Source organism: Neopsephotus bourkii, unplaced genomic scaffold, assembly GCF_033783945.1.
Source record: "Neopsephotus bourkii isolate Nb327-2 ecotype Australia unplaced genomic scaffold, CSIRO-AGI_Nbou_v1 NB_804, whole genome shotgun sequence".
In the NCBI taxonomy this organism is placed as follows: Eukaryota; Metazoa; Chordata; class Aves; order Psittaciformes; family Psittacidae; genus Neopsephotus; species Neopsephotus bourkii.
This window is the reverse complement of record NW_026901300.1, coordinates 6,801-583,516: the sequence shown is the minus strand read 5'-3', so window position 1 is coordinate 583,516 and position 576,716 is coordinate 6,801. Positions and strand designations below refer to the sequence as shown.

Here is a 576,716-nt window from a genome sequence, read left to right as displayed (position 1 = left end):
CAGTGGGTCCTTACACTTATAACCAGCCTCACTCCTACATAAGTATGTGCTAGATTTGGAAAATTCACCCTAGTGAATTTGGAGTGAGAACACATGCAGTCAAGCTGGGAATGAGATGCAGGTTTGAGCAGGGCCATGACACCTGCCTGGAGGGAAAAATCAAGGGGTAATTGCTATTTCTTTTCATGCAGATACAGCTTTTCTTCTTTGTCTTGGTGTGGTGTGAAGAGCAAAGGGATCACTGTAGATCTGTGAAGGCCTTGTTCATGGGAGGAATCCCATGAAGGGTGAGTGAGCAAGGCTTCGTACATAACATAGCATCCTTTTGTGCCAGGCTCAAGAGCTGTGTCTCTGGATTGGTGGGCAGGAGCACTGGGCATCCTGTGTCTGGGAGCAGCCCCAGGGAGGCTGTGTGGAGCAGAGAGCTGTTCCCTGCTGAAGCGAGACGATGGGAATCCACTCCAGATTTGTTGAAGGAAACAAAACTGAATTTATAGGCAATCATTGACACTCTGTGTGTTAGCATATTTATGAAAAGTGCCTGTTATATGTTAGCATAGTCCTAGATGAAAGTAGAACAGAAGTCCCATAGGAGAGGGTTTGCAGGAGGAAAGGGGGGGGGGGGGGTACACCAAAAACCCTGGATACAATCCAATATTCAAGCAATAAGACCTGAAGAAGCAGGCGTCATTATAAGATAATTGACTGTGGAGAGCAGTCACACATCCCAAGGTGAAGCATAGGGCACTTAACATATCAATAAGGTCAATTATCTGATTATGTCAGCTGCCTTAGTGCTGTTATTAACCTATATTGCTCTTATTAACCTTTCTGATGAAGAATCTTTCAAAAATAATTATATTAAAGTACAAATCTCTCCAGTTTAAAATATGTGAATGTTCCATTTCAGTAGTCGTGTGTCATAGGATAATGAACATCTGATTGCCTGGCTGACACAATGAGGTTTTTAATCAGGCTCCCTTTCCTAGGAGCAGCGTGTTGGCTCTGACAGCCTTCTCGGGGCCTGGCAGGCTCCTGAAAGCGCTGCTGTCATGTTACCAGTGGCGGGATTTAAAATTGAAATGTGAGCAAATAAGACAAGAACTGGAACGGCTATGCTGAGAGAGGGGGCCTGGGAAACCCCCACTGAAAGCCTCTTCAGTCAATTCCAATTATTAAAGCATACAGCTGATTCAATTAGTGGCGATGTACTTGTGCATATAGTATTTGCTACCTAGCAGAGCTGATCAAAGGGGAACAAAGCTGCTCATAAAAGTTTGTCCATATTCATTTTGTCCCTTTTTTTTACCCATACTGCAGAGCATTTTGAAGTAGGAAAGCATTTTACCACAACTTTCAGCCATTCTTTCATCTATCAGGCACTGTGAGTGTTCTAATTTCTACTGAGGATTACTAATTCATGACATGCTTTTGGCAAAACCAGTGCAAATCCTCCTCATTAAGAGTTTTGATCACTCTTATGTTTCTCTGTGTGTATGTGTACAATAGGTGAATTCCCATTTCAGACAAGGTAGCTATTTGATAAGCAAAACCAAGGGCCTCATTTTTACCTGTGTCCGTGGGAATTGATTTTTAGATGACCACATGAACATCCTTTAGGGATACCTGTGTTTACCTCTGGAATACATCACCAATTTCAAATCATAGAATCATTGTATAATCACAGACTGGTTTGGGTTGGAAGGGACTTGAACACTGGCAGGGATGGGGCAGCCACAGCTTCTCTGGGCAACCTGTGCCAGGGCCTGACCATCTTCATAGTAAGGAATTTCTTCCTTCACAGGGTATTTTGACAAGTTTAGGTTAAGATATTCATATGGCCCTTTTGGGCTGACATATTTCTCCAGGTAGAAGAAAGTATGACAAGTCTCCCTCTTTGACCTCCAGATGAATTCCTTTGTTAATAGAAAACACAATGGGAGAATCACAGAAAGGTAAAGCTGAAAAATTCTCCTTCCATGGAATTACCATTCATCATCTTCCCCAGTTTGCTCCCTTCACCAAGATCACCACTGTTAGCACAGTACATCTGGTACTTGGGAAGGACAAGCGTTTCTGTAGTCACTCCACATCTTCCCTGCCCCCTTTTATAAAAAATAACAAATGATGAGTGCTTATTCCCTTGTTTCCAAGTCCTGCTCTGGAGACCCTGATTTACTTCTTGTTGTGTGTTAGGAATGCTAAAGATGAATCTTCCTATTCAGAGTGAGTCCCTATAAGGTCACCTCCTTGCTCCACCGCTGTGAGCATATGGCCCTTGGCCAGACCCCAAACCACTTCTATGACCATCATGAGCTTCTGGCTCACATGGTGAGTCTGACATTTTAGTGCTGATGAACATTTCTTTTCTCTTGCAGACCTTTTGTGTTTCTTCTAGTGGGATCAGATGCATCTATCTGTGCCAGGCACACAGAGGTGTTCTTAGTCATCTTCCTATTTGCAATTCTACTGGAGACAGGCAAGAAGCAAACATTGGTGCCAGCAGTATTATGTAGGGCTCTGCTGGGTTTTTGCAACTCTCTTTAAAGTCTGCAATGAGCACTGTGCCTCTGCAATGTTCTGGGAGTAACATGAACTATTAGTACTGCATTGAAAACCAGAGTCTGCTGGGAATATTTCAGAGGTAAATAGAGGGCTGTTATCTGAAATGAGGACTCAAGGAACACTGTCTTGTAAATGTGGCCTCTAAGCCAAGTCAGTAGATCTGGGGAGGCTGTTGCCCACAGTAATGAATGTACATCCCTCCCAGGAAAACAGTATCTGCTTTTACCTCCCACTAAGGTGACAGAGCTACACTGAGAGTAAATGTCTGGGTATTTTTCCCTCATTAGACTTCCACTGGCATTGGAAGTGGCTTAGTCAGACCACACTGTTATGAAATATATCGTACCCATGATCCAAATTTGTTTCTGCCTCATGGAGACCACTTCTTTCTGAGGCACTTTAAAGATCAGACTGTGTTATGGTTTCAGAAGTGGCTCCTCAGCACTGGGAAGCTCTTGTCAGTCCTTTCAGCCTCGTAACACTGGCTGGAAGTCGATGCCATCAGCCCACATGCTGCCAAAGTCTCTCCTTTCTTCAGCTCTGGTTTGCTGAAGGCAACTGGGAGATGCTGGGTTGCTGTCAGGACAAGTTCAACATCAACTGTAATATCTCTTTCTGAAGATTTTTCTTCTTTTAATGATTGGTTTTCACAACATTTGTGTTAGGTGCTCTCTCTACTTTGTGAGTAATGTCAAAAGAAAACTGTATCAGACAAGAGGTGAAAGCTTTGAAATCTTTTACAAGACACCTATCCAGTGGTCTGAAACCGGCTGATGCTGCTATGGGATTGAGTTTGCTTCTAAGGTAAAATCCAAGGGAAGCAATTTGCAGTCCTGAAAGCTTATCCGACTTCATTTCCCACATATTACTACTTGTTTCCTGGTGGGTAAGCAGGATCTGTCAGAAATCTGCTGCTTGTTCTTTTGAGGCTATTTGATAGTCAAGGACCACTGAGCATGTATGAACTGGTATCAGGCCAGTCAGAGGAAATCTGTATGGGGGAATGGTTAAGAAGATTCTTACACAAGTAAGTCTGGATGTTGCCACATTTGTGTACTAGTGAATGTTTTCCTATTGTTAGTGAATATCTTCCAAACACTCCTTTTGCATTTACCAGCAAGGACAGAAGGTTGTAGCAAGGTGTGGGGAAAGAAGTGAAGGAAGATGCTGAAAGTCAGATTTTATTTCATCTGTTCCCAGTCCTGTGATAATCTGTGCAAGAACTATCAAAATGGCATTTTTCTTTTTTCCTGTTGTTTTCTCCCCTCCAGAGCTGAACTTCACTGTACCAACACCTTTGTGTTCTTTGTCTTTAGATTATTCAGTTATGTGATGGAAACCTTCCTGTTACATCTTCAGGTTCTCAGAGTTCTAGCCATTACTTGCAGCATCATATGATGCTCTTGGAGTATCTTATCTGGTCTTTTGAGATTTCTGGCCTGTTTCTCCTGACAGTATCATGCTTCTTGCTCCAATATTTTACACTTCAACCAGTTAGATTTGTGCTTCTGAACAAAGGCGTCACTTGCTCCTCTGAGGCCACGGGACCTAAGTGTATGAACTTGCCTGATGACAACACAGGACTGCCATGTGAACTACTTAATACTTGCCTGGATTATGTTATAGGTGATATTCCCCAGTATCCTCCAGTCCCTTAGTGAAGAATAAAATACAGTGTGTGATAAACTGAAAGAATCTTGGGGCTCCTGCAGAAGGCAGGAGGAATAATATGTGAAAGGCCCTAATTTAAAAAGAGACACTGAAAGAAAAAGAAAGTATTGTGGATTGTTTAAATTCCTGATTCCTTCAAGACCAGCTTCCCAAGTTTACCAAATTCAATTTGTCCACATTACTCCCACTAGCTGTAGCTGTCTGTGCTACTGCTTCCACCTCTGTGCAAAGATGGAGATTTGCCACCTTCCTGCAACGGGAGAGGGGGAATATACTCTTCTCCTTTCCCTTCTCTTCTCCCTTCCTCTCCCTTCTCCTTTCCCATCCATTTTTTCCCTTTTCTGTCTCTTTCTCATCCTCTTTTGGATCTGAGAAGAACCAGAAATACTGTAATTGCTTCATATGGTGACCACTCATTCCTATTTATAGTGGATATTGTCTGCAGAGAATTAGTAGTCTGTGAAATTCCCACAAGGCAGGCACAGCTGAATAGACATGAAACTTGTTTTAAACAAATAAACGTTAAGCAAACAGTGGAATTCCAAGACAGCTCTTGGAAATGATGAGGAACTGTTGCATTTTTACCTGAACAAGTAAAGCAAATCAGCAGTAATTATATTTGTCTTGTCAGAGGAGTGAGGGAGTTCGGGAGGTGGAAAGCTCTGATACTTGAAACCTCTTTTCAAGACACTGAGCTTGGCTGATTGCCATGGCTTGGGGAGTCTGCAAGCAATTGCCCACAGTATTAATTAAATAGGAGTATACAGATTTTATTCTGCTGGGATTTTTCCACAAAAATAATGTTTTGAGGCTTTGTAATGATGTCCCAGTTGGACATTGCTTCCATGAGACGCATTACTCATGAGAAAATGAAATCTCATGTAGTTCAAGGGAATGTAAAAATGAAGAGCCCTGTTCTGCAGGAGAAACCCAGCAGTAGAAAGATTGAATTTGTCCCAGTGGTCACAGGCATTCAGTGAGCAGCTGTGATGTACAGTGGTGTTTGCTCTGATTTATGGATGCTTGCAGTGTCTACTGGAGATGCCACCATCATGGCTGTGGGATGTACAGTGGCAGATGGGCTGTAAAGAGCCATTTACACACTTTTCGGTTTGTTTGGGCCTTCCCATGGATTGGGGTATTTCTCTGCAAGGCACTTCTCCAGGAACAGGCTTATCTGTGGGTATTTGCTCACAGGCACATGCAGCAAATGCAAAGGCATGTGGAAATGGAAGCCAATCAGAGGGAAATCATAACATCTGGGTTTGCTTTGGAGTTGATTCTTCCTTTATCTGACATTCCCAGTTGTCTTGCGCTAATACAAGAGGTCTTGTGCTAATACAAGAGGCCTTGTGCTTTGCTGTGCTGTGTAACCAGTGTCAAAATAATGCTTCAAGTTATTATTTGACTACGAAGAGCCCTTTTCAGTGGCCAGCATTAACCTGACTCCCAAAGCCTAGTATGTTTCCTACTGATGAATGATGGGTTGGGGTTCATGCCAGAGGATGTGGCACTTCAGCAAAGTCCCAGCACAGTTGCATGATGCACTCTAGCATTTATCTCCTTAGGTGAGGGACCTTGGCAAGCTAATGCTGGGCAATAGGACTGGAAAAGTCTGTGTAAAACCCTTTTGTTAATACTGGGAAGGTTCTCGTGCTGTGAGGGATTTTACAGCGTCAGCCTATCTCTGGTTATGACTCAGCCGTCACGGACACGTTATGTACCTGTTAAAGAGTTAGGTGCATGAGAAATGAGTCGTGAGCCATAGAGATATTTGGAGATGCTAGCATTCACACACTGTTGTTTTTTTCATATTAACAAGGACCCCGGGGAGGCCAGACTCTGACTACAGGAAATCTTGACAGAAAGTTCACAGCTTGCAGTTGTGTGTTGGATTTGTTGGGGGCTTTTTTCCTCACCACTGCAGTGAAAACAAGTTGATGCAGTGGGTAAATGGCAGGGATCACAGAGTGGTTTGGGTTGAAGGGACCTTAAAGCTCATCCAGTTCCAACCCCCTGCTACAGGCAGGGACACCTTCCACTAGAGCAGCTTGCTCCAAGCCCTGTCCAACCTGGCCTTGAACACTGCCAGGGATGGAGCAGCCACAGCTTCTCTGGGCACCCTGTGCCAGCACCTGAGCACCCTCACAGGGAAGAACTTCCTTATATCTAACCTGAAGTTTCCCTGTTTCAGTTTGAACCCATCACCCCTTGTCCTACCCCTAAAGCCCCTCGTGTAGAGTCCTTCCCCAGCATCCTTGTAGGCCCCCTTCAGATACTCAAGGCTGCTATGAGGTCTCCACGCAGCCTTCTCTTCTCCAGGCTGAACAGCCCCAACTTTCTCAGCCTGTCTTCACACGGGAGGTGTTTCAGCCCCTGATCATCCTCATGGCCTCCTCTGGACTTGCTCCATGTCCTTCTTATGTTGAGGACACCAGAACTGCATGCAGTACTGCAAGTGGGATCTCACAAGAGCAGAGGAACAGGGCTAGAGCTGCAACTTATAACTCCCATTAGAGCAAACAGCTCCCAGCACTGATCCTTGTCTGTCCCTGTGACAGGGACATGCTGCTTGGATTTTCCTTTCCTCTTAAGCAGTGTTTAGAACCCAGCCTTTGGGCACTCCAGGTGAGGGGGGAATTGGAGCACACAGCTCATCCCTCCTGCCCTCTCCATGTGGAACAAGCATCATGCCAGGCGGGATCGCTGTGTCTGTGTGCTGAGACCTGTGCGAGTGAGAGCAGTGGCAGGTGTTAAATAGTAACAGATGTTAATATTGACAAACTGAAGTGTCTAAATGTGGAAATACAGCACTGCTGAGACGTGCGAAGTGAGGCAGTGACCTTCACACATTATGGAGCTAGTCAGTGAAAAGGAGTTTGACATGAGCGAAGCCATGCTGCGTGCACGCGGGATGCCGAGCAGGTCTGGGGCTGTGTGGGGCTGTTTCATGTCTCCTAGGGGACAGGGCTGAGGGGAAGGTCCATACAAAAGAGGTGGCAAACAGCAGAGCCCAGACCTGAACAAACCTGTTTCCAGCACCCAGTGATAGTGTGAAGTTCATGTTTGCCTTCCAGTGCCATTTCAGTGACACAGAAGAAGAGGCAGTGCTGTTAAACACTGAGTTCCTCTGCGGCTTTAGCCCCTTTTATCCACGTTTTCTCTTTTGTTTGTGCAGATCAAGGATCCTGATGTACAGTCTATTTGTGCTCCCATAGAAACTTTCCTGTTAACTTGTTTTATATCAGACCCCAAGGTCTGTAGGGTCAAAGCCTGCTTTTCATGATCTCTTAGACAGGGACTTCAGTGGCACAAGGTTTTGATCTCTTTTGTTCCAGGGAATGATAGCAATTGCTGCTGCTCTAGGTGACATTACTGGGAAATTTGGGAGGGAAGAAAGTAGGCATTGTATTGAAGAGAGATGGGGTTTATCTTGAAGCTCCGCTATATCCAGCACAGGGCAATGCTGTACTGGGGAGCTCATAACTTGAGACATCCATGGGGACCATCCAACCTGGTCCCCCCAGCAGCAGTGTGCATATAGATCAAAGCCAGGAGACAGTGTGGTCATGTTTGATGACAATATTAGTGGTGAAAATCAGCTTTAATTTTTCACTTTGCATTTCTCAGCAGATCAAAAGTGAATACACAGCGTCTTCATTAGCAAGGCAAATACCTCAGTGATTCCCTTTCCCTCCCAAGTGCCAAGCAGTGGATAAGCATACATCAAAAGGGTAACCAGTGACTTGTATGAAAGGATCCCAGTCTGAATTAGAAGGCTCCTGCATAGGGCCCAATCCCACCTGGCACGTGTCAAGTGGAAATTCAGGGGTTTGCTGGTGTTTGCTGGCTTTGGTGAGTTTGTTTGTATTCATATTGCTCAGGGAAGGGCTCCACAACAGGCCCAACAATTGCATTTTTCATTTGGAGATGCAATAATAACTATGGTAACCAGAGTTCAGCTCTACCCTGTGAAATTCCACTCCTCTCAAAATCAGGCATCCAGGCTCCCGTGAGGAGGCTTGGCAGGCTCAGAGTGTGATTCATCCCCTCCCAAAATACATGACTGATGGGATGAGTCACCCATGGACTGGGGAGAGCAGGTAACCCAGGTGGGATGTCTGTCATTGAGGTGCCAGTGGTAGGCGACCTCGTGTATGTTCTTTGGGTTTTGCTCCTTCGTGAGCAGGGCTGTTTGCACGACACCTTTGATGTTCCCATTCCTAAATCAGTGCCAGCTTAATCTGATCTATGGAGCAGCAAACGGCAGTATTTTGGGAGCTGACAGAGAGCCTGTGGGCAGACTGCTGTCATGGAAGGAGACTTGCAGCCACCCTCTCCCAGCCTTTCACCCACTTCAAAGCAAACTGAAGCCAGTTGGGCTCAGCCACACTGGGAGATGGACCTACCCTGGGGCAGGGACTGCATCTGAGAACAGTAATTAACAAATGATGATTTCTGAAACCTTCCTAGTTTTTAAAGCACATCTGTGTGAACCTTTCATTCCAGCCATAGGCAGGGGAATTCATATTTGCAGTCATGATAGATGGAGCTGGTCGGCTCTTCAGTTTCCTTTCCTGAAATCATTTAGCATGCTTTAAAAAAAATGCCTCAGCCTCTTTGAAACCATGGAAGCTCCAACATGTTCCATGTTTTCCACCATGCTCTCCTCTCTGAGGTTACATATGGGCATGGGGTGCCTGGCAGTTATTTTCCATCATGTTGTCTTTACTGAAAGAGGCTGTAGGGAGGTGGGAAGGTTTGCACCAGGTCAGAGGTACCAGCAGCCCCCACATGCTGCCTTGCCAAGTTCCCAGGACAAGGTGTCTCCCACATTGGTTTGAGCCCTCAGAATTGCCAAGATTGCTTTAAATTAAAAGACCTCCAAAGGATAAAGCCTGTGGGCTTCAGGATAGAGAGGAGATCAAACTGGATGCGGTTTGGGTCAGGAATTATGCAGAATCTGAGCTTTGATTAGCTGGTTTAGTATTTCCAGAGCAATAGAAGCAAGGTGATTTCTGGCCTCGTATTTTTTTTAAGCTTATTTGTTCTCATCAGAGGGTTTTAGCATTAACCTTTAAGCACTGCAACTTTTAATGTGGTGGCACAGGGAGCTTCAAGTTGGCAGAGGTCAGTTCTCAAGGATTTTAGCCTCCAGGAGCCTACTGATTTTTAATGGGAGTCACACAGCTAAATCCCTGCATATGCTTTTGAAATTCATTCTTAAAGCCAAAGTCTTTCTTAGCGTTTGTTTCAGCTACATCATTATAAATACTTGAATGACTTTTGGAGATCATATAGGATATATCACCAGTCAAAATGAGTTAGAAACAAACTGACGTGTTCTTGCATCTGGGAAGTACCAGCTTTCCTTGGCTTGTGTTGTTTCCTTTCATTTGTAATTAAATTATTTGCTCTAGAAGCTGATTGCTATTGACAGAGTACGTTTGCTTTACACTGAATGCATTCTTCCCTTTACTTTCTGAGTCAGACATAAAAAATTTACCACTCTGATACTAAGGTGACAAAAGCAACGTGCTTAATGTTAGTGAGCCTGTATCCTTTTAAAGAGCTGCATCAGCCCCTGTCTATCTGACACAGAAGCCAAAGTTTCAGGGAAAGCTTCCAAAAAGGACCCTAAATAAAAGGTGATAATGAGGAACTTTTCACAAGAGGGCCTCAATGCATTGAAGACAGCAGTGCATAAAATCCATCTCACTCTGGTAGATGCAGAATAACGTATTCAAAGCTCCTAAGTGACCAAGGAGCCCATGACCTATTAGCTGAGCATTTGAAACTGTTATCCAGCTTTACTGCCAAAATGTAGGGCATTCATTTTCCTGGATCACTGAGCTAAATGATTTTTCTTAGCTCAGACCTAGGGGCAGGAACACAGGCTCTTGACTCCCAGTCCTGCGCTCTAAATATTTCTCCTTTGTTAGGAAGACAAAGGCTGCAAATAAATGCAGACAAGCCCTTGACACAAGAGCATGGGGGGAGGTATTCACACTGCCTGATATTCCATATTTAATTCAATTAAGGAGTTAGCGTCTATTTCTAGTCAATGGGGATTTAAGGATACATTCCTCAGATGCACTCTGAATTCCCCCCTGGAGAAACCCTTCCCTCTCCTAGTCTGGGACTGAGGTGTCTAAAGCTTTGGCCAGATTCTCTGAGCCCATAAATCAGCCTTGGACAGTGTGTTCCAGTCTTGCTCCACTTCTGTGGTGAGATTATCTGTGCCTGAGCAAACGAGTTCATTGACAGCTCTTGCCAAAGGATTACTTGCAGATGCAGATCCTTCTGTTTTCACTGCTGACATCTGCTAAAAGGCAAACTTTGGAGGCTGGCACCAAGCTCTCAGTGCTTAAGGAGCTATCAGAAGCCTAGCTAGGCTAGACTGTTCCTTTCATGCAGGGAAATCACCTGTGTTATAGTTCTGTTTCAGCTGGGTGGTGGGGAGGAGCCCAGAGGAGGCTCAGATTTGTAGTGAGTGGGGCTGGGAGGGAGCAAAGTGAGTGTCTGCAGAGGGGCTCTGTGGTGACTGTGCTGAGCTGCCTGTGCCTTTTCTAGGTAGGGGTTGTGCACCTTGAGCTTATAAATTTGGAGGCTAACTTTTGGCTAGTAGGGTGTGAGCTCTATGCTTATCTTTATTTCTCTTCATTTGAAAGGTAAGTTTGCATGTAGGGATGTAAAGTGGCATCTTTTTGTGAAGCTGAGTTCTCTCTCTCATGTTCAGTGTTTCTTTCTGAAGGTTTGAGCTTTCTGCCCAGGCTCTGCAGAAGGTTTGATTCTTTGCCTGGCTCAGAGCTTTCAGGAAGTTGTTAACCATTAGCATAGTGCTTCCCTCTGATCTCTGGCTTTGCTGAAACCTGACATCAGCAGAGGTGCTGCAGTCACGCTGCTCAGCTGCGTGCCCTTTCTGTGCCACTTGATGCTAATGTGGATCTAATTAACTCGACTTCGGGGAGATGCTCTGGTGGGTGCTGCTCCCGTGGGGTTTTGTTGGCATTGGGCAGGAGATTGTACAACCTGGGGTGCAGCGGCTGACTCATCCCCAGGCTCTTCTGTGGCTGTGCCCTGGAGATGTACATAGCAGCCCTTTGAGGTTCTGCATCACCTACACCAAGGCCCTGCAGTTACTTTTCCAAGCAAGACTTATTAGGATGAAAGGTATTTTTTTCCCTTTGCCTCTCCCACTCCCCCCACCCCCTGCCCTTCCAAGAAATTAAACTTTTCCATGAAGAAGGAAAATCTTTCTTCAGAAGGTCTGGTTTGCAGCTCTTAAATTTTTTATATCTGTTCACATAAGAACTGAGCCATTCCTCTGCATTAATGTCTCCTTCATTGTACCTGGTACTCAGGGGGGACCAAATCTGTCTTACGTTAAACTCTAGTCCTTGTATTATTTTAACTTAGGTGGTTCATTTCTAGTGGCAGGTGTAACAAATCTGTGTCTCTGTGCCAGGTCTGGCCTGTGGTTCCTGACAATCCTGACCTGGGCAGGATCAGAATCTTCTTTCCTTCCATATGGTTGGTGTTATGCATTCGTAGACTGTGAGAACCAATCATTCCTTGTGTTCATCTCAAAGTGACCCTCCTGAGGATCACCAGACAGCAGCCACTGCGGCAGCGCCGCGCCGTGACATTGATAAACCACAACATATTGTTTAACATATTGTTCCCAGTCCAACATATTGTTCGCATTCATCATGGAAGCAATCAGTACAGAGCATTTTATTGCAAACCTGTTTCCTGGTGCTCATCATTAGGTCATTAACCTTAACAATGTCAACATGTTCTCGGTATGCAGTTTAATTGCAGAGCAGTACAGAGCCCTTGTACAGGCTGTACCACATAGTTTAAGAGCATCATGCAGTTTAAGAGGAATAAAAATGGCATGGATGCTAAATAAAGCCAAGCCTGGACAGGAGATGCAGTTTAAAGAAGAAAGTAGCTGTATTTTTGGGGACCAAAGGAATTTCTCAGCAGAAGCATAATTTCCTGTGAATACCTGTGCTCAGATGAAGGTTTTCAATTTATGGCATCAGATTCCTGCTACTGTTTTTGTAGATCTTTCCCCATGGTACCTGCCCCAATTCCAAGGAAAAGAGATGGGCAGTCCAGTGACTTTTGCTGCTCTGACTGCAAACACTGATACTGGCAAGGCTTTCCTCTGAAAGCGCTTGTTAAAGGACAAAGCTTGTGTCTCCTGGAGCTAGTTGCTCCCAGGCTATGCGATATCAAGTGAGAAATTCAGTAAACAACTTGGTTATGGAGGAGGCTGGTAGGAACAACTGAATTCTTTAGGAAAATATTCTGGTTTGTGTATTAAACTTTGGGGGAAGATCTCTTCTCTTATGAGACTTGCTTAGTCAGTTACAAAGCATTGTCTCCCTATATGAACTCTTCGTTTGTTATCATGGAGATTATCAGGACACCACCATCTTTGTTAGTGTAGATGGTCAAACTCTTCAGAGGAAGGTCTGTCTTTTCACATGTGCTTATAAATAGCCTCATACAACTGGGGCTAGGTCTTGTCAGTGACATTTAGATCTTCTCTTACTGCTACCGAATGCTGATAACTTGTGGTTTGAGTGTTAATGTTAAAATTTTAAGTATCTGTGGGATGTCAGCTTCCATTTCTTGTTGATTTTTATTGGCAGTAAGGTAGATGTGAACATTTTAGCCTCAAGTTCTGCTGGGTTTTGATTGCCCTGCAGCAGTATGTAGGTGGTGTCTAATTAACTGCTGTGTGTACGGCTGGAAAAGCATCACTGTGTTCAGTGCTCCAGCTGAAACCACAAATTGCTCATCCCTGCAAAGCCAAGAGCTCTGTTTGCTGTGCTACGGGAGAAGATGTGGCAGGGGAAGGAAAGATGTGGCAGGTCTTTCAGGATGTGCAGTATCTCCACTGCAGTGCTTCCCTTCCTGTTCCCTTGCTGCTTCCTTTCCTAGAAAACTCAAACCCCTTTTCCTACCAGCCTGGCCTAATTCTGCTGTCTCATATTTTTGTACTTTAGCATGGAGCACAACACTGCCTTGACAGGAAGGTCTGATTGACACCCTGTTTCTTCCCCATAACAAAATAAACTAATTTATTTAGCTTTGCACAGTATTCTGCACAAAGCAGGTATTGATCCATGCAGACTGTTGACTGGGTAGTCGATATCCACCAGTTTGGGGAAAATAAATAAATAAAGGGGCAGAAAATGATAGATGAGAATCCCATTGAGTGCTTTTTGAACTGATGCTGTGCTCTGATCACTCAGCTGGGTGTGTTTTGTAGCCACAAACTTAACATGAAAGCTTTCAGATTCTCAACTTCCAGTTAACCCAGTTGTTAGGTGTTACTGAATGATTCTAATCTAATGGTGCTTTTCAGTCTGACTCTTATATTCAGTTCAAGGCAATAGCTCGTGAAGAGGGAGAGGCTTCCCCTTCTTCCACTGTGGTATTTGTAAAGTGTAATCAAGCTTAGTGGTTTGACATTTGTGTGTGTCTGAGCCTGTCTCCATGGATCAGTCAGAGCCAGGTTGGAGGGCAAGAGGAAAGACTTCATCAGCAGAAGAGCACTGGAGTGCTTCAGTCCTGATATCCAGGGCAGCTGCTACCTTAGTCTTTCTCTGAATTCACTGTGCATCTCACACAGAGCACGGTCAACCCCTACAGTATAGCGTAAGTGGAAGGCAAGTGGGGTGTGAGCTTTCTGTGTGGTTTCTGCATGGGGAAGCACCCAGCTGTAGGGCTTTGTGAGTAATGCACTGTGGTTACAGATCAGGAATCTCCCTTTTGGCTTGTAGATGCCAGAATTGGGAATCTTCCTCCAGATAGCTGTTGTCCCATCCCATCTTGTGTTCTTTGCTGACCAGATCTTGTCCCAGAGCAGGCCTGGCTGGTCCTGCCTCACCCTGAGCACTGAGAGCTGGGATCTTGAAAGCCTCTGGAAGAGGGTGGGAGCCACTCCAACTGACAGTGCAGAGAGTTCTTTTCATCCTCAGCTCACTTTTCTATACCTGTGGGATACTAAGACCTTTAAGGGAGCCAAATACCATTCTTTAAATGAATAATCAAAAGGCCAGGTAACCAGTTAACAATCTTACTACCAGTCTAAGCTGGCCTAAGCTTTCTCTGGAGTAGCAGACACATGGAAGCAGTGGTCCTCTGTAATATATACAGGTCTTCCAGATGATGAAGTGCAGTTCAGATGCAGTTCAGAGCAAATGAGGCCAGAACAGCAGAGGTGGAGAGGAGGGACAGTTGTATTGATCAGGCTGCATAGCCTGCTGAAATGAAACTCTGCTTATTCAGGGAGGTGACCTTATTTCCAAAGCCAGTGGAATAGCAGGAGTTTGGAAAACTCCATTTGATGGAGAGGAAATCAGGCCATGCTTTCAAAGCAAATGTGCTTTTTCTCTCCCCACCCATTGAATGTAGTTTCTTGAATAGACTTTAGCTGTCATTTCCTGCGTGCTCAGGGAGCAGCTGGCCTGAGATTTTCTATGTATTAACAGGGATCAAATAGGATGAGTGTAGCTGTGGCATAGCTGGGGGGAGAGAGAAAGGGCATGAACATGCCACATGCTGCGGAGAGGACACCAACCTCCTTGTCCTCCTCAGCCAGTCCATGCATTCCTCAAACCAGGCCTGCTGAATGCCCCAGAAGTGCTGTGTAAGAAAGGTGTGTGTTTGCCTGCAAGGTGAGAGATCAGGAGTGTGCAGAGCCAGGATGTTAAGCCACTTGTAGAGGATAGTCTCCCTGGGAAGGTCCATGTATGGGGCATCAGCTACAATGAGATTTTCATTGCTCTGGAGTGGGCAAGAACTTCTCTATAAGATCATTTAGTGGAAGGCTGTTTTCTGTAGGATCTGCTACTCTTTATAGAGTAACTGTTTCCTCTCTTAAGAAGTTGTGGTGTACCTTTGCAGAACTGCTCTGGTTTTCTGCATTAGTTCCTATTTGGATCCTTTGAGATGGTTCTTACAGGCTCTCAGAAATTCTTTGTCTCTTTGTTGTAATTAAACAACTCTCAGTGGTTGGAGTAGATCTGTGAGCATGAGGAAGCCTGTCAAATCAATACAAATCATTGCCAGACATAAGCTTAACAAGCCTGACCGGGAAGTACAAAGGGGCCCTCTGTCATTTAAAGAAATAAACAGGAGGCAGAGAACTTAATTCTTCTCAATCAGCTGCTAAGCCTGGCCTGACAACCAGCCTTCAGAGACACCTTCCCCTGGCTCCAGTGGTTAGCTGAATCAGCATTTTTCCCTTTTCCCTATGAGAAGCCATGTGCATCAGCAGAGGAATAGAAAGGATGGACACACTGCTATGCTGGAGCAATCTTGGCTTGAAAGCACACTGTAAAAGCAGTCTGGGTACTTGAAACTGCCCGATGGGGAAGCAGCTATTGGAGTTGAAGACTGAATCCTGGCAAAGGCATGAGTGTGTTTGAACCAATGTCAGCTGCCCAGGATTGATGTTTTGAAAGAAAATAGCAGTAATAAGTGAAATGTGTTGGCCAACTACAATAAATAGTATGGATCTGGAGGGAGATGGAAGTTGAGAAGGTGAACGGAGGAAATGGCAAGGCAGAAGTCGAAGACTCAGGTTCTGTTCTGTTCTGCCTTTAGCTCCTTCCCTGCCCTTGGCCAAGGTGATCAAGCTGAATAAATGTTTGTGAGTTCAGGAAACAAATGAGCGATTTTAAGCACTGAATTCTAGATACTGACATCTCAAAATGAAGTTCTTCACCATTCAGATCTTCCAAGAGAAAGCATGTTGTTAGTGTCATCCCTAAACTTCCTTATCCTGACGTGGTGATAACCCTTTCTGACAACTGACTTTCCACCAAGCTATGTCCAGAATATTCTTATAATGAGAAAGACTAAAACCTCCACTTCAGTTAAGTCCTGGGGCCAACTATTTAATCTCTTTTAGAGGGACCATAGTGGACTCCTGATGAGCATCATCATCCCCACATACAGGCATCGTAGGGAATCTGATAGCTTATTTATTCTGGGTGCCTCGTCATGTCTCAGCACACAGCTAGGCAGCTACACAAGGTCTCATGGTACTGGAATTGTGGATGGGTATCAGATCTCCTTCAGTTTGTCCATCCCAGACACTTGACCTGATCCCACTTCAGGGTGGCTGATTGCATAGACCTGGAATTAGCTGGTGTATTTGCACATTGCAGGTACAGGAGGAGCACAGCTGGCCGTTTTGATTTGTATATGTTTATGTAAATGCCTCATAAAACATCCCCCATTGGGACAAGCTGGAGTCACGCATCATAAAAGATCAGCTCCTGTAATGGCTTCTTTACAACTGCACTTGCCAGGGTAGTGAAAAAAATAGGCCTGTGTTTATAGGAAATTAATTTCTGCCCCTTCAGTGATCAGCCCTGAGCAAGCAAAAGAGCTGAGTGATCCCAGTTGCTTCACTCTGGCAGAGAGCTGCTCTTCAGAGCCCTCTGCAGTGTAATCCGGTGGGGCTGGTTAATCAGAATCCTTAAAGCAGCGAGGTCCCACTCCAGCAAGCCCTGTGCTGGTGCAGCCAACCCTTCCTCAGCAAAGTGCTCAATCACACCCTTAATTTTACACCTGTGCCAGGCTCCTTACAGGACTGGAGTCGAGGAGGTGTGCACATCTTTTGCTGAAGAAGAATGTGGTTTTGCCTTTGGGCTTAAATTAGCATACAAAGAATGAAGTGCCTTACAAGGCAGATCAGCAAGGTTATTTAAGACATAAAACAACCCAAGCATGACAGGGCCTACTAAGGGAGGAAGAATCCTTACTGCCAGTAGATGGTGCTCTGCCAGCTCCCTTTAGGGGGGAAGCCCACACTGAGCCCAGTTCTATGCAGCACCCCAGAATCCCCGTGGCTGGGTGCTGCTCCCACTGCAGGGGAGGGCTTCATGACTTTGCTGGGAGTGAACCTATGGGAGCTCTGCAGAGAGCAGGTGGATTTTGTAGGAGTCTTTTGCTGAGTCTTTGGCCTTCAGGTAAGAGTCTTCTAGCAAGAACGTAATTTACTTCTGAATTATATAGATGAACCAAACCTGAGCTATCTAATTCTGTAGGGCTTCTTAGGAGGAGTAGATGGAATCCTTGTTTAAACTGAAGCCAGCAGGGAGGTTGTCGGTAAACTCATTCAGTATAGGTTTTCTCCTGAAATCTGTTGTAAAACAGGGTTGATAATTTTCAATTATTGTAAGATTATGGCAGAGTGGCTGATGTTGCTGCAACAAACAGATCCACCTTCAGGACAAATGCTGCTTCTGCTCCAGCTAACAGCACTGCTCCCATAATTTGATGCTGTGGGATGCACTTCTGCAGCTAGGGTGCCCTGGTTATGTGCGTATGAGACCTGCTTTGCAACAGCAGCAAAATCCTGTGTAGTTCCTGCCAATGCAAGTATGGCTTGAATCTGTCCCTTTGTAACCAAAGATTAATCCTGGAGGAGATAAAGAGCAGTAGATAGGGGCAGCTGTTCAAATGAAGTGTTTTGTCTATCTGTATCCACCCCACCGTGTGTGTTAAATCCAGCCTTGGCTGTTGCAGCTCATCTAACCCAGTCAATGAAAGAGAAGTCTCCTCTCTTGCACGTCCCCCTGAAAATTTGAGGAGTTTCCCTGACAGAGTGATGCATAGTTATGGGCCCAATAAAAGGTAGAATGATTTATGGCTTACACACTGTAAATCAATAAAAAGAATCACAGACATTGACAGCACGTTCACAGCCCATTTCTTTAAATGGAAGGCACTTTTCTATCGTTCCCATTTCAGACGGTTGGCACATGGGGAGGTTTCTGCCACTAACAAGTGCTGAGAGAATCTTTATAAAGCTTGTAAAACCTACATCTTATGTAATGCTTCTCCTTATATACCCTTTCTTGCTGTATTATCATTTCCAGTCATAGAAAGTACCAAGTTCTCCACCCTGGCTTATGTGATTATCTTCTCCTGTGGTGTATATGAACAAAACACATTTAAAATCTGCTGGGTTATAAGCTCCTCCAGACCAGCCCGCAAACATCTGACTTTCCAGCCTTGGTGTAAATCCTAATTAAACTGTGTTTGGTTGGTGTGTCTCTTAGTGTGAGGTAGAGTGTGTGCTGAGAGCCCTGAGAGCAGTGGGAAGGGGTAAGTCAGGGCATCTCCCTTGACCAGTGAAGCTGTAGTCCACCCTGTGAGGTTCAGGTGTCTCTGGATGGATCTCAAAGGGAAAGGGGTGCTGTTAAGTGAGCCTCATGCAGAGCTGTGTTACTAGGGTTCTGCTCCCCAGTCCTGGTACCCATGTCCAGGGGAGCGGCTGTAGGGCTTGGGGCTGTGCAGGCCAACTTGCCAACAGGGGATGGTGGGGATGCGGAGCCTTCGTGCCAGCCAAGTCCAAGTTCCTTTATTTACATGTAGATTCCAGTCCTGGAACATGTTAAACTGCTTTGTTGAAATGAGCCATAAATGAGCTATAAAAGTTAGCCATTTAAGACTGGAGAAGCATTAAGAGACTCTTCAGTGGTGGATGGGTTATAAATAGTCCACAGCCCAGCCACACTTCAGCAAATGTCTGGTTGCTGGCTGCTCTGAAAGAGCCCTCTCGAAATACTCTCCAAGGGCAGGCATGTAAATAAACAGGAGAATTGCACAGGCCTTCTTCAGCCAGGTTGTTAAGGCTTGTCCACGCTCTCAGCAGCAGTCAACAAGGTGTTAAAAGTTACAGGCTAAAAGAGAATGTCTTTTAGAAAATCAGATTTTTCATTAAAGCTTCCATTTGCCTTTAATGGCAACACATATTACAGGTGTGCTTATCCCTTGGGAACACAGCCTGTGCTTAGATATTCCTTGGGTAAGCTGGAGACTTCCCTGAGTCAGGCCAAAATTGAAATTTTAGCAGCTAAAGGCACTTTAATGTCTCTGTTGTTTCTTCTGATGAGAGAACAGGATACATGCTTTGCACAGTTGGCATTATCTATGGGATTGCAGCCCTGCATACTGCAACCAACACCTCATCATGGTGCACAGAAGTAAATGAACAAGCAGCAGTGATTCTAATTACCGTATGCTAATTGGGCTGCATTCAGGCTTCATTGATGATGTTATTATGCTGCAAGAAAACAATGGCAGCATATGTACTTACCTTGCTCTACTTATCCTATGATTATTCTCTGTTAGTACAGAAATATACTGGAAGTATCAGCCTGCACACAAATTAGTCTGTGAAATGGACCACTGGAAGTTCAGCCCTTGAGCACATTTGTTCTCTCTAGTTTTGCATCAAATGCAATATCGGGGATGCCACAGCGGCTCAAAGCACTTTTATCTTGTACTGGGCTTTGGTTGTAATAGCATTTGCAGTCTTGTGTTTCCTCTCAAGAAAACACTTTTGTATTCCTCCTCAATCCATCCTGATGTCCTTATCTAATAGGATCTCCAACGTGAAGTTGCACTGTGGTCTGGAAGCCATGCAGCCTCAGGAAGCGTCACCGATGCAATGTGCATCTGGCAGCACTCCTGTGCCAGTGCTGCCAATTAGCTCTAGACTAAATGTGATGAGGGGCAGGGGTACATGCTGTGCTCATTGCTCACCGACTGCTGCTTTTGAAACATGAACATAACTTTCTTTTTACTGTAAACTGGACCCAGATATTTGCATACTGTTTTTTTACAGTAGCGTCTAATATGGTGAAAGCTCATTACACCATCATCAGTGCTCATTCCAGTGTGATATATTCTGTTTGTCTAGCTGGCTGGTTTGCTACCATATGTATTTATTGAAGCTGGCTGAGTATCTTGCTCACTGATGTTTTGATTATTTATTCAAGAGTGAGTTCATCAAAATTCAGCCGAGCTCTGTGTCCTCACTGTATAGAAATCTAATCCAGTGTCTTGAACACACCCATTGCAATAGCAACTGAATGCAAAATTCAGTGCGATCCAGAAACTGAATGCAAACTTAATAAGAGCAAGGGAGAAAGTCTGCCTCACACAGATCCATCCCAGGTATTCTTCTGTAATGCTGTAATGGCCTCTGAGAGGTGAAGGCACCAGTTTTCCCTTTAAGGGACCAACTTTACCTGGTAACTCAAACTAAACTCAGCACCAAGTCCTTAGGGAATTCCAGCAGGTGCCTGTCTCAGGGCCCATCAACTAGTAAAGTGGTCATGATGTCATGTTCAATATTGTGGTCTCATCGGGGAGACTGATTTGTGTTGCATTAAGCAAGACAGGGTTGCTAATCTCCACTGAGGTTTACATGGGAAAATTTAAAGCCTATTCCAGTATATTAAATGAGGCTGAAAAGCTCCGATCAATAATTTCCCTTGTATGAAAAATAAGAGATGAAAATGATGGTAGATTGATTGAAAATACTTAATGCCAGATACCAGCTGATGAAAATACCTTGTAAATAGCATTTTGTATGGTTGCCAATGAATTAGTCTAAATTGTGAGGGTGATTGAAATGTATTTTATAATGTTCCTCTCCACTTTAGTGGCCATTTACAGAATTTAGAAGAATATGAAATCCCCAAAGAGTAAGTGAGCAGCCAGCAAAACACCAGAGTAGCTACCGGTGGTAGTTTGCAAATGAGTTCTTAGAGTACTTTATAAGACAAAAAGGCAGAGTTATTTACAAGCAGGAAGAATCAGTGCTAGTAGTGTTTTAAATTCGGAAATGTGTTTTCTAAGTACCTCTTTTTTTTTCATCAGCCCTCTCTTTTGCATGGAGATGATGATCCTTGATGTGGAAAGTGGAATGGATGGGGTTGTTTTAAAGCTAGTTTGGTAATAAAAGAACACTGGCTTCTCTGAGCATCCCTATGCTCAGTTGGGGAGTTGTGTAGGACTGTGTTGTATCTCATCCCACTGATTTCTGCAGGGAATTAGGGGATTTGTGTTGCTTAGCTGGCTCACTGGGGTGGATGGTGACATTGGGGAGTGGTGTGGTGGCTCCTGGGGACAGGCCAAGCTCACAGCTAGAAGAGGATGCTCAAAGAGACCTCAGGGTTGAGAGCAGTCACATAGTCCGTTGCAGCCTGTGTCTCCCTGTCTGTTCAGAAGAGCTCGGCAGCCCTCCTCCCCTTCTCTCTGAAGTATTTTCTGGGTCCCAGTTGGTCTGGGAGTTCTCCCAGGGCAGTTTCCACCAGTGAGCTCTGCAAATTTGAGCTCTGAGAATTTTATCTTCATAATGCATTTAGTGGGAAAGTCTCTCCTTCAAAGTCCTCTTGGATGGAGCTGGTGTTTTTAACAAAGCATTTTAGGTGCACTCACATCTTCCTGCTTCATGATCATGTAATCTGGAGAAAAAGACAAAGTGCCCCTACTGATGCTATAGCAGGAATTGCTAATGATGAATTTTGTCTTTTCTCTTACTGTGTTTTATTGGAATAGGAAGAAAATGCAACCAAGGAGGGACTATGGAGTGTTCGCAGGGTTATGCTGATCACCAGTGCCAAAGGAAAAGTGCTAGAGAGGTCATACCTTCTTGTGAGCAGCAGGAAAACAACTTCTTTTTTCCTAGTCATTCAGTCTGCTAATTAGTTTCCAATACTCAGGCCACAGGATTTCTGCAGGAAATAGGTATTTCTATTTATACATTGTTGTCCTGTCAAGTCCCAAGTTTTAATCTGTGGCCTTGAGGATTTCATTTCCTCCTCATCAGGTGAATTTTAACTAAACTGTGCTCCATCAACACTGTACAAGCTGCTGCCAAAGCTGTTCTCAGTGCCTCAGTCTAGGTCTTTGGAGGGAAGAGGGGAGCTGCAACAGGGCTGAGCCCCTCAGAGACCCCTTGCTACCTAGAAGTGACCATAAGCAATAGTCCTTTCACCACTTGTTGCCTTCCTCTCTGCCCTCAGAGCTGGTCATGCTGACCTCTGTGGCCAGGACACGCTGCGGTTGCATTCTCCCAGTTCCTGTTGTGCGTCCATATAGGAGACCAAGGCTCAGCTTTCAGTCGCCTCTCCCACCAGAGACCTGTTACAGCCTGGCAATCAGCAAAATCCATATAAGCCTCTGAAGGACTGGCCTTTGCTCTCCACAGGTGATGTCTGACCTGTTCATATTGATGAAGATGTCTGTGACAAGCAGATTTAGCTTGAATCTTGGGTCTTTGGTTAGAAAAACACAGTCTCCTGCAAATAATATGAGATTCCCAGAGCCACAGGCTGAAGACACTTGACTTTGGTACCTCCTGGGTCCTGATGGAGCAGTAGCCTTTCCCTCATGGACTTGGATGCAGCTACTTGCTGTCATGAAATCCATAAATCCATATGTAAACACACACATTTCTTTGGGGCCTCATTCTTCTGGCAGATGTCTTTGAAATCAGCTGTGGGGTTCGAAATGTACCTGAGGAAGAAGGATATATCCATGTTTTCCTGAGGCAGACAAACTGGGAGAGGACTTTGTTTCTTTAACAGCTGAATCAAAAAGGAGTCAGAGGTTTAAAAAAAAACAAGTTCTGCCACCAGAAGACAGCAGCTAAATATGGAGTTGACTGATGCATCCATTAGATTTTTCTTTTTCTCCATATTTGCTTTGGGGACCAAGTCGAGGATAGAATTAAATGTCCAAATGGGGCTTGCAGTCAGAATCTGTATTTTAATTTGTTTCCAGGTTTGGGCTGTTGTGGGCTTTTTATTTTAATTCATTATAAATGAGTGGCAATATCTTATCCCGTGTTGATGATGTAAAATGCAGAATCCAAAGAGGATATTTGCTCAAAGATCTCACTTTGAGTTAAAAAACACAGTAAGGTTCTGCGTAATTCCTCCATATGTTTTCTTGATATAGGAAACTTGAAATGGAAGTGAAGCGTATTTTCTCTCTGGCACTGCTTGCCGTGTTTCAAAATCCTATTTGATATTTGCAACTGCACACTTAAAATAGGCTCTTTGTGTTGGTTGATCATTTTTCTTGGAGGTTATTAAGGGTAATAAAGGATTGTGGAATGCATTTCTGAAAGCTAGGTGCTCTGCAGGAGCTTTTGAAATATTTATGAATGTTTCTGCATGTTCCTTGCAGAGGAGAAGCAGGTGAGGATTAATGTACATCACTTGGGGCATCTGGCCTGACCAAACACATTTAGCTCATCCAAACACTGAGCTGCATCCGTGGTGTTTCCCAGGACTTGGGATCTCGATTCAGAGTTCACTGACATCACTTGCCCAGCAGTGGAGGTCTTGATGTAAATCCTCATGGCTCTGGACTTGGATGGGACCACCAGAGCATTGCTGGCTCCACAGACAGCCTTGGGATGGTGAACACTGCTCTTGGAAAGCTTGGTGGTGTCCTTGAAAATAAAACCCTGTGTGACTTTACAAGCCATGCAGTGGGAATGCAGCAGGAGAAGCGGAAGAGGGTGTTTCTATAGGTATCAAGTGAGGACCTGCTGAAAGGCAATGAACCTCTGGCACTGCTTCCCAGCACTGGGAGGAAATGGATAATTGCAGATGTTACTGTCATGGATGGAGAAAGGGGGGCAAAAGCAGGAAGAATAAGAGATCTGCTTCTCTGCCACTGCTCTAAACAGCAGATGAATAATAAGTAAATCAGCCCATAGCATTCCCCCTGACACTGTCCTCAGATGACCTGTTCGTGCTAATCCCCCTCAGCACTGAGTCACGTGCAAAGCAAAAACAACCCCAAACCTCTGAGCAGGAGAGTTTAAACTTACTCTATGGAGGAGGAAACTTCTCACAGGGCTGGTTTATAGATTGCAACAAATAATGCCAGGCCCTGGGCTGAATGCTAAGGCTGCAGTTTGAATCTGCTGCTAATTCATAAACATCACAAGCAGTTGATTTCAGCAGAACCCCTTCATTTAATTACGCTCTTGTATACAATCGGGACCTTGCATTTTCCTATATGTAATGAATATTAAGTTGATAGCCCTGTAATTTCCTGTGCCAGGCTTGCTCTCATTTTTTGCATATTGATACCACATTTGGTTTGTTATTTTCCAATTTTCCAGTCTTCTAGACTTGTGCTCAGCGAGTTCTCCATAGTAATTGCTGTTGGCACACACATTTCTTTCCTCAGATCTGCTCTAACACCTTGCAATGAATTTTGTCTCATCCTAGAGATTTGCTTGGGGTTGGGTTTCTTTTATTTATTCATTGCTTTTAACTCAGCAACCCTGGAATTCTGCAGGACACTGGATATAATCTCATATTCCCTAGTTTTAATTTCCTCCTTTATCCCAGGCAGCCCCTCTTCCTTTCCATGTGCACATGTGGATGGATTTTATCTGACCCTACAACTTTCTGCTGTTCATAAGCCACTTTTCAGTGGTGCTTCCTCAGAAACTACTATTCAAATCTAAAAGCAAAAGGGGTTTAAGTGGGACAGCATCAAAAGTAAGGCTGATACTAAATCTTCCTGGCCTCTCGGTGCTTTTAGTGTTTGTTCAATTTGCTCTTTCTCTCTGTCTTTGAGGTTGTTCATCTGGGTGCATCCTACCTTGCCTGGGATAGGAATAAATCTCTTCCTTTGCAAGATTTAGTCATTGTAAGAGGTGTAGGTGAGGTCTGAGTGTGAGGTTGCTTTTGATTTGAGTGTTTTTGTAGGACTAGTGGGGAATTAAAACAAAAATATATTGACAACATATTTGAATTTTTATTTGAACTAGAAAACCGATCTTCCCTAAGTGTTGATCATACAAGATACATCAGCTCAGTGTCTGCGAGTGCCATCCTCACCCTGCTGCACTGGAGTGCTGGGGAGACACGCTTGGCCCTGGAAGGGTCAGTGTTTGATGCCTTTGACTGCTCTTAGAAATTGCAGCAACTTAGGAGGGAGAAAAAAAGGACAAAGAGAAGGGAAAAGAGAAAAGCATGAACTGAATTCTCTCCGTTTCCCCAAGAGCTGTGTGGAAATTGGCTTTGTCAAATGTGCCCTAAGGAGGCCACCCACTTACTGAAGCCCTTGAGCTCATGGTTTGTGTTCAAAGAAGTCAAATAGGCAGTTGCCTGTGGTAGTGCCAGGCAGGCTCTGCACACGGTTGGAGCCCCTGGCTAGTCACACTTTTGCGTCTCTCTGTGGGATCATAGAGTCATAGAATGCTTTAAGTCTGAAGGGACCTTAAAACTCATCCAGTTCCAACCCCCTGCCTTGGGCAGGGACACCTTCCACTAGAGCAGGTTGCTCCAAGCCCCTGTGTCCAACCTGGCCTTGAACACTGCCAGGGATGGGGCAGCCACAGCTTGTCAGGCAACCAGGGAATCTGAAGTTGTATGAAGGCCATATTCTTTCTCGGGATGTAGCATATAATGTTGTTATAATCTCACGTTCTTGTGTTCTCTACCTACCCCTGAGAGGCTGACCAACTCTGCAGCTCCACCTGTTTCAACCAGTATATTTTGCCTATATTTTGTGTACTAGTTTTTCAGTCTTTGAAACCTTTTTCCATTTTGACGGTCATTGTAGTGCCCAGGACGAGCAGCCAGGGCCTGAGATAGGGACCGGTGTGGATGAAGCAGTCACATTGATGGTGGTGTTACCATGTGATAATGCAGATCTGTCAATTTTTGTCAGAAATGAGTCTTGGTGAACCAAAGTCTAGATCAAAGACACTGCAGTCGGAATTCTGCTTATGTTGTCACCTCTTTTTGCAGAGTAACCTACTTCCTGGTGTTACCTGATGTAATCAGAAGCAGTCTCTGCAATTAGGAGCCTGAGAGACATCTTTGGATGGGAAAACTGTCAGGTTACTGGCTCTCCCAGTTGAGCTTTATTTTCCTTAATGCTCTCAAGGTCTGTTAGTTCCCTTCAAGAGACAGTTTGTACTCGCAGGCTCAGCAATTATTGATGCCTTCCTTTGTCAGACAAACAGAGTATGTGAGCATGTGTGTTTCACTCACAAGGTACATACCACTGCCCTAAATGTATCATTGAGCATCTTAAAATTAGAAACAAGCACAGCATTCCTCACTGAAAGACTTGTGTTTTTTTTTCAAAGCAGAGTTAATTGCACCAACTCCTCATCCATGTGTTTAAGAAAGGAAAATGTCCTATTTTCCTGGTGTGGATTGCTCTTCTTCCGGTCGAGAGGGCTGATCAGGAGGGATGTGTGTGTTCAGTTCTTGTGTGATCGTCTTGAGGGCTTAGCAGGGAGCTTACAGCTGAGTACATGCTAGAGTGCCTGTGGTGAGCTAGGATGAGCTGAAATATGTGCTTGAGGGCTTTGCTTTATCTGACCCAAGTGGCTGCATTCACCTGCTCTTCTTGGGACAAAAGCATCTGAAAGAGCTGTGGAGTGCACATGGGAATGTTGACATGGTCCTGGTGGACTAGAGTCTGTAGATGCAGTGACTCAGTAACTTGTACACCTTGTCCATCTTCCCAGCATAAAACTTGAGATCTGAGTTGCTGTAGGGGGCAACTTGCTTTTAACTAAGCTCTGATTTTAATCGCAGAGGAAAACTGTGCTGCTCCTTTTACCAGGCTCGTATTCAGGTGAGGACTCCAGTCCTCAGAGCTGCTGCTGATTTGAGACTTTCACCTGTGTGAAATTCACTTTGGAAGAGTAATATCATTAAAAAGGGAAGCTGTCTGGCTCTCCTAAATTAAGCAATTACTCTTAGACACAGCCCTCTCTGTGAAGTAGTTGGAAGTTCATCCTCAGGCTGAGATAGAAGGTGGTTTAACAAGGTGTTTTACAAAGTGTAGGTGGATAAATTTCTGAAGCATATCTGTATAAACCTGCTGTAAAGGCTGCACAGAGGTTAAGCAGATAGATAACTATAGAAGCTGAGTAATCACGCTATTACTCTCTATAATCTTGCTGGAAGGCATATTTTTCTACAGAGCAACGATACGGAAGATATTTGTGTGTAGTGATTACAGCAGCAGAAATCAATTGCACACAGCAAATAATTTGTTAGCACAGGGATGCACATTATATCATCAATAAGGGGATTAGTTTGTTGGACTATAATGAGGGTGAGAAGAAAGCAAACGTCACACTGGTATAACTAGTCCAGTCGTAATATTGGCAACAAATACGTCCAGTATACATACATCTCTCTGAAGATGAATATGGTCTTGTGAGGTTTCCTTATTACACACTAGCTCTATGCATTCTTTGCATCTTCAGTGTGTGCTACAAGTATCTGCTCATTAGCTCCTTACAAAATAATACTTAACCTGATTTTAAAGAACACAGACAAGTAGAGTGCTACACTTCCACTACAAAGAAAAGACGATCACCATGAGGTCACTGCATCTATTCAGATACCTCCCATTAAAATGCAGGTAGGGCGATTGGTTTCTTTTTTCTGTTCATGAGGAGCCCTGTTTTCTTGGATTACAGATTCCCAAAGGCAGGCACGGTCCCTTATCCTTTGCTTGGATGGGGCTCTGGAAGTGATAATCTCAGCTGAGCTCTGTCAGAGACTTTATGTCGTCGCGATGCGGAGGGAACACAGCACAATCAATATGATTGATAAAGTGATCCGTTTATTCATCTGAGGTCCAGGGTATATATAGTGTTAAACTGCTGCATACACACAGTTTTGGGAGATTAGAAGTGAGCGGGAAAATTTTGCCTTCTGTTACATTTGCTACTTTTATCGTGCTTCTTGCAACTTCACTATCCTGCTCCTACATCCTGCTAACCTTGAGCGACTTACCAAGTCTCTTTGTTTTACAATTTACTAAGACTCTTTGTTCTACTGCACGTAGCTGACCCTTAATAACCTAAGGTTAGGCCTTGCAGCCTGGGTAACTCCAGTACAAGCCTCAGAGTTCGGCTAAGACCAAACAGCTGAGATTGCTTCGTATGTCCATCGTTACAGAACTGGTCCCTTAGTCAAGGGAACATGACCTTTGTCTGCTATCCACGCTTCCACAGAGCTCCTCTTACACAAATCCTACTCCCTCGCTGCACCTACATGGTGCTGTGACAGTCACAAATCATGGTGGATGAGAAGCCTCCCCAACACCTGTGCTGTGGTTTCCTTTAATTATCCTCACTGCAGAGTAGATCTTCCAAGTGTGCTGCTGCTGGCGCATCTTCAAGGTCACCTGAAGAGAGCACGACTGCTTTGCTGAGAAACAGATGTTAGGCTCTGCCTCCTTTCCCAGCTCCTCATCAACCACATGTCCCCACACCTCTTCCGAGCTGCAGGAGAAAAATCCCTCCTTGAAACCCTCCAAAAGGTGTATTTATCCCTTTCCAGTGCTCCCTGGTGCAGAGGATCTCTGGCTGATGTGTGTGACTCCTTTACAGGTAAGGCAGGGTGTGATGTCTTCTCCTAAGAGTCCCTTTCATTCTCAACAGGTACGGGCCAGCTCCAGCATGATGCTCTGCAGGACTGGTAGTGGTGAAGGCTCGGGTTTGTCTTGCTACCATTCCTATATGTTAGGTAGGAATGAGTTTTGCCTTACTCCATGTTTGAGTATAAGTTTAAAATGACCGCTTTGGAGGAGAGCCAGAAAATGAGGAGGCAGCTGAACAGGCAAGTTGTGCATCAGCAGGGGAAAATAATCCCTCACAATTCCTGCAGGTAACTTGAAGTCCCAAAGCGTGGGATTAATGTTATATAAATAAGGTATAAACAAACTCAATGGCAGTAGAATGCACAAATCCTTTAGCCCTCTTACAAATCAAACCTCTTCTGGAAGGATTCAATTATTTCTGAGATCTCACCTTAGCTACGGATTAACTGACACCAGAGAGCAGGAAACCCTTTGTATTCAAAGCTCTGTATATACTTGCTGGGCTTATTTTTTGCCGCAAATGGTATGAGAAAGATGCAAGGCATTAATACATTAGCTGGCAGGGTTACCATGAGGCCCATTCACGTTTTATGGTCCCATTGGATTCTCTGGAGCAACTGGAGGTTGTAGTTTCTTGGCAAAGAAAAAAGGGGAATATGACATGTCCTGGGATGTTTTGCTAGCTGAGAGAGTAGTGAGGAATCTCATGTTGCCTTGTATTGTGTGGAGATGTTGTCTGCAATCTAGTTAATTATACTCGGGGTCAGTCAGTATTGCCAGTTCCTTGGTCCTTCTCTGTGATGGCTGAAGCAAAAAGCCCATTTGTCAATGGTATTTTGGGAGCTGTTCTGCTTCCCATGTCTTGCTCTGTGCTCCCCACATTGTGGACATGTCGAAACCTGAGGACTACTTCCCCCAGTAGCAGAGAGTGTGTCTTCCATGGGGTGGGAAGGCAGGAGAGTGCACGAGTAAAGTCTCTGACCTAAATATAGAATCATAGAATAGTTAGGGTTGGAAAGGACCTTAAGATCATCCAGTTCCAACCCCCCTGCCATGGGCAGGGGCACCTCACACTAAACCAAAAGGTTCATCCAACCTGGCGTTGAACACCGCCAAGGAATAGAAGGAAAGAAAGGGAAATCACAGCTGAGTTACTACTGAGAACAGAAACACATGTAAATCCTACCTCAGCTGCTGTATTCTGGGTAGCTTCCAGACGTTTAATTGGTTAAGACAGATATATAGCACTGTCACTGTCTGCTGGGGACCCATATAAATCATCAGTGATGGTTTCTTTTGCCATTTCATGCAGCCATGCCTCGTGGCTTGAGCCATTACAGAAGGGAAGCAAAATACAACTCATCCTATCAAGAGCTGCTCTGTATTGTAATTGCAGTATCTATAAGGAGTGTCAGGGTTGGATTATTGGAGATGTCAGAAACAAAACGAGAGAGATTAAACAGCCACAAAGAGCTGCAAAATGAGAAGGTAATTGCACTTTATGAGAGTGCAAAGATAACACTGGGAATGTAGATCTCAGCCAGTTTTGTGTGGAGCTGGAAATGCAGGCTTCGTGTCCTCATGTGTCTGAGCGTGCTCTGGGAGCACATTTCGATGCTTGGCCTGGAGGAGCCAAGTGCTCAATGAGCACAGCCTTGATGAACCTCTCTTGCAGGGAAGAGCACAGAAGGAAGATGAGCTCTGCTGCATCACAAATGCACTTTAGCAGCAGTGTATATCCCAGCGTTTTAAATGAAGAAGACAGCTCCCTGCTGAATACAAAAGCAGGGAAGACACGTAAGTGATTCTGCATCAAAGGCTTGGACAGGCAGAACATCTCCAGATGTAATGGCAAGTGTGCTGCCTGGTGTACCATGCTACATCCTCGGCATGAGGCCAGTCCTGGGCTGACCCATCACCTTCATCAGCCTCTCAGATGCTGCCCCAGGAGAGCCAACCTGAGCTAACCCAGGGTTGATAGGAAGCATGAGATCTTTGAGGAGAGAGATAGAGAATGAGCTTTCTGCTTTGCAAATGCCAGCTACCATCCTGCAACAGCACTCAGGCTGCAGGAGAGCTCTGGGCATTATTCATCTGCAGTTGCTTCTCATTACTGAAGGTTCCTGGCTGCAGCAGGGCTTCTGAACCGTGCTCTACTGATACTGGACAGGTACATTTGTTTTCTCCACTGTGTCTGCATGGCACTTTGGGGAATCCTTAGGCTGGCTGCAAAGCAAGGCTCACTGCCTGCATGGCCAGTGCATGTCTGCAATTACTTACCTGTTGTAAGGAGCCATTTAGTGCCCCTTTATAACTGATGGAGAAAAACAGGCCCCTCCAGGGTGTTGCTTGCCCAGTGGCTGTAAGGTGGGTTGAACTGCCCCATAGGGCTTCCTTGGGCTCTGCTGACTGATCCTCCCAACTTCTATGTGAATAGTCAGCTAGCCCTTTATGGAGCTGCTCCCAGGACCACTTTCTAAGAGGTATATAGACTTTTCACCCTGTGTGAGATAAATCACTTTTTCTGTTTAGTATTGTGTTTTAGTGTGATACTTGAGTTCTTGACCATTAGTGGCCAATGAAACTGCTTGTGTGGTGCAGCAGCAAGGCTAAGGGGTGTCTTACGTGCCATCAAGTCTGTTGTCCAGAAGGAGGTGGGAATAGCCTCCAGGTCAGGTGAACAAAGCAATTTGGGTGCTTGATAATCACTGAAATCTTATTTCCTGTAAGAAGTCAGGGACTGTGTGACAGCCTGAAAGTCAAACAGAACAGAGCAAAGAAAAGTCTTGCTCCTTCCTGCAGAGAATTAGCAGGGGTCAGCATGGCCTATTCTCTATACGGGCTGGATTCCTCCTTGACCACATCTCACACGTGTACTGCCAAGCCAAAGATGAACTTCAGTGTCTCACTTCTCATGGAGCACAACTGTAAGAGTTGGGAGTGGAGCTAAGGGCTATTTCTAGCAGCCTACCATCTTTTATGTCTCTGAAAGTAGAAGAGGGTGTGCACTGTCATCATGAAATGCAATATTTTGGTTGCTTGGGGTTTTTTTTCTCCCCAACAAGCTCTGATAGATAATCTCATCAGGTGAGATTAATGCAATATTTTGGTTGTTTGGGGTTTTTTTTCTCCCCAACAAGTTTTGATAGAGAATCTCATCAGGTGAGATTATTTACTGGCAGTTAGCTGAAATCTGTTTGGGTCGATAACTTGCTTTTTATGGTGTCTGTTTAACTGTTAACTTGAATATGGGATACTTCCCCTGGCATGAGTGGAATGGGGTAACTGAGGATCTAGCCCAGTTAGTCTAACTGGTATAGGTTCTCCTTTGCATCACTATTCAAATCCTGTAGAGCTGAGCTTTGCAGGAGAGAAGGAATTTGGCCACATGCCTTTCCTGCGTTACCACTTTGAATGAATTGATGTTTGATATACATAGGTAGCACTACCAAGTCAACTGGAGTGGACAAAGGTTAAATGTGCTCTGCAGGCAATTACCCATTAGTATAAAAGCTCCTTGGTATAATACTTACACATTGAAATGCAAAAAAAAACCCTGACATGATGATAGCTTTTGCAACACTGTATAATTCATACCTTATAGCTCTGCTTTTCATGTTTAATATTTCAGAAATAATGGAACAGATTCCATCAGGAAATGCAACATGTGAAATGGGTGTGTATAAACAAGCACTTAACTGAAGTGGAGGTCCCCACTGCTTGCTGTGAATCTCTTCCTAACTTTATAAATGTCCTGGCATATTTGATGTAAGAAAGTCTTTGAAATACTATCCCTGAGATGGCCAGTTGGTAGAAGTCTCTGCAGCTCACACCAGGAGGTGAAATCATGTCCCCATGAGAGCCAGGGAAAGAGTTCCCTTGCACTGCTGTGAGAGCAGGATTTCTCCTGAAACCTCTAGTGCCAGGCTCAGTGACTTCCCTGTCAGTGAGGTCTGTTTTCTGTCTAGAAAATCCAGTGTACAGTTGAAAGCATTCCACATCCACCTTAGAGCTGTGGGCTTGTGTTCTTGTCACCTTGAGAACCACTGTTAAAGCTTTTGAATAGTCATAACAGTCCAGGAGGTCCAGCCTTATGAAGAAGGAAACCAAGAAAGGCTTGCTAAGGCCAGTTCACTGGGTCACCTGGGACCCCATGTGTGTATCCTACCCCAGTGCCATGGTGCAATGATGACTGTTTTCATCTCAGGTGGGATTCACCTCCTCTAACCTAAGACCGATACAAGTATTTCTCAGTACAGCTCAGTTCCTGAAGTTATCTGAGCACATCAGACTATCAGATTTCACTTTTTCCTGTGAAAGTGGTAGTTTGCATAAATCAAATTTCAAGTAGTAAAACCTTAAGGGTCAGCAAGCCCCAGGAAAATGCTGTAATTCTGGGAAGGTCTATTGAAATCCTGCTTGCTCTTCAGACTAGTTTCATGACTGTTGGGGGCTGTGTGGCTTGGTAATGCTGCAGTCAGAAATTGCGGACTCTGAGGCACATTTTCACACCTCTGTGATATTAAAAAAAGGGGTAGTGTAAGTGAGAATTAGCTTTTCCAGGCTCTAAAAGCTCTCAGTATGTTTGTGGGTCTATCTATGATCTTCTATAATCTGCAGAAAGTTAAGGACCCTGACAAAATACCCATTGAAATCAATGAGTTGTTTTGCACACCACTTGGGCACTGGATGAGATCCAGCCTAAGTACCCAATCTACATTTTCATGAGTCATTGCAATGTACCAAGACAGGTATAATTTTCAGTTTCAGTGTGAATTTTGCTACCTCCACTCTGGCTCTAGCCCGGTCAATCTACATTTTCATTACGGACAAGCTTGATCTTACATCCCTATGGCACATTGCTCAAATTATATGCACACGCAGTAGTCATAAACCATTTTCCAATGACTCCGGCCTTGATATTAAAGCATGTATGGTTCATGCATCTGCTTTATTGTAAATCTGCTGGTGCTTCCACACAGGCTGCTCAAGAAGCAGGAAAGACACAGAAACATCTGTTTAGAGTTTTAAGCAGCTTGTTAGATGAATTCAGCACCTGGGTTTCCTGTGGTGAATCAGCCATGCTCTCCTTGCTATGTATGAGAAACTCAGCAATACAATTCTCATTGGGATCTGTGCTCTCTCAGCTCATGGGGGATTGCTCAAGGTAATTTCTGCCGGTGCCGGTGGGAGCTGCCTCTGCAAAACCTCCAAAAATAAAACAGGGAAATAAGCACTCCAAGAGGGAAAGTTTCCTCTGCTAAATGCCAATAAACCAGATTCTGTCTGTGGAACTGAGCCAGTGGAGAGCCCAGGGTGTATCTGCAGCCTGCATTCAGAGTGTGCTGTGGGGTCCAGCTCAGGCTGCATGAATCAGCGCAGCTCTGTGGGCACAGCCGCACGATGCTGCCCTGTGACAGGGGGAGCTGCTCACAAGATACTCAATAGGATTGTGGTGCTGCTTACACACAGGTTTTGGTGTTTTCCCCACCTTACTGCCATCCCAGCTACCTCCGTGATAGTACCCGCTAATGTGCTGTAGTTCTGAATAAACACCTTATCTGGTTAGAAAGCTTCAGTCCTCAGTTTTCTTCCCAAGCCCTTTTCTCTCCTTCCCCACAACTGGAAAGGACCTCTTAGGTTTGGGTGGCCATCACACAGCCAAATGGAAATCTCATTTGGTGGAAGCTTCTCCCATCCTCTGAAACAAGTATGAAGTGCTCAGCTCGGGAAAGGAGATGCAAAGCAGCTGCATGGGGACAGGTTACGCCTGTTTTTTAACAGTCCTCTCTTTTCTGTTGGTGTATGTTAGACACAAGTCGATGTTAAGGGATAATTTGCCACAGCAAGGCGATTCTCCATTTAAGTAGGTTCATTTTTAACCTACACAGGGATGCCAGGAGCACATCCTCTCTGTCTGCTGAAAGGGTCTGGTGTACGTGGAACAGAGGAAACAGGCTTGCGAGACAAGCTGTTGGGTTGCAGTAACGTGTTTTGCTCCTTGGCATCTCCAGGATCAGACTTCCTAAACAATGTGCTAATGCACTTGTGTCACCACGACAGAACCAGAATAATTTTGGCTGCGCTTAAAGCACACTTTACCTCCCCCTAAAGCCAGCATACAGCAAAGTGGCTTATGGCCCAGAGCATATGGACTTAGCAGGAACCCCCAGTTTTGGTCCTTTCAGGGCTGAAGCCCTTGGATCCTTCTGGCTCGTTCCTTCCAGAAGCACCAGCATCTGGGGAGAAACAGGGCTGCTGTCGTCTGTTGCCTTCCCACCCTCTGTGAACAGCAAAGGCCTGCTGTAACTTGGACATACTGTGTCTTGTCTCATGTAGTGTCAATCATCACTGATCTATTTCTCTCTTTTCTGAGTGATTTTGATTATTATTTATAACAGCACATGGTCTCCAGCAGATAAAAGCCTCTAATTCTATTTTCTCCAACTCGGAGAGCAGTCTCAGCAACTTACTGTTGCCTGTATTATTCAGTAGCAGCTATGGCTTGTATTATTGCGTATGATATGAAGGACTCTCTAATAAATATTTAGTGTTCCGTTAATCTGTCTGTTCTTATATCATGTTCTCCACATAATCCCCTACTCCACCATGTACTATTTAATAATTCTTTTTCTGTCAGTCTGTTCTCTTCCCTACAGGCACAAGTGCCCACCTGCCCTGGGACACACATTCCATCAGTCTTTCTTCCTGAGCAGTCTTCAAAGTCTTGAGTTTCTGTGACTGTATCGCGAAAAGGAAGAACATTTATTGCTGGTGTGCGTTTGTGAGTAACAGATTATAGCCCTTCAGGGAAGAAGGGGCTCTTCTAGGTGGGACCATGAGCTTTGGGCAGCAGGGATCTTTGGTGTTCTGTTCTCCAAGAGTCTGCTGTTGACTGGCCACTTTGCAAGGGCTGAGCAGAAATAAGTAGAGCTGGGAGCTGGGGAGTATTCTGTGGCAGGGACTAGGGGAGAGGGGCCAAGGATCATGCACACCACTGTGAGGATCTGGCTGTGATGACTCGAGCACTGCTCCCAGTCCTGTGCTCCTGCCCAGCAGTTTCTTCCTAGCACCCACCAACAGCTCCCTCTGAGCAACCTGTTAGGGACCAGATGTGTCCAGACCATCATGGTTAACATGCAGCTAAAGGACTGTATGTTAATTGACCTTTTCCCTCTCTGAGTCCACATACAACCATTGGTTTTCCAATATCTGTGGCAATGAGGTTGATGTTCAGAATAATCCAGGGCTTCACACTTGCATTTTCCTTGGAGGAAAGACCACGTGAAGGTGGTCGTAACTCAGGATGTGGATTTTTCTGGAGTACTCTCCCCCAAGACGTGACTTGCAAAGTCAGACATACTCATCTGTTACTGTAAATTGGGGCTGTTGAACCCCAAGAAACAGAGCACGAAGAGGGTGTCATGATGAAAGGAACAATGAAAAAACCTAACTTAAGCAGCAGCATATCCTGAAATCTAACTTAAGCATCTAACTTAAGAAACTTAACTGAAGAAACTAACTTAAGCATGGTACTGTTCCAGAAATGAATGGTACTATGCTTTGCTGCAATAAAGTTACTTATACTGCAAGTCATGGTTCCTTATAACTATTTTACAAAGCTTACCCATGAAATCGCGCCAGTATTTCTTGAAGCAGGTAATAATGCTGAACCAAAGATGACATGAAAAGAGTTCTGATCATCTACTAATAGTGCAGCAGCCCTATTTTGAAAAAATCCCCAAATTCATGTGTGGTGGCATTAAACGCTAATGTCCTTAAAGAACACGTAGTGCACCTTAGTAGTATCTATTATAGTATATGGGATTTTAATTGCTTTATTATAAAAGAAGCAATATTCACCCTTTTATGAATTTTGATTTAATGACTTTAGCACATTCATTATTAGTTCATTATGGTTCTGTGGAATTGAGGCCTCCTGAGTTAAAAGGATGTCCCCACACTAAGCTGGCCTCAATTAAAATGTAATCATATTGTGGTTAATCTCAAGGACTTGCTCTGTGAGTGCAGGGGTATAAGAGAGAGGCAGGCAGTGGGGGGGCACAAGGAGGAAACATGACTGCAGTGCGGCAGGATTTGCAGTGGTGAAAAGCTGGAATTGTCCTGAGCTATAATCTGAAATTGCTTTCTTAGCCTGACCCATAATCCTGTGTGCTTAAAGCCACAGCCAGAACTTGTTGAAATAAATAGAACACCACTCATTTTAGCAATAGAGGAAGTTCTGTTTATGACACTTTGACCAGTTCCTCATCAAGGCCTAGAGCCAGCAAAGGTCCTTGACAAAAGATCCACTGACAGTCCCACAGGTATCGGTAACACTTGGAAGGGACTGGAGGTAGGTTCTTCACAGCCTCACTACTGGTCTGGGGCCCATATGTGTGTGCAGATGGGAAGAAGAGGGAAGCCCCTTGCAGAGGAAAATGCCAGGGTTCAAAATGCTACACGAAATAGTGAAATGAGTGGAATAGCAGTAATTCAGGGGAAGGATACCTGCATAATGACCAGTTCTGCTTCTGTCCCTATATTGCTTAGGTTGGACATAACAAGCAAGCCCTCTCCTATTGAGCCTTGCACTTCCATGTCTGACCACAGGGCCATGTTAAGAGAACCAGCAAGCTGTGATGATCTGGAAGAAGATGAGAAACTCAGCTCACAAGTAAATTGGTTGAAATATTACCTCTTTGATGTTCTGCCATACTGTACAGTAAAATAACTCTTCCAGAACACTCCAAATAGAGCTATTTTGGGATTACTTTTCTCCTTTATCTTTTATCCTGTGGTTTTCCTGTATCTTCTTTTTATCTCCCAGATCTCACTGAAAATGTCTCAAGCTCTCATCCACTACTTGTGAAGTTTCAAGATCCCTTCAAGCTTAGATCCTGAGTATAAATAAGAGTTCTTGTTAGTAAAGCCAGAGTACTTTGCAATGACTGTTTGGAAGGCTTTACGTTTTGGAGTTTGGGTTTTTTTGACTCTACAGTGATGCCAAACCTGGAATCCATGAGACCCCAAACTGAAGAGAATGAGGAGAGGCCAGATTCCTATGTGTTGCAAAGCAAGTGTTTGTAATGGAGGGGTCAGGGGGGATTTCCACAATAGCTCCCTATTTAGCAAAACAGATCCTCAGTGAGTAGAGAATTGAGCAGAACCTTCAATTTCAGCTCCTGGTTTGATGTAATTTGAGCTAAATAAATAGGTAAAAGGAAAGAAAACCTAATCCCCAAAGAAACGAATCCTGCTCTCAGGTAGTGTCCTTGTTAATGTTCATTGAACATTTTGAAGAAAGCAAATTTTAGACTCTAAAGATGTTTGCTTTTGAAAGAGGAGAAAATCATTCGGGTCTAAAAGGTTAGCTCTCAGAAACAACCCTCACCAGATTTTGTGCCATATTGTTTAATTGTTATGACAGATAATTACTATGGGAATATCAATAATGCCAGGAATGTCAATATTTCATAAAGCTTTTCTAGATTACAGGAATACACTGGAAAGTGTTGTATTTCATGAGGTAACAAAAGCTGTTTGGGGAAAATGATGGCTTTTACGGCAGTGATTTATGTGTAGAGTTTTATACCCATCTTTTCAGGCTATACTGGTCTCTTCATCAGTTTACAGCTGCAGTGAGTCTTTCATTTCCCAAATTTCACAAGTCCCTTTAAATCACTATTATATGTTGCTGATGATCAAAGGCCAGGCCTGGCCCATTAGCTTTGCCAAAGGAAACTCCATGCTCAGCAGCATTGACTCTGGGAGCTGTAGAGTTCACTAAATTGAGGCACATCTGTTTGCCTTGAGAAGTTCTCTGTTCTTTTTCTTCTGCCATTTAGGGCATTATCTTGCAAATGATTAATCACAAAAGACCCAGTCACTGACTTCTTGCACACAAAATACTCAGCACTGGCAAGAGGAGGGCCAGAGAGAAAACAGCTTAAAAATTTCTTCATTACTGGGAAAATATGTACATATTTATGAGAGGAGCTAGCTGTGGCACTCTTGCAGAGCTCCTACCTGTGAAAGCTGTAACCTTTGGAATACTGCAGCATCCGATCATGTTCAGCACAGGCACAATAATGTTGCTACTGACAGAAAATAAGAACCCCAAGGAACGAAGGGAAAGTTCAGTGTGATGTAAAACACACCTCAGAGAGCAGAAACACATCAGTTCCTTGTCCACGTGCCCCACAACAGGGGTCTTTTAGGTAAGTTCGATCTGTGACTTGTAAGAGCAATCCAAAAGCAAACCTGTAGATGTAGCACATTGCTGCTTCCATGTCAATACAATGATTCATCATTCCCATCAACACAACCTCATCGTTAGCATGTTTTGTTTCTGAACTGATTTAGGGAAAGAGACATACTTCAGATGCAGGTCTGTTGGAAGTGTCTTGAATGCTTCTTTCACTTGCCCACAATGATGTTTCTACGTTTGATCCTGGTGGTTTCTAGTCTATAGGTTCTGACACGTCTGTTCAAGACCCTCATGGTGTGGGTGTTAAGGTGAATACTTCTTCCTACGAAGATATACATGCAAGTAAGTGCATGACTCTTCCTTTTCCCTGAAAATACTCTTGCTGTGCAAATTTGGATTACATATATTTTGATGAAAAAAGCACGAAGTTTAACAGAATCAGTTAATGAAGTTTTATGAAACTTTGGGGGGAAAATAATACATTTGCCGTGTACTGTGTGCTTTTTGATGCAGATGGATGTAGCTACTTCTAAGAATTCCCCCAATGAAGCAGAAGGCAGCAAAGCTGACTGTGTATCAGTCTTCTGCTTGCTGCTGCCTGCCACCTGGGAGTGAGAATGGCGATGTGTGTGCAGAGAACAGTTGCTGCTGTGTCAGAGAACAGCCAGACCAACATCCATCCTTCTTGCCATACCCTCAGGCAGGGAGCTGCAGTGGGGGCACAGTGAGCTCTGTGAGGCTTGACACTAAAGCAGCTGTGCTTATACAAGGGCTTTGAGGCAGAGCTGTGCCTTGCTTTCCATCTATGCCTGCAAATACAGCATGTGGTTAAGGCCAGCACCTTGCATGTGCAATTCAGCGACTGCTAAAGCCCTCCAAAGAGAAATCAGTATGTCACACTGTGCATGTCTGTATGTTAATAGATACAGAGTTAGCCCCCTGTGTTTGATGGACTTCGAGCAGCAGGTAGAGAAGATGATGCTGGTGAGAAATTAACAATGTCAAGCATTATCCCTGCTTTTGATTAATTTGCAAAGACAAGTAATTGAATCCCCACACCCTTTCTGCACTGTAGTCATCTTCATCTCTTGTCTTTCCCTGGCCATCCCTGAATGCATATGCACATACCTCCACTTTGGTCAATAGAGTACAGCCTGTAAGTAATTTCTAGAGAGAGATTTTACTGCCTTTTCCCTCAGTAAGCTTGAGAAAGGTAAAAATTTTCTTATTATGGGTGCTTTGGTCATGAAGAGAAAATGATGCTAGATATGAACAGAAGAAATTCCTCTTATCCCTGGGAATTTTTAAGCATTAAATTAATTCCCCTATCTCTTGGAGTGTTAATGGGAAGGCTTTCAGCTCTGTGTAAGGCAGAAGTCCACATTTGCATTTAGATGGAGCTATTTTAAGGATTGTAGTATATACATAGGGGCCTGTATCCCATTTACAATAGGATCTGTAAGATAAAATTAATATCTAGTAAGTGGTTGTTTGTCCCATTTTGCTATAATCTGAACCAGTAACTGAAGTGGTATAATCTGACATAATAAATACCAGAGTCATTCAGTGGAGAGATATCCACACACAAGGAGGAATGCACTCTTTAACCAGTGAAGTGGGTTATGTTTTTTTCTCTTTCACGAGGCTGCTATGAAGCACTGAGTCCTGCCAGTGATACCTAGAAGACTTTTCTTCTGTAAAACAACCTGCTGTCTCATGGGGGGAAACGGGGAACTACAGCAGGGCTTTGGTGGGCTCTCAGGTGAGTACCTCAGATCCTTCCATTTATCTCTGTCCTGCAGACAGGCATTTCTCATACACACAGAAATCTGTGCTAAGTCATTGCTCCTGGTTTTTCATGCTGCTAATTTCCAGAAGCGCCCTGAAACATTAGCTTTGATAGGACTTAGGCAGATTGATGGGCTGAGAAAGTTGGGGCTGTTCAGCCTGGAGAAGAGAAGGCTGCATGGAGGCCTCAGAGCAGTCTCCCAGTATCTGAAGGGAGCCTACAAGGATGCTGGAGAGGGTCTCTTCATCCGGGACTGTAGTGATAGGACCAGGGGTAATGGGTTCAAACTGAAACAGGGAAGATTTAGGTTGGATATAAGGCAGAAGTTCTTGCCTGTGAGGGTGCTGAGGTGCTGGCAGAGGGTGCCGAGAAAAGCTATGGCTGCCCCATCAATGGCAGTGCTCAGGGCCAGGTTGGACAGGGTTTGAAACAACCTGCTCTAGTGGAAGGTGTCCCTGCCAGTGGGAGGAGGTTGGAACGGGATGAACTCTAAGGTCCCTTCCAACCCAAACGATTCCATGATTCTATAAAATGCTGGGTGCTTCTCTGGACTGCTGCCAAAGCGGGTTGCTGTCTGCAGCAGGATGATGTATGAAGCACCAAGTTTGGGGTTTCAGCCTGGTAGCACTCTAAAACTGTTGTTTCTCTGGCAGCTGCCAGCCAGGATGACGGAGAGTCCTGACATACAAGGAGTGACGGGTCTGCCTCGTCCCCGTGCCAAGAGAGGACTGAGGAGCCACTGTTGCATTTGCTGTGCATTAATTCTGGTGGCAGGGCTCGTGTGAAGTGGTGATGTAAAATCAATGGGTTTTGTTTCAAATCCAATCCACTTTCACTGACAGAAATTAGTCATCAGTGTAAAGCCTCTGCATCCAATGACACAGGGTAGCTCTGGAGTAATTCACTCCTGCAGCTGGAACAATGCAAAACCACCAGTCAGTTGATGGAGCAAGTGCCCCCTGACGAGAAGAGCTGCTCAGGTGCTGCTGAAGGGGCTTTTCAGGGGGGCTTTTAAGTGACACTTCCTAAAATTGTCATGTTCAGCCAAAAGTAAACTTCTGCTGGTTTTACTGCCTCTGGTTTTAGGCAACACTTGGCTAGGATTTCACATTGAATGTGCTGTACCTCCTTGTGCCACTCATTGGCAAAGGTATTAATTCCTAAAGGTACTTCTAAGGCTTTTAGTAAATAGATTTTTTTCACTTTACAGGGAATTCTCAAAAGCCCTTTTTATCCTCATGCCAAAAAAAATTGAACATATGAGCAAAAATTGACAGTCCCAAGCCCTCTAAACCGAAACCACATTTCAGGTGGATTGAAACTCTTTTCTTTGCTAAGTTGAAATGTTTCATATTGGTGTGACTCTGTGTTTCTTATGCTAAGTTGTATCTTATAATGGCTATTCTATGAGAATATTCTTAAGGAAGTTACTATGATATCAGAAATCAGCATGTTTCTATAGCAGCAAAAGCTTCTTTGAGTTTTCTGTAAGAAAGAACTTCAGTTCATATTGTGAATTTGGTTCAAGAAGTTCCCCATAATCAAGCACTGCCTCGTGGGAAGTCCTTGTGGGAAATACTCATAGTGCTGTGGGGCTCTGTGCTCTGTTTCACCAGGAATTGCTCAGATGATGGGGAGAATTAAAAACTTATCTCCCGAGAACACATTATCAGTGTTCCCAGGAGCTGCACCTAGCAGAGGCCTCTTTACCAGCTCCTTTTGTTACTTCTCACGCTGACAGCTATGAGAGAGCTTCTATTTTAGGGAGAGAGCAAACTCGCCCATTTCCCTGTCCTTCCAACTGTCCTGTGTTTGCCTCCTGCCTGCTAAGACCCAGCCGAAGCAGCAGTGATGCCAGATTGAATGTCTGAAACCCCAGAGAGGAGCCCTGAGATTGAAACCTAGATGAAAAGCCCCTATTTTTGCCAAGTGAACCCATATCTGTTAAGAATTGGAGTAGTGAGCAGTAATCCTCTAGCCTGACATAGAAGATCAAATGAATGGATGGGAAAAGGTAGATAACAGGGAAAAAGCTTGTTTTGGACTAGTTTCCCTAACAAGAGTGGAAGAATAGTGAGACGTGTCAAATTGACTTTACGGAGCAGGTTAATGCCAGCTACTTGTTTATCCTTGGAGATTCCTCAAATCCAGCAGATTTCAGCATTGCCTAATGAAAGCTTAGGGAAGAGTGGGAAATGGAGCATGTACACTTCAGAGAAGGGGAAGATGCAGATGAAAACAAATGAAAAGCCTCTCTCCTTCATGTTTCAAGTGCCAAATTATGCTTGACATTTCAATTTCCCCAAGGCGTGCTTCTGTAAAATCGTCTTGAACTCTCTCCTCAAAGTGTTAAAGCTTCCATCAGCTCCTCCAGTGGCATCAAACAGGTCTGATTCAGTTGTGTCTCGGGTGTGAAATGTAATCATTGTTACAGCACTGCACAACTGGCATTCAGAAGCAGCACCCAACATCTCCAGTGTTTTCATGGATGGGCTCCACAATCTGCTTTACAACAGGGCACGATGCAAATGCCATTCGCAGCTGCTCAGGTGGGAGATGATCGGGTCCGGTGACGTGTGTGTGGCTCATTTTGTACCATTTCTGGGAATTTGGGATGTTTACCACTTGTGTGGCTTGTTTCACATGAGGAACTCCATGTTATGTCTCTATAGCCAGAAGGTCTCAAGTCCTTTAGAGATCTGAGGGGGAAATCTGTAGCCACTAAAATTCTCATTAGTTCTCAGTGTTCCAGCATATTTAGGAAGTTTGAAAGCCTGAGTATTTGAAGTGTTTTGACCATGTCCCCAGTGAAAAAGAACAAGAGTAGAGAAATGGCAGAAACGCTGTGTTTTTCCCAATCTGTTCTATTGATGTGTTTTGTTTTTCTTTAGCTTGTTTTCTTCTAAAGGTCAGTGAAATTTTCAGTTGCATAAATTTCATTGACTTTCCTCATTGCAGACAGGCTTTTGAGGGAGATGCTGAGCTTACGTGCACTGCCTGTGCCAAACAGAAGAAAGCCTCCTCCCGTGTGAGTGGGAAGAATGGTGACCCAGCTTTTGAGAGACCTCGCTTGAATTGCATTCTTTGAGAAATATACCCTTGGGCTGTGGTTGCTGAGCACTTGAGAAGGCCTGTGATTGATGACATGGTCATTACGAAAATGATTAAGAGCAGCCAGGATTTGCATTTACCACCTTGGCCTTTTCCAGTGTCTGCTAAACTGTGGTCTCGAGACCACCACTGATGCACACAACGTGACTGTGTGTGTGTGGAGGGGGGAATGGGGGAGCTGTGATTAATTTGGCTGGCAACATGATGCTGGCTCTCTTCTTTGATTGCAGCTGATGAATAGTATTTTAAAAGCTAAGAATACATTAAACACTTTGCTATAGCTCCTATACAGTCTGAGGGCCAGAACCGCAGCTGTGCTCGGTTTACAATGGGTGCAGCTGAAGAAAGAAGAGGAAGGAAGAGGCTGCTTTTAGCTTAACTCGAGCTATAGATTCTGCTTATCTTGAGAAGTGGCTGGGGGCACAGGCTTTGGTGGTGGGAGTAGGGTTAGGGGTTGCTGGTGGGGGTTTGGGCAGGAACAGGAGTAGCATCCACCAGTTTTGTCTGCTCCATAGAGTTAAAATATCAAGCTGTTGCATGAGCAAGGGATTTATGTTCCCTGCCTTCCCTCCATTGCTGTTGCCCCTGTGTCTAGGTCTTTTCTGTCCTTGCAGAGTTGAAGCTCCTGCCATGCCTGTGAACATTCACCCCCCATGTCATGGGAGGATGTCACTGTGGTCCTCAGGAGGTGCCAGCCCCTCACATTTGTTTGTGTGCTCCCTGTTTCTGACACAGCAGGCACCCCTCCGGGTTGATCACCGTGCGGATTTCCCTCTGCAGGGATCCTCTGGGACCTCACCATTACCCTGATCTCTCTTTGTACAATACAGCAGCTCTTATCTAACACCTATTTTTCAGTTCTTCATTGTGCTGGTTGTTAATAACAATTAAAACTTTCATTGCAGAATCCCTCACCCAGTGTTTGTGCCAGGACTTTCATCGCAATAGCCCTGCTTTGATGGCAACCATTGAAGGAGATAAAAATGACAGCTTTGGAGCAGTATCTTCATGGAGCATGATGACTCTTGACAGCAGGAGACACATTCACCTCCTGAAGGCTACGGAGCACCTGTGCCTGAACAGCAGACAAGGTACCAAATAACCCTATTTTCCCTCCTAATCAGGGTAAGCAAGAGAACTGCCTGCCAGGGCCTCACAGGAAGGGTGAGCAAGGGTGATAAGGGATCATAGGCAAGAGAGACTCCACCATCATGGCAGTTCTTCACTGATGCCACTGTCCGCTGGTTGCCAGCCAAGTCCCAAACTGTGCCCCGTGCTTTTATTATATGCTTCCATAATAAAATTATTCTATTATATGCTTCCATAATAAAATCAGAGGAAGATTTGGGTGTGTTTCCCACAATGTGGGAGATAAAGAATTCGCCTCTTGCAGAAAAGCATGGGATATTGCTTCTACAGTTTCCCACCTATCTGCTCTCCATTACTTGTTAGCTTCCATATACTTTGCTCTCTCCAGCCATCCCTCCTGCCCCCCAAAGGTTACTCTAGACAGGTTGGCTTGGCACAGGGCAGCCATGACAAATCTTTAAACTGTAATGATGAATGAGACTCCATTGCCCAGTCCTTCTGGAAAGAGATTTTAATGTGGATTAAAATAAAAGAGGTTTGATGGATGCTGGAAATGTCTCCCTTTGGCTGTTAAGAAAAAAATCTGAATGCCTGTAATATTTCTGCCGAGAATTACAATAATTGGTATTTAAATAGTATTCTGAGCAGAGCTGCAATTGCCTCAGAAAGCCAACCCCAGGAGCAAGATCTCTTGTCTTTAAGAGCTCAGCCAGGCTTGGGAACTTAAAAAGAAACTCGAATTATTGGGAATTTAAAACATGCCCTTGCTTTGGCTTGAATGCAACATCAAAGCAGGAGCCTGTATGTTCCTGAAAAAATGCTTCTTTCCCTCCCAGCTGCTAAATGCTGTTTCTCTGCTGATTTTATTAGCACCACTATCACCGCATCACCTCCATCCACAAACACCTTTTCAGTGTGCTCACAGGAAGGAGTCAATTTTGCCCTCTCAGGGGGAGAATTACCCACAACCCAAATAACTAGTGCCAGGAGCTAGAGAAAGCTGGTAGTTTGACAGTCAGCTCTATTTCCCTTTGGAAACACTAGGCGCATTGATGCTCTGTATTGAGAGGGCCTCTTAAATCAAAGGATATGTTAAATCCATCACCTAACTTGTGATTACACTGGATTCCATTGCTATGGTGCTCTTGTATTCAAGAGCCACTGGCCAGATTCTGTCTCACTTCCCCAGGACCCAGTGGTTTCAGATGGACACTCTGTTCTCCACTACCTCCTGCTCTCCTCTGGACTTCAGTGCTCAGGAAAGTCACTGCACTCCTGTGATCTCTACCCAAGAAGGGCTGAATCACTGATTCATAGTAAGTTGCACAAAACTCATTTTATAATGACAGGGTTTCTTTGAGGCAAGCTCTACTATCTTTGTATGTGTAAGATACTGCTGCTCTTTCCTGCTTCTTGCCAAATCCAACATCTTTTATTTGCTTGCCATCCCACATAGTACTTGAGTCTCTGCAAATCAAACCTCTTAGAGTACTGCTCTATAATCATTCAGCTTTCCTAGCATGCATTCATGACCCCAGCAGATGGCTTCACTAATGGACACACACTGGTGCCAAATGCTATCAAAAAGCTCTGTTTCAGGTAAGCTGGGAGCTCTAATGGTGTTATTTTTAAGTTTCAGACCAGCCCAGCTCACTGGCCTCACACAGAATGTTTTTAATTTCTTTCACTTTCTACCAAAGCCTCAATTACTTGTACAGCATTTGAGAATTAACAGGACTAGGTAGGTCTGTGAGTGTCACACAGCACGTAACAGTGTGACATAGCCAAACTAGTGGGGATGAACCAGTACAGCACAGCTGAGAGCTTTCACACTCTGCCCAAATGCTGGACCAGCACTTCTGGTAGCAGAGCTAAAACGTGTGTGTGTGCAGCACTGGATGTGGTATATAGACATAGCTGACATTTCTAATGTCAGCAATAACTACTGTGAAATGTCTCCTTTTGCTCTGAAATTGTTAGAGTTTCATGTGCCAGCAGCAGCTCTAGTCCCCAGCTGAGATTAGAAGTCCATTAAGTGCTTGAAATTGTGGGGAATGCATAGTATGAGGATGTGCACTCCTGACCAGCTCTTTATTGCTGATTGCCTAGCTAATCCAGTTAACCTTGTCCCACTCAGGTATCCATCCACCCATAGGTACCCACCTATATAGACAGATCTCTCCAGCAAGGTGCTGCTCAGGGTGGTAGATGCTTGAGCTACTCCAATCTTCGGATTGTATTTGCATCCTCTGATTTTCAAGAGCTTTTTAAAGTGAGAGGGAAAGTGCTTAACCTCATAGAGCTGCTACAAGCTGAATTTATAGATTAAACGTAGGCATTGCAAGTTAAAATCGTTACTACTCCAAATGGGAAATAATTCTACTAAAAACAGTGAAAATTACCAAGTCAGGGAAGCAGTTAGTTGTCTAACATTTCCTCTCTAAGGAAATAAAGAAATAAACCATTGTTCTCCTGTGACATCTGTTGCTTTTTTTCCCCCAGTGTAATTCTAGTGATTCCTGCAGCGTTATTTCTGGGAGTGAAAAAGTGGAAATGCTCTGTTCATCTTGAAGTGGCTTGTATAAACTCAGACTTGAGTCAAGTGAACATACACAAGGGAAAAAATGAATTGGGTCAGATAAATCGTCCTGAAGAGGAAATGTCAATGAAGAGGTTTGTGAAAGTAGGAGCACAATGGAGATACTTCAGTTTCTATCTGAGTAGTAAATCAACTGCAGCCAGTGATTGCCAGTGGCGAGATAAGTTAGTTACTGCTTATTGAAGGTTAAAGAGAAACCCTTCCTGGAAGTGTTCAGCATCTCAAGTGGAGGTGATGAGAGCATGGCAACCAGTCTGTACTTAAAATCATAAGTAGATCTCTCCTCAGATCTTAAAGAGTATTTCACTGTGCACAGTCAGGGGATTGGTTGATCCACATGTGATTGAGATCCCTCATTCACACTTAGGGATAATGTATTTGCATGTTAATGAGATTCCCAATTCTGGTTCTTAATAACTAAAAATACCATCTTTTTACGTTTTTGGTAGTCCTCAGGGTGCTGAGTCTCTGAAGCTACAGTAACATCTCATGCTCTGGTGGTTGTGGGCTTTTATTAACTCGGATGTCTCCCATCTTTTGTGTAGACCACCCTTGACACCAGGACATGAAGCAAACAAAGGCAGAAGCCCCACTGCCACCAGCCACATGTTTTTTGCAGAGTGCATTGCCCAGCCCCAGAGCCATAAGCCGTGACCATAAGAAGCTTCAGATGCTGGCAGAGCAGCAGGGATCATTACAACTGAATAGAGCCATATACAAAGGTGGAAAGATCCTCTTAGCACTCATTAATTGTAATTTTCAGGATTAACGCAAAAGATCTGGCAGCTTGACAGAAGAGAGTTTTACCACTGCGGCTGGCTGGAGCTGAGGGAAGGGTCACTACCTTCCCCCATCCCTCCAGCCACAGGTAAAGAGAAAGGCAGAAGTAACTAGACAGGGAACAGGGATATAAAGCACCTGATAGGCCAGAAGATGTATTTTACACAAGGTAGTGTAAATATTCATGTGATTTATTACAGTAGCAGACTTCCATTGATAACCATATTGAATTGAGAGTTATTTAGAAGCTGAGGGGATCAATACAGCAGGTGGGAGCCAAAGCCTCTGAAAGCAACTGAAGTAGAAGTGTATTTTGCAGTGCCTCACTTCTTTGTGAAGTCCTTTAGCTGTCCCTTAAGCCTCAGAGTGAACTTCACCATATAAATATGTATGTGTAAGTATGTAGAGTTTACTGATGTAGCAGTGGACATCCTTCCAAAGGCCTGGGCCAAGGTTGTGCAGTGAGCTTGACTTCTGACAGGCTGTTGGGCAGTTTAATTTCTTTTAGGGAATCCTTCATTTCCCTGGGCAGATTATTCCCATGGCTGATTGTTCATATTGTGGAATATTTTCCTCTTGAGTCCAGCCAGAATCTCCCCAGGGATAATGTGCCCAGCACTGCTTGTCTTTTCCATGTGGCTCCTTGCAAAAAGGAAGTCTCCATCTTCCTTGTAGCCACCCTTAAAATACCAGAACATGGTGACAAGGTCTCCCCGAGCCTTATTTTCCCAAGCGTGAACAAACACAGCTCTCTCAGCCTTTCCTCATGTGGCTTCTCAGTCCTTGGATCATCCTTGTGGCCCTTCTCTGGACCCTCTCCAGCCTGTCCACATCTCTTTTGCATGGCAGTGACCAAACCTGGACACAGAATTCCAGGGGTGGATAAACCAGGTTGTTCTGCAGTACATCAGAAACTTCTCACCACTGTCTAACCACTGTTGGTCTTGTGTGTTTCTAAGTATTGGTTTTTACTCCCTATCACTTTCTATTACATTTCTTCCTTCAGAATAAAAATAACTCAAATATCCCTAATCTTTTTAGCATGGAATTTTAAGATTTTAATGGGCTTGTTTTAATTTGCACATTTTCTTGTTAATAATGAAATCAGTTTAACGAGAGTTAAACCAAAAAGCCTGTAATGGTAATTCAAAACATAAAACTCTAGTGCATTTCTGTAAGAATTCCCTGTTAATATTCTTAAGGCTTTTTAATGGGCACTTTAAGTAGGCATTGGTATTAGCAGAAACAGCACACAAATTAAAATTAGGCTCTTGGTGACTATTTTAAAATGAATATTCACAGACTTTTCGGCATGAAATTAGATCTAGTTACATTTGATGCTGCTGCTATGTTTTAAGGAAGTATACTGAAGAAAAGATAGTGTTGCCTGTGAACTTATTGCTGATAGTTAATTTAATTTATTGCAACCCATTGAAGGTAACAATCAGATTTTATATAGCATAGCCCAGGAGCCTGTGTCAGGCTTTAAATCTATGGAGATGGAGCCTGAGTTAAATGATGGAATTAGGAATGAGGACTTCCAGCTCTGGCTGGGATTCTCATTTCACTTGGATAGATTATAAACCTGCCATGCTTGCTCTGCTTGTCGTGCTGCTCAGAAGTGGGAAATCTGCCTTTCAGGGTGAGTGGGAAATTGTGTTCTTCCTTCACAAATCCTTGCTGGTCTTTGCTGAATTCTTTCCCTATTCTCCTTTTCTTCTTCTGAATATACAGAGCTAAACTCAGCATTATAAAATCCAGATTATTGTCCCCAAGTAGCATGGCAACAAAGCATGCACTTACATTTAAACACATACAAATCCACTGAAGGTCCACGGGATTGAAGCATATGGTATAAATTAAGCAAAAGGTAAAACCTGAAGCAGTAGCTTTAGGAACACACTTTTGGGCTGAGCTGATGAAGTGAGAAGGAAACATCCCTACCTACCCACCCTATGAAGATATGTCTGTAACCTGCTTTGTGTTGCTATTGTTGTGGGGTGGTCAGATTCAAAATCTGCCCTAGTTTTTCTGGTTTATTCTTGCAATAACACCTTGTGCCTGCCTCCAGGTTCCTGGAATCAGACAGCGCTTTCCATGATATATCTTGGAGCTCTTAAAACAAAAAGCAGAGTGTCATCTTCCTGCTGATGAACACCACAAGGACCTGTCATTCCCCTGATGTAGTACAGCGTGAGAATGGTCTCCCTTCAAAATTCATCACTGGGGCAATGGCATTTTGAGTTATATGGTGCCAGGATGGCAAGTATTTGAGCCGTTCACAAATGGAGACAAGACAGGGTCAAAGCACACACTTAGTTTTCACGTGGGCAGCTGGACCGTCTGAAGTGATAAAAATTGGGTTAAAGTCATTGTCATTTAGAGGGCAGTGATGAAGTGATGCTGGATTCAAGCACTTCAGTGGTCTGGGTTCCTAATTCCCATTCACAGAAGTCACCATCAGATGCTGGTGGTTGAGGACAGCACAGGATGTGTGTGCAGCCCCACGGTGCTGTAGCACAAGTGTGCTGGAGGGTCAAAACCAAGATGAAGGCAGTTGAGTCCCTGTACAAATGCTATTGTCTGTTTTACTTACTGTTACCCTTAGGAGCCTGCTGCTTGCACCTCTCCCTTGCTTGTGCATGAGGAATGTGCTGCCTGTGCTGCGCATTCCCAGTATTATTAAAAAACAAATGGTGAATATACTTGCTCTGTAAGGCCTTAGCTTCAAAAATGCTGTATCCCCTGGCTCCCCTCACTGCTGTGAGCGGGCTCACTGGTGCCTGTAACACTGCCTGTAACAGCAGCAGTATTCAGTGCTTAAATATTTGCAGGCTCACTGTCTGAACTGGCATTCTTTGCCAAAACTATCTGGGCTCCATGAAAAACTCGTGGAATAAACATGAAAATGCAGGGCCAGCTTTGTAGCTAGGACGAGTTAGTGTGGTTCTGTGGCAGCTAAATTGAGGATCTGCTCCTCCTTGGTGTCTGAATTAGATATGCAAGGAAAAGGAACAATGCCAGCAACTGTGTACACAGTGCCATGATGAATTGGCGCGTCTTCTGATTTATTGTTTTGATTTTGCTGTTTGCTGCTGCTGGGAAATTATGCAAATTCTTCTTGTACAGGAAAAGAATACTGATAATTAAGAAATGTGCAGCTTGGATTTAAGATAATCTCATAAATCCACACTAGTGTCCTCACAGAGCAGCACGTTAATAGCTCTGGTAACTGCTGTCTGACAACCAGGACTTCTCAGCCCTCCAAGAGGTCACTTGGCACATCTCTCACTGAACACTGTAGGTGGGAATGAGGCGCTTGCATGAGGAGAACAAGTGAGCAGAAAAAGGGCAGGACTACAAGGCAAAAGGACCTGGCCACCTTTGAGGCCAAGTTCTGCAGGTCTACTTAAACAACTTTGTCCATTTAGGGGAAGAGAAGGTTAAGCACCTTTGGTAATGTGCCGGCTCAGAGCAGAGATGTCACTTTGTTGTTTAGGGGGGAACAGGCACTGACTGGCAGGAATGGCAAACAGACCTTCTCTGCAGGTAACCTCCTTAAAGGTCAGAAAAGATCACAGCCTTTGGAGGTTAAGCCATTTCTAGCTATGGCTCAGGCCTACTGCGATAAATCACAATCATTTCTGGAAGGTTTTGGCTGTGCAGTGAAGGTATCTGTGCCCTGGGGGTGCAAGACAGTGAACTTGTAAGTATTTTAGGCCGTCTTCTACTCTTGTGCAAGTGATGCACAGAGCTGCCTCAGAGGGGCAAGTGCCAGCCCAGATAGACAGTATCGCTAGGAGAAAAATGCTTCCCTGTCCAGAGGGCTCCTCAGCTGGAGTTCTTGCTGCAGTATCCCATGTGTGTGCAAAGTTCCTCAGTCTTTCCCACACTGGGTGTTAAATTGAGTTTGTGGTCCACAGAGAACCATGGGCAGTACGGACTTCAACTTTAACACGAGTTGATTGAGTCTCAAAGCTGTTACTGTGATTTCCAGGTATTGCAATTTCTACCCAAGGGATGGAAAAAACATCATAAATCATTTGTTATGTGGAGTAAAAGAAAGGAGTTTTACTAATCAGGCCTCAGGACCAGCATTCTGAGGGTTTATGGTTGAGGTCAAATGGCCAGTGAAATTCCTCCTCCATGCACTGTGCTGCCAGAAGAGCCCAGCCATGCTGGTCTGCAGGGCTTTTGAAAACCCAACTGTTAATGCCAGTTGAAAATCTAGCCCTAGTTATGGAAATGGAGTAGGTCAAAGCTTAGGCCCAGATATAATGAGCACAAGGGTAAGATGGGTAGGTTATTTTCAACTACAGCAGACAACCTTATCTGCGTAGCCTCTGTACAATTGAAATCTGCAAGAATCTCAACCAGGGAGTCACATTAGCAGAACGAATATTAACCTGGGAGCCTCCACAAAAGAAACTTTACCTTGACTTTCTGATATATATATATATATGTATTTGACTTGATACAGTACTGTCACTGAGCAATTTAATTCTCTTCTGGGCACAATTGTCAACCTGGTTTCCAGAAGGGACACAAGCCGCAGGATTTATTTTATTCCATTTAAGTAACTATGACCAGTTGTCATAAATTGAGGAGCTGAAATTGCCCGTTCCCTAAGGCTCTCTAACAAATGAGATCAGAAGTCCAATGAATACATGTCTTGCAAAGCTTTTCAGTTCAATTACATATACCCATGTGCAACTGGTAACACCACACTCAGTTCAAATAGTATCTTTGCAGGTGTGAAAGACTGCAAATTGAAGTCTACTTCACATCAGTATCCAACATGTTACTGGAAAGATTAAAAGGAATATTTTCAAGGGACAAAGGATGAACAATTAATGAGCCCTGGAGTGACTCTGAAACAGGTAGCAAAGAAAAACAACTGTAAAAGGAGAAACCATCAGAAGTGAGCAGTTTGGTGCCAAGTTTCCGAGGAGATTAGTGGAGAGTTTCAGTAGATCCATTAGTGTTTGCAAAGTACTTGTGGAGTGGATCAATGAGCATCATAGAAACTCCCAGGAGGAAGTGAATTAAAAGCTTTTGCTTTTGCTTTTTTTACAGTGGGAAGCAAATAAAGCAGAGCTCACACACTGGCTGATGAGACTAAGGCAAGGCATTGTATGGACATCTGCTCAAGTGAGGGCTCAGGTCTGTCCCTGCCTGAGTTAGGGCAAGGTCAGGTGGAAAAATATGTGGCCATGATAAAACATTGTGATGACAGCCAGCAGAGGACAAATCCGTGTTTTCTAAGTGACTTTAAGTCCATCTAGTTTGAGCTTTGGGTTTTTGATTTTAGATTCTGAGCATTTGGTGGGGGATGGCTATTTGTACATGGGCAATAAGCTCTGGAACTTGGTTTTAGTGGGAGCAATAAGAAGGTACTAAAATCCTGAGAGCCACCTTAAAAAGGCAGCACCAGATCTCCAAATGATTACGCCAGCACAGCACCACTGAAGCTTCCCAAGTGCTATTGATTTACACCAGTTGAACATCTGGCCCATATGCTTTGTATTATTAAATACTTCTGCGATTATTATGTGAACAATTAAGATTCATGGAAATGAAAAAGCAGGCTATGAATTGAGCCTTCACTGCAGTGCAGAAGGAGGAGTTGCTCAGGGAATGTGCTGCCTTTTACTGTAGCTCTGCAGTTTGTCTCTTGTTTTTCTAGAAGCCAGAAAGTGAATGGGACCCCAGGAGATTTTCCAGGCCATCTTTCTGCAGGGAAGGGTCAGCTTCAGCCCTGTCATATTTCATAGAATCCCAGACTAGTTTCGGTTGGAAAGGACCTTAAAATTCATCCAGTTCCAACCCCATGCCACAGGCAGGGACACCTTCCATTAGACCAGATTGCTCCAAGCCCCATCCAACCTGGCCTTGTACACATATTTGCTCAATATGTTCTTAAAACTCCAACATGTGGGACCCCACAGCATATCCCAGCACTCATGTACTGGTGCTGGGGTACTGCAAGAATCTTTTCCTCTATCCAACCTACCTCTGTCCCTGGCTGCTCCTGAGCTCTCCAACCTCTTGTCCTGTCCACCACTGCCATAAAGAAGAGCACAGTCCATTCCCTTGGCTGGCAGCCCTTCTTTGTATGCAAAGTTTGTTATTTTGTTTGTCTCTTCCGTGAAATGTAATGTTGTAATGTTCAGTCTGGTCAATCGTGTTGGAATTCAGTGCTGAGAAAGTCCAGACAAGCCCGAGTAAATGTTAACACTGCAAATTCTTTATTACTGTTTTTTCCTTAGGCCTGATTCCCTTTCATGGTTTCCTGCTGAAGTACAGAAGTACATCCAGCTATAAGAGAAAAAGATCCATCTTTCAGCATCAGGAGATTAAAGGGCTAGAGTGAGATAACATTTTGCAAACCTGAAACGATTTGAAAATCCCTTTCCTGCTATTTCTGGAAAAAAGTCAATGGCAGGGCAAGATTATCTTCATTAATAGTGTGAGAATGAGTGTTGGCTGCAAGTTTTGTTTAACCTGAAAAGCAGCATTCAGCAGCTGCATTTCCACAGCTAAAATAATACCCAGAGAATCCAAAAACCTTTGCCACACAGAAAATCATCCTCTGGTTGTGTGTAATGGAGCTCAGCAGAGTAATGTGCAGGAGAGAAGGGTAACCTTTGAACATCTCCTCAATCCCCCGGGACTGGCGCGTTGCTGATTAACAGATGCTTGGTGACTTGAAGTTCCCAAAGTTAAAGCTTTGCCTGCATTGCACAAGTCACTGGTTTTATTGAGGGCTTGGGAGAGACATTTTTTGGCTTTTATCCTACTTTTCAGTCGCGGAATGATGTGACTGCTCTGAAGTGAATGCAACTGTTTGTCAAAGTGGAAGCAGCGTTGTGGGAACTGCTCTGCAGGGCCTGACCCACAGCATCCTGCCACTGATGAGGACCATGGGCACCTTCTTCAGGAGGTGTTTTAGAGGCTCAACTCAGCAGCAGGCAGCATGAGCTAATAATGCCCTTTGAAAACACCTCACTCCCTGTAGATATTCTGCATGTCTGGACAGAAGGGCTGTTAGTTCGGGTTTTGTTTTTACTGTTTGCATCCAGGCTTCAGTTTCTGTACAGAGCTATGGAGGAGCTATTACAAACCCTGCCTCCTCTGCAGCCTCATGTCAAGTAAGGCAAGAAGGGCATTGCCTTTGAAATAAGAGGTCTCCCTGTGTTTGAAAAGCAGCTTGCCCAAGCAGCTCCAGTGTGGCACCATGATCCTAAACTGACTGTAGCCTAAGCTGACTGCAGCAAAGTCTGTGTTGCCTACCCACCAGACACTATTCTTCAATTCCCTGACCAGTATAAACCCTTGTCAGGCCATGGACTCAGTGCAAACATCAATTGCTTTGTCCTCATTAAAATTTCAAGTAGTATTGGCTCAAGTGGAAAACATACATTTCTATGCTAAGGACAAGGCTACAGGAACCTGAACCAAAGTAATGTGGTTCAGTGGGAAAATTAGAAAAAGACCCAGAAACTGCTGGGGTCACCCTTCACAAAGATTGAGACATTCATGTGAGGCCATACAAGGTTTCTTTTTCCCCATTGACTTTCGTGCTTTGGGATTAGGCAGGTCCTTCTGGAGGGCTGTCATTTACACGTCTTGAAGTCAGGCAGCTGTTATCTATTCTCCTCCTGAACACATCCAACACTTGGTCAGTCACTGCAGCTCTGTCACAGCAGCTGCACGGAGGGCCAGGGCTGTGTGCGGGAAGAAGGTCTAATTAACAAAATCTACACTCCAAGAGTTTGCTGTTTTCCGGGCACTTCTCCACCTGCCAAGCTGTGCTGGTGTTAGCAGTGCACAGCGAGAGGAGTTTTAGAACAAGTGCTGGCAAAATCCCAGCCCCTGTCCCTGAACAAAACGCTGCCAGCTCCCAAAAGACTTGTGTGACAGGCTGAGCCCTGTAGCTGTCAGTTCTTCCCGCCCTTTGAGGGTCTGCTTATTACATTTGAATACTTTACCTCTTAGGTGGTTCTTCTAGCAAAGTGTTGCCTGTATAAAGAAGAAATAAGGGTCTTACCACGGCTGCCTTTAATTCGTTAAATAAATAGGATAACTTTGACTTCTGTTGTTGTTCTAATGATAATAATCTGCATTTGATTTACGTTTTGTACAGTACAAGAGGTACATCTTCGAAGAGAGTTGTGTTGTTGGTCTACCCCAGCAAGGTGAACAAATGGAGGATGTTGCCTTTACAAAGCCCTGTGATGAGGCAACAGAGAGGTGGAAGTGTTCAAAAATAACCAGAGGCAGAGCTAGGGCAGGCACACAGCCTTCCCTTTCCCTTTCCTTTTCTATTACCTCTCTCCCTTTTCCCCTTTCCCCTTTCCCCTTCCCTTCCCTTTTTCATCACTCACACTCAAATCAGTGACAGTTCATATACGAAGGGCAAATAAACCCAGGAGAATTATTTGGAGATGGAAGTTCAGAGAGGTGTGGAGAAGGAAGGATTTGGTGAGTGAAGGTTTTGTGATGAGACTCACTGGCTGGGATTGCTTGGCAGAATTATACTTCATTACTGATGCTTCACAGCCTTGATTTTCATATTTATTTGTGACTTTTCTTTTTTAAACCATGGGCTTTTTGACACGAGAGTCATGCTGCGTAAAGCGCTATTGATTAGAGTTTCTAATTTCATGCCAGTACAGCATGACCATTGGGGAATGAAATGTGTTTTACTTTCTCCACCACGGCTGTGCCAGCAGTGCCTGGGGCACAGCCATCATGCAGCCTGTCAGCAGGAGGCATTTGCAGCTAAAGATGTTTGCTGTTGGAGCCAAAAGGCGAGTTTGCCCAAGGTCTAAGCCTCAGCTCAGTCTGTTGGTCCTGGAATTAGAACAGATCAGTGGCAAAGTGTATTTTGAGACCAGAGGTTTCCAGAAGGATGGCTGACTTGGCCACTTTCCATTTTTCACTTAGGCCTGCAAAAGGCCATTTGTTTCCTGTACCTTCCAGAGGAATGGTTGCCATTTGCTGTTAATACCTGCTGTCTTTCCACCGTGTCTGTTTTGGTGCTCAGAAAAGTGAAGGAAGTCACTAAAGGGGTAGGAAAATCCCAGATGGCGTACAAACTGCAAGAATGAACTGATTGCAAACCTGAGGAAAACGTGTCCTAGCCTTATTATAAATAGTTTTTTCCTTGCACATGCTGGATTTGGGCTCTTCTGAAGTTTCCCAAGGAGAGGGTTCATGCTGAGACAGGGTTGTTGGTGCATTAATAACTCTTCACCCCATTGGGGCTGCCTGGGGGCACCTTCTCCTTCCCTTTTCCTTCAGGTATCCTCCAAACCCACTGGGTTCTTTGGTCTGTCCCAGAACAATCTCTAAGCAGATTCCTTTAAGCTCTTTCCAAAAATCACCACCTTTTTTTCCCCCCTGTGTAACAAAGGCTTGTGCTATCCTGAGGTAAAGACACCAGGAAGAGAAAGTCAGCCTAAGTCTGCAGCTGAGCTTGTCTCTAATGAGTTTCCCTCACGGTATAACTAACGTGGCTTGTCTTACACTCTGGTTTTACCTCTTAACAGTAGATACACACTCACTGTCCTGAACTAATGAAGCTTTCCAGCAGTGAAGACAGGCTCTAGCAGAGCAGCTATAGACATGTGAACCCCTTACAAATAGCCAGATGAGAGACAAGTGAATGCTTGAAATCTGACAAAGGGGAACCAGCCGAGAAAGTTCTCTGACTTCTGCTTTATCGCAGGAGCTCCTGACACCCGCTGGCAGGTGATGAATTAGTGCTGCGCAGCTGGAGCTGCTCAAAGGCTGCAGATGCAAATCCCAGAGCTGCTCCCACAGGTACTTGAGCACTGGAGATAATGTGGACAGTTTTGGGCTTCCCCTGCAAAAAGACATTAATGAACTAGGGTGAAGCTGAGAAAAATGGGCCTTTTTTTGAGGAGGCAAAGGGGGTATCTTGTTGCTGTCTGTGACACTTCACAGGAGGATGTGCAGAAAGCAGAGCCAGGCTGTCCTTGGAGATGCACAATGACAGGACAAAAGGCAACAGGCACAAATTGCAGCATGGGAAATTCTGATTAGATATGATGTAAAAAGCGTCTACCCTGAGGATGGTCAGATGCCAGGTGAGGGGCCCAGAGGGGCTGTTGGATCTCCAGTCTTGGAGATGTTCAAAATTCAGCTGGACAAAGCAGCCCAGTAAGTTGGCCCTGCTTAGTCCGGAGGTCATAGTTTAAGTGTGGTTGGTGTGACCAGTGTGTGACACTGGGCCTCACACTGCTGATCAGTCTGTAGTTATGAATTAGGCTCAAACTTTCCAAGCAGGAACCTAGTCCAGCTCTAGCTAAATCTGCCAGGTCAGTCCGCTTACTTCTCAATAATACTGGTCTCCTTCCATGCTGCAGGATGCATCTTGCTGGCACTGGCAGTTACAAGTGCAGCCCTTCAGACAGGAATTGGGAGTGGGACATGAGATATGGTGCTCTACCAAAAAGCTGTTCCCAAAGCCAGCAGGAGAGAAGAAACCACTGCCAACCTCTGTGAAGCACCTGCTTCCAACAGCAGCTCCACCGTGGGGAACAGGTTGGTGATGTCTCTTGATTTCACTGTGGGTTGTGGTGAGATAGAACTTAAACAGGGGAAGTTTAGATTGGATATAAGGAAGAAGATCTTTACTGTAAGGGTGGTGAGGCACTGGAATGGGTTGTCCAAGGAAGCTGTGAATTGGTGATTAGCAAGCACCCCTCCAGGCACAGGGCATGGCAATGCGGAATGGGTGTCAGGCAGCCAGGCTGGGTAGTTTACTGTAGTGCCATGCTAGTCTTACTGTTTTGTTTCAGGAAGGTGCCCCAGCTGGCAGCTGTATCTTAAAATCTTGGCTCCAGACAAGGGTCTGTCTCTCTCCTGCACAGCTTTGGCTTTGCCCATCACCTGCACACATCAGATTAGCACTGCTAGAGATAACGGTGAGAGATGCCATGACTCATGGTCCATCTCCTGCCACTGCCTGGTGTCAGGCTTCCTCTCCAGCAACCTGCAATGCAGCCAGGAAACGCTGGGAGGGGAGTGCTTGGCCTTTCCCCAGCGCTCAGCTTTCAGTGTAACACAATCCCAGTGAACTCTGCACCTACCTGCTGCCTGCAGAGTCCTGTGGGCTTTTGCCAGCTTGCTGTCATTTATATACATTTCTAAATATCACAGAAGTATTTCTGGGAGAGGGAAATGTGGAATGAATGACACGGACCTGCAAGCAGCAAAAGGAAAAAGGTAGTTCAGAGTTAGATTGTAGTAACTGTGCCAATATCCCCTGAGGAGCGAAGCCTCCTGCAGGCACTGTGCCTTTTCCAGGAGATGAAATGAACTTCTTCAGGTTTAGCCCTAAGTAAATGGTGGTCCAGCTCATAAAACATCCTGGAGTGCAGAGCTGTTTGCAGACTTTATTTGTCTTGAACCTTGGGCTTTGTGAGATCAGAGGCAATTTTATTACCCAGCTTTGTGCAGTGTCATTCCAGAAGTGATCACAAATGCCATGTGAATGTTTACTATAATAAGGAAATACGCTACAGCCCGAAAGGATGGTAGCATCTAATATAGTTCTCGAGCTGCTGAGGGCCATTCCAACGGATGGGCCCTTCCTTGCTTCTTTTTACTCTGATTTCTGCCTTAGCTAGAGCTGAATGAGGGAACATACCCAAACCCTGGTGCTCCCTAACTCCCTCCCCCTGCAAGCTGGATCATAGAATCCCCCAGGTTGGAAAAGACCTTTAAGATCATCAAATCTGACCTTTACCCCAGGACTGCCAAGTCCAACACTAAACCATGTCACTGGTGCTGCCACTGGTGCTGCGGGATGCTCCCTGCAGCTGGACACAGGGCAAAGCCAAAGGGGCAGGACTGAGCCTTCCCTCCCTGGTAAGGAGTATTGGTTTGGGGGAGCAGTTCCCCACCATGAATTAGAGCCACAGTTGCACAGTGGAGGGGGGAGCAGCAGTGGTGCACAGCCAGCTTGGACTGCAGGTAAAATGGAGCTTGGTCAGCATCCTGTACTGGAATTTACCCTTTTATTTTCCAAGATACAAGCAATTTGTCTTTAGGATCCTATAAAGGCATCTGCAAGAATATCATATAGTCTGCTAATGCTACAGAGAACCTCTTAAAAACTTAATTGCCTATGTCACCAAATGAGAAAAGAGGAGTCCCTGGAAGGATGCTGTGTTTTGAGAACACACAGTCAGTTCTAAATACTTTCAAATGGTACATGCTTCTTTACTCCTACTGACAATAAGAGTAATTGCTGAGCACAGGATAAAGGAGATTGAAACATTTCAGCATTATTTTCTTGTTCCATGCTTTTTTCACAGTGCAGAAAGACAGCACCATTCTTGGGCTGTGACCAAACGAAAGGCAAGGTTATCTTCTCATGCCAAGAGGCAGGCAAGACATGGAGATCTCAATAACAAAGTGACACTTTCAGTTTGAGAACATTTCAGCTCCCATCCCCAGTTCTCTTTGCCTCTTTCCTCACCAGCTCTTCACAATCCTCAGACATTTCAGTGATAACTAAAAGGCAGGTAAACAAAGCCCAAACAGTCACAATTAAAGCTGTGTTTTGGTGTTGGCATAGGGCAGTAGGACCCTAGAGTCCTGGAGGCACCAGGGCTGCGTGGTCCTTGCACCACATCCAGGCACAGTGCGGAAAGGTACAGCCCCTGGGTGGAAGGACCAGCACTGGACTGAATGATGTAAGTGAAGCCCCAGAGCAACTGGGGCACTGAAATCCAGGTCTCACTGCCACCAGAACACACAGCCTTTCAAAAGGAGAAAAAGCATTTAAAAACGTATGCTTTAGAAGAAAATGGGCTTCATCAGGCACAGCTTACGCAGAAGAGAGGTCCTTGAGAAACTTGATGGAGCCACAGTAGTTTTGGCTGAGCGATGTCTTTCAGTTTTGGCACCCTGCATACATGATACATGCAGCCTTGGTTCCTGCTACAACTTTGCTGCCCACAAAGATGACAGATAGGGATGCTTTCTCCCATCATTTACTCACTGCACTGACTCACTAACATCCCTATTAATTCTGGGGAACAAGAGACCATGAGTATTTCAGTTTGGTCACTCACCCATTGCTTTCACTTTGGCCATCATGTTTAGCATAGAGGATTCTGGTCAGAACTAATGTAGGTGTCTGCTGTCATTGTGTTTGTCCATTAAGGACGTGTTTCGCTCTCTGCATTCTCCTGTGAGATCCATGATGCAGCAGAGTATGTTGCAAAGCAATATCCACTGTAACATGATGTGACATCTGAAACCTCAAAGGAAACACCAGCTTATGCTGACTGTACTGTTGATATGCTTCCTTTGCACCTGCTCTGAAAGCAGGAAGAAACCTGGTGTGATCTATTGCTATAGCAATATTTTCTTTTAAATTTAAGCATTGACTGGGTTTTTTTTGTGGGCAAGCAGATATGCAAAGCAGAGCAGATGCCTCAGACTTCAAGAGACAAGGGAACATTTCTCCTTGGTTCTTAGATGAAATGGACTGGGCTTTGCTCCAGAAAACAGGAACAATTAATCCATCACTGAACATGAACTTAAATGAGCTAATATTGGGTATTTTAGTCCTGATGTATGTGCTAAATGAAGTGATCATTCAGGGCATAGAAGTAATGGCTTTGGGAAAATGTTGTAAAATGCAGTGGCTGAGGCACATGGGGCCGAAGTGGCACCCAGCTGAGGGTCTACTGCTGCTGTGCCAGAGCAGCAGGAAGACAAGGGCACCAGACTAAGCCGCACGAGGCTACACTGAGTATCCTGTGAGCACAGGATGAGTAAACGCTGCCTAGCTGAGACAGTATACAGAGCAGTTTCAATGAGGCCTGCAGCTTCAGTGCCTTTGTGCTGAAGATGCCTCTGCATTGCCCTTTACATGCCAGGGTGAATCCGTCCTCACAGTATCTGCCATCCTGGATGCTCTGCTCTGCAAGTACCACTAACCACAATTACACCCTTAAGCAAGAGGCAGCAACTGATACTTTATCATTGGGAATTTTTTTTGCTGTAACTTTTGTACCCACCTGGAGTGAGCAAACCATTACAAGCTTTATCCAATTACCTTACGTGTAGTTGGACACAATCTCTTTTCAGTGGGAGCAAGGGGCAGTCCGTTATCAGCTCAAGGCACCATCATTCATTAAGACATCATTTGGCTCTCACCAGCAGAGCCAAAGCAGCAAATCCTTAGGTTGTCATAATAAGGTGTGTTAATGAAAGATAGGCAGAACAGGATTAACAAAAGGGTCCTCTCCACATTATACCTTCCTCTTACTACTTTGCTCAGTCCCCATCTTTTATGATCTCCTGAGGGAGCATTTCAAAGGGGTGCGTGGAAGTGAGGCCCACAAATCCAATTAATTGCTGATGTGGTTTGTGCATGGAATCACCATGCACCACTTAAAAAAAAAAAAGAAGCCTGAGTGCAGCAGGTTATAACAAGGAAAATATTGGGCATAGAGTGCTGTAAATAAGCCTCCCACCCATCCCTGCCTGTTGTTCTTGCCCTGGGCTAGGAAAATCTTTGATAACTAGTTCAGCTCTTTTGCTCTCATGGTCTTGTTCATCGCATAAAACCATCTCTGCTCTTCTGAGCCAGTCCGGTTAGGATCTTATGTTTGCTGAAATTACTTGGTTGATGTGCTGGAGGCTAAGTGGGAGAAGGAGCCCACTTCTTCCTTGGGTCACAGCTCCTTGGTCTCAGGCAGGCAGGGCTCACTGGCTGCTCACAGAGGTCGTCCTTCCTGCAGCAAGCACTGTGGAAACAGTGGCACACGTCCTTGTTCCCTTCTCCCCCACAACCCCATGTTAGCCATCAGAAGCAACAGCTCGAGATGCTGAGGTTGTGGTTAGCTCTGTGAATCAAAGGGGTTCAATCAAGTGTCTTCATGATGCAGTGCTTCTTGGACTAGTTGTCTGAGGGCTGCACATTATATTTTGTCCATCTACAAAGCCGAGCTTTCGTGACCTTCGTCATTGGACTGCATGCGTGGACAGCTCAAAAATTCATCCAAGCATAAAGAGAAGATGCTTCAGTTTGCAATGTATGTACAACTACACCTCCCCACCTTGGCAGCAGGCAGGGCAACTGCGCAGCAGTTAACTTTGTTAACAGGCAAAAACCCTTGTGGTAATGGGCTTAAACATACACAGGAATAACATGAACTGACATCTTTTGCAAATTATTAATAATGCAGGTTTCTTCTGTGTCTTGTGTATGTATAGTACATAAATATGTACATTAAATTTAGCCTATTCCTTGCAATTTCTTCTTTCCAGAGGGTAGCCATTGGCACTGGGGACCCAAAATACAACTGAGAATCAGCCAGTCCAATAACTCACCTACACAATCTACACAATACATCCCTGGAGGGAATAAAGCTGGCGCCTGAACGCATGGGGGAATCTTATTTCTATCTATCTTCTGTACTGTTATGGCTTTTATCCAATTATCTGACTTTTTACCTCCTATAATGTGTTTTTCTTCCCAGCAAGCCTAGAAGAAGCAGTACACCCAATTGCCCAACAGGGAATTGCTGTGGAGATGGATGGAATGACATGACTAAGGTCACCCAAGGCCTGTGTCAGAGAAAGGAGCTGAACCTGGGGCTCTCCCAGCAGGACTGAGGATTGCAATGTAGGCTCTGGATGTAATTCAAGGATTTCATGGTTGAGAAAGGTCTCACTGCAAGTCTTGCCCTACCTCTGAAGCCAATGAGAACAGCAAGTCAGCAGAATACATATTCTAATCTTTTCCCTTCCCAGTGGATCTATGAAGCTTACCGGAAGGTCATGGGATGCCCACAGCTGGACCAGATGTGCAGTTGGTTCCTTCATTTGCTTTTTTGATTCCTGCTCTCATGTGGGTGCTTTATCAATTCAGCCCTGCAAAATTGACTTTTCTTTTTACCACTCCCAGAATGATTTTTCCATTTCTAGAGCAGGTCAGACTGTCATGGTCTGTATGTGAATTAGGGAGATGACACAGGACTGAACCAAAGTGGCATGGCCACAGCACTGCCACCAGCACAACAACCACCACAGCAACTTTTAAGGGTGTTTCCAGAGAGTAGTTCAGGATCCATGAACCATGTTGTTATAAAGAAACTCCTCTAGAAAATCCAAAACAGAGCTTAAGCCAAAAGCACAGGAAAGGATCTTCTGTCAAACATTGTTAGGAGAAAATCTCTTTGGCCAAAATGTCTCTAGCTATTTTTCTGCACTCCAGTAAGCCTGGCTGCTGTCTCCATCCTGAAGATGACTTCATTTTGCTATATTTCTCAGCCCAAGGTTCTCTGTGCCTCAAAAACAGTTGTGCTGCTGTTGGAAAATGTGTATTATCCCAGTTGCCTTTTTTCCACTGCAGAGTAATTAATCGATACTTCTCATGGAGGGCAGTCAATTCTCATTACACTGGGCTTGCACAAAGCTGTTTGGTTGGGGTTTTTTTACAGAAGTAGACTATCCAGGAGACACTTTATGCTCAGGCTGAGGTCTCTGCTTCACACTCTTGCATACTTTGGGCTGTAAGGCTGCGAAGGCAGCACAGCAAATACCACACTGCGGGCAGCAGCCACGGTTGAACTCCCTGCCAGTGTAATGAAGTTTTTCCTTGCAGAAAACCGCAGATTGGTCTGGGTTGGAAAACACCTTAAAATCATCCAGTTCCAACCCCTGCCATGGGCAGGGACGCCTTCCACTAGAGCAGCTTGCTCCAAGGCCCATCCAACCTGGCCTTGAACACTGCCAGGGATGGGGCAGCCACAGCTTCTCTGGGCACCCTGTGCCAGCGCCTCAGCACCCTCACAGGGAAGAGCTTCTGCCTTTTATATAACCTGAAGTTGCTCTGTTTAAGTTTAAACCCATTCCCCTTGTCATGTTCCTACAGTCCCTGATGAAGTGTTACTCTCTGGCATCCTTGTAGGCCCCCTTCAAACAGTGGAAGCTGCTCTGAGGTCTCCACACAGCTTCTCTTCTTCTGTGATTCTGTGAGGTGCTGCAGCCCCTGATCATCCTCATGGCCTCCTCTGGACCTGCTCCAACAGTTCCGTGTCCTTTTTTTGAGGACACTAGAACTGTGTGCAGTACTGCAAGTGGGGTCTCATGAGAGCAGAGTAGAGGAGCAGAGTCACCTCCTTCTACCTGTTGGTCATGCTAGGTAGAGTTTACTCCTATAAATATATACTCACTGTTAATATGGTGACCTGAGGGGAAGGGAGGTGCTCGCTGCTGCCTGCATGACTGCAGCGTGTGAGAACCAAACACTGAGTAGCACCAACAGAACTGTGTTTGAGTCTTACATTAAGCCTGCAAGTTCCTTCCTGACTCCACGGATTTCAGTGTACAATACAGCACTGGAAGTCTTTATTATTACAAAGAATCACTAATTCAATAATGCCACTATCCTGCATGAATAACATCCGTACAATATTAATGCATTTCCCCCATATTCATTGCGGAACACAAAGGCTGTTAACATACCGAGTCTTTAGGCTCAGATGCTGTTAATGCAGCAGTCACTGTTACCCATGAACTGCGAATGCTGAATGGAGGCTCTGGAAATTATGATTGCAAAGCACATTTTTGGATGCCATTCACCAAAAAGAAAATGTCTAAAAGTTGAAACTTCAAATAGAAGCAGGGAAGCTGTCTGGCGTTACACGATAACATGGCACTTTATTATCCCTCTTCAATTGTTTGACGTTTATGCCTCTGTTTAGCAAGTCTGTTCGTTATCATTCTCCAATTAACAGAGACTTCTTTTTCCTGACTATTTTTATGAAATTCTCATTTAATTAGCAATACAGCTGAGTCTCAAATGGCAGCTTTAAAAATATCCTTCTCCCCATCAAGCAGCCAAATGGTCTTTCTGAGATATTTGCAGCGTTGGAAACCTTTGTTTGTCTGCTAATTATCCCCCTGCTTAGATGACGGGAATGTGAGCACCTGACAATCAGGGGTTATTCACCGGATGCTTTCATTGCTCATGATGTGGAAAAATACAAATTTCACTTATTAAAACCTTCTATTGGGCTTTATTTTAAAGTAGAGAATGGGATTCATTGGACCATTCTCAGATTGCGCACAATAGGTGAGGGATTAAAATAATGGATGACAAAATGGAACACAGGTGTGATAGGAGATGTCAGGCATTCTGCAGCACAGAGCAAAATGGGAGGAAATAGGTTTATACAATAAGGAGAGCAAGAAAAAATCAAAATCATATCACTGGTAACATTTAGTAAATGGGCCCTCCCGCTATACAGCTGGAGACCATTATGGTATCTAGCAACAAATATACAAATAAGCTTAAAATGCATTTTTGCCATATATTGATGGGTGCACGTAGAAAAAAAACAAACCTTAATCCACCACTGAACTGCTTCCACACTTGTAAGGGAATGTGGCAGCTTTCCAGGTCTCTGCTGTTCAGCCCTCCCATTGCATCCTGCTCTGTACAACGCTGCCACTCTCCAGCTCCTTGGGATGGATGAGCTTGTGCAAAGCATTGCAATGCAACCACTGCCTGTGTCCAATGCTGCTGGGTCAGCAGCCAAGGATGGTTATTAGTATCATAGAATGGTTTGGATTGGAAGGGACCTTAAAGCTCATCCAGCTCCAACCCCTGCCATGGGCAGGGACACCTTCCACTAGAGCAGCTTGCTCCAAGCCCCTGTGTCCAGCCTGGCCTTGAACACTGCAGGGATGGGGCAGCCACAGCTTCTATGGGCACCCTGTGCCAGTGCCTCAGCACCCTCACAGGGAAGAGCTTCTGCCTAAGAGCTCATCTCAGTCTCTCCTCTGGCAGGTTAAAGCCATTCCCCTTGTCCTGCCTCTACAGGCCCTTGTCCAAAGCTTCTCTCCAGGTTTCTTGTTGGCCCCTTTAGGCACTGGAGCTGCTCTGAGGTCTCCCTGGAGTCTTCTCTTTTCTAGGCTGAACAAGACCAACTCCAGTTAGCTGTATAAAGGGAAAAATTGTGGTTTTCATAGCACAGGGTACAGGGCAAAATACTAAATTTGAGAATAATGGAAACATTTTATCTTTCAGGTTTTAAGACTAATTCTAGCAGGAGATAACAGGACTACCGCCCATGCCAGAGGTGGGTTTCAAATGCTATTGGTGTTGCACACAATCCGAGGGAACTTCTGATTCAGCCACTGTGGCTTTCCAGTGCTCCTGGTCTTGTTTCTGTCCAGTCCTCTGAAGCCCAGACAGTTTGAAAGGAGATACCAACATAGCCCTTTCAGATGGCTGAAGTGCGCTTCTGATTTACAAGTCTGATTTACACTGACCATCCTCACCAACTCTTAAGCTCTAAGATGTGCTTTGAAGTCAGTGTTTAGGGGCCAGGCACTAACACCTTCACGTAGGCATTAAAGGGGACTAATGAAATAGTCTGCTTCTGCCAGAGGAATGGAGAGAATTCCATAGAGAGTCACTTTGGATCTCCAGCTGCGGTAATACATTGTTATGAATCTCTATCAGTGCACTTGTGCAGCTGGAGAGTATGTCTGGCATTGCCTCCAGTGACCTTTTCAATATAGCCCAAGTCTTCAGAGCTGGTCTTTCAAGAGGCATTCAAATTGAATTTACTCAGGCAGAAAGGATTGGCCTGAGGACAGCCCTACCACTGCTTCCCATTTCTTCATGTCATTCTCATGGAAATTGCAGTTCCTTATGTATGGTGCTTCCTGTGCCACTGCAAACATCTCCCTCCCTTCAAACAGCAGGAACAGCAACCAAGCTTTTAAAGGAGGGTCCTGAGTGACCGGGCAGTCACAGCACGGTATTAAGCACAGTGGGTGAAGGGTGTTTGGTGGTGGTACCAGCAGCAGCAGAACTGGGAGGATGAAGGTGTGAGCTTAAACACAGCCTGTCAAAGGTCACAACATGGCTGTGTGCACTGGCACCCCAAATTAGCTGCTGCATGTCAAGCACCTGCCCTCATGCAAAAAGATGAAGCTCATTGCCGTGGAATGTGAATAGCTGGAATATGTATCAGCTTCAGATGCAGGAAGAGAAAGGCTTGGGAGAGGGCTTTGAGGGCTCTGCGAGACAAGAGCAGCCAAGGAGCAACATCTTGATGGGTAACACTAATGGCTCTGGGGTGAGGGCTCTGCCCTTATGCATTTGGGAGGGGGAAATGCTGCTTTTTCTTCATGTGCTTTCCTGGCACAGTATGATTATTTCATACATGTTTGTATGAGGTGCTTTAAAATGTAATTTATTTGATTAATTTGGTGTCTGTATTTTCCCAGTTTTGTTCGCCCCAATTTATGACAAAATTGAACGGAGTGGGTAACAAAATATAGCCCTGTCAGGCTCCTGTCTTCACGGATATAAAGAAAAATGTGAAACTGTCAGGCACGCAAATGTGCCAAACCCCAAGGAAAATTATTACATTCTGCTTGACATTTACTTTAATTTTACAAAATTCTGTAATACCATTATAAATAATAATAATAAAAAGCAGCATGGAAATATTGTTAAGTGTATTTATTTTCATTTGCTAGCTTTGTGATTTATGGGTTTGCTTTATTTTTTTCCCTCTCTCTGCATCAGAAGAGAGAGATTGAGCATGTTGAGCTCAACCGCTGCCACCTGTCTACCTGCAGACCAAGGGAATGGGTCACCCAAGGAAACATCCCCTGCTCATAAGAACAGGATGAAGTAACAGGAGATGTCTCTGTTTCCAAACAGTCTGCAAGTGTTTTGTTGAACTCCTGTAGCATGGCACAGGTAACTGGGCCAGATGTGTAATTGCTTATACCAGTCCAACGAAGTTGGTTTAACTGGGGATGATCCAGTAGTGCTGAGTGGAAATAGGAGACAGACACCCAAAATAAGGGTGGGAAGTGAGTAGTCTGACCCAAAGACTAGTAATGAAAGTAGGGAAAGAATTGAGCTTGCAGAAAAAAAGAAGACTCCAGAGGGTGGAAGTCAGCAGCTCTCTTCCAAGAATGGGATAAGCAAAAGCTGTTTCAGAAAAATATGCATGGGTGATGCTGAGGGCCTCATCCTGTTTACCCTGCTCGTGGGAGCTTTGCCATTCTACCCTTTCCATGAGATCAGGGTTGGCTTTTGAGGCCATCCCATCACTGAAGCTCATGTGAAGAAGCCCTGCAGCACACAGTTTTTAATCGAGAGGCAGCTGTTCTGTCTTGCTTGTTGCTGGAGCTCCAAAGGCCACCAGGGCTTGTTCTCCCAACTCACATAATTGCTTCTGAAAATCCCACGTTCTTCTCCCTGCCAAGCCTCAAAGTAGTCACACACCAAAGGAAATGGGAGGAGAAAACCAAGGCATCAAGGTGACTTTTCCTCTTGACAGATGAAGGCAAAGCAAAGTGTATGAAAATAATTGATGAGATGTAGCAACGGAGCTGGCATCATTTACATACGGAACTGACAGCATGCACCATTCACAGGCCCTTTCCACTATAAATAATGCTTTATAGTGACACAAAAAAGCCCTATTTATCTTGGAAGTTAAAAAGGCACCATTTAAGTGGACAGCCGGCTTCTGGACTCCACAAGGAAATGTTTATATAGGAGACCATGCTTTAGATAAAGATACATCACCTGGCTGGTACAGGCATGGCTCTGCAGGCAGTGAACTGCGGCATTCCAGGGATTTCCAGCCCCTGTTCATGATCCCTGTGCTCACCACTAAGGCTGATGCATTGCCTGGGACACAGATCTAACCCATGGCCCCTGAAGTCTGGAAACCTCAAAGGGCTTTGAGAGGTCAATGTTTGTTACTTCCCCCCCTCAACATTCCCCTTGTCTCTCATTTCCAAGGTGCTTGGGTCTCCTTAACTGCCTTCAGCTGTGCTGGATTTGGAGGTGAGTGCTCCCAGCTGCCCACACAAACCCACCCTCACCTAATTTGGTTAAAAGGAGCTCAGTATAAGTAGTTGCACTTTGGTAACCTGGTTTGTTCTGACAAGAGTGAATTAGGGAGTGTTCTAGGGGCTGAGATACCCAACAGATGAGGCTGGTGGCTTCTGCAGCCCAGCAAGGATGAAGATACAAGTTCTTGTACAGTTGGTACCTGATGGGGATGTGTGCAGTGGCTGTTGTGTTGCACAGGAGTTTGTCACAGCATTGGTCCTCTTGAGTTTCAGGTAAGTCCTGATGTCCTTGGATCACTGACCTGATGGAACAGGCTGAGGGGCTGGCTGCATCTAGAGGAAAAGGTGACCGGTTTCAATGAGCTTGAGTATTCTTCTAGCATGGAAGGTTTCATTTGTTTCCACCTGTGTGGGATGGTTGCTGGTGGGAACTAAATCTGTGGAGTCCTGGTCATCCAAAACAAGTAAGGAAGGTCCTCCCTGGGGTCTGCAGGAGCTTACCTCTACTGCCAAAGGCCAGTAAACCACAACCCCTCAGTGGCACTCTTAGGTGAATAGTGCTACTCCTTTATACAGACACCATCCATCTCCCCTTGCTATGGCCACCATGGCCTCTTGGGTCCATGCTCTGCCTGGCACTGGGTTTCTGCTGAAGCCTCACCTTTCTAAGGCCCTTCTGGGAAGCAGAACATGCTGCCTGCTCAGGAAAAGGCATTATAATGGGCAGCTACCTATGGAGGAAGATGGATCACCAAGTCAGAAATCAATCGAGAGGTTGTGATGGCATCATAAATCAGGGGATGCTGAGCGTTAAAAGAAACCCAACGCTTGATTTATAACTTGGCACAAGCCATTTGTCGCCAGCCAAGATTTCAGAAAGAGAAACACTTTTGTAAGCTTAATTTAACATTTTTTTCCACCATGCTAAGCATTTCTGTAGGGTTTGTTTTTCTCCCCCAGCAGATAAAACTCAATTTGCAGATAAAAAGCAGCCAAACGACATCCGAAGATTTTGTTTCACTTTGAAATGCTTGATAGGTTTGAGCTCTCTTTTCCCTAATCCAGGGTCATTCTTCTCTGAGCCTCGTCTCCTTCCTGATGTCTTTTAATATCGAGTCTCACTGGGAGTTGGAGGCTTTTCCTACTAGATGGCTAGTGCAAATCCAACTCATGCTGATGAAAAGTATTATCAGTTAATCACTTGTGTTGCTTATGTGAGGCTCATTTTGGTATCAGCAGCAGGTAGGCAGTTGCCTCACCTAAACCTGTTTCTGCCTTCCAGCAGCTGTGTGCCTGAAGCTGCAGGAGAGGCCAAACAATTAGCTGCAATAGAGACTGGGATGGGCTTTTACCCCTAAGCTGCGATGACCCAGTGGAGTGGATGAGTTTGTGCTGCTGCTGTCCAGTGCTGTGGTTGGGAACCTGCAGTTTCTGGTGCATCAGACTGGCATTATCTGTCCCTGCATCTCAGCAGCTCAGTGAGAGCATCGCCTCTGTTACACTGCCAGGCAGTGTGTAAGCAACCATTAACATATATTTTTGTGGGAAATGAGGAATGAAAGTAATATTCTGGTGTAAGGCTTTTTGAGAATTTAAAATTAAGCATCTGTTTAATTCTGGAGCACTCTGAGCACCAGTGAGGCTTGGTGAAATGGGGAAAATGCTGATCCTAAAGTACTTCATCTTTTCTTTGTAACTTTTTAATTGCATTTTGGCATGGATTGTTTTGGGGGCTTTAAACCAAGGTGGAGAAGCACAAGGGATGGGGCAGTTTTGGAGTTACCTGTTTGCATTGGTGATGTTGTGTTAGGGTACCCTGAAGCTGTGTGTTCCTGGCTGAAGTGACCAGATCATCCCCAGCTGTCTGCTGGTATTTCTGGAAGGCTGTGAAAGGCAGAGGGCTCACACACTGGCCCCATGGCAGTGGGAACTGAGAAGCATCCTGACTGCCACCAGCCCTGTGGGAAGGGATATTGGAGTGGTGCCAGGAGCCAGACTCACTCAAAAATGCCTCTGTGAAGCTGTTGGTCCTGAGTGTTCCCATCATGAGTTCTATGTCCAAGTTAACGCTGTTGAGGGTGTCTGCAGAAGCCTAGCTCTCGCCTGATGGAGAGAAAGGCACCGTTTTCAGCCGCTTAGGGGCTGGGGAGGCCATGACAGGGGGTTTGGATTTGAAGTTGGAGAAAGCTCCTGTTCCAGGTCCTGCTCTGAGGCTGTTTCCCCATCATTTTGACTTTCTCTAACTCAGTCCAGACTTGCTGAGAAACCTGTGAACCTCAGGGAAGCTCTTTGGCAAAGCTGATGTGCATTTTGCTTAGTTTGGATTTCATGTGAAACACCCAGCCCCCTAATCTACACAGTTCTTGTTTCAGCTACATTAAAGTAATGGCCAATTTGTATGTGCCAGAACCACAGGATCCCTCCACACTTCGTTGGCACTATTTGTCCATTCGACAAGCATATAATTGTGCTTCTTAATTGAAAGTATTTGTCAGTGCAAAGCATCATCCAGGAGACTACCTGGGAGGAGATGCCGTTGTGGGGCTTGTCTTGGGCAGATGCACAATGGGCCACAAAAAGATGAAGAGCAACAATCATTTTATCTATGAAAGAATGAACAGTGATGCCCACCTGGTTCCCTTCTCCCCATGGGAATGTCTGGTTGATAATGATAATAGAATGGTTATGGTGACACAAGGCTGCAGAGTGGCAATTGCAGTGCAGTGGCTTTGCAATTGATGTCACCTTCTTGGTAAAGGTGGATGTAATAGAAGCCTGGTGATGTTCGGAGTGATGTCTTCTGGCAGCAGACACCTGAAGCAAGATCAGGGCAACCAGATCGTCCAGCTAAAGCTTGCTGTAGGGGAAGATGCTCTTGCTCCAGCAGCTGCAGGTCTCCCATTCCTGGAGCAGGGCTCATCTGGAGTGGGTTATGTGAGTACTGTAGGAGCTGGTGGGGATCCCCAGCAGCATTGGGCTTTCCTTTTCTCCAGATACAGATTGAGGGTCAAAAGGCTGCTGTGTCCCTCCAAGCCCAAATCCTTCTCTTCTCCTGAAAAAGCCTTTTGAAGACCAAGGTGGTTTCCCTGTGCTGCAGAGCAGCCCTGGCTCTGCGGTAGTGAGTCGAGCACTGTTCCAAGCCTGAGAAGCCATCCATCTGCACAGCCAGTTCCTTTCTTCCTTCCCTTTTGTGAAATCACTGCCTCCCCAGGCCAGCTCCAAGCAGGGCTGCACAATGGCAGCCTGACTTAACTGCGATCTCACTTGGCAGCCTCAGACCTGGGGGGCTCTGATTTCATTTTAAAGACCCCTTCTGCCTCCCCTTATAATTGAAAGGCGAGCTTGTAGTGCAGTGAGGATCCTAAATGGGTCAGACCAGCGGGCGGGCTCCAAAACAAACATCCTTAACGCCAAACCACTGAACCATATAGTGCGAGCTGACAGTGCCTCTTTTGCCTGCTGACTTTGACCACACAGGCACCGTCTTCTTAAAGAAACAGCCAGGGCTGCTGGCAGCTCTGGGGTGGGAAGGGAAGATGTCACCAGATGGGGCAGGGCAGAGGTCCCTGTGGTGCATGACAGAGGGCTAAGGGGTAGGAAGCCCTCACAGAGCTGCAGTGGGATGTTCAGTGCAGCAAGTTGGCTGTAGTTTGGAGAAAAGGATGCTGAGGGGTGATCTCAGTGCTCTGCAGCTTCCTGAGGAGGGGATGTGGGGTGCTGAGCTCTACTCCCTGGGATCTGGTGATAGGGCACATGGGAATGATTCAAAGCTGCACCAGGGGAGGTTTAAACTGGACGTTAAAAGCATTTCTTTACCTAGAGGAGGGTCAAACCCTAGAATAGGCTTCCTCAAGAGATGGTCGATGGCCCAAGTCTGACAGTGTTTAAAAGGCATTTGGACAATGCCCTTAACAACATGCTTTTAACTTGTGGTCAGGCAGTTGGATGAGATGATCACCAAAGGTCCCCTTCAACTGAAACCTTCTATTCTTTCTGCCTGCTGAGCTTTCTTCTGTGTCACTCTGATTCCCACAGCAGTTGACCCTGCTTTAGGGTTTGTTGGTTTGGGGTTTAGATTTTTATCACATAAGCCAATAGGGAGGGTACAGCAGCTGCTTTGCTTCCCATTTCTTGGGGCATATGCATGACTTTGGGTTAAGTTGTTCTCGTTGGCATCTCCTGGAGGGATGTGTGTGTCTGTGTCCTGGCACTGCAGCCTGGGCTCTGGCTACAGGGCTGTGCCAGGGAATATGGCCATCCACCAGCAAGAAGAAATCAAAAGACGAAACTCAAATACCCTCCACTTACAAATGGTGCCTATGGTCCATTTAGTTTCATATACACAAAGTAATATTGTTCATAAGCAAAATCCCGGGAGCCTCCCAGAATACAGAGAGGATCGGTGTTGCTTAGTTACGGGCAGCACGCTGGCATGCTCAGATAAATCAATACAGCTCCAAATATTAAAGCCTTTAAAATAAAATCAAAGCCGTGTCCATAATCCCCAGTGCTTCTGCTTTACCTTTGAACAAACATGGCATTGCACTGGAGCCATGCAGGAGGCAATGAAGGACCTGGTTACTGCATGGGTTGCTGCTTCTCCTTTGCTCCCTTGCTTTTTCCTCATGATTAAAAGCAGAGAATAGGCTGCTCCATCCCAAAGGACAGAGCAGGGTGGAGAGAAAGGGGTGGACAAGCAGGCTTTGTAATGGACAGGGAAGTGAGAGCAACTTCTTGCTTCTCCCCAGCTGTGTACCATGATGTTCTGCTCTGAACAGTGATGCTGTTGTGAAGCCCTTGAGCACCCATCCTTCCTGCCAGCAAGTGTTCAGCCTTGGACAGGCACATGGTAGCAGCAGCTCTTGTCTTCTGGGGACTTGCGATGTTCACCCTGGGCAAGATGCTCCAGGTTAGACCTGACAGGATGGACCAGAGAGCCCTGAGCAGAGTCATGGTGTATCCTGACAGCCAGTGCTACTTCTGCTGAGAAACAGAGGGGGAATTAGCTACTTGAAAGTACCAGAGGAGCACCTCGGCTGCCAGGACCATGTGTCCCTGATCAGCCTGGCTCAGACATGTGGGTGCTATGGGTGGTAGATGCTGCGGATGGGATAGTATCATTCTTGGAGGGGAGGTTACTGAAGTTGATAACTTTAAGTGTTTAAATCCTGCTCTTAATTAAGTAGGAAACTGAGGAAATCATGTCCCAAAGACTGAAAGAGAACCAGCAAAGCACAGGAGAGATAATCCTCTTTGGCTCAATTACTAGAATGAATAAAACAGGTGGGAAATTGACCTAATTTGTTGGTATAAACTAATTTGCTGAGGCTGATTTTTCTCACGTATGCAGAATGGCATGGGAAGGGCTTGCTCCAGAATGCTGGCAATGTATTATGCCCACAGGAGTGGGGTGGGCTGCCAGGATCAGATCTCCAGGCTCATTAATCCCAGAGAATGGGAGCTTAGGTTCCGAAATGCAAATTTAAAGCAAGCCTAAGACCTCAGTGCATGGGCACAGCACTAAGATAAGACACTTGCTGGCGCCTGAGAGTGGGTTAAGCTGTCTATATAGACACAGCCCTCAGAATTTGTATGACAGTAATGCCTGTAGAAATCTGCCAGGATTAGCTCACTTATATTAGATTTGGTAGATACGCACATGCAGCCTCCTCTCCCAGAAGATTGTAATGTAAGTAGACAAGTCAAAATAGTAGTGAGAAAAGAGGCTGTAACCTTACTCCAGCTTGTAGAAGGCAAACTAAAGCACAGCGAGGTTCAGTTGCTTGCCCACAGGGACAAAAGAAATGTGCAGCTGACCTGGGAGCCAAACCCAGATTCCCTAAATTCCAGCCTCGGAGAGTGCTGGAAGTGCCAGGACCACTTGTGATGCTGAGTTGTGTTGACACCAGTTCTGTGGTCGCAGCTCAGGACGGAGCCCTAGCCCTTGCTGCCAGCACAGTGTGTCCATACCTGTGCTCGGCAGCTTGTGGGACACGGTGGAGCTGGTGCTGTTCTCCACCAGCTTCATGGTGCTGGTGAGGATGCGCTGCTGCTCCTCAGCATGGAGGAGGGACTGTAAGTTCTGGCTCATCCGTGGGCTCCTGGCCTGCAGCAGCTCACAGCGATGTTCAAGAGGGATCATGGTAGTGTGGTGAGGCAAATAGTGCTGATGCAGGGAGAGGTGTGTCTGGAGGAGAATTTGGAGGTGTCTGCTGTGGTTCATGCTCTGAGGTGAGCATAAACCACTGGGAGCAGAGAGCTGGAGTTCCCAGGCTGAGCTTGCTGTCATCTGTTACCTTTCCCATGGTCTCAGTGGCGTGGCTCTGATGGGTGATGGCCAGGCCTCGTGGGGTGCTCTGGTGTGAGCAGTGCTCCTGAAGAGCTGATGGAAGTTGAGCTCCGGTTGGATTTCTAGGCTCAGGGGGAAATAAAGCTCAGGCTTTATTGCTCCCTTCTTCTTCCCAGGGCTCTGGGAGATCACAGACAATGGGAAGAGTCTTAGCAGGAGGGGAATAGCACTGAATGAGGCTTCTTTTTCCTTTACTGAGCCTCAGCAGCAAGGGGATCTTGATCTGATTCACCTTGATCTGAAGGGGATGCTGAGACCTTTCTCAACCATCCCAGAGGATTTTTATTACAGGGCCACTAAGAGGAGAGGGAGGGATGGGACTCCATGAAACATTGGTTCAGTGGGTGCTCCCCTTCTGCACGATACTGCCCTTCATCTCCCCCGTGTGAAACAGGACACTGGGAATTGCCAAATTCTTGTGGTTTTTACCAGCCCTATGGCTGCTTGGGAAGCAGGGATTTATTTTTCTTCAAAAGGTTCTCAAATACAATTTCGCCTTTGTTTTCCTTCCTACTAAAAAGTACTAGGAAGTTGGGGAATTGGCAGTCTCTGGCTATAATCCACATCCAACTCCTTGTGGATAAACTTTGCTCTTCCACCTTTTCCCCCGTGTCAAACAGAGCAGCACGCACCTCTTACAAGAAACCAGATCATTTCAACACATGGCTTGTGTGGCACAAAAAGAAAAGGAGAAGCAATAAAATGTGCAGCCCATGTCATGATCCTTGTTCCAAGAGTGTACATTTTAATTGATTTGGTTGAGTTACCATTAAATCTCAAGAGGTCTTTCTCTCTTTTACCTGATCCATGAAAAGCCACTTAGACAGAGGCCCTTTTGTAGAGTATCTCCAGACAGAAGAATTCAGATGATGATTGTCCAAACCAAGGTGAGAAAACACATTTGCACTGAGAGAGACAGCTTAGAGTAGCAGGCAGCAGCATGGTACGTGAGCAGAGAAGTGATTACAGGCTGATAAAGACAGATGTAAGACATAAACAGATGAAATTTGACTTAAATATTTATAAGAATCCAGTGTGCTCTTACAAATGTTACGTTTGGGAAGGAGATACTGATTTATAGCTGCTGTTTGCACTGTTTGCCCTGCTTTTGTCACTCCGTGGCTGGAGCTAACTTGGTTGTCCCACAGTTGAGGTGCAACTTCAAGGTCACACTTAAGGAGCTGGATGCTGTGTGAGCATCTCTGAGCCCCTCTGCTCCTTCAGCAGAGGATGGTCCTTCTGTGCATGCAGCATCCAGGGGTTGTGTCCATCTTGAGGCTGGGGAGGGTTTGCACTGTGTTTCACCACAACTCTTGGTTGTGTTTGCTAACAGCACTTTGATAGTGCTGTAACAGTAGGTTATAGTCTGGTAAGCCCATGGTGCTGTTGCTAGAGGTTGGGAAGGTGTCTCCGCCTCGCCCAAACCAGTCTCCTCTGATGTGTCCCACTAAACCCTAGGGCAGCTGTGACATGAGGTTACAGTTTAGCTTACAATGGCTCACTTCTTCCAGACAGATATAAGGAGAGTCTTCACCCAGTTGCTGCAACTGGGTCAGGATCCTGAGCATTAGGTGCAGGGAGCTGGGTGGTGGAGCTGGGTGGTGGAGCTGGGTGGTGGAGCTGGGTGGTGGAGCTGGGTGGTGGAGCTGGTGGCACCGGGACTGAGCAGTGCTGTGGGAATGGGCAGGTTTGGCAGAAAGGAGCAAAGGGGGGCCAGGGGGCAAAGAAGCTGGGAGGGGACATGATTGGGGTCTCCAAGCTGGGCATGAGGAGCAGAGGGACCAGCAGCAAGCAGCGAAATGGGGCTGATGGGGACAAGGACTTGCTTACTCTTGCAGCCGTGCACCTATTCACCTTGCACCTATTCACCTCGCATGGCATTTGTAGTGGCAAATACCACCCCACCGAAGGGGAAACCAGCGAAACCCCATTGACAGTAGCTCAGGCCATGAGGGTTTGTCCCCATATGCACCTCAGTGGCTGCGAAGTCCCTACACCTTCAGCTGAGCAGGGCTGTGACTTCCAAAGACAAGAGCTCCTGCTTGCTAAACAGGAGAACGCTGGTGCTATTTATTATTAATGAAACCTCACACACAGCATTAAAGACATGGGCAATTCTTTTTGGCAAGTGTAATGAAAAAATTAATTGAATAATCATTCCATGTAAATAGATTTAGATAAGCTTCTCTTCGTTTTCTTTTTCCCCTCCTCATACCTGCTACTACTCAGTAAAGAAAACACTGATTTATTACCTGGAATATTGTTATAATTCAGAGCACCCTGTGGTGAGCTGCACTGGCTGGGGCTGCGGAGTCCCTTGGTTTCAGACAGTCTTGTTTAGGGGATGCATAGTGACCTGAGGAAAAGAAAACGGCTGTTAAACATACTGCTATTAGGAAACCAGGGAAGAAACCCCATTTTTGAGTGGTGCTCTGGCTCCCTGCAGCCCCCCTATGAGGTTGAGTGCCAGCAATGACAGTCTGGCTTTTTCTCTTTTCTGTATTTCAGTGAAAAATGGGCATCTTCTTTGGGGCCTCCAGCTCTCAGTCTCTGACATGGAGTATTTCTAAAGCTGGAAACCTTTCTTGCCTGTACTCATGAAACTTTACAGTTCGCATTACTCAGCAAAGTGGCAAATGAAGAAAGAGCCAGGAGACAATATCATTGCATAGACACTTCTTTTGGCTTTTAAAATGAACTGTCAAAACCACAAATACAACCAAACCTCCAAACCACCTTTCTCTCCCCCTCTGCAGGGACAGAACTGCGGGGAAGTGATTCAGGACCAGACTGTGCTGAGCTGTTCAGCATCATCGCTGGTTCAACGTGTCCACTTTCTGTATTTTAAGGCTTTAAATGGGCAAATTCCTCTAGCTGTGCTCTGCCCTGTATTTAAGGTTATGCAGACCGATTTTAACTCTAACTCTGCAGAATTCCCAGGACTTGTGTCACGATACGTATTCCCTGGAGCAGTATCACAGTTTGACCCGGTGTCTCTTTCAGCTCCCTGTCTCGACTGACTGTAAGATACCGGCTTTCTTGTTGTTCCCTGCAGTTACAATTAACTTCAAACAGTGTCTTATCATTAAATCAACCTACATTGAACCAGGCAGCTGCCTTAAAGAGAGACTGCTCTTACTTTTTCTGCACTTACTCAGCTGCTGCATTGCTGCTTCTGCGAGAGAAATAAGAGGGAGGGAAAAGCTACCTGCTGAAGCAAGTGCCTTGCTGCTTGCCATGCCCAGAGCTTGAGTTCCTTTGGCTTTAAATGACATCTGAGTGTGTTACTGTCCCCTGAAATGACAGAAGAGCTCAGCTTGTTGCTACCTTGAGATCTAACAGAGCTTCTACATTTTGTAGCCTGTGGACCTGAGGCAGCTCTGCTGGGTATCTGAGATCAGAAAATAGGAGCTGGCTCTTTCTCAGGTTTGGTTTACAGCTCTGGCAAAATACCTGTACCTCTTCTCTGGGGTGTTTATTCCCATTGCCAGGTACAATTGTAACATTCATAAGGTGAGTCAGACCAACATAATGAAGATTGCATCTTGTTTGTGCTCACACACACACCCCTGCCCACCCCTCCAGCGATGTGCTGAGCTGTAAAGAAGTTGCTTTGAGAATCAGAGCAGCCCCTTTGCTCAGCTGGAGTTACTGAGCATCATCTCCCTCATGAGCTTCCAGAGGTTTATAATCTGAGTGTTCTAATCCACTGTGGGCTAAACTCAACTTGGCAAACCCCACTCTGGTATGATCCAGCCTAAAAGCAGCAAAACTTGGTTGAGAAAGGGTTTTTTTTCCCCCATTAAATATCCCTGCCGGTTCTTATCCTTACCCATGCAATCCCAGGCTCGGTACCTGCTGGAATTTGGCTCAAATGTCTGTGAAAGGGGGTAAAAAGTCCTTGGCCTACAACAAAGCTGCTCTGTCTGCTGGGATTGATGCTCAGCAGTGCCACCCCCTTCCCACAAGTGAAGTCCTGGGGTTTTGTTCCAGTTCTGCCAGTAACTCCTGAAGAAAACCAGCAGAAACCACCAGTATAAAACAGGGTCAAAGGCAAGATGAAAGTTCACTCCTAACAGATACTGCTGTGTCTTTCTACTGATGTTTTATTGCCCTCCTCTCTCATAAATCTGGTCTTTCATGTTTTTTAAGGTTTGGTTCCATGTGGCTGCCCTCTGCTGAAGTGTTCATTATCAAGTTTCAGGGCTCTATTTAAACTTCTAATTAAAAAAAATGAAGAAAGTAAGTTCTAGACAGTGTAACATTGTTCTTTTTTTCTTTCTTTCTGGTTTTTTCCTCCCCTCCTGCCTGCAAAAGAGTCAGCTCAGCCTAATGCCTGTCTTCTGTATGGCCTGGCAGCGGTTCAGGACTGCTCTTACTTGGCTTATATGGAGTTTGGCCACCTCCAGTTGACCCAAGCTTCCCAGGACTTGCAGTGCAGGGGGGCAGACTGAGCTGGGCACATGTGCATGCCGACAGCAGGAGATGGGTGCCTTTGAAACTTGAGTCTTGCACATTATAGGCTGGTTTGTGTTGTAAGGGACCTTAAAGCTCATCCAGTTGCAACCCCCCTGGAATGGCAGGGACACCTTCCACTAGAGCAGGTTGCTTCAAGCCTTGAACACTAAAGAATCATGGAAAAGGAGCATTACATGGGGAAAGGGAAAGCTTTGAAGGATGTCTGCTGGGCAAACCCTTTTTCTCATGGCAGGAACTCCTCTCTCCATGTTAGCATCATTCCTGCCTACCTCTTCTTTCTGAATGGTCCTTATGGACAATACCCAAAGTCTAGGCAATCTTTTCTAAAGCACTCAGCTCCCACCTGCAGTGCTGAAGAGAACTTTTCTGTTTAGAAGGAGGTAATTTATGCTGTCATCACCTGGACATGGCTGGGAGGACTTGGGGTGGTTCTAACATCCAGGTTTCAAATGGTCCTGCAAGATGAGCTCATGGTCTCGTTAAAACTACCAGAGGGGGATTATATCAATTTCCTGTTATGAATCTGGGCTGGGTGAGTTTGCTTTCTCCCAGTCCTCAAGCTCTGGATGTGTAGCACACATCATGTCTCTAAACGTATGTTGTTAAATAGTTTACTCGAGTCTCTGCATTTCTCTTTTCTCTGTCATAAAATAAGTTTATTAGCCCATGTTGCAGGGTTGTTCTGTGGGCGATTGATTTAAATCTTCACATAAAGCACTAGACTTGCACAGAGTGTTCTGCGAAGGCAGGAAGAGCCACATCCTTACCTGGCCAAAGGCTCTTTTGCTTTGCTGGAGTCAGTGGATTTGTCACTATGAATAAATTCTGAGCCTGGAGTGAGCATGACTCACTCCTTGGCATGAGCAGGGTGAGTGTGGCAGTGGGTGCTGCCCTCCTCCTCAGTGCTTCCCAAGGCTTGAAGCCTTGCTCATGCGATGCTGTGAGCCATGTGCTTTCCCAGGAGCCTGCAGAGTGAGGCACAGGATGCTGCATGTGAAGTGCCACGTTATCTTCCCAAGGTTGTTTATCAGACATCTGCCTCTGATGTAATGAATGTCACACTGTGCCCATGCTCCTGCAGAGGAAGGGGTTTGGTCCCACGCTGGGGAAGCAGCAAGTTGAAGGTCTCAGCACATAGGAGTGAATAACAAAACAAGTGGTTGTTCTTCACCTCCATGAGGTCTGAAGGAGATGCTGAGCTCCACAAGCAGCCTTGTCCCCCATGCTTGTCGCTGTTGTGTTATCATGGGAGTCTTCCAATGTTGAATGACAGTTCAGGATGGGAGATGGAGTGCAGACACTGCTCCAAGGGAAAAGATGGAAAAGTCCATCTCAGTAAGGGTGAGGAGGACCTTGGATCATCTTGCAGTGCATCTGCTGTAGTTCCAGTTGTTTCCAGAGTCCCTCTGGCTCTGCAGCCCTCTGTAACTTCATGCAATAGAAACCAAGATGGCCTCAGTACACACATATGAAATGTTGGTACCAGAGACATGGGGAATTTGAGCTGCTGTTGCTGTTGACCTTGGCCAGATAACATGCATGCGACAGGCTTGTTTTGCATGAGACCTCACATTGAGGCTCGGCAGCTTGGCATTGGGTGCCCAAGATTATATCTACATCATGAATGTCCTTCCTGGAGGTATTTCTATGGATGTGGGAGAAGGACCGATCCAGTACATGATGGGGGACTATTGCTGTTCATGGTGAGTAATTAAAATCTTCCCACAAGTCCCATTCCTGCACGACAGCAGGGGCCCTGTTACAGCTGGTTTACACATCTCATGCACAGCAGCAGCTTTTGAGCACAGCAGAAACCCATGACGTGGTTTCACCTCTTGGTCAATGAAAATGGTCCCTGGTTTGAGTTTAAGTAATGCTTTTAATGCTATTTTCATAGAATCATAGAATAGTTAGGGTTGGAAAGGACCTTAGGATCATCAAGTTGCACAACATGGAGGAGCCATAGGGTACAGGTAGTGTGTGGATGCTGCCTGTCTTTGAGAATGCCATACATTGCTCATAACTGTTGTAAAACATCAGATAATCACATTAAAGGAAGAAACCTCTGAGGAAGGCTGTGCTTCATTCATCTCAAGTACCAAACACAGCTCCTGGGTCCTGCAGCCTTTCAGTCTCAGCACCAACACCAGGTCTCTCCCATAAATTGGAGCATAAATGGCATTAAGATTTCCTTCCTCTGCTTCAGGGCACCAAGGTCAGAGCTCTGCAAGCTGAAGCAAAGATCTGCTCTTGGGTCCATCACCTGAGAGAGTCCATCCAGCAGTGTTTGTAACAGGTACAGGGCATCCTGGCCAACCAGGACCTGGAAGATCATAGACTTATCAAATACTTTGGGTTGAAGGGACCTTAAAGCTCATCCAGTTCCAACCCCTGCCACTGGCAGGGACCCCTTCCACTAGAGCAGGTTGCTCCAAGCCCCTGTGTCCAACCTGGCCTTGAACACTGCCAGGGATGGGGCAGCCACAGCTTCTCTGGGCACCCAGTGTCAGCGCCTCAGCACCCTCACAGGGAAGAGCTTCTGCCTAAGAGCTCATCTCAGTCTCCCCTCTGTCTGTTCATCCTCAAATGGAAAATACAAGGTCTGTCATGTTCCAGTTCTGTCTTTACTGTGACTCCCCAGGCTGCTGCTTGCTGGGCTTCTCCATTTTAACCCTGGGGAAAAAAGTGGCTGGCTTTGCTTTTACACTTCTTTTTTTCATCATGGATTTCTTTGGTTAGGAGGAAACGTGGATAATGGCTGCTGTGTGTCAAGGGGAATCTCCGACCTGAAGCTCCTGCAGGCTCTCCTCCTTCCTTGTGCCTCTGAAGAGCAGGGCTGTGAGCCTGGATTCGGTCACCCAGCAGGTGTGGGTGGGCTGCTTACCTGGGCAGCAGCCAGTGCTCTGAGACCGTAGAGAGGAGGGAGCTGGTGGGACCGACGGGAGCAAACCTGCTGTCCCGTTGCCCCTCTGCACCCCTCATGCTGGGCAGTGGCGCAGGCAAGTCATTGCAAGGTATCGATTGTCACAGGAACAAAAGCAAAGCAGGAGTAAAGTGCAGTAATCATGTGAGAGGAGGGAAACTAGAGAAGTACACCACAGGTTCACTTAACTCCTGCTTGGTCGATAAGCTGCTTATTGAAACGCATTATTCTTCTGTTCCTGATTCCCAGAAGTGTCTGAGCTGCCTGGAAGACCATAACAAAACAGGCTGCCTCCTATGTCTGCCATTGATTTTAATGGAGAAAGACAGAGCGCTGTGTAATAAAGTGTAAAAAGATGATTCCTCCAAACGAATAGCACAATGGAATATCAAAGATGGTGATTACCATGGAGTTGTTTCATAGTCTTGTCTTTGCACAACGAGTGGCTGGCTGGCTCCTTGACACCACCATCCTTTTTCATGGCTGTGATGCTAATTTAGGGTTCTCACTAAAGCAACCACACTGGATTGAAGCTCATCCCCATACAGAGAGGAAAATAAGATGATTTAATATTTGTTTTGTTACTCTGATACTAATTATTTGTAATTTATGAGCAGGTATTTCCTTTTTCAGTCTGTTCCTTAGAACAAGAGCTCCTATTAAAACCCTGTGGAACAGATTCCTTCTGGATTTACTGACTAAAACCATAATGGCTTGGATGAACATTTTTTTTTGATGAATGAAAAAAAAAATAATTCCAGACCTACCAAAAATGCCTCATTCAATGGCAAATTAAGTGTTTTGGTTTGGGGAATGGAAGGGAACAGCTTTGTTTTTATGTTAAATTGAAGTCAATGTAAAAGAAGAACAACTGAAAACGTGCCTGGAAAACATTTGAGCTGAAGAATGGGCTTAAGAGCGATGCTGGTGTTGATGTTGGCATAAATAAGTTTTATGATTTCAGCCTTGCCCAACTTGGAATTATTATTTACTAGGGGGCAGGGAGGAGGACTATCCTTTACCCAAAAGAGTTTGCATGGCCTGAGCCATAATATAACAAATGCTAAAATGTGATTTTAAAATACAAAGTTACTTTTAAAACCTAAGATCTGAAGGAGAGATTTGGACCAGATGGATTCTGTTTTCAGTGATAGTTGGGGGTCTCTTTTCTTTGACATACTATTATTATTTTAAAATGAATAGCAAGAAAAATGCCCAGTTCAGGCTAAAGGAATGCAGCAGCAGGACAAAAAAGAAGTGTATTGTTTTAACTCTGTAGGTCCTGTAGCACAGCCACAGACCCTGTTATTTGCCATAGGGCTCTAACATCATCCCTAAACCAAATCAAATAGGAGCAGGGCACTGTAACATGCATGAGCCTGCATCATGTGGTAATGATGTGGTGCCAAACCCCTGCTTTGGTTTGGTTGTGCTGTGTTGGTGGGATTGAATTCACCAGTTACAGGAGCATGTTGGCCATTGGAGCTGCATCTGCTTTTATAAAATCCCTGGTTTATACCATCCCCATGTAAGAGCATGTTAGTATTTGCTATCACCCTGACCCTGAGTGCAGTGGAGATGGTGCTCCATACTGGAGCATGTGGGCTGGATTTGGTGTTTCTCCTGCACCAGTTTTTCTGATGCTTTGCCACACCAGCTCTGCCTGGGCACTTGGGAAATAGCCCCATCCCTGTGCCAGCTGCAACTCCCTTATCAATAGCCACAACCATCAATCTGTCCCGGTTTGTTAGACCCTATTGATCACACCCCAGAGGCAAGCTCCCCTAAAGGCACTGTATTTAGTCAGAAGTTGATGCCAGTAACCCCATCACTAAAACCTGTCTGGGTGTTTGCTGAGCTCCTTGCTCCCCCAACCATTTCAGATCAGGCATGCCCTGTCCTCACAGGCCAGGACAGCTGTCACTTGAATCTCTTCCCAAGAATGACTCTCAAAAACCATTTCAGGATGCTGGTCCTTTGCCAGCATTGATGGATGCAACATCCCTGCTTACTGCAAATTCAGTGAGTCAAAGTGCGGACACTGAGCAGCAAAAAAGCAAAGCAGTTGGCTTGAGAGCCTGCCACTGCCTGCAGCAGGGCTGAGAGCACCTTGATCCCTCATTGTCCACACCAGCACCCCAAACTTCAATCAAAAGACCAAGGTGTGGGGGGGGTGGGTCTCAGCCTCTGTTGTTGCACTGTACTGGAGGAGCGAGGGTTGGGGTCACCCCCCTGTCCCCTACTTTTACCTGCATGTGTTTCCAAAAGCAGTTGGATGCTTTGAGGTCTTGGTGGTGTTGAGGGCATTGAACGTGCTTTGATGTCTTGCTGCCAGGGGTGAGCACGGACACCTCTGGAGAGCTTTGGGCAGTCCATCCCATGTTTATGAACTGTTTTGGAGAGTTGAAACCTGTGTGGAGGTACAGGAGTAACTTGAAGTGCAGCCAGAGCTGGGAAGCACTGTGCACTGCTTTAGTGCTGTGGCCTTCACCTCTCATGGCCATCTGCATTTTGGAAAGGGTTGGGGCGCATTTTCAGAGTCCTGAATGCAGCAGGGTTCACACATACACCTTATTTATAGCAAGAGCTGGACACCCACAATCCCTTCTCCTCACAGCCAGGACTGAGTGGAGCTGCTGATTGACCAACATTCAACCTCTTAAGTTCTCCTGAGTTTCTAGCTTCATGGAAGCCCTCCAGGCTTTCCTTTCCCAATGGCTTACAGCAATGCCACCGGTCAGGTGATGTTTTTCCATCCTCAACCCTCCCCTGACCACAGACAGAGGAGCCTGCCCATGGCTGAGCACAGAGAGCAAAGACACTGGGGAGCATGAGCAGGCAGAGAGGCCAAGGCAGCCTCATGGAGACCTGAACTTCTTCTCTGTGTCTCTCTGCCGGTTTGTGTCCCGCCACCCCCACCTCCCTGGAGACTGGTGTCACCCACAATAGCTTCGTTTTGAAAAGAAGGTGGATAGGTAAAGGAGAGAAGGTATAATTATGGGTGGAATCTGGGATTTTTTTTTATCAGATTGTGACACTGTCGAATGCTTTCTGTGCAAAGTATACTGTTGAAAAGGCAGTGTTGATTGTGCCTTTCCCACCACCATTATCAAAGCTCCAGTCAGTCAAATCCTCCCTGTTATTAAATGCTGCTCTGCAAGTCTGCATTGTGAAGCTGAAGGATATAATCACAGGTGCTAGACATGGGGAGAGAGCTGATCCAAAGGTGTGAAAAAAAAAGAAGAAAACACAAAGAGGAGCCGAATAAAAACACATAAATGAGGTGTAAAAAATCAGATTACAGGGGGCAGGAAAGGTGGGAGAAAAATGAAGCAGAAAAAATAAATCCATTACTTGGTCTTCTTTCCCCTCCAACCTTTTGTTAATACAGAAGGAATGGGAAAGATGCAAGCCAGCACACTGGTGCATTTGCTAGTATTTGTGAGCCCTACTCAAGACATGTGGTACTCAAGGTGATACAGGTACCATGCTGTTGGTATCACAGGGCCATCAGCATGAGCCTCTGCTCACACACTGGTACCCTGCAAGCACTTGGATTGACCATGGTTTCAAGTTAAAGCCCAGCATCAGCAGCACCCATCTGGGTGGTCAGTGTGGTTTTCAGGGCACTGGATTGACCAGACAGCGCTGGAATTAGGGATTGCATCCAAAGATTTGAGATTAAAAATATTAACACAGACTTAGGCTCTGGGTAGAATATTTCCAAATTTTGCTGCCAGAGTGCATTAGAAAGGGGATGATGTCTATCAGAGCTGCTGTTTTAAGGGGTCTGAATGGCTGCACATTGCCTTCAATGGTAAAAATAACATGCTCTGGTTACCTTCAATGGTAAAAATAACATGCTCCAAATAGTTTGGACTCTCACTCCGAGTGCTCTGGTGCAGTGAGGTCAGGCTGGAAGGGTTTTCTGCCACCAAGGTTTTAATTTCAGACTTCCCCTTGTCAAAGTGGACACATTCCTGCAGAAAATTTCCATTTTGATGAACTTGCATTCTGAAACACTTGCAAGCAGCATTAGCTGTGTCCTTTGAAGCCATCTAATACACCATGGAACCCAATCACCCTCATTCCCCTTAAACAGGAGCATCTCCAGCCGATGCCTCACAGTCCCTCCCACATCCCTTCGTGCTGCCTTTGTGCATCTTACAAACCCCTCTGTCTTTTAACCAGGAACTTGACCACAGCAAAACTGGAACGAGTCTCCCTGCACAGAGCCAGCCTGGTCTGTAGCCTCCCCCAGCACCAGAGCATGTATTTGAGTCGATGTCAAGTAGGAGAGAACTGGTACAAGTCCAGTATGGAGCTGCTCTGCAATACGTTTGCAAACCCCTTTGAAAAATAACACTCCGAGGTCAACTGGTGCAAGTCTGAACAGAGAAACCTGGGTGACATTTTAGCTGGGTTATAGAAACATTCCTGGGTAAAAGATCTAGTAACAGGTAAAGCAATAGGTCACCTTTTCTGTGCATAAAACACGGATAGCATATTAATGGAACTCACACAACCAACTGGGCAGGCAGTAGGGATGCAGTCATGCTTGTAACACAGAATAACATAGATTTTTCTTTGTTCTAACCTAAAGCACCTTGGAAATTTGGCCTTGTTGAGGTCAATAGAATGGTTTTTCTCCTGGATTTTGTCCTGACTCTTCTCAGAGGTAAAATGAGTTTGGAGAAATACCTGTGATCTCACCAGAGGAGTTTCAGAGTGATGTTTGCTGTCCCGTTTTATGCATAAGGATACATGAAATGATCATACAGCTTCCTTCAGCCCTTCATATCCCCCTTCCACCTTTTCCTGCAAGCATTTTTCTTTGTGTTATTCTGAAGATCAGGGGCTCAGAGCATCGCTTGTAAACCAAGCAACACATGCATTGGATGAGGTTAATGTTGAACACGGCAGGTCATCTCTCAAGCTAGTGTGACCTTGGTTCAAATCCTGCTATATTTCAATTATTATGGATTTTCAGTGCCTCTTTTGTGAATGGGAACCTCTGAAATGAAATAATATGAGGTGCTATAGATCTGTTTGCTGGCAAGGTTATCACAAAGGCAGGCAGGACGGTTTACCTCTGAGAGGATGCACTATAAAGCCTCCAAGCTCTGTGAAATACTGCCACTATAGACATGCATCATTGATGTTTAGGGTCAAGTTTTCAACCTGACCCTCAGACCAGCTGAAGAATGCAACTTTATTATCGTGTGATCGCTCCATCGTTCAGGTGAGTGATGCATGGAAGCCCAAGCAGCCCATGCGCAGTGAATTGGCATGCAGGGAGTAGCAGTGCTACCCAAAACAGCGTTTCAAGGACATACTCAAGACTGACTTGTCCACATACAGTTTACCACTGATTTTCTGCTCTCAGCTGTAAAGAGGCAGCTGCAGACTCAATATACAGAGTGACTCAATGGACAGAGGTGCTGTGGACCACAAACCAGGGACCACCCTAGAGGGAAGGAGGTGACAGCAGCTCGTGTTTCAAGCAGCGCTAGAATTCAAGCACTATGGAAGAGTGGAAAACCTGAAAAATCCAAGTCACAATAAAATACTATTCATAGCTGAGCTGGTTTTGTATTTTTCAAGTGACAAATGGGATTATATCCAAGCTCACAATGGAATGACATAAACCATGCACTCACCATTAATGGAGCAAAATGATTGATTTTTTTTTGTCCAGTTCAAAACCATGTTCCTTTTGGGGTATTGATGCTATTTGCAGACTCAGCAGTGGGCTGATGAGGTGAATTGTCCAGCTTGTGCTTGCTTGGCAAGGTTTACCTGACCTTCTGGGAGATACACCCAGAGGAATCAGAGTACTGGCATTTGTTGGTAGACATCTACATGGTTAAACTACATGTCATGGCTCTTGGTATAACCAGGGAGGAAAATACAGTGAGTTTTTGTTTCAGTTGCAGGCTTCTATTTAAAATGGAAATCTTACTCCACCACAAGCAATGTAGAGTACATTTCAGACCCTTGGGTTTCACTGTATCTAGTTGAGATCAGTAATACTCATGCAAGGAACATGTTTTATCCCAGGGTATTCATGCTCCTATGCAGAAGACAGAAGAAGCCGAGATTTATACATTTCCTTTCAGGTGTTTAGAGCTGCAGATTACAATGAGAAAGCTCTTCACCAGCATTAAAAAGGACAATGAAATAGTGTAGTGAGGGGCTGATTGCTGCTCCATGGGGAGCTCCTGCACACATTATAGACTATCTGCCTCACATGATAATGACAGACAAGTAGATGACCTTTCTATGCTAATGATTTGGCTCCTCAATGAATTTATCCTATGTGATACAGGTAACTTGTCTTTACTCAGTGATGGATCATGTCATGAGATCCCAGAGCTTTTGTGTGTCAGTTAATGTTCTGTCAACACAAGCCCCTGAGAGGTTGTCCCAGATGTCCTGGATGAAAATTAAGCTCTCTTGAACGAAAGAGATGGTGCCTAGCGAGTCTGCAGGAACTGATGCACTTCCTGAAGCACAAATGGTCGTATCCCAGCAGAAATCCTTCCTGCATCTGCTAGATACCTGCTGCTCAGAGCGTGCAGCTCCAGTGCAATAGCAGGGTTAAAAGCCTACAGTAAACTGAACTGGAAAATATTGATCCAATTTAAAGCAGCATTACAAATGCCCAAATCATTGCATCCTAGCATTAACTAATTTTTAAGTATCTAATGGTTTTATCTGCTCTGCTGCACTTCATAACATCAAGTGAATGTGTTAGTGTACACAGCTACTCCATCACAAATGTTTTGCCACCCTGTACCAGATACAGACCCTATATCTGTCCTACAGTGTCCTCTGGAATCAGTGTCATAGAGAAGGAAACTGGAGAGCCAAACGGGGAGGATGTGAGAGCAGTTCAGCTGATGTCCTGCCCATAATGTGCTCCTCTGATAGTGCCCTTTCACTGCATAGAAATCAGCATCCACAGAATTATTGTCTCTCTTTTTTATTGCTCTCACACTGCATTTTGAAGAGCTTGTAATGAGATTAGCCCCCCTCATTGCTTTACAATATACATTTTTATCTGGGTGTATATATAGAACAGGCTTTTTAACTGCATAAAGGTGTCACAGTGAGGTTCAGGCCCTAATGTATGACATTATCTCCTCTGATGATTGCACTCAGCACCAGGCTATGCATAGAAAAGGCTGTTAACTGGTGTGTGGGGGTTGCTTGCCAAAATGAGATGCACTCACCTGGTAAATGCAGGCTGTTGCCTGCTACCCGGGGTCAGCTCCTCAGCTGATGCAAACAAGTGGAGCCCTGCTAGAATCAGTGGAGCAGTGTCAGTGTACACCGGGCAGCCAGTGCTGTGAAAATGGGTAGCTCTTTTTTACACCCATTCCACAGAGTTAAGTGAGGCACTAGTAAAAATCAAGGAGGCAGCTGGAGGTTGCACTGGGAAGGTTATAGCTCAAATATTGCTGAAATTCTGGTTCCAACGTAGTCAGGCATAATACGGCAATGAATGTTTATCTGTGATCAAGTGATGTGCATGGGGAGGAAAGCTCCAGGCTTGTTCTCAAGATCACAGAATCCCAGACTGGTTTGTGTTGGAAGGGACCTTAAAGTTCACCCAGTCCCAAGCCCTGCCATGGGCAGGGACACCTTCCATTAGAGCAGCTTGCTCCAAGCCCCTGTGTCCAACCTGGCCTTGAACACTGCCAGGGATAGGGCAGCCACAGCTTCTCTGGGCACCCTGTGCCAGCGCCTCAGCACCCTCACAGGGAAGAGCTTCTGCCTAAGAGCTCATCTCAGTCTCCCCTCTGGCAGGTTCAAGCCATTCCCCTTGTCCTGTCCCTACAGGCCCTTGTCCAAAGCCCCTCTCCAGGTTTCTTGTAGACCCTTTAGGCACTGGAGCTGCTCTAAGGTCTTCCCAGAGCCTTCTTTGCTCCATCAGGATGCTGATGGATAAAGGGGGGCACAAAGATTTGGTCCCCCAGCCCCGACCTGAGCCCCTAACCCTGCCCCAGATGCTGATGTTCCACCCTCCCCTGAGCCCTGCTGGCTCTGAGATCTCAGCATCTCCTTGCACCACCATCCCCACTGCCTGTACCAGGCCACTCTCAATCAAGTGCATGAGCTCTCTGGTGTGCCTTATTAGAAACAGAACACTCTCCAAAGGCTGATTAGTACCATGTAATTAAGAACCAAACCTAGCCCCAGCAGTCACTAATGGAATGGTGTGGACCAGCTCTCCTGCAGGCTCTTGCAATGGCCACAGAACCCACTGAGCAGAAAGAGTTCAATTCACCCAAACCCTATTTAGGTATTGAGTTTAAAGTTTACAGATCATTTTCTTTTATAGACCAGGATAACTCAGAAGATGGGTTTTTTCAGCCTCATACAGTATGTTCTGTGAAAGCCTGGTTTCCCTCATAGATAAATAATGGATCTTTGCTCTGTTCCTGGGGGTTTACACAGTTTAAAGAAAAGGAAGCATAATGTGGCAAAAGCAGCACTTCAAAGAGGTCTATGTGAGCACCAGGGAGCGTTGGGCTTGGGAGATGAACAGTTACTCATTGCAGCTATTTCAAAGCAAATATGATAACCAACGGTACTGAAATATCACCTAAGAGGAGTATTTGCACCTCTCAGGAGCTAAAAAGCCCTGCCACAAAACCCTGAGGTAGGAAGGGATCAAGAGCAGAGGTCAAAAGGATCAAAGCTGAGTTTACTGCTTCAGGTTTTGTTTAGAACTCATCCAAACCACCGTGGGTAAGCGCTCCTCAAGGTTTAGTGTCTCCAGCCCAAAGCTGAAAGTCTTCATTGTTAAATTAAACCAAGCAAACGTAGTCATTAGGTTTTATGAGAGAAGAGATTGGAGTGCTCTGGAAAACCAGAATTACTGAAATGACAGAAACATTTTCTGTTCTATTCTTTTCCAGAAGTTTGGGGAGAATATTTTAAAAACCAAGGAATTCACGTGTATTGTGTCGATAATTCCATTTGTCCAAAGAACCATCTCACTCCAAATGAAACTCTGTCCACTTTCTAGAGGCATGTAGCATGAGAAGTATTTATTACTCCTCATAATTTCTGTGCAACCCTTGTTAGCGTTACCAGCAAGTCCCAAGAGCATAGAATACGGAAACAGCTTCTGGTTCAGATTTGGGGCACAACAGAAAAGCTTTTGTTCCCAAACACTTGTCTGCTTCCCCCAGCTCTACCAACCAGGTCTGAAAGAAAAGATCTCCCTTTTTGATGGAAACTGGCATTTTCTAGATGCTGCTGCTGCACCTGCTAGACTGAGGGTGTGAGATTTAAGCCAATTAGTTCGATTTGCAGGGAAACCAGGCCCTTATTCCTCTTTGAAATAGCTTGGTTTGATTTAATTGGGACTAAATCCTTAGTAATACATTTATTAAAGGTTCTGCCTGCCTGTGTAACCCAAGGCAAGTCACTGCAGCCAGCTGTCCCATGAAGCCCAGTGGGAATTGCTGTGGGGCTGGGCAGGGGTTAATCCTCCTTGTCTCTAAGCTTGTCTGACACTTGTTCTACTCAATGTAACTTAAAATTGCAGCCTCTCATTCCCCCTCTTTTCTTCTCTGGTTTACTGGTGAGCGTCAAAGCAAGGATTCCCATAGAGCAGCATTAGCAATGCCTGGAGCCAGCTGTGTTGTAATCACACCCTCATGCAGCACAGCTGGGTGTGGGGCAGACTGCTTAAATAGGGGCTGTAGGAGCTTGGCCTGTTTTCATTAGGGGCTCAGAGCTGGTAGAGGTGGGAGTAGAGGCACAGCACCTCTGGAGCTGCATGGTGAGGAACCTGCAGAAGATGGATATTTGCTCTTCGAACAGCACACACAAGCCAAGGTAGTGTTTGGGTAGGTTTCTGTCTCTTTCTGCTTCCCAAGACTTGTTTCTTGTGTTGAGGCACACCCAGGGAACACAGGCTTCTCTTCAGTTTGTGTTTCTACAGGGCATGTTATGAAGGGTTTCAAATTGTTAGTTACCTTAGGAGGTGTCAGCTCCACTCTGAGATGTGGTGTGTCCTTGCAGGGGAGCAGTGACCTGCTTGGGTTATGAGGAGCTTCTAGAAACCTGGTTTTGTATATGAAATACTGAATTGTTTCCTGATGAATGAATTGGATTTGATGGTTATGGTCTGTCTTTGAGTGTAGCAGGTGAAAAACATGATTCCAGGCACAGTAATTATTGCAGGCAGAGAAACTGAGGCATGTTTTACAGGCATAATGCAGTGCTGAATGTTCCTTATAGTGCTTCTTAGAACTCAGTCAGTACCCTCAGGAATGAGAGAGTTGTAGAAAAAATATGCATGTGTCTTCTAAAGATCATTGTCAAAAGCTGCAGTATACTTCAGGCTTCATAACTGAGTGCTGAAGCAGAGTTGAGATAGTTTGGAGAGTCTCTTGGAGGCTCAGCCAACACAGGCCTGCAGTCCATGTTATGGCATCATCTAAAGGACCAGTTGTACTGAATATGATCAAAACTTAAGTGTCCCTAGTGGACAAATTCTGATCTGGCGTTTTCCAGGCTTGGTGCATTCCCTTTGAAAGGAGCCTTTGTTCTGCAGCTCTTGGGTTGAAGTTAATAATGGCTCATATAAATACTGATTTTCTTCCTTTTTTTTTGACTGGCTGGGAGCCAGTCCTATATCCTGTAGATACTCATGCCCCTTTGCTTCCATGCATACGTCATGTTAAAGGTTTTCCCACCTTCCAAACTGGTGAAGACTGTGGCATTTATTATTTCTGTGGACACCTTGTGAGAGAAATCGGAAGGTATGAAGGGCATCCTTGTGCCCTGGCATGGGTGACCCTGAGGTTTATAAATGCGGCAGCAAATTATGGACCTTTAGGGGTCTGGGTATTGGTGCAGCTGGTGGAATGAGCTCCTGTGCAGTTTCTGCCTCTGGGTTGTTCAGGAACCACTTCTGACTCAGGGGTTTGAGCTGTCATTACTCTCCAGGCACTGGCTGGGAAGCTGCTATCACTGGGTGGGGGGTGACAAGTCCTCTGTGAGTGTTTGATGGTTGCAGTTCAGGTTTACACAGTCTGTGAGTGGTCACTGGTGTCCTACAGCATCACTCTTATTTCTGTGTTCCTTTAGGAACCCGCAATGGGTAACAGGCTGTCGGATTTGGGGTGAACACTGATTTGTGCCATCTTGCATGCAGCTTTGGGGAATTGCAAACTTTTCCCAAACCCCCCGTGATTTTCCCAGTGCTCGCAAATCACAGGCAGCCACTTCCATTCATGAAAACATGTATGAGATTGGGTTTTAACTATTTAATCAGGTCTGTGATTCTGATCTCTGCTTGAGCTTGCTGGAAATAGCCACACGAGCTTCACTGGGCTGTGGATCTGGCCTAAGTTACTCGAACAGCATGTGGTTATATACAGATACTGTAAAGTGTGTTTGCTCAGAACCTCCCAAAACTAAAAGCAAATGTTCAATGAAGATGAAAAAAAGACCTGGCTTGAAAATTGCCTTTGAGAACCCTCAAGTCAGTGTAGTTCTGGCTATGGATGTGTCCTTTTCTGAGACAGAGGAATGTTCTATGTTGGGATTTTTTTGCCCCATGCTACAGTAGGTCCTGCTGGAGATGGTTTGAAGGATTGGGGTTTGGGAGTAAGTCTTGGGAGGTGGAATAGCAGGCAGTGAGTTGGTGAGAGGGTAAAAAAGACAACATACTGCATTATTTTATGTACACTGCTGTTCTCATCTACGCTGTTCTCATCTACACATCTATTAAATGGCTGTGTATTCTATATGATTTTTTCTTTAGCATAACTCTTGTGTGATTATATTCATCTCTTACCAGTCTCTGTCTATGAACCACTGTAATGAACACTGTAAAAGCTTGACTGATACTGACTATTTTGGGGTGTTTTTTTCTCTAAGGCCACACGTTCAAAGCATGAGTGCTGCAGCTGAGTGCTGGTGAGATGAATGCAGAGAGAGAGGGGTAACTCGTGAACCACTTGGTGCTGTGCCATGCTTGTGCTAGCCTCCAGTGCAGGTGAGCAGGGCTGCTGTGGATGATGCTGAGTGCCAGGGTTTGGGCAGGAGAGGGACTGAGCTGCCTGCAGGAAGGTTTAGTGCTGCTTTGGCACCTTAAATCCCCAGAGTAATCAAGACCTGACACACAATTGCAGATGGCTTAGGGAAAGTACCTCGCTTGTCACTACACAGCAGTTCATTGTCACCCTGTCAGGCTGTGCAGGGCTGCTGTCTTCCATCCAAATCCTCGCCTGGTGCTGCAGTGGGAAAGCTCATCCTGTTTGGGCAAACGGCAAGCTCACGAGCTCTGTTTTATTGAAACCATCAGGCTTGGCTAAAATCTCTTGGTCTCAGAGCAAAACCAATGACTTCATCCTTGGAGCTGCCTCCACATAACCTTTGCTTTCACAGATCTATTAGGAAGCTCCCCGGGAGGGAAAGCCCAGCTGCCAAATAAATCACATGTTCCCGGCAGAGAGGTGTGAGATGCTCGACAGGAACCTGAGCTGCCTGAAAGGGGAGAGAAGGGGGATCTTCTGCAGAGACAGGGCCAGATCCTCTGCTGGAGCCCATTGGTGTAAAGGCACCAGTTCCTGTTCTGTTGCTCTATTCCCAGTAAGTTGGGCAGAGCCTGTGTATGTGGTAGGTAGGAAGGAGCTCGTAGTCAACTCTGGGGCTTTTCTATTTTCCTTTTTGATTAAAAGCAGATATATAATTTTAAAAAACATTTGCAGTGGGAAGCCATATAATTTAGTTTTAGAATTTCCCATTTAATGCTCCCCTAATGCCTGTGAAAAGCTTTAAGTTGCAGTTCATGATTTGAATCTTTATAGGCAATTAGCTGGAGAAGGACCTGGAGAAACGTAGGTAAAGATTTGCAGGGGTTGGGGTCGGATGATGAGGATGTAGGATGAAGACAGAACCGGGAGGTTGAGGAACTTTGCTATAAGAGGGATAGAGAAAAGCTTCTGTTATCTCAATTCTTTATAAATGCTTGAGTATCAATATTGTGCGATCCAGGGGTCATGTCAGCAACCCATAATTCAGGCTTTGCTGGACCACAAGCTGGATTTCCACATGTGTATCTCTGTAGTACACATCACCTTGTGTCCTCTGCATTTCATTTGCTGGCTCTAACTGAGCTGACACCAAGAAAAGGGATCTGGGGCTGGAGATTTCCCTCTATACCCTGCCTTTGTGGTCCAGCCTCAGCAAGGGCAGAACTGGTTGTGAGGGTGATGCCATCTGCCAGAAAGTGATGATCAAAGGCCCCCTTTCTGGAGGGCACAGGGAGGATCTAAACCCCTGTTGCTGTGCCTGCAAAAGAGCAAGGGCTTGGCTGGAATTACAGGGGTTGTTTTACATCTGCCTCCTCCTGAAGGGAGCCTGGGAGAAGACAAATGAGGTGTGAAACTTGTCTTACTTGTGCATCATTCCAGACTGATTTCAGAGGGATTTGAGCCTTTGTTTAAGGTAGATGAGGTTGTTTTGCAGAACAGTGTAGATGTTGCTGGATCAGCCTTTTAGTTCAGGGATTCTTTTTTTTTCTGGAAGACTTGCAATTTCCAGCATTTATTTCAGTCTACCTGTGATCCAAAAGTATTTATAGTGCCCAAAGACTGGAAATGAGAGGTGAATGGGGGAAAGAAAGGGTTAACTATGCTCTTGAAGATAGGTCAAACTAGTAGGTAGTTGGGCAGGCCAACATAATGTTTGTCTTGGCATTAGTGATTTGATGCTGAAGCTACAACCATCTCCAGTGGTGTTATGTGCAGTTCCTGTCAGGGGTGGGAGGTTGGGATGCCCCCAGCACTGCAGCAGATGCTGATTAATGGCACCCAGGTGAAATCAAGGCTACCTGAGATGGTCCATATGCTCTTCATCAACCCACAGCTGTTTTGCAATGAGTGTCTCACAGCAGCAACAGGAGCAACCTGGACATATTCTCACAGCTGAAATGGTGACTTGCCCTGCTGTTCCTAGGTCTTTCCTTGCAAGTCTGCTATACAAAGCTTCCCATTTATGTGCTGTGGCCATGCTGTCAAGGTATAAGTAATCACTTTCATACTTACTGAGCTGCCTGGTCACCAAGGTGTCATATCTGATGGGCAACAGATGTCTGCTTTGTTCCAGGACTTACAGCATTGTGTTACTGCTGTTATTTGCTCTGGCTCCATGCAACCAGGCAGTGGAGGGAGGGGCAGGTACTAATGCTGCCTGCTGAATGAATGGCACCTATGGTCTTCCTTTTGCTTTGGGGGGGGCTGTTTGAAGTGCTTGAATAATACCCATTGATCACAGATTCAGCATGTTTCCTCAGGAATGAAATCGCATCTCCTGCAGTGGAAATTTCTGGCTTATTCAGATAGCCTTTATCCAGGCACAGCAGTGTTCAGCTAGAGGAGACTTGTGTTTTTCAAATGTCCCTGTGCAATGCTATGGAAGATAAAACAACCTGTGAGTGAGATGAGGACCGTGTCTTCTGAGGATGTCCCACGAGCCTGATACGCTCAGGGACAAAGGAGGGAGTTGTGCCTCCCTTGGTGCTCAGCAGCAGTTCATGCACAGTTCGTTGGTGATGGAGAGAGTGAGGTGGTGCTCCTGATCCTGCTCCAGTGCTGCTGCATCCCTTTTTGCCTTTGAAAAAGTGCTGTGCAGCCTTAAACTTCTACTTGGATGCCCTCCGGGAAGCCTGGTTTAACGCCTCATGTAAAGGACATGATGCGAGATGTTAAAAACATTTTTTAAAGCCTGGAGGTGACCTGTGAGGCTCCAGGAGACAGATTCCTGTGTAGCAGCAAGCAGCCGGTTTGTAGCTGACACCTAAGAGCTGATGAGCCTCTTGATACAGAAGGTATCCCTCTGTGGAGAGGACTTGGCTAATCCCGAGCTGCTCCAGTAGGCTCCCAGGGGAGCTGCTGGGAAGTGAGCAATGGGGACAGTTGTGGCTCAGGCTAAACTGAATCCAGACCCTGAGCCAACTGCTTCCTGCTGACTCTCTTAAGTAGCCCCCAGTCAGTACTTTAAGCTGTTTGCCCCATGCTTCAGAAGTGTTGATCTCTCTAATCTGTGATAGCCCTCTGTGCTCAGAAGGTATTTGACATGTCTACAGCAGGACCTATGATCTGCAGCCTGGGAAAAAGACTGGAGACCCATGGCCTCGTCTCCCTCACCCATGTAGATCACAGACCGCATCTGCTGGTGCAGATGGCCGCATGAGTGCTCCTTGCTTCGGTGTGACCAAGTCGCATCCAAGTGTCCCCAGCAGAGCTGTTCTGCAGGTGGCTTGGTCCCTTTTTTTATAGTTACTGCTGGGATCACAGCTATGAGACCAGCTTAAAGTCCTCTGCCCTTTACTGTGGGTGCTGTGACACCCATCTCCCTCTTGCAGTGCTCAGACCCACATCTGGAAGTCTCTGTTCCCTCCCCAGGTCTACCACCCACAGCATTATTGGCATAGTGTCAGTGCAAGGGATGAGTCAACATTTCCTGCTGCTTTGCTATATGGGGACCCACAGACAGTTTATTTTGGCAGGAATTCGGGCTTTAAAACCCCCAGGAGACTGGGGTTATCATGAAATATGTATCCAATGCAGTAAGTGCCTGATTCGGTCATTAGAGCTAAAGGATGGAAAAAGAAATGCCAGTTCAAGGATGAAACTTGGCTCCATGGAGGTACCTGAGCTTTGTCTGCGCTAATACTTGTAGTAATAGGTATTAAATTGGCTCATGTAGACATGGCCCTGAAGGGCAAGAAAACAACTTCATATTTCCTTTTTAGCCTCTCTTTCAAGCCAGCCTTTTTTCAGACTTCAGGTGGTGTCTTTACTGCTGTTTGTGATGCTGCTGCCTGGAGGTCCTCACTTGCATGGCAGCCTGCTGTGCCAAGAGCTGTGTGCGTGTGTAGGAGGGAGACCCACAGGGAGGAGGTTAAAATCTATGCAGACAGAAAAGGAAACACTTCCTTTTGAGAAGCGAGGGGCTTGCTTGGGGTTTCTGAGGGTTAAATTCAGATGGGACATGGCTGTGGTCCCCAGTGCTCCTCTCTGGAGAGCTCTGTTTGATGGTAGGACTTGTTGCATGAGAAGTGGCCCTCAAACCACATGCTCATACATGAGCATTGCATGCATCTATGTCCCTCCTGACATTAAGTTGCTTCAGCATACCTGGCTATAAAATGCATGGCTTAATCTGCCTGTGTTTCTGGGGTAGCATCTCAAGGTGGGAAGAAAAGGCTTGTCTGTGTGGCCAGAGACAGAGTAAGAACCTGCCCCTCTTAAAGCGAATTCTGGTGTTTAGCCACAAGAGTCTCAGGAAAGGGCTTTTCCAATCCAGTGCATTCATCTTGGCTGCAGTCTGCTCAGGGAGAGGCATCCACAGCTCCTGCCTGGCAGGTGGGTCTCATCCTGCTATTGGGCAGCAATGCTCCGGCTTCATTATTTTTCAGGATAAAAAGGTTTTCATGCAGTCTTGCTGAATAACAAGCTCCTGTGTCACCAACTCTTGTCATCATCCACGTTAGCCTTTGAAAAGCCAAATGCTTTGCCCATTGTCTCTGTAGGTAAAACAAAAAGAAATAGCATCTTTCTACATCCTCTAGAAGAGAAAGCCTTCCAGAGCTCAGATGACAGCGTTCTTGCAAGCCTGGCTCCTCAGCAGTTTGAGTGCTGTGCATCTGATCAAGCTCTCTACAACCTCAGATTAACACTGTTAAGCATAATGAAGGGGGCAAAAATATCACTGTGTCAATAGGGGTGAGGTGATCAAGCTGTCTCCACTTCAGATGTGTGCCTGTCTCGTGGTGGCCATTCTGGCTTTTGTGTCATTTAAAAAAACACTATTCAAATCCTGTTTCTTCCACAGTTGTCTTTTAGCAGGAGAAATGGGCCCCAGCTCCCTTAGTCATATTCAGGACTGAATGTGCATCCGTGCTACAAAGGCATTTGGAGTGCATCTGGAGTTCCATGTGCCCAGATTATTTCTCTGAAGCACAGAAGTCCCTCAGTCTCTCTCTAAGTTGGGGCCCATTTCCAAGGTAAATGCACATATTTGCAGACAAGCTGTGGAAATGAATGCCTTGTCCACTCTGGGGAAGAGCAGAGAGGTCTGGAGAAGTATTATTACAGATTCCTGGCTGGAATGACTATTCCTGTCTTTTCTAGCCGCTGTACCCCCAGCAGGACAGCACTGAGAGGTTTCAGTGATGCATTAACAGCAAGACCAGTATGTCAGCTATTCTTCCCAGCAGGGCTTTATGCTGAAGGATCTTTTCTCTTAATTGCTGCCTTTCCATTTTGGGTGACAGCTTCCCAAGTGAGCAGTAAGCTGTGGGAAACCTTGGGCCATCCTGTCTCCATTGTATTAGCTGCAAAGATCTGCACACCTAACCTTCCCCTGCTTAACAACATGGCCTGGGAAGAGCTGATAGCTCCTTGTTGGGACAGCAGAGCTCGCCTGATGGTTTAAAACAAGGATGAGGACTCACAGAAAATAAGCAGGCATAATGTATGCTTCATTAGCACACTCACCTGGGCACTAGAGTGCCTTTTATCACCCTTACCCATGCTACTGGACACTTCTTTCAATTAAGCAGAGAAAGTCCCACAAGCTCTGTCAAAATGCCATTAAATCTGCACATGGAAAACCTGAATTGCAATGCTTTCCTGGTTTGTCTCCAAAGGGTTTAAAAGCAGCATAGGAAGTCATTTAGGAATACACAGGGGAAGGGGGAAAGAGGTGTTGGTTTGGTACAGGTCAAGGCTTGGATCTACTCCTCCCCAGGTCAGATGGATGTGTGTGCGCTGAACAACCAGGAGCTGAACTCCAGGGCCTCTGGAGTTTGAGGCAGCGGGGCTGCTAAGTCAGTGGCCACCTCTTCTGGTGGACGTGGCCTTGTCTTCACTGAAGCTGTGTGATCTGGGGGGTTAGGTATGGTGTGAGGTGTGCTGGTGAGCTCTGGTTGTATGACTGGTCCTTGCACTGCTCCTTGATGAGCACCCTGGACCTGCTTTCCTCCGCAGGTGCGGGCTGAAGTCCAAAGAGCAGAGCAGCTCTGATGACTGAGCTGTGATCCATGTGCCTCTGCTGAGGGCACGGCGAGGGCTGATGTGGCTGCAGGGCACACAGGCTTCCAGTTTTCTCTCCACTGTCACTGGTGCCTGGGCTAAGCACCAGCTCTCATGGTTAATAGGGAGCACACAACACCCTTGTTGCTTTACTCAGTCCTCTCTGTGAGATGGTAAACTGCCACCGCAGCTTCACACGATGCTTGGGTGGCGTTCAGCTTTGTCAGGAGAGTGCTGCTGATTCGCTGCTGGCTGGTATCATCTTCCAGCTCCGTGTACGAGCTCTCCATCATACACCCTGTGTCGTGCGGCTGCTGTGTCTGCTCTACTATGGGCATGAATTGCCTACAGGAGCAGAATGTAGAGTCCTAAATCACATAGGAGACTTAAAAGAAGGCAGTACTCTCCAAACTTGTATCCCTTAGCTCCAGATGCTTGGGTCTAGAGTTTCTAAATCCATTCCCCATTTCAACCTGTGTGTGAAGCCAATTCATACATATGTGGCCAAGCAGGTTCTTTGCTCCCTAAATATTTTAGACAAATCTTTAAGAACAATATATAGGCCATATGGATTTCTTTCATTAACTCTTAGCACTCCATGGCTTGGAGATCATAGTGGTTTGAAAGTTTTTCTCACACTTCAATGTTTTGTTACCCCAAGAGATCCTGAAAATCGCTTCAGCAACAAGCTTGGTCCCTTCTCCTGCAATAATGTCTGAATAAATAATCTCTGATGTTAGTACATATGGCATATCAAAGCAATCTGGCTTAGTCTGTGAAATATATTCTGTATTAATATCACCTGTGAATGAGGTAGCAAAGCATCCACAAACACACAAACTACTTGATGTTTTTCCTCTGAATCAAGAAAACCTGTCTCTGTGGTCCTATTATCTCTTCTTATTAAGTATGTTTTCATGCTGTGCTTTTTTTTTGTGCCCACAGTCAATAACAATTTAAATGATACTCTTTGATGACCTTTGTTCACATCATTTATTTCTATCTCTTTATCTGATTTTGCCAACAGGACCTCATTTGAAGGAGGCCTCAGTTCAGCAGCAGGAGGGATTTAAACACTGTTAAGACTGACATTTTCCCTCATCTCACATCCCGTGGGGTACCTGATTGCAAATTTATAATACACCAGAGGTCTTGCCATCGGAAGATACAGCCTTACAGTAACAGCAACTAATTTAAAATAGATCTCCAGTGCATCAGTGTCTGGGGCTGGTTTACACAGACTAATTAATCCTTATTTGACCTGAATTAACTCTTAATCTGTGTGAAATGAAAGAGCTTTACTGGGATACAGAAAAATTTGAAAGATGGCAAACCCTTTCAGAGCAGGAGGTTTCTGCAGCTCAGTCACTTGTGGATTCAAATACTTGTTGGCTGCTGCTGTAGAAAACCAGACCCTTCATTTATTTTCTATTCTGACCCCCCTGTTATTAACCAGAAAATACAGGAGGGGGCAGAGGATTTATTTGCCACCCTTGGTAAGCAGTGCAGAAGCAGAGCAGAAGAGTTGTCCCTGCTGTTTCCTGCTGGTATCTTGGGTTTAGCCAATAAATCTGCAGGATGGCACAAGGGAGACCATATTGGAACAGATCTTCCCTTTGATGTCCCCAGATTGCACAGTCCCCAGGTGAGAGATGGCTTCCCTTGGGAGCAGTTGCCTTGGTAAGGACTGCAGATGTGAGTACTGGGTAAATACAGAAGGATCATAGCAAATGTTCCTGATGTAGCCTGTCCAAAAGCAGGGGGATGTCCTCACCCCATATCTTTGGGACAGGGGAATTTGTCCAGTTGGAAAACAACCCAGGCTTTCATGCTTAAAAGTTGGTCCATCAGGTTTGATAAAATAACAAGCTCAATCGGATGTCCTCTTGTGCTGCACAGGATGAGCCCATGGCTCATCCAAGCAGATCTCGAGAACCTAAAGAGATGAACAGATCCTGGGCCATAGTACAGCATGATGTACTTATGTGGGTTAAGTAGGATGTGCTGGGTTGGAAGTGGGATGCGGAGAGCAGAGCCTGAGCCGGGGTAAGTCAGGGCTACCCTGAATGTGGCTGTGCTTTCACTGCTGAGCCCCGGGATCTTGTTCAGCATTCATGCATGTGTTAAGGGCTAGCTGGAACTTTGGGAAGCTGTAGAAAATAAGTGAATGGTTGGAGAAGGTTGGACCTGCACACGTAAGCTGGTGTTCTGGTTAGATTTCATGGCACGCTGTGCCCAATGCTCCTGCTCGTGGAGACATAAGCTCCCTCAGAGCTTATCACTGGTTTGTTCTTGTCTGTATTTCATTGTGAAAAGACAGTTGAGAGGTGCTTGGGGATGATCAGAAAACCATCTAATGTCATGATGTGCCAGGTGAGATGCCTCTCCTAGTGCTAGGAAGGCAGCAACTTACTTTTCTCCTTTGTTCTTTGCACACTTTTCCATCACCCCTGCTTACCTCTTACTTACTCTATTTGAAACTCCAGCTAATACACGACCATCACACCTTGTCTAAATACCTAAAACAAAGGGCAAGATCCTTATTTCAAATTCCTGAGCATTGACCTGTCCAAAATCACCCCAGAAGTCTGAGGCATGGTGTGAGCCCCAGCCACCTGCATGGTAAGACCTTCCCTCCCAATGTTGCTGAGAATGCCATTATTATTGCATTAAATGTCCATTGCCCCAGCAGAGAGGCGTTTCAAAAGATGCTACCACATTATGCAGAATAAATGTCACCCTCTCAAATCAGCAAGCTGTCGAAGGCTTGAGGTACCATTTAAAGGTTATCCGGTGTTGCTTGTATCTCTATTTTCAATTACCCCCACTTGTTGGCTTTGAAGTCTTTAGTATGGAACATAAATAATAGCTCAATGTGCTGCTCCATCATTCAGTAATGCCTGATGTGACAGTCTCAGAAGACCACAAGATTATAGTGATAAGGGTCTAGTTTTAAAATGTTTACCATTTCCCAGTTGGATCTTTGACCTTGGACTGCATTAATGTTGTGCCATTTTTAGGTCTAATGCCAATCTCTGTCTTGCAACGTATCATCATTTTAATGCCTGATTTTTCCACTCTGAATTATGGTAATTTATTGTAATAGTGTGATTTGACCTTTTCAGTATTTCCTGGTTTTATTGGCTAGATGTTTTGTCCCTTTCCCCAGAGGTTAGCAGGAATTTTGGGGTAGCAGAAGCAGCGAGTGAGCCTATCAAAGCACGCAATGCTGAAAAGGGCAAAGCACAAGAGCATCCTGCTAAGTCAGGGGCTGGGGAACACATGGAAATTTAAAGGTGATGCTTGTGGTAAACCCCATGCCAAGAAGAGAGATGACATGTTGTCAGCCTTGGAGAGGAAAGGGCATCTTCAGGAGTGGCTGAAGCGATGTCCACGAACCTCCATGTGTGAAGCAGGGCTCTGGAAGGGCTTGTTGTGCCTTCACAGTGCCAGCCTGTGTCTCACCAGCGTGGAGGTTGCTGTGACAGTTTGGTTCCAGAGTAGTGAAATGTCGTTGAGAGTGGATGGTCTGTCTTTAGAGCAAATCAGCTTTGGGAATTGGAGTGAGCCCTGATGAGGGAGCAGAAATGTAAAAGGCCAAGATGGAAAGTGAGAATGTAATCTGAATTGTTTCTCTTGCCCTCTGCCCACAAACACTGCTTCTCTAAGGCAGGATTTACAGGCACACAATGAGAAAAGAAAGTGGTAGCTTACTGTAAAAAAAAAAAAAAAAAAATAAAGAGAGAGAGAAAGAAATAAAACCCAGAAACACGAAAATAATCCCCTACAACAAAAAGCTTTGATAGAAGCAAAGCTGAGCCTGAGGGTGATGCTGCTTCTTCACCCTGCTTTTCAGCATCAGGTTTGTTCCAGGGGACCCAGCCTTTCCTTTCTGGTTTGGAGTCAGTGGGCTGGGTTTTTTTAAGGACTGCCCCTGGGCAATCCCTTTGAAATAAGTATTTGAGCCTGGCTCTGGAAAGGAACAGCAGAATCGAGCCGTCAGCTTTTCTAATGGCCATACTGCCTTTCTGGGAGCAGCATCTTCAGTCTCTGCTCTCAAGGAGTGGGAAAGCGCTGCAGAGGGGCTGTGACTTGAGCCCTCCAAGGGGCATTTTGGAGCTTTTACTAATAAGGGCTCATGCAAATATGCATCTAATCCTAACCTGGAGGGGTGGTGGTTGTTGTTATGAAGCTTTGATGGGAAATATGTACAGAAAATAAAGGCAAAGCAACTGCTGAAAGTGAAGAAAAGATGTTATTGAAGCTACTGCAAACAGAGTATGTTGGAAACACAATAGGATTGAACTTATCTCCTTGGGTTTGTACTGCTCCTACCAGCATCAGAATCTGGTTCACCCTTGGACACTTTTGCCACACCAGTCATGAATAATATAAGCATTAATTTTGTCGAAAACTAGAGGCAAAGCTAATAAACATGCCTGGAGAAGGCATGATGCCAGTGTCGTCCTGCTTAAATGTGTGGCCTAAGGGGAAGCAGTGGTACCAGCATCCTTCACGTACCAGCTGTAGTCCTGTGTGCCATTACTGACCCCAGGGCACAAGATGTAGGCCAATGTGATGCATTAAGGGAGATCATAAAATGTATATTGTGCATATATGAAGTTATATTTTTAGGCAATTTGTTTTCTCTTGAGCCATTCAACTCATTTCCACCAAAGAGTTAACTTAGGGTGTTTACCCAAAGTGATTGGTCCAGGGCAGGTGATGGGGTGTAGTTTCCTTGTGAAAGGTCTCCCTCCCTTCAGCTTTAGCTGGTGGACATGCAATTCTTCTTGCTCTGTGTCTGCACAAGGTGTTTTATAACAGGCAAACACCCATCCTTTCCAGTTCATCCTAAAGGCCATTTCTGTTACCCCTTGGTTGGGTTGTCAAACAAAGCTTCCCAGTGCTGAGCTTCAGTAAAATACTCAGCATATCACTTTATACCTCACGGGCGATGCTTTATTTCATTGTCTCTAATGGGATTGTATTCCCAGAGGCTGGATTTGTCCTGTGGCTTTTCCCAGCAAGCTTACACTTGACAGTTACACAGTGCCTGGCTTTAGCTGACACTTTTCAACAAGTCATGCCCCAGGTTACAGCACTGGTAGGAGTTTGGGGCCTCTGAGACTTCCACCCCTCTGTCAAACCTGGCTAAATTTGCCCATAACTCATCTCTTCTAATGAGTACTGGTACCCATGGGGCTGTTCCCTTAAGCACACACAGATGCATTTGTTGTCTTACATGAGGAAACAAAGACAAAAACTGTCTTAATTCTGATCATGCTGGAGCCCTTGAAGAAGCTTGCCTTTATCTGATCCTCTAAAGACTGTTTCTGCCCTATAAAACTTACTTTGGAATTGTGCTGCATAATAGCTTATTCCAGGAAGTAAAGGTAGCCAAGGAGGGCTGGGGGAACTCAGGGTCTGAGTTAATGGCACTGATTTCCTCCATGATTTGAGACCAGTTTCCTTCATTTTGATGTTCATCTGCCTTAAATGTAACCAGACCTACAGGGAGTTTTAGCTACAGGCATCAGTCCTCATAGCTGGCCAGTCCATTCCTAAAGGATGATTAATTAAAATACAGTAGATACGTACTGCAGCTGTATGCTGACAAAGTCATCACCCACTGGAAGGGAAGCTAAACCAGAGGTGGGTATTCCTGAACTGTCAGCTTCCTAAGCAGCCTTTTAACAAACCCTACAGGAACTGTGATTTTAGCGTGCATTTTCAATCCATTCAACCAATTTGACAGCAAAACAGCTGGAAGTGCACGTGCGTTAGATACCCACCTTGTACATGCAATCACCTTTGTTAGTTTGAAGTGCAAATGGTTACTTAGAAGTACTCATATCTGCAATGAGTGGTTTCAAACAGCTACACACAGGTGTATACCTCTAGAACATAGAGTGTGTGTACACTGGGGCCTTTGAAAATGGCTCCTTTTCAGTTTCCGTTTGCATCCTGTTACTGAACTGGGACTTTGCACAAATATTTTAAGACAATTGTTTTAACATTTTCATGCTTGCTTTAAAAGTGTATCATCCTCTGTGATCACAGACAATGGGAATGATTGTTCAGTGGTCTCTTACTCTAATTGAGTCAATTTGCTTTGCTGGGATTTCCCTCTCCCCTGTATTCAGCTCTCAGAGTGGTAGGACCAAACAGAGTGAAGCGGATCTAATTAACTTCTCTCAAGGGTATTGACTGTCTGCAAAGGAAGGGAAAAGCAATGAGGAATACATTACGAGAGCCTGTTCATTGCCAACTCGCACACAGTAGCACATCTTCGTCTTGCAAAACCAAGGTTTACATAAGATTCCTTATTTGATTGTATTTCCTGTTGCATAAAGGCACCAGTGGCTGCGTGCACTCCTATGGTTTCTAAAGACAGGAAGTCAGAAGGAAATAAAGCAAAAGTGCTTTGTCTAAGCAATGGAAATTAGAAATTCATAATTAGCCTTTATTTATTAGGAGGATGAAAAGTGAAATGGGAAGTGGGTTGGTGTATTATGTGCTCTCATTTGAGGCTTGCCCATGTGTAGGTGTAGAAACTGAGTCTGACTGAAGGTCAGATGCTCCCTTCATCTCCCTCGGATGTCTGTGGGAATAGCAAGGACTTCACATCCATGCTGGCGTGCCCGAAGTCTGGAAAATCCTGTAAATACAGGAAGCTGTTCTTGCTGCAATGCTACAGATGGGAGCTGGTGGGCTGCCTTGCCAAGAAGCCACTGCCTCCAGCTCAGCTGGAGATGGTGACATGAGAACAGGAGACAGGCTCCTGTCCTGTGATTTCCATCCACTTGGCTTTGGGTGTTTCTAGAGACCAGAAGTTCACGTTAGTATAATATGAAAATACAGCCAAACTGGTTTGTGCCTCAGTTTCCCCAGTGAAAACTGTACAGTGAGTGATCACATGTAGACTCTGAAGGGTTTAACCCATGGATGCTGACCTACAGTATTGCATATTGCTGAGGCGTGCAGCATACTTGTGAGATGGCAGTAGCCTTCATCCCTGAGAGTGTTGGCCAGAGGCTTTCATGTGAAAACAGCCACAAAGCTGCCACGGGCATTATCACCTCAGGTTAATAATCCATGTTTGTAATTCGAAAGTCATTGTCACTCATTGACACAAACTCAAAAGGACTTTCCTGGTACCCTTGGAATTCTGGTGGGAATATTTGCTTGCAGGATGTGCAGTTTCCTTCAGCTATAGCATTGCCATAGGCTCACCTTTGCTTGGAGACCAGGACCTTTCCAGGCAGGCAGGCAGGCAGGCAGGAACAGAGTAAAGCTGACATACGGTTACTTTTTACTCTATGAAGCACAAAGTAACCTTTACGCTTCTCTCCTCTGAAGCAATAAGCAGTAAGTAGGTGTTTCTGACCACAGTACTAAGATGACATAAATGAAGATGGTATGTCTGGCTAGCCAAGGTAGCCTGAGAGCATCTGAGAGCTATTTGCAGATGTCAGAAACTAACAAGGTGCTGGCTTTTCTGCTAAGTAGAAATCCTTTCTGAATGTCCCCGTTCCTGACACAAGCTGTTGATTGTCATCTTTATTATACCATGTGCAAGTAAATACATAATAGCATCTTGCCAAAATGTATTGCCATTCAAATTGTACCCATAATCTGTCTAACACAATCTCGCTGTTTCCTAATGAATACATTTCCCTACCAATTTGTGCAGGAGCAGAGCTCTGGTCTTGCAATCTTATTCAGCAGTAGGGCTGCAGACGTGTGTGCCTTTTGAAGGGGGAAAGGATCAGGGATGGGGAAGGGACATTGTCAGCACCTGTGTCAGCACATCATCACCTGAGATTACAAGAGACATTAAAGGTATAACCTGAGCACAATGACCCTTTTCTGGACACAGCTGTGAGCAGCATCAGTGCTCTCAAAATAGTTTTGCTGCAGCATCACCTGTTTAACAGAATGGTTTGCAAGCCTTTAGACTCCTTTGTGACCTAGCACTTTATTTTAGGAAAGCAAGGGTGGGTACTAGTGAGCTTCAGTTATTACATTATTATGTGCACTGCATGAGCTGTTGATGCCTCCAGTCCTCTTTACTCCGTTGGGTGATGTCCTGCTCTGCAGCTCCATCCATTTATTGCAAACAGCAGTAGAGAAGTAGGAATCACTCACACTGGGATATAGAGAGGAGTGGTGATTTGAGGTGGCTGCCTTAGTGTTAGGGCAGCAGAGTATTTTGCTAAAGGGTTCTCCAGCAAGGTGACTGAAACAGCCACCTCCCTGTGCTGGGTCTCCTTGCTCACCCAGAGGCTGGAGCTGGAAGCCTTCCACACTGTCTCACTGAGCTGACCATTGTGTGCCTCTAGCACCAAAACCAGTGCTTGGCAAAACACTGGGAACAAGAGTTTTCTCAAAGGACAAAGGTAAACAGCTGTAGATCATCCCCCCCTTCCTTTCCTAAACAAACGCAAAACATACTTGCCACTAGCAAAGTGCTTTATGGTTCCCACCTCATTCTTACTTGTCTGATAGCTTTTGCAGCTCAGCCTGCAAAGCTGGCCTTGGTGGAACAGCCCTGGGAGCTAGTGGTTATAAAGACTTGTTGTGACCTTGGGATGGTTTAGCAACAACAGTGATTTGTCCTGGGTAGAAGTACTGGGAAAAGGCTGATACAGTGATGGAGAAGCATGAAGCAGCTGTTGTGTTTCCCTCCCCTCTGCTGGGGTAAAGGGATTCACGTGCTTAATAGGATCAGCTGCTCACACCTGCATGTGTTTACTCCCCACTTTGCCTCCCTTTCATGTAGTGTTAAATTAATCTACAATACCTATAGCAGCAGTAGTTATTAAATGCAATAATTACCTGTATGCTAAAGAATGCTCTATTTATGTGCATATATTCAGTTCAATATGTTGTGCCACTGCACTTAATAAATAGAGCAAAAGGTGGTTTATGGGCCAAGCCTGTGCTTTTATCAGCTTTCCACTGCAGTCATCAATTAAGTCATTAAATAATGTAGGGATTGGCTCAGCTCTATTAAATGATAATCTTCAGTGCCATACATTCTGTGATGTCTGCCATGTGTGCTCAGAGCGTGCGTGCTCCTGTCTTTACAGGCATTGGTGATGGGTGAAGCTGGGTCTGCTGCATGGCAGAGCAGGGGCTTGGCATTTCCTTATAGTGAGCTCCTCGGTGCATGGGGAGCAGGCAGAGATGCAACTCAACCCTTCAGACTCTGTTTTAAGAAGTTTGGCACCCCACAACTCTTTAGATGCCTTTTTCCCCTATGGGAGCTTAAATCCTAACACCAGAAAAAGCCCACTGGAGTGTTGTGTTCATTCCTTTGTTGCTGTTAAATGCAATGAGGTTTTGGGAGACTAGCCCAATGTGGGGATTTGTTGTGAATGCCTCATAAGATGCTTGGCCTTTCCTTGCCTTAGCTGCTCATTTAGGTGAAGCGAGATGAGCAGGACTTTACAAGAAGGGTTATAAGAGTACTACTTATCTCAAGATACTGCTGTAGGGTGCCACTGCACTTGGCTGGTGGGAGGTATGTTGCACCAAGGCTTATAAACTACATTAGTGTTGCTCCATGGTAAAAAAAGCTGTCACAAAAAGGACCCAAGAGTGTGCCTGCAGCCTGTGAAATGAGGTGGTGGGTGCAGCGTGCCTGGTGGTAGAGCCCTGCGACCTGCCACCTCTCAGGTGTGCCAAGGCCCTGGGAAACAAGTGGTACAGCCACACCAGGCACCACTCAAGCAGCTGAACTACAGACACGGCTGAACCCAAGTGCTCAGGAACATTCCCATCCCACTCACCTACTGTTGTGAAAGGGCACTGACTGATGGAAATGTGGGTAACAAAATCCCCTTTGTCCCTTAGCCTCGCTCAGCTTCACAGCTACAGTCAGACAGGAATCTTGTTGGCTTAGTCCACAATCAGTGCATGAATAATACAGCAAAACCTGCCTGGGAGGACACCAGTGCACCAAAGGTACATCTTAGAGAACAAAACATTAATTTCTAGGACAACAGTCCCCCTCCTCAGGAATCCTGTCATCTCCTGCTGGGTGAGTGAGAGCAATACCTGGTGCTTGCTGGGCTGGATTACTTGGACATCACACTGCTACTATCAACCTTCATGCTTTGTACAGCACTTGGGGATGACTTGGCAGGGGGAAAGGTGCTTCCTGATCTTATGCCTTAAAAAGGCTCCACTAATTAAATTGTAGTCACCAACAGAGAGGGTATTTTTCCTGGCAGTTAAATGGCTGGAGGAGCTGAGGGCCCTAGGCAAAGCCAAAGGTATTTGATCCAGCAAGATGTTAACTGCCAGGGAATATCCTAGCAAAACAGCGTTATTGCTGTAATATGCTTAATAAAACATTCTGGTTTTCCTCTGGCACCATAGGCACTGCGAAGGCATGGAGACAACATGCAGCTACTTCTGCATCTAACTCAGCTCAGCAGGCAAAGAAAGCAGGGGGTGCAGGGCACTGTACCCCTCACTCTGTCAGTTTGGACTCACTGCATAAACTACTGCATTTCCATGCAGAGAAACAGAGAGGCAGACCAGAGGAAGCCAGTGTTTACTCGGCCCCTTAACACCTATAAATCCATGGAAGTGTTGTTTCTGATGCCAAAACCAGGGTGCACTTGAGCAGAAAAGGTTTTGCTCTTACTACAGGTGTTATTTCTTGCCTTTTGCTGTCTACAGTTTCTGCTGCAGTGGTGTCCGGGTGTTTTGCTGTTGCTAATTAAGAGAACAAACACAAAAGTACTTTGCAGTCCACCATGGATTAATGCTGTGAGGTGGACTAGGACTAGAACCTCTGTTTTGTAACAGGGAAACTGAGTCAGGGTTTAAGGAGCTGGGCTATGACTTGACTACAGCACGTTGGTAGGGAAACTCCTGAGTAAGCTCAGGCTTGCAAAGAAACTCTGCTACTCTGTGTGAAAAGAGGACTGTGGGGCTCAGCTGGGTTCAGGCTTTTCCCAAATATCCTCTTTAACTCTCAGACCTCCCCTTCCCTGCCTGCAAAAGAAGTTAAAAACCCCAGTTTATTTCTCCAAGCTTTGCTTCCCTCCACTCTTCAGAGTGCAGACCCCACCAAAGAAGGAGTCTGGGTCTTACAAACCATATGGGGCACAGTGCAGCCCTCATCTACCCCTACATCCTGCATCTCACAGGCTGGAGCCAAACCAGCATTTCCCTGGGACTGCTTCAGACAATAGCAGCACTCATGTGAGAGCAGGCTTTATCAACCCACGTCACGTCAGAATTTATGGCTCCCTTAATAAAAGTGAGTGAGATCATCACTCTTGCCTTAATTTTTCCTTTTTATTGCCTTTACATGTACAAGTAATGATCAGCTGCTTAAATATCTCTAAAACCAACACTTAAGGACATGTTCAGATCTCTCTAATGAATGGCAGTGTCAGTTCAGAGGGAGTTTTAGTACATTCCTGGACCAAAAGGCTCCTTGTAGGACTGGTTCCAGCATTGTATCCCATCCTTCTTTCAGGATTCCCAAAAGGGGTCAAGTCCTATTAAAGCAGTGAGATGCCCTGGTCCTGTGGCTGAGTGCTCATTGCAGGTTCAGGTCAGAAATTACAGGCAAGTCTGAAGAAAGAGGTGAATGTCTCTGTGCCTGTCTGTACAGCCCATGTTAAAATAGGACCCTCACAAAGTTCCAGGCATAGCTTAAGAAATTCCTTGGATTTCCGAATCATCTTTCAAGAGAAGTCACCAGATTAGGGACCAAAGGCTTTGTTTCCCCTTGTTCCCCAGAGTAACTTCTAGATGTTGTGGGCTCTCCATTTGCCCATAATGAGCATCACAATCGGCTTCAAATGTTATCGAGATGTTACTTAGATATACAAGAACCTAAATGCAAATAAGGCTTAATTCCTAAATGCCTGTATCATTTTTAAGATATGAATTTTAGGCTCTAAATCAGTTCTCAAATCCATCTCACCTCCTCAGGTATTGCTCATAGGCAGAAAAAAAGAGTGCCCGGCTGTGTTTGTGCTGAACCTACCAGCAAAACTATGGTTTAATAGGGGAGATAAGATTGATGCCCTCACTTGGCCCCTCTGTTCTTCATAAAACAGATCCTGATCCTGCTGCACTGAGGTGACCTCCAGCTCACGGCTCCATCCCAACACCTGAGGAGCAGAGAGCTGCTGTAGGAAACCCCCGAGCTGCTCCGAGCTCACGCTGAAAGGTTTGAGGTGTTATTGTCAGCGCATTGACTTCTTCCTCCTGCTCTATGAAGAATTGATTTACTGTAGCTGTAAAGAATTTGCAGTGTACTTACATACATGTAATTGGTTAGAGTGCTTGCTGAGAGACACAGCATCCTGCCTCACGGTGCCCTGCCACGTGCCTGTGTTTGCAGTAGAGGATGCTCTGGTAAGGTTGAGGTGGAAGAGCTGGGTGACAGCACAGACATGAAAAGTGTTCCTTTTTCCACCTACCATTAGTCTGTAAAGTGCATGAAGTTTAATTAAGCTCATTTAGAGCAGGGGCATTGCATGTCAAACACTAATACCAGCAGTGCAGTCATCCACATTGGCTCTGTTTCCCAAAATAATGGTATGGGGAGAAAGAGTGTCTCAAAGTGTGAATGAGCAGTGCAGGGTTCAGATGCTCCTTTGAGGCCCCCCCTGCAGTCCTGCATCCAGCTCTGTGGCCCCCAACACAAGAGGGATGTGGCATTGTATTTCCCCAGATCTTTGGAGAAGGCCTGAGAAACATGTATTGGTCTCAAGGCTCTTAGGAGCCCCTACAAAAATCTCATTTGAGTTTATGAGGTTAATGATGCTGTTGCCTGGCATAGTATTAGTGTTGGTGTAGGATGCTCGAGAGATGCTTAGGGGTGCGAGCAGGGTCCAGGTTACTGAAAGGTTAGGACTTGAGGCTACAGAGCCAAAGCTTACCCTGCTTGGAGGGCAGGTAACACAGCAGAAAGTGCGTGTTAAACTTTCATACCATGTTAAACCATCTTGTAGAGCTTTTCTGCTGGAGAGGGAGCTGGTTGCCTTCAGACCCATTGGTTCAGCTACAACAGTTCATTGTAAAACCTGCTGTGTTCAGCTGATGGAGCCTTTACCAGAAATCAAGGAAAGGCTTCAAACCAGGGGGAAGTAATTGGTTGTTGACTGTCTGGGCTCCACAGGCAGGGATGGAGCAAAGGACTCGGACCAGAAGCTCTGAGTTCACTGTGCTGACAGGAAAACTGAGGAAAGGGATGATTTTCAGTGGACGTCTAGCAGGAGGCTACTTGCAACAGCTGAGTACCTTCAGTTGTTTCTTATTTATGGAACACATTGCTCAGGGAGGTGTAGATGTCCCATCCCAGGAAAACGCTGAAGGTCAGGCTGATGGGTCTTTGAGCATCCTGGTGAAGGTTGCTATTTGAAGATGTCCCTCTTCACTTCTGAGGGGGTTGGACTACACAGCCTTTAAAGGTCCTTTCCAACCCAAACTATTCTATGGTCCTTTGGGAGAATAAATGAGGGGCTGCAATCTCTCTTTCCTTTCTTCCCATGAAGTGTCTGTGTTCCTGACAGCTTCTGCTGATCATCCCATGCTGCTCACTGATTCCAAGTTATGCCAAACCTCTCCAACATGCTGAAGTTCATGAGTTGCCCCAGTGCAGGAAGGGATTTCATCCCCAGCTTCCACAGCTCACTGCACAAATAGCAGTGGGGGGCTGCCAGCTGGGGGGGCTCCGCATCTGCGCTGCAAGGCTGATGCATCCCAGCTGGGTCCTGAGTCGCTCTGTGCATGCAGGGGTTGTGGGGTTGGGATTCCAGGACATCTGGCAGCCCAGGCTGTGCAACATCTGGAAAGCCAAGAGCCTGCCACCCAAAGTGGGACTCGGCAGGTCTGGGATTTGACTCCATGTCTGCGACCTTTCAGGGAGAGGGCTGGGAGGGAATAACCTTTCCTCTGCTTTTGTAATTGCGTCGGTGCGTTTGCTGGGGCTGTGCTGGCTGAAGTGCTGATGGTTTGGGAAAGCTGCATTCTTCCAGGGGGGAAAAACTGGGAAAGCAGTTACATCTGTGCAGTCTGCAGCCTATCCCGGCCAAAAGCGCTAAGTAACAAAACTGAAGCGTGCTCTAGTTTCAGATGCTGTGGACTTCAGTGTTTTAAAAGGGGCCTCTTCCCACCATGGCTTGTGCAAGGACCTCTGTGCAAATGAGAAAAGCCCCGGTCTGAGGCAGGTTCTCGCTCATGCTTGTGTTTGTTTTGGTGTAAAACCCCCATAAGGAGTTGTCTGAGAGATTGGAACCGGGTGATGAGGGAGCGTTTTGGCTGTGGAGATGCTCTCGCCACAGCAGCCCCCGGGGTGGCCCTGACAGTGCCCAGCAGTCAGGGGTTTCTGAGCTCTGGTTCCCAGCAGCGATGTGGGTTTTGCACATATTTAGCCTGTGATCCGCCGAGGATGCCTTTGCATTGCCTCACCCCTGCCCTTCCTTTCTTTGTCAGCCGGTGGATGCCCTGACCCTTGTTAGTGAACAGGAGACCTCTAGGGCTATTTATTATTTAATGCTGCATTTCCTGCCTTTCTTTTTCTGTAGTTACCTTTCTGCCATTTAGTGCCCCACACTGAAGAAGCCCTTGATGTGCTGTCAAATCCCTCCAGGAGATATTTGATTGAAATGTGTTTCACCAGCTTGAGTAAACCCGGCTGACAGGGAAACGCTTTCTTGCCTTGCAAAGAAATGCAACAGCCTCCACCTTCCATTCTGCCTTTCCAGCAGCACTCAGATGAATTGCTTAAGCTCAAGAAAATCTGATAATAAGGTTAAGGTGCAAATGTGGTTACGACCCAGAGCATCACAGCACCTCGTTTATTCACGCAGAGAGATCACATTTGGATTTTATTTCATTTTTTTCTCCAAATTCCCCAAAAGAAGGACACAGGTATTTGCTCCTTGCTGGCTATCAGGGATGGCTGGGAACAAGGCTGCAGCTCATCTCCTCCTCATAGACCTGTCTCTGTGCCCTGGCAAGGGCAGGACCAGTGTCAGCACGTTCAGGACCCAGAGAAACTTCCACAAAAAGCATTGCCCGAGCCTCATTCTCTGAGCAGGAGCATTGAGGTTCTATTCTGCAACTGACCTTTGCAACCTGCCTGTGTGCCTTTAAGTTGCTTTAACCATGTGTGAAGCAGTGGTATTAATAATAATACTATTCACACCAATGTCTCCTGGGCAGCTGAATGACAGTATGAATGTGGATTAATATTCCTTAGCCACAAGGGACTAGGAAGGAGCCGATGGAAGCATAGCTTGTGAAATTAATAATCACCACCCACTTGGAGGAAAAGGAATTGGATTATAGGGACTCCAGAATTAATAGTATCCTGGGAAGGCAGAGGCTATTGAAATATTCATTGGGTTCAGCTAACCTAAGACAGTAAGAAGCAGGCGAGGTGTGATGCATTATGTAGCCACGGGCCATGAGCCACCTTTTGTGGCTGTGGGGGCTGGTGTTCTGGAGCCATCTCCCTGCTGTGTTCTGGCAGTGCTGCACTAATTGGGCAGAGGTGCGTGGTTATTGACAGGTCCGTGTATAGCCACTGATGGGTGCTGCCAGGTATGTGTATGTACAGCATAAATAAAACAGCAAGGGATGATTTGAGGCTGAAACATGGAAAAACTGGGGGACAGGGAGCTGGGGATTTGTCATAAAAAGGGGTTTTTGTACGATACCTGCCTGAATGCTGGGGGTGCTGTGCAGAAACAGAATCACAGAATGGGTTTGGCTGGAAGGGACCTTAAAGCTCATCCAGTTCCGAGCCTGCCATGGGCAGGGACACCTTCCACTAGAGCAGCTTGCTCCAAGCCCCATCCAATCTGGCCTTGAACACTTGATTTGAGCATTTCTGTACTGCTGTGTGGGGCTCTCTCCATCACAGGATATCACTGTTGTAGGACAGGGGGCTGTGGACAGGCCTCTCCACTCCCAAGAGCCCTATCCTGCCTGTGTCAGCAAGAGAAAATAACTGAACTTTATCCCAGGCATGTGAAATTGGTGAGAAAAGCAGTGAACCCACTGGTGTCTCCCAGAGGGTGACCCCAAAAGTGGCTGTGGCCTCCCAGGACCTGCTAAATCCTAGCACTGGAGTCCTGAGGAGGCTCAGCAGGTTGTGTTGATCTGGGAGGCAGCTGTCTGTAAAGCAGCATGTGCACACTCATGCAGGCAGGCAGAGCAGTGATGGGCTGCGAGCGGGGTGCAGTGTGATCTCCATCCATCCCCACTCCATCCATCCCCTCCATCCCACCCTTCCAACACTCAACAAGGGTGATAGCAGCCTCCATGGACTCTGCTCCCAGGAAAATGAGGTGTATCTCTGCTCGTCAGAGGCTGATGGGACCCCTGAGAAGCAGCTGTGGGCCAGATGCCACCAAACATCATTGGCACGGTGTGCTTGAGAAAGAGAAGTGCATAAGGCTGAGCAAAGCCTCCACCAAATTAAATTGGTTGTGGTATTGAAGAGGGAGGCGTTGTCACTATGAGAGTATGTCAGAGTCCTGCAGGCTCATGTGAGATGTGCAGGGAGCCTGTTGTGCTGCCAGCATGCTGAATTACTCCTTGAGTGGGTATTTGAAAGGGTAGATCACTACAGGGGATCATTATTTAATCAGCTTGAATTAAATAGTCCCCAGAAATACAAAATTATGAATTAAAAAAAGAAATATTCCTGACTGTGTTTTCCACAGCTCTGCTCTCTAAGAAAACCTGTTGGGTTTGGTTTAATCCTGCAGAGAGGTAACCAAAGCATCTCAGTTAAAAACCTGAGCCCACAATGTCCAGAGCCAGCACATCCTCCTTTCCTAGCGGAAGGAGCTTCTGGTGGTACCACATCCAGAGAAGCACCACTGCATGTGTAAGAGCTGGTCTAAATGTCGGTGGATTTGCAAAACACATCTGTTCATCCACCCAGGCCACACAGAGGATTTTGCCAGCATAGAGCTCTCAGTGGCCACATGCTGATGAATGGGTTTGTTTAGTTGTGCTTACAGTGGGGAAGGAAACTCTGGATGTGACCCAATGCATGTTTAGTATCAGGAGAAGAAGCCCTTCTAGTGAAGCCAGTGTGTGTTGTTCCTGCTGTAGGTATCTCAGGGAGCATCATGAAGCATCTTAATGGGAAGCATTCTACAAGCTCCTGTTGAGAGCTTTGGTGCAGCCTTAAGGGAGCTGGAGTGGTGTCCAGTGTCTGCTTGTTCCTGGTTTTTTCCATTGATTGCTTTAAAAAAGGGATCCTAATGAGATTTACGAGGCTGGTTTAAAACTGAGAAGTTGCCTTGCCAACAAGACACGTCTGCTACATAAAAACCACGATGATGAAGGGATGAGATGACAGCTTTGTATCCATAACGCTTTCATCCCAAGGTGCCTTTATGCAACTGCTAAATATTTAATTTCTTTTAACTTCCAGCCCTGGGTATTTTTAGCAGGTGAAGATGCAAAAAACCCTGTGCCCCATATGGGCGGGATGGGAACACGTCTGCACGGGGCAGACACAAACCACAGCCAATGCAGCTGTCTGTTCCCTGGCTCCTCAAACACTTTCCATTCTTATAACACCGTCCAGCTTAAAAGTGTTCTGTGGATGTAAGGTCTGGTTTAAACTCAGAGTTTACCTTTGTAGCTGGCTTTGATTAGGAGCTGAACTTGATGTGGAGAAAATATTTTGTGGCTGCTTTTAACCAGAAGAGCTGTGATTTCTTGAGGGTAGGATTTGGGCCGTCTTCCAGAGCAGCGTGATTGAAGCAGTGCAGGTCCTGAGTGTGGGGAGATCATCAGAAATGGGGCAGAGGCAACATTTGTCCTGTTCTTCTCTCCTGAATGGGTGGATGGCCAAAGGAAGAGCACTGAGAGACTTACCTGCTGTCCCTGTCTAGTATTCCATACTGTCAGCTATGTCCCAGTGAGCACATATGTGATGTGACCTATACACTGCAGCTGGTGGGAAAGGCAGGGTTTGTCCATTTGAATTTTGCTGGAAGTAGGGAAGGAGAGCTCTTCTTTCTCTCTGCAAGAGCTTCCTTTCAGGCTTGTGCAAAAAGGAGTTGAAACATCAAACTAGAAAATGCTATTGATGCAGGAGGTAAATCTTCAAAAATGGAAGTTCTCAAAGTACTTCAGCTCAAATATTGCAAGTAATGATCTTTTGCTTTTATTTTTCCTGGTGATCAAAGGCTGAGGTTGACAAAGACACTTTGTGGAGTGGGATCTTCTGCTGTGGCTGTCTCACATCCTCTGTAGTGCTGGAGAGGATCAGGCAATAGGGGATGTGAGTGCAACATGACATGTCCATGTTAGGTGAGGGAGATCATGTTCTGGGAATACCCATTCTCCCACAGACACTTATAGGTGATCAGTAGTGATGCTATGGATACTCAGTGTGACATAATCCCACTGCTGGAGTGATATTGTGGATGCTTGATCTCTCTGAAGGAGCCAGGCATCCCTTTCGCTCCTTGGTTGCACGTCAGTGCTTCTTGGGTCCCTTCAGCTGCACACCCAGAAGCCACAAAGCCCCGAACCAAAGTACTTGCATACTTCTGGTCCTCGAGGTTTAATTCTAGATAGCCAAAAGTATTCCTAGCTGCCTTGTTGTGCCTGAGGGGGTCCTGCCCTGAATGTCGACCAACAGCAGCTTGAGGTTTGGCACTTCCAGGTTTCCTGTGCTGGGGCTGTTTGAGCCACAGTGATGAGTGTCCAGCTCGCATGGTTTGAGGCTGGATGTGCAGAGGTCCCTAAAACACAAATATATCCAGGCTATTGCATTCAGCAAGGATTGGGGATGCCTGGGAGACAGACACCTTTTCAGAGCCATCTTGAACAGCAATGAGAATTATAATGTAGTGGAAGTATTACAGTTTATGAAGCTTTAAGTGGAGCTGGAGGCTTGAGCTGTAACATCCTTTGCTGCTGCAGAAGGGAAGTGTGAAGACAGGGTGGTGGATTTTGGTTTCTGAGGGCATGAGCATGCAAAGTAATAAAAGCCCTCCAGAAAACCCCAACCCAAACCATATGTGATCCAGAGAAGCTCCCTGCACTTCCCATAGCACAGCTGTGGAGGTCAGTGCTTAAGATCACCAGGACCCAAATCTCACAGGGAAATGATCTCTCCTGCTCTCACTCTTCCATGTCTCCCTTCAGCTCCCAGCAAATCCCTTTGATGTTTAAGCTGCAGGTAACTGCAATTAAGAAGTAAATTTCTGATGCTTTTTCTCATCCACACCCAAAGTTTAGTGATGTTTGACTTCTGTCCCCTTTAGCAAAGAAACTGCTCCTCCTCGCCCAAGGCTGCAGGAGATGATGCAAAGGCTCCTTGCTGACCTGGCCAGGGTTGCATTTGGAGCTGCTCACTGCCTTAGGGCTCCCCTAAGCTCAGATGTGAAAGTACCTGTTGGAAATCAAGGGAGCTGGCAGCAGGGAAGGCAGTGCTGTGAGTGGTCTGCATGCAGGAGCAAAGAGGGCTGTAAAAGCTTACTTGAGGCTTCCTCCTGGGATGGAGGTCCCTCAGTTAATGGAGCTGGAGGGCGGTGGCTGTGCTATTAGGGATGATTGTGCTTCAATCCCACACCCAGAGCCCTTTCAGCCTTCCCAAGAGGGGGAATGCTGCCTTGGAAATGATGTCCAATGCCCAGGTGAGAGGCTGTCAATCAGCTGACAGCTGAAATCTCTTGGGAGGCCAGAGGATGTGGTGCCCTGGGAGCTCCTTTGAGAGTCTGGTGAAGTCTGGAGAAAACCCTTCAGTCTCTGAAAGGTTTGGAAGGGGAGACCTTTTTTTGCAGGAGCAACAGTTAATTCTGACTTGTACGGCCTCCTCATGTTTTAATTTCTGCCTCTTGCTGTTCACTAAAGGAAAATCTCTGGGTGAAACTTGCTGTAACCAGCCAGAAAAGAGCATTCAGCTCTGCAGTGTCTTCTCAATGCGAGCCTGTGACTAAGTCTTCAATACAGCTCCTAGGTTGATATGTGTGGGTGAAAGGAAGTTCTGTCAGGTGCCTAAATCATCTGTACAAACAGCCTTGAAGAGCAGCACGTCAGGGAGCATTGCCCACGTCCCACCTCTCCTTTGGGGGTTGTTGGTACCTCTGTTTCACCACGTGCCAAAGAATCACTTAAGACTGTAAAAGCAAAGAGATTAAAGTCAGGACGGCAAAAGTTGTTACACAGCAGATGAACACCAAATATATCATTATTGTGCTAGGGACTGGGTTAAGGACTGATCCTCTTGTGCTCCATCCTATCTCCACCAGCCAGGCTGGGCTGCCCACTGCAGGACACTGAACCTGCAGGTCAGTTGAGCAGGACATGGTTCATTTTGCAGTTATGCTTTAGAAAGCAGATTTGGGACAAGGATGTCCCACAAGAGAAAAGGTAATGGCCATGGGATGCTTGAAAAAGATCTGGAAAGGGCATGTAGTTGGCCAAGGACAGCAAAATTGATGGGTCTAGGGCTTGGCAGAGCACTGTGGATGCTGTTGGTGCAAAATCAGAGCTTAAGCTCACGTATGATGTTGGCTGAGTGTCACATGCTGTCAGCCTGCTTAGTGCACCGTAAACCCTCCTCTTTTCCATAATCCTTTTTCAGATTCTTTCTGCTGCATTTTGCACAGCTGCTCTGTGCATCTCTCGTACAAACCGGTGCTGACCCTGTGGGCAAAGACCAGCGCATTCCTCCAGCCACATGCGCTGGGGCTCACCTGCTGGCCTTGACATCCCTGAGCTGCCCATCCCATGAAGGACCTGCCCTTCATCCCCAGGCTCTCCCAGCTAGCACAGGAACAGTTAAGCCGTTCAAACTGCCTGCTCAGGAAAACACTTTGTTTGCCCTGAAGGGGGTGAGAAAAAAATCTGGGAAAAAGGACCTCTGGGAGACCTTGTAAGATTAAGCCAACATACCAAGCTGCTGAACAATGGTTGACATAGCAGGGCTCCACTCCCCGTCCCTCCCCCAGCTCCTATAGATCACAAACATATGCTGTGTGCATGCAGGCTCGCAGTCTTTTATTTCACTATGTTTCAGTTCCCATCTATCGTCTCTCTTTATTCCGTGTGTGACACAGAAGTTAATTTGAGAAAAAGGATAAAGTGTCACATTCTCTTGAGAAATGAACATGTAAATGGCCTGGAAGCAACATCATTTTTCTCTCTTCTTCTTTTTTTTTCTTACCCCCTGTTCCACAGAAGGAGCATTAAATCTGCTCATCTGCTCTGCTGTTTCAATAGCGGCATTCCTGGCGGCAGGGAGGATGGATGGGACACTGAAAGGGGAAAGCTCAGGGCAGGGAGTTTGGGAGATGTCCTGCCCCATCCTAATGTACTTGCAGTGCTGAGAGGAGAGCTGCTCTGCCTGGGATGTGGTGCCTTGTCCAGCACAGCACCAGGGAACAGTGAGGACCTGGTTGGCTGGAAGCTCCCAGTGCTGGCCCATCTGGGATGGTTAGTGGGAGCACGTCCATGACCATCTTGGCACAACAGATGTGTCTGTGGATGCAGATGCACCACAGTGGAAGACCTCATAGCAGCCTTCCAGTATCTGAAGGGGGCCTATAGGGATGTTGGGGAGGGACTCTTCATTAGGGACTGTAGTGATAGGACAAGGGGTAATGGGTTAAAACTTAAACAGGGGAAGTTTAGATTGGATATAAGGAGGAAATTCTTTCCTGTTAGGGTGGTGAGGCACTGGAATGGGTTGCCCAGGGAGGTTGTGAATGCTCCATCCCTGGCAGTGTTCAAGACCAGGTTGGACAAAGCCTTGGGTGATATGGTTTAGTGTGAGGTGTCCCTTCCTATGGCAGGGGGTTAGAACTTGATGATCTTAAGGTCCTTTCCAACCCTAACTATTCTATGATTCTAAAGTGAGCAAAGGGGCATGGCTCTGGCTTTTGCAGCAGTCAGGTTTTAAGCTCTTTGAGGATGCAGCATATGATGGTGCACTTACTGCAAAGGGTTAAATGTGGGTGTCCTTTGTGTGTGCTTCCTACCAGCAAGAATAACAGCAAAGACAAAAATGAAGGATTTTAACTGATTACTTCAGAAGGAGGGTTACGTCTTGCAGTGACTTTTGGAAACAGAGGGTACGGGAGCACATCAAAGCCTTCAGTTATGCAGAGAAAGAATACACAGCTCTAAAAAAAACCAGCCCTCCCTTAGCAAGACTTCAGCACTATAACAAAATATTAATGTTTAAAGATATTCCTTCTTAATATTTCAGGAAGCAATTGGAAGTCCCACAGTATAGTTCATTCGCCTTCTTAAATGGAAATATTTAACTTGGAGCAGCAGAGCTCACACTGGCTCCAAGATAAACTTTCCTTGGCAGTTGCAGCCCGTGTATAATGCTAAAAGCAGCTCATCTTTGGGGTGGCACGTTTTTTAGCTCATCTTGGAGAGCCAAGCTCTCAATTAGACAAAGGGCTTGAGCAGTTGCTGTTTTGCCACCAAGTCCAGAAGCTTGTCTGTGGCTGAGGAGTGGGAGAAAAGGACTGTCTAAAAGGGGAGGCAGGATCTGTGCAGACGGTTGGGCTAATTCAATCTGGAGAAGTCACCAGAGCTTGGTGTTTCAGAGCTTTCCCTTGTGCGAGGCGTGATAAGGAGAGGGTCGTCCTGACACTTCCATCTTCTCCTGAAAGGGTTGAGCTAAATAAAGAAGTAATAAATACATGTTGATTACATGGGGAGGGAGGGACAGGAATAGCTGCCTGTTCAAACAGCTAATGTGTCTCCCAGGGCTCCCTGTGCTCCTTCTGCTTATTAATAGTGGGATTTTTTGTTATTATTGTTGTTTCAATCTGCCAGTCAAGCACTGCATTGTGTGGACTCCTGTTTGCATGCATACCCACTGGCCTCTGGCGTGAGCCAGCCTGCAGCAGCACATCTCCTCGCCTGCTGCAGGAACATGGAAGTGGAAATGCAAACGTGTGCAGGGGTGTGCGTCTTGTCCTGTTGTCAAGGATTTGTTGAAGGAAAGGCTGGAGCAGGTTGTCACAGTGCAACTTGAACAGGGGCAGTTTAGATTGGATATAAGGGAGAAGTTCTTTACTGTGAGGGTGGTGAGGCACTGGAATGGGTTGCCCAAGGAAGCTGTGAATGCGCCATGCCTGGTGGTGTTCAAGGCTGGGTTGGACAGAGCCTTGGGTAACATGGTTTAGTGGAAGGTGTCCCTGCCCATGGCAGAACTAGATGATCTTAAGATCCTTTCCAACCCTAACTATTCTGTAATTCTATGAGCATCTGTGTTTCAGTGTCCTGACTTCTCAGTGTCTCTTTTCTGCCCTTAGAAATGCTCAGTGTGTCTGAAAAATCAAACTTTCAGTGCATGAAACTATGTTTAAGAGATTCATAGCAGAAAAACCTACCAGACTGCGCCGGGATCCTTCCGTGCTGTGTCCATGCAGGAGAACCTGGATGCAGGAGCAGATGTGGGAGCACAAGGCTTGTGGCATCCCTAAAACTCCAGAAAACTGAAAGTTTTCAGTAGTGTTCTTTTCCTTACAGATCCTCTAGTGACTGTTTTTTCCTCTAAGAGATGCAGTTGGCAATGGAGATCTTCCAGGTGAATCCTAGGGCTAAAGGCTCATCTTGGCATAGGGTGTCCTGGTGTGGTTGATAGGGCTGTGGCTGGGGAAAGGCAAAGCAGTGACACCAGAGGGGTGGATTTTGCACTGATGCACACTGGAACTAAACCTCCCTGAAGCCTATGGATTGCTGTTCACTCTTTGATGGCCTGAGGAGTGAAGTTGAGTTGCTCCTTTTATTTACTATAGTTAAATTAAAAAGAAGACAGTGGTCTGCAGGCTGAAACATGGTATGAGGAGATCATCCCTAACAGGTTGCTAGACCCCAGATCTTCCTAAGAGGTTAGCTTGCCTTTTTTAGAGCTAGTACAGCATATGAACCTTCAGCCTCGACGGGTTACACCAAGTGGTTACTCCTTGAGGCTTCATGATGAGTTCCATCAAGGCAGAAGGTGGTTTCTTCAGCTCCTTTACTGCCTCCTGGATGCAGTGACAGCCCTATGGACCAGTGCAAAGGGTGCTCACAGGCTGCTGGGCAGCTGGAAGTCCCAGCAGAATACTAAATTCCTCTGTTTCAGCTCAGACACATAAACTTGGGAGTGGAAAATGAGGGTATGTGTGAGGAAATCCAGACATGCAGAAGCCATGGTCAGCTTCCTGTGTGGCTCCAGTTGCGTATGGCAGCAGCAGTGCGGCTTTCCCAGTGTACCCAGTTCATGCCAGTGCTCAGAGGGCAGTATGGGAGCATTTGAATGGGCATGACCATTCCTTAGCCTTCCCCCAAGGCACCTAGAACTGCCCACTGCAGGACGTGACACCAGGCTAGATGATAATTACAGAGTGAAATGTCAGCCTCATTCAGAGAAGCATCATTACCCATTAGCTAATTAGGCATTAGCCATTCCAGCACTGCTGTTAGTTGCTTTTTAAAAAGCCACTGGATATTTGGAGAGAGAAACACTTTGAAATTGCACTTACGATGGTAGGTTTGAAAGTGCAGGGAGTCCTCTGGTGCCTTCAGCATGTTAGAAAGCAATAACTGATTCACAAATACCTCCTTTTTCCCCCAGCTCAGAGGTGAGGAAATATGTGAACATTTCTGAATGTGTCCTATAGGAAAGGATGTGATTTCATGTGGGCAAGGATGTGAACTCGCAGTGACTGGGGGTTCTATTCAGTAATAGTAACAGGACTAGTGAAAAGCTTGGCCGGGACAGCGTGCTTGACTGAGATCCACATTTCAACTTCAGTTTATGCATTTGGTGTGTGGGAAAGTCTGCTTCCTGGGGGTGACTTTGAGTTGTAACTTAAAAACCTGAGCCTGTGAAGACTGAAATGGGTTTTGTAGTTGTTCTAAACCGATCCCAATGCTGTTGGCATTGCAGTTCACCCTTCCCCAGGGAAGAGTTCTGGGGCTGCTCTCACCTACGTGGCAGCTCAGCAGGACCCGCACCCCAGCATGGGCGAGCCTTGACTTTTGGGAGCTCCACAGTAAAACTGTGTTTCCACTTCACTCTGAGTGGCCTGAACATGACAGTTCACAGGAGACTTTGCGGTTTCCTGCCTGTCTTGTGCTGCACGGAAACCTCCGTGGGCTCGCTCTGAAACTCCCTAAAAGGAAAAGTGGGAAAGATGGATGGGAGCGGAGAGCTCTTGGGAGGTCATGTGTTGGCTGGGTTTCAGTCCCAGCCTGCAGACTAGCTAATCTATTCCCATCAACATCAGATGCCTCTGAGCAAGAGCTACCTGTGAATACTCTCACTGCTGTTTTGCTTCTAACATCAGTTGCTGAAGCTCATAGCCTCCAAAGGATGCTGCCATATCCTCATCCTCGCTATACACAATAAAAACATGGGGCAGAAGGGAGGCTCTCCTTAAAGCATCTAGAGCAGAGAATAGATGTGCTGGAAGGTGGCTTTTCTCAAATCAGAATGGGGAAAAGGAGTTGATCCATATTTATATGTATCTGTCATCTCTATGTAAACCTGGGGAATAAAGAGCAATTTTATGTACATTAGATAAGGGAGCCATGTTCTCCTTTTAAATGAAGCAAAGATTAAATTGGTCCCAATAGGAAGACTCTTAATTCCTTTCATTTATATATTCTTGTTTTATTATGCCTGTGTGATAGAGCAGCGCTTTGTAAGGAAGACTGAACAGACAATGTGATCAAAGAAGGTCCATCCATAGCAGTGATTTGCCTGAGTTATCAATATTTCTAATGCTACTTCCTGGGTTATTTTCTTTATCTTTCTCCATCACTTCTTGGCATTTCAGCTCTGTGTTTAACAAGAGGCTGGGAGAAGGCTCTGCTGCTCTGCTGGTGAGCAAACAGTCTCCCAGCTGCCTTCTGACAGCCCCATTTGCTCCAATCTCAGCGCATTACATTTCCATTCAGTGTATCTTTGTACCTCTCAGCCTGCAATTAAGAAGGAAATATGGCCCAGGCACGCTTTCCACGTTGCAGCAGGGAGAAGGCTTTTTTATGGCAGGCAATAAAAGCATTGCAGCAACCAGGTTTACCAGTGATGCTGAGCACTGACGAAACCCACTAGCTGCTCTGGGCTCACTGATGTCCAAAATCCAGAATGCCCCACACCATCTGCTGCTGCTGGTCCTGGCCTCAAGGTACTGGCAAGCTCCATATGCCTTTGGGCCATGATATAGCAGATATTTATGCAACTGTGAGGAAGAGGAGAGTTAAAAATGGAAAGCCATGGACAAAATTGCCCAGCTGAAGTCAAGGTTTAAGTCTGGAAATTAAAGGAGGTGCTACATGAGTGGAAAGTGTGCTGGCTTGGTGGCCTTGTGTGGCTTGTCCAGTTCCTTCAGCATGCAACAGCCAAGGCTTTGGAAGGAGAAAGGAAGGATGCGAGTCCTTATTCCCAGTTGCTGGCTGTGATTGCTTTGTTTTGAAAATGGTGTATTTAAAATTAGAAAGCGTCTAAACCCACTCTTCAGATTGAATTCACAGTAGCTGAGGGAGATAATGTACAGAACGAGGTTGCAGTAGGTATTACAGCAGTGTTGTGTGCCTGCACAGTGTGGAAGTACTCCACAATAAACACCAAGAAGGGAGGAGAACCTCCTGTAAATAGGAATATTGGTATGGCTGTGACCTCACCGGGAGGGCAGGGTGAAGAGATGATGTGAAGCACACGCTCTGGTGAGCAATGGGTTTGCACCACTTAAATTCCCAGGGCAGAGATGCACCGTGTGGAAGCGGCTCCTTTGGCTGGGGGTTGTTTCCAGCCTATGGCAGGGTCAGAAGGGAAAGGGGAGGTGACAGTGTGTCAGAAAGCCCTACAGCAGCGGGGGGCACGGCCACGGTCACTGCTCAGAGACCCCAGAGCGAGCCAGGCTGAAGATTGAATTACAGAGGGCTTGTGTTCCTATTGCTGTGGCAGCAGGTCACGCTGCTGGAGCAGTGTCATAGATCATAGCATCAACTGGGTTGGAAAAGACCTTTAAGCTAGATCAAGTCCAACCATTACCCCAGGACTGCCAAAGCCACCACTAACCCAGGTCACTGCACAAGATTTCTGTACCTGGACAGCACTAACTACAAAGGTTCAGCTTTTGCAGCAAAAGTGAAAGCCAAACTGAGCAGCTGCAGAAGTTTGGGTTGAAGCACAGGCTTTCCTCTTCCTTCGGCACCAAAGCCCAGGGCATTTCTTGGGGATGGGTGAAAATCTCTGTTGTTTCTTCACAAACGGGCTTTCCTGATCTAGATATGACCTGGGAGAGGGGAAAAACTTCCAGTTCCATGTGGCTTTGTCCTCATGGGTGAAGCCCATGTGCAGTGCTGATGCGGGCACCAGTTGACTGGTTTAAGCACCCAGTGAGCCTGGCTCAACCCCAGCCTGGTCCCACAGCTTCCAGTCACGAAACAGAGAGCCAGGAAAATTCCCTGTGCTCTGAAGGAAGTTCAGGATAAAATACATGGGCAGTTCTGTTATTTGCCTGGTTTAGCTCCAGCAATGCTCCTGCTGTTGTGCTATGAGAGGCCTATGACCGGGAATGATCTGGTGCTAATCAAGGTGGGTTGTATTTCAGGTGGCCATACAGAGGCATTTACCCTGTCTGTGCAGCAGTAAATTTTACTGAGAGTGTGCGTTAAATACTCTCCTCATCAAATGTGTGCATGGGGTGTGTATATATAGTTTAATAGTTATCACTCTATGCTTAATAGGATTACAGAGATCTGCAGACAAATGAACATATCGCTATATAGCCTTATCATTCACTGTTAAGTAAAAGCCTAAAGATTATTGAGACAATTATGTTTTGATATTCATCTTAATACTTGTTCAGGAGACAAAAAGAATAAATTGCTTTTCGGTACCACAGCCTCAGCTGAGAGTCCCCTGATGCCTGTGGCTCAGGTCCAGCCTTTTTCTGATCGAGGATGTAGCATCCTCGCCTGTATTGCAGGGGGAGGTTGGAGCTTTGCTCATCTCCCCAGTCTTTGCAAGAAGGACACAATGCAAATACAGCCCACTGAACTCCTTGAACTCAGAGGTCTTCCCCAAACTGTTGTTGCCACCCTGAGTTCCATGGAGAAACTGAGGCACGGGACAGGCTCTGCCTTGCTGGTCCTGAATGGAAAACTGGGGTCAAAACCTGTCTCTCCCAAGTTTTGGGTTTATGGTTCCGTGGCTTGGCACAAATTGCTCTGTTAATGGTCCCTTGCTTCATCCCAACCTGAGGCTGAGCTTAGCCTCAACTCATCCCAGCCCCAGGGTGTGAGGGTGATGAAGACACCAATCCATAGCCAAAACCCCAGGCATGTAGCCCTGTGACATGGCTCAGGGCGAGTTTTCAGGCACATCCCGAGCAGTTCCAGCACTCCATGGCACAAAGGCAGCAAACGTCACCTTCCCTTCCCTGGATGTGCTGGTTTTCCTCCAGGATCCCTGGCAGGCAGCTCTGGGGTAGGATCAGCAACGCAGACCTAGACTGGCACTGGGTCCATGTGCATCTTCTGCAGAGGCTGAAGGGACCAACCAATTCAGTACTGGTAATCAGCCTGCCCTAAAGCTTCCCATGGCCTTGCTGCTGGCTGTAGCAACCAGAAAAAAAAAGGGCTTTTTGTAGCTCCTCCATTAGTATGGAGCAGGGGGATGGGGAATTGGAGCAGACAGAAGAGCCTTGCTCGGAGGGAATATTCCCACCCTCTGGTGTCCTGTACTTTTTGGCCGTATTCTTGTGCTAATCTGGAAAAGCTTTCTGGAGATATTGAAAACATCTGTCCCTCTAATTAGGGTTGGAAATGTTTGTATTACTGAAAGTGTCAAATTGCTTCGTTACAACAAAAACAGGGGACACTTTGATCCAGAGAATTAGATGACTTCAACTTCGTATGAAGTTGGAGCTCTCCTTAGGATTCAAGAAACAAAGCAAAGGAAAATAGAGTGGGAGATGCTCCCAGCTATTATATGTGGGCAGGCATTCAGGAGGGAGTGCAGTGTTAGTCAGTGTGGTGCTTCAGACCTTCAGTGAAGGTCTCAGGTTATGCCAAGTGATGTGGCTGAAGTGGAAAATTTACAGCCAAGTAAATGGTAAAACAATTGTCCATTGGAAACAGCATCAACAGTTTTCAAAAATAACTGAGTTCTATATCTCCAATTTTCTTTGAGCAATTTCAGTTTAATCCCAAACCATGTTTTTACAGTGGGAACCATTTCGGAATGGACGATGTGATTGTTTAAAGCAGCTTCCCCTGAGAGCGGCCTGCAGCCCAGACCGTGCCTGGCTTGGGTGGACCTGACTCCATGAGGAGCAGAAACAGTTTATCTCATGTTGTTATAGAGCTCAGGTCAGGGTTTGCAGCTAGGGCTCAGTCTGGGGGGCTGCATAGATCCTTCCTTTTAGAGGAGAACATCCCCCAGAGCCAGGAGATGCATCCGCAGCCTGCAGAAGGGCTGCCTGTGAGAGCAGAGTGGGGCTCAGCTGTGATGCTCCCCATGCTCTCCATGTGAGCAAGCTGCCTTGAGCTTGAATCTCTAATCTCTTCTTATCTCCACATCCTTATTCCAGACAGGCTTTCCCTCCTAACAGGGTGTAAAGAAAGCAGGGGGAATCTGCTTGCTGTTACCTGCATTGAAATAACACCGGAGGGTTGTCATCTTTAAATCCCACTAGGCAGATGCTTTTGTAACATCTTAAACCTAACCAATGAACCCAGAATCAACCTCCCTAATAGAAAAGGGAGATAAAAGATTCATCCTTCCACATACTTTAACAGTTGGAGAGCAGTGATATTTCAAAGGCAAGACAGACATACTGGAGGTGAAGGCAAAGGATGCGTGGGAAGCACAGAAAAGATGCAGACTTTAAAGGTGAATAGGAGGGCATCTGTGCTCAGCACTATGATACTTCGGTCACAAGATGAGACCTCTTGATTCCACACTGAAGTGGAACTGCATGTGTCTGGCTCTTGTTTAGTCTGCAAACAGAAAGTAAATCTCCAGCCTGCTCACTTCCAGGGAGAGTGGCTGCTATGGCCAGGACATGCTGCTGTGGAGAGGGGCTTTGAAAGTCCTGGCAGGTTGGCCAGTGCACACACTGCTCCGATCCACCTTAATGAGACAGCTTCAGGTGGGGTGAATAGCTGCGTATTTGCCAATGTTTCCATAAAATGAGCAGTCACTGATTTACCAGGAGCTGAGATGGTTTTAGCCTCCAACTACTCCAAGTGCAGCTGCAGCTGTATAGCCTGGCACTGCACAGGTCGGGGCTGGCCAGGTAAAACAAGCCCTGGCCTTTAAACAGCAATCCCATGTTGAGAAAGTTTGGAGACATTGTGTAAATACAGTACATGTGGCACCTTCCACCTCAGGAATCCCACCTTCCCCACACAATGTGCTTTAATGGGGAAATTACATGTAAATCAACAAAAGCACTGGGAAGCAGCTGAAGTGGTTGTGAAAAGTGGTATTTTTCTTTGAGTGAATTTGCTTGGTTTTCCTCTCTCTTTCTGACTTTTTGGTGCCCATCAACCTGTGAGGTGTTTTGTCCAGCTCTGCACAGGGGCTTTCTGGAGAAATGGAGAAGCTGGATTGTGTCCTACTACTGCTTCAGTGGAAGCAAGGGTGGCTTTAAATTGCTTCTGAGCCAAACAAAACAGCACAGGAAGGACATTAAATTCCTCTCTATAAGGCACGAGAGAAGGCATTTACCAGGTGTAGAGGACTTTTTACTATTTTAGTTATTTGAATCACAATGGGGTAAGGAAGGGTGGGCAGTGAGCGCCGAGCCTGAGTCTGGTGAGGGCAGGCAGTAGATGCTACGTGGGAAAGGAGCAAGGTACAAGGTGACATCCTGGGACGTGGGTTCTCAGTGTTACTTCAGTGCCTGAGCACTGTTTTACCTTAAAAAGCATAAAAATATCATCTTTAACACATTCCCTAGGGGACAGTCCTTCCTCTCAACCATCTTTTCCAAGGTGTGGCATGGGAGGCAGGGCCCAAATCGTGCTGAAGGAGATACTGCTTCTCCTGGTGCATTGCTAAGATGAAGCGGCTGTCACACAACACCTTGGGTACAAAATATTGACACAACTTTATCCAATTATGCCTTGAACCTGTGGGACAAAAACCCTGTCGCTGGCTGTTAAGTGTGATGGCATTATCTGTGTCTCTGGAGGGGTGAAGCTCTGGATCACCAGATGTGGAGAGACTATGCAAGGAATCCATCCATATGGGCTTGCCCTGGATTTACACTCTCTTTTAGATGCTTGCTCTCAGTGTCCAAAACTGGTTATTATATGGAATGTCGGTCCTCCCCATCGTGCTGAAGGGGAAACACACACAATAGCCACATCCTCCTTTCCCTTTAGTAAGGCAGCCTGGGGGAGGATGGAACAAAAAGCCCAGGTCAGAGCAAAGCAGAAAGTAAACTGTCCAGCCCTTGAAGGCCACAGCAGGAGCTTAGATAAGCAGAATATCTGCTGCTCTCTGGTGCGTGGCCAGGAGCTCATGTGGAGCCAGACACCCTCTGCAAGTAGTGCAGGGGGGTTTAATGACAGAGGAGGCTCCTCTATGGAAAAGGTGTTTCATGTCACACTGGGCCAGTTCTTGCTTTTCAGGGCTGCTGTGGCAGTGCAGGGGCAGAGGCAGCTCTTGTAGAGCTATTGATTTCTCAGCTTTGCCTTTCCTGATGCTGGTGAGACCCAGTTTTGGCTCAAGCGGTTGCAATGTGCAGTGCAGTCACTTGCTCTCTGGGGAGGACAGCAAGCGCAATGTCCCACTGGGCATGGATGGAGACGTTTCTGTCCTCATGGCATTCCTGAGCTCATCCTGCTCCTTCAGAAAAGGGAAAGGAAGTATAGCAAGGAATTTCCATCGTGTTTCTAGTGAGCAAGAGCATTTCTACTTGAGCCTGGTGCAGGGTTAGGGGCAGCCCAGCCCTTTGCTCTGCACTGTTGGTCCTACTTGGATGAGGTGCACCTGAAGCCTTAATGAAGCAGAACTGTACTGTTCCATGAGTATGAATTCCCAGGGGGATACACATGTTATTAAGGAAACAAACTGACAAGGGCTGTTTTTTCTTTTGTTTTTCTTCCTTTTTTTTTTTTAAGCAATGCATTTAGCTCTGTATGAGAGCCAATTTAAAGAAATAGCTACTGAAGGTTTTTAATTCAAGTGTGAATGTGCCTTCAGCTGAGGCAACTGATTGCCTCTTCCCTAAGGGAATAAGCTGTTTTATAATGCACCATTCACTGCTATAATGGCCTGCTCCCTTTCGGGCAAAACACTCCATTTTAACTAAAAGGGGTTTGTATACAAACAAGACTTAATGCATCCCAACCCAAAATGCCCCTTCTCCCTGCTACATCTACATGTGTTTCCAGGACCTGCAGTCCAGTGGCGAATAACAGCAGGTCCCCAGGTTTAAAATGGGATGCAGAGGTGATGGGGGGGAAGGACAGGGCTGGGCATGCTCCATGCTACACAAAGGCAAGGGAATACCAACACCAATACACTCAGGCAAATTAAACCTGGGATGACTGAAAGGCAGCAGAATTGAATCCCCTCCCTCTCTCCTAGCAGGGGGGCTGCTACCTCTGCACAGACAGGGAGAATAACAGACAATTAATTAGCAGCAGGACTGGTTGCATGGCAAAGACTCACCGTGGATTTGCATGCAAATATCCTGTGGATAGGGAGGATTCCAGGGGGCTGGCAGGAAATGATGGTTGGGAGGTTTTAACCTTGAATATTGCAAAAGGCATTGCTTCTGCTTATTTTGACACATGTGTGGGTCAGCCAGCCCATGGAGGAGAATAATTAGGGAGGGAAAGGAATGCAAACTCTTATTATTGAAGATACCTGGGGGCTAATGGCATGAATACATTTGTTATAATTGACCCATGGCCTGATGATGATAATTCCTCTGTAGAGATAGCCACTTAATCTATCCCGTGTGCCAACATGGATGTGTGAAATAATTGCAACCTTGGCTCAATCTCGTTTCCACTCTTCTGGAGAATAGCTAATTTATGACAGAAAATAGTGACTAATGTTAGAATAAACAATATTATGACTCAAGTGACTTATGAGTGCTGCAGATATGATGCACATTTAATAGGACATGACTTATCCAGACATGTAATTCTTTTTCTAAGTAGAGTAAAGTAAGTGTGGCAGAAATGTCAGAAACAGCTTTGCAATTGGAATATGCAATTTAAAATAAGTAAAGATTACTCCCAGGTAGTTTATTGCTTTAACTACATCAAGGCAGGTCCCTGTAGCAGACTGCATAATGACTCTCATTTCATTTTTGGTTTGTGTCAAATATCTTCAGTTAGTTTTGCTTTATTGGCTTTGTGTAATTTATTGCAGCACTAGAATGTGATTGTAATGCAACTAGTATTTTAGTTTTATCTTCCACTGGTAATTTTTCTTCTTTATGGAGCCTATACTGTCCGCATTAATAAAAGCCATAGAAATTATACAGCGTGGAGCCATGTTTTAGTAAGTGCCAGTTCACTATAGAAAAACCGAGCTAGAATCACTGTTCTCCAACCCAAAAGGAGACAGACCACAGCCGGCTGATGCAGGGTACCAGGATGCTGTGCTGGCTTTAAAGATTACTCAAACACTCATGCTTGTCAGAAGGAAGCACAAAGTGAATTCATCTCACTAAATAGCAGCTGTTTCTCCAAAGTGTCAATGGCTTAAAGGCTCAAAGCTGCTGGAATCAGCCCAGTCTTGAGGGGTTTTGTACGGTAAGTTGGGGCCACAGTGCCTGAGTAGGAGCAAGCCTCCTTCTGCAAGGAGGCCCTCAGTGGAAAATGAGTGCTCTGGTTTCATTGCTTAACCTAAATATGTCTAGTGACACCTGTGCTGCTGTGGAAAGGAGAGGGTTAGTGCTCAGCACAGGGACGGGGTTTAAAATGCTGGAGTTCTGGATGAGCTGCCTCATCCAAGGAAGTTAGGGAAGGAGGCACTTGCCTGAGCAGCCTTGCTGCCCAAGCATTCCTATTGCAGTATTTAAAGCTAGATGTTCACTTTTTAATCTCCCTGGTTCTCCTTTACCAAGGAGTAAGAGCAAGCAAATGCATTAACATGTGAAAACACAGGAGGTGCTCGGATACCTCCCCGATGCCAGCAGTGCTGTGGCATGCACTATCTGGTGGCCAGCACTATGGTCTGGTTTCCCCCACGTGTGGAATACTCACCTGAAAAGCTCATGGGACCTTAGTAAACTTGGGGGTGCTGTGTAATTCATCGAAGGAGCTTGACTGTGTGACTCAGCAAGTATTTTCTGTGCACAACTTCTCTTTTGACATTTCTTATCTCTTTTCCTGGAAGACTCCTTTTTCTCTCGCATACAACCAGTGCATCTCCCATCAGCTACACCCCCAGAAAATAAAACATCTTTCATTAACAGGAGCAGTGCTCTTGCTCCTCAGCAGAAATGCTTCCCTTTCCAGTTTTGGTTTGCTTTGGCCAGAGTGGCAAAGGTGCCTCAGGGAGTTTTGGCCACCAGCAGTATTCACATGGTGCCTCTATAGTAAAACACAGTAAAACAGGCCAACAAGCATGAGTGAAAAGGTTTTATGTGTATCTTAGGGAGCCACCTTCACAAGAGCCCAAGTGGACTCCTCCAAGAGGGTGGCCAGGGGTGCAGCCCCTGGGAACAGGGTCATGGAGTTGCTTCTGCTAACACCTGATGGCTGAGGATTAGAGAGGCATTGCTAAGAACCAAACTTCCAAACCCCACTGGCTTTGAGTGGGAGCTGGTACCTAATTCTCTTAGGTTCTCTTAAATTTGCAGGCAAAAAGTACCCAGTGTATACAGGGGGCTCGGTTTTGAAAGACTGATTGTGCTTGCTGTGAAATGAATTTCCTTTAAAGCTGCATTTATTGCACTCCATGGCCCCCATTAATCAGAAAGTTATATCTGGCCTTCACATTATGGTGAAAGAAGTATGTGAAATATTCCTAAGCTGCAGAATTACTCAGGACTGTTGGGGCTTTTTTTCCCCCCTTTGCATTTGATTTCAGCATGGAAAATAAGTCACTTTTTGTTAATGTCTGTCTAAGGCCCAGTTGTGAACGTGGCTTTGTGCAGGGGGGAGCCCGCTCCCGTCTGGTCCAGGCAGCCTTCACCACAGCACCGACATGCAACAGGGCAGTGATCCGTGGTACCTTCCTGTGGGGAGTGGATGGGGTGAAGTATGTCTTGAAGAAGTGTGGAATTGTCAAGGTGGGGGTATTCCCAAAGAAAGCTGATTTGACAAACTTTGGTTGTCCCAGAAGCTCTTTTGTAAGAAACTGGGACTTGGTTTGACTATAAACCTCTTGGCTATAATGCAGCCTCAAAGCTCAAGAAAGAATAAACTCTGCAAGAAGGCTGAAGTGACATCTATTTCCTCACTTGGTTGGACTCATTATAATAATTTTTATAAGACTGACGGTAAGAATCTGGCAGAAAGAAAAGAGAAAGGACTTTTTTTTAACATAAACCTACACTTTGTTCGAGTAGGAAAACACTTTCCATTAGGACAGGTCTGTTTGAGATGCTCAGTGTAAGGCTTTTGGGGCTGGACTTATTTCTTCAGTGAATATATGTTCACAGCAAGGTCTGATCTCAGCAGGGTCTGTAATGGCAACAATACAGACTATAAATAATACATGCTTCTAAAAACATGCAGCTACTCCACACTCTCCCTGAGGCCTGCCCAGAGCCTGGTCATGGCTGGGCTGCGTATTTTAAAGCTGTTAAGTCCTGTGTACACAAACATAATGTTCAGCACTGTTTCATGGGAAGGGTGGAAAACTCCTGTGGAAACACTCTGTTAAACAACTTTACCTTTGTGAGAACATTCTCAGGGCTAAGGGAGCTCCTACAGCACTTCACTGGGGTTTAAGTCCCTTCTTGCATAGGAGCAGGTTTCTACTCTAAGGTATCTTTATACCACTCTGAAGCAGTGACAGAGCATCCGTAAGTGTGGGTAACCCCACTCCACCTTTCTTCCAGTAAAGAAATGATTTTGGTAAAATTACTGTGGGTAAATAAGAATTCACTCTTGTAAAGTCTCTTTTTGATGATGCTAAATGAATTCCCAGAGGGTGGATAAACTTTCTCACAATGATGACCATTTGCAGAACAAAGAGGCAATTTTTTTCTCATTTCAGTGTTTTCTGACATTTTCCCCCCAGGGGAACAAATGGGCCCATTATTCTACCAGCTTTCCTGGCATTTGCAGAGCTTGTGTGGAGATGCTTGGGTGCCTCCCATCTTCAGGCTTTGCTGAAAGCCTTGGTGCTTTGTGGGGACACACAGCTGGCCTGTGGTGACATCTGAGCACACCAGCCTCTGATTTGGGAGCAGCCTCCCAGATTTCTGAGCTGAAGGTGCCACACTGGGAAGGTATTTAGGTATCTCATTCCTATCACCTTCATAGGGAGTTGGGGGCTAAATGCCACTTAAAAGGTGCCAAGGCAAAAGTACCCCAATGGGATGTTCATTGGGGATGCATCCAGCACCCACAGGTGGGTGAGAAACACAATTCAGAGAGGAGGGTTTATGTTATGGATCACGCCAGCAAAAACATTTCTGATTTTTAGCCTTAGGATGCAAATCTACCCATTGCTTTTGAAATCTAACACTTCCAATCCAGATGAATTGGGTAAGTGTGGGTAAAGAACCCCAGGAGGAAAGACAGTACATGCATCCTGAGACTGGTGTTTGCAGGTAGGCAACTAGAGCTCATGTTCCCCCTCATGTTGTGGTTTCCAGCTTGAGTTGTGTCCCAGCCACAGCTTTGTCTTGTTGCATAAATCTTCTCTGGTGTGTTCATGGTTTCTGTCTGGTCTCAGAACACCAGAGATTAGGAAGGCAGGAGAGGGGGTTGGAAAGGAAACAGTGAATAAGAATTACTGTGTTATGGAGTACTTGGTATGGAGAGAAAGCTTTATGAAAACATTTCCTTTCACTATCATCTGCTGTACAAGTGCTTCCAGGAGGGTAGAATCTCACTGCAGACAGGCTATAATCCTTATCGATACAGTAAATGGAACTATCAAACTGGAAAAGATCACATGGCAGTTAAGATAAAGGTTTGACTTGTCCCAGCACCCGGCTTATCAGGGTTTAGCAGTGAGTGAGTTTTGTTGCTTAGACTACATTTAAAAAGTTCATTGATTTGCAGCTAATACCAAGTTGTCATAGTTTCATGAGTAAGAGCTTGCAGTTTGCAGGAATCAAAGCCTTTTTCTAAATCAATAAGAACAGATTCAGTGAGATTGCTCGAGCCCACTGAGGTAGACAGAAAGAGGCAACCAGCAAATTCCCTCAGGCTGTGGCATGGGAGGAGGAATGTCCCAAGCCTCCAGATGTCTGAACTGAAGGTTTTGCATGAAAGCCTGAACCTCTCAGCCTGGCAGCAGATGGGCTACTGAAAGGGTGACCATAGTGACTGTCAGGCTGCCCAGTGTAAACCTTACATGAAGTAATTAGCTGATTGATTTGGTCTCTGGTGGGCTGAGATGCTGCATTTACTCCATCGCTCCAGTCGCTATCACTGGATTTTCACACTGCTGGATGCAGCAATGCACGTGTACAGCTGCAGTGCAGCTAGAACTGGGGATCCCCACCAGGATCCCACCATGGCTTCCTGGGCCTGCAGCTCTTCCCAAGGCTTTGAACTTGGAACAAGCCTCTTGATTAGCAGGTTCCTCTTGCTTTTCCTGTATCTCCATCATCTATTGCACAGACAAACTCAGGGCTTTAAGCTTCCCAGTCAGCTTTTCAGCTTTCCCAAGGGATAGCTCCTGGTGTGCCACAGGGACCCTACTCCTTCCCACCCATACCTCCAGGCTTGCACTGCTACTGCTCCAGCAAGCTAAACCAGCCCTGCTCCTCCAACCTCCTGCCTTCTACCCACTTACCAGCCTAATTCCCAACCAGCAATGTCTTCTGCCTATTTATTAGCCCAGTTCCTCAAGAAAACAGGTCTCACAATACTACATGCTGTGTCTATCAGCCTCAAGAACTGATGGCCATTTCCAACTAAATTTGGCAGAGTGACGGAGACACTCACTCCTATTAGTTTCTTACACCATGGAAATAAGCAGACAGGCAGGGAAGTGCGGTGGCATTAACATTCTCAGCAAGGGAAAGGCTCCCAGCTTCCACTTTCATTAGACTTCACAGAGTCCCCACAGGAGAAGGTGAGGGGTCACCAGGCTTTGTGCATTTTATGGCTCATGTAACAGCTTATTTCTAAATCAAACAGTGCAGAATGCTAGAAAGCAGTGCTGTGGTATTTGATGTCTCTACTTGAAGCCATCCATAAGCACACAAATGCAACACACCAAAAAATACAGCTCAGAGAGGCAAACCAGGGAAGCTGGCACATGCAGTTAACTCTCCCACTTGGCAAACTCAGGCAAGGAAGGCTGATATCTTTATGGCACTGTCTAAATAAGTTTAAATGTGAATTTTATGCCTGTGGTAAGAGTTATTACAAGATGAGCCTATTAGAAGTTATCGTGTATTAATTACCTAAGACGTTAGACAGCTTATAGACAGGAAAATGCGAAGTAAACCAGGCTTAAGCTTCAGAAAGGGTAAAAAATGGTCTGAATCAGCTTCTAGCTCAGTTGTAGAGAGAGGAGGTTTTTCCAAGAGGGATTAAACATGTTGAACAGCAGAGCTTCCAGCAGAGCTTTTGTACTCAGCATCCTTCGGCTGGAGCCGGTACCTGACCCACTCCCCTCCAGCTTCCTGCTGGGCTTGGTGCTCGTTTCCTGCTGTTGGAGGATCTTGTCTGAAGATACGGTGTCTCTTGTTGCCCTATAATAGCAAAACAAGGCCTTGATTTCAGCGGGTAATTTGAGCACATGCTTTATTTGAAGCACGTGGTCAGGGCTGTTTCCGGCTCCGCAGAGCCTGCTGACATAAGCTCACAATCAGGCAACTGCATAAATCTCTTCTGAATCTTTCCAGTTATCAGCGCACGTGCTAATCTCTGCTAAGTCAAGGGAACATTGGCGTGTGCTTGATGAGGGAGTCCTGATGCCAAGCATATGCTTAAGTGCTTTGCTGAATTGGAAGCCTTGAACACTAGGGTTGCTATAAGGCTATAAATGCTGTCACGTACATCTCAAGCATAAAGCAAAGTAAGGATTATAAATATAGGAGGAAACCCAACTGTACTAAGCTCCATGGCACAGTCTCTCCTTGCTTGAACTAAATAGCAAATGCATCACAATCCTTCTGAGATCAAGACAGTCCCAAGATTTGCATGTTTATGGTTGTGTTTAAAAGTGTTATCATATATGGATGGAAAAGTACTTACTCTGAGTGATCTGGAGACACAAGCCATAAAGAGAGCAAGTCTAAGCAAGAAGGTGTTCTCAGCCGTGTCCCAGTCTGATTCCTAGAAGATGGGTAAACTATTAAGACTCTACTTTTAACCCTGACACAATGCAGAATGATGGGCCTCACCGGGTAACTGCCAGCCTTTTGCAAGAGACTTTATTCTGGGACATAATTTCTGCATTGTAAAACTCCCTTATGCTTCCTTTCTCCTACTTTTCTCCTGCTGCTTTCCCTGCCCCACCTTCTCCTTCCACCTCTCCTCCAAGCCACAGGATCTCCAGTGAAGATAGCGATTAAGAGCTCTCCCTGTAAGTCTTTCTGTTTGGAGAGCCAGTCCAAGTTGCACTTGAATCCCATCAGCCCAGCACAAATGCAAACTTCATTTTGCTTATAGAGAGATTATTCTTCCCTCAATGAGCCTTTACCGGCTTCTCCCCCTCCCTTGAACAGCAGCAGAGTGACAAAGGCGCCTGGCACGTGTGTCCATGATCCCTGCCAGCTCCACAATGCCCTCTCTTGTGGCTCAGGCTCCTGATCCTCCTCCTCCTCTGTCTGGATCTGTGATGTTTTCAGCAGCTCTGTGGTGACGGGGCCAGCTCTCCAGCTCCTGGCTGCAGCCAGCCCAAGGTGCATCTGGCAGCGAGGCTTTGTGTGCTGTGATGTATTTCTTTGGCAATGGGTATCATCGTTTCTTGGCTTCTCCCACCACCCCCCCCCGGGTCAGCTTTCTCTGCCAAAGCTGTTATGGTAGATAGCTTGAAACCTGCCTGCAAGTTCAGTGGGTTAGTCTGGAGCTTGCCTTTTGACCATGACATAAATCATTCATCAGGGGAAATTAGCCAGCATCTGGATCAGCACAGTGCTGGGACTTGCATGCTGCTGGGAGAAGGAAATTCCTTCAAATATCACTTATTGCAGCTCCTGCTTCATTTTCTCTTGCAATTTATTTGCACTGTGACATCTTCTTCTTACGGTTTCAGTGCCTGCAGTCATGTTATTCCTTGACTGTACCAACTACTGTAGAGGAAAGCCCACTGCCAGCAGAGAAATCTTAACCTATCACTGGACTGTACCCTAATGGTTTGCTAAAAAATCCCACCAAATTTCACCAGGCTTATCCAGACCTTAGTGCCTGGGGAAGAAAAGGGTTGGGGATGCTGAGGAAAGTGACCTCAGCCATGTTTTTCCAGTGCTGGGGAGATGACAACCTGATAATCTGCAAACTATGGAATAAATTCCTGGTTCAGTCCAAGGCCCAGGTGATGGAGGCATCCCGTTCTGCTGGTGTGGCTGGGAAGCTCCGGGCACAACTGAGCTCTTACCTGGAGAGCAGCTGACGGATGAGCCACTATTGATAATAACCATCAAAGCTAGCAAAACCACAGGAATCTTTACTGAAGCCATCAGTGATGTGTGGTCAGTGCTGCCTTCTCCAAAGAAATGCCCTGTTACAAGTTACCATGGGAGCTGTGCAGGCCAATCCATGACACCACCATACCTGGGGCTAACACCCAGCATCTGGAGAAGACCAGGTTAAGCTCTCACAACAGCCAACGCTGTGAGCACTTCAAAACACCCTCTGCTCCCACTGAAATCCTCTGTTTCACCTTGTGAGACAAGCACATTCGCAGTGAACAAAACCACTCAGCCAGTGTTTAGAGAGTTTTCTGTGTCTGCTAAAAGCAAAATGAGTTCTGAATCTAGCCCAAAGGCTTCCTGACTGCTCTCATGTCTCCCAACCTCCTTTGAGGGTAATATCCCCTTCAGCTTGCTCTCTCCTTTCTCATAAAAGAGCATTTTCCTCGTAGCACTGAAAAGAATGTAACCTCTAGATTTATAACCACAAGGGGAAAAATCCACTTCCCACTACCCAAACACCAGCCTATAAACCCAGTGCCCTTGCAGCAGTGTTTTTCACTTCTTCACAGCCATGATGCTTCTGCACTAAACCCTCTGCTGACACAGAGGGGCTGGCACCATCCTGTCCCAGCAGCAGTGACAGCGGTGCCTGGCATCCCATGGGATGTGCTTCTTGGGAAGGAGGGAGCACCCAGGCTCTGCTGGGTCCTGCTGAGTTTGCATTGCCCAGCATTACTTGGAAACCTGGCGTCAGAGCCATGGGAAAGGTTTGCCAGCTCTGAAAGCAAAAGCTGGGAAAATCTGCTGCTTTCCTTGGTTGGCCCAATGAATTGATTGCAAGAGATAAAACTCAATGAAGAGGCAATGTTTTCCCAGCATAGTGCTTGACTCCAAAAAGCAGAAGATGCAGTAGATTTTGTTTATGTGCATGTCCATTGCTTTTTATTTATATACCCAGTACTTCAAGCTAATTGCACCTCACCAGGCATCGCAGAAGAGCTATTTTCTCCTGTGTTTCCCTTCTGTTTGGACGTGTTTGTAGTACAGTGTGTGGGAAGGGCTTACTGCTTGTGGCATCACTGAGAGCTCAGTGCCAACAGCAGGTCTGCCCTAAGAAGAAAGCCAGAGGCAAGAGTTGTGTGGTGATTAATAAGACCTCATAACAGTCTTTCAGTACCTAAAAGGGCCTACAGGAAAGCTGGAGAGGGACTTTCAATAAGGACCTGTAGGGACAGGCCAAGGGGAATGGTTTTAACCTGCCAGAGGGGAGACTGAGATGAGCTCTTAGGCAGAAGCTCTTCCCTGTGAGGGAGCTGAGGCGCTGGCACAGGGAGCCCAGAGAAGCTGTGGCTGCCCCACCCCTGGCAGTGTTCAAGGCCAGGTTGGACACAGGGGCTTGGAGCAAGCTGCTCTAGTGGAAGGTGTCCCTGCCCATGGCAAGGGACTGGGACAACTCCAACTCAAACCAGGCTGGGATTTTATGAAATCAGCTGTGCCACGGTTGAGACCCACTTTATGGCAAGCAAGCAGCACCCAAGTTTTGCATTTAAGTTCCCCAGACTGCAAATGGGGAAGAGGGAGGAACCACTGCTGCTGTGGGAGGAGGCAACTGCATAGGACCGAGGGTGAAAGGACAACACCAACAGTGGGCTGATAATGGCTTTACCCATCCCATGTGGAGGCATCAGCTTCAGCTCATTCATAAAGAGTGGCTTCACTGGGGAAGTGGGGGAGAAAAAGATTTACTGACAAATAATTGTCATTTGCTAACCTTGTCATGGCAATCTCTGTTTTTTCCTTTTTTCCCGAGGCATTCTGAATGTTGAATGCCAGCATCTGTTACAGACCAGAAAACAAGTAAACAGTGATATTCCTGGTGGCTTTGAAAGAGCATTTAACACTTAGCTCTCTACACTTGCCTTTACTAGGAAAATCACGTTGGGATGTGCTTAGCATGCGTATGGCGATGGGTGTCTAGGTACAACCAAAACATAGAAGGCAGCCCCTTGGTACAGACAGGCTGAAAAAGGCCACGAGTCCTTTTGCCAGATGTTGACATTTGCATAAAGGTAAATTTTTGAGTCTATGGCACGTTTAATTTTCTAAAACATTCCTGAGAAATAGGGCACGTTCACAGAGAATGAGTTTGTATCGTAAGCAGGTTTTGTCAGCCCCTATCCTCACAAACTGGCTCTGAGCATCTCTAATTCTGCTGTCTCTGAGCATCTCCCTGTGCAAGGAAGAGAAGGCACCAAGAGGGTGACCCAGAGGGAGCAGAGGGGCAGCTATGAGTCAGGATGAGTAGTGAGACATTTCCCTGTGGCTTGTGGAGGAACTCATAACTCCCTTCTCACATGGGGACAGTGGCAAGAATAGCTCTAGCTCCAGCACCCCCATCCCAAGTCTGCCCTCCCACCTTTCATCCTCTGCAGAAAATTCCAGCTGGCTTTGCCCTTCAGATTGTACGTAAAATCCTTCAAAGAACCTATGAGACCTGTGAGGGCATCCTTGTGAAGAAGAGCAAGGACAGACTCATTTGTCTGCTGGGGAAAAGCAGCCAAACCCCGAGCAGACAGCACAGCTTCACCTTCCCATGCCCCACTGGGGACACTTATGCCTGGGTCTCCTCTGAGCGAAAATAAGCTGTAGCAAGCTGCCAAAAAGGAGGGAAAAAATCAGACCCTAAGGCAGGTGGATAACTCTTTCCAAGTCACCTGTAAATCCACAGAGAGGAAGTGCTGTAGGTGAAGGTGTTTTGGGGGTTTCACTGTAGTGCAGCTCTCAATTTGCTCTGTAATATAATCTATGTTCAGAGCCAAGAAGTCCTGCTGTATTTCACTAGGCTTTGGGTTTCTGTCCCTGGTGAGGTCAGGAGAGCTTCATTTCTTTTGAGTGTGGGCTCAACAGATAGAACAAGGCTCCTGCCACAAGAGGAGGAAGAGTTATCCCCATTGACCTGCTGTCTCCACTCTGGCTCATGTAGCTATAGGGATGCATATTGAAGTTCACCCTGCTCAGCACAGGTGTGGAGCAATGAATCTTCTCACAGGAAGAAATAAGCTCGTTATTCACAGATACACTTCATTTCTATCAGGACAGCATCTAAGAGCAGCAGGTAAAGGATAATCAGACTTTCCTGGGTCTAACAGGCAGTGAGAGAGCCAAGCTTCCATTCTTCAGTGTATTCTTCTAACAGGGCTGTAATGCCTGGTCACTCGGGCTGGCTCTGAGCATGGTGCTGGACAGATGCCCAGTGGCACAGGAGTCCTGGTACCCCAGAGGAGCTCTTCACTGCCAGACCTAGCATGGCCTTACAAAGCTCTTCAAGAGCTGAAGAGGGAAGATGCGACTGAACTGCAAAATGCTATCATAGCTGTATTAGCCTCAGCTGAAACGCGCTACATAAGTGCAAATTGCTGTTATAAATCATAAACATCAAAAGGCCATAAGTGCCTAATAATGGCCTAAGTGGCTAATTTGTTTTATGTGCTCCTGGAAGAAGCACCATAAAGATACAGAGCAAAAAATTTTCCCCCATTGTGGTTTGGCCTCTGATATCAAGAAAGGCTGGAAGGGGGTGGGAATGAAATGCTGCTCTATGAAGCACAGGAGCATTTTGTATCGAAGCCTGTAATTAAAAACACAGCACACACCCCAGCAAGAGCCCACTGCCCATGGAAGGCAAACACAGACAGAGCTGTGGATGCCTGGGTTGGAGCTGGTGCCTGGGGCAGCTGCTGGTGAGCAGGACAGAGGTCTAGAGCATCATCTTGAACTGGGAGTAAATTACTTGTAGCTGGTAGCTTCTCTTCCCATCACTGGTGAGGTGCACTTGTGGGGTGTGATGCTCACTGTTGTCCTCTGCTTGATGTTGTGCCTCTGAAGGCACCCAGAAGGGTCTGAAGCACCAGCCTGAGAAGGGCTGAGTGCCACCTCCTACCTGGCCTGGCACCTCTGCACCTCTGTTTCAAAGTGGCAGTCTCATTCCTTTTCCTGGTGGATGAACTGCATGCCCTCCATCCAGCATTTAATTGTGTTAGGCCTGTTGGGGTTATGTGATGCTTTAAAGGCTCTTGCTGGCTGGCTGGCTCTGCTTGTGAAATTAGCCTTGGAGAACCATAAATACCCTAATCCAGCCTTCTGTGCCTGGGATATGTTCTCCATGCAATTCTTATGCTCTTCGGGTTAAAGCTGCCTTTCTGTTCTGCTTGGCCTAGGATAAACTCAGCTTGTTTCACTGCACTGCACAACTGATGCAATTTTGATGGTGGAGCAGAGGAGGCTCCTTCATGGAACCGCTCAGCATATGAGCAGAACTAGTGGGTCCTGTTAACCTACTTGAGCACTCCCATCTCTTTTGGCCCTGATGGATTCCACTTTCTGTAGATATTTTGGCTTCAACTTACAGTAAAACAGTGATGTCCCTCTGTAAGTACCATGGAATAATTCCCCCCGGCGGATTTAGTGGATGCTGGTGGAGGAGCGTGATCAGAATAACTCATTCAGCTGCAGTGCCACAGTGAGGGTGCATGATGGCAGGAGAGAAACATCAGGTCATGGATGCTCAGGGTCCCTCCTCATGCCCTCGTATCCCAGATGGATCATGTAGGGACTGTTCCCAACACAAGGAATTAATTCAGTAGTATTTCAACAAAGGCACAAATGATTTAGAGTACAAACGGTGCTGCTTTCATGTAATACATTGCCCTGCATAAAACCCTGGAGGGAATGGCTCAGGGAATAGTCCTAATCGGTCTGTTCCTCTTCTGATATCTGTGATAAAATGGAGGGGAAAAAAATCTCTTTGTCCTGAAATCAACATTTTAAAAAAGAGTTCCTTTGATGCTTATCACTTCCACAGCACATGTTCAGTGTGCTTTACAAATAGGAACCAAAGCCTGGATGACCTCTGCATGCCCGACAAGAGGGGCAGCAATTGCTGCAGTGTTTTATTTGTGAACTTGGTGGGGATGCAGGAAAACCAAATCCAACTTTTACAGCTTCGTATGAGGTAAATGGCACTGAGCAGCAACATCTCTGAGCTTTGGAAGTGGAGGAACATACCGGAGATGCAGAGTGTGGGTTCAGCTTGCTGAGTGGAAACCACATCAGGTCTACAATGCTCTCCTGTGCCAGCTCTGGTGGTCCTCGGGTCCTCTCTGAGCCTGTTTAGGGCATTAACCAGAAGAAGTTTACACAGTTCCTGTTTGCTGGGCTGGTTTTTTGCTCTTGCAGAAAAATAAGTGAGACTGCAGAAGGGATCTGTTGACCACAAAGCCAGCCCAAAGGGAGCATGAGATGGAGACAGCAGTGAAAGGAGATGGGACTTCACTTGCAGACAAAGCAAACCTTCCTGGGTAAACCGAGACATTTTCTGACATTTGCACATGATGCAGCAGAAATGACAGAGCAAGAACAAGACTGTTTGGGAAAGAGGATGGGAGAATTCCCCTGCCTTGGAGAGTGCGAAGCCTGGATGTGATTCAGGTCATTTGGCTGCTCACCACTTCCCTGCCAAAAAGCAGTTCATTTCAGATCTCTACAAAACCAAACCTACAGGCAGGTATCCCATTAATCCATCCCTTGCTGCTCCATCACTAACTGCAGCTCAGCATCACTGGTGACCTGCCAGCATGCTCTGGCCTCAAGACATGAGATGGCCTGGGGTAAAGGCAGCTCACAAGGCCTCCTGCTCCCATAGACACTTGAAGACAGAAGTGTCATTTCCGACTCCCTGGAGTACTTTGATGTGTAAAGTGGACTCTTGTATGTGCAATCTCAGCTCCCAAAGCCTTTATGCCATCAGTTGATGTTATTTTAATTTTATTATATTACTAACTGTAAGTAATAAAACACAAATAATGTACTTTATTGCTGCTTTTAAGCAGTAATAGCTAACTGCTGGTCTATTTATTAAATGACAGTGTAGATGTTGTCTGCTGACAGCAGGAACAAGGCAAGGGTCAGTCTGTGGGGCTAAGAGAAGTGCTTCTTCCTCCTCTGCACTGGGAGCATCTTTCTTCTTGTTAGTCCCCAGCTGCAGAGCAATCAGGGCAATTCTCCCTCTCCGAACTGGCTCATACCTCCAGCAGTCTTGCAGGGATGGAGGGAAGTCTGACTGCCCATGCACATCTGCACCAGCTCTCACCGGTGCACAGACACTCCTGGGTTTGATTTTCAGTGAGACCACAGGTGCCCTGCTGTGGGGGGTGCCAGTGCTTTCTGCTCATCTTGTTCTGCCTGTCACCAGCACTGGTGCTATGTGGTGAAGCACTAAATGATGAGCTCTTCCTTCAGAAAACCAGCAATGACCTGCTGTAGGGCTGTTTCTAAGGTCTTTGTCAAGATGCATATAAACAACTCTGTAGACTTGAAAGCTCTGTAAAGAGCTGACTGTATTCAATGAAAGTCTCCTGTAAAGAAATGCAGTGGAATGAAAATGACCAGGTGTGTGGTGTGACTGCCCTGCTTGGGGCAGGGCATTTGATGGAGGTTCAGTAGAGGCAGTGGGTGCTGATAGGGAGCAAGCCCCCCTCCTGCTCTGCAGCAAGAGGAGCTCAACTGAGTTGTGGGCACTGAGGGCAGCAAAGACCCTACATGAAATCTCTTCTTCCCACTGGGATAACCACTCCCTGCTGTTGCTCACTCTTGCTCTTCCTCTCTTTGTGTTCTTCTCCATCTCTGCCCTGGGTGCTGGCACCCTGTTCTCTCTCTAGGTCTTTCCATTTGTGTGGCAGGCTGGTGGTCCCCTTGCCTCCGTGTACACCTACTCTTGCTGCTGCCCACTCCCTGATGACTTTTGCTTCTTCAGTTAACCCACTTTTGGGTTAGCAAATACCATGAAAACACCATGCAACCTGCCCAGCCCTTTGAGCAGTCACAGGAATAAGCTGTCACTAATATAATTTCATATCAAATAAGATTATCCTTCTCCCCCATTAGGCACACTTCTCACACAGGGAGAGTGGCAACACAGGGACACAGCAATTGCTTCAACCAAAGCCTACATTAGAAGCTGGCTTTTAAGGATGATGGTTAACTTCCAGGCTGCAGCTGATACTTGTGCTTTGAATTCAAAGTACTGGAGGGTGTGATTTGGCTTTGGGTTCTGCTGGATTGATGGCACCTGTCTGCCTGTTTCACATGCAGTTGCCTACAGAGAGCTACACCTCCTGGCTGTTGCAGACTGCTGTTATTTATGAGTGCCATCCCTGGCAGGTGAGAGAGCTCCTCATTGTTCTAGTGACCTCAGGGAATCATGAGGGACACTTCTGGGTGGGTCTACACTGCTGAGTATATTTGTGCCCTCATCTGCTTCTCAGTGTGAGTCTCTCGAACATCCACACTTCGTGTGTTAGCTCCCATGTATTGGCCCTCCTCTGGAGGCAGGAGCCCCTTTGATGAGACAAACCTGTGTGCAATTCAGAGGATAATATACTCCAGGGAGCACCCCTGGTAGGTACCACTGGCACGGTTGTGCCACGATGGGTTTTTCCTGATACTGCTGAGCCCTTTGACACAAGGTCAAGGTAAGAAATTCATCCAGCATCTTGCCAGATGCTGTGTCAGGAACCTCCCCTTATCTTAGGAAGTGAAAACTATGCAGGAAAAATTGTTTTAAGGCCATAAAAGCACTCTGTAAGGGCTGAGGGAGGACCCAGTGCATGTGCTATGCAGCATGCCTTGGTAGCTCCCTGGATGACTGGTTTTGCACAGAGCTGCTGTGAGCCATTTGTATCTTTTGACCAGAAAGCCAGGGACTGCTCCTTGGAATAGATGGATGCTATTTTGCTGGCAAAAGGCTTTGAGGATCTAATTTCAAATGCTTTCAGCTCCTGCCAGACTCTGTTGCTGCTGAAAATAGAAGGAAGTGTTTTTTCCCACTTGCATTGCTGAGCTGTGGTGCTCCTGGCCATGGAATGTTACAAAGGATTTCTCAGACAGGTAAGATACATTCAGCAGTCCATTTGCTGCTGCAGAGGATGTGCAGAGTCGGGTGAAGGAGGGCTGATGTTGGGGGATACAATGAGAAGGACCCACACTGCACCTTTCCCTTGCTGCTCCTGCACTGCTCTCAGCATCTCCTCCTCAGCTTGCATCTCTGTCAGATGAAAATGTACATGATAAACATAACCCAAAGCCATGCTCCTCTGGATTGTACACTCAGCCAGCTCTGTCAGCCACAAAAAGCTGGTGTAATAAACCTTGGTGTTGCTCGGCTGATGACCTCCAGTTCCAAGAGTGGTGTCCAGGAGTTGTTCAACACAGGGCATCTTTGCCTCCAGGTCATTTTTCTTTGTTAGACATCGATGCTGCACTGGGCCAGAGGGTCACTTTGCATTTGTGATCTATGGACTGATCCCATCCAACTCCTCATGCTCCCCTTAACTGCTGGCTCTGGCTCATCCTAGATCTGTCAGCCTTTGGCTGAATTCCAGCCAAGTTACATGATCCTGCTTACCTTGAAAAAGGAAAATAATCCCCTGGATTTGCTCCTGCCTTACTGGTGATTACTGGGTGTTAGGCTGTGGACTGGCTAAAGTGTTTCTGTTGCATTTGGAGCTAAAGGTGTATGGATATTGTAGTGCTGGGCCAACAGCTCCTGTTGGAAGCTAACCCATGAAAGACACTGCCATAGCATCTCTCCTGGCCTTTGCTAAAGGGCCTTTGCAAAATCAGAACTTTGCTCCTCAAACAGCCCCTTGCAGTCAAGGGAGAAGAACATAAGGACCCTGTTCTCACAGCCAGTGCAAAGCATCCCTGTGCCGAGCAGCAGGATATTGCATCCTCAGCAGCCATGAGATACCCACTGCATCAGCTCCTTGCTGCAGTGGGAAAGAAGGGTTAAAAACATGGGAGAAGGGAAGGGAAAGGTCAAATATGTAAAGCCACTTTCATGTACTTAGGAGAAAAGTGGTAACAGGAGAGCTGTTAAAAATTTTTATAGCTGGCACCTAACAACACTGGTGTTAAGACTCACGGAGCTGTTTAATAGCAAGTGGAGGTGTACATTAGTTAATTAGAGGCATGCTAACAGTGAGGCCAATTGAGAGAGATTATTCTAATATTTTTTTTCCAGAGGGCATATCAAGTCTATTCATGAATTAATAAACAGATTGTAAAGTCTAAGCAAGCATATTAAGGAAGCGTGTGTGTATATACTGGGTCTATATACTGGGGCTGCGCACACTTGTTTGTTTGTTAGCGTTGCATTTGAAATATGTTCCTTGTTTTCCATATAGACCTCAGTGGAAGAATTACAGCATATTGGGTTTTTCCAAAGACTCTAATTAAGATTTTCAGAGTTGATATGTGTTTACTGAGAAAATACGGTATAAATGAGACCTAAAATGCCAGCATGCAAATTAACCCATGAATGTAAAGGCACCCAACGTGAAATGGGTGTCCTCTTGGAGCCTGCCTTTGATGCACGGTAAGAGAAAGGAAATCACAGTATTCACTCAATTTGTTTGATCTCCTGAGTGAAGTTCTCATTGAAAAGGCATTTTAAGAACTATTAAAAGCTGCCTACAGTTAAATACATACCTCAGATCTCTTAGCTGCTGTTAAAGGTAGTTACGCTGTAAGTGTCATCTTCTCAGCTCACACAAAACCCTAAGGTGGTCAGCAGTAGAGCAGCAGTGGCCATTAGCCAAGGCAGGGACCATCCCATCTGTAAAATGAAGGCTCCCCATAACTGGAGGTGGTGATAAGTACATGGATTTGCTCTGATGACACAAGGACAGCACTAGCCTTTTAAGCCTGAGTAAGGTGACACGCCATTAAGCATTTTCCTAACCTTTCCCTTAACACTGGTTTGATTCCTTTTTTTAAACCCACTTGTGCACCTACCTTGATTCACAGTTGCCACTTCGCCTTCTGCAGGAAGACAAGCTGTCCAACTTAATCCATTACTGAGCTCTGCATTACAAAAGCCGCATGGTGTTTCATGCCTCATTAGCAGGCAAGGAGCTTCCAGGCTGGAGTCACTGCATGTCTCCAGCTCTCCTGACTTCTTTCCTCCACTCTGCTTTCCTATTTTACATTTTAATAGCAACAGCAATGACAAATTATGGCAAAAAAAAAAAAGTGCCTGCCCTCAGTGAGTGTCTCCATGCACTTGGTTTGCCCCAGCAAGCCCAGGCTTGCACTCCTGGCTCTGCCAACTGATGCTCCCCTCTAAGCCAGAGCTCTCCTCTGTCCTGGAGAGCTCATTCCTACACAAACCCATCCACTCCTCATAGCTGGCTGGAGGGAAAGAGCAAATGGATTGCAACTCAGAGGATAGACAAGATGGATGGCAGGCTTTGTCTCTTCTGCTCTGCTCAGAGCAGCCTCACAATCAAGGCAAGTAATGAAGATAATGATGAATGAAGGATGCAAAACTGAAAATACTCTTCCTGTGCTTCTATTGATCTTCCAGCAAGGGCCTTGTTCTTGACATTTAAAATAGAGAGATTGCTTTAATGTAGTGACCCTCTCTGGGCTGCAATTAAGCAGTTTAGCTCCTAGAGATTCACAAAGACTCTTTCTGTAGCCTCAGCCCAAACCTTTCAAAAGCTTGCTTGGCAAATGCTCTTGGATAAATACTACTCGGAGCCAACAGGAGCTGTGGGGCAGCAGCACGCACAGCCCACTTGTCACCCCACAAGGAGAGTGGTACTGAGCTGACAGTGTTTCAGTGTGCATCCCTGGAAGGTGGTCCAATGATCCAGAGAGGAAGGAGATCACTGCCTGATCTGGAGCTTTCCAAAACTTCCCATCCATGGAGACATGGACATAGCCTCTAGCCACAAACCCAAGCAGGCTTTTACTCTGTAATCACAGCCTTTCAGAAGAGATTCAAAGGGGCAAACCCTGAGGCTTTGCCCAGGAATGGGTGGGAAGGTGGGTTGAGGTCAGCAGGGAGCCCTGTTCATGTGGCCAAGAAGCCTGATGGCTGGCTTTCTGAGGGACACAGAGGAGCTGGGGGTTTGGTTACAACGTGTTAGGATTACTTTAATAACCACAATTTTTTCTTTTAGAGGAGAAGTATTTTATTACTTTCAACCTAGAACCTGGAACTAATTATACATGTGTGGTCCGATTAACCATTAATTTACCTCTATTAACTGCTGACACTTCCTTACATGTTTACTTTGTATCACACACATTCATGTTCCCAGAGTCTAAGTCTAAGCAGTTTGTCAAGAGACTGTGAGCTGAAGCAGTATAAAGGTGTTAAGGGTTACCTATCTCAGCAGCAGTCTCAGGAAGCCTGGAAAAGAATGCATCACAAGAATGAGTTGTTTTTATGCACAGTAACTGGAGCACTTTTATTAATAATAAAATCTCCAATTAATTCCAGAAGCTCTGATCTTCCCACCACTTCCTGCTGGAGGACTGAGCTGGGTAAACTGCATTTGATTTTCAAAGGCAGCAGCACCGGTGTCTGGAGGTCTGGGAGAACCCAATCCTGGAACATTTCTTCACCCTACAGGTTTCCAGTCCCGTAAGTATATGCACAGCACAATTGCCTTACATCTTTTTTTCATGAAGCTCTGCAGGGAATAACTGCTCAATACCATATTCAGTTGGGTTAATCCTCTGCCTTGGCACAGTGAGTGAGCAGGTCTTAGCCCAGGCTGCTCAAGGATATGATGTCTCTCCCCAGCCCTATGGACATCAGGAGGAAGACTCAGCTGATGCTAGAGAAATGCCTCAATTCCTCCTCTGCAAACAGAAGCAGTTCTTGCCTGCCTTTGGAGAGGATACTGGTGCTCTTGCATAAGATTTGCTTTGCAAATGCAACCTGCCCTTCCCCAGCTGGGTGTGCTCCATGTACCTGCCTCAGCTCCACGAGCATCGCCCTGGATCGGATGTTTCTCAAAGTGGGGTGCTTGGGGACATGGTTCAGGGGTAGACTTGGCAGTGAAAGGTGTTCAGTTTTACTCCATGATCTTAAAGGTATTCTATTCTGAATAATTCTAGGGTATGCACAGGCAGTGCTATATAAACACCTATAATGATGCTCCTGGACAAGAGATGTCTATTTTGTAATTACAATGAAGAAAAAGTTTAACCAGAGAAAAAAGTGATGCTATAACATGTACAGACAGGAATCAAAATGAGAGGAGAAGGGTAAAAGAGCCCATGTGAAATTCCAGGATTGCTCTTCTGCCAAAGGTCAGGTGAGGTTATTGCAGGGCTCCCTGCCAGCCACACATCAGGTGAAGTACAGCCTCCCCCACAGATCTGTGCCTTAAAATACATAAACCTCAGCTATTTATGTACAGGGCTCGTACCCACCTGCCTATAAGTTTTGCCTGACAGCTTGTTTAGCAACATATGGTGTAATATTAAAATGTGCTCCTTCATTTGAACATACCTTTGGGTAGCTCTCAGTGTCACTTGGTTGCTTACTGGTGGTGTTATAGTGTGCAGTGGAGCATGTGGAAAAATAAACTGGTTCTTGATGCAGCTGCCAAAGCTGGGGATGCCGGATCAGCTAGCACTGGTCCTTGCTGCCATACCAGTTTCATGCTGGTGCAGCTCAGCTAAATTTTACTGGATTGCTCCACTGGATTTTCATTGACTTAAGTCAATTATACTAGCATGGAAGAGATATAAAGGAGTGAAAATCAAGTCCACTTGAAAAAGCAGAGTAGATATTTCTCTAGGACATGAACTGTTCATAATCCGATGGATCTCTCTTATCCTGTGTATTGATCTTTTTCTTGTGAGAACTAACTTGGAGTTAATTTCTGAATTGCCTGACCTCAAGCAGTTATGATACTGCAATGTAAAAAAAGTCACAATTCAATTAATATACCAATAGTGGTCAAAATAGTTGATCTATGCATTGCACTTCTCCTACATGACTGAGTGCAGGGAGCATCCAGCATGAAGGGACAGAGCACTTGCTGAAGGAGATGTGGGCAATGTCCCTGTATGGTGGCAGAACTCACCTCTTCTGGCAGTGTACTGAAAGCTGCTGGTGGTAAACCAGGGGTGTGACTATCCTGGGTTTTGAGGACAAAGGAAGGAAGATAGGGATTCTGTGTGACAGCACCCAGCCCCTGCCTGGCAGAAACAGAGAGGCTGACAGGGAAGCCAGCAGTGATGAGAGAACTTAGGAGGTGGAGCTGGGATACGTGCAGCAAGCAAAGGCTTTGAGGAGCCCTGTTCTGTGATTTGGGGCAGAGCACAATCACACTGTACCAGCTTTTCAGGCAGCACTGTAAAAACAGACGTCTCCTGAGTCACCTCCATCCTGTCATGAGTTTCCAAACCAGCCCATTTCCCTAGGAATTTTGGGCAAAGAAAGATGTCCACCCCCAAGAAAACAAATCAATAAAGATGAGGGGGTTTTACAAGAGATTTAAAGAGCGAAGCATGACTCTTCTTCCAGCTGTCAGTGCTGATATTACTGCGTGTAGTAGCAGCTTGTACAGCATCTCTTTACAATGGTAGCGGGGAAGCTGGAATGTTGTTATATCAGACTATCAAGTTGTTATGTTGGATTACATATAATGCTATCACAAATGACAGAATGCTTGCCTCCCATCAAAAATTTAAAGAGCAATAGACCTCTTTTCAGCTGTCATTGCCGATAAGGTTTTATGCACAAGTTTATTCAAGCTCAAATAGAGATGCAGCCTGTCAATAAAGAAGCCCTGGCAGATTAGGCATCGAGTATATTAAAGCTAACAGTACTAATGTGACTACACAGCCTAATCTGACATTTTAAAACTGTGACAAAATGAACCCTTTAAGTTCTCACCAATCGTCTCACCATGGCACAGTCGCTGCTGGGTTTTATGGAGTGGAAAGCAGAGTACATGTACGAGAAATGAAACAAGCTGAAGAGTACAGAAAGGTCGGCACAGGCTTGCTCCCCAGGAAACAGAGCAGATGTCTTCCCTTCTTCTTGCTCTTATCTTGCTCTGCTTCTCTCTTCCAGGAAAGTAGGTAAGGCAACAAATAATGGCCCTAAATTGGCAGAGGTGACACAGATTACACATTAGAAAAAGCACTCGGAGGGCAGGGAGGGTTCAGCACTGGAAGAGATTGCTGCAGAGACCATAACTCCTCCATCATTACAGCTCTTTAAGAAGGGGTTAGGAAAACATCTGCCAGGAATGAGGAGGGGTGGCTGGTTTTCTTTGGAGACCGAACACTATTTTCTGCCATTTACTTTATGTTCTCTATAACATCTACTGCTTTCTACTGCCAGCAGAAAGGGTATGTGAGTGCCTGTGTGTTGGGAAACTAGGCCAAAAATAGTCTATTGAAAACAATGACTTGTGGTTTTACAATAGATGGCCTGATTACGCTCCACTTTCCCTTCTCTCATATGAGGTCTCTGTGGCTGTTGCTGCTCTTTTCATAGAGTCATAGAATCCCAGACTGGTTTGGGTTGGAAGGGACCTTAAAGCTCATCCAGTTCCAATCCCTGCCACTCGCAGGGACCCCTTCCACCAGAGCAGCTTGCTCCAAGCCCCTGTGTCCAACCTGGCCTTGAACACTGCCAGGGATGGGGCAGCCACAGCTTCTCTGGGCACCCTGTGCCAGTGCCTCAGCACCCTCACAGGGAAGAGCTTCTGCCTAAGAGCTCATCTCAGTCTCCCCTCTGGCAGGTTAAAGCCATTCCCTCTTGTTCTGTCTCTGCAGGCCCTTGTCCAAAGCCCCTCTCTGGGTTTTTTGTAGGTCTTATTAAGCATGTGGAGTCTTTACTCCACCTTTAACAACGAGAAAAAGCTTTTGCTCTATGGCTGTGTCCAATCTAACTGCAGTGCTTACATGGAAACCTGGAAGCAGGATGAAGAGCTACATATCCTGTACCTGCTGCTGTTGCTCGTGCTGCCTCTAGAGAAGCTTTCTCATCTCTCTGGCTGTTTCAAAGCGTGGAGATTACAAGTGTGAAGGATAAGTCCCTGACTTACTTATGCTGCAAAAGATCTTTGTGTTTTCAATAACTATCAATATGACAGAACGTGGTGTTTGGTTTCTGTAATGACTCTCTCTGCCTGATTCTCTGGTCATTTTGTCTGTATTCTAGGGAAAAAAATACTTTGAAAAATAATGACAATGTCTCTCAGAAAATAATGAGTTCCTTCCAGTTAGCTGCGGGATTGTTTACTGCCATAGCTGAATAATAACAGCACATCAAAGATGACTGCTGTAATTAAAAGATTTGTGAACATAGGTTAACAAATTAATGCATCATAATGTGTAATTGTCTAATTAGGACAAAAATGCTAGTTCCACGTAAAAGACCAACAAGAAGAAATTATAAGGGGGAAAATAAGATAGACAACAGCACTGATAGTACAGAACATTGCAAAGATGCTATCTGTAACTTTATCAATAAGTCCCCAGGGGTACTAGCATTTTTTGTGGATTAATTTACAGGCAAATCTATTCTGCTGTATGAATCCCATGAGCTGGTGGAGGACTGCCCTGAAAAGACTCTAAATTTGTCATTAAATGTTTTAAAGCATTTTTCATTCCTTTAGCACCCAGAAGACCAAAGAGCAGCAGACAGCGTTGCTGTGCACACCCATGGGAGCTTAGCAATCAGGTGTAATGGGAGAAGTATGAGATTCCCAATTTTACCAGTGGTCATCAAGGCAGAGTGGGAGAAATCCTGCTATCAGGTCAAAGCTAAAGGCAAAAGTCCTCTTGAGTTTAGTGGGTTGAGAATTTCATTTGGAGAGATGAAGGCCAGTGTTTTCCTACAATGTGGGACAGATGGTGAAAAGAGTTTGGCTTTGATTCAAGTACCAGGAGAAACTCCCATGGTTGCAAGAGAGAACAGTGCATAGATGTTGTGCTGTCCAGACAACACAGCTCTCTCATCAGCATGGATATTACTGAGTGCTGAGTTCTCCGAAGGATCTGGCTTAACATGAGCTGATCCCCTGGGACTCAGCTCTCTGTGCAGGGCCTGGGTTTGAAAACAATCTCTGCATTTCTCTCCATGTGCTTTGCTGATGGTCCATCAGGAAACCTGTGGCACAGCACATGATCAGAGCCAGATGCTGAGCCCTCCCATTCAGTGGTTTCACCTCCACCAGAGAAAGGGCTCTGCATGATCCCAGATGCACAGTTAAGAGCTCTACAGGCTGTTGTACACCCAGGGGAGGATCAAACAGGTCCAGGTGGGGGAATTCAGACCACCACAGGGCTCCTCAGCCCAGTGAGGGCCATGCAGAGATGCAGATCACTGAGCATGGAAAGAAACGTGTGCTCTCATCTGAGAGCAAATGCTCTCTAGAGGCTTGATAAAATGCATGAGGACAAGACAGTTGGAGTGGTAGCTGCCCTAAGTAGATCTCAGGAGCAACTTGAGTCACACTGGAGGGAAAAGAAAGGGTGCACATGGTTAGGAAAGCAACTGTCATTTATCATCTTTATTCTCAGTAATGACTCTGCAAGCCTCCACTCTGTCTTCAGGAAAGAACACATAGCCAACTTTTGCATGAGTTAATAGTAGGGTTTGGGCATGCAATCTTCTGCATTACACCTCTTCTACCTAATGTACCAGATGAGCTTCATTAGCTCATCACTGCTGCTGGCTGCCTCCCTTTACTCTGACAGCAGCCAGAGAGTAGAACATGACAAATACTCCAGCAGTGATTGACCTTGATGGAGTGAGCAGAATGCTTCACTTCCTTCAGGTTCAGCTGTCCGGGTGACTCAGAAATCAGAGCACAGCCCAAACCCCTGTGAAATTCTTCATCAAGCAGAGCTATGCCTGGTGTTCCCTTTCTCTGCTCCAGGCTCTTTAATGGAGGCAGGGCACCTTGTAGCCCTTCTGCAGGATGAAGCTAAAAAGCCTTACCTGTAAGCATGAGAAAGCTGAGCATCAGGATCTCTGCAGAGGGCCCTGCAGCTGCTCTTAGCATCTGTCAGAGCAGTAAACATCCTTCATGACTGCTTTGAAGGTAAGTTTGTCTTGAAGCCAGTAATGTTGAGAAAATGCAGGTATTAATAATCAAGGATAGTTAAGTGTTTTGTTTATGTTGCTTTGTATTTATATGTATGAGCTGTAGTATGTTTTGTTATGCTTCGAGAAAACCAATTCTAAATTGCTGGGAGGGTATTTTCCTCAAAGCTATTTTAAATGGAAAAACACACCTTTCAGAGAAAACAAGGGTATTTTTGTGAGTTTCCCCATTCTACCAGTGAAGCCTGAACAGGACAAGGGCTGGGGAACATTCAAATCTGTCAGAAGGCATACAGCATTGTGTTGTCTCAATAGGGCTTTTTTGTTTCCTCTTGATTTGGGAAATAGTTGTTAATCGCTGCCTAATTTTAATTTTAAATAGGCCATATTCGTAGGACTCAATTCCATCAGAAAGAAAAACACAGCAATTGAACTTTGTGCAACAGTTCTGGGCAACAATTGAAACCATGGCAATGAACACAAACACAGGAGTGTTTACCAGATCAGAGCCTTAAAAAGATTAATGAGCAATAAATGTATTAGAACTCTTAATAATCTAAGTAAACTTAAATCTGGTGGAGGAAGAAACCCAGTGGTTCATGAGATTTTTCTCCTGGTCAGCTTAACACATGGAACCTGGTGTCTTCTGTAATAGAGCTCAGTCTAGTGCCTGCATTACTCATTGTTGCTTCTGCTGCTCTGAGCTCAGCACCCTTCTGATGCACTCGCTGCCAGCAGAGAGCACAGGTAAGGGTTGGGGTCACGGAAATTGCATCTGCCAAAGGAATAGTCAGGGTTGTTTACAGAGATCTGTGGCTTAATCCAGTGGAATAACGTTTGTTTATGTCCCATCTGATTTGAGGAGTTACATCCTTTATGAATTGATGCTGGTGTGTTAGTAAACAAGGAAACTTGCACAGTACATTCATAAGACAAAAAAACACTTGATGTTGTGGCTAACTGGGTTTTGTTGGGTTTTTTGTTGGCCATGTGCTACCGATTAAAGGTGATTTATCCTTTCCCCCCTCCTCAGCTTTTAGAATGTTTCATGGAAATTTCTCAGTGAAGCAAACTAGAGAATATGGTACATCTATTAGCACAAATCAGCTTCCCATAAGTCGAGAGACAGCTTGAGCAGCAGAAAGATTGACAGAACAAGATTCAGACAAATCTCCCTGTAAGCACAGGCACAGCCTTGGAAAGGGTCCTGCTTGGTAAAACTCCTGAAATAAATTAGAGAAGCTGCAGATATATAAACAACACAAAGCTTGTTAGTTTCTATCCCTCTGTGGTTTACAGAGCCTTTACTGGAAGTGACAGGATCCCCAGATCCTTGAGCATTCTTCCATATAACCAAGTAGATGTGTGAAAACAGGGGCTGACCTTAATCACCCATGATGAGGACACTGAAGTTACGCAAGTTTTATGAAAATGAGGGGAGTATAAAGGAGACAGGCCCTGGTTTAAGTCCTTTCTCATAGGTATTGGGAAATACAGGTGAAAAAGAGGTTTGGAAATCCAATTTCATTAGTTCTGCTGCTCAGGCTTCTCGGTTTTCTGTATAGGTCAAAGCTCTTCATAATCTAGAAGCTGATACTAAAATGCTGCTTTAGGCTGAATCTGGAGGGGGATCAAGGGGGGAGTCTACCCAAGACCCTTCACAGTTATGGGGCAACTCAGCACAGAAATCTCTGCCTCAAACATCTAACCTGATTTCCAGGGGCTTTGTGAGCCCATATGTTTTGATGGGTGCTCAGTACTTTTGGTGCCTTTCAATTTCTAAATATGGATTCGGGAAGCCTAATTTTAACCACACACTTTTGGAAAGTGTTGGCAATAGTTTAAAGAGACTGTCTAGACCAGCACGCCTTGCTGCAGCAGATTGCTCCGGGTGATTTATATATTCCTGGTGCTCACAGTCTCTGATGCCTTTTCAGTGTCTTACAGCTGTTGCATTTATGCAGCACTCTTTATCTTGACCTTAGCCCTTGGATTTCTCAGCTATTCTACTCTCTTAACATCTGGGCCTGAAAGGTCACTAATTTACCTTATGTTTCCCTGTGGTGGGTGCCATTGGGTTGAGTGGGTACGTTTTGAAAACTAACACTCTGTTGGTGGGCTGCCTTTGCAAAGGTCTTTCTCCCCTCGGCATCATTGTGTTACCTTCTCCCACTGTAGCAGCTCTAAGTCATCAAACATCTGCCCTCGAGAGCATTGGAGTGTACTTGTTGGATCCTTATGTGTTAAAGCAGCACACCAGGTATCCAGTGTGCTGATACCAAATTGCTTTTGCAGCCTGCCTGGAGAATAAGGAAGGGAGCTTTATTTGTGCTAACACCCTTTTGATGCATCTCAAAAGACTATAATAAACATCTTCTGGACTGTAAAAGGAAAATATATATCTAGAGGTTGGGCTAAATTATGAAATACTGGCATACCTAATAAAAATTCTATCTCAGTTGTTTAACATTTAGTGAAATGTTAGATGATGTGAAACAAGACCTGGCTTCACTTCAAGCCTGGGTCAGTAATGTCACTTGGGGAAATTATGAGAACTTCTATTAACTTTGTACTGGCAGATTTCCCAATCTATTTCACATCTATACATTTTTAGCACCCCACAAGCAATACAAAGTGTCATTTCTCACATCTGAGAGCCAGACTACATTGCCGAGCCCTTCTGCATACAGGAGGATACTTTGGAAATTAACAGGTCAGATCTCTCATCGATTTCAATAAAAGAGCTGTTTGGGGCAAATTTCTTGATTATGGAAACTGATGACTGCTTTGGGCTTCCTGTCAAAGCCAGCACAGCAGGACACAGCTTGAAAGTGTGGGGAAAAGAGCACTGGAGTATTAAATCAGACAGGCTTTATAGACATCTAGGCCCAAATTCAGAGTCAGTTTTGAAGTCACGGAGACCCTGGTGCACCACACTACCCCTGACATGGGAGCCTCAGAGGGAACCAAGACAGATAAAATGCTGTGGGAGGGGGACAGTCACAGAACTTTTAAGCTGTTATCTCAGATACTCTCTTTACCTTATCTGCTCCATAAAAGAAGAATTATCCTCCTGCCCATTCCCCTTTCCAAACTCAAACAGACAACTCATTCTGGAGCTTGAACGACTTTGTCTGGAAAGGACTTTCCACTAGAGCCTGAGAACTAGAGCAGACTTTAAAGTGGCTGGTAGTATTTTCAGAAAAGAGGTATTTGGCAACTCTTTAATGTCATGCTTGCCTGGAACTGCTCTCCTCTTTAATTAACTCTGTAAAAATCCTCTGGTTACTTCATTTTATTTGCTTAAACCACTACAGAAAAAGAAACGCACAGAAACCTGATTAATAAATCCATAGAAATGTACTGTTGTTCACTGCGATGCAGTGGAGTGCCAAGTTCCCTGTACATAATTCAGGCCCCTGGCAACAAAGGCATTTGTGAAAGTCCCCTGTTTTGACACAAACAGAAAGGTGGAGTATCCTCCGTGTGAAACACAGGCGGTGGTTTTTCAGCTCATCTTCTCGAGGAAGCCTTGAGGTGGGTATTAATAATTTAAGTTCAAAGCAGTGTCCAGGATTTCTCAGGCTCTATGCACATAGAGCCTCCTGGGATGTCTACGCTACAGAGCCTGACCCGTGACTGCTGCGCTGGGAATACAAGTCCCTACAGCCCGAGGTGGGAAGCTGCAGCTGAGCTTTTAACTCTGGAGGCCCCGGTGCTCCAGCCTAAGTGGCTACAGCGGCAGAAAAGATAATGACAGTGACTGTTTCATTACAGGCAGGTTTTCACCCCTAAGTCTCAATAAGCAAGTGATCTGTGACTACATCAATTGCACTGAAACGGGACTCAGTGCTCGTGCTGATGGAAGTGTGGAGAAAACCCCTCCCTGCTGCAGCAGCTCCTTCATGGCCAAAGCAGGGCAGGGGCAGTGGCAGCACCTCCTAGTCCTGCTGTGCCATTCTGGAGGCCCATAATGCACAAAGAGAGGAAATATTTCCTTAGTTTGCTAAACTGATGTTCTGGCATTTAGCTTTAAGTATCTTCTATTTCCCTCAGTATCTGACCTTTCCCTTTCTCATATAGCTATTACTCTACTCAGCTAGCAAAAAGCAACAAGCAGCCATTACCAGCCTCATCTCGCCAGTCCTGACCATTAGTGTTAATCACCTCCTCCTCCAGCTCTCCTCTCCCCTGGTCCAACTCCCCTGCATCTTAACTTGGTGACAAGCAGTCGGCACACAACAGAAGCCAGTGCAGGGTGAAGTAAGCAATGATCCAGCAGCACCGTGATAACAGGCCAGTCATTTCCAGCTGTTCGTGCGACTGTACTTCTCTCTGGCAGGATGCAAAAGAGCTGGGATTAAAACAGGAGGCCTAGTGCTGTACATCATCTTGCTATAATTTCCCCCAGGACTGATGTGATGACTGCAGCAAGATGCACTAGTGGTGGCACATTAGCACTGCCACAGGTATCCATCTCACAGAACATTTCTAATGCTGGCCATTTATCCAGCAGTGCATGCAGGGGATGCACAGCACAGCTCCATTGGCCAGGGAAGGCATGCCTAGGCCAGCTGGAACTCAGGACTGGGAATGATGGCAGTGGACTTCGTGGTGCATGAAGAGTTCATTTAAAAATGGACAGAAAAAGGAGAGGGGGAGGAAAGGGGGAAGATAAAAGATGCTAAGCTGAAGGTAGCAGATAAGAGAGGTGATAAAACAGAGAAGGAAGTTGGAACTAAGTATAGAAAGGCATGCGTCGGGAATGTAAATGAGGGGCTGGACTAGATGGAAACCAACGGGACTTTATCTGGAGATTGATAAAAGGGAGATTAAAACAGAAGTTGAAAGGCAAATGTGTGTTGAAGAAACATAGGGAGCTGCAGGGAGAGAAGACAGCACTCTGACCAACTTCACCCTCAGCAATGTGAATTTTCCATGTTGTCTTGGGAAAGAAAAGGAGAGGAGCGAAGATGAGGCTTGTAACGGGGCTGGAAATGACAAAGAAGAATGGGTGTGAGAGCAGCAATGGAAAACAGGCACGGACGGCAGTCCTGGAAAGTCAAGGCAATTTTGTCTTGTAACCGTGCACTCACTCAGGCTTGACAAAGAAAGAAGAGAGAAAATACATTCCTGTTATGAAAATCCATATGTACGTAAATGACGCAGCAAACTTCATAGCGTGCAGTTCATTGTGCCCTGGTCTGGCTTCCAGCTTTCCTGCCGGCTTCTTGCTAAGCTTGAGCTAATTATTCCTGCCTCTGTGTAACTGTGTGTGATGCCTCTTCACTCCCAGCCTTTGCCTCTCCTACCTTAGGGGATGGTCATCTCTTGGGGATACATCGCTGCATCTGTAACGTGCAAATAATCCCTCTGTACTGGCAGTGTCCTGAAGGTGGGATAGGATTGGAGATGCCACTGGTGTTTTCTGTAAGCCTGGCTCCAGTCCAGCACAGCTAAGATGGCTTTTGTACTTTTAAATGTAATTTTACCACTGTGTGACATGTTGCAGATATGAAGCTTTCTTGGGAGATGAGGTAATGAACTCATGTGGGAGCTAATGAAGGTCATCATGAGAGAGCAGTAAGAATGCTGCCTACCACTGGGAGACTTCTCCCAGGGAGCCCTCAGACTTCAGCGCTTTCCAGTCTAAATAAGATGTATACTTTCCTGACCTTGTCTTCTCCGGTATAAACGCAGAGCAGGATGTACTTAGAATTAAGATAAATAAGGCCTTACCCAAATAAAACACGAGTCTGCAGAAAGAAACCTCCTCCAAGAAAGAGAGTGAGTGGAAGCAGAAACTGATGCTACTCTAGTAAGAAAAACCTTAAATGTGCTAGAGATGAGGGCATTATAACAGCTGGTGCAGAGTACAGTAGTAATAAATGCACCTTAATGTGGAAGATGCTATTATAAGATCTTGTGTGTTTTGCTAAGTTATGAAAGAAACAGCATTTAATTTCTCTACTTGAACTTGATTCTTAAGGGTCCTATGGGTTATTTTTATCCCAAGATGTAACAAGTGCAGCTAATCTTTGAGGAATAGCTATCAAACCACAGCATTCTGAAAAAAATACTAGAAACCTGCTTCAATCATAGAATCACAGAAGAGATCTTTAAGATCATCAAATGCAACTGTTCCCACAAGACTGCCAAGGCCACCACTAACCCATGTCACTGAGGGCCTCATCTATGTTGTTTTGAACACTTCCAGGGAGGGTGACTCCACCACTGCCCTGGGCTGCCTGTTCCAATGCCTGAGCACCCTTTAGGTGAAGAATTTTTTCCTAATATCCAGTCTAAACTGGGTGACACGAAGTGGGAGATTACTTCACCTGCACTAATATTCCCACTTCAGCTTCTTGCAGCTACAGCCCTCCTGTACCTGATGGCAGGGAATTCAGGTGAGAAGACCTATTTCTATTCTCAACCAACACATTAAGAGGAGGACAGTGATCTCCTCTGAGCTGTCCTGTGCAGCATGGCCCCAGCATTAGGGCTGCCTGCATTGCCCAGCGCTGGCAGAGGGATCAAGGCTGAGCCCCACGTTTTCAACACACCATCCCAGTGAGGAACCTGAGAGGCAGCAAGGAACTGGGGGGAGCATGGAGAAATGGTTTGTGTTACAGATAACGTCAGACAAGGGGTGGAGGAGCCCTGTCAAAATGCAAATGTGCAATTTGCATAATTGGGCAGTCAGGATTAAAGAAGCACAGAGAAGGATAAGGATTACATGGAGGGACAGAGAGGGAAATGAGTGCAGCACAGGGAGAAAATACTGCAGACAGATAAAACATCTGAGATAAGCAAGAGCAAAAGTATTGTTGGAATGCTCAAAGGCAGTGAAAGGAATAGGGAGCTGAGAGGAGCAGCGGTGTGTGTTACTAATCCAGCGTGTGTCTGAGTCAGCCAGGGAGTGTGCAAATGAATTTTAAAGGGAACTTGAAATCAAAGGGGAGTGTCAGCTGGGCATTAAACATCCCCTTTAGTGGTGACCTTGAGCACCCGGACCACCGCTACCTAACAGCCAAACACAGCACTCCTGAACGGTTCCTTCAAACCTCATCCATTATTAATTTTGCCTTTGGTGAATAGGTCATTCTCCACCAGGATATTTGTCAGCTGTCAAAATCACCCAAGTGGTGGCCTCTGACAGCCTTCGTGCTGTCTCCTGCCCCAGGGCAAGCAAAGCAGTGGTGTTTGCTGATTGTCTATGCTCAGCTTTCCCCAGGAGCTGTGCTTACTGTGTCTGGCTGGACTCAGTGAGGTCTCAAGTGCTTATGCTGCTCAGCAGTGACCAACTTCAAAAGCACCCACTCATCCAATCTCCCCTTTGTGCCAGGTCCAGGAGCCTTCCAGTGCTCTGTGCAACCACCCTTCAGCCCTTCTCCTTACCCAGCTCCTAATGCTCCCACGGACTTGCTTCCCTCTGGCTTGTTTGTACAGAGAAGATAGTTGTGGCCAAGCCAAGTTCAGAGCCACGTTCTACACAAAGCCATATGTAAAAGCAAAAATGTAATGCTGGTTTTTTTGAGACTTACATTGTGCTAATGCCTAAGGGTAGGGATTGCATTGTACTTGCAACTGTGCAAATGTAAAACGTAAAGAGCATTTGCTGCCCTGGAAAGCTTGTGTTGGTGAGAAGGAAAGAGAGGGAGTGAATGCAGACAGGGGAGCATGAAGAAGCTAGGATGTAGCTGTGATATGGTAGTCAGATGGAGATGCCTACTTTTTCACTGCAAGGGTCCCTGCTAGATTCTGGCAGCTGGAATGGAGGGAGTAAGATGATGCTTTATTAACATCATGTAGAATATTGTTTTAGTTTCCTTATTGCCAGAATGGAACTTGTTCAAGTGACTTTCAGCTCAGAGAAATGAGGGAGCAAGAGGAGATGGTGGTGGATGTAAGTGTTCAGAAAGAGAGTTGTTTGCTTGTGTGTTGTGCTGAAAATGTGAAGGAGTCTTTCTCTGAAATGTGTCCCTGGTTGGTTTGTTCCCTAACACCCTAAATTTGGATTCAGCAAAAATAAACCTGCTGCTTGACAGCTCTTTAAAGGGTGATGGGAGGAGAAGATGGGTGAGGGAACTGCTTTAAGAAAAAAGCCAGCCCTTAAAAATGTGGGGTACAGATCAGTTCTGCTTTTACTCGATGTGTTACGGCATCCTCACTGAGACTGTGAGTAAACTCAGTGAGTGAAACCATCCAGGTGGAGTGTGAGGACAATTTGTCCTTACTTAATGTTGTCTTACTTCAGGTTGTCTCTGTGGTTACTTTCCAGCAGGTCAGTGCTTCACCTGGGTGATTACAGCTGACCAGCATCTGACCTTGTCCCATCATCCAGGGTTTCTATCCCCAGACTTTTCCCCTGGGCCCCAGTAATTCAGCCAAAGCATTTATTTTAATCCTTCAACAGGGTATCTCAGGAAATGCACTTACTCAACTCTCCCAGAATATCTGAAGGGAGAAGAAGCTGGGCGAAAGTTTAATAGAGGAAAATGTGAGTCCAGCCAGAGAAGTGAAATTAAGTGTTAACAAAACCCAACAACACAAAGCTTTGCACGCTCAGATTGTAAATCTCCTCCTATCGCAGTCAGTCAAGTCTCTTATTTTATGTAGTGTCACATTTGACTTATTCTCCAGCTATCGCAGAATGTTTCAGACACAGCAGGAACTGAACTTCTAATAAAACAGTAATAATAAAGAAAAATCCAGACAGGCCTTCAACAAGCACTAGTGAGAAGCAGAGCAGGAGGGGGAGGGCAGGGAAGATTTGAGTGGAGAAAAAGGCGAAGAACAGAAAACGCAGCCTTGTCCAACTTCAGTATCCTTTATGCACCACTTGCTTTTTACCTTGCTCCTTTCCTTGTCTACGCATAGGCTGTATGGCTGATTAAGTAAAGCAAGTGGAGAGCCTGAGGATGCAGAGCTATAAATCTGAAAGAGCAGGTATTTCTGAATTTTATGTCATTTTACTACTCAGGAGTCTTCTAAGTATTTCACTTCACTTGATTTTGGAAACACTGACTTCTGTCACAGTTTAATTAATCTTGTACTCTCAGACTGTAATTTTGATTGTCTAAAAGGTACAGTGTTGTGCTTGGAAATGATTTTAGGGGTTGTTATATTGCCACTGTCTCTTCATGTTTTATACCATCATCATTCATTGTATAAATAAATGTGCAGGCTTGCCTTTCCCTAAATTTTGGTTGCTCCAAGGTGGGTCATTTTCTCTGCAATGTCTTTATCTCCATTGCTATAGCATTCCAAAGCTCTGGAAGGGTCAGCTTGGCTCCTCAGGAGAATCCAGCTCTTTGGAGGAACAAAATTCCTCTACTGAAACACTACAGGAGCACTGTGAGCTGTTGAGGCAATGGCAGTCATCCCAGTGCCTTCCACATACTGACAAAATGGGGCATTCTACTATATTCTTACTGAGGTTTCTTGGTTTTTCTTCAAGATAAAATTGGGCAGAAGAATCTTTCCTCTTCAGGGGAAAAATGATAAATCACCAATAAATTTCCTCTTGTCAGAGCTCTATTACCACACAACCCTAGTCTAGCTAAGCACCAAAAATGGAGCCTCATTTACACCTCACTGCTGGTGAATCACTCCTGGAAAACCACAGCTCTTCACATGGAAAACAATGTCTGAAGTGCTTCTGAAAGAGCTTCCTGGCAAAATGCAACATCTGACACAGCCTGTGAGGGTCTGAATAATAAGAATGAAAAACAAAACACAGAATAATTCATGCTGTTTAACCCAATCCTATTCATCTTTGTAATAGAGATCTTCAGCATCTTCTGCAGCTCTACACTGTGCACTGGTATGCATGCAGTGCTTAAAACAGCTATTAACTCTCATTTGTGTGATGAACACAGCATATCCTCCCTAAACTTGCAACTTGCTCTGTGAATACAGAATTAATTTTCTGAGACTCAAGCTAGGTAAATTAATTTCCAATCAATTTTAAAAATCAGCCTTTAAAAGAAAAAAAGGATTCTCAGTAATTACAAAGAGAGATTTCATACTCTCAAAACTCTGAAGGCCAAATTTGCTAAAATCAAGTCAACAGCCTGCAAAATTACAGGGCTGATTTGTGAAAAGTATGTTGAACAGCTCATTGTGAAAGGATGTGATTTGTGTACTATATACTATACTACAGTCTTCTAAAAACTGTTTTTCAAACCCCTGAAGGCTAATGTCTTTTTTTTCTTATTATTTAACAGCTGAGATTACTGAACAGTCACTTGTCTTCAGCTGCTCACACTAGAAATACTGTTGGACAGCAAAGATTTGAGGTAAGAGTAGATCATATCCTATTCTACAAAGCCAAGAACTCATTGAAACTGGGTGATGCTTTTTCAGTTAAAAATATTAGAATGACTAAATTAAGTTGTTTAATGAAAGCAACAGATTATGATTCTAAAAGGATCAAAACCAGGCAGGGTAACAATTCATGCTGTTCCTGAGGCCATGGCAATATAAGAAATACAGCTATAATACAGTGTAAGAAATTGGCCAATCAATCTTTTGTCCTCAGCAAATGTATGTGCTGTGATCCTCTTGAATGAGGAGATTCAGCCTGCTTATTTGTAATGTCCTGGTCCTGCCCTTCCTACACTTCAGATTTTGCTTCTGATTAATCATAGAGATTTGAATGGGACTACTCATGGCAGTAAAGTTAAACAGATGTACATGTGCTTTTACCACAATGTAGTTTTTATATGCTTGGGGCTACACACCATGCAACATATAACAACTTCTTAAATGCAATATTGGGTGCAGGAGGTACATTTTTGCCCTCCAGCTGTACTGAAGGAGAACCACAAATGCCATCTAACCCATTGGCAGGCACTATGTGCAGCAGAGCCATGATGCCTCCCCTTCTGACCTGCAGCTTATGTTGGTGGCTAAGGGCAAGACAGAGCACCGAAGGGTAGGTAAAAAGTTCCACAGTCACTGAAATGCTGTTCCTGAAGCTAAGGATGCTTGAGAAGCATCTGGAGAGGTCTGTGTAAACGGCATTGTCCAGCTGCTCTGTGTTAAACCTGAGGCCTGAAGACAGTTGCACCCTCTCTTTTTTGAGCTGTACCGATCAGTATTGCACCCATTGGAAATACCGAGCACAGAGACAACAGCATTTCACACTCCAGCCATTTGTACTTCCCTTTATGTTAGCATATTCATAATAAAGAAGGGAAGAAGACTTTCTGCTGAAATCCTAACATTTGCTCAGCGATGCTATGAACATGGCTGTAATCTCTGAACCTATGAACTTGCTTAAGGACCAGAGGAGTTATCAAAGGAACCCCTGTACTCTGTTTCTATGGTTTGACTTATTTGGTTGAAAAGAGTTCCCAACACTCAACTGCCAGGATAACCATTAGTGTGACCCAAGCAAAAACAAAAGAAGGAAACTCTTGGTGAGAGTACTCTGCAGGTGATAAGATATTGAGAACCCCTGTGTTTAACATGGAGACACATGCACATATTAAGTACTAATGCAGAAAGAAAAGAAGTAGAAGCACTCAAATCTAAGTGTGTGAAACGTGAAAAGCAGAAAGGCAAATTGCAAAATCAATACAAAGGGAAATGAAATGAGAATTGAGGATAAACCAAAAGCAAATAGAAAACAACAAGAACATCCCCCCCCAACCACACACAGTCAACAAATTGGGATCTTGAAAAGATAACATTTTCAGCCTAGTGAGTCATGTTCTGTTTTTGCAGGTGGCTGAAATAATAAAACCCTATTAAGTTAAGATGTTCAGAAAAGGCATTTACTACTTGAAGGGTGTTTAGCATTTCCAGTCTCTGGTTCAGTGTGGAGTTCCAGAGAAATGCAGTGTGTGTAGTACCAGCCATCAGTTTATAATGAAGCTGTGAGGATTATATAGCGCTTGGACTCCATGATCTTACAGGGCTTTCCCAAGCTAAATGATCCTGTGACTGCCACAGGGATGAGACATGGCTTTACAGCAGCTCTGTGAACGGGACCTTTGATGGCTGGTCCTTGATCAGCCCACTATCATAATTTTCTAAGTTGTACTGTAAAAGACTATCTTGAGGAAGGAGGGAGAATGAGGCGCAGTAGAAGTGCAATATGAGTATGAGGCTTCTGGGCATGATTTAGGACAGTAGGTTTTCATGGTATTACTATGAAAGAGGTGAGGTAAGCGCTTTACCTGCCATTTCTGGAGGCAGCTAGGTCTGAAGCAGTGTGTTTGTATTACCACCCACACTGTGGGGAGGTTCTTGGAAAGCCTCACTGGATCACTGCATGCTTTAACAAAAAAAAATCTATAGAAATGATTCAAATAAGGGCTAAAATATGGCACCTCCCACAGGACAGTGTTGTTTGCTCAACATGTAACAAATAGGATGTAGCAGTCTGCAGAGATGCTGCTGTGCCAAGGGTAAAGTCTTGGCTATACACAGTGCACAGCCAGCTATATAGCTGGCCTATTCTTGATATCCCTGTGAAAGCATTTTTTCCCCTATCTCGCAGTTTATATTTTTTTATTGTTAAGCTATTGCTGCTATTATTTGCTTTGGGAAGAGACCACAGAAGTACTGGTCATGAGCAAGAACTTCTGCTTGCACAGTGCCCAGCAGTGAGAACACAAGAATTATGCCCACCTCAAGGGATTCATGATCCCATCTGTCTGGTGTTGAAAAGATTTGACCAGCCCTTTGAGATGAAACTTTTCCTTTATTAGCTCAACTATGCCCTATACAAGAAATAACTCTCCTTATCCTATTTTCCTTCCTTTTTCCTTCCCATAATCCCTGGGAGCTCTTTTTTAACTAGATTTTTTTTTTTTTCCCCCTGAGAAATTACAAATAAATTTCAGTCTGGGGGAAAAAAAAAGATTAAAAATACATAAATAATAATGTGTTTAAAAGCTGCACTGGAAGGTGGAAGAGCTGTAATTATAGCAAGTGGGATGCAGAATGGGAGAAAATGTCAAATCAAGACATTAACTTTTAAATGGCAAGAACACTTTGACAGGAAAAGAGAAGATGAAAATAAGGTACATCAGATCAGTAAAATCATAAGTCAGCTTCTACCTAATCAAACTCTTCCTTCAATGGACCTTGATACTGCTTATTCATTTAATTATTTGGTGTTTTGCCTCATTTGACAGTAGGTTATGCTCCTGGAAGCTTTATGGTTAGAAGGTCTCTGCCTAGAAAGAGGCAGAAAGAATACAAAGAAATAATGACTAACTGGATACGCAGGAGAAAATGACTGGAGCGAAAAACTGGAGTCATTATGGCTAGTGATGCTTAAAGATGATGTTTTAAACTGGCCTTGGTGATCTGGATGCCTATTAAAATTCCCATAATTTGTATCCAAATTCTCCAGCTGACTTTGGAAACCTCAGTTCCCCGTAGCATTTAGCACCCAAGGCAGCATGTCCTTAGCCTTGGCTCATGACTGCTGTTGTGAGCACTATTAAGGCACTTTGCAAACAGGGAAATTTATTTCATTCCCATATCCATGGGCGGTCTGAGTGAAGAACAAATGATCAGAGTAATCTGCACACCGCTATTCATGACACATATCAGAACCAGGGCCTGAAAATGGATCACAAATCTCCTGATGTGGCTCTTGATTTGGATCTTATAGTCCTGCTACAAATTAAAGGTGAAGGTGATCTTTCAGGTTTACTCAGGAGGAGAGAACCCAGGATTTTACTATGGATTCAGTGAAACAAGGGAGAAGTTATTTCCTGGGAAGCACTGAGCTGTCAGCATGAGGTTCCTGCCCTGCTCAGTGCTCCATCCCAAAACAGGCAAGAAGGTGACTGGGACCAGATTTAAAGCTTATTGAAACGGTGAGGATTTCTTCTTTGACCTCCCTGGGTTGGGCTTCAGTGCACTAAAAGAATTGCTACATAAACAAGATATGTATGGAGATCATGGAAACGATGAACAAAAGACAGGATATTATAGACCAGCTTCTCTACTGAAATGCAGGGTCTGAATGCAGCCTTTCTCATGTATGAATAATGAAGTGTCCATGTTTTATTAGCTTTACTTAAAATTGTCTACTGGTTGAACAACCTTTTGAGCCTTTTAACACTTTGAAATTCGCTGTAGTAATGTTTCCTTTTTTGTTCTTTTCAAGATACAGTAGCTAATCTGATGTTGGCGTTTCAGTAATTGTCTCAGTTAATGTGTATGAGGAATAATTCCATTCTGTGAAATGAATATTAGGTGAATATTTGACACAGAAGTTTGCTATGTGAAGAACTTACGGGGTAGGCGCACACATTAATTGCTAAGGTGTTGATTTATTAATTATTATTTTTTTTCCTTAGCTCTGCTTACCCACTACCCTTTTTTGTGGTCAGATTTGACAGTGGGGAACCTCAGAGTCAGGAGCTCATCAGCTCACAAACGGGCTTCATGCATATGGTAAGTCTTGTGCTGATAAACCAACGCTCGACTGGCAGCTTAACCAAAAGATACATCGTTCTGTCACCACTACTGCTTTTTGTGAGCCCAGCAGCTTCTTCTGCTAAAGAGAGTAGCACATTCACTAATGATACCGGGCTGTTTCTTATTTACTCTTAAGGGGCTTTATCCAAGCAGACCCAGTGCCTTACTGGAACTTTGCCTGCAGTACAACCATAACTCTCATTGCAGGCAGAAATGACTTCAGAAATAATGATGTTTTTAGTAAAACTCCATGTTGACCAATGCTGACGCAAATCACTTGCCTCCAATGGCGTTTGTTCGGGCGCTGCTGCAACCTTGACTCTTTGGGGCAGAGCAGAATTTGTAACAATGAGCAAAAACTGGTTAGAATTGTTATTTAAAGCCAAAGAGTGTTATGGTTTTATTGTTAATATCAGGGGGGAATGTTATTTCCAAGGCTGTGCTTTGATTTTTCTTCCGTCTCCTGAAGCAACATGCTCACAGAAGATTTCACAGCCCTCTCAAATTACATATTACAACAATGACTTACTCCACAATCCATTCTGAGCATAGCTGAAAAGTGTATTTAATATTGCTGCTGTTGTTTCTTTCGCCGTATAAAGTTAGTGCTTGATTTTCTGTGTCATCCTCAGCTAGTATATATTTGCATAGCTCTGTTGACATCAATAGTGCTATATTGATTTATACTGCTTGTGTCTGCCTCATTATTCTTTTTATTTTTCGTTCGAGGAGCTTGGTGTATTTTCAGATTCATGGAAGATAAAAAGGGATTGCCTTCTCAGAACAAAATATATGCAGTGTCTGCTGATGGGATGTTTTAGATGGGGTAAGCAAACAGGTAAGCAAGACATACCGGTGAGGTTCTGTAAATACTGGGGCTGCTTGTGTACCATCTGCAGAATATATTGGATGTATGGGTTGGGATTTTTAAAGGCACCTTAGATTTCTAGCTATCACTACTAGTTAGAAGGATTTGGTGTCCCATGAAACAAGGCTGCCAGTCATGATTTGCTGTTTACAAACAGACAAACTTGCTTTTCCAGAGATGACTGAAGTCTCCGCCTCTCCAGACTAAAGCATGAAGTCCAGAGGTCAGGAACAAGATGTAAGAGGGAAGAGGCAGAAGGGGAAAGGATTGGCCAAAAATGAAATTAACACCCAAGTGATGGGTGGCCATGAAAATATCTTCATTCCTCTCTGGAGGGAATATTCTAAAGACAGGAGGAGATGATGCTGCATCACTGTACAAGCAGCAGCCATATTGTGTCTTGCAGGACAGTGAGAAAATGCCTCCATACCTTCTCTCACTCTCTTGCTCACGAGCAGGCCCTTAGGTCTGAGTGCAAGAAGAGGTGAAAAATTCATTGATACAGAGATTACACTTTGAGGAAGATAACCCCACCTTTCAGATGAAATCCTGATGTGTCAGTGCCCTACCCAGCCTGGAAAGGACTATCCTTCCATGGATCTCTTCACAGGTAAGCACACCGGGCAGGGGTCCTTCTCAGTCCCCATTGTGCCGTACTCTGCAGAGGAACCTTTAAGCTATTTCCCAAGTCTAGTGTATGAAGTGTTAAAAGGAGAGAAATTGCAGACTTCCCCCTCTGCTTTCAGGGGCTTTCCATCAATTTTCTTTCTCCCTTTCTCTTTTCTCTGCACTGCACTTGAGATGGAAGCATCTGGATCGAAGAGAATTATCTCTTAACAGCAACTTGGGTTGTAGTACATTTCAAAGACTCAGGTTTTATTAGTCACAGAAGACCTTGTAAAAGTTTGCTTGGGATCATTTTTAACAACAACCAATAAACCTTCCCCCATCAGCCAATGAAAAACAACCCAAGCCTCCCTCCCAACTCCTGTACAGATGTGTCTTACAGAAATACCGCTATTTTGGAGAAGCAAAAGTGACATTTTCACCAAGTTGGAGGTTTTATCCACAGTAGCTTACACTAATACACACCCAATTTCCTTCTGAAAGCTACCTGAACATTAAGCATGCTTGATGTTCAGTTGACATATATTGTTTGCAGTGGTCAGTAATTGCATTTGACTTCACATTGTACCTTTCTGTCCTCAGTCTACTTAAGGCCAGAGAAGACCTGTAAGCTCAGACTCTGGTCCTACATGTTCCATGTCAGATGACTGTTTTCATGAAAGCATATTAATACAACACATTAAATAGCAAGCCTGGAAAATTCTTGTGCCCCTTCCATCTGAAGCAGCTGAAAAAACATGTAGGTTAAAAAACAGCATTCCCTGCACTGTTAACTGCTTTAGTATCCAGTGTCATGTTCAGTCTGCTGAACCAAAAGTTACCTCCAGCAGTTTGTTGGCAATAAGGAAAGACAATATACGGGGGAAAAGAGGCAGAGGATGATACGTCGATTCCGGGGATGAGCTGTCCCATAATTCTCATAAAATTAAAATGAAAGCTGAGCACATTCAACGGCTTCAAAAATCAAGACAATCCTGTAAGTGCCTAAGGGCAGATGTAGGAACTTCAGGTACTTGGGTATGAAGATGTGGCCCAGTTAGTCCAGTTCTGCTCTCTGCAGACTAACTTCAGTAGGAAACTATACTGCTTTCATCTGTAGAATTATACTGATAAATACGAGTAAACTACAGGATATCTCCTAATCCATTTCTGACAAAGTTATTGTAGCTTCCTTATTCTAGTGCCAACAAAAAAATAGTGGAAAGGTATGAACTTTAGAAATGTAAACCTGAGCTGTCATTAAAAATCAATTTTCATGATAAATTTAATTCACATTTCACAGAGAGCTGTGTAATATCAATAAAAATGCTTTAATAATTGCTGTGCTGGCACACAGTATGATGTAAGACATAAAGAGATATGAATTTCTGTAATTTAAATATGTGGAACTAAACATTGTTTTTTAAAAGAAACCCTTTCTCAGGGAGACAAAATGAATGTTGGAGGAGGATGTAATTTATTAGGAATTCCACTCCACCCCCATTTACAAAGACTGCTCTGAAATTAAAACTTTGAGAGATCAGATTTCTAATTTATTCGGTGAGTTAAAGGGCAGAAAAGGACCAGGATCAGGTAGTCTGACCTCCTGGATAACCCAGGCTCTTAAATTTCACATAGTTCTTCCTACATCATAACCCGTGTTGGGCTAAAACATAGTTTCTCTTAAACATTGATTTAAAATGCTGGAAAAACTCATTCTAGTGTTTCTTCCACGTGCTTTTGGTGAAGGTGGAAGAGAAGAACAAATTTAAATGGATTGGATTGCAGTGACATACCTGTAGAACTGATGTAGCACAGGATAGTGCAGTTTGAACTGAGCATCACTGAAACATAAACAGTTGGTCTTTTCTGGTAAGGAAAGCTGACCAGTTTTCAAGCAGATGTGTATGCTACCTGTTTAGCAATGTGCTTTTGCAAACTGCTCTGAAAGGGACCCAAGGGCAGGTATATGCAGGGAAGTTGGAACTAGATGATCTTTAAGGTCCCTCCCAGCTCTACCCAGTCGATGATTCTGATTCCAAATCTCTTGGTCACGTTTGAAAATCCTATTCTCAAACAGAAAAAAAAAAAACAACAGCTGAGAGTTAAATGCTGAATTTCCTGAAGCCCCTGGTAGTTTTCTCGTTTACATGCAATTGAGGTCAGAATTTCAGCCTAGAAGATCAGTTAACTTTTTATGAAGTTAACTGAAGAACAGTGATAATATTTGCAGTTTGTGCTTTGCTTCCACAGCAGATATCATTCATAACCTTTTCTCCTATTTTTTTTTTGTAAATCTTGGTGTCCCTTATATTTGCTGCTCCACCAACATGAATATTTGTGATTCTTCCAAATGTGATGCAGTCTCCAAATTTCATTACTGTACCATTTATTTGATATTTTAGATATTAGATACTCAGTAAAATGGGATTGCAGCATCAAACCTTCCAGGATCCTCCATCCACAATGACACAATCTCTGATACTGCCATTTATCACCACGCTTTACAGTTTCACAATCAACACAGCATTTGTTCTATCCACGTAGTTTGGAATCACGTTTTCAGACAAGGCTTCCTGAAAACCAAGTGACATCTGCTTTACTCTCTGTATACGGGAATGCTGCCATTCACTGATGTTCATCCTGTGGGATAAGGAATTTCAGACAATTAGAAGCACAACAACTCCCAAGGAGCCAGCTGAATCCAAAACCTCCAGAGTTTGTCTGGCCATACATGATAAACAACACAGCTTTACTGCTTATGACTCTCTTGTTCTTAAGGTCCCCTCCAACCCTAACTATTCTATAAATCTAGGATTCTTGACCTCAGATCTGCCTTGTGGCAGTGAGTTCCACTGATATATATTTTCTCTTGATGTTGTTCTAGAAACCTGTCTTCTGCTGGGTTTCCACTAACTACTTTTAGTGCTGCCTTTATCATTATTCTTGAACTATTTCTTTTTCTTAAAGGTCATGGATTTCTATTTTTCCTTGTTGGTTCACTTTGGTTACTCTTTCTTCCTTAAATGTTTCTGTTTCAAACCACTTTCTAGGAAAACACCTCTTAAAGCAACCAGCCCAGCCCTTAGCTATGAAACTAGGCAATCTTCTCTGATAAGCAATACAATTTGTATAAGCAATGCAATTTGGAGAAAATTGTTTTAGTTTTATGGAACTGTTTTAAATTCCTCTGTCATCCACACAATTGCTCTGGCTTTTATTTTGTATTAGAATTTTGGTTCTCATTATTTGCTATTCTTACAAATGCACTGTACAAGCAGGGTTAGAACAATAACAAAAAGGCTTTTTTCCCCACTTCTTTTGGTTTTTTGCATTCCCAGATCAAACTCTTTCTAAAATAAAAATAACAGTCTGCAAGACAAACATTCTGCTATTTTAAAGTACCCATCTCCTAAAGATACTAACCCCCAAAAGACATGCTTGCATCCGCTGAGCATCTCATGTGGACTAAAGTCTCTTAAATTCCATCTTTACAGCTTAATGCCGAAACAGTGCAAATTACTCTTGCTAGAAGCAAGGTTCTTGCCATTTCCTCAAGCAATGAATTACCTCCTGATCTTCAAGTTATTTCAAAGTATCCTTTTCAGATTGGTATGCCAGGGGCTAGTCCTCAGAAAACCCCTTTTAGTGTTTTTATGGCTGCAAATTTTATTTTGCTCCAAAGTCTAATGGTGATAAGGAAATTGCAATTTTTGCTTTGGCTCTGTGTTAACCTTTCTCTCTTCATTACCTAGGAACAGAAAGCTTTTGGTATCTGTCTCAGATCAGAAGATCAAAGGTACACGTTCAAAAAGTACCTTTTCTGTGTGTGTTAATAACTAAGAGTATCCAGTTGAGTACCCTAGCAATTAACCTCAAAAACAGAGACTAGGCAAGGTACCAGAGCATACTAGTGCCTATAAGAAGAATATATGGGGGAGCAAAAAAGTGCTATTTTCTCAAACCCGATGCCAAGAAAGATGTATTTCTAGGGAGAGGCTAACAGGCAGCCTAAGAACAAGTGTGCATGGAGGTCAGTGGTATCCTTCCTGGTAAGATGACTTTAGCTACTCAGCTGGAGGCAAGAACACACTGGAGACAGAGATTCCTGAGTATCTGTCAGAGGTTTTGTGTAACCATAGAGCCTACCTGCCCTCCCTCCCAAGTCAATAAACACTTATGCTGGAGCAGACCCAGAAAAGGTGTAATTTACCTCTATTATATCCAAGAAGGTGGCCAGTGATTTCTAATGTTTGATACAAATATTATGCAGAAGAAAAACATTTTGCAATAGAAGATGAGTTAGATGGATGGGTTTTAATATTATTTTTTTCAGTTGACATGCAAATCTAGGGATTTGTTTCTATACAAAGAATAAATCACATATTGTTTCTGTTTCCCACATACATGCATTCAAGAAGAAAAGAGACTGAGCAGACTCTCAGCCATGCAATGAATATCTGCAGAAACATACCTGACTACAGGTCTCCTAAGTCACTTTAATGGTGATGGATGTGCAGGAAGCTATAATCAATTACATTGCCCTGAAAATCACATAGTTATTTTCCAAAAACCTCAACAGGTAACAGTTGTTTGATACAGTACAGCTTAATATTCCTCAGAAGACAGAGACCTTGTAACATTTGAGCTTGCCTGCACACACAAACTGTATCACTTCAACAATACCTTGTACAGCTTCTTCTGTATAGTCAGATTATATAGATCTGGCAGGCAGCTTTAAGTGAGACAGAAGAACCCAAAGCAGGACAGAGGAACGCGTTTGTTAAACAGAAAAGCAATCTGAACAGGGAGATCTAAGGTCAGATCTAGGAGGTGATGTCCTTTAGCTCGATATTTGAGAATGTTTAAAACCTAGCCATGTGCCTCTGCAATGAGCACTTTGGCCTCCTGTAAGGTACACGCATGATCAGATTACTGACAGCTTTGTGCTTTCTCCTCTTCTGATTCACACCCATAGGCACCAGCTTAAAAGTCACTGCATGCCATCCGGGAAATGTGGTGTGGAGAGAGGTGGCAAAGATGTAATTTGCTGTCTGGGTAGAGAGGGTGTATCTGATTCCCAGTTTTTCACATAATCACTTAATTCTCATAGAAAATATATTAGGACTATTTCTTGACTGGTGGCCTAACTTAGGGGACATTAAACACACATTATACAGTCAAGCAGAGCATCATCCCAAGAGTCAGAGCAGCCTGGAGGGAGACTATTGGAAAAATACACATGGATGTTCTCAGCCTGTGTTCATTCCCCTTGCTGTGGCCCTTCTTGGTATCTCAATGAAATGATAAGCAGTTACAGGAGGCAACAAGAGGTTGATTTGGTTCTTGCAGAGATGGAGAATTCAATGATTTCTCTTTTTCCTCTCCAGCCTTCCTGAATGTTTCAAGACTGTGCAATAGCCTGATCACCTGGTAGACACAGGAAGACCAAGACTGCTTCCAGAGCCCCCCTTCCCCATCCTAAACACTGAGCCTCCACAGCTCTGGTGCTCGTCCCCACCTTGCTCCTCTACCCTTCTTCCTTCCTAGCAAATCCAGTCATCTTCCTGGGTCTCTGCTCTGAAGCTACACTGAACAGCTTTACGCATCCTCCTTCCATGCCTGTGTCCTCAGCCATTTCCGCTGGGCAGGAGACAGAAGCACTCGGTGAAAAGGGTGACCATAAGAACAAACTCAAGAAGTTAATTTATTGGTTTCAGAGTCCTTTTGGTGCTGAGGTGACACGGGCAGTACACCCTAACATGGCCTCCCCACGCAGCTGGGGTGGGAAAGCTGAAGAGGGGAGACATGAACGCCGAGGAAGGCAAATGGGCACACACGGCAGGGGAAGGGCAGAGGAAAGAGGGGGAGCTGCAGGTGGCCGAACCTCAACAGCGCAGGCTGGGCTGAGAAAAGCCCCTGTTTTGTCTGCAGCCCCGCCACCTGCATGGGGCAACTATGTTGAGGTGTTGCCCTGCAGCGGCCTTAGCCCCAGCTTCCCAGGGCAGAGCTGTGCGGGTTGCCCTCGTGGGACACGAGGAGGAGGACAAAAGCCCACTGTGTGCGTGTGCAGGAGACGGGCCTCGACACAGACTGAACAGGAGCAGCCGCAGCACTCAGAAGTGGCTGAGGCGGCAAGGGACAACCACCACCTGAGGCATCTCCAGGGGCTGAGGGAAGGGCTGGACACGCGGGGCTGACAGGCAATAGGGGACAGCGGGGCGTCCAAAACTGAGGAGAAAGTTGGTGGGACGAGGAGAGGAGGCTGCGTGGGACACCGAGGGCAACGGGAGGACAGAGAAGGGCGGGAGCCGCTGAGGGCAAGCGGGCAACGAGCGGCGAGGCTAAGGGCGGACGCGGGCCATAGGGGCAGCGACGCTAAGAGCGGGCACCGGCCATAGGGGCTGAGGGGCTGCCGGCAGCCGTGTGCGCGCCCCTGAGTGCGCAGGCCCTGCGCGCATGCCCGCGACTTATTTCGCGCGGCCGGGGCGCTGCATTTCACGCGGCGCCGGGAGCGGGCGGGGCGGTGGCGGCAAGCAGCCACGTGACCGGCGCGGGCGCGGGGCCGGCGGCCGCTGGGGGCCAGCAGCGCCATCCGCCCCATCCACCCGCCCCGCGGCGGCCGCTGTCCGGGGGGCTGCGCGGCACCGGGACCCGCCGGCTGCAGCTGCCCGCGGTGGGGGCTAAGGGGCAGCGCCAGCAGCGGGGAGCACCCGGCGGTGCCGTCCCCACTGGAGCGTGTTCGAGCCTCGGCGCCGCGGCTGTATTTTTGATCATTATTGTTGCTGCTGTTGCCGTTGCCGTTCTCGGGGAGGGGGGCAGCCGCCTCTCCGCCCGGATCTATTGTCACCACCACCAGCACCCCGTCCTCGCCACAATTAATCCGATGAATTTGCCATGATTGATCCGTATTAATAGCTGGGGTGGGTGGGCGTGTTTGGGGCTTTCTTATTTTCCTTCCCTCTTTTCCCCCCCCTTCTCTTTTATTGTTTGGTTTTGTTTCTGGAGGGGGCCGGGCTGGGCTCCGATCTTCACTCCCGAGTCCATCCCTGGTCGGTGCCTGAGAAAATTGCATCTGGATGCATCGTTATTATTATTGTGTTTGATCCAGGGAGATAAAGGAGGAGGGGGAGAGGAGTGAGTGCGTGCTCGTGGGGAGGGGAAGGCTGCACCCTCCCTGCACACACACACACACGCAGAGAAGGAGAGCTCCAGGCAGAGCTATATATATATTTTTTTTCACCCCCCTGGAACTTCTTTTAGTTGGGGAGGAAAGGAAGAAAGAAAATAAATTCTGTGCAAGGAAATACTCTCAGCTCCCTCCTTCCAGCGGGTCTCTCTCCTTCTTTATTTCCCCCCTTCTCTGCTTTTTTTCCTCTCTTTCGAAGATCCTCGCCCTCCCAGCCCCTTGATCAAAGCGTTCCGCTATTCTGATTTATTGCCTGCTTGCTGAGGCTTCCCCCCCTTCTCTTTTTTTTTTTCTTTTCCTTTTTTTTTTTTTTTTACAAAGGCGACCTGAGATCAGCCATTACTTTCCTTGGCTCGCTTATAGGAATCTCTTACATTTGGTGCTTGCTGCTGGTGGTGGTGGAACCGCACTCGGATTCTTTCATCCCCCCCCCACCCCCTTGCTGTCCTCCCTCCTTTTCTCCTTCCCTCTCTCCCTCCCTCCCTCCCTCCCCCGTTATTCCGCCGGGGGAGCCGGATTTGTGGCTGCGGTGGGGCGGGGGGGGGACGAGAGAGAGAGGGAGAGCCGGCGAGAGACATGGATGGCCCGGCGCGATGCAACGGGCTTCGGAAGAAGCGGCGATCGCGGTCCCAGCGCGACCGGGAGCGGCGAGCCCAAGGCGGGCGGCGCGGCTCTGCCGCCGGTGGGGCCGCCGGCCCCGGGGCCGCCGCGGCGCTCTCCTCCTCGGGCTCGGAGAAGGAAGACAATGGGCCCCCGCCGCCGTCCCGGCCGCGGCCCCCCCGGAGGAAGCGGCGGGAGTCCTCGTCGGCTGAAGAGGACATTATCGACGGTTTCGCGATGTCCAGCTTCGTCACTTTCGAGGCGCTGGAGGTAGGAGCGGCGGCGCTTTGTGTGTGCCTCATTGTGTGGGGGCAGCGGAGGGGGAGCCCCCTCCTCGCCGACCCGTGCCCCCCCTTTCCGTCCTCAGCCCCGTTCCCCCCCTCTCCATTTCCTCCCGGGCCGGGGCCAACGGGGGTGCCGCGGGGCCGGTCCCACCGCCCCCTCCCCGTCCCCGGGGTGCCCCGCTGCCCGCCCCGCTTCCCTCACCGCCGCCGACACCTGCAGCCTGGCGCGCCGCTCCCGGCGGGCGGTGGGGGGCTCTGGCGCGGCGGCGGGCACCGGGGCCGACCCCCCTTCCCCATCCTCCATCCGCGGCACCCCGGGCGGTGCAGCGGGGAGTCGGGCGCGCTCCCCCCGCGGGGCTCCCGGCGGCGCTTGCCTTCTCTTCCCACGGATCAAACTTTTCTGTGGCCGCGGTGTCCCGGCGGGGCCGCGCTCTCGTGTCCGGTGTGGGGCGGTGGGGATGGGGGTGCCTGTGGGTCCTGCTCCCGGTCTCGCCGAGCGCTGCTGCGGGCTGCGGGGAGCCCGTCCTGCCGCGCTCGCTGCCGGCCTGTCACGAGTGGGCCCCAAGGCCTCCCACCCCGCGGGGGGCACCAGCACCCCCCGAACGCGCAGGGCAGGGGTGCGGGTCAGCCGGGGCCGGGCTGGCCGGGAAGCCCCCGATGATTGTGTGGGGATGATGGAACCTTCGTGTACCCCCATCCCACCCGCGACCGTGGGGATGCTGCCGTGCGAGGGGAGCTGTGGCCGTTGGCTTGCAGGGCTTTGTTGCTCGTAACTTCTGCTCCGGAGAAGTTTTGTCGTGGTGAAAAGCAGATTTATTTGGGTTTACGTGTGCTGGAGTCACAACTGGAACGATGATGAACTGTCAAAATAAATGTGGAGATGAAGCTGATGGTTTAACAAAAAAAAAGAGCATAAATCCGTGGAGCTCTTAAGCTGTTTATATGTTTTAGCCAGGAATACTCAGTGGCGTTTTCAGGGGTTTTTTGGGTTTTGTTTCTTTCTTTCTGTATGTAATTTGGAGCCAAATTTCGTCCTTGGTTACACCTGTATCCATCCAGACTAATGCCTCCAAGTGAACTTCCTCTGGTGTAATTGGAGGGGGGATTTGTTCACTCCAGCAAACCTCCACATGGTTGGTGTTAGACTTGTGTGAGCAATAGTGAGCAAATTCTGAGGTAATGATGATTGTACCACCGTTTTTCACCTGGGGAACGCATCCACCAGTGCCCTGCTCCAACCAGAGAGAGGAGGAGTGTGGATACATGTCTGTCTGCAAGAATGAGATTTGCATGCTTCTGTTTCAGGTAAAATTCTGTTCTTCCTCAAACAAAGCCCCAGTTTGTGTTGTTAGGGGTTTTTATGGGAAATTTGACTTGAGAATTTGGCCATTGTGCTTTTTGGAGGGGAAGTGAAGAGCAAGTTTTATGTTCAGAACTTGGTCAGGGTGCTTTGGAAAATGTCTTTATTCTGTTTTGCTGCTTATTTGCTTATTTTCCAGTTGAACTGAAAATAATTGCTGTGCTCCTTTTTCAAAGCCAAGAATGGCTACTACTTGCATCCCGTGTAATCCTGTATTGCTAAAAAGGAGCGCAGAAACATTACCCAGTTCTGCCAGCTAATATCACATTCAGATAAAACAATAGCTCACACACTGAGACTTGACATACTTTTAATGTTCATGTGATAGGTGGCACATTTTGACCTAACGATTTCATGCTGTGTTGAGAAGTAGTGTCACAAAATCGTTGTTAGGTGCTTTATCCTGCAGCTTGGTGTGTATGTTGAGAAACTTGTTCCTGAGGATCAGAGGGAGATGAAGGTGTCTAAGGCACAAGCCCAGTGTGGCAGGAATGACTGTGTACGTTGTGTGTAGCTGCCTGAAGTTTTTATTGGGATTTTAGTGTTGGTGAGGAGGTTGTGAGTGGCTGGTAGAGTGAGATATCTCAGCCTTGGTGAGATGTTTAGGTGTTAATGTGCTCGAGTTGAGACAAGAAGCCTTGGGTGCCATGGAGAGGTGACCTGCTGTTTATACATCTCTTGCTCTGGGTCTGACCCTGTGCTGTTGGAGGCCATGGGGTTTTCTCCTCAGCTTCCTGAAGACACTTGTGCCCAGCATGTGAAAGTGTCCCAGCCCTGGCTTTGTGCTTGAACTTCAGCCTTTTCTCAGGCGTAGCACAGCTGAAAGTGTGCAGAGACAGAGTGTTTTGTGTGCTTAATGTGAAAAACAGAGCTGAAGTGCAGGATGCGTTTACTGCTGCAAGATGTAAATCCATGGTCCAGAAGAGGGGAAGCTGGTGGGTGATGGCTTGCACAGGAAGAATGGCCACTGCAGAGGGACAAGGCTGAACTCTGTGCTTGTGGGGACATCTTTAAAGCAGTAGGTGTGTGAGTTGGGTCTGTGTGAGGTGTCACCCTATGATGTTCTTATGAATGCTCTCTATAAAGTTGCAAAGAACAAGAATATAACTTCATTTTACTTGTCTTTTACTAAATGCTTTTTATTGGGGTGACTGAAAAAACCCAAATTGCGCAGAATACCAGGTTGTGTGAAGCTCGTAGGTGGCAAGGGCTACACAAGAAGAGTGCACATCCCATGGCCACTGTAGCCTCAGTAGGAGTTGTCCATGTCTGTTATAGTTATGCTGATAAAAGTTCCCATCCCTTGAAACAAAAGTATCTTTTTAACCCACTTCCACTCCCGGAGCTGCTTTTCTGTCCAGGTGTCAGCAGCCTTCTCGTGGTTCTCAAGTGTAAATTGTTTGGTGTAGAAATCGAGGCCATCTGCTTCTGGCTATCTGTCTCTGGGTTTATGGCACCCTGGACCTTGATCTCTCTAATGTTTGCGTGGGGAATAAAGGGGAAGAGGGAGTTGAACAAAGACAGTAGGTTCTGATGATGGAGTTTTTGTTTCCCTAGGAGTGACAGTCAAGCAAATCCTGTGTCACTGGAATTGTGACAAGACTGATCTTCACCTGGCTTTGCTAGACTCTGGTGTAGTGATATGCAGTGCAGGCCTGGGCCCTACACTGGGGAGCATTTTGGAGCTTTGACCTTCAGAAACCAGCACCTGTTCTGTAGTTAAACAGCTGAGGCGTGTTCCTAGGGTTAGGTCTGATCCACCAGATCCTCCCATGAGTAGCCTTGCAGGGACTAATGGCAGCAACCTCTGCGGTTTAAAACTTCCAGAGTGGTTCCTCACACATCACTTCCTTGACCTCCCAAAATCTTCCAGCCTGTAAAAGCTAGATTTCTTAGGCACATCTTCCTGTGCCTGAGAAAGGTACGGGCACTCAGTGCCTGTATTAGTGTGAGCGCTGTCTTGTCAAGCTGAGGGCTTTCCCCACCTTGGTGTAACCTGGTGCTGCACCACTGCTGTGTTTGTTACCAGCAATAATAGCATGAGGTTCTCCAAACCTGGGTGGGCATTTTAGACACCGGTTTGACAGGGAAAGGGCATTTCTCAAGATGTGATGAATCAATCTGTTGGAGTGACTTTCTACATGATGTGCTCTGGCACTGCTGGCAGGGAGGATTATGTGGAGCTCCTCAGTGAGGTGAGCTTTGGCGAAGATGCTTGTCTCCCTCCAGCCGCTGGTGCAAAGACTCTGGGCAGGAGACTGACGTGACATGGCTGTTGATGTGCGGTGGTGAAGATGGTTTACTGTGATGAGAAATGAAATCTGACCTGAATGTTACGGTAGCTTAAAGCCTGGGAAGTACTTTGTGTTTCCTGAGTCAGCTCTGACCATCCCTATGGAGTAAGCAGTTGGTTTCAGGTTTTCTGAACACTGAGTAAGGTAATGAGTTTTTTTTCTGCGGATGTTTGTTTAGCTTCAACTCAGGCAGTTCGTCTGACAAGCCTGAAATGGGGGACAGATATTTATAAAGCACAAATAGACGTGGTTGTGGGGTGGGAAGGGGGGGGATGACTTGCATTTAAATGAGGATTCTTGTTTCATAAAACTGGCACAGTTTCTCACTGTGCATTTGCTGAGCTAATTCCTGTTCAGCACGCAGGCATTAGGCTGTTTTGAGACCATGCTAAATTACTGTCAGGTAAAGCCCAATATAATTAATTACAAATGAGAAATGCTGACAAACATTTGTCAAGGAGCTGTTTAATGAGCTCCAAATTCTGTGTCAGATGAGTCCGTCCAATGAGTGTAAATAATTTTTTAGCAATTGTTCGACCGTGTTTGTGTGCTTCAGGCAGATGTTAGCTATGGCAGTTTTACGTGTTGGACAGGCAGAGTAGATGGCATAAAGCTTAACAGCTGATGTGGGCTTTGAAACAGAAGCACTACTGTTGCACAAACAAAATGTGCAAGTAACAGGAAGGTTTTGAGGAGCCTGTGGTCTCGGTTGGGTGTCTCTGTGCACTGACAGTGTAGCTCTGTGCCTGCATCCGAATGCAGGAATTTGATTTAATAACTGTTGTGTGATACCCATCGTTAGGCACAGCCCACTGAAAATAGAAATAGCTTGGCTGTGTGACAGCAGAAGCTTTGAGCTGGACACCAGAATGACTGGCGTGTGTGGTGTTTTTCCTCCCCAAATCGTTCTCTTCTCACCTGCCTTTAGCCAGCCTGATTAGCCTGTTTACTCAAATTGTCTGAGATTTCAAGCTGGTTTGTTCTGCCTCATCTCTGTCCTTTCATATTTCAAAAGGAGTTTGATCTTCATGCCTTACCTCAGCAGCATCATAACATCAGGTGTTTGTTCAGTGCTGTCAGCAAATCTTGGTAGCCCTTTTCGTGTTTATTGACTGCTTAGATGCTTAGATGTTTGTCCTGGTCTGTGTTTGCACATGCAAGTCTGCAGATTCACACCAGCAGGGAGAGGAGGGGAGTAACTAAATGAAGCTATCTGCGGGTGGAGTGGCATTAGGTTTTGTGTGACAGAGGGATATCATATGAAGCGATGCGCTTATTATTTTCATCGTGTGCTTAGAGGAAACAGTAAATTGACCTAAGATCAAATTTTGAGATAACCTTGACAGAGGGACTGAAGCTCTTGCTGAAAACTCTCAGTGACCAGACTTGAAAAAGCAGCAACCCAAACTGAAAGCAGGACTGGAAACAGCAGGATGCGCATTCCACAAAAGGAACCTCTTGGGTAATTTTTGAAACCTATGTTACTGTTGTTTAGTTACCTGAATACTTCTAAAATACTTCAAAATTACTTTTAAAAGCCTGATACCTTTCTGGGAGGTGGGGCAGCCACGACCCCCACTGACTTCAGTAGCTGTTGAAGAACTGAAACAGTCTCTTTGGGCAGATAATGGCTGAGGATTGTGATTGTTGCATAAATATTCCTTTAAACTCCTGACGTATGATGAAGGTGGGGATTTTTGCTATTCCCATAGGTGGTAGCTGGAGGCACAATGGGCTTAAGCTGAAGAAGAAAGAGTTTAAACTATAAGGACAAGTTCTTTGGATAAATGTGATTCAAGTAGTCTCTGCTGGCCCTGCTCTGGAAGATTAACATTAATGGAATTATGCCACGTATCAGTAGGACAAAAGACACCCTTATCCTTCTTTTTCTTGGCATCTTTTTTTTTCCTGCTCTTTGGATGAGAAAGTAAGTCCTTTCTTATTAAATACTGGGGCCTATGCTAGGGTGAGGGAATGCAAAGCTCAGGGAGGTGCTGGAGTCACCATCCCTGGAGGTGTTTAACAGAAGTGTAGATTGGGTGTTTTGGGGCATGATTTAGTGGTGGACGTGGCAGTGCTGGGTTAACTTGATGATTTTAAAGGTCTTTTCCAAACTAAATGATTGTGTGGTTTATAAAATAAAGGTAAAGGATTAGGAGCTTGGAAGTCAAATGATCACTAGGGAAAGGCAAAAAAAAACAAACCCCATCAGCAAAAAGACATCAAGGGCTGAGTAATTGAAAGATTGAGTTACAACACTGAGATCAATACAGAAATATCAGGGACTGGATGGGAACACTGAGAACTGGAGGGGGTGGTTGTTGCTCAAAGTGGAAGCTTCAGGAAAGAACCGTTGCTGTATAAGTAAAGCTCCTTGGTGAGAGCCCACTTGTCAGTACTGAGGGGGAATACTCCACAGTATCTCTCCCCACTTACAAAGTCTTTAAACCTGGTAACTCTTGAGCTGGGAGGAAGGCAGGATGATTCTTCACTCAGTAAGATGGCCCGTTTCCCCCTCATCTCTGCTACTATTTATTATTTTTAAGGACAATTCCTATCAGTTTGACTGGAAGACCCTACTGCATTACACTGGGGGGCTGACCTGCAGCCTCGTAATTATCTGCAGCTAAATTAGAAGTTTAATCTTTGTTCTGAGCAACAATAAGTTGAGTCGGATAGGTTTTAAAAATAGCCTGAGCTCAAGTTCAGTGAAGTCTCAAATGCAATTAATAAAAGGTAATGGAGTTAGGAAGTTGTGGGCTGAAATGTGGGAATGTTTAACTCTCTGTTTTCCTTCATTTGAGCTGCAGTGCTTTGCTGAGGCAACGTCACCTTGGTTCTGCAAGGGGAAATTGCTTCCAGTGTTTCCCTGTGTTCTTGTACATCATCCTTATGATTTATCAGCTTAGTGTCTATGTTCTCATAGGGGTTTAGCTCCGTGTGTGCCACAAATTGGAAGCTGTATATGCAGTTTTCGTATAGTCAGTTTGTTGTCATTTTGGCTTGGTGCCAGCCATGGGTGAAGACCATTTCAGAACATCACGGTCCTCTAAACTCCTTTGTTGTAAAATGGATATGAAAATCCACTTTGTAAGTAAGGAGAAATGGCTAATGCAGGTAGGGGGTTGTTTTGCTGTAGCCGCAGAAGGTGCAGTGGCGATTTGTCAGATCCCCAGCTCAGCTCTGCTGTACTATTTGCCTTTAAATAGTGTGTTACCTTAATACCTTCAGATTTTTCTCCTTGTATCTTGGCAACACTACTATTGAAGTTCATACACTTATGTGGTGGAGATTTTAACCAAAAGGGTAGATCTTTAATCTGGTAGATATTATGGAAAGTGTTTTGGTTCTGTCCTCTGGTGGAATGGAAGTCAGCAAAAGAAGATTATTCCTTGACACTGCACATGTTTTTCTGTCTGTGAGTTTCTGTCTATCAAGTTTAATATGATTATGTTGCATGACATGTGCTCTGTGTGGATTTACTTGGTATTTGGTGTGTATCTTGGTCCTACTGGTTTTAAAATCTCCCAAGACAAAGAGATGTGCAGAGGTGTATTGATATCTGATGCGCCTGAGTTCCCGGCTCTCTGAACTTTACCTTGTGTAATGCTGGCTGGTGCACGTACTACTGATGTGATGAATATCCCAAGTCCAAATGGGAGTAGTTACTCCACAGCCATGCAGGGAGATCAGTTTGGTGTTCTCTCCAAAAACAGTCTCCTTTTAATCTGTCCCACGTGTGTTTGTCAGCTTCCCAAAGTGGAAGTTGCTTCTCCCTTAGAATTGGTGCTTTTATAAATTGCCTCGTTTCATACTTTTATTCGGTAGCAAAGGGGACTTTTTGGTGTGGGAATAAAACCCCTGCCAACCTGTCTGCCCCATCCACAGGCCTGGGCTTGTCCTTTGTTGGGTGAGCTCATGAAAACAAGCAAGCACCTTCAACCTTTGAGACATGCCCTGTGCTGAGCACTGTTTGAATGAAACCGTCTGCGGCAGGCTTGTGGGTGCTGCAGGATGACTGCAGACCTCAGCTGGAGAGATAGAGGTAGGCACCAAGAGGTTCTAGGTTAGGTTAACTTTTAGGTGGCTGAAGTTCTGAGGAGGTGCTCCTTGCGTTGCAGAATAATTGTACCAGAGTTGTATTGCCCTTTAAAACATGTTTTACACTTTGTCTGAAATCAGGGGTGAGATCCAGAACCGAATTCACCAAAGTTTGTGAGAAACCTTGCTCCATAGTAGGCTGGCTAGGAGAGGGTTAGGTTTTTAGAGGAGAGTACGTTACAGTGATAATACCTGGTGCAGATGCCCCATTCCTGTCAATGAAATAAACCAGTGAGGCAGAAGTGCTTGCTGACTTCTGGACCACACGCAGGTGGCTCATGGTGGTTCTGGGTGCAAAACGTGTGGTGTCACTTGTCCCTTCTGGCAGGCTTTGACAGCCGGTGTTCTGCTGTTTACACACCATTTCCTATTGCTGAGGCTTAGATGGATTACAGACATGGTGATAATTGCTCAAGACACTGATTTTTGTTTATTTTTGCTCTGAAAGTCCTAAGTGACCTGAGACCTATCAGTCTAACAATGTGCTTTAGTTTGAGACCTTGCATGGATGGTGGGAATGGAGGTGAAGCAGCCAAAAGACCCAGCTTGTTACGAAATGGGGGTGTCCAACTGGGGTGCTGTAAGCTCTGCTGTTTTCCTGGCTTCTGACCACTTTTGTCACCTTCATCTTTGCTTCTAAAAGTCCAGGTACTTAGCACTGTATGTCTCTCGAGGGTGCCATGAGTGTCCTTCAAGTGTCTTCCAGATGCTGGCATCTGGTCCGTAGCTTCCAGAAAGCCGCAAAGAAAGAGCTGGGAGGTGCTGCTGTTGCAAGAGCTGGGTAACACATGCTCTCCGGCTTGCTCCAGAGCTGGATGGATGCATTGAATGGCTGGGCATGGTGTGACATCCATCAGAGCGGGCACTGGTGGAGGGCTGAGGCAATGAAAGTAGCTTTGACCTCTGAGGAGTCTGTGTGGTAAGAAGGCAATCAAAGAAGTGCTGCGCTTAGGGTCGATTTATGTTGTAACTCAGGTAGTGTTGTGGGTTTTAATGCACGTCAAGGGCACTTTGACCTTTGAATGGAATCCTTGGGTGTGAAATTGTGTCTTTTCTCCTCCCTCTTCTTCTCCCTTACTGAAAATGCAAAATAAATACTGCAAATCAAAACCGTCTGTTTTGAGGGGACCAAATTGCTTCCATTTTATGTGATTTGGATATTACTGAACGATTAAAAGTCCTTGTAATTTTTACTGGCCGGCTATTGTGCTTGTAGGCAGTGACTCTTGCAGCGTTAGTCATTTTAACTATGGAAAAAAATAATAAAAATGCAATTAATGTGGCTCAGCAGCTGAGTTTGCTGGACTTCAGGAAAAAAAGAGAAAAAAGAGTAAATTTTAATGAGTTCTGGGATCAGAAAGATACATCTGGTGGATGGATTTGCCAAGTTTTCAACCTCAGAATGTGTGTTGAAAAACTTGGTGAATTATGTAGCTACAAAAGTGGATCTTTGCATGTTTATAAGACCTCAGTGCAATCTCCTTGTATTTGCCTAATGACAAACAGACATTCTCACAGGGCACAGCCCAGAAGGACACACATGTGCTGAAATGGGTCTGAAAGCCGAAAGTAAATGTATCAGAATGCTGCTACTAGTGAAGGAAGGAATTTTAGAGCATCCATTAAATACATGGGGGGGGAAATACCTTAGTGTTGGATGAAGGAAAAGGAAGGGAAAGGGGAGGGAGAAGATAGAGGAGAGGGAGCACTGAAACTTTAAATGTACATGATGTGTGGGCTGATATTGTGCCTCCACTGCTGAACCAGAAAATTTATAACAACTGTTTGTCATGTGTATGTATTTATAGCCATTCACATAATGAAGTTTCATAAGGTTGTAATAACATATCAAGATGGATGTAATTAAAACAGAAGCAAATTGACACCTCTAGATTAAAGGCAAACTCTAAACTAATACACCTGTATGCTGTCACTTATGTATTAGTTGTCTGGGGCAGTCTGCCAGATATGCAAATAGAAAGACATTGGCAAATTTCCTTGGATATGTGGTTATGAAAAACCCAAATATTTAATCCCTTACCTAGCACTGTTCAGGTTTGTAGCAATGGTGGGATTTATTTAGTTTGGTGTGTCACTGATTCTTCGTGATGGGAACAGGCTAAACTGTATGGAGGGGTGGGAAAGGAGAAATACAGAGCAAGTGACTTTACAGTGGGATCCGTCCCTTAGAAAAGGGGTGTCAACTGAACCGTTTCACATCTTCCTAACTCTTGAAACTCCAGAGGACTAAAGAGTCCTTGATACTCACTTTCTATAGCATCTGAGCTTGTTAAATAATTCTGAAAACTGCACTGTAGAGTCATAGAATCCCAGATTGGTTTGGGTTGGAAGGGACCCTAAAGCTCATCCAGTTCCAACCCCCTGCCACGGGCAAGGACACCTTCCAGTAGAGCAGGTTGCTCCAAGCTCTGTCCAGCCTGGCCTTGTGCACTGCCAGGGATGGGGCAGCCACAGCTTCTCTGTAACAAGAGGCTGTGGTTCTATCATGCTGCAGGTGATTGGGGTTCCCCGTGAGGAAACCTCCTAAAATTTATGTCTCCGATATATTGTCATCATTTAAATCTGATCTAAATCATTACTGGGTCTGTGAAATGGCTATAAAGTATCTTAGCAATTTTATGTAATAGTGTTTTTCAACTTGCTTCAATTTGCAGAAGCCTTATTTTTTGCCAGTGGAGGTGTGGACACTTGTACAGTAAATTTAAGCCTGTGGTCAATAGATTTGCTCTCTAAATTAATGCTCATGGGGTTCTTAGAAATAGTCTGGAAACTACTGATATAAAATAGGCTGTTGGTGTGGAGTGGGAAGGGAATTACTTCCTTTGTTAGTTCTAGGCTTGTGAATGGAAGTACTAGCCTTGCTATTGAGTAATTTGCCCCCCAGATAACCTGCTTTTAAAAGCCCCAAGCATGGAGGTAGGTCTTCATGGGGCTTGTGTATAACCCCTGTGGCTAGTGATTTTGATTTTCTGTCAAACAGCTGATGCTGGTACCTCCACCTCCTCCTTCCTGAGTATGAACAATCTTACCTTTAGTGGATTTGGTGGCATTTGCTCTTAGAGACCTGCATCCCTCTGCTGCCTCCAGTAACCTCCTCAGATGTTCACTTGGGTCAGTAACATTAAGTTATAGGTACATTGGTATGATTGCAAGTCTGGAGAGCTCAATGAAGCCTCACATTCTTGAGTTCAGTGTTGAATTGGGGCTTGAAGTTCTTTGTCCCAGTTGGGGCTGAACCAGAAGGAAGTCCATCCGTCAGCCTTGCCGGTCATTGCGGTCGGGAGCCTGTTCCTGCTGGGTGCTGGGCTGTAGCTCTGTGGATGGGTGGCTGCAAAACACAGTTGTCTTCTACATAAAACTCCAATGGGCATGTTTGTTATGGTTTTTCTGAATTAAAAAGTCTCCTTTTTTAATATATGTGGACATTAAGGATCAATTGTAAGAGGTGTGTGGCTTTAAAGTGATCTCAAATGTAGGATTTTTGTCTTCAATACTTCAACAACTTCTCTTCCACCTTTAATCTTTCATGAGCGGAAGCTTCAAAAGATAATTAGTAAAACATGCTTTTATCTGCATTTATCTCAAAACATGATTAATTTTTTAACTGCAATTACAGCAGTCATTTTAAGATTCCTCTATATTAATGAGTAAAGGGCTTTTTTTGAGAGCAAGCGAGTCTAAATATGGCTGTATTGGCTGAGTTGAAAGGTACATTTTATGAGTGTGTTTTTTGTTTTCATGGCTAGGGATTGAATTTCCGGTTCCAGGAAGTAATATTTCACATGGATTAAAGTCTTTGAAATGCTCTTGCCTGGCTTCACTGGATCATTTTGAGGAGCTGACAATGATAAGAACTGGATCATGCACTCTGCAAGACCTGGCTACTGAATATACCCAGTATAAGAATATACATTCTGCTTCTGGGTGCTTTTTAGCTCCACACTGTGCGTGTGTGTGTGACTGGCAGGATGTCCTCTGCGTGCTGCTCTTGGTATTGAAATGTAAGATACATGCTGCAGCTGGTTTGTTGTTAATGAATTGGCAATGAACTTGTAAATTTTCACCTTTACCATTTCTGTCTTCTGTTATAGGCAGCTTAAGGCATTTTTTATTACTGTTCCACTGCACGGAGAAAGATGTTCACGTCTGCTTCTGTCTTTATTGCTGGTACTAATGTATGTAGGACTTTCCAGCCGATATCCTGCCTGTAGGTTGAGTGTGTGTCCCTTTGGGATTTTGAGCACCTCCTGTCTGTCTGATTACTTGTCCTCTATGGCTCACCCCATTGTCCCCAGAAAATCCGCCACCCGCATAGAGATATCCCAAAACAGCCTCCAAAAGCAATCGACCGCTGCATGGGATTGCTGAAAAGAAACAGAATTCAAACCAGTTTTCACTGAAGTACAGCTTTTGTGTAATTTTGCCCCCTGAAGGCTGCTCGTTAGCCCTGGCTCCTGCTTTTCCATGAACAGGAGGGGGAGATTTTGGGTTGGAGCTGCTGTTTCACTCCTCTTGTCTCCAAACGGGCTAGGCAGAGCTTGTCCCTCAGGCTGCTAGAAGCGATGCTGGGGTGATAGCATGGCTTCAGTTACCACAGTGGAGTCCAGGCAGTGAGGGAAACAGCATCCATTCAAAACTGCAGCTGTAAGAAGGGTCAGGACCTGATCTTTCTGGGTTTTTTTTTCTTCCCTCCCCTAGTCCTGCATGTCAGAAGTGATGTGGGGTGAGCCCATATGGCCTTGGTTTGTGTCTGGTTTTACTGTCTAACCTGGGATTGCAGTTACCCTGCCCTGCAGTCTCTGGGGAGGGTGCATGGGATGGTGATTGCAACAGTGAATTGGGCAGCTGCATAGGAAAGCATGTGAGTGTATAATCAGATTTCTGATAAAACCAGGTCTCTAAGTCCCTTGAATGGGTAGCTTTGCTGTGAATAGCCTAGTAAGGTCTGCTGTGCCTGCTCTCTTTGTTTGGTACTCTGACAAAAAAGATTGCTCTGGTATCCTTGTTGGCATATTTTTACATCTGTTATCCATATTTTGGATTTGTTCTGGCTGCAGTTGTATTTTGTCTTGCAAAATGTACCTGGGATTGGGCCGGAGATATATGTTTGCTAAGGCAGATTTGGAAATTGCGTTGTTGAAATACAGCCCATATGGGCCATTGTAAAATGGTTACTGCAGCATATAATTGCTTTCACAATGATGTGCTTTGTCATTTTACTTCCATCTTCAAAGAGGCTCTCCTGTAGTCTGCTGACAGCAATGGTGGTATTAGAAAACATATGGATTTGTGAAGGCATTAAACTGTCTTTAGTTCAAGGATTAGATTACAGTGTTAGAGTATGGGTCACCACGTTTTCGTGTGGATCGGCTGCACTTGACTGTGTCAGTTTTGTTATAGGTTAGGGAAGGGTTTGTTTGTTTATTGGAGGTATCTGCTGTTAAGATCCTTTTGCATAGATGGGGAAGGAGACATGTCTCATGCTGCAGTAAATGGTATGAGCTGCACCTCTGTCCCTGGGCTATGGTCCCTCCTTGTCCTGTGCTTGCAGGGCTTGGTCAGGGCTGGATGGCCAGCCATACCGACAAGACTTTCAAGAAGTCTTGGAGGGAAGTGCCAGTTATGACATGGGAAAACGCACAGAATGCAAACCCCACAAAATTGGCTTTGCAATGTTAAGGATCTTGCTTCACCTTCTGCCACTTGTGCTTGCTGTTGCGTTTGGGTTTGTGTAGGTCCCTCCCAAAACAACGCTTCTGCTATCTGTTGTCCTTCAGTCACACTCTTTAATTAAGATGCTGAGCTGGTCCTTGCCAGACATGGGTTTGTTTCTGTGTAAGCACACTCATCTTTCACAACCTTGAAGCAGTCACTCCCCTCCCGGTTCAGCAGGGCTGTACGAGCACCTGCTTTGTGGTTGTGCTGAATAAGGATGGATTTGGATTTGGGCTTGGATCCATGTGTACGCTCATGGGAGGTGCTGCGTCCGGGCTTGTAGATTTGGATTTGTTGACTGGGAAAAGCAGGCCTGTGGGGACAATGCTGATGTGTGAGCTTGTATTTAGTGTGAAGTCAAATGCGCGCTTAAGTGTCACCTTGTGCTAGAGCTGTAGTTGTGCTATAGCTGAGTTTTCCTGTTTGCAAAATGGGTTTAATAATACCTACCCTTTTCAGGGATTGCCTGGCTACTAAATTAGCATCTGCAGGATGCTCGAATTGTAAGTGGTTAACATAAAATATCTACATAATTTAACTGTAGGACATGAAAACACCAGTGCTTATACACATATAGCAGGGACCTGGCTAGAACACATATTTAGGTAACTGAAGGCATGTGTATTATTGTCAATCTCCTTTTAAAAAATAAAGCTATAATTTTGCCTTAAAATTGTTGGCAGCAGTCACTTCGTTAAGGAAATCTGATGTGAAGGGTAACCCAGTGAAATACTGATTAGTGCTTTATCTTGGTACTGTTATGATTAATAAGTATGTGAAAGTTAGTGTTGCTTAGTTATGGCTTGCTTCAGTTTTAAATGACTTACAACATTATCTGTCCCTGCTGTGGTGGATATTGAGGATAGCTTATGGTAATACCTTTCCTTAAATCCATTGCAGAATAGGGAAGAAGCTCTCATTCCACCTATGAGAAATATTAAAGGCTGTATTACTGACTGTGGCAGCTGTGATGGTGATAAACAAATTAGATCTGTCATTAATGCCAGGGTCTGCTGGTGTAATATGTCATAAAACTGGTACATCTCTGTTACTAACTGGCCTATAAGTACAAATAAATGCAGCGTTTTTAATTCTCGTGTAACAAATCTAACAGCAAAGCTGCTTTGTGATAAGGTTTGTGGAAGATGAACCTGAGGTTCTCATTATATGGCATGTTTTAGCAGTAAACAGTGCAGAAATGAGAAGGGAACTTAGGCCGGGGAGAAGATCCTGCTGACAACCCCAGGTTTTGTAGTAAGCCCTTATGAGGGCTTTATTTAAGGACAGTATTTATGCAGATGATTAAATCCGTCGCTCTTTAAGACAGTGCTTGAATAAAAGTCATAGCGCGGTGCACTTAAGCTGAGTATATGCCTAAGTGCAGCGAGGTGCAGATGTTATTAGTTATACACATAAATACATTCTTAATGTAATGCTTCAAAACAGTGACTTTATAAAAACGAGTTTATTTTCAGGGAAAGCTTGTGAGGGTGGCTTGGGTTCTTTCGGTTTTGAGGCCTTCAGTCAGTCAGGTCCGGTGGCAAGACAGCTTCTGGAGCAATAGGACCAAGATGTGTTCTGAACTCTGCCTACTGATGCAGCTTAGCATCTGCCCAAGGGATGTAGGACACACCTGGATGTGCTGGAAAAGCCCCAGCAGGCACCTGGGCAGGGTGACCACAGGTAATGGCAGTGGGACTGAAATGGTGTGCTCTGATCACCTTTGTGGCCCTGCTCTGGACTCGCTGGAGCAGATGCAACATGAGAGGGATGTGGAGCTGTTGGAGCAAGTCCAGAGGAGGCCATGGAGATGCTGTGAGGGCTGGAGCAGCTCTGCTCTGGAGCCAAACTGAGAGAGCTGGGCTGGGTCAGCCTGGAGAAGAGAAGGCTCCTGAAGGGGAGACCTTAGAGCAGCTCCAGTGCCTAAAGGGGCTACAGGAAACCTGGAGAGGGGCTTGGGACAAGGGCCTGTAGGGACAGGCCAAGGGGAATGGCTTGAACCTGCCAGAGGGGAGACTGAGCTGAGCTCTTAGGCAGAAGCTCTTCCCTGTGAGGGTGCTGAGGCGCTGGCACAGGGTGCCCAGAGAAGCTATGGCTGCCCCATCCCTGGCAGTGTTCAAGGGCAGGCTGGACACAGGGGCTTGGAGCAACCTGCTCTAGTGGATAATGTTGGATTCAAGCGCAGATTCGGGTCTGGGTTTAACGTACAATGTCAACACAAACTCTGACAAGTTGAATTCTCTCCTGTATAGGATTGAATCTTATTTCTCTCTAGGAGAAATGGTGAACTTTGCAGCTTTGCTTGCAGTAAGTCCTGTTCATGGCGAGTCATCAAAATTTCCCTGGCAAGCAGCATTACTTTGGGTAATTACTTTGGGAAGCTTCTGGGGGTGCTTCATCCTCCCTGCTGGTGCAGACACCTTCCCATCCAGCCACACATTGTTGCTTCCTCCAATACCAGCTAAACAGGTGGCAGGATTCAAATCAGCACTCTCTGAATGGAGTTCACTCTCCACAATAGCTCACCAGAGGCCTGTTTTGTTACAGAACATTGATTAAATAAATATTCCTATGCATACAAAAGAGGAGAAATCTGTTACAGCACTCTGCAGTTATTTTTCCATTAATGGCAAGGAGCTCTCTGTAATTTTTCTGCCCCTTTCAATCTGTTTCCCTGTCTCCCTCCCTTCCCATCACTACTAATGCCTTCAAGTGCATGAGTAACATACAGACAACTTCCATTCCCTCCAGTTCAGCTCTGCGAACACCTTCGCTCCAACTCAGCGTGCTTTAGGAAATCCCACTCGCCGGTGCAGGGCATAATTGACTGCTTCATGCCCCTGTTTTTGATTAGCTTAATATTTCATGTTCAATATCAGTATTCCTTGTGCTAGCAGACTTTCATTTATGAATTTACATAGCAGTCAGGAACACGGTGTTGCATTTCCAGCATCTTGCATAATACTGACAGCTGGGGCACAATATTTGACTTGTGAAGAATGGCTTTTTTCTCGTGTTCTTCTGTGACCCCTGAGCCTTTCAAACCTTTGAGGCAGGAGTTACTGCTCTGTGATCTTTGCTGATGGAGGTGTGTGTATGTTGTGGAAGAAAAGCACCTCTTACTCAAAGGTCTTGGCAGCCAAAAACGGCTCCGCTGCAAGCAGCAGGTCTGATTTGGTGTAAAATGGTGGCATTTGGAAACAAATGTATGGTAAAGGATTCCTTTAGGGGGAAAGCATAGGTTTACTAGTGTTAAGTTCAGCAGATATTTGTCTCGAGAAGGAACTTTTGGTGGAACACGTCTGGCTTCAATAAATGTAGGGAATGAGGAAAAGCCATGGCATTACTTTGGCTCTGTGCTGCTGTGACTGAGATCAAAATCCACTCCCCCAGAAGTAACTTGAATTTAGCTTGCTTTTTTTTGCTCAGGCAATAATCTCTCTACTTTGGAAAAAACCCCAGAAGTCAGCATTTCTGTATCATAATTTTTCTCACACAAATTTAGAGCTGTTAAATCACAGAGCCGTGCCCCTAGAGAAGCAAACTGTGTAATGTATTTTTTAATGTTTAAAGACCATAAATGAAGCTTCCTTGTATTATGTGAGTTTGTCTTGAAGTACTTACCACTGTTGAAGTACCCACTGGGATAAGCTGGTTATCTGAGAACTCTTGTATGGAGAGCCCTCGTCCTCTTTCCTAAGCTATGGTATGATGGCTGTGGTTGAAATGAAGCCGTGTCAGCACAACCTGTTCCCCCAGTGCTTTGTGTGGCTAGGGGTTAGAAAGGAATGAATGGTGGTGAAGGGCTACAACAGAAGCCCGGTGTCTCTCGTCCTGCTTACTGTGGGCAGTTAGTTGGAAGTGACGTTAACCTGAGTTTAATCCTAGTTTTACATTGCAACAACATGCCAGCTGTTCCCCGTATTCTTCCATGCTGCTGCAATGTAATTATTCTTCGTTATCTTTCAAGATGTAATGTTATTTTGGTGTGCTTTCCCGCTCCCCCTTTGGCACAGAAAGTATACAACTAATTCATTTCTCCTGCAACGTGAAGAAGCAAGGGAGAGTATCTCAAATCCAGGTGGCTGTGTTGAAGACAGCAGAGGAGTGATGTGCAGAGAGGAAAGGCCCCGTCTCAGACAGTGTGAAAGCCACTGGGACATGTGTAGTGATTAATGGTATCGTTGCTTTTTAGCTTCATCAAAAGGTTTCAGTGTAAGAGTTTCTGAGGAATGCTGATAGTCACAGGAACCTATCAAAGGGTACAGAAAATATCAAATGAGCAAGCAGGAATGGGAGTTAATTACTGAACAATGATTACTCTGATATAACCAATTATTGGATCATTAAATGTTTATTACCTTTTTTATGCTCCTTTCTCCCGTAAGTGCAGTTTTGTCCTCATAGTATTGAAGAAAGGGTGGATCTCATGCACAAAGAACCTTTTCAAAACCTGGAAGGTCCTAAGAGAGCATCTCCTCCCAACACCTGACACGCTGGCCTGCTTGCTCCACTTTCCCTTGCTTTGTGAATTTGGGGTCAAATGCTCTGAACCCTATTTAAAGGCCAGATTATCTCACTTCCAGGAGGGGGCTGGGGAAGAACACAGCAGAAGAAGCAGGGGAGAGGCTCTGTTAGATGAAATGTGATTCGGTTCTCCACTCTCTGGCTTGTGACATGGGGTTGGGTTCATGCTTTCTGCTCCTGTTGGAAAGAGTGTCTGTCACCTAGAGGCTTTTCCTAAGGCTTCTTGGTTCCCTAAGGATGGAGTGGCATAGCCTTCACTTTCCTTGTCCTCAAAGCACCACTTACTCTCCATTTGCTAAACCTCCCTGAAGAAAGAAGAGTTTCCCTTGGAAGGCAGATATGATGCCATTTGAAAGTGAGACATAAACCCAGCACAGGTCTTCCAGTGGACATCTGCAAAGTGAAAAATACCATCTTTTTAAGCAGACTGCAGTTATTCTGGATGGCATTTGAGGGTTTAAAATGTTAAAGCAATTTTTTAAAATACAGCTATTTGTGACTTTTGTTGATGATCCTTAAATGTTGAGTTGTTTAAGCTCGGTATCTCGGGAGAAGTAAGGGTCAGGGTAAAAAATGAAGCTCTTTGCCTGTCATCACAGTGATTCCTGGTAGTGGCATGTGCTGGTCTGAATGCAGGGGGCCAGGAAGGGTCTTCATCTACCTTAGGCCTTCAGTGGGTGTTGGGAGGCAGGTGGGGAGATGCTAGGGTTTGTCCCAGTGCCTGGCAGTGTGTTTTGTGACACAGAGCAAACCCTGGGAGGCAGTTGGTGTGCTCTGCCTCATGGTGTATATGTGAGACCCATTAACAGATCTGCTTAACAAATACCAATTCATCTGTTTTCTGAAGCACTTGGTGCGTCTCATCTTCAGATACTGGCATTGCCACCTCTCAGTAACCATGTTGGTTTTGACATGGATACAGTACGCTTGTACCACAGAGGAAGTTCTTGCAAATCATGTTTTTCCATGCCTTTATTTGTGAGTTTAGATTAATTGTTGTTTTTATGAGCTTTGTGAGGGGAGTATCATTTTTGCTGTTAACACCACCGCTTTGCCAAGTTGGAAGCTTCAACCATTTTTGAGCTAAACCTTCAGTCACTCTGTCTTTTATCTTTTAATCTTTGGGGTTTATTTGTTTTTCTAACAACCCAATCAGCCAAAAATCTGCTCCTGGACAAATGTAATTTTCATCTCTTGACACCTAAATCCCCCTCTAAGTCGTTGGGGAAGGTTATAGGGAACACACAGCAGAGGTTGAAACCAGGATGCTGTTTGCGGCTTTTGTTATTACTGTGGTGGGAAGGGAGGAAGCTGTTAAACCACACTCCCTGTGCTCCAGGGAATTGATATTGTTGTCCTTACTGTGCTGCTGTGTCAAATCAGTTGTGTGGCATTTGGGACTTTGCCCTCTTTGGAAGGACTCTTCCTCATCCTGATGGGTTTTTTTTCTGTAATCTGTCAAAACAGAACTTCAGTCTGGGTTCCTTTCTCTATTTTATTTATTTTTTTTTTTTTTAAAGAAGGTAAAAATAGAAAAAAAATAGAGCATGTTTACTTTGCAGAGCAAATATTATGCAGGTCATGGCTTCCTCCTGTGCATGAAGATGATTCTGTCCCTGCAGTGCACGTCTGTGGAGTCAGGACCTGTCAGAGATGCTTAAGGATGTGTCGCCTGCAGGAGTCCAGGTTCCCACACAGGCATCTGTGCTAAACACTATCGCTCTGAATACCCAGCAGCAAACTGCTTCCCTTAGCAGCGAATCACAGCCTTAAAAGGCCCCTTAATATGCTACAGTCAGTTCTGGGGATGCAAGATGGTTCATGGGCTCAATATCCAGCATGGAGGCTGTGAGAGTAAAGGGTAAAGCCAGGGTACTCGGTGCTGCTGCTCATAGGAATGTATGCAGTTATCCCTTTTTGACAGCCTCTGCGTAAAATAGTAGTAGAAATAATAATAATTAAACATCCCTCAGGATTTCCCCTTAATAACTGAACATACAGCAGCAGTTGTAAACTGTCTTGGTAATGTCATAGCCTCTCTGAGAAATGCTAAGGGCAGAGGACCTCCGACAGCAGGCGAGGAGCCCAGTAACAAGGCGAAAACAAGACGTCCTTGTGTTTTAGATCCTGTAGAAGGATGTATCGTGGTTGCAACACTGTGAGAGATGAGCCAGTCTCCAGGACTGCTACAAATGTTATACTTCAATGAAAGGTCAGCCAGGAGCAAGGTCAAAACAAGCCCGATACGCATAGCAAACAGCAAAGCTGCGAGGCGCAGATAAAGGTTAATGCGAAAGGGCTATTGGCATTAGTGCAGCATGTGGTCAGCTTGCTGCGGAGCAGGTTCTGAACCAGGAGATAATGAGGAGGGTTTACTCTAATTCTATTATAATGTATAATTAACTAGCATAATTGATAGCAATTTTCCCTGTGTGTCTGTGTGTGTATGCATGGGTACGTCAGGTCTCATTTTTGGCTTTTGTGCGATGGCACTGTGTGTGTTGAGCTGATGGGAACTGTCCAGTCACTCTATAGGGCTCAAGCTCGCTGTCTTGCAACCTTTTCAAGAGCCTGTATTTCCTCTGCCTCTGAAATTAGATGTGATATCTGGTGATGCCCTGGATAAGGCAGACCTGCTGCTGATAAAACAGTCTGTTGTGCCGAGAGCCACAGATGAAGTTAGTGTTTGAAGAGAGAGTGAGGGACAGGTCAGTCCCATTTCCTTCTGGGTTGTTTGCACCTTTTATTCTCAGTATCCTTGTGAAAACAGAGAGCTTGAACTGAATTTTGCCTTTGTGATCATCTTTTATATAGGATAAAGTTTAGGCCATGCAGGGACAGAAGCATACTTGTGTTTCAAATGCACTGGGGATTTTAGATTTCATGGTGCAGTAAGAAGAAAAAGCACTGCTGGTTTCTCTGGCCTTCTTTTGCAGGGCAGAGAGGAGATAAAAAAACCTCCTTCTGCCCCTGAAAACCCAAACTCAGGCTGCAGTGCTCTGCTGATGTGGTGATACTGGGAATTTTCTTGTATTTCGGACAGGTAGGGAAATACTGGATGCCATAAAGTAACCTGGCCCACCAAATGTAAAATTAGGCTTTATCCCCCATGGTTGATACAGTTGGGTTGCAGGAAGCCTTGTACCTACTATTAGATCCTTGATGCTATGTGAGGACACCAAAGTAGGAACTTTAGGGTTGTTATTTGTTTGGGTTTTGGTTTTATTGTATTATCAATATAAAATACATATTTTATATCTCTCCTGATGGTAGAGGTCTACCTGGAGTCTTGAACTGTAAAGTAATAAAAGTGGGCTGACAATGAAGTGTTGTGTGATTTATTTTGACAGCTGGTTTGCTTGTCCACTCTTGATTTTGCTGGGTAAAATTGAGGGAGGGCATTAGTATCTACTTATTTTTTTCTTTCAGTATCTAGCAATACACATTTTTTGAGTGTAAATGCAAATAACCCACTTCTGCATTCTTAATCCCTTGGGATGAGAAACCTAAAGGCCATATTCTTGCTTGAGAGGAGGGGATTTAGCCTTCCAGCTATATTAAATGTTAGCTGGAAACGTGTGGCTAAAGGCTTCCAAGTATTGAGCTGAGGCTCTTCCCTGGAGGTTCTGGTTTATTTGGAAATTTAATTTGTAATTTTTTTATTTATTTATTTAATTTCAAAGGTTACACAACACTTTAAGCCTCAGATTTTAGGTCATTCTGCCTTTTACAGCCAGGTCCACCTCATCAGTGAGAAGGCTCCCCAAGGACTGCACAAGGCTTAGTGTTATCCAGGAAAAATGTGCAGAATAGGTGTATTATAAAGTGGTAGGTAATGTAACCCCTGTCTGTTAGGCTGATGAGTGTAATGTGAGCAGTGTTATGGTACAGTTGCATGCACTTAATGTCCTTTTGTACAAAATAATGCTAATTGCCCTGGGCTGAATGATGCCAGGGTCTTATAAATACCTGCCAGTACTTGGAGAGATAGCCAAGAAAAGTCAGGTGGAGACACCAGTGAGGTTGGCTCTCATGCCGAGTTCCAGTGTCTGAAGCACAGCTAAATCTAGTGAGGGATTAATACCAAAATAATCCTGCTTGTCCAGGAAACCCGTGACAACATGAAGGTTTGAGATCAGTGTGATTGTGCTTTAGAAGAAGTGTAATAATAACCAGAGATAGAAGCCAATTGCTATTCATCCTACATCGCATCTGAGCATTCCTACAGTTTGTTTCCTGTTCCTGTGATATGAGAGATCCTATTCCACTTGAAGTCCTGCATCATTTCAGTGCCAGCTTTCAAGCAGAACCCATAAAAATGCTCCAAATCCAGCAAAAATCCCCATTGCTGAAAATCAATTCTAACCATTTGAAGAGTCTCATCCTGGTCTCTAGGTGGTCTGTGTGCTGTTCTCTAGTGCTGTTAGTATTCTGGCTGTGGAAGTTAGACTGAAATGGGAATAAAGGTAAGGTAGTAATTGGGAGGATAGAGGTGGCACTTACTCCCAGTCCATCCTGTCTTTCCAGCCTCACTGCTGGGGTGAATGGGGCTGTAGTTACCAGCGCATTTTGCAAGTTGTAAAGCAGTTGAAGGAAACGCTGGGGCATGACTTCCTTCTTCTTCTTCAAAGCCTGTTTTCCCTGATTTCTTTCGTTGAGCAGTCTGGATGTGAGTAGGTCGGTGTCCCTAGTAAAACTATATCCATGATTCAGGACTGTGTGGATTGGATTTTGGTTAAACTTGGCTAGAGTGGTGCTGTTTTTCCTGTGCCAGCAGTGACCATGGGCATGGTGTGTTCTGCACACCCTCATCCATGAGGCCACCTTGTCTGTATCTGTCTTGCACCCAGTGCATCTGCAAAACCAAACCACAGCAGGCAGGGTCCCTTTGACTCCCTGGCTTGGTGCAGAGGATCCCAGCAGGCAGGTCCCTGGGGAGCTGAAAGCAATCTCAAGCACTTGGGGCACTGCCTCCTGCCAGATCTCCGAGGTAGAGGCTGTGGACCAGCCTCATGCTTGGTGGCAAGAGCAACTGCAGTGATTAAAGATCCAGTGAGCTTCAGCTGCTTCTCCAGCAGTGGAGAGCTTGCTTTCCTGAAAAGCACTTGTGTTTTTAAGCCATTTATTTTCCGTTGGCGCTGAGTCATTAAACATTCCTGCTCCTGTTTTGTTGTTTTTACCCTCTGTAGGAGCTGAGGGAATTTATTCAGTGTCTCAGGCGGGTAATGGAGGGGGCTGAGGAGGTGCTTGACTGCCTGACTTGGCGGGCAGAGCACGGATGTGGCTGCGTGTGACATCCTTCTAGTGAAGTGGGATGTCAAGATCCGAGATCCTTTTCCACTTGGTGTACAAGAGCATTAGAACAAAAGGAAACAAAAAGCAGCCCTGCACCACAAAAGAAAACCAGACCAAAACCCCTCTGGCTAAAGGTGCATTTTTAATGTTAGGAGCAATTTCAGACAGAAATTGCATGAAACACTTTACCTGAGTGTTAATGGGGTCGGAGGAATCGTGCTGGTTTGCACCAGCCTTGCATGTGATCCTCTCTTTTTTTATTCCAACTGTGTTCACAACAGATGGTGATTATTACGTTTGCTCAGATCAATGAATATATAGAAAATAAAAAGGCAAGACAAAAAAAAACAAACCAAAAAAATGCCCTCAACTCAATAGAGTCACCTGGGGTTCACTTGTAGCCTCTGGGCTTTCATTTGGACAGTATTAAGTTATAGTAACTTAAATGGAATTTTTATGAGCAATTGTTTTGCTGTGAAACAAGATCTCCTGTGGCACTGACCCAGGCAGATACCTGCCTGTTGGACATGCTCATCTAGCAACCCCTGCTCTCCTGGTGAGATGCTTGTTTGACTGGCGGGTGCCCTCAGGGCCATACCTGTTCCTCACCTTGCTTTCCTGGGAAAGACACTTGTTTACAAAGTAGATGAGATTGAGAAGCACATAAAAATGAATAATCTGAGAGACAATCCAAAGTCATCTGTTGGAGTAAATGGAAAATATCACGAATGAGCAACTGAGAGTTGAGGCTTGCGGGTGGAGATGGATGCAGGTGGTGCTGGAAATGGGAGAATTGTGTTTCCCCTTACACGCAGGTGTAAATACAGCACTTCCTCACGAGTTGTTCAGTCCTGGGCTTTACTGTGTTTGCTTTGTTTTCTGGTTTTGCCTCAGGTAAGGATAGTGCCAGGATGCACTGCTGGGGTGTGAGGATGAGGAGGTGCTCGCTGCTGACATCTCTCCAGGGCTGCCCTCAGTGCTTTCTCACAGTGATGCAGAGCATTGCCGCAGTCCCACAAGAGTGAGGGCTCCCCTCCAGAGCTGTAACCTTTGCTGTTCTAAGGGCTGAAGCGTAGTCCTTATGATATCATAGAATAGGACTGGAAAGGACCTTAAGATCATCCAGTTCCAACCCCCCTGCTAAGATCATCCAGTTCCAACCCCCCTGCCATGGGCAGGGACACCTCACACTAAACCATATCACCCAAGGCCTCGTCCAACATGGCCTTGAACACTGCCAGGGATGGAGCATTCACAACCTCCCTGGGCAACCCATTCCAGTGCTTCACCACCCATACAGTAAAGAACTTGTTCCTTATATCCAGTCTAAACTTCCCCTGTTTAAGTTTGAACCTGTTACATATGAGAGATGGCAAGTCATTGGGGGGCAGCCCTACTCCTGCTGCATTCACAGTCCGGATTCATGCTGCCATCCCTGCTGCATGATCAGACCCTTTTATCCTTCCCTCTAGGACAGGACAATCACCAGCTAGGATGTAGAGCCAACAAGGTTTTCTGAGGGGGCAGAATAGCACCAGAGCCAGTTTGTCCATGGGCTCGACTCCAAGCCCCTTTTGACCCTGGGATGTTTCTGTGCAGGAATGGGAGCTCTTCCCAGTTTGTGCAGGAATTTCCATGTGTAGTTTGCTTGCATCCAGTTCATGTGGGATCTCTTCCTCGAATTTTATGGGTCTTTTTTGGATGTCTTTAATCAAGTCTGATTGCAGTGGCCTGTTCAGACAGCAGAACTATTTACTGTTGTCTTTGGAGGAGGCTGAAGGCTGTTTCCTGCTGTGGGCAGCCTTATTTGTCCTCTTGGGGCAGTAAAGATGAATACTCTTTGAATTCTGGTTTGGGGGAGCAGAAAGAGAACAATATGTTGGGAGAAGGGGGAAATGGAGAGTGGGATTTGACCCAACATTACTGTTACACAGTGTAGGTTTTTATTTTCCTCTTTGTTATGTAGTTACTTGATTTGTAGAAAATCTGTGGCTTTGTCCTAATAGGTACAAGATGGGCCTGGTGGAATTGGCTGCTCAGAACAGAAGGCAGAAGGTCCCTGTTGTGTTGACAGGTGTTGTTAACTAATATATTTAAAAGTATATGCATGATTTCATACTCTTGGGTAGACTACCATACATGGTAGTTTTAACATCCCTATAGGTGTGCAGAATTTGGAGCTGGTAGCTCCAGGTGTGTCTCTGCTGGGAATTTCCCTGGAATATTTCCTTGATGCTCAGTTCCCAGCATTTGTGTGAGGTCCATCCCAAGCTGACTGCACGTTCTGGTGCTCTCTTAGCACCCAGGTCCACATGTACCCAGCCACTGTGTATGTACCAGGGCATGTGGCAGTGAGTGTAGTGTGCTGATGGATGCAGTCTCCTTTCTCATTTTCCTGTGCTGGTGGGGATGGTCCCTTCTCTTAATTAGCTAAACCTCTTCCTTGGCTTTAGAACATTTTCACAACATAAATCTTGGAGCTGTGGGAATCCCCCAGTGCTGGGAGTGGTGCAGAACTGAAACAGAGACTGCTGTGTACATGTACCAACCCCTGCCTGTTTGTTTGGAGGTTCAAGTTCAGGTACTTAGGCCATGTGAGGACTAGCTGTAGCTAGTTCCATGCATCCTTACAATAGCACATTTCTTACAGGGACTAGCTTTTATCTTTGCATTTTTGGAAATGAGCTGAGGTTAAAACAGTTCTCCCGTGGAGCTGTTGCGTTGTACTAAAATAGAGTATTGCACCTTCAGGGGTGTGTGGCATTTCAGAATACATGCCTCTGTTGTGTCTTAAATGATAAAGCACTATAATAAAATACGTTCCAATTGTTCTTGCAGGTTTTATATCCTGTGACATTTTTCTCTTTGCATCAAGCCTTAGGGTCTGCTGAAAAAAAAGAATGGGGTAGGTCAGAGAGGGGATGGGATTGTGGGGATGGGATTTTTCTCTGGGAAGGAGCATGGATGTTGTTGAGAAATAAACCCTGTATAAAGACAGTCATTATTTTAGAAGCCTTCCTTTGGTTTTCCAGGGAGAATGATTACAGGAGCTTTGCATGGGCTGGAGTATCCATAGGTTAAGATCTGTGAGAGAGTTGTTTTTCTAGATGCCCAAGTTCAGATGTAGTCACTTCATAGGGGAAAGCCAGTCAGTGCTGTGGACTGGGTAGCTAGTGAGTAATGGTCCATGTCACAGAGGGATCAGGTTGTTCCCTTTGGTTGATCTTTGTCCAGAAGGGGCCCAGGGACACGTTCGAAGCAGGAGCGTGTTTTGGAAGGTGAAGATGCAGAGCTACATAGCGCTTATTTGCGAAGCAGCTGTGCTGTCTGTGACTGGAGAAGCTGTGAGTCGACATGACTGATTTTCCTCAAAGCTGAAGTGCATTCAGCAGTTAAAATGACATTATTTCAGGTCTTTGCCATTTGTAAAAGATGCTTGTGCTTCTCTCTTTCATCTCCTTTTTTCCTGGGCTTTTCTCCCTCCCTTCTCTAGCCTGCATTAACTATAATAAATTACCTACAATGGGCTTTTCTTTAAGATAAACTCATTATTCTCAGAGATAAACTCATTCACGTAGTCTACTCATTGCTTTTCTACCCCCCTTCTTGAGGGTGTCAGAAGCTGAATCTTATTCTGGCACTTGAGCTGAGCAGTAACAGTATTCTAATGAGTATTACAGCTCTGGGGTTTGCAGCCTGAAGCAGACATTTTGCCAGTGCCTGAAGTCACCAAGTGTTTGGGTGTCCCTTGAGCATGTTCATTATGGATCTTGAGTAATGAAACATTATGATACCTCTTAGTGCTTCAGTGTGCTTCAAGTCTAATCTCTCAATCCTGGCCCTGTTGGGATAGATGCCTCCAGTGCTGCTCTGTCCCGCCTAGATTAGATGCTGGGCCATGAGACCAAGCACTCCTGAGCTGTAGATAGGCAGAGGAAGGGCATTCCTTTGGTTAACAGACAACTTCCACACAACTCTTCCCCTGCCCTCTGAGGACAATCCTAAGGAAACACAAGTTCAGGGATTAAGAACATTGATAGAATAAATAAGAGTATGGGGACTTGTTGAGCAGAAACAAGAGAAGAAAATGTCATCACATCTCTGTACACATCCATGGATGCTGTGTCCTAAATGTGTCTTCCATCTCTAAAGGGTGTAATAGAACTGGAAAAGGTACAGAGGTGGGCTCTGAAGGTGTGATGATCAGAGAGAGAGAAAGTACCTTCAGTGTAGGGAATGGGTGAGCAGAGTAGAGCTCTGTGAAAAAGGGATGATTAAACAGGAATGTGATAAACATTGATAGAGCCATGAGTAAGGTAGATGGAGAGTGACTGTTCAAGCTCTTCTTCATACAAGACCTACAGGAGTCTGAAGTGTGGAGGCTCAAAACAGGCAGAAGAAGATATTTCTTCCTATGAGCAGGCAGTGAGCTGTGGAAATCATCACCTCTGGGTGGGTGTGAGAAGCGCATGTGGGTTTGGAAATCTGCTGGAAGCGTTTGTGGAAGAGACATGGATCAAGGCTGCAAAAGAGCATGACTCAGGAGATCCCTAGTCACAACTTGTGCAGGTGCCTCATTAGTCTGGGTAGACTCATGCACTGAGTTTTTGATCTCCCTTAGACCTTCAGTGCAGGCTCTTGGCATTGCACCCAGAGAGGAGGCTGCTCCGACTGGGTCAGTGTGCTCTCTTATGTCCTTGTGGGGAAAGGGCAGAGGTGTACCTCGAAGCATCTGAGCCCTCATGTGCTAGCTGAACCATGCTGCCTTGGAGGACAGGACTAGTCCCAAAGGGGTCATGGCGTGGGGAGCAGGAAGCTCTTCAGACAGTTGACTTAAATTGAATGTTTTCATTAATTTTCTTGTTTGGTTGGTTGGAAAAGTCTATAGAATGTAGGGAGTATCAAAGGAGCTCTTGCCCCTCCTGCTCTGCAACTAAATGATGTTTTTCTTTACCTTATCCTGCAAACTCAATTGTGAGTTATTGAAATAAGAGGCTTCGTGCTGGTGTTGATGCAGACAGGGGGATCCCTCTCACAATTATCCATCCGTTCCGATTCTTCCTTGTTCTTTCCACTCATTCAAATGGTATTTCTCTTCAGTCGTCTGTGTCTCTCTGCAGCTGATTCCCTTCTTACAGGGGCCAAAATCGCGAGAAACCTTATTAAAATCAAAGTATTTAAATGAGGTGGGGTGCAGGGAGAAGCGAGAGCCTTCACTGGAAGCAGCACATGTTGTTCCATTGCTCTGGGGCTCTGGAGGAACACGGTTCATCCAGTGGTGGGCACAATAAAGATGCAGATTTTATACCTTTGTCTGCTGTTAACATCAAAAAAGGATACGGCGTTTGTAGGAGGACAGTGACTTTGCTACAGCGTGAGCTCCTTTGTCTTTGTTCCTGCTATTCCAGTCCTCACAGGCACAACTACAAGTGACCCCTGCTTTGTCTGTCTGGTACTGGAGGAGGGCTGTGGTTTTCCCTACCCCTTCCAGGAAAAGAAGTGGCTTTGGCAGATGGCATCTGCATAATGATAAATTGCCTTCAGAGGGTTTTTTTGCTTACATTAAAAAAAACCACCTTTTTCCCTTATTCTTCGATAAGAATGAAATAAATAAAAGCCCCAGACCAGACTGAGTTTCTGACAAACTGCCTCTACCTGCACTTCCCCAATTAGCTAATGATAACCCAAATTTGCACACACACAGGCTTTTTTTAAAGCAGACTGTTGCTACTTCCTTTCTGTACAAGGTTTTTAGTCACTGTACATCTTGTGTCTTTAAATAATGTATTAGGAACATTTTCGAGTCTGTAAGTGCTTTTTTAATGAGTGTGAAGATTTTAATGGGACTAGATTGCTTTTCATGACATTTCAGAGTGACTTAATTGTAACAATGTTGAGAGGCTGTATTTTAAAGTTTGCTAAGTATGTCTGGTGCGGATTGTAGTCAAATGCTTTAAAGACAGAATGGCTGATGAGATCAGATATAGCTCCTCTTTCTGGTTTTTTTGAAGTCAGCTTTGTTAAAGAGGAGAGTTTGCAAACTTGATGCAGAAGCCTGAGCTCAGAAGAAAATGAAGATTTTTAACGTCTAAACCAGCGTTGGGTCATCTGCTCTGTTTAAGCCTATTCTCAGTAATTTCCAAAGATGATTTCTGTAAGAATCACAGAATCCCAGACTGGTTTGGGTTGGAAGGGACCTTAAAGCTCACCCAGTTTCAGCCCCCTGCCATGGGCAGGGACACCTTCCACTAGAGCATGTTGCTCCAAGCAACCTGGCCTTGAACACTGCCAGGGATGGGGCAGCCACAGCTCTTCTGGGCTAAATGAAGTGCTGTGCTTGTGCTTGGTGCTTGCATAGTCAGTGATGGAGCTAAGCAGGGTTATTTGTTTTTAAAGAAGCAGATCTGTTACAGGAGTTGTATTCAGCTTTTGGTTCATTTAGGGAACTTTGTGTAAGTTACAGACTGCTTTGGGATGGCTTTTAATTTGTGGCCATATGGCAGGTTAAGGAATTGGCATTAGTCTCCATCAAAAGCCGGTGCCTCATCACCTCCCAGATGCCTCCTGTCCAAGCCCAAGCAGCTCCTGGGAGGAGGGAGATGTTAACCAGGAGAGAGCCCAAAGGAATCAAAGCATAACCTGCAGCATTTATTATACAAACATCTTCTGCACAGGAAGGAGAAAGGAGGAAAAAAAGCAGCACTATAAAAACTTGAAGGCAAGAAAGATTAGACTATGGCAGTGTGAAAGAGCATGGAGCTATTTGCATTTCTTCAGTCTTTTCTTCCCAAATACTTAACTGTATTCACTGAGCACAAATGAAAGTGACTGAGAGCTCTCCTGTGGGTCAGAGCAGACCTGGGGCCATTAAGTGACTTGTTCAAGGTCACCTGCAGCATCTGTGGCAGAGCCAGACTTGCATCTGCACAACCTGATTCCATGGATTTAAGGCAGCGGGGTCTCTTGTTTCTGGTAGGGCTTCTAGAAGTGACAAAACATGACCAACCTACATCCAAAGTAACTTCCTTAATGCAGATATAATTCTCATTTGAAAACACAGGCAGTGTTGAAGCATTCTGAGGGAATTTGAGAGCTAGACCTGTCTTTTCCCATGAATGCTACAGGGGAAAGAGCTGGAATGAGTCAGTCAATTTGCATGTGAAGTTATTAGTATGTACCCGTGATAGATTTCTCTTTATGTGCTCAGTGGTTGTTACCATCTCCTGTGCCTTGGCACAGGATTGGGAACATTTGGTATTTGGCAACGTGTACCAGGACGGAAATTGGTGGTCATTGCACCTGAATATAAAGCCGATGAAATCAATGAAGCTCCTCTGCATCACGGCGCTGAGCAGCTGCCTCTTTTGCATCCATTTGACTTAGTTTTGGTGTCTCCTGAAATGCTGGTTCTGTAACCTTCACTCGCTGTTTGCAACCACAAATTGCTATATAGGAGCCAGCCTCTAAAACAAAAATAGACCATGTGCTGTGCCTGTGGTGTATGTTGATTTTACACAAGCCTGATGGGATGAGTGATAGTATTTGCTCTGTAGCACAAGCAAGCCAAGAGGGCCAGGCTGCTGACAGTGGGATTTCTGTAGGGGCGGCAGGGTTGAAGGCTTTTGGAGGAACATCGTGTTTCTGAGTTGTCAGTAGGATACACTGGGCTTTTAGCCTTGATTCTAAAAAAAGTAGTTGTTTTCAATGTAAAATAATGGGGAAAGTACTCATTTAAGAATAAAGTTGCATGAAAAGGTGCTGAGGAATGAGGAATCCCTTCCCTGCAGCCTGATAAGTCAGGATAAGCTGAAACGGTTCATGTTTCATGGGGTGCCCCTACCTCTCAAATTGTGGTCTGTTAAGAGGGCTGAATTACAGGGTTGGACAAATCTTGCCCAGAGGCTGCTACAGGCTTTCATCTTTGCTCCTTTCCTCTGATGAATATTACAGAGGAAGAGATGCCTAAACTAGTCCTCAAAAATAAACATAAGGGAGGGCTGAATAGATTTGCAGCATTGCTGAGCCAGCCCAATTCAGATTAATATCCGTTGGTGCCAGAGATGTTCCTCGTGTGCTTAAAATGACATGGATAGACATTGGATGGACCTTTAACAGACAAGGTGACCTGCAAGCAGATTCACATCAGTGGGTGGTCAGGACTTTCTTCAGTGCTGTCTCAATTCCTAAGGATCTCAGTTTGTGAGGATGGAGGTGGCAAATCAGAGATACGAGCCAAAGCTGCAGCTGGATGCTCCAGATGTTGATGCATCCCCTCTCACTTGCAGGTGCTTTCTTTGCTTGATGAAACCTGTGTGTGCATATTTGGCAGACAGTTGATGTAGTTTTTTTGGGGGGTGTTAAGACACCTGCTCTATTTCTCTGTCAGCCAGGGATGCTCACCAGCCTTTGAGGTGGCCATTGGTTTTGGCTCCAGGCTGGGGTGTAAAGAATGTATGTTGAAGATCTCTGTTTAACGAATGGACAAAGGAAACGCTTTTGTTAGCAGCTAAAAGACCCCGAGGAGATGGTAACTCCAGCACTTGCTCATCCCTCACAGGGGTTTTGGTGACTTCAGAGGGTGAGTACTCATCAATGGGATTTACAGCATCGTTGTTGCTTCTCAAATGAGATGTCTGTAGAGGGGCCCCCTCCATCTCCCTCGCCAGCCACACTCTCCTGCTACATGCTGGCCTTGTGGCTGCCTCGGATTATGTGTGTTTGCACGGCAAGAGTGCTGGGATAGGAATGGTTTTATTTCCTTTTGATCCTTAGCACTGCTGATGTGCTCAGCACCTGGCACCCAGGGGCTCTGAGGGCTCCTCCTAAGAAAGGATGACAGATAATGACAGCATACCGTGGTTTATGAAGTAAAGGAAAGGAACACTGAGCATCCCTTCAGCAGCACTTAGGGGAATGCTCCATACCATGCAGGATTATAGTCTATAACCAGCTATAAACCTAGGCTTTAATAATTAGTGGCTCTTAGAATTGAAGATTAGCCTTAAATGTGTCTGCCTCTTTGTACACGATGGAACTTGGATGGAAGTTGTCTATTGAGATGTAATATGAAAATGACAGAAACATCCACTGACAGAATACACCTAGGCAGTCTTGATTAGATTAAATCAAATGGTTACAGCATCTGGAGCCTTTAGCATGTACGGGGCATCCTAATGGCCCTGAAAGCTTCCCCAAATCCTATTAGATAGGTTAATCTTGTTGGAGAATACATTCCGGGTCTACATAAACTGCATTGCTGTAATACTTTCTGTGGTTGCCTAATCCTTTAAGGTGAACTGTCATGGACTAGCTCTGCAGAGTGCATCGTAATGCAGTGCCCCAGAAAAGTTCAGTGAAGAAATGCAATTAAAAGAAGAATAAAGGAACAAAAGAAACCACAGAAGCCCCAGTTCAAAACCTTCCCTCTCTCAGGGGAAATAGTGATATTATTTTTTGGCATGCCCTGCAATACATAGGATGCCCCTTCAGATACTGTAGGCTTTGAGCACTGGAGTCAGTCATGGGTGGCTGAAGACTAAAGCTGCTGTAGCCCTTTGTGCTGTAGCCCTTTGCAGTGCAGAGCAGTGAGATGTGGCATCCAGCATCTCTGAGCAGGCATGAGGATTTTGTTCATGCCACTTGGGAAGAATTGCTTCATTTGTTCCCATGGATCCTCCTTGGGCCATTTCCAGCTGAATCCTTATGGCTCTGGAGCAGTGCTCAGATAAATGAGATTCTCCTGCTTGTGACTGGGGGTGCTCTAGGGAATTGGGGTTCGAGAAGGGCTGAAGCTACCTCTGTGATGGAGGCTTGGGTTAGACTTGAAGGTCTGAAGCCACCCTCCCACCTGTCCTCAGAGATCAGTGTGAGCAGCCTGCTCCAGCACAGGGCCACCCATCACTGGCCTTTCTGGGGAGCACATGCAGAGATGGAGCAGAACTTTCTTTGAACCATGTCCTTGACTCCTAGCCACATCCAGACCCTGTCTGACATCACTTCTGAGCACACAGCACTGTAATTTGGCTTTTGGTGCTCTGCAGGAGCAAGGGGGTAAATTGCCACAGTGAATCTGCTTGCCTCTGATGTGCTTCATCTCCTCCTCCCCATTCTTGTTCCTGGCCCTGTCACCTGGCTCTTCAACACAGCAATCTACTGTGGTGTGACAGGTGAGGTGTCAGCCATCCCAGCCTCTGCTCCCTCCGTGTCCATCCCTGCTGTGCACATGGAGTCTGTTTTCCCCCAAAGCAGCACACTGGTCCTCATGCTCCTGCACTACTGGGGGCTTTTGAGTGCATGATGTGGCTCTGCTGAGGATTATTTCATGAGATGTACACAGTTACCACTACACCATCACCATCTCTCACACTTACCCAGCCCATGGAAATGAGGAGCCAGTTCCCATGCCCTGCTATAGGAAAGGGGCCGTGTTCTGGTGATATAAGGGGTTAAAGCCTCCATTGTGGTCAACTATTCTGCATTGCATGGATGTCTCCTGTGACTTTTAAAGAAACACAGAGTATTCCAGGGAGGCCATATTGAGGCCTTATTCAGTACTTAAAATGGGCTTATGAGAAAGATGGAGACAACTTTTTAGTAGGGCCTGCAGTGATAGGAGCCCAGGCTGGAAAAAAAGGAGGCTCTCTCAGCTGCATTCATGTGCCTTATGGCAGAGTGTGTCCAAACATGTGGCTGGGAGACATGATTCTGCCTTCCATTCCATATACCTGACTATACATGCAAGCAGCAGTGTGTTAAGTGTACGTATGTGTATTGGAAGTGCAGCTACAACCTGGTTGGCTGCAGTTAAATAACAATTAGAGTTGCTCATTGGCCATTTGGCTCTTGGCAATCTCATAATGAGTAACTGGAAACCAGTAGAGACAATGAGCAAATACCTTGTTTTTTATAACTGCCCTGCTTTATGACTATCTGCAAAACCATAAACTTCTGCTTGTACAACAAAGCAAACACTTGAGTATTTTGACAGATGTTTTATATATAAAAGAGCCAAGCTTGTGTATTATTTTGCTGTTTCTTGCAATGGGCAAGTGTCTGTTGTTCTTTCATGTCTCCCACTGATGTGGGGGAAGTTCCAGAGCCACAGCAGGTGCTTGCCAGCTACTGGGGTTTGAGAAGTGAGTGTGACTGATACTGAGCCAAAGGAAAACAGGCCAATTTCATTGCAAGGAGATATGGGACTGCTTAAAAGGAGTGTGTTTTGGGTCAGTATCTCCAGGGACTAGAGAAAGAAATCCCTTTTTTTGTGAAAATGAAAGGAATTGCAGTATGAGTTACCTGGAGACAGTGCATGGAAAATGCAGCAGTATTTTCATCTCTGCAGCGTAAACAAGTAGGTGCATCATGTGGCTGGGAGCATCCTGGTTGTTGTGCTTTTGATCCTTACTGATGTGCTCAGTACCTGGCACCCAGGGGCATGGGGGGCTCCTCCTAAGAAAGGGTTACAAATAATTCCAGAATACCATGGTTTGTGAGGTAAAGTAAAGGAAAGTGGGGGCATTGAGCATCCCTTCAGCAGCACTTAGGGGAATGCTTCATACCATGCAGGATTATAGACTTTAACCACCTATAAACCCAGGCTTTAATAATTTGCTTGCTTGCTGAAGCACTTTCCTTTCTTGATCACTGTTCATTTTAGATGGGTTTAAAAACCCCTTTGGGAGCAGTAGCTTGGGTATATTCATAGGTTTTAAGCATAAAGTCTTAGTTGCTCCTTTGTAGTGGCTGGGTCAGCAACTGCTCCACAGAGATGGGGGTTCATCATTTGCACTTGGTGCAAAGAACAGGAGCATGAATCTGAGCTGGTCACCCAGGGATCTCCTTGTAGCTGAGTAAGAAATAGGCACCTCTGGAGAGGTTTGGCTGAGTTTCCAGCTCTTTCTCTCCATTGAGTCTAGAGCCTCTTTAGTTCCAGTTCCTTGTGAATGAAGCCAAATGCAAACAGAAAAGCAGATTTCTACTTTAATTAATATTGGAGCAGGTTCTCACTCATGCATTTGTCATCTCTTCCCTCACCACTCCCTTGAAATAATTTATTTTCTCTGCTTAAAACATTCCTATATTGTTATTGCTCTCACAGTGGTGCGCCCTGCACTTGCTAAATCAAATTTATAATGCTGGAATTAATTTAGTAGGTTTCTCCCATTTTCTCTCCATGTACACTTAAAAAAGAGAAGTTCTTTAAATTAACCTAATGTAACTGGATTTGCTTTCACTTTATTAGCTTTGGAGGGGGTTCTCTCGGGGGCCTCAGTGTCATTATATTATCTGAGGAGCAGATCTGCTTCAGTCCAATGGGAATTTTTAACAAGAGCAGTGTTTTCCCATTTCAGAGGGAGTAAATACTTTACTGAAATCCAGGGGGTGATGCTCTGCTGCATTACGAGTAAACATGAAGTGGAAAAACAGCTGGCAGAGTGGAAAGGAGACACAAGATACAAACTGCTGTTGTTCCTACAGGTCTGCAGAAGGGCTTGCACTCGGGTGTAATTTGTGAGTGATTTTATCTTTACAGAAGTTTTTAGCTCTCGGCCAGCTCTTGGGTTTGGTATTCAGTTTAAGTGGCATGTCTGACCTTCACCCTGTACCACTTACGGGTGGTGTGGGAGCTCTGATGACTTCAGCATCGGGATGTACAGTGCCTGGGAATAGACCTTCTCTGCTCCCTGAAGGTTTTGGGTGCAGCCCCTGCACCCTCAGCAAGCTCTGTGGAGCCAGGACCAGGCAGGGACTCCTTAGAAGGTGGTGGGATCAGGTTGATGGATGCCGTGCCAGCAGCGTTGAACTCAACAAGCAGCAGGTGAGGCTGACTAATGGTGGAGTGTCCTTGCCTTTAGGGACGGGCTCTGCTATTCACTTGTGCTGTGTAAGGAAAACATCCAAATATGAGCCTTGTCACGAAACTGATTTTCAACTATTTGATTATCCAGAACCTTTTTGGTGAGGATAAATATTTCTGACCCTGGTTGACACGTTATTGCTTTGATCTCTCACCCCTGGGAAACCTCCTTCTGAATCCTCCCAGGCTGGATGGCTTGAAAACTATTATCAGTGACAAGTAAAAGACTGCAGAGAAATAAACAACAGAGACCTATGAGCTTGCCCTTGTAAACTACGGTCAGGCATCACCCAAAAAGCACCCAGAATACAGACAGATCAATGCTCTACACAGTCCTCTGGACTTTCACAAGCTATAATGCATGTTTTGATAATGTCTTAGCACTGCATTTTTTTAATGTACTTCCTTTGTTCGTTAAGGTGCTTTTCAAGCTGAGGCAGTGCTGGCTTTCCATAAAGATCCTCTGGTGCTTCCATCATATACGTTGGAAGTGGTGTGTGCTGAAGTGGTTCTGTCAATAGTATATTTTTATGTATTATTCAGCTCCTGTTGTTTGTGTTCACCAAGGAAGTTTGCATGCAATCTACTGGATTAGTTTCTTAAAAGCTTGGATGCTGAGTTTCAGTTTTCATCTAACTCTTCCCTGTGTATAGGAATGAGCTGTCAGGAGCAATGGTATTTTTTGTTCAGAGCTGTGCAAGTCCTGGATGTCCAAATAGGAATGTGACAGGCAGAAAAAGCAAGAATGTGCCTCTTTTTAGAAGTTTATAAAGAATTTGCAGTAGTTTTTGTTTAGCTATGTTGGTGTCTAAGTAAAGTACTCCATGTTGTGCACTGGGGTGGTTGAAATTTGAATAAGCTCCTGGTTTTTATCAGTCATCACTTAGGAATCGAGATGAGCCGTGAGGCCTTCTGTATGGGATCTTGTGTTTCACTGAAGTACTGCCACTGAAGGCACTGGAGCAAGAGGATTATGGTTTGAATGAACACCCAGAACTAATCTTTCTTCCATGATTCGCTGGGTGCAGTTGGGAAGAAAGCTAATCCAAAGGGACGCATTTTGCTTTTTCCCTCAGCCTCTTCCCCCCATGTATATTGGAGGTCATGTTGTCCTGAATGACCCCACTTCCCTCCTGTACTGCTGTGATCCTGCAAGAAATGTGTCCAGGGCACCTCTGAGGGTGTTCCTAATCCCATTGTCACGAAGGCCCTGGTGAAACACCGCACTGGATTTGCCTCCTTCTTGCTGCTGCATAATGAAATCCTGAGAGAAGAGTAAAACTAAGTTTACAGAATGCATCTCTAAAAGGCATTTTTACTTACGGGGTGGTACACTGCTTTTCTAGTTGTTGGAGTTAAAATCCTAGCAGTGCATTTGCTGATCTGACAAAGGGTAAGGGATTTAAGATCAAGTAGGAGAGATTGAGGTGAACTCTTAAGGCAGAAGCTCTTCCCTATGAGGGCACTGAGGTGCTGGCACAGGGTGCCCAGAGGAGCTGTGGCTGCCCCATCCCTGGCAGTGTTCAAGGCCAGGTTGGACACAGGGGCTTGGAGCAAGCTGCTCTAATGGAAGGTGTCCCTGCCCATGGCAGTGGTTGGAACTGGATGAACTTTAAGGTCCCTTCCAACCCAAACCAGTCTGGGATTCTTTGATAATCATTTTGATCATGTCAACCTTTTTTGTTTTAGTTTTTCACCACTTGTTTTACATCAGGGATTGATGTAATGCTTTTCTGGTGAAGGGGATATCTAATAGGCAGGGCTGTTAGGGGACTTGGTCTCTTACAGTCGTATAAAGAACAGCTGAATCTGAACTAAGTCCTTGCTCCTGAGGTTCCTCATGGCAAAGCACCTCTGAAGATCTCTAGCCAAAGTATAATAAAGACAGCATGTGGTGTTGGGAGGGGAATTCAGACCCAGAAATCTGATCCCTTGCTTTTTCTGCACTGTAAAACACATAACCCTTCCCTGTTTCACTAGGTGGTGGTGAGGAAAGATGCATTAAAGATTTAGGTGCTCAGAGAGTCTGGTAATAGGTAAAATACCCACAATCACAAATCTGCTCTGAGGGCTTACTGTTGACCTGTTGGAAGTCTGACTGATGGATCCTGGAGTCCAGAGTGAGAGGGCTGCTCTTCCTTTTAGACAGTCTTTGCTTTAGCTCCTGTGTTAGTATATAGATGCTTGTTCACATGGGCTTGGCCAGAATCCAGGGACACGAGACGGAGCCTGGTGCAAAGGTTAGTTCAGAGCCAGCATTTCCTTCCCTTTGTTTTAGACTTCTTCAGAATCCTGCTTTGGGGGCATCAGCCTTGAGCCAGGCTGAGGAAGCCTTCATTTTCCTTCTCAACATTCCCCTCTGTTTGACTCTTCTACCTGCTTTGCTTATGTTCCTGGTGTGCTTTCCAAGAGCTGCCATTAGTCATGTTCATAAGAGTCACGGGGCTGCTTCATTCCTGGCTGTGATACATGGCATCGCCGTAGGTTCTCTGTTTATTTAAAAACCTGCTGCAGCAACCTACAGCTTTCCCCCCTCACACCTTCCCAAACTAAAAGCATGAGGCCATTCATTACTTTCAATAAATAAGCAGTCATTTTGCTAATCCATCTGAAAAGGTATCATCACCCGCAGGTGGAGTGCTTTTCTATTACTGTTACTTGATTCTTTCTCATGGCTTACTTTGGCAGAGCTGCATCTCTTGGCTGCATTGTCCAGCCACTGCAGGGGATACAGGAGACTGATCTGCTCATTGAGTGCTCTTGGCATGGGCAGCACTGCTCTCTGGCTGTTTTGGGGTGCTCTCCGAGGTGCAGGTTTCTGTGCTGAACTCCTGTAAAATGGGCAACTTTCTTCTTTCTCTGCCTCCTGTGACGGCAGAATCCTGCTTCTTGCCCTACCCATTGGGTTTTCCCATCAGCAGTCAGATCCAGGTTTCTGTAACAGCAGTTGCACAAAACAGGGAGGAAACAGTAACATGGAGGCTCCACTTAAATACTTGCCTAGGCCAGCTTATGGCAGATAAAGCTGTTCTGGTGCTGGACTCGGATTAGGTGGGCTTGATTCTGTGCCATTGATATTAACGTCATGAAGACAAATCCATCATTTACACAGGAGTGAATTAGTATTTCTGCTTCTGCCTTCGGAATTGCATGAGGTGGGAGATTAAGATCAAGGTTCTTGCCTATAGTGCGCCCTTACACGGAAAACCAGAGGATGAATTTTTAGAAAAGCTTGTTCCAAGCTGAAGTTTGCACTTTGTGAATTATGGCCATAATTTCAAAGAAGAGCAAAATAAAATCAGAGACATGAAATTTCTCTCTGCACCATAGAAAAGAAAATTTATAAGGATGTGTATACACACACTATTGTTTTCAAAATCATAGCCTGATAAAAACCAGTTATTTATGCTGCAGGTAACCCTCATTTGACCGTGTTTGCCTTGCATTGTAAAAAGCCCCCAGCCACCAGATGTGGTGAGAGCTTGCAGTAGGATCTGCACCGCTCTGTTTGTGTCAGGCTGCTCAGGAGAGGTTTTGGACCATTTGAGGATGGTGTGAAATATGTTTAAAGCTGCTGGTTGGGAAGCTTTGAGAGATGAGCAGGGAGATTGAAGATGATATTTGAATGAAACAAGAATAAGGTAGGACCAGGTGGGGTGAGCACAAGGATGTGAAAGTGAATTGGATCCGAACCGGCATCACAGAATGTTGGAGGGAGCTGTGTTCTGTGGCAAGGCAGACCTTTGGAGACGCTCTCGTGAACTGAGAGCTGACTGCAGGCTGGCAGTATTCTTGTTTGCATTCTGCTGAGGTAAAAGGGGAATGCATTTATGCATTTGTTTTAAATTAGTTTGCCTTTTTGGAGTTTGAGAGCCCTGAGCCTGTTCTTTTCCTGGGAGATGGCATTATCAAGTGCATGTGCGCTGAGCATATGTGAGAGGGGAATTTGCTTGGAGAGGAGTTTGTGAGCTCTCAGTACCAGCAAGGAGATGAGAGAAGACAGACGTTTTGGGACTGTTTCTGCTAATTTTATGTGAAAGAGTAAAATGCATCAAGTTAGGCTGGGAGGGAGGATGTGGTGGTACATGAGGCACTGAGGTGATGTCTCTTCTCGTGGCTGTAAAAGCAGGAGCAGAAATAGGAACAGATGGTGTGATTTCATCTGGGAGGAGGTAGATACTGGTTCTTCAGGTTTGTTTTTAAGAGGCAACTAAGGAAGGCAAGGCCCATAATGGAGACCAAACCAAGAAGAAAGAACCTTGCCAATAAAGCATTGTGGTCATTGCAACATTTCCATTGTTTTCTTCAAAAGCAACCCCAAAAGGTCGTATTGTGAGATGTGTTTCCCTTCTCTTCCTCAGCCCATGCCCCATTTCTGCCTCTTCTGCGAGCACATCTGTTTTCAGAGGTGAAGCTTCTCTATCCCTTGCTGTGGATGGATCTGGCTGACCATGCTGCTGTGTACCTGGTCCAAGACAGTGGGTGCAGGGGGTACGTGATAGGGGTTTAAACAGCTACAGAGTGTTGTATGTGCACTGTTGCCCCTGGCAAACATTGCTTGTCCTCGCCTGCAGTTGTTTTGTTTTCCCACTAAAGTCCTTAATCCCCGTAGCTGTGTGTTTGCCATCAACTGTTCAGGGACCCTCCAACAGAGGGAGACAGCCACAGGCCTTAAATGTGACACACCAAGCACAAGAAACTGGAAAATAGCAAAGGGGTGTAAACACGCACATGTGGCTGTACTTAAACTCTATCTGCTAGCCCCATCAGGTGGGTACGTCTGCGCCTTAGTGCCACTATGGAGATGTGTTTCCCTCATGCCTTTTTGGTCTTGTGGATGGATGCTGGTGCCACTGAGCAAGGGTGGATGGGGCCCTGAGCAACCTGATCTAGTGGGAGGTGTCCCTGCCGATGGCAGTGGGTTGGAACTGGATGATCTTCCAACCCAAGCCAGTCTCTGATTCTATGATGTTTGAGTTGTCTCTGGTGTGCAACTTTGGGTTGCACGTTCTCTGAAGTCACGCACACTGAAGCAGTAGCGAATTGGGGCTGTTGCTGTTATTGCTGAAGTGAGATGATGCTGCCAGAAAACCCCAACCAACCCAGCCAGATGCAGGATGCATGTGGGCTTGAACAGGGAGGATTTGCTGAGGAGCATCATGATTTTTACGTTTCTATTTCCAGGCTGGTGATGTGCTCCTGCATTTGTCACAGGTGTCCCTATAGCTCTGATCTTTTTGTCTGTATTTAAAGATCTTCCTCTTCTCTATTTAACAACAGGAGGTTTTAGGTTTAAATGGCACAATAGTGTATGTAATTTATATATACAAAAAAGAAAAATTGCTGCTTTTGGAGACACCAAATGCAAGTATTGCTTTGTTGGCTGAATTAACTTCTGTGCTATGTCAAGCGTGGAAGCTATTGTTAGAGATATGATTTTAGCATATAGCAGTACTAAATATTTTATCTTGTTGGCAAGCAGTGCTACTGCAGAAGGTTTAAACTTCAAAGTGAGCTTCACAAAAAAATGCCTTTAAAATAAAATAATAATAAAAAGAAAAAGGTGTGGAGGGAGATGTAAGAGTGACTCGGTTCCTGCTGGAAAGATTTCACAGAAGGATTGTTATCCACTGAGACACAAGGCTTCTATTTGACCTCCCGCTGACTTCCCTAAACAGTGTTTGTAGGATGTTTAAACACTTAAAGAAAAAAACTAAAGGCAGCTCTGCCAGAATGTCTCAGTGCAGAAGAGCCACATCTGTATTTTTCTAAGTGACACACAGAGAAGGTATTTAGCACTTACAAAGAGCTTGTTGGTGAGCTCTCAATTCCAGGGCCGTAGAGTCAAACCAGGCTCTATTTAAGGTCATTTTTGGTGCTGGATCTCACTTTTCTGCACAGAATCAATGCATCTCTCTGGTGTTCGCATCAGCAACACAGCATCTCGCCCCATGTGCTGTGCTGGATGTGGACAGGATGTTATGCATTGCTGCTCTGTGATACTTCCATCTTCTGGGGCTTTTTTGGTACCTCTTTGAGCACCACCCCAAGCAGGCGTCCCAGCTCTGCCTCCTGCGATGGCATGAGCACAGGCTCTAGCAGCAGGCTCGTGATTTGTATGCTATTTTGGGATGCTTCTGGCAGAAAAATGCAATCTCATCCTTGAACAGTCTGCTGTGGGATAAAGCATGACTCAGATCTGAGCCAGCAAAAGGCATAGAGATCTTCCAAGTGTGGGGATCTGCAGTGGAGTGGAGTCAAAAGGGGGTTCAGCCTCTCCCTATCTGTTTTGGGGGGATTAACCAGTTTTACACCTTCATGGGCTCTGAGCCCTGCTAAGAGCAGTTTGGTGCTGTCCCACCCAGGTACCACAGGTATACTGACCTGTCAGGGGACTTCAGGCACCAAATTTTTCTCTCAGGGTTTCCAAATTTTGCTGAGTAACAGCAAGCAAGTTCATTTTATGGCAGCTGTTCATCTGCCTGAAGCTGTTCCCATTTGTCTCCTTGTCTTTTCCTTGCACTCTCTACACTCCTTGGGCTAAGGTTGTATCTTGTACCATGGAGATGTCCAAGTCTTCTTGTCTTCAGGTCATTCATGACTAAAAGCTGCAGGACAGGGAATGTTGGGTGCAGGATGAGTGTGGGGTGCAGGCTGTCACCCTTGTGTAGATGTGCACCCAGATTTCCTTCCTGCAGAGGGAAGAGCACTTTTCCTGTGGGAAGCAGCAGGAGACATCTCATCAGGATGGGAGGAACGTGACTCAAATTGTAGATCAAGGTGAGCCTAAGGGTGGCTCATAAACCAATTACTGGGTTAAGCAGATAATGCCAGTGGTTGGTGCCTGGATTTATCCTTACGATTGCGGTTCTGAAGTGCTGAGAGTAATTAAGTTTTTCCCCTTGTTGCCTGGTGAGGGTATGATGAGGGTCGTGGTGATCAGTGCAAGGTCAATGGTGCTCTCCTCCTCTGCTCTCCCTGCCTTGCATGCTGTTTTCAGGACACACACACACGATTCCCTTCCTCCTGCTTGCTCTGATGTGATTGAATGTGGGACACTGGTGCCCTGGGAGCAGAGCTAGTTTTAAAGCTGTTGTGGGCTCCATGTTGTCACTGCTTGGGACATCTCAGCAGCAGAAATGGGCAGTGACCTTAAGCAGGAAACAAAGAAACTGCATGGAATTTAACCTGGTGCAGCTCTTCCGCCTGCTGTGTTATGCTGGTTTTAGAAGGGGGTGTGTCCAGAGCTGATGCAGACCCCACCGGTGTTGATGGTGGGACCCTCATGGACTGCAAAGGGGCAGTTAGGGCCTTCTAAAAGGACTGCAAAGAGGGTGATGGTGGTGGTGCGTTGGGAACTGGAACCTCCACAGAGGCTCCTTTCCATGGTGATAGATCACCTCATGCATGATCTCATTGAGACACGATTTGTGTTATGTGGATTTTACCCAGAGAAGAGCTCATTTTTCATTTTTTTGGCATGTCCTTGGAAGAAAGCAGGCTCTTCTTTGGGCACTTTGAGCTGCAGGCAGATCAGTTCAGCTTTGCAGAGTCTTTGCAGGTGACGCTTAAATGGCAAGGTAGAGCAGTTGTACCTGACAGTGGTGGTCCTGAGCATTATCTGAAGTACCTGGCCATGAAAGTCAAACAGAAATGCTAAAAAGGTAAAAAAATTTGGCATACATTAAATATTCAACAAAGAACTCGAGCTCTGCTTGCCTTGGCAAACAAATACATCCCCAAATGGATCAAACAAGTTGTAATGCAGAACAAATTGAAGTAGTAGAGGATTTGTCTCAGGCGCTTAAATCATATTTTATCCTCTGCCTTTATATTACCATCTATTCAAGGAAAAAAGGATATTGTGAAATACTGAGGGGGAAAAAAAAGAGCTGAGCAACTGTTGTTCCTTCCCTCAGTGCTGCGGTGCTGCTTGATACAGTCTTGTATTCCTGTCCTTTGCTCTTTTCCAACCTTGGCACAACCAAAAAGATAGCTGTCTGATGCGCTCTGCTGAGTTGCTGTCTTTTCCCCCCCAAAGGTTTGCAAAAATTACTTTAAATTAAGCAGGGTACAAAGTTCTGCTAATGTGGAGCACGGAGAATTCATTTTCAATTTCTCTATCAAAGCAAAATGACAAATACAAAATGCAAGTGAAACCAGATGGACTAACTATATTAGGAGCGCTGCATGCATATTTTGTGTCACTTATTAGCATTCATTAAGTCAAACAGGGGGAGAAATAAGCTTTGCCTACATGTATTAAACCAATAAGGCTGGCAAGGATCCAAGCCTGCTCTCATGGATTAATTGTTTTATAACTGCGTTAATTAAAATTGTTCAGTATATGATTAACCTAAAAGTTTTAATTTCCACAAAATTGTTGAACAAATGAGACATTAATATTTTACATTAACCGTGGAGAGTGTGCTTTGAGTCTCTGAGTAGCTTGCTTATAGTAAACTTGGGAAGGAGTTGGGTGTCAGTGTCCCCCATTGGGTTGAAACACTCTGAATTGAGCAGTTTAGTACAGGAGGTTCACGTGTGTCACTGTGATGTGATGAGAGGTGAGCGCGTAGTGTGGTCCTCCGTTCCCACTGATGGCTTCAGCTTGGGCTGGTGTCATGGGTTGTCCTACAGGGAGGTGGGCAATGAGGCAGGAGCAATGGGTTCATCCTGCTGGCTCCTCTTCATCTTGGCTAATACTGAGTTTTGGGTGGAGCTGGAGGAGCATGTGGGGCTTTACAGGCCAGGATCTGCTCCTGTACTGGAGATAGAAGTGATGGCGATGGACATCTCCATGGAAGAAGCAATGTTTGCAGTGATGGGCAGAGTGAAGAAGTGGTGGCTGCAGAGCAGATATAGACAGCAGATACCAGGAGTGTAGACACCTTTGTTGGGCTGGTTGCCCTCTTATCAGGGTCACCTTCAAGTTCTGAGCAACTGGGTCAAGTGGAAGGTGTCCCTGCCTGTGGCAGGGGTTGGAACTAGGTGAGCTTTAAGGTCCCTTCCAACCCAAACCAGTCTTTGATTCCCACTTCTCTAATCAGGGATGCTGTCTGGTTGCTGTAGACTCCTAATGATGAGCTTTTTGCCCCTATTTAATCACGTAGTTTCTACTACTGACTGGTATTTTAAGAGATGTTCCTGCAGAATGGGCAACAAATCCTGCAGGAGAAATGGAGCTGTGCCAGGTATAGCTGACCTCCTCATGGTGTTTGCTCTGTGGTGGCTCTTCTACAAAGCAACAAGCTGTTAAACCTTCCAAGTGCCAAATTGCAGTGGGGATAGAGCACTTGGAGCTGCTGGGTTTAGGCAGAAGAAAAGCTGATCACCTGTGCTGGAACCTCATGGGGGTCAAGTTGCCTCCAGTAAGGAAACCTGTTGTGGGATTTTTTGGGAATGCAAGAAGTCACAAACTGTGATTTTCTATTTCTTATCAGGAAATCTGAGGTTTGCGTTTATGTTGTGCTGTGCCTTTCTGGGGCCTTAAGGTTACTAGGAGCAGGGGCCATCAGCATCTTGTGGTGATGGGATGTGACTGGGAGATCTGCAGCTCACTGTGACCAGCCCTGACCTCCTCCTCCTGCTGTTAGACTCAGTAGGATGGCAGTACAGGGTGGTGTGGCTTCAGGGGGTAGATGTATTCACATGCTCATGGTCTACCTGTTGTACTGGAAATGCTTTGACGTATGATATTGCAGGCAGAAGCATGTGTGTGTTGAAGTGATAGCAGAGCTGGCTACACTGTGGTGGCCTCCTTTCAAACACCAGCCAAGTCACAGTCTAAGCTCCTGGCCTCATTTGGATGGATGACAGGATTGTTGCTGACTTAAGTGGGACTGAGAGTTCAGCTTTAAATTTAACTCCTTAAAGGCCGCTTTTGAAGTGGTTGGTGTGCTGACAGCATGGGCAATGTGGGTGTCAGGGCCCCCCACTCGGTAGGATGTTTTTGAAGGGGAGAGGCTCCTTGTCTGATATGGGAGCTCCACAGATTCCTGGTGGTAGCTCTTGTCTTTTGCTGGTGCTCTTATGAACCAGCACTGGGAAGAACAGTCTTCATGTGGTCCCACAGTATGCCAAAAAATAGACTTAAGTGCTGGCTGTGCAGGCTCCAAAACCTCAGCTTATTTTGCTGGAATTGTAATGCCAAGCCATGAAATCTCCTGCTGTTGGGTTCTCTTAGAAGTACTTTTATTCAGATGCAGTTGCCTCTGGTTCAACAATGTTATCTGGGCTCTCAATGTCTTGTAAAGTATCTTGCTTTCATACCCTTGTGGAGCTTCTTTGTGCTTTGTGCTGGGTAAGAGGGAGCAAGGAAATCCTACCAGTGTTGATCATAAATGTGTAACGACTCCTTATGTCTTACATTATGGGAAGCTGGGGCAGAATCCATCAGTCCTAAAACTGAAATGCAAATCATTTCAGTTTTAGAATATTGGGATAAACTTGAATCATTAAGGGCATGAAAAATGAATGGACTTCAGGAGAGCCTGTGATGGTTATCTAACTGAAATGAAGATGGATTTTCATTCCCGTAGGCTTCCTAGAAAAACATACGGAGGGTGCATGCACACACACAAACATATGTGGTACGTGCTACTCTCTGTAAATACAGCAGGTTCCTTTCCATTACATCTGATGAAAGATCTTGTGTAGCTGAATCATCTAATGTGGAATTATAAGAAGATAATGACCAGAGTTTTCCACTGAAGTGCCCTGAGTTGTTTGTTGTTTCCTGTTTCTGTACATGCTGGGCATTGCTGGAATTCGAGCCATAGCTCTGACTTGGAGAGGTCTGAGATTAGTGCCTTTGGGCCTTGGATCAATCTGTAAAAGTCGATCTGAGAAGGTAGCTCTTAGGTGTTTGCATGGGAAAATGTTGCCGTAATCAACCTTTCAGGGTGCACATGGGGAATTTGTGGACATTTGGCAACCCTGCAGGAGCCCAGCTCTGCTGTCGTGCCTTGTCTTCAAGGGAGAGGAGGTTGAAAGGCGCAAATCCCATGAGGAGTTCCACCTCCTCAGTGAAGGAGCTTCTCCTCATGTAGGACTGCTGAGAAGTACTGCTCTCTGAGGGCTCCTCCTTGTTCAGGCTCTGGAAGATGCTTAGGAGCAGTCTAGGGCTGGGTGTGATGTACCAGGAGTACTGATGGTGGGAACCAAGCAGGGCTTCTCTGCATTGAAGGTGAAAAATCATTTCCAACCCCCTGCCATAGGCAGGGACCCCTTTCACTAGAGCAGGTCGCTCCAAGCCCCTGTGTCCAACCTGGCCTTGAGCACTGCCAGGGATGGGGCAGCCACAGCTTCTCTGGGCACCCTGTGCCAGTGCCTCAGCTCCCTCATGGATATTAGGAAAAAAATCCTCAATAATCTAGATCTCCCCTTTGTCAGTTTAAAGCCATTCCCTGTTGTCTTATCCCTGCACTCCCTTGTCACACAAAGAACTAAAGCTAAAAAGTGTAGGTGAGATAAGTGCTGAATTCTGGCAGGGTGAGCAGTGAATGTACTGTAATGGTACAGCTACAATGGTTGAAGCCGTGTGTGCAGCCAGCATGGGAGATTCTGGTTAAAACAATGGGAAGTGCTGCAGTAACCATGAGACAGGTGGACTTACGGTGGTGTCCAGAGCTGTCTCCTTGAGGAGCAACACCTATGTGTTGGGCTCACACACTGTGTTAGCTGTGAGTGCAAACAAGTGTTGCTTGACTGTCTGGAGAGGAGGAAGAGAGCGCTAATTCCTTCTGCCAGAGCTGATTTCTCTGGGGACATCCACTGGGATTCCTTCAGTTCCTAATTTGGATGCTAGTTAGGGTTGAAGGGATTTACTCTGCTCTCAAGGCTAAAAGGCATTGAGAAATGTCTGTTGCAAAATGTTGACCAGCTCACAGAGCTGCCCCGAGGCGACCCGCTTATCTACAGGGTGCTGCCGCAGCTTTAAACTCATAGCATGGTAAATGCAAGCATTTTTATGCCTTCACTCTGGATAATGGAGCTTTGTATTTCCATGCTCCTTGTATTTTCTTATGCCTGGCAATGGGGGAAGAGTGAGGTAGGGCTGTTGAAAGCTGTGGCTGTGATTTCTGGAGATGCACTTTGGCAAATGGTTGGAGTGGCCATCCCTGCCTTGGAGACCCATGAAACACAGCCACTTTCTTTTCGTCCACAACTGCCAACTGTTCCATATGGCATCTGTCCCACAGTGCAGTCAGGACTTCCTGAATCCTCAAGATGATGAAAAGCAAATAGCAGGAGTATCTGAGCATTGTCTTTTCTACGGCAAGAGATGTTGAAGTGTCTCTGTGGGGGTTTTCAACTTGCCTCTCATATATGATGGAAAGGCCTGTGTTGTTTTCCTGTTATGCTCTTTCCCTTTTGTTGATGTATGGCAGAAGTAACTGCAGTCTGTTGTGAGGAATAAGCAAGGAGAGCTGTGAGGAAGATGCAAAACCACTGCATCTCAACAAGTTCTTGGTTTTGATTGTTTTTTGTTTGACTGGTTTTTAGTTATTTATAAAGCATCTTTTCAGATTTGAGACCACCACATCTCACTAATGCGCACCTTAACCTCTGCTGATCCCATCTGAAATTAAAGTATGTCTGTGTTGAGAGAGCTGAAATAGATTCCAGGCTGCTGTAATCCAGCCTGTGCTCATGGGAATTTAGCATACTGTAGGCTTCCTGGCTGTGGATGAGTGGTGTTGTGCAGGGCTCGAAACCAGATGCTCTGGAAAGCTTCATTAGGTGGGAAATGCCTCATGGTATCACAGTATCACAGTATGTTAGAGATTGGAAGGGACCTCAAAAGATCATCTAGTCCAATCCCCCTGCCAGAGCAGGAACACCTAGATAAGGTGTCTCATGAAACCTGCCATGGGCACGTCCCATGTCCATCCTTTGCATGAGGGTTCTGGAAAATGAAGCAAAGGCAGAGCCCTGGGTGAGTTTAGTATTTAATGCTGGAGATAGTTCTCCCTTCTGTGATGTATGGTGTCCCCTGACAGCAGTATCCAGGAGCATGTTCACCAGGAGGAGGAGGTGGTTGTGCCATGTGCAGGCTTCCTTTGGGAAGCGTATTCAAGCAGATAGCTCCTGTTGGTCACCAAACCTTTCTGTAGGAAACGGGGAGAGAAGGAGTGTTGTTCTTTGTAGTACTCATTATTTGTACCGATTTGAATGACTGCACTTGATGAACCACCTAAGCATGGGAAGTTTTGAGGTATGAAGACCTTCCAGGTTTCTTATCTTCTCCTGAGCCTAACTTTGATGTTTGCACAGTTTATGCTCTGCCCCGTATTTAATGGGGAGTCCAAGCTGGATGATTGAACATACCAATTTATTGGCACTTCTCCTTTCTGGTGACCATGGTTTGTGTTTTGTTTTCAATGTAGTACAGCCAGCTAATTCATAGGTAGCCATCACTTCAAGATTGTTGACATTATCCTCTGCTAAACTATAATGTGTGGTTAAATCCTATTTCCTGCAATCAATATGGTAATAGTAATTAAGTATCTGAATTATGAAATACTTAATGCTGTTTATTTTTGAAATCACACAAACTTCCTGCAATTAGAAGCATAAAGCTAAATTATTTAATATCGCATCTTAAATCCAAGTCATCTGCACACTAAAAAGCCTTGTTTCTATCAAGATGGCAGTACTTGCATTTATAATAGTTGTGTTTTTATTTGAGTAGTTAAGCTCCCCAGCGGTTTTTCAGGTACTCTTCCAACTTTAAGGAGATTGCAGTGTCAAAACTGCCCAAGGAGCGCAGGGGTTCCTGTTCCGTGTGTCCCTGCACTGGGAATGCACACAAGATGCTCCAGCTGGTTGAGTAGTATTTATCCGGTGTATTTGCTGAGCTCACCTGGTATTTGGTTCCCTGTCTGATCAGAAGAAAATGGCTGGGGACTCCTGTCTGTCTGTCTTGAACCCAAACGGGTTGTACGTCCATTCAGAGCCCTCTTTCCAGGGATGCACAGTATGCTGTGTTTTCCACCCCAGTAGCAATGTGGGTTCTTTAGGTCTTGCTTCTCTTTATTCAGTCCAAGCTCTGTTACTCAGTTCATTTTGTTCCTGACAGGTTTTCATTTTCTTTATAAATATATAGCATTTTCGTTGGCCTCTTGGCTGTGAAAAGGATTTAATACATTGTTTTCTCCACACTTGCCTTTTTTTTTTTTGTTGTTGCTAGCAAAGGCTATTATTTCTTTTGCTTGTCCCTTGAATAATCACTGGAGACAGTAAGGGAGTCTTTCTGCATAGCTGCATGATTACGATACATGGTAATAAATATTAAGCTCCTTATGAATTGTAGCAACTTGTGTTTTTATTTAAGTTTCAGCAATTGGAGATGGCTTTTGACTTGCAGACAGAACATTGTGTGCTGAATTTCCCAAAGATCTGCTTACCCCATACACGTATGCTTGTACATACAGCCATTCCTGCACGCGGCTCCTTGCTTTGCAATGCAGATGTGTGATCTGCAAGCAAAATGCGGGCTCTTCTGTGCACAAGAAGAGTGAGGCAGGATCTGAGCACAGGCTCTGAAACCCAGTCCCTGTTGCATTGCACTTACTTCTGTATCCAGAAGCAAAAGTTGCTTAACATACTCCACACTCCAGCATAATGCTGTGCAGAACGGGTTTGACAGTACCACTAACATCACACCATGCTGCATGGAGCTAAAGAGAGCTGAAACCGCTTCTGACACTCCGAATAGTACCTTTCACTGCAGGAATGTGATGCCATTCCTTATGAGTGAGGTATCCTGTAAGTCAGTGTGGGAAAGAGAGATACAGACGTTCATTCTGAATGGGTTCATTTCCAAAAGGATGCTGACTTGGGTTTGGCCCCAAATATAAACCTTATGATAACAAACAGGGCACCAAATCGAGTAGGTGAAGTTTCCATCACCCTTGAAGTGGAACATATCAGTACTGAACAAATAAACAGCCTCAGGTGTCATTTACAGCTTCTCAGGAAACGTGACTGTCCAAGACAAGGGACCTGTAGAAAAGAAAATGGGTGGAAGCAGCAGACAACTGTAACTCGACCTGTATGTGTTCATTGGCTTTAACATTTTGAAGTTAACTGAGTAAAGGGAAGGGATTTCTGTTTGCATGCGCTGAAATTTATATTGTAAGGTGAACTGCCTCTCTCACATACTAGAAGACAGATGTGCTCTGTCTTCAGCTAGTGTTATCTGTTACTTTTCTCTCTCCAGCTCATGTAGAAGAGATGTCTATGTGCCTGAGCTGGGGGCTGTCTTTCCTGAGGGATTTGTGGCATGGACCTGTGTGTCCCAAGAGTCTCATGGGCATTAACTGTATTTTCATTTCCTTGCAACATTCAGCGTTTCTTAGATGTCACCTTCCTTGGAGCGTGCCTCTTATTATTTTCTCTGCTGGTTTCAACAGTCCAAAGCATCTGTTCTTAATTTTATAAATGTAAGAAATTCCGTTCCTGGATCTGTTTGAAGCGCAGGGATCAAATACGCACACCCCTCTGTGGAATAGAACATCTTTTTGCCATTAAAATATATAATGCCTAAATATATGCTGGGGGGGGGGAATCGGGATCAGTATCACATTTATATTGTGGACTGGAGGGTAGATAACTGTAGCTCACCCATCCCAATCACAAGCAAGGTTTGTCTAGGTTTAACTGGATGCTCTGTGCTGTTGGTTGGGAAGAGGTGTTGGGCTTGTGATCAGGCAGCTGAGTCTGTGGGGTCAAGATGGTACCACAGAGATAGGGATGCACTGCCAGCCTGCGTGGTTGTACCCTGTGTCTTTGTGATTACTTCATGCAGTTGATGTTAGGGTATTTCTTTGTGGTTAGGATGGTGTGAGGGCTGAAGGAGCTTCCACTGCCTGCCTGGAGCACGAGGGCTCTGTGCAGAGCTTACAGAAATGAATCAGAATAGGTTAATAAAGAGCAGTCACTCTGTCTTTTAAGCACTTGAAGACATGGGCAAAGAGGAGAAGAGGTGATGATTAAGAACATAGATGGCGTAGAAGAGAGCTTGGCTTACCTGATGGGGAGGTGGAAATGATTTTTGCAGTCTGTCTAGCACTCCAGCAGAGATTGGATCACTTGAGGGATCTGTACCTGGACAGCAGGGTAGCAGATGTCTGACTTGTGGGCAAATGGCTTCAGATGAGAGATGGTCTCTGCTGAAAGCTTAACTGGATGGTGCAGCCAGAAGCCTTCTCTGGGTGCTCACGTCCAAGGTGGCATGGCAAATACCAAGCTGCCCTTTCAAAGCATCTTTAGATAGTTGGCTGTTTCACTCGCTTGATTTATGCTGGAGAGCAGAAACTAGTGCAGCAGATTTTGGTTCCTTTGGGATGCTAGACTGGTACTTTGCTCACATGGTGACTCTGTCTGACTTCAGGTCAGCCTCTCGCTAAATGTGGGGAAAGGTGCATATGGAAGAGAATGAGTCGCAGCCTTATCAAAATGTGGCCTGCATGAATTGTCTTTTCCCCTCTGCCTCTGTTGAGACACCAAGACCACCTGTGAAACGAAGGACAGCATGTGCACAAGTCTGAGAGGCTCCTTTGCTGTCTGGGCTGCCTTCACACTTCTTCTGGTTTAAAAGGAGCAACTCAGTCCATGTTGGGCATACTGGAGGACTTGGTTGAGAAACTAGGTGCCTGTGATTAAAGCATTGAGCTTTGCTTGTGTTTCTGCCATTCTATTTCAGACCCAGCATCCAGCAGAGGTTGGCACTCTGGAGCAGGAGGAGCACAATTCTGATATGCAGATGGGTCTCAGTCCCTTCTCTTTGAAGTGTATCTGAAGTTCCCGTGTAGCATCCCATCTCAGTACTGTCGGAGCATCAGCAGATGTTTTACCTTTTACCTTTCATATACATGATGAGGTTTTTCATCTGGTGATCTCAATTAATTAAGCCTTGTAGTACTGCTTTGAATTATATGAAAGCTGGCTGGATACCCTTGCTGCTCTTGCTTCCATCTGATGTTAAACTTGCTGAAGCAGTAGGTAACAGACTGAAACCAGATTAAAGCTTTATTATTCACATAGATGTTAATCACGAGCAGGGATTCTTTGCACACTGCAAAACTCCACATATCTTGCTGGGCTTTGAAGGAAGAGCTAGGCTTAAAATAAAGGGGATGAGTTATTATGATGTCCTTCAGGGAGTGGGTTAGCTGTTGTATTTTTGAAGAACTGGAATGAGCATTGGAAATGTTCATAGAGAACTTACCTTGGTTTTCAATACTGTCCCTGTGCATTAAGTTTGGACGGGGGGTACAGCTTATGGAAATGCAGCTCTTGCTAAATGGCTTGAAAAAGTGGTGAAATGAAATAATTGGTCATTTTTAGCCTGGTCTGTGGTGTGCTGGGTGCTCTGGGTTTGCCTGTGTGCATCTCGTGCAACTTGAAGCACACCCATAGTATGACTGGTCTCATTAGGATTACAGCTTAGGCAGAAGGCATTCTTGGAGCATGCATCACCTTCAAGAATAGAGCCCTTCAGAACAGATTTGCTATAATAGGATGCATCGGAGAGAACATAAACACGAGAAAATAATGGCAGGAAATACCTCAGATCAGCAATCTTTTACTCTCGGTTAGAAAAAATACTCGAAGACACATCATTCATGTCAAGGATTTCCTCGGAGAGATCTGCCTAGCAATAAAACTTTGAGAAGTGCCCCAAACCTGAGGCTAAATGCCACTTCATTGTGGATTCTTTCTGCCTCCTGCGAATGTATTGAGTTACAGCTGTTGCAGTGGTTACTTTAGAGAAATACTAATGAAAGTACTGGAAAGAAAAGGCCAACTGCCACAAGAAGTTGGAACCCAAGTGTATTTCTTATCAATGGCTTCTGTTAGTATGGATTTCCTCCCTCATTTAGTGCTTATGAGTGATTATAGGACTTCCGTGGTGAAGTGTGGACAGTTGGATTGAATTGCTTGTTTGACTTGTCCAGCAGTGGATAGATGCTGAAACGATTCTGTCCTCCCATACGGCAAATCTGAAGCTTCAGCTTGCATGTTACTTGGCTGTAGGAAGGTGGTTTTGGCTGTTCTTCACAGCTGCACATGGAGCTGCTTCTCAGATGCAAACTGTGTTTGTATTTCTTGCAGCTTCTCATCAGTAACTCGCAGGTTCCTGCCTGGCTGGTTCTCCTGCTGCATGGATTCAGGCCCTTGTAAAAGCACCACAGGAGCAAGATGGGGTGTCTGCCACTGCTCTGTTTTCCCTTCAGTCTCTGTCATTGCTCCGTGTTTGCTAAGTTCATGCCATTAAGTAAGATCCTGTCTTGGGAGATTGCCGTGTGTGTTGGTAGAGTCAGAATTTCCTGTTCTGTCTCCTAAGGAAATCCCTTCCTGGCTCTCTGAGCAGCTTATGTATGGCTTCATGCCCGTGAGACCTTCCTGTCCCCCAGTCTTCAACACATTGTAATGTTCTCAGTATTATATACAAGGATCTGAAGCACGAAGGAGCCAGTGGTCTGCTCAAAACCTTGAGTGTGCCAAGTGTTTGAACCAAGTGCCGGCTGTGATGCTGCCTGCTGGGTTATTGACCATCATTCCAGAGGAATTCCCGTGTTGTGGGCTAGTTCTGTTTTGCCACCTCTGTGCAAATGCAGCAGTAGCAGAGCTTCAGTAAAAGCCAGTTCTGCACAAGTCCTGGCTATCTGGGAGGTTCTTTGTTGCTCTGTTGTAGGGTTTGAGTTGGTTTAATTAATAGCTGGAAGGAGGAAAACTTCTCTTTCTCAGAGCAGCAGGGACAGATCTCACAATCTCAGTGGTCAAGAATGAAGTAGACTGTCAACAGTACTCGAGCCTCTGAAATCTGATTATATGTTTCAAGCCTAGCCCTGTGAAATACAATAAAAGTCAGCAGGAGATTATAGCAAGGCTGAAATACCACGCTGCCACCTGCTTTTACCAGTTCATACTGCCTTTTGAAGAGTTATTGCCATGGCAAGAGATTGGCCAGCAGCGTGATACAGCAAGGCCAAAGTGAGAAGAGGTCTGGGTTCGTGGAGGTAGTTGCACCTTTCAAACATCTGTCCTTGGAGTACAGGACATTAAAGGACAGTACCTCTATTAATAGTGACGAGAACAGAATCAGTGTGAAATCATGTTGCAGTTTACTTTTAGATTCTATGTGTGTGGATGGGTTCTCTTCTGCAAGCAAGCAGCTTGCAGATTCAAGAGGGTGCAGATTCAAACTGTGAACACTTGGAGAGGCGATACCCAGAGGTATTACATATTCAGAGGGTTTCCTTATGGTTCCAGAATTCCTTAATCCAAGCTAAGGCACATGAGGTGTGGGCATACTGGTGCTAGCAGTCATTGTGTTAGTCTGGGGCAGCGAGAGCCAAGAGGAGCCAACCAACCTCCCCTGGACCCAGGCAGCTCTGGGCTGCAGCAGGAGGTAGGGGATTAGCAGCAGCCAAGTCACCACTACAGAAAGCCAAGGAAGTTCTTTAGCAAGTCCCTTTCCCTAGTTCTGCTGCCTCTCTTACGGCCTCTTTGCTTCAGGTGTCAGTTCCAGCCCTGATGCTTAGACTCCTGGACCGGTTTGTTGGAAGGGACCCTAAAGCTCATCCAGTCCCAAACCCCTGCCATGGGCAGGGATGCTTGCGCTCGACCAGGATGCTCCAAGCCTCATCCAACCTGGATGTTGCATTATGTTTCAGAAGTGTTCCCTCCTCCTGCTCCTGTGAGTTTGCCCTCCTGCCCTCATCCCATGATCCCTGCCCACCTGCTCAACACCACCATCATGTTTCCCCCTAGTTTGTTTCAGAGACCTGCTGCAACTGCAGTGTACACAGATGAGGTTTGACTTAGCAGAAGCCTACATCACCATTTCCTTATGGTGCAGAAAGGGTATTTCCCCGTCTCCCTTCCCTGCACTCACTCTAGTTACTGCATTTGAGGGTCCACCCCTGTAAGTGGCTGCGGGGTGAGTTGTGATGGATTGACTCTGCCTTCTGTTACTGCCTTTCATGCCCTGCTGCTATTTGTGTGGGGTTGTTTTTTGATGAATGATTAATTAGAAAAATAATCATTTGTAAATTGTGAGTGAACCAGACGTTTGGCCTTTCCTGTAGGGAAATGGAGTCTCCGAGCTCCGCTGCAGCGTGCAGCCTGCTCACAAGCACAGGAGTATTCCCAGGCTAGTGATGAATTTACATGAAGTTCCCTTTCAGCATTTTAATGACTGTTACAGCTGAGTAACTAATGAAAGATATTAACAAACACAAGTAAATATTTAATTTTTCCATACTGTTTTTTCCTTGCTTGTGGCAGCCAGCATTTTTAAATGTACGTATAGGAGAATTTCTGCCCCGATCTCTTCATCTCTGCCCTGAGTACAAAGCTTGCTGTGTGTGTTGGACATGATGAACAGCTCTGCAGAGACATCTTACCATGAAATGTTCTGTTCCTCTGCCCTGTCGTGACAGGCTGCAGTCAGCTTTCAATGGCTGTGAGTTAGCACAGCCAAAAAGGCATCTCCCTGCACCAGGGATTGTTGCAGCTTCTGGTCCCCTGAAGATGAGATGGCCACAACAAGGTCATTCAGTAAACTGCACTGATTAGTGACTCCATCAAGAAAAACTGCTGAACGCAGCAGGGAGCAGTCATTTGAAATGTCTTAACTCTGATAATTTACCTTCTTCCACCCTTTACTGTTTCACCTCTTTCCTCTGCCTGAAAAAGCCTGCTGGGTCAGATTTTCTGCAGGTCTTGTTATCTCCCAGCAGATTCTCTTGCCTGTTTTTCTTTTGTATTCCAGGATGGAGAAGAGAAAGCTCAAGGGCAGCTTTATAACTGTCTTCCAGTACTTAATGGGACCTACAGGAAACCAATGCTGCTTTGGACAAGGGCCTGTAGGGGCAGGACAAGGGGAATGGCTTTAACCTGCCAGAGGTTGAGATGAGCTCTTAGGCAGAAGCTCTTCCCTGTGAGGGTGCTGAGGAGGTGGCACAGGGTGCCCAGAGAAGCTGTGGCTGCCCCATCCCTGGCAGTGTTCAAGGCCAGGTTGGACACAGGGGCTTGGAGCAAGCTGCTCCAGTGGAAGGTGTCCCTGCACATGGCAGGGGTTGGAGCTGGATGGGCTTTAAGGTCCCTTCTAACCCAAACCAGTCTGGGATTCCATGAAAAGCAGGGGGGATTTGCCAGAGGCCTTAGGGGTGTTTATTATTTATCAAGCACGGAGCTGGCTGTGTTACACCTGCACTTTGGTGTGTGGTGAACCCAAGCCACGCACACAAGGTGGCACTGGGGGGTGGCTGGTATTGCCAATGGCTGCTTTACCATCAAGGCTTGTAGCAACAGACCCAGCAGGAAGCCCCATCCCACTCCTGAATTGGTGCAATCATAAAGAGTGGGGCGAATGTTTTGTGGATTCAGTCCATGAACAAATGAGCCAGCTGAGATCTTCGTGTCTTGGGCATTATGTGCTTTGGAGAGGGAAGGAATAAATCTTTACTCCAAGCCTGCAGGAACTTCATCAAGCACTTACTTAGGAAATGTGGCCAAGTTGTACACACACTGTGTCACTGTGGTTCTCCTTGTAGGGCCCCGTGTGATGTAAATCTCTCAGGGTTGTCTCTGGCTTTGTCCTTGTTTTTGACGGAGCCCATCCAGGCTCCACACGACCGGGATCCAACTGCCTCTGCTTTTCCCTGCTCTCATTTAGTCTCCCCTGCCTGCCATCTTTTACAGCCAAGAAAAACTTATGCTAAGTGATCAAAAGCATTCGTTTGGATGGCAGTGCACGTATAGCAAGAGTGTGTGTATATTTTTTTCCTCCTTTTTTTGTAAAGAGCTCATCAGGGTAGATCATAAAGCCAGAGTGAAATCCAGTGAAATTTCTCATTAGAGACACTGTTTCTTAAACTGTTTCCCATGGGACTCCCTTTCTACCTGCATCTAGATATAATATCCTCTCCTGCTTCTGTCTGTGAGCTTTGAAATGCAGGAGGAAATCTGAGAATGAGTTTTCCATGAGAGAGAGACTGGATGGGGACTGTCAGAGCCCAACCCACCACTGTAGAGAGAAGTAAGGGGAAAATGGAGGCTTGTACACCTCAAAATGTGGTGTTTCACACCTGCGTGTGCAAATACGCATGAGCACTCCCATTCACCAGTGGGTCTTTCTCCCCTCTTCTGCTTCTCCATGCAAACATCCCATCTGAGCAACCTGCTCTAGTGGAAGGTGCCTGTGCCCATGGCAGGGGGTTGGAAGTGGATGAGCTTTAAAGGTCCCTTCCAACCCAAACTAGTCTGGGATTTGATCTCTGTCCTGCTCTTGCAGAATCCCTCCCTGCACACCCCTGAAAAGCTGTGGCTCCTCTGTGTTAATGAAGTATGAGCTGAGCCAGTCTTCCCCTTTCTCCTCTGCTTTCTCCTCTACCTCCACACATCTTTTCTGTCTGTTCCTCCACCTTTCCTATGCTTATCATGCCTCTCTCTGCCCATCTGTGCCCTTGCTGAGCTGGGAGGTGATGACCCCTATTTGCTGAGGAGGGTGTATGGGTTCCTGCACCAGTTAAGTGCCAAACTGAAGCTAAATGCTCCAACTCTGGCAGGCAGCAGAGAAGGGGCTGGTAGAGCTGCAGGGCGAGCCTCAGCTCTCCTTTGTTCTGTGATGGGTGTGAGGTGGCTCAGTTTATGACATGCCAGCTCCTTTCAGTAAGTGCAAGCCCAGGGATGGAAAAACCCCGCTTATCGGCTCTGGATGGTGCCGGGTCTGGAGTGGAGGCAGCCTTAGAGAAAAGCATGAGCTGGTTTTCCCCTGCTGCCTTCAGCTTAGTGCTGCCACAGAGGTGTTCCCTGCAGGGGAAGCCTGGTGCTGAGCTGGGTTTTTTGGCAGAACTATCCTCTGTGATGTTGGGCCAGCTCCTTTTGGGACTGGGCTTTGTGTTTAACCAGTGTTACATATTGAGTTTAACTGGCCTCTGCCTTGCTAGTTTTTCTCCCATTACAAACCCCTAGACCTTTGCTGTCACCCTAAACAGCTTGCTTCTGTATACATCAGGCCTGCTTGAAAAACAAAGCAAAAAGCAAAAGCCTTTCCTTATAGAGAGCAGGCACCTAACAAGGTTGTTCTCCTTCCTAAACAACCTTAGGAAGGTTGTTTTTGCCTTTCTAAAACAGTGAAGGGGATTAGATCATATAATGGAGTATTCAGCTGCAAAGTGATTTACAGCAAAGATGCAGTTGAGTTACGGGAGCTGCTAAAATGCCTGTTAAAGTACTGAATGTTTTTAAAAACTTATATTATTTGGCTGATAGAATGTAAAGGTCTAATGGAGCTATTGCTTTGCTCTGTGTCAATACACATTTGGGCAAGTGTGATTTATGTGCGGTCTTGCTGATGTGGGTTGGAGTGACCCGAAGCCATTGCTGCCAGATAGTTGTACATCAGCTTGTGCAAGGCCAGCAGTGGTTTCATTCCTGGTGGGCAGTTCGACCAGAAGACCTCACCCTGTGGAAGTTTGGACTCCTCTTGGCAGTGCTGGGTGATTTGAGGACCAGCAGTGGGGCATGCTTGTGTCTGGAGGTGATGGTTTTCTCCTAAGGATTTCAGTGCCTTGACTCACTGGCTTTGTGGAAAGTTTTGGCAAGAAAGCAGCAGGTCTGTTGTCCCAGACAACATGGATGCATCTTTCCTCAGCACTGATGCTTTTCATGTCCTGGACTTTTCTTTCTGATGGATATGCATAAAGCACGCAAACCTAAATAAACACTTCTGATGTTTATACTTCAAAGGCAGCAGGGTAAATCTGTGGCCTGTGAACCTTGATAGTTTTTGATGTGGAAGATTATTGCTTAGACTTAGTTTTGCACCTGTTTTTAAACATGTTTACCCAGAAGAAATAGTGAGGAGTCAGTCAGTTTGCCACAGAGATTTATGGCTGAGTGTCAGACCTCTTCTCTTCCCCAGACCTTTGCACCCAGCAGAGTCACTGTGACCTCCTGGTTACCCGGGGCTATAACCACCAGAGATGGCAAAAGTTTGTTCCTGAGAAATAAACCTAGGAGACATTGGCCAAGTACATAGGATGTCCTCTTGCATGCAGTGTTTCTAGGTCAGCTGTAGCCATCTGGTCAGGATGCCCTCTATAATAGGACTCAATTTAGATGCTGCTAGATTCGGTGGACAGCAGATGTGCACCCTGGTACATCTTCCTTGTACTGGCAGCCCATGGCTGATGCACAGGAAGAAGTTCTCATCATTTTCTCATCCAGTGTATGAAAAATTAATTCTTCTGGCTTCTGCACCATTGTATGCTTACAAAGGGATGCTGGCTGATAACAAGCAAAAGGAGACTCAGGAGGGTCATATGATGACCTGTTCAGTGATTTTATTCAGTGCAAGGGTTGCCAGTGACTGGGAATTACTCAATGCAAGGATATCTCTGAAGAGGCTGCAGCAGTGTAAATCTGTGGTGGTGTACAGTAAACATTATGCTGTAACCGTGGCAGGTCTGACATTTCTGTTGAGTTATATACCATAATCTTTGAATACCATGGGTTGAATTTTGATCTTAAATACGTGGGTGCACTTTAGTGCATGCCTGAAGAAAATTGGCCACTAAACCTCCAGGTTTGTGTGCACAGTCAGTGATTGTTCAAGGCATCTGGTGATGCCCTGAAAGGTATGAAATTAATTTTCAGGTACAATAAACAATATTTCAGCCCTGACTAGCTTGACGGAAGCTTCATCTTCCAGCAGTAGGTATTGAAATGGGCTGCAGGATTGCATTTAAGAAGGGATTTGTTCTGCCTGTCTTTCTAGTGCAAAAGGAAGCTCACAAAGTTGTCCCCAAGCATTGGTGAGACAGCAGAGTGCTGCTTTGCCTGAGCAAATCCTACACTGCAGCCGGAGCTTTGGAGTTGGCATTAACTATCCTACAAATTCCTCATCATGTAGATCAAACAGAGTTTATTTCCTTCCTCTTTGCCTTTGTACAAGCTGGACGTGGCTCTGTTTAAACGCATTTATCACTGACTGCTTTGCATAGGGGATTTCTGTACTGCTTTTATCTCTGCACATGAGGGGCTGTGCAGGACCCCTGTCATGGGAGAGGGATGTGACTGGTAACAAGGAAAAGGAGGCTCAGGAGGGGCATATGATGATTTTATTTCAGGGGTTTATTTCAGTGCAAGGGTTGCTGGTGACTGGGAGTTACTCAGTGCAAGGAAGGCTCATTTATTCAATGCAAAGATGCAGCAGAAGGTGTCTGTTGTGGGACACATGGTCTGTGATAAGCTGCAATGGGAGTCCAGCAGCAAGGACCTGTACAGACTTGTTGGCAGGAGGTGCTGGAACTTCAGGACAGGGTCATTGACACTGTACCAGCAGCATCTAATCTGGTGTCTTCTATTACTAACATATTTGCACACTTGTCCCCATATTGTATCAGGTCTGTCTTGCCTTGGAAAAGTGTTTGTGAAGTCTAGAAGCACGGTAGGAGCAAACCCATTTGATCCATAGCATGGAGCAGCCTTTGGTATTAATCACTTCATGCCATTAACTCTGAAGGTCTCATTCAAGCCAGTCTCTAGATAAGAAAGTCGGTGTCAGAGCCATCCTCACCTTTCTTGCTTGCATTCAGAGGCTGGGAAATGATAAGTAATGTATTACACAAATTTAGCTCTCGTTCTTACTCTCCTGTTTATAATTGCCAAACGTTTGAGCCTTCTGAAATAATAAGGTTAAGTGGCCCTCTATGACCTTAGGTGAGTAGTAGAAAATATAGCTGTGAGAGACTCGGGCCATTACACCTCGGTGGTGAAGAATCAGAGTCATTTGAAAAGCCTGCTAGATTATCCTGCTTAATGCTGGACACTTGCAAGGTGACTTAAGGGGCTGAAAACACATAAACATCCATAACTCTGGCTCTGCTGCAATCCAGAAGTGGATTTACTGCATGCCTGTGTCTGTGTTGGTTAATAGGAGTGATGGGGCATTGTCTCCCTGGGGATCCTCAGGGTTTGCCAATGGCTGGACCCAGGCTGGGTGTCTCTGTAACCCCAATTCTCGCACAGATTCTTGGAAGCTGTGGTCACATCTTTGGTTGTAGAGCATCTATTTGGTGTGGGAGGCATCACGCCTCGCTGTGTGCCTCATGGCTCCTCATCTCTGTGGTGGCAGGAATGGAGGGTGCTCTGTAGCTGTGATGCTTGGGCTTGGTAGTTGCTGCTCCTTTGCTTAACAGTCTGAGGAGGGAATGGTTTATTCTTGTGTGGAGTTTGCCTTTTAGATGCCACCAGTTGAGCAAGAGACAGATGAAGGATCACTGGCTGATGGGAAGTTTGATTAAGGACTTGGTAGCAAACGTGCTTTTGGTGGAGGGAGAGCAATCCAGATTTAGCACCTGATGCAGGGAAACATGGAAATGGCACCAAGAAGCAATCCTTTCAGATCTGTTTAGATCTGGCCTTAAAAACCATGGTGAGTTTTGGCTTGGATAGTCATCTGTCTGCTCCAGGTAGGGGCTCAGGCAAAGAAGCCTCCTTTTGTCCTGAAGTCCAGAGTCTTGAAGAAGAGTAGGCTGTTCCCACTGCTGGGCATGAGCAGCTATATATCAGCCTGTGCCACCAAAGCTGACTTACACTCTGTGAGACTCTGGTTTAGGGTATTTCCAATGGGATGAGGCCTTTTGTTTTATCTGAATTATCTGCAATTACAGAAATTCCTGCTCGCAGACGTATTTGCTAGAACATTTGGGGAAAGCAGGTTCAGGACCGCACTGAAATAGACTTGTTGGAGCAGTGCTCTGTCATAACTGCTCCCCCACGCTAAAGAAAAGCTTCTCCAGCAAGCCCATGAAACAAATTGGCATCATTACTTGGGAGCCAGATGGAGGAGAAATCCAGATTAAATAGAACACAGTCAAATTCAAAGGAATTTCGAGCGAAGGCACAGCGCGAGTAAAAGGCAACCCCGCATTGCCCTTAAACTGAACAATCTTGTTCCCTCGCGTTCCCCCCGAGTGTTGAGCACCCCGCTGGGAGTTCCGCTCTTGGGTTCCTTATAGTTGGTGTAAATGAGCTCCTCCTTCAGAACTGAAGATGCAACTCCCAAAGCCAATCAGCAGCACAGGGATCTCATTTCCCCTCTGCTGTCTAAATAAAATGCTGCTGCAGATGGAAGCTCCCTAGAAGCTGCTGCTGGACCGCTTCCACCTCTTTGTGGAAGCCCCACTCAGACATGGTACAGTCTGCAGTAACATAACCCATTGAGAGCCATGATCCTCGGAACAAACATGAGGGGGAGAGAAGCTGGGAGCAAGATTTGAGATTCAGGATTGGGAATAACAACAGAAGAGCCAAGTATTAATATTTCAGAGCACAAGCTGCTTTGCAGAATACAAGGGGGCTTGAGGGAGGAAGCAGATGGAGGGAGCTGGGTCTGTGTTTCCCGAGGAGGTGGCTTTGTGTCTGTTGCTTTGTTAGCTTGAGTTCTAAATATTGAACCAGAAGCAGAGAAAAGAAAGAGGCTGAAATTTGAATGTGATGATTTGCACTTGCTTCTCTGTTTGGGATTAAGCTGGAGCTGTTGTTTTCACTCTGTGAAGGAGATCTGTTTTGTGTGCTCCTCTGTGCATGGGCTGTGTCCTCCTGCAGGCTCTGCCAGGGTTCGTGCAGATCCAGAGCCGTCTCCGGAGCTCATCCCATCACAATTCACAGCACTGAATCCAGCCAGGCTGAATAAGCTCTGCAGATGGGATGGCAGCCACTTGCACAGGAGTGCCTTTGGGTTCTAAACTCTGCAGAAGTTGTCATTTGTGCCCTAGGATATGTGCAGGCAGCTGGCCATGTGTGCTGGGGAATAGTTTACTCCCTAAGTGCAGGCTTGGAGTATCCAGTGTGCAGCAGGGCAGCCCCGATGCTGCAGTCTCATTATAGGTTGCAGACAGTTAGGCTTTCTCACTTGATCAGGGATTCAGCTGAGCTTTCAAGCCATATTCTCTGTGTCCAGTGAATACAGTTAAGTTGTGCCTTAAGTTGGCTCTTAAAGCCATTGATGTTCTTTTTTGGTCTATAGGTACCAGTGGCTATCTAAGAAGGAAAGCCTGTTTTCTTGGGGGTGACCATAACATTGACAAGAGTTGCTTGGAGTTGTCTCTAACATGGAGATACTGCGAAGTGAATGTAGAGGAAGTTCTGGTTCAAAGTTTACCCTAAACCAGTAGAATAACTCCCGGTAGGTCTCATGGATCCTGAGCTGCATCTGAATTGAAGTATGTATGATGGTTTGAGTTGTAACTACACATGGAAATCTCCGAGTGTGAATTCCCCCCTCTTTTAGCAAGCGAGTTGTTTGAGCTGGAGTCAACCTGTTTTTAGAAGTGGTCTTAAAAAACTTAACCTCCTGCAGTTACAGAGGACCTCCAGATTCGCTATGGACAACTGTACAATGGCTTTCAACAGCATACAAGGGAGACAAATGTTCTGTGGCCACAGCACTGCCCTCAGAGTCCGACCTGGTCACTCTGTGTGATAATTCCCAACCAGAGTCTCCATGGAGGAGGTCTTTCTTGTGTCCAGCTACTGTGCAGTGATGGCTGTGTTCTTCATTGGTGAAATTATACATAAACATCTACTCTGTGAAGCTCAGTCCTGGGACTTTGCTGTAAACACTGCATTGTCCCACAGTTTACATTAATGGGAATGATTTACATTTATATAGCTCCTTTCATCCCAAAGGATCTCAGGGTGCCTCACAAACTAAAATGCACAGACTAAAATACACCACAGTGATGTGAGCTGGTTGTGGCGTGAGGCAGCCAGGCAGGAAAAATGCACATGAGCAGTGCCTCATTGTATTGAGCAAGAAGCATTTTGAGAACCTGCTCTAGTGGAAGATGTCCGTGCCTATGGCAGGGATTGGAGCTGGATGAGCTTCAAGGTCCCTTCCTGCCCTGACCAACCTGTGATTGTAAATATTTCATCCTATGTAGATCTGGCTGGACCTTGTAACTGAGATCTGGTCTGAAAGATCAAACATGGGAAGAACTTAATGGCCCTGTGCTTTACCTGTTCTTGTAGCAGGAGGGACTGAGACAGCCTTGTGGTGTTTTCCAAGTGTCTCACAGAAGGTGGGTGACCAAGGAAGGTTGTTCCTAACCAGTGAAATGCTTTCTCTGCCCTTAAAAAAGGTTTCTGTCATTATCCCTAGCTCTAAGGTGCAGCACTTGCCCAGTACATCTCCAGACCCTTATCAAAGGGAGACAAGCACTGTCCACAGGACTGAGATGAAGATGGTGCTGTCCTTTAGAGCAATACCACGTGGAGGAAGAGCTCAGGTCTGTAGGGTTTGTCCCCCATCAGCTTCCCCACTATGAGCGTGTATTTCACCTTGTTCAGCACCACACGCTGCGTCTTGCTGTGCTGAACCCCGCTGTGGGCACTGTCTCCCTCCTCCAGGCTGTTTCCAAAAGAGAGTTTTAAATATTCATTTACTTATTTTTAAGTGTATCTTTTAAATACTACCAACATTTTGAGGAAGCGTTTGTAAATGAGGACTCTATTAAAAGTTATTTTAGTGCATTAATTCATGAGGCAGCTTCAAAAATTCATGAAGTAAATAGGACTGCCTGCCAAGAGGGATAGGGACATGCTTGCTGCACCTCCAGAGTGGAGCAGACATCTTGCTACAAGGCGGTAACTCTTAAATGGAGTCTCCTGATCTCAGCTGCATTGATTAAGTTACTAAGACAGGCTGCAGTGGTGCTTTATATGTCTTGATGATGTCCTTGTTTCACCAGCATTAACTGTGATCTTGCTTCAGCAGGGATTAAGTGAGCTGTATAAATAATACCCGGGTGGCAGGAAAAGCAGTGATCTCTCTGGCTCGGCTCCCCCTGTAACCATAGGGCTCTCTTTGGCTCCTTGAGCTGGTCTCACAGGCACAACCCCTCTTAGTGGCATGATTTGAAATGTGGAGTGACTGCTGAAATCAGCAGAGCTGCTATGGGCTGATGCTGGGGTGACTGAGGGGTGAAGCCAGCTCCATTGGGGGATTAGTTCTCTCAGGCTAAAAGCAGCAGTGATTTAAATAGAGCAGATTGTGCTGGGGAGGCCAACTTGCACTGGTGTGTGCTCCGGTATAGCGAGAGACCAGCCAATGCAGTTGGGGTTGGTCAAAGCAGTAACTCTGCAGTCACCAAAGTGATGTCAGTATAACTTGCATGCAAAAAAAAGAAAGGAGAGTTGGGTCTCTTGCCTCCAAAATGAGTTAAACTGAACCAGAACAGGGAGGTTTTGCTTTTCAGTAAGCAATAGCCACACGTGGAATTATTTATGAATAGCTCTTCAGTGTAAATTCATATGTAGACAATCTTCCTTCCTCCTTATCCTGTAATGGGTTCTTCCTCTAATACTAAGCTGCATGTTTGGATGCCTGGAGTGTAGGGAAGAGCAACGTGTTCCGGATGAGATTAAGGAGCAGACCGAGTTCCTGCCCCAGCTTTCTGCTTCATTTCTGATGCTGGACTTACTGTGACCTTGCTGCTGCTCCTAGTTGTGTGATGTGCTTCAGGCTGGACAAATGGGCCCTACTCATTGTGTTTTGCACAAAGGTGGCTTTTCTGTGCACTTAATGCAAGCCTTGAAAAGAGAAGGGGGAAAACAAAGCTCTTCAAACTCTCTTGGGGTTATTTTTAACAGATAACTCCTGACCTCGAATGGTATTCAGTCAGTATTATTTCAGTACCAGTGGGGCTCAGGCTTGTGTAAGATTTAGGGGTACTCCTCCCTCCTCCCGCTAAATCTTTCGGTTATTATCAATTAATGAATAACCAGAATTTCCTAAAAGGGAGGATGGGTTTCATTGCTTCACAATCAGTGCTATCTGTGCAGCTTTACAGTTCGCAGACAGCTATAAATGCTAATGGAGAGCACGTTAAAATCCTGACTCTGTAGCATGGCTCTAATTGCTGTTGATTTGCTGCTTGATTTGGTGGAAGATGCTAGGCCAGAGCTCTCAGATGTGTCCACTAATGAGTTCCCAGCCTCCACTAAAGCAGGGACCCCATGCATGCCGTGTTGTTTGTGTTGTCACACTAACAGTAAACCTCCCATTGGGGGTGGTCCTGTCCCTCTGCACTTAGGATCTCTAATAGTCCAAGTGCATGCAGGAAAAGTGGCATGGTTATCCCCCTTGTAGAAATGAAAAGAAGGATGCAGCTTCCGTAGGACCTTACAGTAAGTCTGTAACAGAGCAATGACTTTCTAACCTCCTAAGTCCTTTATTCCAAGCCTGCCCTTTCTATCTCTGTAAAGTCTGACTTTTTGACTCGTTGAGCATCCTTTTGATTGCATGTTCATAACCCAGGAGATAGCCCTGATGTCTCCAAGGGCACATCTTTGATTTTGGGGGGTTATGCTATTAGGACAGTGGGCAGGGCTGCCCAAGTGAGACTTAATGGTGGCACTGGGTACAGTATAAGGCTCTTGGTTGCCCAGCTCAGGAGCTGTGCTTTGTCAAACAATTTTGTGTAGCAGAAAGGAGTCAGGAGCATCTGCAGCACATTGGGAAGTCAGCTGGGGTCTCACCTGTGAAATGGATGTGTTTAGTTCAGAGGGCGTGCTTGAGGAATGTGGGAATTGGCTTTCCTGCAGTCCGTTTTCTGGGTTTGTTAAACTCTCTGAAGTTAGAGGAGCAGAAGAGCTACTGAATTATTTGGTCCATTGAGCTGATGTGCTGTGAAGACTCACTTGTATTTATAACATGCTGCAAGTTCATCAGAGGTGCACAGCCCAGTGCAGTATTCAAGAGGGAACACTGGGTGACTGGTTCCGCGTCACCATGAGGGATGCAGGGGAAAGGAGGAAACTGTAATACATGGTACATGACCAGAGTGATTTCATTATTTCTTGGAGGTGCCTTGTGGTGATCTCTAGAGCTGAGGTGCCTCCTCTTTTCCCATAACATCACCCATATATTGAGCCACCACATTCTGCAAGTCAGGAGGAAGGCCTGTGCAATAGGGCACTTTCTGTAGTGATTTGACAGCTCAGGTGAATGCAGACTCAGGGGATTACTCAGTTACTTTGTGTCAGCGGATTTATTTCTACAGAAACTATGTTGCAGTATTTTATATCTGGGTTTTTGGGGGGGCTTTTTTGTTTTTGTTTTTTTTTTTTTTCTTTGAAAGGGAGTGAAGTGCTACCTGTAAGAAATACAGAAGTGTAACCAACAGTTTTATTATCCTCCCAGTGCTGGCCTCTTCTATCTTTACAAATGCTCCAAAGCCACAACTCTGCATAAGAAAAATGGATTTGTCACTGAATTTTCATGCTTCATCCTCGCAGAAATGTAAATGTTGTCCTGGGCTTTAGTACTGTGCCTTCAAGCTTGGATTTAATGCTGATCATTATACTTTTAGAGCAGGTTACACAGAAAAATAGAGGCACGAAGCAGATCTAAAAGCCAGCAGTCTTGCTTTCACTCCCATTTTGTTCTGGTGAGGATGCTGAATATTTATTAAGAAAATCCCACAATCCCACTTATTAAAGAGGGAAAAAACAAATGACCTGTGTATCCAAGAGAGGAACAGCTGTAAACTGCAGCTGTTGGGCTTAATTGTACTGCTTATAGCCAGTGCTGGGGAAGAGGGAGCTGTGCACGTGGAGCAGAACTTGAGCTCACACCGTGTCTGTTTGATGCTCCTTGGTGAAAGGAGCATCCAACTTCTTTGGGCAATACAAGCATTGCTGGTGGTACCTGTTCCTGCTGAAGAACAGGGGCTGGATTACCGGTGCAATGGTTAAGCTTTGGTTGTGGGCGATTCTTTGCCACATGAGAAATGTGCTGATGGTTATTCTCACCTCACTGTATTTGAGTGCAGTGGAGAAGGGCATTAGTGATGGGAGTTGCTGTGCACCTTTCAGTTTCCTTCTGCATTCTTCTGATTCCGTGGTGGGAGTCTCCAGATGGCTCCTTTTGCAGTTTCCCAAGCTATTTTTATTTCCGTGTTAGCACAATTCTGTGTTTTTAAAAGGAGCTTGCACTCATTTTGGGATGTATTTTATGTGTTTCAGATGTTGGAAGTAACAGAAGAGTTAATTTGATGTTTTGATTAAAGCACATTTGATCCTGAAATCTAAGCATTGCTGCTTTGGGTTGGCATTTCTGGAAAGAGTTTCCAAGAAACTCCTTTTGAACAGTTTTGTTTGGGAATTGGCCTTTTCATGTAAAAGAGGAGAGTTGCCACCCCCAAAAAAGCCAATTTAACATCTGAGTGGTGATTTCCCACTCAGTGAGATTCCAGCTTACAAGTCTTCACAATACCGACTGCTCGCTAGCAAGGCGACATAATGTGACATCTGCTGCACCAAGGGTGTTGGGTTTTGAATGCAGGATCAGAAAACCCGTGTTATGTGACTTGCTTCTACCCCTGTCACACGCTCAGCACTGCTTCACAGCACTGAATAGCAAGAAGGGAAGAGCAGAAAGGCCGATGACCATCCTGCTCTCAAGGCTTCTGTTTGGGTAATTCAGCCCTGGGCAGCAGGGTCAGCTCAAGGCCTCTGTGATTAGGTCCTGTTTTATCTTCATCTTAGCCAAAATGAGCAAAAAATCAAGTGGAACAGCAATTAAATGCAATGTGTTTATTGCATTTCAGTGTGTTCAGCTTAAATTCTGGGTACAGTGGCCTTTCTTCTTGCTTTGCAATGGCATGTTTTAGAAATTGGTGTTCCTGGCATGTTTTCAAGCTATCTTTCAGAACAAACACCTTTCCCAAGAGGTGAGGGCAACCCGGGGCCCTATTTGCATGAAGTGTCGTTAGCCAAATGGCACCGGAGACAAAGGTGATTAATACACACCCTTGGAGCTTTGTACTGAAACGTAATGGCATGATCTTGAAGCAAATGATGTACAACCTTCAGTGATTCAGGTGAAAACCCAGCCACGAGCCATTGTGCATTTAGCTCCGGATTGCTGGGGTTATTTTCAACATTCAAATGAGTATAAACGGAGATGCTGGCAGCCTGAGCCAAAGGAGGAGTGACACAGGCACTAAATTACCTCTGTCTCTGGGGAGCCTGGCTGGTCCCGGTGAGGTCATTGAGTTCATTGCAAAGATAACATAAGAGAAATACATGCTGCATAGGAGCTGTCTGGCTGAAAAGGGTTTGGGAAGCCTTAAAACCACAACAGGGCAGCTATGAATAGGTGCAGGTTGTAGCTGTTGTTTCATTATTCCTTTAGAAAGGTGGGGTGAGATGGTGTGGCTGGAGCTGTGCTGCCTTATGGGGCACAGCTTCCCAGTGGTCTCACAGTGAGAGGGCCGCATCCTGTGGGATCTGTACAGGCTTTCCCAGCTGTGCATGATGCCATGGGACTGCTGCCTGTGGACCATTTCAGCTGCCCAGATAGGTTTATCCCAGCATTTCGGCCTTTAACAGTCCCTTTTCAGGCCATTCTGTGTTTGGTTTGGCAGCTGGGGTGGGTTTGTCCCCAGGTTTCTCCCTCATGGGGTGAGCAGTGTTGTTTCCTTGTTCCAGGTAGGAGTGATGGTGTGGATGGTGGTGGCACTCCTCCTTCACGCGCTTTAGACCTGAGAATGTACTTCCTTTACGGATGCCATCCTCTATCACATGCCTTGGTCAGCCCTTCTTGTAGGGTGGATGTGCTGGATCTCTTGGAGGAGATGAGGTAGATCAGCTCCTCCTTGGAAGAGGTGGCAGAGTAGATTTCCCCATTGGGGTACTATGGGTGGTGGAAGCCTTTGCTGGTGTGATTTAGGAACAGAGCTCATGGCCTTTCCTGCTTGCTGGTGCAGCCACTGCCCTGCCAGGGAGAGCACCCTGCTGCCCATCACCCTTTGTGTCCCTGTGATACATCCCGATGGGAGTTCTGGGAGCCTCTCCAGACAGCCTGTCACTGTCCCCTAGCGCACTCCCTTTGTTTTCCAAAATAGCCCTTTCTTCCTCTGTTTTCCATACTTCTAACACAGTTGTCAACCAGGTCTAGCCTAAGCTAAGTGCTGCAGGAGGGAAAACTTTCAGTATCTCCTTAGTTTGTGTGATACAACTCTGCAAACATCTTTAAAAGGGGAACTGGAAAGCCGTGTGTCGTTGCAGTGCTCTGTTTCAGTCCAGGGCTGCTGCCGAGGAAGCAGTGGGAGGCAATGTTGCAGAATTACAGAGGCATTTTGCTCTGACAGGAGTTTGTGTAGCCAAAAATGAGAGAATCTGAGAGAGCCGGGTGAAGGCCTTCAGGTTAAAAAAACCAAACCCAAGCTGTTCAGTGACTTGATTTGGTGGGGCAGGCAACACTTGAAATAGAAAACACTTATCTTTGTTTCCTTTCAAAATATATCCTTGGGAGGCTTCTTATCAGCCTTTGGATCACTGCCCTGTGTATTCACAGCTCTTTTACTTTCAGAAAAGGACTATAATTTGCAGCTTGTTTGGGGTGGTTTTCACTCTGTGTGATGCAGGATTGTGCTCTCTGTGCAGTCTGTGCTGCATTCAGCACCTCTCTGGATACACATAGTGACCTCTGGAAGCAACCCCTTGGGTCCATGTTATGCTGAGTGGATGGTGGGAGAGTGCCATGGAGTGAGATGATGGGGCATGGCTTGACCTGTGCATGACCGAAAGGTCCTTCCAGCCCTGTGCTGGAGCAAAATGCCTGCAAAGCTCCTGCGCTCCTTTGAGCATCATCACCAACTACCATAGGAGTGATGCTGTACTTAAGCATCCGACCTGGAGTGAGCCCTTCTCAGCTCCTTTCCTGCCAGCACATCCTCTCTGGCAGTATCTTTTTCTAGTAGAAAGCTTTTCCTACAAGTGGTACTTGTGTAACTTGGCAAGGGTGTTTTGATGGGCTGGCCGCATTGTTCATTGAATTACTGTCTGGCTGGAAAGCCAAGGGCTGCAATCTTCTGTGCATTATTATTCTTGGGATTCAGCCTCTTAGAAATGCAAAGTGGGACAGCTTGCTGCTAGAAACATTTCCCAGCAGTTCAGGCCCTGGCAAGAGATGGAGGGATCTCTTGGGCTTCAGTAACCTTCACGTTTTCACATGCTTTGACATGCATTTTGAGCAAGTCCTTTTATTTATTTCAATAGTTCTGTCAAACAATCCTCCTCCCTTGTATTAACTATGGCTTCACTGCCCTAAAATAACCCAGCAGGGTTAGGAATATTTGCCACAGGAATCTTGTAAATGGCTTACACATAATTATGTTTTTATTCCAAGGCAATGGAGATACAACTCTTCAAAATGAATAAAAATCTTGAAATGAACATCTGGGCATACAAATTAAATTGCTCTTAGTGTAAGGACAGTGCAGCTCTTTATTCTCCCTGGCAGGCTTCAGCACACTTGCAGCCTCGACACTAATCCACAGGATCAGAGTCATCTTGTAAACTTAATGTCTCTAAATGTTTTCACATATTTTTATTGCAAATCTATCCTTTCAGGACATTAGAGATCAAACTGAGCCCTGCTAAAGCAAACGTAACGTCTGCATTGACTGAGAGCTTTATATGCTTGAATCGAGATAGCATTGGGCCTCCAGTGAAAATCATTCTTCAGACAACAAACCCTCACCTGCCCTGCAAAAGCCGTGGCCCTCATCAATGCAATTATAAATCAGTTTATTGATTATTTTCCCTCCCCCTCCCGCACCTTACTCACAAACTCTCATGGAAATTCAAGACATTTCATATCTTTCTATTGACAAGAACAACAACAAAATCGGATTGCACAGTTCCTCTCGTTCCCAAAAGGAATTTCCACACTGTTCTTAGGTACAGTGCCTGTCTGCTGCTTGCAGTTGGAGAGCACACTGAGAGACTTGCAGCTTGTCACGGTTTAAATCTTAATTAGTTCATGGAGTGCATCCGTTTGAAATGCTATGCTTGGACTTTCTCTGGTTTGTTCTTTTCCTTCTGAAAGGAATTAAAACAGCCGGTGTTGCGATGAAGCACTTCTGCTCATTTATGTTAGAAGTTTTTGAAGAGTCTTCACAAAAAGCAAAGTCAGTGTATTAACTACTGTTGTTATAGGGGAGCAGAATGTCCTTTGTCTTCATGTTTATGTTGTATTTACTTAGGTGTGCCAATATTTCCAAATGGAAAGAGAGCTGGACTGGTTCAGCATGGAGAAGGCAAGGCTTCTGGGAGAACTTAAAGCAGCTTCCAGTGCCTAACGGGGCTACAAGAAAGCTGGAGAGGAGCTTTGGACAAGGGCCTGTAGGGACTGGACAAGGGAGTGGCTTTAACCTGCCAGAGGGGAGACTGAGCTGAGCTCTTAGGCAGAAGCTCTTCCCTGTGAGGGTGCTGAGGCGCTGGCACAGGGTGCTCAGAGAAGCTGTGGCTGCCCCATCCCTGGCAGTGTTCAAGGTCAGGTTGGACACAGGGGCTTGGAGCAAGCTGCTCCAGTGGAAGGTGTCCCTGCCTGTGGCAGGGGTTGGAACTGGATGAGCTTTAAGGTCCTTTCCAACCTAAACCAATCTGGGATTCCCTGAAAATAGTAAGTTGTCTAAAGAAACGCTCCCCAAAGAGAGTTATGCAGGATGCATGGTTATGAAGGCTATAGGGTGACTGGGAATGTCTCAGCTTTCCTGGTGGGATCTGCTCCCTACCTCCACTTCCAAGCAGGGTGGGTACAAACCAGCTGTATCGTCCTCCTCCTCCATGTCTGTCATTCCTGTCAGATCCCCTGCACTGGGGGTTGCAGTGGCAGCAGTGCTACCAGTGAAGCAGTGCTAATTGGGATAAACGTTGGTCCTTCCTTAGTGTATTTGAACATCATGAAATTTGATGGAGTTCCCCTGGTTCTTCCAGGCAGGCTGGGTGAGCTTGAACTGGCTGAACAAACAATTCTTTATATAGATGCAGAAAGCTGATCATTTTGAGCCCTTTTTATTCAAAGGGAAAAAGACCAGGGCACCAGTAAATACAAAACATATCACTCTTCCAAGCCAGTAACGTCAGCACTTCAGTCAAGTTTCCACGGAGAGATTTATGACTAGTGAGATGATGCTTGTATAAAACTTGTTTGGCTGTGATTTTCCAACCCTGCAGCATGAAGGAACTGCTGGAGTGGATGATTGTGCATGCTGAATGCTGAGGAGCCTGTCGGGAGGTGAAGCTGGAGAGAGGAGATGGGGGCATGTTCAGCAGGTTCTACCAAGGGATTTGAGGTTGCATTGGCCCTAGAAAATGCACTGGGTGGTGAATGCCCCATGACTGAACGTGACAAAGATGTGTGTCAGACAAAGGGGATGGGTATGGTGTCTGTCAGAATCACAGTTATGCCTTGTCCATGTTAAACACTCTCATAAAAGCAGGGAATAAAATCCATAAATCCTATTGATGGGTTCGATAGTTATGTTTTATATAAACGGACACGTAAAAATAAAAAAGGGATTTGTTCTCTGCTGCTCTGCTCCTCACTGCGGCTGCTGTCCGGCCTCCATCAGGATAAATGATGGTGATGAAGACAGCCTTCCCTGAAAGGTGTGGAAGAGTGCTTAGATGAGCACAGGGACTACTCCATCCAGCAAAGAATGGTCCCTTGTTACCGTTGTTGCTGTGCAGTGCGTTCTTAGATGAGATTTTAGCAGAAAAGCACATGATGGCTGGTTCCCTCTTTAACCCCAAAGGGACTGGTCTTTATTGCCATACCCCCTGCTGTATTTCAGTAACTTAGGTATAGCAAAGTGCATGTTCACACTCTCAGGAGCAAAGAGGTGTCTTGCTTTGAAATGCTATCTGCTGGATCAGCCGATATTTTCAGCACTTGGTTGGAAACGTGGCTGGTTTAAATAAAAATTGGGCTTAATGTGCTTTTAAATTGGAGGCAAGTGCACTCGCTCTGCAATTAACTGCAAATACTGAGTTCGAGAAAGGGCAATGCAAGTACTTCCAAAATAATCAGAAGTGTTTTTAAATGGATGGCTAATGGAGAACAGACACTGCAGTGTGAGCTGCCTGTGTTCCCTAACAAAGCATTCTTTACCCAGGCTCTGCATAAGCTTCTTTTCAGCGTGTACATTAGAGCAGGAGTCTGGCAGGCTGTCTCGTCATGTGTCTTGTCCTGTAGAGCCACTTATTGGATTTCATCTGCTTACCCTTGTGTGATCATCAGGGCAGTGCTTAAAAGCAGCTCTTGTATGAAAACAAACGCAGCAGATTATGCAGCCTTAGTCTCTTTGTGGAAGAGAGGAGGGGAGAGATGGGGAAGGGAGGAAGCCTCCATTCCTGACCTTTAACTCAGCAGTGAACATAAATCTCCTCTAATGTTCTGCATTAGACCTTTGGAAGAAGGGGCAGGCAACTCAGGCGGACTGCAAGGATGCCATGAGGTTATGCAGGGAGAAAATTGGAAGGGCCAAAGCCCAGCTACAACTTAATCTGGTACTGCTGGAAAACACAGTAAAAAATGTTTCTATAAATACACCAGCAACAGAAGGAGGGCAAAGGAGAATCTCCAACTGTTAGTGGATGCGGTACAAGACAGTGCAAAGGCTGAGGAACTTGATGCCTCCTTTGCCTCAGTCTTTAATAGCAAGAGCAGTTGTTTTTGGGGAACCCAGTCCCCTGAGCTAGCAGACAGGGATGAGGAGCAGAATGAACCCCCATAATCCAAGGGGAAATTTTGGCATGCTCACACAAGAAAGTCAAGTAGAAATGCATTTGTGTTCTGCAGGTACCTCAGTGCCAATGAACCTGAGTGCTGGCAGGCAGAAAATACTGTAGTTTGATGGCATGAGGTCCGCGAAGGATGGAGTAAAGGGGTTTTACTCCATGCATCCGGGGCGTTCATCGGTACCGTTCATTCAGCATGTGCCCTCCTCAAGCAGAATTCCTGAGGGAAGAAGGCAGGGTAAATTAGTAAGAGAAGTGATGATTGTAGACAAGAAAATAGGTGATGGATTGAGAAGTTGCTGTTAGAAGGAGGAGCTAGCTAAATGAGTTATGCATATGAAATGTAAATGAAGCTTGGAGGTGATTAAGTGGTCTTTTCTCCAGTCATTTCTTATGCTAGACATTGAAGGCTGTGCTGATAAGGGAGGGGGAAAGCAGCACAAGTTAGCAGTGTTTCCCTGTAGATCATGTTGGTAGAGAAGGGGGGCAGCCTGTTAGTTGTGGGGCTTAACTGCATCAAATTCTTCAAGTGTAAACCTTAGCTGTGGGACTTCATGTCATGCAAAGGGAATCTGCGTTCCCACCGCCCCCTGCAAAGAAATCAGTAATTCCTTGTGACATCTCATGGCAACGTGATTTTGTAAGATGTAGCATGGAGGTGGGGAAAGAGGAAATGAGGGAGATGGTTTTAATTCTGGGTAATTTGTTTGGTGTGCTGCTGTGAATTAGACATGTAAGGAGTCAAAGTTAATGGATGAAGGGTGTATTCAAAAAGACAGAGTAATGTTTCCATGAGAAGACTGGAATTGTCAGTGTATTTAGGCAGACAGGAGGCCTCTCACCTGGTTTTATTATAAGATAGAGGTTAGCCTTTTTGTCTTTATTTTCCTCTCTTAAACTGTCCCTGTTTGCAGGGGGTTTTCACAGTAAACACATTTTTTCCTGAGAACTGCAGTTTTGCAAAGAAATAAAATGGAAATAGTCACATAAGGAAGACTTCTTGCATGGGAATGCATCTTGCTTTTGTGTTTGCATATTTGAGATCAAAAGAGCAGATCTGCTTGCAGGATGAGGGCTCAGGTGACATTAATCTTACCTTTATAGACTGCCACAAATTGTCCTTTGGCAAATAAGCACTTGGATTACTCAGGGTACCAAATAGAAGATACTAAGCTTGGAGCAGGGGGTTATATTATAGCTGTCTTTAGTGTGCTTCTTAAGCCATGTTGCTTCTTGCACACTGGAAGAAGTGTCCTGAATTCCCAAGAACTTGTCCTCTGAATGACAAGGGGTTGGTCTTGGCTTTTGCAGGCGGTTAATAGTTCTAGTTCTCCTAGCCCAGATCCTAAAGTAAGGTCTTACCGTTCCATTCTGAATGTGAAGAAAATGCTGAGGAGTGTATTGCAGCTGTGGCCCCGCTTCAGATCCTGATGTGCCCATAAGTGATTTATATCCATTGGGTGTCCCAATACACATGGAGAACTCCCAAGCATGATGTGCAGGACTGGAAGTGCTGGAGACCTGAAGCAGTGTTAGTCTTCCTTTTGTTTTTTATTATTTCAAGGAAATGCTTGTTCCAAAGAACAAAAGCTTTAATCATTTGGCTTGTGAGGGAGTTGTCTCTTTAATCTCTTCCACTTTGGTTTTGGCTTCCTTGAAGAAAGTGTCATTGATGCTTTTGTGCTCAGATCAGCCCTTTCATAGTGAAATGAAAGCAGTGTTTCTTTATTTAAGGGAACAAAAAAAACAACCCAGAAAAAATTATTGCACCACCAGGTTTTAAAGTTACTGCATCCCTGAAATGAAAAGGGAATTGAACCTTGTGCTTTCTAAAGGACTTTACTGTCCATGCTGGATATGGATCTATCAGCCAGACGCATGGTTACTGCTGCAGGGCTTCAGCCAGCTGCATGCTTACACTGAGGCTTGATACTGCTGCTTTTGAAATGGGTGCTGATGCTTTGATTTCTGTAGCACACTTAGACCTGCAAGAATCCAATCTTTAGCCAAAGCAGGGGCTCCAGTCCCCTGTTAGAGTGGTCCAAGTTTTGGGGAAGCATCAGTTGTCCAATGGAATGCTACAGTGAGTGCCCAGAAGGATGTACCATGGTCCTCCCCAGTGTGGTCTGAGACCCAGGGGTTTGGGAGGTCAGTTGCTTGTATCAGAGAGTAGGTTTGGCTTTGGCTGTTGCTGGAGTATTTGGACCTGTTGGAGTGACTCCAGATGAGTTCAAGGCAGAGTTCAAGCAGCGTTCAAGGCCAGGTTGGACAGGGCTTGGAGCAAGCTGCTCTAGTGGAAGGCGTTCCTGCCCGTGGCAGGGGTTGGAACTGGATGAGCTTTAAGGTCCTTTCCAGCCCAAACCAGTGTGTGGTTCTATGTTTCGTAGCTGTGCCTGCTACACCAGTGTTCTGCTGCACAAGACAATAATTTCTCACCATGCTGGAAGTGTGAAACACAAATTAAAATGCAAGTTAGTTTTGAAGCTGAAAAAACACCTTTCATTTCCAGCATGCCATTTAATGCATCGGTAAATGCCTTTTCCTCCCAGTTCTGTTCTTCACTCTGAAAACACTCATGAAACATGCCTGGTAATTAAGAAGATGGTAGCAGGGTTTGGGAGGAGGAAGAATGTGTTCATTCTTTTTAAGACAGTTTTCAAGACTATTTCAAATATCTTCCCAATTTAGTTGATGGGATTTTACCTTCTAAAGTTGCATGAAAAGCCAAGTACTGTTTTGTGATGATACCAAATTGTGTAACGTGCAGGGTCACAGTGTTCCAGGAAACACGCTTCCTTAGAGGAGATAAAGTGTTTATCTAGTCAAGTGAGTCATTTTCCTCGAGAAACACGTTTTTTAACAAGTGTAGAAAATTAATTTGCAGTAGGGGATAGCGTGCCTTTAATCTCAGCTTCCCTGTTCAGCGTTAGGAAAATCGTCACTAGAAAACGCCTGGTATCTGTCTGCTTCAAGATGTTAACATTTGGGATGAACACCAGGTTTCTGAGTGTTTTCTCGCATGGAAAATCCATCCGTGATTTGGATTTAGCGATGAGCAGTCGGGGCAGTATCTTGCTTGAAAGCAGCAAGCCTTCAAGTGTTTACAGTTTTGGGTGGTTTGGCAATGTTTCTATTACCTGTGATCAAGGAGTCTTGAAGGGCATTAGAAAGGCAAGTGGTGAATTCAGATTCATTTCCTCCCAGGTCTCTGGGAAGCCAATGTAGGTAAGATGATCAGCTTATAATCTAAACTAGAAGAGTTCTGCCATTTCTGGGGTTTTTAGATAAATAGGTTCATTACAATTTCCTGTTTGAAAGCAGCAACAAACAGATGTGAACAAAGTGGGGTTTGATTATTTTCTCCTGAAATGTAATAAAGTTGCTTGATGAGAATCCCTCTCAAGAGCAGGGTGGGTCATGAGGCTGTGCTGTACTTGCAGTTGCCTGATACTACCTATTGGTTGTTGGTTCACTTTTGATCTGCAGCAGTATCCAGCTCTCAGTTGCATGATGATGGTTCACCAGAGGACCTCAGAACAGTGGAAAATAATGGTATGGCACCCCCGAAGCCAGCAGAGGTTAGCTGGAACTTGTCATTATCCCAGGGGTACAGATGAAGGGCATTCTAGACTCTATGGAGATGCATTTGATAAGCCCAAAAAAGACAGCATTTGCTTGGGGAATCTTCTGATTTGTGTATGTTGTGAGCTGAATCAGGAAAATGCAAACTGGAAAGTTATCCTTGGCTCCTGCGCCAGGATTGACCCGCACAGGGGATGCTCTTGCCTTGGGCAAGAATTAAACCCCTTCCTTTTGTTGAGTTCCATTACACAGTTACCATTCAGCTTGCTGATTAAATGCAACCATCCCAAATGAAAACAGGATTTGATGTTCTCTTAAGTAAAATTCCTGTATAAAGAAAGGAATTATTAAGCCAGAAATTAAATTCCACTTCCTCAACATTTTCCAGGCATGCCTCAAGCTCTTCTGCTGGCCAATTGCAGGCTTTGGCTTTAGCCTCTCACTAAGTCATCTCCTGGTCTGTCTTTTGATTTCTCGCCCACTGGAACTGCTGCCCTTGCTTGACAAATCTGTTCAGGCAGTACAAGCGAAGGGTGATGCATTCACAGAATACTCCTGAGTGAGGAGCTGGGCTGTGGCTCTGCTCTGCTTTTACACCGATTTAACTGACCTGAGGGTGAAGAAGTTGCTCCACAGTACATGGTGGGTAGCAGTCAGATCTTGGAGGTGAAATTGGCTCCCATCTTACTCTGCTTTTGGTTTCAGCAGGGGAAGTGTCACTGCAGAATAAATACGTTGACTGAGAGAGGGTCTTCGCATCAGGACTTTCTGCCAAGTTTATCTTGGTATGTCCCAAAAGAGTGGGGCATCCTAATGTGAAGACAGTCCAGAGCTCTCAGACCTGCCTTGCTTGGGAGATGTGCCCAGTACCTTTCCCAGTAGCTGTCAAGTTTTCCACCATATAGAGGACTTTGTAAAATGAAAGGTGTTTTCAACAAACTTCTCTGTCCTGATGAGCTAATGAAGGACTGTGCTGCATTTCTCAATACAGGTTATCTTCCACTTGCCTTTACTTTGAGGTGTGGAGCAAATGGACAGCAGATTCCATAGGGAGTATAGATATTTTGCCAGTGCTGTCCAGACTGGAGGGACACTGGGAAATTTGGGTTTAGATGCCTTATACATGACTGAAGTTTCATTTAAAGCCATCAAAAAAATGGACTTAGATCTACACATACTTTGGGTCTGCTTTTGGAAAGAGGGATGGGGAGAAGTAAGAGAGGTTTGTTATCTAGATGCACCATAGCCATGGACAGTCTCTTTTGTACAGTGGAATTCTTGATGCTGTCTTGTATTTCCCAGTACTTCCAAGGCTCTGATATGTTTCTGTAGTGTCCTTCATGTCAGTAGGCTACAGTGTAATATTGCTGTTTGTTTGTTGCCTTCTCCCAGATAAGGGAAAATAAGGGAATGTTATTTGCCCTCCCCTTACCCAGTGTTTGAGTTGCACTGAGGATTTGTATGCAGTAGCTTTGGGGTGTGCTGGTGGAATGGTGATGTTAATATTTAGAGTCATAAAATTCTGCATATTGGATGAGCTACTGATTACTCTGATCTCAGTCTTACTGGAAGTTGGATAGATTACAGCAAAACAAGCCAGTTGCGTTTGCATCAGTCTCCATACATAGGTTAATGTGGTTTGTTGTTGTTTGGTTGTTTTTTTTTTAACTGCAGGAAAAGATGAGGAAGTTAATTTTCCATTTGTAGCTTTAAATGAGAGGCATTGCTGTCTGTTTTGCCATTCACTCCTTCTCTTACTTGATGCTACAGGTGGGTGTCAATGGATTCTCTTTTCATCACAACAGAGCTGTTGTCAGAGCGGAAAACACTTGAAATTCACCCATGGATATTGCCCTGGATGGTGTCATAAGAGATAGCACAAATTGGAAAGAAATAAAACCAATAGAAATTAAGTTTTCATGATTCTTTGAGTCTTTAAGTTGCATTCTTCCCAGAAGTGGTAGGCAGGTATCCCTTGCAGGTGCTGGAACAGAAGTTATTGCATTCATTCATCAGCAAGCTGATCTCTGTTGCTGTTCGCAGGAGTCAGTATCTCAAAAATCCATTCTGCGTGTCTGCAAACTGCTGCTATGCTGAAAACTGCAAAATGATATTCTCTCTTTCTCCTTTCTGATGAGCTGATCGATAAAGCAGGCATTTCCATAACGCCCTATTTACTTGCTCTACAGTTGAAATATAATATTTACAGTTGTAAATATTCTTCACAGCTGGTAGCTGGTTTCTCCATCCTGCTTTTATGATAAGTTTACAGCACATTGCTATCGTCAGGCTGGATCCTACATGTTTTTTGGCTGCCTCAGGAGACATAAATAAAAAGGCAACTGCTTTGAAGTCTTGTGTAGTGTTTATGCATGAGCTGTGTGCTTCTTTTGGGTTAAGTTCTAGTTGTAACCTTCCTCGTGCGCAGCTGCGCATCTTGAGTGTGAATGTCCTGGGTTTACAAGGCACCGTGTGCAGACTGGTGAGAGCAATCTCCATCAGACATCCCACTGCTCAAGTTAATCAACCTGTACATGTATTTCTTTAACCTCATGCTTTTGAGCCATGTAGCGGGAGCCTGAACCAGGTCAAAAATGGGAAATAAGCTGGAGCCTGTGAGGAGTAAAATTGCAGGAATATGCAGGAGGATGGGGAGAGTCGTGTGTCTGGCTTCAGTGAGCTGCAGGCAGGGCTGTGGGCACCTTTTAATTTCTTCTGTAATTCCCAGTCAGGGTGACCAAATGTTTTTCTCTTTTCCCCATACTGTTTGTTCCTCCTGGTTAAATAATTTATAGTGCAGAAACCACTCATCCATACCTACATGTAAAGAAAATATAGATGTTCCCAGCCTTGTCAACAGCCTTATTAGCATTTTCATACCATCTTCCCAATTAGCAAATCCCTTTTTGTTGTTGTTGTTGATGTACAGCTTGCAAGTAAACGAGAAAGCTACCTTGGATTAGATTTACATCATGTCACAGTCTTTGATGAAAGCACTGATTAGTGTGAGTCGTTTGGTGTCGTTCCCCCCATGCCTTTCCCCAAGAGCTGTCAACTTTCATCAGGAGCAGGAAATGTGTGTTTGCAAAGTGTAACTGTTATTAGCAGAATCCAAAATACAGAAAGGTTTGGTTTGTTTGGTTTGCTTTTCCTCTCGGAGATGTGTTAGAGGAGTAAGGAAGTGTGTGGGCAAGTGTGCTGCTTGGTTTCGTTCTTATTTATCCCCTGCATTTTCGGTTCTGGTGTTGTGCAGTGATTTACCACAAGTTTTCCTGCCTCTGTGAAACAGGAGTACTTTGTGATAATGGGTTTCTGTTGTTGTTGTTGTTGACTGCTACATCGGGTCCTCTGTTAGCAAACCAGTTAAACGGTGAGTCACTCCAGGGAGTAGGAGTGATTGCAGCACGCAGAGAAACAGCGTAGGAAATTTGGGATTAATACAAGTAAAGAAGCTATCAATAGAATTGCTGACCGCCGGTTGTTCCCCAAAGTAGAGCAATGTGGCTTTGAGGAGGAGAAAATAGGTTTATATTGATATTAGTGGTGAAATCTCAGTTGTTTTTTTCTATAGATATTTCCTCTCAGTCTGTAAAGAAGATGGCATAATTGTTGCTTATAGCCATCCAGCTCTAGGGCCCCCAGCACAAGAGGGACATGGAGCTGTTGGAGGGAGCCCAGAGGAGGCCACAGAGATGCTGCGAGGGCTGGAGCAGCTCTGCTCTGGAGCCAGGCTGAGAGAGCTGGGCTGGGTCAGCCTGGAGAAGAGAAGGCTCCTGAAGGGGAGACCTTAGAGCAGCTCCAGTGCCTAAAGGGGCTGCAGGAAACCTGGAGAGGGGCTTTGGACAAGGGCCTGTAGGGACAGGACAAGTGGGGGATGGCTTTAACCTGCCAGAGGGGAGACTGAGCTGAGCTCTTAGGCAGAAGCTCTTCCCTGTGAGGGTGCTGAGGCGCTGGCACAGGGTGCCCAGAGAAGCTGTGGCTGCCCCATCCCTGGCAGTGTTCAAGGCCAGGTTGGACACAGGGGCTTGGAGCAAGCTGCTCTAGTGGAAGGTGTCCCTGCCTGTGGCAGGGCTTAGAACTGAATGAACTTTAAGGTCCCTTCCAACCCAAACCAGTCTGGGGTTCTATGATATGATTCTATTAGGGGACAAATGATGCATGAGGCTGCTCCATGTGCTGGTGGCAGAGTGAGGAACTGTCTGTCCTTTTAAGTCCCTGCCCACACATGTGCATCACCTGCATATGAGTCCTTGTCTGCTTGGAAAGGCATGAGACATCCCACTGCGTAGGCTCCAGGATGTGAGTGGACACTTGCTGCTAGAGATCCCACAAGCAGACATGGGTCTCTCTTGTCCCACCATAGCACCCTGATGTGCCAGTCCATTCCTTGGGAGGAGGAAGAGTGTGTGTCACCCAAACCCTTCTGCCAGAGCCTCACTAAGCATCTTCTGGTGGGTTTCAGAGTCAGCCAGCAACGCATCAGTTAACAAAAAACTGGTAGCTCTGAATGCATTTATTTGGAGTATTTGTGAAAGTTCAAGGCTTTCACTAAATGGGTTTTACTGGTTCTGTTACCTAATAGCAAAAAGTGAGGTTATGTAGTGAGCATGGTCTTTTTAATGGCAATATAAATGTTTGCTAATTACCATATGGAGATGAAGGTCATATTAATTACAAAATGGTTTTTGCAACGCTACCAAGCAACCATCCTTTTAAATTTTTTTTTATGGGATTAATTAGAGATAATCTGCATTCAGGACTGACAGCTTTTCTTCATCGTGTTTGCAACAAAACCGTTTATGGCTCTAGTTGGAAATAATTGCCTGCTGTGTGCCCTGCACATCTGTGCCGGGTGCTGCCATCAAAGTCTTGGCTGCACTTTGGCCAAGCAGGACAATCAAACTGAACAGCTAACGGAACACCAGCATCAGAGCAGATTTGGCCTTCTTAAGCATCCATTTAAAATATGGATGAGTGCTTGTGCCAAGAGGCTTCTGAAGAGCATTGGGTCTGTTCTCATTAAAGACTGTGGGTTAACTCATGCTGCTGGCAGTAAATACCGACTGCCTGGGATGGGCAGGATAACCTGCTGCTGCTCAGTCTAGTCACGTACAGGGCTGCTCCATCACTGGCATTGCTCAAGTTATATAAGTTATAAATGGGCAAGATGTGCATTGCCAAAGCTATCCTCCTCCTGTGCGTGCTCCTTAGGCACTCAGTGCATGGAAATGTATGCACAAATGACCACAAATGACTGTGCAGTCTGGTGAGCACACGGGAGGTGTTTTACTGGGCTTTGCAATAACTTAATTTTAGACATTGCTGATTATAGAATCATATAACCATGGTACGGTTTGGGTTGGAAGGGACCTTAAAGCTCATCCAGTTCCAACCCTCTGCTGTATTCCCAGCGTTGGAAGGCTGAACGGGCCTCCAGCCTGCTGCTGACTTGAGGCACGTAAAAAAACTGGAGCAGTGATACAAGAACTGAAGACTGGTGATGAGTTCTGGAGTTTGGCATCTGCTGGCGTGCATGTGCATGTTATATTTACTTGCATGGGTATGAGTTGGTGGCACGATCTAGGTGAATTGAACCAATCTTCTGGAAATTACAGCTCTTGTGCCCAGGAATTCTTTGATTACCTACAAAATGATGCTCATGATTCTGATTTATATTAAGCAGTGTGGGAATAAAAGGAAGGGAAATCTGAAAGTAACAGCTTCCGTTCACATACCCTTCATCAGGAGCTGTGCGCAGAAGTGTGGTTTTTCCCCCACTGCGTTGGTTGGACGAGTCCTGTCATGGCTCAGCAGCTTCTTTGCCCTGCTCCTGCCCACGCTTTGGAAGATCATGCTGAAGATAAAAGTCAAGAGGAAAAATAATCCCTTGCCTGTGTTTTACCTGATGCCAGGATTCCAGTTTTAGTCCCAAACTCTTCGCTGTTCAGTTCTAGATGCTTAATGTGTCATTCAAATTGAACATTGTGATGACAGCAGTCAGATTCACTTGACTACTTTTGTGCTGGCACCGTGCTCTCATTCGGATGTGTGTTAGCAAAGGGGCTTTAAGAATGTATATATGCTGCACTGAACCAAGCTCAGGAGGATTGCATGCACAGGAAGGTGGTCAGCATCTTAAAACAATTCCTGTTCAAATAGGATGGAAAGCATGGAGGAAGACTGATGTTTCTTTTGTTGATGTGTATATGAAGCATTGAAGGGGTTTAAACTCAGATGCTCAAAGGTATTTAGGCCTTACATGCAGTCTCTATTTGGAGACTCTGGAGAGCGTAGTGAAGGTCACAGGATAAGGACTAGTAACAAGTCCGTGCTAGAAGCTGAACTCAGAGCTCCTTACTCATACATGCCACAATTGTACAGTGTTTTTCACCTTTAGCTTCGCTAACACATAGCTGCTGCCTTTATTTATGGAGCCCATTGGCTTTTTACAAGGTGTATCTAGTGAATATAAGTTTGCTGGCCCTAGCCTTGATTTTCTTTATTCTTCACAGGCCTCCCAGAGATTGTCCATAGATTTCAAGGCTTGAAAATCACCATTAGCACGAGTGCTTCCCTGTTTAGTTTCTCAGTGGTTCAGAGGCACATGTGGGGCTTAATGTGTAAATATGTTGGAGAGTTGTCTTTCAAATTAAGAAACCATGGAAATATTTCTGTAAATACTTGAAAATAGAGCTTGTCTTCAACTCATGTATGGGATCTCTCTAGAGAGGTTGTCTTTAAGACACTCCTTGGATCTTATTTCCAAGGAATCATTTTCTTGATGAGAAAATTATTCTCTTACTGATTTTTTGCTTAATATTATGTGTTGTTGCTGATGAGCCTGAAGGTGACCTTCAAAAGGAGGATCCCCCGAGTGCTCTGTACTGAGTGCTGTAGCCCAGGCAGCTGGGTCATCAAACAGCTCTGCGGTAACTGGTCCTGGTAACTTCCTTCTTCTCGGTATGACATCTTAAGGACTTGGGGGAAAAGTGCATACATGGACACCACCCCAGTTCTGTGGTGGGGTGGGGAACCAAGTGTGTGAAGCTGATGCTCAGAACTGGAGGAGGCCAAGGGCACTTTCTGATTTGTTCAAGATTTGTCTAAATAGAGAGGCTGCTGCTGTACAAACTAGGCAGTGACATTAAGATACCAGATTTCTCCTTCACTGCGTTTGGACCCTCACCAATTTGTGCTTTTGCATCTTACCTTCATGTGCTTTCTGATAGGGCTTCACTGTTAAAGGACATGTTCTGCACGAAGTGGCCGCGTGAGGAGGTGGTTGACAGCCATCCTTGCCCCCAGGTTGTCAAGCTCTTGGCTTGTCAAACTCCCTGGAGGCTGTTCCTGAGTCAGATGCTCTGTACCTGTTTTCTGCAGAGTCACGGATACTTGTGTGGCCTTTGCAGCATTCCCTCACCAAGCCCCCAGCTCCCATGGGGTTTTCTCACCCAGCTCAGGGCTGTGGTTCAGGCTTTGGGAGCCTTTGTGTGCACCAGATGAGGTAGCTGTGGGGAAGGTCAGGGTGGTTGTCCCAGAGTGATGACAGTAATGATTGGACGTGGTGCTATCTGCTAGCTCAGAGCTGGTGCAGATAAGGCCCTTTGTGCTGAGCTTCCATGTACGTCTCAGGAGCTCCATGGAGAGTGGACGAGGCTGAGTGCTGACAAATTCAGCCATGGAGGGTTCATCCCAGTATCAGGGTGTTTGTTTTTCATAGAATCATACCGTAGTTTGGGCTGGAAAGGACCTTCAGATCATCCACTTCCAACCCCCTGCCATGGGCAGGGACACCTCACACTAAACCATGTCACCTGAGGCTCTGTCCAACCTGGCCTGGAACACCACCAGGGATGGAGCATTCACAGCTTCTTTGGGCTGAACTTCCCCTGTTTCAGTTTAAACCCATCATCTCATCTCCTGTTGCTACAGTCCCTGATGAAGAGTCCCTCTCCAGCATCCTTGTAGCCCCCTTCAGCTACTGGAAGCTGCTCTGAGGTCTCCATGCAGCTTCTCTCCTCCAGGCTGAATAGCCCCAACCCTCTCAGCCTGTCTTTATACAGCTTCATTCTTCATTCATGCATCCTTCATGTCTTCATCATTTTGCTGGTTTGAAAAGGCACCTTTAAGATCACTTCAGTGATCTCTAGGCTAAAATTGTTTACTGGACTGGGGACTAGAGAACACTTTAGCTTAAAAAGTGTAAGTGCTCCAAGGTGTAACCAGGTAACGAATGAGAGGATTGCTGAAGCCTTGTTGTCTCTGTGGCAAAGACACCTTAATGGAAGCGTGGAGTGTGCCATTGAGCTCACAAAGTTTGAAAGAGCCAACAGAAAGTAGGTGGCTGGTAGCGGAGCGACGTGTGTCTGACAGCTGAGGAGCGAACAGAGGATGCGGTGGCAGAGGCACAGGCAGAGGGAGTCTGGCAGCAAAAACTAGGCTGGTGAGAACAAAGCGCTTTCTGTTGGGGGAAGGATTGCTCGTCCCTTTGATCACGGTGAGGAGGGATGCTCAGCAAGCAGTGCTCAAGACATGGAGAGGCAAGCAAGGGGAGTGTCAGGATGCAGCCTGGTGTGTGTGGCATCGCTGGGGTGTGCACCCCCGGTGCTGCACATCTCCTTCACACTGGAACCTGGCCAGGGCCATGTTGAACAACCACAGGTTTGGGGAAGGGGACATTTATCCTTGAAATCTGGGCAGAAACCCTTTAGGTTTCCAACTTAAATTTAAGGCAATAGTTCAGCCCTGTTGAGTGGCTGTGATTTGGGGTTAAGCCACACCTGTGAGATCCCAACTGATAATTTTAAGGGCTGAAATACGATGTGTGTACTCTGCTCAGCCTCTGCCCTTGCTTTGGTTCCCTTCCAACCCTGTGGGTGGCCAGGAGGGAACGGAAGCTCTCCATTGACACCCTGCAGTAGGTTTTGACCTCGGGAAGGACAGAACAGGGATTGTAAAGGGCCATGTTTACTGTCTTGTGGGGTCCAAGGGGGAGACTTTTGTGTGATGGTGGATTAAGAGGCTTCTTCAGAGCTGACAGTGCCTGTTTCTGTGGCATGTACTGGGCAGTTGGGAAGCCCTGTCCTGCTTGTTCATCTTCCTCGTGCAATTGCTCTGTCACTTCTCACAAGCAGCCCCTGAGTTACCCATCATGGGCACAGGGCTCCAGCAGGAACACATGCTGCTCAGCAAAGCCAGAATTACAAATGAAGTATTTAATAAGGAAGAGCAATGCCCACTGGTAGGATAGCCCTGCCTGTCCAGCTTCCCATTGAAGGGGCAGAAGCTGGAAACAGGAAGACATTTTTACCAGGGCTTTCACATTGAGCCTTTCCAGCAGCTTCCTGTAGAGCTTCGTTAGCATTGATTTTTCTAATTCCTTATTTCATGTTTTAGACTGCTTGTATTGGCTGTCCCTGGCCACACAGTGCTGGGTTAGGTGGTGCACAGCTCTCTTTGAGTACCAGCTCTGATACACATGTGCAGTTCATACCCTTGCTCTGAAACAGCTCCATCAAAGCCTTCTTTGCTCAGCTTAGTTTCATTGAAGTCTTGGTACATGTGCTGGCTCTCCGGTTTACAGGTTCAAGCTTCTTCAATACACTCATATTCCTTGGCCACCCAGTGTGTACATTTAGAATGTAGTATCTTGCTGCAGGTCTGTTCATTCTTATGCAAATTCTAATGTAAGGCTATATGTGGTAGTTGTAAATTAGAAATTAAAGTAAGTTAAGGGGGGGGGGGAAGATGTGTGGAAAATGGCAGTCCTGGGTTTATATGTTTTCAAATGAGGTAATCCCAGGCATTTGAGTAATACACAGGTCAGAGCCTCTAAAAAGGAGACTTGAACAGCAAACAGTTTCAAATGGTGCTTGGCTCTGTGGCTGTTAATGAAGAAGTGATTGCTGCGAGACTGTCTCCCTCAGTCTCCTGGCTTCTCTGAATGCATTTGGAGGCAAACAATAGGTTACTTATGCTGGTGTCAGGGAAGAAACCAGAAATAAGAACCAGACATTGCTCGCTGTTGTTTTTTATGTAGGCCAAAGGCTGGGGGTGTGTGTGGAGACCTGCAGCCTGCAGGAGGGAGGTGGGCTGCTGGCGATGCAGCAAGGCTGAGCTGGATTAGGGACTGGAATCGTGGAATCCCAAACAGGTTTGGGTTGGGAGGGGCATTAAAGCTCATTTTCTAACCCCTGCCACAAGCAGGGACACCCTCTACTAGAGCAGCTTGCTCCAAGCCCCATCCAGCCTGGCCTTGAACACTGCCAGGGATGAGGCAGCCACAGCTTCTCTGCCTAAGAGCTCATCTCAGTCTCCCCTCTGGCAGGTTAAAGCCATTCCCCTTGGCCTGTCCCTACAGACCCTTGTCCCAAGCCCCTCTCCAGGTTTCCTGCAGCCCCTTTAGGCACTGGAGCTGCTCTAAGGTCTCCCCTTCAGGAGCCTTCTCTCCTCAGGCTGACCCAGCCCAGCTCTCTCAGCCTGGCTCCAGAGCAGATCATGCCCTCTGAGGTCCTCCTGGAATCGATGGTTCCCAGGACAACAGCAGCTCCCGATACAGGTCTCAACCCCTTATTTCTATTAGACATACCTGTACCCTGTGGCACCTACCAGGATAGCTGGATCCAGCTGTTATTCCAACTGTCTGAACCTTTATGTGGCAACTTCACTTGGGCTGTTCCATCTGTGTGTGGCTGTCACCAGTTGCGTGCAGCAGCCTCGCTGTCTGGTGAGCAGCTTCTCTGATGCCACGTCAACAAATGCACAAATACAAGGCACAGCACAGGGAAGGAAAAGGGAGAAGCTGAATGAAATCAGTTTGCTTTTACAGTGCTGCTCACATTTGTTCTAGGAGCAGCCAGAACATTGCAAAAACCATTCAGCGAGTCCCTGTATTCACATGGCACAGGCTGCATTGAAGGATTTGTCTCCAAGACTGAGCTTCAGCGGCACAAAGTTTGCCATGAGATAGATGAGAAAAGTTGGACTGTATAAAAGAATCCTTTTGTGTATAACCAAAGAGTTTCTGAATGCTATCAGTATTCAGATTTGCTTGTTAGAAACGAGTTACACTAAGGGAGTGATGGGCTTTAGTGCTGCAGTATCCACACCCAGCATACTTAAAAACTAGAATCAGAAGCAGTCCACAGTAATACAAGCTTCATATGAAGTGAGATTTTATAAAGCAATTAGGATTCAGTCTCACTCATTGACTTTCAGCAGCATTGAAGCTGTCGTGCTTCAAAGCAGCTTTTGAAAATGGAGTTTCAGGGGTTGAACCCTCTATGTGCTTACTCTGGAATACTTGTGTTTTTCTCAGTTGCCTGTTGACAGGGTCTCTGTTCCCTTCCCATGATGTCTTGGCAGGAAATGAAGTGATGGAGCCCTTGGAGCTTGGGTGTGGGACCATACCCAGTCCCAGACCCATGAGGCTCCCCCGGCCCTGACCCACCTGGCAGCGCTGCAGAAATGCCTTTGGATCCCCAGGTGGGGAGTGCTGAGGAAAAACACTGCCTTTATGAGCTGTTCAGTTCATTTCTCTGCAGATCTGCAATGGCTGACATCTGTTTGCTTTTCTTTGTGGTTTTGGAAAAGAGGAGAGGATTTGGATCCAAAACAGCTATAAGCTGCCTTGACATGGAGTAGCATGAATAGGCTTGTTTTGTCTCTTTCTGTTATGAATCACTTTCCATATTAATTTCAGGCCTCGAGTCCATGTGTATTTGTCCTTACAGAGCTGCACACCACTTCGAGTCACCCTATTGTTTGAAAGAGAAATACCTCATGTCTCTTTGCTTCGTATCAGAAACCAGGGTCCCATGTGGAGGCAGAAGCTGGAGCTGCAGAGTAAAGTTGGGCTGGTTCGAAGGCTTTTCCCAAGGAAAAGGCACTCTCCCAGCCCTCCAGTTAAAAGTTTAATCGGAGTAATTATCCCTATTGTGCAGTTTCTTCATCCACCACCTAAAAGTTTTGCTTTCCATCATGTCTCTGCAATCAGCCCATGGAGTCTCCGCATGGTCAGGGAGGGTTTTGTCCCATGGTTCAATGTCCTGGCTTTGAATGTGCGTTCAGAGCCTGCCGAGGTCTCCTCTCTGCTGCTGTTGCTTGCAGAACCATCAGTAGGAGCTTTTTCCACCCCCTTTTTGGATAAAATACCAGTCAGCGTGCAGAGAAGGCCCTTCCCTACTCTTTTGCCAGATGTCATGGATTACTGCCTCGGAATGGCTTTCCCATGAATATCATAAATAAATATAAGTCTTCCAGCTCTTGGCGTGAAGTCAAGGCCCACCCCCCCACCCCCCTTGTTGAGCTGCTTTTTTTCCTTTCCTTTTTCTCAGACAGATTAATGTCTTGTCTTTAGTGGCCTGTTTTGGTCAAACATCAAAACCTCCCATCCTTCTGCATGTGTGTGTCCATGGAGGAGGCTGAGGCCATTTTAGGTGTGAGGATGGGAATGGTGGGGTAGGAGGCTGAACATCTGCCCGCAGGAAGCAGCAGCTCCGGGGTTATCTTCTAACATTTGTCTCTGTCTTTTGCACTGGTGTGAGGATCAGATAAAAGTGGGAGTTGTGTTTTTGTAAAGGCTGCATTATACTGTATTGCTTGATGAGCAATACACAGATTAGTTTGTTGTCTGTTTGGGGTCACAGAGTGATGGGTGCTCAGAGGTCAGGGACTGAAGGTATTGTGTAGCAAGGGGAGAAATGAAAAGCTTGGGGATCTCTTCAGTGCAGATGACAAAGCTGTACTACTCCTTATTCCTTATTTCTGTATGGTTTTGACTGTGCTGAGCCTGCACTATGCAGCCAGAGGTTCCTCCCTCTTGGCTGAGGGATAACAGGGTGTAATACATGGTACCAGCTCATTGACTTTTACAGCATTTCTAGCCCTGTAATGTAGATCTCAGGAGTTAGGCCCCCCATGTAAAAGCTGTGATACCACTTTCAAAATCATCAAAATGGGAAGGAAGGAGAGGACTTTAAATCTGTCACTGGGTCGTATTTTCAAGTCCTTCTCTGATACTAGAAATTCTTTTTACTGAAAGCTGAGAATCCCAAACCACACCATTCCTGAAAGGGTAGCTTAGAAAAAAGAGTAGCCAGAGTAAAGGAAAAAGTAGTTGTGGAAGCCTTTGCATTACCAGCACTGCTCTGAATGAAAGTGCTGATTAAAGCTGGGAGGAGCTGTTTTCACTTCCTTACATTTCCTTGGGAATGTGGCATCTCATCCGAGCACAGGCTTCTGCAGCCAGATGGAGTTTGCTCTTGTGGCATCTGCATATAGGGAATCTCAGGCTGCATTTGCAGGGCAGACTGGAAACTTGGGAGCTTTTCTGGCCACACCAATCACCCAGCAAGAGACTAGTGAACTAGAGCACTGGGACACGTATAGCAATAAGAGCAGGGTCTGTCGGATTGCCATATGCCAGCACTCATCCACATGATATCTGTGGCCACTGTTTTGTTCTCAGCTGCCATCCTTGCAGAGCTGCTGTGCTCGCTCTGCTCCCCTCCCAGTTCTTTTGTGGTTTATGAATGGTTAAGATGGAGTCAGACAGAAAGCAAGAGTTGGCACAGCCAGGCTGTTACCCTATTAGAAGGTCCAGATGTACCGAATCAGGGTTCCTTGTGGCTTCTGATGAGGAAGAAACAAAACAGTGTTCTAGTTAGGTTTAAAGGATTTGGTAAGTGCATGTGTCATAGGTCTGACTGCCTTTGATGGGTACCAGATGGCAAACAGAAAGGGGAAGATGCAGCCAAGGGGAGGGCAAAGTTGAGGAGGCAGAAGGTTGGAAAGGTCCTTTGTGAGCCTTTGTAGGGAAATGCCATGTGTGAAAGGTGCTTATATACATGTGTATATAGATGCTTATATATAGACATGTCTGTATATATGTATAAATTAATTTTCCCGTCTGTTGGGCCATTTAGATACAAGCCTGTTGCTTCTTTGCAATGATTAATTGTATTGTAGAATAATCTCACAGCTCTCTATGGATTTCATCTTCATTTCCAGAGGAAGGTTGAGACTCCAGGCCAGAGAGTGGCAGGTTTGGCCAGGGATGCTAGCTTATACAGGGGTGACAGATCTGCCCTTGTCTTCACTTGAGTTGTATCCACTGCTGAATCTCAACCTCAAAAGACAGTAAGATGTCACATAGACCCAGAGGACAGGGATGCTCTTGTGCAGCTGCCAGTGCTTGCTTTGGAAGAAACAAACATTGGGGCAGTTCTTACTATTGAAAATTATAATCAGTTTCTAATTCACTGAATCATTGAGAAGATGAGATTTTCCCTTAAAAAAATTATATTTGTATGTAATGAGTTGGGAAGGAGCAGACAGCCCAGTGATCTATTTGCACACAGTGATTTAAACACTGTGATTTTCTCAGTCCTAAAGAAGCCAAACAAACCAGAGGCAGGTGAAAGATTTATACGTGGCAAGAGTGCTGGCAGAGGAGATCTTTGTCGACATGACACTGTTTCCCAACCTGTAGGATGCCTCGTCTGTAGCTGGGAATTCCTGTCCCTTAGATAATGGGGAAACTAGTGAGATGCTAGGATTAAAAACACGGGCGCAGTGCCTCATTAGGGTAAACCAGCTGAGCAGTTTGGCTTCTGGGGAAACTTCCTAGATTTATACCACTTTCAAGCCTGCCACGGTGTGTTCTCCACTCTTGTGTTGTAATTCAGTACAGCTTGTACAGCAGTGAAGACTTAACTGTTAAATCTTTTATGAGGGAGCCCAGTGTCCTTGGGCTGTGCTCAGCCCTCTGAGGAGCTTCACAGGAGCTGGTGGTGGCTCTGGTGTTTGCCAAAGAGGAGAAAGAGGCAGGAGCAGCATGGCTGATGCATACAAATGCGTGCCTGACGGTGTCCATATAGTGGGGTGGTGATTGCTCAACCTGGAGTTGTCTTGTGTATATAGGACAAACACATCCCAGGTATACGTCTTGCAGTGACATGCTGGGTGCTGTCAAGGTCCTTTTGCTGGATCAGGGAAGGTTATACATGCAGAGCTGGAAAAATGTTTTGCCAAAACCCTTCAGATTAAACCCAAACCAAACCATATTTTTAATATATAATTTGAAATCTTAGAAAAATTGTGTCAATTTTAACATAATTTCCATGGAGAAGCATTTTTGGAAATAAGAATGTGTAGATGTTGAAAATGTCAGAATCTAGCTGGGTAATTTTGAAGGGTAATTTTATGAGTGTGCCTTTCTGATAGTTTTTTTTTTCTCCATTTCATAGTACATTGAGTTATCATATTACTGAGCTAGTGTAATATGGTGTGATTTGATATGTAGCTAATGCATTTATTTACATTTATAAAATACATGTATTTAGATACACATGATTAGTTTTTGAATCACTAAGGGCATTGCTATTTAGTACAGTGTGAACCCTGCTTTCCCATGTCACAGTGCTTCATTACCACAAAATAACATCTGGTATTTGTGGTATGTCTGAAGTTGAGCTGAAGGGTGATGTGAATCATTGAGTAGTGGGGGTTGAAGGCCCTGGAGGAGGTCCTTTGGTCCAGTCCCATCCTCAAAGAAGGCCAACCTCAAGTTCAGATCAGGTTGCTCAGAATGATGCTCTGCTGAGTTTTGGATTCATCCAAGGGTGCCAGTTCCTCGGCCTCCCTGTTTTGGACCATTGTCATGGTGAAAGTTGCTTTCTGATATTGCAGTGTGTCTTATGCTACAATCTGCTTGTCCTCAGAATCACAGAATCAACCAGGTTGGAAAAGACCTTTAAGATCATTCAGCCCAACCACTCTCCAGCACTGCTAAGGCCACCACCAACCCACGTCACTGAGGACCTTGTCTACACAGTTTGTGAACACTTGCAGGGATGGTGACTGCAGCACTGCCCTGGGCAGCCTGTTCCAATGCCTGAGCACCTTTTGGGAAAGGAATTGTTCCTAATATCCATCTTCTCAGGCCCTCCTCCATCAAATGCTCCAGCCCCAAGGATTGCAGCTGAGTGTTGGAATATGCATCTAATATTGATTCATCTAAATTGAGTGCCAGTGATAATGAAGATGTAGGGGGAGAAGCTTCAGCCTGGGTGGCTGCTCAGGTCCGTGTCGACTTTTGCCTTTGCTGGGCTTTCAGCTGTGTTACCACAGCCTCTGCTACCTTCTGCTGCAGGAGCAGACTGATTAAAGCCTCTTCAGATATGTAACTTCAAGTTGTCATCACTTTTCCAGACATGCCTTTTGTTGCAGTGTGGGGGATGCTCTCCCTGCAACGCACATCACAGATATTTTCATCTAGACAAAAAAATGTTTCAATTAGAAATAAACAACAGATGCCATGGAGGAATTAAGAAATAATCGGGTTGCTCAACTCACATGTTGCATCCTGCGGATATTATCTGGGGCAAAAAGAAAACAGTCATACAGTGATTCTGAGAGCTGAGAATTGGAATTTGGAGAAGAGAAGGCTCAGAGGGGACCTTATTGCTCCCTACAACTGCCTGACTTAGGAGGATGGAGCCAGCAGATGGCTGGTCTCTGCTCCCAGGTAATAAGACAAGAGGAAATGGCCTCAAGCTGCACCAGAGGAGGTTTAGATTGGATGTTAGGAAACATTTCTTCCCCAAAGGGTGCTCAGGCATTGGAACAGGCTGCCAATGCCTCTTTACTTAAACTGAAGCCAAACCCTTGCTCTGCGTTTGTGCTGGACATGTCTAGTAAGACATGTATCTAGCAGAGCTATTCACACTGTGCAACTGGCATTCATGCACCTGTAGCATCTTCTGTACCAGATTTGTGTTCAGCTTTGCAGCAGTCTGCAGCCTGCCCTTAAGTCACCACGATGAGCCCCATTCTGTGTCTCTGCGTGCTCATGGTGCAGGTTGGTTGGCACTTGTGGCCTCCTATGTGTGTTGTGTGTCACTCGTGGCACATGGAGGCAGGGTAGCTATGGTGGAGTTCCATGTTTCCTGCCTTTGTGCCAGCAGATGCAAAGATGTAAGCAGATCTAACATGGGCAGCTGAAATCAGGAAACAAAGGAGTCTGGTGTGCATGAGCCCTGGGAATACTTGGCTCATCCTGCCATCAGCAGGCTAAATATTTGTAATTTCAATCATAAAAAATTCACCAGCTGCAGAAGTCAATAGAGGGGAAGTAGTAAACATGACATGACATCGCTTTTGTAGCAGTGCTCACAACAAGAAATCGCTTCTTTCAAACAAAAGCCAGACGTTGCTGCCTGGATGGACTTGAATACTTTTAGGATCTTGTCAGAAAAATGTCTGCCCCAATTCAGTCATTTGGAAGAGGATCCCAGGTCTCTTTAGAGTAATGAGGCTTGAATGTTATCTTGAGCAGAGTGATTTAAAGTGCAAGGGATGTTTCTTTACCCTGCCTGTTTATAGGGCAATGCATTTTTAATATTGAATGATCCAAAAGCCGGTTCAGGAAGGATATACAATCAAAGGAAGGAAATAGGTCATAATTTCTCACAAGGGACTACATGAAACCTTCAGTCATCTTAAATTCCCCATCCAGGTCATTTCCTTGAATATTAGATGGTGCCAAAGGGACTTTGGTTTTGGGTTCTGGTGATCTGGCATGGCAGCAGCAGCAGCATATGCTGAACATCTCGGCTGGCATCTTTGGGGCCAGAAAGTTAAAACTGCCCCATGGTGAAAACAGATGAGCTGGTTTATCTTTGCTCATGGGAATGAGACACATGCCATTACTGTAGAGGAGGAGCGATAGCCACCCCCTGTGCTACTGGGAACTTTAGCGCTGTCACTGAAGTCCCAAAGCCCTCATAGCTTCAATGAGAAATGAAATTATCTCTCTTATTTATATCCAGTAATAATTGCTTCTTCTAATTGCCCTACTTTGTGGGTTTCTTCCCAGCAGGTTAGGCTGAAATTTCAGTTTGAGTTTTGATTTGTGTAATCACCCTAACCTCTCCCTCTTTCCCTTCTTTGCATGACACCATGGACTTAGTTGTCCTTCCCTGGCAACCAGATGTGGTCCTTCAGAGGTATGTCATGGGAGGAGCTGGTTAAACTCAGTCTCCTGTTCAAGTCTGACTTTCCGAGTGATCATTCTGGCTCAGGCTGTGTGACACAGGCAGTGCTTGACTTCACAGCCCGAGTGCAGGGATTAAACCAACACAGAAGAAAGATGCAACCCTTTTAAGAGACATTTTGGCATTGTAGATGGCAAGGGAACTTCTTCTGAAGCAGGATTCCAGGGCTGGAGAAGGAAAGATCCTGGACCAGGCACATGAGGACAAGCTGCAGCCCCTCTGCTTACCTCTCTGACACTTCTCCCAGTTCAGCAGTGAAAGGAGAGCATCTTCCTTGTCTGTCCATCCAGGATTAACCCTTAATATGCCTGTCACCATATAATGGCACACAAAGGAGGAACCAAAGCACATCCGGCTGTCCTGACATCCCCTGGTCTCCCCAGATGCTCTCTCCTGTTGGGGTATCTCTTTGCCCCTGGGGTAGTTTGGTGCTTTAAGGAAAGGCAGATTTGGGCTTGGAGATGGAGACTCAGGCTGCTGTTGTGGCAAGTTCTTTACTGTGAGGGTAGTGAGGCACTGGAACAAGTTGCCCAAAGAAGTAGTAAATGCTCCATCCCTGGCAGTGTTCAAGGCCAGGTTGGATGGGGCTTGGAGCAACCTGCTCTAGTGGAAGGTGTCCCTGCCCATAGCAGGGTTTTGGAACTGGATGAGCTTTAAGGTCCTTTCCAACCCAAACCAGTCTGGGATTCTGTGATTCTCTGTCGCAGTGTTTCCCTCCCTGACCTGCCTGTGGGCACAGGTTGGGTTTGCAGCGATTCCCTGACGCTCACAAAGTGAATTTGGGCCAGAAGGCTGCCTTGAAGACAAAAACCCTCCCGGCTTATAGATCACATGTTGTTGTCTAACAGATTTCTTTGGGTTAAGAGCCTATTTTTCTCACTTCTGTCACAATCTTTCAAGGTGTGAAGAGCCTTTACTCAAGCTGGAGGGAGAGAGGAGGGTTTCTGGGGAAGGGACTCGCTTGATCTGCGGTTTATTTTCAGACCACGTCAGGATTTTTCTTTTCAGCTGTGTTTGTCAGTTCAGACTGTGAGCTGCACGGATTTGTGTAAGGAGGTAGCATTTAATGACAGCAGAGGGGTGCCAACCATCAAAGGTGTTTGAATTCCTGGGGTTGGTTTGCAGAGTTTCCCAGAGTCCATGGAGCAAAGGGTGATGGGTGGTGTTTGCATTACCTGATAATTCAGATGCCTTCAAAATGGGCTGTTGTCCTGCATGGATATTACATCTTCCACAGAGCAGAGAGGGAGGGATGTCAGTAGGCTGTGAGTAACCACTGCCCGTGATGTGCTGTGTGTAATGTGTATGTGGGAAGGTGGCAATGGGGAACCACGGTCAACGCTGATGTTTGGTTTTTAACTCACATCTGAGCCCTCAAACATCCATTATTTATGGATGTGGGTTTATTACTGGTTGCCTTTTTTTAGTGTTTCCTCTAACCCTGTAGCTCTCAGATGTGGTTCTGCATTCTAGTATTAAGCAAGCAAAAGGACTCTTAGATTTACAAGTAAACTCTGCAGGGAAGAGGCAATATATATATTTTGTCTTTCAGTTTCTGCTATATTGTATTTATGGATATAAACAAATAAAGACACCTCTGTGTATCTGTTGGTGTATATAAAATCTATGCAGCTCCTCTGCCAGGTGAGTGTGACAGTGTCACCCTCTTACAAAACCACATTATAAACTTCCAGACACCAAAAGCATGTGGAAATTAAAATACCCAGCAGCCTTTTTGTTGCTGAGGTGATTCTTGAGCCTGGTTTTTAGCTGTAAGGGGATCTTCCAAACTCATTTGAAGAGGAGAGAGAATACCCTGTCCTCCCACGCATGCTGTGCCCCTTACGATGCAGTGGTGAATGGATGTATTTAAGGAGGGAAACTTAACTGGCCTCTTTGGTCAGCTTGGGCAGTGTGAGTGATCTCTAAAACCTAATAGTGACTGAGCAGGAAGGAATCCACACTGTCCGTAGCTGATGCATGCACTGCCATAATCCCCCCCCCCAGAAGGATGAAACACCCTCCAGGTTATCCAGGAGCATGATAAAGCTTAGGTTTACATACCTAATTTTGGGCCAGTATTAGATTTGGCAGCTCTTTTCCACTGGGAATAATTAGCATGTTTGCCAGTGGCACTGGTATGGGCAGCTGGCCATTGCCTATTGCAGTTTGGAGATGGTGAGGAATATGATAAGAGAACAAATAAAATGAATCCGTTAAGCTGCAAGGAGCGACTCTGAGCCAGGCTGCTCCTACAGCACACTGGGTGTAGGAATGTGCAGGATCCTTCCTGGTTAGGAAACCAAGGGGATGGCGATGAATTTAAGGTACCTTTTTGAACAACTGAAAAAAATTAAAATGCTGCTTGGGAAGAATTCCAGCTGTTTCCCGTCTCCCTCCCCTCCTCCGAGCATCCACATCCTTTTGTTGTGATGAGCAGGATCCCTGCATGGCCTCTGTAAGTTTCATGAGCAACACGAGCCTGTGCTCTCTGACTTGGTAGCAAACCTGCTCTAACTACTGCACTGATGTCCCTTGATGTTGCTGGTGTAATAGCAAGGAATTAAATAGATGTGTTCATTTCAAATTCCATTTGAAATACAAATAGGTAAACCCTTGTTCATTACATGGAAAAGAGCCAGCAGAGGAAGAAAGTTCAGTGAATACTTTTTGGTTTAAATCTTCTGAGAAATACTACAAAGGGCACGAATAAAACAAGTGAAGTGACAAGAAAAGGGTTCTTGCTGCCTTTTGATTTGGAAGCACACAGTATGTTTAATCCTGGGCTTGCTCCTGGGATCGGAACCAGTGTGACTTAAGCTTCTTGGGCAAGCAAAGGAAGGGGCACTGCTGAATTACCCAAGACTGCTAGTCACCTCCTGAGTCACCTTGGGCAACTTGATTTCAGTCTTTCTGGTCTTTTGAAGCAGTATCTGCTGGGATAGTGTGAATGCACATCTGCCACATGGACTGCGAGGGAGAGGAAGGGTTGCTGCACTCCCTGGAATAGGCTTTGGTACCTCTTAACAGCACAGGTCCATGCTTGGCTGGCACCTGTAGTTATTGATACTATTATTGATCTGTTTATCTAATGGTTGACCCCCAAACCTATTAATGCAAGGCAAAAGCATCCTATTGACTTTGTGAGACTTCAGAGCAGACCCCAGGTCCTCTCCCCTGTCAGCAGGTGCTGATGGGAGCAAATGTCCTCAGCCATGAAACCTGCCATGGCCACACAGCGCTGCCTGCACCAGCAAGGGAGTGGAAGAGAGGTGGTTTGTGTGATAGGGTGATAAGAGACCCCAGGCACAGTGGTGGTGGCTGCTATGGGTCAGGTGAGGGTCTCATCCTCAGGAGTGCCTATGGGGAGAAGGGGACCGCAGGGGGGTTATGATTTAGCACGATCTTGTTCTAAACAGGGTTATACCTTCATGAGGGGGAAGCATTAGAAACACTTGGTGTGCACTTTGCTTCACAGACTGGCACACAAGTAGTGGTTTTATTCCTGAGGAGACCATTCCCTGCTTGGATTCCACTTTAGCAGCCAGCAAAATCATGCTCCCATCAGGGGAGCTGCCTCCTGTTCTGTAGAGGGGGGAGAAAACCCTGTTCACATGGGAGAGATAAACAGATATTTGAGGCGACTGTGCTTGTTGTCAGTGGAGGTGGGGATGGGTTGAGACGTGCTGGCTTTGAAGTGTCCCTTCTGTTCTGTGCTTTACAGCTATCCTTGCAAAATAAGCCTGGACTGCACTCAGCCATGCAAGGGAATAGAGCTCTGTCTCTTGCAGAGTGCAAACCACATCATTGTCATTCAGCAAATAGCTGATAACCACGACCCAGTCACAGCATCTCATGTTTCTTCACAGTTCTGTGCAACAGGAGCTGGGTGAGCCCATGGGTTTCTTTTGTGTTTGGCATCCAGGCTCTCTGGTGGTGGTGTCCCTGCAGCCTGTGGTGCAGAGCTGATCCCGAAATGGGGCTCTGGGATACTCCTCGGTGATGCAGGGGGTGCGTCTGAAGGGTGGTTGGGTAGAACAGGAAAACCTTGTGAGAGCTGCTGATAACAGTTTGGGATTTGGCTTTGATTGAGCAGTGCCTAGGAAGAAAGCTATTGGATTAAAGCCTTGGGGCTGGTGGTTTTAAAGTGTCTCTGTTTTGAACTGTCCAGTTTGAGCACTGGTGCTTGAACTCAAATCTCATAGAATCAGTGCTCAATATTTCCCATGAATTGGGGCTTTTTCAAGGTGATTCACACTGAGCCCCCCACCTGCCATCATTTTGGAAAATCAAGACAAAGGCTACTTAATTAAAATGTAATTTGGGTTCCTCGTCTGAGATCCAGTCCTGTTTGTTCCTGGTGCTGATGTTATTCCCAGAAGCAGTCTTGTGGCGTTTCCTGACACTCTGTTTCTGAGACCAGATTGTTGGAAAGCCTGGGCGTCTGCAGGGCCAAGCCAGCAGCTCTGCGTTGCCTTTCTGGACGTGATCCTTCTCCGCAGCTTTTGCTGGACTCATGGATTTTTGCTGGAGTGGGTTGTTGGAGAAAGGGCAGTTTGTGTGGCAGCGTGTGGGAAAATAGATGTGTGTAGTGTGTGTGTATGTGTGTGTTCAGTGAACATCTGAGAACCAGATGTCAGGGCAGCAGATGGGCTGATGATTGGAATTAGGGAAGAAAACATGCAGCCCCCATATCCATCTGAGTGATTTCCTGGCTCTTACCCCAGAAGACTGCTCCATCCCAGACCTGTAGCACTAAATAAAGTTACTGGGTTTAGAAGTTGATGTGTTTCTGATAATTGACCCTGTCCTGCCTACTTTGGCCTTTCAGGTTCAGTCAGATGTACCTGAATGTACAGGTGCATTCCATCCTGTACTAAGGATGGTATAGGATCCATCCTTGCATCCAAATTGTGGTTTCATTTGGTAGTTGAAGCAAGTGTATATTTGGGTCTTTACAGTTGCTTTGCTATTAGCCAGCCTAAACAAAGCAGACTGTAGTAGGTAAGTCTTAAGAAGCCACTGATGATATTTTAAGCCCAAGTTAACTGCACGTGCTTCATACAGTCTGTCAGTCAATCCAAAGAGAGTCTTGTGATGGATAGACCATGTGTTGGCTTGTCTGACACTTCTCAAAGATACTGACAGTGACATGTATCAAACAGGACTGTCTTCCAGATGCTTTATCTTCAGCTTCCTATTGCCAGTTCATTTAACTGGAATGATAATACATTGTGTGATGGGCCTGATTTGGGGTATCAGGTCGAAAATGATTATGTTTCATCCAGACACCAATTGATGAACACTGGGTGACTGGATCTGTTGTGCTGAGAGCTCTGAATCTGTTTCCACATGTTGAGTTCTGATAAAATAGGGATCTAAATGCAGGCCTGATTTAGAGTTCTCATCGTGACCTTTAAGCATCATGCCAATAGGAGCAATCAGTGTCGTCTAAAACAAAGTCAGCCTGTTAGAGAGTTTTAGTTTAGAGATGGAAAAATTGCTGTCACCCCATCGCACTCCTCTGGGGATTTACAGTGTGTGGCACATGTGGGAAATGGTTGTGCTCTAATTAAAGTCCACAGAGAACAGGGTTTGGTTTGGTGCTATTAGAATAGACTCCGAAATCAGCATTCAACAAGGACATCCAGGAGTGGGTCAGAGGGTTTTTCATGCTGGTCATCCCTTATTTCTAGGACCAACGTACTTAAAAGACGGTTGTTTTGGGGGATACCACAGCTTTGCTTCACTCAGTGGTCCAGCTAACACATGCTTCAGGCAATTGTGCAGTGTTGGGAGAGGGGAAATTCCTTCCAGCCCCTCATATTTGGTTATGCATTTTGAACACTGAAGGATGGGCTCGGTGAGCTTTGTGCAGAAGCTCAGGGTCTCCTTCCCTTTACCCCTGACTTGTGTGGAGTTCGCAGCCTGACTAAATCATGGTTTCAGTTGAGATAATTCTCACTGTATAATGCCAAAGCCTGCAGGTTGTTTAATCATGCTTTTTGGTAGCTGAGTGATGTTGGAGAACCATCAGAATGATTTGTAACAGCTCCTTAGAAGCTGAAGCTGGGCTTTCCAGGTGCTGTGTGCTGTGAGGATGTAGGTAAGGAGAAAAAGCCTGATCTTCAGTGACAGTGAATGTCACACCGTGTCCTCTGATTTGCCTAAACATCAATATTGCAATTAGATAGAGCAGCGTACTCACAGATGACAAAACAATTAAACAGCAGTGAAACATAAAGGGAAAAAATTAACAAGGAACCAAATTCATTTGACACAGAGATCAAAACATATCGACGGTGCCTCGCAACTCTGATAATTCCATTGAGCTGTGCAGAGCTGAGCATTGATGCTCACACGCACCCTCTGATTAACATTAAGTGGGGCTGTCACTTTGACATAGCTGGATAAACCAATATTGAAAAATCTATTAAATATATCAGCCTCAAACAGGAGCACAAATCTTATTGTATCATTCCAGCTGGAATTAGGTGGGAGACAAAGTCATAAACATGAGTTTTCTTCTGGTGGTGCAGACACTTAGGTTTTGATTGGCTTGGGGGGGCACCGAGGTCATGCTGCTGCCTAGGGTATGCAGGGCTGAGAGATGACTTCTGTGATGTGTGCTTTATAAGTTCAGTGATACTAGCTCCAATCCTCCTTGAATTATTGAGATTTCTAATGAGTGTCCTTGCATTTGACTGGAAACAGGAGTTCAGTGGTTTCCCAATGTGGAGCCTGCCTAATTGCTTCTTTGAATGGATAAGCAGTGCTATTTGGAAGGTTTGCTTTAGGATATGTTGCATTCTGTTCCTATTAATAATGGAGGTCGTGCCATTAAAAACTCTCACATGCTAGAAGTGTGATTTTAAGAATAACTCTGTCAGGGAAACAAAAACAAGGCACCTTTTCCACTTTGAGGAATATTGAGGTTGCAAAGCCCAGACCCTTCGGAGCAAGGAGGGGGAAGGTGAGATTTCCTCTGCGACCAGAGCTGTGTGCGCACAGGACACAGCTTACTTTTGTCATGTGGCCTCATCCTATTGTTTCCACACCAAATCTGTGACTTGCTTCAAGGACCTCAGTGCTGCAACCTGAGCTAACAGTCAGACAGGCAGTTTTTGTGGCTGTGAATGCATCTGCTTATATCTTGTAGGCTGGTGACCAGAAAGTGATTCTTTTGGTCCTCTTTATTTAGGGTGGGATTTATCTTACCTAGCTTGAGCTGTTGAAAGACTGATGTCCCTGTGTAACTAAGGACTTGCAGAGAGTGGTTTCTTCTATCTGATGATAACAAGAAGATGAACCCTTTCCAAAGACCCCTCTTTCCATTGGCATTGGAAGCTGCTTACATGGCTAAGCTTAGGTGAGATGAATTCCACCAGTAATGTCATACTTGGGTGTCTCACCATCACTGCACTGCTCTGTATGGAACTTTCTTTCATGCATACTTTACCAGTACAAGCTCAGGGCAGAAGATGTTAAGTGACTTCCGAAGTTTACCCAGGGAATTTGAAGCAGAGAGAGAGCAATGGCAGTATAATGATGTGACCAAGGAAATGTTTTCTCATCTTGTATCAAAGCCTCTTCTTTCTCCTTGTGTGTTGTGAGTGCTCTGTGGTGGATGAGTGATGAGCAGTGAGTGCTGGGGTGCTCCCAGCACACAGCACAGCATCCCCAGGCAGGAGCTCTTCAGTTCTCACTGCAATTCAAGGAGCTTTTGAGTTCCCTGGAAGCAAGTGGGCATGTTGCCATCAGCTTCAGCCAAGCCAGGATTTTATCTTCATCATACAGCCCTGCCTCATTCTCTGTCCAATGTTTGAACTAATCGAGGCATAAATTTAGTTCTGATGCTGGTTGGTAAGAAGTGAGAAATTAATTTCTGCCAACCCAGAGTATATTTTCAACTCTGTTTAATAGGGTCTGTATCCCATCCCAAGAGGTCAGCACCTCTTTCTAACAAAGTTTATGATAATAGATTGGACTTCTATTAGCGGATTTGCCTTAGTATTTGTAGGGAAAGGCATGTCGGCACTTCAAGAAGTAGAAATGATATATGTCAGGTGTAGAATGCCTTGCTCTTTGTACTGTACTGTTGGAGGAATGAACAAATAGTTCGTGAATAAATAAGGGAATATTTATATTCTTGCTTGGTCTCAACTGCCCAGCATTTTTCCTTCTGGAATGGCAGAGTGTGATGAATAATTCATTAAAGCAGTCATTAATCCTTCCTTCTCCTCCTGCCTTGCTCAGGGGGACACCTAGTTCAGATACTGTAAAAACTGTGGCTATTGAGAGTCTATTGGAGCTCCCCAGCTTAAAGTCAAGAAGCCCGTTTGCAATCCCAAAGGTCACTAATGAGAGCAGGCTTGTTTGTATGCAAGGTACCATCAGCACCTTGATAGAGGTTGTGCAGCTGTGAGGCAGAGTGCTTGTCCAGGGCCTTTATACCGGAGGACTTGTACTCGCAAGTTTCCGTGCCTCACCTCTTCACCGCTGGGGAAGGTAAAGGTAAGAGTTAGGAGGAGGACAAGAAACAAGGAAAAGGGGACAATAATTTCCCTGGCACACAAATCTGTTTGCAGTCTGTGCAAGCACAAATTCATCCCAGTGCTGAAGAAATACTTGTGGAATAAACAGAGTATGTAGTAAGGAATTGTGAAGCGTCTTCCTACATGGACAGAGGTTGTTTGAACTCCACCTTCTTTTATGGTGTCTGGAAATAGTAGAGCAGGAAAAGTTCTGTGGGCAATTAGATGCTTTTGGAATGTGGCTTTAATTCAGAGTAGCGCTGGTTGTCTGACCTAGTAGTAGTGTAGGAGCAGCCACCTCCCTCTCACTGCCATGATGGGCATCTCAGGGTGGTGGTGACACATCTGATGGTGACTTGTCTCTTTCTGGCTCTGCTTATCAGTGTGTCCTCTGCAGCTGTGGTGTGACTCTGTGTAAGGGAGACTCTGCATTTTACAGTTTGCGTTTTACAAGCTGAAGTGCAGAACAGGGCAAAAAATACAGTGTGTTAGGCAGCCCTGAGCTGATAGCACTATGAATAATGTGTCTCTGACTTCTGAATATGTGAACATAATCTTACTTGCTGAAATGCACCAACAGAAATGTAAACACAAGCGATCATTAATTTTATTGCAGGGGTTTTTTTCCTTCCTTTTATGGAAGCTTGGAAGTGCTGTAAATTTGGATTCGAACCATCAGTGACTTGAGTTCAAAATGCAGGCTCCACTCTCAAAGAGATTTATGTGTGTACTTAATGATTCTCTTGAAAGAGTTCTCAACTGGAGCCTGCCTGTCACCGAGACGTTGTGTAAAAGCACTGTGGTTGGATTTGAAGCACGTGTACATGTATGAGGCCTCCCAACACCCATTAATGCAGAATGAAGAACTGCTGGGGAGAAGCGTCTCTTGGACATACAATGGAGACTGTTGGACAAGCAGCAAGACCCACTGCTTGTCTTTTCTTGTTTCCAGCTTAGCTAAGCACAGCTGGTAGCATTGGCCGTTGTCATAAAAATCACTAAAAAAAGCTGTGACATCTGGAAGAGTTATTGAGTAACTGCAAAATACATGGCAGAAGTCTGCAGGGCTTAGTCTGTGCAAGGAGAGGGCCCTAGTTCTGCTGTGAGGTGCAGGACATGTGGAACACAGTAATGCCCCAGCCCAATGGGGGTCCTACAGATTCTCCACTAAGGAGGTTAAGGCCACTCATTTCGAAAACAATGACTTTATTTATTGCTTTCAGATATTATTAGGCTCAGAACTACCATGCTATAAACAATGAACTGTGCTTACTTGGAGGAAAGCAGAGATGGATTGTTTTGAGGCCTGTTCAGCTGGGAGAGCTGCTTGGAAGGATGGAGTTGTTGCAGGATGGAGTGAGGAATAGCTCTGGGTGAGAAAAAAGAAGCCTGAGCCCATAAATGGGAAATGCTGGAGTTGATGTGCTCAGGATTAAGAGCAGGCAATTGCATAATCCCTGTAACTGCTGTCAGGGGTGATGCTTCCAGCTACTTACTGTATTTGTTCTTTTGGAGGGTAAATGAAATAGTGAGTGTTTAGTTAGAATGCCTCATCCCTGGCAGTGTTCAAGGCCAGGTTGGATGGGGCTTGGAGCAAGCTGCTCTAGTGGAAGGTGTCCCTGCCTGTGGCAGGGGGGTGGGAACTGGATGAGCTTTAAGGTCCCTTCAGACAAAACCTTTCTATGAATCTAGGCCACTCATTCCAAAGCCAGTTCTTATCCCACAACTGATGGAAGTGCTGTACCATGGAGATTTGCTTAAGATACCAGACGGAAGTCAAGCTGTCCCACCTCCGACTCCTCAAGGTACAAGCCTTGCCCTCCTCCCAGCAGCTTATAGTCCACCAGCACTTTTCAGGCTTTTTCTGAAGGAGGTTGTCTCTGAACTTACTGTTGGAGGGGGCTGCCCTAGGAGATGGTGTAGGTAGTGTCTGGAAGGATGTGTTTATTGCTCCAGGTTCCTGAAGACTCCATGAACATGTTTTGCAATAGAAGACACCTGGTTCATGAAGGCTGTTCTGAGATCCTGTTGTGTATGGCTGTGGTGGTTTGGTTTCTTTCCTTGAAAGCACCGAGACCCTGGGTGCTGGCACTGCAGGGGATGAGTCTCCATAGCCAAGTGTTTTGCTCGGGCTTGTGTCCAACTGTGAACCCAGAGCATTTCCAGTGCAATCCCCATCGCTCCGTGCTCCGTGCTGAGAACATTTGCTGTGGGCTCCCACTCCATCCTTCCGGTGGAGACTTGTTCAGTCACTGTGCTGACACGAGCCATGCAGGCACCACGCTTACTCAGACTCTGAGCAGCCTTTTCATTTACATAGCCACTGCCTCCTCCAAGGAGGCTAAAAATAAAGAGCTTGCTCTGAGTAAGCAGCTCGCCTGCCTTCCCAGGGAGGTTGCTGTGATGTAACTCCTTCCTTTTTTTCCCTCCTGCGAGGAGCAGGGACTCAGCCAGAGGAATGATTTGTCGAGGAGCAGAAGGATGTCTCTGAGCTGATTGCTGGCTGCAACAGAGCGGTGGACAAGTGCCACCTCCCACACTGATGCACTTGTGGCAAGGCCCTGTGGCACAGAGCAAGTTCACACTCAATGGGTAGCAGCTCGAATCACGCCCCAAAGCTGACAGAGAAAAGCACATTTCAGTGGAGTGATGTCAGTGAGGGAGAAGCAGCGCGGAGGCTCGGAGCAAGACAGCCTGACAAGTGCTAAAAGGGCCTGCAATCTGCATGGTGTCATAATTAAAGTGGCTGCCATTAACTGGTGATGCCAATTCCAATACGAAGTAATGCCAGACACATCAAACCTTTTGCTCCAGTGCCCTCAGATGCTTAGGAAAACCAGGTGGTTTAGAAGAGCCCCATATCACATTGTACTGTGGAAGTTAGACCTGAATTAGTTGTGTTAGATCGAGGTGTGGGGAGCTGCTGTGTCTGGTGCTGCAGAAATATGGACCAAAAGGCTTGCCCTATTCTCCTCTGCCTGGCTGGTGGAATTCACCATCCAACCCACCTCCACCACCCCCCAAACAATACAATAGAGAAGGGAGCTGAAGCAGAGAGAAACCAAACTGCATGTCCAGGGTGACATAGGCAAACTTAGTGCACTGAGTACTGCCTAGCTCTGCATCTGCTTTGTCACAAAGTTTAGCAAGTCAGCTTTGGTTTGTACGATGAACAAGCAAAGTTCCTGCCAGGGAAATTCAGTGTGAAAAGAGTTATTTTTAGCTCCATCTTGAAGCTTTTCAGACGTTCAGGGGCTTTGGGTGGTGCGTTGTAGATAGCCTCTTAATTTTCTTGAAGGCCTTGATGCGTTGGCTCTGCAGTTGAATAGCACGGACTCCTTTTCCCAAGCATGTTCTGCTTGGGCAGAGACATGAGTCCTCACATTATAACGGGTTTCCCAGAGATCCCAGCGTATTTTTTGTGTCAGTTCATTTTCTAGATCCTTCTCTCCCCAGACAACCCCAAAATAGGAAAAGAAAGTTCAAGTCGAGCCCAGAGGGTGGCATTTGTTCCAGCTCCTTTCTCTGACCCTGGTGAGTACTGAGCTGTGCAGTACAGACACCAGCATAAGTGTCTACCACTATAAACTGAAGCAGGAGATTCCTCCTGATGGCAGAAAGTCATCAGATGATTGGGAGTGCTGATAAGTGTCATGGTTTAACAGTGTCAGCTGTCAGCTAAGCCCCACACAGCTTCTCACTTGTTCCCCCTGGGTGGGATGGGGAGAGAATTGGAAGAGAAAAAGTGAGAAAACTTGTGGGTTGAGATAAAGACAGTTTAATAGGGAGAGCAAAAGCTGTGCGCAAGCAAAGCAGAACAAGGAATTCCTTCAGCATGTCCCATGGTCAGGCAGTTCAGCCATCCCCAGCACAGCAGGGCTCCATCATGTCTAGCAGTGACTTGGGAAGACAAATGCCATCACTCCAAATGACCCCCCTTCTTCCTTCTTCCCCGGATTTGTATGTGGTTTGGGATATACCTTGGGATGTTTGGGATCACAGCCCTTACTAGCTGCTAGGAGGAAAATTACCCCAGCCAAAACCAGCATAATGAGTTTATTATCTTGCAATGTGAAGCCTGGTTCTTACAGCTTGAAGAGCCATTCCTTGTCATTCACTGAAAATAGCGGTTGTCAAACTGTGTGCTCTGGTAGGACCCTGCGGCAGGAAGTTCCAGAAGGTAATGTACTTACATTGAAAATTGTATTACCTTTGTGATTCCAGCGGCTCCTCCTGGCTCTCAGAGAGAAGAGAGGTCTTCTGGGGTCATTTCCTTAGGCTTTTAACAACTGAAGAGATATAATTGATCAGGAAACACCCAGGCTGTAAGGCAGCAGACCTGCCAGGGTGTAAGCTTAGATGGCTGTGCAGTTGTGAAAGCACAAAATCTGTAGGTGGTGGAAGTTAAAGGAATATAGGAGAGCGCAGGCCAACTGGAGTGTGATTTAGTTGGGAAGGTGCTGCATTTCTAGGAAATGACTCCTCTCTGCTAGCAAGTGAGGAATGTAGACTGGAGATGGAAGCAGACCACAATGCGCCCAGGTAAGGAGCTGGGGTGGATCCCATCTCTCCCATTTTCTGCCCAGTTAGAGCAAACAGGGCTTGCCCACAGCTGAGTTGGACAGGAAAGTGTGGCTTTGCTCGTGCCTGGTGCCACATGTCAGCTCCCTTTACAGCCCTCCACAGCCAGGCCTGCTGCTGGCTCTGGAAGAAGCCTGGTACATCCAGGCAAGCAGTGGTGCTCTGTGGAAGGGATCTGTGTATCAGAAGATTGGTAGAGAAAATGGATTATTACAGACCTTTGAAGAGTATAAGAATCGTTGTAGTTGGCTGTAACCTGCGTAGAACTTTGTGTAATGCTGAGAACACACATTAGTCTACACCAGATACAAGATTTTACTATTAATCATGTTAATTTTAATTGATTATAAAATAACGGGGGATACGTTTTAGGAACCTCTGCTTAATTCACTGTAATTACAATATGCTTAATTATTATAAATTTCATGGGGCAATAAAGGTATTAAAATAAATAGAAGAGTAGAGGCGCTCATTAAAACTGCATTTGACCTCTATGCATTGAAACTTGCTGGAGTGAATGCAGTAAAATTGGCTGCGGTGCGGTAGCAATGGGAGCTATTAATTCCCAATTCACAGGTCTTGGCAAGCGTGATGCAAATAAAGTCAGGCTTAACTATCTATCTCACATGAGAGACTGGAGGGGACTTTGCTGAAAGAACAGGAGCCTGTGAATCAGTGATAATTTCAGTTGTGCAGCTGCTGCAGACATGAGGCTTCAGCCACTGGAATCTTGCACACATGCACTTCCTATCAGTAGTTAAAGGAAGATGCTCTCATAGGTGTGTCTCACTCTGCATTTGATTCAGAGCATGATTTAGACATTTGGATGCTTATCCCGCCCCTGAGCACTTGGGCTGGAAATCTGTCAAGAGCTGGTGTTTGAAGACTTTAAGATCCTTGTTGCCAGACCCGGAGAACATTGTGCAATCTGGAAGCAAGTGATGATTTAAGGCCAAATTTGCAATTCCATTGTTGTTGTCCTTTGGGTGGGGAAGAAGTTGTGTTTGCTGCTGTGTCTTGAAAATTGTCTTGGTGGGCTTTTCCTCCCTCTTTGTATATCCTTACGTGCTATAAGCATGCAGTGTGGGGCAGGGGAGCAATGTGAAGTGCTGGACTGAGTTAAATGTACCACCGATTTTCATACAATCACAGGCTGGTTTGAGTTGGAAGGGACCTTAAAGCTCATCAAGTTCCAAGCCCCTGCCATGGGCAGGGACACCATCCACTAGAGTTGCTTCAAGCCTCGTCCAACCTGGCCTTGAATACTTCAAGGGCTTCTGGACTCTTTGCTGTCTCTTCTGGGCCTTTCATTTTTAGCCGCTCCCAGTGCAAAGGCTGTGCCAAGCACACCCATGTCCTACAGCATGTGCACAGCACAGAGGCACAGGAAGGGTGGCTGTCAGCCAGCAGCCTCTCCAGTGGGAGCAGTGTCTTCTGCCCCCCTCAGTCCTATAAAGCCTGGCAGACAAACAGGCCACAGCCAGGGAAGCAAATGGAGTTGCTGCTCTCTGCCTTACTGAGGTTCCACTTCACCAACATGTCATCCTCTCAGAGCATTCATTGTTATATAGGTGAATGGTTCTCACCTATAGTAAGCCTGGCCAGCGGATAGGAGCTAGCACTTAAGCTTCCTCCTTCAGTGTGAAGGTAGTTGTGGAGGAATGGTAATTTCCATGTTAAATGTAAAGGAGGCATTTTATCCTATCACCACGGCACACGCTTTACATTGATTTGGTAAGAGGGCATTCACACTTTCCACGAGCAAGGAATGGGTCTCAATTGGATATTCTTGTCTCTGAATGCAAAATTCCTCTTTCTGCCTACTCTAACACACATATTCAGACTCATTTTTGCATGGCACTTAAATGGGCCTAAATATTTCACCAGCTTGCAAGATGATGCTATAGCTTGTTTGGTACTCTGTAATCAGTTATTAGGACAGGACTTTACTGAAATAAAATATGAGGGCAAAGCCAGAGTAACATGCCTGTGGCATTAGAATGCTGATAGCAAGCTTGAGGCATATCAGAGAGATTGGTCCTGAGAGTAACATTTGCTGCCTTTCTGCTTTTGAACTTTTTTTTTTTCCCCTCATTTGCCTCTTTCTGAGGTCTGGGATTTATCCTGAGTTTAAGAACTGACAGGTTTTGATCATTTGAATAGGTATCACTGTTCAGCGGGGAATACGTGTGCCAGCTGAGATGCCTCTTAAAGCCAATTTGTACTACCAGTTAAAGGAGATGATCTTGAGACTGTAATGTGTTTCAGCTTTAGATTCTCCACCTGTACTGCAGCGTTCATCGCCTGGTTGTCCTAGCCTGAAATGCATTGCTCTCCCTTCAATTCAGTGTGCCAAACACTTGAGCATGTTCTTTGGTGTGAATACATATCAAACCAGAGAAAAACGACATTGTAAGATTAAGAATCTAACTTTGATTTATTAAGGTAGAGCACTCTTAGAGCCACAGTCATTTCTTAATCCAGACCTCATCTTTTTGGGCTGAGGATGTGGAGTTTGCCTTCAGGTAAGCAGAATCACCCCTGCTATTGAATCTCCAGCATTTAAGGATGTAGCATCAAGAAAGATACAGTACCATCACTATAGGCTTATCGATAAGCTGTGGAGCTGCACAGTCCACATTGCAACATCTCTTAGGAAATATAGAAAGAAATCAATCTGCAGTCTTGCAGATAGCACACAGAATGCCTGGCATACCCAGACATACTTGACTGATCCTTGTGGACTCAGTTTTGCCCCATTTCCCATGCATCTGTCCATAAAGAAGAACCGTGAAGGGAAAGGAATGGTAGGAATGAAACATTTGAAGAATGCCTTCAAACATCCCGTTAAACCATCCTGCTGGGAACTGTAGCCTGGCACAATGGGTCTGGTTCACATTTTCCATGTATTTGAAGCCTTATGTTCAAGAATGAAGCCTCTGTTTTAAAGAACCAAATTCCTAAGTGCAAAAAGAAAGAACCCAGCTGTTAGTAAGGCACTTAAGGTTATTTTGCTTTTTATTGGGTTTTGTTTTGTTTTAAATCCTTCTGGTAAGTGTAGCTGATACTGTTAGTTATTGAGTTGTTTAGAGAAATCTGTGGAAGTTCACTGTATGGGTGGTGAGGTCAGGGGAGCCTGGCCTTCAACTGTGTGCCCATATCTACTGCTGCAAAGCCTGGGAGTGCAAACATAAGTATTGATCTGAAGTAAGTCCGTGGCGTCTGAAGTAATAAAGGAGTGAGAGACCAAAACATCCAGGAAATATTCAGTGTTTTCGAAGTATTGGTTTGAATGTGTTGAACTTTGCCTGGTTGGGAAAACATCCATATTTAGCTCATGCTTACAATGGAGTGTGTGGCTCTAAATCCATCAGGTTGCTAAACAAATCCTTCAAGTCCAAGTGTTCTTGGTGGTACCTGGTGATGATTTTAATGATGCTTTGCCCTTGCTCCCTCTCAATGCAAGGCCATGGTCGAGCATGCCGTGGTGCAGGAGACAAGGATGTCTTTTGTGGGTCTTGATGTACTTACTCTTCTGCTGCCCAGGGAGGGGCCACAGCAGCCCTTGTTATCAGGCTGTCAGAAGAATTAAGACTCAAGCAGTTGCATGAGCAGCAGGATGATTGAAGGCCGGTTTCCGATGGGCTTCTATCTCGTAATTGATTTCCTCTGTGGGTTTGTGCTGTCTAATGAGGTGTGAGCTAACACGCCAGCCTTGCCCGCGGTGGGAGGTGAGAGAAGCCAGGCGCCTCTTCACTCCGCCGCTGCAGCCTCCTCACTGAACTTAGGGAAACTTGGTATTGTCGAGACCTCTGCCCTGCTGTCAGATTTGCTTGGAATTAGTGGGCTTCAAAAGTTATTAAAATGGGGACAGATAGGCAAACACACAGAGCAGGGTGAACTTCTGTACCCCTTGCTCTTTGAAAATGAGGCTTAAAAAAAAGGAAGGAAATTGTGAAGTTGCTTTGGTCTTAAAAGCTTCCTTCATCTGTATTAATCCTGGGATGGGAGAGTGGGCACAGAAGGGTTGGAGAAGGCACGACAGGGAAAACTGGTACTAATCATGAGTATTCTCTCTTGCCTGAAGTACTGACAAGTGTGTTGGTTCCCAAGGGCTTTAGCAAATAAAAACCAGAGTCCTGGAGCCACTTCTGGGAGTGATTTTAGTTTCTAGCACTGTCTGAAACTAGAGGAAACTTCCCCATGCCTGTTGCTTAGCTTCCCTGGGGCTGGCTGATCCCTGCCTGCTTTCCCTGGATAACTATTTGCTGGGAAGACTGGAAATAGGTTAGGTGCTCTGGCTTCGAAGAGAACTATTGGAATGGCACAGAGCGATAGATAGTATGTATTATTAGCACTTGAGATTCTGGAAAACCATTTTACTCCTTTAACCCTTGAGTAAAACATGGATAGTTCTGCAAACCTTGGGAACCCTAAATGCTCTATTAAGCCAGTTCATATTTAAAAGTGTGTTCCTAAATGTTTGTAGACTGCACAGAAGTGTCCTTTCATCCATTAAGCAGTATGTATCCTCAGGCATCCACACAGTTAATAGTGTTAGCCCCAGTGGAAAGCCTCTTGAGGCATTGCTGGCTGCACTAGAGAACGTGGATCATTTAAACATTAACAGCTTTGGTTATTAATTATTGTGGAAAATGTGGGGTGGAGAATGCTCAGCTGGGAATGTTGTCCCATGATGTATTTTTCCCTCGCTGCATTATCACATCCATTTCTTCTGTAGGCTGGGTGAAGCACTTTCAGAGCAGCGTGATGAGGAGCAGAGGTTGTCTTGCCTGTTGCTTGGCTTACAGCTCTTGCCAGTGATGCTAGAACATCTCTTTGGTGGGAGGTACAGGTGATAGGATTTAACTTTATTGAGTTTAGTGTGAGCTCTGTTTTCAGCCAGTGCTGGAAAAGGAGACTTGAGCTCCCTTAAAAACTCTGCCTTCAGTGCTGGGGCCTTGCAAACACACCCACACATCAGTGCTCACAAGCCTTCGAATCCTTCACGTTGTCAACCAGGGTTGTGTTGAGCACCTTCTGTTCTTGAATTTGGCTCAATCTCCGGCAAAGTCTGTGGAGCAGGGCTGGGGTATGTAGATGCCCAGGGTGAGTCACCCGCTTGGTGGTAAATAAGCTCTGCTTCTTGCTTTGTCTGCATCCAGCTAATACAGCTGTAATTACTGAACTGTATTTCCTGGACACTTGGAAGTAATTAGCTCGGTATAAAACTAATGTGTCATGCCAAATTTAGGCTTAAAATTGTTTCTATGGTTCGGTGCAGTAATCTTCTATGAGATTTCAGGGTTTCTGAAAGATATTTTACTGGTGCTTGGCTTGATAAACTTGTAATGTTGTAAGGCCTATTCGTCAAGGGGGTATAGAGATATTAAATGTATTTGGAATTAAATAGGTGCTGGCTAAATTCCTTCTTTACTTAAGTCCCAGTGATCGCAGTGATGTGGAGTCTGGGCATGCAATCTTGTTGCTGGCTTATTGAAGCTGAGTGGAGGTGTAAGCTGTGAGAATATGGGAGACTGGCTTTTCAAGTGGTTTATATTTGATGCTCTTTCAGCAAAATGTAGCCTTATGTGAATAGTATGCTTAAAGAGCTGCTTTCCACCCTGACTTTCTTATTAGTTAATGGCAGTACTGAGCTGAGATTAGAAAGAGGTATTTGCGATCAGCTGTTTCCCCTTCTAGTTAGGAGAGAAGATGAGAATACAGGAGGTAAGCTAGGTAGAAAAGATCAGTGGAGATTCAGGGGGATGAGCAAAGTACTAAGCAAGTCCTAGCAGAAGTCAGCTTAAGCATTGTTACATCAGTGCTTTAACACCAAGGCACATGGACTTGCCTTTGTGTTACAACTTCCACATGTTTAGATGGACAGCCTTAACCTCTGGCTTGTGCCTGGGCACTGACACTGTGGCTGGTTTGGGAGCTTTGTGAATTTAGTTTGCATGGCTTCTTTCTGGGTTGTGAATCATAATTAAAGATAATGAGCCCTGAAGACAAAAACGAAAGAGCACATGGACATGGGTGTCTGCAGCACCAAACCCACATGCAGCTGTACAGCGGGAGCAGAGCAGCCTGCTCTGGTGGCTGCCCAGGGGACTGGTGCCATAGTGCTGGATCTGCAGGACAAGCCAGGCACTAACAACTATTTAATACTGTTGTCAACAGCAAGATTAGGCGCAGTATCCCTGGATTTGTGTAGGGAGAATTTCTGGGGAAAGCAGATAGGATTTTTTCAGAAGAGCTCCAGGTCATGTGTTGGTAGGGTGTGAGTCCTCCTTGTTTCTCCATATGCTGAAGGGTTTTCCAAGTTGTCTTCCAGCTTCAGATTTTGAATGAGGATGGAATAATACACTGTTACATCAGGTTTTAATGATTAGAGGGATGCTTTCTCATGGTATTTTTATAGTTTCTGGTGCACTGTTTGGTGTAGGTGTCTATACAAAGTAATGTATGTCTTAAATGCTGTAACGTAAGTGAGCTCATGGGGCTACTTTGTTGACTCGGTTGTTGGCTCAAGCTTTCAGTGTGACTGTATGGTCAATACTGGGAATTGAAAATGGAGGAGTTATATATGTTCTTAATCGGTACTTTGCTCTCCACTGCATAAAAAGGCCTCTTGCTATTAATTGACCCATGATTCTTCTTCTGTGATAAAAATCAACATCTTCCTTTAAAAGTGTGTACATTGCATGTGTATGTATTTGGAAATAAATTCCTCATGTTTGTGTGTCTGTGCACAAATGCACAGGTGTACAAGTCATGCTTCTGTCCGCTTATAAGTATGTAAAGCTGGTGGGTGTTTTACCCTGGACTTCTTTTTTTCACAAGAAAGATAAATTATAGAAGTGTGTATTGTATTAATACATCTGTTGAGGGATACAAAATACGCAGTGCTGATGCTTTGTGTGGAATGAAAATGCTGTTGTAAACATCCAAAGCCCAGATAAGCTTTGCCTAGAGAGGAACCATTCATCAACTGGACCCCACCTCATCCAAATTTGTATAGATCGTAAACCCTCTGTCACCACTACGAGATTGTCTCAGCATCCCCAAAACAGCAGTTTCTGCTGTATTCCGTGGCCATCAACAATGGGGCTTGAATTATTCAGAAGATCTGGGTATATCACTATTTATTTGTTTATTTGCACTGAACATCTTTTGTTTTGGATATGCAGCAAAGAAAGTAAGAGTCTTACCCTGACCTTGCAGGGCTTCAGAGATAGATGGAAGGCCCCTGTTCCTTAAGGCAGCTGGGAATTTATGGCGTTCCAAGAGACTCTGGCTCCAGTGTGGGTTGTTGGCAGCAGTGCTGATAATCACAATGTGATAGCAGCTGGGCTCTTTTATTTAAGATGTGTTTAAATCTTATATCCTTGCACTGTAAGGTTATGTCTTTGCAGCTTATCAGAGTTTGGAAGGGAGAGAGGAGAAAAATCCCAGCCCAGAAGCCTTTGTTTCAAAAAGCTGCAAGCACAAATCTGGTTTGGTTTGTTTTTCATCACTTGGTACCTTTCTGGATCATAGGAAAAATGGGCACGTTGTTTACAGAGTGTGCCAATTGCTTGTCTAAAGCCCATTTGTCTGAAACAGAGCACTGTTGTCTTGCAATCTGTTGGAGTGATACCTTGCTAATTCCATGGATGAGCAGACCTCTGGTGTATGCTTGCATTTTGAGAGTTAGCAAATGTGGTGAACAAATGTTTCACAAAAGCCAGGGAAATGCACCACAAACCGTGTTCCATCTTTTCAGTATTCATTTTAATTGCTGACAGTCATGTTCCATTGAGGATACAGTAGCGTATCTCTTGTACACGCAGTAGGAGTATGGTAGTACATGGCCTAAAGCGTTTGTTTCTGAACCACAACAGAGTTAGCAACGATAGCAAAATGCTCCGTTGATGTATTGTTGATCAAAAAATGTGTAGTAATGGCATTCCTAATATAGCTGCATCAAAGATTTCCTCGGTTATTGAATGTGCAGTCATCCGTTCGCAGTCAGCATCTCTCTAAGGCCTTGCAGCCAAACACAGCAGATACACGAGGTCAAACAAAGAGGTGCCCTGAGCCCAAATGTGTAAAGTCTTCAACACAGCACACATGTGGGTTAATCGTTTCACCTCAACAGACACACTCAATTAGAGCTTATCTATGCAGAATCTAATGATTTTCAGCTGTGTTTAGATGTTTAGGCTGTACAGCTTGTTGCAGTTTATTTCTGTGAATATATGGGACTAGCCCTGACTAATGGGAGCTCACTTGTCCTGGTGTGAACGTATCCATGTGGGCAGGTTTCACTGAGGTTTTAACTGCATCTTTTGTTAAACTGTAGCTGAATCCGTTTCAGACCAGTGAGGTAGAGTCGATAGCATTTGTGGGAGCAGGGGAAGGCAAACAGGGGAGACAGGAAGAAGAAATAGGTTGTGTGCTCTTTTATAAAGAAAATACAGCAATGACGCATTTCTTGTGGATGTGCTTTTGGAGGAATCTGTAGATGCAATCTGCATCCATCAAACACATGTAGCAGAAGTGGATTAATAGGCATCTCTGACATAAAACATCCAGATCTGTTGCTCCTGGTTTGGGGGTTATTTTTTGGTGTATTTTTTTCTTCTAGCCTAGGTTTTTCCTGGGGGGACTGTATACCAAAGATCTAGGATGCAGGGAATAGCCGGAGAGAATTTCTTTCCTCTTGTCTTCAGTTTAGGAGCACATAGACTTCATTTTGTTGTTTTTTAGTATATATGAAATCCCCATCAGCCTTTCAACTCAAGGGATCAGTGCAGGCTCTTGGTCTGGTCCTTGTGGTTTTCCTGGCTTGTAAGTGATTTTTACAGCTCAGAGAAATATGGATCAATAAGCAAAGACAAATTATGTTGTGTCAGAAAGCACTGTATTTCATTGTCTGCTCATAAAGAGAAAGCTGCATGGACTCACACAAATAAACAACATGCTTTTTAATTGCAGGAACAGCTTAATTACATTTTTAGTGCATGTATTTATTTACATCTCAGAATACACAACTGAATTGCAGGGAATAGTCTATGTATAGAGCTTAATTTTAAATTCCATGTAAATTATATTAGCATAAAATCTGTTAGACACCATAAAAGCATATAAGGGTTTTAGCTCCCTTTCAGTTCCGTAGGGCTGTTCTCCTGTTTCCCCACCCTGCCAGGCACAAATACATCTTGTTGCTGTCTCATGAACCCATCATGAGTCCTGTGGTACCCTCATAAAATGGATTTTAAAGCCTGTTAATTATACAGCATGAAATCGGGCCCTGGCTGCCTGTCCCCTTCGCCAGAGGCTAAGCCTGTGGCACCGCAGCCAGCCAGGGGCAAGGGGCTCTCTTTGGCCTGTGGGACCAGGTGCTCCCTGCTCTGCTAATGAGGGCATGGGCCCTGCTAATGAGGGTGATTGATCTTGCTAATGAGGGCAGCTGGGCTAATGAGGGTGTTTGCTGGGCTGGGTGTCGCCCAGCCCCTTCTTGTCAGGGCAGAGCTGCTGCTGCGGGATGAGTCCTCTTTGGTGTGGGGTGACAGAGCATGGAAGCACCCAGGTACTTCACTCGGTGTGGGGGGAGACGGGGGGTGAACCCCAAGGGAGGTAACCCCTGGGGGTGTTGTGGAACCCCTGCCTATGGTTGGCAGTGCCTGTGTGGGGCTTGGTTGGAGGGAATTCCATGAGGGGCCTGTCCACACTGAGGTGCCTGCTCTTAATATCTGGCTCTTAATCTTCAGTGTAAAATATGCTCTGTAAAAGGGGAAAATGAAGTTTCTGTGGAGGAATGGTTAAATTTGTCAGGGGTTTGAGCCTGTGGGATTAGGAGGTTATAATCAATTATATTGCTGTCCTGTTATGCAAAACAGAGCTTTCTGTTAGAGCTATTCTGTCACATTCGGGGTTTGGGGAGGTACTAAAATGCATCCCCAAAGCAGAGCATGGGAGTTAACAAGTGTTGAGGTAATAACCTTGTATTTGTTTCTGTTCAAACCCTTATCCTTTCTGGTACTGGGCAGAGCATGGCCTGAATTAAGGGTTTGCTGCAGTGACTGATTTACTCACAAAGCTGTTTAGGTTGGAAGGGATCTTCAAGCTGTTCCAACACCTTCCACTAGACCAGGTTGTATATTCCAGACTTACAGGAAGCTTTTGAGCTCCTAAACCTTGATGTTGGACAGCTTTTGTCTGGTCCCTGTGTGTCCTCCCCAGACCTGGCGTGTATGAGATTCGGGCCATGCAGATCTCACACCTCCTCCTGTGCTTCATTAGCTCCTAGTGTGAGGCTGTAGTCTGAGAAGTAACTCACTGGGAAGGGGCTCAGGCAGTAGCACAGCCATTTAATTCATTTTAATGAGGCTCCCGGCATACTTCTCCAGGTGCTCTCGTGTCAGGTCTGTGGAGATGTTGTGCCTTTGTGACAGGAGCGCGCCGTGCTAAAGAGGATCCCCGGAGATAACAATAGGATGTCAAAATGAAGCGAAACAAGGGCAGGGCAATTTTATGGAGATGACATGACAGGAGGAAGGCATGGGGGGAGGAAGGGAAGAATTTAAGCTGTCAGTACAGATTTACTGAAGGCTTCCCAATGTCAACTAGAAGAAATGTCAGCACGACTGACTTTGCAATGTCAAGGTGATGGCAGAATGAAGTCCGATCAGCTTGGGAAGCATCTCGTGCTCTGGCTGTGGAGACGAGCTCCTGTCAGTAAAGATGATGTCAGGATGATAATTATTTTGCACATTGTGATTTAAGTAGGCCATTGTTTCTGTAGAGCTAATTGGAATTTAGCACAAGGTAGGGGAACAGTCATTCAAAGATAAAAGCTTCCAAACTGGGCTGATTTCTGTGAGAACACCAGGAGTTTCAAACCCAGACCATGAGTCTGCTGCTGGGAAGCAGGGCCCCTGCCTGCCCTGGAGACTGTGTGCTGCCTGCAGTGGGTATAGGTGAGGCCTCATGTGACTCCTTTTGGCTCCTGCGTAATATTGGAGCCATGTTTTCATTTCTCTCTTAAGAACTCTGCCTAGTGAATATGAGAGCAAATGATGGAGTGCAGGAGAAAAACGTGGGAGGGCAGCCGTTAATTTAGGGAGGTGGGATGGAGGTATTTGAGGATGAACAAGTGTAATTCACAGTCACTGGTGAAAATACGTGTGTCTGTGTGTGATACTGGTGAAATTATTGGTGCTAAAATAGCTGTGTTGAACATGACTGGGTATTGTAGATGGCAGAATAAAGTGGTGGCAGATGCTGTTCCCATTTCTTAGGACTGTTTCAGGGTGCTTGTAGAGTTGAGTGGAGTCCTGAGGAGCAGGAAAAAAGGAGTATACTGAAATGGAAATATGGGCTCTTAGGGTTCTGCAGCTGTAGGGTATGGACTGGGTGGTAAATTGTGTCACACAGTAAGGAGCAGGCATGGAGTGCGCAACTCACTGTTGGCTCTCTCTGCCTGCCTCTACCTACTGTGGCAGTGTGCTCCGATGCTGCCACATGCACTTCCCCTTGATGCTATCATCCAAATGCTGCCATGCCTGGCACCCTTTCCAAGGAGGGATTTCCCTGTTAGTTAAACAATGGCACTCACTCTCTGTGTGTCCTTTATCACAAAACAAACAAACAGGAAAAAATGTGCTGGAAGAAACAATTGAAGGACTAGCAGTCGGATAATAAATCCCCTGTCTTTCCACACACACTCAGTGCCAGCTGTAGACTAATTAAACTCAATAGTTCACAGGTGTTCCTGGGAATGACTAACACAGGAGCACTCTCCTCTTTAGGCCTCGTTAACATCTTTTTCAGAGCTCTTTAAATTTCATACGCCAGCAACACTGAGCTAAACCCCATGAAAGACAGTAGAAAGGGACTGGAGCTATTGCAAGAGTGCTCTAAGTGTTAACACAAGGCTACATCCCCACTCGATTCAACAGCTTATGCATTCTGATGGGTGAATCTCCTGGAGACCAGTGTTAAGAAGGAAATCTGCTTCCTTAGAAACATTTAAGTTTCTGTAGCCAAATGAAATTCTTGCCTCTGGAGCTCATGATACAATTTTACATGCTATTAGGGTGCCCATGGTGTGTACACTCAGTCTCTGGCCAAATGAAACAGATCTAGTTATTTTGTTAAGGCTTATAATACCTTCCCAGGGAGAAGTAAACAGAAAGCAAGACTTCCTCCAGACCTCCCTGCTTATTGAGTCTTCCTCTGGGCTTTGACTGATCTAATGGTAATTTCCTTAGACTAGTATTGGAAAGTTGGACTTGCCTACCCATAGCCTGTCTTAGTATAACACATTGCAGCAAATGCTTCCAGTTCCAACCTGCTTCCACTAACTTTGCTGTGTAGCAAGAGCTCAGATTTTACTAGATCTCACAAACTGGTGTAGGTCTGTGGACCAACTTACCTATGCATTCATCTGCTCCTCTTGGTTTATGTTCCTTTTGCCTTTTTAAAAAAAGGCAAAAAAATGTCTTTAAAAAAATGTACATTTAATTCTGTGAGCTCTCATACTGGTGAAGAATGGCACAGGAGAGGAGGTTTTTAGTGTTGCTTTCCCAGGTTCCCTAAAGCCCTCCTCTCTGAAGCTGGCCCAGACTCCACATAAGTCTAGTGTGCAGCTTTCCTCCTCAGAGAGAAAGCTCCTTGGCCAGAAACAAGGCAGAATTATTGCACTCAGATATTCCAGAGAGAGAAACTATTTTGCCTGTGTAAGCTAGATAAAAATACTTTTATCCCATCAGCAATGTCTTGGTATACCTGACCTCTTGTATGCTTTACTGTCCTGCCTTGGTTACGCAGTCCAGCAGGCTGGGATGACTCCTGCGTGGATAGACAAGGTGGAAGTTTTGCTGCTTTAGCAGAGGTACTAAGTGAAATGATTCCTAAATTTCATTGCTTTTGTTAGATTCTTCTGTTTCTTCCTAATGCTACTTCCAATTGTACTCATTTATGCTCTTTCCTAGACAAGAAAATCCAGTGATTTACTTAGATTTATTACTGAGTTATGCTAAATTGACTTAAGAGAGCCTCAAATCAAAGTAGTATTTCCTGCATGAAGGTGCTGCACCAGTTGAATTAAGAGTTTTTTCTCAATCAATTCTATCACATCTGTACAATTTTACTGATGTACAAGATCTTATTTAAACTGCTACAACTTCTAGTGTGGCTATGAAGGGGAAGGAGCTTTTATTCTCCTACATGTCAGATGTGTGGAAAAAAAAATAGTGTTTTCAAATAATAAATGATATTCAAAGGTAGTTCATTCTAACTACCCTTTTAGTAATTCTCTTCCGTGTGTTTGATGGTAGGTCTCGTGGTGCTTCAGAGGAGGACGTGATTCTAGCTTATGTTGTGTACTTGGGGAAACTGAGGCACAGACTGACATGAGATTTTGGAGTTCACTGGCCTGGCTATGGAAAGCTGAGTGTAGGGGTGTTCCAAATCACTGTTCATTGCACCAGCGTTATAGTGCATCCCCTAATCACTGCATTGTTCCAAAAACACAAGAGTACCCAGGTGAGGTGAGCCTGAGTGAACTTCCAGAGTTAGGACTGGATGAATGGGCTTTTATAAATCTCACCAGCCTACGAAAAGCCTAAAACTCTTCCAGTGTATTTGCATTGAGGTGATCTTGTGTGTAGGAGTCAGAGAGTTTGATGAAGAGGGAGCCAACAGGACAAGTATATATTTCCATAAGGTCCCAGGATTTGATTTGTTACCGTTTAATGGATTATTTTGTGATTTTAAAAAAAGTAAAACCCCCAAAAGGGCAGTGCACAGAGCTGAAAATTTTAAGCAAAAAGTGGGCAGAGTGTAAGAAATCCTTCCCTGACCCCAGTCCCACGCCTCCCTGGGTATCATTGCTTGTGACATTGATTTGAGGGTATTTAATAGAGAAAAAGACTTCATCCTTTCTGTGTTGGAGATTTCTCTGTGGCTGGCATCCAAAAACTCATTTGCACACCAGTTCTGAGGTGAAATAAATTATGTGACAATCAGTGTAACACTAAGCTGAAGCACTAACACGATGGAGAAGTGCTTTACATAAAGCATTGGTCTGGTTGCTTCTCCCTTTTCAAGGTGAGGGAATGGTTAAGAAAGACCTAGTGATATTCATTGGCATTTAACTAATGAGGTGAAGAACTGTGTGTGGATTATTTTTCAGTGGCCAGTTGTAAAATTCCCATTACTTCAAAGCTTAAATTCAAAATTAAATGAGCAGATCTACTGTTGAGAAAAATATGTCTCAGCAAAGGCAAGTTTAGCTGAGGTCACTGATATTTTTAATCTGATTTTAAGGTAATTTTGAATCACCTGTGGGAGTGTTTAGTTATTTGTGTGCAGTACTTCTTGCTTATCAAATAAGACTTAAGATATGTTCAAAATGTTTTTTTTAGATTGAATTTTGGGGGCTGAAATGTTTCTAAACACGAGAATTAGGCCAGCGTGTCCAAATAGGTTGAAGATTACAATATAATAGGTTTGCTTTGTGCTCAGCTAAGAAAAGGCCTAGTGGTGGTTCTTCACTGTAAAATGTGCACTTTCAAAAGAGCACAGTGTGGGTTTCTCTATATGAACTTTTATATAGTTGGTCCACAACATGACTTCTATGTAAACTTTGTCTGCACATGATTCCTTCCCTCTAGGTTATTGGATTACACTAGCTAGTGTACTAACGTTTTGCACTCAGCAAGAAACAGGCTGGTTTTACAATGAAGTAGAAGGTTATGTTTCCTAATGGCATGGTTCTGGTCATTGAATACACCTCACCGCTCATTGTTTTATATTTTTAACCACCCTTCTTAAAAATAAGACCATCCCCATTGGGCTTTGTTTTGCAGTCAAGTGTCTTTTTCCATTCTAGATGATCAGTGGTGTGCTGTGATCAAGGTAGCTTTTACATCTCTGGTGAATTAAAGATTTAGAGTCTGCATCCCAAATTGAGTGTTTCTAATGACTGAATCCATATGGACTTATTCAGATACTTGACTGCTTGATAAGCAAGCCCTTCTCTTCTTTGATAAGAGACTTGCTTTCATCATACTTAACGTGTGCAGCAGTATCTGCTGGGTAGTTGTATTTATATGGGTGGGATTTGGAGTTTCTGGTATTAATGGAGCAGATGAAAAATACAGGTTCCCAAATGCTAACTCCAAAGAGCTGTATGCACTATAGACAAGATCTCTCCCCCTTTTCTAAGCATATTCTACAAACTTGTCTAAGTTGGTGTAGGAAGTAGTTATTTTACCTTAAAATAAATGCAGTAAGTACCACATGATTTAGGCCAGCTTCTGAGCTCCTTATCTATAGAGATAAAAACTGATGTTAAGGTGACTCTTCAGTAGTAGTTTCAAGATTATCTCTTACCCCTTAGGAGTTAATAGTGAGTGAGAGATCTATGTATGTCTATTTATGTGATAAAATTAATTCCAGCATAAGATGAGAGTAAAGCCCAAATACTTGGAAGTCTAGTCTCTTGATTTTATTTCTTATGAAACTGAATCCTCCTCTTCTTCTGGATTCAAGGAGATAATACAGTATGAGATATAACTTCAGTAGTTTTCTCAAAGGGAAGAGTCAAGCTTTTCTTTGAAGGCCAAATTATTTCTATCTAACTGTTAAATAAATCCTAAAGCAAATATCAGCAGTGCTGTACCACATCCAAAGCAGTACTCCAATCTGGACGAGTAAAATGTTAATTTCTACATAGCTTTGTGCTTTTTTTTGTAACAAATCACATCTTTAAGGGCAAAACTCCACTTTTTAAAGGGAGAGATAGTTTTGGGACTTTGCATATTTGGGTTGTGCAGTATAAAGGCGGTAGGTCAGTTGGACTGGAGTGATCCTTATTGTGAACCTAAGCCAGCAGATGCGTTACAGTGCTCAAGCCTGCTCTCTTTGTGTGTTTGGATGCTGTCCCGGGTTGGAGAAGCCTGGCTGTTGGTGACAAGGGAGGAACTGAAGCCCGTAGCTCTGTGTGCTGTGAAGGGGACGTTCCCAAGGCCTTGTTCAGCTGGTGTTGCCAGGGAGCGTGTCTGCGCACCGCAGAACTGCTGACTTGTATGGAGGCCCTGTCAGCTTGGCAGCTTGATTTGTGTTGTGACTAGCAGGAAAAGAAGCAAAGGGAGAGAAGCAGAGAGAAGGCCTTCCCTTTCTCAACTGCATGTGGGTGTATTTATGTGTGGAAATTAAGTGCCATTTCTTGACAGGTTTCTTTGTTCCTTCATCAAACAGAGGGCATTATACCTGCTTTGGGTTGCTCCCAGAAGCGGTTGCGTGCATCTGTGAGCACCACATCCGTCAGCTACCCCTCCACAGCTCTGTATGCTGCTGTGTAGCTTGAGGCCCTTCTGGGAAGCATATTCCAGCTCTGTTTTAGCAGAAATACCTATTGCTGCTTCTCATTTTCTCCTAGGCAAGAGAGGCCAATCTTGTTTCTTAGTGCAGCACCAAGAGTCAAGTCCTTCATAGACTACCTTGTATGGCTCCAATTAGTTTTTGGTTTTCTGTCCTTTGTGGTTGGTTTGATTTTGAGCAATGAAGAATTAATCCAGATTTTCTTACAACTCAACAGACTTTGAATCATGACATGAAAGGAGAATAATATTTGTGATTTTACCACGCAAAACTGTCCTGTGGCTTAATTCATTAGTGTTTAAAAGACGTATTGAAACAACTGGATTGAAGTTGCTCTGGAATTGGGTAGGGCTAGCACTGAGATGCAGCCATCAGGGTACATTAGAAATGACAAGGCAAATATACCCAGAAGGCTTGTTTTGATGATGATTATTATTAGTTTTATGGCTGGGAGTCAGCAGCAAAACACTGATAAGCAAAGATCCTCAGACACTTCGTGTTAAGATGAATTCCTGATTCATTCCATGCAACAGAAGTTCAGTAGTATCTTCCTGTGAGTAAGAGTCGTCTTCTCTTCCTTGATGAGTCACTGCTGAGGTTTTTGCCTTGTCCTGTCTCACAAGCAGCTGCACCTCTATTTTGGGAAAACTGTTATTTTTTGGGGATCCTTCTGGATGAAAGGCAGGCAAATTACCATCATTAAATAATAATCCTGTGGAGCCCCAAAATATTACATACTTTAATGCTGTTGTGTAATCTTGGGGATTAAAGGTGCTTTATGCCCCTGTATAATAGCCTCAAACACAGGAAAATATTGTGAAATAAAAGAGGGGAAAATACTTGACAACACTGCATTTTTGAAGCTGAAAATAGTAAAAGCAGTGTTGCCTAAATGCTCCTACAGATTAGTTAGGATATTATTTCAAAAACCTTTAAAAATGCTGGGCAAAGAACTATGTCATGTTCTGTACCCAAAGTCAAGTGTTACTGGGGCAAAACATTGTATTGGTTTCCCTTTATCCTTGCTCCTGATGATGCTGTGTATCTGATCTGCAGGTCAGGATGGCAGCTGGGGATAGTGAACTCAGATTTGTTAGTAGAGACTGAGTTTGCCTGGCCATGGCTTGTCATGATTTATTCATCCCACAGCACCTCCTGTTAGCTTAGCCCATTTCAGTGAGCTCTGGCACATACATTGCTTAATTAATTTGAAGTTTTCTTTGTGGTTGACTTCTGTGGGTAGCTGGAATAGTTCTTCCCTATGTGGTGGTGCTGTAGTCCTGTGATAGGGAGGGATGTTAGGAATCAGTGCTCAGCGCTCTAGCTAAAAGATAAATACCCAGCATGACTTGTTAATGTGGGCATAGTGAAGGATGAGGGGCTTGTTTTAAGTTTGTGCTGTTTGTAGTGATAGATTAATGGAGATGTTGCTCACCATCCAGGCAGTGACATTACATTGTTTGCCTAGCACTACACGTGCAGCTGAAATGTGTTCCTTTGTGCATGTGTGCTGTGGGGGGTACAGTTCTCTTTGCTTGCAGGGAAAGGAGCACCTCTGTTTCTGCTGAAATACCTCATTTGGGAGGTAGGTTACAAGGCAGAAGTTGGAAGCCACAGTTAAAACTACATTTCCATAGTGCCCTTCATGCCAAGGCTCTCAAGGCACTTAAGAAAATACTGGAAGCTGTACAGCACAAAATAGCATTGGCACGATGCTCAAGAAAAACAAGCCTCCTGCCTTGATTTGAAAACTGAAAATTCACAGGGCTGATTGCTGAGCCACCAGCCTTGCAAAGGGCTAAGTCACAGCAGGGCAATTGGGGGTGTTCTTCAGTGATGAGGTGACATTTCCACCAGAGCGGATAGTTTTCTCTCTGTTTTGCTGTCACACCATCTCCTCCCAACTACCTAGGCTGTAGGATTGGATTTCTCATTTCTGCAACAGCAGCACAGTGAACCACTTTCACTTACTTACATTTTCCCCTCTAGCTTCTGCTAATGTGATTCTGATCTTGAAGATAACAGGTCCAAGCTGAGTTCTCACTTGCTGTATGGTGTCTTGCCTGGTGATATTTTGAGAATGTGGCTTGCTGCCTTTCCAGCCTTTAAACAGGGAAAATGACTCTCTTGTAAAGCAGTCTGACAGTCCTCTATGTGTATATTTACAGAGGAAGTTAACTGCCTTGCAGGCATTTCCATTGAGACTCCTTGTGCAGTCATGGTATAGTGGATTGAACTAAGGAGACTTCTTGTGTGATGAGCAGGTGAGCTGATCTGTTCAGGATAAACCCTTCCAGCCTTAGTGGACATCACTGAAGGCTGTATGGATTTCTGATGTGAATGTGGGGAGAAAAATCACAGCTAGGAGGAGTTGATCAGAATAATCCTGGTACAGAAATCAGTCAAAGTCTACTGGAAAAGGTTAGACAGTAAAGATTTCCCAGTTTTACTGCTCAAATTTATTACAGTCTCATCTAACATGCTTTAGGACATGTTATTTTCTTGAAGGGTTGTGCAGAGCAGTCAGGTTTTGGGATTTCATCTTTGGCAGCACAGGCTCTAGAAGCAGCAAGTTAACTGGGAGAGAGCTGCTCCTTTTGGGGAAGGGCTGCAGTGGATGATGTTATCTCAGAGAACTGATGCCTTCCATTCAGTTTGCAAACAGGTAAAAATTTCCCCATGTTGGTGGGGAGCCTGATATAAATCCACTGGCAAAAAGGTGGTGTTCTCCAGTTGGCTTTGTAGGAATAATCATCTGATCATCTCTAGGGGTGTTTGGAGAAGGGGGGAGGTTCTTGCTTGGTTTGGGTTCTGAGTGTGTATTTTCATTACTGTTAGAGAGCAAGAGAGAAAATGACTGGTTTGGGTTGTAGGTTGTTTGGAACAAAAAAAGCCATTTCTACAAAGAGAAACAGATTGAAGGAAGAGCAAAAACGTGGGCATTGGTTGCTGTTAAGTATGAATGTGTCAGAGAGCAGCTACACATTGAGAGGGATGATAGAAGGTGGTAAAACCAGTCATGTACCACAAAGCCTCAGTGATTCTGGCATGAAGAAATTGGAGTTCCTCTGTCACTGGAAGTGATCAGCTTCTTTCTTTGGCTACAAAGACAGCTCAGCCATCACACAGCACTAGAGCAGCCCCTAGGCAAAAGCCAAAGCTGCATCACATGTGGTGCCCTGTGCCTTCGGAGAAGCTGATCACTCCCAAAATAGCCATTTGACCTTCATCTTAAAGCCCTACTACTCTTGGATAGCTGTGGAGCTACTTTCCATGTGATGAAACACTGAATAATTAAATCATAACAGTTTGAGTAAGTCTGATAGGACTAGGGATTGATAAGCCTGCCTTTTTTTATTCTTTTAGCAGGGCAAAATGAAATTACTAAACTCATGTGAAAGGATTTTGTGGAAGCCAAAAGTGTAAGTCTAAAGAAGCAGTACAAAGGGATTAAACCTTCAGGAAGATTAGTGTCTGTTAAACGTGATGATCTGGATGCAGCTTCCAGCTCTCAAGGTCCATAAATTGCTGGTCTTTGGAACCTGAAAAGGGAGGGCCAGGAAAAGGGTCACCTTAAACTCCCTGCTGAGTCTTTGCCTAGGCAGTTATTAGGTGTTGGAGAACAGGGAAGGGGAAAAGATGTGCTGTTGGCTAAGCCATTTGAAGAAGTCTGATGTGTCAGCAGGCTTCATCTTGCCTAAAGTTAGTCCTGTGGGTCTTCCTTAATCCCCCATCTGCCCACCAACATGCACCCCAAATTCCTGCATGCTTGTGGCTTCACACAACCCCCAGCCCCAAATGCTGGCCTCAAGAACCAAGGATTGGTGTGGGGAGAGGCTGAGCCCAGTCGGTGGGGATGGATGGATGGGCACTTACCATAGATGCTGGATAATGCCACACGAGAGGAGGGTTTGGTCGGTTGGGAAAGAAACATCTTGTGTGTCCTTCTGTCCCTCCAAACATTTGGTTGAAGCCCTGGGCCGCTGGAAGGGCTGTGGCATGCCAGGAAAGTGTCAGCAAGCCTCATTTTGGCACTTATATATGAGGAGTAAGCACAATCCTCCTACTATTCCAAGGAGCTGCTTTTGCCAAGAAAAATCATTTGTAACTCTCTCTTCCTGCTGTAGTGCTTCTCCAGCAGGCCTGGCTTATATTGCTTTAACCCCTCGAGTACCAGCATGTGCTACAAGGCAGAGTGGTGCCTTGTGCAAGCCTTGGCAAGTACTCCCACGTGTAAAGCAGCTCTGAAGTAGACTGAAACGTTGTCTGGCAGTTAGCTTTTCTTTTTCATCAAGTCTGTTCCTTAGGGCTGTTGCTGCTGCTTTTTTATGTGTTTATTTCATTCCTGGGGCTGTAGCAGAGGAGGAGGGGGAGGAAGTGTGTTTCTGAGGGCTGCTTACCTTGGTGTGTGGAAGGACAGGGAAAACAGAGTGGGGAAGTGAATGGGTGGTGTGAACCTTGCTCTGGTGTGGTGTCCATCGTGATGGTGAATCAACAGCACAGCAAGGCTGCCCCTTGATGTGCTTTTAAATGATTGCTTACCCGCAAGTTCAAAAGCAGTTCTTCCTCTGTTCTCTCAATAAAGCCTCAAAGAATAGGAGATGCTTTTTATTATGTACACTTGAGCTCGAGCTGTGTTGCATATACGTGCTTTTACCTTTGATCATCACTTGCAGAAGTTCGCAAGACAGGTTTAGTTGTGTGAGAAATGGATGCACTGTTTGGAATGAGGGTTTTCTTTCCCTCCCTCTAGTTGCTGGCTGAATTTTGAGTTTATCACCGCTCTGTGTGCGTTTTCCTTTGTCTGTGTGTTGGCTTTACAAGAGAGCATTGCCTCTACCCTTCTGTAGTCACTGGGCAGCCGCTGTGCTGTTTCCTTCAGAGGTGGAGCAATTCATGTTTCTCTACATGAGAACTTGAAAAGGACAGTCGTTTGTTTTGTCTATCTAGTGTGGATTTTTTTTTTTTCCAAAGGGAAAGGAAAAGAAGCAAATTATTTTGTTTAAAAAAAATTAACATTTTAATAATGTAGTAGTCTAACCTTTATGCTAATTGCCCCAGGCTTTTAATGAAGCAGTGTAAAATTAGTCCTGTGAGTCTTCATTAATCAAACATAGGAGCTGACTGTATAGTATTAAGATGCTGTGCTACCTCTGCTCCCCATGCAATGTTGACATTTGCTTATATTCAGAGTAGAAAGCAACTCTTACTTTTTTTTGGTTGCTCATTAAAATAATTAGCTATGTTTGGCTTTTTTTAACATTTCTTTTCTTAAAAATCTTTTTAATGAGGAAAGATGAAAACAGACAGGATGGAAAAGTCAAAAGAATCAAATTAATGTAGAAAAACTGACTGCTGGAGGCTTCCTTTGAACATAAGATTTACGTATGTTAATGGCAGCTGTTGGCAGGAGCCTCTGTACAGATACCTTGTTTGTTATTTGCAGAACTTAGAGCAGAATCAAATCATTTCAAGGGCCTTTATTGTTTAGTTTTGTTTCATTTTATTTTCCAAAGGTGCTCTAAGACTTCTTGTCTCTTCTCTCTCCCAAAACTCAGCGCTTGCGTGAATGACATGCTAGTGCACATACGCACTGTTATACTGCCTATGTATAGAAGTTCTGATGTCTTGCTTCGGTTGTGAAGCACATCTCCCCTCTGCAGCTTGCTGGCACAGAATCCATGTTCTGTTGATGTTTTGCTTAAGCTCTTGGAGCAGGATTTAAGAGGCGCATTGGTCTCCTGGGAAGTCCTGGGTTCAGGACAGAGCAGTGTTTAAAACCCCTCCTTTCACGTTAGAAGCAACCCCAAATGCTCAGCACTTTTCCAGATGTACTTTGGGGTGTTTAGAAGGGGCCGTATCCTGGAGCTCTGACCAGAGTTACATCCACATCTGCTCTCACTAGAGGGAGGGGTAGGAATCTGCTGTTATGGCCCCATCTCCACTTCAAAAGCATTTCAAGCAGTATTTTCTGGTTTGTCTGCTGCCTAAGTAGAAACTGCTGCCTGCTATAAAAATGTTTCTGGGAAACATGGCAATAGAGGATGATTTTGTGTTTAAGATGCTGGTGTAGCAGCTTTGTGTTTCTGTAGGGTAATTATCAAAGCTGCAGTTGGGCAACCACAGCCAAAGAAGAACTAGGATACTGCTCCTTTCTGTGGAGCTGAAGGCAACTGCTGGCCCCATTGTGCTTGGCTCTGTATAAACATACAGGAGATGGCTCTTCTCTGGAGAGTTTAACTGGCAACACTCTTAATATGCCCTTTCAGTTGTTGAGATGATAGCACTTATTTCAGAGTTCAGGGCTTAGTGGCAGAGCAGTATAGAGCTGATTATGCTGCTGTTGCCTGTGTGTCTGTATATGCACACACACATGCATGTTTGCAGATGAAAAATGATGGTGGTCCGGTGGGGATATGGCTCCTGTCTGGGAATCAGGGAGCCTGAGCTCAGTTCCTGTGTTTGCCATATGGTATTAGCAGGCCAGCTCTCCTTTTTCTTCCTTTTATTCTCTGTGTGCTGCCTCTTCCACAGGCAGAGAGTGGAGATGAGATATCTTTTTTTAATAAAAAACATTTTGGCTATCAATTGGTGGATGGATGGTTTTAAAATGAGCACTGTGATTCCCACTGCTTAGAAATGACTGAGAGTTTAGCTATTTAGTCAGAAAGGAAGTCTGATTTCCACCCCAGCCTCCTGGGAAATGCATCTTCTTCCTTCTCCCCATTTCTATCTGTGTGCTTGTTTCCAGATAAATCATACTTTGCTCTTGATGTGTTCCTGGTGTGGTCCAGTGCCTTTCTCATTGCCTGGTTAGCAGCTCTTCTCTCCCAGTAGAGTCTTTCCATTGCTTCTTTCCAGAGAGCTCCATAAAATTTGTTTCCCCCTATGTATCTTCTGAAGAGTATTAAGGCAGTAACCCAGTGCTTTGAGAGCTTGTGGTGCAGGAACCATGAAGGTGAGGGAGTAATTTTTAGCAGGAAAAATGCTTCATCTCCTACAGTGAAATTCTTCTTGGGAGCCACAGCAACACAAAATAGCTGCCTACTGAGTTTTCCCACAAAAGTCCTGTTTTGTTCTCGGATTGTTTCACCTCGCAGCTCTATGCAACCTCCAGTTAAAACTTTATTCTTTCCCATTAAATGTCATAGAATCCCAGATGGTTTGAGTTGGAAGGGACCTTAAAACTCATCCAGTTCCAACCCCCTGCCACAGGCAGAGACACCTTCCACTAGAGCAGCTTGCTTCAAGCCCCTGTGTTCAACCTGGCCTTGAACGCTGCCAGGGATGGGGCAGCCACAGCTTCTCTGGGCACCCTGTGCCAGCGCCAGTCTCACAGTAAATCCTAGAATCCAGAACTGCAAACACAAATGACTGTGGTGGAGCAGAGCCTGCAATTATTAGTGAAATTTAAAAGGCAAAAAAAAAATAAAAAATCTGAAGATAACCCATGTGCAGTGGTGCTGTTATTTCAAAGCCCATGCAGTAGGCAAATGAGAGATGTGCTTGGTTGGCTTTCCCCCAGGGTGCAGTGCTTGAGAGCTGAAAAGGAGAAAAACCCCAAGAAAACCCAGAGGCCTGTGTGTGTTCATCTCCCACATGCCATGCTTGAAAGCTTTCCCTTGTAGAGCGTGTGATTTACATAAGGAGCAGTCATCATTCCTCGCCACTGATCGCTCCTTATGTATATGCAAAACCTCACTGATGAGGAGTGTGGGATTAGATTTCCGTTAATTACAATGTTCTTTCTGATCCTCTGGCCAGTCAGGGGAGATTTGGTGAGGGTGAGACCGCTGCTGAGCGAGAGGCTCTGCCTTGAATTTCGAAGCACAGGAATAAGCTGTCAGCAGTTCGAGGGGTTCCGCTGATGGACAGGTTGTGTTCAGCCCTCTGAGCAAGCAGGAACACTGTGCAGATCCTTGCCTTTGGCTTTGATTGACCCAACACCGCATGAGATGGAAAATTAGGCAGTGAATATATGCAAGTTTACAATGAAATGGGCTCCTGGGTGTTGCACACAAAGACGTGGAGAGGTAGATATGGATGGGGGAAGTGTGATTTAAAGCACTGAAGACAAAGCCTGTAGCAGTAGGCTGGGCTTCTAATCCCATCGCTCATACTGAGTTGTAAAATCCTTCGGCAGTGCTTAATCTCTGAGCTTTAATTCTGTGTCTGTAGGGTGGGAGTACAGATGCTTTAGCCATACTTTTGTGAAGTGCTTAAAGATCAATAGAAAGCAGTTGAAGGTATTATGGTTGTTAATGTAAATACTTGTTATATCACAGTATCTCCAACATGTTTATTCCATGGAATATATTTATCCATAAAATGCTGTTATATTTATATAGAGCTCCAAGCACCCTGGAAGCACCTAGGTGTTGACAGAACAGCTGCAATCTTTTACTATGTTCAATAAATACAAATGGATATAAACAGTATCCATCTGTCAGGCTCAGTTAGATGGTTTAAACATAAAGCTATTTTGTTCCTGTAATTGTATTTAGATCTGAACTGATAGAGATTTGATTTTTTTCTTTGCATAGTGATAAGCTCCAAATTCCTTTGAATTGCTTTGGCTCCTGATTTATTGCAATAAATTAAATAATAATCCATTCTGTCTTGTTTCACCCCTCCTCTGAGAGAAGCAAGATGAAGAGAAGAACTGCTGAGGCAGTGAAGCATAATGCTTACAGTAACCCACCCTTCCCCTGCTTGTAAGCATCTGGGCCTGTGACCTCTGTGTTTACAAGATCTTTATTGCTACTTGCACTGCCACTACTACAGAGTTATCACTGTGGTGCCTTGTAAAATCTGATTGTGTTTAATAAATGTATTCAGTGTTATTGCTGAACTTGGCGGAGAGCGAGTGGGACAACTTACCCTCGCTCCTTTCCTCAAGCACACAAACTCACACACCTTCATAACCAACATACTTTCTTACCGACGTATATTGTTGCTTACGTCGTATTGGAGGCAGTTTTGGATGCATCTCAATTAGATCATTTTTCTAATTAAAAACGTGCTTGTGGTTGTAACATGAGCGTGTGGCTGAGGACTGAGTAAGTGTGATTCACTGCAGTGATTTTTTTCCAACTTCCGTGTGATGTTTGCTTCATAAAACTCAGCTTCTGGCATGGAGGCATCTCATTACCTTCTTCATCCTGACCTCTCGAGCTGATGTTAGCCAGATGTGCTCAGTGCTCTCCTTCACCACAGGCTTCCTGTGTGACATGAGAGAAAACACTCAGTCTCACTGTACTAGTTCTGTCTGTAAACCAGTTACCATAACCTTTATATACTCCATGGAGTTTTTATTCAGCTTGGGTTATGAACACATGTGGGACTGCATTTTGCAGTAATGTTTGAAAACTTGTGGTGTTTTTTACTTCCTCCTCCTCCCTGCCAGGTACCTGAACATGGGGTGGTACTAAAACAGACATTGCCTTTCTTGAGACAGAGGTGGCTTTTGGTTTCTTCCTCTTTGTGAATAAGTGTGTCTCCTTAAGGAAATGGTTTAACAACATAGAAACTCCCATTTGTGCAACTGAGAGGGTGTAGGCACCATCTCTTGGCGTGGCCTCTTGTGGGTCTGTTCCCTGCCAAAGCTAAGTCTTCTCTGCTGTCCATTTGCTGCCAAAATTGCATGAGAGAAGGGTGTACAAACAGCTGCAGGGAGGTGTGTAGTGATGGTTCTGTTCCCTTATTTTTTAGCTTTATTTTGTTGGGAAGATCCTTCCAAGTATCCAAAATCAGAGATTGAGCTCTCAGGGGTTGAGCTATAAGGAGTTTTGCTTCTTTAAGACTGACGAAAGCTTCACTGGATTGGCTGGAGCAGTTATGGATACCCTGTAGAGAGCTGAACTGCAATGTGTGGGTTAATGTATCCTCTGGGATTCTAAGAAGCTGCATATGACTGTAAAATCTCATTGGGGACTAAATATTTTTCATTCTGCTTATATAAAAAGGAGAAGGGCTTTTCTCATTGTCAGAATTGAGAAAAAATAACCAGTTTATGAGCAGTCTTTGTGGAATGAAGGGGCAGAGATTCTTGTCTCTTCATTTCTTTTCTTTAAACGTTCATCTGGTATATATCAAAGGCCTCATCACATTGCATCTTGCTCTTGATTAATTAGTCCTAAAACAAACAATTGAGTCCATCCAGACCATGCTCATGGTGTAATTTATTGGCTGTCCAGCTCAGGATGTGTTCAGCAATTGGTGCATAATCAGAGAAGTCGCTCATCACCAGGCTTTCCTGGTAAGCTTTGTTCTGTCAGAGGCATGGATCAGCCTCTGAGACCTGTGGGAGCCACATCTAGCAGCAGAGCAACTTGACATTATTTTTCTGTCCAATGGGGGTAATTGCTCTTACATTTTATAGAATTTGCATTTCAGAATATTAGTTCTTCCAAGTCAGGTAGCACTGGTTGTAAGCAAGTAGGAGCTTGGGGTAGAGGCCCTAAATAATAAAGATTAATACTGGTGGAGAAGTACGTGGTACTACACTGTCATTAGGGGTGGGTTTTCCCCCTTGCCAGAGGTTAAGATAAAAATTTCATTGTTGGGCCAATTCAAGTGGCCCAAAATCCTTCTCCCCAAAAATACCAGAGTAACAAGAAACAGGAAATAACTTCCGTGTGATGGAGCAGTGCAACCTCTGTTAAAGCCTTGCTTTTAAGTCATTGCTTCAGACCATCTCCAAGGGTTTCAGTACAGATCTGACGTGTGTAATTGAAGACCTGAAATCTCAGTCTGTAGCAGATCTCTTCCTGATGACAGTGGCAGCTTTGCATGGAGATCATGGCCTTTATGTAGTAATTGTGTTCTTACTATTTATTCAGAGTTGTAGTGTCACATCATTCCATTAGTCCTTTGTGATCTAGCCTGGAGGACAACTTAGTCTCTACCTTAGAGGCAAGTATCTTAAAGCAGCATGGAAAGACTAACACCAGATGCCTTTTAAGTGGTCGATGGATGCTCTGGTGTTTAGAGCTGTCTCTCACCACTGTGCTCTCCCTAGGGAGAATGGGGAGTTTGAGCCTCCTCTTTTAAGCTTACACCTCATCTTAAGCTGTTTTCAAGGTTTTCACATCTTTATTGTTCCCATACTGCACCTGATTATTAAAAATGGTCTGGTTTCTTTAAAAGCATGATGGGAAAATGGGTAGTAGATGGAGCCAGATCTTAATATGAAGACATGGAGGTTGGGGACAAAACAAAGAGCTGTCATGCTCTAGACTATGCTGATTAATCTTGTACTTAAATATTTCTGAGTAAACAAGAAATTGCACTGTTCTGTTCAAGACGGACTGCTGTAGCCATTAGCTGAGTAGTGAGCAGTGAGCCCTTCCTGCCTCTTCACCTGAACTGGGCAGGCAGATACTGGTGCTCATGCAGTGGCAGCTGACAGTGTCTGTCTGCAGGGCTGGGTCATGCTTCCAGTAAAAGGTGGGGAGAGATGCTAAGTGTGGAGAAGGTGCAGATGTATTGCCATTGCTTGTATGCAGCTGTATAGAGGCTTTTCTTAACACTTGAGACTGAAACCTGTTTAGGTGGCACTGACCTTATCAAATAAACATTGATTCAAGAGAAAAAAATGTCACACTTAGATTTTTTTCCCATTTGACAACCAGCAGAAAAGCACAGACATATGGTGAGCTCCTTCGAGGAGGCAGAGTGAGCATTTGGTGATTCTTTTTCACTTCCAGTCTCAACTTCACTATTAACCACCCTTTCCAGTGTGCCACCCTCCCTTTCCCATGCTTGAGCCTACTACCCTGGTTTCATTTTGTCCTTACCTCCCCTGTCAGAGATTATTTGTTCTTAGGACCTCTAAGAGTGGCAGCCCTGGAAAAGTAAGTTGTCATTTTGTCTGCAAACCTGCCACTGTGTCCATGGGCACAGGGCAGACTCCCTGCTGGTGACTCGAGCTTGTCTCTGAGGATCTTCCTACTGTAGGTATGAGAGGTAATTCACATTCAATGCCCATCTCTCCCCCTTCTCTAGAGCTGCCAATTACACAGCATTGTGTCAAGTTAGATCTGGGGGTATATAAGAACCACAATTAGCTTTCATTGGGCTCAGAACCACTGTGGGTACTGACAGTCAAACCTGCCAGTGAGATGGAGCAAGTGGGGAAGGACAAAACAGTCTGAATGCAATTAGACTCCTTCCTGCCTTCTCCCACAAACCCCCTTCCAAACACGGAAACATGTGTCTGTCTTCAAGGCTGGAAAAATTTGGGCTTCGTCCTCTATCCTCTCCCTACCTCCCACTTCTTTCCGTACATCTGCACTTGTGGTTTCCAGCAGGGAAAAGAACTGTTGAATCCCACAGGGAATTGCTCCTACAGTGTCTGGCTCACAGTGTAGGTGGAGGTGGTGGATCTCCCAAGAGAAATCTCTTCTCCTGAGGTTTATGGCTCAGTCTTGCCTATTTCAGGGAGGCTGCTTCCATTCAGAAAAGCAGATGGAAGTCAAGAAAGCTGGAAGAAATGCACCTCCTGAGAACTTTTTCACACACCCCCACTGATTAAAGTATAGCCTGCTTCTTTTCCCTGCTTCCCTCATGAAAAGCTGTTGGGTGGAGCTCATCTGTCTGGAGGAAAGGAAGTCAGGTAGAGGAGACTGGATTCTCTTTCTATCTATCTTTTGATCCTCCTGTGGAAGTTGAAGGTTTTAGAAATTATTAAAAGCTTCAAGCAGTGTGAATGCTTTCAGAGGAGACGGAGCCTGCAGAATGAAGTTCCAGTTGTATGGTTTGCTCACAGGCTTAGGGCTGGGACATGAAATACCATCACACTTACCAACATGGCCAGAGCAAGATGAGTATAGGAGTGGGTTGACTCCTGCACATTTTCAAAGCCTTGTTTTAAACCTGCTCTTGCCAGCTATTTAGGAGATGAAGTGTAACTGGAGAATCTAATGCTGATTGAAACAGGCTTTCTGTGGTGCAGGGTTTATAGACACACAGTAAGCTTCCCTGCTTTGTAAGTGGCCACAAAATAACTAATGCCTGGCGTGCTGGTATAGCTTATTTAATCCTTATGATTAAGAAAATGTTACCCTTTCCCTTTTATCTTTCTGATAGGCAGCAATCACCTGTCACTGCTCTTTGCCATATCCCACACATTAAATGAATGCTTCAGCTTTGATAGTGAGTAATAACAACGTTGCACTTAAATGGAGTCTGTGGTTTCCAAAGTGCTTAAGAAACTCCCAGCTAACTATGTGCACAAGTATTTAACAGTAATTTTACATACATGGAAACCTAAAGACTGATCCTAGCAAAGCCTCAAGTCATAAATTGTGCTTTTGATGAAGAATCCACTCTAAATTGGTCAGTCTCCTTTTTTTTTCTGGTAGGTTAAATTGACGTTGAGCTGGGAATGAAACTCATTTAATGAGGAGTTCAGTATTTTACCCTAGTCTCCAAGCAGTACTGCCCCACCACCCACAGTAGTTCTGCCTCAGTAGCAAGTATAACCTCCAGCAACATTACAGACTTGTAGGAGGAAGCTTTTCCATCACTCAGTTCCTTGCTGGAATATAGGTTGCAGCCAGTTTAACGTAATCAGCCATTTTTATTACCCATTTTAAATGTTGCATTGCTGCGTCCTGCAGCCCTGTGGAATGAAGTGATGCCTTGAGAATCTGCCAGTGCTGCCAATGTTTGCTCTGAGCAGCAGGGAGAAAACAGCCCCTTCGTTCTGAAGCAGCATCAAAGGGGCTGTCGCATGTGTAATGCCCTGTTTTCCAGCCTGCAGTCTCTGAGTGTGAGATTCACTTTATCATCATCCAGTAAATCATCTGAGAAACATGGATTTGGGGATGGTTAGGATTATGTTTTTTGTTAGTATCTGACTGACTTCTCTAGCAGTGCTTTTTAAAGCCTGGTTCCCTGCAAACGCTGTAGTTTCTGAGGCTGTTGCATGGTGGATGGGAGGAGGATACATTGGTCTGTGTCTCAGGTCTGTTCAGAATCATCCTGACCATCATGTCACGTTAGTATTAAAGCTGTCAACTTCCACTGACAAAGAGACCCAGAATGGAGTTATGTAGGTGTTCTCACTTAGGAGGGTGTGAACGCATTGAGTTCAAGCCTGCAGTACTTGCTGCAAAGTTCATGGGCAGATTTCTTAAACTCTACCACAATTTCCCCTCTGTAAATTGGGAATAGAAATATCTCCACATCATCGGTGTCTGTAGGCTGGAGGAGGAATTGGAGATACTCCATCCCTGGCAGTGTTCAAAGTCAGGTTGGATGGGGCTTGGGGCAACTTGATCTAGGGGAAGGTGTCCCTGCTCCTGCAGGCCCATGTCCCCTGCACCCAGTTCAGATGATCCCGCAGCTCCTGTGTCAGTACTGACTCCTGGCTGGCCCACCTCAGAGTGGGAGCTTGCTGATTACCTGCTGCTCACACCACAGCTGGCTGCAGCTGCTTCTGGTCCCCGTTTCATAGGGACTGTCTTGTTTTATAGGTTAGGAGAATCCAAGGCACCTCTTTTATACTGAAGGACATCCTACTCAGATGATAGCAAGCCTGTAGAATACAATGTCTTCTAGTTATTTTTCCCCCTCTGTTTTTTTTTTCTTTCTTTCCCCCATATTTATTAGCCATGTCTGTTTTATTTTCTTTATTTTGGAAAGACAAGGTGAATGACAAAGACCTTTGCTGCAGCTGAAGAGGCTGAAAGGAAATGATCCTATTCAGGAGCTCAGGAGGCATGCTGGTTAGCTGAAGATTTTCATGTTTGCTTTAAGGTCTTCTCTTTTCAAACAGTTTTCTTCATTGAGACCCAGGAGTTAGATTAACCATCATCATAGTTTCTTCCAAATTAGACTGGGGAGAAAGAACAAGAGTAAACTGGTGTTTGTAATTGTGTGGTGAGCAATTACCCTTGGGACATTGAGGCTAAAGTGGGAGGAAGGGCACAGTGGAGAGAAGCATGCTGCTAAAAATGTCACTTTAATTGGGCTGCCTGCCACAGAAGGATTTGACATTCAAGAGGTTAGACCATCTGTTGTATAGCAGGCCTTGCTTTTGAGATGTTGAACTTATTTTTTTAAGCGTACACTGACGAAGCATTACTGATTCCCATGCCATGAGGCTGTTAGATATGGAAAGCCTAGTGAAAACACTTGAGCTGAGGCTCTTGAAAGCAGCAAAGTGGTCTCAAGCAGTTTAACGGCTACTTAGAGTGTGCAGCTTGCTATGGCACGTTCTTCTCCACCTACCCCCAACCCAGCTGGGTTTCTTTGGGGGATTATCTGAATGCTATATAGAAAAACACATGCATGCCTAAGCACAATATTTGTGTGTTGTGTGTTTTGAATGTGTATGTGTTGTGTGTATATATGGGGGTGTGTAAGTGTAAATAGTCATGAAATGTCAGTATAAATATGGAGTGTACAGTAAAAGATGCAGTGAGACATTGTAGAGAATAGGAACTTTCTAGAGGAAAAGGAATTTAACCAGCCAAATCACTGGAGTGTGCAGGGATGGAGTCAATTGCTGTGTATTAGGTGTAAGAAGCTCTTTAGTATAACTTCAGAACTAAGGAGCACATTTGTGCTGGTCAGAATCATATTAATCTCCCCTGTAGCCTCCCCTTCACTTGCTGCAGTTACCCTGGGTGACTTCTGGATGATTATGGTTATTTGTGTCTATAGGATTTACAGGAACAGAGCACTCATCTTTGATGGGATTTCTTGGAGTTATTGCAATAGGTTTTGTAATTGAGACAGTTATTTGTGGTTGCCTCAGTTTTGGTAGCTGAAGGATTCTTACGGTTGTAGTTATTTAGAAGAGTAAGCTTTTGTCTGGTGTTGTGGGACTCCGTGGCTTAGAAGAGTCTTTTTTGCATGTGGAAGTTAAAGGTGGAATACTTCTGTTTGTCTCTGGTGTGCAATTCCTATGCTGTCAACAGGATGCTTTCTTGCAGTGTTCTTTGTTGCTGCTTTTAAAACATTTTCAAGGAAGAGGAGAGCAATCATATTTAATAATGCAATTACAATCAGGGGAAGATGTTTATCCTGCAAATTCCAACTGCTGGAAAAGCCCTAGGGCATTCTGGGAAATGAGATGCAAATCTGCAGGATTGCCTCTTCGTAAAAATACCAGAATCAAACAACAACAATAATCATTGCTCTGAACAGTGTCTTAAATGACTGGTCCATTACTGCCAGGCAAGAAGCTTTGGTGTCTGCAGCCAAAGGACCAGTCCAAACTAAACAGAGTGCTGCAGCGCAGCATGGTGTGAGTGACAGGGGAGTGATGGGTGAGTGTGTTACAGGCACTCCCTCCCTGCTCTGCTCTTTGGGCTGCAAAAAACATGATCTGAAAGTGTTTGGTAGCCACAGTCTTCACAAGTAAAAGCTCTAAGAGGAAAAGAGCATCTTTTTTCCTGTGTAATCCAAAGGCCTCTGGTTTGGCCTGGGGTGCTTCGTAAATGAAGACACGTCTTGGTGATGCTTTATGACCAAATCCATTTGCAGTCTTAAGTCATGCATTAAGCTGGCCATGAAAAGTGTTCATGGAATGAAGTTGTTGAAGATGCTTCACTTGGGGTATAGCAGCAGCAATGCAAGACTTGAGGCTGCACTGCTTAACTCATCTTGTACAATGTTGGATGCGCCCTATTTCTTTATATTTGCTGGTTACCAAGCAGCATTAAACCTAATGTCAGTTCTGGGATGACATCAGCCTTACTCTTCAAGATCAGACATTAAACGTAACCATTTCAAGATCTAGTCTGAATTTGATTTCAGGAAAATATGAGTTGTGAAAACCTTGGTGTTGGCTCTCCAGACTTCAGGCTTCACTGGATCTGAACTAAATTACAGACCTGTGTAGCAAAGCATGTGAACCTGGGCCAATGCATGGCTTTCAGTCAGGTAGATAAAATGTAAATCACTTCATATGATAATGAGCTGGACTTAACTTGTGTCTCTCCAAACTGAATTTACAGATTTGAATCCACTTGCACTAGAAAACAAGGGTTCAAACACACTTTTGAACTAAGAGCTAATTAGCAAGGGCAGGATCAATTTGCTATCAATTTTATATTCTGGGATTCAAGTAGATACGAGATTAAAGATTATTTGGAATTAAAGATGTATTTTAAATGAAAAAATAATTAAGGTATACTAATGACATTCTTGTACTCATTTGCTAAGATTTTGGGGAGGTTACTTCAGAAGATTGAGGTCCTTTGTTCTAATGAAGTGCTTTTTGGGGTGGTGGTGCAGTCAATCTTATTTTATCCAGGCCCATTCCCTACAAGAAGCTGCACCTTGCAGGTTTGCTGTACTCCTTTATCACAGGGGGAGAGCACAAGGCTGCTGTCTCTCCTGTGCCATTCATTGGCTTTGTTCTCTTTCATTTGCTTCATGGCACGTTGTCTAGGGAAGGCAGCTCAGCAGTCACTGCTCACGTACAGACGTGTGTCAAGCCTTCTGTTCTCATTCCCATGGGAAGTCTGGGATTTCAGCAACGTTGGGTACACACGTGACTGTCTCGTCACTCACCTGATGAGTGGTGGATGCTCAGCTCTATCCCCCCCACCTGCTGCTGTCTCCTGGGGTTACTGTGCTGATAGCAGCTAGAGAGTGACTTGGGACACACTGTTGCTCTAGTAGTAACATGCTCTCTGACATCTCTGTGTAATCAGATACTCTTGTTTCCTTCTTGTCAAAGAGCCAGAAAGGTGGCTGGTTTAAGGTGGCTGGCTACCAAAAGGTTATACTGTGGGATTATTTCATAGATCCCTTCTGATTGAAGGACCCCCGTGAGAGCAGTGTTCCATTCTGGGGAACAGTGTACCATGTGCCTTAAAGGAGTGAGAGTTTAAATGAGTGGTGGGCAGGAGAAATAGCAGAAAGGGTAAATATTATGGCAGGAGTTACAAGCATCTATCAGATTCCACAGAATATATTGCTGTAGTATGCAAATGGCATGTGAACTATTGTGTGTGTGTATTTAAGTGTGTCTGTGGCAGTTTTCTGGATATAAGAGTATTGAACAGAGTTGCTGTTGGTAGCAAGTCAGAGGAATATAAGCTGTGATGGGAAGAGATGAGGAACAGTGATAGAAGGTGAAGTAGTAAGAGAAAAGAAGACAGTAAGAGGCAAAAAGCATTTAGAAGTTAAGACATTTCTGTGTGTCTGGAAGGGCACTGGCCTGGCTGGTGTACAGAAGACATCCTGATGAGATTTCTCCTCTTGACTCCAGGGATTTCTCCTGTCACCTCCATCTGAACTGTCCTAAGGAAGAAAGCGAAGCTTCATTTTGAGGCTGTGTTACTCGGGCGTTTTTACACATAAACCCAACTGTGTGCCATCTCCGATTCATTATTCCAGAGAATTTTCAGCACTGATGGATCAAGCCATCAGATGTATTTGCAGGTTTTCCATCAGTTGGATAGCTGATGTGCCAGAGAGACTGTACACCTTCAAGGGAGGCTGTTGGTTTGTACTTCTGTGGTTCAGTTGGGGGTGTGGGCAGAACTTGCTCCTTGGATTAACAAGTAAAGATCAACCCCTGTCTTTAGGCACCCACTCCTGTTACATGGGAAGTAAACCCCCTGAACTTCAGATTTGACATGAAGTACAACACACAGCAATGTGCAGTCACTCAGACTGACTTTGCTGTGGGATGGATGGCAAAGTAGGGATCAAACAGACCAAGCTGGAGCGGAGCAGGGGGCAGCCAAGAGCTTCCCTGCCCCATTCCCACTGGTGCTGCAGGTGTGAAGAAGCTCTAACAGGGCCATGAGACTGAAGCTGCCTGTTCCAGGAGCCCTTTCCCAGCCCTAGGGATACCTGAACCTGAGCAGAGTGTAAATATTTCCCCTGGCCCACGGTTGCTTGCAGACTTGTCACGAGTTGCTTTTCCAACTGCAGCAGGATTAAGGAGTGAGGACAGATAGGGTGGAAAAAAGCTTGCATAAATATTTTTTGACACTTGTTTTAAACATGCAGGAGAAGTCAATCTTGTCAATATTCCCACAGAGATCTTTGTGTGGCTGAGGCTTAGCCAGGAGCTTTCCTTGCCGCATGGCGCTGACTTTAATCTACAGCAGTTTGTGTATGAAAGAGAAGACGATTTTGAGCTAAATACCAGGTGATCGTTCTGCCTTACACAGGGTGGACCTGAGCCAAAACCAATCTTCAGTTTTACCATTGGCATGATCAAAGAGGGAGGGGGAAAAAAACCCACCCAACTGTTCTCTGGCCAGTCAGGGGGGCTGTGCACTCACTTATGCCTTGCATCAGCCAAGTTTCGGTCATCCAACAGCTTTCGTTAGGGGAGCCAGCAGCGCAGAGCTGCTCACTGGGAGTTACTGGGTAGGTGAATTGGCCTCTTTGGTGGGGGATAGGAAATTTATTGCCATGTTATACTGTAGGAAGGACAAGGCAGCTGTGCTTTTCACTGTTGTTGCTAGGCTGATTTTGGAACTGTGTAGAAATGATCCTGAGTTTTGTGTTACTAAAAGAAAGGGGAGGGGGGAGGAATCCTACCAATTGAGTTGTGTTTTATTAGCTGCTAGCAGTGGGCATAGGATCTATGTTACGTAGCTAAGCTGCTCCAGCTCCATCCAGAAGAGGTTACATGTGCTTGCATGGTTAGTAAGCTGAGATTCATTTATTCTGTGGCTTTGGCAGGCTCTGGTAAATTTACTTGATTGTAGGGAGTTATAAGGGAGAGTATCAGATGCCAAGCTTGCTTTGGGCTGATGAGACAAAGAGATGTGGAGTTGTTTAAAACCCGTCTCGCTCTGGTACTTTGCGGTCTTACTCCAGTTTGTAAGTGGGAACACAGTTCTGCCCTCGGTGTGTGTATAGGCAGTGGGAGGGTTTCCTCATTCACCAAGGAGAGGGAGCTGCAGACAGCTTTTAGCTGACTTTGCCACCCTTGTCAGGAGGGTGTTGGAGGCTGGCTGTGCAGATAGTCAGCTTCTGAGTGTCAGGAATATTCAAAAGGGACCTTGTTGGTGAATTGACTTTTGGATAATTACCTTGATTTGTTGGCATCTGACTTATTAGTCAAGGAAATGCTTTTGTTTAAACCAAACCGATGAGTAACTTGGATAAAGGGCAGTTCAATTCTCCTCCTTTGTCAGAGCAAGGACACAAGCCCAGCTTTAAAGGCAAAACCTGTTACAGTGGCTCAGTTGTGAACTGAAAAAAGGAGCAGTCTAATTAGGTATTGACCAAGAAAAGGACTGTGCTGTTGTGCGGTCTGGAATGTGCATGTGTCACTGACAAAATGTGCTTCAATCCAAGCTGCAGAATTTGGGTGTAGAGCTGAGGTTTTTCCCTTGGTTGGAGTTACTGGTTTGAGTCTTCTCTCTCTAACTCATTGGAACCAGGAACATGTGCAGATGTTGATGTCTTCCACACTTTTGCTGCTGGCTTATGTAAAGGGCTTACCCTGCTCTGGAGCAAGCCAATTTTTATTGTTCTTGGTTGAAACAGCTTGGAGTTCTCACATTGTGGGATACAATGGCACTGTCATTGCTTAGTGCCTGCCCAGAGTCTCTCCCTGGTATTCTTTGTTATAGTTGCACAAATACTTTCCCATTAAAGGAACTAATTCTTGCCCAATCAGCATTAAGAGCCAGGAATAAATGAAATCCAGCCTCTTCCATTAAAGAGCTTTTGGAGAGAGGAAAGCCCATCCCTTACTCCATTAGGGAAAAGTAAAACAAGCCCAGCTTTTCCAGCTTGGCAGAGTCATTCTATGGATATGTCCCTGTACCTGAAAATGAGCCCGGATCTGTCTAGGTGATCCACTTATTTATCATCATTGATCCTTACAGTTTCTGTGTAGTTGTGAGTATCCTAGCCCTGAAGTTTGGGGCGAATACTTAGCCTACTGCAGTTCTTAGGTGAGGGAAGCAGTGGATAAAGCTTCTTACAGTTACAAGTGGTCCACAGCAATGCGAAGAAAGACCCTGTGGCATTTCTCCATGTGCTGCTTTGCACTTTAAATGCTAATCCTCCTCTGGAAGTGCAAGAGCTTGATTTTGCTTTTATTTCCTGGAGTCCAATTTGGAAGCGGCTCCACTAGTGGTAGATGGTATCAAACAGGTGTCACACACAGAAGAATTTAGCCCTGAGCTAATAGATTTGTTCTCCTGCATGTTCTTCAACTCCACTTGTGAAAGGTGCAGAGTAGTTTGGGATAATACCTGCTTCCATTATTTAGCTGCATAAAATACCTTGAAGGCAAGTAGTGCATCTATAAATTAAGCTTCTGAAGTGCTGGTGAGGTTACTTGGGAGGGGGGTTTGACAGTGAGATTATTGACGGTGTGAAGTGATAGTTCTGCTCTTGAAAAGCTCATTCTCCTAACACAAATCATGGCACTGCCACGATTTATTGAACTGCCTGATGGAGAGGTACCGTACAAGCTACTGTTAGTCCATTTCCTCAGCTTTGCCATCAGGAGGCTTTAAATAATTGTATTTGAAAGAAATGTCAGAGTGACAGAATTGGATGCAGAAGGCCATAGATATTCTCTCTCGGCTCCACCCTGTCCCTGTTCTTTCTCTCATGCTCTCTCTGGCTCTGTCTTTATTACCTGATAATTTCAGAGGGAGAGGGCTTCCCCATCTGCGTAATCAGAAGGTTTCAAGACTGTGTGTGTGCTGCTTTAGGCAAAGTCTTGCTTCAGTTATGCTGCAGAACTGGGACACTCACCAGCTTCATGGAGTCCTGCATATCTGTTTAAGCAGCCAAGGATACTCATGCTAGGGTTGGGGCTGGCACAGAGGGTTGAAGTAGCAACTGTGACTAGAGCAAAATGTGTAATGGTGCTGCAGTGGTGGCACTGTGAGGATTGGCAGCCTCCAGGGAACAGAGGAGCATACCAGGACGTTTTACAAGAGCATGTAGTGACAGGGTAAGGGGGAATGGCTTTTACCTGACGAGGGGAGATTGAGATGAGCTCTTAGGCAGGAGCTCTTCCCTGTGAGGGTGCTGAGGCGCTGGCACAGGGTGCCCAGAGAAGCTGTGGCTGCCCCATCCCTGGCAGTGTTCAAGGCCAGGTTGGACACAGGGGCTTGGAGCAAGCTGCTCCAGTGGAAGGGGTCCCTGCCTGTGGCAGGGGGTTGGAACTGGATGAGCTTTAAGGTCCCTTCCCACCCAAACCAGTCTGGGATTCTGTGATGACTTTGTGACTGCATGTGCAGAGCTGTCACAACATGGTTGTTGCCATTCCACAGGTTACTGGGGCAGACAGATGCCTTGCTACAGCTCCTGTGAGGAGGGGCCTTGGGTCCGTTTGTGACAGTGGTTCTGTCTGAGCTGCTTTGCTTCAGCTGGATTTTAGTTGTGTGCTGGAGAAGTGGAGGTTAATGGTACTGGATAAACATAATGCTAGCCTGTAGTATGACCCAAGTGATAACAGGGTCAGAAGGGATTTATTCTTGGCCTTTCTTTGTGCTTCATAACGTTGGCATCATTCTCACCCATCCCATTAACATACCAGTGGGGCTGAACTGGCCACAGCAATGAAGATCCTGCCCCACTACAGGGTTGCTGTATTAAATGCATTTAAACACAGAGGCAATAATTGATCCTTGAGGACATGAAACTTGGCTTTTAAGATAATTTATATGGCATTTTGCTGCCCACTGTACTCTGTCCCTTAGAAAATTTTGACCCAAAAAGTGTTTGAGGATTTGTGGATTTCCTGATCGGTTGTCATAGATCCCAACTGTCCCTTTCCCTGGAGACAAGGATGGTGGCTGCCAAATAGTTCTTCTCCTACCACAGCTTTGAAGGTGTTTGAACTCTACCTTAATCTCAACATAAGGTTGACCACTTGCTGCAGGTGGAGGAACCAGCTTTCTTGAAGCCAAGAGCATGGCACGTTGTCCTCTGTGTCTGGAGAAACCAGAGGGTTCTCTCTCCCTGTGAGTGTTGTGGACTGCTGAATTCACATAGATGCTTCTGCAGGAGAGGATATCTCCTGGAGTATTTGTAACACTATTGCATTTCCACTCTCTTTTGTCACAGCACGAATGATGGCTCCTGGGGTTTGCACATGAATGTGTTTAGGGGAGAAGCATATCTAATTTAGTATGAGCAGTCAGAAGACAGAGGCATCATATTTTTGCTGGTGAAGTAATTTTAAGAATGAAATGGACACACAACCCCAATAAAACAGGTTTGTGGCTTTTAGAAGAGATAAAACTTGTAGAGTTCTGCTGACTTTTACAATAAAAATCTGGAGAAAGTGAGAATCATTATCTCGGTTTTACAGATTTTCTTAAAAAGGTGAAGTGCAACTGCCTGCTCCACTCCATAGGCTGGTTCACATGTCCTGTGATGTTTATTTGTGTGAGTCTGCCAGATTGTTAAAGAAAGATGCCCTTTTATATTGCAAATGGAAGAGAAAACCAAGGTGTAAAGTACCTCCATCCTTTCCAGGATGCAGTGAAGAAATGCTGCTTTTCATTTTCTTTTCTTCAGTGAAATTGGCCTTTCGGAAGGGCTACTTTCTCAGAGGGTGGCTGGTTCCATAGAGCCTTAGTTTCTCCAGTAAAAATGGTGAGAATGTTTGTTTTGTTCTCAGCTTTACCTCCCCTTTTGTAGATGTAGCTTTGAAGAAATCTCTGGTCCCAAATGAGGAAATACCATTCCTTTTCAGTCACTTCAGGCCCTCTCCTTCATACCTAGTCTTGTCTGAATTACAAACTGATCTGGTTCCAGAAGATATCTGATAAGATTTTGACTCCAAAGTGCTTCTCCCATAGCTTCCTTATTATCTCAGCAAGCCCTGAACAATAATGAGCCTGTAAACACATGGTTTGTAAGCCTATTATAAGCTTCCCAGTATTATAATACGATTACTCAGCACTGACTCATTTGTTTCATAAAGGCAAACGGAGGGGATTCAGGGATTTGTTTATTTGGATGTACCAATTTGTTGCAGAGTCTAACTTAGTTGTTGCAGGACTCACAGTTCCTGCTTCTCAGCTGGCTTCCCTTTTGCTGGGAGGCTGCAGGCTACATTTGCACAACCCTTGCTTTCCACCAGCGTTATCCAGCTTGCCTTTGCAAAGGAAATAATGTTAAATGGAGCTTTTTATTGAATACAAACCTTTTCCATATAACTCCAGAGAGCTAAATGCAGCACAGAATGTAAACTCTGAACCGCCCTCCATAGGATGTCCGTCTAGCTTCCATCTTGAGGTAATTATGTCAAACTCTACGTGCCACTGCTCCCATGGACTGGTGAGCCAGTTAGTACTTAGTGTCTGAATTAATGTTTGGAATAGTTGCTGCTTTCTTTGTAACAGAGACAAGAACCCAGATGGTTTGGGTTATTGGTAATGGATTCCAGTGCTCTGAAATCATTCACTCAAATCCAGCTCCAGTTTGTAGTAACCCAAAGTAATTATTATTTGATTGCTAGCCGGTGATGTAAAGTGAGTTGGTCATCTCAGCCGGGGTGGACAGATGTCCAAGTTAAACAGCACCAGCTTAACAACTGCCAGCAGCTCTTTGAAATTCAGTAAAGGATATTGCTGAAGACACTTAAATAAATTGGGTTGGGAGCTTTCTTCTCTTGCTGGCCATTTGAATGGGGAAAGAAACCCAGAATGGAGAGCCCATAGAGCCTCTGTGGGCTCTTACCTGAAGATGGATTCTTGAGGATCACAGCTGCTGAGTGCAGAGTGGGAGGAAAAGGCTCAAGTGTTGTCATTGAATCTCTTCTGTCTTGTGTCGCTGTGCTGGTGCACGGTGCCTCTTAAGGCAGTGTGTTGATGTGATAGTGTTGTGTGTTTGTGGAGGGGCATAAGTAATTGCTCATGAGAATGTGTTTCTCTGCTTGCTAACTTTGTGGGGTTTTTGTGTATGCTTCCTTGGGAGTTAGGTTCTTCCAGTTATCCTGAAAGCCTTTGAAAAGGGGAGATTAAAAAAACCCCACACACTGAAGTTTACATTGGTTTTGTTCCCTGTTTTATTTTACATTTGCTAACACAAAGAAATACTGATTGTGGTTTTGAGGCAGCAGGAGATTTTTGGCCATGCAGAGGGCCAGCAAAAGCATCTGAAATCCCATTTGTGTTTTTTCCAAGTAAAACAGTATGTGGATGGATGCTCACATAGCTGCCACAGCACTCCTCTGGAGTAATTTTCACCCTTAATTTCCTTCAGAGTTCAAAACCTCTCCTATCTCTTTCTAGCTCGTCCTCAGCTAAACAGATCAAGTAAAGATACTGATCTGTTTGGCTTCAGTGCATAGGCAAGATGATGTGGACATGGGAGATGTGAATGTGAGATTCCATTGCCTGCAGATCTATTCATCACATGTGAATATTGCCATCACCTGACAAAAGCAATATGAAATAAATGGGTATGTGGCACAGCCTTTCATCACATAGCTGGGAGATACAAAATCTCTTGACCTTTTTAGCAGGCTTTTGAGGCAGAGTCAGGAGATGTGGTTTACTTGACCTAAAGGTTCCTCTTTTCCTGTTACTGGAAGAGAAATCCTATTGTCAGCTGAACTTTTGGCTGTGGCTGAAGGTCTTCCATTACTGTCTTTTATCTCTGAGGCTTGGCTCTTGGCCATGCAATTGCACTCAATTTGCTTGCTTTGACTCTCGGCTGTCCTTTTTGAATTGTGAGATATTTAGCAGCAGCCTCAGCAGAGCTGCTCCTCTATTCCTTGTGCTGTAGTGAGGGCTGTAAAACAGCCAAAGTGCATTTGCCCCAGGGCATGTTCTCTCTTAGGTCCTGTTATGTCCATTTGTGGGTGCTCGGATCAGTGGGTGCCTACATTCTCCTGACCTGGGGACAGTCCTAACTGTTCCCTCTCTTAGTGAGTTTGCCAGACCCTGAACCTGGCTGTTATGTGAAGGTAGCAGCTGGTGAGAACCTTCATACATTCATTAGTGTTCCCTTTACTTAGAGGTAATAGGTGTTGAATATAGTACTTAAGTGTTTGTATTAGAGATGGTGTAGACCTTTAGGCCATTTCTGTATGAACTGTAGAATACAAAAATCCGTGAAAAAAGACTACTTCAGAAATCATCATTCATTGATGCATTTACAGAAAGAATTTTATGTTCCAAAGGAAACAGACTTCAAATTAGTGGACTTGATTGGCTGATAAGCTGTTGTGAATTAAGACTGTTGTTACACTCCATTTAAATGCTGACTGGTGATGTTAGACTTACCATTGCTATGTGTTAATGTAAACTTCAACAACACTGTGGTCGCAGTCTCAGCAGTTGGTGGTATAGGATTCAACTAGCTGGGGAGAGAGGAGTAAAATTCAAGTGTTTTGTTCCCTGGCCAGTGATCTCTGCTACTGAAATGGGATCTCAGTTCCTTGACCCTGAAAACAGCAGCGACAACAGGAGAAATAAATGCTGTAAACAGCTCTATAATGAAACCTCTCAGCCAGCTTGTCAGCGTGTGCTGATCTTTTGCCTTCACTTGCTGCTATGACAAATTAGGTTGACCTTTCCTTGCTAGCATCTGAGAAAAGAAAAAGAGGGGGGCACTAGGATTTGAAGAGCGTCTAAGAGAATTAGGTACCCTGTGCTCATTGAAATTTAGCTGCATTTGGGCACTTAGCTCTAAATATCTGCCTTTCAGAATTGCACCCTCTATAAATTACACCCTGCTCTGGAGGTGGTGAGAGTACCTGGGTTGATGGCATAAGGCTGTAATTTAGCCAAATAAGAGCAATATACTTGAAAAATCAGGGTTGATACTTTCCATGAGTTAGATTAGAGAGGCACTAGCATGAGAGCTAGCAGCAAAAGCTGGTAAGTAAAGTTTGAGGTATTGCTAATCTCTGTTTTATGGCTCTCTCCAGAAGGCGTCCAGCACAGGGCAGCTCTCAGCAATGATGGAGAGCCCTCCCAGGGTCTCCTTCATCACACGACATACTTGTCATCTGGTAGTAGCAGGTTCTCAAGGTCTCAGTCCATCTCAGTTGAGATTTTTCAGCTGTCTTGTATCCTTCCATAGTTTACTAGATGATTTCTGTCCCACTCCCACTACTTGTGCGGTAGCACTGCAGTGCTACCCAAAACAGGACCCCAAGGGCAAACACCCAAAACAACAACCTTGAGGATATTGTGTTGGATACCAACAGGATTTACGACCTGTGTTTCTAGAGTACATCCTACCATGGTCTTAAAAGAGGGTGTTATAACACATTGATGAAACATTTCTCCTGCTGCAACTGTAATTAGGACTGTAGAGCATCCTTGGGGTCCAGCCTGGCCCTCATTTAAATCAGCAGGAGCAGAACTGATCCCCTTTAAGCAGTACTGCATTAGTGCTGCAGCACCATGATGTATTTTGTTGTTTTCCTTTCCATTAATGACAAAGGAGGAGTCAGAAAGATAAATAATGTTGTGGAGAGGGAAGGGAGAATTCATCTTAGAACAATGATGAAGATAAAGATGGATAAGCAGGGCAATTTGTGAGTTTTATTTCACTTAATGGGCTGCAGTTATATAAAGAAATGGAGGTCTCAGTTAATCTTTATACTGTCTCCTTGTTTAGGAGCACAGTTACTTCAAATTAAATTAGCCTTTTGCATCTTGCTGGAAATGATACAGTTTCTTTGGTGTCCTTGTTTACTTTTCATTGATCTAGAGAAATAGAATTTCTACCCCTTTTCTTTCCCCTGGGATGTGAAAAATAAAGGGATCACCTTTCTGCTTTCAGCTGCCGTGGCCTAAAAAAAGGTAGGAATGAAGAATAAATTCACCATGGTTTGAAGAAATCCTCTTAAAAAAAAAACGATGGGGAACATGACAGAGTTAGAGAGACCTCTCCCTCAGAAGAAGAGTAATATATATTTTATTCTCTTATTAATATTTCATTGGCAAGAAGGTCAAAATCTACATTTAAATGGAAATATTTAAAAAGCAGAAGCATAATATTTGACTATCTGGAGCTTTTATGGGTTAGAGAAAACCAGACGCTTGAACGCGTTGGTTCAGAATTCGTGGGGTGGGCTGGGAATTCCTTGTGAAATTTATCCGGCAAAGGGATCTTCCATTTGCCTTCATCAACACCTCTGATAAAGGGTTTATGTTCTTAATACAGAGCTCCCTTTTAATTTAAAAATCCTTTTAAGTATGTCGTGTCAGCTAGAGAAGAGTCTTCAGATGAGATAGTCTGTCACTGCTCAGAATATTCTCTTGGTAGATAGAGCCATCCGTGGCTTGTAGTGATGCTGTGTTGCTTCTTCAGGGAATGTGGGAGATTTTGTTTTCCTACTCAGTTGGGGGTGGGAAGCAAATTTTCATGTCCCCTGCAGGGAGCTCACGCTTGCACCCTGCACTCATCCTAGAGAGGGCCGGGCTGGGTGGCATTGCTGTGTCCTGCCCAGAGCCAGGAACTCCTGCTTGTCCAGGGTTCCTCTGTAATGGGCACATCCCTCCCTCCCTGCCAATGGGGACACCTGAGCAAACAGGATTTGGGAATCTGTGGCTTAAGGGGACCATCAGGCAGCCCAGGAGAGAGCTCTGACCATGGGCTGACTTCAGTCCTGGGGCTGATATTGATCCCTGGCTGCTTTGGACACAGCCTGTTGGAAACAGAATGCCTTTGGCTGTGTGAGCAGCGTGCTCTGCAGAGGAGCGATAACATTGATTCCTTCCTGGTTCAGCAATGTTTGATTGAGTCCCACTGCTGGGCAGAGGGTTGGGTTGGGTTTTGTTACGTTTTGGGGTTGTTTTGGTGTTAAATCAGCATTATATTGACTAGCAGCAGACCACTGAGTATATGTGCAGCTTAGGAAGACTTGCTGTCTCTGGCATCACTGCTTCCCAGCACACCTGCACCTCGCAGGCACACAGGGAATTGTTGGAAATGATACACGGGAGCTTGGTGCTAGAGCCTGGTGCAGCAGAAAGATACTCTGCTGCTGCTTGACAGACTTGTAACCAGATTCCAGCTTGTGCTGCATTGCCCCTTCGTGTAACCCTATTAAAGAGCTGTAAATAGTAATATAAATGATGTTACAGTCATTTGTTTTGATGTATCTGAGCCTCTAATAAATCAGCTGCAGCTTGGTTAATAGGAATATGAGAGTGTGGTGGCTGTTGCCAGCAGCTGCTAGAAAATTACAATGCAGTCATCTGTTTTACAAGGGAATTAAATGTTTGTTCTCCTGCTCCCTCTCCCTCTAGCCTCTTTTAGAGCATCAGAATCATGCACAAGCCCTGTTCTTTGCTAGGTGTCTTCTTTGCTCTTGTTAAACATGGATGGGGTGCCAGGGAAAGCCATCTGCAAGGAGATTCCAGTCATTACAGCGTGTCAGCTGTGTGTTCTAACATTACTCTGTGTGTATCCTCCAGAGGTTGCATTTGACTTAGCTTGGGTAACAGTTTCTCTTGTGTATTGTCAGCAGCATTTGATCCTTGCACCTACAGCCCAGACCTGAAAGACCTGAGCTGAAGAAGTGATTTGCTTGGTGGTTTCCTGGCTGAGGTTTGCTCAGGCTTTAGGAGTGTCTGGAATGGATACAGGGCTGATGATGTGTCTGATGTTACAGATGTGTCAGTCAAAATGAGTTCTCACTTCAGTTCCCTTTATAGGTTGTGACCAGAACCAAGTGTTTATAGCCTGATAGATTGTGAGATGATGTTTGTTATGTGTGATAGTTTTAGCAAGATCTCTGCTAGTAACTGGCTGAGTTGAAGAAAACATCAGACTCTAGAGAAGCCTCTTGTGGCTTTGAGGCTTTTCAATAAGCACTTGCACACCAAAAGGCTATTGTAATGTCACAGCCACCCTCTGCACCACATCTTTCTGCTCCATCCTCTTATAAAGGGGTTGTGTGGAATGCTTCGAATTTCAGTATGAAAAAATTAATCTCATCTTTCAGTGCTGAATTTACCATCAGGTAAACACAGAAATTTGATTTTGGGGCTTGAAACTTATCTGAATTAGTCAGAACAGCTCCCTGAATTCTATCAGAAATGTGTAATTTATTTGGTGAAGGAGGCTTTGGCTGTGCTCTTTATGTAAAAAATGTTGCTATATTGTCACATGGTGATCATTTCTTCTGTCTCTCACTGCAGCTGTGTAATAATTCATGTAGCCAGACCCAAAATGACATTGGGTTTGCCAAGTATTGCAGTTAAAATTCAACATAGAAGCTGCATTCTCTGTTTTCTGTTTTTTTTTTTCCCCCCTGGCTTTCAGCATCACCCACGTTCCCTGGTGTGACAACACGCAGCGCTGAGCAGGAGGCAGCTACATCTTTCTGGAGGTGTTGGTGTTAACACAAATTATCCCCTGGCAAGAAAGGGAAATCTCACCTAGATTTTGCTTTGGAGTTCAAGCAAGTGTTCCCAGTGTCCACACCCAGGGGAAGATGCTGCAGGGCACAGCTTCAGTTTAACTGGAGCAGTTGATATGTCACCTCTCAATTTAGAGGCTGTAGTAAGTCACTGTGCTGGGCATGTTTCTGCTGGTGAACATGAACTTGGCTCTCTCAATCATTGGGAATTGTGTCAAATCCAAGGAGGACATCACAAATCTGTGCAACCTTATCTTTATTAATATCTTAAAGGAGTAATAATTGCACTGGTTGATGTAGGTATGGTTAATTGGAAACTGATGATTAATGCTTTTGTTGATGTCTTCTGGTCTGTCTTAGAAGAACCCCTTTGGTTTTTGATGGGGGGGGGGGGTTCAAGCAAGGTTGCACTTTGTAATACATTTGGGATCTGATCTGGAGAAATAAACATTGTTGTACTAGTATGACTCGCTTTTATCAGCTCCCAAATAGAGGTTTTTGTGGAAGGTGGTATTGCCAGACAGATGAATGCCCTGAATATTTGATCTAGTGACCACTTAAATCCACACTGTGGACATCAGTCAAGCCCAAACCGGTGTCACACTGAAGCACACATTCGTGTTGTATTGAAGACTGAATGCTAAGAATGTGTGTGCCTGTGTTGGTACTTCTTGAAAGCAAAATTCCAGCTTGGAAAAATGGTTTATTAATGAATAGCAATTGGATTTGACAGGGGCAAAGGTTTCTGATGTGGCTCTGACAGAGGCCATCTCGGTCCCTGCTGAAGCTGGTGGCTGAAATCCTTCACACATCAGTGGTGCAGAAGGAAACTTGTAGCAGAGGTTTGTTTTCTTTTCGCTGATCAGCTTGGCTCTGCATCATTAAATCTAAAACTGCTTTGCTGAAGTCAGACTGGGGGCTGGCTGTTCTACTGAGACTTGCAGTTTGCAGTGCTGAGCCAATACCATTTCCAGCTTATGATTCCACTGTGCTGTGAAATGACTATTGTTATACCAATGTCTATTCGAGGCAGGTTGTGGTATGGTTTAAATCCAAAAACTAGGGAGATTTGACTGAAGGGTTTTGTCCAGTATGTGGCTCAGTTGAGCATCATTGATAAGGTAAAGCACATTCCGTTTCCTGCTGTAAAACACATCATCCTGGCAAGGTACCCACAGGAGTGGGTCACTCTCCCTGTGCAAGCTGCCCATGTGTTTTGGCTGACTCACTGATGTTCTCCAGACATGCTTTAAGGGTGAATTAAAATGACTGTGCTTCATACTGCCATGGGGCTGGTGTTTTCTATTTAAAAGCCAAGCAAGTGTGGGCTGTGGTTTCTGAGGACAAAAGCATGAACTATGGTTTCTAGATTAAATCAGTTTGTTGGGACAGTAATGCACAGTGTGCCATGTGCGGTGTGTCTGGCTATGTCTGCTGGAGCAGCAAGCTTCAGAGGATCCCTGTGTGCTGGAAGGAGTGCTCCTGCTTGGACTCTCCTGTTTCTGGTACCTGCTATGAAGAAGCTCTGTGATTGTGCAGTGCAATTCCTGCCAGTGTGCTGTGTTAAAAGACGTGGTTGAACTGAGGCTGAATACTTGCTTCATTCTGCTGCCTTAACAGGCATTTTCTCTACATTATTCCACACTTTCCCTGGAGTGCCTGCCCACTTGAGCTGGGAACAAAAGGCAGCTGCTGCTGTGCTTGTCCCCCTTCTTTAAAAAGCTGCTACTGAAACATTCTTGTGAATCTCTTCCAAACTGGTGTCACGGTGAAGCTTTTTCTCTCATCTAAAGTGTGGAGGTTATTGTTTGCCTTTTCCTGCTGTTGTATTGAGTGAAGCAGGGACACTGTGTTATCCGCCTGAATGATGTTCTGTGTGCTGGATCGAACACCCAGCAGTGTAAGCTTGTTTGAGTGAAGGCATGTGCTTTAGCAGTGCATGGTCCTGCAGCAGGTCATCGCCTACTTGCTCTGTCCCACAGTTTGAGTATGGTTTTTGCAGACTTAGACTCTGGAAGAAGGGGTTGTAAGTAGGGTGCAAAGAGAATAAATGCACCAAAACTAAAGCAGGAAGTTATGAGGGTTTGTATTATTAATGATTACGATAATGATGACAATCTATAATTAAACATGAAATCTCTTAGCAGAGGTGTAAAAGTTACCATCTGTGACTCCTGGGTGTTCATAAGGGATTTATAAGGTATCTGGGCAAGCGATACCCAGCACATCTGCTCTGTGCCATCTTTAAGCCTCTCTGTAGTCCCCTAGCGAGGCTGTGCTCAGGAGAGGGTGTTCAGAGCAGACATCCAGTGCAGTGCTGTGTTTGTATCTTGTCTTTGCAATGCCCTTGTCATGCTTCGGTTTCTCGGCAGAGCTGTTACCCACCACTGCCGAGTCGTGCTGATGCGGCTCCATCCACTGGTACACTTAACTGGGCTTGGGAGCCGGGTGGGTAAGTTCTAGCTGTAACGCTGCTGGATTGTCACTGGAGACCATGAGATATGAGAAATATCAAGTAGCAAAGATTCTTTGAGGTAGCTGCACCTCTGGGCTTTGGTAGCTCTGTTGCAGTGTGAATTAGGGGGGAGGCTGTTGCTCAAAGCATAGTGCCTGACAGCAGCGCAGGGTGGTCAGGAACTGCCATGAGAAGCACTTGACTAACCAATACACATTACTGGGTGTGTTAATGCATTTTTCCATCCCTGGAAGCTGCAGCACTGGATCTGCCTCAGCTGGAGATCAGCTGCAAAGAGCACCTCTTAAGTGATCTGCATAAAAACTCAATCTCTGTGCTTAAAAGAGTAATGTCTCTGTAAACAGGGACGCTCTCTGAGAGCTGCAGTGAACTCTGAGATAACTGACTGATGATCAGTGCTTTACAGATTAATGATGTCAGGTAAATGGGATCAGAATTACATTCTTGAAGTAGTTTAGGTTGCAGTACTTCAAATTTACATCAATTTCAGGTCAAGGTAACTTTTCCCTGTCCTATTGCTGAGGGGCAGGAATCAGAAGCCAGTCTCTGGCGCCCCAGTTCTTTGTGCATCCTGTGTTCAAGACAGATTGCTGGAACTACTTTTTTTTCCATGAGCTTGAATAAATCAGACTTAATGTATGAAGGCTTGAAATGCATTTCCTAGGCTGTAAGAATATATATTTTGTAACAGATGCCATACAAATGCCTTGTGTCCTGTAAAAATATATAGACATCTTGAATGTGATGGGAAATCGCAATTTATAAGAGCATCAAGATTCTTCAAGCCAAAAAGCTACAGACAGTTGTAAGAAAGATTGTCTTGTCTGTCAGTGCAAATGCTATTATACAGCTGAATCATAACTGGCTGCACTTGACTAGCTGTATCTGAACTTCTGTCAGCTCTTACAGACAACTCTATTCTCTTCGTCGGATTTTCTTCCTTCCCCTTGGGAACTTGGCTGAACTTGTTCTCATACAGAGAGTTCTGCTATGGCTGGAGCACTTGGGTTAGATACTTAAGGTGTTTCTGTTCGCTGCATCAATTCTTAGTGGAAAACTTGTCCTGTGTACTTCCAGATCTGACTGATAGACACAAGCTCTGCTGGATGGTGGTTTCTGTTCAGCACGGGTGGGATGGTTCTGGTGAAATAGCTCAGTTCTGGCCCAGACCTTCACTTAAAACCAAGCATTACTTGATGAAACTCCAGAAATGGCTCTGAGTTTTGTGTAGCTTTGAGGTTGGTTTCCAGCAGATGTTGAAACACAGGGAGGATGTCTTCTTGTGTTGGAGGGAGTTTTTATTTAAACTGTGAGCTGGAACTAAAACTGTTCAGTCTAGTGTGGGACATACTATGGCAAGATTCCCAACACTGTTAGAGTGACATGAGTTTGGCATTTTGTTTTAAATCCAAGATTTCAACAAGCTTTTAAGCTTTAAGAAGCTTAAAAGCAGATTTTGACAATGGCTGTCCCTGTAACACATTCCTGTGACTTTGGAATAGGTGACGTGGGTACTACTTGTGCTTCTTGACCTAGAAATATGAGGTCATTTTAGTTGGTGTTTATTAGCCTTAATGTTGCCAAGAAAATTTAGGGTGGATTTCATGGAGCATCACCTGAGCTGAGTAGCTCAGCTGGAGGTGTAGGAGCTGGCCCTGTAACCACCAGCCAGCTGACACAATCCAGACTGGTTTGGGTTGGAAGGGACCTTAAAGCTCACCCAGTTCCAACCCCTGCCATGGGCAGGGACACCTTCCACTAGAGCAGCTTGCTCCAAGCCCCTGTGTCCAACCTGGCCTTGAACACTGCCAGGGATGGGGCAGCCACAGCTTCTCTGGGCACCCTGTGCCAGCGCCTCAGCACCCTCACAGGGAAGAGCTTCTGCCTAAGAGCTCATCTCAGTCTCCCCTCTGGCAGGTTCAAGCCATTCCCCTTGGCCTGTCCCTACAGGCCCTTGTCCCAAGCCCCTCTCCAGGTTTCCTGTAGCCCCTTTAGGCACTGGAGCTGCTCTAAGGTCTCCCCTTCAGGAGCCTTCTCCTCTCCAGGCTGACCCAGCCCAGCTCTCTCAGCCTGGCTCCAGAGCAGAGCTGCTCCAGCCCTCACAGCATCTCCATGGCCTCCTCTGGGCTCCCTCCAACAGGTCCACATCCCTCCTGTGTTGAGGCCCCCCGAGCTGAACTCAGTGTAGCTTTCAGAGCATTGAAATCAAAGTTGCATTTTAAACATCACATCAGCCAACTTGACTATTCAAGGTTCTTGTTGTAATCTTACTTTATATTGCAAATTAGCCCATCAAAGCTATCTACAAGTAGCTGCAGTGGAGTATAGCTGTGCATTCAAATACAGGATAGCCATCTGAACTTCAGTAATTACACTGTAGTAGTTTGGCTGAGCAATTTAAATGCCATAAATCTTTCTGTCAATGTAAAAATGCCTGTTATCTGTCATCCAGAAATGTGCCCTTTTCCCCTTCTTCTCTTAAGCAGGTGGTTGCCGTGTAGTCTCTTGTTGAAGCGCTGAGGTTGCAGGGCTCAGCTTATGACAAGCTGGTGGTTAAATGCTGGGGATAACACACACTGAGAAACATTTTTTTAGAGATTTAGTATATGAATAATGTGGTTTAAATATATATCTAAAAAAGCTTGTCAGCAAAGCAAAGCCTGCCTTGGGAAAAGAATAAATAATGACAGAGTGTCAAAATATTACAACAAAAAAATACAAACAGAAGTTCCTGTAAATAGCATTTAAAAGTTCATTGACAAATATTTGACTTGCGTTTTGTGCTGTGTCAACATTAGTTGAAACTCCTGCTGTGTTTACCTTTGGTAATACTTTTTTTATGCCCTCTTCCTTAAGTAGGTTATTTATTTTTAATGAAACCCTGTAAAATCCATTTTTAACTCCCAGGAAATACTGCAGGCATCTGAGCATGAGGGTTCTCAGTGTAACAGCACAGCAGTAACATTGCATTGACCTCCTCAACTCTAACAGCTCTCATTTAGCAGCTACTACTCCACTTAGCATGGTACCTTGCTGCAGTCAGCATTACACTTTGATCTCCTGGCCTGGCTTGTAGAGCAGCAGAGCACCCTTCTTTTGATGGTGATGGGAAGTGTGGGTGCTCAGTACACATGGAAATTGAACCTGGTTTTGGAGCACCTTCAGCAGAGACCTTGAGAGTCCCGAGATCAACACCCACTTCAGAGGGCAGCCCCTGAGTTGGTAGAGGAGCCCAGGCTCATGCTAACTGCCCATAGCTTAAGAAACTGGGATTCAGGACTGCTGTGACTAATGTGTTTGGGGGGTGACAGGGGCTTAAAGGAAGCTGAAAAATGGTTATGCACTAGGAAACCTGGGAGTTAAGCGTAGATCAACACTTGAGTTCCATTCCTGGCTCGTTTCCCAATTACCATACAACGCTGAACACGTCACTTGTTCTCTCTATGCCTTCCTTTGTCTTCTGTGAAATAGGCTTAAGTCTTTTTCTTTTCTTTTTTTTTTTTTTTTTGTGGCTTTTTCTGATCCGTGTTTTCTCTCCCCCTTTCTGATGGCAAGCTGGGAAGGCTCCAGGTTGTAAAGTTGTCACTGTACCATGGAATTAAATGGCAGTTTTGTCCATGGATTTTAACATTACTTGCAATTAGGGCACTCAGTCCTGTTTTAGCACTACAGCACAATGCTAATTCACATGTTGCTTTAGTACAAATAACAAAAGCATAACCCCCTGGCATACGTACTTAGCCCATAATATAGACTGGTTTGGTCTGTCAAGCAGTGTTTTGAATTAGGCTTCAGTAGCACAAGGCTTGTTTTATCTTAATCTTTAATTTATATTAAAAACTCTTCATTTTTCAGTGTTCTGATTAAAACTCATTTAAATTCTGTAGCCATTAGGCATCTAACCCCAAATATTTTACTTGGAGTCAAGAAGTAAGAATCACAAAGTGATAAATAGTTTATATTTGTTAGGAAGACATCCATCAGAGTGGGTTTTTACACTCTCATTTTTGCTCCCCATAACAGAGTTTACTATGCGGATACACACAAGTCTTTTGATAACAACAGTGGGAATGGTTCTGGTTTTACTCAAGTTTTATTAGACTCTTTTTGAGCAATAATTCAGCAATAATCCCACAGTAGCAAATAGTTCTGTAAGGGGTTGTGGTCTCCTGTGGGCTTATTATAGAGAGGGAGGTATTTCTTTACTTGGCATTACTGCATAGTTTAGCAGTATTTCATTCCAGGAACACTGGAGAGTTTGTTTCTGATTGCAAGGTGTCGTTGTATTTCAGTTTTAGGAATGGAGTGGTTTGAAAAGTTCCTGGGTTGAAGGTGAAAGGGGGGTGGTTTGCTCAGTGTTGGCTGCTGCCAGTGCTCAGTCTCTGTGCGTGTGGTTACCCATTTCCCAAAGCACAGAGGTGATAAATACAAATACCAACATGCGATATTTTGCATTTACTCTGCCAGGATATAAACAAAGCTCTCCTTGGATGTGATCCCTTTTCAGTAATGAAATATTTAAGAGCTACACAGAGCTTTTCATTTTCCATGTGAAATCAAGCTCCATCGTGCCTGCTAGTGCAGCCCGGCTATGGGGCACCCAGATGTTGTCCCAGAATGCTTCTTCCCTCAGAGGCATTCCCCCGTGACGAGCAGAGCTGCTCTTCCTCAAGCTATGTACAGGACTGGGATGAAGAGGAAGTGATTTTGTGCTTCTGCAAAGGGCTTTTTCTGACATATCAAAACTTTACTATTCTTCATTAGGAGAAAAAAAAAGAATATTCCCAACAAAACACTGGAATGAAATTGTTGGAGTCATTCCACATCCCAAAATAGCTGTTGCAGAAGCACAGAAAAAGTACACTATCCCTCCGTTCCAGAATGTGTTATAACTCTGGTCACCAGCTATTTGAGTGAGAGCTGGAAAACACGAGGTCAGTGGAGCTAAACCCTGTGTGATGATCTGGGTTTGTCTTTGTTGGGTTGAGCGGTGGCTGTAAGAGGCATTTAAGTATTTGTCTTTCTCTGGATATTTCTGTACTTAAATTCTCTCCGAATTTCCATGTGAGAAGTGGTTGCCAGCAGCCTTGTTGCCTGGGCTCCCATGGGGAGCAGGGATGCAGCTTGTGCTCCCCTGGAAGAGACTGCAAATACACTGAAATAAGGTATTTTCTTTGAGACAGGCAGTCTGAGGTAGAGATGTGTCTTGGTGCAAAATTACTGGTATCATAAGTTTATTTGAGCACATCTAAACAGAGAAAACAGTAGGAATTAAACCCCAAAACAATCTTTAAATTTGAAGCAGGGTATTTCTTCTTAATTCATCATCTCTCCCTGGCAGTAAGAAAAGCTTATTCCAGAACAGTTTGGTTCCATTTCTGAAGTGGTTTTAGTTAGGTCAGTATTAAGAACTTCAATTTCAGAGTAAAGCAGTCCCCTCAGTGAACTAGTTGGGAATAGCAATTGAGGAATCAGTGTGTAGACAGTCTCTGTCCCCTTTGGAGAGTTCTCTTTTTTTTAAGCCCCAATCTGCAGGATCACATCTGCATGCTTATTTAAACCATCATTTCCTTTGCACAGAAGCACTACTATGGCTAAAATTGAATTCTGATATTTAACTGAATGAAATTGCTTGCAGATGACTGTTGGAAAGAGAAACAAACCACATCCTTGTGTGCCGCTGCACTTGAGAGGATTTGCAAAATACTGTATTAATGCAAAGAATGCGGCCCCCCTCTGAAAAAATGTGACTGAATGGTTTGATTTTGCTCATTCAGATTATACCAACGTGTTTCTCTTCAAAAATCATGACTTGTTATTGTTGTCTTACAATTGCAGAGAGCAAATGTATTCCAAAGTAGCACTGTCTTTTGTTTAGATTCATACTGAACCTACCACAGCGTCTGCGCTGACGCTCTTTCAAGGACAGATGAAAATTGCCATGAAGGAGCTCAGAAATAATTGCAATGGAAATTAAGGATTTTTTCATGCTTCTTTCTGCTTTAGGAGACTGGAAACTTCTTATGTCGTAAGTTGGACTCAAGTAGGAGCTGCAGAGTAAGCTGTGCTGGTCCACTCTGAACTGCGCAGCAGTCACTTGCCAACGTGAATGAGAATGGTTGCCTTTCAGGTGATTGCAGAAGGGAAGGGAGGCATGAAGGACAATCATTCCAAGTCACTTGGCAAGCCTTTGGCAACAAGAGTGCTTTAAGTCACAAAAGACTCAAATTTTTACATCTTCACTCATTCCTGGTGTTGATTTTGCAGTTGTTTGTCTGTAGTTCAGGTTATGGGAGCTGCCCTTCCCCACATTTGCCATGCTACACAGTTTGGATACTCAAACATGAGTCAAATGGTTCTGCCAATAGTGTTTTAACCATATTGTAGTCTAACTCCATCCTCTTTACAGCCAGCCAGAGCAGGAACTGCTATAAATTTTTGCCATTTTCCACTTTGGTATCATCTCCAGTGCCATCTACTACTGAAACGAGAACTCTTAAGGTAGAGTTCTTCTTTTCTGGTGGTACTCAATATGTAGTAGTATTGTATTGTGATCAGAACGGCTGGTTTCCAAGCTAAGTACCATTTTCTGCTGAAGGACCTATGCTTGGGAAAGGGCTGATTGTTTTGGTTGCACTTCTGCGACTCCTCTTAGAGGCTGACATTTTGGTGGTAACCTGCCTTATGTTCTTACAGTATTTGCAAGCTTTCTGTAGGGTAATCTTTAAAGCTAATCTCTCCTTTGCTTTTAATCTTTTTGGTTTACCCTTCTTTTTTCTTCTATTTATGGGTTGTGGCTTTTTTTTTTTTTTTCATGAGATATCTGAGCTTTTGGAGCCGTTTCAGTGATTCTTGTTCCAGCCTCCTCCACTTGATGCTGTTCTGCTTTTGCTCTTTTGTTTTTCGCTGTTCCCTTGGAGGATTTTTCTTTGCAGTTTATTTTGTTTCCTCATCATGTTTTGTTCCTTATTCTGGTTTTTCTTACTATGTTCCTCACGTTCAGGTTCCATCCCTGGTTCCCTCCTCTCCCCTCATTTCTCAATCCTTTCTGCTACTCTCTAGACATACAAAGGAATTGTGAGCCACTGGTATCAGTTCTTTTTACCTTGATCCCATTTCCCTTCTTTTGTCTTCTGTCCCCATTGAAAAGATCAAATCTTTTCCTCTTTTCATAGTGCAATAGTTGGCATCCATTTAGTTTGTTCTAATTCTGTGGTGCTTTAATAGTGAAGTGGGTGGGGAACTACCATAGGAAAGGGAAGGTAGGCAGACAGTGTGTTGTGTCCTCCCACACTCTGAAGTGACCTTTCTCACCCTGGATGCTGTGTATGTTATGGTTTCCTTTCAGATAACATCAATAGTAAAACTTATGGTACAGCAGAGAGCCCCCACAGGTTTTAGGACTTGATTCCAGGCTCAGTTCACGAAGCTACTGGGTCCTCATGGTTACCAGTAATTCTTCCCTTAAGAGCAGATGTTTCAGAGTGGAACTCAAGGAGAAGTTTCCTTAGCTTTAAGAAACGATTGTGTTTTATGAATTAACATTCTGCTGTAGGTGAGGTAATTAATTAGGCAGAAGAAAACAGTCTTTAGTATTTTGCTGGGGTAATTAACAATGGTAAGTGTGCCATTGGTAATCTACTACAGTACACTGGGAACAGCAAATTTCCGTTGTTCGACATCAACCTGTGAGCTTTTTATTTGTTTGCAGGTTTTCTTTCTCCAATAATCCTTTATCAGCTTGCACCAAGGTGAAGCGCACGAGCATGGAGGCCTTTCTCAAGATGCTTACTTAACCTTTAGAAAACCACTGACATTTACAGGAGGTGCCTCCTTCAAGCCAACATTCCACTTTTACAGCACACTCCTGTGCGTGATGAGCAGTCTCTGAAGGCAACCAGCACAGCATTAACAAAGCCTCGCAGGATGAGAGTCCCTCAGTGTGGTTATTCTGTGAACCGTTTTGTAGGAGAAAGATCTAAATCTAGATCATGTTCTTAGTAATTCCTCAGCACTCAATTCCCAGGCTGTTTGGCCAAGGAGCCTGGCCACATTGGCACCGCAGTGGTGGATCTCCAGAGATCCCAGTTCATTCTGGCTAACTGCAAGGGTGCTGTGTTGTGCTTCCTTCTCTGAAAAGTTGGGGTTTTATGGGTTTAAGATGCAGTTTTGTGATTCTGATGCTGAGGTTGTCTGCTGATGGCCCAAGTGGGGATCATCTAAACTTCAGGAAGTCACAGGGGTGTATATAACACTAGTACTTAAATCAGTTGGAGTAGCCTGTGATCTCTGAAATCAGACAAGATGTATGAAGCTGGATGCTTGGCTTCTAATGATGTACCAGATGTAGCAAGTTAAATACAATTTCTTTAGTACGTAGTAAACTAAGAAATGTTAAAAAGAACAGGTTGTTAGTAGTTTGCACACAGTTCCACATGGCCAAATCACCGCTCTTGATGAGGCCCCTCTGCTTTTCTGAACAGGCACTGGGTAGTGATGTGACTCCCTGGTGTCTTATCCAGTGATTTGTATGAGGAGTTCATTTCAGTGCCTTTATTTTTCCAGTGGTAGGTGGCATGGTGTGAATGAGTGACAGATTTGTGGTTTATGTGTTAAATATTTTATATATTCATGTATCTTTTTGAAATAGTGCATCTCCATTGCTGCCTTTCATGCACATCTCCACTAAGGACTAAATAGAACAGGGTGATTCAGTGGGGGAAGAGGAAGAGGGGAAAGACACAGCTGTAAATACGGTTTCATCATATAGCTGTGCTGAAATTACAGCCAAGGTTTAAATGCTTGGTTGTTGAGATACTTATCAGATGGCAAACTAAAATGTAGCACTGTGACTTGGAGGCATCCTCTAAAGGTGTCTTTTATATATCTCTAGTTACCATATACTTAGAATTTAGTAATAATGTCAGTGTGTTAAAGTACTGCACATTTCATGGAGTTCAATGCAGGGAAGAAAGAAAATCTAGTGAAGTCTGTCAGTGAGGAATAGCAAACTGAATTTGGATGCTGGGAACCTTTTGATGTATTGGGTTAGAAAGGGAGTCATTAACAACAGTCACATATATTATGCCATACCTGCAAATAGTTTGCCAAGGAAGAGTTGGCAGGTGGTAGAGCTTAAAAATGCCATTTTTCTTCCTGTAGAGGGGGCTAGAAGCACAGTAGGAAGTGTGTTAGACGAGTACTTCCCTTTCATTCAGTCAGTGTGGCAAAAGGGATGATAAAGCTTTGTACCACCATAAGAAGTGAATCCTTTTCTGCCGGGCTGACACAGCAGCATGTAGTAAGGGAGCATGTTAGTCATAGCCATTTCATGGCTGGTTAAATCCAATGTGTGCTTCCCTTTGGGTTTCACTAAAGGGGAAAGCAATTAATAACCCATTTCTGGGAGAAGGAAGAAAAAACCCTGTTAGGGATGTTGCAAGGTGTTCTGTTCTTTCTCAGAGGGATGGTGAGACTTTCCTATCAGGGATGCCTGGTTGTGGAAGAGGGTGTCCTTTGTGCTTGGAATCAACTTGGAACCTTGCCTCCACCTGATGCTTGTGAGATTTCTTCACTAGCACAGAGCTACTTATCTTTCTCTAGCAAGGTGCCAACAGAAAACAGCTAAGTTCTGTGCGCTGGTGTTTATGCTGGATTTTGGGCTGGTTTTCCTATGCAGTTGTCTTTGCCCCTGCTGAGGCTGACCTTGCAAATAAAGAAAAGGAAGCAGAAACTCCCCTAACTTGATGGGCTAACCGTTTAGGCTTGATTTGTTACCTTTTTTAAATAAATCATTATTTAATTCTTGGATCTGCTAGAGTGTCAGTGTCCATGGAAGCTTTCAGTTGTATTCAATGAGAAGTCACGTAATTAATAAATCTAATTCCGTGTTTTTGACCTTTTCCTGGGCTCTGTGGCATTTGCCTGACTGATGCCTTTTGTAGGTAGTTTAAATGCTGGGGCTTTTACTAGCATTTCTCTCAGCAGGATGCTGATAGCCCAAGAGCAGCAGCGCTGGATCAGGAGGCCAGAGAGGCAGATGGAATATGAGTGCAAAGAAAAGGGAGAATTCCTACATTTAGAACAGGATGGGTTTTTTCTTCCAGGTTACTGGTAAAGCACAAAGAGAAACTCAAAGTTTTGTCGAGTTAGAAGGCAACCCCAGGAGCACTTTGTGCTACAGTGTCTTTGCTTACGGTCGATTACCTTGTACGTGTTCGGCTGGGGAGTTCTGTCAGGAAGAAATCCACAGTGGTATGTCTCAGCCTTGTGTTTGCAAAAGAGTATATTGTGCCTTTGCAAATAGTAGTCTTTAGCTTTAGATGAGACTTCCTTTTCTGGAGTGTTTTCTTGTTTAAGATGAACGGGGAGAAATGAAACAAGAGCTACAGCTGATGACAGGGCTGCATTCCACACTCGGATACACGAAGGTGCATTACTGCCAGGCTGGCAGAGATGCTTTGCTCCAGTTTGCTGGAGATGGACTCTTGTCTTTGCTACAGCAGTCCCTCTGCTCCGTGCTTTTCAGAAACTGCTTAGCATCTCTCCCTCCTTCCCTTGTCCTCTCTATGCTATGCAAGCCTTTCACATACCCTTTGGCTATTTGCGCTTGGTTCCCAAGGGCCTCCCTTTCTAGTTCAGTTCTTAAGTGTCAGTCAGTTCTGTCTCTGCACTGATTTGTGCCCTTTCCCTCTTCCTTTCTCCCTGCTCTCTTCTTCAGGCTCTTTTACATCTCTAAGGTGCCCCGTGCAGCCCCAGGGCTTCGTTAGGCTGGTCCAGCTATTTGCTGAGGGCTGTTTGAGGCTTCTCTTAAAGCTGTTGTGTGCCAGTCCTGATGCTTCAGGCTTCCTAGAGCTTTGCAGTCCTTTTCTTTCACCTCTCCTGGCCATTCTCGGCCTCCTGAGGTGACTTACACCTCCTCTCTGTCCATCAGATGGTTTTCTTCATAGTCTTTGCCTCTCCTTGTTGCAGTCTTGCTCTGGCTGCCTGTGCCAGCATTTCTGGGTGGAGGTGGCACTCACTGCTGCCTCCTGAAGTGATCACGGCAGCTTTCAGTCCCCTCTTTGCAGAGCAGCATATTTCATAGGAAGTCATTTAACGTTAAACTTTTCTTTCCTTGATTATCTTCATCCCCTGAGTTTTGATACTGCCAGGTTCCCTCAAGTAAGGATACTCCGTGTGCTTAATGTCATTGAAACCACAATGTAATTGCATTCCTTTGCCATCTATTCCACGTTAATCCTCCAGGAGAAGTGTTTCACTCATCAGCTGAGCCAGTGGTTTTAGTATAGACTGTGAAACCCTCAGTCTTTAATTTTCTGCATGGAAGCAGAAGGGATAGGGAAGAGAAGGGGCTGTGCAGTTCATCTGCTTTGTAAGAGATATGCACTGAATCCACATGCATTACTGAACCAGTATGTTGGGTTGAGAAATGAGGGAAAGCAGAGAACTATACCAGGATTAAGCTTTCCTTTGAACTGACATGAAAATCCTTTCAGTTACTGATGCCAGATTCCCTTTTTGACCACTGCTGAACAGGAGACTGAGTGCTGCCTTGTCCCAGCTAACAGGGGTCAGGTTCACACTGCTGCATGGTGATTACAGAAGGAAAGCCAGCCTGATTTCATGTTAAAGTCTACTGATGTACTCCAGCAATTGTGATACCACTTTTGTCTCAATGAAGAGAGAGATAAGAAAATGAGCAGTCAGACAGTGATGTACTGGTAAGTGGATGTAATTCACAGGCAGGAAGAATAGGGTTGGTTTGCCTGCCATCCCCTTTTGAAGTCACTAAAGACTGTTGAGAGGAGTTTAAAAGAATTGAGGAAGAGTAAATGAGAAGTTTTCTGCCGAGCAGCCATCCTCAGTGTCTCCTAGAAGCTGCAGTGCCTGTCACTGTTGTCTTGGTCCTGAAGCACATCTTGAGCATGTTGATGATAGGAGGAGCCATGCATGCAGTGCCCACAAGGCGAGGCTGGGTCTCTGCTCACTGTCTATCCCCAGTGCTGTTTTATGTATACCCTTCCTAGCTTTGCTGCTTATTTTTGCTTTCTTTTCATGGGAGTCTCACCTTTGGCTCTTGCCGTGGCATTGTGAGCCTGTAAATGGCGAAACAGTGAAAAACAGTGTTTAAACCAGCCTGATGGAGGCAGGGCATGTCCCTGTGGCCAGGGTCTGCGTGTGGCTGGTTAGAGCATGTGCTGTGCAGCGGTAGGGTGAGGTTGGAAGCCACATTTTCTCTCATTGCTTTCTTTTCTTAGCCTTAGATCACCTTTTGATCTTGTCTTTAAGAGCGTAGGTTCAGACCACAGTGAGTGGTGTAACTGCAGCAGATCCAGCTGGTCCCACCTGACTCCTGCCTGTGTACCCTAAAAAATGTCTGTCACCAATCCCAAGTTAAACACTTCAGTATAGTTGTGATTCCTCCTAAGGACTATTCACAACTAAATGGGAAAGCAGACGTGTCACTTGAAACAAAAGCCCTACCGAAAGCATTGTGAAATGTAAGGTACTAGCAGCTTTTCCTAAATCTTTAACAAAAGGTTATTTAAAGAGTTCAGCTGTTGTTGCCAAGGGACCATGTAGGCCAGTGTCTCTGTTAAGGTAAGCCTTTAGCTGCATTTTTCTGCTTAATAGCTGTTGATGACAAGGTCATGTTCACACCTTTGAATTTCTGGGCCCTTGTGGCCACTAGAGACAACCTGACACCTTTCGTCATTCATATTGCTCCTAAAAATGAAGTTCCCTCTCTCGTGCACAGGCAGCTGGCACTCTGAATGCAAGCTAAGCTCACATATGTGTACATCCAGTTCTTCCCCTCCCCCTTCTTTACGGCGACTTTCCTCTGCTTGTTGGGGTTTGTAAGCACTAAATATGTGTGCATCAGCCCTTTCTGAGATACTGGCAACATCTGAATGATTTTCAGATAGATTCTAGCTCAGTCCAGTATCTGGATCTGCCAACTGGGACTTGTAGTCTTGGATTTTCAAGCAAAAGTGATTGTCATACCAGTGAACCACTCAGACGTTCTGCATGCCTTTTGGTCATAGTAGTTTGCTTTCCTATCTCCCTTTGTGCTTTTTCTGGATAATCGAAGGCTGCACACCACAGTTGATCTATCCAATATGATGATGATTGAGTTAGAATCTAACTTTAAGACATTCAGGCATTGACATTAGTTACTGTATAATACTGAGCTCTTCACTGTTAAGAGGAATGGGTTTTATTTCTCCTTTGCCCTGTCCTTAAATAATTCCCCTATGTAACAAGATTACCTTTAATGTCTCTGCAGGATGAAAGCAGATACCAGGAATAGAAGTAGATACAATGTAAAATTGCACTGGATGGTGGTTGTTCCCTTGTTTCATACACTGCATGTGTAGCACTTGCTTGGCAAAAGGCTGAACTTGTGTGTTATCCCTCCAGTTCTCAAACCCTGACCCATGTGCAGAGAGAACCAGTATGTATGATGCTGTGGTCATCGGCTGAGGTGGCTGAATTCATGTGGTGTGTAGAAACAAAGGGTTCTTTGTATGTTTAATGTTTTTACTATAAACGTGCACTTTGTATAAGAGTGAGGATAGGGAGCAGCAGGTTTTTATTTGCCCCTAAGCCACAGAAAGCCTTGCTTTGGACTTGTGTGCAGGGGATTGAGAGATTTGGAACTGAGGGCTCTCGTCTCAGTCCAGCCTGGGTTACAGGAACAGCTTTGTGTTTATAGTTAATTTTCTGTCTTATATGGTGAACTAATTCTTCGAAAGTGTATAGTATGATCCCATATATGGGAGAGGAGATGGGTTATTTTTGCTGACAGTGTAGTATCTTCTTAATCTCTGTTACTCATTTAGGAGCATACTGAATTTAGAGAAACCAAGCAGCTTGTCATAGCAGTGGCTGTTAGCATTAGGGAATGTTTTCTGTTTATCTTGTGTCAGGAAAGAGCTTAGTAGGTGTTAAGCTCCTGAAAATGTTATGTTTGTCTTAGAGGGTTCCATGTCATAGCAGGCAGCAGCAGCACTGGGAGTCTCTGTTGTCTTGTAGTGATGAATCCCAAGGATGAAGCTCTGCAGTGTTACCCCATTCTTTGTATAGCTGCACAAGTGGCAGGGGAAAATCTGGTAAAATGGTTTCTTTACTATCTTTCAAGAACCTGTCAGTGGTGAGCTGACCTCCGTTGATCCTATGATGATGAATGTGACATAATATTACCATACATAGAACCCAGCTTGATAAAGAATATGAAAGACTGTAGGGGACAGGGAGAGAAGAGGCTTGTACAGGGTGACAACAAGCTGTTATTAATAATCTGGTCTCTGCTCTAAGAAGTCTGAGCAGCACAGGTTTTTTGTGGCAGCACAGAGGAAGTGGTAAGACTGACAGTCACTACAGAGGTGTGCATGCAGCGAGTGCCTTGCTTTCATAGGGCATGTTCTATATTTAGGCTCGAATTCATGTGTTTTGCACCTGGAGTACAGAGCAGTGAGGTTTGTGATGACCTTTAATTCCAGGGAGTTACAATATATAGGCATTTTCTGTTCCTTCTGTGCAGGGAAATCTAATAGTTCCCAACTCATGAGAAGTTCTGCTCCCCATGAATTGCTCTGCCTATGTGGAAAAATCCCAATTTAGCCTTAGGTGATCTGACTTGTACTAAGCATAAAACCCCAGAAGATAAATCAGCATTACCAGTTGAATTAATCAGATTTTATATTGATGGAATGTGCCCTTCAGGTAGGGTAAATCTCAGCATGTTCTTGGTGGGGATCAGTGAAGATCGCTTGATGGCAATTGAGGCTCTTCCTAGGTATAGGAAAGGTTTGTTTGATGCCAGGGGCTGCTTCAGTGATTAACTCTCCACCCTCCTGCAGAGCTAAACTTGTGGCAAGGGAACTGGCCGTTACCTGAAAGGGAGATCATCCTCTGTTAAAGCAGCAAATGTCTTCTCTGTGAGCTGGTTGGGATGCAGTGTTTTGAGAACGGTTCTGCACCAGTTAAAATAGACAAGTATATTAAAATTGACCTTAAATGTAAGATGTGTAATCTTTCATTGAATTCGAAAGTGGTTTTTGTTGGAAGGGACCTTAAAGCTCACCCAGTTCCAACCCCCTGCCACGGGCAGGGACAACTTCCACTAGAGCAGGTTGCTCCAAGCCCCTGTGTCCAACCTGGCCTTGAACACTGCCAGGGATGGGGCAGCCACAGCTTCTCTGGGCACCCTGTGCCAGCGCCTCAGCACCCTCACAGGGAAGGTACCCACAGTGTGTTCATTTGAAGCTGACCATTAGATGGAAAGTGTGTGTGTTTCTCTGCCCTGGGAAGGGAAAGAAGAGCTCAGTATGGGACACCTTGTACAAAACTTGGGGCTGTCTTGGAAGATGGAGCTTACAGACATTATCGGTCTTTAACTTACCTGTGGCCTCATTGCTCAGGGCTGGTTTTCATTATTTTCCTCCTGTCTGTCTGATGTCAGCAAAAGTGAGTGTGAAATGCATTGTGTGATCTTCAGGCTGTACTGAGCCTGTGTGGAGCAGAGCTGGGAGGAGAGCACTGCGTTGGCAGAGCCAGACTAAATGTTTTTCGAGCAGAGTCAAAGGCTTAGGAGCTCTCTCACCCTGGAAAATCTCCAAGGCTGATCACATTTGCAAGCTTTTTCTTTCCTTAATGGGAGTTGAAGCTGAGACATTGGTACAAGTATATTGGTGCTTTGGAGGCTAAACAAGGAGAAACGTAAATAAGAACTCTATAATCCCTCAGTGGAGGGAACTAAGGAGCTTATCTGATTGGTTCCAGCATGGAAAAGGCATCGGAAAAACACATAAATCCAGACTGTGGAGTTTGGGTTGTGGGGGGTTTTTTGTTCTTCAAATCCAGTTTGAATCTTTTTAAACACTTAAAGGGCAGATAAAATGAGCAACTGTCATTTGCAGCGAAGGAGGAACTGATATGCTTGAAAGGAAAATGTCAATGCCACAAAAATATCATAGCCCTGTTAGATTAAAGAGAGGTAATTTATAACTCAGCTGACAGCTCAGAGCTGTTAGACACAGGGGCTTGATAAAAAACGTGGTTGTTAACAGTTTGAGAAACTGGCCTGAAACTGAATTCTTCACATTTTCCTGCAAATACAAAACTAAGTTTGGGCTTGGATTTCCCAAATGTGGTTATCGGAGGCAAGTGCCTCGTTCCATCTGACTAAAACTTGTTTCCCCAATGCTGGCATGGCCATTCTTCCAGCTGGATTCCATACAGGCTGCAGAGAGCTTCAGTCAGTGGTCTTCTAATTTGCCACTGTTAGGAAGTATTGCCTTTTGTGTGCTTTGTGTGTAGCAAACATCCAGAGGCATTGAGGAACAAACTGCAGGCACAGAACAGCGCCTGATAAAGAGAAGAAAAGGCAACTCCTTTAGTACAGAAAGCCTTATCCTCTTCACTGAGCTGCCTTTGGTTGACATTTGTGTTGCTTGGTCCTTATCGTTCTGCTTATCAATGCTCCAGTGAAAGACTTGGCGAAGTACCAAAGATGCTTTGAATGTTAGTGTAATGTACCAGTCAGATATATTCTTCCTGCTGCTCGTCTTGCTTTTGACAAGAAATAGAAAAGTGTAAGGAATGGCTTTCTCTGTTCTTCCAGGATTCAGGAACCTCTTCCCATCCCATTTTATGGATCCTTAGCTCTTGTTATACCATGTGGGAAAACCAGGCAGGCTTTAGCCACCTGAGCCTTGCGGGCGTATGTGTGCCAAGAGGTTTCCCTTTCCTTTTGCTCTGGTGAAAGCTATTGCTTCTTCCCTTTTGTTCTTGTCTCTTCAGCTTCTCATGGCTAAACCCTACTAAACAGCAAACACATGCTGTAGTTTTATGTGTAGTTAACATTTAAAAATGTAAACAAAATGATCTTGTGTATTTGTTTTTTCAGTGAGCTTGAACAGCTATTTATTGTATTTCAGCCTTCTAAGCCCAGTGACTGCACCTATTCCCATCTCGTGGCAAACCCAGCTCAGTTCTGCTGTTGTGGAGGGGGAGGTTTGGGATCTGTTTGTTCCAGAATCCTGGGTGTGAAAATGAGAGTAATTCCAGCTCCCATGGTCACAGCTCAGGATGGGTCATAGCAAAGAGCCACCACAGGGAGACAGCAGATTGGGTTCTGGTTGTTATTGTGAATTCATGTGCCTCTCTAGTGACCCATTTTGGCACCTCCCATCCCAGTTCTCATCTGCTTTTGTTTAATTGTAGCTCACATTGGGGTCCAGACTTTATGTAAAATCTGTTGTTATTGTTGCAGGTCCTGTTTTTCTCAGGTGCTTTGTTTTGTCTAAATGCGCTTAAATTATTAGTGTGTGGGAGAATGGATGTCTCAAGAAAGGAAAGAAGTTGGCAACAGCAGTTTTTTTTTGTTCTCCTTGTTTATTTTAGCTGATTTCAAAGCAAATACACAGGAGGTCCATTTTGGATACTTGTCGAAGTCCCCTAGCTCACTGATGTGAGACTTCACTTTTTCTCTCACATTGAGCATGATGACAGTGTAGATTCTTTTCAGGTTTGGGATATTAATTCAGTCTTGATGCAGATGAGAGCTTTCTTTAGTCCTCCCCAGATTCCCCCTCTCGGTTTTGGACAGCTTTCTGAGGCGCTGCTGATAATCCCCCAGATTCCTTTCTGCCACTCCCTACTTCATTTCTTTAAGGGATGATTAAAAGAAGAGCTGACAAATCAATGTAGCCATCAGTCTCAAAAGGATAACTAGTTACAACCGTGGCTATTGTCCAATGCATCTACCTTTGTGGTTTAAGAGGTATTACTAGTTTGTGGGAACTGTGGTGGTTCATTCCTCCGTATGAAAGATGGATGTTTTCCCCTCTCAGTGGATGTACCTTGGTCTTGGTCATGTGTGTCGTTCTGTGCTGAAAGGACAAGTGGGTATCTCTAAGGTAGCATTGGTGGTGACAAGTGACTGTTTTGGCTGAAGGTGTGAAGACAAGTGCTCCTTGGCTATTCTGCATGATACTTGCCCTCAGAACCTGAGCCCATTTTTATGTTTGCATGTTGTGCTTACTCTTATACACTGGGAGATTGCTATGCTCTGGCTGTGTGCAGGCCAGGCAGGGAGGTTTGTAGGTGGTTCAAAAGCTTGGCAGACGCAACCTGGCCTCAAGAGTGCTTGTGAAAACAACAGGTCCCCAGCCAAGCAAAACGCTACTGCTGTAGACCTCCTCACATCCTCTGCTTCTCACATTTGGGTTGTGTTTTAAAAACCTGTTGCTTTTCTACCCTCTCCCTATTGCACTGTGTCCTTTATTGGCTGCTCTGGGGATGCTGGTGGTGGGTTTCCTGTTAACAAAACTAATGCAATCTAGGAAGCCTTTTTAAAAGGAGAGATTTATGATGCTGGTGTGTTCATCCCCTTGCTGTAGACAGCTCTTCTAATGATAAAGGTGCATATATCCCAGGGTGATGTAAACAAGTTGATGGATGGCTTAGCAGTTGATGTGGAGAAAATATTGGAAGCCTTTTATCTGTCTGTAGAGCTTCCTGGGAGGCTGTGAGCAGGTGGCCTGGTGCAGGCACACAGGTACATCATCATTACCTGCAGTCAGGCTGTTCACGGGTACCAGCATCTCTGTTCTGGAAATAATCAGCTGATGAAGGCACCAGGGATGGAGCTCAAGGCTGCCAGAGCACATCTCTCTCTTCTACATAGTAAGGAAAGATAGGGTATATTAATAGAACTGGTAGCTGGTCTGTATAGTAAAGTGATTCTTTAATCCTTGTTTAGGAAAAAAATGCAGATTCAGTGATTGCAGTGTTTGGTCGTAGATGCAGGTTTTAATTGTGGGGTAGTAGGAGAAGGATATTCCTCTTTCCACCGTGTGTGTAGCTCGTGCCTGTATTTTTGCACCTTCATTCCTAGTGTGGGCACAAGCACTAATTAGCTTTTTAGGCACAGAAATTCCATGTAAAAGATGGAATTTTCATTGTTATAAAAGTGTCATCCAGAGCAATAAAACGTCTCCCTAATTTAAGAACACTAGAAGGCTAAATAAATTAAATATTGAAATATATAGAAATTCTTATGTTGAAGTTGATGGGTTTAAAATTACGGCGAGCATAAAATTGTCACAAATCTTTCTCTAAGCTGTGGCATAGGAGCTTGGCTGTGTGAAATGTGCTCTAGTTAAAGGAGTTACAAACAGTGGGGGGACTCTCCACTGGCTTCAGGTCTTGAGAAGCATAGTTCTTTTGACAGCAGCTCCTGTCACACCATAGGAGCACCCAGTTCTCACTTGCTCAGAAGGGACTGCACCCTTGTGTCAGAGAATGTGGTTGCCTGGTTTGTTTTCAGGCTGGTGTTTTAAAGGGTGATCCATAAGGGCAGGTTCTTGTTCAGTGGTTGCTCAGCTAATCTGTGGACATCTCCTGATGGATCTTGCACTGGGGTAACAGCTCTTCTGGCTGGCTTTGAAAGCAGCAAAGATTTGCATAGGTCACCTTGAGATGTTAGCATGAAGCTGGGAAAACAGTTCCTCAGGGATGGATTTTTTGGAAGCTTAGCATTGTGTAAGTATTGATGGTTAGCTGATCCTGTATTGAAGGATAGTTAGGCTCTGAAAGTGGGTTTCTGTATATATGGAGCCTGAAATTACAGGTAGCTTGGATGAAGTGTGTGTGGCATTGCTGCATGAACAGGTAATAAACAGCTGGATTGGATGAGGGAGGTGTAAAAAGTGAGAGTGGTTTTCCCTCCATGATGAAGAAGGAGGAGGAACAGAATGCAGGGATTCAGTCCTGGTGCTCTCCCTGCCTCTGTATGGGTTGTGGGGAAGTTACTTTATGCCTGTACCTTGATCTGCCCAGAGCTGAAGGGTAGTTGTTGCCAGCTCCACAGGCTGTGAGAATTAACTGGTGGGAAGCAGCTTCAGACCCCTAGGCAGAGGGCATTATGATTCTGTATCTTACTGAAGTTTTGGGAACCTGATCACTGTAGGTTCCGTTCACAATTGATGAAGAGGAGGTGCCCACCTCCCCAGCCTCAGTCAACCCCTTCACCTAGAGATGTCCCACCTGAATGGGTCCTGTCTCTCCACTGACTACAGCAGGAGCAGGATGTGAGCATCCACCTTAGTTCAGTGGGGTGAATCAATGTCTATGCTTTTTTGTCACACTTGGGGCCTTTAATACAACAAGTAAATTAGAAGTGCTTTATAATCAGTTTTTCCTTTAGATAGGCTCACTTTATAGTGCGTAAGGATGGGAAAACAACGTTTTCACTTCTTTTTCAATAGTTTGTATGTCTTAGCTAGGCTGTGTATTACTATGGAAGATCAAACAGAAAAATTATCATTCACCATATAATTAGAAGTGGCACCATAGTGCAGTTCCAAAGCAGAGCCCAGCTGAGGTTGTGTGAGGAACTGTAACCCCTTCCCATTTGGCTTTGCTGTTTTCTTTCTTCCCCTTAATGTTTGATTTGGTTTCTAAGATATGATCACATATATTAACACAGTACTGGGAAATACTAAGAAAATACTTTTTCGTGGTAATTTGGGGTTCTGTTTTAACACTCCGATGTGTTCAGGTTCATTGTTTGGGAAAGAACTTGCTGTACCTGAGGCTGTGGTTTATGACATGCAGCTCAGTGGGTTGAAAGGGTAAGCAAGCAGCAATCCATTGCAAACTAGGTCACATTCACTCAACTCCCATGACCTGAAGCCATAAGTCCATTTTTTCTTTTCATTTTTCTTCCTTTTAGGTTGGCCTGGAAGAGGCTGACAAAAGGGGAGGAATTGTGGCTGTTTGCTTTTTGCCTGCAGGTGATTTACAGGTCATTTTTACTGGATCATAATAGACAAATCTTATTTAAGCTCCACGATGTACTCCCCCCTGGCCTCCCAAAGCCACAGCAGTCTTACCAACAGGACACTGATGTTCTTCTGACAAGATGAGGCTTTTGCATGAATGTTAATTGTGTCACTCATGTCATGATCTCTGCCAAGTGCTGCATTTTTAACTAGGAAAAAGCACTTGCATATTAGCTATGATACTGATGTTTCTTGAGTGGGTTTCTGGTACTGTTTGATTTGGTGATCTTAACTGACTTTATTTCGGCTCTGCTCTAACTGCCTGTAGAACACATGCATTTGGGACATGCATCCTTAGTTTGATACTGACATATTTTGCTCTTGGCTGCTGTTCCATACTATGAACAAGCAGAAAAGAAAACTCTGATGTTTTGCTACTAGTTCCTGTGGTTTTAGCTGAGAAAATTACTGTTCAGGAAAGTTGTATCACTGGGCATTAGGAGGACTGGGTCATTAATATTTAACTGTGTTGGAAGTAGAAAGCACTGTAACAATAATAATAATTTGCACTTGCACAGCACATTTCTCCTGAGGATCTCAAAGCACTTTACAAACCATTTAATTAAGCCTTACTAAATCCCTCTGAGGTTTATTATTAGTCCCATTTTACAGATGGTTAAGCAAGGGCATAAAGAAGTTAAATGGTTTGCCTAAATGAGTTAGTGGGCAACAGTAAGCATGTACTTCAGGAGTCCTGACCACATCTTTCTAACAGAGGAGGTATCAAGTGACCATAGTGTCTTGTCAGCAGCAAATTGCAGAGCAGAGCAGCTGAAAACTGAAGGTGAAGAAGTTGGTTTGGGATAGTTCAGTGTGAATACTTGTGGCAATGGTGTGATGCTGCAGATGGATTGTATTATTGCTTGGTGTCCTGGCTGTAGAGGAGATGCTCATGATCACTGTGGCCAAGGTACAGAAGGGGTCTGAAAGCCCAAGATGTAGGAGAAAGAAGAAAGGGGTGAAGTCCTGGCTCTCCACCTGGCCAAGGGTCTGTGTTTCATCCCTTCATCCACCAGGGACATCTATGCTGCTCTGTTTCCATACTTAAGAGACTGGTACCTTTCATAAGCAGTACTTTGGCCAGCCAGGATGTTATTTCAACACTTACCTAAAGAAGTTCTTGCCACCTGATTTAGAATTATCTGTATCATTAACAGCTGCTTCTCCTCAGCCTCCCAACATGAAAGGTTGGTTTATCAAGACACAAAGCAGAAGCATACAGGCAAGGGGGACTCCTTGCTGCTTAGCTGAGAACCACTTAGAAGTGTGTTCGTGTACAAATGCATTAGATTATGGGTAAGCAGCTTATGGACATAAAAACACATTAGAACTTTACAGCATGCTATAAATTACAGTTTTGTGGCATTCACATCCACAATGTTAGGTAATTACATTCATTATTCTACTACTAAGAGTGAGCACATAAAGTTGCCTCCCAAATGGTACTGCGTGTATGTGTGCTCAGCTGGGAATGTGCTGAGGAGGGCCTGCCCTCCCCTGTGCCTTCCTCCATCACTGTGCTGCTTTGCTTACAAACTTCCCGATTTTAGGATGCTTTTCAGCAGACCAGACTTTCAAACATATTGGTCTGAACATTTAGGATCCACAGTGGAGGAACTTCTGATAATCTTGTCTCATACAGCTCTTTCTAATAAGCTGGAAGCAGCATATGGACTTTGTGCGGTCATTTAGTTAGGAAGAAGTTATTGCCTGTTGTACCTTAGGTGATCCATTCGTGCCCTGCCACCTGATACCTGGTAGTCTCTGTAATTGTTACCCTCAGCAGTTAATATTCTGTTGACACTTGCTTGGCCTTAGGTTGAGCATCTCATGCTTCATTTTCTTCTGTACAGAAAGACTTCCTTCAGTTGGAGCAGATTCTCAGCTGGTGTAAATTAGAAAAACTGCATTTGTGTGGCTCCAGGTTGGATGTGTCTGCACCACTGTTTCCTTTCATCCTCTTTATTTTGCCTTGTGGGGAAAGGCTTTGAAACCATTTGAGGTGCAGCCATAAGCTGTACACACAATATTCTGATTTCTTCTTGTACCAGTTTATTGTTTTAAAAGGCCCTTCCTGGCTGTATTTTTCCCCCTCTCCAATGGACCAAGTTTTATCTTTGACATGTTCTACCATAGGACAGCTCCTTCTAATCTCTGTCATCAAGCCCCATTTCCCTGGAACTTTCCATGGATTTAATTATGAAAATAGGCTTGCAGAGAGTTGTGTACTAGCCAGTGTATTCCCTGTTCTTAATGTCATGCAGTGTGCATTGGGAAACAGACCCCACAGAAATTCCCTGGGAAACTTCCTCTAGTGTTTCAGTGACTGCTGAGCAGGATACACAGGCAAAGTGCAGCTCAGGTAGAAGGCTAAAAGTAACAGAACCAGAACAGTTGACTGGATATTACCCTCAATTTTTAATCATAGATTTAACATCTGTGTGTAAGAACTTAAACGTACTCCAGGAATGAAAGAATTATCCATTCAACAAAAGCTCACACACTAGGAGGAAGGTCTGAGTCCAACTCAAACTGAACTTCAGTAAGCCAGAAAACAAAATCTGTTCTTCCTCATTTGTAAAACTTAAGTAAATCTGGTTAGAAAAACTTAAGCTTGGACAAGTCAGCAGGGGTAAATGGCTTCAAGGAATGATTCACTATTCATGTCTCTTCATTAACTGGGTCTTCAGTTGCTGATCCCCTTTCACATCAAGATATCTTTACATCCATATAAGAAAGCCATGAGCTACCTGTGCTGCTAAAGCAGGAGCAGCCGTTACATGAGACGCTGACAGATGCTTAATCACACACGGTCTGCAGTGAAAGGCATTCATCTATTTGCTAAATAGATGTAGTTTCAATGACACTTGAACACTGCAGTTCCTGGGGAATTTCTTTGTCTGACAAATTTATTATCCTGACCATTAAATTAATAAAACACAGATCAACCACAATAGCTTTTTGAGGGAAGTGATTTTTCTGGTGCCACAGGAACCCCTTCAGGCTCCATGTCCCAAGTCCATCTGCCTGTTGCCCAGGATCTCCACATCTAGTGACCAGAGGAGCTAGAAAAAGCAAGTCCAGCACCTCTGAATTATGTGACAGGACAGGACAAGCCTGTTTGTCAGGAGTGAGCCTCTCATTGGAGATAACTGTTTTTTATGCACCTTGCCCAGCTGTGGTTTAGCGCTGTCTATAGCAGTCTGTAGTGCTGTCTGTAGTGTGGACCTGCCCATCATGCAAACATGAGCTGCCCTTTGGTCACTGCTACACTTGGGTATCAGCACTTGCAGTTCGTTCTCATTAGTAAGGTCTGTAGTAATGGCCTTTGCTTCCAAGAGAACAGCAGTTGTAGGGAAACAACTGCCTGGTAAATCACAATTTAAGTTTTGAGACTGTTTGCATGTTATGGCTTTAGCCATAAGAGTGTAATCCTTTTAGGATTACACTGGGATATGTGACTGCATTCTTGTGGGCTTTGCTTCCCTTTTCCCATATGTCAGCATCCAGAGGTCATACAACCTGATTTTTAGGGGCAGTGTGTTTCCCCACCACAAGTCCACAGACCTATGGCCAGGCAGCAGCAAGGAGAGCCAGGAAACCGGGGCAGCAGCCTGCTCAGATGGATATTGATTGGGGTCCTGCAGGAGAGTGTCAGGACAGAAAGATGTTGGGGTCCTGCAAGGAGAGAACAGAAGGATGTTGTCCGAGCTGGATGCTTAACGTCACATGCAGCTGCTAATCTGGTCCTTGCCCTCCTGACAACACAGCTGCTGGTTTGGGTTAGCATCAGTTGTGGAGCACAGTGATTGTCAGTGCTCATGTGTGACAAATGCCAGCTGTGTCATCTGTGGAGCAGCCTGTAAAGCATGGAGAGAAAGGGATAAACACGGGCTTTCTCCTATGGCTGGAGTGCCATGGTGAATCTTTGCTTCCCTTGCTCACACTTGGTCTCAGTGCTCACATAACACCAAGTGCTTTACTGCTCTGCTCAGGGGTTCAGTGGCTTAATTGTGTGATGGTATTGATGGAAAGTTTAACAGCCGCTGTGTGTATTGACTGTAGCTTCATTGGTTGCTGCTAGAACATGCCCTGCTATTCATTTAGCTGGTTTGGTCCATTTATTAGCTATTACAGAGATTTTCCTTTTCTGGATGGAACTGGTAGTGATTTCAGCAGTGGAAACCTATTGGGAATGACTCTAATCTAGTTTCTGAGGATTTATTTATTAGGGCAACACATGCTGGGCTAATTTCAGTGTGTGCTGCATGATACCTTTTCTATCCACAAGTGAAGTATTAATGAGGGGATGCAGTATTCAGACAGCAGCTTTTTTATTGTTCCTCCTTTCCTTTTATTCCTCCTCCCCCAAAAAAGCAGCGAAAGCAAAATTAGCTCAGTCAGTATTTATTGGCAAATTAGTGTTCCTAAAGACTTCCTTTTGCTTGTTCTTTTCTAGAGCTTGGAGAAATAAGATTTAATGTAATGCATCTGGGATTGGATTAGTGGATTGAATTTTGCAAAGTACGCCAGGGAGAGCTGAGCCTGTTTAGAAAGCAGCTAAACCCCTCTAAGTCAGTGAAAAATTCACTTCAGGATAGTTGAGGAGGGATTTCTGGGTGTTTTTTGTTTTGGGTGCTTTATTTGCAGCTGGATGGCCACGTTTCCTTTGAGGTGCTTTGTCAAGATTTATTAAGCTTTGGTGGAGGGGTTGGTAAGATACAGCCTTTCTCTGACAAACAGGATGGAAAAAAGCCTTCTGGAAGCTGGAGTCTCTCAGCCTCTTGCTTGTTGAACACAACCATTAATTCTTAAAGGAGTTCTTCAGCTGAGGTTCTATGTTGTGACCATTTTGGAAAGCCACAGGAGCATGAAGGCCTTCAACGTTTACCCAAGTTGCAAGGCTGTGATCAGTTACTGCTTATGTGCTCATGTAGCCCTACTCCTCCCATTCCTGCCTCCCTCTTCTCTCCTGCTATGAGTTGAGGTTTTGGTCCTCCAAGCCAGACCAACTGCATTATTACAGTGCAGATGGCAGTAAAATCTGTGCGTGTGTGTCTGATAACAGATCTCGGGATGCAGCACGGCTTGGGAAATTCCAGCTCTGTTGCAGGGGTGGATCTCATCCCAGAAGAATAGTGTCTGAATTCAGATTCTGTTTCTCTATGGAAAACTGGCCAGGATTTTTTTTCTCTGGACTTCTTCTTTTGTTTCTTAGGCTGGAGGTGCTGAGTTGCTGGTGCTCTGGGGTATGTATGGCTTTATCTTTTGGAAGAGAAGTTTGCACAGTGCTGTGCCAGCATATGGAGAGGTCCGAGTGTATGAACATGGGCTAAGCCTCAGGGAAAGGAGGAGTGGGAAGACTGGCAGATTTCTCAGGGTGTGGAGTAAGTTTTAGTAAGTCCATCAAGAATGCAAGAAGGGAGGAAAAAACTCTGAATTGAGGTAAAGACTGATGTGCCAGGAAGCCATCAAGTGTTTTGTTGAAACCCTGTACAATATCTTAGTCCTATGCATCCTGTGATGGTCCTGAGAAGCAGGTTGCAGAAGTGTGGTCTGAGAGGACTGCATCCTCCTCAGCCTTAAATAGGAAATGGGCAAAGAAGCAAAATGCTTTCACGCTTGTAACAGGAAGAACTAAAGGTTTCTAGGTGAGATTTAATGCTCTCAGCAGTCCCTGCAGCGTATGTTTTTACATTATAGCCATTTTCTTGAGTCAGACATCCCCTCTGCCTGTTAAGTAAACACAGAAAGCACAGATTATCAGTTAAGAGTATCGACAGCATTTCAAGTGCTATCAGAGAACATTTAATTCAGTTTAATTTTGTGATAAATCTCATGTTTAATCCTCTGGTTGCTCTGTAATCATGTCTCTATTGATCTTTTCTGAATGACTGCATGCAGTTTAATAAACTTTGCCATTAACCCAAGCTTTCTAAAAGGGGAGATTGATTCCAGTATCAAGTCTGAGAGAACCAATAAGCACCTGAACATCATTAAATCTGTCCATTATAAAACATTTGCATTAAGATCAGAGTATAAGTGTAGAGGTGAATTTGCAGCTTATTAGAGAAAGAATTTGCAGTCGGAAAGCCTCAGTATGTCAGTCAAAATCAGCAGCAGTTTTCAGCATGGCTGATTCAAGCTGACATTTCCTTTCATTTCTTATTTCTCAAATCCGTCTTTCATCCTATTGAGTGACCTCCTTCCCTCTTTTCCCAGCCATAATAATATCCTTCAATTTATTCCAACATTTCACTCCAGGCATTTGTTTAGTCCAGATTTTTGAGGTCATTTTTTGCCTCATAATAAAACTACAGAGTTTGGGTGTCTTTTCAGAGTATTGGTTTGGATTTTCTGTCCTGAACTTCTTTTACAAGGAGCACCCACCCTTGTTACGTGAGATGGAAAATAGGCCATGGAACGGGGGACAGGTTACAGAATTGAAAAAGAGGGATGGCTTTATCACAGACTAGAATCCCAGAGTGGCTTGTGTTGGAAGGGACCTTAAAGCTCATCCAGTTCCAACCCCCTGCCATGTGTGGGGACACCTTCCACTAGAGCAGGTTGCTCCAAGCCCCAGTGTCCAACCTGGCCTTGAACACTGCCAGGGATGGGGCAGCCACAGCTTCTCTAGGCACCCTGTGCCAGCGCCTCAGCACCCTCACAAGGGAGAACTGCCTGCAGTGGGCAGACCCCAGGAACATGCTGGTGTTTGGCCTGATGAATTTTTGGGGCCTCAGAGGGTTGGGAGATAAATAACTGAGTGCTGCATGGAAGGGCTAAAGGCCTGAATTCACTTAGCCATTTATTTCCTTTGGAAAAAGAGTCAATGGGAATTAAATAGTTTGAGGCCCCTGAATACCTGCTTTGTGGCTCAGGGCCTAGCTTAACTGCTGCAGGTCAGAGACAGGGGCAGTGGAAGATCAGGAATTTCAACATGCGACTCCAAGTACCCACATTAATAACTTCCCATCTCAGTCCAGCCAGCTCTGATTCCATGCCTGGCAGGGTACAAGTTGTGATAAAGTCAGACAGGAGAGACTTGGATACCAGCACCATCAAGCAGATTCAAAAGCAGATCTTGAAGAGGAAAGGTTTCCTTCCAAGTGTAGACTCATTCCTACTTATGGTTCTCATTCTCTTCAACATATTCTGTAGTGCTCTGAAGATGCATTGCAGCTTTATCTGCTTTCTGCTCGAGGCAAGTTTTTACAGAGACACAGCAGTTTGGATGCTTTCTACAGAAGAAACGGTTACAAGTTCAGTCGAGACAGCCAGATAGGATAAAGTGTGGTTTGAATGTAAGTATTGCTCAAGCAGTATGATTCACAGCTTCTGTAACTCCTTGCAAGTTTGCTGGAGGCATTAGCAAAGCTCTTGACTTGAGATGTTCTGTTTTGGAACCGGATCCCCTGACTGTGCATCCCTACTGAGTTGAATTTGTAGCTTCTAGGTGGCTATAAACAAGAAAGATTACAGAAATTGCTTTGTCAGCCACTAATAGCCTTGAATATTAGATGACATTTCAGTTTTAAAAGATCTATCCAGAGTAGCTTAAAAAAAGTTCAATATTTGCAGAAGACATCAGATTTTCAGCCACGGCACAACTGTAAAGGAAATTTTCTTTTTCTCTGGTGAATAAGGCAGCTTTAGAGGGTCTGTGCTCTGTAATGAAACTGAAGAAAGCAGTTACCTCTGGTTTTCCGTGATATTTATTCATGCTGTCTTCTATGCATGGAGACTCTTTAAATCAAAGATGGAACAGAAGAATGGTGTTTCCTCTCCTAGGAGCTGCTGAGTATACCTGGTGGTTTTGGGTGATGCCGTGTAGACTTTGGAGCATCCATTGGCCTAAAGCTGAAGCAAATGCTTTGTTACAAGGATGTGATGCATGAGCAGAAGTGGAGAAATAAAGATGGAAAATGTGGCAGTTATCCAGTGGGTCTGGTTCTCTCCAGTTGGAACAGTGGCTTATACCTTTGTGAAGGAGCAATAGAACCGGTCTGGTATTTATTTCATCTGTGTATGTGAATGAGGGCTCTTGAGATAGGAATAACTTGTATCTACTTTGTAAGTGGTGCGAAGGACAAGGCAATGATAAATCTTGTCTGTTATGCTAAGCTGTGCTTCTGAACTGCAGAGAAGGGGATTTGCCAATGATCAGCACTACAAGAATGTAATCCCTCTGGTTTTCTGATCATCAAATTTATCTTCCCTGTATCTGTTTCCTAGGGGAAGAATAAGCCAGCAAATGGAAAGGTTATGTATTGCTCTGTTTCTTACACTTTTGTTCTTTACTATCTGTCAGTCTGAATTCTGGAAGGAGGTTTCTTTGCAGATGGGAAGTTGAACTGTTGTTTCTCTTTTTTTCCCTCCTCTAATAGCACAAAGGTTCTGATTCTTTTCCTAATGAAGAATATTACCAACCTGCCTGAAGTGATGCAGTCCTCCCTCTATCCCAGCTCTCTTTCTCCTTCTCATTATTTTCTAATCACCGTTCTTTCATTTCAAAATGTGCCTTCATCAGTCTTTTGTATGAGGTTGTATGCCACATGCCAGGAACAGTGCTGGAGTTAAGTGGTTCCCAGAGAAGGACAAAGGAAATCAAGAGGAATATGAGACAGTAGGAGCTTAGAAGACAGAAAAGCTGGTGTGTTAAGTAGTTTGACTTCTTGACCCAGGATGGAAAAAGAGTTGTCTGGAAATAGGTTTTTTTCTTTTTAAAAGCTCAGGAATTATAGCCCATTATTTTGTGGATGTTTTTTGTTTGGTTAAAAAATGTGCAGGTTGCAGCATTTACCATCTGGCATAATCCAGGAGCAGTTCTCATTCTGTCCTTTTCCTTCCTTATTTTGTGTAGTCTGTCCCCAGAGCTGGGTTTATACTGCTTCCTTGCATGGGCAGAGGGATGCCTTCTGTTTCCCTGCATGCTTGTAAGACTTCCTTTGTGATACAGAAATAAATGAAGTGGATGTTTCCGTCTCTCTCCCTGTTCTGCCCCTGTATAGTCCAGTTTCCTGGTTTCTTTCTCTTGCCTCCTGTGTAGCACATTTTCTGGTCCACTCTTGATGCTGACATTGCAGTAAAGCTGACCTCTCTCTGGTGCCCCAGCTCAGTTCCTTTCTGTGGCCATGATACTTTAGCGAGCATTGTGAGACCTTCGGAACACACTGGACTGTGCTGTGCTGGTGCTTACCATCTTTCAGCATGACAAGGAATACAGAGGTGCTTCTGATTTGATTTACAAACCATCATACATTTTTTATGAATGCTGAGTGCTGTGCTAATGAATGGTGCCAGTGTGAAAGCTTCGAGGCTGAAGTCATCTGTTTAACCCTAGTGCAGAAATAACAGGGATGAGAGCCCTATAAGTCCATTTATTCTACCCCTACCAGTAAAGGGGGATACCCTTTAAATGTAAGATTTATTGTCCCAATAACTCCTTGGCCTCAGTTTGTGACCTGCCAACCAAAGTGCCATTTGAATTATTCAGTGAACACCAGACATAGCTTGAAAAGTAGGGGAGCCTGGAGTCAGCTTTGTGCCAAAGGCTTCACTGGAGGGGAATATGATTTCATTGCAGGAGTCTCCTGGTAAATTTGGCAAGACATAGGGCAAAAATAAAGGACTGCTGCGTTTGGGCATGAAATAAAGTTAAAAAGGGACATATTCTGTTCTTAAAGTTAAGAAAGCAATGTAATTTGCTGTGTATTTTGGGCACTGGCACAGGCTGACAAAGGAAGTCGTGAATTCTCCATCCCTGGCAGTGTTCAAGGCCAGGTTTGAAGCAACCTGCTTGTAGTGGAAGGTGTACCTGCCTGTAGCAGGGGGTTGGAACTGGATGAGCTTTAAGGTCCCTTCAACCCAACCCATTCCGTGATTCTATATGAGCTGAATGTAATCAGAATCTAGTTTTTCTCTGCCTTCATCTTGTATTTAGTATGTGGCATGAGGGAGGCCGTCACACTATGTATTTTTGAAACAGTCATTATCTGTATCCTTGTAATATGTGGTGCTGACTAAAGCCTGATTTGCAGAGTGCGCAGCACTCCCTGGAGCTGCTGAAATCAATGAAGGCTGTGCTTCATTAGATAAAGTGCTCTGCAGAGCTGAGTTCTCTGAAAAATCAAATCTTAGGTGCTTCCTAATGCGTGCTTAAAATTAAGCAGACGTTTCTGACCTGAACATGGTCAGGACTGTTGTTGATATCTATAAAATGGGAATAGTGAAATACCTTCATTGGGCTAAACACCTGTAAACATGTCCTTGATACTTGTTGAGCATCTGATAGTACAGAGAAGCTGTATAGAAAAACCCTGGAGGAAATTAATAATTGTGCATTCAGAGGAGGGTGTGTATGGAGTGAAAGAAAACAAGTTTCATGTCCACATGTTGGATAAAGAGGAGAAAACAAAGTCCTGAGTGGCTGCTCATTAGCTGAATAGCTTCTGTTCTGTGCAGGGAAATAAGAACATGCAATCATGTAATTAAAGATTGTATCATGATGCATATGCACAAGAGGGCTGAATTCAGGTGGTGGTTACAGCCTTAATCCTGGTCTTTCATAACTTCCAAGTCCTTGACTTTTCATAACCTCAATAATGCTGCTTTAATGTAGTTTTTGGTGTGTAATTTAAATCAGTAGCACCTGAAAAGAAACCTTCTGTTTATCAATGATATTGTTAACAAATGATTTTGGGTTGAAAAATCAAAGCAATCTCTTTGCTACAGAAACTCTTTTATAAAACATATCTCAAGCAGACAGCAACTTCTGTTGTTTTGCTTCATCTGTAATTGCCGCAGAGCATCCTGCAGCCTGGAATGGCATTTCAGCCTCACTTTGTTGCACAACCCGTTTTGCACTACACTGAGACACTTTGTTTCCAGGTTCCAGAGAGGTGCAGGAGACGATGGGTTGTAGTTTTAGGAAAATAAAGTGAACAAACCAAGATTAAACCTTTCTGCAGAGGTCCTGCGACTTGGAGCAATTGCTGGATTAGTGGATGGGATACTGCACCCACTCTACTTTGACACCACAGCTCTCTTCACCAGTCCCTTGTGTCCTGAAATACCTTAATTACTCTGCTTTGAGATTCCTTTTCTCTTTTGTGGTGAGCTTTAGGCCTGCCTTCTGTTCTCCCTGGTGGTGTTTTCGGAGTGTGTGTGATTTTTCTCGCCTAGATACCTGCTTTTGAGGAGCTCATTGTGCATTCAGAAGAACACACAGTGTGTTTTAACTGTCTTATCTGGAGGGAAATGAATGACTGTTACAAACAGCTCGGTTTATTGCCTGATTTTGAAAGATTTGAAGGCACTACTCAATGCGTTATTTTCAGACCTTTACACCTTGTTACTGCCAGACCTCAAAAGATGAAGTGTGAAATGCAAGAGGGGTGCTGAAGTCTTAGGGCATAAAAATCCTTCCTAAATGTAACAGAAAACACAGTGTGAGTTGATGAAGCCTGTCAGGATGTGATGGCAAATTTGGTGCCCTTGGACTGGCACCGTTTCCTCATTCTGAGGGAGTTTGAGGTCAGTTTGTGCATCTCTGTGTGTGTGTTGCTTGCTGGATTCCCAGCTAACAATACCCACTGTGTGATGCTAACACAGCCGTGGTGTTTCTCTCAGCTCTGCTCTCCAGGCAGGTTAATTTCCTGCAAGCTCAACTTCTGTATGAGATTTCCTCAGCGAATATGGAGGTGTTGGCTTTGTCAGTGTTTGTCTCTGTGTTTTCATAGGAAACCCTTTGGCTGCTTCTTGCTTCTCCTCACGTAACGTCCCTGGCAAGTGAAGCACTTCTGCAGCTGACAGCCAGGGCTGAGGTGCGGAGTCTGTCTCCTGGTCCTGTCTGTGACTTGGAAGGAATTTCAAATCAGCTTTTGTAGCTAGTGAAAATGTGTTGTGTTTTTCCCTTAATTGGCTTCTTCCTTCTGCACTGGTGTTCCTGACCAAATGTGAGTTGCTTGAACCTTGGAAATAGATGAGAGACTCCAGAAGTACCTTTCTTGCAGTTCTGTTTGACACTTGGGTGTCTGAGTAGCGCTCAGGGGCAAAGTGGGAGTTTCAGGCTTCCTTTTCTAACTGTTTGTGTTTTAAGTGAAGCATTCCAATGACATTTTGTGGCTGTTCAATAATTCGGGCTTTTTTAAAGTGGTATATTTCTTTATACTTAATTTTGGTGTTGGAAAGAAGCAGAAATTGGTGATATAAATATATAAAACTGTTGTGGACTTCAGCAAGAACCTGAGGAGCAAATAAGTGGGATATAGTCATAGACTGATGCAGTTATTGCTTGGTTTCCCTAGCCCTGTTTTCATATTGAATAATCAACTTTGAAAAGTTGCACTTCACTGGGGTCACATTCAATGTGAATCCAGAAAGCAAGTTCTTGCAAAGTGGGAATCACAGCAATAATCCTTAAGGATGACTTGGAGAGATCAAGACTTGGAATGGCTGAGCAGCACCTGAATTTTTCATCCAGTTAAGTGCCTGCGGTGTTTGCCACACAGTGCATTTAGTGCTGCTTTTCATTGAGTGTTCCCTTAGAAAATTCCTGTAGTAAGGAACGGAACAGAGTTCCTGGTGTTCACATGTAGCTTTTAAGTTGTTATTGGAGGGAAGGTGGCTGGAGGGATGGACTGACTTTTGGGTGCGATTCATAGGGGTGAAGTGTGTACCCCACAAAGCAGTGGGAAGCACTGCTCAGCTGCCACTGAGGAGCTGATTTATAATGAATGGGCTGTCATTTACATACCAAGAAGATGAACTCTCCTGAAATAAATCAGGCAGAGCTCCCAGAAAGCTTAACGCTCGATGGGAACGCCGTGTGTCCTTCAGGCCTCCCATCTCAAGAGACTGTCTGTGGTACCCGCAGAGGCTGCTTCTCCTCCTTTCACCAATGGCTTGATTGAAGTTGTTGATAGGAATTGGAGCTGAGATGATTGCAGGGCCACCTCATTGGGCTCCAGCAGCTCTCCTGCTCTCTGGGTCTGTTCAGCGTGGGCGGCTCTCGTTCACCGTGGCACGTACGGTGGGATCAGGTTGATGAATGTGCCCAATAGAAATCAAACAATTGGATTTTTTTTATTATTTTTTTAGATTATACTGTATGCTCATAAATATTAATGCATTTTGTATTGAGTTGCATGTAATTACGTATTTATACATTTAAGTCACCTTTCTGATACACTTAAGGCACTTTACTGGTGAAAGATATATCTGAATAAGATGGTTTTAAACCATGCCTAATATGTTTGTAGGCTTTATTTAATAATGTGTGGGCTTGTATGCTGGCAGGAGAGGAGAAAAACCTCCATTAAAGCATGAAAGTGTTGTTCACAGGGTCTGCTACTTAGTTTGAACTGACTCCATGGGTAGCTGCTGAAAAATATGTCTCGACATGAAATATTACTACATCTCCTTATCTGTGTAGATAAGGTCTGCACAGTCCTGTCACCTTAGAGTAATTACAGCTTATTACTCTAATCATGATGATGCCTAAAGTCTGTAATTAAGATTGTGCTGGCTAATGTACTAGCACGCGGCACGGTAGAGCTATTGTCCTATCTAAACAACAGAAAGATAGAAATTGGATGAGGAAGAAAGGGCAGCAAGTGGGGAAGTGATTTATGCAGGGCCACAGTTCTCAGCCAAGCACCGCCTCCACTGAACCCAACAGCTTCCAAGAGGGCAGGATCCGTATCTGTCCTCTGTATCTGTTCTGCTGTACTTATGGTGCATCCAGAATCATCCTGGGCAGTGAGCACCCTCAAACATGAGGACCGACATTCCATGGGATCTCTAATCAAACTACTTTTAATGTATCCTTCAGATGAAGAATTTAATACAGATTTTATATACATATGTATTTTAAAGCTAAAACATATATCATTGGAAGCAATGAGAGGTTCTAGCATACAACTCAATAACAAGATTATGACCCACAGCACTCTGCAGTAGTGTCAGCTGGGGAAAAGCTGTTCTGCAGGAACGTGGTTGTCTAAACACCAACCTTTATACGTGCATTTCGTAAGAAGCCCACCCACTAAAGTGGATTTGAAGCCTGCTTTCACGATGTGAACCATGTGCATGTGGAGCAGCCAGTTTGCAGGGGCCTTTATGGGTTTGGTGCCACTCAGCTTTGCCATATTTCATCCCAATTCTGACATAAGCTAAACTTTTCTTTAGATGTATCTGACAATTCATGAAGCTATTCAGTTGGCTGGAAAATGGGATTCTTATGGAGGAGGTTATCCCAGAGGGATCTGCAAAATGTGACCCATCTCACACCCTCTTTAAAGCTAATGGGAGCTAGTAATTTCTTGATGGCAGTGCTAGCACCATTAGGCATTTTATAAGCTTCTGGAAGCCTGCCACTCTTTCATTTAGATCACTCATAGCTGGGAGGGGGGAAAAAAATCCCTCTAAAGCTATTGAGTCATTAGGAGAATTTTGATTTTTTAATTCCAGAAAGTTTCCCTTCACTACTTCAACCTTTCACATTTAGAGTGAATCCTCTTAATAGCATTTCTGTCTACAAACACGAGCTCTCTGTTTCAGCAGAAGTCCTGTGCTGATATAATGTACTACTTCTAAAGCACTGGAGTTTTTTATAATGATTTAAAAAAAGAAATTAAGATTGATGCATCATTAGCTGCAGATGATGGTTATCTTGAGGCAGAAACCTGCTCCATGATAAAACATCCATTGTTTCAATAGAGTGCATTGAGCAAGATGTAATCTTGGTGCTTTTTTTCCTGTGTTGAAGTTGCTCTGTGGGAATTGCAACCTCAGTCTTCCAGTTTGTTGCACAAAGTGTAGCAGGATAGGGCCGAGGGCAGGAATGGCTGTGCCAGGCTCTCTGCATTTGTTATCAGGGACGTCAGTGTGTGGCTATAGTTGCTGTTTTGATGAAGCTATTGGCAGTGAGTATTGATGAAATCATTGCTGCAGTCTGTGACACCTGAGAATTAGCCTTTGTGCATTCATGGCATGTAGCTGAATCTAAAACCTTCCTGGGAAAGGAGGGAGGTGTGCGCAGAGAAGTGATTTATTGCTTTATATTACTTTGGGCTTGCTCTGGAGGGTCTTTCAGGCTTTTTGCAAGTAGATCTCAAAGTGTACTAAGAAGAGCTGTGCTACTGCTGACTTCATTTATAGGAGCTGGGGGAACCAGAGGAGGGAGAACACCGTGTTCAAGCATTCAAGGCCACGTTGGACAGGGTTCAAAGCAACCTGGTCTAGTGGAAGGTGTCCCTGCCCGTGGCAGGGGGTTGGAACTGGATGAGCTTTAAGGTCCCTTCCAACCCAACCCAGTCTGGGTTTTTATGTTCTTAGAGTACTCATCTGCTTTATAGCTGAAGACCCCAAAGGTTTTTTTCATGAGTTTGGATAGGCCTCCCAACTTTCCTAATATGAATAACACTGTGTGAAGGAAAGCTTTGGGTATTTCCCATGGTGTCTTAGGTGAAGAAAAGGTAGATAAAGTATCTTACATCTTCTGTTCCAGCGTCCCTTCTTTAATGGTTGTAAAATCACTCTTTTCACCAAATATCAAAGTTGAACATTGCCTGTATTTAGTTTAATTAATCTTCTCACTGGTTTTAGTTATGAATTTTGTGAAGCTCTTGTGTTTTAGATAGGCATTTAGGGAGCATTCTTTAATTAAAGCCAAACTGATTTTTGCCTGTAGGCATAGGGGTTTTTGCATTAAAAGGGAGCATAATTTGAATTATATTCTCCTGAACCTGAATCTTTATGTGACACAGGGACCAATAGCCCAATTTCTTTCCTGCTGTTGGTTATAATAGTAAGTGACAATGAACAGCAGCATGTAGGCTTACAAGATCACATAGTGCTTTATGGTGGAGCATGGAGAGCACCTGGTCAAAGTGTTAGGCATGTTAGTAGAGTATGCTTAAGTATTACACTGTTTAAGTAATATGCCTGCTATCTGGAAATACTGTACTTACGGAGTTCTTGGAGTAGCTATGACTTGGCAGATTGTATGTATTAAATGCATATGTGATTTGTAACTTGCCACTTTCCAGTAACTTCTAATTCTTCTTTCCCAATGACCCTCCAGGCTCCACTTCCTCTGCCTTTAATTCTGTTTTACAGGAGATTTTATTTTAAAGTAACATTTATTTTAACCAAAACCGTGAATTCTGTGTGTTGCAGGTTATCAGTAAGAAAACGGCTGTAGGCTAAGCATCAGAACTCGTGTTTGTTACTTGACTCAAATGTCTTTTATAGACAGACATTGATTCTGGGGTTTAGGGAAGGGTCAGTAACAAAGTTTTCCAATATAAACCTGGGTTTTTGTTTTCAGTGCTTTCCCCCTCGTGCCAAGATTTAGCTTGAGGGAAATGTCCACCACAGTGAGTTGCAATTCATTGGTTATGATTTGGTTTAGGTCAGAGCTTGGCTTCTCAAATGCAAGACAGAATAAATGTGAAAAGCCAGGCCTTGTTTAAATCAAAGATGATTGTCAATTTAGACAGTATAAACACAGGTACATCATCTAGATGCATGCTCACTTGATGCATGAGATGGTTTTGAGAATCAGGAGGTTGATGGTATGAAATCTAAGGATTATGTGTCTGCTTCCGTGTGCTCGCTTCATCTTACAGATTTTATTTTGCATTTCCCTATGTGTTGATTAAATGGATATCAGTTAAGACTGGTTTTGCCTTTTCTGGTGACTGTAGCATTGCATCAGAATGCTTTGCTGGTCATCAGGAATTGCTGCTTTAAAAAGTCGATCAGGTCAGAGCTGTATCTTAACCATTGTGTTTTTCTTCTCTTCCTGCAGAAGGATGTAGCTCTGAAACCTCAGGAACGTGTGGAGAAGCGACAGAATCCTCTAGCCAAGAAGAAACGGGAAGCACTTACCAATGGGCTGGCATATCTCCCGAAAAAGAACAGACTCCACCACCACCAGTACAGCTCTGACCGAGAAAATGATCGTAATCTCTGCCAGCACTTTGGGAAAAGGAAGAAGATACCGAAGGGCCTCAGACAGGTAGGGAGCAGGTTATCTGCCTTGGGGAGGGGGGGCTCTGCTGTTGGCACATGGTGTGTAACTCTAAACTCTTTGTAGTTGTTTTGTTCTTGGGCCACTTGGAACTATGTCCCGGTACTAGAAGGGATTAACTGAGTGGGAAAGCAAGTGGTGTATTGATGCTGGAGCTGAGTTCGTTAATAAATGAGCAAAGGTTGAAAGAGCCTTCTGTAGACTGGCTGTGAGACTGTCAGGGCAAACAAATGTGATCTGTCTCTTACGTTGTTAGGCCAACTTTGTACATAAATATGCCTTCTTGTCTTGACTTGGTACACAAGTGTAAGACTCCCTCTGAGCATGAAGGACATGGTGAGGAAATTGTGAGAGGGGCAGCTGTTAATTAAGACAAAGCTCTTAAGACTGATTATGGTGCAAGGAGCTCATTTGTAGCATGTCAGTGTGTGCTCTTGGGTTACTCATCACCGACCTGTAAGCAAGAGCGTCCTGCCTGCCCACCTCTGGTGTTCCCTTGGTGCGCACGTGACACAAGTGAGTGTGTAGCTCCAGGGTTGCAAAGCTTGAGGATGGAAATCTTGGTCTCTTCTTCAGGACTCTGCAGGGTTGTGTTTGGTATCGTCTTTAAAAGAGAGGAATGTGTGACAAGTGAGATTCATGGGTGAGCAGGATGCAGAAAAAAGAGGCACGTTTTGCCTTTTCTAATTAATGTTCTTTGTGTGTGTGTTTTTTACTAAAGACTAAATTAGAGCTGGACATTTTAAATGTAGCATGTGCTGTGTGGTCATTTGGCTCATTGTGAAGTTCAAGTCGAAGGTAACAGTGAAGAGGTCAGCTTTGATCTAAATGTAAGTGATGTTAATGACTCTTTAACCAAGAATTATATTTCTAATGGAGATGGTTGATTTAATGGAATGAATCTTTATCCTTGTTTAGTGCAAACCAGATCTTGCTTTGCAGAGAAACTTTTAGAGAAATAGAATTCACTGCTGCTCATCTTGTGAGCTCAGGGAAAGGGAAGGAACATTGAAAATGACAAGTACATTGGCTTGTGTTCATTTTGATATTTAGAGTTACTGAAGCTGGTGAAAAATATGTTACCATTATTTTTAAGTCTACATTGTATAAAAAAAACAAATTGTAACACTCTACAGTATGATACCCTTTAAAGTATTGCTTCGAATTTTACTGTGCATTTCAAAGGGAGATGGGGAAGCTCTTCAGGACAGTTGATGCAATGATTATAAGCACATATTGAGGATTGCTGAGTTTCCTTCTCAATTTTCTGTGTCCACCTATGCGGTCTTCATGCTGTTCCTTTTGAATACATCAAATGGTCAGTATATCTGCTTTGTGCAGCAGGAACCGGCCTTGGTAAGAGCTGACTTTTTGCACTCTTTGATTCCTCTGGCATAGCCTACTGTGAGGTGAAACCTTTCTGCCCAGTACTTAAGCTGTGAAGGAATTGGCCTCAGTGCTGATGGAGGCAATTTGTGAGGTTATGTTTTTAGGAATAAATACACACTGGCTGGGAAGGTATTGAGTTGACAGATGTCGTGAAGAATGGTTTTCCTTTTAGCTGATAAATCTGAGTACTCTGCTTAATTCCTGAGGGATAAGGCTGAAAGGAAATAAAATATCTTGCTCAATATAAATCTAATACATTTGGTAGGGGTATAGCTTCTTAGATAAGAACATTTTAGTCTCATGAAGAGTTTAGGTGCTGACAAATCCAAGTGGCTTTGGCACTTAGACACGGAAAAAAGATGTAATGGGAAAGACTATAAAGCTTATTTAAGAAGACATGCCCACACAACCTTTATATATAGTATTTTTGGTAAGCTTTTTCTGTCTTCTTTCAAGACAAATGGTGAAGACCTCAAAAAAAGGGAGGAGAATGGTAAGTTCTGAGGTGGGTTTTCTGTGGCCATGTAACACACTTCCCCCCAGAGGGAATCTTGTGTGCACACCTTGGGTTTGTTTCCCCACCCAGCTCCATCCCATTGAATTCCCAGGCTCTTAATGGGAAGTCAAGTTGCTTGGCAACCTCTCTGGTGGCAAGAAGTCAAGAACTGGGGCCTCTGTGTTTTGTGCTTGGCAAAGTAGGAGTGTCCAAAGACAAAGTTCAGTATGCTTCAAGGCCAGGGTAGATGAGGCTTGGAGCAACCTGCTCTAGTGGAAGGTGTCCCTGCCCATGGCAGGGGATTGGAACTGTATGAGCTTTAAGGACCCTTCCAACCCAAACCAGTCTATGGGTCTGTGATTCAGGATATATGTATACAGAGTGTCCTTGCTATATTAGGGTTATGTATTTTATAGGTAAACAATGTATTTTGCCCCTGTTATCCCTGGAGCAATGTGTGAATATTATAACTGGATGTCAGGATGCGGTCTCAATGCTGTCACTTGCATTCCCATGCTGGCATAAAACCTTGGCTGCAGCCTGTCCCTGTTGGGAAATGTTTTATACCTGGCTATCTTGTTGGTTGCTTTACCAGGAATTAACAATTGTGTCCGATCCACCTTCTTGTGAAGCCTGTAATCTGTTGGAAGTAACTCTCACATGCAGGATTTACAGTATGAAGCTCCCTCATCAAACAGATTTAGTGGAAGTCAGCTATTAGAAGGGCTGCTAATTAGTTTTCAGAGAAAATCCTTGCAGTATCCGTGCAGGTATTTATCCAGCTCTGCTGAAGTGCCTGCAGGTTTATTGAAATCCACAAAATGTGAAACTCTACCTTAATTAAGGTTCATATTTTACTAGCGAGAAGACTTTTGAACTCTGCTTTGTGAGCTTTTATAAATGTACTTATGCCTCAAGGAAGTTTTAGTTGGCGTTAAGCAAACATAAGACTCATCAGAATATTTCTCCAGCGTTTTAGGTTTAATTTCCTTTCCGTTAATCGGCGGTGGCGATTTTATGTGTTTTCTGTAAAAATCAGTTGGAGATCTGAAATGGAACATTTATAACCAGTAAAAGGGTGGCAGAAAGTTCTAAATACTTTTTAATGAGTTTCTATCCCTCAAGGTCTGAAGCAGAGTGGGGTGTACGAGGAAACAATGAGTTGTCATTGCAGAAAGTGTTGAGAGTATTTTGATAGAGGGAAGGGATCATGTCTCTTTACTCAATGGGTGTTTGCTGCCTCTACCATTTCCTTCATTGTTTTTTCTATCTGCTGGAAGATTCATATGCCCATGGCAGGGGTTGGAACTGGATGAGTTTTAAGGTCCCTTCCAACCCAAACCAGTCTGGGATCCTACAGTCTGTAGGAATATTCAGCCTTGCAGTCAGGAAGGGCTTTTGCAGGCTTTTAGGCAAGCCCGTACATGACAGGTAAATGAGCGTGGAGCGGGAGGTGGGTGTTAGCTCTATGGTTTGTGGTGACACTGGTCGGGGAGCTGAGCAGATGGGTTTGATTGTCACCGGCAGTGTGATTCCAGTGAGAGCTGACTGTGGTGACAAGCGATTTACAATGTGCTATTTACAGTTTGGGTTTGCAGTCTCTCAATGACATCCGAGTGCTCTTTAGCAACTGCTTTCATTACTGCTTTTCTAAGAGCTGTTAATTGAAAATGAAATTGTGGGTGGGCTTTGGGAGTGCAATAGCAGCTACAAGTATTATACTCCACCACGGAAAACTGTTCCATTTCTGTGACTCCCAGCTTGTAGCTCTCTGCAGCGGCAAGGGAAAAAAGGTGTGTGTATTTGTGCAGTGTGAGGTCAAACCCCGTGGAAATACTGCATCCAACCTGCATATGCCTGGAATGAGTGATAAAGGCTCAAATCTCCTTTTATATAGCTGCTGTGGTTTGGGATTACTTTCCTGGCAGCCAGTTGATTTCAGTGCCTATAAAACTGCTGAAGATGAGGTAGGAACCTGGGCCATGAAAACAGCTTGTGGCGGGACAACAGAGGGGTTTGCAAGCCTTGCTGAGTGCATTGGGGCTACTTCTGCATTGTTGGAGGTCTGGCTCTGTATGACTTGTTCAAAAGAGCATTGCTACCAGCTTATAGAGTGTGGGCAGTGATGCTGTGTGCATTAATGGAAATTGAGATAATGTGTCTTTCCATTCTGTTTGTAGAGAAAGAGGTTGGTTTTCTGTGTGTTTTCAATTTAAAAACACTAATACAGCCACTTTGAAATGTCTGGATTTGCTCTTTGTGTTGCAACCAACACAGCATGGTTTAATTATGTGCAAGTGTAGTCAAAAGGTTGAAATCACCCATGGCAACTGGTCACAAGTAACAGGAGTATGCAGGGGACACTGGTTTAGTGAACCTGTCTGCTCTGTGTTGGTATTGTGTCATCCAGGGGGGTGTTTATTTGGGTTGGTTTGTCAGTCCATGCTGTGAACAACATTCAACTTGAAAAATAAACTGTGAAATGATGGAAAAAAAATCAGATTACAACACTGAAAGTATAGAAAGAGCCATATACAGGTAGCTGTGCACTTAGGTTCTACAGCATGAGTGTGTGCAGTATTACAGAAGATGCTGGTGTGATAAGCTGCAGAGAAGCTGTGGCTGCCCCATCCCTGGCAGCGTTCAAGGCTAGGTTGGACACAGGGGCTTGGAGCAACTTGGTCTAGTGGAAGGTGTCCCTGCCCATGGCAGGGGGTTGGAACTGGGCAAGCTTTAAGGTCCCTTCCAACCCAAACAATTCCGTGAATCTATATGGAGGGATTGATAAATGTGGGCTGTGAGAAGCCTTTGTAGGATGGGAAAGGAGGAGCACATCTGTGGGGAAGGGGTGAAGTGGTGGGGCTTTGCACAGGTCCAGGCTGGGCAACATGATTTTTTGGAAGGGTAAATGTTATACAAGGGAGTGTGTGTGTGTGGAAGGATATACCCGAGGAGGGGACATGTTTTGTGAATTAACATCATCTGTGTCAGCTGATGTCCAGCTCGGTTGTATCTTGTCTGCCATCATGCTGTTCAGAGGTTGAGTGCTTTGTGCTGGCCAGTTGGTAATTTCATCCTTGAAAGGGAACCGGGCTTTGTTTTGCACACATGCACCCTGTGTGGATTATCTGCATGTCTGAGAGAACGTGCGTCTAAAAGCTGGGCTGCTGTTCAGTTGCCCCTCTCATTTCCTTTTTGGAAACTGCTGTTGGTGACAAACAGCGCTTGAATTACAAGCACTCTGTGATTCTCAACTGCTGTTTGCTTCTGATCAGAGGCCACAGAAATCTCCAGCTGCACTTAACCTGCAGTCACCATATCCAGCACGTCATCTGTGAAGGCACCCAGCTGCTCAAAAGCATCCAAACAACTTCTGCGCCCTGATAATATATAATTGAGCTCAATGGGCACAGAAAAGATTGTTGTTCTCTACAGAAAGGACCGAAAAATGATGCGTTGCTTTGTGTGCCTGTTGTTCTGCACCATGCATCCCCCACCCCCCAGGCTTATTGCAATTCCTGAATAGGCACTTTGGATTCCTTGAAAACACACACACCAAAACAGGCACGTAGTATGAAATGCGGAGCCATTCACAAATCCAAGTGTGATGGCAGGATGCAGCTAACGCTTCCGAGCGAGGAGCTGTGCAAACACCTGCATTCATTGATCAGAAGCTGCCACTTTGCTGAGGATTTGCCTGCAGTGACGTGGCAAGGCGTTTCCCCCCCTTCTCATCCCCAGCCTCACCTGCAATCTTTCAATAAGCTATTGAATTATACCTCTCTAAATGATATGCTGCAAATCCAGCGGGTCCTAATTGCTAATGATGGTTCTGAAAGACTTTCATTTGACTGTAATTAAGTTTGCAAGCAATCAGCTGCCCTTATCAGAATTGAAAACACATATAATGTAAAATACAGGCTGGTGGTAATGGAGCCTTTTCTTAAAAGGAGGAGGGAAGAAGAAGATGTTTTATTAGCAGAAGCTGTGACATATTTTAATACCTTGAAAACATCATGTGTGAAATTAATTCTGTTCAGTATTCTACCATCTGGCACTGTTATTGTTCTGTATATATTGCCATGTAAAGTGTGCTTTTTTTATTTGTAAGGGTCTGAACTTGGGTTTGAAAGAGTAATCATGAGTCCAATTGATTACTAAGGATGTTATGCCTGCTAGGTGGGTTAAAAATCCATGCTGGAAAATCCCATAGACTCAAAATGGCTTCCCCATGGTTAGCTTTGCTTGCAGGGCTGAGGAAACTGGAAGAAAAGGGCCTTCGTTTTGCCATGCCCCTCTCCTGTGAAGGAATATATGTATCCAGAGGTAAGGGGAACTCTTTCCAGCTGTTGTTTATGGAAGCTGAAGTAGAAAATGCCTGTATCTTGGACTTGGTACCATGACAATTTTTTCATAGCATACTTCTGTTTCTATCCTTTTTGTATGGTGCTGCATAAAACCCCCAGCTCAGAGCCTCCAGTAAGAGGTAGTGGGTATTAGGAGCTTATGGTTTTGGCTGTGGTGTAAGCACAAAGAGTCCCCATTTGTAGCTGCAGAAGAGTATAAGCTTAAGACCTGGTTACGATAATGTGTTTGTCCATTCTAGCTAAAATATTGCCTGTTTGGGTGTGGATCGGCTTTTGACCAGGACTCAAACATGAGCATTAATACCTGATAACCACATATGGTGACCAGTAGTTATCGTGGTAGTGTTATTTCTAGATGGTAGAGCTTAGATAGCCAAGGGCAAGGCATGGAAGAACTTAGGTCATACGCAGAAACAGGAACATCCAACCAGGTTGGATGGGGCTTGGAGCAACCTGCTCTAGTGGAAGGTGTCCCTGCCCATAACAGGGGGCTGGAACTGGATGAGCTTTAAGGTCCCTTCCAACACAAACCAGTCTGTGGTTTTATGATGATAATACCTCACATTTCTCTGGAGCCAGTGGTATGAGCTGATAGCACCAGGGATGTGGCAGAAGGGTTTCTCTGCCTCCCCTGCTTTCGCCTGCCATCACTGTTGTGTTTTGCATGATCAGGCTTGTAAGAAAATGAGCAATGTTGGCATGTTTTTATTTCTAATGCAAATTATGCCACTGCTTTGTGATCTGCCCTGCTGCGTCTCACTTTGTCTTTTGGCTCCAGTCTATGCAGCTGTGGAGTTGCCAGAGAGATGTCACCATCCTGTTCCCAGAGTGTGTAATGCTACTGGGAGAAAGTGCCCCTGTGTGTACCACTGACCCACTGCATCCAGGGCACCAGAAACTCCCAGCAACTTCCAAACTGAAAAAACCTATGATTAAAACCAGTGGCTTTTGGGTTAACCTCATTATATTAATCAATTAGAGATCTTGAGAATAATAGTAAAGACAAACTGTGCATGGAACAGTTATTGTCTCTCAGGATTATCTTTTTTCTTTTAATGTTGGCACCCTTTAATTGATAACTTCAGTGATGATTAAAGGTGCTGTATTGGGAAGTGAACCACATTTCAAAGTGTGACACAATCAGTTGCTGTTTCAAAAGTTCCCTTGCATTCCAATAAGGAATGAAACAAAAGATTCATTTTGACTGAGGCTGCTTGGAGATAAATGAAGCTGCAGCTTAAGTCATATAAGACTGTATAATAAAGTGAGCACTTTGAATAAAAAATAGAAATCTTCCAGCACTTTTAAAAATACCTTTTTTCTGTGTTCTACAGAACTGAGGTTGAAGCCAACACTTGTGACCTGTAGGTTTGCCTGTGTGTTAATTGGAGGCTCAGAAGTTCATCTTCAGATTTGTTATGGAAAAAAAAAATGAAATGTTGATACTATGTTACTCACTTTTTTTTCCTCTGCAAACTCTGTACACACAAAGGTGTGAGGAGGTGCAAGAGCAACGTGCTTTAATGTGGTTGTAGCATCCACAGCACACTTGTGGGTTTGCAGCATCCTTCTGGCACAGGGATCATCACTGGGGAGCGGGCCCTGTGCTCTGATGCTGTTCCCACTGTGACACCTGCTCTGATGGAGGGGTGGGTGCAGGCAGGCTGTGATACCCCACCGCAAGCACTGTGGTGCTGGAAGAGCTATAGGAGCAGGAGAGCAGCCTCAGGAGCGGGCCAGCCTCCTGGATCATATTTAAAATCAGTTATGCTTTTGTAACCTTAGGTCCAGCTCCTGAGCACTGTAACCGCATGGATTCAGGGGCATGGCCCTATGTTGTGTACTTCACACTGTTAAAGTGTCATTGAACCACACTCAGAGGACCTGTTCCCTTAGCAAGGGGTATGAAGGGCTCCTAGCTTGGCCATTCCAAGGGGAAGGCGACAGTGAGGAAAAGAGGCAGTTCCTTGAATTCAGTAAGTGGGGCATTTTCCTATCTCTGTGAACTAAAGGCAGTGCTCCTGCGTTTGTAGCTTACTGGTACAGCCCCACTGATGAGGAGGGGGAGGCTGTGATTCTTCCAGGTCTGACTGGCTTCCTTTTGGGCTGAGATTTATCAGGAGTGAAAGCTTCCCCCATGGTGTTGCTGGAAGAACCATGTGAATGTGTTGATAAACTTCCTGCTTATTGATCTCAATACAGCAAAAAATGAGCTGTGTGTAAAGTGCAGGAAAATTATTGATGCTCTTCCTCAACCTTGAGGAGGTTATTCTCTACTTCAGGTGGTTTTATAAGTCAGAATGTTGCATTTCTATGAAATCAAGACAGTTTAACTTTTGTTTGCGTACAAACCCGTGGAAATGGAACAAACCTAAACATAGGAAACAGGGACTTAGATTTAAACCCTTTTTCATAGCATATGAACTGTAGGCAGTAGGAAAACCTCATTTGTTATTGGCAAAAATGAGACATAGCTTTATTTTTTTATACTGAGCTTGCTATACTCTTGAATAATTCAACAGGATGTTTCGAGTCAGTTCCATTGCCAGTTCAAGAGCGTTTTCTGGCCATTACTACATAAGGCCATGACTCCTAAACCAAACAAAATAGACTTGTCCTTATGTCCTGACCTCTCCCTGGAATGATTTTCTCTGTTCCTTATTAACATACAGTGAAGTGATATAAAGAAATTACCCTTAAGTAAGTTACTGTTGCTAAAAGAAAACAAATATTTTAATGGAAATCAACTGCAAAAGTTAATGAGGTTTTGCATTTCATAGAAACAGAATGCTTTGGGTTAGAAGCTTAAAGCTCATCCAGTTCCAAACCGCTTCCACTAGAGCAGCTTGCTCCAAGCCCCTGTGTCCAACCTGGCCTTGAACACTGACAGGGATGGGGCAGCCACAGCTTCTCTGGGCACCCTGTGCCAGTGCCTCAGCACCCTCACAGGGAAGAGCTTCTGCCTAATGTCCAATCCCAGTCTACCCTCTTTCAAAGAGCTGTATTGCCTGCTTTGAAGTTCCCATGTACTGCATGTACCTATTTGCCTGCCCGGATAGTAGAATTATAAATAGGTGTAGGAACCAGTGCGCTTAAGAAAGAAGAATCAAGTTCCTTCACATACTGCTCTTCTTCATGAGCAGAGAAGCAAGAGAGAGCAAACCCCAAATTTACTCATGTAATGCCATTAGGCCTAAGCTTGTCTCACCCTGACAGTTTCATAGGGCTAAAGAGGGCCTTAAATTAATGAAACTAGTAAAGCTGAGAATGGGAGGAGAGCTGGAAGCTGGCATTTAGTACTTCTGTAAGTGATTTCAGGTTGGCATTATGAAGATTTTCATAAAGGTATTTTAATCATAAAGCAGGTGGGCTTCATCCTGGCCATATGAAGCAGCAAACATTTGGTGCATGAAGGTTTTCCATGCTACTCTGGCTTTGCCAACTACGTTCATCTTTTCCTTCTGAACAGCTTTCCTCTGACGCAGCTGAACAAAACATCTCATACTTTTAGAAATGAAAACCAAAATAAAACCCAAGTGCCCAAAGTGGGGCTGAGGGTTAATAAAAATGGAAATTCTCTTCAAATTACTGATCAATCTGTTTAATGTTTTATAGTCTCCCCTCCCCCTAACACATGTTCTTCTCTTGTAAAGCACCTTATTGCTTCCTGCTTGTTTACCATCTTTTAGCAAGTCAAGCAGCTTTCAAATTGCTTTGATGTTAATTATAGAACTTGTTCAATAGGGCCTGCTAGGTGAGGGAAAATAGCTCATATGTTTAAGAAAATAAATTAATATCCAGACAATTACTCTGTGCTTTGGTTCTGAAGAAGGAAATGACAAGATACTGATGACTTTAGTGTTGTCAAATAAACGCTGTATTTGGGTGGCGTGCTGCTCTCAGTTTGCAAGATGTGATGTTAGTTGTCTTCGCTTCTCCTGATGATCAAGAACAACTGTGTGCTGAGGGCTGACCCTCAGAATTGTCACAGGAGTTGGGTTCCAATCTCTCTTCTGGCAGATTGAAGAAACAGGGAGTTTTCCTTAGCCCACAGAAGCAGCTGCTATAAACCAGGCTGTTGGATCATGGGCTATTCCAGCTGTTCCATCTGTTCTTCTCTGGACTCTGGTCCATCTGGAGCTGCTCTTACACTGCTCAGTTCAAGTGTTGTTGCATTGACATTTTAGCTGCAGCTCAGTTTGGGGATTTACAAAAAAAGCTCTTAAGATTTGGAGAAAGCTCTGGCTGTCTCTGGATAAAGCTGCCACACACTCAGATCTGTATCAGTCAGAGTGGTTTGTGTTGTAAGGGACCTTAAAGCTCACCCAGTTCCAGCCCCCTGCCACGGGCAGGCACACCTTCCATTAGAACACAAGCTAGAACACAAGCTGTGTCCAGTCTGGATCAATTGGCTGCTCAGTGGATAAATTGGCTGCTCAGTGTCAAGATCTAAACCCCTTGCAAGGAAGCATCAGGCAGTGTGTCAGTGTTGGAGTTAGGAACTGGGGCCACTGGGGACATGCACTCGGTGGCCTCTGCGGAGTCGCAGCCTCATTTCCTCATCTTCATCCTGTATGTAAATTGTGTTTAATCATAAAAAAACTTATCTAACAATTCTAATCAAGGCGTAAAGGCTTAATCAGAGAATTTGTGCAGTGTTTGGAGATCTTCAGATGAAAGGTTTGGTACCTGATAAATGAATATGAATGATTTCTAGTACTGTAGCCATTAAAGCTGACTGTGGAGTTTGTCACAAACCAGGGCTGTGTTGAATACCCGCAGAGTACCTATCCAGAAGGAACGTAGAACCTTTAGCTTATTAGTGGCATTGTATATATACATTAGCAATGCACAGAGGGGGAGGGTGGAAGATGCATCATTATAAAATGCTTTTGAAAGCTTTGAAGTAAAATTTGTGGCCTGATGTTTCCTATGAGAATTGCAGTGTTTTCAGTGGTGGGAAGATATGTGCAGTATTAAGGCTTGTGCTTCCAGTGTTTTAAATGAACCTGTGCTTTAGACTGCAATAAATACTGAAAATGCCCCCTTCACACTTTCTTCTTTATAATAATGATGCATTTTGATGTAATTATTACTGGTGTGTTGTCAGTGGTCTACCATAGCTACCAGTGGGTGTGTTGTTTTCAGCAGCAGTAAGTGGTATGGCATCTTGAATACTATTTTAGAGTGATCATAAAGCATTTCCTGGAGTAGAGCTGTGTAAGTCTTAACATCACGTTGGGGGAAAGAGACCTTACCTATCAATAGCAACACAAGGCTTGTAATTTTAGGTCTTTCTAATTTAAATCATGAAAATCTGTTTTTCATGAATAATTCAGAGATTTGATTTAGTAGAATTATTTCCAGCCCATGTATATTAAAAAGTCAACCTGCTACGCCAGTTCTGTTTAAGACACTGTGGATGGGGGTTTTCTCTTTCCTGCATAAGTGATCATCTTTGTCTGTTAGAAAATAAAGCTGCTGTGGTATTTTGTCCTTTTGATTGCATGAGGATTTTTCTTTATACCTCGTAGGCTAAACTTCAAGCTGAAGAAAAATAAACCCTTTACTAGAAGAGCTCCTAGAATTCAATTTGGAGAGAGTAAACCTTGTACTATATCCATTAGGAAAATGGCAGTATTCTTCCATTTCCTGATGTTATTCAATTACTTACCCTGCTTCCTGCTTTTAGTGTAAACTGTATATTTTAGCTCATGACCTTTGACAGCAAATTGAATCAGGAGTGGAGAGGCAATGAAAGTGGCTTTTTTTAAAAGACTCTTTAAAAGCATTGGTGTGTAGGAAATTTGGGGTTTGTTTTGTTTTGTTGTTGGGTTTTTTTATAAAGCTCACTGTGGATTTTGTAATACAGTGCATTTTTCTTGGAAAAAAGGCAGTTTAAGTTAATGTCCTTCCTTTGCCTTGGAGAAACAGCACCGTCTGCATAGCTGTTCTTGTCACTGCATGCCTGCTGAAATGAGCATTGCATATTTTAGTTAATACCAATAAAAGTGGAGTTTGTTTAATTTAGAATCAAACCCTTGTTTAGATTGGATTAGCACTTTAAGGAAAATATTGAACTTGTAAAATGATGCAACAAATGTTGATGTAATCTTGGCTCCTCCTGGTTTGGAGCCCATTTACAAGCTTTCCATCCTACTGTTTCTCTTGTGAGTATTGTGAACACAACAAAAACCCCAAACCAACATATTTGTCTGAAGCTTTTCAACACAGGTACCCCAAACCCACCGAAAACTGCAGAAACGGTAAGAACGTGAGTGCTACCCAGATCAACCAGCCCAGCCATAGCCAGATCCCTGCTCCTGGTGCAACATCACACATGGTGTTCCCTGAGCTTTTCTATTAACAGTTGAATGAGACTGTCATAGTTCTTAGCTTTATCTGAACCAGTATCTTCACATCATAGTTTTCCCCAAATGAATTTTTTTCACTAATCCTGTGTCTTACTAGAATAGTGACATTTTGAGGGCAATAAGAGTCCATTGGTGTGTTCCCAACTTGAACCTGGATGGAACAGAACTCAAGTAATGAGAAACAGATGTCTGAAATTTGTTTATTCAAGTGTAAAGAAGTGGACATCCCCTTTCCTTCTCTCAGTTACAAAGCAGCCTGCCTCTCATCCTAGCTGTTGTGTATCTACTTGGACTGGAAGTGCAATCTCTTCGTACAGCGAGTCGCCAGATTTTCAGGCTTGTACATAGTGCACAGTTGTATCATGGTCTGTCTTGGGTTTTTGCTAGGAGAGAGACTGGCTCTTCTGCATATGTATTTGCCTAACGTGGTACAAGAGCTCTGTTGCTTCGGGTTGTGTTGTTCTGCAGGCTGTTCCAAGATAACATTTAATTCTTTCTTGTTCTGGCTACAGCAATGCCAAGTATTTGTTGAACATCTGTCAGCATGTTCAGATTATTAACCTAACTTCTCATTTATGTTAATAAAAACATTTGAGCTTCTTAACAAGCATGTGTAACAGCTCTTAACACTACTAGTCCTACTGAAATCCAGCTGAGAGGATTGACACAATCTTACCCCAACTGGCAGAGCATTTGCATTTCCTCCTTAAACAGCATTGCTGTACTTTCTGTGCTGCCTAGGCCTAAAAAGTGGAACAGCTTATAAAGGGTTGTCTTTAATCTTCAGACTCTAAAGCTCATCATGTTTTGGAACAGACTAGAAAATATGGGCAATGGACACCAGAACTGTTTCCAAATTCGGCATCTGTAAGCAGAAAGTCGTGGTTTGTTTTACTGGTGCAGTGCAGTGTCTGATGTGTTACAGTGCCAATAGAAGTGTGTTGAGGGGCACAGAGCAACATAATGCTGTGAGATCAGGACCTGTAAGTGCTCTTCTTGAATGTGCTGTGGGGGAAGGTCCCTTAAGTCAACAGGCTGGGATCTGCATCCTTGGAGATTTATACATCTCCCCTGAGCTGAATCAGCCTTGCTTGGAGTGGGCTTGGACGAGGTCACCCCCAAGGGCCCTTCCAGCCCAAGCTGTTATGTGTCTCACTAAGCAAGTAATTTCTGAGAACAGAAACTGCCATTTATTGCGGTTCTGTGGTGTCTGTTGGGCTGCTAGTGTAATATGTGTGACAAGCAACTCTGAAGCCAGCCTGGGAAATGGTCCTTGCCTTTGGGTCTCCAAAGGCCTTTGCTTTATTGTTAGCACACAGTTTTTTGCCAGCTGGATTAAAGGGCAGATCTCCTTTTTGGACTAGATGTAGTCTGCTGGGCAGTGAAACACACTTGGAGTCATTCTCCCAAGTCCTATAATCTTTTACTACAGATACCATTAATAAAAGTATTAATTACGCTGTTCTGGAATTAGGATTTAGTAATGAAACCTCAAACAGGAAACTCGAGCCAGGTTGGCCGAATGTCACGAAACACTCAAACTTGAGCTGCGAGTAAAAGAAAAGTCTGAATTACTTTAAGGTTTATGGTTAAAAGAATGTAAAACTTTTCCAGCTTGTCCAAGTTTTGACAGCAAACCTTGCAGCACTTGGCAGGCCTGGCTGGGTTTCCTTAAGTGTGAAATGCAAGATGAAACTGGTGCCTCGGAGCCAAGCACAATGAAATGAGAAGGTTCTCCGGAAACAAAGAGAAAAGGAGACACACACATTTTTCTCACAGCTCTCCTTCCTAGCCTGGTTTAGTGGGAGCATCCCCAAGTGTGGTGCGGGGTGCTGCGGGAGAAGGTGCAACTGGAAGAAATACTTGGTCCAGTGCCATGCATGGCTCTGCTGCCCTCGAGGGAGCTGTGCCAGCTGAAGGATTTGCCCATTAACTTACTGTTTAGCTGTAGAGTGAGCATGGAAGTGAGAGGAGCTCTTAGAGGTTTTCTTATTGCCTTGTAGCGCGTACAGCAGCACCGAGATACAAGCTGCAATTAGAAGCTGTTTTGAATACATTTCCAATGTTTGACTTGGATGGGAGGGGAAAGGCAATTTTCTCTCTGTCCTTCCTTTCACCCTTGAACTGGGACTTTCGCAGCCTGTGAGGCTCTATCCAGAAAGGCTTTATCAGAAAAAGGAGTGGTGGGTTCAAGTATTTGGGAAGATTTTGCTGACAGCAGCTGGAGTGGTGTTTGCGCATGTGGAGAGCAGGGGTGTCAGCCACTGGACATTGCTGGTCTTCCACTACACTCAGGATTCTGGTTATTTACAGTATTTTGAATATGTTTGAATGACTTCAGTGCTTTGAGTATTCAATTTTAACACCTTTTACTTTCCCATTGTCTTTTTATGTCCTGATTGAAGTTTTGTGCTAATGGGGATGGGGTGGGGTTGGAAGGAGACAAATAGCAGTCAGTGGGGATATTGTTTTATCTATTACTGGAAAAGTTTAGTATTTTATTTTTACACAAGACTGTAACTGTTGGAAATTGCTGCTTGCTCTTTCAACATTAACGTGAAGCATGCTTGTGTTAATGAAAGCAGTGTCCAAGGGCTTCTTCAGTGGACCTTTGGAGCAGGGAGCAGGATGTACTTCTACTAGTAACTCTGTTGGTGCAATTGCATGATGTTAACTCTCCAGGCAGGACAAACTGCAGCCAGTTTCCTCTACTTACCAGCTAAACTCTACCATAACCTCTTGTAGTGACTTCTATAGTCAAAACCAGTTTGTAAGGCAGGGGAAGCACTCCTCATGTCCTACCCTCATCAGTAATACAGCTTGCACCCTTGAGATGGGCTATGGTGGAAACCTACAAGTATGGACACTGCCCAGCATCCTGTCACTTTTGCTCAACCAAACCTTTGAGCATTGTAATATTCAGATCTCTGATCTCAGTAGACTCGCCATCTATGACTTTAAAAAGATGCTTCCACTGGAGGAATCTGGCCTGGGACCTCAAGGTGACCGCTCTTTGTAACTGAGCTCGCTGCTGTCGCCGCTGCCCCGGCCTCTTGCGGGAAGCAGTTTGTCCTGTGCTCCTCCTGATCGATACCCGGCTGTGAGGCACAGACCCGCAGGCAGAGCACCACAGGCGGCCCGGCCCGGCCCGGCCTGAGGCGGATCCAGCGCGGGTGTAATGGGGCTTCCATAGGATGTCTTTGCTTCTCCGTGTATCCCGCTCCTCCTGCCCCTTGCCGCTCCTTAACGTGCTGCTCACGGTGGCATTTACGTGCGTGTCGGTGGGCTCGGGGCGGTTTGAGCACCCACCAGCGGGCGGCTCGGCGCGGGCGGGAGCGCTCCCGGGGCCGCCCTGCTGAGGGGCCTCCTCGGCGGGGCTGGGGCTCCCTCTGCGGACCGAAGCGGCAAAGTGCGGGCCCCGCCGCCAAAGCTGCCCGCCCGGGCCCTGCAGGCTGTGCTGGGGAGGGTTTTCCTTTCTCCCCTTATGTAGGGAAGGGTTTGGGTTCGGTTGTGTTTCGTTTTCAGTGGGATTACAGCAAGGCTGTGAGGAGCACATCGCAGGTTTGACAAGATGGACGTCGACTGGCCTCCGCTGGCTGCCTCCTGAGCAAGAAAACAGCAGTTGTACAGTGTCAGCTAGAGGATCTGCTGACAGAGAATCAGAGTTCCACAATAGCCCAGGTTTATTCTTTCATCTTGTCAAAGCAGGACAGCGATTCCTCCATGCACAGCAGCCTTTGAGGCCCTGACAGGACTCGGCACCTTCACACAGGTCCGGTTGAAGCAATGGAATTGAAAGTGTAAATGCTCATTGACAGGCAAGAGGCTGAAGGTGGGACTTGAGAAGAGTCCAGTGTGCTTTATGGTGCTGTTTAGAAGGAGAAAATCTGTGAGAGTGCAGCAGGGCTGTGGAGCTGCCTCTCCCCTTCCTGCCGGCTGCTCAGGCCGAGTCTGCTTGAGCCTGGCTCGAGTGAGTGATGAATCTGTCTCCAACTTCTATTAAGACTTCAGTTAACGCTAAACCTGTTACAGTTTTTGAGACAGTGATGGGAGCCTTTCTTGGAGAACCAAAACCAACGTTGCTAAAGGTGTTACATACTCCCTTCTTCCTCTGGGTGGCTGGTAATGGGAGTGTAAATGCCAATAGTGGTGATTGCTTTCCTGCTTCCGGAAAAGAATGGAGGAGAGGTTTTGTGTTGGAAGGTGTGCATGGTATGGTGCGAGTGGCAGCCCTTGTCTGCACTCTGAGGGGTCGCTGCCAGGAAATGACAAAGAACAAGGAGCGGGGAAGTCCTGGGAAGCTGGCAGAGTCCAGTGAGCTCTAGGGGTCCCTCTGCTCCTCCTCAGAAGCTCATGAGAGCTTTGGCTGTTAAGACCTGTTTGCAGAGGGAATGTGATCACATCAAGCATCTTCACAATCATCTGTGGGTGTTACTGGATGTGGCTAAGGCTTAACAAAAGCATCCCTAGCTCCCCATTGTTACCGCCTTGCACACCAGCTTTCAGAGTAACTGGCTGGAATGAGGAACTGTGATTTTATTGGGCCTAGGCTCTGAAATATTACAGGTTTTGCTGCGTTTACAATGCCATAGCAAATTAGCAGCAGCACTGACAAACTGTATTTTGCCTGTGATCAGCCTTAGTAATGTATTATTCAGCCATGATTATTTTTTAATGGTATTGAGAAGTGCAGAAGCATTTCAGTGTGGCTGGATGGGAGTGGTGGGTATCACTAATTGTAATATTTTCATTATAAATATGGATAAAGTTGAAGGTTAAAAATTACATCTTTTCCAGCTGAGTAAGCTGTTACATGGAATGTAGCAAGAGATGTATATTGTTGCCATAAAGTTGTTAAAGGGCACGATTCTCTTTAGAAAGCCTGCTACAACTATGGCAGCTAAAGAAAAGCTGGTTTACATTTTCCTCCTCCATTTCCCCTCTACTGCTGAGGAGCGGAGTCCTGACACACATCCAGCACAGCCTGGTTTTCTATAGATTTTGATCTTCTGGTTGGATTCTCTGATGTCTAATAAGGAATAAGCTTATGCTGCAGTCTGTCTTGCTGTGGAAACACTTCATGCTCTTCTCCTCTATCTTGATGCTTCCTTTCAGGACTCAGTAGTCATTTGGTAGCTGAGATCACTACTCATCAGTCGGATATGGTTGCAATTAATTTTATAATGCAAAATGAACATAAATTGCATGAAGCTTGGTAGGGTAGATGAGCTGAAAACCTGGTGACTGGCAGGTAACTTGTTGGGTTGAGCTTTTAATTTCAGCCTGTTGAAATGGGAGGCATTCCAGGTAGAATGGTGGACTTAAATTGGTGCATTCAGATGTGTCTTAATTTTACTACGTTGAGGACAGGATACCAGAGGTTTGATTTTGCATCTGGAAGTGCTGTGGTTTCTGTACAGTGCATCAGTGACCTGTTAGCAGGACCTCAGCTGGGCTCACTGTGCCCTCATGGGTTTGAATTGCATCTGGAATCTCTGTTAGAAGCACAGTGGTTACTCCAGGTCTGTTGTGGGGCAAGAAGAGGAGAATACCAGTGGCTTTCAGCTGCCTGTATTAGCCTGACCTGTGGAGCTCTCAGGTCTGTTTGAGGGCCATGAGGCTGCCCTGGTTTGTGCTCAGTCGCATCTTCAGGAGCAGGATGGTAGTTGGAGTGCTCTGTCCTGGGCAGAGATGATGTAAAGTTCTTATACCTGCCCTCTGGCAGCTTTCCCTGGGCTAGGAATATTAAGATAACTGTTTCCATCCATTTTTAAGATGCCTGAGTGCAGTAAAGGGCTCTTTGTATAGCTGAAAATTGTGGTGTATTACGCCACTGAGCAGGGAGTGAGTTGTGCTCTGGAGACATCTGTATTTTATTGATAAAGATTGAAGTGCCAGTGGTGTTTTGCTATCCCCCTTGCTTCAAGGCAGTATTGTGAGTTGTCTAATATTGAAATACCTTGTTATTTTGCTACTTTGAACTGAAGGGTGAGCACAAGACAAAAGAATCAAAAGGAAAACTCAGACAGTAATGTGTTTACTTGAAAAGTGGGGTTTAGAGCTTGGAGAGGGTTGTAATGCTCTTTTACCTTCTGATGCTAATGCTGAAACTTGAAACGTAGCACAGTATCATTAGCAATTAAATGCATCTGTGTATCCTCTTACATCTTGTAAAGCTCTTGCAAATCAAAAGGGAGATGTACACACACATCTAATAAAATAATGATTTTGAAAGCAGAGTTGCAAAGCGTTGTTTGCAGTTCACAGCATCTTCCTGCCTGGAATATTTGTATGAGGTTTTAGTATAAAATTAATTGCCTCAGGCTTTGGGCTTGTAAAGGATTGACTTTTGTTCTTTGCCTGTGTGTTGGTGGTACTTTGCCTTTCTGTGCCCGTTATGTGCTGTAGTATTTCAAGTTTTTAACTTAATAAATTTTATTTTCTATCCTTTAATTGCTTCTACTATTCTTTTGGTGGCAAAAGTTATGTGTAAATAGATATACCGATAACTTCTTCCAGAAATTAATTACACATGATAAGTAGCATATACAACATTACATGCATGTATATGCATATATCCAATGAAGAAAGCATTTCAGTAGTAAAGAAGAAATACTTCTGAATCCTCTTTAGAAGCTGGTGACTGAGCGGAAATGCATTGGGAATACGTTTTTGGTGACTGTATTTATTCCAGCTATGAGTTTTACCATTTTTGACACGTGTTTTATGTTTATTTTGCTAAAACAACATAGTGTATGTGCATGTATATGTACACATACGTATGTTTATTGTGCACATGATGTATTTGTTACAGCAAATGTAATGTAAACACACAAAAGTTCACATTACTTCAAATACTGAGCTTAACTGTCAACCACAAAACATATTTGCAAACTCTTTCAACATGTGTAACATATACAGTCCTAATTAGAAACAGTACAATAGCAGGGATGCCCATATGTTAGTGGTAATTACGTTGAAAGAGTTTGTCTTGTGGCTTAGCATTAAGTTTGGAAGATAGATGGGGAGCTGTCACATGTTAGGGGTTTGTAACATGCCTTTAAAATGTATATAGGAATGATTACCATGGCTGTGTTAGAGTAATTCAGTATGAGGGGGTTTAGAGCAGTGGTCATTGGATAGGAGGAGGTGGAGGTAGCATTTAATGGATATTACTAACAAAGTTATTGAAGTGTTGTCTTGAAAAAGGTAGGGTTGCATGTTTGTGTACACATTGGGATTTGTATATATGTTGACTTTATAAGATCAAGAGGATTCTGTGTCCTACTACAAGGCACGTATGAGAGAATTCTGCCCATGGTAAGCTACGGTCATGTTAGAGTATGAGCTGTCGTGTGTATCCCTCTGGCACACATAGAAATGGATATTTATGGTAAACGTAACTTCCAACAGAATAATTAGCAGTAAATTTATGAATGGGTCGGGGCTCTTCATTGGAAGAATGGTTTAAAATAATTAGTTATTCCTTTAACACTCTTATGACCAGCTTGTGCTGTACTTCGTCAGTTTAATTATGCTCACACCAGGATGCAAGCCTAGCAGAAAATGGGTATATTTAGTTCCCCATTATATATGGGCAAATAATAAGAACTATGAAGACAAAGGCAATGGCTGCAGTAGTAGATAATGTGGTTTTGTGATAAATACAACCAGGTTTACAATTTATTCTGCCTGATATCTCATACGTGGCCTGTGGTTTCCATTTCTTTTGAATCTGTGTGAAACAGAAGCAAGTTCTGCTCTAAAAAGAGACAAGCAACTTGTAACGCCCAAGTGATGTTTAGGGTGAAATAACTTCAAACATATTTGTATGCTGTGAACAAACAGTCTTTCAATATCACAAAAAAAAAAGGTAGTATTTCAAGTGTGGGATGTGTTGGTATTAATCTAAAGCGATCAATTTTTAGGTTTAACACCTTAACTAAGACTGCTGGCAAACACTGCAACGTTGCTGTGGTGTGTCAGTGTGGTAGTGTGCAGAAAACATCTTCTTTTTGATTCATTAGGGTTTATTTCTGGAAAGAATTATAGATTGGCATTTCACAACAGACTGCAATGGAAATATGGAGGATCTAGGGGAAAGTCCATCTTGTTTTGTGCTTTAGGAACCAACATGTCTGTGTGACTATGCAACATGGGTGTGTGAATGAACCTGCTGTCAGATGCATTTTGTTACAGATTCTGGTTTACTAGCAGTCGTAAGTTGTAACTTCTTATTATGCAGTACTTTATTCCTACTCACTGTAAAGATTAAAAGGTAAAGTACAGAGAAAACTTCTGTAATGGTTGGTATGAAACTCATGTCTTGTAACACCTGGGCTTGTGCTCAGGGGCATTGATACTGTGAATTTATAAAGTCAAAATCTCAGCTGACCTTTGGTCTTTGGCATATTTATTTATTCGTTGCTGTGTTGTCTCTGAAGGTTAGGCACTTGCTGTGTTGTGATAAGGAAAATGATACAGGGATAAGAACAACAGTGTTTTAATCCATTCCATGTTATTGTGGGCGTGACTTCTAACTCCATACCTCTTTTGGTTATTGACCCCATTTGGGGGAGAAATTGCATGTGTGCATTTTATTGATTGTGCAAATGCTCATCCACTTTGGGAAGAGCATCCCTGCAAAGTAAAGTACCGTGCATCAGTCCTTGGTGAAACAGAGAATTACTTGCTTTGAAATCAGTGGGACAAGGCCAATTTGCTCCTGACAGTGCTCTTCCAAACCACATTTCAGATGGTAAGGGGTGCATTTGGGGTTTTTCTTGCATCACTCACAGACTTCATCTGTAACTGATACCTTACATGGTGAAAGAAAGGCCAGCGTATTTAAATAATCATTTGCAGTTTTAGGTGGCAGAGGACGGAGCACAGGTGTGTGTAGGATACAACCCTGTTGAGTAATCCAGCTCCTCCACTGCAGTTTGACTTCTTTAACTTGCCATGCTGGTATTCCAGAATGTCGTTTCCATGGCATGGCTCTGTGCATACACTTGTGGATGAGCTGCTGGCCAGCCAGGGTGCTCAGTGAGCTGTGTTGGGGGATTTGGCAGAGTGTGGCTGGCCCCTGTGTAGCAGTAGGAGTGTGTCAGAGCTGTGCTGCTGTGGTTCGCTGCAAAGCTCATGCAACCTCCTGCTTCAGTGGAGTGTGTTTATGGGCAGAAATCGATTTATTTTGGGGGCATGCTTCTCATAGGTGAAGTAGTCTGAAAGCTTTTTCCATCCTACCAACTGCTTGATAGTTCAGAGAGGATATTGCTCAAACTGTCCACTCAAGATGGTAACAGATGCCATCAAATGTGGATCTTTTTGAAGTGACTACTGATGCTTTTTACCCTCATACACAGAGATGCTCTTTGTGTGTTTTGCTCTCTCCACTGCCCTAGCTGCTGTCGCAACAGGTCTCAGTGTAAGAAAGGACAAACTGAGAGGCAAAATGGCATGGAACAAGTTCTTAACTCCATGGCCTGACTGTGTCTCCAAGGCAGACATTAGGAAACTCCAACGGAATTGTCCGTAAAGATAATACTTTGCATGTACTTTCCTCTCTAAATCACAGCATATCTACTCCCCTCCTCCCGACTGATCGCTGGAGTCACTTGCAGAAGGATAACACATTTCTGCAGCATGTCAGCAGTGCTGTGGAGGTCTGGAGTTAGTTTGGCTCCTGGAGGTTTTGTTTTGGGACAGTGTCTGAGTGCAAGCACTGTGCTGGGGAAGCAGCAGAGAGCAAGGGCTTACTCCTTCCCTATAGCCCCCTCGGCTTTGTGAGCAATGAGAAGTGTTCAAAACAGACAGCAGTGATTCCACGCCTGCCCGTAGGGATGAAAGTACTCCTTGTTTGTGTGCCAGCCAGATGCTGGTGCATCCCATTACATCTCCACACAGATCTTTGTCCCTGTGTCCGTGTGAGTCCTAACAAATGTGGGTTTGGATGTGTCTCAGCAGCTCCCTGCAGCAGCGATCCATCATCAGTCTGGCCCCTCTGCTGTGCTGTGCTGATGGTAAATGCCATGGGTTTAGTTCTGAACACTTGGAGTGATGGAAGCCCCACAATTCCCTTTTTCCCTCTGCTTTACATACCTAATATTTTGTGGTTATTCTCATCAGTTTCACAGCTTTATTAAAGATGTCAGATTCTCTCTCATTAATACATACTGTAAGAGTGTCTGATCTACTTCAGACAGCAGTCATTTTGTTTGGCCTGGTGACAGTTTGCAGCAAATACCATTTTCCTGTTCCTCTTGTCTTTGCTTGTTTTCCCAGTACAAAACATCCCTCTGTGAGCCTTGAAAATAAGAAGGGATGTATTTTTCCCCTGATAAAAGGTTTTTGTCCTAGAACCATCAGCTACCCGTGAACCACAAATCAGAGCTGTCTCGGCGGAGCTCTGGGTCCTTATGTTGATAGTACATCAGTCCCTTCCTTTCTCTCTCTGGCTCGAGCAGCATCAGATGCAGGCTCTTGCCAAATACTCTTACATCCCTGGATCACTGGCTTGTTTAGCAACACCCATGCAGGCTTTGAGAGAGGATGGAGTGATGCCACGAGGCAAACAGCCCTCCACTCCTCCTCCCTTTGCGTGAGAGAGGAGAAACTCGTGCAGGAACTGTCTCAGGCATGATGTATACAGTATGTTTGCAGCCAAGTCTCTGTAGTGTTTGTTCCGGAGCTTTGCAGAGCAGAAGCAATGCCTTGTGTTTCTGCGGTACACAGCATAAAAGGGATGTCAAGGAAAGGGATATTTCAGCAATACAGATCGTGACAGGTGCTTCTGACAGGCTTTGGGTGCAAAACCCTGGTCCTGTCCAAGCGGATTTCACTGCGGCTTCACAGGACAAAAACTCCCAATGGGAATTTGTTGAGGGTGGTGGCAATGCGGGTGTTTGAAATACAACCATAAGTGGGGCTGTGCTGGGGGCTGGATGAAGCGAGGCAGCAGTGAAAGCTGCTGGGGGGACAGTAGGTTTCTCTGAGCATGAGCATGAATTGGTTCCTCTTCACCCCTTAGGCCCCCTCGTACCTTCTCTTCCCCTGTTTCTTTGCTAAGCCATGTCCCAGCAACTCAGGTGTGGTTGCAGTTGGTAGCCTTCTCCAGTGCGGCTTCAGTAGCTTTTCCATGGCAGTGCTGTGCAGATTGCTCTGCTCGGTCAGTACACGGGGTTACTGTTGTGCCAGCTCCTTCCAGAGGATGTTCCCACCACCTGAGCCACGTGTTGTCACCAGTTACAAGATGAAGGTTGAAAGAGGGAATGGAGAGGATTTGTTCAGGGATTTGTTTTTGCAAGTCACTTGTTTCTATTTACAAGCTCTACCAATATTTTAATTAGGGTAATTACCCTTGAGCAGGTAAGTGGAATGCCTGGCTGCCTTTCTGATGGCTTTTCCTTGCTGATTTCCCTGCTTGGCTTTGGGAAGGCAATGTGAGAGCTGGGAGAGAAACAGTAAAAGGTTGGGAGGAGAGGAGAAAATGCTGTATCCAAAGTGCAAAGTCCATAGAGGTTATTGCATTCTGCTTGGGACTTCCAAGGCTTTCGAATAATTAAGGAAGCTGATTTATTGCCTTTTTTTCTCCCTGATGTTTTTTCTTCTTTTCCCTCTCAGAAACAGTCTCTGTTTCCATGTAGGATAGTTGCCCAGTTGGGAAGTTTCCACTCACTGTAAAATAATAGGCAAAAGTTTTGTGAAGGGACTGGTAGGAACTTGTGATGAGACCCTTTGAAAGAAGCTCCAGGAGGAGAAGCTGTCTGATAAGGTTCCAAATTTGGAATGGGGTGTGTGTGAAGTAGGGAGCCCAGAAAACAGAGACAGCAAAATCAGTAGTCACATTTGTAAAACATGAGCCTGTAACTGTGGTACAATAGAGCTCTGGGGTTGGCTCTCAGGTTTTCACAGCTTTATGAAGAGTTTTGCTTGCAGTGTTTTTCCTGCAGTACATGTTCTCACATTTTGCTTGTGTGTGATGAAGACTCATCTCCTTGTTCAGCTGATCAATAACTGAGCGGATCTCCGGGGTGGGAGAAGCCTGTCTCACATGGGTGCTGGGCAATAATCGCAAATTGCAGGGTTTTGTGCTTGTGTTGGAGGAGCACTTAGTGCTGTTCGTTCAGCGGCTGCTGCTCCTCACTGCTGCTGTAACACGAGTAAAGGAGTTTAGTGCTTTGGCACTTCGGTTATTAATTCCAGTGGGAATGCAGCGCTTACGTCTGCTCTCTGGATGAAGTGATATGTGTCTACACAGCAGTCTGGGGGATCACTGTCTTGAGGTTATCTGGGGACACCACTTTATCTTACAGCACCTTTTTCTCAGCTAGAAGAAAAGCAATAGTGAGATTATTTTACCATGGAAAATGTCCTAAGAAGTACCCAGGAGGAGCAGCAGGTCAGAGTACATATAATGGCATTTTAGCATGGCCTGGTGCCAGCAGAGCCCTACGCTGCTCTCAGAAGCTCCCTTCAGCCTTGGTGTTTGGGGATTTGTTTCCTCACTGCATTAATGCAATTAGTGGGTACGGGGAATAGCGTGGGCTGTGTATGCATGCTGGGGAAGGAGTATCATGGAAGCATATTCTTCCCTGTGAGGGTACTGAGGCGCTGGCACAGGTTCTCCATAGAAGTTGTGGCTGCCCCATCCCTGGCAGTGTTCAAGGCCAGGTTGGACGGGGCTTGGAGCAACCTGCTCTAGTGGAAGGTGTCCCTGCCCGTGGCAGGGGGTTGGAACTGGATGAGCTTTAAGGTTTCTTCCAACCCAAACCACTCTGTGTTTTCTTGTTGCTCTGCTTCAGGTTTGCCATCCCTACTCTTCAGGGCAATTGCTGAGCAATTTGTATCTGTATAAATTGCTTCTGGGGCTTTGTGCTGATGGAGGGAAGATACCCCAAAACATACCTCTGCAAGCCCAGGGTAGAAAAGTGCAGACAACCAGCTCCGATTGTAACCACAGAGGGAAATGCGAGCAGCAGGGTTCAATTTATGGTATTATCTCACATTTTCATTTCTAAACCCCATTAAAGCTGTAACAGTTTTCCTGGAAATAGCCTTTAAAGTTCTCACTTGATTGGTTTTTTTACCTCCAGAAATGCTTTTTCTCTCAAACATGAGGTGCGAGCCATGGTGAGAGATTGGGAACAGATGAGACTATTGGTGTATTGTCATGGGGTTTTTGTAGTAATCAGTGCTGTGGGCATTTGCAGAAACGGTGTTGCCACATTGCAGAGTTCTAGAAAGCTCTACTGAGATTATATTTCTGTAAAGAAACGCTTTTAATCTTTGGTGACAGAAGTGGATTACCTTGGTTAGAGGGTGTTATTACTGGTGATAAATGACCAGTTTGGGGAGGATTTAAGAATTGCATCTTCTGAACTTCCAGCTTCAAAGATGACAAATCTGGCTTCTGCCTCACTCATGGATTTGGCAAACTGAATTTATCTAAAGAGGGTGAACTCCTATTTTTTGAAGTTTTCCTACACTGAATACCTCCAAAATAAAGAAAAATGTTCTTCATATACCTTCATTAGCATGCAGTGTGCCCTGGCAGATTTATGAGAGATGGCTCACTGCTGGAGTACCCTGGTGCTTTATACCATTTGGTAAATAGCATGATGATGTGCTGGGCACTCAGGTTTCATTCTTGGTCCCATTCATCATCTTGTTATGGGACTGCAAGCAGACTTTCAGTCCATTGTTTCAGTTTACCTGTGTCTAAATGCTGGTACCATCTCCTGCTGCTGTTGAGAAATGTAATTAAGTTAGTGCTTGAAAATGCTGTTGAAGTACTAGCTACAGCTGGTATTTGCTAAGGTTTTACAGCGTGTGAGGAAAATAATCCTTTGTTTGGGGTTTCTTTGTTGTTCCTGTCTTTTTCTATTTTTTTTTGTCTGCTTCTATAGTTGTTGCAAGAAAGTTGGGAGAATGTGACATTCAGTGAGTGACACTAGAGCTGCTGGAGGCAGGGAGGGGCTGAAGCCTTCAAGTGTAACCAGTGATGCTGGAGATCATTAACACTGCTATTTATAACTCTGAAAACAGGGTTTCAAGGGGAAACATCCAGGCTTAGCGTGGCTAATTATACAGCTGTTAACTAATCTAACAGTGATCCTAATTCCACCAAACCTTCATACTGACATTTTATGGCATTGTGTGAAGCTAATCCAGCACAGAGCTGTCAGGTGGGGATGGGCTCAGCTCCTGGCTCTGTTGTGGCTGCCCCTCTCCCTCTGCAAAGGATGCAAACTGTGTCCCTCCTTAATACAGCCTCTCCAGAAGGGATAAGTGCACAAGGACTGGAGGTTTTAAGGGACTCTTCAGTTACCACTAGAGTCAGAATGACAGAGCCGGGGTTACCAGAGGATTTGACAGTGCTATTACAGTCTAGGTACACATTTGTATTATTAATTTAATGTTTTTACACTTTGGTGTTTTCTGTAGAAGAATTGCCTCAAGGATCTATTTGCATGAATTTGATGGTAAGACCAAGGTCTAATTTTCAAGTTTTTTTCCATTCAAAGGCATAAAATAGTGATCTCACTGAAAAAGTCTGATCAGATGGATTCATCAGAGGTGTGTGATACACTTCCCTGTCATCTCCCCAGCTCCTTTGACGAGTCCCGTCTGTATTTTTGAAGTTTGCAGTCGCTGAAGTGTGACCTGTTTTCCTGTTTATATTGTCTGTTTGCATTTCCCACTGCGGGCAGGTAGGAGATGCTTGAAGGGAAGGCGAAGAATTGTCCCTCAGGCACCACTGTCTCCTTTCTCCACCGAGAGGCTCATGAGTAGGCAAATGGGGGCTTAAAGGCCCCAAGCTCATTGAATTCTTGTCAGAGAGCTGGTTATGTACACATTGACCTTATTATAACATTTATAGCTTCAAGGCAAACGCAAAAGAGCAAAGCCTCCAGCAGTCAGGTTTCCATTCGGGACCAGGAACAGGGGAGTTTGCTTTCTGCTCTTGCTGGTTTTGCTGTTGTTAGTTTTCATGTGTTAGTGATTACCTTTAATTTCTCTTTTCTCTGGTATTATTTGATCCTTAGTGAGGACAAGAGGAGGTGGTCCAGTGGGAAGGGAAAATAGTTTGGGCCAAGGCATGGCATCTGTGGAAAGCTTTCCATGTTTGCTTGCTTGAGTGTGTGAGTCTGGAGCAAATGGCCTTGCTGAGAGGCTTCTGGAGACGTCCCACATTTTGGATGTACTGCTATTTTTTATTAGATCTTTTTCTCTTGAAGAAAATGAGTCGTGAGGTACGTGTCATCTCCCCATCCTTGATGGCTTTGCTGTTTTGTTCCATTGGTTTCCATTCGTTCTGCAGGGATTCATTGTCTTCAGCCCATCTGCCAACTGCTCTGCAATCACTGCCCATCAGAAGTACTGATTTTTTTCCTTCTTTCCCCTCACCCTGCATCTCAGCCTCCAGAGCTTTCACAATCATAGGAAAATCTATAGTATATTTTTAAATTCAGTACTTATTAAGAGGAAGAGATCACGTAATGTCGTAATAGATGGCATCCTCTCATACTGCCAAGCACCAGCTGCTGTTACCTCTCTTTGTTCACAGAGCCCCAGGTTGCTTGCAGACTGATGGGTTAACAGAATATCTGTTAGCTATGTCTTGACTCCTTCACTTGAGGAAAGCAGAAGCCATCCTTAAGAAGCACGTAGGGTTTAAGTATCTCATGTACAGACAGGCTGGCAATATGATACATTGATCTGAATTTGGGTCTGCTCATTATGTTATTGAATGGAGCTTTGTGTATCTGCACTGTGTCTGCAGATAATAGGAGTGACAGCGTGCCCATGGCAAAATGGTGAATGCTGCCTCTCACTGCTTTGGCTCCTGGTGTGCATGGTTAGAGGAGGCGACCAGAGGATGTGGAAGGAAGAGGAGAAAGAATCGCACTCATATTCCTTTAGATCACACAGGGAAAAGAGATGATGTGTGCTTTTATTTTCTTTTCCTAGTATTGCCAAAATACGTATGATACTTTCAGTGCTGGAGAAGGTTTTTGCAAGCCATTATACATTGTGTGTAGCTGCTTGTATTTTTAGGTACCTTGTCTTGCTCCGTTGTGTAGGCAATGTATTTGACTACTTTTCTATTACTTCCTTCATCCTCTCATGGACTTCTCCACCTTTAATCTTGTGTTGCTTTAAGTATGCACTAAGACATAATTCTGCTTTGTGAACCCTGGGTCTTGACTGTTTTCGCATGTTCCCTGCCATAGCCTTCCTCATCAGCAGGTGTCATTACAACCTGATGTCTGTGTTTCTGTTCCCATTGTTTGAGCCTAAATCCACAATCATTTTGAAGCAGCTGTCCAAATCTTCTAGGGAATATGTTATATTTTTCCCAGAGGAAAAGTACTCACGAGAAAATTGGGAGTGTCACAGATTTTGCCCCGTGCAGAGCTGCAGCAGGTAAATCCTCATGCCCTGTTCTCGTCCAACAGGAGCCAGGGCTCAAGCTGCTGGAGAGGACATCTGTGTTAACTTACTTTCCTAATGCCAACAGGAGTCTGAGACATCACCCTTGTATTCTTCCTGTAGGGCGTGCTGAGCTAATGAAACCAATACATCTGGCCTCCTCCTGCTTTTCCAGACCATGTCTCTTATTTAGGAGATCCAGCTGCTTATACTGGGAGCAGCAATCTTGTGCCTTCATCCACTGGCAGCGTGTGACAGCAGGAGTGCAAGGACCAGAAATCAGGCTCTGAGCAGCACTGCATCCTAATAGTGTCTGTACCATTTTTGCTGTAAATGGAAACAAAAATCATGATGAACCCACTATTTGTAGAGGCCATTTAGGCAATGTGAAAACTGTGATTGAAGATCCATTAATTTGAAAGCCTGGATGTGTATCCTGGGGTGTGAGGGGAGTAACCTGTGCCAGGTTAATAGGAATCTCCCACTGCCTAAGTTAATGCTTTGCTGTGGAGTTGCTGTCTGAACCCTTCAGAGCGTGGTGCAGACTTTCATAGAATCATAGAATAGTTAGGGTTGGAAAGGACCTTAAGATCGTCAAGTTCCAACCCCCTTGCCATGGGCAGGGACACCCCGCTCTAAACCGTATTACCCAAGGCCTTGTCCAGCCTGGCCTTGAACACTGCCAGGGATGGAGCATTCATGGTCAAAGCAGTCAGGCAATTGAATAAAATTGAATCCAATTGTAGCCTTAAAGATGGGAAAACTGCAGCTTGACCATGAGGAATGAATTTCTTGAATCCTGGTGTTTTCTACAAGAATAGCTTTGCGCATTCCAAGGTCACTGAGACAGCAAAGGGGCTCCACAAACCAACTGGTTAAAGAAATGTGTAACCACCATCCTCCCTGTGCTATTGGACACATTCTGAAGTGTGGCTGTGTGCCTTTGCTGTTGGTGCCTCACTAATATCAAGTTTGCTGTTTTGGAAAGCAGTATGCTTCTGTTTAAAGAAACAAGAGGTGCTCCATTTGCAGCCTGTTCTTCCCAGCTTCATGTGAAAAGTAGAATTTGATGTATATTGGGATTTAATTTTGTTTTTCCAGCTCCATACCAGCTTGGTCCTTTGGTGGAAGAAAGCTGAAGCAACATTAACCTAGATCTGGCTGAAACCCAGAATTGTGTAATTGTAATAAAAAAGAGAGATAAAATGAGGAAATTATATCAGAAGAGGTTTTTTTTTTTTTTTTTTGCTTTAATTTAGCTTTCCAGTTGGTGTCCAGGAATTCCCCTTGCTTTGTTTTTATTCAGCTGTAGCTCTGTGTGTGATCCTGCCGGATAACGTGTAACAGGACTCTTTGCTTCTTTCTTGATTTAAAGGGAGCTGTATTTCAGGGACTTCACCACAGATAACTGCTAGAATTCATTTTACTTCTTGGCTGGTTTAATACAATATGTCCTGTGGGTCAAGCATGTGGACGTGCCCAAATTCTGTTGCCCTTAACAAAGACCCTGATTATCAAATGCCAGTTTGTATATGCATGTGTACAAAGTTGCGTGTGATCAGCCCGAGCTTAGACATGCTGCAGTTTCTCCTCCTTGTCTTTTTCCTTGGAAAATGTGACCAGTGAGTGGTAATGCTGTTGAATGCTGCTTTTATTAACAGCAGCTTATGTGGGGATGTTACCCCATCACTTTGGGTCATCTCTGCCATGTGCTTTGTAACAGTGTTGAAGCCAATGAATAAAAACATTCAGGGGGGAAACAAGAGTTATTTGTTAAGGAGCTGTTTGCCCGCCTGCTTGTCAAGGCTGGGTGGCTGAAGAAGACTCCAGTGCCTGTAGCTATGTTGAAACACATCAGTCCTTTTTCTGAATTCCTGTTTTCTGGGTCTAAATGTGTTCTGTTTATGGAAGAAGAATGGACAGCAAAGCTTGCTGCTGCACTGAGTGTTCTGGGTAGGAGCTGGGAACTACTAAAGGGTTTTTATACCCTTCAGGAAATGGTGCATGAGAATAAACCCTACAACTGGATGTTGGTATTTGCTTTACTACAATCAAAAAGTAGATTAGTTTCTTGGCACAGAGTTTGTGAAGGTCTGGAGGAGAACAGACTGAAGGACTGCAGCTTTGAAGGCTTCTACTTGCAGGAACAGCACATAGCAGAAGCGAAGCTCAAAAGGTATTTTGAAAGATGTAGGGTCTGGCTGATCCAGAAACCTGCTCCCAAAGCCACTCACAGACTAGATGTTGAATTTCAGCAATGGGGAGAATGTAGGAAATTCTGGAGATCACTCCAGCAGCATGACTTACTGAGGATGGGTAAACAACATGTTTCCATTTCTTCCTTACATTGAGAGATAAAACAACTCCTTGCACTGGGAGTTTTAGGGTCATGCTCTCAGGTGGTGTAGTATGCTTAGTAGCTTATTATTTGTGTACCGTACTCTGTGTGTTGTCTAAACAGCACTGGGGAGATAGTACTGAGGAGGGATGCTCTTTGGAGACTAAAATGATGGAGGATGCAGTCTGTCCCTCTTTCCTGCCTGCAGGGATGTCTGTCAAGGGGACCAACCTGTGTGTGGAAACCCAGGCAAATTAATTTCTCTTTGCAGGGGCTTGCAAACGAGCTTTTCCAAGCAATGTGGCCTACATATCCCTTAGTCAGGAGTGTTCTCCATCTTCTCTGTCGATGCTGTTTAAATTCCAGTGAATGGTTAAACATGAGCATGGGATAGATGTTGAAGCCTGGCTGTCATGCAGCAGGTTGTGTGTCAGCAGGGGGGAAGAGTCCTGCCTACAGCCCTGTTACCTGGCAACATGGACTGTGATACTGGGATCAATAGAAGATTACCTGAACCTACAAACACTTGTCTGTCCTCAGTGTCACTCTGGCAGAGCTCAATGGCACTGCGACAGCTGCCAGGGAAAACACGCTCAGAACCCTCCATGGGGAGCTGTGGGCATCCCCAGTCAGTGGCTGCAAGAGCAGCCACATCTCTGTGGGGCTCTGCATCACCAGTGATGTCTGAAGGGGACCCCCGGCCTGAAATGGAGCCTTGTGAGCTACGCTTGAGAGCCCAAACAGCATTTCATAGTGGTGGGGGGGGCAGGCAGTGACTTGCTGACTCCAGCCCAAACAGCTGAGTCTGTGCCTGGCCATGCTTTCCCTGCTAACTCAGCAGCAAATGGCACAAAGTCCCCATTTGACCAGTGTCAGGGATGTTCGGTGTTGGCTCTCTCAGATGTTTTATTCTGGAGTCATCTAATTCTCCCTCTATTCTGTAGCAGGGATCTCCTGGCAGCTTCATGTCAGGCTCTGCCCTGTATCTCAACAGTATCTTCTACCCTGGCATAGAGACAGATACCAATCTAATAATCCCTATTCAGTAAAATGAGGTTTAGGGATTAGCCAGGTTATGCAAAAACATATATAATTAATATTTTTTCCACAGAGTCTTTTGCATATAAACTTTCCTGTGCAGTACTGATTTGGTTCTGGTGAACTTCATCCTGTTGCTGGGAAGGATAAGCTACAAGACACTGAGGAATTATTCCAAAGGTCTGCAGATGCAGGAAGTTAATGCTGCTCTGGTTTGTATTTGGACAGCTGTCATGTAATTTAAAAAGACTCAGCACTCTGGAGACTCCAGAAGCTTTTCCTTCACGAAAACTCTAGGTGACTTTAAGCTGTATTTTAAAGCTTGAATAGGACGTTCTGGTTTCATCCATTGCTATGGAGGCAAAATCCTCCATCACAGTGGGAATTGCAGAGTTCCTATGGGACCTACACCTGAAAGGGTGCTTTTAGCAGCGTTTCCCCTGGCAAAGAAATCCATTGGAGAAACTCCATTATCTTATAAATAAGAGGGAATAAAAGTAATTGAGTCAGTGTGTAGAGGAAATGCATTTCATTTCCAGGCAGACTGTGACTCTCTAGAAGCTTTCTTCTGCCTTCTTCAATTAATACACAAAGGCTGTACTGCTGGTTCATACCCCTTGCATTTGGTGCACAGCAAATTTTGCCTTTAAAAGGATTCTTTTAGTCAGCTATTACCTAATTCCTTTATATCATGTTTATGCAAGGACATACTATTTTTAGAAACCTAATATAGATATCACTGTGCTCAGAGATGGGATTGTGCTTGACGAGAAGGATGTACCAGCAAATTTACGTGCAAGGAGGGCATCTGTGTGAGGTGTGTCCTGAGCAAACCACGAGCAAAAACTCTACCCTAGGCAGGGAGGAGAATTCACCTACCTGGTGCAGCTCCAACCCTTTAGATATATGTTTTTGCACACATAAAGCTGTTGGCACCGTGCAGAAATTACAGGAACCTGGTGCTCAAATTACAGAGTCCTTTTGTTTTGTAAAAAAAACCCCACAATGAAATCTTAACAAATTTAGATTTTCTTTGTTTATGGATTTTAAACTTTTACTGTGCTCTCAGCCCATGTTTTAAACTTCTCTGCTGGGAGAGCTGAAACATGCTTCTCCTGTTGAAATGAGAGCAGGCTTTCTTGTGTGCTCACTGACTCCAGGAGCCTTCCTTGAAGGAAAGCACTAAATATTTTCAGGTTTCAGATAAGAGCAGGAATTATCATTTTGGGAACTGTCTGCTTATATAGTATTCATGCATGAGCTACATAGAGATACACCATTTATTGTCCAGGCATGTTCTGCAGTGCATCATCTCAGATGTGTCATCTTATTTATTTGGTAGCATATCTCTAAAGTGTATTTTTATAGATGAGGCAGCATAGGACTCACAGGTAGTATGCCCATAAATGTGCTTGTCCTGTGCACAGATCTCTTAATGCACTTGCGTGCACGTGCATGTAAGAACAAAGAGACCCAGAAAATGTGTTTTATGGTTTGGTATATCCCGTTCTTTCCCTCCTCCCTCCCCTGCTGTTGTATAAGTACTTTTGATGGCAGCTGCTGGATTAGACCCAGAAGCTTAAAAGATTAAAGAAACCACTAAAAGCAGCAAGGAGGAAGTGAAGGATCCGTTTGTCTGAAGGTTTGAGTTTTCATAGTGGTGGTTGAGAAGAAAATTGCAACCAGGCTCTGCCCTGCAGCAGACATCTGGGCAGCGCAGGAGTGAAAACTCAGCCTTGGGACTCCCTGTATCACATCCAGGGTGCTGCAGGGTGACAGTGCCAGTCCCCATCCTCTTCCCTCCTTGCTGTGGTACTGCACAAACTCATTTAGTGCTCTGCAACGTAGATGTGGAAAGGTTTTGGCCGTCTGTAGTTTCTTATGGAGCGAGATGGAACTCTGAAATTGAAACATAGTGAATGGCTCAATGAGCTACAGATTTTGCATTTTATCCTGTAGTAAAGCTTTGCTGCTTATGCTACCTGTTAAGCTCTACAGGGAGTGTTATTTTTAATGAATATATTTCTTGTCCAGGTGTTTCAGTCAGTAGCAGGTAGAGCTGGGCACGAAACAGCATCTTTCACCGAAGTCACGCTGAAGTCTGATTCTTTGCCCCTATTTCCCTTTTCTCCATCCACCCTCCTTAGCCCCAAACCTGAAAGCAGCTGTTTCAAGAAGTGATTTATTTTTTTTAAACATGGTCTTTGCTGCGTAAAACATCTGCTGCTTTCTGGCTGATCCCTAAACATTGCTGATGGTGTGTATAATCAGACCGGGGGGCTTGAGGAATGTGAGCCAGTCTTGCCTTTTGTCATTCTAAACAAGCAAGTCTGCCAAATAAAGTATCTGGTGTGGATGCAAAACAAGACCCTGGACACCCAAACGGCATTGCAAGGTAGAGGGAGTGCTGCTGAGCACGTTAGGATTATTAACATTAATCTAATCTTTCCGTTTGTCAAACAGATTTTTGAGTACATGGAGACAGCTTACCCAGTTCTTAAGACAGTGCTCCCAGATCAGCTCGTAGTTTGTTCTTTAATGCCATGTGGATTTGCTGGGATTTTCAAGTAAATACATTATGTATATGGCTTACAGATTGCTTAGGCTGTCTGCATCAATAATTAAACCAAAGGAGGGACTGTTTTGCAGAGCTTCCCCCTTTCTTTTCCTCCTCAGTTTTACATGGCTATTTTTATCTTTCATAGGATAAGGAAGATAAACCTGTAGCAAGGGAGAGTGTGTCAAAGGCAGAGCTGAAGATTTTTGCAGTAGAGATGGGAGCTCATGGCACATCATTGCAGTGCCAGCTCTCAGTGTCAGCCTGACCTTTGCCTTTCTCTTTGCAGCCGCTTTGATTCAGCCTTGTCAAGAGCTGCTAGCCTGTTCTCTTTGCTGGTAAAACAAGTATACCTTTTCCAGTGAGACAGCATCACTTTTGAGTCTTGTGAACACAATGTGTGCAGTTTAGTTGCCCAAAGTAAAGGAAAAAGGCTTGGTTTGATTTGGTGTTGCTGTGGTGAGTGTAACGTTGCCTTTTGCGCTTTGTAGTTGTGGGTTTCTTAATAGCACTTTGTTAGATCAAGAGCTTCAGTACAAGTTAGTACTTAAATATCAAGTATATCACAAGAATAACTAATTTCTGTTTCATATCTCCATCCTCGCCTATCTTAGAAAAGTATGTGGTGTATTGGTGTGGACATTCCAGATACACGGTGCCATCCAGGTGCAGACAGACTCCTAGTGTTATTTTCTGATGTGACATTTAAGTGTCCTGGCCTTGTTGAACTGAAGTGGGAGGTTATGTCTGGTTAATTGATAAGCCTGTCTCCGAAACCTGTCCACATCCAGTCACTAACATCTCTACCTTCAAGATCCACATAACAGCTAGTCCTTGCTGGACATGAGACAGTGTCAGACCAGCTTCAGTTTTGTAACCAGAGATGAAAAATCACACAGTATGCTGTGTTTGGGATTGCATACAGCAGTACTTGGTACCTCCCATGTGTTGGGAAGGTGGGGGGAAAGTGTAACAGAGGTTGAGCAAACTAAAGTATGTCCAACATTGAGGGTTTTTCTTTCACATCTGGCTGAATAAGGACGATGCAGTTCAGTGTCAATAGCTTATGTAATCTTTGCTTTTTGAGATGGCTTATTAGGATCATTTCTTGGCTGGAAACTTTGGAATTGGCCTGAGATCATTAAGCCATGGGCTGTGAAAGAGCCATTAAATAACAACTATTTTATCTCATTACTGACCTGGACCTGGCTCTGCCCAGCAGCCTGGAGAGGAGCTGCTGGCACACAGCATTGCTGCCTGAAGTGTAGCCCTAAACGAGTAATCTCGAGTACTGTTGCATTGCACTGTCCATGCCACTCTTTCCAGTTTCAGGTTACTTGTTTTAAGGTTCTTTATAGTGCACTCTGCCTATCAGGGTTTAGTTCCAGTTCTGGAATTGCCTGTGGGATCTGATGCTCGAACAGCTTCGTTTGTCCATGTTACCTTTAGGAATTTAGGAGCAAGTAAGTACCTGTGCTGGCATCACTCTGTGTTGCTCTCCCTTTTCATGCTAAGGGGCAATTTTGTATGTTTCATACATTGAAAGGCAGCAGTGAGGTGTCCTATGGAAATTCCCAGTGCTCTTGGAACTTGATTAACTTCTCCAAATATACCTGAGCTTACAATGGACACTATAAAAGCAAGCCAACAACTGCTGTTCACTAACATAGCTGCTTCCAGCTCCTCACTGTTGTAATTTCTTACCTCTTCTCAGTTACTTTAAAAAGTTGAGATGTTTTTAGATACTAAGTTTTAGCCTTATTTGCTACTTTAAATTCACTAAGGCCCATGTGATTTTAGCAACAGTACAGCTCCTCTGGATGAAGTAAGGTCTGTGTTGCTCTCCATGTTCAGTGCTTGGCATCGTGCGGTCCTGCTCGTGGAATATAAACTGTGGGTGCTGATGTAATACAGATGTTAATCAGAATTTACAGTAGTTGAGCTGAGCTTGGAATTTAGCCGAAGGGACTGAAACGGAGCATTAATCAAATGCCACAATTACTGAGCCACACTTTCTGCATCAAAGTAAACTCATGTAGAAGATGCATTACACACCTAACATCTAAATCTGAAGTAAGCCCTGCCATGAGAACAAAGTAACAGAAGCCATTAGCCTTTACCTTTGGCTGTCTAAAGGAAAGGCTTATATAGATGTTAGTCTGCTCTCACAAAGAGGATATAGGAAAAAAGAGGGAAAAAAAGCTGGCTCTTCTTAATAAACCAGTGCAATTACAGCTGTGCTTAAGTGAAGGCATGTGATGCGTATGTTTGTGACAATTTTCCAGGGGGATGGTTCGGCTGGTGCTAAATAACCAGGCTCATTTTCCCATAATGCAAATGTTATTCACAAACTATTACCATAATTGATGCACCGAGCCACTGTAGAGTAAATAATGTGTTGTGTGTGGGAAGCAAACTAGAAGTCAGTGAATATTAAAGAACAAAATCTTGTTGTTAAGGGGAAATTTCACAAAAATTAGAATTTCTTTGAAGATCAAATGACAATGCAAGTTCAGATCAACTCTTGGGGTTGAGGTGTGTATACATGCACATGCATAAACACGCTCACTTATGGACTGTGCTTTCCAGTCTGGCTCAGTTGAGGTAAATTTTGTGCTTGCTGCTTGCAGAACATCCTCAGACCTGATCAAAGCAGAGTGGTATAGGAGAACCTTTGGGTAGCATCCAGTGTCATAGAACCTCAGACTGGTTTGTGCTGGAATGGACCTTAAAGCTCATCCAGCTCTAACCCCTGCCATGGGCAGGGACACCTTCCACTAGAGCAGCTTGCTCCAAGCCCCTGTGTCCAGCCTGGCCTTGAACACTGCCAGGGATGGGGCAGCCACAGCTTCTCTGGGCACCCTGTGCCAGCGCCTCAGCACCCTCACAGGGAAGAACTCCTGCCTAAGAGCTCAGCTCAGTCTCCTGGGAGCTTCCCAGAGAAGTGAGTTATGAGCCCTCCTAAGGGAGGACAAGGCTTTGCAGTTCCTCCTTCCTTAGTCCTTGGTCACTGTCCTATGCACAGCCTCATGCCTTAGTAAGCATTACATAGATTACAGCACTTACTGCTGAGGTGTAAATTACCCCCTATCCATTGCTGAGTGCAGGAGCTCATGGCACTGCAGGCTTATCTCTGCTGCTTAGGATTTTGAGAGTAAAACACTTTGCTGAACAGGACTTCGGGACTTCATGTAACTGTGGGCATTAGTGTTCTGCCATCTAATCTGCTTTTATGTTCAAAGGGAACTTGGTTTAGTACTTAACTGTATATATGTGCACAGCAAAGGCTGTATTTTTTTCAGGCATTGCTTTACATTCCCCCCCCCCCCCCCCCTTGCTCTTTCCTCCCTGTTCCTTTTGTAAATGAGGGAAATATATACAGAAAACTACATAATGCATTGCAGAGATGTATTCCAGTAGGATAAAATGGAGTGTCATAGGAATCCTTGCTTTCTGCATTTGAGAATTGCATCATTTCAAGCACTTTCGAGTACTGGTGTGCTATCAGAAGGGAACTTTTCTCCAGGTAGTAAAACCTTGACCAAATACCTCTGTAGCTCTAGAAAACAGGAAACCAGGGATCAGAATACAGAGTCATTGTGTAGGATTACAAAAGCATTGTCTGATCTTTTAATATCATAAGCCATTTTGTCCAGATGGCAATTATTGTTATTTTTTAAATTACAGATTATACCACTGCACCTTCCTTTTTCAGAGATATTAAAAAGACATTTTAAGCAACCTTTGCCTCCCATTACTGAAGATACACACACGTGACTGCTTGGTGCAGTTACATATATATCATATAATGTCAGTAGCTTTCCTTATTGTACCCTGATGTAACTCAAAGTGGCAGAAGTAACATATTGTGAGCCCAGCTCTTGTGCGCCAGGCTTATGGGCTGTCCTTCTTCCGTCTCAGTCTGTCTCTTGCAGATTGTAAACCACTAGCAAATGTCTGCTCCTTGTCTTCTGTGGACTGCACTGTGTCTTTGAATGTTTCAGGCTTCTGTGGTTGTGCTTCCTGGCCATAATTTCATCTAGAAAGCTGAGCACATGCCTGTGCTGGCTTATCATTCACTGTAACTCATTACAAATTGGCACTTGGCTGGGGGAGATGTAGTACTTCAGACTGCTTTTCTCGAGTTAATCTGTACTCTTTGAATCGGGTAGCCTTGCTTATTAGGGTTTATCCTGTTGCATGGAAAAGCATCTGTAAGAGCTGGCAGGTCTCATAGCAGGCAGGGAGAATGTTATTTGCACCTCTCGGCCACTGCAATGAAATCCCTCCGTGAAGCGTGGCCCTGCCTGCAGGCCTGGCGCTGCTGTTGGTCTCCTGCACTGCTTTGTCCTGTACCTCATCTGTCTGACCTGGTGCCAGTCCTGAGAACTTTATCCACTGGACACGGGATGCAGCTCTTCCTGTGCCACCTCTAAGTGGATATTGAAGCATAAGAGCTAAACCAGTGACCTAGAGAGCTTCTTTTAAAGTGTGCAGGGAAGTACAAATTGACAGCAGCATGTTTATGATGAGATTTTTCAGCAGCACTCAAGACGAAAGAGCAGATGGTGTTGATGGGAGAGCAAGGTTACGAGGTACAAGATGGGATTTTTATCATGTTAATAACAAGACAGCAAATCCCACAGTGCTTTCGATTAGTCTGAAAGATGATAGTTCCCTGTAGGCCTTCATGTGAATCTGAAATGTCCAGCAACACGGGCTGGAGGGGTGCCTTGTGGTGCTGTCGTTTGCCTCGAGTTTGGTCGTTCTGACTCCTTTCCTCACTGCCCATACACTGGGAAGTGTTTTAGGGTGTAAAGGATTTTGAGGACAGAGTTGGTGTAATTCTGGGGCACTTCTAAACCAGAAACACTGTTACAGAATCTGGGTACTTTGAAGCGAATCTGGTATTTGCTAGTTTAAAGCTGGGGAAGTGCTGGGCATGTTGAAACGCAGGCAGATGGAGCTTCAGCACTTGCACTTCATTTAAAGTCATGCACATTACTCTGCAGTTCTCTGAACACGGGGAGAAACTTTCACTGTTAGTCAGCTTGCAGATCCCACAGGCTTTGCTCTCAGCTGCAGATAATCTTCCGGGGCTCACTGCTTTGGCTGCTACATTCAGAGCCATCCTGAACTGTGAAAAAAATCTCAAATTCCCTTTTATTTCTATGTATTCCAATTGGGTGTTTTTCACAAACTAATTATAAAAATTACTGTAAACTTTTTCTGGACATGGGAGCTTCCTGTTTATCTGAACTTTGTGCTTGTTGTTTGTGGCCTGTCTTTTCCAGCATCCGCACGCTGGTTGGGAAGTGTGAAAGCTATTATGGTAATAGGAAGCAAGATGGTTTTTCTGCTGTCTTAGTGCCAAAGAGGTAGGAATGGATGTGATTCATGTTGGATGTGGTCCCTGCTTCACATACACCATCTCACTTCAGCCTCCCTGCACCGAGATGTATCTGCAGAGGTTCCTTTGGCTTGGCAGAAGGGTCAGCGCTCGTCAGCTTACTCCAGGATCAGCATAGCTCTGCTTCCCCTTGTTCTTCAGGGTGTTTATACTGTGGCACATACAAGGTGAGATAGTGTCCAGTTTGCTCCTTCCCTTCTTCCCACACAGCATGAGGAAGTGTTAGTCTAACTTGGCAACAACCTGGAGCTGGAGAGGAGGAGGTAGGCCCTGCTTTAAGGCGACTTAAAAATCAAACCGGTACTCCTTGCTGTTTACTTTGCTATGTTGGTGTGTGATGAGCTTTGTCATGGGGAATAATTGAAATGAACATGGATCGATATCTAAATATATGTTAGGGTATGTTAAAAGGCTTAGAAGCAATGGCCTGTTAAAGAGGAGGTTATTTCAGTTCCTATGTACACTGTCTCAAGTTTGAAATGGTGTATTAGAAAATGAAAAAACCTGCTGAATAAATCAAAAGATGATTGTTCTGGGAGAATTGCAAATACTCCTATCAAATATTGTTCCCTTTGTGGGGGTGTATAAAGTCAAGTCTGTACAAACTTGGAATCTGAATAACACCTTCATGTTATTGATGGGTGTTTGAAAGAGGAGGTGTGGGATAATGGAGTTTTGGAGGTTGGTGCTTCAGCATGCTTAGGGATGAATTCCTGTCCACGGTATTGTTTGTCTGGCAGCATGTCTCTAACAAGTGAAGATGAATTGGGCAACAGAAGTGAAGCTGTTGTGTGATGCACCATAAAATACGACACTCAGATACACTTCAGACAAAGCGTTGACACTGTCAGGTTTGAAATACATGGTGTATTTTGCTCAGCTCCAAAGATAAATGTAGCGTTGAAGACTTCAGGTGGTGTGTGCTTCATGTCCATGTGCAAACCTGGACAGCTCTTAGTACTGTAAGAAATAGCTGTGTTCTGCTCATGCTGGCAAGGGACTGTTTGTGGATGCTGATGTTGGGGGTTTCAGTGCTGTGACAGAAAATGAGCAGTCCTGTGATGTGATCAGCTCTTCACTGCCTGGCTGGGGGATGTGATGGTTGGAAGTCCTGCGTCTTCATTCCGTGTACTGCACTTGTCCTTTGATTACAAAAGGACAGCTCTCGAGGGATGTCGCTGCGCATTTTCCTGAGCTAAAATAATAGCTCTGTGTTTTGTGACCCTGGAACTTTAGGTCCTGCCAGATGCTAATGAACCAGTGGAAAACATCCAGGGGCTGGTAATTGCTTTGAGTCCCAGCTGTTTGTGCTTGGTACGCTATGTCAGAGCTTGCTGCTTCGGTGCTTGCGCACTGTCACACTGCCCCCCACGTCCCCTTGGGGACTCTGGGGTCAGTGCCATGAGCAAGCTTCTGATTATTGGGTACATGGGAGCATAGTGTCTGTGTGGGTATGGGAGGCTTGAGCACGAGTTGTGTCTCAGCACCACCTCTGTGGGTAACATCTGTGTCTGCAGTAAATCCAGGCACTATCCCCTGCTCCAGGGGCTGGAGGACAGAAGAGGTTTTGGCCAAGCAACAGTGAGGAGGGAAGCAAGCCTCTTGCACTGACCTGATCCTGTTCACACAGCTGAATGCGTCCTATTTATTCATTTGCTACTTCAAAAAACAGCTCTTGAGGTGCAGAAAATAAAGGTGCTAAGAAAAATCAGTGCTTCAGTTTTCTTGGGATGTGTGTTCCCTGTCAGAGACGTTTTAATTTGTTGTGTTTGCAAGATACAATTTTTGATGATTCCGTAGTCCTGAAAGAGGCTGGAACATTTTACAACCCTTTTAGCATGGGTTAATTCTCCCACAGAAACACAGGATTAAAGGGAGAGTGGGAATACTTTTCTGTAGCATCAATGGAAAGTGATTTCTGAGAGCTAATGCTATGTCTGGCAGTTGTTTAAGGCAGCTCGGCTGAGTTGTGTTGAGAGGGGTTAGAAGGGGCTTTGCTCACCCTGATGCCCTAGCTGAGCAGGGGTCTAACCCCAAAGCAGGGCTGAGCATCATCATCTACTGCTGCAGATGGGTATAGACTAAGGCATCTTCCCATGTCTAGGAAGGTCAGAAGCATACAATTGATTAAATGAGGGGACTGTTCTTGGTCAGTATTAGTATTCAGATCCCTTGTATGTATTGGTATTCAGATCCCTTGTATAAGTCTTAGTTCATGAAAAGTTCTAAAAACCTCTGTTGCTAAGTAAAGAAGCACAGGGCTCTCAGAGTTCCAGCTTTTGTGTGTTGCACTGACACCATTATCAGCATTGGTAACACTTTTTAGGTGAGTAATATTGACAAACCAGCTTTCAGTGTCTGTCTCATCTGCGGTGTATCTCTGTGTGTACATACAGTAGGAGGTGATAAGCCAGAGGTACATGCATTCTATTTCACTCTGCCTATGAAAAAGATACCTAGACCTGGAAAAGGTATAGGAAAAACATAAAGAGGTTCAAGTACCTGGACAACAAATTTTGTTCTGTGTTATTAGATGCGTTACTGAGGGACTTGTGGTTTCTTACGTTAATTCCTTGAACATAAGGTGCTGGACCAGATAGCAGTGCTCTGGTACAGCGCTATCTGTGTACAGCGGAAATACAGTGGACTGATTATATTCATCCCGTAGTTTGCAACTTGATATTCAGGGCTCTGTGGCATGCTTGGAGCTGGGAGATTTGCAGGGAGCTGCAACCAGATCAATGTGTTTCATTAAACCAGAGTGTTTCTGAACAGACTGAAGAAGAGGTAGTCTGCCCAGGATTTTCAATGCATTAGTTTCATACTGTGATACTGTGATACTGATAGTGGTTTTGTTGTTGTTTTTTCCAAAGGGTCTTTACAGGTTCTATTTTAAAACATGAGCCTAGCAGCATCAAAGCTGAACAAGTGGGTATGTGGAGGGGAGATTGGAAAGGGGGTGGGAGGGGGCAGAAGAGAGTCTGACTCCTGATGACTTGCTCTGGTTACCGGGTGGCATTACTGCAGCTGCAGAATCAGAAAAGAGATACTTGCTTTATGCCTAAGAGGCTTTATTGTTTCTAAACTATATATAGTTGGGTAATCTTTCTTTAGACAGGGTAAGGCATCATGGGACAGCCTCCATAGCATCGCCATGCTGCATGGTGGGAGCATGAGGGGTTAACACGGTGCTGGAGCGTTCTCCGAATGGGCAAGCTCATTGTCAGAATAATGTTTAGCCAGGTGTTAATCTGTGTCTGGAGGGAAGTGCTGGAATTCATTATTCATCCCACTGGGGGAGGTCATGGTCCTGGGAGGCTGCCAGCACCAGAGCCAGCCTCCTGGCTTTACTGACATGTGCCATTTGTGATGAATGCAGCTGAAGTCCATTTGAGGAATTCTGCTGTCAGGCAGCCAAGCTGACAGTGAGACGCGGAGCTGAGGCACTCGGCGAGCTCTGAGGCAGCAAGCGAGATCGCGCTCAGTATTGGGAGGGCAGGAGGGGACAAACTGGAGCTGCAGAAGGAAAGCATCGCCTTTTCCTTCTGTCCTTTTTCTCCCACTCTTCGCTTCCCTTAAATCCCGTATTTCCCTTGGAAAGTCGCCGGCTCTGACGGGAGGAGTGCAGGCACGCTGCCTTTCAGCAGCAGGATAGCTTTGGGTTGCTGTTCTGCTTTTTAACGGGGGCAGGAGGTGAGACAATGATCAAGTCAAGTTGGTTCTATGTCAAGTTCAAGCATGCGGAGAAGGTAAGTGGGTATGTTTTCTCCGGCAGCCTTTCCCGAGGGATCGCTGCGTGGTCGCCTGCAGCCCCCTGCTCGTGACAGGCACCAGTGGGGAAGTTTCACTGGTGAATTTGTTTGCTTGTGGCTTGCTAGATAACACAGTGCCGAAAGCCTCTGCAGCACAGGATACGGGCTGGAAATGTGACAGCCACAACTTCAGCATTGTGTAAGTGGAAGAGAAAAAGATCTGATTCCTACAGTGCTGTGTCAAAGATGAGGAAAAAAAGGAGAGATATATTTGTTTTTCCCTTGTGCAGCTTGAAAAGGGGGAATGTTTCTTGTTCTGTAGAGCTGGTTATGAGATGTAACCTGCTTCTGGAAGGAAGTCAGGTCTTTCTTCTCCTTTAATAACTAAGTATTTAATTGTAAATAATTACTACTGGAAGAAAGAAGTTGTATTAATCAAAAAGTAGTGAGATGTTTGCTAAGGGTGTTTGCTGGGGAGTTTACTGTGGAACTTGCTGCATTTCCTACTGCACAGAACATGGTGCTTTTTGTTGAATTTTCCTTTCACACTCATCTTTCACTTTACCTTTCCTGTCCCCTGGTACTCAGATGCCTGGAGGAGAGAGAGGGACAGGGATGGGGAGAAGATGGACCAGGATCTCAGTGGGGACCTGCTTGACAGTGGTGCATTTTCATTGACTGGGTCCCTGAACGGTTTCTTGCCGCAGGTTCAAGACTGATCCTGTGGTCAGTAACGCTGAGACCCAGTCAGAGTATCTGTATGTAGCTTTGCTGTTTCCTTGAATCCAGTAAAATGGGGAAAAGAGCATGACAAGGTTTTTTGTGGGAATACTGAAGAAGCCCTCTATCTGTTCCCTAAACATCCTCGAGCAGTTGGCAACTTGCTGTTCTTAAAACAGGGAAAAGCCCATGCATGTGCTGTTAGCCTGAAATATTCTATTCTGGCAAATAGTTCTGGTGTATTGATTAATGTCTTGTCTTTGTGCCTGAAGTTATAGTGCACACTGTGAAAGCATATATATTTCATTTAACAAGATTGTCCCGTCATTTATACCGGGCTGCAAATAGCACATTTAACAAAGTCACAGATCTAAGTATTCCCTTTTCATTTGTTTGGGGCAGTCTTACAAAGGCAATTTGGCTGCAAAATCCTCTTTATTAGGCAGTTATGTTTTATCTCCTTGATGTGTCTCTTCAATAATTCCGTGGGTTTAAGAGTCAGAGCAGACCTATAAACATCTCTATCAAACCAAATCAACTCTGCATATTTAGCATGTGAAGCTCTTCCTGGAAGTACAAAGTCTAATGAAATCAGTATTTGTTTGTGAGTGGATGAGGTTGGCTATTTAAAGTACCTGGGATTTTTATTTTCCACCTTGACATTTGGTGATTAGATTTCCTTTTTCTGTTTTATTTTTCAATACCCCTGCAGTTGAACCAGAAAGCCCTGAACCGAGCAGATCATGTTCCTGCTTTTCTGTCACCGGGTGACTGTGTGTGCGTGTGTTGCATAACCTGCCATACCAGTTTTGTCAGAAACAGATATTTTTGAGATCTACAACCTGTGAAATGTGAACATGGATGAAATCCAGGAAACCCATTTAGTTCTTCTTAGAGTTCCTTGTGCCTTACAGGATTTTCTTCTGATTCACCGGGGAAGTTGCCAAGCCTACTCATCTATTTGGGGGGAGACAAAAACTTGAAACCATAATGCACCCATGCAGGAAGTGCGTGCATGCTCTTCTATTGAATTCTGTGTGTGATAAGAGACCCATTAGTACTTTGTATGGAAGTGGGGGTTCCTTAATGGAAGGCTTTTCAGACATTTCAATCTTGGCTACGAGGTGGGGATGTTCCCCTTGCTAAACACAGGATTTCGTGTTGCGGTTGTCTGCTTGGCTTACTCTGCATTAGCCTCGAGTCTCGTCTGCATGCAGAAGTTGTGCTAGTGTGAATTATCACTGACTATATTAAACTGGTACAGGTCTCTGGCTGGACACTGTGGGTACATGCTCCATGAAACAAGTGCTTCTGCCTTGGTGTAACCACATTGGTTTAAAAAATGAGGTCAGATTCCTTTGCAGCTCGTCCGTGTTGTCAAGGCTTTAGAAACGGGCTTTATGTTAGCAAAGCTGAAGTACCTCTAGAAATTCTCAAAACAGCTTCTTGCAACAGTTTGTCTAAAGGGATTTAAAACCTCCCTTGGTTTTCTCATTTTCAGTTGCCATACGGGCAGGATGCTGCAAGGATGAGCCTTCCCACTCCCAGCTACATGCTGTCAGTGGCAGTGCTTGTGCCGCCACGTGGTGACATGAGTGCGGGAGCTGATCCAACTGGAAATGAACAGGTTTTATTCCCCACTTTGGGGACTGGCTTCATTTTCAGGCAGATCAATGTGTGTCCTAGTTCACCCCCAGTGTACAGCTATAAGAGATGTACCTCAACCCTTATACCTGGTTGATTGTGAGTGGAAAGGACAGTGATGTCTCTTCTGGCAGCAGCCCATGAAAATAACTTTAATTTGAGCTTACTCTCCTCGTTTGGCAGTGTTACACAATGTCTGTTGAAGGGAGTTCATGTTAGGTTAGGGAAAGGTTGGGTCTCTGCCCTCACGTCGGTGCAATATCTCTGTTAAATCAGAACTAGAACTGCTTTTCCTGTGTGTGCCACAATACTGACATTGCACTGTTCCCTCTTAATTCTCTTGCAGGGAAGTTCATTGACATTTTGATTAGCTGGCTGCCTCTGCTGAGGTTGACATCCTTGCCTCTGGCCATCACAAATACATTTTCTTCTTCCCCTTTGATTTCCTTTGGAAGATTTTAATGTCTGAAGACCCTTCTCTGATATGTATTTATATACATATCAGAGGTAACTGCAGGCAGCTTAGCCATTGTGAAGTATTCTTTCACATATAGTCAACCTGCTTTATGCTCTTGGCATCTCTAACTACTGCTGTAAACTCTTCTGTTTGAACATTGTGCATCCCATCAGATTTATCTGCAGCTTCTGCAGATAGACCCTAGCTGAGGTTTGGGGATGGAACTTGACTGAGCTCCAAGGGAATTCAACCCTCACAGGTCTTCTGGGAGCTTCCAAACTCACTGCATCCATCTGCCGCCTTGAAATCTCTTGCTAAGCCAGTTAACTTGTGTTGTCTGCCAGCTTGTGGCTGGTTTATACTGGTAGGGAAAAAATTCAGTGGCTGCAATGGAAAGCCTGACAAATAGCCTTAGACTGTGCTCACCTTTCGTCCTAAAGGCATGTCGGAACTGGAAGGAGAAGAGCGAGATAGTGGATGAATGAACTGATGTACTTTGGCGTGTTAGTTTGCTCAAGTTACCCAAACCGTTTTTAATGTTGTGTTAGACAAGCACTGCAAACCCATTTCACAGCAGCACATTTTTAATTGTGGTTAAAATAATCAGATAATAAAAGTAACTAAAGTAGAAATCCACACAGCTTCATCTTGAGTCTATTATCAAGTTAATTGCAAACATTCTATTATATAAACTTCAAGGGAGCCTACTGGAAAAAGCCCAAAGTTTTTATGTTTACCCTTTCAAAGATTTAATATAAGGTCATTTGGACAGGAGCCACTTTTACATAATACCCACATTCAGTCTGAGTGCATTTACACTGTAATTAAAATTCAACAGCTCCATACAAATAATAGTGCTGACACTGGGAAATCGGTTTGATCTGAGGAGAGAAAAGAAGGCAAGCTCTTGGAAATCTGTGAAATTCTGGGAAGTGTGGGAGATGTGTGGAGAGAGGCAGCGGGAGTGGGCAGTCGGGCTTCACGTGTTGCTAATTCTGTCTGAAGGAGCTCATGGATGAAGTTGGAGAACTTGAAAGGTTTTGCTTTGTCCTAGAAAAGCCTGGTCCCTTGTTTGAGGCTCATTGATAGATATTGCTGAACTGAAGCAAAGCTTAATTCTCTCATTCCCAGCAGTGCCCAAAGGGAGGGAAGTGCTGTATTCCTTGCTGGAAAATTAGATTAAAACACCCAGTACCTAGATATGGGGTACATTCATGTCTTGCTCTATCATAAGACTCCCACTACTCCGGAAGGCAGTTTACAGTTTTGACAGCTAAAATAAAAAGGCTTAAGGACAGAAAACACTTTGAGTGTTCGAAGGCCTTCATTTCCAGCAGAAAGATTTCAATTACAGTCATTTTCCTCTAGTAAGTACAAAGAGGTAAATGGAAACCCTGTTTCAAATGTTAAATGTGCAGACTACATTATTGCCAGTTGTACTTCGAAAGTAAAGGATAAAGCCAATCTAAATCAAAGCCCTGATTCCAAATTACTTTTAAAGAGTATGATGAGATCTGCACCCAGTAATTCAGCCACTTGGTAGTGAGCATCACACAGCACATCGAATGTGACTTGCATTAGATTGTATTGCTCTTCTAGGGGGATCGAGGCAGGAAGCATCTTTCTTGACAAGCAGCAAGAGTTGCATCTTGAAAGGGCAGCTCTGCAGCTGGAGATTCATGAGCTGCTGTATTTTTAGAAAATTCAGGGTTTTTTTCCTCTCTTCTCTGAGTTTGCTCATTATTTGTCTTGTCCTCTATAGGAGGAATGTGGCAAAGATTTGGTTGTTTATCTCCTGTGTGGGAACACAGGAGACAATGTCTCCTCCTTCCCATTCCCCACAAAAAGGTTTTTCATCTGGGACCATTTTCTCCCCTTGCTGGGATAGGGAATACATTTTCAGGAAAGAGTCCATAGCTGTTTTTAGACCAGCTACTGAAATGAGCAGAGTGTTAACTTAGGTGCTCAAAAGATCCGGATGGCCAAAGTGATAAACTATCTGGTGACCTGAGCACACTGAAACACTCATTTTCCCTGGAATGATGAATTCTTCCAGAAATCTCTCCCCACACTTGATTGAGTTGGTGATAACTGCTTCAGTTGGTGACTTTCTGTCTCAGACTTACAGAAACATCGAATCCCAGACTGGTTTGTGTTGGAAAGGACCTTAAAGCTCATCTAGCTCCAACCCCTGCCACAGGCAGGGACACCTTCCACTAGAGCAGCTTGCTCCAAGGCCCTGTGTCCAATCTGGCCTTCAACACTGCCAGGGATGGGGCAGCCACAGCTTCTCTGGGCACCCTGTGCCAGCGCCTCAGCACTCTCACAGGGAAAGGAACCCTCCTGCTTTTTTCTCCAAAAGTGTTTGCTGGAGCTAATTGTGCTAATTTTATTTATTTAATTTTGCTGCTGCTTCTCCTCATTGCTTTGTAGATGGATTTCTGCAGGTGCGAAATCAAGATGTTACTCCTTAAACTGATGGAGATGATCCGCAAAGGGTTGCATCTTCCCAAATTACTTGGCACAGACACCTGGTTCAGTATTTTTATCACTTTTAGCTGCTGAGTTTTCCCCTTTCCTGCCTATGAATATTAAAAGTTTACATTTTTTTTTAAACCGTGTTGCAACTGTGGCTGCTGGCGTTTAGGGAAATGAGTGAGATTTGTCACTGTGGTGCTTGCATACAGATATTGGGCCTAGTCATAGAAGTCAGGAAAATAGATGTAGCAATTTACTTCACTTGTAAATATGGATTATTACAAATGTGCCTTCATGTTTCAGGAGCCCAAGCTCCTTGGGCTTGACTGCTTCCTTCCCCCACCTGTCTTTGCTGGGTTAGCCTGTGGTTGCCATTACAGCTCTCACAGAGACTTGCTTTGATTCACATTTTGGTTTTCTGTTAATTGCATTGATTTTATCTGCTGTTTCTATGAACACAAAGATGTTGAAGGACAAAAGGTGCTTGCTCATGGTCGCTGCTGCGCTTTGTTTGAGGCTGGGTAGTGCATCTGAGCCATGCTTTCCCCCTTATTTTGGCCTCAAAGGCTGGGTTTGGCTGGTGCACCAGCAGAAGCACAGGCTTCTGCCTCTATGGCATTGTGTGCCCACTGAAAAGCAGAGCCGAAACCCAGAGGAAGAGAAGCTGTTGGTGTGCAGTTGCCAGCCCTAGAGGGATGGGAAATCGGCTCCTCACAGCAGCACTGCTCAGCCACACGTGTGCTCACATCAGAAACTGCCCCTTGGATTTCTTGTGCTCCTAGGTCTGCAGAACCGAGTGTAGTTTAGCCCAACCTACTGTGAGGAATGGCCTGCTGCAGTGTGAGCTGTGCGCAGGTCCTGCCTTGGCTCTCTCTGTTTCTGCGCTGTGTTGTTCTAAGCATTTGGAGGAGGATGCTGGAGGTTGTTGGGCCAACACTCCAAGGGGGAGTGTCACGAGGATGGAGCCAGGCTCTTCTCAGTGGCAAACAATGAAAGGACAAGGGGTAATGGGTACAAATTGGAGCACAAGAGGTTCCACTTAAACCTGAGAAGAAACTTCTTCTCAGTGAGGGTGACGGAACACTGGACCAGGCTGCCCAGGGAGGTTGTGGAATCTCCTTGTTTGGAGACATTCAAAACCCGCCTGGACACGTTCCTGTGTAACCTTATCTAGGTGTTCCTGCTCCGGCAGGGGGATTGGACTAGATGATCTTTTGAGGTCCCTTCCAATCTCTAACCTACTGTGATACTGTGATACTTCTTCCTTATTTTGATTTAGACAGCTCTTTAGGCAGTTCTGGCAAGTCTTGGTAGTTGGACCAATTCTTGGGAGAGCACTTGGTGTGGTTTTAGATAAGGGGATTTTAAGTAAGAAGTGAAATCTTTGATTTCTTTGTTCTAGAAACTGAACATTTGCAGTTTGTTTTTTGCTGTAAGTGATTATCACTAACTCATAACATTTTGATATGAAGAATCAGAAGGTCTGTAGGTTCATTTGGCTTTGCCAGGAATATGGTCAAAATACGAAGGACTTCTTGGAATCTGAGGCAGTTGTTGCATCCTGCATATCTGGATGGCTCCAGGGCTGTTCCTGCCTGGGCAGATGCTGGGAGCTCTGTGGGACTCGCATGGCTGAGCCATTGGGATCTATGGGCACCTCCCGTTCTCCCTTTGGCATTTCTGACAAAGGGAGTCACTGGAGCAGAACTGTTTGAGCATCTCGATAGATCCTCCCACCTCTAAGTGGGAATATGTGTTGGGTGTTCTTCCAGCTGGAGCTAGATTCTGATCAGCTTTGTCTTCAGAATGGTTTGAGATCTAGTCCTGCAATGTTCCATCTTCAGTCCTGGGGGGTTTTGCATGTGTTTTTTGAGACTAAGAAGAATTGTATGCTAATGGAAATCGTCAGGGGCAGGTAAAATAACAAGGGAAGAAAAAAGCCCTGATACATTCTTCTGATGTAAATTTTTAATCAAATGTATTTTCTTCTGTTAAGCAACTTTTACAGCCCACTGCACAAAACACACAACCAGAAAACTCTGCACAATGAACCGCATGTAATAGGCCAGCAGTGCATCCATTACCCATTTTTAGGTGTGTAATGCATTTAAATCCATTTCTGTGTGCATGGCAGTGTACCGTCAAAAGGTAATTAGAATTTGCACAGACTTGCTCTCATAGTTCCTTAGGTTTTCTTCAGATTGCAGTGCTTTGGAGGGTGTCATTAACAGTGGTTGCTTTTGTAATAAGAAGGAAATACAATTTAAAATACATTAGGAAATACAATTTGAAATACATTAGAAAGCTGGAAACTTTGTATCAAAATTTCTAAGGTGATTGTAGAATGATTGGTATCAGTGAACGCTGTTCTTCAGGCCAGCTGGACTGAAGAGTAGGTAGAGCAAAGAGCAGGTTGTAGGTAGCAGTAATAGTGACATTAAATAACACTTCAATATGAGTAACTAGGGGTGTGTTTTGTATTTACCAAGGTTATAGCAGTATCCTCTGTATGGGTGACCAGCCTCAGTGGTGTCATCACTGTTGGTGTGTATTCCACACAAGGACTCCTGCCTGGGGATCCCCATTTGAAGCCAAGGATGTAAGGTTGAGTCAGTGCTGTCGGAGGATGGACGAGTTGCCTTCTCTCAGGCTATGAGCTGTGGTGAGACCTTCTGCTGTCTGGGAGGGACTGATGGCAAAGCAGCAGACTTGGGCATGACTGGGCACACGTAAATGCAGAGGAATTCTCTTGAGCTGCTGTTGGGGATACAGCTTTTGACTTGGAAGGCTGTGGTATGTGTAACACTGGAACCAGTGACATGTAGGTACTTGATAGATTAATATTCAGGACACACTCGATGAGAGAGGCTGGCTGGGGGGATGTCACACGCAATCTGTTCATCTAGAATTATTTCCTGGTTTGAAGCCAGAGTCACTGATTCTGTAGATGGGAAGGAAAAAGCCTAATCTATGGGTTTACTCTGATTTTTAAATTTGAACACCCCCCAGCCCAGACTTCATTTGCCTGAGGGCTGGTTCTGCCCTTTAATTATTGAAGAACTGGGTTTTGTTTACAGCTTGTAATAAAACTGATAAAAGATTAACAAGGTGCTCGTGAATCAGATTAAGCAAATTAAAGCTTTGACAGACTCACAACTGCAAATGTTTGAGAATTATAAAGCAGAAAAAGAACAGCCTGTATCAAACAGTCAATGTGCTGAGTTTGGGAGAAAAAGAGAGTCTTGTTTGCAGTCAGCTGTAAGAGCAGCATTGTCTGCTCTATCAAATATTGATGTGTGCTTTTAGCAAATTTGGAGGTATTGGTGGTATAAGCCAGCACTGGGTATGTTAAAATCATGTTTTATTGTGGTGTGGGGTAGCTGCATGAATAGAGCATGGGTTGGAGAAGGGATTCAGCTCGAAGTACATGTGTCTGAGTTCACCGTAGTGTTAAGCCTGTGCCAAAGCACATGTACCTCATGCTACTCTTAAGGACTCCACTGTCTCTCCCCTAAAATGATCTTAATGCTCTGCATGAACTTGGGAGTGCCAGGTTTACACTTGGATTTGATGATCTTAAAGGTCGTTTAAAACCTAAATGATTCTAGGATTCTATGCGAAGTGATGGACTCTGAGCTGATTTCCATGTGAGAGTGTAATTAGATTCTATTTCCATTTCTATGCAAGAACAAGATCTTGGGGTTATAATGGAAACAATGAGCACAGTGCTCAGTAGTAGTAACAAACCAACTAAAATCGTAGGAAATGTACTAAGAATGGACCAAGGAACATTGCTGTGATGGAATAGAAATCCATGATTTACCTGTGGTGTGGGCACTGTGCAGCTCTTGTCCTCCCCTCTTTAAAGACTTGCTGACACTATAAACACTCAGGTAAGAGCTGTAAGATGTCCAACTGCTTCTGTTTGGGAAGAACTAAATGAACTAGAACCCTTCAGGTGAGTAAATAGGTTAAGGAGGTGTGACAGAGGTCTGTGGAATCACGTAGGACACAGGGAGCGTGGGGATTGTTCGTTGCCTTCCAACACAAGAACTTGGGGATTTCAAAGGAAGGTAAGAGCCAAGTTGAAGGAGATCAGTAGTAGGTGGCTCTTTGTGAAGGTGTTGACCAGTGTAACTGGCTGTCAGAGGAAATTGTGGGTGCTTAAAGTTTACACCTCTTATGGGAGAGTGGGCAAATTAATGGAAGTCAAGTGGTTGCCACTGAGCAGGAGCTCAGTGAGCTGGAAATGACTGGAGGTGGAAGCAAGGGAGAAAAATGTACGCTTATAAATAGAGGCAGGAGTATTATATATACCTAGCTATTTTTGTTCTCTTCCTTTGGACATCCATTTATGGCCACCTTTGGAAAGAAGATGCTGTGCAAGCTGAGCCTTTGATCTGGCCCAACCCGGCTGTTGTCTGTGCTGATGGTGCTGGGGCAGCTCATTCTGAAACATCTTGTCTTATACCATGAATGTTACATGAAACTGGTGTTCTTCCACAGCCAGCAAGCTTAGCAGCTATGGATTTGATTGTGATTGTCACCTTAAAACAAAGGCATACCATGTAGTGTTTACAGCTTTGTATTAATAGCTGGGACTGGGAAGAAGAATCCAATTTCTCCTGTCCTGTGTGTTTCATTTTCTCCAGCCTCACACATGTTGTCAGGATTATTATCTGGGCAGTATTTTTGGGAGAATTACAATGCATTTCCTTGAAGCTATTGGACAAGATACAGCACTAAGAGAAGGCAAGCACTGTTCCTGTTGCAGTGTCTACAGAAAAGTTTCACAGTGGGTGAATTATTATATTACAAAGCTTTTTAGAACCCTGGTGAAAATAGACAGTACAAACATGTAAGCCTAAATGATGCTTACATTTGAATGAGGTGACAAGAAACTTCTGGGTCAGATGAGGAGAGTTAGAGTCTAATTAAATGGAGTCATTCTATTCCCTTAGGAAAGAGCTGTGAAATTGAACACGGAAACAGCAGGTTCAAAGGTCTGTGTGTAGATCCTTAACTGCTTAAAAGATGGGGTAGGATTTCACTGAGTGTATCATAAACTCAGTAACCAAATAGTTTCTTCATTGAGCATCCCCATGGCAGGGGGGTTTAATGTCTTTAAACTGATTGGCTTTAACCTGCCAGAGTGGAGACTGAGATGAACTCTTAGGCAGAAGCTCTTCCCTGTGAGGGTGCTGAGGTGCTGGCACAGGGTGCCCAGAGAAGCTGTGGCTGCCCCATCCCTGGCTGTGTTCAAGGCCAGGTTGGACACCGGGGCTTGGAGCAAGCTGCTCTAGTGGAAGGTGTCCCTGCCTGTGGCAGGGGGTTGGAACTGGATGAGCTTTAAGGTCCCTTCCAACACAAACCAGTCTGGGATTCTGTGATCCAAATATAAACTGTTACATCTAACACACCTCCTTAAAGTTAAGCTTTAAGACAAATACCTAATTTGTAGGTCTCAATAGTGTTGAGATGTGTTCCATGTCAGAAGAGGGCAGTGCATCCCTGTTCTCGGGGAGCAACAGTGGGTACATGTGGGTTGCATTACTCTTAGCTTTATTCCAGCAGTATTTGTAACTTGCAGTGTTCTACATGATGCAGATGTTGGAGATGAATAGATAGTTTCTATTTCCTTGTTTAGTGTGCTGTAATTTTTCAGTGCTGTGATAAATCTTTGTCCAGCCTTCTTGAAACTTTGCTGGTGTTCAGCGTGTTCCCTCTGATTGTCAATGATCTCCTTCAAAAAGCTCAGATCCGTTCCATCTGGTCCCAGGAACTTGGCAGCTTGGGTGGTGGGCAAGAGCTCATTTTTTTTTCTTGTGAGTGCTAGTACGGAGAAGTCAATTCATGGCTAAAAAGATTAAAATCCCTAAATCAGAAGAGCTGGAAAAATCTAACAATTGCAGCTCTGCCAAGGAAGTGCTTCTTGTTGGATTAGAAAATCTTATGACAAGTTGAAAGAGGGAGATTTGGAAGTGTAATTCAGTTGTCAATCCAGGAGAGTTAAGGCTGAAACTGTGTTAGAATACATTAACAGCACTGCCTGGACAGAGAAAATTGCCTCTCAGAGACAATTTCGTGGTGGTTTCCATTCTGCCTCCGTTTGTTATGACCTGGTTTGGATTTCCCAACTTTGATGTCACTGAGGTGCATCATCTGGAGCGTTTAGAAAAGGTCTTTGCTGCTTATGTCTGTGGGTGCCCCTTCTGAAGTGAACTGCCTTCAGTAGCAGCAAGGAAATGGGGAGTTGTATGCTGCTGTAGCAGAGGGGTCAGGATAGCACATTTGAAGGGAGAGGTGTCCATATGGTACGTTGGAGGTGTTACTTATGCCTTGTGCTCAGAGAAAGCATCCCCTCTTCTTGTCAGGGGTTGTCAGTAGTTTTTTGCAGTGCTGTGGTTCTGGGTGCGGAGATCTCTGGTGGTGGGTGGAGGGAATGGCTTTTATGTTTGGGGATGGCCCTGATGTGCTTTGGGTGTGCTGTTAGGGTTCTGCTCTTGAGATGGTGTGAAATCCTGTAGGAAGGGCAGCACTTGGCAGCAGAGTGATGCTGTCAGCCCACTTGCTGCTGGTTCCCTGCAGAAAGGGTCTTACAGGACAAGGCTGTTCAAAACAGATAAACCCAACAAGTCTCTTGGGGATGTAAGTGACTTTTGGAAGTGTGGTTCATATTCAGAGATGCCTGGTCTATGGGAGAGTAGGGAAGGGGAAAGCTGGCTCTGACCAGCAGGTCACCAGAGTGCTGGGATGATGCTGCTCTCCCTCTTTGCACTTGACACGAGCAGCCCCAGCACTCAGCATCGTAGTGGAAACTGGCTCACAAAACACTGCTTTGCATCTCTGAGACCTGAGGTAGACATACACAAGGAAATGTGTGTGTTTATCTCTTAAGTGCAAGCATATCTTTTGCAATCCCATTGATTCTTTCATCCTCTTCAATTAAAAAAGTCAAAACAGAGCCCGTGTCTCCATTAACATTTCTCTCCAAGTATAAAGATCTGGAGCAGTTGGTGGTCAGTACCACCTGGGGAGGAGTGCCTGCAGTCACAAACTGATTTGTGGTGCGACCGTAATCAAAGCATTTGAAAGATGTCTGTGCAAGCGTCTGTGTGCACACATGTAATAGTTCTAGGTTTAAAGATTAGCAAACATAGGTACAGCTTTGATTGGATCTTTATGGTTTTGATATGTACTCTAGTTTTTTTTACACTTTGTAATAATTCACTGAGATGTGTTTAAGAAAGCCTTTAATTCCCTCTATAATTCTGACTTGCATGATGTGCTCAATGGAAGCCAACATGTCTAGCTGGAGATGAGCTGCTAGGTGCTATCGCTGTCTAATAAGCATAGCAAAGTCTGGAAGACATGATATCAACCTGTGAATTTCATAGAGACCTTTTCTGATACATACTTCTGTGATGTGGAAATTTTGTGTAATTCGATGGATCTTCTTAGACTGGATTAGGGCTTAGCTGAAAGTCATGGAGAGACTTCATCAGTATCTTTGCTTGTAGACAGATCCTTCTTGCAGCTTTGCAAGACAGATGAGTTAAGCATTAAGGGATCAGTGAGAAACAGATGCTTAGATTCCTTACATGATATTCAATATTACACCAAGCATGTATTTGCATCTTCGGGTGCCTGACTTAAGCTAGTGTGGGGCGATTGTGTATAGCTCCACTGTGGATTGCTAATGACCATAAGCCATTTTCACCTCCCAGATCTTTCCTGAGTCTGCCCAAGACCTCATTGTAGTTTATCTGTTTAGTGGTGATGTAATTGCATGCAACCATGGCACACAATCCCAGTATAATGTGCACTCACAGCATAATATAGATGGTGGTAACTGGACAGCTGCAGACTAATGCCATTGTGTAAGGATGACTTTTTAAGGGAAGGATAATGGTATCTTATCCTGAAAGACTCTAGTGTGTCATGCAGTTAATCTGTCTCTAAGATGAATTAAATACCTCCTTTTACAGGTAAGACCACCAGTCAAGGAGCCCGAGGGACTTGCCTGAAGAAATGGCATGAACCAAATGCCAAGGATGAGGTTTTGACCTGGGTTTAGCTGGGTTTGGTTTGCCTTTCATTTCAGGGGGGTCAGGGTTACGGCAATGACTCATCTGGTCTAACACAATTCACATGTCTGTACAAAGCAGACTTTCCTCTCAAAAGAAACATGATGGTGATGGTTTGTTTTTCCCCCCCTTCCACTACATTGGGAAATGCAGGAACAAATACCTGGAGCACAGGACCCTCTTTTATTGGTGGAGGTGAAAATACTCCCTCAGCAGAGCCCAGTCACTGCCATGTGCTGGGGATGTTCTGTCCCACCAGAGTGTTTAACTGCAGGCAGGGTGAGAGCTCTGCAAATGGGGCTGGTGCTGGCTGGGCTTCCCTGACGAGAGCCTGACCAACAGATTTCCCTATTGGAAAATGACATTAAATTAAATAGGTATCAGCCTGATGCTCTGAGAGCTGAATGTCAGTGCTAATAAACCAGAGGCTTCATCTTTCCCAGAGGACCTTTGGAATCAATTGAAAGCTGCTTCCTTCATCCCCCTTTCCCAGTGGGTAAATGTTACTCTTCTGCTGTGCCACTTTGTGTACTGGGAGTGAGCTGAGACTACCAGCACGCTGAGCTGATTGACAGCATTGCTCCCAGTGCTGTGAGCAGAGGAAGTGACCTTAAACACTGGGGATGTGCTTATGTTTTGACTGTAAGAAAATACTTCTTTTTCCTTTTTTTCCTTTCCTTTTTTTAAATATTGCCTTACCAGCCTGGCTTTCTAGTCATCTGTATGTATTTTTGAGGTCTTAACCCTTTCCTGCCCTGGGGTGGAATTAGATAAGCTTTGAAATCAGTTCAGTGTCACTTGTTTTAAAAAAGAAAAACAGAGATGAAAGCAAGAAAGGTGACCTTGCAAAGTTGCCTGTAGAAAAAGATCTCTCTTATCATCAGCCTAAAGTAATTAGCTTTATTTTTGGTGTTGCCTTATATGAATTGTTCATGTGTCTCAGCTGGCTGTAGAAATGCCTAATGACAGACAGGCTGAGCGCACTTTCCAGACCACTTGGCCGTTGCCTGTGAGCACTGGTGTCAGTGGTGAGGTTTGCTCTTTGCATGACAAGTTTGCTAAGCCGTATCCCCCCTTCCACAGGTGAATATAGTTGTCCTCTGTGGTCAGAGAAGATGCTGCAGCAGTGAGCACAGAAACTCAAAAATATCACTCTTAGCTATCAATGCAACAAATTTTTCTTGCCTGTAGTTTTCCAGACTGGGAATTAAGGGGTGTTGCTGTTACTGCTTCATGTGTCAGATTGGCATAAATGGATCCATTGCCCTTGTTTGTTTCTTTGGGGAGTTGAAAACTCAGGACAGGCTGAGTGTGGGAGCTGAGATAAGGACTTTGGTGATATGGACATACAGTATATGTGTGTGCAGTGTAGCAAAGAAGTGCTTTCCTTATTCATACTGAATGTGCCTGTGGAGTCAGTTTGATTCTTCTAGCTGATGTAGAAGTACCCAAGAGGAAGGTGGACAGAAATGGCTTACTTGACCTTTTGGTGGTGAATCTAACACAGGCTGGTTGTCTTTCCCCATCTGTCTTTCCTTGTTGCAGCCATACCTCAGCAGTTGGGTCACTGTACTCACATAGTGCCTCCTCCAGAACACCCAACACAGGGCCTGTTGCCTTCTGAAGAGCTGACGTTTGCAAGCACCCAGTGCAGGGAGCAGCTCCAAAACAAGGTGGTTATCTGTGGGTGCAGCATGCAGATGGATGTTAAGAAATACTTCCCAGGCTTGCTCCACATCTCTCAATGAGGTTGAAAAGCCCAAAGAGAATGGAGTTGTTGGTCTCCTGTTACTGATATCATAAATTCAGCAATTATTTTATGCAACAGTAAAAAAATAAATGCAGATATTGTGCAGATGTGAACCAAAGTACTTGGCTTTGGCATGACTGTGCTGTGTAACCTATTTCTGGGTGTAATTACCTTTCATATTATCATTGTGGTTGTTAGGGTAGAGCAGTAATCAGAGTTTGGCACGAGATAGTGCTTTGTGTCTGAAAACCCTCTGGTCTAATCAGGAAGGAGGATCAAGCTGGAGCAGGTTGATCGGCTGCAGCGTGGGCTGCACTGAGGCTGATGGAAGGTACAGCATGCTTGAACCAAAGCAGCAACATCTGAGATTCCTGAGCCTTACAGTTCAACACAGCCAGGAATTAGAGGTGATGCAGGTGCAGTCTGTGGGCAGAAATTAGGTCTGATGTAAGTGGCGTATGGAATGTGAGATAATAGGTCAGTGTCTCAAATCTGACATGTGGTCCAGCTGACGGTGGCAGTTCTGGTGTCAGCGTGTCTTGGGAGGCAGATGTGGGATAATCTCCACCTTAAATCTTCTCCTGGTTTAAACCCTGAGAACAAGCTTTAATAGCCTTCTTAATAGGTGCAGCTCATAGAATTCTGCTTGGATTATGGCTTGTTCTCTTTGGCTTGATTTGGTTTAGCAAGGAATTGGGGACAAACTTCAGAGCGACTCATTATGAATCAGGAATGAGATCAGAATGGGCTTTGATAAGTCTTACTCTGAAATGAAAGAAATTAGTCATGTTTATTCCCCTAGTTGAGTTTATGCACTTCACATGCTTTCAGAGGATCACTCAATGCCTTGGCTATGGTAGAGCAGCCATGGCAGTTCTGTAGAGAATCTCTTAAACAGGACGGATTTTCTGGCTAGCTTGATGGAGTAAGTGCTCTGGCTAAATGTGGATGTGAAATATCACTGCAGTTATTCCCCTGCTTACGCTGACCTTCAGGACCATTCCTGCTCCTGATGCACTTACCTAAATGCGTCAGCTGTAACTTCTTACACACAACTTGTGTGGCCCAGTGTTGATTTTTCTTTCTTTTTTTTCCCCTTTTCCTTCCTTAAAGTAAACTGAGGCCACCTCTGCCAGAGCCTAACCTCTCCTGTAGCGCAGTAATTAAATGCTGGTGGATGAGATAGGAGGGTACAGGAATGACTTGTTCCAGAAAGAGCATGGTTTTGGAAGACGTTTTGATTAGTTGCTAGGATTTGTTTACAACATTATCCGGAAAACTGGAACGGTTTGGGAGGATCAGAGCAGGTAATAACTATGCTCCTGGGATCAGCACAACATGCAATAGGAACCAGACTGCAGACTGTGTTATATTTACTCATATCGTGTACATGCCCCCCCTCTGCAGCCTCTCCCTCGCCTGCTCCTTCAGACTTTCAGAAATGCCTGATCTGAATCAGCTTAAAGGTTTTTATTTTCCCTTTCCTTTGTTTGAAGTTTAAGCCCTGTGAAAATCCATTAGAAAAGATGCATTGTTGGGTAGTCCCCGATAGCATCAGCTGCCACTTTATCTTTCATGTCGCACAGTGCCTCCCGTTCCTCCCCAGGGGCTGCTGGCTTGGATTGTTCCCATAGTTTGGGTGGCTTTTGACCCATGAGAGTCCTGAGCTGGTCTTGGGGCTTCAATAAGCTCTCTGTTATCAGCCTCCCAAATGCTGGTGTACCTATCAGAGCCTGGCACCGTGTCAAGGTTGTGGGCGTCCTTGCGATTCATCACTGATAGCTCACATGCTTTTTCCTCTTTAGCAAAAACAAGCACTTTTTGTTTAAGTTCACTAATGTTTGGCAAAGAAATACAGTAGTAATTATACACCCAGCCTCCTCCTCCCCTCTGCACCCCCCGACCCAGCTTTATAAAAGCAGCTAGCACTGGAACTGAAATAAATGTCATGAATGAATAATAATTTCTTTCATTTACACAGTAATTAAACTTGTTGAATACAAGCTTAATGCTTTACTGCACACTGCTGAATTTGAGCAGTAGATCCAGCCTTTTGTGAAATTCAGGGAGATAAAAAATAGAAATACCTGCCTGACTACCAGTGAGCTTTGTTACAAACACTTTCTGGTTTGGGTTTGTTCCTTTCCTAAGCTGATGCTGGAAAAGGGGAGGACGTGCTTTTCAGACTGAAGTTAGCTGAGTGGATCTTCACGGATGTATTTTGTGGCCTGGGTTTGTAACCATCAGGCTTTATGGCTGCTGGGTTTAATCAGCCTTTCTGAGAACTGGACTATGGGTACAGATCCACCATCTTGGGGATGTTGACTTGCCACAGCATTTACTTTTTCTTTCTGTGTTATCTTTAAGCTGTTTAAGTGCAGGTCCCCCCTGAGAATCAGCCTCTGCTCCTTCCAAACCGAACACAGAGCCACAGCTACAGCAGTATATATATAGTAACGTGGCTTGTGGCTATGTCCTCATCTGGCTTGATGTGCAAAGGATGGGTTGGAGAGTTACAGGGATGGAAAAGTCAGATGTTTCAGAGAAACAGGAATTAGATGGCAGAGGTCCACGTTTACCTGCGGTGGTGAAGTCAAGGAGTTTTTGAAAGGAATAGGGTAAGATTTGAGTAGATTGAGATGAGGGGACTCCTGAGGAACTTGAGGATGGGAATGGTAATTTGCTGGTGGGAAATGCTTTGGTTACTTGTCAGGCATGTGAATTTTGGGAGGAACCATCCGATCTTCGTTGCAGGGACCCACAAAGTGAGTTAAAGGAAGGCCTGTGCTCATGCTGCGTTCAGCCCCAGCCCAGGGTTCCCATGCATTCAGTTTGGTTGGTTCAAGGTTTTCAAACACCTCTCCAGGAAGAAACACTTGGCTGAGGAGCAGAAGTTGGATATGTTCAGTCTGGGCCACCGTATCACATCGTGATTGTTGAACTTCACTGCGAGTTTTGTGAACTTCGTTGGTTATTATTTTGAAATGTAGACTTGTCACAGAGCTGTTTCCTTCTGTGAGTTACAATCTCCCATATACTCTGAATTTGTGATTCTGTATAGTTACTTTTGCCATCAATGAGCTGATGTAGATTGTGATGAGAGCAGGAGGTTCTGCAGCAGCGGTAGCAGTCAAAGCAGCTCCCTTGCATCTAAATACATGCTGTGAAACGCTTCTGAATTTTGAAGGTTCCGAAACTGGTTTGTAGATGTGATGAGACCATTGCTTACTCTTGTTGACATATTCGGAAGAAATCACTCCATTGGACTGATTGTCTCTGACTGCTCCAAAGCAGGTTTAAGCACCTCACAGCAGCCGTGTTCTGGTGGGCACTGGAGGAGAGGAAACAGTGAGGGATTGCATGAGGTGCTTGGGGAGATCCCTGAGAATTGGTATTTAACAGCAGTTTTGCAGCTGGGGCCTTCCAAAACAAAAGTGAAGGCAACAGCATCTTCACTGTCGCTCTGCCAGCTCCCCTGGTCTTACCAGGTCACCCTTTTAAGCTTGAGCCCTCCGGGTGTGATTGAGTGTGTGACAGGCACGATGGGTGCACAAGATCCCTTAACCAGGGCTCCCAGGTCTTGTGGCATCTTAAGAGGGAAAAACCATCACAGCTAGGGAGGTGTGTGTGGATCTGAGTCATGAGGTAGCTGGTAACAGAAGAGCTGCAGTCACAGGAGTCTCTTGAGAGCTTTCCCACAACACTCTTCTCAGAAGCTAAACAAACTATTCTAATTGTCATATACCCAAGGATTACATTTTCCCCCTTTTCTGTTCTCGAGGGGCTGACATCTACAAACGTGTGTTGGTAACTTCATTTTCTTCTTTAGTCAGGGAATGAGAGGCACTGGGGCTGCTTTGTTCAGAGCTGTGCTCTCAGCTGCCTGCGTGGCTGGAGATGAAGGTGACAGCTTGAGATTTGTGAGCCTAATTGGCATACAAAACCCAATCCACTGGGAAATGGTATTTGCAATTATCTGTAGATTTGGCTTTATTTCATGGAGACAAATATAGTTGCTTGGTGACTTAATTACAGCGTTTTTTTAAGATTATGAGATTTTAAAAAGAATATCATTATTAACAAGATCTTGAGTTTATATTTGGTGATTCTGTAATTACAACTATGGCCATGTTTGTTAGCTTAGAAAATAATATGTGGAAGCTTTTAATTAAAATGAGATCTGTTCTTGCAGATAGGCTTTCAAGTGCCACCCTTGGATAATGGGACCCTTTACTTTTAGATACAAACTAAACTGTGCTGTACTGTGCTGGGATAGGATCACAATTAAGGCTGAGAGGGATCAGTGTTAAAATACTCTTCGGCTGCTAGTTAAGAGGATGAGGGAAAGAACTGGGTGAAGCAGATACTTGTCCACATCTCAGCTGATCTCTGCTTGCCAAGGCAAGTTCCTCAGAGTCCTACCAGTTGGATCGGAGAGAAAATGGTTAGAAAGAGTAAAATATTGTACATTCATGTGGTTTCTATTGATGTTAAGGGCGTAAAAACATGTGAGCACAGACCTTAAATTGCTTCTTTCTTGGCTGATGATTCCCAATCACTGTAATTCACACCAGACCCTGGTTGCTCCAGGCGGTTGCAAACCAGCCCAGGATGAACATGAGGTGGGGTGTCTCAGCTGTACCTTTCCCCAGTGCCACCCCAGCCCTGGGAATAGCCAGCAGAAATGGGTGAGCCCCTAGATCTGTCTGGGTCTCTGAGAGGTCACCTGTATAATGGAATGATGTGCCTCATTGCTAAAGTGGCCAGACTGTCCCAGTGAGATGGTGCTGGTGCGTTACATGACTCAAGAATACCCATCTCCTTTACTGAAACAATGGCTTTGATTGAAGCTGGAAATCACTGGGTGCTGCCTGTGACTTCAGTAGTGTTCTAGTCACTTGTATCCCTTTTAGCGAATTCTGTGCGCAAGGATTGCATCCTACAGCATGTGTGTTTCCAGAATTACCCAGCTTGTGCTATTCTTGCCACTCATGCTAGACTTACTGAAAGGCCTGGAGTACATTCCTGTGCTGAAGGTATCATGGAATCACAGAATGGGTTGGGTTGGAAAGGACCTTAAAAATCCTTCTTCCTGGTATGTCAGTCTCCCCTCTGGCAGGTTAAAGCCTTTCCCCCTTGTGTTCCTACAGGCCCTTGTCCAAAGCCCCTCTCCAGATTTCTTACATTAGCAAAGACTCATGATCAAGGCTTCTCCACCGTGGTCAATGTTGTTTATTCTTTAACTGAACAGTTACCCTACCAGGCCTACTTGGCATCATCATTTTCATAGAGAGGGTACTCATTTTACTGTTCTCCTGCACTTGAACTGATTTTCTTCCTCCTGGGATACAGCAGTGTAGAAGAGCTCAATCCAGTGCCCTCTGAAAGCCAAGGATAGACTTGAGTGGACTTGAGTATACGCTGAATCAGACCCTACAGGAGAGAAGAATTAGGCAGGCAACATCAAAGAAATACTTCCACATCTGGGAAAGTATTCAGAGAGTCCCCAAAGGTAAGATTAAAAAGAGAAAAAAAGTCAAGTGTGTTCATTTCTTATTAGTGAAGTTGTTATTGGCAATGAGATATTCTAATTGAATTACTCCTAATTAAAATAATTATGTTTTCTAAGTACTCTGATCTGTAGAGACCATGTAGAGAGAATCAAAGGTAGAAATAAACAGCACCTAGTAAATTCTCTCTAAGCTGGCTTGCTTGATGATGCTTAAAGTGGGGTTTTAATGATCCCGCTGGCTCTGTGTAGGCCAGTGCTAATGCATAAGGATGGCTTTAGGAAACCTCAGCAGATCACTGCTACTGGCTGAAGGATTAGCTCCTCTGAAGGAGGCTCAGATAAGGAAAAGGTAAGGCCTCTCTCTGCCTCTTCCGTACCCATCCCTGACCTTGGGCCACCTTCCTGAACCTGCTCCATCGTGATTTCCCACCAGCAGTCTGGGGGGTTATCTCAGTTATCTCAGCATTGCTGTCTTAGTCTAGACTAATGTAACCTTCTTGGCATGCAACAACCACCAATCTTAGCAGAGATCTCTGATTTCTGTCAAGATAGAAAAATAAATTAGGAAGGTAGCATTTTGTTAATGGGGAAGGGTGAAAGGCAAATCCCAGTGTCAGCCATCAAGCAGCCTTCCAGGGTAATTGCAAGGTGTGATTCCTGCTGAGGTCTGGCATCAGAACATTGCTTTGCTATGGGTAGGCACCTTGCCTTTTGCTCACTTCTGTCTGGAGCATAGATTCCTCGTTTATCACCCAGCTGCAAAACACTTGTTTGAACTAAGGACTAATCTGTCTGGGGGAGGCAGAAATTGTTAGTCTCAGGCTGTCCAGACCCATCCCCTGATCCACAGATCAGTGTCATCTCCAAGCTGAGCTTTCCCTGAACCTTGTGCTGGAAACATAGGCTTCATGTTCCGTCCTACTTTGTTGTGCACAGAACCCTGTGCAGTTTGCCTCTGCCTTTGGGTTACATCCCATAGCAAAACGATTTCATCATGGGGCATTGGCTTTTCGGCATGTTTTCTATTGTGAAGTGTGTATCAGTTGTTCCTAACACCCAGGTTATAAGGTCATATGGGGTCATAGACAGGCAGTTCCCAGTATCATTTACGCAGTGTCAAGTCTTCTGAAGAGCCAGGACATGTCTTGTCAGAGCTTGCTGGATTTTGTGGAAGCGTTTTAGGTGGCTTCCTTGCTTTGAATGTGCAACTTCTTTCTCAGTCTCTCAATATGCTCTCCAGACCCAGGGGAGGTTGGGGCATAGCCTGGCATCACATCTACTGCTTAAACAACCCCTAAAGCCTGAGGTGTTTGAAAATCCTGGCGTGAGGGATATGCTATAGAATCCTAGACTGGTTTGGGTTGAAACGGATCATAAAGCTCATCCAGTTCCAACCCCCTGTCATAGGCAGGGACCCCTTCCACTGGAGCAGCTTGCTCCAAGCCCCTGTGTCCAACTTGGCCTTGAGCACTGCCAGGGATGGGGCAGCCACAGCTTCTCTGGGCACCCTGTGCCAGCGCCTCAGCACCCTCACAGGGAAGAGCTTCTGCCTAAGAGCTCATCTCCGTCTCCCCTCTGGCAGGTTAAAGCCATTCCCCCTTGTCCTACATGCTTTTGTAAAATGATCTTGTTCAAGGGAAGCCTGGTACCTTTACAGAACATCTGTGGTGAACCTTAGCAGTGCCTTGAATCAATCCAAAGGCCTAATCTGTCTCAAAATAAGCTAATATTTATCATACACAACTTTAGAAAAGCCAACCACGTTGCAATTTCTTCTGAGAAGGAGAAAGTTTCAAAGGTTCCTCACATCAAATACTGCTGATTTTCCTTTTTCCTTTTTCTTATGATCATGATTAAAATTCATTCAACATCCTCTCACAAGGAAAAAACAACCATATATACATTTGATGGCTTTGTGCCTTTTTTTTCCCCTCCCTCTGTAAAAATAGAAAAGCTTTCAGATGTTGCATGAACAAAGATATGGAAATGTGAGAAGAGGGCAGCATCTGGAGGTTTTCAAACACGAGAACACGGGCTGTACGTTTCTTTTGCTGTTAGAAGAGTGAAAAGCTGTTTCCTGTCATTTCCCATCTTGTCACTTGTGAGGCTGGCATCTTGCAGCTCCTTGCACCAGCTGTTGTTTTTTTCTCCACAGACAGATGGTGCAACCTCTTTGATAATTTTTTTTTTGCCATGTTCTGAAGCTTTTGCATGTGTACTACCTTTATGTAATGATCATATAACCCTGTCACTCACTTTATCCTGTTAGCGGTGTCATCCTTACAACAGGAAGGAGGAGGCTGTGTAAGGAACTTAATCCTCTTCTTGTGTTCTGACATGGCTTTGAAAATATACTGCGGAGCTAGAGTTACAAATGTTTCCAAAAGCCTTCTGTGTTCTTGTCTAAGGGATTCCAGAGCACTGGAGCTGTGATGTTGTAGGATTTCTCCATTAGCGTAAGCTTGATGAATCTTTGCATCGTTTGAGGCTTTTTTATCCTGTTCTAACATGGTTTTGTAGTACAAAAGTACATTTTTGCTTTGTATTCCTGGAATTAAAACCTGGCCTGTTATAAATAATTCCAATGCAATTACAATTACATGTGGAAAGGAATGGAAATGACTTCTGTATCTCATAAAATGGCTGTGCTTAAAACTCAACATTACTTTATTCCCTTTGATTTCCACCTGCTTTCCACTGTTGGGAAATTGCCCTTCTGTGTATTCTGTAAGGCTAAAGATTAAAAGCTTTTTAGGCTTGCTGAATGCATCTGGAGGTCTTGGAGCTGAAAATGAGCAGATACTCTTACATCCCCTTCCTTCCTCGAACGGACTGGCAAAGCAGTCTGCATTAATCAATGAGAAGCAAATTGAAGGTGAGCACTTGGCATGATTTTTTTTGTACAGCAAACTTTGCTCCCCAGTTCCAGCTCACAGAGTTAAAATGTTAGCAGAGTGCAACACAAAGGTATTGTCAATGGTGGGAATAATTAGTGAGATTAATCCTGAGCAGCCTTGCTGCTGCAATGTGCCTGTGTGTGCTCTTCCTGCAAGGTGGGAGGTGGGGTGTCCACTCAAGTGTGTTCAAATCCATTTGTCAGAGATCAGAATTTGTTCCTTTGCTCCAGAGCATCATAGAAACATTGTACACATGGAATTGTGCATTAAAACTAATAGAGTTGGAAGTGAAAGCATAGAAATTTTGCAGTATCAGTACACATAATTAACATAACAGAGACCATGACAATGCCCTTTCGACAAGGTCTGTGACTGAGCCCATTTTATCCATGAGTGGTGTTTATTCCATGGTACTTTTGCTATTTCTGTATTTCTGTCAGAAAACATCAGACAGTGGATATTTATTATTTTATTGGCACCATGTTGCACAATCATTGGTCCCATTACCTCAAGAGTAATGGGTGTAATTTGAAGAAGACGGGTAGTAATGAGCCTTTCTTTTATGCTGCTTACCTTTGCACTGTGTTTGTGTATGCTGTAGTGGATCTGAAAAGAGCATCCTCTTCCCACAGCCAAAAAGCCATTTGCTCTAAACCTTTTACTCTAAGTGCCCTGTATAAAAATGTAGTTGCTGTCAGAAAAGTGCCTGTAAAAGTGACACCATGGGGCTTGCTGTTTATTTTCTCTTTCTTTCTGGCTTAGAAGCTACCAGTGCTGTAATCTCCAGCTGTCAGCAGGAACATCGGAGCTTTGCGAACCCTGCAGGGTCAGGTTCATGGTGGCATTAGCAAGCTCAGAGCTGGAACACTGAAACATCCCCTTTACTTCTCACCTTCAGACCATGACTGTGGCTGGTTCTGAAGAGACCCATGAGGCTCCCTCCTTACATTTGGGGGTTTTATTATTATTATTGTTCTTACCTTTTTGTGTGTGTGATCAAATTCACCTTTTATTTTCTGTTTTCCCTGTGTTGGAAATGTTGTAGGGGAGGCAGATTCCAATCCCAGCTGTTTCAGTGAGGACAGACAAGATGGAAATAGTGAGCTGGGCAAGCTGTGTCCAGAGGGCAAATGGGAAAGCAATTTCACCTTGGGCAAATGCAGTGTATGTGCGTTGGAGGGGGGTGGGGGGTCAGTGCTTTACCAAGAACGCCTAGTGGGGATTCAACATCAAGATAAGGCCTTACATCGTTACCCTAAATCAAACCTCTCTCAAGGAAATATGGATCTGGGCTATAAATTATTCTGCACCAGACTTCAAAGGTTCAGCCTCCGTTTGCCTTCTGCTGTATAAAATGCACGTGTGTGTTTGCATGCATATGTTGGCAGCAGGAGGTGAAAGGGGGCAGGGATGCAGCTGTGAGTAAGGAGGACACATGGAATTACATGCTCTAAGGTTTGGAGTATAGGGCCACTTTGGAAGGTGGAAACCAAAGCAGACAAGCCACTGGATGTCATGGTCTTTGCCCCAGTCATCGAGACTTCTGTGTATTCTGGTGCTTCCCTTCTCTGCTTTTCTGATACTCATTCAATACTTCTCTTGGTTCATCTTTCCTGTCTCTTTTGTAGCTCTTTTCTCATAACTACTTTCCTTTACGTTTCTCCCCCTCTCAGCTCATAACTTTTTAATTCCTTTTGCATCAACTAATTTCCATCCACCTCCCTTTTTGTTCCACCTTAGTTTTCTAGCTCTCTACTCTCTTTATCTGTTCACTGTTTCCTCCCAGTGCCTGACAAATTGGTATTTCCCAAGTCTTGCATTTGCTACTTTGGAATAGAATTAGAGAAAAAATATTTGCCTTATGGAGAACTGTTTTTTCTGGTATTGCTGGACTTTTCTGTTCTGCAAAGTTAATCAGTGCTAATGGCTTCCATGAAAAGGTAGGAACACTGCATTTGAGTGTTATCTTTGTTCATCAATATCCTTGGTTTATCTGTTTTGATCAAAGGCAGGAAATACAGCGCTTCTTGTGCTGTCTTCGATCCCAAGATTCCCAGCCAGTTTCTTACATCGAGTAGTTTGGGAATATTAAAACTCTACAGCAATTATTCAAGTGAGTGCACAGAGTTTCTCATGCCTCACATAGCACTAGTTAGTTGTGTTATGAATTTAAGGAGAATAAGCTACCCTGGATTTGGCAAATTCACGCTTGATTCTAAAGAAGCACTTAAAGGGATTATTGAAATTTGTCTTGTAAAACCCCCTGAAGATTTCAGCAGCTTGTGTGGGATTTTGGTTAGCATTTGGATGAGTTGGCAGGCTCAGCGCTTGTACAGAAGGTCCTGTAATCCCTCAATAATGGCAAGGTGCAGGGAAGGTTTCGAGCACAGGCAGAGCACCACCGGCATTTAGTAGGCTGTGAAATCTCCATTGGGTTTTCCGCCTCAGTGCTGGTACAGTTCATCTCTCATCTCTTCCTGTAATTTGGGCCACTGAAGCTTCAATCTGTTCTCCTGTGAAGTAACCTGATGGTTCTTAGAATTCTGAAATGGCTACTGAGGCAGCTTAAAACACACCTAAACCCAGCCAGTGTGCACACATTCTTGGTAGATAGTGGTCATTACATATCATTTGGCAATATAATGTTAAAAGCATAATAGAATGTGTTTATTGGCTGGAAGAGATGAGTACACATCATGCTTTAGAGCACCTATGGTATTTAGAGTAATGACTGCACATGTTTTGGCCATGGAAGAGCTGGGATACTGTCTATTGCTCTGTCTCTTCTCTCTCTCTGCCACTATCATGATCTTCCATCTTACTTCTTCAGACCTGCAATTAACCTTCCCTGCTCCTACATTCCCTAAGCAGAGTTGTTTTCTCTGCTAGAGTGGAGTGCATGATTTAGAGGATGAACATATTAAATAATTTCAGCCTATTTTTCCCCCTGTTGGCTTGAGTATTTACAAAGAGACTGTGATTTCCTGTCTGTTGATTGAACCTTCTGGTTTACAGATACCTTTTTAATCTGTGGGTTTATCACCAATATTACAGTTTCACTCATGCTAGGTGTGTTGTCATGTAGGAACTCTGAATACAGGTCTGATTGTGCTGGCATTATACAGGCATAGCATAAGAGACAGCCCCTGAGGGAGCTTATTGTTACAGTTTATTTTAGGTGGAAGGGGCTCACACACTGCAGTAAGGAAGCCAGTGTAATAGCTAAAGACAGGCAGTCTTTGTGCCAAAAATAAACCTGTTCTGTGACTAGCTGTGTAGATCTGATTCCTCAGCAAAAGTAATTCTGTGAGGATTTAAATAATGATTCTGTTAATACCGTGAGCAACTTTGAAATCCACTTTCTGTCAACATTTGTGCTCCTAAAACTCAATTGCTCAAATGTATGCGGAAAGCAAACAGAATGCAGAGGCTGAGCCAAAGCAGAGTTATTTCCATTTCAAACAGTCCGCTCAGTGCAGGAAACTTTAATTTTGATTCCATTATTTGCCATCTCTGATCACTGGGGTGTCATGAGGACAGTTCCAGTCTCACCTCATCTGCAGCTACAGCGAGCCTGGTGAACGAGCAGGGATGCAAAGCAGGCTTATGGCAAGGCTACTTGAAACCCCCTTACTTTGTCATTATTACTAATTAAGGGTATTCCTCCTCTCCCATTGTGAAGAGCAAATTGGATTTATGGAGCTGTATGAATACATTTAATTTTTCATGTTGCTGCAGTTTCTTCCTTCTCCCAGCCAAAACCCTAGAGGTAAGGGGGCACGTTCCATAAGCAATAACTCTGGGTCTCTTGCTGCTGTTGTGAAAAAAAAACCAAACCCTCATGTATATGAGGGGGTGTTAATCCTGATGAGGAATTCTTGAGCAAAGTCTGTCAGAGGAGAATGCAGGTTTCCCGCTAGAGCATGCACACCAGCCGCGTTGCTCCTGTTCTTGGTGATGAGGACACCACCATTCATGACCATATTTAGCGAACAAGCCTAATGACAATTGCAGTCATTTAAAATTACAAAAAGGGCAAGGTTTACCCAAAGGGACTTATTTTGTGCCATGATTGACTAAAGGAGGGAGGCAGCTGCTAAGACTGGAAAAGGTCACTCAGTCACATCGGCTGATGAAAGAATCAGAGAAGCTGTCAGCCCCACCGCAGCTTCGCCTGCCAACTGACAGCGAGCACAGCCCTGGCAAAACAAAGCTGTCACTCCTGGCATCTGTCACAGCTCCCGGTGCACCGGGATGCAGCCAGGCCGGCCGGGGGCAGGAGGACACCACCGGCGGCCTCTGCTGTGGGAGCAATTGTTTGTTCAGCAAATGGTGTTAGGGGACTCTGGCTTTTCTCTTCTGCAGTTGGGAAGATCAAGTTAAACTAAATATTTGAAGCTGTACTAGGCTGGTATTGACAAAACACAGCGCTTGGGCTGAAAGGGAGAAGGACGTGATAGGGATCAGGATGTGCTGGGGGCACTGAAGATCAGATTTCTGTGATGTATTTATAATTTAAGGTATTTCTAGTGTGAGGTGAAGGAGGTAAGGGTAAAGATGGCTCAGCAGGTGTGTTTTGTGAAGGTTCAGGTTATGCTGGCTGCAGGTATCCTAATGCTTAAAATTGTTGTGGAGAAAATCCATTTTAGATTTAGGAAGCAATCATTTTGTCCCCTTGGTTCCTTTAGCAAAAGAGCTCATGTGGTTTCCTTTGGCTGCTGTTCCTGGGCTTCCCTGAAGAAATTAAGCTCTTCATGAATTTCAGAAATGGCTGTTCAGAAAGCAAGCTAGAAATTAGCAGATACACGTGTTCTGGCGGCTTCCAGTCGTACATTGACCAGAAAAATGCCATTAATTTGTTTGTATTGTCTCCTCAGTGGTGTTTCTCTCAGGACTGCAGGTCCTTGCATTTCCATAGCTGTTGTTTCTTTCAGCTTCAAGGTTTGCACAAGTGACGCTGAGATCTGTCTTGCAGGTATCCTTAACTTAGATTGTGATTTTTTCACAGTCAATCAGGATTTTGATATAATTTCCTGTTACTCAATTCATACTGATATGTAGAGCCCCATGGCTTGTTTTTGATGGGTATTCACTTGTATCTTCTCTTTCTCTCTGGCTGTCATCATCCTGCTTGAGTAGACCAGATAATAGCCCCCCTGTGTTATCTCCATGACTTTTTTGAACCTGACATATACCTTTCCTGTTGTCCAGGCCTAGATCTCTTCATAGAGACCATGTTCAACTGGGGAAAATGTGACATTCTGAAAGAAATGCACAATATGGGAGTTGGCTTCCCACCATAGTACAATGACAGTGGGGTAGCTCTGCCAAACATTTTCCTGTGTAGGTGATCCTTCAACATAGCATTCACGTTTGAGAGATTTGGGAGCTGGATGTCATTTATGTAAGGGCAGATTACAGCAAGCCAGGGAAGCAGTATACAGACAGACCTGTCCCATTAGCTTTGTCAAAACATTTGCTAATTGCAGTGTAATCCCTCAAAACGTGCATCTTGGAGAAAAATGAATCTAAATTCAAGCCCACGCCAACCAGGACAGAGTAGAGGCCTCTCCAGTTTGTAAATTGGATTTGTAGTTGAGTGGAATTGATTCTGCTGAGACTAAATTAATCACAGTGCTTAATCACTGTAACCTTTAAGCGTAGCAGTCCTGACCACAGCTGCGGGGTAGCACATTGTTCACAGACCTTCCAAAGGCACTGGGACCCTGGGGCAGAGAAGTGTGAGCAGCAGTGAGAGGCAAAGCTGGTTTGGTCTGAACTTCACTTTCTTCTACTCATGCAGATGTGGGAAATAAAATTCCTACCTTATGGATATAAATCCTTAGTGAACAAACTATAACACCACTGGTTTGGTCCAGTGCCTCCTCGTATTGGTGCTGGGGTAGAGCATTTCAGTATTGATCTGCCTCCATTCACAGCAATAAACTCTGTTGTAGCTTTCTAGTGCATGTTTAGGACCTCAGGCTGAAGGGTTAATCTTTTCCCAAGTCTTGCTCTGTCAACATGTAAGCCTCTAGGCAATGCATGTTGCGGTTTTTCTTTGTATCAGCAGAGAACATGAGGATCTCTGGAAGGCATATGTTTGGGCACAGAGGGGATACTGGTATGTGCATACGTTCCCCACCTGGGCAGGCATTATAGGACACTGAGATCACAGTGATAGACTATGCAGCCTTTATATGATCTTGAGAACCAAGCACAAGAGAAAAATTACTCATGCTTCCTCAAATCAGCCTCCTTCAGATCAGTTTGTACACGTGGTAAAAGCCAGTGCACTTGCATAATGAAAGAGACAGAAACAGACATTTTAAACAAGCTTCCACCCTAAATTCTCAAGAGCTGGTAGGAGCCCAGAGTACAGTCTCCTTCTGAGGTCTGCATTGGTTTGTAGTGTTGATGCTGAGGTCCATCCTCTGATAAGTTGTACCAGAAACCTGGCAAGTCTAAAAATCACTGGCTTCTCTTGAAAATGAAGTTCTGCTCCTGCAGCATGAAGCTGTCTGGAAGATGGGGTATGGAAGGAAGCTTCTCTGCCAAGCCATGAGAGGGTCTGACAGATGGGTTGGCTTTCCACAACATGGACAAAGCTGTAAGTTAAATAGATCAGACAGTGTTCAGGCAGCTGTGCTTGTAGTTCTTTCTTTTAAAATTACATTTTCCTCTATCTAGAAGTATTTGGGGCCATTTTCCTGGGATGCTGTATAGAAATAATGAATCTATATAGCTGACGTGAAGAGGACTTTAGATGAGAGCTCACCTGTGGACATGATTTGTTGGATCTGTTCCCTATTCTGGTTAGCCAGCAGGCAGACCTAGACAGAGTCTCAGCTCTTCCACAGGTCTCCTATACATTCCTGTCATGTAATCTGACGATATTTGCTTTCTCTACCATCTTTTGTATTTTTCATTTAAATTGTTTTCCTTTGGGGAATGTATGGTACAGTACATGAGTAATGTATTAGCAGTTTTCAACCCAGCAAGGCCTTGGTCTTGATTGATGACCTTCAGGTAATAGCAGCAACAGCTCTCATCATAAATGCTAGGTTGAGTTCTTTTTGAAGGCTGTATCCCATCCCTAAGTAAACTTTGCATCCAAAAAAAAAAACCCTAACAAACTTTAAAGCCCTGTGTGCAGAGAAGTATTTGTCATTGCTTTTAAAACTGATGCTTGCTGTGATTTATTTATTTTATTAAACAAGGTACCCAGGAATTTCTCAAACTGTCTGAGAGGCATAAAACCCCTGGCTTGCTGCAGTATGAATATGTTTTACACATATACTTTTCATTAATCATGAGGTATCTTTGTGGCAAGAAGCTGAGTAAATTGTCTGACTCCTTGAGAGCATCTTTCTTTGCTCTAAACTGTTAAAACAGCACAGCATCACTGCGAGTTAACTGTCCCCTGCTGTGTTAGCAGCAAAGGTAAAGGCTGGATGTTGACAATTTGCCATTGCACTGCTGTATGAAGTAGGTGTTTAGACATCGAAGATGGGTTAAGGGCTGCCAATATGCAAAAAAACAAACAAAACATGAACAGAATAACTTGGAAGGACTTTATAAACCCCTTGTTCTTCACTGCTCTGAATCTCCATATGTTATTTAGTTATTAATATCTATATCACAGCTGTATCCTCACAGGAGGGAGCTGAAAATGTATTGTTAATGGTCATTAAAGAAAGTCTGAAATATTAAAGGGAAGCATGGTCTGTGAATGGGGTTTGAGCTTTGGAATTGGTACATCTGGGTGGAAGAAGATGAAAAAGATCCAGCTGGCAAGGAAGACTCAGCCACTGGTTTATCCTGGTCTGGAGGAAAAGGCATGGAACGTTGTGATTTTTGGGGTGTCTTTTTGGTTTTGTTCTTTGGTTTGGGCTGTTGAGCGTTGAGAGCTCTGAAGCTTATACTATGAGTATCCATGATCCCACCATATCCAATGGGACACACGTGGGGATTGGTCACCTTTCCTAGAAACCCTTTCTGATGGCAAGTTTTGCAGCCAAGCCTGCGCAGGAGCACACAGCTAGGGGCTGCAGTGGCAGCGGGTGCCTTTGGCGGGGCTGATGGCCACCTGCTATTGTGGTCCTCATTAAAGCAAGCCTGCCAACCCCACTGCTGCAGCATCACGTGCAGGAGGTGTTCTGGGAGAGCTGGAGTGAAGCTGTGGCAGCTCCGTTTGCGACAGCTTGGATTTTATCCGGAAGTTTTGGCTTGCAAAACCTTGCCTGTGGTATGAGGGGAAACGGAGCGGCCTGGTCCCCTCCCTGCCTGTGCAGAGCTGCAGTCGGATGGCGGGAAGGGGAGAGAGGCGCGGCCATGAGGAGAGATGGTGAAGGGAGAGGAGAGAATGAGCGGCCAAGAGAGGTGAGGGGAGAGAAGGGGTGGCCATGGGGGGTGAGGGGAGAGGTGGGGCAGCCATGAGGGCAGATCATGAGGGGAAAGGAGAGGTGGCCATGAGGGGAGATCATGAGGGAAAAGGAGAGGTGGCCATGAGGGGACATCATGAGGGAAAAGGAGAGTTGGCCATGACGGGAGATCATGAGGGCAGAGGTAGGGTGATCATGAGGGAAGATGGTGAAGGGAGAGAAGAGGATGAGCGGTCAAGAGAGGTGAGGGGAGAGAAGGGGTGGACATGAGGGGTGAGTGGAAATGTGGGGCGGCCATGAGGGGAGATCATGAGGGGAAAGGAGAGGTGGCCGTGAGGGGAGATCATGAGGGGAGAGCAGGAGTGGTCATGAGGGGAGATGGTGAAGGAAGAGGAGGGGTGGCCATGAGAGGTGAAGGGAGAGGAGAGGCAACCATGAGGGGAAGATCATGAGGGGACAGCAGGGGTGGCCATGAAGGGGCATCATGAGGGGGAGGGCAAGGGCAGCCATGGATTGTGAGGGGTGGCCGTGGGGCATGAGGTGTGGATGGGAGAGGAGAGAAGGGGTGTCCACGAGGGGTAGGGGCAGCAGCTGTACAGTGTGTGCCACTGTGGGGGGCAGATGAAGGGTGGCTGTGAGTGGAGATCTTGAGGGGAAATAAGTTTGCCCTCAGGGACATGGTTTAATGGAGGGCTTGGCAGTGCTGGGGTAATGGTTGGACTCAATGATCTTAGTATCTTTTCCAACCTGGTTGATTCTATGATTCTAAAGCACACATGAAACTCACAAGAGGTGTGGTTTGGCAGGGCAAAGAATTGAAGGTTTTGCTTGATCCCCAGTTATTTTGTCACTCGGGCACTATTACCATCTGCCTCCTGACATGGAGTCAGCAGGCTGGAGACCTCAACTTGAGGAGTCACCTGGTAAGGTCAGAAGCTAACTCAGTCCCTGTGGTTTATTCACCCATGCTTCACGTCTCAGCTGAGGCTCAACACCAGAGCGCCAGTGAGCATCAGCTGTGGAGTCTGGATTCCACTTACAGAATCCGGGTAGTGCCCACTGACCTGTCCCGCACCTCAAAGCAAGGTCTGCTGGGCTCGCTCCTCTGGGGTGTTACTGTGATCATGCATTTGGCTTCCTCGCAGCTTAAGTGTCAGCGTAAGGCTTGATACCAGTTAGGTCTTTAAACCAGATGATTCTGTTTTACTGGATTTAATTACACATATCTATTTCAAACCCAAATACATGTATATATGGTTAAACTTGTATTTTGTCATTTCCTGCAGCTGAAATTTATTGTGGATTGAAATACACTGGTTTATCTGCCTGACCTTTTGCTAATTATTAGATTGAGATAAGTGTGTATGTAAGTGACAAATTGCCTTTAATGACATTTAATCTGCACACTGACATTAATGGCAGGTTTAGCAGCCCGGTTATAGTCTTTGTTGCTGAGAGACAGAAAGAGCAAGGACTTCTATCTTAATTTGACCTTATTCAAAAGGTGTTTGTAGTAGTAGTCAATTTCTGATTAAGTTAATAACCTGTTTTACATAGAAAGCAGTCAAACATTGATATATGAAAGGGCCTGGAGGTGACAGATTACACTGGCAGCAGTGCTGTTGCTGCATTCTCACTGTAAATGTATGGGAGAGCAGGAGGTGGGAAGAGGAGCAGCCCCAAACTCTTCTTGCTGATAGAAGGGTAGGTGCCACATCCAGAAAACATGGCTGGCAAAGCATCTGTTGGACATTGGTGGGAGAAAATAGCCAGTATTTGATTTTGATAATGATTTTCCTTACAGTCCAAGCTTCTGAAACACAAAGACAGGCAATTGTATGTGCAAATTGAGAGAGGCAGGTATGCATCTCAGGAGTGCCTGTTGTAAAGTGTGTTTCCATAGAATCTTAGAATGGTTTGTGTTGGAAGGGACCTTAAAGCTCATCCAGTCCCAACCCCCTGTCATAGGCAGGGATGCCTTCTACTAGACCAGGTTGCTCCAACCCTCTGTGTCCAGCCTGGCCTTGAACACTGCCAGGGATGGGGCAGCCACAGCTTCTCTGGGCACCCTGTGCCAGTGCCTCAGCACCCTCACAGGGAAGAGCTTCTGCCTAGGAGCTCATCTCCGTCTCCCCTCTGGCAGGTTAAAGCCATTCCCCTTGTCCTGTCCCTACAGGCCCTTGTCCAAAGCCCCTCTCCAGGTTTCTTGTAGCCAGTTTCCATTGGCTGTGGTGGGAGATGCGTGATGTGCTGTGCAGCCTGGGGGGTTCTCACTGCTGAGATGCTGTCAGGTACCAGGAGGGGTTTCCTTGTTAGAATCCCCAGGAGATAATGAATGTAGTGAAAGTGTCTCCACTGGGGATTAAGGCGCTGATCTGAATCCGACTGGGTATTACATTGCACCATATTAAGGTCAGCCATGGCCTATTTCTATGACAACAGAGAGACTGCAGATCCCTTAGGGTAAGCAGAAAAGAGAGCCCAAGGTGGAAACTCAAGTCCTTCTCTCTCATTGCCCTGTGATATATTTACAGAATGATTTAAGAGGGACTTCAGAGATGAGAGCAGAGGTTATAAACTGCTTTTAGTAAAAGTAAACACCTAAGCAAATCATTCAAGAACCCATTAAATGGCTAGACAGCTCCTATAAATACAGTTCATAATGCACTTAGGAATGCTCCACCACCTACCAGCACCAGTGGGCTTTCCTGTTAGCACTCTTGAAAGTTTCATTTTAATGATGAAAATTGTTCCTCACATCACTGAAAATCTGTGAAGATGCAGTTCAGAAGATAGCTGGAAGGAGAATAATGTAACTTAAGCTTGTAAAACAACTCATTAATTTATAGTTTAATGCCTGTTTTTTATGCAACAGAAATGCCTTAAAACTAAACCAAACCGTGTGGCAAATTGACGCAAATGTTTAGTGAATTGAGATCAACACTTATTACATCAAATTACAATGAAACTGCAAACAGAATGCCTTGGCATGTTGGTGTGGAGCTTTTCAGCTGTCGCTGGGCTTGGTGGGGAGGTGCTGTGAAGACGTCAATCACTGGGCCCTTACGGAGCCTGTGAAAGCACCAGATGAGCTGGAGAGGATTGGGTTGAATCAGAGAGGTTTCAGATGCTTTGGGTTTTGCCTGCTGAGTGTGTCAGCCCCAGCCAGCCAGAAGATATATTTTAATTTGGTGCTGCCCCATCTAATTTCTGTTCTCTGTTACTGCAAAGGTGAATTAGAATAGACTATGTCCTCAATTGATATTAACCAAGTACTGTTTTCGTTGTGCTGGTGCTGAGTTGCGATGTTGGCCCTTTCTAGAGCAGTGATGGTGTCCCATAGTCAGCACTGGTGCGACTGTATTTCCTTGCGGGTTCCCCCTTTCTTTGTGGATTGCTGTGCGGTCTGATCAGAGACTAGAATGCCAAAAGAGACCGTTTGGATCATTTTGACTGAGCTTCTGCACAAGGAGTTGGTGTAATTTCTGTAGGAGCATATCTTTAAAATAAATAAATCTGTTCTTCACTTTAAAATTGCCAGTAATTGAGAATCCACCGCAGTCCTTAGGAAGTTGTTCCAGTGGTTAATTGCCCTCACAGTTAAAAATTAGCATTCTATTTATAGCCTGAACTTCTGCTTGCAGCTACTGAGTTCTATTGCTCCCTTCTCTGCAGAGCAAGAGCCACTCTTCCAGTATTGTTCGGTGCTTTTCTTTGCTTCCATTTCTCTTTTCACTTCATATAGGTATAAAAATGCTGTAGTAATATGTATTTTTTTTTTTTCCCTGAGTTTGGACTACATTTAAAATGTATTTTAAGATTCCTGAGTGATAAATGCTATAATACACAGAATTCCAAAAGATCTGTTAATTGCCCCTGTTCTCCCAGTGTGAGCTTTGGTACCTCCTGGTGGCATACACCCAGCAGGACTCCTCACATCCTGTCGTCTTCTTTTAATATTGATACTATTTTTCTAGAACCAACACCTAACAACCCTGTCAGGGAATTAAACCTCCCTCACTGATAGTTAAGAGTTGAATGTCCTTGTGCATCCAGGGGAGTGACAGCGTTATCCCATGGTGAGATGTGCGGGTATCAGCAAAATCAGCTCCGTTGTCACTCTGTGTTTCCTCTGTCTTCTTCTTTAGAACCAAATTTAGTAGTTGCCTGTTGTAGAGCAGCAATGCTGACTGAGAAAGAAGAAAGCAGTGTTTGTCACTGGCCATTTTAGGGTCTCATGTATTGGGATTTATTTGGTGACTGGCAATTACAGAGACTCGTATACCCAACCCTTTACTAAACCTGCACTTATTAAACAGGACAGAACCAGATTCTGTACCCTCAATGGTTTTAAAATACTGTCGTGGTTTAAGCCCAACCATAAATCAGACCACACAGTCTCTGTTTCACTCCCCTCCTTCCCCCGCTCTGCTCCCGGAGGGATGGGGAAGAGAATCAAAAGAATGTAACTCCCACAGGTTGAGATAAGAACAGTCCAGTAAATAAGGTATAACACAAATCACTACTGCTGCCTCCAGTAACAATAATGATAAGGGAAATAACGAGGGAAGAGAATGCAACTGCTCACCACCCGGCAACCGGTACCCAGCCCGACCAAGCAGTGATCTAGCCCTTCTGGGTAACTGTCCCCAGTTCTAAATCCTGGGCATGATGTGCTGTGGTATGGAATACCTCTTCAGGTAGTTTGGGTCAGGTGTTCTGTCTCTGCTTCCTCCCGGCTTCCCCTCCTCCCTGGCAGAGCATGAGACTCAGAAAGTCCTTGGTCAGAATAAGCATTCTAACCAGCAACTAAAAACATCAGTGTTATCAGTGCTGTTCCCAGGCTGAAAGTCTAAACCACAGCACTGCACCAGCTACTAAGAAGGAGAAAAATGACTGCTACTGCTGAATCCATTTTCATCAAATTTGCTTTGTCTGTGTTGAAGAAGTGTTGACCTTAGCAAAGGTCTGTGTTGTGCTGTATCAGATATACCTAGTATTTGGATTCCTTATTCCTCATGACCTGAAATTATCCAGAAATACATTGGCAGATGGATGTGAAACCATCTGCTGCTTGCTTTCTTCCTGTTTTTCAGAGCCCTATGGACTCCCCATTGGTTAGACATGATGAAGGCAGTGTGTGAGTAAACCCTAAACCAAACAGACACTAAACTCTTGGTGTCATTCCAGATTTAGCTGCTTGGCTGATTCTTGCAAGTAAAATGCTGCTCTGGCACTGGTGCTGTCCTTGTAGACGGTGCCCCATGAGGTGTGCCGGTGTGGGATCAGCCAGGCTTTGGCTCATTCCCTCTCTGCTGAGGCACCACACCGGCAGGGAGGTTTTTGCCATGATGAGCTCGAAAGCTTTGTGGACATCATATGGCTCTGTTAGCTTTGGAGGTCTTCTTATTATCAGCAGGGGTAGCTGTCCAGCAAGATGGGCATCTTGGTTCCTGTCTGACTCCATGTCTGTGCATGTTGAAAGTGGGAAAAAGCTGCAGAGACCTTTTCCTGCAAGTTTTCACTGGATATTTAAACCAGGATGCTTTCCCAGTGCCAGTTCCTGCCACCATTGTCACTGCAGCCTTTAAAATATTTTTCCTTGTTGCAGTCTTCCTGATAAAAGCATCTGTAGGAAAGAGGAATTATGGCATGTGACAGAATACTCACATTTTAAAGCTACACAGTGGACTTCTCTTGGCAGTGGTACTTGAAACCTTGCTGTAGTCACAAAGTAAGTGTGTGGGCCAGTTGATACGTACTATTGTAGCTGCAAAGGTATGGGTTTCTGCTCTTTGCTATTTGATATTTCAGTTGTTTTATTGAGGGGGATTTCCAGCACCTACTGCCTCACCTCCCTCTGCACCCATCTGCTGTTACCTGTGTGTTCATAGTCCATGCTGTGAACCAGCAGTAAAAAAACATTGGTACTAAGCACCCAGTGGGGTGAATTTTTCACACTGTCATCTCTAGGCTGGTTCCCTGGTCAGGGACCTGTAGTGAAACCTACTTCTAGTGAGCACTGTTGGATGTGGGCTTAAAATTCCTGCTTCAGCATTGTAAATGTGTTCATGAGAACCACAAAGACCTGCCTGCAGATAATAGATGGAACCATTCTTGTGTGAAATCATTTATGAAGTTCTTGGGTCTTCTTTTTTTTTTTCCTCTCAGTTTGCCTTAATTTCCCCACCCGTGAAATAGAAATCCCAACCTTGCCTTTTTTCCAGGCTCTATCTGCGCTAATACAAAGCAGTTCAGAGATGCTTTTGTGCCATATGTCTTCACAGTGGCAAGCAGAGGGGGGCTGTCAGTCTCAGCTGGGGGCCTGTATTACTACTCATTCTGTAGTCATACAAATAGTGGATAATATAATAATAATGCAGAAAAGAAAGTAAATGCTCTTTATATGGAATAATTGAATATCGCTGTGACGTTGAACAATGACTCTTAAAAGGATGGGGGGAAGTCATGCTTTTTTCTTCCTTAATTACAGCTGAACTGAAATTACTATATTTAGTTATTTCTAAAGCTCCATTGTATTTTTCTGTTTCTGAAAGAACACAGTGATTTGGATATGCATGCATTTTCCTCTCCAGATGTCCTCTTGCATCTTGAATGTGGTTTTATATCTTCATATCTGTGATAATGGAAGCTTGCATTTCTTCATGGGTAGTGTGTGAGAAGCCAATTGTGTGGGTCAATATTAAAGTAATATTACAAATGGGTCTCTGAAGGCTTAGAAAAGCTCCATCCCACTGTTGCCGATACGTTGTATATAGGTAGCTGTCTTAGCTTCCTCACCTTTGTGTTTTGTATAAATTAATGAATAACCCAGATGGTTTCTAGTCATTGTAGAATCTCAGACTGGTTTGGGTTGGAAGGCTTGATTTCCCTGTTAAATTTGCAGCAATGGCACTTTATTCACCCTCGCAGGCAAGTGCACGGTTATATGCTAAAATAAGCACAGGGTACTGGATTTTTGAGTGGTTTGAGAGGTCATATTGCCAGTTCATGGAGGAAATACAAGGTGTCCTGTGTGGAATCATTCTGAAGCTTCCCCTACTTCATCTGAACTGGAAAATGCACTGATTTCCTGGTGTTTGAGCACCAAACACCAGTCCAGGGACAGTCACAGGGAGGTGCTGTCCTGTCTTTACACTGGGCAGTTTTCCTGCTCTTTTTCAACCATTACATCTTTATCTATACCTAGTGCTCGGGGATGGGGAGCTCTGTGGGTTTGTGCCATTGGCTTGTCACACGCCGTGTTCCCAATTCCAGCAAGGGTGCCTGGTGGAGCAGTCAGGGCTCCTTTCCACTGTGCCCATTAAACTTCCTGAGATTGTAATGCATGACTTTATGAAGTGATTTACTCCTGGCACCTTTAAAAATAGGTTTTATACAGGTATTTTTGATGATTGTATGGCTTTCCATCAGCCATTTTCTGCTGTGTAAAGGCTGGTGTGCATATCATAGCTTCAAATTCATGCTACTTAAAGCAGAGCTGTTGCGCTTGATGGTGAACAAAGTGCTCAGGCATCTCTCTCCCTACCGCCTAAGCTCCATCCACATCACATCTCCATAACCAAGGTTCCCTGTCTGCTAAGCCTGTGTGCAATTTCTCTACTTCAAAGAAGCATAAGAGTGTAATGGTGGCAGTGTATTTTGAGATCCTTGCTTACCAGTTTGTCTTACTGAAGCTACAGAGTTTAATAAGCTATAAGACATGTTTTTGTCTTTCCAGCCTCTGTCTTCTCATAGCAAACTATATTCATATCAAAGAGTAGCTGATGTTAAGGGTTACATACATGAGAGCACTCTTCATGGGAGCAGGGAGAAATGATAAGAAAAGTGGTTTGACACAAAGCTGCCTGAAAAAGGGAAAACACTCTACACACATCTTTGCTCTTATGTGCATTTCAATTTACACTACATCAAATTGGATTAGAGTCTGTTAATTCAATTAATGACTACATTGAAAGTTTGCCTTTGCTCATAGTGAAAACAGGAGGGCAGCTCCTAATAGCCTATGGATTTAATGACTGCAACTTTGAAGAGTGTTAAGCTAAAGTGAAGTCAGAATGGCTTGTTAACTGGGTTTATTAGCAGTTGACCTTCCCTTTCAGCATAATAGTAGCAGCCAGACTGAAGAAAGCATTAACGTCCTCATTAGCATTTATCTAAAGATAGTCTGCTGCCCATTCCACAGTAAATTAGCTCAATCAGCCAGAAAGAGCCTGAGAAACATTTTCTCACATACCTTTACTTATCTTTTTACTCCCCTCCTCCTTCCCCCCTTTATTTTAAGTCAGGTGAGTTTGTTTTCTCTGGTTTACTTGAGAATGAAGCCTCGGAAACAGTTGCGTTTAAAAAAAGTGTTTCTACTTGCTCAGATAATTAGACACCTTCCTGTGAGCCAAAGTCATGGGAGTGGAATTACGCTGTTTTCAGGGATGTCCTTCGTTTGGCCTTTGCAGAGATTACTGATAACCTTGTTTGTTTTCCAATACAAAGCTTTTCTCCAAGATAGACTGGCTGCCTTGGGAGTTGTTTCCCAACAAAACAGCTGCTTTTGTATGTGTGAGAACTCATGCGTTTGGAGGTGCAAAGTGCACTTGCAAAAGCTGATGTGCAGGTTTGACCCTTGCTAGTAGCTGGTGTTACAAAAAGCATGTTAATACTTGGGAATTCAGTACACATGGCTTATGGAGACAGCTGTGATTTATGAAATGCCCTGGGTTGACCAAGCTGCAGACAAAAAACTTTTGTTATCTGCCATCCCCTCAATGCTGACCAGCTCTGTGCTCCTGGCATGGCTTTAGAGAACAGGGCTTGAGAGGTAGAGAGACTGGGAAGTGTCATCAAACCCTGTTTGTATTGGTCACTTCCAAATGTGAAAGGATTTATGCCTTTAGTGTAGCAGGTTTTGTTCAGTGTAAATAATTTATAGGAAATTAATTATCTTCTGTATATGAGTAGGTGGAACGGCTCATTGTCCTGTCCTGTGTCCTGCCCACAGATCTTATCTGTGAAAAGTTATGAAAAACCTTAAAACCCCATAAAATGGAATTCTCTTCTGGGACTTCTGTAATTCTATCTGTTCAATGTATTCAACCTACAAGGATGCTGTGCACACCAGTGCCAGCCCCACAATACATCAGTTAGGCTTTTGTTATCCATCTTGGGTAAGGTGGGCATGGTATCTCTTTACAGTTAGAATGTTTTCTGCGCACAGTTCAGGATATACTCATCTGGTTTTGCTGGATCAAACCCTGTTTATGTTTATAAATGATCATTGATACAGTTCATTATGATATGAAAAATGTTAATAAACAGCCTTTTCCTGCTTTTACAGCACACTGGACAAAAACAAGGTTAAGAGAAGTTAAGGGAAAAAATGTGTTAAAAGGAGGTGAGGTAACCAGTGCCAGTTTAATCAGCACCAGTATCTCACTTGGTTTGTGGTAGTGTACAGCAATGCAACTTCTTTCTTCAACATTTGCCAAGAGCTCCTCTCAGCCTGTTAGCCCTTTATATGAAGCATCTCATAAACTGCTTTTACGAGACTGTTGCTTCCTCAAAGCTTTCAAAACAGGTTGTAGGAGAACAGCAAAAATGCAGTCTTGGTGCAGAGAAAGGAGGAGGATGGAAGGAAGAGATAGAGCAAAGTACTAAAACTATCCTCTTGGCACAATAAGCATTAGCTGTGGTGTCTTAAGTTCGTAGTTGTTGAGCCTAAAGCTTTCCCTGAAGTGAGATCGCTTGGTTGTCCTTTGGCCTGGAGGCTGTGCTACTCTTCTGTTCTGAGCACAGTGGTACATCCCTGTTAGAGCAGGAGTTTACCCAAGCTCTCAGTCTCCCCTTCCTCCTGTGGAACATTAACATGGGCAGGAAGATGCAGAACTTGGGTTTCCCTATGAAATTTCCATAGGATTTTTTACAAAAAGTCTCATTATTAGGTAAGCAAGTCTCTGCTGCCAGTACACGCTGTCTTTGGGCTTTCTAAACCAATAGCTATTCAGGGGTTTATATTTTATGTAACATTTCTCTTGCAGTAATAATCAGAAGCCAAACATTTGACAGTCTCAAACAGTTCAAGGTACACTCTCAGGCTTTAAAATTTAAGCGTTTGGTCTTTGTAAGTACTGGTCCTGGTGTAGCCAAAGTACTTAAGTGTGTGCCTAATCTTAAAGCCCTGGGCAGCACCATTAACTTCAGCAAAACTCCCTGCATTTAAAGTTAAGCTTGTCCTGAAGGATTGTGCTGAGCTGGAGCTGGAACACTTGGCATCTTGCAGGATAAAGCTGTAAAAGCAGCCTGGTTTATGAAGACAGCTCAGCTTCTTCAGCTCTAGTTGATTTTAAGAGGATTTCTGTATGTAGTGATTTTGCTCCTGGAGAATGCACTGTTGTTGGCTGTTGCTGTGCAGGTACCTCAGCTGTGCTTGCTTGTGGAACCTACATTTTGCTGTATACTTCAGGGAAAGTTACTTCAAATAAAATGGTGGAGGATTTTCACACAAATATAACGTGTAAGTGCCAGAATTTTAAGACTTTTCTTCCCTTAGAATATAATTTTTTAATTTTTTTTTAATGTGTGAACATCAGAGTATGTGATCTGGTGATGGGTTTGAAACGTGTAACCCAAGAGGGGTATTTTGTTGTTGTTTGTGGGATTTTTGCCACCTGTTTTACTTATAATACAGTTTGGCTGATAAATCCGATTTGCTAAAAAGAAGTTGCAGTGATGGTGAGGAAACAGATGCAGTGTTGTTTCTTACAAAGCTACAAATTGATTTAATAAGGATTAAATCCTACTTCTAATAGGGTTAGATGCAATATGAAAAGGCCTCGTTTAGCTTGCAAGCAGTTTTACTTGCACCGGTTGGGCTTCCTGGTTAAGAGGGATGAAGAGGTGCAGGAGAGATGGAGGGGTGCAGCAGACAGTGCAGTGCAGGAGGCCACTGCAGTGACTGTGCTGCACATCGGGGACTCCTGTTCTGTCTCTGGGGCTTTGCATGGGCTGGCTTCCTGCCTGGGGTAGTTAAAAGCCTGCAACCACCAGTACTGTGTCACCTGTAGCTCCACCAAGGCAGCTGCTGTTCCCACAGTCCTGAAATTGTGTTTCCAAAGATGATGTAGTTGTTCTGGACCGTTAATGCCACGTCCCAGCAGTTCGGATACTGCAGCCTCATGCTATGATGTGCACAGGGTTGAGAAAACACTAGAGGGAAGTGAGCAGCTCCCTTCGGTGTGTTGTTCATACTGTATGTGTTTTTCCCTTCTATTGAAGGGAAACAATTTTGGAGCTGGGGAAAAGCTGGTCGGTAGCACCATCTGCAGGCAGCTAACCAGGATGGGCACAGTACGCTGCATGGAGCTCACCTCCTGTGCTTGCAGGGAAAAACAGGGACAAAAGGCACCTGGAAGGAATGCAGGATCAAGAACAGCAGTGCCAGTGTAAGCATCAGTTGTTCAGGATTTGCAGTGAGTGTTTTTGCATCCCGCAGCAGTGCCATACGCAGGGAGAGGGAGACCCGCAGGCTGATGGCACTTCCATGAGCAGCTAGGTGGGCATGTGGTGACATGATGCTGTGCCAGGACTCTGCTGCCTAGAGATGGAGGTCAGGATGGTGCTTGGAACTTGTCCTTAACCCTCAGAGCCGTCTGTCTACCCTGAGCCAACGCATTGCTTTGCTGTCCCAAGTAGCTGAACTAACTCTAAGCTGTGCTTTACTCGAGACTTCACTCTGTGTGCTGAGGAAAACATCAGAAGTTGCTCCTTTAGTCTCCCTTGAGCATCCTCTGAGCTATCAGTTCATATACTAGAGTACAAGACAATGCAAACACATTCCTGCCAGGAGATGAAGTTGTACTGTTTTCTCTATCCCTACTCAGCTCCATGGGGACCAGAGGCAGCTCCAGGTAGAGGCAGGGTCGCAGGGGCCTGGCCACCGTGCTGCAGCTCAGTGCATCATGCTCTGTCCTCCTGAAGGGCCACAGTAGCACACAGACCCCAAAGCCATGCAGGGGACATGAGTGCCAACACTGGAGATGGGACAAGGGGAGCAGGCGACCCACATGTTAAATGTTGTTACTTCATCCACGGGTAGGCTTTGAGCTCTGTGCCTGCCCACAGCTCAGTGCCACAGCCAGCGCTTGCTGCTGCCCTGGCGTCTCTCTCACAGGGTTTTGAGGTTTCTCCAGCTTTTTGCAGCAGATGGCACTCTTTAGTTCTGTTTCAAACCCTCTCCTTCTGGAAGTTTCTCTGGGAGAATCTGTTTTAAAGGAGCCTCACTGATTTCCCAGCTCTATTCTCCATGAGGCTTCATGAAACCCTGTAAAAGAGCATTAACTATGGGCAGGAGCCGGTGGTGGCATGAAGGTCCTTCAAGGCCTTGGTGAGCCCAAGTGACAGGCTTGACACCCTTCTGTACAAATGCAACTGTGTTTTTAATTCTGCCTCTGTATCAGTAGCACTGACCCCTCCAGGAAGCCTACTGGGTAACACAGTTTCTCCAGTACACTTCTGGTTTTTTAATCCACAGTGGAGATGCGGAACCCTTCTTTACCCACCTTTATGCTGTCAGTCCCATCCCATGTTATGTATCAGAGCCCCACTGCAGTGTTTCAGTCAGTTACGTGAGAGGATTAAAAAGTAATTATGATAACAAGCATCACTACCAGTGTCATAAGCTTTCTATGTCATGGAGAGGAGAAAAATAGGGACTGCAAGCTAAATGAGCCACCACAAAAGGCTCTGGCATTGGTTGTACTTTATGTGCATGAATAAAGCTTATATTTAAAACAGATTCTCTGCAGAAAAGCTGTGATTGCATGGCGTGATATGGATCTCATCATGCAAACCAGCAGGGACTCTGTGTGTGTTGCTGTTGTGTGTCCTTCCACCCCTCTCTCTCTGAGATGCTGTTGACCATAAGCGTAGGTCATTCTGCTCCAAGGGCATGTTTCTGCAGCTGTCCCAGTGGCTGGGCTGGGCGTGATCAGGGGACCAGTAGTATGTGTCAATAAGGTACTTGGCTGAAGAGGCTGCTGAGCAGAGCAACGTGCAAAGGTGGCACACAGGGCTTAGAGGCTGCCTGCCTGTTAGGCAGAGGCACTGGGGTTCTCCCGTTGTCTTTGTATGCTGAGGTGTTGTCTTCTGAACTTTGTGCCAATGCCAGTTTTGTTCCAAACCTGAGCAAAACCTGGTATGGAAAGCAGGCATCAACCCTGTCACTGGAAAACATGCTCCATCCTGTGTGATGTGCGGATCTACAGCACATCAAGCATTACTGTGTGTAATCCTGCCTGTGTTTTGTTTCAGAGGTCACTACTGTCAGGGAACTAAATTTTTGCATTAAATACTAGATAAATCTGTGTTTGCACATATTTATAGAGATTATTTTTTCAGGAAAGTTCAGAGTTTTCCAGCTCTTTCTCTGTCTTCCTATAGGAAGAAGAATTTGACTGATTTAATTGTTCTGGGTTATTTATTTCTGTTTGGCTTTTATTACTGGCCCCGCTTAGGTGGGATACTGAGTTGATTTTTACTAATTACAACATGGTTATTCTCCTGAGCATGAGCTGCTGTCCAGGGAAGTACACTACAGGACATCTCTCTTCCATAAATCAGTCCCAGGATTTTATTAGACTGTTTATGTAAGTTTAGTTTATGTGCTGTAATTCTTTGCTGTGTTGCTGAGAGTAATTCCCAAAGAGGATGTTTATTCTTCTTGCTTGTAAATTCTTTAGTGTGGGCTTTTTGTATGACATCTTTGCCCTCCTTCACTTCCCTTTTCCTCTTTTTTGGGTAGTACTTGGGGGCATTATATACTGCAGACAGTGAAAACCTAACTTACACTAGTTACTCACACACCGTGAGATGCAATTGTCTTGGAAGTGGGAATAGCTTTTTAGTTAAGTTTAGTGCATTGATTCTATTTTTAATTCAAAAGAGTAACCGTCAGAGTATCCAGTCAAATCAACCCTGGTGGTGGTCTTACATGGAAGGTGTCCATCTTTTTGGATACCATTGAGTAGGCCAACTTTGTTGTGGTCAGACAGGGTCATGATAAATAATAATAAATCTAGTAATTACTAAGTAAAAATCCAATGATTTTCTGAGGAATAAAGCATGAATTAAGCAGCAGTCTAGCACAGGATTTCCATAGGAGGTGTTTGAAAGCAATACACAGGACTTCTTAGGGGCTTCAGCTGAAGCATGTTGCATCTGTTCATAGAGCTGTAGCCTGAAACAGCTGATAAAAATCAGCTGCACTTCTGAAATCACTGCATGGCCATATGCAGAGGGGTTTGACATAAGCCTGCAGAGCCATAATGGAAATGACAAGATCAGTGGTTGAGGGGAGATTCCAGGTATCTCCCTGTGCCCTGGGAACTCACTGGGTGAGATAGTTTCACATCCTTCTAATTTCCAGCCTTCTGTGGAGGTTCCCATTAAGGTGTCATAGCTCCCATGTCACAGGTCAAGGCACTGCCAGCCCCTATCCCAACAAGGTACCTCTTTCTGATGGGTTAACATGACAACCTGGGTTAAATGTTCTGGATTTTTTTCTTCTCATTTGAATTTGCCAGTGAACCAAAATGTCCTTTGGGATGTTAAAATAGATATTTTTTTCCATACAAAAGAAGCTAATCAGTGTCTTGATTTCTTTGGAGTTATGGAGTGCACATGGCTGCTGTCTTGTGCCACTTGGCTAAACCACCCAATACAGAACCATGCTATTTAACATGGATTTTTGTACTGTGGCTGCCTCTGTCTACAGTCACTGCACTGACCTGCCTCTTCTTCCTCCTATTTTCCCTTCCTCTATCCTTTCCCCTCCACAATCTCCCATGAGTGCCTTTTCTTATAAGTGGGCAACTCAGCCAGAGGCAGTGAATTCCCATCATGGTGCCTCTCCACTGTTCCAATCTCTGTAACTTGCTTTTGTTCTCCTTTTAATTCTTTCCCATGCCTGATTTGACCACATTTCATCAATGGCAAATGAAACAGGGGAGGAGAACAATCCATGTCTACTTGATATCCTTGTCCTGAGGCCGAGCCAGACCCTGTTGCGAAGAAGTGGCAGTCCTTCAGAGGACCATTATGGCTTGCAGGAATCTGTAACATATTTCAGGACAGCCTGCTTTCTCTCTCTTTTTCTCTCCCCCCACTCTGTAAACATATGAAAGAAACATGAGAGAGCATTAAACCACAGAAGACAAATCATGGTCAGAATAAATATACTGTTTGCTAGCAAACTTAAAAATACGCTTGTGGATTCTAATAGCTGTAGGCAAAAGTTGGATATTTATTGCAGCCAAGGCTTACTGTGGTTTATTATGTTTATAAAACAGTTTAATACTACTTTTCTTTTAAAATGAGTTTTTAATTTAGAATAATTTTGTCGGATTTGTTTCCAGAGTACAGATGGCTGCTCGCTGCGGGGGTGCGGGGTGACAGGGAGAAATGTGCTTGTGGGTGTGTTTTAACAGCGCTCCCAGATGGAGTGGATTGAATGAAATTTAAACCATTGCCCTGTGAACTACAAGTGTGATAAATATAATCAGTCAATGCACAAAACCACGGTGGAGGGGGGAGAAGTGGATTGATAGGCACATGGTGGGGAGGGAGGTGGGTCCAACAGTGCTGCCGCTGGTGTCACAGCAGAGCAGCATCTTCATCATGGACACCTCATACGGAGGGTTTACCAGATGTGCACCAACATGCTAATAGCATCCCCCACCTCCTCTGTAACCCATTCTAGTCCCTCAAATCCTCCAAATGTAGGACTTGCATAGAAGGGCTGAAAAAGGGAGAATTCATGCCAAAAAAAAAAAAAAAAAAGGCCTGGCTGCTGGAATTACCAAGTTATTGGAGTATTTTTCATTTACTCATCTTAATTATCAAGTGTAAGAGTTTATTGCCATCAGTTCCAGAGTTTAGTGTAGTCCAGTATTTTAAACCCTGTAGATTTCCTTGGAGGGATTTGTTTGTACAGCACCTTTCCATGTTTAAGCAATGTAAGCCACACTGGATAAACTGTGCACAGAGTGTTTTGGAAAATGCAGCAGAACAGGTGAAGGAAATGGAGTGAATTTTGATTGCTCCAAAGTTCTGAGATCTTCCAGGCTGTGGGAACCAATTCTCAGCTAAAAATGATCTATGGGCCTTGAGCTTTAGTGTGGGAAAGTATGTCTGTGTCCTGACTTACAAATGAGCGATGCAACATTCCCCCTCTGTTCAATTATAGAAGATGGTGGAAGATGGACACTTGGCTTCTCCTCTCTCATTTCAAACATGTAGAAGCTCAGCCTCCTTGGCTCCCTTCCTGCCAGCTTTCATCAAAAATAAAGTCATCTCTGCACTGGCCAGGATAAATGTCTGGCCAACTTGCTTTACAGAAGGATATGCTTTGAGCAGGGCTTATTAGAAAGGTGACAGTTTATATTTTCCTGGCCAACACAAGTGTGGCCATGTCCATACTTTCAACATTTGGCGTGTTTGCTCCTGCGTTGTTCTTTCATCATGCCTAATGTCTATATATAAGAATGCCCAGATAGGCTTCCAGACTTCCACACTGGCATTTGGCTTAGACATGCTTCAAGCATGACTTGCTGGTGCTTACTTGCACGGTGTCAGGGTGGACACAAATGTCTGGCACAGTCGCTGCAGTCATACAGTGTCTCCTGCTGTTGTGGTTGGGCTGGAAGCTGCTTTGCTGAGGGCAAGCCCTGTGTGTGCACATCCTGTGGAGCTCAGTTGTGGGCCTCTTTCTCCAATGACTGCCTTTGTTCTGCTGCACTTGTGTGCTTGGAGCAGTGTGCCAGCTGGCTGGAGATGAGTGTGCAGGCACCAGTGGTGATCTGGAGAGCTGGTGCTCAGTGCCAGGTGAGCTCAGCCGTTTACAGCATTTGATGCATTTTAAAAAGACCAACAGAGATATGAGCTTTACTTCAGGCAGCAAACACGTTCAAGAGGTGATATGAGAGATTTACAATCTGGTGTACCAACGATGTGCAGCAGTGCTGGAGGGTTCTCAGTGTTGAAATGGCCTTTGTCTGATGGGATGGGTCAAATCTTTGAAAATCCCAGCAGATTGAGGCAGGGAATAATAGGAGGATAAGACCTCTTGGTGTATGCATGGGTAGGATAAAGAATTATGTAGTCTTCCAAAGTGATGGCTAACTTTGAGATACAAGATGTTTCCTGGGGTAACTCAATGATCCTTAAGATCTTTTAAGGTCTTTTCCAACTTGTATGATTCTATATTTCCTGGGTGTCATGATGAGTCTTAAAAGATTCAGCCAACAATGGTACAGCAGTAAGAAGGGAGTAGCTGGGTTAAAGTGAGAGCTTACTAAATGAGAAGGCTTCTGCTTCAAGTACATATGTTGCTGTTGATAGATAGAAATGCAGACTCAAAGCCTAGAAAATAGCTTCCCATGTTGTCATGGAGCTGTCACTGGCATTTGCAAAAGGATGTGTATTGTATGAAGACAAGGGTGCTTGTATGACAGAGAGCATCATCACACTTGGCGTCCTTGTGGGTAATATCATTAATAAGTCTAATTGCATTGTAGGCTTTCAGTTTCCTGTGCCAAATGCTGTTTTTCAGTAGCTCAATCAGTTACTGTTGTGTACTAACACATGTGTATCTGGTGCCTGGTACAGCCATGGTAGGCAATAGTGATGCTGAAAGTCTTTAATAACATGCAAGCAAACCTGCCTTCCAGGTGAACATAATCCTTGCAGTAGTAATGGGTTTAAACCTGTATAGACCTGTAAGCAAATTTTGTAAAGGACTTCTTTTCTGTGTATAAAGTGAGCTTGAGATAGTAGCAAAAATTAGAAGAAGCCATTCTTAAAACCTAAAAAGGGATGATAGGGCATAAACAAATTGAACGTAGAATTTAGCATTAGTCTGGTTAGCAGGTGAAATTTTCTAGAAAGACTTGCAGTGCAAACCCAATCAACTTGCTGTAACGTAACAGTTTCAGCATGCCTCAGGTTTATTTTTCCCTCTGACAGTTGATGCACAGAATCTGTGGACTATTACTAGCATTATTGGTAATTCTTGTTGCAGTGTTTTTGAATGGAGCTTGGTTTTGATGGTGTAAGAAAACAATCTGTGCTGTTCTTACTTAATTTAAAAGAATTGTTTGCTGCATTTAAGGTTACTTTAAGGTAACTTTAAGGTTACTTCTTAGAGAAAGTATAGATTCTGCAAACCACAGGTGAAAATTCAAGCAATGAGATTTGTAGCTCCATGGACAATCAAACTGAAGTGCTGGGTGGCTGCAGGATGTACCCGTAAGCAAACAAGATATAGAGGATTAGCTCTAAACTCTAAAACCTCATTCTAATTTGCTTCATGAGTATCAGTGTTTCCCCTGTGTAAAACGGAGATTGCTCTTTGGAGAGTGAAGCTTTGATCAAGCAAACATCTGTATGAGTTCCACAGCCGTTCCCCCACTCGGCATCAAGCCATTCCTTGTGCTCCTGAGACAAAAGATGCAGCCCCACTCCTCTCCTGCATCAGATGTGAACAGCAGGATCTCTCATCTGCAGACAGGTAGAGTTCTTCGAATAGCAGAGTTACCATATGGAGAACTAGAAGTCTATGTGTTCTGGTGGTAATAGATGCCTCAGCCTGCACCTGCACATCTTGGCTTGGCCTTTTCTTTTGTCCTCTCACATGTCTCACCTCTTTGGACACCAGACCTAGACCCTTGTGGTTCCCTCCATCTCCATAGTCTTCTGAATATGATATAATACAATACACTTCTTTCCTCTTTTACCAAGGTCTCTTGATTTGTCTTCATTTTGTTTTAAACTCCCAAACACTCGTAATGCAATTGTAGAGCTAAATAAACGCTATATTATGTTTGGGGATATTGCTTTCAGGAAAAATGGTCCAGTGCACAAATTGATAGCGGAGTATATTGCACTTAAGAAAGACAGACTGTGCACTTACTGTGTGCTAGAGAAAAAAGCTGCAGGAATTTTTGATTCTTTTTTTTTTTTTAAGTTGAGGGGGCTTGTCATCTATTTTTAGAACATGTGTGTGGTGTGTAAAATAAAACATCCGTGAAGACATCCCATTTGAAAAAGCACATATTGTCATCTCCATCATTTTCCAGCCTGCTTCCTGCAGGAAATCCTTGAGAAGCCTAAAGCAGCCCCATCTCCTCCTCCTCCTTTTTTTAAAGGTTACTGGCATGTCTTTTTAGGAGAAAAAAACCCCAACAGGTTTCTTGTGATCTCAGTGCCGACAAAAATGAATAGTGGAGCTTTTCATTGGCTGCTTTTTATCTTGCCTATAAAGGGGTGTTAGTGACAAAAGGGAGAAGACAGCGGCCACTTTCCTTTCTATCACCCTTATTTCTTAACTTTTCTTCCTTTTTTACCCAGCCACCTGGCTGTCTTTTGATTCCAGGGTCCTTAGAAGCAGAGGCTGTGCTTCCTTGAATGTCTGGAAATGAGACATCATATTGGGAGTGCTACCACAAAGAAACAACAGAAACAAAACACAACCAGAAAAGGGATCAATTTACATACTGTGTCATACAAGTCTACTGAACTGCACTTCCAAGTCCAGTAGGACTTCGAAGAAGATATGAAGAGAGGGAGCAGGTAATGAGAGGGATTTAAAGACATGCAGTTATGTAAGTAACAGTTCCCTGGGTGGAGCTGTACCTGGGAAGATAATAGATCCAAGATATCTAGTTTTTCAAGCATGGGTCTGTACTGCTTGATCAAGGACTGGGTGTATTATTTGAAGTAGTAGCAGACTCATAAATCTCTATTTATTTGAGGGATCTGTACTTGATGTGTAACATGGGGATACTCACATAAACAGCAGTGTGAAAGATAGACATCACTGCTGGTAATGCACCCTCCAGAGAAAAATACTCAGTTGCGCGTAAACCCAAAAGAGTGTTTCTTGTCCCTAGCACATGGTATTCTAACAAGTCAGCAGCCCATTGCTTTCCTCTTGCAAACACCTACTGGTTGTTAGCAGGCATATACAAACACGATTCTAATGAATCCCCTTAGAAAAACCTGAGTACTTTTATGAGTTTGAGTTGAGCCTCTTCATTTATGCTTCTGAAAGTTGTTCTCTCTGAAAAGTCCAGAACTGTGGTCCCAAGAGTCCAACAAGTGTAGTTCACCCTATGACCTCACCAGGATCTTTGTGGATTTAGGGTGGAAGTTTCCAGTGGCCTACAGAGGCTGCTGAGCACATTTTCCCACTGGAAGTTAATGAGACCTTTGCTTCCAGGTTGCCTCTTCCCTCTTAATAATGTCACTATTTATATTGCTCCCAAATAGTTCTTGGGAAGGAAGCACAGCAAATTCCTGAATTGTAAGGGTAAGAGAACTACAAGAACTTGACTGGTGGTCTAAAGGAGCCAAGAATTCGTTTTGCATGCACAAAAGAAGGGAGTTGTGTGTGCCTGCCTGCCTAGAACCCCAGTATCCAAGGTCAAATACACCATTGCTTCACAGTGGGTTTAAATCCTTCATCCTATTTTCATTGTCTCAAAAAGTATAAATAGTAACTATTAAAAAAAAAAGGTGCCTTGATAGTTGCAGGCTGGGTTCTTCACTGTCTGCCATGCTAGTAGCTCTGTTAATCAGTTGGTTCTGTCTTTTTGTCTATCGTAAGTAAAGGCATATCAGCTGAGTGAGTGAATGCACAACTCATGTTGTTTGAGCTGCAGTGGTCCAAGGATATACTGAGGCAAGGGTTGTAAAGAGAGATAGTAGCTCGTGCTAGAATAATTCAAAGCTGGTTTCTGTTGTGGCTCTCTTCAGTTGTGCCTCTGCCTTATCCCAAGAGTTGCCAGTGAAGGCCGTGCACCATGGCTGAAGAGTTACTGCCTTTCACCTCTGCTGGTCTTACCCTGAGCACAAAATAGACCTTGACACTCCAGAGCATACTGTAAATCAGGGGGGCTTTGCTGAAGCTAACTGCATGTGAATGTTCCTAATGGGATGTTCTTAGCAAAGTCTGTTTCTTTTGAGTAGGTTCCATTGTAACTGATAATGGTAAGAGAAAACCACTAAAGTAGAGCTGCATGTTTTTATCATTAAGTTCTGTAACTAAGCAGAGTTTACTAGAAGAACTGGATTTACTTCTGCATCTTACTCTTTCTCTCTCTCATTTTCTGTCAACATTCACTGTGTTCACCCTTACTGTGGCTTTATTATCTTGCTGCCAAGATTGAAATTGTACTGCTGATAACTGATTTTCTGGTGGTTGTGATGACAGGTCTGTGATGTTTCGAGGTTTGCATTCTTGCCCTCCCTCTGAGTTCCCCCTCCCCTAAGGGGGGTCTGTGCTAAAGAACAAACTCTTTGCCTACGGCACTCGTTGTCGAACCTTCAGATCAACCAGTTAATATTCCAAACAGTTTCATTTTAAATTAAAAACTTACTTCTTCTTAATCTCCCTGTTCCCCACAAAAATCTCAGGCTCAGCCTCTTCTGCTCCAAATCTAAACCCAAAGGGTAAACGATCTTTACTGTAAGAAACTAAGCAGATGCAGGAATTTACTTACTAGAGAAATTTCTGAACCAGATCTCTCCAATAATAAAAATGGGAGAACCTCAAAACACTTCAGTGCTTTTTGAAGTCTTAGCTGAAGGTATCAATAGACATCTTCTGTAGTAAGGATTTAGCCTGAATTTATTGAAAGCCGTCTATTAGGCCCAAGTCTGTTGACTTCTGGGGGCAGCTGGTCCCTCTATTTATGTCTCTCTAAAAATTTCAGCTATAGTCTCAGATTTACAAAACAGAATTCTATTTTGGCAACTGTGCCATGTTTATGCTGCTCATGTGCTGTGTATTTATATACTGTATAACTTGGTAGAAACACTGTCTGCTCAAATGCTGGGTTAATGAAGTGCTGGGTTGCTGCATGAAGGTATTTGCTTCATGGATGCACTTTGGAAAACCACCAAGCATAGTTTGATGACAGCTCTCTATATATTTCCTTTAAAAGGCTTTATGAAGGAGACTGCTTCTTGAGCAGCATTAGGTAAATTGAGAACTGAAAATTTCAGCATGTTTAAACTTGTTTTCTTACTGTCGTGTTCAGAGGCAAATTGCTTTGGGTTTACTTCTCATCCCTTCATCCAGTTCTTCCTCTCATACCTGCTCTTCCTCGCCTGCCCTGTCCTCAGTTGGCAGTAGAGGAGGACGTAAGATTGTGAGCATACAACAGGATTGAAAGAGAAAAGTTAGTGGAGGGATCTGGAGAAAAGAAAAGGGAAATTCTGAGAACCAGAATGTTTGGTGCACATTCCTAACCCTTCATCCAGTACCTACATGCAGTGCTGTGTGTGCCTACCAGTGGAAAGGGTAAGTCCCTGACCATGTGTCTAAAGCTGCCTTTCCTAATGTCTTGCTTTATCTTCTGGATACAAGAGAAAAGTCAGAACATGGTAAATTAAAATGTCAATTCAGCCATCTATGGTAAAATCACGAGGGCATGGATCCCATGTATTGGGAGTCTCTTTTCCCAAGGCACAGGAGCTCATGTTGCCTTCTTCTCTGGGTAGGTCAGGAGGGAAACACAGGTTTTGGCTAAAGAACAGAGCCAGTAGTTGCCTATGGGCAGCAAGTCCCCTTTACTGTGGATGCGGGTATTTAATTCTTGTAAATGCCAGGCTGTAAGGGAATTAAAGACTGGGAGGGAGAGGAGGGCAGATTAAACAAGGACAAAAGTGAATGACTTTAAGATGAAAGAGGATAGATTGAGATAAGATGTTAGGCAGCAGATGATCATCTCACCTGTGAGGGTGCTGAGGCACTGGCACAGGGTGCCCAGAGAAGCTGTGGCTGCCCCATCCCTGGCAGTGTTAAAGGCCAGGTTGGACGGGCTTGGAACAACCTGCTCTAGTGGAAGGTGGCCCTGCACACAGCGGGGGGTTGGATCTGGATGAGCTTTAAGGTCTGTTCCAGCACAAACCAGTATGGGATTCTATGAAAGTTACAACACACTTAAAAGTCCTGGTACAGGACTGGTTCTGCTTCAGGGGGTTTGGGAGGTGGGGAAAGCAGTATGGAGACAAAAATAACATTTTGCCTTCTTTTCATTACTTTCTGTGGGCTTTTTTCCTCCTCAACCACTTCCTCCAGTGAAAACACATTTTTTTCACCAGGAGTTTCTCTATGCCTTCTTAGGGGAATAGCAGTATTTTTCCCCATTCTTCTGCCTGTATTTCACACCTCTGGGAAAATCCAAAGGCACTTCATTCCCAACCCCTCGTCACTGCTTAACAGTGTCGTCATGGAATATAACCCAAAGCTGATGTGCACCAGAAAGACAAAGCCTCTCTGCAGCTTTGTTTTGCTCCTCAACTCCCAAAGCAGTTCAGTCCCAGGCTTTCATTTCCCAGCCTGGCTGGGCACTGTGTGCTGTGTCACCAGGAGATTCCTTAATCTACAGTTAACATCCCTCCTTTGCAGGGCTTCCATATAGGTCTTTCAGCACTTGAAAGGGCTGTAGTTCACTGCTGGAATGTCAACATAAGGTTCTAATTTTGGGATCATAATGGGAAATACGTTTACAGAGATTTGCCCAGAAAAGGGTTAATGTGACAGACCCAGACTTCTTATAGAGTAAAGCAGGAAAAACTATTTCCATCATGGTAAATAAAAGTGCATTAAAAAGACATTTAGTCATGGGAATAAAGGCTAAAGAAACACATGCTACATCGGGATGGTTTATATTAGTGTCATTAACTCCTATGTTTTGGAATAACTCCCAGATGAGGGATTATGCTGAAAGTAGGAATTAATGGTACTAATGTAAGCCATTCCGTGTAGTGTGCATTTATACCTTTGATTTGAGAAACATGCAGTGAGCAGTCAGTAATGCAGCTAAGTGCTGCATTGTACAAACCGTGAGTAGAAGTTAGTACGAACTAGCCTTGCTTTGGGCTAAGGGGGCTTTATCCTGTAGGCTTAGACAGCTGGAAGGAGGTTGGAAAATCCTTAAGTGACCTTGTGTAACCTACCATTAAAGTCTTGAGCTTCTCAAAAACTGGTCACCTTAGTTCAGAGAAAAATTCAGTGTAGAGTGCTCTGCAGTGGGGTAGCCTACAGACCAGAACAGTGGCTAAAAAGGTCTTTCCTCAAACTCTTACAATGTTTGCAACCTAAAATAAGCCAGGTCCTTTGCAGCTTTCAGGGAGACCTTCCCAGCAAAGGAACATTAGTATCGATGGGGGACATGGCTGAGCTCCTTGGTGCAGAGGGAGCAGTAGCAGTTGTCTCCTTGCACTAACTCCTTGCTCCTTTGGGGAGTTTCAGGCCAGTAAATGTTCTGAGAAGTTGTGGGTTCAAAGCTGGTTTGTTCTGTTGGACTGTGAATCCACCATGGAAGTAGTGTGTAGAGAGCATCAGTAACTGACTCAAGAGTAGATGTTTTTTGTAATCCTTTCACTCTTCACTGATTATTTTATGCATTTCAATATGGGGTGTTTCAAAGTGTGTGAGCAATTTAAAAGTGTAACTAAAATAAACTTCCATCCTAGTGAAAATCCAATCTGAAATATCTGTATTGCCATACTGTCCATCATATATGTATAGTAACATTTTCTGAATGGCTGCCAGTTGAGCACTGAGCCTGTAGCCTGAAGTACCATGGTCGTGCCTTACACTTCCTGCAGACATTCTCCTACCCTCAGCATCCTGGCATTTCTCTAATGGAGAAGCCAGGAGGAAGATGCTGTGCTGTGCCTGCCAGCAGACTCCCTGGTTCATCCAGGGGTTTGGAGGAGGCTCATCGAAGGGGTGGCACCAAATCACACCAACTGATGCACAGACACTAGTGTGGGAGAGGGGCTGTAGTTCATTTTATAGATGAAACTTCACTGGGGGTGTTTGTACAGCTGCGATTGCCAAGTATTGCTGCCATGATAGACTCATAGAATCATAGAATAGTTAGGGTTGGAAAGGACCTTAAGATCATCTCGTTCCAAGCCCCCTGCCATGGGCAGGGACACCTCACACTAATAATGAACTTCTGTTTGTCACTTAGGCTTGCAGAAAAGACTTAAAGCCCTTTGCTCCATGGAAAGGCTGCGACATGCTGGGGCAGGGAGCTCCTCTTTGACATGGAGACTAAAACTGATGAAGCACATGAAGGGAATAATAATCTTATGCTGAATGTATGTCAGCTCAAGACAATACAGACTTGACTTTGTCTCTGGTTTAGGCTCAGTCTGTCCACAGAGATCTTTTTTTTTCTGCCTCATTACCCCATTTGTGAAGCACCTATAAATTCTGCTGCTTTTCCTTCCTAGGATTTTGAGCTGTTTAACTCCTTTGTGCTTGTGTTAGCCTCAGATAGTGCAATGAGGACTCCATGTAGGTATAATAAATAAATTATGAATATGATTTTCTCTTCTGTTTGCATATTTACAAGGCTGTGTTCTTTTGTGGACCATATTTACTACAGAATATATAATGAATTACATTGCAGCAGCTTTTCCAGTGGCTTCAGAAAGGTCAGGGTCAGTTAATTTTTTTGCTATGTCATTTATTTATGTCTGTTTTGCTCAGACTTTGAGATAGAACCAGCTTTGCTTAATGGTGAGTAAATGCCAAAACCCCTCATGTTCAGTTCTAAGTTCAGCTTCACTTTTTCCCCTTGATCTCATCATTCTTCACAAGTGAACTTGGAGATGAGCAATCTGCTTTTGGAGGGTTGTATACTGCAGCCTTGGCACGTTGTTATTCTCAAATGTCTGTCTTGCTGGAGAAAATGGCCCCGTATTTTATTGTTGTTGTTTTATCAAGCCTTTTAATGGTGAAGAGCATCCTGTCAGAGTTTCTCGGTGTCAATACCTTCCCCCAGCATTAAGCACTTGAGGGAAGGAGGGGATATATACCTCTAATTTTAGAATACTTTACGTATGTACTGTCATTTACCACTGTACCCTCAAAAAAATGACCAGAGATTTAAGGATCAAATGGCTCTGCCTTTCCAGCTCTTGCCAGGCTTGCTTAGCTTGAGCAGTGAATGATTCTGAATGTCTTCAATATTTATGCTTCAGAAGGCAGTTATCCTCAGTTATCCTTTTAGCAAGTCCCATTTCTCTGTGTTCTGTCATGGGTTCATTTATACTAGGCTGATTTAGTGCTAACTGGGGAGATTAGATTGCCCTGCTTGATGCTGTCAGCTAAAACTGAGTCAGTGTCTGTATACTGTGGCCCAGTTGCTCAGAGAACCTTACCCTTTTCTGTATTGCTCATTCTATTAGGTACAAAAGCCTTTCTCACCCGGCTTTTGTGCTGGGGTCAATTAGCTCCTGAAATAGCTCATATAACACAAATAATAATGGCAGTGCTAATCCTTTGGGCAAGCTCCATACAATGGCCACTTCTGGCCCAGAGGACAAAGAGGACTGTTTATCTTCACTGCACACAGTCTCCAGGACTTCGCCCAGTCATTTGCAGAAGAATTTATTATCCCAGAGGTCATAGGTGGTTTGCATTGCAGGAGATTTTCTACCTTGCCATCATATGGGATGTCCTTGTCTTATTCCTATAGGATTGAGCAGTGCTTCAGGTGAATCGGATCACAAATATATGTGTTCAAATAATGCTGTCTTAGGTAAACACAGGCTTGAAAGACATTTAAAGTGAAGACTGACACAGCACATTTAATGGTCCTTCTTGTGTACGCAGGGAGGATTACAGCAGGAGTGATGCTTCCTGTAAGCTGCCTTGCAGCCTGAAGCTCCCAAAGTAACAGTCACATCGCAGTGTTTCAACAAAGGAGAATTAGCCTTGAGACACAGGCGGAGTCTGGCTGTGTGGTTATTGTGTCCAAGCTCCTACACTCAAAATAACTTGATCTTTCTCTTTTTTCCCTTTGTAACAGAAAGAAATAAACTGCTCAAATAAATAAATAATAAGGATTTGCTGTATGTCCATAGAAGGAAGAGAATTGCTCCCAATCTAGGATCCTGCAGGTTAGCAGTCTCTTTGAGTGGCATTTTTAGATTTGAGCATTTAAATCCTTTAGAAGAATGGAAATGCTGACAAACCTTACACTCCAGTTTAACCTGGATATGCACTTGACGAAGCCTGGTAAGTATGAGAGTACAGCTACCAGACAGGAATGAAAGACTTTGGCTTCTTCATCTTAAATATTTCTGCTGGCCTTTTAGTACCATTGTTAGTGTGCAGAAGTGAACATCATATCCAGATAACCTGTATTGCTTTTCCCCTTGCAGGAAGTTTAGAGGTGGGATAGGTTGGTTATATTTCTCTTGCCTTTTATGAGTTGTCTGGATTTATTGAAGGCCAGGCTGGATGTGGTTCCGACAACCTGATCTGGATTAAGATGTCCCTGCTCATTGCAGGAGTGTTGGACTAGGTGAGCCTTGAAGGTCCCTTCACACCCAAACTATCCTATGATTCTATGATGATTATCTTTAGGTGTCCTCCATCTCATGCCCCAGGAAGCCTGATGCTTTCCAAGCAGTTGTTGCTGGTGGCTTTAGGGAGCGGTCGCTCACAAGTTCCTGACCTGTGAGCTTCCTGTAGCTGTAGGCCTGAATGCAGGAAACTTTTGCCTCCTGAGCCATCAGCAAATTGATGGGGTCAAGAAGGAAGAAGTGTGATGGCTTTTGGGAAGTTCCTTTCCAGTGTTAGTCAGTGTTATGCCAATTATAGCTCATCCTTGCTGGGAGTTTGGATAGGTTTTGTATTGCCTTTTTGCTTCTGCTGTTTCTCTTATGTTCTCAGAGTGCCATATAAATTGATCCTGATGACTTTTATTTCCATAGTTTTTCTCCCTGTGATTTCCCCAGTCTAGTTTTGCCAGTTTTTTTCTCTTCTTGCTGATGAGAAGAAGAATAACAGTAAGTTTTCATGCTCATATAAACATCTGAGATGAAAGCGGATGAGAACAGAACGTGGCAAGCAAGTTGTACCCATAATGTAACAACCATTATAGCAATTGCTTTAGTTTAGCTCCTTCTTGGTAATAAGATCTGCTAAACTTTCAAGGCTTAGCATCGAGGGAACTATCTTTTAAAAGAATAACAAGAAGATACGTTTTAAAATATCTCCTTCAGCCTTGGATAAATCTAAGGGTAGATGACATGCAAGTCTCTTGGGGCACAACTTTTCTGAAGCAAGTTGGATGAGCTTCCCCAGTTACTTTTTCATTAAAGAGGAGTGTGTAGTGCATGTTCAGAGTGCATTAATGACTACATCATCAGTAATAAATTAGGTTGTTAAGAGCTGTATGTGATGCTATCAGATGGTTGTAGCCATACCACTTCCATTCTCTATTTTTAAATGAGTCTGGAGTCATATCTTGGGAAAGTCAAAAGCCTTTGAGGCCAGAGGGGAAAAAAAAAAAGCTGGGCGGCTGATGGGGAGAGAACAGCAATAAACTTCTGGAGAGAAGAAATAAAGCTTCACAGTTTTTATTTCTCTCACCCTATTTTTATGGTTTTTATCTGCATCTAAGCTCCAGTATGATGAGGAGTGTATTCCCAAACAATGGAGAGAATGTGCAGTGTGGAGTTAGGCAGACTCATCAAGTGCAGTGTAAAATGGGCATTTTCAAAACAGCAGGAGGAGGGGGGGAAGTGTGCTGTAAAACATAGCTCTCCCTTCTGTAACTTGCCGGTAAAACTCTTACAGCAGACCTGCTCCCCAGGCAGAACGTCATTGGGCACTGCCAAAACGTGTAGGATTTGTTGTTCTGTTGTTAATCTGACTTCCCTTTCGTTGCTATCACTCAATGCTACTGTCCCGATGGACATCATGGACCATCTCCAGGCTGGTTCTGTCTTTATCTGCTAGTTCACATCTTAATACAGCTTCTGTGCTGCAGCCTTTCCTCAGCAGTGATATGGGAAGAGCCAAGCCTTCATCTAATCATTTAGAAAATCAGCTGTATTTAGTGACTAAAAAGATTACTTTAGTCTGAAATATATCCTTCCCACATGCTGTTCTCCGTTGCTTGTCCAGCTGGTTTAGTTGGCCAGTAGTCAACTGTGTTGGAGAACCAAATCCTATATTAGAATATTGACCTTTTCTTTATTAGACAGCTAATTTCATCCCAGGAGTTAGGGCACTTTTCCCTTATGAAATGTGCTCCCTCATCTGTTTTTGCGTATTCTAAAGTTGTTGTCACAGAGCTCCTGTCTCCTTATATTAGTGTCTGCGATGAAAAGATCTCAGTTTCTCTTGGACAGAAGATGATTTCTTTGGTAGCCTTTAAAAAACTCTGACATAATCATATATGCTGGTTTATTTTTTCTGGTTTGAACCATTCTAGGTTAAATGTCCTATGCATGTATAAAGAAATTCTGCTGTGGTATTATTTCAGCTCTTGGTGACTTACCAGCAGAAGCACACACAAATGTATTGAGTTCCTTATTTTGAATTTGGAGGAGTTTTTCTAATTATTATAAATAATTGACAGAATAAAGACACGTTTTAAATAGAATTAGCTGTTTGGTTTGCTTTTCGTAATGAAAGAGGTTGAAGTTGTGCAGAAATACAGATCTTGAGCATTGCAGTCTATTTTTATCCTGGCTTAGAGCACTGAGAGTAGTGAGTAAACAGTGCACCAATTATTTCCAAACAGCACATCATGGTCCTACCACCTGTTTAAACAGGATTTTACAGCTGACAGTCATCCCCCAGAAGAGATTCTTATCCAGGACCTATTTGATGTTCAAAGTTTAAAGTGTGAAATTACCAACCCGTTGGGTTTTGTGTCCAGTTGTGCCTCTGGCTCTCTTCTGCGTCTTAGTTTATTCACTAATAAATTGGTGTGGTTTGCTTGCCTGTGTTACAGGAATGCAGCGAAACTCAGTGTTTGCAAAGCTGTTAGGTTAAAGAGATTATGCCCAATAAAAACTGGTTCTAAACATCTGAGAAAACTGGACAGCATTCAGATCCCAGATGGACATCAGTGGCTCGTGTCCATAAGAGTTATTGACAGCAATAATTGGGGCAGAGTTTTCAGAAGGGCTGAAACATGTTATTTTTCCTCGTCTGCCTTAAATTTGGGTACTGAACTGTAAATTGCTGCTTTTTTGAAGCCTAAGCCCATACTTAGCATACAGCTGTTTGAACAAGTTATTTAATGGTAAGCTAGTATGTGGATTTAGGAAAACAGAAGGTTGTTGGCTGTGCGCATTGAGTTTGCAACCAGAAATACGGGCTACTTCATCCTGAAGGTGCTTTGTGTCCTGGCAAGGGGCAAGGGTGGCCAGCTGTATTGAGCAGCTGATCCCCTTCAAACCTGCATACTTGTTTCCAACGTGTTATGTTTGGAAAGGAGGAGGGAGATTTTCATGATGTAAAGCACTGCCTGAGCAGTGTTTCAGGCTGCTTCAGCATCCCCCATGAACTTCAGTACCATCAGTACTTTCTTCACATTCACAGCAGAGCAGCCCATCTTTCTATTATCAGTAATTCTTGTAAAAGTTCAGAAAGAGGTGGGGAAAGAAGAAGCAGGGAGAAAGGATGTTGTGGAGAACATTTTCAGAAGGCTGGGAAGGTAGTTTTTGGTTGGCAGGTGGCTTAGTGTCCTCACTCCTTCCTCATCCTGCCTAGTTGCTCCCGGGCCTGGTGCTGGCAGTTTACAACTCTGTAGCTAGTCATTTTCGATGGATGTGAACCTGTTTCTCCAGTCTACTGAGCTTTCTGCGGCCAGCATCAATTCTGACACATTGCAATTCCACAGCACCTCCACCCCATCCCATGCTTCGATCGCGGGGAAATTTAGCTAGAGGCACTTAGACAAAAAAGAAATATTGTGGCAGGGGAAGCATTTAAGTTAGAGGAGGCAGCCAGGGCTGTTTTATTACTTAGACCTCTGTCACCTGTGATGACCCAGGAGAGTGGAGAATATTGATCGCTTGTCACTCATGGCATTCAGTAGATTGCATTGACAAAGCTTGTCAGGCCTCTAATAGCAGGGTTAGTGGCCTTGGCTGCAGCCCAGGGGAAAACTCGACAGTGCCTATTACTTGGCGGCCTTTAACTCTTACAGAATTGGGAGTGAACGTTGACAAAAGCGAGGGAATCATTTTGTAGTTACAAATGCCCTTTCCTGCTCTGTGCTTTGTTTTGGGTTTAATTTCCTTTACTTTTAGACCTCTTGTCCTCATCAGCCATGCTGCTTTTGCTAGGGCAGGGAAAGTGTTTTGAAGTGTTTGCCTCTTCCATTGGCATCTCCAGGTCTTGCCTGAAATCAGGCAGTCTTTGGGAAGCTACCGGTCCCTCAGTCCTGTAGCTGCTGTATATTGCAGTGTATTCTTACATAGGGGATAGAGAGACAGATGCAGAGCCCAAAGCTGAGCCTGTTACCTGCAGCCGCTTCAAAATACAGTTACCAATCACAGTGGAGTGAGGGTTAGTGAACCGTACCAGATTTGTATTTATCCTTAGCTTTCCGCATCACTGCACCAGCTCTTGTTACAAAGATAGAAACATAGTGTGGTGGATTTGTCTTGCCTTGACTTCATCTTCCCTGTCTTCTCCATGTAGGAGTAGGGCTTGCTTATTTAAAAATATATATATACATATACACACAGTGGGGTAAGGAGGAGAAGGCCCATGGCAGTTGGACTAAGAGGACAGGTCCCTTCCAAATGAAATACTCTCTCTATTCTGTTCTTGAATGTGCTGCTGAGCTGCCCACATGTAGGATGGACACTGCATAAATGTTCAGCCAGTTCTGTAGCCCTTCTTGTTATTTCTGACCTCTTTATAGCTAAGCTTAAAGTTACAATACTGGCAATGGTGGGACCTTGGAGGACTCAAGGAAGACAAATTTGCTGGTATGAGAGAATAAAACGCTCATGTCTCCCTCACTGCCTGGGACTGGTGTAGTGTGCTCCATTAATTGCAGATAACATGACACAGCAAAGAATCAAGCTTTATTTACTAAATCTCTTGGAGAAACTAAGAGCTGGTGAAGAGAATTGGTGTGTGCAAATCACTGCTGAACAGATGTACAAACCCTTGTCCAGCTCACAACAGCAGCGTGAGGCAGAGCTGGGCTGTGCTGTCGGAGAGGTTGGGTAGGTTTCTGCTCACCCATGAGTGCAAAATTGAATGTTCTTTGCTCATGGAAACCTCCAGTGGGATGACTTTTGTTTCTTGTTGGTTTGTTTTGAGTTTAACTGAGTGTTACATTTCCAATTCACAGGCTAATGTTTTCTGTTTGAGGTAGCAGAAGAAGGTGGCATTTAAAATACGTAATTCTTGCTAGTCTTTGCAAGGAAATGTAGTCAATAGTATGGAAGAAATGCATTTTGTATAGTAATGGAACAAGAGAGCAACTGATAGCATCGCATATCATTTTTAAATGAGCTGTAGTGTGTATCCATTGAGCAAGTCCCCAGGTGGAGCTTAGGAACACAGCTGAACTTTTCCAAAGACAAAGTCAGGGCTGTGGGGTTTTTATGTGCCTCCTCCTTAGGCTTTTTGACCACATGTTGTGTTTTGCTTCCAGTCATTCCCCATGATCCTGATGGGGTGGTGAATAATCTGCGTCTTCTTGCAATGTGTTGGTTAAGGGGTTGGCAAGAAGTGTGAAAGATGCTTTGAACTACATGAGCTCCACCAATCCATATTAAACTGGGGGGCACTTAAATGGAAAATAAGGATCATATCAAAACCCAGGGTGTATTTTTGAACCTCCTGTGGGAACTGAAACTGCTTTTTGCCCACAGTGCCCAAACTCTCCAATTGCAACAGGGTGACATCGGGTGGGCAAAGCTGATCCTCGGCTTATACAGCACTTGTCTTCTCCCCTGTCCTGGGTTCAGCCAGGACATCCCCCTAGAATACCTGATTACACAGGTTCTCCTCATCCCTTCTCCTCCACAGCAGCAGCACAAGGCACCATGCCCTTGTGAAACCTCTCAGTATTGTGCTCTTCACGTGGTACAGGCATGGAAAGTTTGGTTTCAGAGATGCCCTGCTTGGCTTTGTACAAGTTAATGATGACATTTTTGCATCCAAACAGCAAAATTTAAGCCTAGCAGGAGAAATAAATGCTTTGGTAATTAGAGAGTTTCTGAACGTGCCAGTGACTACTCAGAATCTCTGGATGAAGGTAGAAGCTGGACACCAGGCTTCAAGGAGAGCCTGCTGCTGAAGTGTATGTCCCTTCTTGCTATCATCAGGCATCTGGAGCTTCATCCCTGCCTCAGGATTTAGACTAAGAGCTTCTCTTTGACCAGTTTTCAAATTCTTCCTGTATTCTGTGAGAAAAAAGGCTTTCAACTTCAGTAAAATGCATATTATATATGACATGCCTTCATCTGCCTACCCAAGCACAGGTGAGCTGGTGGCAAGAAGACTTTAATTACCTGTGTGACTTTGTCCCATAGTGAAACCCAGCTCTGGAAAACAGATGCCTGGCATATTTAATTCACCATGTCACATTGAGCCTTGAGTTTGAGCTCTCTGTGAAAGGTTTTATAATTCATATAACCTAAAATAATTTATACCTAATTAGATTTTGTCAACTGAATAATTCCACCTCATGCTGCCTCTGCAGAATAATTTAAAGCAACTTCATTTTATCCGCAAAATAGTTGTAAATGTCACAGTTGCTCTTTGGGAGCAGAGCCCAGCCCCTTCGTGTCTCCATCCTCCTGTCAGGCAGTTGTAGGGGGTGGTAAAGGTCCCCCCTGAGCCTTCTCTCCTCCAGACTGACACCACCCCCACCCCACCCCCCAGGACCCTCAGCCATTCCCCATCACATTTGTGCTTCAGGCCCTGCACCAGCTCCATTGCCCTTCTCTGGACCTCCCCTAGCACCTCAATGTCTCTTGTAGTGAGGGGCCTAAATCTGAACACAGGATTTGAGGTGAATGCTGTATTGGCTGTTGAAGGGTTGCAGTGTCTGGTATGCCTTCAGCTGCCTTTCTCCCCAGCCTGCATGACCAGATCCTGTTTTGCATCCTGGCTCTGTGGCATAAACCCCTATTAACAAGTGGACTTTTCACCTGTAGGTCTACAACAAGGGACTTGGGGAGATTTAGTGGGAGCAGGTATCTGGGTTTGCTGAAATGAGATACCAATTTTATGCTTTTCTGAATAAAAGTAAAATAAAATTTAAAAATACAAAGTTAGATGCACTCAGATGAGCTTGTTGCACAGATGGTAAGAATTAGCTACAGTTACATTTGTTATGTGGTTACTTCTTTTATTACATACTTGAAAGCTTGTTGCTTAGTATTGAAGGCCACAGGTTAGTCCTGCATTGGATTGTTATGTGCTAAATAAATATGGTCTACTTCCAGTGTTTAAAGTAGGATAGATAACAAACATGAATGTAAAAGACACTTAAGATGTAAGACAATGTTTTAATAGGTTTTGGAAAGGAATTAATGTTTAAAAAAATAAAAAGAAACCGAGATAAAGCCTGTCTTTTCTGATGTTTGTGAAGAGCCATTCAAACTTCTTTTAATATCTGTGACATTTGTTATTTGAATGCAATAGTTAATATATATTTACAGCTAAATTAGCTAAAACATGCTGTTCATGTTTGATTTCCCACTTAGTTTTCTTTACCCATGTTCACAGTTAGCAGAGTAATGGACCTTTGTGTCAGACCAGAAGCATTTTCTTGGTTTTGAAAGAGAATGGGAATGTTGTGATGAAGGAGACAAGGAAATGACAGCTCCAAGGACAAGACTGTGTTCATTTAGAAGGTATCAATGTGTCTTTCAGGGGGCAAACCAGTATCTCATGCAGCTGAATGAGAAAGTACCTGTGGTCATCTTGTGAGCCTTGTTTTTGCATGTGAGGTATTACCCATTCTAATTTTAGTCCTTTGATGAAACCTGTTGTTAGCCTGGATTCTCAGTTGGTGACACCGCCATGGGTCTTTTCCCAGCCATGTACCATTGCTGGGACAATGTCCTGTCAGTGTCCTTCTCCTCCCAACTTGCCTGATGTGGCAGGATGGGGAGATGACAGCCATTCCTCATCTCTTTGGTCACACCTGGCTGCATGAATGTGTGTGAAGAGTTGGGGGATCTGAGTGTGAAGCACCAAGCAGGGCAGTGTGCCTCGCCATTGGTGTATGCAGCACTCCTTTTGTCCATACAATGAATTGAACATCTCTGCACTTACCCCCACTGTCTGAAAGCAGAAGTGCACTACTTCTGAGTGCATTAGAAAATCCAGCCTTCGTGGCCATGCCTCAGTAGGAGAAGAAATCTTTAGACAGCTTTCTCTTTATTGTTGAGGCTTGTCTGCAGCTCTTCTGAATGCTGTAATTTAGTTGTGCCTGCTGAGCTTTAATCAGCTCTAATGAGGAGGATTCATACTGGGTAAAATTGTGGTAGTTTATTGGTTTTCCACTCTACTTCATAAAATTTCTGCTCTTTGAATAGGTGGCAGATAGACTGTCTTGTTAACTATCAATATTAGCAGCTACATTTCCAAGCAGCTTCTGTTCTGATATCACTTTGTTCTATTTTATGCTACTCTTGGCAACTCAGGAAGTATGAGTAGATCATAGTCATAGACTGGTATGGGTTGGAAGGAACCTTAAAGCTCATCCAGTTCCAACCTCTTTTGTACGACCACCACGAGGTTCCTGTTGTACCTGAATTGGCACCTGAAGCATTTGAAGGGTGTGCTCAGGGCTCTGCTTTCTTAAAGTGCTATTATAAACTGTTTGTGCTATGGACTTTCACTCTCTTTTCTCTTAATTAAATGAATGAGGGATTGTGTGTTTGCTATCTCTGGTATTTATCTCTTATTAAATCCTGATACTGCAATGTATTTTTTAATGAATCCCAGGTTGGGTATTGTGAGGCACTGTGCTGGTGCTTTGCTGTGCCCTTTGGGGCTCAGCATGTTTGGGCCAGAGGCATTGGGAGACGTAGGAAACAAACATCTGTAAAATTCATTTTGAAATGGGTATGTTGCAAATTAATTATGCTGGGCCCTGTCTGATAGTTCCAGCAAGCAAACCACAACATAAAAGGCTGCGTGTTTGGAGATAACCCAGAGTGCTGGATAGCAGCAGGGTGAGGTACAGAATGTGCAAGGTTTGGCCAGGTTTTATTTGCCTTCGTTCAAGGCAAGCAGAGTAACTGTATGCATTTCAGTGTGCATTTCAATAAGACTCTTCAAACAGATGTAGTGATAGGCACTACTCAGGCAAGATCTCTCTCTGCTTTACAGTAATGTTCTGGGTTCCCCCTGATTAACTTGCAACACATATGTTCTGCTGCCTTGCTGCAGATGCTGCAATGACTGCAACCGGTGCAGTAGCTGGAAAGCTGACAAGGCATTAGGACAGTTGCTGATGCAGATGCTGAACTTTGCTGTCTCCCTGGAAGAGCAGCAAAATTCCATTTCTCTGGGGAGGAGTTTATTTTAGATGGGAAAACAAACTCTTTTTACCAGAGGAAAGAAACCCAGTCCTTTGATCATTCAGTCTGATGTTTTACATTCATTGCCTGTAGAGATTTATGTCCATTAACTTGCATTTGAAATAAAGCCTCTGTGATAGAAAGGCTTCATTATTGATTTAAAGCTTTCCAGATAGTGAAAGACTTACTGTGGCCAGATACAAGCTGTTTGATTTTTCCTCTTCTTCTAAGATCACATTTATATTTTCCTTTTGTATTTCTTTTGTCTCTTATTCCCAGCCACAACCTTAGAGATGCCTGGGACATGACTATCAGTATCTTGTGTAATTTCCATTTGGAGTCTAATCCCATTGGCATTAGTCTTGACTTGTACTGAGAGAGATGCAGATACGATGCTTTGGTGCCATCACATGAATTACCATGGCAGTAGATGCAGACTGACCACGTTCAGAGCATTCAGGCCCTGTGTCATTTTGAGAAGAGCTGAGGAAGATTTAATATCAGGTCATTTACATGTTGATGTTGTAGGTCAGCTCAGGACCCCTCAAGCAGCCACCAAATCACACACATTTTGATGTGCTGAACCAGTGGAATTATATTAACATTGCTGTTCAAAAAGAACACAAAATTCCCAACCTGTGACACTGTTTTGGGTTTAATAAGAGAACTTGGTCCTGACAGATTATGGGGAACCTCTGTTGTAACTCGGATTCCTCATGTTGAGCACATTTTGGCTATACAGCTAATTACCATTAGAATTTTCAAATTACTCTCTCCGAGTTCCTGTCTGAGTACCAGAGGAGTCCATGTTCTGGTTTGGAGCGGATAAAATCCTCCTCCTGGAAGCATTTGTTTATCATATTACAGCTTCACATGAGCTGAGCTCAAGCCTGACCCGATGTTAAGTGTCTGTGGTAGATTTCATTACATCCATATACTGGAAGTCCTGCCAATATACTGGCAGCAAAATCCTAGTGGAAAATAAATGGCAATAAAAAAGAGAAATGATAGGGTCTGTGAGTGGTGAGGAGCAGAGCTTTATTGAGACCGGACAACCCTGGAGATGTCACTTGGCACACAGACACGAGCTGCAGAGAGTGCGAGTGAAAGCTGATATTGGAGTAATGACTCTGTGGCACAGGCAGGGGAATAATTTAATTAATTGCACTGAAATGTCTTTGATGAATAGTTATGTGGTGATAAGCACGAGGTCGAACAGTAGAATGAGTTTCAGCTTTTTAATGGGCCAGCACAGCTGCACTTTTGGAGTTCTGCCCATTTTTGTCCTTCCCCCCCCCCTTAGTTTCTGGTGCTTGCTGGCGGCATGGCGGGGCACACACATGCACACATGTGTACACATATGCACACACATGTACACACATGATCACAGATCCAGCCAGGCCTAGCTCCTCACCCCCTGCCCTGTGCCTGCCCAGGGAGCAGCGCTGGCCAAAGCCCCTTGGCTAAGGTAGCCCCTTTGAAATCAATGCCAGATCCAAAGGAAATTGTTGGATGGTTTCTTTATGAATCCTGCATTTTTTTCCTCTGATGCTTTTAACGGGGCCTCTGCTGCAACAGTTGGATGAAGAGTTTAATAAAACTTTTCTGGTCTCCAGAGGAGAAGGCATGTCTTTGTTGTTGGAGAGCTGGAGGGAAGAGAACAATGCAACCCAGCTGGAATTTGAGCATTAATCCTGTGATTCCTGGGCCATATATTCAGACAGATCAATTACTCCTGGCTGTAACCAATCTCCAGCCATTTCCTCACTTTGCAGGGCTCCGTTTACAGTCACTTGGATGCTGCAGCTTGACATAACCTCCTGACTTGATAGAACTTCAGCTGTAAATATCACCCCTTAGACCTGCGGCCACTGTCAGGTATGGTTTATGGTGAGCCATTAACTGAAAAATTAGGGATCAGAGTTGTAGGTAGTGCTGCCTGTCTTGCTGGAAGTTATGTTTAGCAGCACTCTGTCCAACAGCCTCCATATGAGAGCTGTGAGTTAGTGCGTGGGCTGTGCAGGTTTGTTCAGGGACTGCCTCTGTCAAGGACTTGGAGAGAAAAGTCTCCGTGCTCTGAGGCAGGACAATGCCAGAGCCTCTCCAGGGATATGTCCCTGAGGGTCTGCTCAGCGCAAGTGGAGCCCCCTCTTCTGTTATCCCATGCTTGGGGCTGGTGAACAGGCTGCCAAAACGGATATGAACTCTTTGAACAGAGGGAAAGAAAACGTGAGCAACCTTGAGCAGCCTGGTCTAGTGTCCCTGCCTGCGGCAGGTAGTTGGAGCAGGATGAGCTTTAAGGTCTCTTCCAAGCCAAACCAGCCTAATTCTGTGTACATAGCTGCTAAGACCTGTCAACATCAAAACATTTCAAATGCAGCAGAGCTGGGCAGCCACCTTGGTTTTGAATCATGTTCTTTTATTACCCTGTTTTTAATTAGAGTAGTAGCATGTTAGTGTCCAACAGCAGCTTTCCACTGAGGCTCGCATTGTGCTCTCAAACACTCATTTATTGATCCATGGAAGCCGAGACCCAGATCCCAGCCCCATCACAGCCACCCCATGGGCCTTCCTCCTGGGAAGTAATAGCTTGGTCTCAGTGCCAAATCAGTAAATACACAGTGGCTTCTTTTGGATTTGAGTGGCCCAAAGCATGGCCTCCATGAGGACTTTTCTCCTAAGCTCTCACTTCTCTCAATGCATCCTAAATTCATAATACACCACAAGATACACCCTTATCTTCAGTAGCAGACGTTTGCATTGCTCTCCCTTTCCAGCCTAATTCATGTGCCTCTATTTCTATATCTGATTTATGAAGGAGGGTCAGTGGTGGGATTGCAGGAGAGTCTTGTGGCTTTGGCCTTTGCCAGCAACTGAAAGTAGCGGCAGGGGGAACTGCGCGGTTAGTTCAGTTAGTTGGTTGGGTTTCTTTTTTCTTTCTTGGAGCTTTGCCCATCTTATTATGAGATCTTTAGAGAAATGAAATGCAGCAGTAGCTTAAAGAAATCATGGACACTTTCCAGCAGTGAAAGAGCTCTGGAGTCAGTATATAAGCTTTCTCCCCTGGTTGCTGTTAGGAAGCCAGTTGACAGTATAATGGGCTTTTGGAGGGGGCGCGATGGTTTGTATGTTCTGTTTGATGTTGCAAATACTGAGCCCTCGGGGAGATCAGGAAAAAGGATGTTCTGTTCTGTAGGAAAGGAAAAGATTAACCTGAAATGTGAACTGAAACTTAGGAGCTCTGCAAGCCTTAGGTGCACTAGAGAGGAGTTTGCTTACTTTAATGGAAATATCTTCTGTCTTGTAACAAAGGCAGGGAAGTGTTTTTGCAAGGATTTGGTTGGAAAAGTAATGTGTGTGTTTCTATAGAAGAGCTACGGGCAGGGCTCAGGGTAGGTAAATTCACTCACAATGAGTTTGTGATGCTCCTCAGAGAGGTTTGTAACAGTGTCAAAGACAGCTGGAAATCACGCGGTCATTGTTTTTCCAGAGATTTTTGGGAGAAGGCCTTCTGGTGCATTTCTTTCTCACTTCTGCTTCCATTTACATCCATGAGGAGATCTCAAAGGGCATCTACAATTAGTTTTGATAGAGCTGTAGGGGGAAAAATATAACTCTTTCTTTGAGCTAACATCTCTTTGTCCATTCTTAGTAAATGTTGCTGAAGACACGTGTGGTTCTTTGTACACAGCAGAAGCTGTATTCCCATATCCTACTTGCAGATCCAAAGCTTTTCTATGTAAGCTTATGCCATCCTGACTAAGTTTCATCTTGGCTATAGGCACTCCTTCTTGCTTCCATGATTTTGTGGCCATTGGAAATGATGGCATACGATAGGTTTCTAATATTCCAGTGTGGGTAAAGCTGGGAAAGATTTGTTTCTTTTGAGTCACTCAATCTCTTGCTCATAGAACTTACTCTCCTCTTTCTTCTCTGCTTACTACAACCCTTAGGATTTTTTCTGTTTTGGATCAGATCACAGGAATTTGGGTCTGGGGGCTTTTTGTAATATAAGGATATGTGGTTTTTATTTGCTTTGGATGTTATTCCTTTATCTTCTTTGTATGACTCTCCTTGGTTCCTTAAGGCTCTCGTGAGTGATTGATAAAGCAGTGGTTGATGCTTGATGCAGGGAGATGCATCTTTATTGAATATAGGCTGTTGGGACATTGGATTTGCTGTGGTAGGCAGAAAAGAGGCATTGTTTTAATCCTAAATACTATACATATGTATATATATATAGTTTAGTCAAAAGTTCTGCTTCTTGAATAAGAAAGGTGGCATTAGTTGGGCTTTCAGTCATCCAAAAGGACTGAGAGAACTGGAAAAATGTGATCCCTGAGGTGCTTTGCAGTTGTTTGCATCCTGTCTCAAGGATTTCTGAACTTGTTAGGAGCAGAACCTGAATTTGGTGTATGGCATGTGGATATGCTTCTCTCTGTGTGTTTATGAGGAAACACAAGATAACTGTCATTTGGGAAGGGGTTTATGGCTTGCTTTCCTGTATTTTGTGTCCACTGTACTTACACTTATTGGCAGATTCATTTGAACAAATTCTTCTTTAATGAGCAGTGATACCTGAACACCAAGTTCAGCCACTGGAACAGCCTATTTTTAGAGGTCTGTAGTAACCATAACACCAAAGAATGAAAGTACACAAGCACAATTGTAATTACACAATGGATCTTAATCTGGGGTGATGCTGTGAGATATGAATCTATGGCACTTCAGAACTGAAAAATCAATAAGTAACACTTCAAGCACTCTGAGCACTTCACATAATGGGTGTATTCCAGGATTTAGCACCAGCTCTTGCATCTCTCTCTAAAATAGCATCCTGAGCTTTTAGAACTTGCCTATCCTGCTGGAATTTCCCATTTACCAGGAAAACTCTGCTGAGCAAAGACCGATAGTGTCATCTTTCAATGTTTTCCTCCTTCAGGATGTGGTGTTTCCACTTTCACAGACTTGTATTTCACAGAAAGGGAATGGAAATTTTTTAGTAAAGGTCAGTGTTCTCCTGTTTAGCTGAAGGAGTTTTAGGTTTCCATAACACTGTATTTTAGAGAAAATTCGGATTATCTTCAGCTGAACTTACATTGTTATCCCAGTGCCCCTTTGTTGTAGCTTTGTACCAGCCTGAACTTTGGAGCAAGTTTAGGCTTTAATTCCAGCTGCGTTATTCACATCTCTAGAGGACAGAATCTGCAGCAGTTTTGTTCCTTCACATCTCCTTTCTCCTCCCCAGATATATTAACAGCAGTAAACATGACCCCAGTGATTTTTCATGTTCCCATAGCATAAATCGAGGGAAAGATGGGCAGATCATCTCACTTAAAGACAAGAGCCTCTCTTATGAATCTAGTCTCCCTAAGCTCTGTGTAGTCAACGAAGGGAAAACAAACTTCCACAATATGATTACAGCCGTTCAGGTTTGGTGCCTTCCTCTCTGGAGTGATTGAGAAGTCACTCAGTGAGAATAAAATGAGAATTGTTATAAAGGGAGACCAACATACTGGATTGGATGCCCAAGGCTAGGGGTTGTGAATGGGTTTTCAAGCCATAACTCGACACAGCATCGTAACTTCAGTGGAAAAAGTGCTCAGTTGTTGCTGGACCCAGTAGGGCTGTGATTTAAATGTGCTGAAATATTCTTCCTGTGAGTACCATCACTGATTTCAGTGTGACTGCTTACAGCACCAAATGGTTAAGGACAACTCTGTGTTTAGGGTTCCCCTGTGCATCACCAGTGGCAGCATTCTCTCAAGAGGAAGAGACTGTTTCTCCAGTAAGTGGTTGCTCCTCCCAAGCCCAAGTCCCAGAACCAGACTTGCTGATGCTGCCCAAAGTACTTACTATCCTGAGAACTCTTTCCAGAACTGTTAGAAACCAGAGTAGGGAGTTCCAGGCCCTTCACAGTATTCATTAATGAAACTTTGGCTAAAGCAGCATCTTAAAATAGAATGTGGAATCAGCGTACTATCTCAAAAAAGACTTTCCCCTCCTTAAATCCCTTAGAATTTATTAGGTGGGTGTGAGCAAAAAGGTTGGCTCCAATAAAACCCCAGCTTTGTAATGATTAGCAGGGGCCCAGTATAATTTAAGATATTCTTTACAGTTTATAAATACGGGCTCATAAAAAGCTTAGATATAAGGAAGCTGTGACTTTAAGTCATTAGAAGCCCAATGGTTTGATAAAATAACAGGAAACAGACAATTTATTATGAGCAATCTCAGTAGCTCTGGATTATCTATAAAACTTTTATGGCCCTCCCCAAGTGGCAAGAGGCCATAAAACTTGCCTGAATGAGGGACTTGTTAATTTACTTGTTAAAGCAAATTAAAAATTTATAAGCGCTTTTAGGTAAATGAGATCTTCTCTCATTGCTGCCCTCGCGGGCTCCGGAGTCCTGGGAGGAAAGAAGTGGCTGCGCTCAAACATCACAGCACAACAATAAAAGCTATTAAATTGGTTCAGTTTATTACTACAGAGCCAGGCAGCCGTTGCCATGGTTTGCTGTGGGATGCCAGAGGTTGATAGCGTGGCACTACTGTGGCCTTGCAAAAATGGAGTAACTGTGCCTTACACCCACCCCAGTGGCTCTGGCTGTGCCTTGCTCTTCCCTCCGGTTATCATGTTTGGTCTGGGCCCCTCTCTACAAGAGAGACATGGAGATGCTGGAGTGGGGTCAGAGGCGGGCAATAGAGGTGGTGTAGGACCTGGAGCACAAGTGTGATGGGGAATGGCTGAGGGACCTGGGGGGGTTTAGTCTGGAAAAGAGAAGGCTCAGGGCGACCTTATCGCTCTCTGCAACTGCCTGATGGTGCTAGGAGGTGGCTGGTCTCTGCTCCCAAGGAACAAGGGATGGGACAAGAGCAAACAGCCTCAAGCTGTGCCAGGAGAGATTTGTTCTGGAGATGAGGAGCAATTTCTTCACAGAGAGGGATCTCAGGCATTGGAACAGGCTGCCCAGGGCAGTGATGCAGTCACCACCCCCAAAAGTGTTCACAAACCGTGTAGACAAGGCCCTTAGGGACCTGGCTTAGTGTTGGCCTTGGCAGTGCTGGGAAACATTTGGATTTGGTGATCTTAAAGGTCTTTTCCAAACCATCTGATTCTGTGATTCTATGAAGTCAGTTCTCAGCCTGTCACAGAAACAGCGGTATCTCCCTTTATCATTCATCATTTTGATTGTTGTAAAACAGCTTTATGAATACCAGAAAAGCCTGCACAGTTCCAGTTTACCTAACCAGGATGCTTAACAGCAGATTAAGTTTTAATTTAATCTAATGCTTCTGCTGGAACTAACTGCAGTAGTGAAGAAGAAGGGCCTGACAGGGAGAATGGGCTGTTAGGCATCTTTAAGCAGGCTTTTGAAAGCTGTTAAAATGGATTCAAGAAGTGTTTCTCCAGATCACTTCAATGACATCTTCTTAGAGCAAATGAGTTCCAATTGCTGAAGCACCATCAGCAGTTACACTTTGTCCTTCCAGCTCTGACTCTTACTAAGAAATAAAGTTTCTATTGAAAAGTCTTGATAATTAGAAGACCTGCTTCAGGTGAGGTTTTGAATGAGGAGAGATCTAAATCAAGCTGCAGAGAACTTAAGCCTCTCCTGAACAGTTGTATTACAAGCAGCTTGTCTGTACTTACAGTTACTTCTCTATTGTCCAGGAAGTATCCTTTGTAGATCTCATGGTTTCTATACAGTGAGTTAACAGCGTTTCCACAAAGGAAAGAGTGGCGTAAATTCAGAAGGTTTATGCGGTGAGCACTTCAGGTACTTTCAGGTGTCTTAAGACTGGCATCAGAAATAAGCCTGCCTGACATCACTTGCTGACACACAGGTCACAGCTTTCCATGCATGTTTTGTCCTTATGTACTTCATTTAATGCACATTTCATCCCAGTATGATTATAGAAATCCTAATGGATATTGCAGGTGCTTTCCTTCAGGATAGGAAATAACTGGTGAGAGAAAATAACATTGTATACAGAGAAAGTCTGAAAGCATGGCCTTCAAAATAAGCTGGGAAGAACGGGGTTGATGTAGCTTTAAAAAAGATAAGATGGAGTAGAGATAGTGATAACAGTCTTCACACAGAAGGAGGTTGCTGCAAAGGAGAAAAATCTGTTCTGCATATCCCTGATAGATGAACAAGGTCAGGGTGCAGCTGGGATGTGAAGACAGCTTTTTAAAGGGAAAGACAGTGGTTGTGGAGGTCACAGAGTGTATTAAGCAACAGTTTGGGCTGTGTTAGCTGGTTGTCTTTATGTTGTGAACGATGCAAGTACAGTTGGTCCTTCCTGGGCTCAGAGGGACAGGCTACAGGACCACTGGAGTCTGTGTCTTTCTCTGGTTTGCTGTGAGTTTATAATGCTGAGCCTCCTTGGCACTCACAGACTGCAGTAGGTAAGATGAGTACTCCAATACTTCAGGCAGTGCTGCCCCAAAGTCTTTATTTCCCATGTGGTTCCCTGGTGAGAGACAGATGTTTAGCAGGAGGCTTTTCCTTCACGCCGCTAGACCAAACAAAAGCTTACAATCTCCAGGAATTCAAGTATAGCAATAGTAATATTCTGGCACTTCCATCACTCAATAGTTGTATTATAAATATTTCATGGAAAAACTGAATCATAAAAGTATTATTTTTGTAGTGTGCCAAGAGTAGATCCAGGCACTTAGAGCATAAAAAGTCTGAAAGTCACAGTTTAATATTGTGCTATCCTCACTAAGTACAGTGTTAGGCTGAAACGGTCTGACATATAAAAATAAGGCAGTGCCTCCAAGGTGTATTAACGTTGGTTATACAGCTAATGGTTCCATGGCAAACTCCCAGTACATTCATTTCAGCACACACATTTCTCTGAACCAGATCTGACTGGCTGGAAAGGTCTCTTGAAATCCCATATGGCATCCCCAGGGACACCCCTTCAGCCATGAACCAAAAGTGGATCTAAACCAAGCCAAAAGCTCATTGTTGGTGGGGTTATGCTCCTGCCTCTGAGAGGCGCATCTGAAATTCCCAGCCCTAATCCTTGAAATTCCTGGTGATGACAGCGCTTGAAGTTGAGTGATTAACTTTTCATGTCCTTCATATTTTCACTACTGTTCTGGTGCCAGGTTTTTGGAGACCCAAATTCCAAATGGGTTTGTGGGTGTTCTCAGCCTTTCTGGAGCTGCTGTTCAACCTGTAATAACCTATTTCAGCAAAGGGAGAAATCAAGTACTGAAGCAAAGAAGTGGGTTTGCTGGGGCTGAGCTGTTGAGACATGGATACAAGCAAATAGAACAGGGCAGGACGAGGACTGGTGTGTTTTTATTGTCTGTTATGGAAATATCTATGGAAATGCATAGCTATTGTTGGAAGAGTGTTGAGCCCAGCATGTTATTTCTGGCAGATGTTAGAGGGAAAGAGAGGTCCTGGAACAGCTAATGCCCTGTTAGTAGGGCATCAGTTGGCAGTTAGAAGACCCAGGTTCATGACCCTGTTTCTCCTGACTTCAAGCAGCGATGGGAATATTAGTCTCTCTTACTCTACATAGTTGCAGTACTGACATTTCTTGGTGCACCATGAAATCCGCCATGAACAGCACAAAATGAATCCAAGAAGCAGGGTCCTGGAGCTGCCTCCTTCCCTAAACCTATGTTTTCTCAAGGCTTCTTTCAATGTTTATTAGTTTAGCCTTGCAATTCCATGTTTACATAAATTACATGATTAAAAGCAAAACAGGAACCTGGACAGAATGTGGTTCCTGTTAAAATCATTCCAAGTTACTTGCTGACTTAACCCTTTTGAAAACCAGAGATACTCACTGAGCTGCATAGATGTTTAATGAACAGCAAACACACCATTCCAACCCACCAGGGAGGGTTTGAGTGTATCCCCAAAGGTATTTATGTGCAGGGTTCATCCAGGCAGCAGCCAGGTGATGACAACTGGTGTCTTAACACCAGCCTTTCACCATACCTTGGAAGCAATGGGAATGGCTTGCCTTGGCTTCATGTAAATCATAACCTGCCAAAGTGGTGAAGACCTGCAGAAACTTCATCAGTAGCTCTAAGCTGCATATCTGATCAGGGAACATGTGAAATAGATAGCTTGGTGCAAAGATTCTTTGGTAGCAACTACTTTTTACATGGGTAGAGCTTTGATGAATCCTACCCTCTGTTCTTATAATAAATGAGCAAAGGAAATATAAATTAGAAGCTCATAAATACAGGATTCTCTCTACCTTTGAAGAACTTTATTGTAATGCAGTTTGCATGAGAATGCTTTCATTGGTTTCAAATGATGAATTTGGTTTTGGCCAGGCTGTAAGTAATAAGTAAGCCATAACATTTGAAGGAGTCGTCCTTTCTCTGAAGTAGATAAAAAGAGACATGAGATCTGCAAGGGGTTAATTCATATGTTCTGAATGAAAATGGAATTAGAAAATGAATTCCCATCTAACATCTCCACTCAGTGTGCAGATCAAAGCCATCACAGGAGTAAATTTATGTCTGATAGTGTGGACGGTTTCAATGCACACTGGCTCAATATCATGCTGATTGCTGATTGAAAACAGTTGTTAATTCTCTACTTCACTAAATTCAGAGTGGAAAAACTTTCCTTAATAAAGAACAGATTGAAGAGAACCAAGACCTTACTGTGTGGAAATTAATGGCAGATGCATATACTGGTAGTTAAAATGTTTCATTAGATGTTAATGTCTTGCTGTGTTTTTAATTGTTCAGAAATTAGCCTCTAGAATATTAAAACCATCTGTTTGTTATCATGATGAAACAGAATACTTAAATAGTTATTAATTTTGTGTGCTTTTTTTTTCTTCCTTGTCTGCAAAACTTAGATCTGTTGAGATTTCGGTGGCTGCTGGATGCAGAAGTGAAAAAAGCATTTTAAAACACCTTGGTGTGCCCCAAATAGCAGCATTTGCTGCCTACCACCCGGATTTTGCACGCCTGCTTTATTTCACGAATGATTATTCACCACGGAGATGTTGACGTTGTTTAGTGCACGGAAGGAGCGTGCTGATGCTTGCTGAGCCTGTAGAATGCTTGATTTAAACTCTAATATGGTTCGTTTTCACATGCTGATACTTAATTTTTGAAGTCTTGGGGATCATTTTAGAGCCTAAATATGTCAAAGCGTAGACAGGGTTCCACATAGATCCAGCAGCACAGGCCTTTGTCTTCCTTCATTTCCAGTTATTTACAACTACTTTTCATTTGCTTTAGGATTGAGTTTGGAGGGAGTTGGGTTTTTTTTTTTTTTAGGCTTTGGGTTTTCATTTGTGTTAGGATTATTTTATCATAGATGAGCTTCTTCCAGGTCCTGCTTCACTAAATCCTCCCCTGTGAGAACATACATCAACTGTGTCTCCATGTAACAGTGAAAATAAGCTTACATTTTTCCTCAGCTGAGATGGATTGACCTAAGTATTTAAGCACTGTCTTGTGGTGAGGCCGTAATGTGTGTGTATACATAGCTCTCCATTGTGAAGAGCACATTTTAGACTACAATTTGTAACTCTTGTTCTACGTGACTTAAGTGTGCAGATTTATTCAGTAAGTCTAAACATTACTTAGAGAGCCAGTAACAACTTTCCAAGTGATTTTTGACCTTTCCCTGAACTTTACAGAATATTAAATGCCAGAATGAGGATTAATTCAAGTAACCATGTTTCAATAGTATTCCTGTGCTATAGGTTTTTGCACTTACCTTAAAACAATAATAAAACTCTACTTAAATACTGTATGACTGTATTTTCAAGATTGGTAAGTTTAAAGCAGTTGAGTGAGAAGTTTTGCGGGTTTTGATAAGTTTAAGGTGCAGAAATAGTCTGTCAAGTAATTGTAATGGACGCCCAGTTTCCTGAATGGGTTCTGTATCCATTGAAGTCAGTGGAAACAGTTCCAGTGGGTACTGAATCTTGCCTCCCTGTTGAGGCTGCCAGCACAAGGGCCAATAGCACTGTCTGGCAGAATGATTTTCTGGAAATGAAGCTGGATTTGGACTTAGACTGAAGCAACCAGCTCATGAGATCCATTAAACATTAAATTACCTTTGGTCACTGTTGACAAGGGACAGGCTCCAAGATGTACCAGGAGATTTTTTAATACTGGCAAATAGAAGGACTCATTATTTCAATTGGCAGAAGTAGTTTGGGTGAAAGCACAGTGCTGCCATGTATTTTACTTTATTTCTCAGAACGAGAGGAGAAGAGGGTAAGCAGAAAGGGAGAAAAAATAATCCAAAAATCCTGTAGAGCTAAGCCAAAACCCCCATAACTAGCTGGTATTGGTAGGAGTTTGAAGGCATTTTGAGTGTTTCAAACCACCTGCAGTTATGTTAGGCCAGGGCAAAACTTCAACGAGATTTAAGACATGAAGCCAAACCGTGGTTTAATGATGGAATTCTTCAGTGTTTCCTTTCCTGGTAGTGCCTGGGTCCTAACCGCCCCTTCCCACCATCATTGCCTCCATCATGCCAAACTGAAGAGCTCATCAGGATTAGAAGTGGAAAGAAAGATGAGGAAATATCCCTGGGTTGTTTTTCACCTGGCATAGCTCCCTGCAAAGTACCAGTGTCAGCTACAGCCCTACAACCCAGAGAATCTCAGGGCTCTGGAAAAAGCCACCCAGAGCAAGTGTGTAGTAGCAGGGTTGGCCTCCTTGAGCAGAAGAAACTGTGGCCTGAGGTGCAGGTAAAACTGCGATGTGTTAGTACCAGTCTGGTGTTACAGAGCAGCTCCCAGGACTGCCAGCAACCTGTGCACAGCCCAAAATGTGGCTTATCCTGTTCAAAGAGCTTCCTTCCAAAGAGAGTAGAGCATGTACCACAAAGGTTCCTCAAAGTGTCAACTTGCTGCTGTCAGAAACTAATCCAGATTTAAACAACCTAAACGACAGTGCCTCCCTTTGCTTTTCGTTGGAGTGCTTTGTGGTGACTTGCTTCTCTTCATCTCTAAACTCATCTCCACATCAATGACAGCTGCTAATGAATTCAGATAGTTCATTGCCTTCCCTTCTGTGCTTCTTCAAATACATTTGCTTTGTCAGAGACTTCAGCTCCCCTTTCCTGCTAATGAATTGGTACTGAGGTGTATTATTATGACTTCTGCTTCTATCATTTGAACAAGGGGAAAACACAGTATGTATAGACGTAAGTTATATGTCAAAAAGCTTTTACTTCCCCCCTTCCCTCTTCCTTCACATTATTAAATTATAGAGAAATACTATCGTAATAGCCTCTTGGCCAAGTCACAGGGAGCAGAGTTATGGTTCCCTTGATAAATTGCAAAACGTTATTAAGTTTTGTTCTCTGGATGAGAGTATTGGCATAAAAGGACATCAACCACAGGCATATTGGTTCTGATTGCTGCTTAATTGCTGCTTGTTTGTGTTAGAGATCATGTGGTTGGATTGATCTTGCCCTGCTTTTGTCATTATAGTTCCAACTTCCTCGTTTTCTCCTTGTACAGAGACCACAGGATGACTTTTAAATCTTGAATAATTTATATGGCTGGCCAGTTAAACGGCTTAAAATAGTATTATGTTTTTAAGCCAATAGCTCAACCTTCAAATCATTATTTATGCAACCAAGTTATTAAATATTTATTCTGGGCTTATATCGAACTATGAAATAACAGGGCTCTTTTATGTAAACAGTGGCAAGCAACTTGAGGTCCAGCCATGAATACTGATATTTCCTCCTTCAAGACATTTATTTACTTCTGTAATGTTAACTGGGTGTCAGGTTAGTGGTCTGCATTGATGGGAAAAAAGGATGATGGTAGCTGTGACTTAATGAAGGCGAGTGAGCGCTGTCACTCTAATGTTTTTCAGGCTTGGTTGATGGAGCTGCTTCACATCTTCAGATAGATTCATGGACTCTTTTGGGTTGGAAGGGGTCTTAAAGCTCATCCAGTTCCAACCCCCTGCCACAGGCAGGGACACCTTCCACTGGAGCAGCTTGCTCCAAGCCCCTGTGTCCAACCTGGCCTTGAACACTGCCAGGGATGGGGCAGCCACAGCTTCTCTGGGCACCCTGTGCCAGCGCCTCAGCACCCTCACAGTAGAAATTTCTAGCCTGAATCGGCTCTGTTTAAGTTTGAAAATGCTGCAGCAGTTGCCACCAGGGACTGGGTTTTATGGTTTCATTTATGCTGACTCAGTTCAAAAATGGAGAACCAAGCTGTCAGTTGACCCCAGTGTTCTATGTGAGAAGATTTCACAGTTCTGGCAGCAATGACTTTCCAGATCTTTCCTGTTAGCCTGTTAACCAGCTCTTGCCCCAGTGGTAACAGGCAGTGGGTCCAGCCTCTGATCTCAGGGACTCTGTCCCAGCCTCAGCCTTGGAGCTGTGAGGAGTTCTTGTTTCCCTTGAATGGAAAAGATGAGGTGAGGTGGGAAAGCAGAGACAAACACTACCTTTAACTAGATTGTCCAGAAAGGGGAGAGGAGAGCAGAAATATTACCTCATTTAGCCCGGAGTGCCTGACATCCAACCCCAAGGGACTCTGCGTGGCCTCTGGTTGACTTTGAAATGTATAACTTACTGGAAGAATACTTCAGTAAGAAGATAAAGGTTATCACATGACGGAACAAAAAGCAAAGAGGCCAGGTCCAAAAAATCCTAGCAGCACTGCAGCCCTACTGCTCTCTGCAAATACAGCTAAAGAGCCACCACCTGTCTGAGCGAGGGGAAGTGTAAACCTAAGGCAGTTCCTGTAGAACATCACTCATTTCAAATCCACAGGATGGTTGCTCCTAGTGCGCAAAGGAGATGCAAGATGGGATGAGACCTTTTGGCTCTATGCTGGTACTGGGTAGGACAGGGCAGTACAGCAGCTGTGCTTGAGAGATGGTACAAAGGCAGTTTCTCTGATACAGTGCCCAGGGAGAGCCCTGGAGATCCAGGGTGGGATACAAACAAGCTCAGCAGCAGGACTGAGTAAATACTAGGAGGAGCAGATCGATTCCAGCCCATTGCCACGGCTCTGGCTGCCTCCGAGCAGACCAGCCAGGCACTTGCTCTTCATCCTTCTCTGCTGCACCAGTGTGCTGTGGGAGCTGCTTGGGAAGATTGATTGGGACAATGGAGTGCTTTGCAAGGTGTAATTTTACAGGCCGTATTTCTCAGTGTGCAGCCATCAAAATGCAAAGGGTCAGAAGAAGCCTATATTTTCTTGCAATTCAGTTTTTAGAGTGTGCTGAAATACACTTCATATGTTGCAATTGCCAACAGCTTGCTGCTTCATACTGCTCTTAACAGGAGCTGGGGAACAGAGCGAGTCTGTTACACTTTGTATGTTGTATAATGTATGTATGATTCTGGGGTGTGATGAGTTTATGCCAAATTTATCTTTGATTTCTGTATAAACAGCACAGAAAAAAATGATGGTTTGCATTCTTCGTGTAACTTAGATGAAATAGAGCTACAGAGCTACTTCAGAGTACCTTCTGTGTGCTTTAGAGCTAAGGTTGCCCAAACATATAATGAAAGAGAAGAGGATCTGGAGATAAATGTCCATTCTCTTTACCCCCACCCCTGCTTTGCCAAGGATGCTATTTATTCTTAGCCTGTGGTGCTTCTGCTGTTGCTACTGTGAGCAGAACACAATCACTTGGTGTTGCTGTAATAACAATGCTAAATAGCCAAATGCTCTCCAGAAGATGTAGCTCTGATTCCATCAGTAGGATCCCCCCATTTAAGGCAGCAGAAGATGAGTTCCTCTGCTTCAGTGTGTTGAGCCAGTGCAGCATCAGCCTCTGCATCAGCTGACAGGCAGCAGGAGATGACCATTGGTGCTTTACAATAAGTTAAAGACACCCTTGGTCTATATCACAGAGCTAATTAATAGCTGTTTATTGGTATTTGTTCAAGTTCTGTTAGATTTAGGTTTTGTTTGTCAACAGGAAGGATATACATGGGTGTTCATTCTTGTTTTCCATTAAGAGTTTTTGAACGGGAAAATCTTTGTTCTTACAGTAGAGGCAGGAAGGAAATAAAACCTGCTCTCTGTTGGACTGCTTCCCCTTTACCACAGGCATGCAAAATACAGCTCCATGTCCTGATAGGGATTTCATAGGATCCCAGATTGGTTTGTGTTGGAAGGGACCTTAAAGCTCATCCAGTTCCAACCCCCTGCCATGGGCAGGGACACCTTCCACTAGAGCAGCTTGCTCCAAGCCCCATCCAACCTGGCCTAGTATTTGTCCAACTTCTGTCAATAGCATGGGAGATTTATATGAAAGTTGTTAAATGCTGGCTGTTAATCGTGACTTAAACCACAAGCAACAAGACTTGATTTACATTGTGCTTGCTTACTTTCTTTCTCTGCAGTTCCCATTTGTTTCCATACAGCCAGATTTGTTCACAATCATTGATAAAGTATGTTTCTCTGCAGTCAGATACTCAGTCCTACATGAAATCTGCTGTTGCTCTTTCCTGACTGATGGAAGATGCTTCATGTCTGTGTGTTTGCTTGGGCAGGGCAGGGACCAGCTCATTGGGCTGTGTTTGTGCAGCACTTACCAGGGGGTTGTGGCTGCTGGGCCTGTGGCTCTCTGTACCATAGCAGCACAGGCAGGTCTGTAGTTCACCATGGTTGTGATGTTTGTGTGTGAATGCTGAGCCAACCAGAAGAGTTAAAGATGTTCTCTTAGTTATTCTAGATGTATTTTAATCAGCAGCACCCTCTAACTGAGCAGTGTTTAACTTGTCACCCTTTAACCGATGTTACACTGCTGATTTCTATACTTAGTTGTTCTGTTCAAGATCACTTTTGGTTCAACATGAATTGTCATATTTAAAAATAAAATCTAACAGATCTTAAGGGAAACTATGTTTGATGTAAGTGTAAATGATGCTATAGTGCGTACTTTAATTCCACCCTAGTTAGTGGGTGTCAGTTAGTGGGAACTGCGCTTAACTTTGTGGCTTTAAGAGCATGTCTTGAGGGTGCTGAGGCGCTGGCACAGGGTGCCCAGAGAAGCTGTGGCTGCCCCATCCCTGGCAGCGTTCAAGGCCAGGTTGGACACAGGGGCTTGGAGCAACCTGCTCTAGTGGAAGGTGTCCGTGCCTGTGGCAGGGGTTGGAACTGGGTGAGCTTTAAGGTCCTTCCTAGTCCAGACCAGGCTCTGATTCTGTGATTCATAATAAAAAAAAATAAATGGTAAAACCAGTCAAGGAGTTGGTCAGGTCAGTGCCCCAGCTGGTGCTGGGCATGCTCCCAGTGCTGAATGCTGTACTAACTTCGAGGCATCTGATGCTAAAGAGCCTTCAGTGGTTTTATCTCTTGCCTGTCCCCCCACCTTCCATCATCATATAGTGGTACCACTGCCCTGGTTCCCTCCCCAGACCAGCACTGGGAGCTGTGAGGGTGCCAAGCCCTGGAGAAACTGTGAAGGATTCGTGTCAAATTGCGCTGAGGTGTTCTAGTGTGTTAACCAGGATCTTACTGGGTTCAGAAATGGCTTTGTACCATGTATAGCTCTCACCCTGGTCAGGACAAACTGCTGTCATGGGGTAGGTATTGGGCTGTACCCGTTCAGGCTTCCTGGAGTCAGGAAACATTGCTAATGGCACATGTATGAGCTGCTCACCAGCTGATCTGAGCTAGAGAACATATTTACCCAGGTAGGAGCTGGATCTGAAGCGTTTTGGACTGTCTTGCCCTTGCAAAAGCTGCATAAATAAAGAAGGAGAAGCAGGAACTGAAAGCTGAAAATTCTCCTCCCCATCAGCACGGTTATGCCATCCTTGAGGAGCAGAAGTCCCCTTCCTCTAGGACTCTGATACAGGCTGAGCTTGCTGGCTGTGCTAGCACGGGGAGAAGTGTTAGTATTCATAAGTTTAAAGTATAATATAGTGAAATTATCCTTTAATTCCATATGGTGTGGAAACTCAGGCGCCTCAAAACTATACCATAGATTCACTGCTGCCAAATGGTATGGGGTTTTAAATTAAAATACATTAAAAAAAGAAAAAAGCTCAGAAGAGCCACATTAGGGTGGTTTTGACATGATATATAAGCTCTGTGAAAAAGGCTTTTGCTAAATTCTCGCTAGATTTATTTATTTTGCTTTCTATTACATGCTAACCAGACACCTCTACTATGGAATTAGGTGAAGTGGCTTAGGGATTCCCCCAAGCAAACTGCAGTCCTGAGAGGATGCTGCTCCCTGTAGCTTGGGGCTCAGCTGCCCTTTCATGCTGCCTCACACCTCTAAATGTGATCAGTTATCTCTGTCCTTTGTTCTTGTCCTTCCTGAGATGAAGCAACAGCCATGTTGTTATAGGTTATCCTTAGGAGTGTTTTATGGTTTATGTTCCTCTATCCTTTCATTTCACAGAGACATCTGACGTGCTAGTTATAGCACTATTCCTTTAGCTCTGTCCTACTCCTAAGCCTGTGTATTTGGGTCTACTTTTGCCTTTCACTTGGAATGGCAGAAGGAAGCACAGCAGAGCTGGACACAGCTGAATATTCAGTGCAATTTTGCTGTCACAAAATAGGGCTGAGGGTTTCCCTGGGGCAAAAATAATTCCATTAGATTTCAAGTCACCTAAAAATCTCTCCATGCTCTGAAAGAAGAGTTACTGTTACTGCTACCTATTGCGGCAGTTTCGTGTTGGTGCTTTCACATCTCTTTCGGTATATTCATAATCCTGGCAGTTTCTGGCCAGCTTCTTTGTGACCTTGAGGCCCGAGTTAGCCTTTCTCTCTGTTTTTCTTCCTGAAATGGTCATGCTTAGTGTTATCATATCTTGTGCCTCTCCTCCTTTCCTCCTTCAGTAGCCTTCTCACTTTGTGTGCCTCATGGCAGTTCCCAGCTCTGCATCTGTTCTGCATTGCATTGTAGGGCAGCACAGTGACATGTCTAAAGTTCTTTGTGTATATGAGCGTGTTCTTCTGCAACCCACGATGTGGTGAGTTACCTTGGCCAAGGGCTGAACTCCCACCCAGCCATTCTCTCATGCTTCTCCAGAGTCAGGGAATCCTTGAGGCTGTGCAGGTTCATTGGGAGTCAGCAACAGTCTGTGTTTTTAGGGTTTTGTGCTTTTGAGCTAGGAAACATCTGTGTTTGCTCGTTGTGAAACCCTTTAGATGGATCCCTCCATGGATAAGTTACTCCCACTGCACAATGGAAGCATGGAGTCAAATGGGCTCTTTGCAAACCTCGCTTTGTTCCTCCCTCAGTGTAAATTAAAAGAGTAATGGCTGTCTTGGCAAGAGAAGGTCCTTGGTGAGACACTTGAGTAGACACCATGAGAATTTCATGCTGGCTTTGGTCTCCCTGACACCAATAATACAGGAACAGGAGTTGTCAGTGGTGCGCTTTGAAGGGGAAGCTGGTTTTAGGGTTCCCTTGTACCCCAGAGTAATGCCCAAATGCATGTGCTGTAACTAAAGATCCAGTCTTTCACTTGCAGACCTTTTTTAGCAGCACTATGTTATTTCAACATCATTCTAATTTTAAGTGGCCAAATCTGTGCGAGTAGATCGAAGTGAACTGTTTTCTATCCACATTAAGTGGTCTCATGGGTATTTGTATGTAACTTTAAGTTCTTAAAAGAAGACAATGGGCACATTTCCATGCTTCATTTTTTAATTTAACACAGATTGATGGGGTTTGGACTCAAATGTAAACCCTCAACACTTTGGCATGTGGAGAAACTCAATTTGGAAAAAAAGAAAGGAAAATATGGAAAGCTTATAAATCTAAACTTGGACTTAGTTCTGAGTTTGCTGTCTGGTCTGTGCAGTTCACTTCGTTCCTACAGTTTCAGGCTCGGATATCTTGGTCAGATTCTCTTATTCCTTGTAAATTTTGTCTAGGAAGATGACACCTGCTGGGTTTTTCTTCTCCTCTCTGTAAATAGCTGGAATTTCCAATGTAGGAGAAGTACCAAAATGAGCCATTATGATGAGTCAGCAAATAACTGCTGCATAGAAATTACGCACAAAATAAATTGAGGTTCTAAAAATAAAATGGGAGACTGGAAACAATTCTTCAGGCCCTGGTTGGAAGAAGAGTTTTTCCATCATGGAGTGGATGTTGACAAAAGACTGAGTCAGGGGAACTTGATCCGTTTTCCTTTGGGTGGTTAAATTTTAAACCCAGACCATAAAATTACAGTACACAGTGGCTGTAGATAAGATCAGTGAGTTATAGATGTAGGACTTCTTGAGTTCATTATTCTCCTCTCTGCCTCCAAAACCTGCTACCTAGATCTATTAGATCTGACTGATAGAACGTTCCATTTGAGATAAAAATCTTTTTACTTGAGATTTTCTGGCTGAGCTGTAGAATATTCAGTTTATTTATTAAATTGTAAGTGTTTGACAAATAGCTCCACTTCTTACATTGCATTTTCCTCAAGCTGAGAGCTCACCTGTGTCGTTTTTTGCTGTTGTGCTTGTGCATTGAAACTCAGTTATGTGTCTGAGCCTTTAGCTTTATGTATATTCCCCTTTCTTGTGACTGATTGGGAGCACCCAAAGCTGCCTTTTACTGGAAAGCGGAATAGGAAGCAGCACACACATACCAGACTTGCAGATTTGATTTACTCTTACAGTAGTAGGGATGAACTGATGATAAGCATTAGGGTGAGAATGCTTTGTGCACCCCATTAGTGAACCTGGGGGAGAGCAGCAATGTGTAGGGGTGGGAACGTGTGCCTGGGAAGTAGAGCACAAGTTCATGTCTTGTTTGTGTGCACCTATCAAAGAGAATGTGTGTGAATTTTCATATGTGTGTATGTGCAGCACGTTCTGGGAGAACTAAAAAAGAGAAGAAAAGGGAAAGAAGTTGCTGGAGAATGTTCATGGAGACGAATTTGTCTCTGGTCATGACATGGAAATGAGTGGGATTATCTATTCCTGTACAGTCTGAATAGAAACTACTATGAGTGTATTAGTAATTAGAGCAAGTTAGGAGGAGCTTGTTGTTATTTGTTATATCGATATCAGTAAGTGTAGTAGGTGTCTCATGAAATACTTCACTAGGTATCTCACTGTTTTCCCTGTATTTACATCTGCTGCCAGTATTTATGCATGTGATTTTAAATCTGAATTACCTAAACTGACTTTTGCCAGTATTAGCTTCAAGAGTAGCCAGTATTTGCAGGAAGTTAGCTTAAACAGAACATCAACAAGGCTGAAACAATGTTTTAATACATTCAAGCAAGATTTGTATATATATTAAATGAAATATATACATTTTTTCAGCATTGCTGTAGATGTAGTTAATATTTTCCTTTGCTGTATGTATGTATGTGTGCTTGTGGACATGTGTGCAGTGTGTGGATATGGTAAATGCTCGTTATGATGCTGCTGTAGCACAGTCCATGGTGTAAGAGAAAGCCAGTATGTGATCAATTGTATTGAAAATCCAGTTTGTAACTTTATGGTATATTTTAATTCTTACAACTCCAGCAAAATTGATTAAGGCTGATTCGAAAGGCAATACCAGTCTCATGCCTGTTAAATTAGATCATGTTGTCTTATGAACCCTGAGGTTGGTCACGAGTTTAGTAGTACCAGGTGATTTAGGGGCTGGTGCAGCAAAAAGCCTTCCTGAGTGATGGCTTCTCCTTCCCCTGGCAGAGTTTCATTGATCTGAGATCTTTGGAACTCATGGTGTAATGAGGGAGGGATTGATTCTGTGTGTGATATGATAACTGTAAAATCTGTATCAATGGCATAAATAGCTTGAGAAGTCTAAAAGTTCCCAAAGTGAAGATCTTAAATTGTGATTTCCTTTGGATGTGAATGTTCCCTCCCTTTGGCTGTGGGGTCTCTGTGCCTGAGCTTGCTTTACTGTCTGCATTCATGGTCTCGCCAAGACGCTGCCTTGACACCAAGGCTGTGCCATGTCAGTGCCAAAGCCACATAAATGCTGCTTTGTGCAGATGTGGGGTTGGGCTGCAGAAGAGTGGGGGATAAGGGGACGTAACCTGAACCAAACTAAACTCTTGCTGGTTTTGTTCTTCTTTCCTGCAGCTCAAGCCAGGTCAGAACAGTTGCCGAGACAGTGACAGTGAAAGCGCCAGCGGGGAATCGAAAGGTTTCCATCGAAGCAGCTCTCGGGAAAGACTCAGCGATGTAAGTAAAACTCATATAGCCAGATACTGCTCAACCCTGGTCTAGTGTTCTAAGGGGGGTAAGTTGTAATGGGATTTAATTGCTGGGATGGTTTGTTGCTAAAATCCCCTTCCCTTTGGGGGGCTGGGAGAGGAAGAGGTAAGTTAGGTCTTCTGCCCCAGTGGGGTAAACTTCTTAGAGTCTGGTACAGTGTCCATTTGTGTGAAAGCACTCATTCATTTTGCAATAGTTGAAGGCCATTTAACGAAGTTAAAATGTTCTGCATAGTTTAGAAGTGAGATGGCCTCTCTTTACCCCAAGTGGGGAAGGAAAAGAATGTATTTCTTTGGGCTAAATAATGTCTTTATGAAAAGTATTAAGAGTGTCTGGAGACTCACCTAATTTGTATGTAATGAATTGATATAACATGGCCAACAATAGCATAAGCTCTGCCTTTATTGCTCTGCCTAAACTGCTGTGGAAGGTTCTAAGATGGCAGCTCTGTGGAGAATGTTTTTCTCTCTTGAAGAATGCTGGCCATTGACTGAATGACACGCCAGAGTTATTCTGACATATGAATGACTACAGAAATCTTTCTGTTGCTGCAATTAGATTGTAATTTATTATGTGTACCATCACAATCCTTGAGTGTTTTATTCATGGCTCTGGGTCCTCTGTGCTACATGCTATGCAACACAGAATATAAAGACAGCCCTGTCCCAAAAGAATATCTAAATTGGGAATTTTATAGATCAGATCCTTTGCTGGGAAAAGCATGGATAGCTACATCACTCAGACCAATTTGTATCAGCCAGCAATCTGGCCCTACATTTAACTAACCCACATTTTGGAAATGGGGATTTTATCGATAGCATGTCCATGTAGATTTGGATGATGGATACCAGATGGTGTCCTCTATAGGCCAATCCAATAAAACTGAATTGAGCAGACATTACAAGAAATACCTTTGTAAGGGATACATTTTGTTGTGCAAATTCAGGGCCTGAGGCACGCAGCTAGCAGGTTTTGCTGAGTTGTGCATATCACTGACACAGCCACCTGATCTTGATTTTAATTTCCTGTGAAGGTGTGAATCTGTAGCACTCTCTTTCCTCACTGCTTTGTCACAGTAGTTTAGAGGTCCAGTTCCCCACCAGAGCCAATCTTTATGGGTACAGCCATGTAGATACTTCAGAACCCTGCCCTTTATAGCTATCAGGTATGATTGGAAGAGGAGAATAAAACCAGAGGAGATGGTCAGTACCTGCTCTGTGCAGGTAGCAGTGGATGGCAGCTGACCGTCAGCCTGCCCCTGTTGCCATCCTAGCTTGCTCTGAGCCCTGTGGCAGCTGAGAAGCTGTTGCAATGAACAATTACACAGCACCTTCCAGCAAAACATTTCACAGCTTCTTACAAACATGGTTTTAATTTAGCCTTGTCACTCCCCTGCCATGTACTCAGTGCACAGCTCCAAGGCTTATTTGAGCTTCCCAGCAGCTCATAGCATTGCACTGCCAGACGTGGCAGTGAGAGCAGAGTCCTGGTTCCCCTTCCACTGATCAAATACAGTTTTTCCTCTGATGTTTTTACAATAACTTTCTCTTTGTCTTGGCACTGTGGCAAATGAAAAGGAAGTGGAGAGCAAATACAACTTCCCTTGTGCACACAAGAGAGGAGGCAGGGATTCACAGGTTGCTCAAAAGCAATATTATGTAAATATATGTGACAATATACATTTCAAAGTGTTATACATAATTCACCTTTTACTTAATAAGTAAAGTTCTTCTATGCTTTGATAATTCATTGCAGTACAAGCATGCCTCTCTGGTCTGGAGTTGCCAGTTCAGTTGAGATTTGAAACCCATGCACGTGAGAGCTCTCATCTTGCCTGAGTGTGTTGTGGCTTCTCCCAGACTCTTTGTTAGGAAAAGTAAACACTGTTCTGCAGTTCTTCCTGCCAAAGGCAAACACCCCATGCTGTTAAATGGCAGGGCCTTAAGTGGAGGTGATCCTTTCACTGCCAGCTGTGGGTGAACCTGCCTTGAACTGTCCTGTTAGGCACAAAGATGCATCAAGGGCTTTATCAGGTTATTTTATAGGAGTTGTCTAATGATAACTACCAAACACTGTCCAGATAAAACTACAGACCAAAGAGTAAGTTTTCTCTGAAGATCCTTTTCTGGTTTAGCATCTATTTCATCAGGACAAAAAAAAAATGTGCCAGAAGTTGTGTACTCAACAGAAGATAGAACAAAACTGAAAAATATTGCAGGCAGGTTAACCCTGAGGTCAGTAGGAAATTTTGGACATGAAATATAATGGGTTCCCACTAATGCAGCCTGACATCATTGTAAGTTGAAGCGTGGCTACTGCATGGGAATCTGTATAATGAATGAAGTGCATGTACTCTGGGTGGATGATCAATTTTCACATCCCTAGTTGTAAGCAAGCTGTTGAAATAGAAATGTTAGCTTCCCGAGCTTTAATGCGGAGCCTAAGTGATAGCTTAGTGACAGATGCAGAATGGGGGAGATAGTTTAATGAATATCCAGTTGCAAACTGACATGTCAGTGGCTTCATTCCCTCTCCTGTCAGATATCTTTCAACTGTGCATATTGTAAATGTACCTACAGTCTTTGGGCAGCGGAGATTGATGCAAAGCATGTTTACAAGGGGTGACTCCTTTCCAGGCTAATGAGATCCAAGCAGGTAATTTGCAGCTTGTTGCAAGAGAGGTGGTCAAAAATGAAAAGAAGATAATTCAATGAAAAGACCACGTTAAACAGGAGTCTTTCCTCATAATGAGGCTTGAAATAGCGTCAGACAGTAGGGAGAAGAATGTTCTTGTCAGATGCAATGCAGTGAGACTGATTTCCATCAACTCCTTTCTTTGTCTTCATCTTGCACACGTGGACACACAGGCACACACCCCTCTGTGGGAGAATATAATTAGCAGAGATCTTGACCTCTGCTAGATGAGGGATAATTATTGCTCGAGTGCTCCATTGCAAGTGTTTGACAGTGCCCTAACACATCTCCCCCTTTGAATTTCATAAACCCATCTCTCTGCCTTTCTCCCTGATATAGTATTTTTTTGGAATGACAACTTGTTTTTTCCTTTATGGGCAGAGGTAGCTCGAGGGGCCTAAAAGAGAAATTGGAAAGCTGCTCCTCCTGTATATATAGGGTGCTGTAGTCAGTTTAATCTCATCAAAATCTTGCCAGTAGTAGAATTCATTTTGTTGAGATTTTGCTTGGAGACAAGATGGCAGAGCTTGCTCTTCTCTTCAGCTTGGAGCTCACTCAACTGTTTTCCTTATCTTTCTGTATGTATTTAGTTTTAATTGACTCTTCTCACTTTTGGAATACAGGGGTACTTTTTAGCCATGTTTTACAAAGCAGCCTGGAGATGGCTTGAGGAGAACATGAGAATTACAGCTAACCTGGATGGTAAACACAGAGAGCGTTAAGCCACCCCTTTGCTATTCAAAGACAAATCAAACCCCCTGATTTCTTTGGTGCATGTTCCTGAATTCCTTATCTACCACAGAACTGAAGCTCACACTCAGTGAAGTCATTGCCGGTGCTGTTAAAAATCTGATGGCCATGAAGTGTGAACCTTGCTCCTTGGTCTGATAATGATGATGTAGTGATGGTGCAAGCCTGCACTGACTGGAGAAGCCTGAGGTGCTTAGGCCACCCCTAGCCGTTCCTGCTCCTGCTGGTGTGGGTTCTGGTGAGGCTTTCAGCAAGGGATCAGCAGAAGAAGCCTCTCATGTGTGGTCATGGCCTGGGCAGCAGCACTGGTCTTCCACAAGCATAGCCTGCCTGGCCTCTGCTTGTTTCTGCTGCACAGGGAAACTCAGGCTGGCACCATTCTGTCTGGAATATTGTTCCAGTTCTTAAACAGGGAGTGGAGCAGGAATCATTCCCCTCTGTCAAAGGTCTCGCCTTGGGCTCACATCAAGGCTGACATGCTCTTTCATGAGTGCTTACCTTTCCCCAGTGCTTTGTAGCTCTGCACTCCTACTGCATTGTGTACTTGGCACTTGATAGGTTCCAGTGAGGTTGCAGTGAGGAGTAGGTCCTACAGTGCCCTGCCCACCAGATCTGCTGCTGTCTGAATTAGGAAGAAAGCTGTCCACACACCCAGTAATGTAATCCTATGGGCAGCTCACAGTTTTGGCCTCAAACATGGGCTATTTCAATTCTCTGTCTCCCATTCCTCCCACTATGCACTGAGCCCAAGGAAAGACAAATTGAGAAACACTCTTTGGGTTATGTGCTCTGAAATCCTCAGTACTTTGTCTTCTCCAGAATATCCCCAGTAATCTTGGCTGTATCTAAAGTGGAATAACACCAGCACAGCTCTGTGTGTGTTTTTGCCTGTGTGTGTGTGCCAGAAGCTGATCAGCTGCAGCGCCTGCTGCTTTGTGTGTGTGTATGCGAGGGTGTGTATGTGTGTGTTTGTGTGTCTAAGGTTGGGTGCTTAAATGCTTTGTTGCATTATGTTAATTCCTCGGCAGTGCAATCAAATTCATGTCGTAATTAAAGCTGTCAGTTGGAAGGCAAGCCAATCGCCACGAAAACACAGCATAACAAATGAAGTGAAATGATTCTGCGTGTAGCTATACAATGCTTCGCCAGGCATGAAATTAAATAAGTAATTTGATGTTGACATCAGAAATTGAAATGATACCCACTGTTCCTTCATTCAGTCAGACCTGCATAAACAATAGCCAGAACAAATATGTACAACACAGGCTTTCTCCCCACCCAGCTCCCCAAGTAATGCACAATATATATGCAAAATGGGTAGAACTGTGCCTTCCAAGACCTCAAGGATGTAATTTTCTTTGGTACACAATAAACTAATGCTTGCACGAGGGTTACTACGGTTTTGATCTTGGGCCAAAAGTTGTTCTTTTTAAGAAAGGAAAGAAAATGAAAAAAAATACTCTTTTTCATTACAGAAGGAAAATAACAAAACCAAAACCCTGTTAATTCTAAACAAGTGACTTGTGTTTTGCTGATGGGCACCTGACGCAGGCTTCTGCTGGTGGTTGTGTGAATATCAAATAGTGTATCTAATGTCGAATTGTGCAAAGGGTTTCGGAAAGTGAAACCATTACCTCTATTATAGGCACACTTTATATAAGAGATGTAGGACCACGACTCAGCATGGGCTTGTAAAGATGCTGCATACACAGTATCACTGTCAGCAGTTGGTACCAGGCTGGGCACGGGGTGGTAGGATCCTTTCGCTATTGGGAGTTATCACAAAAGGTGAGAAGCTGTCTTCTTGCATAGCCCTCGCTTCAGCCTCTCTGCTCTGTCCACACACAGTTCACAGCACAGCTGACTTAGTCATCCATGCATGTGCAATGCAGTCTTTTGTCCTCCAATTCAAAAGAGTTTGCAAATCGTACGGTCCATATGCAGCATGCAGTGTGTGCAGGGCTCTATTTCCATCCAGCAAACTCAAATTCCCTGGAAATGCACAGTTGTTTCTTTTCAGTGGAAGTCATTCGACTGCTGTGTTTCGACTGTCCTCCCATAGCCATTGCAGCATCGCTTTTGAAGGAATGGAAATATTCAGTGGGAAATATTTTGTTTGCTTATTCTTTTTTTCTTCCTTTTTATGGTTTTGTTTTGATACTTGATCCTTCCAAACTTGGAATAAAAAGCAGACAAAAATGACACACAGATGCAGAATGCAAACTTTGGAGCTTTCAGCTTGGAAAGTAAGTTTGAGAAATTGGGAGTGAAAGAGTGGGACTCAATTGGCATCCATCCATCCCTCAAACAAAAGCAGTTCTAATGATTGCACATGTTGTAATTCTGTGGGTAGGTTTGTAGCTTCAATGAAAAGAGTTTAAATAGCATGAAGCAGAAAGAGTGAGCAAAGCAAAGGGCAAGAAATCTGATGTGCTTGACCAGGGAAGTAAATGCATTAGATACTGCACTGAAGGGTGCTGAAATGTGCTGTCCAGAAGGTATTGCAGATCCGCAGTCTGCAGGCACAGTGGCTCACAAGCCGTACGTGCCCATGAAGGGAACCTTCTAGCTGGAAGCAGTGTCTGGGCTATGTGATGAAGGGGGCTGTGGCAGTTGCCAGGTTATTCCCAGCTGTGTGGTCACAGGGATGTAGAGGGAGGTAGAGCACTTTGGCTGAGCCCGGGGGTGCTGTGTTCCCAGATCTGAACTGCCCATTGCTCTGCACCACCCAGTGATTGCTGCGGAAGCACTTTCAGGGGCATTGTCACTGGACCAGTTGGGTCTTGCTGTGGGTGATTGTGGCAGAGGAAGTTTGAGGCCCCAGAGCAGCAAGTGTGGGGCTAAAAAGACTTGGGAATTCATTTATTTCTGTGGAGCTCACCTTACATGCTGGTGACCGAGCCTGTAGGCTGCAGCTCTTGAGGCCTTCAGGGGCCATAAGAGAGTACTAACGTACTAAGAGAGAGTACTAAAGGAGCAGGAGCCACAAACCTTCCAAAGCTGTGGAGCAGTTTAGTTTGTCACAACAGCATTTGTTGATTTGATAGTATTTGGTACCCTCATGACAACCAAGGTGATTTCCTCTAAATAAATCTCTTCTAATGTCTTAAACCAGAAGGCTTTCCCCTATGTGTACATAACCTCTCAAACCTCTCTTTTCGGTAGTGCTTTGGTGAACACACAGTAATATTCTGATTATTTACGATGAATTTTGGTGTTAATTTGAAATTTCTTTGCACAATCTGATTCTGCCAGAAAACAGATTTCATCTTTCAGTAAAAAGATCCCATAAGCCCGTGTTTGGGGCTAATTTTTTATCATGCAAGTGCTGCACTCGACAATCAGAAATCAGAGAATTTGCTCTTAGGGTTCCCTGGAATAGTGTCTTGGAACAGGGATGACAGTGGTGCAAACTCTGCATGTTTCCAAGGTTTTGATGCACAAAGGCCCCTGTTCAGTTCCTGGTAATCACTGGGCTGTGTCTTTAGTGGAAGTGAGGTTGTGCTGTGGAACAGGAATTGAGCTCTAGGAGTTAAAGACTGGTCATCTGGACTGCCCACTGTTTGCTAAAGAACTGATTTGCTTCCTTGTCTGTTGAGCAGCCTGGCTTGAGTGCTTCAGGTGACGGGGCTGTAGTGCTGGAAACTGTTCACCCTTTAATGTAGTAGGCAGTGACCTGGATCAGGACTGGGGTGGTTAGGTCTCTCACCATGGCTCTGAGAGAACCTGCTGTGTAATCCCTATTGCTTAGATGAAAAACTAAAACTACCCCCTTGAAACAATGATGATGAAACAACCCCCTTTATCTCCTTAATTCCTGTGAATACAGAGGCTGTGATTGTGCCCCACTTAACCTGATTGTCATGATGCATTTTTTAAAGCATTTAAACCTTTCAAGTATTTTTCATGGTGGTAATATTAGTTTTAATTATTTTTATGGGTTTGAGTTTTGAAATTTATTTCTCACTGTAGATATTGCTTGTTTGTCTTATTCTTTTAAACCCTTTTGGTTTGTCAAAGACTGTGGCCATCCAAACGGGAAGCTGTAGTGACTGCCTTCTCCAGGCAGTGGTGCAGCAAGTGAAGCAGCTTCCCTGTGCCCACATGTTCTTTACATTTCAGACTACTAATTATGTTTACAAAATGTCTCATTTTAGGAAAGCACTATGTGTGTACTAACCGGGGCCTTTCGGGAATAAATTGGCAAACAGGTCAGACACTGCAAAAGTCATCCAAACCCACCGGGCTTTTTGTTTTGAAGTCAGTCTATGGTTTTTTTCCTTTCCCCCCTCCCGCCTGCCCCTTTGTGGCCACAAAGCTGAGTAGCTGGAGTCCAGGGCATTGAATGTCAGCATGTCAGGGAGGCTGGTTGATGAGTGTCTGTTTAGTCTCAGTGCAGGGCGAAATGCCATCATTAATTCATTACCCAGCTGCCTGTCAAATAAATTGGCAATTACGTCCACCGCAGAAGCTTGGAATTCAGTAAATAGCACGTTACCATCTCCGACTCGTTGAGAGATGTAAAGGGAAAAATTAAGCAACACCATGTTTGTTTCAGTAGCAGATGACAAGGGGCAGCACATTGGTGCTGTGATGTAGTGATGAAAAGCTTGGAAAGGGCTGGTAATGAGCTGTGTGGATTGGAACGTGTTAAAAACCATCACTGACTTTCCACTTTGTCTTTGTGTTTTATTGCAGAGCTCAGCTCCTTCCAGCTTGGGAACAGGCTACTTTGTAAGTGTATCTCAGCTTTAACACATTGCCTCTGAACAGCACAACATTACTCCTGAAACCAAAGTGCCTTATTATATGGAAACAGGAATAAATAACCAATCTTAGTCTGCTTGATAGGTTAACTTCTCTTTCTCTATTTCTTCCTCCACAAATGCATTGTAAGTAATATTTCAGACATGGTGGTCAGTGTTTTCCTGAACTAATCAGGTGTCATACTAATTACTACATACATTCCAACGGTATTTAATTTGCACAATTATACCAAGTAAAATGAACTGTGGTTTTACCAGCTCTCTAATCTGAGATGGTAGGGTCTTAATTTCATCATGTACTGGTTCTCATTGATGCACAGGCTTCAAAGAGCTTCTTTTGGCATTCTTGTCTCACCTCCTGTGCACCACAGACCGGAGAACGTGACACAGTGATTTCCATGTGTTGGTTACAAGCCCCATGTCTCACAGATCATTTGGGAAAACACAGCTTGTTTGTATTGTATTTATGCTAGATTTGCATTTAATGTCATGAGAAGAGGATCAGGCCCCAGCTGGTTTGATAATTGATCGGTCTGCTTTTGTTATTTATTTGCATGTCCCTTTATTGATTTAAGAGTCTATATTCCTACTTTTCTATCTGTTTATTTCCACATTCATCAATGTGCATTTTACTTGCACAGGTAAATATGGGAGTGAAAACTGTTTTCCAGTCAATCCAATGCACTGTTTATTTTCTTTCCAGATTTGTATTTAAATTGCTCATACTCTGTTTCACTGGTAACGTGTGTCATACTCTCCAAGCACTTCTTTTCTGCCTTTATAATATCTGTAGGAGAAATAGAGCGTTATGCATGTCAAAAACAGGTGGGTAAAACACAGTGAGACTTTTTCCTATAGCATTGCCCAGTGTGGTTAACAGCATAATCAAAGTCTGCTTTTATCTTTTCATCAAACTCTGGGGAAAAGAAAACTATACAGGATTTGATTACATGGTGGGAAAACTTTGTTGCTCTCTTGTCAGATTCCCAGAGAGTAATTTTCTTCATTAGTACATGGTGAAATTTAGTCTTTTTTTTCATAGAGGTCTGTGATCCTATAAGGAAGTTATGGGATTAAACTGGGTACGTGTGACCTTACGTATAAAGTGTAAAATGCAAGCACCAAAATTGCTTAATACCTGGAGAAATGTCATGTCCTGCTGGATTTACACTGGGCTTCTGACAGACTGACTGTTTCTACTGGTGCCAGGGGTGAGGTCTGAAAAGGGCATTATTAGTTGACAACAGTTTTGTGGTACTTCTTCTAATTGTACGAAAGCCCAGATCTATGTAAGGTAAGTTGTGAAACAGGAAAAAAATGGTTTTCTTTTTCCAACACTTCCCCTCTTTTGTGTCATGTGTTTTTTAGAGGGAGGGGATGAAGGGAATAGTAATACCAAATGACTCAACGTTTATTTTGTGTTAAGACTAAAGCTTGAATGTCTTTCCATGGTTCAGAACAAATTGATTTCCTTTCTCTGAGCACTTAAAATTCAAATCATATGAACATATACAGACATGCTCTGGAATGGGACAAATATAATCTGGGATGGAAGGCTTAAACGTATTTAAATAAGCCTTGTTCTCCTTATAGCGAGAGCTGAATATGTATGGTTTAAGAACAATGTTCAGCTTCGTCTTTAGGAAGTAGAGGTAGCAGAAGAAAAGCCATCTGCTGTTCCCTTGCACCATACTGTCTGTGGGTTGGTCCAGTAAAGTGAAAATCTGGAAGGTGTCAACATCCCCTATGCTCCAGTAAAAAGCTTGAAAGTTTCCAGTTCTCCCAAGTTAGGGATTTAGTAACAAGAAGAAGCTTGACATCTTCTAGTGCCAATGTATTGTCACTTTGCATCACACTCATTTGGATCTGTGTAGGTGGGCCAGACATCCCTTATTAGTTTCCATTAATATGGTATATTTAACTGTGCTGTTCCTTATCTCTAGTCACAGTAATAAGATTTCTTTAACATTCTTTCTTCACTAATAGCTGAATAGATAGAAAACGTCCTTCAGTTTCTGTCTTAAAGTCATTTTTACACTTAAAGCAGATTTGGATGAAACATGGAGGGTTGGTTTTTTCCTTCCTTTTCACTTTGGAAAATTGTTTTTAGGATTATCTTGCTTATTGTTTGGAAAAAGTCTGTCCTCTTATTAACTTACATGGGGCAAATAAAACCCAGATGTGTTTTGTGGTACCAGACAATGAGAAAAATGCTCCAGAATGCTCCAATTAGCATGTGTTTCTGATCAATGTAATCATTGTAGTATCAAAGTGCAAAAGAATATGCACTTGAATTGGCTTTATTTTCCCCAAAGCTTTTAACTGGAAAAGATGGTTAGTTTTTGTGCTTAGTGTGACACAGAACATCAAAACAAGGTTTATTGGTCTCAAATACAACAAAAATAGTTTTCAGTTTGATAGATAATAATAAAGCTTTTGCCTGTGGAAGTTATTGATCACTGTATTTTGTACTTTGGACTGTGAAATACTACCTACTGTAGCACATGAAAGGAACACAGGCAACCAGGTAAGTTAAAATAGATAAACAATAGAGTCACTGTCTAAGCGTATCTACTACAGAAAGCAGAACCACAGATGGAAGCAAATTCAGAATTGAATGAACACTGAGGGATGGATTAAGTAGCTTGTGTTTGCTGTTTAAATTCAAGTACTGATGGAGCCTTTGTGTGTTTAGACCATATTACCTAGCACGTATGTAATGTTGGACCTGGAATCTTCTTTAAGAACCACTCTTATGCCAGTCACTCAGGTTTGATGAGTGGTGGGTCATGTGTGTGCAGTGTTTGTGGATGCTACAACAAAGCAAAAAGTAGTTTTGGATCCTTTTATTCTATAGAGAGCCTATAGAAACCTGCCACTTCCCAGTAATACAAATTCAATTTTGTAGTATCTTTGTGATAGTTCCCTCCTAGTAATTCATTATGTGCTTCCAATAGTAGTGGTGAAGGCTGAAATCTTGCCTAATTTCATGCTGTAACTAGGTAAATACCTGACTGGCAGAGTTGGAGACTGCATTTTTACATTCTTTTTGCCTCTACATCAGTGTTCCTTGAAAAGCAGTAGGTAAAGGGAAAATGTGCTTGCTCTGGGGCGGGCATTTGTTTTGCCTGCTTTGAGAACCCATCTTTGCTCTGAAGTCAATGGAGAGGGCTGGGAATCTCCATGAAGGGAGTCAGCCTCATTCGTACCTAACTGGGATGATCAGAGCTGCCATTTATAAAGCAGACTTTCTCATGAGGTATCTTCAGGAAAGCAGGACACATGCATGTAACCACTGAGTGAGTGTTAGTGATGCAGAGCTGTTAAGGAGTTCCAAGTACCTCCAGGAGTTTTGTTCAGTTAGGAACAACTTGTACTTCTTTCACAAGTGCTGGTATGTTCTGGAGGTTTTGTTGCTGGAATCTGGTCTTGGCACTAATTGTCAGAGTGGACACGTCCCTTTCCTTTTTACATACTATTAAATCAATAATCATAGAAGAAACAGGGATAAAAATCATTCTAATTTGCCTCAGAAGCCTTTTGCACAGACCTGACTTTCTTGTTTTCTATGGGACCAGTCCAGTGCATGTTCAGTGCAGGTGAAAGAAGATTGGATGTGTGGTTGGTCCACCCTGAGAATCCCAACTAAATGCTTGTGGAAGATCTCCCAGTTGTCTTTGACATTTGTTGCATTGCAAATTGTCACTGTCATGAAAGATAGAACCTAAGGTAGATTATGTTTTGCCCAGAAGTCAGATCAGATAAATGGAAAGGAGATAGAATTTTAGGGAAAACCCCAGCATTTTAGCTTTGAAAGTTATTTGAATTACATGAGCTTTTAATGTCCAACCCTCCGTGATTTCAGGTGTTTGAGAGAGATGGTTTAGAGTATGGTTGGACCTTGGATGATCACAAAAGCTTTTTCTCTTCTCTTACTCTGGAGAATGCTTATTGCTGTATTTTGGTGTGTGTCTCACACTCAGGCAGATTCGCATTAAAGGTTACAGGTGGTTCACTGGTTTGCAGCACAAATCAGAACAGAAATCAAAACCTAAATAACTGACTATTGTATTTTTAAATGCCAAACCCGTTTCCCAAGATTGGCAGGTTCTTTGGCCATTGGAGTTTCTCTGTTTATGGCAGTTTGATTCCATTCCTTTCACTGATCTGCTCCTCAAGTCTTTGTGGCAATTTCTGAGGGTTTTCTGTTCCTATTTCTTAATGCTTATTTTTAGCTAGCAGGTTGTGTCCCAGAAAGGAGAGAGTTTGTGGATATTTCAGTGCTGGACAAAATTTGGTGACAAGCTGGTGATGGAAATAGTATTGGGAAGGGAGAACCTAACTCCTGTGGCACTTCTTTTCCAAACAGTGCTCTTGCTCCACCTTAAAAAAAGGAAGAAAAAGGAAAAATGTGATTTGCACATGGGCTGGTGACTCAAACAAATATAAATTGTGAGCATATTCCCAAAGGCTCTAACTAATCAGTTGTGCTATCCAATTTGGCCCTGAGTGGGTTCAGTTCAGCAGATGTTTGTGTAGTTACAGCATGCCACTGGGACACTGTGTTGTGCAATGTTGCATTACATTACTCAGAGCTCTAAAAACTCATCCCAAGGAGACTTAAGTGGAGCACCAGTGGTATTACTGGGGAGATGATGGAAAACCAGTGCTTGGCCTAGATAAGGCTAGTTATTTCACTATGCAATAGGACTGCTTTTTGCCCCAGACATTAACTTACAGAAGAAATGTGGAATTAGTTATACCAGCACATTTTCTAGGCTCATATTCTCGAATAGAGTCCTTAAACCCAGTAGATTTTTCCTTCATCGTCATGCAATGGCAGTGATCCTATACAGCCTATATTTTGTTCCTTGAGGTGGTCAACTTTGTGGTGATGTTGAGGCTCCTCTGATGGGAGTGTGCTAAGAGACTCCACTCTAGGAGAGTAAAGTAAGACCCATTAGTTCCCAAAGGAGAGAAACAGATTAGATCAAAAGTCTCATTCAAAAGAGGTTTAATACACGCAACCAGCTAATGTTACAGAGGGGATACAGTACTTTACTTCACATCATGTAGACAGTGGTGTTGGTAAATAGTTGTTTTTGCAGTGCTTGATTTTAGAAGCTAAACATACAAATGTGTTTTGCTTAGGTGGAAGTGTGTATCCACCTGAAATGCTGTGAGGTCTACAAAAGCACTGCAATGGTGGCTGTTCAGATGGCATCACACTTAATAAACTGTCATGTCCCCTGTGAATACAGTTGCAAAGACAGTCTTTATCCTGTGTTTGGCACTATAAATCATTGTTAACAAATCCTAATTTGCTTAGTGGGGTAATGAATGATCTCCAATTTTCTCCCTGTAATTAGTTTTACCAATTATTATTGTGAAGGGTATACTGAAATCCATTTTAGCTCCACTTTAAAATCTCCCTGTGCCCATTCTTTGCAGAAGTGAAGCTGACAAGAGAGATTATGAATCTTATGATAGGAAATTCATATTCAAGAAAAGTGGACAAGACCCCCATAAGTACCTACGAGTATTTGTAGACCTCAGTGGAGCAGATGTGGTGCGGAGCAGTGAGACCTGGAAACCCTGGTGTTTCTTTATCTCAAAGCTTTTAGGTGTTGTCTTGTATTTTCCAGGAGCTATTGAAACACAATTTATTGTAACAGCCTTTGTAAGGGGGGCATCATCACTGCCAACTAAACGCATTACACGTAATAAAGCCTACCCCAGCTCTATTAATTTTAGCATTTGTAAACTGTAGTGTTGTTCCTAGGGAGAGCTGAGAACTCCATAAAGAGTTTGCTAACAATATGGCCATCAAAGCAAGAACAGCAAAAACAGCTTATGTATATTATCAGTATCCTACTAATCATGATGAGAATAGCTGAAGCAAAACAGCTGACTTTGGAGAACAAACCTGTATTTTTCTAGAGGTTAAGAGAAACACATATTATTAACTCAATATTTGAGGGATGTTTAGGCGAGAAGAATAAATTATCTGGGCTGGAATGATGAAAGTCTGATTGGTTTTGCAGCCCTTCTGAATAGTTGTTCACCCTGCCTTAATGCATGCTTGTGCTTTTGGAATAAAATACTTTGAATTGAAAATATTAATCCTTACAGTTCTGCTTTGAATTGGGTGCAATTATATTGTCCAAATCTTAAAGAAGGAAAGCAGGGCCCAGGAGCAGTTTCTTACCCAAGTAAGCAGAACTGAGGTCAGATTTCAGAGTTTCAGGTCTTTGAGGTTCACCCCCTCATTGCTGGAACACATTTTAATCCTCTGTCTGACCAGTGTGATGATTAATTACTTTAGGACAGAGCCCAGGTACATTTGGTGATTCAGGAGGTGATGTCCCCAAGCAGTTGTCCCTTATGATGGAGGAGTGCTGAGCTAGAGTTTGCTTCTTGGCTGTCTTGGGAAGCCTTTACTCTCCTTGACCCAAGTCCACTCCTGGTTTAGTTACTGGAATTGAGCCGTGCTGTGCTTTCTCTGTAGTATCTTCAGTGTTGCAGGTGGTTGGTAACTAGCTTCATTTACAGTTTAAAAACCTTGAGTCCACATTGTGATGGTATTTCAGGTAAATTTCCTTAATAAATTTTTCTCCTCAAAAATCAATTTAGAAAAAACAAGACATGATTATTTCTAAGCTAATTTTCAATTTGTAATTCCCTCTTCTAGAGGTCATAAGTTTTCTATAAGGAACAGAAATACTTAAGATTTGCTGTCAGTCTGAATTTGCTCTCTAATGCCCCATGTTAGCTGCTGTAGCTCATGTTTTGCTCATCATCTCTTGCAGAGCACAAGAATTCCTTTTTTGTGTTCCCCCTCTTTTTTCTCTTCCCATAACATGTGACACAGATTGCAGATGTGAACCTGAATAATAAGGAATTGCTTCACTGATTGCTAAACATGCATTATCGTGCTTTTAAACTCATTTTAGGTCATCGCACCACAAATTAGTTTGATTGCAAGCAGTTAAGCTGTCATATGCAAAGCCTTCATCTTCCAAGGGTCTCGGTTTCATATCATTACAAGAGAATGCTCAATAGCATTGAATGTATTTATTCTATGTTTAATATTTTGGCTATTTAAGGTACCATTGGGTCTCTAGAGGAGATTCTGCATCATTTCATGAAGAGAAAAGGGATGCGAAATCCCTGAGCAGAGTGTTTTGTTCGTAGTCCTGGATTTGTATCCTATTCAAAGGTGGTTGACCATGCTCTATACAAAACAAGAGCCAGTTGGTTCTTGTTACTGAAGTTTTGAACTTGGGGGAATTTTTCTGTAACCCAAGTGGAGAGAGCAATACTGGACTGTTTCTGATGCAGATTGTCTTCTGGTGGTATTTTATGGTGAGGTTTTACTCAGGAAAAGATAAAATGAACATTTTCTCCTATGTGGTTTTAAAATAAGTGGAAGATTTCTACATTACATGACCTGAGGATCTGTAGAATTTGCGCTCTTGTGCAAAAAAGAAGGGATTATGGCAAAAAGCTTTGTGGTAAGAAGGACTTGAAAGGATAAAGGATAAAATCTGTTGAGTTCCCTGAAAAAGGGGTTTGTGGTGGCAATTACTTGGGTTGACACCGAAACACTGAGTGCTGTACTGAGATGGTGTGAAGGTCCATCCTGCTGCCAGGCATGGGAGCTGTGTGTGCTATTGAGAACTGTCTTGCAGAGAGGAAATGCAGAGCTGCTGTGCAAATGTGGTGACCTTGGAAATCAACATTAGTGGCATTTTACTAACTCCAGAGTAATGGGGGATATGGGGCTCTGGAGAAATGTGAAGAAATAGCGCAACATGGGATGGATTAATGAGAAGAGGAAGCCATGTGATGGTGTTATTCTGATGGGAGCTTCCATAGACTTGTAATTTTGCCATTTTGTGAAGGAATGCTCTCCTTCTCCTATTTTGGAAGGAGACATTTACTAATTCAGGCCAGATCACTGTGTTTAATCTTTTGAACAATAGATGTTTTTCTTATCAAACTTACAGATAAGGGGATACTGGTGTAGTTAAGTGCCTTAGTGTGCTATTCAGTTCCAAAACTTGCCCAAAATCTGACTTGTTCCTGTGTGAATGATTACTGTTATGGCGAATATTAGTATGTTCTTCTTTTGAGTCGCTTGCAGGGATAGCAGGATTGTACCTGAAGCAGAGAACACATCTCCTGATTGCAAGAATTAAGGCTGAATTTCACAGAAAAGAGTCCAATCCTTTTTCTCAGCCTTTTATGTCAGAACTCAAAATTGCTGTCTGATAAAATGTAGGACACCAGATTGAATTACTTCATTGAACCACTGCTGTCCCCTGTTAATGGTAATTGCACGGATATAGCGGTCTTTCTTGGCAACATCTCGGATATTTACCTCCCACTGTTTTTCAATTCAAACCTTTGATGAAAATATTCCCAGTACTTCTTTAAAGCAGACACCCAACTGTCTTTCTTGACAAAGGCAAGGTCTTTAAATCAGATCCTGACAATTTGTGACACAGCAGTCTATCCAAATCACCTTTTACCTATGTCTCTGTGTCATTTCCTGAAAAAAAAGTGTCCATCAGAGCAAGGTTGCTGAAGGCTTGAGCTCCGAGCCGTGTGTGTGGCTGGATGGAGGCTTTGTGTGCTCGTTCCAGCGGAAGGAATTAGATGAGAGCTTGTAAAGTTGCAATGCGTGCTGTAATGCTTCGTTACAGATATTTGGGAGCACTTTGTCTATAAGAATAACACGATTAGGTTCTTGCTGTCCTCACACCATTAAGGAGTGACGGGGTTTTGTTTTTTGACAGATTTTACTTTAGCAATGGTAAATCTGTTTAAGCAAAAAGAAAATCAGGGCAAATGTTTTTTCCTCTTTGCTGCACCTGAGGGTTAATGTGCATTCAGCTCCAGTAGCTTATTCGCCTCCTGAAATCTCATCTAACTCGATGTTCTGAACTCTCCCTCCCACAGAGAGACATGGATGCCACATCCACCCTTCACTCCAGCAAAGGCTGTTTCCAGCCATCCTGCATGATGATGAGTAGTGCTTTGACTCGTGCAATCTCAGACTGGTTTGGCTTGGAAGGGACCTTACAGTTCCTACACCTCTGCCATGGGCTATCATATCAGTGCGGTTTGCATTACTGAGGAGGCTGGTGACAAGCTGCGCTGCAGGATGGTAACTGTTCACTCCTGCTGGACGGTTTTCCAGGAGATGTCTTTGCATTACTGTGTATGCTTTTGGTACAAACTCAAGGTTGGCCTACAGCATCAGTGAGAAAGGTTGGGTATATTGTGTAGCATCACATTAAAAGAATTTCTAGGAAAAATCTGTGAAAATCACTTGTGGATGAAGTCATTTATGTGAGTATTTCATATGAATGTTTTAGCTGTTTGTTTTATTGAGTGACTTGTGTGCCCCATCCCTAGTAGAGTTCAAGGCCAGGTTGGACTGGGCTTGGAGCAAGCTGCTCTAGTGGAAGGTGTCCCTGCCTGTGGCAGGGGCTTGGAACGGGATGAGTTTTAAGGTCCCTTCCAACCGAAACTATCCTGTGATTCTATAAGAGTGCTCTTCAGTGTAGAGACAGTGCCTGTCTGTGCTTTGTGTAGTACGTGGGATAAACAGATTTCTAGCTATCACTGTAATAGAACTCCATAATATTAGTAGCATTGACAAATCTCTCCAGCACAGCAGATGAAAAGAGGTTGTTGTAAATGGCAGAATAGACAGCAGCTATAGTAAAAGATTATGAAATAACTTCATTAGCAAAGTGGTAATCTTTGCCAAGGAGGATGTGTCTGTCAGGGATGGTGGTGAAAGATGAGCCTGGAGGGGGGAAAATGACTGCTGTACCCTGTGCAAGTGTGTGTGCAAGGCTGGTTCCGAGAGTGAAGTTCATGTCTGGAGCGGCATCACTGTAGCACATGGATACACGTGTGCCCTATGGAAATGAAAAAAACCTTTCAAATCAAGGGCTGGACTGTTGGGTGTATCAGTGACTGCAAGAGGAATATGTTGCAGGTTGAAGGAATCATCTCTGATGCCAGATGGAAGGGTTTTGATGGTGCACAGCTGAATGAAAAAGTAGAAAGGAGAGAAATTCAACATTTTAAAAACATTTTTAAACCTCCTAGAAGAGATGCTCTTGCAGTTTTGAGTTCCTTCTGCTGTGATGAGCACTGGAGAAGGGAACTGCTCTGTTCCCACTCCCATGCTTACCTTTTGATTTCTCAGATGGCTTCTGAAGACAGAAATAACTACGTTCAGACAAACAGTTTAATGGCATTGCCACACTTACGGTAACAACCAGTTTAATGGCATTGCCACACTTACGGTATCCACATTCCACCTTCCTTTCTTTGATAAAATATGATGTTAAAGGTAATAATTGAAGTATTTGTACTACTGTGCTTTTGCAGTAGCCCCGGGAATTTTCCAGCTGCAGCCCCTGTTTGTGTTTGAGAAGCACACGCACACAGAGTTGGCAGCACACATGCTGGGAACAGGAATGTATTTTGGGGCTCTCTGATGCTGGCTTGTCCATCTGCAGAGAGATCACTTACACCTGGTAGTAAGCCATGCTCCTCTCCTCTCTTCCTGCCTCCTCCACACTATGAACATCTGGCTCACAGGACTGTTTCCACCTTGAAGTGGCAGCTGTGTTAGAGGCAATGTGCTCTCACAGCATAGAACGGAAGCACAAGTAAACCTTCACCTCAAAGCTGGCAAATCCATGCATCCCCTTCTCAAAGCGCTATGTCTTCGGCTGTGTGCTTGGAATTGCCAGCTTGGAAGAGGCAGCCGTGAAGCCTGGGATGCTGTTAAACCCCACCAAGGACTTGTTTGCTCCCTCCCCATTCCCCCTTCCCCACTGAATGCAAACTGAGAGTAGTCCAAGAACCATTGTGGTGCCAACAAGAGCAAAATTACTTCCAGCTGGTGAGTGCCACCTGCTCCTGCAAGCTCCAGCCAAAACAGTTTCCTCCCCAGAGTGCCCTGGAGTGGGGAATCCAAAAGCTGTTCAGAGCTGGGCCATGGTTAGTGTGGATGGGGAAGAGACATTGCAGATCTTGCTTGAGAGCAGAGCATGTTACGCAGGAGGTCTTTAGTTCTAATGGTTTTTTTCCTTTCCCCTTCCAAGCTCCCTCAAATCCCCACTTCTGAATTCTTCCAGTATATTGCTTATGAATATTAATTCAGCCCCCTCTCCCTTTATATGCCATCCCTTTTCCCCATTCAAGCTAATGCAAATTTAATGTGCTTTCAGAAAAGAAGTCCTGCAAATAATAGCAGAGCGTCTTCCTTGAAGCCTCTCTGATGTATTAATGCAATGACACCTGATGGCATTCTGTTTTCTTCTGCGGTAGGAGCACTCCTTGACCCTGAGGAGGGAGAAGAAACACCCTTCCTTCTGATTCCCGCTCTGTTACTTAATAGCCTTCCTCATTCATCCCTCATGTCATTTGATTGCCCATTGTTTCCAGTGGTTGCAGATGATTGGATGGGTTTGGATTACTAAGCACATATTGCTTACTTAAATTACCTGTGGTACAGAAACAGTAAATAAAAGGACACCATCATTATTGAATCATTGCAAGAGTCCACTTAGCAGCCCTCTGATCACCATGTTCTTTCTTACCAAGCACTGGATCAGTTCAAAGGATGTTGTTCTGTCTGAATCAGTACAAGTTTTGTTGTATTTAACTGGAAAACGTCAGTGTCCAACTGTCCACACTCATTAATTTAAAGGAAGGATTTGAAGAACACTCTTGGGTTGATTTGCTGACAGTTTTATCAAGTCTGCCTGGCTTCAGGCATAGGGAGCTCACTGTGATGCCATATACAACAGGCACTTGTTTAGGTACCTTTCAGAGTCAAAGCCCAAGTTTATTACATTTGTTGGTTGTAGCCTTGTTAGAAATTTCACTTTTCCAGTTCAGTTCCTGGTGTTTTTTCTTATTTTCTCTGCTTTTCTGTCGTTGTCTGACTTTCATGAGCCAGCTCTGAATGTGTTCTCCATTCATTCCTCAGCTCAGTCACAAAGTCCTTTTTTCTTGCCTCTCTGCGGTACAAGTAACAACTAAGTCCTCTTTATTATTTCTTGAGAATGTAATCCGGGATGTTTATGTGAGGGTAAGGTTGCTGCAATTTGTTTGGAAAGATAAAGCAAGCTTCAGACAGTGCATGAGTTCATGATACTCACACTGCCACAGGCTCACTTGTGTGTATCATTTCAGATATGAAATTAATCATATTATTATTTTGCTATTGGTAGCCTTGTTTCCTAAAACTTCTCCACGTCTTCTCCAGGGACCTTCAGTAATGGAGTCCTCCACCTGATGTTAATGCTGGATATGTATGTGAACGTTCGAAACACAAGGGTTTTGAGAAGTGGTAATCCCTAGAAATTCCACTGACAACCTGTTCTGTTTCTTCAGTCTGTCTCTTCCCCATTCCATGTTTCCAAGAAATTTGTTGCTTCTGATATAGGATACCACTTTGGAGGAACTAATCGTTTCCTTTCTCTGTGTACCCCAGAGGAATGTGAAATTCCTGTTCCCTATAAAAGGATGATTGTGCTGCCTAAAAGTGCACAGAAAGGCAGCTTGGTAAAACAGGTCGCAGCCATTATCAAGAGGTCACTGCATCCAAACTCCCTTTTGCAGTTCTCCCTTTACAAACAGCTCCCCTGACCCAGGAGGTCTGTTTCTCTCCCCTGTTTCTGTGCTCATGCTTTGCACAATGCTTAGGGCCTGAATAGGGATGTAGTTTTCCCTTCTTTCAATTTTTGTGTCAGCTGGCTGTGTTCATCTAGCTGGAGAACAGGAAAGTATTTCATCTGTTCACTGCTGCATCTAAAAGAGATTAGATTAGTGTTTATTTAACTTTTTACTGCTGACTTACAAAATTACTTTTAGTCTGGTTTGGATATATAACTTTTGCTATTAATTTATGACCATGCTTTGCTTTGATTGCTTTTTTGCAGTGGTTTCAAATTGTGTGCTACTTGAATGTTTTCTCCAAGATGTGCTCTTGATTAAGTCTGTGTTGGATATTTATACCACCAAGAAGGATACTTAATAAATACCTATTTTTAAAACTCTGATTTAAGGTGACTTGATTTAACTTTGGTTAATCACACTTTGTTTCATGAAGCTTTTGCATATATATTGGAAGCAAATATTTTCCTGCATCATGAATCGTGCATAAGGCAGAGCTCATACGGGATCAAAAGGGGGGTGATATGCAGAGCATATTGGTTTAAATTTCTGTATAGCACCAGAATGATTTCTGTTCTGGGACTATGGCAGAATCGCAGTAAGAGGCTGAGAGTTCCTTTCATTAGTTTCTGTGTATGTACATTAACAGTACTTATCTCAAACAGCTTATAACTGACGTTAACTTTGAATTTGGAGATGAAAAAAAATTGAACAACTGGAGTGGAAAGGCTATCCCACAAAAGTACCGTGTGTCAGTAGGTGAACTGAAGAATCAGAAATCAGTTCAGGGCTGTCTGTCACCATTAGTCATTGTGTTCATGGATGTGAAAAGGTCCAGCCAGAGTTTCAAGTCCTATGTGGACCTGTTTAGTCCCGTTGGTTTCAGCAGAGCCAGATTGCCCCAGCAGATGATCTTGTCTGTCTTGTTTAACAAGTAGTAATGCAGTCACTAGGTGTGCAGGGATTGACATACTTCCCAAATCCTATTTTTCTGTGGAACTTCCTAGGACTTTGTACCTTTTGTGGTGGTGGTTTACTTTTTGCTTCTTTTGTTCTAGGAGTTTATATACAGAAAGAAATCATGGTGTATTACTATCAGGTATGGAGCATGCATGTCAGTCTTGTGGTTGTGTCTTTTAGCCATGTCAGATGTAGTTGGTCTCGCCATGTGAAGTCTCCTATGAGTGCTCCTGCACCTCCGTCACCAGCCAGCATTGAATAGGTTTAAGCATAACTGCAGTATTCCACTTTTTTAAGCTGTTGTGGTTGATTCTGTCCGTGATGGATGGAGGTGCACTCACATGATCCCTTCTGCTGGCTGCATGTGGTGATTTCCAGTGGGGGAGCCATAACAACCAGTAGGGAGTTTGCAATGTCTTCAGCTGCAACAGCTGTTTCTACAGTTAACATCTGTACTGGTGTCAGTCTCAGGATTGTCAAGGTTTTCATAATGATGAATCGAGCATTTGTATAGTTTATATGAAAGCATTTTTTATATAAAAGCTTTGGACAAGGGCCGGTAGGGACAGGCCAAGGGGAATGGCTTTAACCTGCCAGAGGAGAGACTGAGATGAACTCTTAGGCAGAAGCTCTTCCCTGTGAGGGTGCTGAGGCGCTGGCACAGGGTGCCCAGAGAAGCTGTGGCTGCCCCATCCCTGGCATTGTTCAAGGCCAGGTTGGACACAGGGGCTTGGAGCAAGCTGCTCTAATGGAAGGTGTCCCTGCCCATGGCAGGGGCTGGAACTGGGTGAACTTTAGGGTCTCTTCCAACCCAAGCCCCTCTGTGATTCTATGATAGTGATTCAATTTTTATGCCTTTTCTTTTGCTTTTTTCACTTCTTTATGTCCTTTTGAAGGAAAACAAAAGCACTTGCATGTAGCTTTTTTCCCTCCAAAACACGTATCTATGTTCTCTGCAGATGGAAGGGCCTTGTAGCTTGGTGATACAAGCAGTGTCTCTCACATCAGTTTGAATTTCACTCTTTTCACAGTCTCATCTCAACAAAGCGTAGGTTCAAGTTTAAACACATGCTTACATCCGTTTTATTCAGGAGAGCGTGTAAGCACACATGCGTAACTGAAGTCAATGGGATTTAAGTGTGTGCTTCACTTTAAAGCATGTGCTTCACTGCTTTCCTGAATGCAGTGAGGGTTAATCTAAGTGGTTTGGAAATTACAGTGGCCTTGGACATACTGGTGCTTTCATTCATCTGGAAAAAGGGCTACAGTGAAATACAGTAACTACTGTTCACACTTGGTAACTTCTGTGTAAAAGGGGGTTGTTTCTTTTGTACTCACCTTCCTTGCAGTGTGTGTAGTTTACACATAAATGCAGGATGTGAAGACAGTTGGAATTCATTACTGTGTGTTGAGATCCATCTAGGTGGGTGTTACGACTATGGCTGTGCACAGCTCTTCTGTCTAAAGAGCAGTGACACTTAGGACTACAAGAGTCAATCGCTGTGACTGGCTTTGGAGTCTTTCCAGTGGCCACTTGTACATACTTTACTCACCCGGGGGTACCAGCATCTTTCCATGTCCTGTGTTAGAATTAACAGCTGAGAGGCAGCTTGAGGAGCATCCCTCATATCTGGATGTCTGCGTTACTTGTATATCTCTTTACACATGTAATTTTCTTTCAGATGCTGAGCTGCAGCTCAGCAGCTGGGCCCCAGTGTTTTTAGAATCTTTGAGAACTAATTAGGCTTTTCCTCAGAGCAGGGCTCATCCAGCCAGTCTGGATCAACAAATGTCACTGCTTGTATTAGGAAATCTCTGCAAATGACTGATCCCTGTCATGGGGTAACATTAATCTTTTTAGTATAGATTTCCAATAGTGAACCATCTGGCACTCTGCAGTTTTCTAGAAAACATTCACTACTGGGGCCAGTGGAAAGAAGAAGGTGGGATTAATAACCCCAGTGCTTCAGATGAAGCATTAATCTTTAGGATTGGCTGTTTGTTTTTATCAAAACAACTCCCTTAAGATAGTATTTCACAGCATGTGGTATTTGCATGGACTTCTTTCAAAATGAAAGGATGTTTCAGGATCTGACATGATCTGCAGTTTGCAAACTTAGTGTGGATGACAAAGGCTGGAAGAATTCTACATTCTCTTCTGATTTATGTTGCATTGACAGTCCTGGCCTGTTAATGTCTGAACTCTGCATTATTTGTTGTTAAAGCTTTTCATTCAAAATAACACTTTCATACGAGAATCTAAAATGACTCAAGTGAAGATTAATAATATACAGCCTGATGCAGGCAGCACTGTATTCATCCCATGGATGAATTTCAACAACAGAGCTGTAAAGGTAAATCCAGTGTCTTGGTCTAGGTTCAGTGATTTCAATCCAGCTAAGTCTTTAGGCACCTGCTTGACTTTAATCACTGCTTGTCCCACAGATTTCATTGGTCCTAAGTGCTTTGTTGAAACCCAGCTATATGACTCAGGTCCTGCCTGAGGTCCCTGACTTGCAAGCTGTGGCAAATTAAAGGCGAAAACCAGCTGAAGAGGTTATGGCCCTCAAGCTGTCTGTCCTGCCCTTGTGATGGAGATTACCTCCTCTGCAAGGCAGATGAATCCATGGCTTCTAAAGAATATTAAGTTAAACTCAAATTGGAGACATAGCAAGCTGCAGACTTGAGCACTCCAGAAGCTGCTTCATGAGCCATTCAGTTGTCTCTGCTGCAGTGGGATGACAACTGCCATCAGGAGGATGGAGTAGATGGTGTATGGGATGGTAACTACTTTGGCTATCTGCTTTTAATCTATCACTGCATGCAAATCAGAGCCCATAGTCCCTTTTTGACAGCCTGGCTTGTGCATTTTACTGCTGCGTGCAGAGCTGGCTGGCTCATGCAGTGATCCCTGACCTGTCTTTAGTATTGTCCAGTGCTCACCTGGCTTTATCACTTGCCCAGTACAAGAGAAGCAGTTTAGTCTGTAATCTCCTCTACATCTTTCCGGTATTTGGGTGCAGCCTCTTGTGAACACTACGAGAACAGAACTAATAATTTCCCTAATCTGCATGTTGACACTATCACACTTGAGTAATGTACAGCACTCTACGCATAAAGCATGTTTATACCTCTCACCCAATCATGTCTGTTGCAGTATTGCCAAATAAACGGTGGGTTTCTTACTGATTCTTCCTGATGGAGAGTGATTTGTAATAATCTTGTCATGCCAAACTCATAATAATATGAAATGAAGACATTTTTTGAAGGAAGTGATTGTAAATTGCATGCAAATTCAAGCCTTGCTGGCATTAATCAATACTGAAACACAACTTTTGCATTCCTGATATAATACAACTGAATCTAATCCCGTGGATTTTATATTTTTGGAGTATTTATAGGCTCTTGGAAGACCTGTACTTTCATATGCAAAGCTGGTAGCTTTTGGGCATACTTAGTTATCTCTATTACTTGAACTGGTTTGTATTTGATGGTGTGTTTAAGCTGGTTAAGCAGGAACACATCTGACAGATATTTCATGTTGAACAGACTGAAGTGAATTGGGGGTTATTTAATCACAGTCACCTCAGTGTTTTTCTCCATATCAGCTTCATTACTGCAGTTGTATGTGGTCACGCCTGGGTCTTTTGTAGATCAGCTGCAGGCTAGGGCTTTGTGGTATTGGTCAGCTACTGAATCATATCCTCGGCAGCTGTCCTGCCTTGTGTTCTTCTTAGAGAGTCATGTGCATAGGAAAATGGTGGTGATTACAATATGCAATTATTTTCCTTGCAGGAGCCCTCTACTCCCTAATTGAGACTGAAGGGCCAGTGCTTTACCCAGAGTATATGGAGTATTGGACCCGATGGGAATGGATGGAATCAGAGTATTCCATTAGATGGGTTAGGTGGTTTTGATATTTGACAGAATTAGAGCTCAAAGTAAACTATCAACCCTATGTCAAGGTTGTATTTATTTTGGTCAGGATTTCAATACCAACGTATTTTCGTTCAGCAACATCAGTGCTGCATACTTAGCAACGTATTTGTAATGACGTTTTCATATGTGTTTCCATTAAAAGTAAAGAGATGCTTCCATATTTTCTGATCAGTTTTTCATTTAATCTTCCCACTAATATCATCCACCCATTTTAGGTGCATGTGAAAACTGCAGTTGATTGGTTTCGATAACCACTACCCCATTCTGCCAGGGATTTCTTTCCACTCGTTATAGTTACACAAGGAGATTAATCGTACTTGATTTTATTTTAAGATATTAGGCATCAATAATAGAAAAGCTGACACTTGGGGGAATTTACCCTACTCGATTATTTATGCCACAGACCACATTTTTATTGAAGCAGTTGCTTCAGAGTGACTGCAGAGAATGTCAGCTGTTTATTCACAGCCACATGCATGCAGGCTGGTAGGAACAGCACTGCCATGGCACATTCTCATTCTGTTAAACTCTAGGGTTTGAAATATTGAAGAGGCTGCTGTACTTCAGCCCTCCCGATCTCTCTATTTTAGGCCTGATTTAAAGCATATTGAAGTCAATGCACATTCTTTGTTTGATCTCAGTACACATAATTCTCAGTGACTTGAAGTTAATAGAGCAGATCATCTTCTGTGATACATGTAGTTGATATTTATGTGTCTGCACGAATGTGTGTCTGTGCACATGCTTACATAAACTCTTGCATACTGTCGCAGATTGTGGTACTACAGCGTTCCTCATTTTTGGATCCAATTTATGTGGGAACTACTAGCTTAGTGTAAAATGCACAACAGTGGGAATAGATGACGTGTCCTTCTCAATTCAATTATTTTCAGCAACTGGAGTTCAGCGGTCAATCCATTTAGCACTGCAGGGCAATGCTGCTATTGGCAACTTGCAGAATCTTTGTTGCTGGGTATATTAACTTTGGTTAAAGACATAGAGTAAAGGGGCTGATGTCAAAGTCACTGACCTCAGTAGGCTTTGGGTCAGAACCTAAATACAGTTCTCTCTGCTAGATTGTTCAGGTATTACATCTTACAAGTATATTTCTGCATTATATTGTCTGAGGGAAGCAATATTTTCCAGAAGAAAAATATCAGAGAAATAAGTTCTGATTTTCTCTCTCTTTAACACCAACATCAGGATGGTGTGACTTCTTTGAAATCAATGCAGTTACACCAGAATAAAACTGGTGTTAATGGAGTGCAGAAATTGATGTTAATGGAGTGGAGAAATCTGAGAACTTCTTTATACCAGGCTCAATCGACTCTAATTTTGATCATCTCCCTTGAGTTGGAATTAGTAAACAACACTGACATAGGTAGAACTTCACTGGAGTAAGAGTGATGTAAGGGCAGGGGGAATACATCCCTTATATCACTCAAAGCAAATGCTACAGAACCATTTTAACTTGAATTTCCTTAGTGGAAATTATTCCTTAATCAATCCATTTAACTTGAATGGTTTCAGAAACCCAGCCAGCCTTTCAGTCACAGCTCAGATTCTGTGTTTTATGGAACAGGTTTTTGCCTTGAGAGGATCTTCTCCAAATGTTTCACTGTTGTAACTGAGCTTCCTTCAGATGAAGTGATGGAGGTAAATTTGGCTCTCTGATGAAAGCCAGAAGGCCAGAGTCTGTAAGTTATCTTCCAGACTGTTATAAGCAGTAATAGTTTTTTTGTTTAAAATAAAGCTGAACGGTTGCATTAGGGATCAGATAGTGAGATTCAAAACACACATAAGCACAAATGAAAGCAATGCTTTGTATTTAGATGTTTGCAATTACACATTTGTCTTTGGTAACTATAAAGCTGTGAGGAAGTCCTTTTCACTGCCTCCCTGTTGCTGGTACAGTGCCATGTGGTTGCACAAGGTCAAAGCCATGTAGTGTAGGTAAACAACAGTGAAATCTACTCTCTTGAGGAGAGGACATAAGTCATGAGTACTACATTTTTGTCCTCTCCATTTCTTCCATCTCTATGTGCAGCAAAAAATGACTCTGAAGTAAAGCAGCATCTGGAACATCTTGTCACAGGAGTGCACTGAATTACTAGTGTGTGCAAAGTGCTGTGCCTCCAGCTGCCGGAAGAAGACACTTGGCTTATGTCAAACGTGTGTGCACACTGCTGATGTGTCCATGCCTTTTGGTCCTTTTACATTGCTGGTATGTACTCAAAATGAGATGGACCCATCAGCTGATCTAGGGGAAGTTTGGATAGTATGGAGGTACCTGGAGTCCCGAAGCTGCACATGTTCTAACATGGCTAAAAGTCATGATTTAACCCTGGTTACTTTGCAGTATTTGTACCTGACATGGCCTAGCAGTTTACAGAAGGGTTATCTGGAATTTTGGAAGCTCTGACTTGCTCTTTGGACAGTGAGTTTCATTGCTAGTTCGCACCCATCTTACAGCAAAGCACAGCAGAGAGACGCTGGAATCAGAATGCTGAATGCCTTTTCCGTTGCCTTGTGTTGTAATTTCTAGCATCGAAGTGTTCTGTGCATGAGAACAGACTTGAAAATTGCCTGAGATTGAATTCCTCATATTCACAGAGCAGTGTGAGCTGTTTTGAGATTCTGAAGCTGTGGTACAGAGACACAGGGACAGGGAAACACTTTTGTTGAGGGGAGTTGGCGTTAATGATCCAGATTTCATTGCCATCCAGACTTTATACATTGTTTTGAGCAATGACTACAGAATAAAAAACATGTAAATGTCTCAGCAGATTATATTGAACAGCATTTACCAGATGAAAGCTGTGATCCATGATTGGATTCTTGGTTTTGAATAAGAAAAAGGAACTACACCTGAAGCATTTCTTCTGGAGAGGAGTGGCTGGTGGCTGGCCGTTTGATTTGATTTCTCCTAGTATCTGAGTACCAGCCACTGAAATGAAACATTAAGGACTCTGCAGGTATGAGTCACAGTCGTGGCACTGCGGTAAACTTTCAAGCTAATGAAAACTAAATACTGAACCACTGGCTTAAAAAAATGGGGGCAGAATATTTATTATATCCGGTAGTCTAAAGGTCTCATCTTTACTGTGTTCAGCCAGAAGCCTGGAGGACTCTTTTGGGTTTCTTTTCTTGGACGTACATAATTCTCAGTGTTGCTTTGAGCATATAAGTCATGGGGCTTCAATTTCAGTGATTTGAGATCTATGGATAGAATCCTAGAAGTGCAGGTTGGTTTGGGTGGGAAGGGACCTTAAAGCTCACCCAGTTCCAATCTAATTGCTGTATGTAAAGCAGAGCTGTGGAGCCAAATACAAGGTAGGTGTCATCAGCACTTCAGAAATGAAAGCTGTGACTGTCTTTGGTAGTTTCATGTGACTGAAGTTTCTCCTTTCAAAAAGGGCAACAGAAAAGCTGACCATGTGTTTCCTTTCGAGGCCTGTCAATGAAATACTGATTTTTAAGCAAGATACTTGTGCCTCGAAGCAAAGCTGACTTTCACTCTGTGGCGATAAACTGTGGCAGTTGCTCCCTTAGAAGGGAGCACTCCAGCAGCTATTGGTAACTATGTGCAGTACATCATAGTTCAGTTGTTTTAGTACAGGCTGTGGAGGGTAGTTGTATATCCTTTGTAGGTTGCTAGGTTATACACAACCTTTTTACTAAGCACATACAACAGATAAAATCACAGGAGTGCTGCATAATGGATTGTGGGGTCAGCATGTTCCTCTTTTTTCATTTTGTAGCTTATTTCAGCCTCTGAGAAATGGGAACAATTATGCAGGTGTAGTCTCCACCAAAAGTAAGAAAGATTGAATTTGCTATTTGTAGCAGTATAAAGCAAATACAGAATTCAATAATGTGTATTTTCATTATCCTAATGGAAGATTTCAGTATGTTAAATGTGTTCAGATGTCCTTGGCAAAATTGGGGTCAGTCATGTGAAATGGAGACAAAATGTGTTTCATCTTCTTGTGGTTATTACACTACAAGGATTTCATTGTAAAGTGCAACAAGTAATTGCAGCCACATTTCTGATGCTATCGACTGCTTTATCTAATGGAAATTGTTTCTTTCTTGATTATTTAAAATGAACCTTTTACCATTGTCATGTAAGAAAGTTGTAGGGTTTTCTTGAAACATACATTACAGCACCACTATTAAGAACAACAACAAAGTGTGCACTTCTCAAACAGGTTTTATATGAGGGTCTGAAGGTGCTTTGGGAAAAAACACACAAACTTGTGTGTGGAAGGGAAATGGAGGGGATGATTAGTATAAAACTGAGAAACTTCTAATCATGCCAGGCCTCGTTGAAAACTGCAGAAGTTAATACTAAAACATTTGTTAGTGTAACTAGCTTTGGCTCAGGTGTAATATCCCCAGTCAGTGAGGCTGTTTGTGCTTCCTCAGTAGCTGTGGGATTAGGTTGTGGATCCTTGTGCCTGAGCGCTTTGAGCAGCATGCAGGACTTGTGGTGTCCTGAGATGGAAGGAGATTCACTGCAGTAAGGTTTGTTCTGCAGGAATCGGGCTGATTTCCCTGCAAGAGTGCGGTGACCTGATCTTTTAGTTTAGTTGAACTTGGTGCTGTTGGACAGTAGGCGAGGGATGAGGGTCCTCCTGCCATAAGCATTACATCCTCATCTTCCACTGCTTTTTGTGTCCTAAAAGATGCCAACTAATCATGCTTTTTCTTTCCCTCATTCACATATGGACACACTTGTAGATATGCACGCACTTCCTATGCCGATAGTCTAAGTAACTAATGGAAATGCTAACGAAAGTGCAGGTACTTGAAGTGCTCTAATTCATTACAAGGTAGCCGCTTTAAAATGGGGCAGCTTGTAAAAACTAAAAGGTAAATAGGGACTGTGGTGTTTGCTCTCTAAGGCTGGGGCTGTTGTTAGAATCATGGAATGGTTTGGGTTGAAGGGACCTTAAAGCTCATCCAGTTCCAACTGCCTGCTATAGGCAGGGACACCTTCCACTAGAACAGCTTGCTCCAAGCCCCTGTGTCCAGCCTAGCCTTCAATGATGCCAGGGCAGGGGATGGGTCAGTCATCTCAATCATCTCCCCTCTGTCAGTTTAAATCCATTCCCCCTTGTCCTATCCCTGCAGGCTCTTTTCCAAAGCCCCTTTCCTGTCAGTTCTCTCTTGTTTTTCACAATTCAAGTTGCCCTTTATAGCTACCGATGTGCAGATTTAGGATGCACTGTAAAAACCTTACTTACAGGATATTTGCCTGGCAGCAAACATGCATTGCTGTGTGCTTCAATTCACTGCAAATCTAATGTTCAGGTATATCAGTTGAAAATCTCTCAGGTTGTCTTTGCCAGGCTTTTGCAACTACTAAAACATTCCTCAATTGTTTTGCATTTCTGAGTTGGATGTATAAATATATATATATATATATGCGTATATATGTATAAAATGTTATTCATCCTGGAAACATCAGAGACTGAATTCCAACACCTGTATGCTGCACCTCTGCAGATGTGAAATAACTGTTGACCTAAATGGGGTTATTCTAGATTTATACCTGTGGAGCTAAGTGGAGCTTCACATGGAGGAAGGCCCAAAACATATGGCAGTACCAATTTTATTTAAGAGCAGGTTTTTAATGATTTTCCACCATTTGATCTACTCTATTGAGGCCTTTATGGGTCAGTGTGGGTAAAAAGAGTAAAATAAACATCTGGTAATGTGCAGCTTTGCTTGTGTAGATTTACAGAGCTAGGAAGGGATGCAGCCAGTGTGTGGCTGTGGATCCAATAAAGAGATATTGTGGTTATTGCTGCTTTTGGGGGAAGAGTTGATCAACTGCAAACATCCCCACTGCTGAGTTTGCTCAGGAGACCACAGCCAATAATTATGCTTTCCAGGTATTTGGTGGTTTATGAACTTGTTTCTGCTTTCTCCCCATATGCAGACATGGGGTTTCAGCCAGGCCAAGGCACTGGGAGAAAGGGCCAGGATTTACTGAGGTCCCCTGAAGCACTGGGTCAGAGGAGCATTAGGGCTCCTCAGCTGCTCAGCCACAGCGCAGGGATGTTTCCTCTTGCCTTTCTCACGCCGTTAAGTTTGCTACCAGTTGTGAATAGTTGTTTCCATGGGGCAGTGAAACTAAACCTCTGGAACAGGGTGTCACAACGTCTGTTTGTGCCATTAAGCATGGATTACTTTTTTCTTCTAATATAATTTCTGTTGCTTCCAAAGGAGACTCCCTTTTTGTTAGTATTAGTATTAGTATTTGCGACATGGTCACCAGACAAAATGATTATGTTAAGGCAGAGACATCACATCACTTACATTTCATAGCTCGGTGCAATTTTCATAAAGTGCGAGGCAACATCCAAAAAAACATGACTCAGAATTAGAGTTTCACAAGATTATTATATAGACATTATTTCCCCCAGGTCACGGGCTTTAGTCAAATTTGGAAGAGAATGAAATTGCCAACAGTGAAAAGCAGACAGAAAGGTATGAGTTCATGAGCAGAGAAATAACATTTTCATTTGTTCCTTCCCCATGGGAAAGATTCAACATTCCGGTAAATGGAGACGGTTATAAGAAATGAATTTTTGTCAGCAGGGATGTGATTTTAAGGCTCACTTATCCATTGGCAATCTAGATTTCTAACCCCAGGAATCTAGGAAATTGCTACAGAATGTAGTCTTTATTATAAACAAGGTTTTTTTTTTTTTACTTTTCCTTTTTTTTTTTTCCACCCGGTCTTTTTTAGTAGTTGTGATTTTTAAGGTGCAGGTTCTGTGCTTCTCTGAGCATTTCACGGGGTCATATTGCCACAGAGTTGTTCTGTGTGGCTTGCTGTCCCTTTGAACTGCGCCTTCTGTGGTGCAGTGATCCCTCTCACCCAGAAATTCCTCTGATCATTGGAACAAGGATGTTTTTGAGAACTAAAAGCACCCCCAGCAAAGTGTCATTTGCAGTAGACTTTGCTCCCAAGGATCTATGTGTCATTCCTTGCTTTGTGTTTTATTCCCTTACCTTGTGTTTTAAGCTCTTCTGTCTGCACAGACAAGGAGAAACAGGCAGCAATGAGTTTTTTTTAGGGGGTGGTTCCTGTTTTAAAGGGTACAAACAGCTAGGATTTGCAGGTTTTCCATGGCACAATCCCAGGCAGACTTCTTGGCAATTAAAGAGTTTTCTTCCAAGAGAAATAGTCTTTGTTTTTTTCCTTCGTGTGATTCTTCTAACCTCACCGTGCATTTAGATTCTGTGCGGATGTTCAAATGCCGTTACTGTGCCTTCTTGAGAGTAAAAGTGGTATTCTATCACCCTAAACATTTCTGATGATGCAGATTGCTTCTCTAACATTATTATCTTCACATGTTTAAAAAATAATAACTTGAAAACTTCCTTTCCCTGATGTGTTTTTGTCTGCTTTATTATCTTTTCTTGTGACCAAGACCTATCTGCCTCACAGTGTTGTTACCAAGAGCTGTTACTGCCGTTGCCTGCCAACATCTTACTCACTGCAAATTGCATTAGTTCTGTTAGCTTCATTGTTATTGTGTCTAAACTGTAGTATAATGATTATGGAACATCATAATAGAGGCTGATTAATAAATAAGAATTGATTGTTCTAGCTTTGACCATTGTATTAGGCCCAGGTGATTTATACTGGTAATGGCATCTTCTGAAAAACTGCAGATGCTTAAGATAGACAGGGATATAATTTCATTTTCCAAATGCACAATCAGATTGCCTTTCTTTGTCTCTACTGGTGTAGAAGGGCAATCAGAGCAGTAGCATTAAGAGCTTCGGAATGGCTTACTCCCGGTATTTCCGTATGGAACTGTTTCCCATTTGGTTTTCTTTCTCTTAAAATGTGGGTGTCTGTGGAGTGTTTTAATGGTGCTGGCTGGCATCAAAGAAAGGGATAGAGCTTTTCCTTCATGCAGATACACAACTTTTACTAGTGTTTATTGAGAGAGAGTACTTAGGCATGCCTTAAAGAATGAAAAAAATATAGCTTAAGTACAAAGTATTAGTGCTGTGCTAGTTTGTTTCTGTTTCCTTCTGTTCTTCTGATGCTGGGAGTCTAAAAATGCACAGGCTTCCCTGTATGCTGTGTGGATGTGAGCTGTAACATGGTCTAGTAGTGAAAACAGAGGTAGATTGTCCAGAGGAGGCCTCAGAGATACTGCGAGGGCTGGAGCAGCTTTGCTCTGGAGCCAGGCTGAGAGAGCTGGGCTGGATCAGCCTGGGGAAGAGAAGGTCTAGTGGGACGTGTCCCTGCCCATGGGTCAATGGATGAGCGTTGAGGTTCCTTCCAGCTCAAACCAGTCTGTGATTTTGTGATTGTGTCCATTTGTATTCCAGTGCTGGGTGATATTCCCCAATCCACTGGGCACTGCAGCTTTTGAGTCTGGGAGGGAGCTAGTGTGAGATAGCCATGTGGTAGGTGTAGCAGAAAATTGTCTTATCTATTAGTGACTAATTCATCTGCAGTTGAGAAGTACAAATAGATTAGAAAAGATTTGAGTCTTACATTTTAAGTCAATTTTCATTAGCACTGAAGTTGGAGGCAGGTTTTCTTCCCTGACCCTGAATGGTGCCATTGCATTGCCTGAATGAGGACTGTGGTTATTGCTCTGAGCAGATTTGAGTGTGAGATGGAGCAGGAAGAGTAAAGTTATGACCTTCACACCTTTTGGGCTGTCACTGGTCTCTAAGTGGAAAATGTAGCAAAGAAAGTCATTCAGCAGACTGCCTTTAAGTTATTTGTCCTCTTCTGCCTTTGCAAGTAAAGCATAATTTTCTGCATGTACTTAGTTTGATTCTGGCTTCCAGCTGTCCCATGAGTGACTAACACTTACTGTAGCCAAGACATTTTACAGTAGCAAGATTAATCCTTCTTAGGCTGTGAATTAGCTTTTTTCACCATCACTGTGGCCTTTAGCACTGCCAAGGAGTCCAGCAGTGCATGAATAACACAACCGAACCCTCTGAGGAATTCCAGGCAGCTTCTCATCACCAGGGCAAGGAGGGGTTTGAGGCACATGGATCTGTTGAGAGAGGATTGGGGTGGGCTGGCCCAGTCCAACGGGACCTCCCATTGTTGAATCCATGCTGGCCTAAGGATGGGTTGTGGAGGGTGACAAGCCTTCAAAGATGCACTGGGGAGGATGCCCTCAGGTCCAGCTGGATGCTGCAACAGAGACTGAGTGCTGCAGTGATAGGGAAAGAGGAGGTGTCCTTGCCATAGGAGTGTTCTTTTCATACCTCTTTCCTGGGAAACAGCATTAAATGGAGCTTCCCCAGGTTTGGGTTTTGTTTGGTTGTTTTTTTTCCTGCAAGAAAGCACTCCATTTGCCAGTGGACTCCTATGAAAGCATTGCTTGTGTTTCTGTAGTATTTATTGTAATTCCTAGAGCTGTCAATCAGGGCTCAGGCCTCGTTGTGCAGACACAGGCTCACATTGCTTACAGTCTATGAGAAATATAATGATCTGCACCCAGTCAAGGGAAGCATTTAATGAAATCTTTCAGACATGGGAAACTAAGGTTTTTACTGCTTGTTGATAAAGTCGTTCTCTTCTTACTAAGTGCACAGTTGGGAATGGAACAGAAAGCTCTTGTGTCTGAGTGTTTCTTTTGCTGAAGCTAATGTTTTGAATACATGTTTGGCTCTGGAATAAATGTTTTATGTTATACCCTGGCTGTTCCCGTGCAAAGAAGGAGCAGAAGACTCATGCTACTAAGCAATTTTGAGAGTTATCAGTTCAGGGGGATTGGAAAAGATGAATGAAGAATTCCTGAGGAATAACTCCAGTTGCTGCAATCCCACCTGACCCTGAGCAGTTGTTTTACTGGTGACATTTTAATGCAGGGCACTGCCCTCACATCTTTTATTTGTCTCTGTTGCTCTGCTTCTATGGCACATCCCATTAAAGTGGATGATACCCACAGAGGAGCTGGAGGCCCTTTGGTTCCTGATCCAGTGTGACTGGTCGCATTTAGAGGTCAGAAGCAGGCAGTGCTTTTTCTGTTGTTTCAAGCATACATGACTGGGTGGCAGTTTTAGAAGCATCAGGATTCACCTGTGAAACTGCCCTTGGAGATCAATCTGGGTGGAGGAGGGAAGAAATGGGAGATTTGTATTTTATTATTAGTACTAAGAAGAAAAAAGAATAGTTCCTTTCTTCTGTAGCTGATGTACTGGCTTTATTAACAAGAGCACACCATTCCCTCCAGGATTTGGCGCTTCCAACTTGATTTCTCTGGCCTATGCAAGAGAGGCAACAAAACCATTGCAAATTTACCATTATAATCTACCTTAGAATCTATTCTGCATGTAATGCTGGGTTTATAAAGAAGATGATTCTGAAGTTTGGGGGGTTTGTATCTTGCCTGTATATTTGGTTTCTTCAGCATCCAAGCCCAGCAACCACCTTAAGGTTTTGTTTTCTGTCATAGCATTTCTTACACAGTGCTAGAGGGTTTCCTCTCTCTGCAGAGCTTCCAATGCATTTCTTCTCTCCTGTCTTTTCTTGCAGGCAACATGCAGATACTGGAAAAGTGAATGTCATCTCCCTTTGCACACCCGCTGTCCAGGCTGTAGCTGGTAGGGAAGGAGCTGTGGCAGTTCCTGCAGTGGCTCTGTGTGGGATACTGTTAGCCTCACTCCTGCTTTTCCAAGATACTGAAATATTTTAGAGGTGAAAAAAAGGAGGGAGATAGTTAAGCATCCTTCAGACTTTTGTCATTTATTCCCTTTGCAGAGGTGCAAGGGGAAAAGGTGAGGCCCGTGTCTTTGGGCTGTAGTTCCACCTATTTCTTTTTGTCTTGTTCTGTGCAAGGGACAGCATAGCCACCTTTGCAGAAGGCATTTGATAGGAGGGTTTTTGTTGTGAGGAAAGACTGCACCATCTTCACCTCCACTTCCACTACCATTTATTTATAATAGTGGTTCTTAAGGTCCTGGTGAAAATACCGAACTGGCAGCCTTGAAGGCTGAAGTCCTTCACACACGCATACACACACCACAAAAACTTCAGAGCTGGTTAGTGGTTTGGGATATGTTTTTTTCTGAGCATCCAGCCTGAAATATCTCCAGTTATTTATCTGATGATAGGTTTTATTTCCGATAGTCAGCTTTTTTCATAGCATCTCTGTAAAGAAAACCAAGACCTGTACCCCCTGGGCCTGCTGGCAAACTCCAGCAACGTGTTGTAACCCTGGAATGAAAGAAAGGTTGGTTGTGGGTGACGTGTAAAAGGAGAACTTGCTCTGTGTGTTTCCTGCTCCAAAAGAAATGAGAGAAATTAGGCCAGTGGTTTGGTAAATTACATGAAAAATAGACCTTGCTTGCTAATGGAGTGTGAAGAAACTGATGGACTGAAGATGATCTATAATATTCCATATTTCTCTGAGGAGAAAAAAAAAAAGATAAACTTGATGGTGTGTGATTTATTCATGTTTCTGAGCATAAAGAACAATCCTAAAGTCAACTGCCTGTTCCACGCTCCGAGACTGATCGTAGGATTTACACTGGGATTTAGTGGCTGGGTTTTGTTATGTGTACTACAGAGGGAGAGAAGCATTGATTAATGATGGAGTTGGGAATGTCTACAGATGGGATAATTGTGCAGAAACTGCAGCCTTTTCCACAGATCTGTTTTACTGCTTCACAAAATATGATGGCAAATCTGTTAAATTTGTGGGCCTTGGTTTGTTGGTGTTGGGGGGCTGTTTCTTTCTCTTGCTCCTTTCCTTTGCTAGCATTCTCTTTACACTTGTAAAGTTTTGCCCTGCACTGCATCAGAAGCGCTCCTGTCCTATTCCTCTATTAGCTCGATTCATGCTGTGTGTCTGTGGTCAACCACTTTTCGAGCAGGGTCATCAAAACCTTCTGCAATTTAGAAATTCAATTGGCAGTTTCTCAGCACCAGAAGAGTTGTTTCTCTTTGTTCTGCTCCTGAAAGAGTGGATCTTCATCTGACTCCTGAGAGATATCACCATGGTTCAGAAAAGAGCATGACTTCTTTTGCTTTTTGGCCTCAGGACCAACTGCTGTGATACATGGTCTTGAGGGTGAAGTGCATGAAAGAAAAGACCTTTGAAATCTGACATATCCTGCAATAGTAGGAAAAAGGGGAAAAAGCCAAACCCAAACCACAGAGAGTAACATGGAAGGTAGGGTGAGGAGTACATGTGCTTTTTCAGGAATGAAATGAAATATCATTCACTGGGGGAAAAATGTGTGTACGGAGATTTCTTGGTTCTTCAAGTACATTGCACTGTGCTTGTATCCACAAATTTTGACCTCCAAAATATATATTAAATTGTAGTCACTATCTGAACAAGGATGGATTTGTAGAAACAATAATATTGTTGGGCAAATCATAGATAGATGAAGCAGGGTTATAGAAGAGAAAGACTAAACCCAGGCTGTAGATTGCAGTGATTTATGAATAGTAGAAGACCGTCTCCTAAGACAAGAGGGAAAGAGAATGGATTTTGACTAGACTTTCCCCGGTGCATGAAGAGGTAGCATCGCAGAAATTGTAATGACATTTGAGAGACAAAATGACAAGCAGATGTTCCAAATTGTACTCTTTGGGTGTGGACATAATGGCAAGGTACAGTTAGGTGAGGAGTTAGAGTGAGGCACAAGAGTACTGTATTTTGAAGGTTATGAGAAGCAGGAGAAAATTGAACCAAGTGGTAACACTGTGTGTATTTTTCAGTGCCTGAAGCACTATTCTGAGTGTATTGAAAAGGGCAAGTTCACAGATGTTAGGGCCAGAGGGGAAGCAGTGGGCTACAAAACCTTTCACCCTTTGGGTCACCAGTTCAGAATTAGCCTGCTTCATCTAAAAGTCATTGCCATCTGTTGGGTGGCTGCAGGCCAGCGTGGAATAAATGAATGGCATCAATCCAGGCACAGACAGCAGCAAAGGTGGTATCACAGATGAGGACCTCTTCCAATGGCCTAGAGGTTAAAGGGCTAAATGACCCAGAAGAAGGCTCCATGGCTGAGCAGAGTGTATGGGGGAGGCACTTGTGATGCTGCTGCATTTGTTTGTAAAAGGAGCAATTTGGCATCTAAGCCAGGTCCCTGTAACACTTCCCCAGCATTATGTTGCTATACTTTTTAATATGGATGTATATGTTCCAAAATAATACTTTATTTAAAATTGGGAAAACCAAGGAGAAAAGGGACTGCTCAGGGCACACAGAGTAAAAGGTCCAAGTGCACGTGTGTCTGTCACACACAGTATCCGTACAGGTATGGTGGTTAAGAAGATAGATGTGTTCCTTCCTCATATTTTCCAGCCAGGGTTCCTTTTTGGAGCACCCACTGAAGAGACCTTGTCTACAAGCGGTCCTCAGTGACAGCTGAAGACATGCAGCAGGAGTTCATTTGTTTATTCTTATTGAGTAGCCTGATGAACTGAACGAACTGATGAACGGTTTGATTTGACAAGGTCGGAGGGAGCATTTGGGAGGATTAACCTGTACGTGGCATTTACTGAGAGATCACACAGGTCGTGAAGATTGGCATTACGGAGTCTTAAGAAGATCCTTTTTCCCTCCCCTATCCCCTGAAAGCCTCCATCCAATTACTGTCTTGGTTCTGACTCAGTAAAAGCAAGGTGAGCATGGACCATCCTCTGTGTAAGAAGTGAATGGTTCTGTGATTTAACAAATATCAGGGTAGGGCTATGTAATGGCCTGCCCTTCTGGACTGCTTACCTGATGTTATTAGATTATTCACGCTGTAGTCATGGCTCTTAATGGCCATTTCCATTTCTACCTCAATGCCTCCTCTTGGAAAGGAAGAAAAAGTTGGTTTTGTCTGTTGAGTGAAGCACTGACAAACTGGGTATTGTTATTTACACTTGCATGTTCAGAGATAACGGTGGAGTTGGAGGAAATGCCTTTGAAAGTCATTATAAAAATACAGTGGCTAATTTAATAAACCACATCCTTCTTCCAGGCTGATGAGCATCTCTCTGTGCTCAAAATGCATGGCTAAACCCTTGGTGACACTCACTTTGTTCATTACCTTTGCTAACGCGTGTCTGAAGGGAGGAACATGCCTTCTTTATCTGCTTGCTCCCAAATACTCAATATTCAGACTATAAAGCAATGCTGAATAGCCATTTATTTTGTGTCGTCAGTTCTTTTACCATCAGGACATTCCCTATTTACTGTTTCTTCTTCTTGCTTGTAAGATCTCTGAGATGCCTTTTGCTGAATTATGTTTAGTACAGTCTATTCATATTGCAGCAGCACTACAAACACTGACTGCTTTATTGTGCAAGGTGCTGTACAGCTCCCCAGCTAGAGTGAGATGTTCCTCTGAAGAACTTTGCAATCTCACAGACCCAGCAAGGGAGAGAGCACATTGCTTTTGTATTTGCACAGAGGCACGATGGGCACAGAGATACATGACACAGCCCAGTACGTGAAGGAGCTATGGCACAGCAGGGCATGGAAAACAGGTTTTCAGTCCCATAAAAACATACAAAACTCCCCAAACCCTACAATTTAAGAAGGTGTGAGTATAAAACTTACTAAATCTCTGTCTGAGCCAAAAGCTGGGGAAGAGTCTTCTGGAGATGCATTTCCTCCTAATTCATAGAATCATAGAATCATGATGCTGTGTTGCTCTTGGATGGTGATATACTCCCAAAGGGCTGTCTGTGGTGGTGTCAGTCACTGGTGGGGGTTGTGGGTAGATGGGGATGGTGCTTCCTGAGGTTTTTGGTCTGTCTCATGAAAGTCTTACACATAGTGATAGGATTGGTAAGAAGAAGTGTAGCAGCAGGACGGATAGATGGATGGATGGATGGATTTATAGAGGTATGTTTAAGCTCTGGCTACCAAACTGTGGGATTTATAATCATTGTAAATTGTATTATTTCTAAAGGAGGCTTAATTATTATTCTTTAATCAAAACTAATTAAACATAACTTTGAAGAGTAGGAAACCATTCATTAGGATACTGATAAGGAAGGGACTGCAAAAACTGGGCCATGAGACATAATCAAAACCCAATTGATTGATTTATTGGTACTATCGACTGAAGAAACCAGTTCCAATCTGCACATCCCCTTTATAGCACTCCTGTTGGGGCTCTGGGCTACAGCCTGGTGAATGCTGTAGGGAAAACCTGCAGAAAGGGGCAGGACCAGGGTCCCCATGGTCAGTTCTAGTCTGCCTGGATGTTCCTTACTGGCTCTGGCAGCCCTGATGAACCTTTTTCCTCTCCTTTTTGCCATGTACCCCAGGGACAGAGACAGAATGGCAGCAGCCATCTCTGCCTACAGAGGAGACTTTGGTTTGTGTGACACCACACTGTGTCCCATAGGAAGCTGGAAGGTTATACCATCAGAAACCAGATCTTGTTTGAATTATGTTGGCTTTTTTGCTTGCGCAAAATGAAATCTGACAAGTTTTAGCTTGTTTCCAAGCAGAGAGCTGCCATGGGGTTAGATTGGAGTGCTCGCTGGCCCAGCTCACATCGTGGGGTGTGTTGGAGCTGCATATTCCAATTAACTTTTTATGATCCTGCACAAGGGGAGATAAGTTAATGTGAACCAAATGTGTGGTTAGCACCGTGGTACCTGCTGCGTCTCTTGGGGAATCGAGATAACAATGCTTTTGGGTTCGTAGAAAAGAGAGAGTAATTTCAACTCAAGGCTATGTAGGAGAAACATTGGATAGTTTAAGACAGTTTCCAATCTAAAAGAAATGCAGAGCAGATACGTGACCTCCCAAAAAATCCTGTAAGGTTTCTGAAATGTATTCGGAAAGTTGATTAAAACCATACAGCAGCCTGCTTGAACAAATCGGGCCTTTCCCCACGAGCTTTCCTCACCTCAGTTCCCATCTCTAAGACTGCAGTGTGTGCTCAGAGCCCATCTGGGTGTAAGTGCTCCTTTGTGTAAAGCTACAGCAAGCAGATGCCTGCTCTCAAGCAAGGGGTAGGCAGCCTGACGTGGGCTGGGGTATCAACTGGAGCATCCCAACATGACTGATGATTGAATTCTCCCTGACGGGCACTTAATGGGCTGAAAATACTGCCTATATCCTTGTGTTGATTGCTTCTGAACATAACTGAACGCCTAGTGAAATGTTTATTTTCCACCTAATAAAAATCACAAGGAGGAAAACGTTGCTTTTTCCTACTTGGCACCTAGTTCTTGCTCTCACTCACCTGTCTGCTTGCTCTTGTATCGTCTCTTTTTTAATAGGCAAAGACGGTAATAAACGGTGATCAGTCTTAAATCACATTAGCAGAACTGCTGGGTAATGCACTGTAATGTTCAGTGAGTGAGGAAGCAGGTTTGAAAGAGTGGCTTGAGATGAAATAGGGAGCAAATTACCTGCTGCTTTCCTAAGGATGCTGTGAAAAACAATATTAAAATGCCTGTTTGTTCTTAGTTCCTACCCCCCACCCTGTGGCAGCTGTTCTTAACTCTTCTAAAAAGTCATAACCATCCTCTTTATGATCTATTCCTTTCTGTAACATTTATGTTGCAGGGAAAGTTGTCTAGTTGCTTTAGTGATGCCTGGCTTCTCTTCCTGGCTTTGCTATTGTCTTTGGCCCTGATTCAGCAAAGCACTTAAACACATGATTATCTTTACTTTTATGGGATGGTACATGTGTTTACAGCTAAGCATGTGCTTAAGTGCTTTGCTGAATCAGAGATTTTGTCTGTAACCTTGGATTTATGTCTCAACCTACTCACAAGTAAAATGAGCTCAATAGTTACCTCCAGTGATACTATGAAATGCAAGTAAAATACAGAATGGCTTCAGTTGCTTTCACAAATGACAAAACCCAAGTGTCCCATATATTATATATAGCTTAGTTTTGCTGTAAACGAGTCTGTAGTAGGTCTCTCTAACTGGAGACATCTACTTTCTGACATTATCAGCATTCCATTACAGTTATGGCTCCTTACTTGCTTTGTAGTTCTTGTCTTCACAGTTTATTTGTCAAAACAGCCCTCCCTCGCCTTTGGTTGTGTCTTGAGACATGTAGGTGTATGGAACTGTTTTCAGAGTCCAGGCTTGGAATTACAGCTCCTTTGAAATAAATCAGGGTTGTGCATCTAAATCCCATTGGCAGCTTTGGAAATATCACCCCCTGGATTTATAAAACCTGCGGGGGTTGGACTGTAGTGCCTTGAGTGATATGGCAGAAATGACTTCTAAATCCCCACAGAAAAAGAGTCAGTTTTCTTCTTTGGCTGATTTCCAGTGTGTTTAAGAGCAGTGTTCGTGCCACAAGAACAAACAAAGGAATATTGTTCTGTTAGTAGCGTTTGCTATTACTTTTGAGGACAGTCTATTCTTTGCCTTATTATATCTTTTTTTTTTTTTTCCCCTGCTTAGGCATAATACCACAAATAGGCCACACCACATTTTATGTAGTTCTTGTGTACAATAATGTGACCCACTGCTTCACTAATGATACACAGCTCCTAATAAAACCAGAGGCTTTACTTGTAGATCATATTAAAGCTTCCCATATCTCACTGTGGAGCTATGTCCTTCTCTACATACACAACGTCTTTTTGTATCACATCCTTAAAGCTGTACGTGCACCAAGAAGGTTCTGTTACCTTTCCGTATTATTTCCTACTCTGTGATCTTACACAGGCCTTGCTCCCAGGAGCGCGTGCAACTTCTAGTATTGTGTGATACTTCTAAAAACCTCTTAAAATCATGGTTCTCTTTGAGCAAGGGTGTAAGTCCTGTTCCCTTTTCAAAGCCTTAGAGCAAAATTTCCCATCTTACCCCACATCCAATATGTAGCTGAAAATCTTTATAGGTTATGCGTTACTGCTTTTTGGAGAAATAGTAATTTTAGCCTTGAGCTTATGATCCTCATACCCTGCCATTTGCATTTGGGCTTTGCAGATGTTTAGATTTTTATGTATTTCTCTCTGGATAGAAGTAAGTAATTAAATTCTCTCTCTTGACTAGATGACAGTGTAATGGCAGTTTGGAATGCTCCCTAGAGATGATTAACCTTGTACCCACAGTCTTATCGAGTAGATTTTATCATATAGAGGGGATTGATTTTTTATTTACAACATAAACCACAGTGCTGAGAGTCAAACAATGGTGAATCATTTAAGAGAAATGGGTGTTATCTGGAATATTTTGGATGTTTTGCGTGTTTCGAAAAGTACAGTTTTATATACCAAAACCAGAGAGATTTTAGAAGAGTTTCTAGGTTGAAAGTTGGCGTTTGGGGGAAATTTGGCACTAACACAGACTGTTGTTACGCTGCAGTACCCAGGCTCAGCACTTCATCTCCCTTGGAGACTTAAACCCTCACTTCAATAAAGTTAAATTATTGTACAATAAATAAAGATAAAAAAGGAGCATGCTTAGTGTGGAGCTGCAATACCAGCTCTCTGTTGTCTACCAAGAGAACTACCATTAACTGAACAGTACTCTAAAAATAAACTCCCTGGATCCATTGTTTGGATTTCACTAAACAGAGAGACCAGGAGAAGGACTTGAGATGTTCTGCACCAGCAGCAGGCAGGTCTGAATCCTCAGTTCATTCTCAGCATGGATTTCTCCTGCTTCCTAAACATCATAGCAGTTAGGACAGGATGCAGCGTGGCCAACTTCACCCTCGGAGTGTGTGATCTCCTACACGATCATCTGGTCATGTTGCTAGAAGACAGCTTAGGTGCCCATTCACTAGGTGAGATAAGTTTCGATCTTAGCATATTAAGCTGATTGAAGCCAGTTGCAGCAGTTGCATTAAATTGGTTACTGCAAGCGTGAATAACTTCTTACACTGGTTGAGTTACAACCTAAACACATAGGAAGGTTTCTGCTCCTAGTAACTGTATCTGCACCGAGGTAGAGTAGCACTGTTCAATTAGCACACTTTACAAGTTTATTCCAATTCCTTTCCACATTTGTATGTGTGAAAAGCGTATCCTTAATGACATTCGGCTGTGCAATTCGGGAGCTCCTTTCTTATAGCCAGTTCTGAGGTAATTGGTACGGTTACACTTTCAGTCATCAGTCAGCATTCAGCTGCAAGGATCAAGTTAGAATACGTTGCTTTGTGCTTTCTAAAGCTGAAGTGAGTTTTACACCTTTACGAGTGTCATTCAGCTGCGTGTTACAGCTTTCTGGTGATGCCAGCTAGAACTAATTTTAATCTTACCAAGCCTGCCAGGAGATGAGTATTTTGACATGGGAGTTCCAAGGAGCTTAAAGGAATTAGGTTCTTTTTAAAGACTTGTTTTCCTCGTATGTGCACCTGCCTGCTTTGAGAATGTTTATTTTAAGTGCCTTAATTTGTTTATCAAATGCATAGGGAAAAAGTCTTCCCTATGAGGGTGCTGAGGCACTGGCACAGGGTGTCCACAGAAGCTGTGGCTGCCCTATCCCTGGCAGTGCTCAAGGCCAGGTTGGACACAGGGGCTTGGAGCAAGCTGCTTTAGTGGAAGGTGTCCCTGCCCGTAGCAGGGGTTGGGACTGGATGAGCTTTAAGGTCCCTTCCAACCCAAACCAGTCTGGGATTCTGTGATTCTGTAGCATTATCCAGTTAAACATTGCTCAAAACAATCTGTATGAGAGTATCTCAATCTATAAGAAATTGTACCATTTTAATTAAGATGTTAAAGAGGAGCTAAAGTGAAGAAGTTGAAGTATTAAGACCTGTCACAGCCAGGTAGCTGGGACAAAAATGCCAGCAAGTCCCAATCAGTCATGCAGTGGAGGGACACAGAGGTAGTGCAGGAGCTTAATAGAAGCATAAAACAAAACTGACATTAAACTTGCTCTCACTATTTACCTTCATGTTTATTATTTCATATGACTTTCCCCTGCCGTTCCTTAGAGAATATTATTAAATATAATGAATTCAGTTAGTTACAGGCCCCATATCCAGGCTTAGCCTTAGAAGCTCCAGCTTCCCTTTGATCTTCGACATACCAAAATGTGTGATTATGCTATAAAAAGATAATAGAGAGAACATCAAAGGAAAGTTGAAAAACGCCACTGTGGCTTAGTAACATAACAGCTTAAGAATAGCGGCGTAACATGAAGACAACCCTAGTTAGGTCTTAATGCATTTTAATACGTACTTGGCAAAAACACTGTAACACTAGTGTCTGAGAACAGGGAAGCTCTCCCTTCTCCTGGAAATCTTTTCAAATAGAGGATATATTTCCAAGTTACATGTTACAGGCATGATAATTTGGGTGGAAGAAATCGGGTTCATGTGGTTGATCAATCAGGAGATGTTCCTGCTTCATCCCTGAGCTCCTGTCATTTTACCTACCAGAGTTAGGCATGGCTTTAACCTTTGAAGACAACAATAACTGTCTCCCATGGGAACATCAAAGCCAGTTTTGGCCAAAGAGGTGATTTAGGTGTACTTACTGTACCTCAAGCTAAATGTCAAGTGTGATTAAACATTACTATCTTGTCTTGCTTTAAGTAATGAAGTACAGGAGGAACTTGAGAGAGGCTGCGAGCTCTTAGATGTCTCGCTTTTGACTGTCTTTCAGTCTGTATTGTAGCACTGTCATTCTGGAACAGCACAGCTCTTCTTCCCCCTGTGTGGGTGACATGGGGTGCAGGCAGAAGGAAGTGTTTTATCAGGTCCTCAACAGAAGAAGCAAAGATGCCTTTAAGACATCTCCAGGACTCTTTTTTGCTTATAATAGTATTCATTTTTCATCTAAGGGTTTTAATTGCCCTTTATGGGTTATTCAGAGGAGCCCAGTGATGAGTGGTGTTGAGCATCTGACTCATGTTCAAATGCAAAATGTGAAAGTCATTAGGATAAAAGTAATGCTACCAAGGCCTTGCAGCAGGACAGAGGCACTAACCTCTTCTCCAGGCCACCAAGTGCCAAGTACTGGCTTCCAAAATCCTTGTGTATCACACAGTCCTTTGCATGTCGACCTTTGCACATTCATAGTGTATCCCATGCATCTTGCAGAGTTTTTCTGATGGGATTAGTGATACAGAGCAGCTCAGTTGTAAGAAAAAATGCCCCAAATACCAATTTTAAGACTGGAGGTTTCTTCATAACAGATAATCAAGCTAGGACGTTTAATAGGTAATCATATGAGCAGTGCCCTGAGGATGGGTTTTCTACTTGTCTTAAAGAAGTGTGATTTTTTTACTTCTGTATGTGTAGTTATAGGTTTTAAAAATGCATTTAAAATTAAATGTAACCTAATGGACAAAAAAACCCTCACACCATCGCTGCAATTAAAGAGTGACCATAAAAATATTCCTTACTTTGCTTTAAAATGTTGGATCTTGTCTTCCCCTGCTGCAGTGTAGCAGAGCATGGAGGCAGCTGTCAGACAGTAGCAAAGGGTGAGTGAGGGCCTCAAAGTCACTGGAGTTTCTGTCCTCGCTGTCAGTGGGAGCAGGCACTGCCTCAACATGTCCTTCCAGCACAGTGACCCTGAAAACTGCAGGGCAAAGGAGGATCAGGCTTTGCCTTTCATTTCCCCTCAGTCCTCCACTCTTCAGAGACACTGGGAGCTGATTTTGCAAAAGCAAAGCTCTTCGTAACAGGGCTGTCTGTGCCTTTTTAGCCTTTTGTGCCCATACATCCCTGCCACTTCCTCTGAGGCAGACTTGAAATGCTGTTAGTTGTTGTTTTTAAATACCATCAACGCAGTTCTAGTCTGCTGCTTTAATGAATTGCAGCAGCATAAAGTAATTCAGGTTGAAGGGACCTCAGGCAGGCTCTACTCCAGCCTCCTGCTCAGGCAGGGCTGGCTGTGGCATCAGACTAGGCTTCTCAGGGCTTCATCCTCTCAGGGCTTAAAAATCAGCTCTTCCCTCTGGCTCCCTGTTGTTCACACAGGCAAGGATGCAGCTCTCTTCTCTGCAGCCAGGCATGCTGCTGGCTGTGTCTGGTCACCTCGTGTCCCCAAGGGTCTTGGCTGCAGAACTGTCCCCAGCCATAAGCCTTACAGAGGGTTATTCCTTCCCTGTGAAGGCATATGAAGATCTTGTTCCTCCCCTACCATTCTACATTCCAGGTGACTTCACAATAGTTTCTTTTGGAGGAAAATAAAAGGTTTATGTTTTTCTTTCTGTGGATGACTGTATAGAAAACCTTCCACTGTGCCCTGCCTGCCAGTAACAAATGGAAAAGCTAGCTCACATCCAGCACTGCCTGGATTCCTTAGTGAGCAGTTCTCTGTCCTAACAGCTATGCAGGACCTTTTAAATATGGTAGAAATATTCCCCCATCACTTTCCCCTCAAAATCCTCATATGTTTTGAACCTCAACACTTGAAAACGTTGGCAATATTAATATTGTGTTTCATGCGTTTCTTTCAAGATGATGCATCAGGAACAGACAGAACATAACTGGATTTTGGCTGGCTGAGGCAGTCATTGAAAGTGAGGTGGTGAAGATGCACAGAAGCAACAGGGTTTAAAAGAAAAGGGAGGCAGAAGATACTGCTTTGATGCACATTATTTTCTTTTCTGAAGTTGCAGCTTGCTTTCTGTTGCTGGAGACCTGGCCTGTTGCACATGAATCCAAGCAATAGCTTGAGATTGAAAGAAAAGGAAAAATAGACCAGATGATCTTAAAATCACCCACATCATGAGAGAGAGCATTTTTTATTAAGACTGTGTTTGCTCTTTCCCTCTATCTTGTTTTTAAGAACTGAGGAAGATGCAGTTGGGAGGAGACCTCCGAGATGCTGCAGATGAGGTTGCTGTGGCTCTAAGACCTGCAGTCAGTAGGTGGTAGTGAAGATCCAGCGCTGGGAGATGGGCAGGCAGTCTCCTAATGCCTCGTTAGCCACTTTGATTTCACGTGGAGGATGGGCAAGGGGAGTGGGAAGAGCTGTGGTCTATTTGGGGAAAAAAATATCACAGCCTATTAGTTAGAAGCAATGAAATGGAGACAACTTCAGGGACTCCATTAAGTGCAGTGTGTTTAGGCAGCCGGAGTCCCCAGGTGAGGAGTGCTATTCGAGAGGATTGTGTACTGCAAAATAATTGGACTTGGGAAATCAACTGGGCTTCAGTGGCCTTGTGTAGCCTGATACCAGGGAAGGAGTAAGGGGGGAAAACGTTTCCTTTTTCTTCTTTTTTTTTTTTCTATTCCTTCCAGTCTAAAGGCTGCAATGAATACAAAGAGGAAACGTCATGCTAGATAGATTTACTGTCAATAGTCGTTTGAATAATACAAACAATGGCTATAATTAAATTCCTTTTTGGCAGGGGAGTATTCGGAGCATGTCATCATAACACCAGCTTGCAGTATATTATTCTCTTGGCATCCTGGACTTTTCCTGTTGCATTCACTGAATAAAAATGATCCAGAATTCAATCAGAAAAGGCTGAATCTGCGGGGATGCGTGTTAATACATTGATAGGTGTAGAATCAGATTCTTAAATAAAAGATCCCTGCTTATTTGTTTATTTATTTATCTGTTAAAGAAGATACATTAGAAATGGCAGAACAAGTTGAACTAGAGCAGCTTTTTGCACCCAGAGCAATTGGTAGATGAAATTTATGTTGACACTGTTACTGGAAGGCTCCAGTGCATACATGAATCACAAGTAATGGTGTGTCATTTCTCTCAGGTGAACAAAGTCACCGTTTAATATGGCAAAAGTTGTATAAACTGATCCCCAGCACTCCCATCAGTGTGCGTGGGAAGGACACCAGGTATTCCCATTGGCTTCAAACACCACCTTGACCAAACAGTCATATTTCTAAAATGCAGTGTTGCTAAAATGCAACTTTTGTCTTGTCTAATGGGTGTTAAAAAATATTATGAGACATCATCAATATTCAGCCAGTGTAAGCCATAGCAAACCTGCGTGTTGGGTCTGGTTCACATTGATGCTGAGTGTGAATGAGAATCTGCCCCCAGTGCTCACGGATCTATAGACGTGTGGGAGCCCATCACTCAGTGTTAACAACTGCAAAGGTGAAAAGAGAAATAGATTTGTTGTAACAATGCCTAAGCCCCTCAGTTCTCTCACTAAACATTTTCTCTGCTCTGCTCTTGGTAGCTGCAGAACCTCAGGTATTACTTTGGTCAGTGTAGGCAAGACTTCAGAAAATAATGCGTTATTGAGTTAAAAGGCGCAACATAAGATGCTATTGGATTAAGAATGTGTATGCTGTAGTGTAAGTTAATGGAACAGTAATAGTGAGAAGTGACCTTCTTCCCCTCCAGAAATGGAAAAAAAGCAACACTTAGCAGTAGAAAATAAGATGTGAACCTCTGAGAGTCAGGTCGCTGTGACTCCCAGCACATGTGGCCCTGCAGTAATAAAATGCTGTCTGTGGCAAAGCAGTGCATCACTTGTTACTATTAGTGCGTAAACAGGTTCATATTATGTTGCCCAATTCCTCTAATAATAGCTAAGTGCTTCATGTGTCTCTTCCTTAAAGTATCAGTTGCAAATTAAGAAAACACGGGGGGGGAGGAAGGCTTGAATGTATTTGACAGTAATCTTCCTTTTTCCTCTTAGATGGGGCCATTTAAATGGTGTTCCTGTTTGCGCCACCAAGAATGAGAACCAAAGGCTCCCACCCAAAGAAAACCCCAGACCTTCAGAAAATGCATTTTAAGGTTGTATTTCTTGAGTGCAGAAGTTTTTTAGGCCAGCTAGGAGACAGCAAGGATTAGTGTATGCATTTCTCCATTAAAATATCATTAATGAAGGCTTTGCTCCTTCAAGGTATTGCAAACAAGGTTTATTGCATTGTGTTGTGTCATGGTGGCTTACCATTAGCCAGATGTTATATGTGAATTTAAAGATGCATGAGCAGAGTTGACTGACTATAGTGTGGCCTTTCTCACATCAGGAGATGGGTTGTCGTTCAGATTGTTGTGTGTGCTCAGTGCTGATCACTGACAAGTGAACACTTGGCTAGGGCTTCTCCTGGAAGACACTTGCTATTATTGCTCTAAATCAGTTAATGCTCCCATAAGCCATAGAGAAATAGTACGAGCAATTGCATTTGGTACTCACTTACTGAATAGTGAATTAACTTCGTGATGTACATTTAAACACTGATTTTTGCCCAGTTACCAAAAAGCCACATTTTCCTGATTGCTAAAGAAAATAAATCAAACTTTAAGGAACCATTTTATGACTTACCTGTGATAACCAAGCTGTGTGAGATTTCCTGTGCGGGTAACATTTTCAGTCCAAATTACCCTTGCTTTATTCAGTTTGCCTCACCAGAGTATCCCTCACCTTGTCCAGTGTACGCTCAATGGGCATGCTCTTCTGTCACAGCCATCAGCTGGACTCATCTTTTACTCTGTGATCCCAGCATCTAAAAAGGTATTTTGAAAGAGTAAGAATTAGCAGCTTGGGTTTGGAGGGTTGCAAATGCATTGGCAACAATGTCGTTTTGAAAGATTCCTCAGCTCTGTGAAGCATCAACGTGGTGGATGCTTTAAAACCTCCCTATTGGAGCCATGTGGTGTGTGTTTGGATGCAGGGAGAATGCAGTCAGACACAATCACAGCAACAGTGTGTTTTGCTGTACTTAAACCCAAAAGCAGTTATTCCATCTGCATCCCAAAGTTTTCCAAGAGTTGCGTTTGAGGGTAATCCGATGTTTTGATTTGAGCCAGTGTCAGAATCTCAAGAGGCACTTAGAGACCAGGCTCCTCCACACATGCGTGCTGGAGAGGAGAGTTAGTGACATACGGAATTGCTCTTTTTCTGTTGCCAACAAAACCCAAGTCCTTGAAACCTCAGCTTGTACATGCTGGCTGTGCAAAGCATTGAATTGGTTCTTCCCTCCCTCTTCCCCTCCCCAATAGCTGTTCTCGCTGATGCAGCAATCTTCCAAGCAAACTTTCTGAGCTACCTTGTTACTCAAATGAAAGTACTTTCCTACTGTGATTAGCATCTGTTTATGGGATGGTTCCTGTTTTTCCTAATTAGATCCTAGGCAGAAATGCGAAGTCTGCTGTGTAAAGGGATAATGAATCTTTATTGCACCAGTACAAATCAGGTTTGTGCAAAAGGCCCTTTGAAAACTGTAATGAGCAGAGACATGTATTAAGTCTCCAAGATAAGGTTCTTGCTTTTATATCTTCCTTTTATAAATGGAAATTGTAACTACCCAGTGGATTTCATGTGACCTTTCCTGCCACTCAAAAAGATGTTAGCCTTGACCTTAAGCTTTAGTACATGCAAACCCCCTCCTCCCCCCTGCCTCATGGTCAAGCCTCTAAAAATACATATATTTTAAGGAGCAGAAGTGGGGATGGACTTTGTCTACTTCCATTGTGTGTCTCCAGTAGCAGTGGAAAGTGGGGAGGAAGGGAGGCACTTGAAAGCTCTGAGATACGATCTAATCAGCCATCCCAATGTCCATTTAGCACACGCTGTAACATTTTAAGCATCTCTCGGCCACTCTCTCAGAAGGGAAGGCTCATGTCATCCCTTGTATTTTCCCATTGTACACATCATTTCCTGGCGAATGCAGGATTTATTCCCCAGCTAAACCCTTCTTGACAGGTTTGTTATCTGTTCGCCCGGCCGGCAAGCCCCTGAGAGGCAGAGCGCGGCTGTTAGAGACAGGGAGCAGGAGGGGGGGGGAGGAAGAAAGAGGACTGGGAAGCAGGGCAAGGAAATGTCAAGCGAGCTGCCAAGGATGGATATTATAGCTGCTGGGGACCTTAGAGAGTATCATGTGTCTTTTGTGTCTATTTTACAGTCAGTGCTTCATGCGAGATGGCAGTCTTGCCTGGACTGTGCTTAGTATTGATTTACTCCCGGGCAATGCACAGCCCATTTTAGGAGTACATGGGAGACGAGGAGAGAAATCCTCTCATCCCTCTGTCCCAGCCTCATTTTTTTTCTATAAACAGGCACATCTGAAGTGGTTTCTGTTAAGTTTAGTCCCCCTCTTGGTTTTTCTATTATTTTGGTTTTAAATTAGAGAATTGATCAGAGGCTTCTCAATGAACAAGAGGTGCCTTGAAAGTAATGTGGCTTATTGCCTTATATACAGGCTTCAAAATCCATGGCCTTTCTGGCTTTTAGGGAAACACAGAGCTCTTGTAATCCAACACCTGCTCCTGGATCATGGCTAATAAGAAGTATCTAAAAGGTGCAGACGTGCTGGATTGGAGAGCTCTTTTTTTATTTTAATCTACACATAATATATAGCCCTTATTATTTCCCTTCTGTTGTTTGCTGCAGTTGCTGCTCAGCACTTTGGAGCAGTATGTTAGCTGGAAGAGGCAGCCGTATGGCTCTGAGCAGCCAGCATCTGCTCAGCTCTTTTGAGTAAGCTTCAGCTGGGTGTGCTTTGGGCAGCTCTTGTTGCCTGGTTGTGGTGGAGACACGCTCATCACCCCAGGGCAGCTGCTGATGGTATTTCACCAAAAGAGATAGAAATATTGGTGTCCATACCTACCAAATCTGTTCACATTTGTGTTCTTTTGGTATTTGGAGATGAAAACAAGTTAAAGGCTTTTACTTTAGAATTTTGGGCCCTCCTGACAAGAGAGACATGGAGGTGCTGGAGCGGGTCCAGAGAAAGGAATGGAGTTGGTGCAGGGCCTGGAGCACAAGTGTGATGGGGAATGGCTGAGGGACCTGAAAGGGTTTAGTCTGGAGAATAGAAGGCTCAGGGGGGATCTTATCGCTGTCTGCAACTGCCTGACAGGAGGATGGAGCTAGGAGGGGCTGGGCTCTGCTCCCAAGGAACAAGGGATGGGACAAGAGGAAACATCCTCAAGCTGCACCAGAGGAGGCTTAGATGGAGCTGAGGAACAGCTTCCCCAAAGGGTGCTCAGGCATTGGAACAGGCTGCCCAGGGCAGGGCTGGAATCACCATCCCTGCAAGTGTTCACACACTGTGTAGATGAGGCCCTCACTTCCATGGGTTAGTGGTGGCCTTGGCAGTGCTGGGGAATGGTTGGACTTGATGATCTTAAAGATCTTTTCCAACCTGTTGGATTCTGTGAGTTAAAGGCTTACAAGGTTGTCATCTTTTTCTGGGCTCTGAATTTAAGCAGGATTATTTTGTCAGAGGGGCTGTGTTTGGCAATGTTTTAAGGCTATATTGGACAGGGAGCATTTTCCATGTGCAGCACACTTAGATGGTTCTGCTCCCTGGGAGCCAGGGAGTTGGAGTTTGCCAGGCAGCCCAGGAGACGTGCACACCGGGGACAGAGCAAGCCAGGCTGTGAGCTCCAGATGCTGTTGTCTGTGTGGAGGAGGATAGTGCTGGGACAAGATGGGGTGTCCAGGGAAATGATGGGAAAAGAATCAGCCAATCTCCTTTATTTCACTGCCTGTGGTGCCAGGGAATTGTGTGGATGTGCAGCTGCCCCGTGTGGGCTTGAAGGATGGATTTCATAAAATCCCAGCAGTTTGTGTTGGAAGGAACCTTAAAGCTCATCCATTTCCAACCCCCTGCCAGAGGCAGGGACACCTTCCACTGGAGCAGCTTGCTCCAAGCCCCTGTGTCCAACCTGGCCTTAAACAGTGCCAGGGATGGGGCAGCCACAGCTTCTCTGGGCACCCTGTGCCAGCGCCTCAGCACCCTCACAGGGAAGAGCTTCTGCCTAAGAGCTCATCTCCATCTCTCTTCTGTCACCTTTCCCACCTGATACAACCCCTGTGCCATTTAGCAGGTGGGGGAAGGTTGAATTCCAACCGTGTGCCTGTAAGCACAGAGGAGCTAAATCAATTTCTGCTGGCAAAGAATATTGGCAGTTTTACTAAAAGATCATTATAGGAGTGAAATATTCTGTTTTAAAGGGAGAGACCAAGCAAAAATGTTCAAAGCATTTCACATATGTTAATTAATTTAGCAAGCGATGTGTTTTTAATGAAGTCATGCAACAAGTAGGTGGCAAAACCTGGGAATAAATAGAGTTCTGAGCTTTTTTCTTAGTTTTGTAAGAAACCATGACAGGTTTCTCAACTCCGAAATTCCTTTGGAGGGATGCAGGACAAGGAGTTAAGTAGAGATACGTTACCAAAACACTCCTATTGCACTGCATGAGGGTACCACGCATCTTTTCTCTTTCCCTTTTTAGAAGTGAGAACAATTTGTTTCAAAGTCTCATTATTTCTAACTGACTGCCTCATTAAAACAAGTACTGTGACGGCAGCAGAGTCTGTGATTATAAACACCAGGACAATATGTTACTGTGTTTGTAACTCCACAGACAGAGGAGAAAGAAATGTTTTTCCACCCTTCTGTGTCTAGTGAAGGCTTCTCCCCCTCCCCTTTCCCTCAATCCCTCCCAAGCCTGTTCTAATAGTAAAGCATGTCACTTATAATCTGCTAATTAAATCATTTCACTCCATTTTATATAATTTTTAATTTAGCATTCATTTTCAACTTAGCTTTTGGCTTCATTTACTGATAATAAACAGCATTGCACACAACACATGTTCCTCAAAACAGTCATTCACACACATACAGATGCCAGTAATTTTGCCAGTATGCCATGCGTATAAATATTAAATATAACATCCCACCCTCATTTTACCCGTGATTGAATGTGCATGTTGCTGTTTCATTGTACAATACACTGTACAATGGCAAAATATGACAAATTTGGATGAAGGGTCTACAGAACAGCAGTGAGCTGTGGACCCTTAGAACATTGGTGTGATGTATAGGGCAGCTCTCCCTCTTCTGAGTAACAGGATTTGACCTGACTCTCGTGCTGCTCCATTGGTTGTTTTGAACACTTCCATCTGCTGGGCTTTTGTTTGGCCATTATGGGGTGGATTGATGGCCCAAAATGAAAGGATGACATTTATGGTACCAGCTTTTGTCTGCTGGGGGCCAGACAGTCAGACCAGAGCTGACATCCAGGGGACTAAACTTTAGTTGTAGGCTCCATTCTAAGGTCTGATCGTACCCATCCCAGATTAAGAGCTTTAAGGTTCCTTCCAGTCCAGACTGCTCTGTGATTCTGTGTTAGACATGGCAGAGCAAGTGCTTCCTCGTTAGTACTGCACTACTTTCATGACTGATAACAGTGAGTATTTAATACCCTTTATGTTACAATATGTCTCATGACTGCCAGTCCATCCTGTGCTCTAGCCTGTTGCATGCCAGTGCAGTAAGAAAGGAACAGAGCTGCTGTAATGATCAAGACATCAGCCAGTGGGAGATAAAGACAGTGTATTATTTTCTGGTGCTCCAGAATATATGTCAAGGTGTCCAGGGCTTACAGAGTATCCAGTCTCCTATTTGTAAAAGGAAAAATAAAAGATCAGGAGTCACTGGTGATGGTGTATGGCAGCACTTTGAAGAGCACTGCAGGGAAGGTAAAAAGGTAAAGCTCCCCCTCATTTATTTGAGCTGGTGAAAATTGCTATTGCTGCTGGATCTGCAGCTCAGCAATGGATTTTCTCAGGCTGCAAGGTCAGCATGTCCCCCCCCAACCACCGCCCCGGCCAGCACACAGCCAGAGAGAGGTAATAGCACAGACAAGATGTGCTGCTGGTACTCGCTGCTCTGTTAATTAATCACCAAACCACTTTCCATTATTTCCTTTTAATTATAACATTATTTGACCATTCAGATTTGTACTGATTAAACCATCATTTAATTGACAAAGTGTACGGTAATGCTAATGTTTCCTGTCAGTTTAAATTACACACGTGGCACCTAGTTTTTCTGCTGCCACAGATTAAGGAGAGAGTGGCCTTCGCACCAGGCGTTGGCGCTGGCAGCGATGTGCCGCTGCCATTGAGCAATTGCTGTGCCCCAGCTTGAAAGTAATAATGATAGGCGTAATTAAAACCTGGGAAAAAAAGCTGCATGGCCCAGTAAAATAGGTCTGAATGTCATCATCAGTTATATTAAACCAGCATCTGCTGCAGAGACTGGAAATCAGGGAAGGAAATCTATTTCTAGGAGTGGCTGGTAGCACGTTTCCTTGTTATTTTGCTCATCATATTATATTAGGTTTAACTGAGGGAAACATTAGCCTGTCTTTCCTCAATATATCTCTTTTTTTCCCCTTTCGTTTCCTCCTTTCTTTTTAGCAGATTTGTTTTCCGCTCAATTAGACTTGTGATCACAAGAACTCGACGTAGTATTTTTCTCCTTCTGGAAAGACTCTTTAACAGTGTGATGGGCAAATTGTCAGGAATAATTATACCAAATGGTGGTGATGGGGGGTGGGGAACGACAGAAAAGATCTCTCCCTGTTAGTGATACGTTTTATTTAAGACACAGTGAACATCAAGCTCATTTGTGACAAGGTGAAACTGGCAAGTGGAGCTCTGCCATGGTCTTATTTTTAATTGCAAGTAAACTAATTAGCACTAAATGTTATATAAACCACACGTACTTCCACACCAATCCTAACAATGCGGATTGCACTTCTCAGTAAAAGAAAAGAACAGATGAGTTGGATGTGAGGGAAGAGATAATAGGAGACACTTGAATGCACCACCTGTCCTGCCAGAAGGGCTCGAGATTGTTGTTGTCATTGCTGCGGGTTGGTTTGAAGGGATTTAGAAGTTTTTTGCTGGATTCATCAAATCCATCAGTTCCTTTCCTTCAGGACCAGGGGCTTTTTAAGACCTCTTTACTCTGTTTCCAGGTCTGACAGACCTTGGGCAGTGTAATGCAACGTGCAGCTTGTGTGAGTGGGCACTTGCAGTTGGAGAAGGATGTAATATAGGACAGAATTTTGTCTTTAACCTTCACAACTGCGCTCTGGCTGAGATCTGCAGGAACACAGGAGCTGAAGGCTTTCATCAGAAGGGGGCTAATCTCCTGCAGTCCTCAGTTTTATTGGAAGACAGTGAAGGTCAGGCTCCTCGGTGGCTGAAATGACTTACAGAGGTAGAAGCTGGGCTGCAGAGCACTGATATGCAGTTGGAATTTTTCCATGTAGTTTGAATTTCCAGAAGATTCCCGTGTGAAGTGCAGTGATTGGGGGCTTTTAATCTTGCCAAGTATTTTTTAATGTCTATGTAGTTTTTCAACTGGAGAGTCTAAGAAAGCTTATATTCTGGTGTAAATGCATTTACATTGGTGGAGTTAACAGGAATTGTTGGAATGGTGGGGTAGTATTTATCCTGCCTTTCTCCAAATGTAAAAGACCAGATGTTCGTCTGTCATGAATGAGTTTAGATCCCTTGAATTCAGTGGAACTATGTTACTTTATAGTATCTTGTATTTATTACAGTAACAGTATGGTGTGGTTTCTGTGTTTTTTTCTGTGATCAACGTATCAGTTACATTATGTCTCCTGTTTTTAAGTGATATTAGATTGATTTTAGATGTCTCAACTTGAAGAGTAAATTTTTTCCCCACGTGGACTGTCCTCAGAGTAACTACACAGTCATCATGACTCGGTTATTTCTGGTCATGGTGATATCTTACTGATAGACATTTTATGTTCCTTCTGCAAATACAACACTGCCTGTGTTAGGAATGCTGATGGGATACTGAAAATCTCCATGTTTACGTGATGCACTTGGGGTGCTGATCAGTGAGGAGCTCCCCATCACACCTTGAGCCCAGAAGCACCCCGTGTGCTGGGCTGCACCCCCAGAGCGTAAGCAGCAGCTCATGGAGGGATTCTCCCCCTCTGCTATGATCTGGGGAGACCCCCTTGCAGTTGTGATCCAGCTCTGGGGCAACAGCACAATTGCTTTTACTTCCCAGTTCTGCTGTAGGTGACACATTAACATTGTGAGAAAATGGTACTGTAGATTCCCAGGAAATTCGAAGTGTATATTGCTATAAACCACAAGAAAACTTTTATTGGGTTTTAAGCATTTTTGTTAAAAGAAGCTGGAATTCTCTGTCTAGCATGAAAGAGATCAAGAACTCACTGTGTTATATCTTAGGTGGTATGAGAGAGATCACCCAGACCATAAAGACTCAAATGACTGCAGAAGTGGGAGGCAAGAGCCCACTTGGAGCTGTGGTCTGCCTGCTCCGGTGGCCGCTGCCTGTGAGGATGCCTAAAGAAAAGTCCCGTTTTCACTTTGAGACAGACACTTCAAATCTCTTTATGACTCTTGCTGTTCTTGGGAGGTTTTTGATGGTGTCTGGGTTGGCTTTTTTGCTCCTTTTCTCTGTATATGTTCTGGCAATAATGTTTATGGTCTCATCTTTCCTGTCTGGAAGTTTGTCATCATCGCTTTGTCATGATGCTAATATGTCACTGCTGCATATATGTGCCATCTGCAGGGGAAATGATGGCCCATTGAAAGGGAATTGGGTGATCTGCCGTTTGGATGGGTTGAGTGTAAACCCCATGTGCTCTGTGCTTTAGCCATGTCTGCTCGTGGGTAAGGTCCTGACTGTATTTTCATTCCTTTGTAAAACCTGTTCTGAGGAGTTTCTAAGTTGGCCGTCAAACCACTCCTGGCACTGGAAGTTGGCTGAGAATGTCTCTGTCTGGGTTATTTTTAATTGATTTTTTTCAAGCATCCTTGAAAGGGACCTTTCTTCCCTTCAGTGGAAGGCAACTAAGAGAGAGTGCCACTGTTTCAGGAGCTTGGGTTTCTGTTCATACCTGCAGCTGTGTTTTTAACTGGAGACATTAAAGCTTCCTCACTAAATGCTTAATTTAAGGCTCTTGTGCCTTCTGTGAGGTATCACCACCAGGGTGATGGGTTGACTCTGCCCAGAGACCTGGTGCTCCCCAAAGCCACTCTGTCACTCCCATCCTCAGCAGGACAGGGGCAGGCTCATGTGTCACTCACAGTTAATTCATTACCAATCAAATCAGAGGAGGGTACTGAGAAATAAAGCCAAATCTTTCAACACCTTCCCTCACCCCTCCCTACCCGGGCTCCACTTCACTCCCAGCTTTCTCTGCCTCTTCCCCTCCAGCAGTGCAGGGGGACAGGGCATGGGGATTGTGGTCAGTTCATCCCACGTTGTCTCTGCTGCTCCTTCCTCCCCAGGGCAGGACTCCTCACACTCATCCAGCACAGGATCCTCATTTTGTGGGTCCTGCCAGGAGCCTGCTCCAATGCAGGCTTCCCACAAGGTCACATCCATAATCAGATGCATAGGAAGTTAGGAATGAAAAACATGTTACAGGTACCAGATAAACAGCCTCATCAGCCTTTGGGTGGTAGCTGGTCAGAACTTCATTTTTCCTGGGAATCTGGTGCATTTTCCCTGTCTTTAGGCGAGGTCCTGATTTACATTAGTGTGTGTGTATCAGCCAAAAGTATTTCTGCAGTTCTAGCCTGGGCTTATCTGCTATTTTCTTCCTCTGGGTGCTGCAAGCAAAACCTTGCTCTGTGATCAGGCATCCTTTTTGAAGCAAGGTATTTTTTATTCAGAAGCCATTACTTAGAAAGCAACCTAAAGACCAGCATATTACTGATGTCATTTGTTGTCATTTGTCTCCCTATCTCTTACATCCGCATCCTCATGTGCCTTAACTTCCGACAGTGTTGTGAGACCACAGGGGTCTACAGAGCATTTCTTCCCTCAAGCTACAAACTGTTTCTGTGCCCCCAGAGAGTCTTTTGCCTCGTGGTGCATTGGCCCTTTAGATATTTCAGTTCCTAACAGGTTCCTAATCTGGGGAGAGAGCTGCAAAACGTCAAGCTGAAGCATGGAAGTTGGCCATTGTCCTGTAATTGCCCCCCAAGGGTCTGGTCGGAAGTTGTATAGTCACACTGGCATTTTCCTGCTTGCTTTTCCAACTGAAGTTAGAGGAGTATATTCCTACAGGAAATTCTAATGAGCCAGTATAATTATGTAGTGATTTTTTACCTTCCTGACGGGGTCACGCAGAGTGCTAATGCAGTTAGCAGGTATCAGTATTCCTAGATTACATGCCAGCACCACACCTTGCTCTGGCCATTTCCATCATTGGGGTTTGGGTTTGTTTTCCCTCTTGTTAGACTGTGCCTTAGATTAAGTAGTTGGATGTTAATTCAGGAACAAGCCAATACAAAAGAGCAGTTATCTTGGCATCTGCCTTATTCTTTCAGTTAGCACTCTGTGAAGCCAGAAGTATTAGGTATAAATCTGATCCGTTTTTAAAAGCAGAATCAGACGTATTAATTTTATCACATTAATGATTACCCAACCGTGACAAGACAGAATATTCACAATATCTATTAAATATCTGACAGTAGGAGGTATGTTAAAGGTTGTTCAGTAGCTGACTGGGACATTTATGTCTTGGGTTTTGTCTGCCTGTGCTCTGGCTTTCTGTCACTGAATCAGTAGCTGAAAGTGGCTGTGCTGCCCTGGGGCAGCATTCAGGA

General features: G+C 44.4%; 1 protein-coding gene and 5 long non-coding RNA genes across 8 annotated transcripts; all 6 read left to right on the top strand.

Moving 5' to 3' along the window:
* Positions 1 to 43,184: 43,184 nt before the first annotated feature.
* Positions 43,185 to 46,103, top strand: LOC133213380 (uncharacterized). The gene is made up of 3 exons (XR_009725798.1): positions 43,185 to 43,485; positions 44,474 to 44,659; positions 45,847 to 46,103. It is a non-coding gene; the product is annotated as an uncharacterized LOC133213380 (long non-coding RNA).
* A 5,000-nt stretch (positions 46,104 to 51,103) lies between these two features.
* LOC133213378 (uncharacterized) lies at positions 51,104 to 54,477 on the top strand. Its single transcript, XR_009725797.1, has 3 exons — positions 51,104 to 53,187; positions 53,723 to 53,781; positions 54,306 to 54,477. It is a non-coding gene; the product is annotated as an uncharacterized LOC133213378 (long non-coding RNA).
* A 3,954-nt stretch (positions 54,478 to 58,431) lies between these two features.
* On the top strand, positions 58,432 to 67,351 carry LOC133213377 (uncharacterized). The gene is made up of 3 exons (XR_009725796.1): positions 58,432 to 58,608; positions 63,570 to 63,805; positions 67,127 to 67,351. It is a non-coding gene; the product is annotated as an uncharacterized LOC133213377 (long non-coding RNA).
* A 2,743-nt stretch (positions 67,352 to 70,094) lies between these two features.
* Positions 70,095 to 79,975, top strand: LOC133213376 (uncharacterized). Its single transcript, XR_009725795.1, has 3 exons — positions 70,095 to 70,203; positions 77,095 to 77,166; positions 79,220 to 79,975. It is a non-coding gene; the product is annotated as an uncharacterized LOC133213376 (long non-coding RNA).
* An 88,295-nt stretch (positions 79,976 to 168,270) lies between these two features.
* LOC133213375 (uncharacterized) lies at positions 168,271 to 175,328 on the top strand. The gene is made up of 3 exons (XR_009725794.1): positions 168,271 to 168,364; positions 169,645 to 169,716; positions 175,276 to 175,328. It is a non-coding gene; the product is annotated as an uncharacterized LOC133213375 (long non-coding RNA).
* A 7,499-nt stretch (positions 175,329 to 182,827) lies between these two features.
* On the top strand, positions 182,828 to 552,096 carry LOC133213302 (autism susceptibility gene 2 protein-like). 3 transcript variants are annotated; one of them, XM_061355448.1, is made up of 5 exons: positions 182,828 to 183,399; positions 380,776 to 380,985; positions 515,504 to 515,605; positions 523,781 to 523,816; positions 552,002 to 552,096. In XM_061355448.1, the coding sequence occupies exons 1-5, from the start codon at positions 183,106 to 183,108 to the stop codon at positions 552,071 to 552,073; spliced, it is 714 nt and encodes a 237-aa protein (XP_061211432.1). In that variant the 5' UTR covers positions 182,828 to 183,105; the 3' UTR covers positions 552,074 to 552,096. The 3 variants fall into 3 exon arrangements, with proteins under 3 accessions (XP_061211432.1, XP_061211435.1, XP_061211434.1); XM_061355451.1 differs by lacking the exon at positions 552,002 to 552,096 and adding an exon at positions 529,300 to 529,374 and having other exon boundaries at positions 182,830 to 183,399; XM_061355450.1 differs by lacking the exon at positions 552,002 to 552,096 and having other exon boundaries at positions 182,831 to 183,399; positions 523,781 to 523,930.
* The last annotated feature ends 24,620 nt before the right edge of the window (positions 552,097 to 576,716 follow it).

What these genes read in the sequence shown, in the direction of transcription:
- LOC133213302 (XM_061355448.1), top strand. Translation starts at nt 183,106, where the DNA reads ATGGATGGCCCGGCGCGATGCAACGGGCTTCGGAAGAAGCGGCGATCG. An exon ending in TCACTTTCGAGGCGCTGGAG is followed by an intron (nt 183,400 to 380,775) that starts GTAGGAGCGGCG and finishes CTCTTCCTGCAG; the next exon opens with AAGGATGTAGCTCTGAAACC. An exon ending in GCTTGGGAACAGGCTACTTT is followed by an intron (nt 523,817 to 552,001) that starts GTAAGTGTATCT and finishes CTTTTCTTGCAG; the next exon opens with GCAACATGCAGATACTGGAA.